General features: G+C 41.9%; 2 protein-coding genes and 1 long non-coding RNA gene across 7 annotated transcripts; 1 reads left to right on the forward strand and 2 right to left on the reverse strand.

The window, feature by feature from the left end:
* Positions 1 to 110,279: 110,279 nt before the first annotated feature.
* LOC132508933 (uncharacterized) lies at positions 110,280 to 332,076 on the reverse strand. 2 transcript variants are annotated; one of them, XR_009536831.1, is made up of 12 exons: positions 331,854 to 332,076; positions 330,210 to 330,297; positions 325,714 to 325,811; positions 310,447 to 310,664; positions 284,736 to 284,903; positions 214,194 to 214,272; positions 209,553 to 209,589; positions 134,065 to 134,112; positions 132,722 to 132,795; positions 113,056 to 113,126; positions 112,656 to 112,955; positions 110,280 to 111,832 (listed from the first exon to the last, which is right to left on the reverse strand). It is a non-coding gene; the product is annotated as an uncharacterized LOC132508933 (long non-coding RNA). The 2 variants fall into 2 exon arrangements; XR_009536832.1 differs by lacking the exon at positions 331,854 to 332,076 and adding an exon at positions 331,311 to 331,406 and having other exon boundaries at positions 110,280 to 112,955.
* SGCG (sarcoglycan gamma) lies at positions 331,599 to 376,297 on the forward strand. Of its 4 annotated transcripts, XM_060129409.1 has the most exons (10): positions 331,617 to 331,750; positions 343,958 to 344,002; positions 344,284 to 344,372; positions 351,021 to 351,215; positions 351,830 to 351,931; positions 353,468 to 353,555; positions 360,599 to 360,718; positions 364,241 to 364,313; positions 373,073 to 373,196; positions 375,553 to 376,297. In XM_060129409.1, the coding sequence occupies exons 4-10, from the start codon at positions 351,021 to 351,023 to the stop codon at positions 375,724 to 375,726; spliced, it is 876 nt and encodes a 291-aa protein (XP_059985392.1). In that variant the 5' UTR covers positions 331,617 to 331,750; positions 343,958 to 344,002; positions 344,284 to 344,372; the 3' UTR covers positions 375,727 to 376,297. The 4 variants fall into 4 exon arrangements, with proteins under 4 accessions (XP_059985393.1, XP_059985392.1, XP_059985396.1 ...); XM_060129410.1 differs by lacking the exon at positions 343,958 to 344,002 and having other exon boundaries at positions 331,599 to 331,750; XM_060129411.1 differs by lacking the exons at positions 331,617 to 331,750; positions 343,958 to 344,002 and adding an exon at positions 333,602 to 333,690.
* Positions 376,298 to 378,418: 2,121 nt separating this feature from the next.
* Positions 378,419 to 420,215, reverse strand: SACS (sacsin molecular chaperone). Its single transcript, XM_060128731.1, has 10 exons — positions 420,180 to 420,215; positions 419,963 to 420,113; positions 413,892 to 413,979; positions 412,909 to 412,994; positions 410,089 to 410,200; positions 407,233 to 407,379; positions 403,680 to 405,171; positions 402,974 to 403,065; positions 380,534 to 393,808; positions 378,419 to 379,368 (listed from the first exon to the last, which is right to left on the reverse strand). The coding sequence occupies exons 1-9, from the start codon at positions 420,188 to 420,190 to the stop codon at positions 382,251 to 382,253; spliced, it is 13,737 nt and encodes a 4,578-aa protein (XP_059984714.1). The 5' UTR covers positions 420,191 to 420,215; the 3' UTR covers positions 378,419 to 379,368; positions 380,534 to 382,250.
* Between the last annotated feature and the right edge of the window lie 125,743 nt (positions 420,216 to 545,958).

Genomic DNA, 545,958 nt, shown 5'->3' on the forward strand with positions numbered 1-545,958 from the left:
AGAGTATGGAGTGTGATGAGTCCCTGTTACTTAAATCCTTGCCCACACCTGGCTTCCTCCTTTCCTCTCTTCCTTCCTTCCCTCCTTCCTTCCTTCTTTCCTTCATTTTATTTCCTTCATTTTAACCACATAAGTCCTTCAGCTTTGTTTTTCTCAAAACTGCATTGACTGTAGTTGGCCTTTTATAATTAGTTTGCAATTTTCACAAAATCTGCTGAGACATAGATTGGAATTGCATTAAATCTATATATCAATTTAGGGAGAATTAACACCTTTACAATACTGAGCCTTCTAATACATAAACATCATATATCCTTCCCCATATATTTAGGTCTTTTAAAAGTGCTCTGAATAATGTTTTCTCATTTCAGTGCAGGGTTCCTGCACAGCTTTTGTTAGATTTATTCCTAAGTACTTATTTTTATACTATAGGAAACAATATTTTAAAATTTCAGTTTTTATTTGTTTCTGATACATAGCATGGATTTTTGCATATTGACCTATTCTCCAGTAATTTTGCGAAATTCACTTATTAATTTTAGTATTTTATCTTAAAATTTGGGGGATTTTCTATCTATACAACCACCTTAACTCTGAGTAATGTTTTTCTTCTTCCTTTTAAATCTTTACACAATTTTCCTTATTATACTGTCTCTCCTATAACATGATGAATAGAAGAGGTGACAGTAAAGTCCTTATCTTGTTCTCATTTTCAAGAAAAAATTTTCTTCGCCATTTGAAATTCTTCACCATTTCAAATTACCACTTGAGGTAGGTTTCTTTTTTAAAGATACTCTTTATTAAATCATGGAAATTTTGTTCTAATCCTAGGTGGCTAAAGGCTTTTATGAAGTGTGTTTGTCGAATTTGATCAAATGTGCTATGCTGTTCTGCAAATGCTGAGATTACCTTGTGATTTCTCTCCTTGTTTTCTGATAATGTGGTAACTCACATTGATTACAAGCCAGTGAATAAACAGTTTTGCTCTCCTGGTATAAACTCCATGATGGTTGCAATGGGTTAATTGTTTTTATTATTGCTGAATTTGTTCTGCTGGTATTTAACTTAAGAATTTCACTTCTATTTTCATGAGAGAGGTCAGTTTATAATTCTCTTTTCTTATGATCCTTTTGGATTTCATCTCAAGGTTAAACTAGCCTCATGAAATAAATTAATATTCTCTCCTTTTCTATTTTCTGCAAGAGTATGTGTCAGGTTGGCATTGTTACTCTCTTAATATTTGGAGGAATCACTAGTCAGACTTCGTGTGTGTGGGCACAGGGGAGTTAATAACTGATTCAATCACTCTAGAAGTATTCAGATTTCTAATTTCTTCCGGAGTCCTTTTGATTGTACCTTTGAAGAAACTTGTTCATTTCCTCTAAAATGTTCTTATTATTTTTTAATCTTTATAGAATCTGTAGTGATGTCTTCATTCTTATTCCCGGTAATTGTTCTTTGCTCTTTCCCCCTTTTTATTTTTTTGCAGTACGCGGGCCTCTCACTGCTGTGGCCTCTCCCGTTGCCTGAATTCCTTCTCTCGCCATAGAATCCCTTCATAGTATAACCTTTGACATGTAGAATGTATGCAGTATATTTTTGGTAAACTCCCCGACTTTGTCTTTACATGATACTCCAGTAGTAAAATCCAAGTATTAAAGTGGTTTTGCATTTGTTTATTAGGACAACATTGCTGTTAATTAAGCACTCATTTATAGTTATTTCCGGGGTGGCAAGTTTTGTAACTATGGGCATTTCAGCACAATTGTTTTCTATTCTAATCACTTATTTTAATAATCTTTAAATTATTTTCTTGTCCAGTTAATTTTTATTCATTTTTATAATTTTAAAATGTCATGTCAAGAACGATTATACAACTATTGAAACTTAAACACTTCACATTAAAAAACAAGGACAATATCTATAATTTCCACCTTAAGTGAAAACTGCACGTGTGAAGTCGAAATAATCCAGGAATTTCCTTCTCTCTAGACGCTCGTGTCATTCTACCGTCTTATAGTTTAAGCTTAAGATGTCATCGAATTAAATCTCTGTGAAGTGTGAAGAAGCCAATTTATCAAACTCTAGTCATTGAGAAAATCAACTCACCACCTTCCACATCGTGGTTAATCTAAGCTTCTGCAGATAATATCTTTATTGACACGCGGCTTCCCTTCCTCTCTCACGGGCCACTCACAGAATGATTTACTAAAGGAGGTGGCGTGTTTTTTTGTCCTCTAGAAAAAGCATCCTAAAAAAAGATTACCCTGAGGGCACTAGACACAATGATATTGATATGTCACGCCTGCAAGCGGTGACAGTTTACCACCAGGGAAAACCCCCGGGGCTGGGTTCTGACCATCAATATGTCTGAGGAAAAAAAAAAAAAAATACAGCCTTTACAACAGAACAGCTTACTTTCTTAGTATAGATTATCAAATGAAAAGAGCGGGTTAGCAATTATGCAGCTTGTAGCATCTTACATCAGGAATAGAAATAACCCAGTTCCAGAATAACTCGCAGGCCCATCAGTCAATCAAATAAGGGCACTACTGGGAAAAAAAAAAAAAAAAGATCTAAATACCTCAGTCACAACAAAGACAAGTATTTTCAGAGAGGGCACCGCAGACACAGACTGTGTCCAGCTGCAGCCCAGCCTTGAGGAGAATGGTGTGAGCAAAGCAAGCCCCACAGCCTAACCCTTCGGGGGAAAGGAGGGGGAGGGGCCTTTCTTAGAACCCACAGTTGTCCAGGAGCCTTGGGGCACAAAGCCGGCACAACTGCTCCCTCGAATAGACCTGTGTTTGGGTTAGTGTCATGAGACAGTGCACAATTGGCTGTTCTCCAAAGCCCCGTGTTTTGATGGCTGGAAATAGGGAATAAAGGAATGGTAGCTAGTGGGCCCAGGGAAGAAGGAAAGACCCGTGCAAGGGTCTCAGAGCACATCTGGAAGGGCCTGCCCTCCCTGCTGGGGGAATCTGCAGGGTCTGCGGATGGAAGGGGAGAGGCCGCATGGCCCGGGAGGGATGGTGATGGAGTCCGCAGGAGACAGGCAGCTCTGGCAGCACAGCCGCTTCTGCCTCGTGTAAAGCCTGGTCTCCAGACGCTGGAGAAGAAGGGGCCGTACACTGTCCCTTGGGTGGGATAGAGGCTCTGCCTGAGTCGATCCATTGCTTCACTCAGATAATTTGAACAATTGGGAAAACAACTGATTCATCTCACCTTAAAGTGAAATCATCTTGCAAAACCACTTTGGTTCTTAGAAAAATGTCAGGTGGGTATTGATATTTGCAATTGGAACCAAGGCTTTTGATAGCAAAAGATTAAAGTGACGTGACCGTTCCTGCCATCAGTCACCTGCATGGGAGCAGTTTTGAGGAAGATGCAGATTTGGGGGGGGATAAAAGGCTCACCTTGCCCCCTTCCTCGGATCTCCCAGAAGCAGGACACTGATCCCACCCAGTTCAGTGTCTGTAAGAGGCCTGTCCCTGTTTTTCCTGTGCCCCTGAGTGAACCCTGGGCTGGGAAACCCTATTTGGGCCCCTCCCCCAGCCTCCTAAACTGTGGTGAATCCGTTTCTGAGGGTATTTATGAGTTATAGATACACTTCTAAGCACCATTTTCCAGAGTACTCAGTTGACGGTGTATCGTCACTTAGATGTAACACTTCAGTGGTTTATTGACTCCCTCACTCTTATGTATTTTTCGTATGTTACTGATTATTTATAGTGTGCCAGGCATGAGGTCCAGCTTTACACAAAACAGGACACAGGCCTGAGGCATGGCCTCCATGTATGATGAAGCAAACATACAAAGAGATCATTGAACAAACCTACCATCTGCGCCAGGAGCTAAGGAAGTCACCAGTCAACCCAGTTGAAGTTGAGACAAAGGTTCATAAGATAAATCCTTCTGGAGGACATGTCAGCGGAGCAAAGTCTAATTTTAAACGTCTAAGTGCGTGAAGCCTCTGTACATCACCTTGCAAAGCCAGATGTGCGTTCTGATTAGTAGAAATATTTCAGTTACTGGTTCATTGGCCCATATACTTCCCACTCCATCCCTTCCCTTTAGGGTGTAGGAAATTTGATAGCTACTAAGGACATAAAATGGAGAAGGTGATAAAGAGCAGCCCTGAAACTGTATGTACCTAATCTATATTTGCTTGCTCCGTCAGCCGAGAGGCCTAGGAGCAATGACACCCCAGAGGCAATGAGCTCCCCAAGTGCCCGGATCCTGGCTTCTAATACCATCTCCAATAAAAGGAACCTGAACCCTTTGCAGAAATAGCTGACTCCAGGGCTGAAGAGGGAGATATCAAAGATGAGCCTGGGGCATCTTGCAGTGCTAGTACCGAGTGCTTACAACAAACACACACACACAGCCCACGTGAGAGTGATGGGGTTATGTCCAAGTACCAAGAGCCAACTGAGAGGCTCCAATAACCAAGTCTGGGGTGATGTGAGCAGCTTAAAACCCAGTATTAGATCATAATTCAAATATTAGAATAAAGATCCATGTGTCCTTACTGATATAGATTAATGATTGATTGAATAAACAAATAAATGGAAGAGAATGGGTAAATCTGTGCAGAATGATTTCATGTAATTTATGCCCATACTCCACCTTCCGTGCGGTAGGACCTAACCCCTTACCCCGTAAGTGTGGGCTGTGTGTCGTGCCATCAGTAAGAGAAGTGCAGTGAGAAAAGGCTCGGGAAGGTAGGTGTGTGGTGGAGAAAACCGACTAGCACAACCTCAGCCAGGGGTTCACATCAGCATCGATGCTGAGGAGTCGTAGTGACACCACATGTCCTTGAGCTGGTGTGAAGACAGGGGTTCTCCACCTCTGGCCTCTTCCTCCCAAACCCACACCGTCCCATCATGAGAAAACCATCAGAGAAACACAAATTGGGGGGAATTTTGCGAAATACCTGACCAGTACTCCTCAAAACTGTCAAGGTCATCAAAAACAAAGCAACTCTGAGAAACTGTCCCATCCCAGAGAAGCCTACGGGAATGTGATGACTAAACATCGTGTGGTTTCCTGGGTAAAATTCTGGAACAGAAAAAGGACGTTAGGCAAAAATTAAGAAAGTCTGAATAAGGCATGGCTTTGTTTAATAAGAACGTTATCAGTATTGTTCCCTTGGTTTTGACAAATACAGCACTGTCATGTAAAATGCTAACAGTAAGGGAAACGGGGTTGGGGTATATGGGACCTGGTTTGTATCTTTGCAACTCTTTTTGGTAAATCTACAACTACTCTCAAAATATTATTTTAAAAAGAGATACACGTCTACATCCCTTCCAGCTGTCTCTCTGCTCTCCTCCATCACAAGACTGTAGGTGGTGAGAGTGAGGGCGGTGAGAGATCCCCTCCTCCGCTCTCTCCCAGGGCCGATCTGACTTTATCCTGTCCCAAGAGGTGAGAGGGACAGCTGTGGTCAGAGGTGCCTCTGTCTGTCTGATAGGCCTTGAATCCTGGAGAAGGATGGACATTCGGAAGGGGCACAGAGGGGAAACAGGAAGTTGTCCAGAGCTGGGACACTGAGTCACTGTAACGATCACACTGAAACTACTTTCCACCTAGAATTAAATACATATACTCTCACCAAAGAAAGGATGATTTTCTTTTTTTGAGTGAGATTTCTTTTAAAAGCATCCCTTGCTCTTTATGAGTACCCAGTGATGACGTGTTCATGGTCATAAAAATATAGCAAAAGTAGGAGAGACGTATCATCTTTTGTCCGCACTTAGACAAACAGTGAACATTTAGAAAATGTTAGGTTGTCGCTGTCAAAGCACCGTCCCCACCACGAATATGAGCTGCGGCCGCTGAGGCTGAGCCCTAAAATGGAATCTCTCTGAGTCAGGGTCTGTGCCCACAGGACCAGCCGGAGGTCAGCCCAGGTCAGGGAGCAGCTGCAGGGGATGAATCACGCTCCCTCCTCACCAGGACAGGCCCCAGCATCCTCGCTGGGGGAGGGCCAGCACCCCTCGCAGGTTTACCCCTCGGACCTGCTTCCCAGTGTCCAGCGGCCTCTGCCTGCACCCCTCTCCCCTCTCCCAGCTCCCGCCTGAGTTGCCCTTTGACGGAAAGTGTGATTTGGGTCCTGGCAAATTAACCCATCCGACGTGATTCCTGCATCCTCTGTTACTGAGCAGTACGGTGCCTGATACACGTGGTCCCTTTCTTCCGAGTGGACGCAGACACTTTGCAGATGCTGCACAGATCCCGGGGGTCGAGAAGGTGAGTGTTGTCCTCAGGGACAGTTGTCTGGGAAGCCAGTGATGCTGCCTGAGCTCTGAGAGTTGGGGGTAGGTGGGGTTTAGTGGAGGGAGATTAGAATCGCCCAGAGCGCATTCTCAGACTCGCTACACCCACTCCTGGAAACAAAGCTACGCTCGCTCCTGGCCAGAGGTGCCCACCCCCCGCGGGACATCACTGTCACGGTGAGAGCGTCCTGCCCCTTGGAGGCTGAGCTCGGGCGATTACTGGTCCTTCCATGCGGCTACGTAATTCATCACGATCCCAACCCTCTGCATGGTGAGATGGTCCCCCGCCTCCCCTGGGCCTTGCGACCCCTGGCCCCCGTGTGGCTCACAACTAAAGCTGCCTGACACAGTGGGGGGAGCTGTGCATACAGGGCCTGCCTCAGTGCCCCAGCCTTGGCATGTGGGACGCCAGTGCCAGTTGTTAAATATTTTCAGCATCACTCCCGGCTGTGCTGAGGGTAGAGAGCTGCCATGGGTGGCCTGAGGCTGGGGAAGTCTCTGTTTTGTGATGATTCACCAGGCTGGGAACTGTTGATCACGTCCTCTCACCATTCCTGTTCTCTGAATATCCGCCAGTAAAGTAAGAGTGTGTGTGTGTGTGTGTGTGTGTGTGTGTGTGTGTAATTGTAGTGTGTAAACTGGGCATGCTGAAGTAGTAAGGAGATAAGACACTTGCAGAGAAGATAATATGCAGACTATCAAGAAATAGGACAACTTACCCGACATAAATCTCATACCATCACTGAGCCTGTCACTGCTTTTAAAATGTCTAATCAAACAGGCCCCATAAACGTTTCTTCTTTCGTTGATTCCCTTCTGAAGTGCGCTTTCAAACGCGCATCAATTCCTCACTGTGTCCCTATATCCAGGCCCCCCCGTCTTCACACCAAACTTTCTCACGATCACAGCCACCAGAGGGGTCACTACAAACCCAAGGCTGGCCAGGCCATCCCGCTGCCCGATTCCTCGGTCCTGTCCATCACGCTCGGTGTGACGTGCTGGCCTCTGAGCATGTTGACCAGGAGGTGTTTACGATCTGTCATACATGGGTTTATCTCTCAGCACTACCCCCACCTCCGTAGACGCGGCTCCCTCCGCCGGGAAGGCTGCTGCTCCTTCCTCTCTCCTTGTCTCCACCCTCACTCCCAATATCTTCCATTTGGCTGGTTGATTGCTCTGCTCCAGCTGGAATCCTGGGCTGTTGCTAGTGAAAGCCGGTTCTCGACCATCCCTGCCGAGCAAGGAACCATTGCCTTCATACACCAAAGAGCGTGTGCACGCCTCAGCCACAGCCCCTGTCACCGGACGCTTCATACCTTCCTTCGTGGTGATCCCAGGCCGTGACACACAGAAAAGTCAGGCCTCATCAGCCTGTGGAGCTGTGTTGGCTTCTCACCTCACCTGGCGCTCCCACTCACTCACTCACTGTATCCTCTGTTCTAGCTACACTGACCTTCTCACGGCCTTGACTAGCTCTTCCTGCCTTAGAGAGTGTGCATATGCTGACCTTTCTGCCTACGATGCTTTGCCCTTTTTCTTTACGTGCTTCTTCCCCTGACATGTCACCTAAATAGGGTCTACGCCTGAGCCTCCGCCATTTTTTCCCTAGGCATCGCCTTCACGGCACATTTCTAAACCTATAATTACATACTTACTTATTAGTTTACCTGTTTATCATCTGTCTGCGTCTCCTGATCTTTGTGGAGGCAAGGCCCATATTTACTTGGTCTGTGTTCTGTATCTACGCCTTGCATGGTAGACTGGTTAATAGATGTTTGTGATAAAACAATGCCAGCCATTGCCGTATGAGTAGATATATATTTGCTCAAGGAAATGAGGGTGGATACATCCCCATCGATGGCAGGAATAAATAATAATGTCCATTATTATTACTATCATTTAAATTACCAAGCAAAGTAAATTGAGAATAAACACATTAATATGTATAAATGTCATCAAAGACGAGATACACATCCGTTTTTGCTGATGATGCTGATAATATGATTACCTACTAAAAATCCAAGGAATTGAAACAAAATGCTATAGATACAGTAGAATTCAGCAGAGTCCACAATTTTAAAAAAAGTGTTTTTTAGTGTGCAAATCAGTTGTGCTATCATAAACTAACAGTAAACATCCAAAAATGTGATGTAAAAAGACTCGTGTGACAATTAGGGTGCTCAGGAATAAGCTTAATGAGTTGTAGGGCCTAGGTGGAGAAAATCATGACATATATAAAAAAAATTTGTAACTAGAGAGAAGTACCACATTTTTGGATGGGAAAAGAGGATTTTTAACATGTTGGTTGTCTACAAATTAACATCCATTTCACCTACTTCCAATGAAATCCTCAGCAAGATAATTTTGAACAATGACAAAGGTTTGTAAAATGTACCTGTAAAAACTAAACATTTTTGAATATCGGAAAAATCCTGGCAAAAAGATAAATATATGGGAAACAAGCTTTACAATGGGTTAGTAGTCTGTGGTAAAATGAAAATGATACAGCATTACAAAGCTATATTAATGTAACAGAATAGAGAGTGCAGAAATGGACTGAAGTATTACCTAAAGGAATTTAACACAAGAAATGTTATCATTTTATCTTTTAAACATAATCATGGTTTTGAACAGGTAATAAGTGAATACCATACAAAAGTCATGTAATGAAAAGGAAGTCACCCTCCCTCCTGGTCCCCCAGCTGTTCAATTTCTTTGCCCAGAGGCAACCAGTATTAGCCGGCTATGGCTTATGTTTCTGCACATATGTAAGAACCCCTGCTGATTACTGCTGGAGTTTGCACCAATGATAGCAAAGTACAGGTGATGCCTCTGCACCGCCTCCTCCCATTTATTGGTTTTACTTACCTTAGTAAAGTGTCTTAGAGGCTTAGCAATACTTAGTAGCTACTTAGCAATAGTATCTTAGAGACTAGTGCACGTCAGTAGTTTGGTATTATCTCATCGTTTCTAATGCTGTGTAGCGTCCCGTCTATGAATGCTACTACATCCTGCACTGGAAGTCCTGTTACACACATGCCTTCTCCCGCGTGTGACACAGCTGTAGGGCAAGCCCTCGGCATCGCTGGGTCAAAAGACACACCTATCTACATCTCTGTAGATCTACATAATCTTACTACATGTGCCACATTATTCTCTTCTAGCGATTCATATTTCTAACAATGACTTATGAGAATTCCACTTCCCCACATTCTGCCAAAACTGCATTGTAGCAAATTTTCTGAACATTTTCAATCTGATAGGGAAAAAAAAAGTGTCTTATTATAGTTTTAACATTCATTTCTGTTAATATGGGTGAGGTGACGTGTATTTTGTGATTTTTAAAAACACTTGTAGTTCTTTTACATGTACACTTTCCTCATGGATTTGCATGAATCTTTATATATTGAGGGACTTAGTCCTTTTTTTATGAGTTACAAATATTTTCCTCAACTTATCACTGATCTTTGACATAGTGCTTTTAAAAATATGCATATTTTAAAATTATTGAATTTATTTTTGAATTTATCAAACTTCTTTTTTGGCTTCAGGGTTTTATATCATATTTTATTTTTTTTCCTGATTTAAGATTATAAAAGTGTCTTCCATATTTCTTTCATTTGTTTGTTTATTTTTTATGTTTAAATGTTTGAATTTTCCAAAATTTATTCTGATTTAAATTTTGAGTTTTTTAATCTATTTTTTTCCAGGTACCCAGCAAGATTTTTTTGGGAAAAACTACTTCATCAGTGTTTTCAAATGTGTAGATGCCATTTTAAATCACTAGATAAACACGTTAGGAACACTACGGAGATGTTAAAAAAAATATTTAAATTCCTACTTATTTTAGGCTAAAAAATCCCCCTGAATGTGAAAACAGCAACAAACTCTATTACATTGTAATGTTTTAACTTCATGTGGCAAAAACACCATAAATAAAGTTGACGGACAAATAAGGAATAATTAACATGCAACAAATATGGCAGAAGTTAAACATTTACAAAGCATTTACAAATTTATATAAAAGATGAGCACTTCAACAGAAAATTAGGCAAAAGAAAAAATAGACTAGACGACCATCTGTGTTCAAATGTTTGACCCTACCAGTAACAAAAGACCGCACACTGAACTCAGAGCAGCTAGCGTTTCCCACTCTGCTATTAGACTTAGAGGGTAAAAATCGTATAAAATGTATTAAAAATACTTTGTGTTAAATATGTGTCAAAATGGGCTGTTTCATATAATATTGGCAGTAGGATAAATGAACAGCCTTCTTGGAAAACGATCTGGCCAAATGTCTTGAAATTTTATATTTGCTTATCGTTTTACTCAGAAATTTATTTTTTTCTGAATAAATATTTACAGAATGTTTCAGAGAATATTCACAGAAATGTATCAAAGGAAACAAGAAGCTGGTTGTGCCATAATGCATGTGCAAACACATTATTTCAGCATTATACGTCTGCTGGAAAGAACTCAACATGTCCTAATTGTTCAGTAATAGAGGCCGATTAAAACCATTAGTCATGATCACAGATTATACCAGGATATTATTTATCCATTTAAAACGGTACAAGAATCTGAGGATTGACCAGCAAAATGTTCATGGAATGAGGTTACTGAACAACAGGTTACAAAGCAGCATGTTTAATTTGATCTTCTGTGTGTATCTACCATCCCTCTTGTCTCTCCATCTTTCTATCTGGGCATTCATCCATCCATCCACTCACCTACGTACCTACCCATATACCCTAAAGGGTTAAATATGTATATCTGTATCTATCTATCTATATAACCTATATGTAGTGTTTTACATGTATACAACCTATACAAGGGGTATCTGTGGTTAAGTATCTGTGTGTGCGTGTATATATATGTATATATGACATTGCTGTCGCTTCACCACAACCTATTTTACTTCCCTTGGTAAATTTCATACAGGTATTTATACCTTCTTTCCTCAGGCCTGTGAGTTTGGGAGAAGCTAACTCCACCTCTGGCCCTAGGGGTGGAGTAGCTGATTAAGGCCTAAAGTGATTGGTGTAATCGTATCAGCTGGCTACAGTGATTCAGAGGTGGACAAGTAATTCCTCTCAGCAGAGTAAGATGGGAGAATAAGTTTTCTGGAAAATTGTAGTAATGACAGTTCTTTGCTCCCCTGAGAGAAATTCCAGAAAAGGCCCTCAGTCCCTCTCCTTGGATATGGTCATGCACACGTCTGTTCCCATTAGTGCTTGGGACTTTCCTGACATCATAAGAGAAGGGACTTTCCCTTGGTGAAGCTGATACCATGGAAAAGAGAGGAGAAACAGAACACAGGCATGTCCTTGGTGACATCACCAAGTCCCTGCGTCAGTAGCCCCTGAAGCCACACCACCAAGACCAGGGACCCCCTTCATCGTTTAAATCAATGTACTTCAGTGGGCTTTTCTCCTACCTGCCATCAAATGCACCATAGTTTGGGGTGTGTGTGTGTGTGTGTGTGTGTGTGTGTGTGTGTGTGTGTGTGTGTGTGTGTGTGTGTGTGCGCGCATTGGCAGATAGACACACACACACACAGAGGGAAAACACTTGAAGTGATATTCACCAGAATATAACAGTGGCGCACTCTGGGTTGGAATTACAGTTGATTTTCACTTCATATTTGTACCTTTTAGATACCTGAACCTGAATTACTTGATGAGAGGAAAACAATAACAAAGGCAACAAACAATTTATAAAACAAAGATCAAGCATATGTGTTTGGGGGAAAAAGATTAAATTCAGCATGAAGTGGAAAGAATCTGTGTGTGTGTGTGTGTGTGTGTGTGTGTGTGTGTGTAACTCTCATGATTTTCTGTGACCACAAGTACCAAATAAGCCAAAAGTATCATGTAGCAGCCAAAAAATACATATGAATATAATGCAAACGTAGGTTTTTTTAAAATACGAGAACAGTGTCAAGATCAAGGGTGTTAAAAATACCACTGTTCTGGGCTCAGGTCAGACCACCCTTGAAGTATTGTTTTTTAATTCCCCGTGCCTACAAGGATTCAGGCACTAACGGACATATTCCAGGGATACTGGGGAAGGATTTATGCATTCAGAAAGAGATGGAATTTTAAGACTTTTGAGATTGTTTTTCCACGTTCAAGATTCTATAGTTCTCCGATCTCAGGCATTGCCCTTGGACATTAAAAAACAGTCATACTATATACAAAGCAACCAAGCCTCGGAGAGCTTGAGGGACACGCCCAAAGCCACACAGTTCATTAACGGTGGGATTTTGTCCAGAAGGCACTTCACAACCCACGTATTAAGGAGGCTCTAGACCGAGGTGTTCAGAGTGACTGAACATGAACGTGGTGGCTAAGGCAGAATCAATGAGCTCCGCGTGACGCATGTTAAAGAACCAGGAAACCTCGCGAGGGTGAGAGTACAGGGGATTGTCATCCAGTCAAGCTCCTCGGGAAGGGCAAGGCCACTTGTGTGATGAGTTGAAACGAGTCCGAGTACACGGAGGGTTGGTGGAGACCTTTCTTTTTTGCCCTTTAAGACTGTTCCGATGTGAAGAGCTGTCTAAAGGTCACCCACGGCGACTCAGAAGGAAGGGAAGGGGCAAAGACTAGTCCCCGTCTCCGGGGTCACCTCTGTCCTTCCTCACGGCTGGAAGGCCCCGGGCTCTGGCCAGGTGCCTGGCTGCCCAGAAGGATGTGACCCTCTCCCGCCCTTGGCAGCACGATGGGGCCTGTGACGTCTCCGTTTACAAAGTAACTCATTCTTTTTGCGAACTGGCTAAAGGCTGGTGGCCATATGAAAATCCAGTAGTGTTGTGTCACAGGGGTTCAGAGAGTAGAGCCCAGATGGGCCACCCAGGCTACACGTGCATTGCTTATGGCTTCTGTGCACGGCACCATTTGCCGTCCACTGGCTACCAGGTCCAGGGGTTGCTGAAACTGTGGCCCAGGGAGACTTGGGAAGAACTAGAAAAAAGGCAGCCGTGTGTCCTCTACAGTGGCGAGGTAGCTGATGGAGGAATTACAGTAGAACTAGGACTGTGTGGGGAGCCTAGGTAAATTAAATCTTCATCCGTCATTACAGTGAGAATTAATCAAGAATGAGGGGTAAAAATTATCCATCTTTTTAGATGAGCAAAGGGCACTGCCAGCAGAAACTGCCGACAGAGTTAAGAGGAGCCGCCTCCTCAGGGGTGGAGCTGAGCGGGGTGTGCAGAGGCAGGGCGCTCTTGCTTTCGATTTTAAGCACTCAATGTTATTTTATTTTTAAAGATGAGCACACATTCCTTTAGTAAAAATGCACACACGCGCGCGCGCGCGCACACACGCGCGCGTGCGCGCGCGCGTGTTGCTCTGAGCGGCGCTAAATGATTTTCCAACGTGGGTAGAGCCTGCAAAGCCGCCTGCAGATGGGACACCAATGTATAATGGACCTATTTCTACCCAGAGGCTAGAGCGTTCATAACAGAAAATGATGCTGCCTTTGGTCTGTTCCCTCTCTGCGCATCACCAGGGGGAAGCACTCCTCCCTCACCCTGCTCTGACTCTAACTTTTAACCCCCGCTTTCCCTGAGCTTAGTGATCTCCAGTTTCCTCATAAAAAATTATTGGAGATTTCAGAATATAAAACATGAATTCTCGGTTATATAAAGATTTAGCTGAACACCATTTCATTTTTTTTTACCACAAACATTGTTTTAATATTCTATTAACTTTTACAAAATCAATTGTCAATATTACCAATGTCCAAACAAACTCCTAGGGTCATGTAAGAAGGACCTGGCGACAGGGCTTCTGAAATGTGAACGCAATTTCTCAAAAGGATGTGTACTTTTTATTTGAAAATTCTCCTGCACTATGGCCGTACTTCCCAAAGAAGTAGCATGTTGGACGTTTGAAAAACCATGGGAGATTGAACCGCCAGCAGCTCATGGGAAAACCTCTTACTATAAGTATCTGGTGTGTTTCTCCAGATCCTGTTGACATTGAAAGACACAGAAAAAGACATAGATTTCTCTTTTAACCCACAAGACCTGTTGCTCCCTTTACCGGTACATCCATCTTCAAAACCATTCCCTACAGCATTCTTTACTTTGTACTGTGTGAGTCACACATCAACTTTTTTCTTTTCAACCTCAGAACCACTGTTTTTCTCCCGTTATTGCCAAACTGAAGGTACAGTGTAGCAAAAGAGCGTGCCCTTCACCCCCAGCTCTCTGAAGGGCAGAGGGTCATGGTGCCTTAAGCTCTGGAAGAATACTCTTTGTTCTGTAGACATGGACTTACCAGCGGCATCCGGGAGAAACGAGGACTCCTCTGGGCGGTTCCAGAGCTGAGAGGTTGGGCAGCATCTCCCGTGCATACGTTCATGTCAGAAGACCAGCTCCTGGCGTATGCCTCAAGGAGAGTGAGGTCTTTCCTGTGCTCCGATGGAAACTGGCAGGGTTCTCCAATAGGTGTTAGGGTTTGAAGGGAATGAGATAGTGACATTAATTTTGCAAAATGTTCAAATTCATAGAAACAACCCTATTTTGCTACACAGTGAGTTTAGGACAAGTAATGTAGTACCTTTGCTTTACCCTTTACATTAGCGCCCTTGTGTTTGTCTTTTTTCCCTAGCTGGGTTTCTAGTTTCTGTTTGGAGTTTAATTTTAGGTGGTTGGAAAAGGTTGGACCCTGGGTGAATAATTTTCCGAATGTTCAGCACCTTGGAACTTCTGATAGGGAGAGCTTTTCTTGGTAACCTTCATCAAGAATACTCCTAATATTTCAAAAGAGGGAGGTTATATTCACCTAGGCTCTGGGAATCGCATTTTCACACATCTAAATAAAGAAACACTAAATATCATTTGAGTGTGCTTTTTTGCGAACAGGAATCCTTCCTTCTGGAGTTATGAAGGAAGACAGATGCTATATTATTATATTCCGGGGTTTGATCTGTAGACGTCTGAAATGTTACTGTTAGTCATTTCCACAGGTCTTTGAAGGCTCCACCTAGACTTGATTCTGCACCAAGATAATACAACCCATTTTTTTTCCCTAAGGGAATTTATTATTTCTTTCTGGATCCACATTTCCTACGTTACTCTGACTCTTACATCTGTCTCCAGCTTGGGCTACGCCTAACACATTGCTGCCACATTTCCAAAAAGAATTCACTGTGTCTGAAAACATCGATGTCTCAGCCCTCTGTGCCGTCTGTGGGCGATTCAGTTGTTGGAACGATGCTCTCCCCGGCAGTACTGGCGGTTACAACCTCTTCAAACAGCAGAGACCCGAGGACCTCTGCCCCTACTGATCTACTCTCCCAGCTATTTTATCTTAACTAAGTTCTAGAAGGAATTCGTGCAGAAGTCGAGGGGTGGGGGAACCTATCTCAAGTGCACAGATTGTATGATTGTGTGTTTACCATTTCCTAGCACGTTGGATAAAAGACAATGAGGCAGCGTGGACATCACTTTTCTCTTGCTCTAGAGCATTTCTGAAGATAAAGTCTTCTTTACGACTTGAGGTCAGTGACCCACACCAGCTGTTACCCTGCCTCAGATGCAATGATACTCTGAAAGTTCGTGAAGGTCGTAGGCTATTTCTCCCAAACATAAAGGGAGAGATTCGCTAAGCCTTTTGAAAATTGTCTAGAATTTGTGTTTTCCTTCTTTCCTTCCCATCTATCTTTTTACAGTTTTAGGTCTCCCAATTTGTTGCTGTCGATCTTCAGTGGATATAGAAAGGATCAAAGCTTGCTAGAAATTTTTGTAGAGTGAGGATATAAAGGTTCATGTTGGTCAAACAGTTTAAAAACCACATTCTACGGCTTCCCTGGTGGCGCAGTGGTTGAGAGTCCGCCTGCCGATGCAGGGGACATGGGTTCGTGCCCCGGTCCGGGAAGATCCCACATGCCGCGGAGCGGCTGGGCCCGTGAGCCATGGTCGCTGAGCCTGCGCGTCCGGAGCCTGTGCTCCGCAACGGGAGAGGCCACAACAGTGAGAGGCCCGCCTACCACTAAAAATAACAAAAATAAACCACGTTCTAGATGGATGAGGTTATCACACAGTTAAATTACTTATAGGCAAGTAAGTCGATGAAGTCCATGAAGACATAAGCAGCAGATGTATTGAATTCTTCCATTGACAGATGTGTTGTCTACTGGTACAATTATAATCAACCCAATACCACCCAAACCACAAAACTCTTTAGACAAAGAAAAATGGGTGAAGGTGAAGGATCACAGAGTACTACTAGTTGATCTTTAGAAAATTGGGATCGGCTAGTCTTCGGGGGTTCTGCTGAATGAGTTCTCCCTTAATATTAAACCCTGGTGAATTTCAAGGAAAATTTAATCCATATGTTTCTGATTCAATTACTCTTAACTCATTAAACGTTTTTTAAAAGCTATTTGAAATTTGAGAAGCCTTTTTACGAGCGTTAGTAATCCTTTGTTCTTTGAATTAGGAAGGAGAATTTTGCCAAGAGTTAATGGTACTTGAACCTCCATACGCTTAAGGCGATTCTAAACTTAGCAGAAGGTCCAGTATTCTGTCCTAACCAATGACTCGGGAACTTGCGAAATCTCGGCCACTTGCTACTCCTTCCATGCCTGCTGATGTCAGATCGTTTCTTTTACATGTGACGATGACCTTTGTGTGCAAGACAGCTAAGGCTGCTGAGGGAGGTGATGTCCACCAGTGGAACACAAACTCGGGTCATCACCCTGTTTGGGGGAAGCTAATCAGATACCAGGTGAACATTCTGAGAAGCAGAGGTACCTACTCCTCTTTTCCTTTGTTTCTTATTGTTTCAGGTCAGAATGTATCAATAGTTTGTTACCCCTGGGCTGGTATCATACAGCAGTTGAAGGAAGGCAGTGAAATGTTTTGTAATTGAAGGGACAGTGAACGTTCAAATATGATACCTGCAGAGTTCCTCAGAAGTGAACAAGAACTGAAAAGCAACATACGTATGCAGAGAAAACGGCTCTGCTGAACGATGTCGACGGCGTATGTTCTATTAACAGAAGCCGGGTTCATCTGAAGTAGCTACAGACTTTGGAGGTCCGAGCTGCTAAGAAGAATCGTTCTCCCCAGCTGAAGAGTGGGAAGATTTTGTCTGTTTGCTTTTTGTTTGTTTGAATAAGTTGAATCATGAAAGGTATTTCTGGAAAGAAAAAAGTCATTAAGACACACGGAAGCCATCATTTAGAACCATAGGGTAAGAGTCTGGAATTTGAAGACGCAGGGTATTAAAGATGCCCTAGTAGCCAGAGATGAAATGGCCCATTTGGATCTAAGATTTCAAAAAGCTCGTGAGAGAGAAGAACAGAAAAGCCAGCAGTGGCAGGTAAGCCATAGCGATGGCCACGTAGTATCTCTAAACCCAAGAGAGACAGTTCTGACAACACACCCTGGGCATCCCTAATCACTTACATCATCTTCCCAGGTAAAAGATTCTATAAGACCAAGTGGGATCACATTGTCCATTCCACTGGGGAAGGAGCAAGAAACCCATCTGCGGGGATCCAGGGCTGTTTTTCCACCACTGCTTTTTGGGAAGGTTCCTGTGTAGACAGAGCACTAATCCAGTCACTGCAGCCACTAAGGTTCCTCAGTAAAGCGATACAGGATGACTTCAAAGATGAGGGCTTCTAAAACCATAGAACTAAACTTGAAACATAGTTTCCATTGCTCTTCGTTCCATTTGCTTCCAGATAAACAGTTTCTAGTGCGTTAGCAATGTTTATATTATTTTATTTGGTAATTATAGAAGAAGGTCAAGGATGGCTTTCAAATGAAGGTCACAGTTGTTTGCACAGCACAAGCGTCTCCTTAGAACCACGTGTTTTCAAAGAATATTTCCTCGACAAGTTAACTTTAATTAAGGGTAAGGATGTGAAAAAGTTTTGCTTAAATTTCACAAAATCTCACGCCCCCTGAAACAAACTCGTAATTTAAAAACCTATTCAATACCTCTACAATCTCATTCTGACTAAAGTGTTGGTGACAAGAGTTTATAGGAGGATGTGATCGTCTATCTGATAAGTTCGACCTCTATGGACCCACTCGATTTCTTATCTCCAAACCCTGCAATAATGGAAAAAAATTAGGCCTGCACATTTTTTAATTAATAAAAAAATAGACAAATGAGACATTTACAGAGGCAGAAATTATTTTTAAAGAGGAACAAAAAAGATACCAGGCACATAATTAAAACCTCTTGTCAGCCCTGTAGCTTATACGTGCTGTGAAATAATTTTCAGAAAGGTCTACCAGCAATTTTGCTCCTTCGAACTCTTTTGCAGTCTCAGCCCTCGACACGGACGCATAGCAGCTGCCCCGCCGAGCTACCTGAGCGTGGATGTGGGCCCACCGTCCACCCAGGAGAGGAACGTGGCAAAGATACCCGTCTGGCCAGAGAAGCGAACACAAAAAGTTTCCAAAAACAAACAAAAGTTATATTTATTTTTTTTCAAAAAAAAAAGAGTATCCAATTTTTCATGTCAATGTAGATAATCTGCTTAATAAGATATCAAGTTTCGTTATTTTTCTTTTCTTCTCCTCCCACGCAGGAGTTGTACCGAAGTATTTGAAGTATGTGCGGTATTGGAAAAATAAGCCCGCGTGGAGCAGAGGCACAGATGTTTTCTGTGTTTAATGATTTTCCTCCTTCTTCTTCTGTTCTCTGTGTTTTAAAGATTTTTGTATTTGTGGTGGCCGCCCTTTGCTGGTTGACACCAGCTCAGGGCCCCGTGGGGACCAGGGTCCTTCAGAGGTCAGAGCTCCGGGTCCCTGCAGCAAAGGGAGACCCTCTGACGCCAGGGAGACGGCTGTTCTCGTTTCAAAATCTAAAGGCCAGTTGGCGCACCTGAATTCTATGTCTCTGGCGATGATATTAATTCACTGCTTATTCAGAGGACTCAGCTTACCTCAAAGAAGTAAAATTAAGTTAGCTTTATGTTTGCTTATCTAGATGATTTCAAAGAAATTCCTCGAAAAGACCTATGAGGTGAGTAGAACACCGAAGACAGAATCCAGAACAAGTTGATATCACCCTGATTTTATTCCAAGAAGTCACTTTGTTCTTCCTTCTCCCCTTTCTTGTTTGGACGCAGACGGAACTGGCTCTCCTGATAGCTCAGGACAATTCTCAGAACAACCCGCTAATTTAGGGACGACCTTTAGTCCCCCGACCATCGGCCAGCCTTTCCTGCTAACGCTTATCTGGTTTGTCCTGAGAAACTGAGGTTAATGAAGAGGAACGAAAGGGGATAAAAGAAGACGATGCCATTTATGGCTGTGTGGCCACGTCCTCAGGCTCTTCTCCGTGACATCCGGGCCGGGGCGCTGGTTCCACAAGGAGCAGAGGAGGACACGGGGGTCCCAGTGCTACGCCCGAGGCCTGCGGTCCACGTGGAGACACACCTGGGGATGCGCTGTGATGTGATGGGGTCGGGGCACCTGTGGCACCAGGAGGGCAGTGAGCCCAGGGCTGCTCGGGGAGGTCCTCTTGGAGGACTCCCATCTAAACCCACGAAGAGTTCTCTCCTTTCTCTTCCACCCGCATCACCAGGCCCCGAACTCTGCCCCAGGCTCCCCGGCCCTCCACCCGGTGTCTCTCCCTCCACCTTCTTCTAGTTTGAAGCTGAGACAGCGGGTCACACGCCTTCTACTCCGCGCGATTGGGAGGACACATTTCTTGTCCTTTAATAAAGAAAGGGAGGGCGGAAGCGCACGGGAAGTGAGCAGAGGTAGAATCGGATAAGGCAGAGGAAGTAATAGGTGGGCGCCGAAGACAGTCCAACGTCCTGGGCACCTCCGGGCAGTCAGGACGGTGAGAGACGCTTCCACGCCCCTGCGTTCCGGAGCCCACGGGGCTTGGCTAAGGTACCAGAATTTGGAAGGAGAGGAAACAAGCTTACTTTGATAGTCCTGCTGTCACCACTGGAGGGCACCCAGAGCGGGGCTGATGGAGGGTACCGGCCCCGAGGCTGGAGCCCAGCTGTTACCCCAACGTCGCGCGTGTGTGGAAAATGGGGGGCGGATTGGGAAGCTGCGGCTGTGAGGACGGACAGTGATGCCGAAGGCGGAGCAGAGCGCTCAGAACCTCCGGTGTTCCCCGCGGGGCTTGATTTGGGCTCGTCTCGGGGGTCAAGAAACCCAGGAGACACAGGCTCCGCAGCGCTGCTCGCCAGCCCGCGCCGCTCACAGGCCCAGCCTCTGCTGCACAGGTGCGCCGGGAACGGGCCAAGGAGGATGGAGCAGAGAGAAACGTCACCCCCACGTTTCCTGCTCCCCTGGGCCCTTCCTGATGTTCCCGGAGGGGACTGGTGCCATTTGTTCCTCTGAGATCCTGGCCGTCTCTTCTCTCTACTTGAGAGATCTGTATCTTTCAGCGTGTTCCCAGATGCGAGGGGACCCTTTAGACACACAGCCTTGTTTCAGTGTCCTGGGGGAGGGGGGTTCTGGAAGTCCCGAGGTCAGGGCGCAGCCTCGATTACGTTCCGGAGGTGACTGGCCAGGCCTCTGCCTCCGTGTGTTCAACTGGTCCCTCTGGGCTGGAAGCTGGGAGGTGGGTCCTCAGCCCCTCTGGTGCTGAGAGCAGAGAGTAGGCTGCACGAGAAGCTCCCGGGCCGGGGTGGGGGTGGGGATGCACACAGCTGAGGGTGCAGGAGGGACCAGTGAGATTCCCGCCACTTTCATTAGCCACGTGTTTACATTCTAGAGCCGCGCGGTCCAGAGGGGTAGGCAAGGGCCATTGTGTGGGACCATTCAAATTAAAATGAAAGGAAATAGGCCTTCCCTGGTGGCGCAGTGGTTGAGAGTCCGCCTGCCGATGCAGGGGACACGGGTTCGTGTCCCGGTCCGGGAGGATCCCACGTGTCGCGGAGCGGCTGGGCCCGTGAGCCATGGCCGCTGAGCCTGCGCGTCCAGAGCCTGTGCTCCGCAACAGGAGAGGCCACAACAGTGAGAGGCCCGCGTACCACAAAAAAAAAAAAAAAAGGAAATAAAACATTCAGTTTCTCTGTCACACCAGCCACACTTCAAGGGCTCAACACCCGCGTGGGCTAGTGATTGCGTTGGGTACGGAACCCCTCCATCAACGCAGAAGGTTCACTGGTCATGGCCTCTACAGAGACCCTATCCACTGTGACTCTAGGTTCTTGCTTTACTCACGGGCTTGTCTTCAGATACAACCGAGTCCCATTAAGAAGTCATCCTTTTGGATTAAGAATACTTCTACATTTTACTTTTATTTTGAGGCCAGTTTAAATTTGTTTTTTTTCAATTTGATAGTAAGATGAGAAGCCATTTGAGTTGTTTGTTTTAATCTCTCCTGTACTTGGATTTCGTGTGTAATGATGTCGTCACAGTGGAGTCTAGAGTGGTTTAGCGTCTTGTGTCTCTGCAGGACGCCTGTTCTGTGAGCAGCGCAGTCTGTGCCTCCCAGGATGAGTTGTCACTATCCACGCTTTCTACTGAGAAAAATGATCGAAACAATATGTTTATAGCGTGCAATCAACAAAAAGCTAAGAACACTTTATATTCAATCAAAATTTGTCATTTATCTTAGTTTTGATAGAGTCTCTAAGGGGGCCTGTAAGTTAACATTAAATACCGAGTGAATAAAAATTCTGAGCCAGTATAAGCACTTCAGCTCAGGGCTGACCATCCTTCTGGTCTCCGAATGGCTGGTCTTCATGAGGAGGGAGACGTAGGGACTAGGAAACATGCACATCCATTCAGAGCGGCTCCCGCACGGAGCAGACAGGTGTGAGAACAGGTGTCTGTACAGACAAGCAAAGCTGACTATTGAACCACCAGCATCTGAATAAGTTTTAAAAGGATTTCACTTCATCATGAATGAAACCTCTCATACAACTAATGATAAATCTGAACGACACAGTGGTGAAGAGACCTGGCTTTAAAGGGACATAGACACACCTGAGATCAGGTCCCACATGTTCCCAAGAGCAGGTGGCCACAGGCGAGTGGCAGTCTGTTTCTGCTTTACAAACTCTGGATAACGCTTGAATGTACCTCATTTTGTTGGAGGATTCGATACAGGTTTATTAGCCTTAGCACTGTGCCTGGCGTGTCATAAGTGCTCAAAAGCTGTTAGGATAGAGATGACTATTCTTACTCTAAATACTAAAGAGAGAAAAAATTAAATGAAACCACAGGGTGCTACGTTAAGAAGCTGGACTTCAAAGGTGTACGTGTGTGTAACACATGGGACAGCAGGAGCAGGGCACCCCAGCTACACATAGGTCCTCAATCAATATGTTTAGTGAATAAAACAATGTGGAGAGACTATTTCCTACTTTATCTCTGAAGCCTGGGTTTTTGTGGACTTTTGTCTTTTTAAAAAATTGATTGATAAATTCATCCAAAAGGAAGAGGTAGAAAGGAAAATTGGTTTAGCCCCCCCCAAACCCATCCACACCCCCTCTTAGTGATAGAACAATCGCAGTTTGCAGCCTCAGAAAGGCTCCCTGAGAGCAACAGGCGTTTCAGTGTCTTTCTGACCTAGGAATCAGGACTGCTTCTATATTCAGTGTGAAATCTCTCTGAAACGTTCACGTGTCTCATTTGCCTCAACTGTGGCCTTTGTTTCTTCTGTGACTTGTCAACTTTCAGGTTTGAAAATGGTGTCGATAAAATATGGCCAGTAAATGAGTCAACTAAACACATTTGTCTTAACAAGGAAGCTGCAAGGAAGTGTGACTGTATTTTTAGAAACAAGTAGAGCAGACACCACATAAGTGAGTGAGTGAGCTCTTCAAGAAAGTTTATCCTCCCTGTTCAAACTGTGATCAGAACAACTCTGACGGCGTGTTCAATAATCTTCCTTTGTTAGAAGAGAATTACGTTCATCATAAAGTGTTATCAGCCCAGATAACAGAAAATAAACCAAAGCAAAGAACCACAACTGAAAGCGTTTCATTTTAAAATCATATTTATGTACTACGATATAGTGCTTAGGAATCTACTGTCAAGTGGTATGAATTTATGAGAACGTAGATCAACTGTCCTATCAAATCACATAGATGGACAAAATTATGCTTCTTTATTTCTGTATGTGAATAGGAAATTCAGAATTGAAAAATAAACGCAGCATTTTATAGAGAACTTATAAAGGAAGCAGATTACAATTTCATCGTGGGAGGTCCCTTTAATGTTATTTTATATAACTTTCTGTGATACAGATTTCAGTCAAGGTCCCCAAATGATTTTAGACTAACTGGCGAGTTCTAATAATAGTAGAACATTAATTATGCCAGAGCTAAACTTTCTGCTAAATGAAGCTGTCTTCATGTTAGAAACAGATGGATGCTAAAGGTAAAAGTTGATTTCTTTCTTTCTTTTCTTTTTTTTTTTTTTTGGTGAAAAGTCCTCAGTTAGAGTGATGTTTACTTTGTGTTTCAGGGGAGTTTGAGAAGCTGTCTGCTCACAGGGGTTTGTCTCCCTGTGATCAGGACCCAGTGTGGTCAGATGGGTGAGGATGCCTTACCTACACAGCCTACACAGCCACACAGCGTGAACCAAGGAGGCACAATTATTTTCCTCTGGATCATATTTTAAGCAATATTAAATCTACATGGTTAAAGAAAACAGTAAAGCAAATATTAAGAAATTTTATGTATGTATTTAAATTTGTGATAAATATGAGGAAGAATTAAAGACGAATGCCCATACAGGCGCAATGAGATCATTTCAGCATCTTAAGAATTATTGATGACGACTTGGAAGAACTCTAGTTGTTATATTTTTGCTTTGAATAAAATTAAAGCACTTTAAACCTTGTCATCTAACATCAGCATCTTCCCAGAGTGAGTGCAGAGGCTCAGAACATTTTGCTCCACAAGTCGCACATGCAACATCCCTATAGCAATTGCTCCCCTCTCTAAAACCAAACCAGACCACCGTCCGTTTAACCAAAGAGACAACGCCATACTGATGCACACAACTGTAGTGCCTATTTGTTTCCATTTCACTGGAAGAAGAGGAAAGCGAAAACCAAAGTCTGTACTATCTTCCTTGGCCAGTGAGAAAAACTGTGATTGTTTCCAAGTAAGAAATATCTAATGACGCCAAAGCATGACCATAAAAGAAAAAAAAAATGATAACCTGGACTTGAGCAAGATAAAAAACGTTTGCTCTATGGAAGACCTTGTTAAGAGGATGAGAAGGTAAACTACAGAATAGGAGAAAATATTTGTAAGCCACATAGCCAACCAAGAATTTGCATATAGAATATAGAAAGAGCTCTGGAAACTCAACATTAGAAAAGAAACAATCCAAGGAGAAAACAGGCAAATGGTATGAAAAGACATTTCACTGAAGACAATATGTAGATGGCAGATAAGCACATGAAAATCAAAACCACAATTATATATCATTATTACTATGAGTTACCCATCAAAATGGCAAAAATTAAAAATAGCAAAAGCACCAAATGCCGGCAAGGGTGTGGAAAACTTGACCTTTCATACATTGCTGGTGGGGAAATAAAGTGGTACAGGTACACTGGAAACAGTTTAGCACTTTTTATAACACTAAACATGTACTTACTGTAAGATCCAAGAATTGCATTCCTGGACATTTGTGTTCACACAAAAAAAGCCATTCCAAAAAGCTGGGAATAGCAACTTTATTCCTAATAGTCAAAACCTAGCAAATACAACAACAAATTGCTTCATCAGGTGACTGTTTAAACACCTGTGGTCCATCCACAGCGTGGAACCCTGCTCAGCAATAAAAATGAACAAACTATTGATACATGCAAAAAATGTGGATGGAGCTCAAAGCAATTACGCTTAGTGAAAAATGCCACTTTCAAAAGGTTACGCGCTGTATGATTATATTTCTATAACATTCCTGAAAAGACAAAATGACGGACATGGAGAATGGATTAGTGGTCCTAGGGGTTTGGGATGGGTTGCAGAGGGGGGCTAGCATTAGGGATTTTCGTGGCGATGGAACAGTTCTTCATGTTGATTGTAGTAGTGTTTACACAAATCTACATGTGATAAAACTGCATAGAACTACATACATGTGCACATGCGCACACACACACGCACGCAACACAAATGAGTTGTATGTATTAAATAACAACATCTGAAGAAGATGGCTGGATTGTAGCAGTGCCAATTTTGTGATACCACACTATTTTTTCAACTTCTTATCAATTTACAATTATTTCAAAACAAAAAGTTAAAGAAAAACAGATTAACAAAAAATATCTATACATTTCTTTCTTTTTTTTCCAAGAAAGAGCCACTATCTGCCCATGAGGTACATAAGGATAGAAATTTGTGTGCAGTTATTGTATTAAGACATTAAAAATAACTACACACTCCTGCAACATTTCTGTTCAAGCCTGATTTCTATTACAGCTCTTGTCAGTCTTTCTCCCACTTGAAAACACCCAAGTGATGCTACAAACTGCCACTGATAATTGTACTTGCTCTCACAGTGATTCTAAAGCGTGGGGAATGCACTTGAAAAAATCCATCGTCCCCCCGAAGAACTTCCCAGGTGAGAAATCCAAATCACAAATAAAAGATTATTCAAAGTTTTTAAAAACCCAAAGCCAATATTAACAGGACTTTCAAAGACACAAAACACGACAGAGTTTCACATTTGGGGAACGAGCGTCTTTTCTTCCAGATGGATGAACATAGTAAGATGATAAGATTGAGTATAGATGGTGTTTTTCATTCAGTGCGATTCATCTTTCAAATATTCATTGCATCTACTTTATCCTAGTTACCATCTTAGGTCTTGGAATGTAAAAATATAGTTATTTTTTCTTCTTCAAAGTGCTCCTGGTTTAGTGGCAAAGACTGAAAAACAAATAGATAAAAATACGAACTGAACCTTGTTACGAAGTCCAACACTTCTGTATATACTTGTGGAGACTTTAATACACTGTCTTTAATTGATGAAAATGCATGACTAAGTGGAGGTGGATGGTCTCTAATTAACAAAACGAATGAATACCCTTGACAATTAAGTAGAGCAATCAAACTAATACGTATAATCGTTCTTTGAAAAGTAAACTGGAATATAATCTTGAATTTTGAGAAATAAGCTGATACAATGTATAATGGTTAGTGATAGCTAACAAATTATCTTTTACTCTAGGACTTCTCCGGAAATTATAGATAATGGAGCTTAGAGTAAATAAAACCGATGTGCGCTGCCTTAGAGACCACCCCTTCATGGTCAGCTTTTCCCTACTAGGTCCTACTAACTTCTGTCTAGAATTTTCTTCTTATTTTAAATATTATGTGTTAACTCAGTTCTGGTTACCCCATGCTCTTCCTTTTGTGGTTCTGTCCCTTTTTGCTAAAGAGGATGGCCCAGAGGAACCAACTGGGTGATCAGCGACAAAAGGAAAAGGAGGATTTGTATCAACGAGGGGACTCGCTTGTTCTGCCCTGTGTGCTTAGACCAAAGTGTGTCCGCCCCTGGCTCCTCACTTGAGCTGATGCGAGATCAATGAAAGTGAGGATTTCTTGCTCTGACTCATGATTTAAGGATTACAAATCAAGTCAAGAATACTTTCTATTGCTTTAGCACTTTTATTTTTGTTTCTGTTTTGTTTTTTTAATTTAATTTAATTTTTTTTAATACAGCAGGTTCTTATTAGTTATCTGTTTTCTACATATTAGTGTATATATGTAAGTCCCAGTCTCCCAATCCATCCTTAGCACTTTTGAGTTTATTTATTTTCACACATGAGATCATCTGATCGTCTCCACAGTCTTTGGCAGTGGGTGTGTCAGTTCAGAGGAAACGGACACCTGGCGGGTCAAGGAGGAGCCTGTGCGAAGCCACAGACACACAGTGAAGGTGTGGCCAGTCCCACCAGCTCCTCCAAGTCAGGTGCTCTCCACTTAGCCCGTTGTGTTCTACGTCATTTTATGTTCTGGAATCACTTTGTTACTGTTAGTCAGTCTTGAACTTGGCATAACCGTAGAGGCTATGCTCCACCCAGGAGTAGACAGTAGGAATTTTCTGTCCCCTCCGCTCTTTGTGGGGGCTCTGTCACTCTGGGAAGGTAGGAGTGTTTCCTAAGTCTTTCTCAGCAATAACTCTAATGGGAGGGTTTAAATATACCACGCCCCCTTCTCGTCTGTAATTTCTTTCTTCCAAAACATGGCAACGGAATCCACAACTCATCTCCGTCCGCTGATCGCACAACCAGCTGTCAGAGCTCTGAATCATGCCACTCAAGGGGTATTTTTTAAGGAACCCTCTTTTTGAGGCAAATGTGGTTCAAAATTTCCCTGTTACCTCAGAGGTCTCTGAGATAGACCTAGAGCTTTCATCTTACTCTGGTTTCTGCAAACTTGAGGTTGTATTGACGGACCTCTGATTGAATTTCCCTTAGTCCTTGCTGACATGCATAACCCACGCCCTCTCCCATCCAAGCCACTGTCTTTTGCCTTGTGAACGTTCTCAATGTTTAATAATAATTGCCTGCAGTCCCCACGTTATGCCATTTGCCTCGTGGCTCACGCTCGGGAAGCGTTTTCTTCCCTTGCGTTAGATTCCAAGGCCACTGGCGTTGGTTGGCTTTGTCTCATCTCTCTGAGGAAGCATCCCCTGTGTGTTACTGGTCCACCTACAGTGGTGATCATTTTAACATTCTTAAAATCCCAGACTCCAAACCGACAGTATTCTTGTTTCAGGACAGAATCCAAATAAAGGAATTAATACCTTGAGTTTATATGGTATGATTGTGCTTTAGAAGGGGAGAAAAATTACCTCTGTCTGCACCGTTAACTACAAAAGGGTGGCCATAAGGACCATTTCCAGCCTGTCAGTCTGCACTAGGTGCCCCGTATTGAAGGCCGGTGCCCAATTACCTTCAGCCAGAGTTGGATCAGTGTGACTGGGGAGAAACACAAATGCCTGGAATGCACCAGGCATCTGACGATGGTCAACAGGAATCGATGCCAAGCCTCCACAGATCCACAAAACCTGTCCCAGTTGGCAATTCACCCTACGCTTTTCCGCACAGGATAAACCCTGGGCTCTCTGACCCAGAGATGAGAAATGCAATCAACCATTCCTTATCTCTGTTAGACCTCGTGTGCTACATGTGTCCATACTTTTCTTCTTGACGTCCAAGGCAATTGCCCTCCGTGGCATGTTCTGATCACCGTGATGGCTTTGGGGTTTGTATGAGTCCATTTGCAAATTCCTAACTCACGAGCCAGCTCCGGCAACTTGTGTGGCTGATGCATTTTACATATGGTATTTTCTTTTCTGTTTTCCCACCTAATGTAGCCTTTAAGACATGAGTCGTTAGTGCATTTGGGCTAAATTGTTGCTTTTAAATAAGAAAGGTTTAGATCATCCTAGAGAGAACTAGTGGACACAACAGTCGGCCTGAGAGACACCACAGAAGCCTGGCAAGATGTGGGCTCATCCAGGGCATCCCTGGGCGAGGGGTACCGTTTCCTCCCCTTCCCAGTTCCAATGCTGGGTCTTCATCTGGTGCATTTTATCAATTTCATTGAGAAGGTTTGTGTGTGCTCCTTTGGAGCCAACTTATCTTCTTATTAACGGAAAGTGCAGACCAGGAGCCAGGAAGTCTCCACCTGCTCATCCATTCATTTTCTTTCTCCCAAATCAACTTTTCTACAATTGCCTATACCGATACGTAATAGGAATTTCTACCAGAATATAATGGAAGAGTCACTTTTTTCATGAATTTTTTTATATTTGCATGGATTATGTTGATCTTTTGCTGAATGACATAGCTAAAATATTGAAACATTGCGGGTGAGTCTATCATATTGTCAACAGCAAGACAGCTATTAAGGAAACCCAGATTTTAGAAAAAACAAAAAAAAAGCAAAATAACATATCTGGATTCTGAATCAGAAACTCCAAGTTTGAAGCCAAAGCAGCTTAGTTTTGGGTAAACTCAGTGGGGCTTCTGCCTCTAAGAGGAGGAGAGACCCGTGCCTCCCGACAGGTGGGTTTAATCTGCCTTCTTGGAAGGACAGAGCAGTGGCCGCAAACCCGGTGTCTGGAAGGGCCTTGGGGTGTGATTTACAACAAGGAGGCCTGGGAGCGGGACCAGCACAGTCGACAGTCTGCTTCTCAGGTTGGGATCTACAGGGCCTCACCCATGGTGCTCGGTGGGAAAACCAGCCCAGAGTTGACATGTTATCTTTTATTTCTTAAGAGAAGCCAAGGATCCAGGTTTTTTCTGGTGTGTCCTCATGTTTATATTTTTACTACTTACTGTTTTTTTAAAATTCTTTGAGAACCCCATCTGTCTAATGGGAGGCCACTTTCCCATCTTTCTCGTAGAGATGCAGAAAATGACCTTCTCCTTGCTTTGTTTTATTATTTTCAAATTTCTTGTTTGGAACTTGAGGCACCTTTTCTAGATTTTCTTCCTCCACTCACCTCCGCGCTGTGCTGGAACGTTTTAGCACATGAAGCATGGATGACCTGAATTCTGAGCGTAAGAGGAAGGCTTCGTGCTCATTCTTTTGCACTGAAGATCCATGTCCACTTGGAAATGGGTGGAGCCCAGTCTTGGGAATCTCACCTCTTATTTCCAAGTTGAACTCTTCTCCTTCCTCTCTTGAGTTTATGTATCCCACTCAAATAGAGTAGAGCGTAAATTATGCTGGGGATAAACTAAGTAAAGGAGTTTTTTGTTTTTTTGTTTTTTTTTTTTTTTTGCTATGGAGGAAAGAATATATGCTCCCTGTTGGTTGAACTCCTGAATTCTTTTTTTTTTAAATTGAAGTACAGTTGATTTACAATGTTGTGTTATTTTCTGCTGTACAGCAAAGTGACTCAGTTATACATATATATACATTGTTTTTCCTATTCTTTTCCATTATGTTTTTTCTCAGGAGATTGGATACAGTTCCCTGTGCTCTACAGTAGGACCCTGCGGTTTATCCATTCTATGTACAATAGTTTGCATCTACTAACCCCAAACTCCCAGTCCATCCCTCCTCCACCCCTTGGCAACCATAAGTCTTGAACTTCTGAATTCTTGACTAAGCCTAGGAAGGACATGTCATGCCCATCTAAGACAAGTTTCTCTCCATAGCTCATCTTGCTGCTCAAAGGCCCTTGACACCAGAATGGACCCAACTGGTTCCTCTTTAGACTAGGAACCCCCTACTCCCACCCCAGTGAAACTGGCACTACTATATATTCAAGCACATGTCACTCTGAATTATATCCCCATGTAACCTGCAGCACTTGAAGGTGGACGCTCTCCCTAGAAAGAGAAATAAAAGAATCTTGTTTAAATAACCTCTATCTCTAGATGATTTAAAATACTTTGACAGATCTATATTTTTTTTGAAAAATGAATCAAAAATAATTCAATCAGAAAAGCGACATCTGTTACCCATCAATAGCCTTGCAAGAGAATTAAAATGGTCTTTTTCTCTCCCCTGAAATCTACTGATAATTTTTTTTTATCCCATGCCATTCATTGAGATCAGATGCATTGAGTCCGTATCAACTCTTGGAATTACATAAATAATAAAGTCCTCGAGGCTGATGGCATGGGAACAGTGGAATGTGTAACAATACAATCAGGATTAAAATCTAGATTTAATGTAAAGCATTCTAACACTGTCAAGTAAGATGAATTTTACACTCCTTTGTTCTCTGAGGCCAGGTTATGCCGTAGTTAATGTTTTGTATTAAATCGTGTGCCATTTTTATCTGAGATGATGTCTTATTTTCTTTGTTTATGGCTTTGGAAATTATTATAACGAGACACATGAAAGAGGCGACAGAAAAGTACAAATGGATAAAACAGCATTCGCTACCCAAAGCGAGTGTAAATGGAGCCAATAATTTTTTAACTTGTCTGTCTCTTAATCTTTTCTAGTGAGCTCAGTGATGATTTTTCTTGGTTCAAAACCTGTCACAGCATTCATTTGTGACCATTTTTATTGCTGGGATTAGTCGAGGTCTGTCAATTCTGAAACTCCACTTCTGCCCAACGAATGTCAGCTTTAATCACAAAATGCCCAACAATGCAAGAATTCCAGAGCCTACCTTTGTGGTTATGATTACATTTTAGAACGGCACTGCAGTTCGCAGACTGACCTAAGCCAGCAAAAATTCAAAATACAGGCGGCTCCTGACAAGCGGCCCTGCCTTTTGTTCTTTCTAAACTTCTTAGCTAAATTATTCGCCAGCCCCCAGAGTCAAAACAGACAGCAGTGGCGTTAAATGTGTCGACGTGGTTAGGATTCATATGTAGACTCGGGCCACCGTCACAGGGCCTGGGCTGTCTGGATGTAGAAATGTCCCCACTAGAACCTCACTAGTGAAACCCAGGTTCATGTCTGACGCCGAATTTGCATATGTACCGAAGAATGCTATGGGATTTGTCTGTGTGCCTACAGCTGGATTGAAAGTTGTCCTCCCGGCATAGGAAGGGAATGTCTGCTGGAGACGGAGAGAATCAGTGTCAAGTGCCTTTGATCTCTGCATTGGGACAATGTCCAGGAGTGATGGGATTTGCTCTGCTCCACCCGGGAGGGTCAGCCTGGAACAGAAGAGATTCCTTCAGGCCAAGGGAAGCATGTGGGCCTCTGCGCTGTCCTACCGCTCAGCAGAGGGGCAGGATTGGGAATATGATGCTGTGTGGTAAATCTAGGGTGTTCTGTGGAAATTCCCAGAAATCAATGTCTTCTGAATGAGCTGGAAACTCTTATAACTGCCTCTGGAAGGTTTAGCGGAAGCACTTCTCCTGGACCAGCCACTGGAGGCTCGGAAGACTGGCCATCAGCTGAGGATTGCAGGAGAAAGACTTCAGAGAAACGGAGAGAATCACGGCTCCATGTGGGGAGGGTCACGTAGAGGGCAGACGTGCGTGCTGTCCACGTGCTCTGTAGGTGGCACACCTGGACACCCAGGACCAGGTGACTTTGCTAAGCAGCAGGGCCAGAGAGCCACTGTCCCCAGGACACTAGGGACTGGAAGACAGTGACGGTCTCCCAGTTTCTCTACTCTGACTGCTGAGTCACCTCTTCAGCTTTCGGAGAAATGTTTACCCCAACCATAGTCCTTTTGGGGGTGTCTCAATGGGTCTAGGATGGAGACTGGGCGTTACTTATTACGTTTCAGTGACCATTCTGATGCAATCCAGGATTCAGAGCTACTACCCCGAGGCATACAGTTTTAGCAGCACATCACAAATTTTAAAAAGTTAAGAAAGAAAACAAGCTTTAGTAAATGGATTGATGGTAATTGTGGACCAAGGTGGAGGAAGAGGGGATGGAATGCACGGAGGTTCTTAGGAAATCTAGCTATGATTAAAAATAAAATGATGGTTCTCAGACATGAGGATCCACAAAATCCCCAGGGAAGCTCGTTTGAATACAGAGTCTTTGCCACACTTGTGCAGATTCTGAATCAACACATCTGGCCTAGAGTCAGGAATTGGATTTTTAAGTTGGGCCCCAGCTGATTCTCATGCCAATGGCCCAAGGCTAACGCTATATTTTTTAAAAACCTGATGTAAGCACTTTCCTGGTTTTCAAACTATCAGAGAAGGAAAGGGTCTATATTCAGAATATATTCTGCAAGAAATGTTTCTTCCTCATTTGAGTTCATTTTATACTGCATCCGAGGAATGCCTTGCAAGCCACTAAAATGTTGCCCACAGATAGACTATTATTGTGACATGGCCTGCAGAAACCGTATTCTACTAGATTGTGTGTTTATATTCTGATTCTCCCATGAATTTTTAAACTAGGTCCCCAGTGGGTAAATTCATATTGCTTAGATAAGAACTTAAAGAGGACTTTGAAGAATATGTATGTCTAAGTTAAAATGGTAATTGCTAGTTCTTCAACTTTTATATCCCAGCAAACTCTTTGGCAGGGTTATAGGCTGTTCAGAACACCTGACCCACCCAATCTGACCACTGAAAAACAACAGAGCAGGCCTTCAGAATGACTGTGAGACATGGCCCTGCCATTACTAGGATGACAGTTCATTAGCTTCTGGAATATTTTGTTATTTTCCTGAACTGTGGTGGAAAGGTTTGGAGGGGGTTAATCATCATTATAAGACAATACAAGACATGGACTTTTTTCTCAGGGATTTTCTACTCTAAGTGAGATAAGCGTCACACATGCGTAACAATTGTGAATAATTTACAATAGAAAGTATAGTCAGGTACTAAAATAGGAGTTATTATTAAATTGCTTGGAACAGAGACTACATCATATGTGGAGTCCACAATGCAAGAAAGATGACTAAAACCTGGATCATTCAGGAAAACTTCCTGAAGGAGGTAGGGCTGAATATGCCCTCTGTTCTATTTTAGCCATTGAATGCATTCATTGCACGTAAATGTCAATCTCAAATAATTCAACCAACTTGAGTCTGTGAATGGGTTCCTGACCATCCCTGTCCTGGGCGACAAGAATTTTGCTATTGTTATTTATCTCACCTGTCGTCATAGATATTTTAAGAATTTTGCTATTGTTATTTATCTCACCTATCGTCATAGATATTTTTGATATTATCGGTGTTTGGAATACTGAGTCACTTGCTTTTTACTAATGACCAGGACTTCCTGGCAGACTAACCTTTGCGTTCTTTCTCATCATCTTTAGGCTTACCTTCCATCTCTAGATGCTTTGGGGCCCATTCCCTGTCCCTTAAGTCTTTTGGCTCTTAACCAATCTCTTTTCTTCGAAGGTTGAATAATACAAGAAATAGAAACTATTTAACACGTTCTTGTCAAATACTAAGTATTGAGTATGCCACCGTTCCCACCGCTTACCATAAAGGCATTGACTCCGATGGACACAGCTGGCATTAGGGGTCCGTAGTGGCTGGGTGGGGGAAGCTGAGGGAGCAATGGGGGAGATGGGGAAAGCCATTCCAGGGCCACTTTGCCAGGGGCTCAATGTCCCTCCTCTCAATCAGTGCTCAGTACAACTCTGACAAGTAGAAAACCCAAAGGCTTTGTGGAGAAGAAAGCCAAGAAGAGAAAAATCAAGGTTCAGAGAGATGCAGCCACTGGCCAGGCTCACACAGTACTCAACACACCGGGACGGAATCCACCCTCAGGCTGGTGCATCATGGTGCCCAGTGACAACCCAAGGAAGAGCTTCCACAATTTCGGCACTCTGTAGTGTGTAAAGCTCGCTGAATATAGACACTTTATGAAATTATGATGAGTCCCAAAGGAAAGGAACAACAGCATTTCTATTTATTCTCTGTCCCCATTTTACTGATAAAATCCCATTTACTGAGAAGATGAAGGCTTGAGATGTGAAGGAACTTGTTCCATGGCGCCCTGGTCAAGTTTCCCACTAGAGTGATTGCTACCAATTTAGTTGGGCTTGGAAGTTACTCAGAGGGCCTTCTCGACAGAAGGAAACAATCCTACTTACCAGCACCAGAAATTTTATCACTGAAGTCTTGTCCTTCTGGTCTCTCCAATCTGTAAGAGTGTTCTCATTGAATTCATGTGTTCCCTGAAGATGTACATGCACTGTTGTTCATCACAACTGTGGTTAAAATAACAGGTTATATATGGCTGCAGAACACATAACCCCAGAAATGGTATCTCAAAACTAAAATGATTTATTTATTCAACATTCTTCATTATGAGTTGACTTAACTGGGCTGGGCAGTCCCCCAGCTGGTCTCCCCGGAGGTTATTTACGTGGCTACATGACGACGTGCTTAGGGCTGTCGGATCCGGGATAGACTCGCTCAGAGGTCCAGCTGTTTGCTAAGGCCATGGGCACTCTGATTTGTATACCAGTCGTGTCTCCATCAGGACAACACAGATTTTATACGTGGCGACACCACAATTCCAAGAGGATAAGCCCCAGCGCTCAAGTGCTTATCTGGTCTTAGTTTGCCTTGCATTTGCTGATGTCCCATTGACCAAAGCAATTCATGGTCCCCGGAATAATGACCCCCAAAGATGTCTACATCCTCATCCCCCCAAACCTGTGAATCTGTTACCTTCCGTGCAGAAGGGACTTTACCTGTGTGATTAAGTTAAGGTTGTTGAAATGACAAGATTATTCCTGGACTCTCTGGGTGGTCCTAATGTAATCACTAGTGTTCTCATAAGAGGGAGGAGAAGGGGTGTCAGAGTCAGAGTAGACATGATGACCAAAGCAGAGGTTGGAGTGATGCAGCCACAGGCCAAGAAACGTGAGAGGCCTCCAGGGGCTGGAAGATGTAGAGAATGGATTCTCCTTAGGACCTCCAGGAGGACCACAGCTCTGCCAAATTTTGATTTTAGCCCTGCAAGACCAATTTTGGACTTCTGACCTTGAGAACTGTAAAATAATCTATTTGGTTCTTTTAAGTCACTAAATTTGTGGTACTCTGTTACAGCAGCAGGAGGAAAATGATACACAAGTCACTTATCCAAACCCAGGATCAGCCTTGGAGGGGGCACAAGGACACATGATTCACTGAAGCCCATTAAGGTAACAGTGCATCACACAGATGACCTAAATGCTCAATAACGAGGATTGTTTTACTAGATCGTGATAGTTCCCTATGATGGAATACTGTGCATTTTAAAAATCATGTTGTAATAAGAATCACAGTAACAGTAAAATTAGAAGAATGACATCATATATTGTACACAAGATACTAAATTTAAAAAACAAGTAACAAAATATCAGGTACAAAATAAACCCAAACTTTTAGAGGGAAACCTAAATAAAACATCTTGGTTTCCGATGATAGATGAATAGATAGATAGATAGCTACCAATAAATAGTCTGTATGTGTGTGTATAAAAATAAGGATTAGAAACATATAATATAAACTGTAAATTGTAGTTTATGGGTGATTTGTTTATTTGTTTTATTTTTTTCCACATGCTTTCAAGTATTCCACAATGATCAGGAATTGTATTTCACCAAAAAGCAACACAATACATTTGTTGAAATGTAGTATAATAAAAGTTTTTGAGGAGAAGAGAAACTGAAAATATTTTTGAGAGGGCTTAGTACTGGTGTGTACTATTTGTATTTGCAAGAATAAGGGGGAAAAAGAAACCCTGCCCTGAAGAAGGTATAATCTACCTGCCCTTGAAGATGATCTATTCTAGGCAAAGAAGCAGAACACACAGTCAGGAGACAATTAAGGAATATGATCATGTGATTATATCTGAATGGTGATCAATCATTTAATTTTTTATTTTCAATCACATATTTGTCTGGATAAAACGAGAGAAGGTTTGTGTATCAGCATAAAGATAACTTGCGGTAGAAATTTTGAAAGCAGCAAGAGATGAAAAGAGCTTTGAAAACTAAGCCCAAAATTTCAGATTGAAATGGCAAAAAAAATCACCTCGTTTGTGGTTTTGCTTCATTTTGTTTTGTCTTTAACTATTTTGAAAGCAGAAGATAACACCACAGTGCTGTTGGTTTACTGTTTTGTTTTTTAGTCATTTCTTTGGAAATACATATAAATATTCTAAAGTTCTAATGGTTCCAGGTCTTCTACTAGTGTGATGCAAGCCTGATCAGGGATCAACACAGCCATACTATATGCCGTCTGGGTGCCCTGCTCACATTAGGAAGGTATCTGCTTATAATAAATCAAACTTGACTAAATAGAAAACAAAAAGAAACATATTTTAGGTCTTCTTAATCATTGCCCGAAAGATAACATTAAGTACTGCTTACTTGCCAGCTCTCACGGTTGGTTTTTACAAACTTCCCCTTGTGACGAAGAGGTGCAAAGGCCTAAGCCCACTTCTGTCTTGTGTCGCAAGCAAGGACAGCAGGGAGGGAACAGACCTGGTGCAAAAGCAAGAAAGCATTGAACTAGGCTCCAGGGGGAAGGGGAGAAGCACATCTAGGAATTTCCCATTTGCAGACCAGACTTTGCATCTAAGACCCTTGGGATTTAAGGCAAGAAAAAGAAGAAGGGAATATGACACTATCCCCTCCCAAAGTGTTAAATCTCACACCAGGAAGGCCTGGTTCAATTAGGGAGGAAATGAAAGGCGTCTGCTATAGTTCCTCAGACAGACCGCCTCCGACTCTGACGTGCCCACGGCCTCCGTCTCTAGGGGGCATCAGCAGAGCCACAGACGGAACTCTAGCAGTTCAAGCTCCTGCAATCCCTGTGAGGTCATGGCCACCCATCAGTGGTGTCTCGGTCCTGCTGTGGCGAGGAGGGCAGAGGCACGGGCTCTCAAACTTGTCCTCACCTGTGCTCAATACCCACAACTGCCATCAGTGAAGAAAGAGAACCAGGGCACCCTTTATCTCATCTTTATCCTCTAAAAGCAAGAGGTGGTGTAGAACGCCCCAATGTGATTGCGAGAGAGGTAAACTCTTCTACGTTGGCTATTTCCAGAAGACAATCTAAAGCATCACCAGCCCCATCAGGGTCTGCACAGCCTGGATCTTCAGAGCTGGTGAGCAACACAGAATCCCAGGTCTCATGCCAGTTCCGCTGAATCAGAATCTGGACTTGATCCAGATTTGATTGACATTGATCACTTGACATGATCTCCAAGTCATTCTTCTTGAACAATAAAGTTTGAGAAACACCAGTCTAAAGGGCGTAAAAGAATGAAAATCCTGGTGACCAGTAATTATAATGAAGGGAAAAAGAAGATCAATACAGAAAGTTATGTTACATTTTTCATCCTTACATATTACATGGCCTGAAATTGACATTTTAAAAACAAAAGAAACAACCAGTTCTGAGTTTGTATTTTTTGCATGTTGGAACTTTTGCTCAGATCAGTTAAAGCAAAGGCGGATCCACCGAAAAGCACAAGAAGGGAGACAGAAATAAAGATGGGGATTACGTCACGAGTATTTCACCGTTCGGATCCATATTCCCGTGGGAGGATTTGGAGAGGGGAATTGTTACCTACGAAGAGATAGTCATGCTGGGAACGCCTGCCTTCTATCTCACCTCTGTGACCTAAGAATACGTTCTCCAGCTGCTTTTTTGTTCTAATCGTGATCTCGTTATTGTGCTTCAGCTAGATCGTGATGGTGGAAAGAGATTTATTTTTATAACTTATATTTGAATTTTCAAGCAAATTCTGCGGTAGCACTTTGAATACTTTAGAAACCAAGAGGAGGCCCTATTTCTGAATATAGGCAGCACAAGCAAACAAAGAGTCTTTTGAGAATATTCAGAGAAAACTTGATTGACTGTTAAGCGTCTTACGCTTTGACATTCGTTCAAAACTCCAAGTTGTGTTAACCCTAGGAGGGCTGATTTCCACAGCCATGTAGCTTTGGGTTTTTCAGTCAATTTAATCTGCGGGGAGAGTTTACGGTCACAGTCTTTTCCCGTTGTTCTGTGGCACAAAAATAGGGTGGCCACCCTGGGGAGACGTGGTACAGCCCGGGAGCTGTGGCCGGGCGGCCGGACCCTTCCACCGCATCTGCCCAGCACGGTCGTCAGCGACACGCTTGTAATGATGCATCTCTCCAGACGCGCGCTTTAAAAATACACACAGGAAAACCACATATTCCATTGTCCCATTTTAGCTTTCACTCAAAGGAAAGTAGTATTTTCAAATCATTTCAATGAAAAGCATCCATTTCAAGGCCAGATAAAATATCTTCTTGAAGCTTTAGAAAGTTCCATCTTATCTGACAGACCTCTGACTCTGCCCGGGGCACCAGATGACTTTGGACACTTTCTTTGTAGGAAGGGGTTCTTTGTTAATACTCTGCTGTTTAAGAGCCCTGCTAAGAAACCCACTCTGTTGGGGGTTTCTCATTGACACTGGATGGGACGTCCAGGTACTGTACCGTCAGGGGAAATGCAACTCAAAGGGCCCAGTCGTTTGCATGTGAATATTTTGCTGTTCACTCTTGCCAGAGGAAATGAACACCAGCACAGATGTCATGTGGTATATGCCTGCAGAAGGATCTAGTTCTCTAGCCCTGGTCTCACATGGTTCTGAACCAGGGTCTTCACAAAAGAGAAAAATTCACAGTTTTCACAAATTGCGAGGAAAGGGTCCTATCAGAGATGAATCCCAAAGCCTCATCGTCTTGAAGATGCTGTAAGAATGTGGATATCCTTGATAGGTCTTCGCTAGCTACTAATTGCAAGCAATTTGATTTATGAAAAGATTTGTAGACAGAATGTGAGAATTGGAGGAGATATTTTAAATACAACATATAAATATAATACTTTTTTAGATAAATTGAAAGAAATGCATAAACAGAACTTTTAAATGACCCATCACCCATATCCAAGAGCTAAACACTGTTGACACGCACGGGTATTTTTTTTGGTATTAAAAATATGTGCATATTTACACATTTTTGGTTACACAGAAATACCATTTCCAAAAAAGTTGTCTTCGAGATAAAGTTTTATCAGAACAATGGTCAAGTACTGAACCTAAATAAACCAACACATTTCTGTCAAAAATGAAGTCACATTTTCAGTATTGTCTCTTTGCCTTCTGCAGTGGGCAGCCCTCAAAGTGGAAGCCAGGGACGAAAGAAACTGACTGGTTTGGTTATGACGGCGTAAGTAGCCTCACAGCTCGGGGAGATGTCACTCGCTTTATTAAGTGCCCCGTCTCAGGCTCGGAGATGTTCCAGTCGAGATGATAAATTATGTGGCCACCCTAAGTAACAAAAGGAAGCCTGCTTTTAGTGCGTCCACACACTTTGTGTGGGAAATTAACTGTTCACCTGGGTATTGAATTTGCTTATCCAGGAAAAAATCTTTTTCCCCTGGACGAGGTTTTGTTGGCGGTCTCTTGGCCAGATAGTCACTTATAATTGCTGATCCCGCGAGTAAAAGACCCATTTAGTCAACTGTGTACAGTTGTGGGTGGTAGGGAAGGGGTGGGGGAGAAAACCCACCCTTCCTTAATCCAGAACAGCCTTCTTGGAGGGGGGGAGGGAGGGGGGAGGGGAGTTGCAGAGTCTGCACCAAGCCGTGGACGGTCGTGTTACTTGCACTCGGAGGTCGTTTATCATCGCTGCTCAGTGGGCTCCGTCTACTGGCTGATCGCTTACTTTTGTCTCCACTTTAAATTTTTTATGGATCCACCCAAAGGTAATGAACCAGAAAATCCTAGGGTTCTCGTGTTTTTGTTATGAATTCCTGTTCCTAGGAGTCTGCAACTCACGTGCAAAAAAAGTTGTTCTGACTTGAAATGACTTGAAAATTGAGTTCAGAGGTCCACACTTCGGGGCGAATATTTCCTTAGAGACTTCTGGTGAAGAGCTAGGACAGGAAGATGACAGAAAGTTTGTGATTTTGAGATCTTCTGAACGCTCATAAAAAAGAAATTGGGAAGGAGGGTAGGGAGACACGCTGACCTATGGCCATCACCTTCCCCATCTTCGTCTAAGTGAAGGTGGACTTGGCCCTAGTTTGATTCACAAATTCATTCTTATAGTGATCTTATTACTTCCTTGTTCCCTCAGGCTCTTCCTCCTCTGGAAGGAAAGAGTCATGAAAGCAGGTAAGTCTGCTGAGTGGCTCCAGTGGTGACAGCAGTGCCTGCAAAAAGTCCTTGCATGTCTGCTAAACGCTCAACCAGCTCCAGCTGAAACTCTCTGGGGGAATTGTGCTTTTGTCTGGAATTAATGGTCTGAAGTTCACCAATTTCTGTCCATTCTCTCCCTCTGTTTCTTTGGATCTCAAGTATTGAATTAACCATAATCAGGGGTTCATGGTATCCTATCACACTAGAATCCTGAGCCCATGCATAGCTCCCTTCCACTTACCTATTTATTTTCATTCATGCACTCATTTAATAATACATTAAACCCCAGTGAACCTCGACCTAATCAAAGACCTTGTACTTCCCCATTAACTTATGTGCACTTCCCATCCCATTTTATGGCCTAAACAATACATCCTTTAAATTTATGTGCTTCTGGGTATTCCCTGCATGTCCCTCCTGGTATTTGCTTTTTCACTCAATGTGACTGTTATGGGCTGAATGTTTGTGTCCCCTCACAATTAGTATTTTGAGGCCCACACCCCTGAAGTGATGGTATTAGGAGGCAGGGCCTTTGGGAGGTAATTAAGTTGAGATGAAGTCATGAGGGTGGGGCTCCCATGAGGGGATCAGTGCCCTTCTAAGATGAGGGGGAGACTCCAGAGCTTCCCCCCATCCACGAACACACCCAAAGAGAGGCCAGGTGAGCACACACCCAGAAGGCAGCTGTCTGCAAGCCAGGAGGACAGCTTGCAGGAGACACTGAATTGCCCGGCACCTTGATCTCGGACTTCTCAGCCTTCAGAACTGTGAGGAATATATGTGTGTTGTCTCAGCCCCCAAGACTGTGGTATTTTTGTTGTAGCAGCTGAAGCTGACTCAGACGGTGACTTTACAAAGATTAATCTACTTTGCCTTGTGAGGTCTCATTCTCTCGTTAATGCTCTGTAATGTTCCATTGGGTGTGTATATTTTATTTATCATTTTTTTGAATAGGTATTTGGGTTATTTACAGTTTTTGCTAATTAAGAAAAGGGCTGTTGTGAGCATTCATGGTATGACCCTTGATAGACACATACCTGGGTCCACTCTTGGGCATGGGATTGCAGGCTCATGGGTTATGCAGATGTTCAGTTTCAGAGAATAAGGTCAAAATGTTTTCCGTGTGATTGTGTACTTTACACTCCCACTAGAGATGCATAAAAACTCCCATTGATCCACATCCTTCCCAACATTTCATATTGTCAGACTCCTTAATGTTCCTAAACTAGAGGGGTGTTTAAGAGGACATTTTATTTTATTTTGATCTGCATTTCTTTAGTGACTTCATATGTGTTTTCACGTGTGCTCCCCATAAGTGTTTCTTCAACTGTGAAACACTTTTTTTCACACTTGTTTTTCTTGTGCTTTGTTCAGTTTTCTCTCATGTACTTTTTTTCTCTATTCCTTTGAAAAAAGTGTTTTTGTGGTTATTTTTTTTGCACATTCTTGATACTAGTCCTTTGTTGGTTTTAAGTGTCACAACTATTTCTCTCCAGTTTGTAGCTTGCCTTTTGCCTTAAGATGTTTGATAAACAGAGTTGAAAATTTTTTAAAAATATAATCGAATGTATAATTCTTTTTCATTATATCTGGCATTTTTTTATGTCATGTTTGAAAAGTATTTCTCTACCCTGAGGTAATAAAGCTGTTCCTTTATATTTTATTCTAGAAGTTTTAAAGTTTTACTTTTGACATTTAAGTTCTTAATCCATCTGGAGTTGATTTCTGCAAATGGTAAGAAGTAGGAAATCCATTTTCATTTTTTTCCACGTGAAGAACCAATTTTTCCATCACCATTTGTTGAACTATATTTTTCCCTTTATCAATTTCACAGTAGTGTCACAAAAACAGTCAAGAAAAATTCCCAAAAGTTTCTTCTCACTAGTGATAAAAAAATACTAATAAGCAAAGTGATCATTTTGAATCAGCATGTTCGAGGTAACATGTCAGGAAATTTAGAGCCATTTAATCAGAGCAAACTTATGGATTAGGGATGATATTTATAGCCATTTTATAGAGAAGTCAAGTAAGCCTAAGGACTGTCAAATGGATTTTATAAATATAATAAAGAGATGTTAAGTATTTCCCAAGGTCCTGCATCTGATTGTGTGTGGAGCAGGGATTCTAGCCCAGGTCTAACAGTCCATGCTTTCACGACTTCAGCAGGGAGGGTATTAAACAGAGCCAGCTTTCTCTGTCTTCATTCAACATTAAAGTGAAGAAGAACTGGCCTACCAGGAAATGGGTGGGTTGGTCTTGCCCTCAGGAAGTAACCTTTCCTTCTTTTCCGTCAGGGTCAATTTCCCTCTTTGCTCCCTCATCCCTGGGCACATGCCCACTGAAGCACCCCTCCCTCCTGGGGTTGGAAGGGCATCCTGGAGTGTGGAGACCCCAGCCCTGGGTAGACTGGACTACTGCCTAGAACATGCACCCCCCCTCTGCTCCCAGGGCACTTTGTGGGACCAGAAAGCTGGTGATGAGCATCTGTGCAACAAGCTACTCCCCATCCTCTGTTTCACGTCACGACCATCTCTTCCTGAACATGCTCTGTGGCCTATACATGATTTTGAAAGACAGGCATAAGCTTTATTTCAAGAAACTGTTTTAAATGTTTGCAACTTTAGAAAAGACACAGAGAATCATGGAGCATGAGAAAACACAGACTTAGAGCCAAGTATCCACTTGGTGAGAGGTGAGAATCCACCTCTCCTTTACTGGACGCCTGACTTCAGATGAGTCCTCTAACTCTTGCCACATTTTCCTGCCAAGGGCCCACACAGAAATAACTGGACTTTGAGGATGCACAGTCTCTGCAGACCTACTCAGCTGTGCTGCTGTTGTGGAAAAGTGCATGATGAGGTCAGTGTGCCGTGTGCCAATAAAACTTTATTTAGAGACACTGAAATTTGAATTTTAGGTAATGGGTCATAAAATGTTACTGTTCTTTTGATTTTTTTCATCCATTTGAAAATGTTAACTTTTAAAAAAAATTAGTTAATTAATTTATTTATTTTTGGCTGCTTTGGGTCTTCATTGCTGTGCACAGGCCTTCTCTAGTTGCGGCGAGCGGGAGCCACTCTTTGTTGTGGTGCACAGACTTCTCACTGTGGTGGCTTCTCCTGTTGGGGATCACGGGCTGGCTCTAGGTGCATGGGCTTCAGTAGTTGTGGCTCGCGGGCTCTAGAGCACAGGCTCAGTAGTTGTGGCGCACGGGCTTAGTTGCTCCGCGGCATGTGGGATCTTCCTGGACCAGGGCTCGAACCCACGTCCCCTGCATTGGCAGGCGGATTCTTAACTACTGTGCCACCATGGAAGTCCCTGAAAATGCTAACTTTTAGTCCTGGGTCAGAAAATAACAGGAAGTGGTCTGGATCTGGCCCCAGGACAGTACTTTTCATGGCCCAGAGTTCAACTATCTGTGGCTGACTCATCTATAAATGTCAAAGCATGAGAATCGCCTCCAGGCGTTAAGTGTGGATAGTGTGAAATTAGTAAGCAAATTCACCAGTGCCAGCCACAGAGGAGGAAGTCAATGATTTTTTTTTAAATTTAAAAATCAGAAATAATTGTTGTCATTATCAACTTATTCAATGGATATTTATTGTCTCTCTTCTGGTCAGCTATTGTTCTAAGGGTGGGGACACAGCAGCTAGGAAGATGCACAGTTCCTGCCCTTCCAGTGTTTACATTCTAGGGAAGGCGAAAAACACTTGGATAGAAAAATAAAATTTCTAGCATGTCAGAGAGTGATCAATACTAGGGGGAAAAGGGAGTATATGGGGAAGACTTAGACTGTGGTTTCAAATTTTCGAGTCATCAGCACACAGATGGAACTTCAAGCCATAAAATTTGTGAAGTCGTCAAGAGCACAAATGGAGATCATAAACGGAAAGAGGTCCAAGGCTTAGACACTGAGCTACTCTATTATTAGCGGTCAGGGAGATAACGAAGAAATACTCAAAGAGACTGAGGAGTACAAGGGAAACAAAGACAGCGTGCTCTTCTTTTCACCGCGTGAAAAGGGGAGGTTCTGGATGGAGAAGGCTCACACATGGGAACTCCTACGTCGTCCAGGAAGTTGACGCCTGAGCAGTGGCTGGTGGATGCAGTAACACGGAAGTCACAGGCGCCTCGACAAGAGGAACTTTGGCAGAACGATTGGGTTTGGGGGGTAGAATGGTTTGTTCAACATCATATATTAATGCATATATGTGGAATCCAGAAAAATGCTAAAGATGATCTTATTTGCAAAGCGGAAGGAGAGACACAGACGCAGAGAACATATGTATGGATACCAAGGGAGAAGGTTGGGGGGGGATGAATTGGAAGATTGGGGTTGACATATATACACTCTTGACACTATGTATAAAATAGACAACTAATGAGAATATAGTGTATAGCACAGGGAACTTTACTTAATGCTCTGTGGTGACCTAAATGGGAAGGAAATCCAAAAAAGAGGGGATATATGTATGTGTACAGCTGATTCACCTTGCTATACAGCAGAAACTAACACAACAGTGTAAAGCAACTGTACTCCAATAGAAATTAATTTAAATAGCAAGAGAAAATGGGAAGAAACAGGAAATTGGAAAGGAGCAGAGGCATCACTGTCAATTCAAAAAGAGTCATGTACGAAAATGTTCATTGCAGCTCTATTTACAATAGCCCGGAGATGGAAACAATCTGTGTGTCCATCATCGGATGAATGGATAAAGAAGATGTGGCACATATATACGATGGAATATTACTCAGCCATAAAAAGAAACGAAATTGAGCTATTTGTAATGAGGTGGATGGACCTAGAGTCTGTCACACAGAGTGAAGTAAGTCAGAAAGAGAAAGACAAATACCGCATGCTAACACATATATAAGGAATTTAAGAAAAAAAATGTCATGAAGAACTTAGGGGTAAGACAGGAATAAAGACACAGACCTACTAGAGAATGGACTTGAGGATATGGGGAGGGGGGAGGGTAAGCGGTGACAAAGGGAGAGAGTGGAATGGACATATATACACTACCAAACGTAAAATAGATAGCTAGTGGGAAGCAGCCGCATAGCCCAGGGAGATCAGCTCGGTGCTTTGTGACCGCCTGGAGGGGTGGGATAGGGAGGGTGGGAGGGAGGGAGACGCAAGAGGGAAGAGATATGGGAACATATGTATATGTATAGGTGATTCACTTTGTTATACAGCAGAAACTAACACACCATTGTAAAGCAATTATACTCCAATAAAGATGTAAAAAAAAAAAAAAGGAGTTTCCTGAAGCCAGGGGTGGAGGGTGGGTTAGAATGAAAGGATGGAGCTGAGGGTTTTATTTGCCTGTTTTCATTTCTTTTTTAAGGGGGAGAAAGAACAACTTGTTAACATGCTGATTCAATAGAGGGTGAAATGGAGGAGATAGTGGAGAGATTAGCAAATTGCTGGAGCGGTGATCGGGGAATAGGTGAGAAATGGTCTGAGCCTTGCATAAGTGGAGGAGCTCAGGGTAGCTCAGAGCCGGGAGAACTCAGCCACAGAGACAGGAGAGCAGCCAGCGCAGGTAGATGCAGATGCTCGAAGGTGGGAGTTCATGGAAGACCTCTGCTGGTTGTTTCTATTTTCTCAGTGAAATACGGCTTCAGCAGAGTGATAATGAACTTTTAAAGTTGAGGAAGAGAAGATGTGAATAATCATTTGATTATTGTGTTATGATTGTTGGGTAGTATATAGAACAGTTTCTTGGGGGGGGGGGCGTATGGATTTAATAGTTTATGAGTGAATTTTAGAATATCCACAAATCCCCTAAAGCTAGAGAGAGGGATGATTTTCTCCAAATATGCATTTTTTTCTAGAAATTAGTTCCTAGCCCTCTTTAGATTATCAAGTGGGTTCATGGCCCACGCAAGATTAAAAACCAAAACACGACATAATAAACCTACTGATGAAAAAGGGTAGCCAGGGCATCACGTCAGGGTTTCTGGTCCACGCCTGGCCTGGACCAGAAGGCTGCCTATCCTCTTGTCTGGGATAATAGTTTCCTTATTGGGAGCAAGAAAATGAATTACGGCTGAGGACCAAATGCTGGGGTCCATAGAATCGTATTCAGAGTGAGGTGTCAGAGGGAGATGGTCCCTGCGTGGGCATCTAGATGAGTCAACTGGAGCAGGGGGTCCAGGAGAAGATCCAGAAGGTGAGACGGGCACGAGCATAGCTCTGCTGTTCTCCAGATACACACAAGCCCCTCCACCTCCATCGCTGCCCCTCCAGACGTCAGCTTGCCTTAGAGGATGTCCAGCTAGGGTAAAATCACATTCAAATGGAAAACATTCAAAACAATTTGGTTTCCTCAAGGTTAAGAAACACGAACTTATTTGAAATAAACAAGTATGGAAGAGGAAAACCTACTTTAACCTCAAAACTGAAACAGTCTCCATTTGGAAAAGCTAATGCAGCATTGAATGATCCCATTGGAGTGCTCAAATTAGGAGATTAGTTGAAATTTGAGGTGTTTTTTATATCTTTTAATCTACTTAATTCTGCATTCCTAAAAGATGTGGTACAAACAGGCAAGGTGTTTGATGTGGAATAATAATCATACAGAGCAGAATAAAAATACAAATTGTGATGAACATAAATTATGTCACATAAAAACTACTCATTTGGGGAACTTAATTTTTTATTTTCCCTGAAATTAAAAAAAGGAACTGTTCAATTAGTAGGTAGTTTTAATTGAAAACTTCAAAAAATAAGTCCAGTTGATCTTTATTTGACATTCCCATATATCTTCCTAACTTTTACTTCAAAGCTGAAGGGAAAAAATGCAGCTGTCTTGCCTGATTTTTGCCTTCGGTGTCATTAAGGGGAGGGGAAAGCCTGCCCCAGGCTGAGATGCTATTTGCCCAGTTAAAGGCTAAAGCCAATTGTCACATCCAAGTTATAAAGTCCTGATGAAAACAGCAACTTATAATGGAAATCTGGGGCCACCTCAGCTCTGGTAGGGCAACATGCTTCAATAACAATAACAATAATAATAAATCTGGGTTTGCTATGCTCATACCACATTCTTGCTGTGAGGAAAATCAGTTTATATTTCCAGGGAGGAGTTCCAAAGTAGAATTGGGTATTTATCACGACTGAGCTGAACTGACAACCTCTCCTCATCCTATGCTGCAGATTTGGTCCATGTTTACATGCGTTATTTTTAAAGTTAACGTCTTAATGAAAAATACTTCCTATCAGAATTGACCTTTCCTCTTATTCCTAAAGAAAGGTACCACCATTCTACTTAGATGAAGGTATGACTACAATTCATTTTATTAAATATTCCGTTAGAAAAACACTTTCTTTCTTAGCAAAGTATGCACTTGCTTTCGTCTTGGCATTTTCCTCTTAGCTGTCGTCATTTGATGGAAGCATTTACTTTGAAATGCCTGCCAAGTATTTTTGCCCAATACCACAATAACAATGCAGCAATGTAGGAGTGATTTATCCTAGTAAGTTTACAACGGCCGAGCCTGCGTGGAACATTCTGGAGTTCAAACAGAAGGTTTGCTTTTTTTCTCTTAAATTGCAAGAAGACTGTCCAACAGCACGCTGTGCCCAGCTGACCTTCCCTGCGCAGTATAAACACCACCAAGTAATTAACTGGTCACTTCGATTAAAAACAAAAGACACTAAAACACAAATACCTGTGCACATGTCCATCCTCGAAGGTACAGATCTGTACCAACACACACACACATACTTATGGGTATTAATCACTTTCCCTTCGATCCTATTAAGAGTTTTATTATGGACACATTTTTTATTAAGTGAAAGCATCATTTCTTTGCTTAATTCCAATGGGTTTAAAAAACCCATTTTTATTTCTACCATAAATTAATATGAGCATGTCTTGGTTGGGTTGCCTAACTACTGGACCTCACTTGAAATAACCAAAATGAATGTATTTTCAAATTTGCCTCTCGTTTTACGTCTGTGTGTGGCTTTTTAAAAAGATCCACAACAAAGGGAAAAATGCTTGTAGGCTGCAGTGCCAAAGGCTGAAGGCTCATTTAGAAAGCTCGCTGCATCCAAAGGACAGATTGCCAGTTCTTTTGAATTTTCCTTCCTTGCCCCTTCTATGGAAACAGAAAGAAACACGAATCGTCGTCTGGGAGGCAAAGGTAGGGACCACCCAGGGCAGAGCTCACGCAGTGTCTAGTGACCTTCTGCTCCAGCGCAGCACAGAAAGAGGGCGAGATCCAGACGCAGCTCCCGCGGAGCCCTCAAGTATTGCCACTTCATCTCGCCCTTTAGAGGCTTAAAAGATGCCTAAGCGGCTGATTGTTTCAAGAACAAAGCCAGACCTGGCTGGGACTGGCCCTCCAGAGGGCTCCAGCCTTCATTCTCTGACCTCCGCCTCCTAACCCCACTTGCCCTGTTTCTGGAGGATGCTCTGTTTTCTTTTCAGAACAATCTGTCGAGAAAGTGGGCTCCATGAATATTCAATCCCTAAAGGGCAACTCCTAAGAAATAAAGTGAGCCTGCACTCCCTGGCTCTGTGCTCTGTGTAGGGTGGTGAAGACAGACCCCCTCTGGACGGAGACGTGTGTGGCAAGGGGCACCTGCCTTAAGTCCGATCCACCGGGACCCATGGGCCAGATGCTGGGCCTGCACAGCCCGAGGGCAGGGTGAGTTCAGGGAAGCTTGGTAGTGACGTCAGCAGCAGTGGGGTAGCTGGGGGATTTCACATTTCACAGTTTTTCAGACTATTCTGCTAGGATTTTTAAAAATCTAATTTTGCTTGTACTCACGTGTGTTTGTGCTGGTGGCAGTGGTTGGTTGATTTTTTTTCCTTTGCTACGGAGCTTAATCAGGGGACCTCATTGTAAAGGACTGGTTTAGGATGGGGTGAAGAACACAATTATTTATAGATACCGGGTGGGGAGAGGGGGTGTGATGGTGGCTAGGAGAGCCACATGGACACAAAGTAAAGCGACAAAGTACATCGAGGTAAGCAAGTTTCCAGCAGACAGCCATTCATTGGGTCCGCAATATTTACTGAGTACTCTGCCCTGGTCAGACACTGAACTAAATGCTGGAAATTGAAAAGATAAATAAGGCAGAACTCCTATCCTTAGAGAGACTCTAACGTAGGAGACAGGCCCACAAAGAAGCAGACTGTCATCCTTAACGCAATTGACTTATAACATTTATTACCAGGCCTGGCAAATGGTGGGTAGTCAAGAAATATTTGTTGGGTTCTTTAGCAAGCACCTAATAAAGGCAAGTTTCCTAAGTAGTTAAGTATTTGTTTCAGATTATTTTTAATATATATGTTTTTGTTACCCCCCCCTACCTCCCACACTAAATTGGTAAATTCACTGAGGGCAAACCTGTGTTTACTATCTCTTGTCTGAGCCTTGACGCGGAGAGTGAGGTCTGGTTGGTGAGAATTACATCCTGAGAGGAAGACAATTTCTTTTCACTTTCACGGTGTTTCAAAGTCATGTACATTTTACAAATATGACTATTTTAATATTAAAATAAATGCTAATATTTTTAAATGCTTAATGATGCCTACATTGTAGTCTGAAGTCCTTCGATGTGGGAAACCAGGCTGAATTGAAGTGTAGTCACAGCATATGTAACTGACTCAGCCTCTGGGCAGTTTCTCATGTGCCCTTTGGTGTCACAATAGCTTATGAATCTAAACTTTATCTGCCACCTGAAACAGGACACATGATCTTAATGGCTTCTTCAACGCCCACACACACTCCCAGGGTCTGTGCCCCCGTGAGGAATGTGGCCCAGACTTGGGACGGTTTATGTTCACAGATGACAGGGATTTCAGGGCTGTGTCTGCTCTCAGATCCACCCCGCCCCCATCTTTTTCTTTGCTCTGCTCTGAATTCAAGGGTCTTAATTCTGCTCCTTTGCCAACTGGTGACCCCCTGGTTTGTGAAATGGAAGCACTAGTATGAAACTGAAGGCGGGGACGAAGGGGGAGTCCAGAGCACAAGCACCTGGTCCTGTTATGTGCTTCTCAGAAGTGGTGTATTTCCTCCGTAGCCCCACCTGCAGCCAGTTGAAACCAATAGATGCAGAAAAAGCATTGCAAACTTCAACACCCATTCATGATAAAAATTCTCAAGAAACCATAGGAAATTTCCTAAAAGTTCCACCTTTGTGTAGCAGAAACTACACAAAAAGACTAATGGCAAAAGGAAAACTGCTAAACTTGACTTCATGAAAATTAAAGCCTTCTGTTCTTCAAAAGATGATGTTAAGAAAAGGAAAAGGCAAGGTACAGACCGAAAGAAAATATTATTGGTGCAGACATCTGACAGAGGACTTGTATTCAGCATATATAAGGAATTTTTAAAGTCTTAAAGTCAACAATAAAAAGAGAAACAATCAAATAAAAATTGGAAAAAAAAGAGTTGAATAAACTCTCACAAAAGAAAATATATTAATGGCACATAAAATAGATGCACCACATTACCAGTCCTCAGGGAAGAGTAAATTGAGCCACAATGAGGTAAGGAACCCTTAGAATGGCTGAAATAAAAACGACTGCTTGATAATACCACATGTCGGGACAGTGTGGAGCCACTGGAATGCTCTTACATTGTGTGAAGGGATAAAATGAAGTAGCACGACCACTTTTTGACCTGTTCGGCAGTTTTTCCTATAACTGCAACTTCACTCCTTATATTTACCCAGGTGAAAAGAAAATCAGTCCCACAAAAAGGATTGTGCGTGAACGTTTATAGCAGCTTCCTTCAGAATAAGTTGGAAAGAGTGGAAATGCTCATTGAAAGATGAATGGATAAACATGAATTGATGAACTATGCTCTATTCATAGAGGAATATGATCCAGTACAAAACAGTAATAATATACTGCTGATACATGTGTAGCAGTGCAGGTGGATCCCAAGAACTCTATGCTGAGTGAAAGAGGCAAGGCACGGAAGTCGCGTTCTGTCTGATTCCTCTTAATGAGGAGCTTCCTGATCTGCAGGACTAATTCAGGATCCGTGGTTGCCTAAACCAGAGGGGCTGAATACTAGAAACTTGACAGGGGAGTTTGGGGACAATGTCGCTCTTTTATAGCCTGTTTGGAATTGTAATTACAAGGTTGCAGAGATTTCCAGAACTTACTTTACCATACCCTCAAAATGGGCGCATTTTATTGAATATAAAGTATTTTAATACAGTGAATTGTGTGTGTGTGCAAAGCAGATCAGAGACATATTTTTTATTCATTGTCCACCCATGCCAAAGTGTTAAAATCCCCAAGAAGGCATTTTCAGACACTGCCTCAGCTCTGCTCATAATTGATCATGAGTATGGGATTACAAGTATTGTAACTAAAGTACAGATTTTTTTTTTCCAGAATTGATTTTTTTTTTGAAGGAAAAAAATTTTCCTTTCAGCTTTATCTAGCTTATGAGTCCTGGACTGTTTGTAAATATTTCATTTCCTAACAGTTTAAAGAGACAAAAGAAACCTCATAAAGTGCAAAGTGCTCAGAGTCGCAGCCACTCTCTACTGGGGCTCAGCTTATGAAAAGTATGTGACAGAAAGATTATTTTTCCTCTTCCTCAACAAGGCAGATGTCCTAATACTTCTTCCATAAGCACAGATCCCTTTACAAAAACAACACCTTCCTCTCGGGAAACGTTTGCACATTTAAAATAATTCGGTAGCCCCCTTTCAGCTTCTTTGGGTGTCTGAGCACATCCTGCTTTGCTTGTTTTGTTTTGTTGGTTTCTGATCTGAGACCATCTGACATGTGCTTTGGTCTCCCCAGTTGGAGAAAGGCACAAGGCAGGAGAAATGTAGTTGGCTTGCCCTTGAGATGTGATTCATTTCAAAGAGCAAAATCGGAGAGGGCACACAGGAAACTCCACCCTGGACAGAACGCGTCCGCCCAGAGCTGCGAGACCCAGCAGTGCCCAGGGGCCGGCTCTGACTCCCTCTTACGGGGCCCCTCGGGGACGGGGTCAGGGGCCCGCAGCCCAAGCCCTGCTGCTCCCCGTTATATCCTGCGAGTTAGTGGTACGAAACACGACGGAACTCTGTAGGCCTCTCCTGGCCTTCCCTTCCCTGAGCTCCCTGACAGGGCGAAGTCCTCTGCCCAGTTCTCAGAACCAATTTTTACGAGCCTCCAGCTCCAGTTCTCTGCTTGGCTCGGGAGTCTTGCACCACTGTGTTTTCTTTTGTATCCATAAAACCCTCTTTAAATCTGGCTTTTCTTAACTTTGATGTCAGTGGGAAGAGATGGCAAACTTGAGGAGAAAGATGTTTCATTAGCCAATGTTCACTTATTGCAACCACAGACACATTTTGAAAAGCCTGGAGGAATTTGGGATTTGTGCAAGAAGCCTTGCATCTCTGCCCCGCAAAGAGGGTGGGCGATGGTGTCGGCCTTCTCTGTCTGAGCTTTAAAGGGCTAGCATCTCTTCAGCAGGTAGCAGATACATTCCTTCGCCCTAAATTATAATTTTAGATGTAGTGTCGGGGAGCTGCCGATAGGTGGTGGCAGGGCAGTTACCGGCTTGAGCTTGACGCAAATCAGCATCACGGACACGGAGGAATCTTCCGATGGTACTTCGCCCACCAGCAGCCCTTGTTGTCGGCCAGGTACTGTGCTCCCACCTTTGAGGAATGAGAGGCGCAAGGGAAAACAACCTGACTCAGTTTGTGTGGCCAGTAACTGGTGACACAGGGACTCCAACCCAGCCCTGGCCTCTGAGTTCGTGACAATACACTAGACCACCCTGCAGCCAAGGCAGGTAAATGCCGTATCACATTTTGTTTAAGTTTCAACTGAAAAAATACTGTAAGTCGTTATTTTCCGTCCGACTTAAGAGAAGCTGCAGCCACCTACAGCATAGCTCAGTCCCAAGTAGACACGGTTCTAGAGAGCCCCGACGTTTCACACAAAGCATACATGTGTGTGAGAACATTTACGAGAAGCACTTAGAACAGAATGGCGTATGGTGGGCACTCAACAAGCACGAGCTGAAATTAACGGTAATGAAGTGGAAATCTGACCATAGAACCGCTTCCTAGGGGAGTCGGGGGGACGTCAGGAAACTGATATTCCTGATCACAGATGAGCAAACAGACAATTTAGGCATCAAATCTGGAGAACACGGTGGTCTCAGGTTTAAATCTAGAACGGTCCATATCGGACCCTGTAATCAGCAGGTCACACAGTAACAGCAGGGTAATCGTTCCTGGTGGCTGAAATCATAAGAGGTAAAACGTGGAAACTTATATTCTATGCCCTGTTTGTGGCCCTGTGGCCCAGAGAATCGGAGAAAGTCTACAGAAGAGACAGACAAGCATGGCGCAGACGCACAGAAGGAAGCCAGCCAGGACAACGCGTCTTAACTGTGCTGAGATCCAGGGTCCAGCTCAGTCCTCAGGCGTGGCTGTGTCCCTGGGTGCTCTCTGGAGCATCCCAGCTCCTCTCAGCAGATGAGAGTCCTTCTCTGCGCCCCCAAAGCAATTTTAAAATCTGCTGACCTGGCTTTATTTTTCTTCATGAAACGTCATCTACCTTTTCCTGACGCTACACTAGGTATACATGTGTTTGCCTATTGTCTGAATCCCCCAGAAAAGGTCAGGAATTTGGTCCACGGCACTATCTTTAGAGCCGAGCACAGTGCTGGACACATAGTCAGTGTCTTGAATAAATCAATGGTATGAATGGATAAAATCTCCTTGCGCTTAAGCTACTTTTAGCTGAACTTACGTTTCTTGCAAATCAGAGTTGTAGCTGACCTACAAGAGTAGGGGCGTGGCTGAAATGTTCAGATAGCAGGAAGCACCAGGATGCTGGGTAACAGGTAGCAGAGGTGGGAGAAAATGTACTAGAATAAGGAGCTAACCATGCCGGCTGCATGACCAGGACACGCCGGTTCCAAGATCTGCCCAGCACCATCTGATGACAACACCTGCACCAAAAAGTGATCTCCATTCCAATAAATGTGTGATCCGGAAACAAAGCATTATTCTTACTCCAGCAGAGCAGTGGTTTATCTGTCTATCTAGGTGGTAACAAGATGTGCTTATGGGCAGAAGAGCCCTGGCATTGCTATCCTGCCTCCAGTGGAAGTGGTCTTGAAATAAGGGCATCGTATCAGAGAATTCCGGTTCCACGATCTAAGACAGACAGAGAAACACAGCCGTGTAGCTGACGCTACTACCTAAGTATCTGATGCAAGTGTAATAACACTGAGAACTGAGCGTTGGTTCACAACTTCCAGAGCCTCCCGGGTGAAATCTGAAACCAGCCTCTGTACAGAGGCAAGGAGAGACCAAAGAAAGAGGCAGCCACTCCAGGTTGGTAGGTGGCAGGTGTGACAAGCCAGGGAACTTATGTAGGAGGCTTATTCTCGGTTACTGCAAAATGGCTAGGTCTCTGCATCCACCCACCAAATCTTAACAGTCTATCTAGCAGCCTTACCTAGGCTCAGTCACGTGTTCAGTCCAGGTGGTCTCAACACCACATTACTCTCTCACGGCTGCACCCCTGAAAGGGTTCCTAGAGTGGGAACGGTGGCTGGAACATACATTCCAAGGACAGGGCGGGGTGTGGAGTCTCCGAGTGCTTGGGTCCAGCTCGTGGGTCAACAGGCAGTCACGACTGAGGAGAAATGAAATCATGTTAGCATCCTCTGCTTAGTTAGTCAGAGACATACATAATATACTTATTTTTTTCCAGCCAAACTGGTAAAAAGTTTATAAGAGAGTGAATGCATCAATTCAGACCGCTATGTGTCCTCCAATGTGTTTCTGTTCTTCTGTAATAGAACCTCCAATTTTTAGCTGGCTATGTGCCCAGCCACCAAGAAGGATTACATTTACCTTCCACCCTGGTAGCTGAGTGTGGCCACGGTACTAAGTTCTGGACAATAACCTGTAAACCTGAATGGGAACTTCTGCATGGTGTCCTTAAGGGAGAAAGAAGTCTTTCCCTTTATCTTCTTCTTCTTTCCCACTTGCTAGAGTGAGGACATAATGGCTGGAACCCTGGCAGCCACCTTGGCCCACAAAGTGACCTTGGGAACAAAAACCCAAGAAGCCAAGGTCCCTGACACTTCAGTTCCACAACATCATCTCTGGACTGCATTCTCCTGGAATTGTACATGGAAGAAAATAAATTCCTAATTTCCTTAAACCCCTATTGGGTTTTCTTTCACTTGTGACCAAACCAAGTAGGGGAATTTATTCCCTATTAATGGCATTGATATGCATATGTTGGACCATCCTTGTATCCTAGGAAAAAATCCCACTTGGTCATGCTGAATGATCCTTTTAAGGTACTATCGAATTTTGCTAATATTTTGTTGAGGATTTTTGCAACTATGTTCATCAGGGATACTGGCCTATAAATTTTTTCTTATCCTGTCCTTTTCTGGTTTCAGTGTCACGGTAACGCTGGCTCCATAAAATGAGTTTGGAAGTGTTTTCTCCTTTTCTACTTTTTGGAAGAGTTTGAGAAGTATCGTTATTAATTCTTTAAATGTTTGGTAGAATTCACTTAGTGAAGCCATCTGGTCCCGGACTTTTCTTTTTGGAAGGTTTTAGATTACTGATTTATTGCTCCTTAAGTCTCCAGACTTATTCAGTCTAATCAGATTTTCTATTTCTTCATGATTGAGTCTCGGTAGGTTGTCTGTTTCTAGAAATTTTTCCATTGTTTCTAGTTTGTCCATTTGTTGGCATATAATTGTCTATAGTAGTTTATTAACGATCCTTTGTATTTCTGTGGTATCAGTTCTAATGTCTCCTCTTTCATACCTAATGTTATTTGAGAAAAACAAAGTATTTTCAGATAAACAAAATCTGAGTGTATCTGTCATCAGCAGATCTACACCATAAGAGACGTTTAAAGAATTTCTCTGGCTTAAGAAAATGATTCCAATTAGACCTCAAATGTACACAAGGGAATGAAGAAAACCAGAAATGTTATATATGAGAGAAAGTATGCAAGACTTTTCTGTGTTTTTAATCTTTTCAAAATCTTTTCAAAAAATAATAACTATTTAAAGGAGAGATAGCAATGCTCTCTGTGATTAAGATCAGTTGTGGCAATGAAATATATGACAGAAGTGCAAAGGAAAGGCGTCACCTCCAGCTTTTCTCATTCAGTAGACGTGGGATGGGGATTGAGAATTTACATTTTTAAGAAGTTCTCAGGCAGGGCTAACGCTTCTCGCTAGGGACCAGTCTTTGAGCACCACTGAATTATATAGATTTAATGCTATCCTAATACAAATCTCAGCAAACTTTTTAAAAAACTAGTTGATAAACTAATTCTAGAGGGTTTAGAAAATTAAAAGAGTATAGGATAGCCAAAATATTCTTGAAAAAAAATTGGAGGACTTACATTACCTGATTTCAAGATGTGCTATATAGCTACAAGAATCATGGCATAATGGTATTTGTGTAAATATGTGAGGACAGGGAATAATGAGAACACTCTTCACGCACTTCTGGTGGGAATGTAAATGTCACAATGACTTTTAACTGCTTTCTCGAAGTTTCTATAGAGTTAAATGTACACCTCCCATATTAATCAACAATTCCACACTCAGGCATTCACCAAAGAGATAGCATATGTGCATGAAAAGACTTCTATATGATCATACAGGCTCCATGAATTACAGCCCCAGTGTGGAGACAAGACAAATGCCCATCACCTGGAGAACAAGAGAAACAAGTTGTGTCATGTTTGTGAAATGAATTCTACTCAGTAATTAAAGGAATAAACTACTGATATACTCAACATCATGGATGTCTAAAAAATTATGCTGAGCAAACCAGGCCAAACAGAAAAGAGTATCACACATCCTACACGATTCCATTTATAGAAAACTCTAGGGAAAGCATTTAATTTCTAGCAATGAAAAGTCATTGCCTGAGGCCAGGGATGGGGGAGACTTTGACTGTGGAAGAGATGAGGGATCTTTTGGCAGTGATGGAAAAATTCTATATCTTGATTGAGATGGTGGTTACATGTGTATACACATTTGTCAAAACTGATTAAATTGTACATTTCAAGTGTCTGTATTATATTGTATGTAAAGTATACCTAAATGTAAGTGATTTTAAAAGATAATGTACAAAGGAGTTTTCAGGAGGCTTTCTATTATGTAAGACAGAAATACTGTAACATTCTTTTGGGGTAAAATTTATCTTATTTAAAGTGTTTTTAGACGATTAATTATAATGCAACATTTTGAGGAATCTGTTAAATTTCTAATGACATACATTTTAATCTCTTTGTAGTCCATCACATAAAGCATTAGCTGTGGATATTTGAGAAATATGTTTGGGTGAGCAATTTATAAGTTAAATAATATGTATATATGTGTAAAATTACACACAATTCAAGTTTCTTACAGTTGCTCATATATTAATATTGTCTTAGTATATAAGATACTTCTTAACCATATTTTCATAATATTTGAACTGCAGCAAATTATACGACTTTCTGTGACAAAATTTTTATTATTTTGCCTAATCTCTGCAGCAAGAATGCAATTATCATCATAATTATAATCCAAAGACAAAAAGAAAAGCCTAAAGAAAGGACCAAATTGTTCTTTGTCACTATGATGCTCTTCGGCTTAATTTTTGCCTTGGGTAAATGAAAATGGTTGATGGATTTTAATGTCATTTTAGCCCTTTAATTCTACAGTAAATAATTAATCTTTTATGATGAAATGTAGTCATGTTTAATAATTCTGTCATTGTCTTTCATTGCAGCTCTGATTCTTAAAGACCTTTGATCCCTAGATGAGGCTTTAGCAAATTTCCTCTCCATGTGCAGACACATCTTTCATCAGATGTAGGATTAACCAGGATTAGTGATCTTTCAGAGACAGGGACGTCCGGGATTCCATTTTCTGTAGTGATCATTTTTCTGTGGATTATAGGGAGATGTAATGTATGAAATATGGTAGTTTTTCAATTTTTGATTTCTTTAAAACCTAAGAGAACAGAGAAAATGGGGGTGGGCAGGAAAACTGTGAAAACACATTTTAAGACCTACAAAGTAAAACTAAACTCCAAAATCTGGAAGGAAACAGAAATACTGAGTGAGGTGTGAAGAGAGATACTGAGGAGCTCCCCATAAACAGGGTTTTTCATGATGAAATTACGGCATCACCTTGCTTTACCGGCCTTTCCTAGCCCCCAGGATTCTCCGGAAGGAATTCTGAAAGACAGTGCGTTTAACACCAAGTAAATTCTCTGGGATTTTCCACAAATTCCCAGGAAAGAAGTGTGTGGGTTCCCTTTGAAGTTTAATCATTTCTTTAAACTATTAATAAAGGAATCTTTCACAGCTCTGGCTTTTGCGGGAAACAGACAAACAAATGCCCACATTTTATATCACTTTGGGGGGGAAAAAAGAAAGTTACTTTAGGGCTTCCCTGGTGGCGCAGTGGTTGAGAGTCCGCCTGCCGATGCAGGGAACGCCGGTTACGTGCCCCGGTCCGCCGCGGAGCGGCTGGGCTCGTGAGCCACGGCCGCTGAGCCTGCGCGTCCGGAGCCTGCGCTCCGCAGCGGGAGAGGCCACAACAGTGAGAGACCCGCGTACCACAAAAAAAAGAAAGTCATTTTAGAACTTCCAACATATTGGCGTTACCTCGTCTCACCACACGCCGGCAACACTCCCGTTTCAGCAGCTCGGTACCCGCGTGTGCGCGGTAAGCGCGCGCAGGGGCACTGCGCACGCGCGCAGGGGCACTGCGCACAACGCAGACGCATGCGCACACACGCAGACGCATGCGCACACACGCAGACGCATGCGCACAGGCACGACTTGGCTCCGCTGAAGAGGGCGGGGCTCCCGGGAGGGCATCGAGGCGACGGCGTCTGTACTCCGGCGCTGGTGGCTCCAGGGCACCCGGCTACGACCCAGACGGAGGTGGCCGACAGTCAGTCAGCCTCTGAGGGGAAGCGGCTCCTCCCAGGGCCGAAGGGCCGCACAGGAGGCTGGCAACGAGGTATCTTAATGTCGTCTCAGTGGAGGCGTTTTTGACAAAAGATGCGCTTAGGCTCCGGGAAAGGGTTTGGTGACAAATTCCCCCCAGAACTGACTCCACGTCAGCACAGCAGCCGAGCATCCGCGTCGTGTCCGTGGTGGGGTCGTGTCTGCAGGAAGGAAGGGCGCGGGTCAGGAGGGGTTAGACTCGGATTGATGCGCGGCCCCTCCTGACCGCCAGTTCTTGGCTCTTTGCTAGCTCGTTCCCTTTAATGTACAGTTTTTAAAATTCGCTTAAACCTCATTTGTCTTCCAGTTGAAACTTTATGTGGTCTCTCCCTTTTAGAGCAAACTGAGTACGTGCATACATCCACAGATAGGTACATCCACATATACATCTGAACACACACATACATTCACATATACATGCACACATGAGTGCACATGCATGCATACATACGCAAACTTACACACACACACACATATACACATACGTACACACATATATAAAAACATGAATGGGAAGAAAAAATGTTTAACACTTCAAACTCCCGATCTTTACTTTTTCACCTTCCATTTCTTATCTCCCTTTCTCTCTCCTTTATTTGCCAGTAATCAATAAAAATTTTATTTTAACCAGTTTCAAAGCTAAATAGAGTAATTACCCTGCCGAGGAACCAGTTCCGTTCTGAGAGCATGTTTGTAAGTCCAATTTGTTCATGAGTCCAACAAAGTTAGCCTAGGTACCCGACTAACCCAGTCGGCTCTATAGTACTGCTGTAATAGGTTTATAATACTTTTCACACAAATAATACATTTTTTAAAAATGCACAAAAAATAAAGAAAGTATTTTTATTCTTACAGTACAGTACTTTGAAAAGCACAGCAGTGCAGCACAACAGCTGGCATCCAGGGACTGGCACCGAGTGAACAGGCAGGAAGAGTTACTGACTGGAAGAGAGGAGGTGGGAGAGGGTAGAAATGAAGGACCCTCAGCAACAGGAGACGGAGGGCGAGCTGAAGTTTCACTCACGCCTGACGCTGATGGCACATGTGCTGGTTCCTTGCTGGATTCAGTTCTATCTACCCTCTTGAGAAAGAGCGATCCAGTGATGTCTGGTAGCAGCTCTTTTTTTCTCATCATAGGTGACACAGTAGCACTGGCTTGCATGCTGAATGGCTGCTGCAACCTTTGTGTACCGTTCTGCGTTCAGGTCCTGTGCCTCAAAAACTAACAGTGCCTCCTCAGATAAAGAAAATCCCCTGCCGTTTCCTCTTCGTGAATCTCTTCAGTTCTTCAGTTACTTCTTCTTCCTCTTGTCTCTCTCTGTCCTTTCTCTGGGCCTCCAGTTCCATCAGGTCTTCATTAGCAAGCTCCTTTTGTTGCACAGCAAGGAGTTCAATGAAGTCGTCCTCTTGCAGATCTAGCTCCAGCTTCTTGCTCAGGGTCACTATAGTTGCTAAGACCTCTTTGGACTCTTTTTCCACCTTCTCAAATCCATAAATATCGGGAGCAAACTTCAGGCAAAGTTTCTTCCAAACCCCATTCATGGTGACGGCTGTAACCTCACGCCAAGCAAAGTCAGTGTTTTTTTATGGCCTTGTAGATGTTGTAGTCCTTCCAAAATTGTTGCAAGGATTTTCCTGATTCATCACTCGCCTTTACTGCCTGATGAAAAGTGTGAATAGTAAATAGTATTTCTTGGAAGTCACTGTAACTCCCTGGTCCATAGGTTGGATGAGCAATGTAGTATTTGGTGGCAGATGCACTACTTTGACGTTGGGATGAAAGTCATCCATGAATGGGGGGTGGCCCAGAGCATTGTCGTGCAGCAAAAGAATGTTTTGCTGAGGGGCTTCCCTGGTGGTGCAGTGGTTGAGAGTCCGCCTGCTGATGCAGGGGACACGGGTTCGTGCCCCGGTCCGGGAAGATCCCACGTGCTGCGGAGCGGTTGGGTCCGTGAACCATGGCCGCTGGGCCTGCGCATCCAGAGCCTGTGCTCCGCAACGGGAGAGGCCACAACAGTGAGAGGCCCGCGTACCGCAAAAAAAAAAAAAAAAATAGATGTGCCCTCTGATTCTTTGCCGTGTTTCTTCTTCAAGTCTTCATAAAGGCTTTTAGCTTTCTCTTGAATCAGCATTAAGCTGAGCAGGACTCAGCGCTGATGTTTTTCCTGCATCCGCACGCTGAGAAGTTTCTCCATCTCCTCCATCACTTTTCCATGCTTCTTCAATATTTTGTCAACATCGTCAGCACAGCAGACTTCACAAGTTCTATGATCTTGTCCTTGTTCTTTACAACTGAGCAGATGGTTGAATGAGTCATGTTATAAGAACAAGTGACATCTGCCATCTTTTCGCCTCGCTCCACTCTCTCAATTATTTTCACTTTTGTTTCCATCGTTATTGCTTGGCGCTTCTTAGTAGTACCAGCTACATCACCATTGCTTTAGGCTTGTTTCCGGACATCCCAGGCTTGAAATAAAGATACTGTACTACTGTATTCTGTACTGTACACAAAAGCACAACCACTTGTAGAGGATGCACGCATGTGACACTGTATGCCAGACACGTGAACTAACTTACGTGATTGGACATGCGAATGCACGTTCACATCTTTGAAAGTTTGCAACTTGAAGGTTGGTATGTAGGGGACTTACTGTATATGTTCTACAAAACCTTACAGATTATATCATTTATATACAACTACAGCTATTGAGAAAATAAGGTCCAGCCCCTGCACGGCTACCACACTGAAGAGCAAAGGCACCCGCAGACTCGCATCCATTACCTGTACCTGTCAGTGTGGTGTGGGAGACGGCCCATTCGAAGGATAAACCTCAAAGTCACAAAAAGTAGATCTTATTTGTATCCTGATGCAAACAAGCCAACTTTAAAATGATACTTGCACATGGGGTCCATATTAGGTTATGATGGTGTGGTAAGTTTATTAGAAAAAATTTAAATACACTTATCAAGGCATTTATGAGTGAATAAAATGATGCTTAATAATACTTTGGAAAAAACTATTTAGGGACAAAGATGAAATAAGATTAGAAAGATACCGACTGTTGATGAATCATGGTAATAGAAATACGAGAATTCACTATACTAAACTCTACTTTGTTGTATGTTTGAAAATTTCTAATAAAAACTAAGACAAAAATAATACAAGAAAAATAATGTATGAATTTTTTCCCTTATATATTCAATACAAATAAAATTTGAGATATGAATAATGAATCACTGAATTCCTAATCAGTAGTCTGTAGTTAGTTCTCAAAGGAACACAAAATGCCTATTTATACCTGGAATTCGTGTTGGCCATCCATTATTCAATATGGTATATTTACACTAAAAATGGAGACTAGGAAAACTAAATGCCTAACATGATGTAATTTTCCTTGAAGTGAGTTTAGGCATTCTTACAGAAGAATTTTAACATATTAAATATATTTTAAATGAAATTTAAATTATACATAGCATAACATTTTGTATACATGTCTATGTAGTACTACAAATTTTAAAAAAAGATTATGTATAAAATAGAACTCTCATTCAGGAACATCAACTACATAATAATTATGTTCCAAAAGATCTAAGAAAACTAGTATTTATTAAACCTCTTTAAGACTAAATGATATCCTAGATAGTCATAAATAAACTATTTATTAATACAATAATAAAGCAAAGCAAGTTTACTACCAGATTCTCATATGAGACTCATGTTAATTAGGTAATAGATGTATATTCTCAAAAAAAAAGTGGGGAACTCAATTAAATTTCCAGTACAAATCATAAGTGTAAATTTGTTTTCTTAAATATGCATATCAAATTATTTTTCACTCAAAGGATTCATATTAAGTGGAAACCTATCCTCTGATGAATTTGTACCTTCTGGAATGTAAGGTTAATGTCCAATAAAAATATAACGCAAGCTACAAATATAGTTTTTAATTTTCTAGTATCCACGTTAAAAAGAAAAAGAAATAAGTGGAATTAATTTTAATAATATATTTTATTTAATTCATATCCAAAATATAATTTTAGTACAATATCAATATTTTAAAGATATTAATAAAATAATTTACTTTTTGTTTTTCGTACTGAGTTTTCAAAATCTGTGTATTTTATACTTACAAAGCATCTTAATTTAAATGCTAAGTTTTCATGGGACATACTGGATCCATGTTTAGATTCCATAACATTTATAGTTGAAAAAGGAGATTCAAATACTCAAATTGTTCTACAATGCACTTAAAGTTTCCAATAACTTCATAGAGCATCAGGTTTTGGGTGTTTTTTTTAAATTTATTTAATTTATTTATTTCTGGCTGCGTTGGGTCTTTGTTGCTGCACGCAGGCTTTCTCTAGTTGCGGTGAGCGGGGGCTACTCTTCGTTGCGGTGCGTGGGCTTCTCACTGTGTTGGCTTCTCTTGTTGCAGAGCACGGGCTCTAGGAGCTCAGGTTTCAGTAGTTGTGGCACGTGGGCTCAGTAGTTGTGGCTCACAGGCTCTAGAGCGCAGGCTCAGTAGTTGTGGTGCATGGGCTTAGTTGCTCCATGGCATGTGGGATCTTCCCGGACCAGGGCTCGAACCCGTGTCCCCTGCATTGGCAGGTGGATTCTTAACCACTGTGCCACCAGGGAAGCCCAGAGCATCAGTTTTTAAACTTAAATGAAAACTAATAAATTAAACTTATAGTCTCTCAGTCCCACTAGTTGCAATTCGAGTATTTAGTAGCCACTCGTAGCTAGTAGCTGCCACGTCGGACACCAGAGCCCAGGTCCATGGTCTTCCTGAGTCCATGTGGATGGAGTACTACCCGAGTAGTTGAAGCAGTGAAAGTGAAGGTGGCGAACACCCATTTAAAGTGTATATTTTAAAAGGAAAATAACAAGTATTTCGGACTTTTCCTCCCTCCCAGAAAACAGCAAGACACTATTTAATTATTTTCAGTTTTATAGTATTAGCCACAGATAAAAATAAAAGCACATAATCTGTCTAGTACTCACCATTATTCTTTTTAAAAAAATATTATTTTGAGCATAAAATATTTGCCTTTGAATAAACAAACTTTGTAGTTATTTCTTTTAAATGTACAAAAATGTCCTAATAATAAACAGCTTGGATCTTTCCAGTTTTATTTCCAAGCCCTGAGCTATGGGCTTATTTCAGGCTGTAAAAACTGATACAGGGCGGTTCTGAACCACAGAAATCCTTCTAAATACAATTGCAGTGACATTTAGATCCACGGGCTGCCAAGGGAAATTCATTAGTTTCCCTCCATGAGCATCATTACATGAAGTCTCCTCCCTGGGTTATTTTTTGACTTTCCTCATTATCTTTTCATTCACTTTTTCTAATCACAACTTCATGCAGCTTCACTTTGGGCTTTGGATACTTCAAACACTACTGAACTACAGGGACATAATATATTCTCTAACCCAGGTAATTTATTCCAGTGTGATTACAGAAATCGAACACTTGTATAGCACATATGATATGCCCCCCGCTGATCTAAGAACGCTCCTTGTTTTGGTCTATGTCATCCTCCCAGCACCCTTGGAAGTATGTATTACTGTCTTTCTCATTTTACAGGTGTGGTAACCGTGCACAGAGAGGCTAGTAAGTCACCCAGCGTTACACAGTGAGAAGTGGTGAAGCAGTGCTTGAATCCAGGAGTCTGGTCCCAAAGTCCATGCTCTTCCACTGCTCTGTTGCCTCACCAGGGCGGCCTTTGGCCCAGCTGCTTGAAGTTACATCCTGAAGTCGGCATGTTTCTTCGGAATAACGTTTTATCTGCAGTTTCTGGTCCTGTTATTCCAGGACACATAAGCAGAGCCGATCCACATGGACCCAGTCTTAAGGCAATATAGGTGCTTGATGCCAAGATTGCACTTAGAGCTGACTACATCACCAGACACTGTGATTGCCACGAGTCACGGGCCCTGCCATTAGTCACCTGGGCAGCTCATCTTGTTACCCGGGAAGTACCCTGTGATGCTCAGGGCACTTGGAACTTCCTTCATTAATTGTGGATTTAGGAGTTTTACTCCAATATTGAGATACAGGTGAAAACCTCCTGCCTCCTGACCACAGCGCCCCTGTGTCTGTAAGTACCTTGAAATTGACTTATACTAAAAGTATCCTTTTTACCAATGGCTTTTTTTTCTGTCACCGGTAAACCTCTGTTTCCCTTCCTATAACAAATTTCTGTATTGATTGCATTGCTTTTTAGAAATCGGCTGAGAATACATGTGTAGATGGAAGTACACCTCTTCCACCATTATTTGATAACCCTATACCAGTGGTTCATATTTTTCTGAGTTGAGAGAGATGGTGATGAGTTTTTTCCTTAAATTCTGGATATCAGTAAATAATTCACTTTTTTTTTTAACCCTCCTGGTCCTGCCAACCATTAATTGTTGGGTAGATATCTTTAAGAACCTACTACTAATAGATCTGAAACTGTTTTTTAAACAGGTATTTTTCTGCCCTCCATTTTTAACGTACTTTTATTTTTAACATTAAAGTCTTAAAAATATCAACATAAGTCAATATTTCAAAAAATGCTATGAAGGTTAAGTAACGTTTTCACTGTCATAGTTTTGTCTTTGAAGCAAATAATCTGTTTTCTTTGTTTTTCCTTTTGCCTACAATCCCTTCTGCGTGGTTCAGCTGTGCAGACACTAGTGAATGGCCGAGTGGGTCTGGTGGGTGGAATGAACAGGTGTAAAGGTCTGAGGGGCTGGGGGTTAGGGGAGAGGAAAAGGGGGCCTTGCTGCATTACAGTCGACACTCTGGTGGGAAGCATGGACCAATTAAGGCTTCATACTCACCCACCATCCTCTGAAACTACCAAAGGTCCCCAGAATCTTACCATGGCCAATCCAATAATCAATATGAATCTTCATTACTTACCTTCTTAGCAATATTTGACAAAGCTGATCACACTTTAAAAACATGATGACTCAGTTTACAGGATACCATTCTCTTGATTTTTCCTTACTTTTCTGGTGACTCCTTTGCAGTCCTGTTTGCTGCTTGTCACCTTGACCTCTAGACACTGAAGTACTCTGAGATCAAGTGCAGACCTATTGTTTTTTCTCACCATATTTGTGCGGGTTCACACAGTCCCATGATTTACATATCATCTGTTCACTGATGAATCTCAGATTTAAATGTCTAGCCTTGAATCTGAGATCCACGCTCAAATATCCAACTTTCTACATAACATCTTCGCTTAGATGTTTCAAATTTAATACGTGCAGTACTAATTTCTTATTTTCCTGCCCAAACCTGCATTTCCCATTTCAGGCCAAGTACCTCAGAATCATTTTTACTTCACTCTTTCAATCATCTTTCATCTCTCCAGTGCACATCTAATTGATTAGAAGATCTTGTCAATTTCAGTTGTCCAAGTCACCTCAGGCTGCCATAACAAAACATCATAGACTTGGTGACTTAAACAACAGTCCGAGATCAAGGTGCTGGCAAAGTAGATTTCATCCTGAGGCCCCTTCTCTTGGGTTGCAGGGTAGGGTTGCAGGTGAAGAGGTATCTCATTGTGGTTTTGATATACATTTTCCCTAATGACTAACGATGTTGAGCTTCTTTTCATGTGCTTCTTGCTCATTTGCATATCTTCTTTGGAGAGATATCTATTCAGATCTTTTGCCCCTTTTTCAATTGGTTCATTTTTTATTGAATTGTATGAGTTCTTTATATAGTCTAGGTACAAGTCTCTTATCATATGTGATTTGATGATATTTTCTTTCATTCTGTGTGTATTCTTTTTGCTATATTGATGGTGACTTTTGAAACACAAAAGTTTTACATTTTGATGAAATCCAATTTACCTGTTTTTCTTTTGTCACTTGTATATCTGGTGTTATATCAAAGAAAACTGCCTAACCCAAGATCACAAAGATTTATTCTATATTTTCTTATAGGAGTTTCATAGTTTTAGCTCTTACATTTAGATCTGTTACCCATTTTGAGTTAATTTTTGTACATGGTGTGAAGTAGGGTTCAAGTTCATTCTTTTGCATGTGATTATCCAGTTGTCCCAGGTTAATTTGTTGGAAAGACTGTTCTTTCCCCCACTGAATTGTCTTGGAAACATTGTCACAAATCAGTTAAACATAAATGTGAGTATTTATTTGTTGATTTAATTCTTTTCCATTGAATATTTTCTATTTCTAGCCTTATACCAATAACATACTCTTTTGATTACCATTGCTTTGTAATAAGTTATGAAATAAGGAAGTGTGAGTCCTCAGTCATTGTTCTTTTTCAAGTTTGTTTAGGCTGTTCAGGGTTCCTTCCTTTTCCACATGAGTAGTTCTAAGTTCAGGTTGTCAGATTCTGCAAATATGTTAGTTGGTGTTTTGGCAGGAATTTTATTCATTTGTAGATCAGCTGGGGGAGTATGCCATCTCAACAATATTAAGTCTTCCAATTCATCAACATGAGGTATCTTTCCATTTATTTAGGTTTTCTTTAATTTTTCAACAATATTTCATAGTTTTTGGAGGAAAAATTTTTCACTCTTTTGATCTATTTTAAAATAAATTTAATAAATGAAATATTTTATTCCATTGCTTGTAGTAATCTCTCATGATCCTTTGTATTTCTGCAGTGTCACTTGTTACTTCTCCTTTTTCATTTTAATTCTATTGGTTTGAGACTTCTCCGTTTTTTTCTTGATGAGTCTGGCTAATCGTTTATCAATTTTGTTTATCTTCTCAAAGAACCAGCTTTTAGTTTTATTGATCTTTGCTATTGTTTCCTTCATTTCTTTTTCATTGATTTCTGATCTGATCTTTATGATTTCTTTCCTTCTGCTAACTTTGGGGGTTTTTTGTTCTTCTTTCTCTAATTGCTTTAGGTGTAAGGTTAGGTTGTTTATTTGAGATGTTTCTTGTTTCTTGAGGTAGGATTGTATTGCTATAAACTTCCCTCTTAGAAATGTTTTTGCTGCATCCCATAGGTTTTGGGTTGTCATGTTTTCATTTGTTTCTATGTATTTTTTTATTTCCTCTTTGATTTCTTCAGTGATCTCTTGGTTATTTAGTAGTGTATTGTTTAGCCTCCATGCGTTTGTATTTTTTACAGATCTTTTCCTGTAATTGACATCTAGTCTCATAGCGTTGTGGTCAGAAAAGATACTTGATATGATTTCAATTTTCTTAAATTTACCAAGGCTTGGTTTGTGACCCAGGATATGATTTATCCTAGAGAATGTTCCATGAGCACTTAAGAAGAAAGTGTATTCTGTTGTTTTTGGATGGAATGTCCTATAAATATCAATTAAGTCCATCTTGTTTAATGTATCATTTAAAGCTTGTGTTTCCTTATTTATTTTCACTTTGGATGATCTGTCCATTAGTGAAAGTGGCATGTTAAAGTCCCCTACTATGATTGTGTTACTGTCGATCTCCTGTTTTATGGCTGTTAGTATTTGCCTTATGTATTGAGGTGCTCCTATGTTGGGTGCATAAATATTTACAATTGTTATATCTTCTTCTTGGATTGACCCCTGATTATTATGTAGTATCCTTCTTTGTCTCTTGTAATAGTCTTTATTTTAAAGTCTATTTTGTCTGATATGAGAATTGCTACTCCGGTTTTCTTTTGATTTCCATTTGCATAGAATATCATTTTCCATCCCCTCACTTTCAGTCTGTATGTGTCCCTAGGTCCGAAGTGGGTCTCCTGTAGACAGCATATGTATGGGTCTTGTTTTTGTATCCATTCAGCCAGTGTATGTCTTTTGGTTAGAGCATTTAATCCATTTACATTTAAGGTAATTATCAATATGTATTTTCCTATTACCATTTTCTTAATTGTTTTGGGTTTTCTATTGTAGATCTCTTCCTTCTCTTGTATTTCCTGCCTAGAAAAGTTCCTTTAGCATTTGTTGTAAAGCTGGTTTGGTGGTGCTGAATTCTCTTAGCTTTTGCTTTTTTGTAAAGGTTTTAATTTCTCCATCGAATCTGAATGAGATCCTTGCTAGGTAGAGTAATCTTGGTTGTAGGTTTTTCCCTTTCATCACTTTAAATATGTCCTGCCATTCCATTCTGGTTTACAGAGTTTCTGCTGAAAGATCACCTGTTAACCTTATGGGGATTCCCTTGTATGTTATTTGTTGCTTTACCCTTGCTGCTTTTAATATTTTTTCTTTGTATTTAATTTTTGATAGTTTAATTAATACGTGTCCTGGTGTGTTCCTCTTTGGATTTATCCTGTATGGGACTCTCTGTGCTTCCTGGATTTGATTATTTCCTTTCCCATATTAGGGAAGTTTTCAACTATAATCTATTCAAATATTTTCTCAGTCCAGTTTTTTTTTCTCTTCTTTTTCTGGGACCCCTATAATTCGAATGTTGGTGCATTTAGTGTTGTCCCAGAGGTCTCTGAGATGGTCCTCAATTCTTTTCATTCTTTTTTCTTTATTCTGCTCTGTGGTAGTTATTTCCACTATTATATCTTCCAGGTCACTTATCCGTTCTTGTGCCTCAATTATTCTGCTATTGATTCCTTCTAGAGAGTTTTAAATTTCACTTATTGTGTTCATCATTGTTTGTTTGCTCTTTATATCTTCTATGTCCTTGTTAAACGTTTCTTGTATTTTCTCCATTGTATTTCCAAGATTTTGGATCATCTTTAGTATCATTACTGTGAATTCTTTTTCAGGTAGACTGCCTATTTCCTCTTCATTTGTTTGGTCTGGTGGGTTTTTACCTTGCTCCTTCATCTACTGTGTGTTTCTCTGTCTTCTCATTTTGCTTAACTTATTTTGTTTGGGGTCTCCTTTTTGCAGTCTGCAGGTTCGCAGTTCCTATTGCTTTTGGTGTTTGCTCCCAGTGGGTAAGGTTGGTTTAGTGGGTTGTGTAGGCTTCCTGGTGGAGGGGACTGGTGCCTGTGTTCTGGTTGATGACGCTGGATCTGGCTTTTCTGGTGGGCAGGACCGAGTCCGGTGGTGTGTTTTGGGGTGTCTGTGACCTTATTATGATTTTAGGCAGCCTCTCTGCTTGGGTGGGATTCTGTTCCTGTCTTGCTAGTTTTTTGGCATGGGGTGTCCAGCACCGTAGCTTTCTGGTCATTGAGTGGAGCTGGGTCTTAGCATTGAGGAGATCTCTGAGAGAGCTTTTGCTCTTTGAAATTACGTGGAGCCAGAGGGTCACTGGTGGACCAATGTCCTGAACTTGGCTCACCCACCTCAGAGGCTCAGGCCTGACACCCAGCCGGAGCACCAAGACCCTGTCAGCCACACGACTCCAAACTGGGGAACTCCACACTCCAGAGGCCCTCCTTTCGACGTGCTACCTCTCCCCTTCTGCGCAGGTCTTATGTGTGTGATATCTTTGCGTGATTTATATATCAGGATAATATTGGGCTCATAAAATGAATTATAAAATGTTCCCATTCTTATATTTTTTGGTTAAGTTTGTAAAGAATTGGTATTAATTCTCCTTTAAATGTTTGGTAGAATTCATCAGTGAAGCCACTTGATACGGGGCTTTCCTTTGTGGAAAGTATTTTGATTACTAATTCAACCTCTTTACTTGTTATGCTTGTTTAGTTGTTATACTTTACTTGTTATTCAGAGTTTCTGTTTCTTCTTGAGTCTGTTTTAATAATATGCTTCTTGTGGGAATCTGTTTCAACTAATTTATCTAATTTTTGGTCTATGGTTGTTTATAGTATTCCTTATAGTCTTTTTTGTTTGTTTGTTTCTGCAAGGTCTACACTGATGTTTTCTATTTCATTCCTGATTTTAGTATGTTGAGTCCTCTCCCTTATTTTCTTGTTCAGTCTAGCTAAAAGTTTGTCAATTTCATTAACCGTTTTGAAGGACCAACATATGGTTATTGATTTTATCTATTAACTTCTGTTTTGTATTTCATTTATTTCTGCTCTGATCTTTATAATTTCCTTCCTTCTGTTTTCTTTCGGTTTATTGTCCTCTTTTTCCAGTGTCTTAAGGTGGAAATTTAGGTTATTGATTTGACTTTTTAAATATATATACATATAGGCATTTACAGCTCTAAAATTTTTTCAAAGCTCTGTTTTGGCTTCATTCCATAGGTTTGGTATGTTGTGTCTTTGTTGTCATTTATCCCACAGTATTTTCCAACTTCCCTTATGATTTGTCTGAGTAGACCTATTCCAACTTTCATATGATTGCTGTTAGAATGATGTCTCCTCTACCCATTTACTTTCAATATATTTGTATCTTTGAATTAAAAATGTGTCTTCTGGGGCTTCCCTGGTGGCGCAGTGGTTGAGAGTCCGCCTGCCGATTCAGGGGACACGGGTTTGTGCCCCGGTCTGGGAGGATCCCACATGCCGCGGAGCGGCTGGGCCCGTGAGCCATGGCCACTGAGCCTGTGCGTCCGGAGCCTGTGCTCCGCAATGGGAGAGGCCACAACAGTGAGAGGCCCGTGTACCACAAAAAAAAAAAAAAATGTGTTTTCTGTAGACAGCATATAGTTGGACCTTCTAACAGGTCTGTAAACACATGAAGTATTGCATTAGGCTTTTTATATTATCTACCAGGTATTTTTAGGAATATCTAAATGGTCTTCCAAATCAGTAAATCTGACCCATCAGACGTGTATGTTGGAGGGTAGGAAGGGACAGGAGCATGAGAGAGAGGGAAGTCATGGATAACTACAAAGCTGTTGGCATAATCAGTTGAGTGGGTGAATGTGGCATTTACTGGAACTGGAACACTGAAGAAGACAAGGAACATCATGTTGGGAGGGGAGAGATCTTTCCAGAAGCTCTTCAGATGGTTTTGAAGATTTAATGTGACGACGCATGCCAGGGGGCCTCATAAACGTAGGGCAGAACACAAATATTGATGGCAACCGCGCTGATGACGTCGGTGACGATAACCACCTAGCGGTCACGGGGTTCCAACTGTACAAATATTCTGGAGCCACTTCTTTTACCTTCAGCTCCGTAGACGTGTTTCTAGCTGTCTGGCCTATGTTCTGGCCCTAAATATAAATGTTAATGTTAATCCTCTTATACTCCCTGGCATCTCAATCTTCAGCTCTCTCTCATTTCACTGGGATAAACACAGCCAAGTATTTTCTTCCAAAATACATCTACAGCACATCCAAAGGTTTTCCTACAGACAAACTCCCAGGACATGAAGCGAAAACTAAAAAACGTGGTATAAACAAAGCAACTCTATTTACAAAAGTCCAACTTAAGACTGAACAGAGGAAGAGTGAGTCAGCATCACTCACCACCAACAGATGTTGTTATAGGTCATTGTGGTTGTTTTTAATCTCTGTCAGTTTTTTTTTAAACCTTAGCGTGCATAAGAGTCACCTGGTAGGCTTCCTAGGACCCGCAGAGAATCTGATTCAATGCCTGGAATAAATCATAGGTAATTGCACTTTTAACGTAATCATTTAATGATGATGATGATGAGGATGAGATGGTGTTGCCCATGGATCACAGTGAGAGAAACTGTCCATCATTTTGGTCATTAGTATCAAGCACGCCTGTCGTGTCTCTGCTTACTTTGGAAGATTACAACTGTCGGTAAGATTAACAAACCGTTATACCTAATGCCGCAGCTGTGTGAGGAAACCCCCCTTCCCTGAATATTTGTAGATCTCAGACTCTTCCTGCTGTTATTGCTTCTACTGAACACTCTGGGCTTCTCTTGATGCTAGTACAGCTGTTTTCCAGAGAAAATAACTGAGGAATGTTTCTAATGAGACAAATCTGATGAACAGTTATTTTGAAAACATTTCAGAAGCTGTTTACCAGGGGAGTTGCACAGATTTAAGTTTGAATTTATGGAATGTGTTCAGCAGAGTTAGTGTCACAGCCAATTATTATATAATTGCTTAAGATTTCCTGCTGTGTCATTCAGCTGTGCCCTCCCTGTAGAAGGCTCTTAGAGGGAAAAATAAAGTGTTGTCACAACCTCAGTTCCCCCTTGTCTTATGGTAGATCTATCAGGGTTGTAGATAGTAGAGTTACAGAATCGGAGTTATGTGAGGAGGAACACATTTGTTTTGGGGGATTGCAAGCCTTAGACATGGCCTAACAGAATACGTATTTAACCTGTGATGTGGCATCCCCCCAGTCAGCAGAAATGAAAGTAGATACAACTTTTTAAAATTGGAAAGTAATTTTAAAAACTATCCATTTATGATCAAATGGGTATTGCAAACAGTCTTTCATCATTTAACCCGCTTTTTATTTAATTTTTAAATGCTTCTTGAAAACTGGTTTTTACCACAGCTGCCTTGGTGCCATGGTGCAGAGCTAATCCAAGTAGAGTTCTGGAGAGAAATGTTCTTACTGCACCAGAGTAATATGATTCCACCATCTTATTTTCAATGGAAAAGTAGGAATCCCTACAGCCATGAGAGAGCATCTGCAGTCATTTCAAGAATGCCGGGAAAGTAGCTAATAACTCTTTTCTCAGCTTTATTGAAGTATAGTTGACAAAGAAAATGGTACAAAATTATAAGATATTTAAAGTCAACAATGTGATGATTTGATATATGTATATATTGTGTGTACGTGCAATACGTATACATTGTTTTCAGAGAAAGTTTTTTAAGCTCAAAGGGCCTGTCTTGTTTATTACTGTTTAGTACCCTGATACATAGTTGATACTCAATAAACAATTGATGAATGAATTAAATTCCCTAATTATTATTTTGATTACTTTCCTCTACCAAAATATTTCTGTGTTTTTACCATTCATCTTACCCTTTGAATACTTCTGCTGTTATTCCCAGTGCTCAGAATATATCAACAAAAGAAGCAGGCAGAGATTCTAGTCCTCCTAGGGATCACTTCTAGCCAGGGAGAAGATGAGTTTAGATGGAGATAAAAACAGTAAATATAATAAATAGCAAAGTCATGTTATCCTAGAAAATGATCAATGTTATGAATGAAGAAAAAGGAGGAAGCATAGTTGGCTGAAGAGTACCATGCTTTGGAGGAGTGAGGAAGGTTTCATTTTAATAAAGTATTAGCATAGAACGCTTTTTAAAAGATGAAATTTAAGCAATTTGAAGGAGATGGAGAAATTAGCCATGAATTATGTGAGGGAAGGGCATTCCAGGAAGAGGAATTAGCTTGTCAAAGGCTAAAGTGGAAGGGACCTGGTGTTTCAGGAGCAGTCAGGAGGTCAGCGAGGCTGCAGCAGGGAGAGGCAGGGAACAGTAAGACTATGGGGGTGTTATGTAGGGTCTTGTAGACTTGGGTTTTTTCCTCAGACCCCCCAGAGCTCTGTATTTTTGAGTTATCACTGTGACTGCTCTGTTGAGAGTAGATTATAAGAGGGCAAGGGTAAAGCAGGGTGACCAACTCCATACTCTGGGTGAGCTGTGATGGGGACGCACATCCAGGTGGCAGCAGTGGAACCGGTAGGAAGTAGTTGGCGTCTTTGCCTTTGGCTATGATGGAGTAGATTTTGTACAGACTAACTAGCCTGCCTAGAACAGGTTATAAAGGGGATAAAATTAAAATAACAACAACCTTCTGAAGGCACTTCTGTTTTCTAGAACAGCCAAGGTGTCTACAACTTGAGTGGCCGAGATGCCCAGAGAAGGGACATGGCATTGAGGTGAGCCACTTCTCTCATCTGGGTATCTGCCAATTTCTAAGGCCACGAAACTGAGAGGATTAGCTGAAAGCAGTGGCAGAGAACGACAGGAGTTTCACAGATGTGGGGAGACAGATGTTGAATTTTAGAGGTACCAAGGCAGCCCGGATTTGAGAAGAGGAGAGCCCGGAGGAAAGGTTGTCATGGAGGCATTGGAACTGGCTGATTCTTAAGCTACACGGGGGTGAGGGGAGTGGGGAGCTCGAGAGGCCAAGAATTCAAGCAAAACTGCACTGACAGTTCTAGACAAATGCAAGCAGGTGATTAAGCATGTGGCTGGGAATACAGACACCGAGCTTCAGGACAAGACAAACGGGGTACCGTGCAAACACAGTGAGCTTTCACATAAGATCCCCAAAGTACTATTTTCTAGGAGAAAGGGAAAATCAGAAATAGATTATCCTTCATTAAGACAGAAACCCAGTTTGAAACATCACCATCCTGAATGAATCAAGTGTATCTATTCCTATTCTAGTTATCCTCCAGATAAAAGGAAATAATCCTAGATACTGTATTTCCTGTCTCTATAACATTTATCACAATATCCTCCATTCAGCAGTTTATTCTCAAGCTTTTAGGAGATAGAACCAGTTGGTCAAAACGCAAGAGAAAAAAATAGAAACAGCAGCAGCTCCACAGGTGATTAAGAATTACGGGGAGGGGGAAGGGTAAGCTGGGACGAAGTGAGAGAGAGGCATGGACATATACACACTACCAAACGTAAGGTAGATAGCTAGTGGGAAACAGCCGCGTGGCACAGGGAGATCAGCTCAGTGCTTTGTGACCACCTAGAGGGGTGGGATAGGGAGGGTGGGAGGGAGGGAGACGCAAGAGGGAAGAGATATGGGAACATATGTATATGTATAGCTGATTCACTTTGTTATAAAGCAGAAACTAACACACCATTGTAAAGCAATTATACTCCAATAAAGATGTTAGAAAAAAAAAGAATTATCAGACTAATATGTTCAAGGAAAGAAATGACAGGATGGAAGTTTTTACCAAATAATGGAAATCTATTAAATAGAATCAAATGGAAATTTTGAAGCCATAATATAAAATAACTGAAATCAGCTGCTCAACAAACAGTTTCAGCAGCTGGTCAGACACAGGAGAGTGGGTCAGTAAGCTGGAGGAGAGATCTGTAGAAAATACCTTATTTTGAAATACTGAAAGAAACTTTTCAAAATGAAAGAAAAGCAGTATAGAAGATAGAAAAAAGGCTCTGTGAAAGATCTAAAATGTGTATAATTGTAGTTCCAGATAGAGGCGAGAAAGTATGAAATAGAAACAGTATTTGAGGACACAATAGCTGAGAATTTTCAAAACTGACAAAAGACTCAAGTCAGAGATTAAAAAAAAAAAAAACTATGACCACAAGCAAATTAAATTAAAAAGAAAAAAAATCCATCTGCACATTAGCAGCATAGTAAAATGGCTAAAAGGCAAAGAGGAAAATGTTCAAAGCATCTAAAGGAAAATAGACACATTTCCTTAAAAGGAGCAATACCAGTACTGAGAGCTGATTCTCCATAGAAATTATCTGAGCGTGAAGAAAATGGAGTGACAACTTCAATATGCTGGAAAAAAATAACTGCCGAACCAGAACACTTCATTAGCAAAAACAATCCTTTGGAAATAAAGACCTTTAGACACACAGAAGCTGTGAGAAATTATTAGCAGCAAACCTACAATGAAAGAAATAATCAGGGAGTTCTTCAAGCAATAGAAAAATGATGGAAACATGGAAGTACGGAAAGGTAGGAGGAACAGTGGAAAAAGTGAATATATAGGTAAAGTTAAATGAGAATTTCTGTTTCTAACATTAATAGTTATGTCATATGCTTGAAAATACATGTAGAATTAAAGTACATGACATTAATCGGGAATTCAGCCTTGTAGTAATGAAGAAGTAATAAAAAGTACTTATTATTTAGAGTAGTCCTAATCGGTGTAGGATTTATTTTGAAATCTATAGGGATAGATAAGCCTATAGAGAGGAAAAATGGAATAAAAAACAGAATCATAAATATTTGATTAACTTAATAAAGGGATAAGATAATCAGAGAGGACATACAGTAAGTAGTTTATACATATAATGCCAACTATATCAGTAAATGCTCCAATTAAAAGGCAACGCTTCAAGATTTTTAAAAATCCCAAATATATGCTGTTTCCAAGAGATATGATTTAGATATAAGGGCACAGAAATGTTAAAATAAAAGAATGTAAATGATATAATATGTAAAGTATAACCAAAACAAGCTGTAATCCCTTTACTAATAGACAAAGCAGACTTCAAGGTGAGAAGCATTGCTAGAAACATATTTCATAATGATAAAACAGCCAGCCTACTACACAGATAAATTGTAAATTTCTTTTCGCAAATAAAATAAAAATATATGAAGTAAAAACTGGAAGTACTGAAAAGAGGACTAGGCAAGTCCACAGTCACAGTGAGAGTCTTCAACACTCTGCCCTTAATTGCTGGTGGAGCAGACCAAAAAATCATACACAGAATATTTAAATCGCATTCATAGCAAATTTGACCTAATTGATAAATCTAGAACACTGCACTCCACTTTTTAAATGCATTTGGGGTGTTTAGTGAAATTGGCCATTGTCTGGGCCTTGAGGCAAGTCTCACCAAATTTCAAACAATTGAGATCATTTCGAGTGTGTCTCTGATACAGCAGAATTAAGCCACCCAGAAATAACAAACATTTTTAGAAAATACTAAATGAAACATACATATAATCCAGTGCTATATGAAAATGACAGTGTGTCATGACAACGTTGAACCACGTTGAAGAACGTTGAAAGTCGGAAATAATCATCCCAGGAATGAAGACAGAGCTGGAGGCGGCACGAAAGGCAGACTCTGTCCAGCACGCGTGACATGCTCTCCTCCTTCCTGCCAAGCATCCTGTACACGGGGCTGCATATTTGTACAGAGTCACCACGGAGGTGGCTCTGGGAAACCTCCAGGGAAAACAAAATAACACAGGTTACTTTTAAAGCATAAAGGCAACAAACAAGCTGAGGGACACAGAGGAATTCAGTTAATATTGTTCCTGTGAGTCCTTGTTAGTGACGCTGAGGGTGAGCTGCTGGAGGCTTCAGGCCCCCAAGAAAACAACGAAGAAAGTGCCCTGCACAACAGGGCTGAAGGAGCGACACATACATGGTCTGTAGAGCTGACAGACAAAGAGAGATTTAGGAAAAGAATAGAAATGTTATACTGAGAATGCACAAGGTGTACAACAAAGATTAGGTGGGGCAGATACTGAGAGGTAGAACGTGCTGATTGCTTCACCTCCAATGGCTGAGAGACAAAGATGCCCGAGCACATAATGCTGAGAATTCAAGTCAGAGAAGTACAAGGAAAGATGCTAAGAGAGCTAATACTTTGTCTGAAATTGGGTGCTAGAGAAGAGGAAGCAGAGGGGGAGAATAAGAAATCAGATACTTTTACAAGCTATCATAGTTCAGAAAATAAAAGAAAACAAAGCCATAAACTAAAGTTATTGCCTATAGTTCTAATAATAATGGTTACCCCCTGCCCTCCAGAACAAAAATACAGCCCATCCTGGATTTCAGGACTTCATAAAATCAAACAGAGAAAGGAGATCACATTGTACATAAAAGTTATAAATCTGAGACCAAAACATACCGGTCACGGCAACAATATAAACTGGCTAAATGAGCTGCATTCACACGTCAAAGAAAAAAATAATTTCTAATTGGAACGTTTCATGCCCAGGAAACGCACCTAAATCAAAGTGATCAGAATAGGCAGAGGTACACAAGGTGAGTGCCAGTAAAAAGAAAGTAGAGCCTTTCAGCTTCTGGTCCAACACGGAAGGAGCTTAGGAGTTGCCACTCTGTCCTAACAACAAGTAAAAAGCTGAACAGATTGGAAAATCAATGATTCTTCTTAGATCGGTCAGAGAAGTGAGGTCACAGGGCAAATGACTGCTCCAGAAATGGGACAGACCAGTAGATGTTGAGAATCATAACTTACAGGAGTAGAAACTCACGAGCAGAAGCCTCCCAGGGAACCAGTGTTGAGGTAGGAAACCCTGAGCTGTACTGAGGATTCCCGGAGGTCCAGTGCAGACAAATCGAAGACTTGAAACACCCAGAGGGAGTCAGTGTTGGGGTGGCGGCACCTTCGTGCGCTTTACCTCTAGGAGGCCAGCCATGTTCTCCCAGTAAATATCAGAGAAAATCCCCCCGTGACTCCTGCAAGGGAAGGGGGCAAGGAACCATTCTTAGATAGGCCAGCGTACTTGTTCTTTTTTTTTTTAATTGAAGTATAGTTGATTTACAATGTTGTCTTAGTTTCAGGTGTACAGCACAGTGATTCAGTTATACATGTATGTATGTATGTATGTATATAGAACATATATATATATATGTGTGTGTGTGTGTGTGTGTGTTCTTTTTCGGATTCTTATCCCTTATAGGTTATTAAAAACTATTGAGTAGGGGCTTCCCTGGTGGCGCAGTGGTTGAGAGTCCGCCTGCCGATGCAGGGGACACGGGTTCGTGCCCCAGTCCGGGAAGATCCCACATGCCGCGGAGCGGCTGGGACCGTGAGCCATGGCCGCTGGGCCTGTGCGTCCGGAGCCTGTGCTCCGCAACGGGAGAGGCCACAACAGTGAGAGGCCCGTGTACCACAAAAAAAAAACACACACACAAAACAAACAAACAAACAAAACTACTGAGTAGAGTTCCCTGTGCTGTACAGTAGGTCCTTGTTGGCCCTCTATTTTATACATAGTAGTGCGTCAGAGTACTTGTTCCTATCAAGGCCTGCCCTCAAGAGAAACTAGTCACCCAGCATCTAACCTTTTTTTTAAATCGGAGCCTAGCTGACCTGGGGAGAGGGGAATACCCATTTGGGGAAGGTACGTATTCCCCTGCAGCCTTCTGTAGCTATCCTGCCGCACATAAGTGGTGGGGGGGACTGAGAAGCAGCGGTGAGGGTCACATTCTGGGGCACAGGCTCCCCAAAAGACAGGGGCCTCATCGTAAGACTGTAGAGTTCATCCCCTTCCTGCACACCTCACCACTGCATCACTAAAGACCAGTGTACTGCAGTTCCTTCCACCCAGAACTTCCGTGTCCAACTTCCAACAAAAAATTAAAAGCATACTAAAAGGGAAAAATGTAACTTGAAGAGACTGAACAAGGCTCAGAACCAGTCAGATGTAGCAAGAATTTTTAAAACTATGATTAATTTGCTAACAGCTTTAATGGGAAAAGTAGGCAACATGCAAAAAAAATGAATAGTGTAAGCAGAGAGATGGAAAGTCTAAGAAAAATCAAATAATAGAGGTCAAAACACTAACAGAAGTGAAGAGTTCTTTTGATGGTTCATTAGTAGACTGGACACCGCTGAAGGAAAAAAAGATCTCTGAGTTTGAGGATATGACAATAGAAACATCCAAAACTGAAAAGCAAAGAGAAAAAAAAAATGACCGAGAAAAACAAAAGAAAACAGAAACAAGATTATCCAAGGACAGTGAGACAACTACAAAAGGTGTAACATATGCCTTATGGGAATACTAGAAGGAGAAGAAAGAAAAAACAAGAAGCAATATTTGAAGCAGTAATGACTGAAAATTTCCTCAGTTAATGTGAGACATCAAAGCACAGATGCAGGAAGCTGAGACACCAAGCAGGATAAATTTTCAAAAACCTACCCTAGGCATATCATATGCAAACTTCAGAAAATCAAAGATAGAGGAAAAACTTTAACAGGAGTCATAGGAAAAATACATATTACCTGTGGAGGAGCAAGGGTAAGAATTAGATCTGACTTTGCCTCAGAAAAGAGGAAGGAAGGAAAGAGTGGAAGGAAATTTTCAAAGCGTTGAGAGGAACCAACGCTTTGAAACCAACCAACCTAGAAACCTCTACCCTGAAAAATTATCCTTCAAAAGTGAAGGAGAAACAAACACGTTCTCAGACAAACTATGAAAGAAGTTTCTGCCCAGTAGAGCTGACTTGCAAGAAATGTTATAAGAATTTCTTCAGAGAAAAAGGAAAATGACATAGGCCAGAAACGTAGATCTACATAAAGAAACGAAGAGTATTGAAGAATGCATAAGTGAAGAGAAAATAAAAACATTTATACATTCATTTATTTATTTATTTATTTATTTATAGTTTATTCTTAATCTAACAGATAATAGTTTGTTCAAGATAATAAAGCAAAATGTATTCCATTATGCATGCTTATTATATGTATACGTATACTTATGTATCAGGGAAATGACAGCAATGATACAAGGGGTGGGAAGCAGGAATTAGGATTTTTTTTATTACAACGTACTTTCTTGCACTACACGTGAGGTGGTCTAGCGTTATTTAAAAGCAGATGTGGATTAGCTGTAAATGCATACTGCAAGCTCTACAACAACCACTAAAACAAGTAAAAAGAGAGGTTTATTGATATGCTAAGAGAAGAGAGAAAATAGAATCATATAATAAAATGCTCAGTTAAAACCACAAATGGCAACAAAAGAGGGGAGTGAACAACATCAATGAATAGAAAACAGTAATGAATATGGTGGATATTAATCAACCCTCAGCAACACAGTGGGGCAAAAACAGAATAACCTCAGAAAGGGTTTCGTTTTGGCTTCTCATCTCATCCCCCAGGCTGGTCTGCTCTGCACCAAAGGGAACTCCCTGGCCCTGGAAATTTCCCCTCATGGAGAAAAGGAGAGCAGGGTGAGCAACCAGCTTCCCAAATTTGGGGGGCACTACATGAAGAACTGTTTTGGTTTTACCCACGTCCCCCCCCACCCCAGAGGCGGGCATAGCTGAGACATCTGGAGATGCCTAGCAGTAAGGAAGGGCAGGTGCTACCTACCTCAGCCATGTACTGGGAGAGACCGTGGTTCCCAGTGGCTTGCTCTGCAGAGGACCCCAGACCCCCGTAGTCCTTTCAGATGCTGCAAACTCCCTGCAGCTTTCTTCACTGACGACCGCATTGTGGACTCCAGTGGATGGTCCCACAGAGGACCCCGCTGCTTCCACCACTGAGGACACCCAACAGTCAGAGCAGCAGCTGCAAACCTGCTGCCGTGCTCACTGCTGATGGCCCCAGAGGTTTCTGTGTTCCAACTCCCACTGTCTTGAGTCTCTCCTCACCTCAGCACAGAAGCTCCAGGCCCCAGGATCCAGTGTGCCAATGCACCCCCGTGCTGCCAGCTCAGGGCCCGCAGCTGCTTGGGCGCACACAGTCGACCCCAGCATGTGTACCTGCCCGGAGCTGGCCCGTGTGGCCACATGAATGCACACCAGCAGCCCTGCAGTGCAGGTGCACGTTGCCAGCTCGTGTGCCCACAGTTGGCCCTGGCCCCTGCCGCTTGCCCAGCCCTCACCACTGCATGAGTGCGGGCAGCCAGCCTCTGCCACCGCTTAGGTATTTGCAGCCGACCCCCCAGCCAAGTGTGTGCACACCACCAGCTCCTCCCACCACCTCCACCTGATCAGTCCCTCACTGCTGTTGCCCCGACCACCACCAAGGACCCCCCAAAGCGCTTACCACCAAGGACCACACAGCTGCCAATGTCAGGAACCCCAGAACCCCCGGGCCACAGCTGCTACATGTGCCCACACCACCAGACCCAGGGTGCCCACACCTGCCCGTGAAGGCATTTCCTTTATGAAGTCAGTTCTTAATGTCTGGAAGACGTGACTGCTTCTTCAAATGCACAGACACCGACTAACTCAAAGCTACAGGGATCATGAAGAATCAGGGAAATGTGACACCACTGAAGGAACAGTAAACCTCCAGTAACTGACCCCAAAGAAGTGCAGATCCATAAACTGCCTAACAGAGAATTAAACGTGTGTTCTAAAGAAACTCAGCGAGCCGCGAGAGAGCACAGATAGAAGAAAGAGTCCTCAACCTTGAAGGGGTCATTTGAATTTATCTGGTTAGAGGAGGAGAAAGAAATGAACATGAATGAAGAAAGCCTATGAGACTTAAGGAAACCATCAAAAGAAACAATATTCACATTATGGGAATCCCAGAGGGAAAAGAGTGGTAGAACAGCACAGAAAGCTTATTTAAACAAACAAGGGATGAAAAATGTTGAAATATGAGGAGAGATATAGATATCCAGCATCATGAAGCTCAAAATTCCCAATCAGGTTCAACTCAGAGAAGACTTATCCAACTAACACACCATAGTAAAGCAATTATATTCCGAAAAAGATGTTAAAATAAATAAATAAAAAAGAAGACTTATCCAACTAACACACCATAGTAAAGCAATTATATTCCGAAAAAGATGTTAAAATAAATAAATAAATAAAAAGAAGACTTATCCAAGACACATTATAATACAACTGTTTATATATTGTTGATATATATATATCAAAAATTTGATTTAAAAAATCAAAGAGAAAATCTTGAAAGAAGCAACAGAAATAAGTTTGTCACATACAACAGAATGCCCATAAGTCTATAAGCAGATTTCTCCGCAGAAACTTTGCAGGCTCCGAAAGAGTGAGATGATATATTCAAAGTACTGAAAAAAAAAAAGAACCCCCCCCCAAACCTGGCAACCAAGAATACTTTGCCCTGCAAAGTTAGCCTTCAGCATCGAAGAACATGTATAGACATTCCCAAACAAAAGCTGGAGTTCATCACCACTACCACTGCCTTACAAGAAATGCTAAGCAGTTCTTCAGTGAAAAGAAAGGTTGCCAAATAGTAAAATGAAATGATATGAAAGTATAAAACTCACTGGTAAAGACAAACATCTAGTCAAATTCAGAATACTCTAAAATTGTAATGGTAGTGTGCAAATCACTAATAACTCTAGCATAAAGATTAAAAAACAAAAGAATTTAAAATATGATAGCTACAATAATTTGTCACTGGATACACAATATAAAAAGATGTAAATTGTGACATCAAAACCATAAATTGGGAGGAGATAAAAGTATTGAGCTTTTATATGCAAACAAAGTTAAGTTGCTTTCCCCTTAAAATACACTGTTAAAAGATTATGTTTTATGTAAGCCTCATGGTATATACACTGAGAACTATAAAACATTTATAAAAGAAATCAAAGAATTCACAGATAAATGGAATGACATTTCTTGTTTATAGATTGGAAGAGTTAATATTGTTAAAATGTCCATTGTACACAAGGTGATACACTGATTCAGTGCAATAGGGGTAGAGATCAAAATCCCAATGGCATTTTTCACAGAAATAGAACAAAAATTCTTAAATATATATGGAAATACAAAAGAATGCAAAAGCTAAAGCAATCTTGAACAAGAACAAAGCTGAGGGATCACGATTCCAGATTTCCAACTACAGTCATCCCTCAGTATCCTTGGGGGGTTGGTTCCTCTCCATGGATACCAACATCCACAGATGCTCAAGTCCCATATATAAAATGGCATAGTATTTGCCTGCATCCTCCTGTATACTTTAAAGCATCTCTAGATTATCTATAATACATAATATAATGTAAATAGTTGTAAATACAATGTAAATGCTATGTAAATAGTTGCCGGCGTGTGGTAAATTCAAGTTTTGCTTTTTAAATTTTCTGAACTTTTTTAAAAAATATTTTTGATCCCTGGTTAGTTGAATCCCTGGATGTGGAAGCATGGATTCAGAGGGCCAAATATACAAAGATATAGTCATCAGAACAGTATGGTACTGGCATAAAAACAGACACACAGAGCAATGGAACAGAAATAAGAGCCCATAAAAACACTGATGCATATATAGTCAATTTTTGAAAAGGGCACCAAGAATGTACAATGAGAAAAAGATGATCTCTTCAATAAGCGGTGTTAAAGAAACTGGATATCCATATACAAAATAATAGAATTGAACTTTTAACTTATACCATATACAAAAATAAACTCAAAATCGATTAGAGACTTGCATATAAGAACTGAAACTATAAAATTCCTAGAAGAAAACATAGGAAGAAAAACTTCTTGACATTCTTGGCAATATGTTTTTTTAATTGAACACCAAAAGCACAGGCAATAAAAGCAAAAATAAATAAGTGGGACTACATTACACTAAAAAAAAAAAAAAAATTCTGCCCAGCAAAGAAAACAGTGAGCTAAATGAAAAGGCAACTTACTGAATGGGAGAAAATATTTGCAAAGCATACATCTGATAAGGGGTTAATATCCAAAATATATAAAGACATCAATCGCAAATAAATAAATAAATAAATAAATAACCAACCCACCCAACTGAGAAATGGGCAAAGGACCAGAGGAGACATTTTTCCAAAGAAAATATACAAACGGCCAGTAGGTATATGAAAAGATGCTCAACATCGCTAATGATCAGGGAAATGCAAATCAAAATAACAATGAGAAATCACCTCACATCAGTTAGGATAGCTGTTATCTCAAAATCAAAAGATATGTGTTGGTGAGGACAAAAGGCTACCCTCGTGCACATTCATCAGTGGATAAACGGATAAAGGAAATGTGGTAGCTATACAATGGAATATCGTTCAGCTGTGAGAAGGAAGAAAATCCTGCCATTAGCGACAACATGGATGGACCTTGAGGACACTAGCTTAGTGAAATAAGTCAGGCAGAGAACGACAAATACTGTATGATCTCACTTATATGTGGAATTTTAAACTACCAAACTCCTAGAAACACAGAATAGATTGGTCATTACTGGAGGCGGGGGGCGGAGGGTAGGGGAAATGTGAGAAGGTGGTCTAAAGGTACAAACTTCCAGTTATAAGACAAATAAGTCCTGGGGATGTGATGTACAGCATGAGGACTATAGTTAATAATACTGTATGTATATTTGATAGGTGCTAAGAGAGTAGATCTTAAAAGTTCTCATCACAAGGAAAAAAATTTTGTAACTATATAAAGTGATGTTAACTAAATTTATTGTAATAATTCCCTTGCAATATGTACATATATCGAACTCATTATGTTGTACTCTTAAACTAATACAATGTTATATGTCAATTATGCCACGATAAAACTGGAAAATAATTGGAGACAAATTTTTTTAAAAGATTATTCATTGCATCATTGTTTATAAGAGCAAAATATAGGAACTCACCACAAGTACACCAAGAAGGTTCTGGTTAAATAAATGATGGTAAGCAAAGAGAAATCTCTTTTGATTATCCTGTAGAATGATCATCATAGTGTTGAGTTAAAAAGATCAGGTGCAGAACAGTACATAAGGTGCTGCCATTTATGTAAAAGAAGAGGGGCAGAAGACAATAAACATGGAAGCGTAATTCTTCCATTTGTGTAAAAATTTCAAGAAGGATTAGGTTTGCCAGATAAATACAGGCCACTCAGTTAAATCGGAATGTGAGATAAACAATTTTTTTTCAGTTTATGTGTATCCCATGCAATGGTTTGGACATACTTATACTAAATAAGTATTCATTTATTATCTGAAATTTAATTAGGAGTCCTGTGTTTTTATTTGCTAAATCTGGCAATGCCCAGGAGGATACACAAGTGACTTGTAACAGTGTTTAGCTACAGGCTGGGGAGTCTGGAGTACTCATGGGCAAACATGAGACAGTTTGCTTTATACATTTTATACTTTGATTTTTAAGCCATGTAACCGCATTACCTATTCAAATAATATAAATAAATAAAACAAATAGAGAAAGCTAAATATTCATATAAGTGAACTACTAAAAACCATGTGTCATTAAATGAGATTTCTCTTTTATATTCTGTTTCTGGTGAAACCAGGCCACATCTGTCACCTTATAATTTGAAAATATAAATGTCCACAATTCAGTGAAAGTTGAAACATTCTGTGATTTTTATATTTTCAAAGTTTCCTAACTCTCCCTAGGCTTCTAGTTGGCCCATTTCAGCGGTGGAAAAAAAAAAAAAAAAGTCAAACATCTGAGGTTTGGGATAGAGGATAAAAGTGTCATAAAGTATTATTCTTGAGAAGGCAAGCTCAGCCAGGTTTTTGAAATCTTCCCAAATCTTCCCAGCCTTTTGACAGCTTCTCAGATAACGCAAAAGGCCAGTCAGACATGTCTCTGCAGCAAGCACCAGGTGGGGAAAAAATCAAAGGGAGAGAGTGACATGGGACTTTTTGGAGTGGCACATCCACACCTGGTGAGCTCACACACGCCCACAGAAGTACATATGCAGATGAGCTGATGCGTAAAAGTAACCCGAGTTACAGTCAACGTAACATAATTACTCAAGTGATAGGGAAAATGAAAAAAATTAGTAATTCTGACTAGCTCTGGTCTCTGATTTTAAAAAATAATATGAAATTAACATGTGTTTTTAACTTTTTGACATCAATATCTTTATTGTGTTTCTTAATTTAAAATTAATTTTCCTCTTTTTTATAGATAGGAAGTGTAACAAAATTATAATCCAAGGCTCCTTAACTGGTAAAAATGTAGCTTTACTATCTATATTTTTCTCTCAAGCAGGTTTTCGGGTTTTTTTTAGTATAAGTAAATGACTTCTTTTAGGGGTTCAAGTAATATGAATCAGAAGAGATATTTTAAGCTGAAAATTTCTGAAGCTATCATTGCTTGGCAAAATGGTAGGGCAGTCAAGGTAGGTTTTTTTTTTTTATTGTTTGGCATTTTGAAAGTAGAGTTTATAAAAATGTCATAGCCCTAGTTCTAATCAACTGAGAGATTCCCACCCTCCAGCTTTATGCCAGCCGGCTCATATATCCTCACACTTTTTTGGCAAATGGTCAAATACAACACACATTATAAGCAGCTGGATTAATCTGACAGCTCTTAGTAGAACCCTTTCATCTGAAATAGAAGGCTGCTATTTAATTACAGTCTAATTGGAAAACACATACACATTTATTCCTAATCAATGGGATTATGGCACAAGAATGTAACTTTGAAATTCCAAATGTTGTTAAAAGTAAGAGCTCATAAATTTACAATTGTTTTCAGTATATATTTTTCTCTTCTTTTTAATGTTTTGTTTAATTTTATTTGAAGAAAAAACAGGAAAAAAAGGCAACAGTTACCTTTCTGTATTGTTTGTTCTCTAAAAAATGTAAAGAACACAACACAGAATAGAAATTTCTATAAATAAGACGCTGGAATTCTTAGTTTAGCATGCAGGGGTGTTTTTTTTTTTTTTTTTCTGTCTGAGATTATAATCAAAACAGTATTGGTCTTTCTTAAAATTTCACCATCTCCATCATGACGATATTTGCAATGTTTTAAATGAGAACCATATGTTCTTCTGTATCCTACTTAACAGTGGTAGCCAGATGTCTGAACAAATTATGAAGGACAGCTCTACCAGCTTCTCCTAACAGTTAAGCATATTGCTGACCAGTTACCAGTTCTCACAATCTGTCCTCACCTCAGCTGGCAGAAAGAAGAAAAAAAAGTCTACCTTTAGGAACATATATACATACGTGACCGGGACTTATTATTTTGGTCAATGGTGAAAGGTGACAAACTTTCTGAGAAGCAAACAAAAATACCTTTTAAAATATTTATAGTGTTCAAATGAATTACAAAAACTGGTATCCTGGTTGCAATCCTACTAGAATCAGGGTGAAATTCACAAGTTTTATCATCAACTACTGCCGTAATTTCTCAGTGGACAGTCTTCTGACTCTGCAAGTTTATTTTTAAATTTTATTTATTTACTTATTTTTTAACATCTTTATTGGAGTATAATTGCTTTACAATGGTGTGTTAGTTTCTGCTTTATGAAAAACTGAATCAGCTGTACATATATATACATCCCTATATCTCCTCCCTCTTGCGTCTCCCTCCCACCCTCCCTATCCCACCCTCCCTATCCCACCCCTCTAGGTGGTCACAAAGCACGGAGCTGATCTCCCTGTGCTATGCGGCTATGTCCCACTAGCTATCTATTTTACATTTGGTAGTGTATGTATGTCCATGCCACTCTCTCACTTCGTCCCAGCTTATCCTTTCCCCTCCCCGTGTCCTCAAGTCCATTCTCTACGTCTGCGTCTTTATTCCTGTCCTGCCCCTAGGTTCTTCAGAACCATTTTTTTTTTTTTTAGATTCCATATATATGTGTTAGCATACGGTATTTGTTTTTCTGTTTCTGACTTACTTCACTCTGTATGACAGACTCTAGGTCCATCCACCTCACTACAAATAACTCAATTTTGTTTCTTTTTATGGCTGAGTAATATTCCATTGCATATATGTGCTACATCTTCTTTATCCATTCATCTGTTAATGACCACTTAGGTTGCTTCCAGGTCCTGGTTATTGTAAATAGAGCTGCAATGAACATTGTGGTACAGGACTCTTTTTGAATTATGGTTTTCTCAGGGTATATGCTCAGCAGTGGGATTGCTGTGTGGTATGGTAGTTCGTGGTTGTTTTTTTTTAATATACAGCAGGTTCTTATTAGTCATCTGTTTTATACATATTAGTGTATATATGTCAATCCCAATCTCCCAATTCATCACACCACCCCCACTCCCCCACCACTTTCCCCCCTTGGTGTCTATACGTTTGTTCTCTACATGGTGTCTCTATTTCTGCCCTGCAAAACAGTACATCTGTACCATTTTTCTAGGTTCCACATATATGCGTTAATATACGATAGTTGTTTTTCTCTTTTTGACTTCACTCTGTATGACAGTCCCTAGATCCATCCACGTCTTTACAAATGACCCAGTTTCGTTCCTTTTTATGGCTGAGTAATTTTCCATTATATATATGTGCCACATCTTTATCCATTCATCTGTCGATGGACACTTAGGTTGCTTCCATGTCCTAGTTGTTGTAAATAGGGCTGCAATGAACATTGTGTTACATTGGGGTACATGACGCTTTTTTTTTTTTTTTTGCGGTACACGGACCTCTCACTGTTGTGGCCTCTCCTGTTGCGGAGCACAGGCTCAGCAGCCATGGCTCACGGGCCCAGCCGCTCCACGGCATGTGGGATCTTCCCGGACCAGGGCATGAACCCATGTCCCCTGCATCGGCAGGCAGACTCTCAACCACTTCACCACCAGGGAAGCCCCGTGACGCTTTCTGAGTTATGTTTTTTTCAGCATATATGCCCAGTACTGGGATTGTTGGGTCACATGGTAGTTCTGTTTTTAGTTTTCTAAGGAACCTCCATAGTGTTCTCCAGAGTGGCTGTATCAATTCACATTCCCACCAACAGTGCAAGAAGGTTCCTTTTTCTCCACACCCTCTCCAGCATTTATTGTCTGTAGAGTTTTTGATGATGGCCATTCTGACTGGTGTGAGGTGATACGTCATTATAGTTTTGATTTGCACTTCTCTAATGATTAGTGATGTTGAACATCCTTTCACATGTTTGTCAGCAATCTGTATATCTTCTTCGGAGAAATGTCTGTTTATGTCTTCTGCCCATTTTTGGAGTGGGTTGTTTGTTTTTATGATATTGAGCTGCATGAGCTGCTTGTAAATTTTGGAGATTAATCCTTTGTCATTTACTTCATTTGCAAATATTTTCTTCCATTCTGAGGGTTGTCTTTCATTTTGTTTATGCTTCCTTTGCTGTGTAAAAGCTTTTAAGTTTCATTAGGTCCCATTTGTTTATTTTTGTTTTTATTTCCATTTCTTTAGGAAGTGGGTCAAAAATGATCTTGCTGTTATTTATGTCATAGAGTATTCTGCCTATGTTCTCCTCTAAGAATTTTATAGTGTCTGGCCTTACATTTAGGTCTTTAATCCATTTGGAGTTTATTTTTGTGTATGGTGTTAGGGAGTGTTCTAATTTCATTCTTTTACATGTAGCTCTCCAGTTTTCCCAGCACCATTTGTTGAAGGGGCTGTCTTTTCTCCATTGTATATTCTTGCCTCCTTTATCAAAAATAAGTTGACCATATGTGTGTGGGTTTATCTCTGGGCTCTCTATCCTGTTCCATTGGTCAATATTTCTACTCTTGTGCCAGTACCATACTCTCTTGATTACTGTAGCTTTGTAGTATAGTCTGAAGTCAGGGAGCCTGATTCCTCCAGCTCCATTTTTCTTTCTCAAGATTGCTTTGCCTATTCAGAGTCTTTTGTGTTTCCATATAAATTGTGAAATTTTCTGTTCTAGTTCTGTGAAAAATGCCATTGGTAGTTTGATAGGGATTGCATTGAATCTGTAGATTGCTTTGGGTAGTAGAGTCATTTTCACAATGTTGATTTTTCCAAACCAAGAACATGGTATATCTCTCCATCTGTTTGTGTCATCTTTAATTACTTTCATCAGTGTCTTATAGTTTTCTGCATACATGTCTTTGTGTCCTTAGGTAAGTTTATTCCTAGGTATTTTATTCTTTTTGTTGCAATGGTAAATGAGAGTGTTCCCTTAATTTCTCTTTCAGATTTTTCATCATTAGTGTATAGGAATACAAGAGATTTCAGTGCATTATTTTTGTATCCTGCTACTTTACCAAATTCATTGATTATCTTAGTAGTGTTCTGGTAGCATCTTTAGGATTCTCTATGTATAATATCATGTCATCTGCAAACATCTTTACATCTTCTTTTTTGATTTGGATTCCTTTTATTTCTTTTTCTTCTCTGATTGCTGTTGCTAAAACTTCCAAAACTATGGGATTTTCCCTTTCATCACTTTAAAGGTGTCCTGCCACTCCCTTTTTGCTTACAGAGTTTCTGTCGAAAGATCAGCTGTTAACCTTATGGGGATTCCCTTGTATGTTATTTGTTGTTTTTCCCTTGTTGCTTTTAATATTTTTTCTTTGTATTTAATTTTTTATAGTTTCATTAATATGTGTCTTGGTTTGCTTCTCCTTGGATTTATCCTGTATGGGATTCTCTGTGCTTCCTGGACTTGATTGGCTATTTCCTCTCCCATATTAGTGAAGTTATCAACTCTAATCTCTTCAAATATTTTCTCAGTCCCTTTCTTTTTCTCTTCTTCTTCTGGGACCCCTATAATTCATATGTTGGTGTGTTTAATGTTGTCCCAGAGGTCTCTGAGACTGCCCTCAATTCTTTTCATTCCTTTTTCTTTATTCTGATCTGTGGTAATTATTTCTACTATTTTATCTTCCTGGTCACTTATCTGCTCTTCTGCCTCAGTTATTTGCTATTGATTCCTTCTAGAGAATTTTAAATTTCATTTATTGTGTTGTTCATCACTGTTTGTTTGCTCTTTATTTCTTCTACGTCCTTGTTAAACGTTTCTTGCATTTTCTCCATTCTATTTCCAAGATTTTGGATCATCTTTATATCATTACTCTGAATTCTTTTTCAGGTAGACTGCCTATTTCCTCTTCATTTGTTTGGTCTGGAGGGTTTTTACATTGCTCCTTCATCTGCTGTGTGTTTCTCTGTCTTCTCATTTTGCTTAACTTACTGTGTTTGGGGTCTCCTTTTTGCAGGCTGCAGGTTCATAGTTCCCATTGTTTTTGGTGTCTGCCCCCAGTGGCTAAGGTTGGTTCAGTGGGTTGTGTAGGCTTCCTGGTGGAGGGGACTGGTGCCTGTGTTCTGGTGGACATCGCTGGATCTTGTCTGTCTGGTGGGCAGGACTGTGTCCCGTGGTGTGTTTTGGGGTGTCTGTGACCTTTTTATGATTTTAGGCAGCCTCTCTGCTAATGTGTGGGGTTGTGTTCCTGTCTTGTTTGTTGTTTGGCATAGGGTGTCCAGCACTGTAGCTTGCTGGTCGTTGAGTGGAGCTGGGTCTTAGTGTTGAGATGGAGATCTCTGGGAGACCTTTCACCATTTGGTATTATGTGGAGCCAGGAGGTCTCTGGTGAACCAATGTACTGAACTAAGCTCCCCCATCTCAGAGGCACAGGCCTGACCCCCCGCTGAAGCACCAAGATTCTGTCAGCCACATGGCTCAGAACAAAAGGGTGAAAGAAAAGAACGAAAGACAAAGAAAAGAAGAAAGAAAGAGAGAAAGAAAGAAAGAAAGAAAATAAAGTTAGTTAAATAAAAAATTAAAAAAAATTTAAAAGTAAAAAAAAAAACCAGAAAGGAAGAAGAGAGCAACCAAACCAAAAAACAAATCCACCAATGATAACAAGTGCTAAAAACTATACTAAAAAAAAAAAAAGGACAGTCAGAACCCTAGGATAAATGGCAAAAGCAAAGCTACGCAGACAATATCACACAAAGAAGCATACACATACACACTCAGAAAAAGGAAAAAAATATATTTATATAAGAAAAATTTAAAAAGGAAGAGAGCAACCAAATCAATAAACAAATCTACCAATGATAATAAGCTCTAAATACTAAACTAAGATAAACATAAAACCAGAAACAATTTAGATGCAGAAGGCAAACCCCAAGTCTACAGTTGCTCTCAAAGTCCACCTCCTCAATTTGGGATGATTCGTTGTCCATTCAGGTATTCCACAGATGCAGGTACATCAGGTTGATTGTGGAGATTTAATCCGCTGCTCCTGAGGCTGCTGGGAGAGATTTCCCTCTCTCTTCTTTGTTCGCACAGCTCCTGGGGTTTAGCTTTGGATGTGGCCCCGCCTCTGCGTGTAGGTCGCCTGAGGGCTCTGGCTTCACTCAGGCCAGAGGGGAGGGAGGGGTATGGACTTCGGGGCGAGCCTGCGGCGGCAGAGGCCAACGTAACGTTGCGCCAGCGTGACGTTGCCCCGGCGTGACGTTGCACCAGCCTGAGGTGCGCCGTGCGTTCTCCCAGGGGAGTTGTCCCTGGATCCCGGGACCCTGGCAGTGGCGGGCTGCACAGGCTCCCGGAAGGGGGGTGTGGAGAGTGACCTGTGCTTGCACACAGGCTTCTTGGTGGCGGCAGCAGCAGCCTTAGCGTCTCATGCCCGTCTCTGGGGTCCATGCTGATAGCCGCGGCTCGCGCCTATTTCTGGAGCTCCTTTAAGCAGCGCTCTTAATCCCTTTTCCTTGTGCACCCTGAAACAATGGTCCCTTGCCTCTTAGGCAGGTCCAGACCTTTTCCCAGACCCCCTCCCGGCTAGCTGTGGCACACTAGCCCCTTCAGGCTGTGTTCACACAGCCAACCCCAGTCCTCTCCCTGGGATCTGACCTCCAAAGCCCGAGTCTCAGCTCCCAGCCCCCGCCCGCCCCAGCGGGTGAGCAGAGAAGCCTCTCGGGTTGGTGAGTGCTAGTCGGCACCAATCCTCTGTGCGGGAATCTCTCCGCTTTGCCCTCTGCGCCCCTGTTGCTGTGCTCTCCTCCGTGGCTCCAAAGCTTCCTGCTGCCACCCCCTGTCTCCGCTAGTGAAGGGGCTTCCTAGTGTGTGGAAACCTTTCCTCCTTCACAGCTCCCTCCCAGAGGTGCAGGTCCCGTCCCTATACTTTTGTCTATTTTTCTTTTTTCTTTTGCCCTACCCTACTGGGTACGTGGAGAGTTTCTTGCCTTTTGGAAAGTCTGAGGTCTTCTGCCAGCGTTCAGTAGGTGTTCTGCAGGAGTTGTTCCCCATGTAGATGTGATTCTGATGTATTTGTGGGCAGGAAGGTGATCTCCACGTCTCACTCCTCCACCATCTTGAAGGTCTCTAGCCGATTCTGCAAGTTTAGTAGTAGATTCCTTAATGTTAAAGGCTGTTGTTGTCAAAGCCACATAAAGCAGAGAAAACAGTGTCTCTTGGAGCAAATGTCTAATATGAGGTAACGCACTCAGTATCTGACACATCTCTGCACAACTCCTTTCTGCACAGTAAAGATTAGGTGTGCTTGTAATTATAACGAATTTTGACTAGTTACTTAGAATGTAGTGCACATATATAAGGTAATATTTTTAAATAAACAACAAAATAAATACTTTTATACATGTGCTTTCAGACGGCTTTGGACAAGTAAGTTAAATCGGCAGCAGCTACTAAAAAAGATGATACATCACTATAAGATGGGTTATATATCATATGATTGCATTGGGTTTTTCTTAATAAAATCAGGTTTTTTTATTGAAGTATAGTTGATTTATAATATTGTGTTATTTTCAGGTGTATAGCATAGTGATTCAGGGTATTTTTTTTTTTGCAGATTACATTCCATTGTAGGTGAAAAAAACTGAAAAAGAAGAAAAAGTAAAATATAAAAGTAGATTCCAAAATAGTACTTATGATTTCATTTCAAAAATCTATCATATATGTTATGTATGTTAGCACAGAAAAATATGGAAAATACTCATATTTTTTCCAATGCTTAAATCTGAATTGATAGGGCTAACAACAACAAAATCAATCCACATAACTAACTACACTAGCAGGAGATACATATATATATTTGAAATATGACACCTAAATACATGCAAAAACCAAGGATTTGACAAATTTCAACATAGCTTTATGATTACAAAAAAGTCTCACCAAACTGAGGATAGAGAAAAGATCTATCTCAACCTGATAAAGGGCATCTACAAGAAAGCTAGAGCTAAATTATATTTAATGGTCAGACATTGAACACTCCCCCCTTAATATATGGAATAATTCAAGGATGTCCTCTTTCAGATTTGCTACTAACATTTTAATAGAGTTCTTATTTGTGTAATGAGGCAAGAAAGAGAAACAAAGGCATACAGTGGAAAAGGAAGATGTAACATTGTCTTTATTCATAGAAATCATGATGGTATAAGTAGACCATCCTAAAGAATTTACAAAAAAACTACTAGAACTAAGTAAGTGGATTTAGCAAGGAGGAGGGTAAAAGGAAAATAAATCAACTGTATGTCAATATACTAGTATCTTTAAAAAATAAAATGTTGACATAAAGATGGTTAAATTAGCAATAAAATCATAAAACAGTTAAGGATGAATTTAACAAAACACATGTGGGCCCTATCACTGAAAACCATAAAGTGTTTCTCAAAGAAAATGAAGACACTAATGCTATACAACCCAACATGGATGACCCTTAAAAACACTATGCTAAGTGAAGGAAGACAGGCACAAATGAGTACATGCTGTATGAATTCATTTGTAGGGATTTCCTGTGAAGATCCTCCATATTGACATAGAACATAGCATTAGTTTCCAGGGCAAGGTTGGGTGAGAGTGACTGCAGACAGACATGCAGGAGCTCTGGGGGTGATGGAAGTTTTCTATATGTTGAGTGTGGTAGTACTGACATGGGTATATACATTTGTCAGTTTCATACACCTGTACACCTAAAATGCTGTAACAAAGAAATGCCAGAAGAAAGAGACCAAATTGTCATCCTTTGTTGATTTAGAATATACAAGTGGAAAATGAAAAAACTACTGGATCCAGTAAGATATTTTGCAATAACATGCTGAGCAATTCCACTTTTCAGAGAAAGAGTATAAACACTCAAGGGGCCGTATCTGAGGGAGAAGGGAGATTTGGTGTGTAAGCCTGACACGGTCTGCTGCCTTTCCCTGAAGCATTTGCAAATTCATTGGTTTTAGGGTCAAAGAAACTAAGAACCTGAGGCTGAAGCAGATGCTAGAACGAAGAAGAGCTGAGAAGATACTTTAACAGCTGTGAGAGACATGAGAGATGGAAAACGTTAGTTCAGGCTTATCAAGACAGAGAAGAGAAGGACAGAGAAGAACCTGACAGTCTGAGGCACTTATCTCTTTTCATTAATTGTTAAAATCCATCAATTCCTAAGCAGTGTAGGCTAGGAGAAGGAGAAGCCAAATAGAAAATGATTGCTAACAGAGTCATGGGTAAGACAGAGACTTCCAGTACTAGCAGTGTAGTGAAGTGGCCATGCAGATAATAATAATAATGATGGATAATATACACAAAGATCCCAACTACTTAAAGGAACTGGAGAGTTCCCATAAGCAGTCAGAAACAGGAAGAGAGCTTATTCTCAAAAACCGCAACTGGAAATAGTAAGAGTGGTGCATTTGTAGCTTAGTTGTGTAAGGATGCTCAGCGCCCTCCCCAGTGACTGAGACAGGAAATATTAGTGAAGAATTACAGCCTCCATTGGTCAAGGTGTGAGAGATCAGAGCTTAGGACTGAAAAAGCAGCTGGATATGTGATAAGGGAAATTCTAACAGCAAGTAAGCAGTAGGAATAAGACTCAAAATCTGAGTATAAAATCTGCCTAAATCCCTAACTGTTGAAAAACTCAGTGGTGCACAGGGAAGATATGAGAGGGCTCAGTGCAAAAGTGGACAGAGCTTCATCAGGTAGTGTGAGTTTGCTGCTTTTTAACTGAGTGCATTCCAATACTGTACACAGCCCAGATAGCAGACATCTGAAACTGCACAGGCTTGATGTATCAAAGGGCAGAACATAAGGCTTGCAGAACAGCTGGAAATTAGCAAGGAAACCACAGAGAGGGTTCAGCCCCCAAAATGAGTATAATTTTTACTGAAATCCATTGCTGACCATGAAATTAACACAGGCCCAGGAAAGATCCCCAGCGGACTGGGCTATAAAAATCAGTGGTTGAGAGCGGTATAAACAGAACAGAGAGATCAACAGCTGTACCCTGGGAGTGGGAAGAGGGAGACAAAGTTTGAAATTTGAGTCAGACCTGCAGTAACTACCACAATCATCAGAACACAACAGAATACAGAGTTGCTACAATGTATTGTCTCCAGTGTCTAGATTTCAACCCCAAATTATAGAGCATGCCCCCCCCAAAAAAAGCAAAACTAAAAAACTAGATGCATTACCTATACTTAGGGAATAAAGACAGTCAATATAGACTGACTCCAAGTGAGCCTAGATAAAGAATGTAAAGCAGCTATCGTGTATGTGTTAAAAAAGGTAAAGAGAAATACAAGGGCAATATATATGATAAATGAGTGAAAGGATAGCAGGTCTCCACAAAGAAATAAAATCTATTAAGAAACAAAAATTCTAGAGCTGAAAAAGTAACAACTGAAAATTAAAATGCACTAAATGAGATCAATGGCAGATTGGGGTAGCAAAAGATAGACTCAGTATTCTTGAAAATAGAAACCACTCAATATGAAGAATTTTTAAAAAATTTAGAAATATGAACCGAGCCTCAGCGGCTGTTAATATAAACTGTATGAAATATGTTCATTGGGGTTTTAGAAGAAGAGGAGAAAGAAATAAAGGCAGAAAAAGTATTAGAAGAAATAATGGCAAAACATTTTTGCTAAACATGTTAGGAAAATTAATTTATAGGTATAAAAAGTGCAACAGATGCCAATCATAATACAAACAACAACAAAAAATCACATCTAGGATCTTCATAGTCAAACTGCGGAAAGCCAAAAAATAATGACAAAAATCTTAAAGAGGCAGGAAAAAATGCCATATTGCATACAGAGAAATAATTACTGACTTCTTAACAGTAACTATGGAGGCCCGAAGACATTGAAGTGACATCATTAAAGTGTTAAAAGAAAAACACACACACACTTACCCAAGAATTCTATATCCAGTGAGAGGATGCTTCATGAGTGAAGTTTTAATAAAAATATTTTCAGATAAATGAGAGCCTAGAGACTCTTACCAGCAGATTTGTACTATTAGAAATGCTGAAGGAAGTTCTTCAGGCTGAAGCGAAATCATATCAGTTGGCAACTCAAATTTACAGGAAGAACTGGAGAGCACTGAAAACTGTAATGTGTGTTAATGTAAAATAAGAAATACAATTAAAAATGGATTTTCTTAGTTTTTTGAAAGACTTGAATAAAACAAATGTATAAACACAATATGTATAAGAATATATTTATAAACATTATAAATATTACAACAATATCACTAAAGAGAGGGGTAGTGGGTAATGAAAATATACTGTTGCCAGGTTCCATCTTTTAACTAAAATAATTTTATATTAATGCTAATTTTGTTAAGAGAAACAAAAGCAGACAGAGATATGGAAAATGATTAAGAAATGGCATCTCGAAGCACAACCATCTCAGACTGGATGAAAAAAAAGCAGAGGCACCAATTACATGATCACTACAAGGAACACATTTTACGTTATAAAGACATAAAAAGCCTGGAAATAAAGGGCTGGGAAAAGATATATCACGAAAGTACTAATTAAAATAAAGCAGGATTGGGGTTTCCCTGGTGGCGCAGTGGTTGAGGGTCCGCCTGCCGATGCAGGGGACACAGGTTCGTGCCCCGGTCCGGGAAGATCCCACATGCCGCGGAGCAGCTGGGCCCGTGGGCCATGGCCGCTGAGCCTGCGCGTCCGGAGCCTGTGCTCCGCAACGGGAGAGGCCACAACAGTGAGAGGCCCGCGTACCACACACACAAAAAATGTACCCATGTAATGTATTAATAGAGTAAAAGAGAAAACATCCATTCATGATATAAATTCTCAACAAGCTAGGAATACAAAAAAACTTCCTCAACCTGTTGAAAACTGACATTATACTTAATGGTTTCCCCCTGAAATCAGGAGCAAACACAAGCATATCTATTTTTACCATCTATATTCAACATTGACCAGATAATCTAACCAACACAATAGGTAAGTAAAAATATTTTTAAATAAAGAAAGGACTTTAGAATAGACAATAGGAAATAAAATTTTCTTTAATCACAGATTAAATAACTGTGTATGTTTATCTATTTGTCTTTTCTTTGTATGTTCCATTTCTCTTGCCATCAGTGCTCTTGCCTTCCTTCAGCTTTATCCCTTCCATCTCAATCTTCCTGACTCAGAGACTCAGAGCACAGTTACAGAAGCTGTTTTAATATTCCCATATGCTGGTTCCCCTTATTTGTCATTTCTGGGCATATTTCTAACTCTTAAATTTTCTCCTGGTTATCAGTCACATTTTCCTGCTTTTTTGCATCCTTAGTTTTTGAATTGGACGGCAGATGTTGTGAGTGTTATGTTGTTGCCTGCAGGACTTTGTTATATTCCTTTAAATACTATTGGATATTTTTCTAGCATGTAATTGTATTACTTGAAATCATTTAGATTATGTTAAGACTTGCTTATGTTTGTCAGGACCAGAGAACTTTTATCTACAGCTGATTTGGTCACAGTGCTAAAGCATGTCCACCCACAGTCCTGTATATCACAGTGGCGAACTCTCCAGTGGAAACAGAAACTGCTCCCAGCTTTGTGTGAACAGGGGAGTTTTTCTACCTTGTCTTCTCTAGTTGTTCCTTCTCTGACTTTGGACATTTCTTCTCATGCACACGCGGGTCAGCACTCAACCAAAGCCTCGAGGTCACCCCTCTGCAGCTCTCTCTGCACAGCTCCCTCCTTTATGGTTTTCCAAGTCACAGGCACCTTGGCCTCCCTGAACTCAGAGAGAATGGCAGGCTCTGTGTGGGCTCTCCTTCCACTCTCTCCAGGCCTTTAAACAATGCAACCATGGGTTGTCCCGTTTGTTTCCCTTTTTGACCAATTTTATGGTTGTTAAAGTTGTGAGCATAGGGAGGGATGAGCCGGGGAGAGTGAGGGGCTTGCTAAGTCCAGGCTCTCTTCCTTCATCTTTACTGGAACTTACTTGATTGATTTCTAAAGTAATAAAACTACAATTCTGAAACCACAAAAATTCTATAATTTGCCTGTTTAATAATTCAGAACAATTCCCAACCCACCCCCAAGTTTATAACTTGTCATCTGTGTTTTTGAAAAGTAACATGATACTTTGGTTTTTTGGGGGTTTTTTTACATCTTTATTGGAGTATAATTGCTTTGCAATGGTGTGTTAGTTTCTGCTTTATAACAAAGTGAATCAGTTATACATATACATATCTTCCCATATCCCTTCCCTCTTGCGATACTTTGTTAATGATAACACCCTACCCCCACATTAATTATCTTGATTTGGCACCATATTAATCTGGAGGCAAGAATTAGGTTAAAGTTAAAATTATGCATTATTAATTTCCCATAGACCTACATTCACAACTGTGTGTGCATTGTGCCTACAAATGTAATAGAGAGCTATCATTACAAAATGAAAACCCAAGGAAATAAAGGATGAAAGGGAAAGAGATATAAGAAAAGTGATGGGATTACAAGTAACAGAATCATGTGAGGTGAAGTGTAAACATGTGCTTTGTGATCACAGTTTTCCACATCCTCTATGTTTTCATTTCTAATTTGGAGGTGAGCAGACCGCCCTCTAGTGGGGTAGAGAAGCATGTCAGTTAGCAAATTGCAGAGGGAACCAACAAAACATTCAGCAGTATTTTTCTCCCTCTTCTTCCTTTACTTAAGAGATTTTACTTCAAATTTAAGAGATTAGTAGAACTTAGAATTTTCAGAGTTTTACAAAAGAACTTAATATTTTATTCTCACATAATCATCATGAAGCAGATGGCACAGAAATTCATAGCCCTATTTTACAAATATTGAAGCCAAGGTTTGAATATAGCTTGACCTGATTGGTCAGCTATATTAATAACTAAATAATGTGATTAGAACTTACAAGTCTGGTGTTAGGAGTAATGTTCATTTTATCATGGAAAGAGGTACACATTTCTACAGCAGAAGGCTGCTGAGACTGTGCCTAGATTTGTAATGACAATCACGTTGCAGAATGTCTATGTTTCCCATTTGGAACTTCTCCAGACCTTTTTAGCATGTAATCTTGATCCTGATGACTAAGGTCATTGCAGAGAAATAAAAACATCTTCTTAATTTATTATATGAGTTTTAAAGTTCAAAATAACAAAATCAAATAGCATAGATATATTCCCTGAAGATAAAATTGCTGAGAATTTTTGGAAAGAAAGTTTCCTTTGTTTGAAAAAAATGCATCTTCTTAACTGTATCTTTTTCCAGTAAGTACTAGAAAACTTCTGACTTTGGGGGCGTGTCTCAGGGAAATTCCTGAGTGCCTCATCGGTTTTGTGGTATGAATTTATTTAGAGGCTCCATTAACTTTATTTTGTTAAGAAACCCTTTGACCTTTTTTGTTCACTGTGGATTTTTTGTCTTAGTGGCTAAGATGGACGTGAAGGCCAACCCAATAACCTACCTTCTAATTTTATCTCATCATCTCAAAAACATATTTTTACACCTATTACCTAAAAAGAGTAATTAGAGGGGATGATAGTGTGGTTTAGTGGTTAAAGACTTGGTCTGAGAATTAAAGAACCTCTACTCCCACTCACTGAGCTGACGCTCTGGCATGGGTTAACCCTTTAATTCCGGTAAATGCAGAGCTTTCAAAAGGAAAACTAACACTTCTTCAGAGGTGATGAGGCTAGTATTTTCCAGAATAGAACCACTATGTAATTGTCTTGGGTGACTGTAATTTATTTTGAGGTTTTGCAATCAGTGGTAGATTTTGAGGGGAGTTATTAAGAGATCATGACCTGGATGAGCAAAAAGCACACCCTCTGGTTGGCCCGGGTTCACTATTGCATGCCCGTGAAGGCACGACAGAGTCTGGAAGACTTGCTTGATTGTAGAAGACCCAGGTATTAAAGACAGTATCAGCTTTATTTTACTTTTGGCCAAATCTGTAGTGCTCTCAGTTAGTAACATACTATTGGAGCTGCTGTTCAATCCAAAAGCACTATAGAGTTCAGAGAGGAAACTCAGAATATGCATTTCCAGACCTGCCCACTATATACCTCCAAATCCACTGGAAAAAAAGACAAGAAACAAGAATATAGAGAAGATAGCTCCTCCACGCTAAAGTTAGGATAAGAGCCAAGTTCATACAACAAACTCAAGAAAACACTGCTTATAAGTACAAATTGAACCAAGCTGAGGGAGAACATTAGGAACCTTTCAAATAACACAATAAGTAAAGTAACCGTAAGAATTTTGACAGATTTTACTTGTATTCCCTGAACAGTTTTTAGATTATACAATTTTCATTCATGAAAATTAAAGAAAACATCAACTCCCTGACATAGAACATAGGACCACAGAAAGATATAAATGAGAAATTATATATCTAAGAGAAAAAAATTACAAGGAAAGATAAAATTTCAAAACATTCAACAAAACATGAGTAGAATTGACCTTGGAGAAAATAACATTAAGATATGAAATAATCAGATTAAAAAGAAGTCTTACAACTCAACAATAAACAGCTTAAAAACCCCATTTTTAAAATGTGCAAAGGATTCAAATAGATATTTCTCCAAAGAGGATGGCCATAAGCACCTAAAAAAGATGCTCAAAGTCATCAGTCATCAAGGAAATGCAATCAAAACCACAATAAGGGGGCTTCCCTGGTGGCGCAGTGGTTGGGAGTCCGCCTGCTGATGCGGGGGACGGGGGTTCGTGCCCGGGTCTGGGAGGATCCCGCATGCCGCGGAGTGGCTGGGCCCGTGAGCCATGGCCGCTGGGCCTGCGCGTCCGGAGCCTGTGCTCCACAACGGGAGAGGCCACAGCGGTGAGAGGCCTGCGTACCGCAAAACAAACAAACAACAACAACAAAAAAAACACAATAAGATACCAATTTTCACCCACTCGGATGGCTAAAATAAAAAAGACACACAAGACAAGAGTTAATGAGGATGTGGAGAAATTGGAAACCTCACACACTGCTTGTGAGAATGTAAAGTTGTGTGGCCACATTCTGGAAATTTAATAATGGAGTTATCATATGACCCAGCACTTCCACTTGTATAGCTATCCAAGACAGATGAAAACAGATGTGCACACAAAACTTTTGCACAAATATTCAAGCAGTATTATTCACAATAGCCAAGAGGTGGAAACAACCCAAATGTCCATCAACAGATGAATGGATGAACGAAGTGTGGTCTATGAACACAATGGAATATTATTCAGCTTTAAAAAGGAGGAAATTTTGACATATACTACACCATGGATGAACCTTATGACATTGCACGAAATGAAATAAGCCAGTAACAAAGGACAAATATTGTATGATTCCAAATAAGGTCACATTCTGAGCTTCCGGGTGGACATCAATTTTTGAGGGACACGATTCAAAACCTAATTATTTCTGTGTTAAGCAATAGTCTAAGAATATTTTCATATAATATGTCATTTATTCATCACAATAACCATGAGGTAGGTACTAGTAATTTCCAATTTTTTAGGTAAGAAAACTGAGCCATGGGAAGTACACAAAGCTAAGTGATTAAGTCCGTACTGACCGGGGACCATGGTCATATCTGAAAGCATGTGACTGCTCTGCACACTTTGCAGCACTGGCTTGGCTGGACACATTCTCGCATCTTTATTCTCTTTTGCCTTCTTCAGGAATTTTTCTACTTTCCCACTGAATGATTTATTTTTAAATATTTAGTCATTGATTCTTGTTATGTATTACTTCTAATGGAAAACAATAGTAATAGTTCGAATGTCCAACGGTTTGGGTTAGTAGTAAAAGATGTCCAACAGTAGGATTTACATTCAGTTAAAAATAATTTTTTTTAACTTCAAAGACAGTACATGTTCGTTTTCCCCAAAATGGATATATAAAAGTTATAATGGGAAAAAAAATATCCCTTATCTCACTCAGTGATAATCATTATTAAGACCTTGGGGCACACATTCCCATTCTACATATAGTTTCCTTTACATGGGACTGGTTTTGCACACTTTAAAATAAGCCTTCAGTTGGGAAATTGGAGATTTAGTTTGCTTACTCAGTTACTCACTGGTTCGCACGTTCAGTAAATGTTTGCTGAACACCTGCGATGTGTTGGAAGTGATGCTGGTTGTTAGGGGATGATGGTGAGTGAAACCTGAAGAGTGCTGCCCTCCTGCAGTGCACAGTCTGGTGGGAGATGCAGATTTCCATAAGATAATCACATGCACGAAGGAAACAGAGCCGTGATGGGTAAGTGCAGGCAAATAACGAGGGGGAGTGTTTCAGACAGAAGACACGTCATGAGCAAGTAGTCAAGAGCTGCTGTGAGTTAGCAGTGGCTCCCAGGGTGTGAAAGGACCAGCCAGCCAGGGGTCGGGAGGCGTGCCGTTTGGACATACGGGTGGAGAGTTAGGCAGGGAACGGATCTGCACTCTCTTATAGGCAATTAGAAACCTTTTGTATTCGTCCTAAGTACAGCTGCACTCTGTCCGAGGGTTCTGAGTGGGGTGTGACATCAATCCATCTTTTCCAGCTGCAGTCCTATTGCTAGACACTTAGTTGCTCCAATTTGTATGTAAGTCGTTCTAATAAATATCACATTATTAAAGTTTTTTTCTCCTACTAATCTTCTAGCACTGAATTGTTATTTGTCCCAACTAATTTCACATTTAATGACATTTAGATATTTTCCACTATTTACTTTTTGGGGGCAATTATTTTGTTCCAACACTTGTTTTATAAACTTCCAAAATAAGACACTATATTTGAAAATTTTTAATGATATTAAAAGGTAGGAATAAGATGTTTAGAGAAATGAATAAAAATGCATCATCCCACGGGCAGTATTTATGCCTCAAGTCTCAAATGATTGTCACAGAAATAAACGATTATGATGCACCAGATGAACAAGAATTAAAACCCAACAAGGGACAGGACTCTTTTTTGGGTAAATTGTTTTTTAAACATCTTCTCACTAACCACTTTCTTTTCACAATTTTAAGTTATTTTGCAATTGAATCATCTGGAGTGGTTGGTTGGAATAATTATTCATCCAGCCTTTGAACTGCTCCTCATGGGGAACTGACCAGCTCCTGAGAGAGCCAGCCCGCTTCTTCTTCAGGTCCTTAGAACTGGGTTTTCCTGGTGGCCTGTGCTAGTTTGCCTGTGTCTGGAACTGGTAACAAGGAGGGGATGATTGGGAAGGAGAGGACAGGGAGTTTGGCTTTTTTTTTTTTTGGAATGAATGAATTCTGAAAGTATCAGTCCTATGAGACAATTTTTGGTACACCTGGGATTATAAACTGAAAAGCAACATTTGACTCACTCTACAGTGGAGGGACATAGCTTCTTGACGATTTGATGACTTTTATCATTCCATTGATAATTCTGAAGCCCAAATTTAACCTATAGCTTCTAATCTTTCTTTTACTGACCACTTTTTTTTTTTTTTTTTTTGCGGTATGCGGGCCTCTCACTGTTGTGGCCTCTCCCGTTGCGGAGCACAGGCTCCGGACGCGCAGGCTCAGCGGCCATGGCTCACAGGCTCAGCCGCTCCACGGCATGTGGGATCTTCCCAAACCAGGGCTCGAACCCGTGTCCCCTGCATCAGCAGGCGGACTCTCAACCACTGCGCCACCAGGGAAGCCCTACTGACCACTTTTTAATAGCTGTCTTGAGGGTAAGTAGATTTGGTTTCTCTTTAGCCCCTGATTCCAACACAGGTTGTGAGAAGAATAAATTAACCAAGGAATGGATGAAAATGAGATTGCCGATGATAACGCAGGGAAGGAGGATCAGGACGGCTGGACAGGATCGCAGCTGTAACCAGGGTAATCGGACAGCCCTCACTGAGAAGGCTGCGTGTGACTCAAGAATTGCAGAAAGAGCCTTTCAGGCAGGGGAGCTACACGTGGGGGCCCCTTGGGGCAGAGGCTTGCTTGCCACGCTGGAGAAACGGCAAAGGCCAGCCTGGCTGAAACCCAGTGTCAAGGAAGAGACAGAGGCTGCACAGTGCAAGGCCGCCTCTGTGATGGGGAGACTGCAGGAGGGGACCGTGAAGGAAACAGAGGCAGGAAGTTGGGTAAGAGCCACGTGAGATTGGCAGGGGTACCTTGGAGGTCACAGAGAGTTCGCTGTGCTGTTCTGAGGGTGGTGGACGTGGGCTCGTTGTGTCGTTAGGCAGTGTTTCAGAAGGAAAGGCCAAGCCGCTTTTTCAAGACGGTGCGTTAATCTCGGTGCGCGTTCCTAGGTAACACAGAAAATAATGCTAAAATTTGCAATCCCGCTGTAACACATAAGGGAAACCAGAGGCTGTGAGGAATCTCTGTATGTTGTAAACTAAACAGAAACAGTCTAAAACCGAAATTGTGTGTAAGACAGGGCAGAGAGAGCAGAAGTAGAAGGGAACCCAGCGGGAACCGGCAGAGGCCTTCCTAGCGATACTGCGTTAGAAGTGGTCAGACCGTTCACGCTCTCTCAACCTCCTTCTCACGCCTCCAGCCAGGCTGCAGTGACAGAGGTCTGCCTCTACCTGGGACTCGGTGGGTCACAAAGACACACGCAGTGCCCCTCAGGGCTGGTTACGGCTGGAAGGAGCTTGGAGAGCACACAGGAGACCAGCCACCGTGGTACCTGACAGATGGCTCGTGAAGAGCGTCCATCTTCTTACTGAGGAAAGGCTGGACGAGTCACAGCAGCACACGCTGCCTCCCTGCCAGTGGGCTGTAGTAACAGACGCAGCACGTACATCCTCATTCAACACCTGCCACGAAAGTGAGACAGGTTCAACAAACTGGAGAGCTTACACCTGAAGAAACAAAGTTCATAGTGCAGTAAAATAGAGCTTTAAAATAATACTTTCCTAAAAGCCAAAGGATGGTATCAATAAAAATGTATCAAAGGAAAATGGACACTGAAGAAAAGAGATTCAGTAAGCTAAAGAATTAAGCAAGAGGGCTTCCCTGGTGGCGCAGTGGTTGAGAGTCCGCCTGCCAATGCAGGGGACGCGGGTTCGTGCCCCGGTCCGGGAAGATCCCACATGCCGCGGAGCGGAAAGAATTAAGCCAGAGGATTTTCTCAGAATGTCATACAAGTGGATAAAGCGAGAGAAATCATGAAAGAGAGACATAGAATAAAACCAGAATATCCAACATCTAATTAAAGGCAGTGTCGGTGGGAGAGAATGTGAAAAATATATATTTCAAGAAGCAATAAAAGAATATTTGAAATCATGGAAGAGATGAATTTTCAAACTGAAAAGGCCAGTTAAGTGCTGAGTTGAATTTATAACGCCAGCAAGCCAGCCTCACCTCTCAACACAAACACAGGGAATCAGTGGCAAAGTGAAAATCTTAAAATTTCCCAGAAGGAAGGAATAGGTTATTTAAAAAGCAAGGAGAAACTGTTGGACATTAAACTTCTCGGCCACACTCAGTACTAGGAGACAATGGGGTAGTATCTTCCGTATTCTACGGGAAAACAACCTTCAACATAGAATTTTAAGCTGAGACATTCAAGCCCTATTTAAAGGGTAGGAGTAAAAATGACAATATTTTTGCATGCATGGAGCAAAAACTCTATCAACTATCTACCTTTTCCAAAATAGGTATTAGAGGATGAACATCAGAAAGAAGAAAATAAATCCTTGAGGAAGAAGCATACAAATATTAGAGATTTTTACTATTTACTATTGAGCCAAATGTATTAGATATATGTGTGTATCTGTCAGAATTTAAATCTGTAAACATTATAACATGTACAATTTTATACCCATATATTTAAACACATTTTAATTGCGATGAAATTGACAAAACCTAAAATGAATCATTTTAAAGTGCACAATTCAGTGGCATTTAGGCTGCACCCCATAAGTTTTGGTACATTGAGTTCTTATTTTCCTTTGTCTCTAAGTTTCTTTCTAACTTCTCTTGCGGTTTTGTCTTGAATCCTTTGGTTAAGATTATGTTGTTTAATATCTAAATATTTAAAAATTTTGCCCAGGTTTGTTGTGGGCTGTTCAGTTAACCTTCCAGTGTTTTGAGGAATGTCCCATGCTTTTCTACCCTGAGGGAGATCTGGTAGTCCCCAAACAAGATAACATAGACACACACAGTTATTTGTGCATCCGATCTGCCGTGTTTTCTCCAGAGCAGGGTGTCAGGGTCCTGCACTGGGAATGTGGGCTGCCAGCTTCGGGATGGCTGTGAGTCGGGGGGGGGGGACAAAGCAGTTAACACACCACAGATCTTGCCTACCACTTCTGGTGGATTCTTTGTAATTCAGGATTCAACTGGCTGCTGCAAACCTTTGACCACTTTCCAGAGTTCTGACCAAGTTGGTTCTGTTTCTGCTTGATATATTGATGGTTCTTCGGAGGCTCGGGCACCCGGAGTTGCCCGCCAGGTCATTTTTGCTGATGTAAGTCTTCCACACCCACTTACTTTTACACTGTGGGGAAATGGTAAACTTTGCTGAGAAAATATAAATTATAATTGGCTTGAGAAAACGTAGAAAACTAGAAGAGAACCATAAATAAAGAAGAGATTGAAGTAGCAATCTAGCTATGACCCACAGAGTAGAACAAGGCTCTGGAGATTTTCCAGTTGATTTCTATGAAACTCCCAAGAAATAACTAATTCTGAGCACAGAAGAAATCATCCCATGGGAATTTGGAGAGCATATGGGAATAGAGCTTAGGTATTAGACCGAGGAGGATGGAATTGTAAGTTTCGATCTGCTATTTATTGATGTAAATAGTCTCACACAGGATTTGGGACTTAGAGTGCTGATTTCAAGACTTGGAACGGCTGAGTTGGCTGGTCGTTGCCTGGACCTGGTGGTGGCTCACGATCAATGGCGGGGTGGGGATGGGGCAGTGCTGGAAGCTCCCTGACATCCTCCAGAGGAAGGTCTCTGAAGGCTCAGAGAGTAAGCATGTCGGACTGGATAGATCGTGTGTGAGCATCTCAACTTCCCCATCAAGTGAGATAACCTGAGAGGCCCTTGGTCTTCTTGGAGTTCTCTTGAACATCAAGGTGGCCCGTTTCCCCGGTGACATTACACTAATGGGACCTGAGTGCAGAAGCTCCTCCTGGGAGTCCAGGCGCCTGAGCCTTTGCACTGTCTGTTCTCTACAAGGACACTCTTGTCCAGACATCCCACAGCAAAGCCCTCACCTCTGTTAGGTCTTCATCCAAACTTTTCTTTTTCAAAGCGACCTCCCCTGATTACCCTATTTAAAACCCTATCTAATGTTACATGCATTTAAGTAAGAGCACATGTGGGGATAAAGGATGAACAGATGAACAAAATATTAAAGTGAGAAGGGCTTTCTGTGGACCTACGACAATAGTACACCATTCATTGTGGAAGATCATTTATCTCAATCTTTGCATCTAAAAACCAAAAAAGAAAAACAATCTTAAAAGGACATCATGCATCATAGTGTAAAATTGTGTATCATCTATTTTATTTATGCATAGACACGTGTATAGTGCTGTGTAAAAATGTGCCTGCCTTTTCCCATATGTGGTGTCTCTGGGGAAGGTGACAGGCAAGAAACGAGGGTGGTTTGCAGTATTCTTACAGCCAACATGGGAAAGTCTCAGTGTCCATCCAGCCTTCATCGTGGGCACTTAGATGCCTCCCATCGTTTCTGTGTCTTCATCCAAGTGTCATTGCCTAACTTTATTAAGGAGGCAGAGAGGACTTGGGCGGGGGGAACAGAGGTGAGGTGGGGCAGCTCAGGGACGGCTCCCCACCCCATCCCAGGACGTGCAGACTGCGTCCAGCAGGGAAGACAAGCCACGGAGATGTTCTCCAAGGAAGCGAGCTCATGGTCGTTTTCCTTTATAGGAATCCGTCTGACTATCGTAGAAAGGAAAAGAAGAAAAGATGGAAGCAGGGAGTCCTGTGCAAGGCCAGCGTGTTTCTGGAATGCGCAGACGTGATTGGGAGGGACAGACAGGGGCACCTAGAATCAGCATCCTTGCTTTGTTGTGTGGCTGACCATGGCATAATCCAGCACAGGAAATAGAACTGGGATGATCGCATCTCATTCTGCCTCCAGCCTCAGTCCTTGACCTAGCACAAAGTGCATGCATTTTGCTGAATTAGGTGCCAATCATCACAGACTGAAACGAGGCACAGTAAGATAATGAGAGTCAGCTCTCTGCCTCTGCTCTCCATGAAGTATACGCCTTATTCCCAAGGTCTGGAGGAAAAGCTGCTTCACCTGATGCCTTTTCATTGCTACCTACAGTCTGTAAAGTATCATGGTGGCCATTTTCCCTTCAGAGTGGTAGTAACACATGCATTGCATTTTCTTTAAACTGTATCAATTGAACTTCTATGAAAATAAATGATTAAATACTCACACAAACTTTTATTTTAAATCAACAGCCATCATTACATAGGCCTTGATTTATCCTACATAGAGTAAATTAAAAGTATGGAAAAATCATAGTTATTCAGGAATACAAAACAAACATCTAAATGAGTAAATTAAAAAATAAAATAAAGGTAGTATCCCCGTAGTTTAAAAGAATGGCTTTGGTAACATTAAGTGAATAAATGTTAAGAAGAATATCTGGTCCATGTCGTAATTATCAGTCAAATGCAAGAGTCAGACAAATTTACCAAAGTGGGCTATGAAGCAGCGATCTTCATAATATATTCAAAATCTTAAATTCATCTTTCTTGGTTTTTACCCATATAGTTCACAAAACTAGAAAATTTAATACATAGAAAATATGTATGCATGTATGTTTTAAAATTACTCAGAGTAATGATACATGCAACGGTTTGGCTTCCAATCCATGCATATTTAAAGGCCAAAGATGTTGGTACAGTGTTTTAATTAACCCGACGTTCCCCAGGGTTAAACAGCAGCTCAGGGGAAGTGACAGAGACAAATGGACCCACGGCAGCTCCTCGTCACCTGCGCGTCCTCCCTGGGACCCCGCGTCTGTGCTTCTCTCTCTGGATGCCCCGAGATTCAGTATTCCATCGTGGAAGACATGTCCCTGAAACATTAATTCCTACCGTTCATAACTCCCTTGAGTATTACGAAGGGGAAAAATCACATTTTTTAAAAAAATGGTCTTTTTTCATGGTTTCTGCATTTGGTAGCAAATTAGAGACTCTGGGTCCTCATTATCCAGTACTCTTTGCTCGCACTTGGAGGCGGAGGGAGCATCAAAGGCGGCGCAGAGAGTGAACTGGGCATCGCCAGTGGGACCTGGCCTCCCAGCTGCGCCCCACCGCTCCCAGCGGCCAGCCGTCTGTTCACCCTGCAGAGGACAGGGTCTCAGGGCTGAGGCCGGGGGGGGGTCCCCCGAGCGCCCTCGGTTACCCCGGGTCAGTGTGCATAGCGGTGAGCTCAACACAAAAACAACACGAAACTTAAAAATCTAAAAGCCCAGTTGAGCGTGAAATCGCCACCAAAGAGGACGTCAACAACTAATAAATATTGCAGGTGACCCAGAATTGGCATGCGGTTAAACTGAGAACATCCGTTTTCATTGCGAAATAATCAGCGTCACTCTGCATAAGACTTCATTTAATTGTCTTGAACCTAATTTCATGTACTAGAAAGACCACTGTAGTAAAATTCTAAGTAAAGGTTTAACCATGTATGAAACTTGTAAAAATAAATAAATAAATAATAACAATGCTTAATTACTGTGATTAAAAAAAAAAGACTTCATTTAAGGGACCCTTTCCCTTGAGCTTGCTGGAGACCCACGCCCTGGGGCTGTGCTGTCGGGCCCAGAGCTGGAGCGCGTGCACCCCGCCTTCCCGCAGGAAGCAGGGCATCAGGAGGAACAGCAATCGAAAGGCAATTACCGGGCACCAGACCGGCACAATCTGTTCAAGGGACTTGTCCGCCGGCATGGGGTCCACGCGCGCAAGAAGGACCGGGTAAGGGATCCTTCCTCAAGCCGCAGAGTTTCCCAGAGATGCCGAGGGATTCGTGCCAGGTCTCTCGGCCAGAAGGAGAGCAGGGCTGCACCTTTCCTTTATTTATTTATTCTTTATTCTCTGTGCAGAAGATTTCTGATGTCCCAGACATTCAGGACCTCCATTTGATAGAGCAGCCTGCTTTGGGGATGTTGACAATCGGTATTTTTCCTCTTTGCCTTCTCCCTGGAGATTATGTTAGACAAGTAATTATTATATTAGCCAGAGTTAAGGCAAGAGAGAAGAAAAAGCAAAACAAGACCCGAGTTAAAGAGAAAATATGTACCTGGGCAGGTAGCAATGCAGACATTTCTTTCTGGAGGTCCAGCTATTTCTATTTCTATCTTTGAAATCCAGCTAATATTTTAAAAGAGGGCATACATGATTCTTGGTGTAGTTTTACTTTGTTAATTTGGCTAAAAAAACTAAAAAACTACTTTAACAGGATGACTGTAAGAAAGATAAGTTTCATTTATGCTTATCAGAGGCATTTACAAGAAACAACCTAAGTTTTGCTTACACAATACAAGAAACAACCTAAGTTTTGCTTACACAAACCAAGTTAGTTTATAAAATAAACTAGCTGCAAGTATCTGTTATGTGGCTTAACCCGTTTTGTCTCCATGGGGAATTTGCATACCTGGTCTCCAATTTATTTCATTTAAGCCCACCTGGAAAGACGTCAAAGATAGGTTGTTGCATTTTAAAAGTTTTTGCAGAAAAATAGATATGGAATGTTCTTGTTTTATAAAATAGATTGTTAGCACATGTATTAAAAATGACCTTTAACTGGGTATTTTTTTGCACACTGGAGAGTAACGTGGTGGGGGAAGAGACTTTTAAAAACCTTTTGAATTATATTTGTCTCTCTCATTTATTTATTATAACATTATCAGAAACAAACGTAGATTAAAAAGCAACATATAACAGGCCTATCAGACAAAGTCTCACTAAGAGGTTGTTATTATAAGTGAGGGACAGAGGTTGAATAGGGGAGGGAGATGATGACCCCTTAATGTGAGAGAAAAATAAGACTCTTCCACCTTTGAAGTCAAACCAAATAGCGCTACAGGCAAATCCTTCCATGCTTTCCCCTGTTGCTGGCAATGTTTATCTTCTGGTTTGCTTTTCAAACCTCTATCAAACTTCTGCCTTGAACCTCTGATATTTTTGGACCAAAAAGAGAACTGAAACTTCTAAGTAAGAAGTATCAGGTGTTAGACCCTGCCTGGTGACCTTCAGTCACAGGGAGTGAGTGGCTGGTCCAGTTCAGGTCCCGAGCAGACACGAGTAACAATGCATCTGTACATCTCTCAGCCATGATCCTTCGGAAGTACCTCTATGATGACAGCTCTCATCAGAGCGTTGAATTAGTCGTGGTTACATCCTAGGGAAGGAACTGTGCCCCAGCACACGGAGTTGGTAAACAATCTCCCATTTCCCCGTTGATATTTTGTGAGATTGTTACTGACATAAGTATATTCAAAGTTACCAAATCGAAGGGAAGAAATAAATGAGATGTTTACAAGGATTACAAAATTTGGGGTGGAAATTCTTAGCGAAAATGCCTTTGAAGATAACAGGAGAGAGAAGCCAAAATTCTTGACAACTCAGGACGAAAACACCTCAGGAGATACCATGGAAAGAAAGGCTGGATGACCACGGTCACAGCCACAGCTGCAGTGAGTTCAAAGCTGTCTGAACAGCCAGTGTGAACCTTCCGAGAGAAAGAATTCACCTTTTCCTGATCTCTGCACATTGATTTCACGTTGCTGGACCTTGACTAACATCCTTCGGTTTTAATCCACCAGTGCATAGATCCAGTCTGCCAACAGGGGTTTAAATATGTAAGAGAAACCTCCTCTGAAGCATGGAGAGAAGGGTTTTCCCACTGCCAAGGAACCGGAGCTCTGTGTTTCCCAGGAGATTTTGCGGAATAGTTGAATTGATGGTGCAGTGCAGTCGTGCAGTCAGTGTGAGAGGGGCTGAAGGAAGAGTGGTCTCTCCATCCTGGATCAAGGATGTCACGGAGCAGCAGGTAGATCCCAGCTCAGGAGCTCAGTGGATGAAATCCACTGCTTAACCTCACTCTCCTAACAGTGAAACCAAGGGCAGTAGATTGGATCAGCAATGGACAAATTTTTATATTATATTTTTCAGTTTAAGAAACCCCTTGTAGAAGAAAACTGTACTTTTTAGAATAAACAAATAAAAGAGATACACTTGTCCAAGCATTTTCTCTGAAGCAGCCTGGGAGGGTCTGGTGGAAGAGCGAGAATAAATGCATCTGAGTTCTCCCAGCATCCCCACGGTTCGGCCTCAGGTCTGCCTGGGTCCACAGCCTCTTACTCAAGTGCCACTCATATTTACTATAGTTCTTTGCAGATTTTCTTACTTAACACCTGAAAAACGGTCCCCCTTATAATACACATGCCAGTGTATTTCATACTCCAGTGTACTTAGAAAATGTAATAAAATTCAAAATAAAGATAAATGAAAAATAAAATTAAAAATTTAATTTTGGGGGCTTCCCTGGTGGCGCAGTGGTTGAGAGTTTGCCTGCCGATGCAGGGGACACGGGTTCGTGCCCTGGTCCGGGAAGATCCCACATGCCGCGGAGCGGCTGGGCCCGTGAGCCATGGCCGCTGAGCCTGCGCATCCGGAGCCTGTGCTCCGCAGCGGGAGGGGCCGCAACAGTGAGAGGCCCGCGTACCGCAAAAAAAAAAAAAAAAAAAAATTAATTTTGTTTATAATAAAACAAAATTTATTGAGTGCTTTTATATATTAAGGCATTTTTCTAAGTGTTTTTGCAGATATTAACTTATTTAACAATCTCCATAAGAATTCCGGGGATCAGGTACTATTTTTACCCCCTTTTTATACTAAGAAAGTAAGGCACAGGGATTTAGGGGTATTTTTAAGGACTAAATGGGATAACAGCTTATGTTTTTAACACATTTAAGAGGGAAAGGAGTTAAAAAAAAATACACAGACACTTATAAAGAAATACTTATTCAGCATCATCCTTAAGAGATTTCCATAAACCTTATAGGAAAATATGTAGTACACATGGAAAACACTAAAATAGTTTCCGACCTAATGGTATATGAGAACGTAACGAAACTCGGTCCAGCTCCGATGAGCTCGTTTACAAATCGACCCTCCAGGTTAGCCTCTCTCTTCCGGAAACGCAGCATTGTCCAAAACTGTATTCGCTTGCGTCTGTCTGCCAACTCAGAGAAGCAACTCACCTCCAAAATGCTGGTAATACATGTGGATAATGACACATGAGAAGACACTTCTAGTGCTCAGTAAGGAACGTCCGCCCTCGCCCTGAGGATCCAACCAAGTCGACCTGCGAGGATGTGCCGTGGCCAGGACCTGTAGAGACTAGAGCAGGGCCCGCACGCAGAGTCCCAAGCAGCTGCTGACACCTTCTCCCTCCCTCCCCTGTCTGCTCTGTCTTCCTTCCCTTTGTCCCCTGGCTCGTCGTGGCCTTCCATTTCCCATCAATGAATTCCCCTTTTTCCACATCTGGCTCGCCAGGGTCCACTCGTAGGGAGCCTCCTACACGGACCCCATCTCTCCCACTCCATCCCCTTCATCACCTCACCAGCCTCTCTTGAGGGGAATCCGTGTGGTGTGAATTCTACAAAAGGCTGGCGGAGCAGAAGAGCACACAGAAATTGTACAGTGTTCTCCGTGTCCAGTCTCATCAACGGCAGCTGTCTTGTAAGCAGCTCTTAGAGAGGCTGACGCGTTTGCGCTGCCCCGAGCAGCCTGGGTTGACGTGCGACTTTATGCAAAGCACACCCCAAATGTATGGGAGGAACACAAACGTTTCTTAAAAGATCCTTTCTATGTTTGTTGAATGAATGATGGACAAACAGATGAGTTAAAACGTGCAGAATCACCGTGATACAAGACACAGTTAAGTACACGGATAAAGTGAAGTATAATCTTAGAATCTGCAAAACATTCCACTTTGGTTTACGTATTTTCCATAATGATATGTTACTCTATAATCAGACTTTAAAACATGTGGTTTCTCAGAATTTTATAAATTTGTATAAATTTATAAATATACAAAGTCATATAAAAATATATGTATATATTTTGTATATAAATATATACATATATGTATATATGTATATATAAATATACAAAGTCAATTTTTATAAATTTGGACAATAAATAAACAAGAAAATAGTTGAGCGAGGACAAGTAAGACTGGAGAGATTTTTTCCCTGGGATGTACACTGACACCCTTTTTCTTTCCAAACCACATTTTGCATGTGACTCTTTTAAAAGTGTGTGAAGGAACGAAGATGGATATATTCATCTGGATATGGTCCTGCTCTTGGGGTGAGTTCCCTGAGTTTTTAAAACTCTTTGCTCTTAAATCAAGTTCACCAGCAAGACCAACAGAGCAAGAAAGTTTTCATAGTTGGAATCCACGTTGCTACTTTATAACGTCCTAAAAATCTTTTTTATTTCCTGATAGAAAACATTCTTAAAGACAAAAGTAAAAATCAAAGTATTGTTAGTGATTTGACCAACATATTATTCACACATTTGAAAACTAAATTAAGAGAGCAAGATAAAATAGACTAAAACGGTTAACAATCAACCTAATGTTTAACATTTTGATCTCAGTTGTTGAAAGACAAAATACATTTTCAAAGTAGAGCTGGCTGCACATGAAATTGCAGTGGGGAAATTTTGTTTTTGATGTTCTCCTTCTCCAGTTTCGACAGGGTGTTTCTTTATCGCTTGTTCTTTCAATCTCTCAGTCTGTCAGTGCCATTCCCTCTATGAAAAACTTACTCCTGGAAAGAGATTCATTTATTTCATGACTTCAGTGAACAGATACTTTAGCCAAGTATCATGCTAGGCGTTGTGGGGTGATGCAGATGTGAGCAAGGCGTCGTCTCTGTCCTTGTGGAACCTCCAGTATCACCTGGTGTGTGACCAGGGGAGGATAAGCAGAGCAAACTCAGTGTTATCAAAAGGATTATTTACAGATAGAGTGAGAGGGCGTCAGAGCAGAAGTATACTTCTGATGGATCGCAAGGAAAAATCAGTTGTACTTTGATAAGCAACTACACCAGAAATGAATGAATAAATATATTCTCAGTGTCAACACTCAATATTAAGCATTATTATTCCAAGTGGAAAGAATAGCAGGGTGAAGCAGTGGATTCCCACAGAGGTTTCTAGGAATATAAAACTGAACCTAAAACACTGGGACACGAATGGAGAAGCACTCAAGCATTGAGTAAAGCTTTCAGGTTCACGGGACGTAGAGTCTGTTTTAGGAGACCACTGACGGTCAGTTCAGAGAAAACCGGCACTATGGGCATTATGCTTTTGGAAGATTAAATGTGTAGCCCTGCAAAATGGATTGAAGGAAGAGAAAGTTTCTGGAGGGGAGGCCATTTCGAAGGCTACTGGGACAGAGCCCGTGCAGGAGGTGGGAGAAGTGTGCACAGAGCAGAGGTATGGAGGTACAGAATTCAAGGTGTCTGTGACAGAGATTAGAACGAAATGTGACGTCACCTCCAGCTTCCTACCTCTCTTTATCTGTCCTCTTCCTCGTCCTGTGTGATTTTGTTCATCAGTGGTCTTCGACGTTTCAGCACCAATCCATGGAGGTCTCACTCTGCCCCAACTGAGCATCCCGCTCTGATTAAGTCTGAGGTTGGCCATCCCCTCTACATCTCCAGGTCTTGCCCTAATCCGCCACTGCCCTGCCCCCTTCTGCTCCACTAAGACTTGCAGATGCATTTCCCCAGATAACTCCCCCGCCTTCAGTTCAGTAGCATCATTCTCCTCATTCTCCTTTATGCTCCCAGTCGTATTGGCACTGACTGCATATATTTACCTTTTTTCCCCTGTTCTATTAGTTTGAAAGTTTTTATTAGACTAGGACGATTTTTAGTAACTAATGCATGAACAAGCTACTATGCGCATATCTACTCTGCGGGATAAATGCATCTTTAACTGGTAAGTGGGTAATTATAACGGTGAGAGATCAAAGTATAAAACTCCATCATATGGTATATGTCTTCTATTCTGAGAAATATTATTGTGTTTGTCAACTCAGTCAGTGCTGTGTTTTGTTGAATAATACATTTCTAAAATTTATCTGGAATCAGATGTGAGAAATTTGAACTATAGGCTTGAAAGTTAAAAACAGTTTCTATTCCCAGAGAACCGAAAGATATTAGAAAAATCCCTACTTTAGCATCTTACTTTTTAGATATGATATTCAGTGACAGATTTGTACATTTTCTTGTACAGACATTAATTTTTTTCCTTCAGTGGAATACTGAGCCACTGCCTTGATTCCAGTAAGTATCCAATGATGAATGAATATTTTTCTTTCTGGTGCTCCTAAAGATGTCTACACTTGCCTCAGTTATACTGCTGAGGCAATCTGGGTTTCCCACTAGCACTGGCACTCTTAATGTCTGCTTTACTTATTTTTGTTGATAATGATATTAAAGAAAAATGCAACTAAGTTTTGACTAATTGAGCAACTTCAATTTGATATACAAATATGGTAACAGCACCATCCGGCTGTGTTTTTTTGTGGGCGATAGTCTTCAAAATTTACAAAAGTTCTAACTTTGTATAAGGAAAGCCCTTTAAGAATATCAATATCTAATAACCAAATTTCAAGTTGTTAAAAACTGAATATACATAAAAATTGCCTGTTCTCTCAAAAGCACGTGGCCTACGTTGTCTTGGAAAAATATGTTTTCTAGGAACCAAAGAACAATAGCTATGAGACATTTTAGCAATTATCTTATGAGAAAGAAACAGAGGCCCAGAGAGGTAGAGAGATTGACACAAAATAATGCACTTTATAAGGCCCATAACGGATACGTGTTAAACATAAAAATCTTCCTTCTCTGTACTAACCCAATTGCACTTTTAAACATCTAAATTTGGTTTTTTTAGTTGTGGTAGAATACCCACAACATAAAACTTGCCATCTTAACCATTTTTTCTAAATTTGATTTTAAGCACTAGTATTGTGGATCTCTGCCACAGCGCATCAGACACTGAGCTTTGAAACGGGTACCATTTCTTGCTGTGTGGACTACTGCTAGAGGGGCTCAATAAATATTTTGCCAGATAAGTAAAAAAGTATACTGGTGTTTGGGGGCTGGGAAGGAAAGGAAGAATCTGGAAAACAACTCTGAACCTTGATTTCAATTTCTGCCTAAGATAAACTCTTAAATATAACTTGACTTTTCAGTAAAACAAGTGCCTTTAAGTTAGGACGTGTGTGTCTTACTGGTCCATCTCAGGGTCCACTTTTAACCCCGATCCCTACTGATTTAAGTGCGTTAGGAGCACAGACAGCCACCATTTCTCCAACTCTTACATCCATGGCTGGACACACAGTGCAGCACAAAGAGCCCTAAGTGATGAACTACATAACCAGGTTGTGCTTCAAGACCGTCTCTCTGCCCATATAGCCCAAATATGTGTTTAAGAGTTTAAAGTGTTAAGTTTTTCAAATGTACTAAATGTGTTATTTGTAGGTTTCTATGAATTGCAGAATACCTTTTTCTGAAGCCCTTTAACTAATTTGCCATTTTCTTTCCCCATTGGTTTCTGGCTCCCAGTAAGTAGGATGTCCTTAGACATATAACATCCTTTGAGCATGCAAGGCAAGTCTTCTCTTGTCACTTAAGTTTTATTGTGGCCAACTGTTCACAAGTCAAATAGTTTTAGTTGGGAGTATTTTTAAGACAGTAAGTGCCTGTGTTTACTAAAATGTAGGAAAATCTTTGCTTCCCCACGTTAAATAAAGCCCCAAGAAAAAGTAATTTTTTTGCGTTGTTCTTAGTAACTTCTAACCTGGAAAAATTACATTCAGAAAAAGTTGGTTTAATGATGTCAGATAAAGTACAAAGTTTCAAAACTCATTCTGTGAGCTTAATTTATAGCTACATAAATGCTGATTCCAGATTTGAACGCTGAGGCAGCCCGAGGAACACCATACCAGCTGTGACAACTTGCAGGTTGGGTCCATTATAATTGAGTTTTACCTATTTGTCCACTATTTGCAAGAACTGATTGAGCTGCCTCTCGATTTTACCTACACTCTGGGCTTTTAGTGCATTGAAATTACAGTTTTGAACTGAAAAATACCATAAACAAATTAATCTTTTTAGGAAGAGGCGAAATATACTGGCTTGAGCGAAACAGCTTGCAATTTTTATTAAATATTTTAAGTGCTTTACAGCCACTGGATTGCATTGGATTAGACTGCATTTCAGAGTCATCTTTTTTCTCTTAAATCAAAAATTGTTACCAATACCCGACATTTTTAATTAGCTTCTGAAGTTTTCTGCTTCCTTTTCGAAGAAAGGTGTTATGTAGTCCTCTTGTTTATTCTACTCAGCCAGACTCAGTAAGGCATTGTTCTTCTTCTCATTTTTCTTTTCCTTTATTTTTCATTTTTATTTATGCTTTTTTTTTTTTTTACAAAACCATCCTTCCATTGTCTTTAAATAGACTTTATGTTTTGAATAGTTTTAGATGGAGACAAAAATCGAGAACATAGTACACGGTTCCCATACGCCCTGCACACTGCTTCCCTGTCATTATCTCACATTAATGCGGTACATTTGTTACAACCAAGAAACCAATATTGATACATGATGATTAAGTAAAGTCCTTTATTCATATTTCCTTAGTTTTAACTTAATGTCTTTTTCTGTTCCAGGATCTCATCCAAGAACCCTCTGTACAATGAAGTGTCACGTCTCCTTAGGCAGACGTGACACTTCAGTTAAATTTTGTGAAAGTTGTATGCATTGTGTTTAGATGAATTTTTTTCAAATGAATCCAATAGTCCCAGCACCATTTGTTGGAAAGACTGTCCTTTCACTATTGAATTGCTTTGCTCCTTGGTCAGAGATCAGCTATATTTATGTGGGTCTGTTTCTGGGCTCCCTATTCTGTTCCACTGATCTATTTATCTATTCTTTCACCAATATTGCACTGTCTTGATTACCATAATTTTATAGCAACTTTTTTTTTTTTTTTTTTTTTTGCGGTACGCGGGCCTCTCACTGCCGTGGCCTCTCCCGTCACGGAGCACAGGCTCCGGACACGCAGGCTTAGTGGCCACGGCCCACGGGCCCAGCTGCCCCGCGGCACGCGGGATCCTCCCGGACCGGGGCACGAACCTGCGCCCCCTGCATCGGCAGGCGGACTCCCAACCACTGCGCCACCAGGGAAGCTCTATAGCAACTTTTGAAGTTAATAGTGCCGGTCATCGAACTTTGCTCTTCTTCAGGGTGGTGTTGGCTATTCTGGGTATTTCCCCTTTCATTATAAACGTTAGACTCATTTTGTCGATGTCCGCAAAGTAACTAGCCAGTAGTTTGATTTAGGATGATGTGAATCTGTAGATCAAGTTGAGAAGAATCTTAACAGTGTTGAATCTTCATATCTATGAACATGGAATTTCTATTTATTTAGATCTTCTTTGACTTCTTTCAGGAGAATTTTGTAATTTTCTTCATATAGATCTTGTACATATTTTGTTAGATTTATACCTAAGTATTTGGGGGGGAATGCTACTATAAATGCTGTTGTTTTAAATTTCAAGTTCCAGTTGTTCAGTGCTGGTGTGTCGGAAAGCAATTTATGTTTGCATATCAATCTTGTATCCTGCAACTGTGCTATAATTGCCTATTAGTTCCAGGAAGGTGTTTTCCCAATTTCTTTGGGATTTTCTACATTGATCTTTTACATGACAGCTTTCTGCTCTAATTTTTATTAGTTCTTTTTTATACGTGCTCTAGGCATAAATTATTCTACTTTCTGTAATTCTCTAAAATAGAAGTTTAGATTACTGATTTTAGAATTTTTGTCTTTTTTAATGTATGTATTTAATGCTATAAATTTCCTTCTAAGCAATGCTCTCGCTGTGTCTCACACATTCTGATAAGTTGTATTTTAAATTTCATTTAGTTCAAAATTTTAAAACCTTTCTCTTGAGACTTCTTTTTCCATTGTGTTATTTGGAAACGTGTTGTTCAATACCCACATGTTTTGGGATTTTCCAACTATCTGTATTGATTTCAAATTTAATGCCCATGTGATCAAAGAACATACTTTGTACTATTTCTATTCTTTTAAATTAGTTGTGTTTCTGGCCTAGAAAGGGGTCTATCTTGATGCGTGCTCCATGTGAGCTTGAGAAGAGTGTGTGCTGTGATATTGCTGGATGCAGAATTCTATAAAGGTCAATTAGGTCAAGTTGTTATGGTGCATTTCACCTCAGCTGTATCCTTGCTGATTTTCTGTCTGCTTGATATGTCAATTAATGAAGAGGAATGTTGTCTTCTCCAGCTATAATCAAGGACTTGTCTCTTTTTCCTTGAAGGTCTGTCAGGTTTTGCCTAAATAGAGGCAAAATCCTCTCTGGCATCTTGATTCTCTCTTGCTAGGTGCATACAAATTAAGGAGTGTTGTCTTCTTAGACAACTGACCTTTATATCATTATGCAATGTCTCTTTTTCCTTGTTCTGAAGTCCACATTGTCTGAAATTAATTCGACTGGCCAACTTCCTTCTTATCACCGTTAGTATGATACATATTTCCCCACCTCTTTACTTTTCACTTGTGTCTTTAGGTTTAAAAAGGGTTTCTTGTAAACAACCCGTAGTAGGATCTTTTTCAAAAATCCGCTCTAACAACCTGTCTTTATTAGTGTATTGAGACCACTCACATGTAAAGTGGTTATTGACATAGTTGGATTCATAGTTACCATGTTTGTAACTGTTTTCTATTCACTGTTCTTCTTTCTCTTCTATTTTCTGCCTTCTCTGGCTTTAATTTAGCACTCTATATGACTGTATATTCTCTTGGCTTGTCAGTTATACTTCTTTCAAAAAAAATTAGTGGTTTCCATAAAGTTTGCAATATACGTTTATAACTAATCTAATTTTATTTTCAAATTACACTGTACCACTTCATGAGCACTGCGGGTGCCTTACAGCAGAGTATTCCCATATAAAATTGCTGTCTTTATCTCCAGTGTATCATATGTTATAATCAATCACACAATACACTGTTGTTATTATTACTTTGAGCAAACATTTATCTATTAGATGGATTAAGAATAAAATAAATGATTTTACTTTACCTTCTTTCCTTCTCCAATTTCTTTTTTTAATGTAGATCTAAGTTTCTGACCTATGGCATCTCCCTTCTCTCTAAAGAACATATTTTAACATTTCGTGCAGGGCAGGTGTGCTGGTAATGAATACTCTCTTTCTGTTTGTTTGAGAAAGTCTTTACTTTTCTTTCATTTTTGAAGAGTAATTTCTCTGGATGTAGAATTCAAGGTTGGTGGGTTTTTTCCTTTGAACACTTCAAATATTTCCTTCCATTCTCTTCCTGCTTGCACAGTCTCTGATGAAAAGCACGCTGTTATACTTATCTTTTTCCTCTATAGATAATTTTGTTCTTTGCTTTATTTCAAGATTTTCTCCTTGTCTTTGGTTTTCTGCAGTTTGAATATGATATGCCTAAGTGTAGGTTTTTTGGTATTTATCCTACTTGATATTCTTTGAGATTCCTGGATCTATTCTTTGCAATGTCATTAATCTGGGAAAGTTCTTAGCCATTATTACTTCAGATATTTCTTCTGCTCCTTTCTTTCTTCTCCTTTTAATATTCTATTTATGTGTATGTCACATCTTTTGAAAATACCCCACTGTTCTTGGATATTATGTTCTATGTTTTCCTTTTTCTCTATTTGTATTTCAGTTTGGAAAGTCTATGATGACATGCTTCAGGTTCACTGATTCTTTCCTCAGCTATGTAGAGCTTACTGATGAGCTCATCAAAGGCATTCTTCATTTCTGTTAACAATGTTTTTGATTTCTAGCATTTCCTTTTGATTCTTAGAGTTTTCATCTCTCTGCTTACATTACCCATCTATTCTTGTATGTTGTCCACTTTTTCATTAGAGACATTAGCATATCAATTAGTTACTTAAAAATCCTGATATAAAATTTTCAAAATCTCTTCCATTTGTGAGTGTGGTTCTTATGTTTGCCTTGTCTCTGCTGACTGTGTTTTTGCCTTTGAGCTTGCATTGTAATTTTTTGTTGAAAGCTGAACGTGGTGCACTGAATAGAAGGAACTGAGGTAACTAGGTCTTTGGGAAGAGTTTTTGTGTTTATCTGGGTAGGACTTAGGCTGTGTTTACTGTTCGGTGTAGAGGTGGGTGTCAGAGGCTAGAGTTTCCTCTGGTGCCCACGTTTTTCTCTCCCATATTGTCTGGGTTTCCCTGGAGACTCCTTCTCAAATAGAGTCTGAACTTTGTAGCTCTTTCAGTTTAAGGCAATCTTATTATTCAGGATCCCTGTTAATTGCTGGCAGGCAGTGGGGGAAGGAAAGCAGTCATTAATTTAATGATTAACTTCAGTCTTTCTGTGTCCCTCAGCTGTGATTTTCGCAACCATTTCTTAGCTTTTTCTCTCTCCCCTCCTTAGATGAAACGGGAAGGTTAGAGTTGACTGGAGTTGGGTAATTGCCTTTCTCCCCAAGTGAGACAAGGCTCTGGTGAAGTCACTGTCCCTGGGGAGTAAACACTCATCATAGAGAAAACACCAGGGACATTTCAAAGTAGTTGGTGTTCTCCTCCTCATGCTGCAGACAGACGTGATTTTTCTCGGCACCTACCATGAGAATCTGCTGGGTTCCTTCACTTAAAGTCCACGAAAGGATGGAAGTCCCCCTGGACTGCAGCCCCAGGAGTTCCTCACCACCAGTCTAGTCCAAACTCAGCCTCCAGCAAGTCATCACATTACCACTCGAGTATGCCTTCTGGTCTATGCCTGCAGTGCCTGCTGCTCTGGGCAAACTGATCTTGGCCGCGGTCCCCTGAATTCAACTGAATCTCCAGATTCCAAGCTGGCGATTAGCCCTGGAACCTCAATTCTCTGATGGGTTCAAGAAAGCCTTTGATTTTCAGTTAGCTCAGATTTTCTCTTGTTGTGAGGATGACAGCAATGATTTCCAAGCTCTTTACATGTTGGCCCTGAAACTGGAAGTGCTCTGCACATTTTTTTAATGTAGTATTTTTCAAAGGCACTGGCACTGTGCTTAACATCTGGTTACTAGATGAAAACTGTGTGGTTAGGAAAATATTTTTTCAAGTATAAGGCTGAGAGATCAATCCATAAAACTTTGCACACCTGAACAAGTGTTCTGTGGACAAAGATCCCTTTAGCAATTGGGGGGTGTTTTTTATTCTCTGATATTGTACTGCTTTTTTTTTTCTTTCTTTCTTTCTTTCTTTTTTTTTTTTACCATGCCACAAAGCTTGCGGGATCATCGTTCCCAGGCCAGAGGTCGGGCCCGAGCTCCTGTGGTGGGAGCTCAGAGCCCAAACAGCTGGACTAACAGACAACCTCAGACCCCAGAGAATATTACTCGGAGTGAGGCCTCCTGGAGTTCCTCATCTCAGCACCAAGACCCGGTTCTATCCAACTGCCTGCAAACTCCACTGCTGGACGTCTCAGGCCAAACAACCAGTAAGACAGGAATACAGCACCACCCATAAAAAAAAAAAAAAAAAGAAAGAAACAACAAAAAAATATGTTACGGATGAAGGAGCAAGGTAAAAACCTACAAGACCAAATAAATGAAGACGAAATAGGCAATCTACCTGAAAAAGAATTCAGAGTAATGATAGTAAACATGATCCAAAATCTCAGAAACAGAATGGAGAAAATACAAGAAACATTTAACAAGGATCTACAAGAACTAAAGAGCAAACAAATGGTGATGAACAACACAATAAATGAAATTAAAAATACTCTAGAAGGAATCAATAGCAGAAGAACTGAGGCAGAAGAACGGATAAGTGACCTGGAAGATAAACTGTTGGAAGTAATTGTCAGGGAGCAGAATAAAGAAAAAGAATGAAAAGAATTGAGGACAGTCTCAAAGACCTCGGGGACAACATTAAACACACCAACATTTGAATTATAGGGGTCCCCGAAGGAGAAGAGAAAAAAGAAAGGGTCTGAGAAAATATTTGAAGAGTTTATAATTGAAAACTTCCCTAACATGGGAAAGGAAAGAGTCAATCAAGTCCAGGAAGCACAGAGAGTCCCATACAGGATAAACCCAAAGAGAAACATGCTGAGGCACATATTAATCAAACTATCAAAAATTAAATACAAAGAAAGAATATTAAAAGCAGCAAGGGAAAAGCAACAAATAACATACAAGGGAATCCCCTTAAGGTTAACAGCTGATCTTTCAGCAGAAACACTGCAAGCAGGAAGGGAGTGGCAGGACATATTTAAAGTGATGAAAGGGAAACACCTACAACCAAGATTACTCTATGCAGCAAGGATATCATTCAGATTTGATGGAGAAATTTAAACCTTTACAGGTAAGCAAAAGTTAAGAGAATTCAGCACCACCAAACCAGCTTTACAGCAAATGCTAAAGGAACTTCTCTAGGAAAGAAACACAAGAGAAGGAAAAGACCTACAAAAACAAGTCCAAAACTATTAAGAAAATGGTAATAGGAACATACATATTGATAATTACCTTAAATGTAAATGGATGAAATGCTCCAACAAAAAGACATAGACTGGCTGAATGGATACAAAACCAAGACCCGTACATATGTTGTCTACAAGAGACCCACTTTTGAACTAGAGACACATACAGACTGAAAGTGAGGGGATGGAAAAAGATATTCCATGTAAATGCAAATCAAAAGAAAGCTGGAGCAGCAATTCTCATGTCAGACAAAAGACTTTAAAATAAAGACTATTACAAGAGACAAGGACACTACATAATGATCAAGGGATCAAACTAAGAAGAAGATATAACAACTGTAAATATTTATGCACTCAACATAGGAGCACCTCAATACATAAGGCAAATGCTAACAGCCATAAAAGGGGAAATAAACATTAACAAAATCATAGTAGGGGACTTTAACACCCCACTTTCACCAATGGACAGATCATCCACAATGAAAATAAATAAGGAAACACAAGCTTTAAATGACACATTAAACAAGATGGACTTAACTGATATTTATAGGACATTCCTGCCAAAAACATTAGAATACACTTTCTTCTCAAGTGCTCATGGAACATTCTCCAGGATAGACCATATCTTGGGTCACAAATCAAGCCCTGGTAAATATAAGAAAATTGAAATAATATCAAGTATCTTTTCCGACCATAACACTATGAGACTAGATATCAAATACAGGGAAAAAAACTGTAAGAAATACAAATACATGGAGGCTAAACAATACACTACTAAATAACCAAGAGATCACTAATGAAGTCAAAGAGGAAATCAGAAAATACCTAAAAACAAATGACAATGAAAACGTGACGACCCAAACCCTATTGGATGTAGCAAAAGCAGTTCTAAGAGGGAAGTTTATAGCAATACAATCCTACCTCAAGAAACAAGAAACATCTCAAATAAACAATCTAACCTTACACCTAAAGCAGTTAGAGAAAGAAGAACAAAAAAACCCCAAAGTTAGCAGAAGGAAAGAAATCATAAAGATCAGATCAGAAATCAATGAAAAAGAAATGAAGGAAACAATAGCAAAGATCAATACAACTAAAACCTGGTTCTTTGAGAAGATAAATAAAATTGATAAACCACTAGCCAGACTCATCAAGAAAAAAAGGAGAAGACTCAAACCAATAGAATTAGAAATGAAAAAGGAGAAGTAACAATGACACTGCAGAAATACAAAGGATCATGAGAGATTACTACAAGCAAATATATGCCAATAAAATGGACAACCTGGAAGAAATGGACACATTCTTAGAAAAGCACAACCTTCCAAGACTGAACCAGGAAGAAACAGAAAATATAAACAGACCAATCACAAGCACTGAAATTGAAACTGTGATTAAAAATCTTCCAACAAACAATAACCCAGGACCAGATGGCTTCACAGGTGAATTCTATCAAACATTTAGAGAAGAGTGAAAACCTCTCCTTCTCAAACTCTTCCAAAATATAGCAGAGGGAGGAACACTCCCAAACTCATTCTACGAGGCCACCATCACCCTGATACCAAAACCAGAAAAGATGTCACATAAAAAGAAAACTACAGGCCAATATCACTGATGAACATAGATGCAAAAATCGTCAACAAAATACTAGCAAACAGAATCCAGCAGCACGTTAAAAGGATCATGCACCATGATCAAGTGGGGTTTATCCCAGGAATGCAAGGGTTCTTCAATATATGCAAATCAAGCAATGTGATAAACCATATTAAAAAAGTGAAGGAGAAAAACCATATGATCATCTCAATAGATGCAGAAAAAGCTTTTGACAAAATTCAACACCCATTTATGATGAAAAACCCTCCATAAAGTAGGCATATAGGGAACTTACCTCAACATAATAAAGGCCATATATGACAAACCCATAGCCAACGTCGCTCTCAATGGTGAAAAACTGAAACCATTTCCAATAAGATCGGGAACAAGACAAGGTTGCCCACTTTCAGCAATATTATTCAACATAGTTTTGGAAGTTTTAGCAACAGCAATCAGAGAAGAAAAAGAAATAAAAGGAATCCAAATCGGAAAAGAAGAAGTAAAACTGTTACTGTTTGCAGATGACATGATACTAAACATAGAGAATCCTAAAGATGCTACCAGAAAACTACTAGAGCTAATCAATGAATTTGGTAGGGTCGTGGGATACAAAAGTAATGCACTGAAATCTCTTGCATTCCTATACGCTAAGGATGAAGAATCTGAAAGAGAAATTAAGGAAACACTCCCATTTACCATTGCAACAGAAAGAATAAAATACCTAGGAATAAACCTACCTAAGGACACAAAGACCTCTATGCGGAAAACTATAAGACACTGATGAAAGAAATTAAAGATGATACAAACAGATGGAGAGATGTAGCATGTTCTTGCATTGGAAGAATCAACATTGTGAAAATGACTCTACTACCCAAAGCAATCTACAGATTCAATGCAATCCCTATAAAACTACCAATGGCAATTTTCACAGAACTAGAACAAAACATTTCACAATTTGTATGGAAACACAAAAGACCCCGAATAGCCAAAGCAATCTTGTGAAAGAAAAATGCAGCTGGAGGAATCGGGCTCCCTGACTTCAGACTATACTACAAAGCTACAGTAGTCAAGACAGTATGGTACTGGCACAAAAACAGAAATATAGATCAATGGAACAGGATAGACAGCCCAGAGATAAACACATGCACATATGGTCACCTTATCTTTGATAAAGGAGGCAAGAGTATACAGTGGAGAAAAGACAGCCTCTTCAATAAGTGGCGTTGGGAAAACTGGCCAGCTACATGTAGAAGAATGAAATTAGAGCACTTCCTAACGCCACACATAAAAATAACCTCCAAATGGATTAAAGACCTCAATGTAAGGCCAGACACTATAAAACTCATAGGCAGAACACTCTATGACATAAAACACAGCAAGATCCTTTTTGACCCATCTCCTAGAGAAATGTAAATAAAAACAAAAATAAACAAATGGGACCTAATGAAACTTAAAAGCTTTTGCACAGCAAAGGAAACCATAAAAAAGACGAAAAGACAACCCTCAAAATGGGAGAAAATATTTGCAAACGAAGCAACTGACAAAGGATTAATCTCCAAAATTTACAAGCAGGTCCTGCAGCTCAATATCTTAAAAACAAACAACCCAATCCAGAAATGGGCGGAAGACCTAAACAGACATTTCTCCAAAGAAGATACACAGATTGCCAACAAACACATGAAAAGATGCTCAACATCACTAATCATTAGAGAAATGCAAATCAAAACTGCAGTTAGGTATCACCTCACACTGGTCAGAATGGGCATCATCAAAAATTCTACAAACATTAAATGCTGGAGAGGGTGTGGAGAAAAGGGAACCCTCTTGCACTGTTGGTGGGAATGTAAATTGATACAGTCACTACGGAGAACACTATGGAGGTTCTTTAGAAAACTAAAAATAGAACTACCATATGACCCAGCAATCCCACTACTGGGTATATATGCTGAGAAAACCATAATTCAAAAAGAGTCATGTACCACAATGTAACACAATGTTCATTGCAGCTCTATTTACAATAGCCAGACATGGAAGCAACCAAAGTTTCCACTGACAGATAATGAATAAAGAAGATGTGGCACATATATAGAATGGAATATTACTCAGCCATAAAAAGAAACGAATTTGAGTTATTTGTAGTGAGGTGGATGGACTTAGAGTCTGTCATACAGAGTGAAGTAAGTCAGAAAGAGGAAAATAAATACCGTATGCTAACACATATATATGGAATCTAAAACAAACAAACAAAATGGTTCTGAAAAACCTAGGGGCAGGACAGGAATAAAGACACAGATGTAGAGAATGGACTTGAGGACACGGGGAGGGGGAAGGGTAAGCTGGGACGAAGTGAGAGAGTGGCATGGACATATATACACTACCAAATGTAAAACAGATAGCTAGTGGGAAGCAGCCACATAGCACAGGGAGATCAGCTCGGTGCTTTGTGACCACCTAGAGGGGTGGGATAGGGAGGGTGGGAGGGAGACACAAAGGGAGGAGATATGGGGATGTATGTATATGTATAGCTGATTCACTTTGTTATAAGGCAGAAACTAAGACACCATTGTAAAGCAATTATACTCCAATAAAGATGTTAAATAAATAAATAAATTTTATATATATATATGTAATATCATATATATATTTTTTCTACCAGAGGGAGGGTATCTGTGTGATCACTGAGCTCTTCCTGTTTTCCTTCTGATCCCACTACAGATGATAAAATACCCTGGAGCATGAGAGTAGCTACTTAACGGGCTGTGGCAGCGAGAACTGAGCAGCTCTTCTCCTGTAGCCAGAAACACACTGTGCACATCTGACTACACACTGAACTCACCCCACAGCCTCGTGAAGCACAGGTGTTGAGAAATGAGACAAGTACAAAGAACAGTCTCTCCTAAGTGCGTCCAGACGGTCTTCAGGACAACTTGGACTTAATATTTTCAGTATTTTTTAGAGCTTTAGTCGCCATAAGTAGGGACCATGGTATCTGAATTTTATAGGTAGACAGAGTCCATGGAGGACTTCTAAACTCACACATTCAGTCATAGATAATAAAATCAACCTAAATACATATGAATTTCAATTGTGGGTTTTCACATCAGATGGTTCCGTCAGCATCTGAAACCTGAAAAATGCAGGCTGCTTTCCGTAATCAGACCTATTGATTTCACTCACTCTCTATATCAAGCCTTCTTTTGTCTCTTTCTATCATGTTTTGTTCATGTCCTGTAGACAGTGTGTATGCTGGTTTTCTATTTCCTAGAAATGTGTCTTTCGAGTCCGATTTTGCCGTTATGAAAACCAAGAAGGACTTTAGTCCTGCACAGTGTCATGTTATTTAAAAACCACAGAATATGTAAATAAAAATCATCACCACCATGTATAAAGGCAGGGAACAGAGACATTACCGTCCAGTAGTAAATTCCATCATTGTTTGCCCGTTTGTTTGTCAAAGCCTTTATGAAGCGTGCTACTTTCGGGGCTGTGTCCACAAGCTCCAAAATGACCTAAAGACGAAGCGTGGAGACCAGGAGGGAAGCAGAGAGAGGTGGGGCCCGAGGCCCAAAATGCAGGGGGTTAATGCAAGGAGGACTTGAGTCCAGAGCGGAGGCTTTCTCACTTCATAAATTACCATCCTGATGTACATTCAATACTGGCGAATTCGGTGCACAAGTCATGCAAAGAATGTCCGTGGGTGGGGAAGGCTGACAGGAGGGGTCAGGCAGCAGTGTCTGCGGCTCGGCTTGCTTTGTTAACGGCCCCAGATTTCAAGCAGATACGAGTACATTCTTCACATACCTGAGAGCGCCGGGTGCTCCAGCACACTTTTTCCATCTCTAAGTGGATCTCGAAAGCTCTTTCTAACTAAAACGCTGGCAAGGAAACAATCCCATCACTACATGTCGCTGTCATTTTGTCTTTTGTGTGATTGGTTGCAGACGTTGGTTCGAAAAAATGCTTCGGGGTCCTTGTCACCCCACCTGCCAGCCGTCCACACTGAGCCACCGACTGGGAGAGCAGTCGCTAGGCCACAGTGATCTGGCTTCTAAACTTACGTTTTCTTACCTCCACTTACCGGTGCTTATTTTGTAAAAGAAACGTCCGAGGGTTTTAGATGATAGTATAAGGCAATAATGGATACCTTAGATAACTTTATTAAACATAGATTAAACTTTAATTATAGAAATACAAGGAATTGTATTTCTATAGGAATATTCTATATTCCTATAGAAATACAAGGAATATCAAATATACACAAATTCAGGACAAAGTTTAATTCAAAATAGAACTGGACTGGGAAAGCAGGAATATTACTTAGTCTTATCTTTAACAGAAATAAAAAATGAAGGCTGTAACAACTAGATGTTTTCTTAAGTGAAGGAAAGTCTAAGACTAATTTTTTAAAACGTTAATAGTAGATAACCTGAAAAGTTCCTTGTGATAAGGCTATTGTATTACTTGTGGAACGTATTTCAAAGCATGGCATTTTAATATTCTTTACAAGATATGACAAACAAGGGTTTTATTTTTGTTATTGCTATATAATTAAAAGTTGTGTAAGCCAGGAGGTGTAATCGTATTACACTGCTTAACTGTAAATGTTATTAGTCATATTAATGTACACTGATTACTGATTTATCAAAAGGGGAGATATATGTATTTTGGAAGAATGGGAGGGGGGTAGTCTATGGATATGGAGGACTATATAAAATAGATTAATTCTCAACCTGAATACAGGCAGACCCCGTTTTTAAATTTATTGTGCTTCACAGGTAATGGGGTTTTCACAAGTTGAAGGTTTGTGGCAACCCCACATGGAGCAAGTCTTTTTCCAACAATATTTGCTCACTTTGTGTCTGTGTGTTACATTCTGGTAATTTTCACAATATTTCAAACTTTTTCATGACTGTTGCGTTTGTTATGGTGGCTCTGTGATCAGTGACTTTACTGCTACCCCTCCCTGAAGGCTCAGATGATGCTTAGCAGTTCTTAGCAATAACGTATTTTTCATTAAGGTATGTGCATTGTTTTATTAGACAACATGCTATATTGCACACTTAATAGACTACAGTAGAGTGTAAACATAACTTTATTTGTGCTGGAAACAAAGTTATGGTGACACATTTTATCTCAATACTCACTTTATTGCTGTGGTCCAGAGCCAAACCCGCAGTATCTCTGAGGTTTGCCTATATAAGGAGAGTAAGAGATATCGTCTAAAAGCTAGAAATCAAGAAATAGCTGTCTGTCCAAGCATTTATTTGGGAATGCTGTGGTAAATTACATTAGAAACAGCTGAAAGATAGGAAAGAGTAGAACAAAAATTAGGAGGATGGGCTAAGGACCATCATTTTTCTTAGACAATTATGTTTTTTGTTTTTGTTTTTGTTTTTTGCGGTACGCGGGCCTCACTGTTGTGGCCTCTCCCGTTGCGGAGCACAGGCTCCGGATGCGCAGGCTCAGCAGCCATGGCTCACGGGCCCAGCCGCTCCGCGGCATGTGGGATCTTCCCGGACCAGGGGACGAACCCATGTCCCCTGCATCAGCAGGCGGACTCTCAACCACTGCGCCACCAGGGAAGCCTGACAATTGTGTTTTTAATGATCACTGTCAGAGTGCCACTTGAATACATGCACATTATTACTTGGATAATTTTAAACAGTTTAACAAATTTTTTAAAGAAATTAAGTCCTATTAAAAAAATTTTTTTTGGTATAGACTATAGCAATATTTCTCTTCAGTTAACATAGAAAAGTAGAAATGAGAATTAGCCAACCTATTATTTCTTGCCAAAATATTAAAACAGCGCTGAGAACAATCAAAACTAAAGAATATCGCCTGCAATTCTGCTTTCCTAGTAAATAAAACTATTGTCATTTTCCTGTCCGGACTTGTAAAGAACTTCAGCCTATTGACCAAGACTGAAACTTTGAGACATGCTATCTTGGTATGAATCCTGGTCGTATCTCTTATTTTGTGATTTGAACAAGTAAGTTAACCTACTTAGTGGGCACATACATCACTACATTATTTAAAGGTTGAATAAGATGATAAATGTAAAACACATACCTTGTGCCCAGCACATGTTCAGGTTAGGTAAATGTTGAGTTTTCTCTTGTCCATGGCTGAAATCAAAGCGTGGGCATAGTTTTGCATCTCTCCACATAAACTCAATTCAGGAGCCACTTTCCAGCTTCCGACACTGCCGTGCCCTCATCATGCCCATCCTGTGTTCCACTAACTCCTACCCATTCTTTAGAAATGCCTTCACTAGTGGCCCCTACGCACAGTGATTCTCCCTCTTCCGTGTTATCCTCTGCAGCATCCTGCTATTTCCTTAACGACACTACCATGCAAAATAATTATTTCTGTGTGTAACTATTTCTTCGGTATCTATTTGTGTCTATAACAGACTTTTAACTCTTCAGGGCAGGGAGGATTTCTCTCTCAATCATTATTATAACCTCAGCTCTGAACACAGTGTTTGATACGTAGTAGGTGGTCAGGATACGATTGGTTCAAGGAGTGACCGACTAGTAACTGTGGTGTGACTTTCCGTAGGTCTCTGAACTGTTTCTTTCTTCACTGTCTCCCTTACTATCAGAATACTTCCAATTTCAGCATCTTCCACTTACTGGCAGTACGCTGAAGAATGCTCTAGGAATAGGGATTGTTCTTGTTTGGGATTATATATGTTTAATAAACACACCAAAGTGTGAAGATCTCTGTCTCAGTTCTCAGATCTAGTCTTATACGACCACACTCCTGTAATCACCGACTCAAATCGGTGATTCACCGTATGTCTGAATGTTTAAGTGAAAAATTACACCAAGACCATCCATCAGGCAGTTACGAGGCTTCCTCAAGCTTAATTCCACTTTACAGCGTTGCTTTTCTTAATCCGTCTTCCTAGTGGCCAAATACTTTGTACAACTGATGCCTCATCTTTTAAGAGGAGAACAGTACAACATGGAACACATTTGTCCTCTTGGGCTTTTTTTTTTTTACAGTTTTATAATATTTTCTAAATGCCCATATTCCATTTGATACCTTCTCATTGAAAGCACACTTACTAGAAATATTTCAAAAAATCTCCTTTTGCAAGTCACTTTTTTAGGGAAGCTTTCCCTGGTTATTATCTAAGCCTGACTTATCCCTGGTTATCATCTAAGCCTGACTTGGGTCCCTTCTCACCCAGGCATCATTGCCATCATCACCAATATCATTCTTATTATCACCATCCTGTAAAAACTGCTGAGAGCCTGTGTGTGTGGCGTTACACTAAATGCTATACATGTACTATGTTGTCTAATTATGCAAAAGCAAACAAACCTCTAGTCACAGTGACAAACCCCTAACCTTGGTACATCAGGTCAAACGAGTTATTTGGCTTTGCCCCAGTTTCAGTTTTATTTAAGCTGGTGTAAAGCAGATTGTTTCTTTTCCATTTTGGTGGAAGCCTAGAGATTGAGTATTTGGTTTTCAGTACTGGATTAAAAAAAATTTTTTTTTATTATTGATTTTTTACTGAACCGTGTATCTAGATGTTGGCTGTCAATTAGCTTTGATAAATGGGAAAATATATACATATATTATATCTATACAATAAATCTATATATTTATGTAGATATAAATATAATTACTATATTATATTATTATATATGCAATACATATATGATATACATAAATATTAGATGTGATTATCTACCAAAGCTAATTGATAATAATATATACAAAATACAATTATATAAAACTATGTATGTATTAAGGTATCTATACACATGTACAAACATATACAAACTTATATGTATTAATGGTCTATTCACATATACCTTCTCTCATGATTCAGCAAAGGCCATCATGAAACAGAGTATTTAACTCAGAAATGAAACTTGGGTGTGAACTCGTACACAGGGAACCCCCGTTACTGACTTGTCACGTTACTGAACGTCGTCTTTTCTTTCTTGAGTCGTGATAAAGCAGACCTGTCCTCTAATGTCGTTTCAGTGTCGCTTTTCTCAGAAATAACTACCAGCAAGGCCGCATGGATTCAAGGTAAGTCTTCGCTGTAGCAGATTATATACTAAAAAAACCCTAGCATTATAGTTTTTCCATTTTTCATCCTTTTGAAAGCCTTAATATTATTGCTATGAATGTGATTGTATGAAGCTATAATTCCTCACTTAATCATTTTTAAATCTCTCTGACTGTGACCAGGAGTTGGAAATACATAAATGTTAACTTTTATGCTTTTTTCCATGTTCCCAAGCCCTGCTCTTCTATTAAAAACTGTCATCTGTTACCTAGTCAAAGGAAAATGGATAAGAAAAGCTTATTGTAGTCCAAGGAACATTCCTTTTTGCATGAATTTCCCAACTTTAATAGGAATGTAGGCTGACTGACAAAACTTGGAGTTTTCAGAAATGGCAGGACTGAGTGGGAAAGGACACGTCCCACCTCCTGCTTTGCTTCTCCCCAGCGTCAGTGTAAAAATATCTGGTTTGCAATCTGTGTTTGGGTGCACTCCGTCACCAGAAATATTCCTCTTGGGACTCAAGTATATTTCCTTCTGATTGTTTTATAATTTCGAAGTCAGACTCAGTTTTCATGGCTTTTTATCCCAGGTGAGGATAGGTAATGCTTGGGTCAAAAATGCACCTTTTTCATAAAAGAAAGGACAGACGCCCTGGCTTCAGCAGAACTGTTTTGCTCTAAGCACCTTTCACTGAAGTTCGGCATAGGCAGACCATCAGGCTGACAGCATGAGTTGCCAATATTTTGTTTTGGTTCTTTCAAGGTGGGAGGAGTCTGGCTTTACAGCTTATAGGATTTCTTTCCAGCTCCTTCTTTCTCTAGTATAAGATCTTGGGCAACTACTTGCTTTTCTTCTTAGCCTTCTTAGTTTTCTCATTGGCAAAATGGCCATAATCACACTTACTGCAGGGGTTTCTACTGATGTTTCGAGGTCTAAAAGGAATAAGGTTTTTATGTCACATCGCAAATAGTCAAATCAGTCCTCGGTACGTAATATCGTCAAGCTGTATGATACCTATGGTTTCCAGACTAAGTTTGAATGATGATTTTCATATTTGTCAGAACTCTGAGGAAGAGGTTGACTCCAGGACGCAGGCAGAGAAAATACAACGTAGACCTGGAGCATTCTGTGTTACTAGAGAGTGAAGTGCTCAGGAGAGGACAGGACGTATTACAGGGGCACAGAGGCCGACATGAGAGAGCTCCCGATGGCCAAGCCGGGAATAATTTGAACAACAGAAATAAATGGAGTACTGGATTACCGCCCACAGGATAAAATAAATAGCCATGAGTCCAACATCCTGGTGTAAGTACATAATTGAATAAATAACGAATAGAGAAGAGGGATATCTCTTCTTTACAGAGTTCCAGTTGATGAATGTAGAAGCAATGAGGAAAATACAAAGTCAGCACTAGAACACCACAGTAATAGTTGTTGTTGGCCAGATTCACCAAATGGTGTGAGTGAAGATTTAAGGAGAAACAGAATCGTTGCGTTCCTCTCAAAGTATGTCTCCCAAGATATTTATTAATTGCAAAGGGAAATCTTTATAATGGACAAAGCTACAGACACCATCTTAACTAAGTAATCAAGGTAAATATCCCTGATGATAAAACATCTCGGCATCATATACCCTCAGGATGTTGCACTGAGAAAGGCCCATCACTTCTGTGATCTCCTTTAAAAAATGGACAACTTCAACATAATAAAAAAATAGGACAAACCCCAATGAGGGGACATTCTATAAAATAACTGACCAGTACACCTCGAGTGCCAAGGTTCTGAAAGACAAGGAGAGATTAAGGAAACGAAGGAGGTGAAAAACTAAATTCAGTGTGAGCTCCTGCGTTGGATCCTGGAACAGAAATACGGACGTTAGTGGAAAAATACCAGTGTTAACTGCTTAGTTTTGGTAATCGTACTATGATTATGTACGGGACCAGGTGAAGGGTGTAGGCAACTTCTTTGTAAGCCTAAGTTTAATTTTTTTAAATAAGAAGTTGAAATATCTGTTAGGACAAAGTTGTCATTCTTCTTTGGGAATATATCTAGCCATATCACTGAAATTGCATATTTCTAACTTATTACCAATAATTTTACAAAGTTTTGGGAGAAATTCTCTGAATCTATCCCTGAGTACATCCCCTCTTTCAGAGCTAAATCCTGTTGCCCTTCATCAACAATATTTTAATTTGGGGGCGGGGGGGTAGGTTGACCTCTGGGTCACAGAATGATTTGAAGAGAAGCAAACCCATATGAAATCATGAACTAGAATGAACTCAGAGATGGTACCCAGGAATTGTCTGGAAATCTCTGTGAAAGGCCATCAAGAGGGCAAAGAGGTTCGGGATGGAATGAACCCCAGACTCTATGTACCTTTCTGTTCTTCAGACTCTCGCCGCACTTTCCTCATCTGTTCAAGGAATGAAAAAGCATGTGATTTCCCTTCAGAATGAGCCTTGTGTGAGAAGCAGCCTCGTACAGGTCGGAGCAAACATCAGGGTCCCCGAGCGGAGCACAGCACTAGTGACCATCAGAAATGCAACAGGGCCAGGCCCAGGCATTGATACACTACAGGCATACTCATTGCAAAACGATGAAAAGAACACATATATCTTTAATCAAAACGAAACACTTAAAAAACATTTTTTAATTTAAACAACTCCACCATCTTGTCCCAACCGTCACAGCACTTCTGGGTTTCCATACCAGGAAAACTTTTTAAAAAGAAACTTTGAGACTCTGCTAGGCACATCAAAAATGGTTCTTTTATGGTTCATTGTCATTTAATTAGACTAACAGGGTTTCTTAAATGATACAGTTTTTGCTTTTTATTATATCCAATGCATGGGATTTCCAGTCAAAGTAAGGCAGGTGTGCCCCGCCATTGACGTGCTCATTTCCCTGGTGACGGTTGGGCCACGGTGCTCTGGTTCTGACCCTCTGGAGCAGGGTCTGCATCTCAGAGGAGGTGTCATAGTGCTGGGCAGGCGACCTCTGCCTCTGCTGTCGACTCGTAACCACGGGAAAATTAATGCTAGGATGGGGGTCCTACATAGAACGTCTTATAAAGACATTTAAGATAATTTTCTTATTTTTAAAGAATGAGATCTAAGAATAAAATAAAAAATAATATTTCTTTCTAAAAGGAGAATTGTTTGAAGATCCAGGAAATTATAAATTAAATGTCATGTCGGGCTCCTGTTTCCCAGTGATTAAAGGACTTGGCTGAGGAGGCCCCTCTCCTCAACGCCCCCCATGTACGGAGAGACAGGTTCTGAGGGTTTCCTCTCAGCTCTTCCAAGTACCTGGCACGTGCTCTTCCTAAAGCTCAAACGCAGTGAAACTTAAACTTTCTGGATTGTAAGCCCCTCTCGGAATATGATGAAATGTGTTGATTGTGGGAGAAAAAAGTATATACACAAATCACCCCCCATCTTGCTTACTATTTCCGGTGCCGCCTAGATCTTGTAAAATCCACCCCCCGCCGCCGTGCACTGGAGAGCTGGGGAGAGTCCACTTTTACCTATGCAAACAAGAGTTCTCTTTTATTGTGTATTTTCCACGTGCTTAGCATGTGTTATTTCGTCTAATTCTCAAAATAATTCTATGCATAAGTGAGGCAGGTGCAAAATGAAAATGCAGGACCCTTGGTTTTAAAACCGTAGGAAAACAGTGCTTATAACGACACTGAAACACAGAGCTCTTTACTTTCTTCCTGGGTCTCTCACCTGGGGTTCCTGGGGTTCTTTTGCTTGCGACGTCACGTTTCCCTCCTCCTGCACAGGGGTGCCCAATGGGCATGCAGGGCCCCCGCGTGCGCACAAGGCCTAGCTGGGCCCCTTTCCCTCCCGCCGGGTGGGGACGCCTGTGCTCTGGCTTCAGGCGGACGAACCTCGTGACCTTGAGCCCGGCATCCCACTTCCTAGGGGCCTGGGGTCAGGACCGGGCTGGAAGGTCAGCCCGTGGACCACGGCGATGCCCGGCCAGCGCGCCCCAGAACTCCTCCATCGCCCCGCCCCTCACCGGCGGGATGCGCACAGCGTCGTCACACTCACCCCAAGGTTGGCTGCAGCAGTGGTCCCTGGGTGGCACGGAGGGGGAGGCCAGAGGGGACCTAGGGGGGCCGTGATGGGGGCGCAGGCAGCTGAAAGCCTGTCCTGGGGAGAGGGGAGAAGCAGCAGTGGGGGAACCCCTTGTGAGCTAAGGCCCCGAGCCCCCCCTCCCATGCCCCCTTGCCCCACTGAACTTCACTTAAGAAACAGATTCAGGGGATTCCCTGGTGGCGCAGTGGTTGAGAGTCCGCCTGCCGATGCAGGGGACACGGGTTCGTGCCCCTGTCCGGGAAGATCCCACATGCCACGGAGCGGCTGGGCCCATGAGCCATGGCCGCTGAGCCTGCGCGTCCGGAGCCTGTGCGGCGCAACGGGAGAGGCCACAACAGTGAGAGGCCCGCGTACCGCAAAAAAGAAAGAAACAGATTCAGAGATGAAATTATTAAATGTCAAGACACTGGAGGTAAAGATCAGGGTGTTTAGGTAACGGTCCAAGGCACAGAGAGTAATCGCGGAGCAGGGATTCAAAGCCCGATCTGCGGGTTCCAAAGCCAGCTCTTCAGCACTCAGGCACACAATGAGGTGGTGAGGACAGGTGTGGACCGGCAGGGATCGAACCTAACATGCTAAAGCACAACCACCTGTACACCCACGGGGAACCGTCAGCCCTCGGGAGGACCTCGTTAGCTTAACAGGAAAGAGCTAAATCGGACTCGAGTTCTGTTTCTTTGACTTTAATATTTGCTTTCTGTTGCTTTTGTTATTATAATCCTACATAATGGCCTGCCTCGGGGAACTCTGCCCCTCTGCCTGAGTGTTAAACTAACGTGCCTCTGTTCAGCTCACAGGGAGACGTCTGACCCCGTCCATCCACCTGGGGATGGCCGCAGGAAAGAAGAAATTAACACATCCCCTCCCCTAGGCTGGCCATCCCATGGGACCTCTGCAAAACTATGGCCTTTTTACTTTACTTCCTCATCTCCTCCCTGTCTCTGTGCTGTGAAGGAGACTGGCATCCAGACCCCAAAAAGATGGTTTCTCAGAGACACTCGTCTGCCATCTCCTCGGTCGGCCGGCTTTCCGAATAAAGTCATCTTCCTTGCTTCGGCACCTTGCCTCCGATTCCCTGACCTGTCGTGCGGCAAGCAGAGCGAGCTTGGACTCGGTAACTTTAGGACCTAGGGAGACAAAGATGAAGGACAAGGTATCCTAAGTGTTCGGGGTTCCAAAGAGGAAGGGGTGGGATTGGGCAGGGGCTGGGAATGCCTGGCCCCAAGCAAATGGGAGGTGGGCAGGAGGGGCGGACAGACAGGGCCCAAGGGGCCTTCTGCCGCATGCGTGTAGAAAACAAGGACAGGGCCTGAGAGGCCACGGGAGGCCCCTGCCGGAGGCTCAGGAATCACAGTCAGCCAGGCTCACGGCCCTGAAGCCAGACGTCACGAGAGGCAGAAGCACCCGAGAAGTCTAGCTATGAAGCAAAAAGAGTGTCTGAGACAAAGCACTGGAGACACCACAGTGAAAGAACCAGCAGGTCTGGGTGACGGAGTGTGTTTGGAGTCAAGGCAGAGAGCCAGTCAGACCAGGGAAGGATGGATGAGGCCTTCGGACGGTCTGAATGATAATCCTTTTCAAAACACAAAAATCACCAAGCCCCACTGAACTTATTCATTCGGATTTAACTGTACACCAACTTGCCTGTACTGGCCTCACCTAAGCACTTTTTTCCCTTTGAGTCTTACCGTGATTTCTCCATATTGCTAAATACATCAGGCTATTTCTGTAGCAGCAGCGTCATGTATCGAACCCAGACTCCCTAGAGAAGCGAGTGGAGATGCAGACTCATGCATGATCTGAGACTTCCCACATGATTTCCACGGGCGCTCAGACAGCGGGGTACACCTGGCTTTTGCTAGGCTACGTGTTTCGCTGTATTTTGTGACAGAGAGATGCGTCAGGCTACGCTGGCAGCTGGACGAAGCTGCCCGGTCAGAACAGCTGTGGGCACGCAGCCTCCATCTGTCCCCCGGGCCCGTCCATCCAGGCTGGGAGGGGTGGCCTTGGAGACAATATAAAACAGCCTAACTGTAGCTGAAACCAGCATCTTTCTTGCATAGAATTTATTTTATGCTTCTTTCTTTCAGTCAAGTTTGTGCATTTTCTGGTATAGAATGTCTCTAACAAAGCATTCTGGATGATTGCTAGTCCATTCACGGAGTTCAACTTTGCCAAGTCAAATTTACCCGTTTCAACGGCTCCACCAAAGTGAGCTCACCCTCAAGGAGTCCCACCTGCTCTTGGAAGAGTAGTTGCCGTTAACATAGAACTCTGCCTTCCACCAAGCATGTGGGTCACCTTCTGCACTAGGACAAGGCCCTTCTTCAGCCGCCCAGCTTGGCTTTGCCCTCCACTTCCTGCCCAAGGGGAGAACATCGCTGCGCTGCTCACCAACAGATCTGCACAGGAAAGGGAGCTCAAAACATTCACTTTATGATTTTTTTTTTTGCGGTACACAGGCCTCTCACCGTTGTGGCCTCTCCTGTTGCGGAGCACAGGCTCCGGACGCGCAGGCTCAGCGGCCATGGCTCACAGGCCCAGACGCTCCGCGGCATGTGGGATCTTCCCGGACCGGGGCACGAACCCGCATCCCCTGCATTGGCAGGTGGACTCTCAACCACTGTGCCACCAGGGAAACCCTAACTTTATGATTATTTTTAAATTTATTTTTAAATTTATTTTTTATACAGCAGCTTCTTGTTAGTTATCTATTTTATACGTGTTAGTGTATACATGTCAATCCCAATCTCTCAGTTCATCCCACCACCCCCACCCCGCTTTCCCCCCTTGGTGTCCATACGTTTGTTCTCTCCATCTGTGTCTCTATTTCTGCTTTGCAAACCAGTTCATCTGTACCATTTTTCTACATTCCACATATATGCGTTAATACACCATATTTGTTTTTCTCTTTCTGACTTACTTCACTCTGTATGACAGTCTCTAGGTCCATCCACGTCTCTACAAATGACCCAGTTTTGTTCCTTTTTATGGCCAAGTACTATTCCATTGTATATATGTACCACATCTTCTTCAACATTAACTTTAAATAGCTCTGATAAGATAGACAAATGTAGACACTGCTCTTCGCCAAGTTTAACTCATCAACCATGCACACGGATGCGTAATACAGATACAGATTAGCTAGCTGAGGATCAAATAAAGGAAAAAACGTGGTGGTTTCAAACTCTTTTTATGCAGATTTCAAAAGATGAAATAGAGTTTCATAAGAGTACACTAGTTTGCTAGGTCTGTCATAGCAAGGTACCGCAGACGGGGCGGCTTAAACAACAGAAATCAGTTTTTCACAGTTCTGGAGGCTGGACGCCCAGGATCACATGCTGGTGGGGTTGGTTTCCTCCCTTCTTGGGCTGTGGAGAGCCCTCTTCTCTCTGCATCTTCATATGGTCTTTCCTCTGTGTGTGTCTGTGTCCTAATTTCTTCTCTTTATAAGGACACCAGTCATATTGGATCAGGGCCCCACCCCAGTGACCTCATTTCACCTTAATTATCTCTTTAAAGGCCCTTTTTCCAAATAAAATCACATTTTGAGGTCCTGGGGGGCAAGACGGTGACATATGAATCTTGGAGGGACACGCACATTATGCAGCCCTTAACAATGGGCAACTGTACTTTGTGAGACGGGACCCCTGATGCGAGCCTACGAGTCCGTGCTGAGCGTCGTGTGCATAGTTCAAGGGTGAGTGTCAGGAACACGACTGATTCGACTTCGTATGGTATCTCACTCTGCAGAAAAGACTCTCATTTGTTTCTGTTTTCCATCACTCAACTAAATCTTAATTGAACACCCATTATGTACAAAACGCTGTTAACTGCAGCACAGCTAGAAAAGGAGTCAAAGACATCTGAGGTGCTCCCCATTCTCAACACAATTCCACATCTTCCTTGAGAACCGATGAGGTTATGTGGTTCGTATATGGTAAACGCCAGAATGCACACTAGCCCTTAAGACAGTGACCAGTGACGGCTGTAGGCACTCCCTATAGGTTTTGAATAAATATTTTATGCATAAATATAATTATTTTTACAGCGTTTTGTTTTTGGTACCTGGAGAGGTTAAAAGGGAAGCTGGTTCTATTGTTCAGAACATTTCTTTGTGACGTTTTTCCAGTGACAACTGAGGCTTTAGGAGAAAAGACAAAGCTTGAAGTGGCTCTAAAGTAAATGACTAGTCACGCTAGAGCCTCACCTGGGGGGAAATTTGGGAGAATTCCTGTGCAAATCAATCATGGGGAATTGATAGGGACTCTAAGGTCGTATCACGTTAAAAACAAAAAGCCATCCATCCTTTGGCTACCTGTTAACTCTTTATTAGATGAATGCATTTGCTTGGTCACAGTTTACAGATCTTTTCCCCCTGAAGACAAGAATTCTGCAACTTTAAAAGAACTTTCTCTGTGGAAGATTGAGTGGAAACAACAATGTATTACGTTTTTTCCCCTTCAAATGTTATGAAAAATACTCTTTCTAGATTGATAGCCAACACTTCACCCCTTAATCCTTCTGGATCCAGCTTTGTGCCAAGTTAGAAACCTTTAAACACGTTTGTTAGCAGCGGCCCAGGCCGGCTGGCTTTGAACTGCCGTCACACTCCCGGGGCTGTAATTTCTATGAACCTGCCCCTCACACAGGCTTGCAGAGCGCTGCCGAGAACCTCGTGTGAGACAAGAAGAGTCATAAATAACAACTGTGTGAAGCCCTCCAGTTTTCATCCATCGTTTAGACTTAATACAAAGGCATTTCAGAAGTGAGTCCTATTACTGTCTGAAACAATGCAGGCCTGCGGTAGGTCTATTTGAGACAAGATTTTACAGCTACGTCATAAAACATATCTGAGTAAAAACACATGGTTTCTTGATCGTTAAGATTTTTCCAACTGAATGGGCCAAACTTCACAATACAGCAGAACTTAATGTTTGCTTTGATACCTGTAATGAACGGCCCAGTAATCCCAGAAGGCCATGAATTTTAACGAAAGATTAACCGTTTCCTACAATCTTGTGCACGTTCACTGAAACACACGAATAAACCTCTTTTCCGGATTTAGCCTCAAGGAAAACATGCCCACGCGTGTGGGCTCAGGTCCATTCAGTTCGCTCCCAACAGCTTCTATCTGCTGATGTCAATGCTGATTTCCGGTCCCAGATCCCTTCTTGGTGATCACAAAAATGTTTTCTCCAAAAAGATAGCGCCAACTACCTCGAAAAGGGACCAAATAGTAGATAGAGCAAATCAGAGAAACCGCAGGTCTGGGAAATGTTAACCGAAGTGATTTCCTGAAATTCCTTATTTCAACTCATTACAGGGACACTGAAAAGGATCTGGCCATAGGCAGCATGCACCTACGTTTCAGGTTCAGATTAACGGCCGGAGTTCAATTTTGGTTAAAGAGAACACATTCATCCCTCTTTAGAGTGGTTTTCCTACTGATTTGTTTTTAAAAGCAGCCACTGCGAGCACATGCCAAGATGCGGTTGTTTCTCCCTGACACCCAGAGTGGCTGAACCGTCCGAGCGCACCTTTTCACAACCAGCCTCCTCCCCACGCCGGACACTGGCGTTGTGGACACGCGGCAGCCACGATCCACAGTGCACACGAGCTGCACAGGCCCCCAGCGCCAGGCGATAGAGAAGGGCAGGCGCGGTGCAGGACGGCGCATCTCTGGCCAGGGTCCCGGCAGCACGGCCCTGCCCACACCTCGCCCAGATCCCAGCTTTGGCTTCATGGTTTCTGATTCAAGCAAGTTCTGGGAATGAACCGAAGGAGGGAATCATCCAGTTAGTCCTTGAGACGAAGTGTTTTTAATGCTCCCTGGCTTATTCCGGGTTCTTAAGTTACATCCTCTCCCGGTGTGCTTTTCTGGCCGTGGGTGGCCTGGGTTGGTCACCAGTGGTCCACGCTTGGCAGAAATGCTCTGCCCTGCTCTCCACCGCCGTCCGAGAGGTGGGGTTCCCCCGACCCAGGACAGGCAGGAGAGCGTGGAATTTCAGGCGTTTACACACTTTCTTAGGTTGGAGCTCGGTTTCTGCAGCGGACTCATGTTTCACCTGAGAAACTGTAACAGGGAACAGCCAATCCTGACTCCATGTTGGATCTGTTTCTTTCCTTTAATGGCTGCTTCCTGTTGCTTTTGTTCACTAAAAGGATAGTCTATACATAAGGGCCTTCCCCGGGGAACCCTGACCCCCTGTTAAACCAAAGTGCCTTTGTTCAGGGGAACATCCGGACCCTGTCCACCTGCGGATGGCGGCAAGAAAGAAGAAATGAACACATCCCCTCCCCGAGGCTGGCCATTCCAGGGGATACTTGCAAATCGTATGGCCTTTTCACTTTACTTCCTCGTCTCCTCCCACTCTCTGTGCTGTACAAGAAACTGGCATCCAAACTCCAAGAAGATGGTTATTTAGAGACATTAGTCTGCTGTCTCCTCGGTCTGCTGGCTTCCCGAATAAAGTCATAGTCGCTGCCTCAACACCTCATCTCCCGACGTACTGGCCTGTCCTGTGGTGAGCAGAGCGAGCTTGGATTTGGTAACCAACCAACCCAAACAGTGTGAGAGCATCGCACCCACGGACACGCAGCCAAGAAGATGGTGAGCAAATCACTCTGTACATTTGAAGCAAACAGGCTACTTGAGGAAGGGACACATTATGCCTTTATGACTGATCATCAGTAAATAGAACTGATTTTAGATTCCACCAGATTACTTAAAATTTTACGTATCAGGGCTGAACACATATGTCATTAATTCCCAAATAACATTTAGCTTTTGTGATTGAAACAAGAATAGGCATGAATCTATATTACTTGGTATTATCCACCAGACACTGTTCTAAGTGCTTTACCTAGACCACACACCAGCCCTACGAGGGGGGCAGGACACTGAAGCACCCCCGGAGCTGACCTTGGGTTCGGACAGAAGTCAAATGCTACACCCCAAAGTGAGATCACAGATATAATATCCATTGCAAGGTTTCTTGAAAACGGTAACTGCTCAAAGCATGTTTGCTACCAGTAACGGTACTAAAATTGCAGGGAAATGAATTATTCCTGCTACCTTCCAACAACTTTGCTCAATATTTATGTGAAGAAACATAATATTCAACCTGCTTCAACTAGATAAATGAATGTGGCACATGATTTCTGAAGTTTCATCTTATCTCCCTGCCCACACATTTATGAGCGGGCAATAAAAGCTTAAAGTTTTTTGAGCTACGAAGATTTGGAGGAAGAAGAACAAAGGGCGTTATTTACTAAAGCTACTTCGGCAGTAAACTACTGTTATAAGTAGGTGTACTCAGATTTTTTTCATCTCTTCAAACCAAATTTGGCAATAGAAGTTGTTCAGTGTTAGTGGCAGTATTAAATTGTACTGATTATATGTGGATCAGAGAAATATACACCCCCAAATGGCGTTTTCAATAATCAGAGAAGTATTTTATATGCAACAGGTGGAGAGACTGTAAAATGCCTGTCGGACACCCAAGGCATTGCCTATTGCAGAAATCACAGGCTTTGGGCCTGGCCCAGCCAGCTTCAGATTGCTCACTGTAGATGTGTCCCTGGAAGGTTTTCTCCACCTTCGTAGCCTTCCATGTTCTCATCTTTGAAAGGGTGACTGGGTGGATTAAGAGGTGATGCCTTTACAGCACCACACAGTGTCTAGCATTTACCAAACGCCCAGTAGGTGGTAGGTTTCCAGAGTCCACATGTTCTTGTGGGGAAGGGACCTTTCCACGAGCAGAAGACCAGCGATGATGTCCCCTTCCAGGCTATGTTCATAGGTTTGTTTGTTAGGAGCGGAATTGCGCAGTTTTTTGGGGGGGGGGGAGGGGGCAGCTGTGTGAGGAGGGTTTGCCCACCTGGGCAGCAGAGTGGAGGGGGGAGGGGCAACAGAGTGGCCGCACCAGAGGGGCATCACATCACTGTCTTCCTGCACTGTCTTCTGGCCATCAGCTTTGCATTAAGGCTGAGAATGAGGGGACGGGGTGGAGGAGAGACGCACGCAGGCTGTGTGGGTTGAAGATAGGGATGTGACAGAAAACAGAGCAAAAATCTCTAGGGAAGATGATCAAGGAGGCAAACTCAGGAGGAAGGCCTGTAACCCGGGTCCTTCTGCTGGGGCTTCTCTGCTCCCCTCTGCTTTCCCAGCTGTCCGTCTGCCTCCCAAAATCTGAGTGAAGTCTCTTACTTACGGTTCCCACTAAGAAAGCTATAGTATGCATCCCACCCTTGCTGAGCAATGAACACCTAACTCTTAAATTGTTCACATTCTTACTTGTAGTTCTTCAGGTAATTTAGCAGATACTTATTGTGTTTCCCACTGCAAAGGAAAACAAGACTTTTGCTGGAAATACAAAGCTGGATGAGGCATTGCCCGGCTGACCCAGGAGCTGGCAGCCCAGCATGGGAGGTTAGGTCGAGCGCAGAAAGAGAGAGCACAGCAGAGACGGATGGATAGTGCACAGAAGCAGAGGCCAGCCCGCGGTGGGCAGACAGACGTCCTGCAAGAGGGGCCCCTCCGCTCTATCTTAAGTAAAGGGAAACTGGGGGAGGCACACCTTACAGCATTCTCTCTCTTTCTCTCTCTCTCTCTTTTTGATTTAGTGTGCAGGCATTTAGAGCATACTTGATGGCCTCACCAAAATCAGGGAAGTACAGAGCAGACAGAGAGAAGGAAAGAGTGATTTCCAACACAGCCTGTCCAAAATGACACGTGCTTCTCAGACACAGAACTCTCCAATCTGTAGTGACCGCAGGGAACTGCCCACAATAAACAGACCCTGAAAAGAATTGCAAACCCTCCCTGGGCACTGTTCCTTTGCTCAATTAAGACCTGGCATTCATGTGACAGATGCCCTGGTCAAAGGACCAGACTCCGTGTGCCCTGGTGGAGGTGGCCAAGGGCACGAAGGGCTCCCAGGCCCCCCCGCCCGCTGGCGTCTCAGGCAGGGACGGCTTCAAGGAGCGGGGTGGACGGAGACGGCCCCGCGAGGGTCAGGCCTGAAAGCAGAGTGGTAAGTTTTCTCTGTTTCTGTTTAGTTTAATACACGCAAATGTCCAGAAGCGAGGCCCACCTCTTATTTTCCTAATAGTTTCAACCGCTGTGTCCTCTCACGGGGGCCCCGGAGGAACATTCTGTGCAGAGGAGCACAGCTGTGTGACAGGAGGGAAGGCGCTGGGCCAGCTCCACTTGGTCAGTATCTGCAGTCTCTCCAGATCCCCAACCCTCCCCAGCCCTTAACCGTGTATGTACGCATGGCTATGTGTGTGTGTGCAAGCGTGTACATGTGCACACGTATATGTGTAATCGTGACGTTTGGGATTATAGCCCGGATAAACCTAAAGGTCACAGTCAGCATCATTTCAGACGCTCTTTCACTGATGACTCATTTCATTGATGAGTGAATTCCGCAAGTGGGGAAACTTAGCCTGAGACTTGGTGTGGACCTCAAACACTGCCAAGTGGACGCGGGGACAGAATCAATGATTTCGTACTCTGAGCCTGCCCAGCCCCTCCCTCTGCCAAATTACAGACAGCCAAGGAAAGAGAGCATCCCCCCCGATACACACGTGGGTGCGTTTCTAATTCCTCTAGAATCCCAGCAAGGCTGGTTCTGTTCAGTGTCCTGTCACAGTAACGATCACCCAGGTTAAGAGCGAGCCCTCTCCAAGACACGATGCTATTTACATGAGAAATCCATCTTCCAATGTGTGACATTTTTTTCCATTACAAAAACTGCAGCTCGCGGTATGAAAACGGCTGATGAGAGGGTTTAAGGGTGGCGTGTGAGCTCCTGATAATAGCACCACCCATTCCGGCGCCACTCAGACCTGAGCACGTTGCATGGGGCATCTCCTGCATCCAGACGGGGTGATTTAGTTATTTTTAGCCAGCCCTGGTTAGATGGGAGGCGGTGCAATAAGGGATATCACCCAAGGTGACCCCCGCACCGTAAACAACACCTCCTCCTGGGCCGTGCCGGCTGGGGGGGCTCCATCCACTCCCTGGGTCCCTGCTGCCTTAGAGAAGGACTCGCCCTGCCTGTGTGACTGTCCCTGCCGGGTCACGAGAGCCAGGAGTGGACTGTCGCAAAGGGCATCTCGTTCGGTCATGGTCACGGGGTTCTAAACAGGAAAGGGACTTGTACTCTGTGTTCCCTTGCAGTCCTTGGAATTTTTCATCAGTTTTTGAGTCAGCCTGAGTCTGTTCTGGAATTCGGGAGACTTAATCGTGCTGCCATGTCAAGGAATTATTGCAGATGTCGACATGATCCCTTCTAAATGAGCCTTTACATTTTCGAGAAATGCCTTCCTTTGAAGGGAGGGTGCCCACGAGGACCCCAGTGACCTACATATTTGTGATTCCCTAAGACTTCAAGCCAGCTCTTGGCACCCCACCAGGAATCTTTGGTAGGAAAGTTTTGAGCTAGATACTTTCATATAATAAATTCTATCTGACAATTCGGGCACTCCCTTTCATGACCACATCTCCGCTTGCCAGGCGGGTACACTGTACAGAGTCAGTGGGCCCAGTACCCACCCCGGGCCCGGGAGTTACATGTGCTTTTTGTAAACCATTCTTTTAATGAGTTCAAATGAGTCTGTTTCTAGTTACATCTCATATAGAAAATGTACCTTTTTTTCAAGTAAATGCCTGCAAATTTATATGAGAGACACATATCACTAGTAAGAAGATTCAAAAACCCAACTTTATACGATTCGAATTTTATCAGTAATTGTGAACCGTTTTTATAAAATGCTAGCTAACCTTTTTCTTCTTTTAATGTAAATATAGTTGCTGAAGAGGAAAAACCATGGTGTTTAGCCCAGCAATTTAAAGATTGTCCCCTTTGATGTGTTCTAAGTATGGAAAGCTTTTCTGTATTATACCCTTAACGCAGAGAAAAGGCTGTTAGAGAATCCTTTATCCCAGCGGAGACCCAGTTCACGCTGCAATTGCCTTTCACTCTGCAGAGCCTAAAGAGAGATGGAAATTTTATATGGTCTGATGTCAATCAGGGATGTGCCTTGTGGAGCATCTAGTTAAAATAGCGAAGTTAAAGACCTTGCCTACTCTTCTTAACTGCGGCTGTAAACTGCCTGCCCAGAACTTCCCTCCGTGTTCAGCCACGTCTCCAGGCCCCACTCCTCTCTTTCTCTGAAGTCTTCTTGCCCAGAGTGAGCATGGAGGAGCCGGCCTCTGTGCATCACCTCTCCTGTACTCACTCACTCACTCATTCATTCATTCATTCTAGTCATTCGGACATCCTTCTCGACTTGTTGGCCTGACCCAGGCACTATTTCAAATGCCACGTTGAACAGAGCCAAGAGTGCGGAAATCCTGGCCTGATCACTTACAAAATACGAGAGGTTTGGGCAGTTACCTGACTTAACCTCTCTGGGCCTCCAAACAGAGAAGGGAACACGCTTACCACACGTGGCTGTAGATATTGATGGGGAAGGTAGCTCTACCTTCCCGTAAAGCGAAAATGCAACACCCGTACTTGTACGTTTTCCTTTACGGTGGTGCTTTCAGCCTTCCTACAAGTCTTCAAGTACAGGATCGTTTTATCCTCACGCCAACTTTGTGAGTAGAATTTATTATCTCTCTTTTCCCAAGAACTGAGGCAAAAGGAAGACCACAGATGGGCGGACTGTCCCCCCAGTGCTGTCCCAGCACAGGTCCTGCTTCTGGACCATGCGCTGCCCTGCAACGTCCGTCTTGCAGAGCATCACGTAATGACAAAAATAATGTTAACGTCAGGAACCACCCGTTCATAGCCTTGAGATCATTTTTTTCCTGTAGGAGACAATTATCTGTGGGTTCCCCGAAGTGCCTGGAAGAGTACTTTGATACAAACCCACTGATGCCAGAAATCCCAATAGTAACAACTAATTCCTTGAAGGTGAACATTGACCTTTTCCTCTAATATTTATCAGAAATGTACATGGGCCTAAAAGCGGAAGCATATTTAGTCTATAATTCTTCAGAGCATGTGATTCTGTCAGCTTTGCCCTTGAAAGAAAGAAAGCTGGGTAGAGAGAGATCTGGAGCACACTTTTGGGTCTAGGAATTTTCTGTAATACCTTTATGACTTAAATATACTGTTTATAGCTTTGTTTAATCTACAGAAACACTTTGTTATTAACCCAAAGTCCCCATATTAGGAATTTAAAAAATAAATCATGTTATACTCATAAATTGACTTATTAATAAACAATTAAAATGGTAAAGAAGATTATTATAAAGGGGAAAAGATGGCCAGTGAAGGGGAAAAGGAAGAGACCTCGGGACTTGCCTGGTGGTCCAGTGGTTAAGACTCCGTACTCCCAGTGCAGGTTTGATCCCTGGTGGCGGAACTAAGATCCCACATGTCACACGGTGCGGCCAAAAAATGAATAAATAAAAGATAAATAAATAAAATGCACACACCCAGTCATTAAAAAAAAAAAATAACGTAAAAAAAAAGAAGAGGCCTTGGGGCAGGAGGAAAAGACAGCAGTGAGGCAGAGAGGACCCAGAGAGCACGGCCATTTCCCTACACAGACAGAGTTCTCAGGGCACATCATCTGACCCAACCAGGTCTACTGAATTGAATTTACACTTTGATTCAAAAAAGCAAAGTTTCTGCCCCTAAACCTATACTTGCCTCTTGACGGAGGCTGATCCTTTCAGGATAGCACCAAAGGAGGCATGAATTCCCTGTGTTTTTTATTTTAAGGAGGTGCTAACATGCAGTTTAATTATAAGCACTTAAATTCCGGTGATGTCAATGGCCTCACCTCCGAGGGACCCCAGGGCAGGGCCGCAGGACCTGGAGCGGTGACCAGTCCACAGGCACGTGTGGATTCAGCACACAGGCCTGTGAACGTGGCCGGGAGCCTTTTAGGTAACGTCTAGGAACAGCTGGCTTCAATTCAAGATTTTGTGGAAAGAGCAGAGTAGGGGATGGAAAGTTCTGAAAAGGTAAGGAGTCAAGTTCAGTAGACACAGCACAGGTTGTGGCTGAGCGTTCAGAATTCTCTTCTGCTGTTTTAAACTAGGCCCATGGAAAAGTCCAGCTGACAGACCAGTTATTAATGGGTTCACTACGTTCCAAACAACATATGGAAAACTTTCCTGTAAGAAGAGAACAAAGTATGTATTATTTTATTTTTATGTTACAGAGAGAGGTTTTTAAAAAATTGTTTTCCGTATTCCAAAACGGAACATGTTTGATGCAGAAAACTAAGTACACTGAAAAACAAATACCGATAAATTATTAGTTTATAGACATTTATAATTTATATCCATATTTTAATTTTAAAAATATAGAAAGCATTTTTTTTTTGCAGGGTTGCTGCATTGGGTCTTTGTTGCTGCACTTGGGCTTTCTCTAGTTGCAGCGAGTGGGGGCTACTCTTCGTTGTGGTGCACGGGCTTCTCATTGCAACGGCTTCTCTTGTTGCTGAGCACGGGCTCTGGGCGTGCGGGCTTCAGTAGTTGTGGCTTGTGGGCTCAGTAGTTGTGGCTCGTGGGCTCTAGAGCGCAGGCTCAGTAGTTGTGGCGCACGGGCTTAGTTGCTCCGCGGCCTGTGGGATCTTCCCGGACCAGGGCTCGAACCCGTGTCCCCTGCATTGGCAGGCGGACTCTCAACCACTGCGCCATGAGGGAAGTCCCATATTTTTATTTTATAATAATCTTCTTTACCATTTTAATTGTTTATTAATATGTCAATTACGAGTATAACATGATTTATTTTTAAAATTCCTAATATGGGGCCTTTGGGTTAAAAACAAATTGTTTCTGTAGATTAAACAAAGCTATAAACAGTATATTTAAGTCATAAAGGTTATTACAGAAAATTCCTACACCCAAAAGTGTGCACGTTTTGAATGCTCTGAAGGAATCAGCTACATGTTGCAAAGCAGCTTTTCCCAAAGTCCATAGTGAATGATAATTAATGAGAAATGATATGAATAATTGCCCACCTTCCCTTGCACTTTGTTCACCCTTTAAATTATTTCATTTCAGCACCATAAATTAGATAGGAAAAGCTGATATTTTTTTAAAATTTTGAAACAATTTAGTCTTATTCTCCAAATTGCTTATTCATTTCCTTTGGTCTGTTTTCTACTGGGTATCCAACGTTTTCCAATTTATTGCTAGGCTCTCTTTATATTCTAAGTAATTAAGCCTTTGTCATGTATATTATTACTTCATTATTTGATTTCGAATTTTGTTATGGAAAACTTACATACACAGAAATTTTAAATATGCGTAAAGTAACAAATATAAATATTTTCTTGGGAGTTTTACCTTTGATAACATGCTTATTTACAAAGGTCTTCCCAACTCCAAGAATGTAGAAATAATTTCTTGTACTTTCCCACACATAAAATCCATGAGGAAGTTTATTCAATAAGAGACAGAAGCCTTACCTTTAGAAAGTTCTGAATAGTTGATCAGTTGCCTCAATATCATTTGTTAAATATTGTCTGTTTTCCCCACTGATTTGCTAGTCCTTGCGGTACGCTAAATCTCTATATACAGCTTTTTAGCACATTTATTCTTTCAGTTGAACTTTGAAATCAACCAGTAATTTTAAATATCTTTGAAATTTTGAGTAGAATTGTGTTAAGTGTATAGATTATTTTGGGGAGGATTTACAATATGTTTCTGTATTCAAGTATTACAACTTTTAGTGGGATGTTTTATGTTTTGTGTTTATGTTTATGATAAGATGACTTTTTAAATCTAACCAATTAGCTTTTTTGGAAATGTATTGCTTATTGCCAGAGCAAATCTGATCTGGTTCCCATAGTTTATGACTGTTTATCCCCAATAAGGATATTATATATTATGCTACTTAATTTGTAACCAAGACCATTCTGAGTTTTTTTTTTAAGTTTTGATTGATTTTAATTGTTTTCTTAGTCCAAATAGATAATTGAATCCTCAGAAAATAATTACCAATTTGCATCCACCTTTTCTTTTTTGTTTGACTAACTATGACAGTAAGAAACTCTTTAAATTCCAAACGCTAATGTTTCACCATTTAACATAAGTCTGACATTTTAGGGATTCTTCATCAGATGAAGCAAGTATATCGTCCTCTTCTTTGCTTAAGTGTTTAACTAGATTGCACACTCAATGTTATTACCTGTCGTTAGGGATTCTGATTGATTCTAAAAACTTTGTGACAATATCTACTCTCCACTTTAAACTTTTAGAAATAGAAGTTTAGAAATAGAGTCCCTGAGTGTAGCTGGGCACACAACTACCACAGGACGGGCATTTCCCAGCTTTCCTTGAAATTAGCCCATGTGGTTAATTTCAGGGCAGTGGGATGAGAGCAGAAGTGAAGTGACAACATTTGTCTTCCTGCCTTAAGGTCAGCGTCTCTGTGGAGACGTTTTTTCTTTCTCCAGTGTTGGACTGGGTTAGTAATAAGCAGACCAGCACTCGGAACAAGAGGTGGAAGTTACTGGGATTCCATAGTGTCCACCCTCCTGGTTGAAAGCCTGGGTTATCTCAAGGGTCAGAGCAGTTGACCAGTCGAGACCACTGTCTTCCCCTAGACTGCTAAGGAAAGGACATAGTATGTGTAATGTATACATAAATTTATATTAATATTTGCATATGATATGTAAATGTATAAATATATTATATATTCATGTATATATTTAAGTGATTGTGTTTTAGCATCTCTTTCTTATAGAAGCTTCGTCTATACCATACCTAATACACACATCAATTAATGTAGTCATACGTTTTTATCTCTTTTCATCTGGAAGAGGCTGGTATAATAACCCTTTGGTGTGATGTTAGATTTGGTTGACTACTACTTAGAGTTTTTATATGCACTTCCGTTAAGAGACCGGTCTGTATCTGAGAGAAGCGGATGGAGTAAGAACCTGGGCTTTCGGGCCAGACTTCCTGGGTTTCAGTCCTGTTGTCTGTTTCTTGATGGCTCCAAACCTGAAGATATTCACCGTCACTGTGCCTCAGTTACATCATCTGTGAAACTGGGAAAATCACTGAACACTTTCAAACAGCTGGTGTGAGGATGAGATAAATCGATACGAGTAAAGTGCTTCAGACAGTGCCTGGCACAGAGCAAGTGTTCGCTGAATGCAATTATTAGTGTGAACGTGTGCATTTTTGTTGTTGTTTTTGTCCTCAGGTTTCAGTATCTGGATTATCCGACTTACTTTACTGGATTAATTTTTATTTTTTTTCCATTTTTCTCCGCTGTGGAACAGTTTAACTAGCATAGCCATCACCCATTTTGTGAAAACAATTCTTTGAACTCTTTTAATTAATTCTAAGGAAGTTTTTCTACCTACAATGTTTACATCTTTTCCATCATCTCTGCCACTGATCTTATTCTGGGATTGGTTCTTCTTAGACATTATCTCCTCTAAATCTTCACCATGGGGCCGAGGCTTCTGGAAAGTTGATATATGCCTGAAACAGAAGTCCCCAGATATCTGCTGCACAGGTCTAAGTCCACACTACAGTGAAACCACAGTGACCGTCCAAATTAATCCCTCAAACCTTCCGTGCCTCCCCTTCACTAAAGGCGCGTGGCTGGTGAACGAAGTTCCCCATTCTGTCTGTCCCCAAGGACTGTGTGATTGTCACAGGGCAGGTGTGAGCTCGATGGGGCTGGGTGAGGAGAGACAGGTAACATCGCTGTAGTTTTCAAGCCTTGTGCTCCCCTGCACCTTCCTGCCACCCACCTCAGAACTATTGGAAATGTCTGTGTGTTATAAACTTTATGTGAAATATCGTTAGCCAAGACATGTCACCCTATTGTCAAGGAAACAACAGTTGAAATGATCAGAACACATGAACAAGCATTTACAGTTGCCGTGGTGGACTGAACTGTTGCCCCCAAAGGTATTAAGTCATAACCCCCAGCACCTGTACATGTGACCTTACTTGGAAATACTCTTGTAGATATAATCAAATTAAGATGAAGCTATACTAGACTAGGGTGTGGCCCAAATCCAACAGCTGGTGTCTTATCAGAAAAGGAGAGGCAGACACCGAGACCCAGAAAGACGGCGGGAAGAAGGCCCTGTGATGGCAGAGGAACACCGAGGACTGCGGCCACCCCGAGAAGCCACAAGACTCAAAGATCCTCCCCTAGGACCTTCAGAAGAAAACCCTGCTTCCGAGAATGGCCTGCTGACATCTTGATTTCAGACTTCTTGGCCTCCAGAGGTAGCAAGAATAAATTTCTGCAAAGTCATCCACTCTGCAGTAATCCATTGTGGCAGCCCGAGGAGATTCATACAACTGCTAAGAGGAAACGGAAGAGCGTTAGCCTTTTTTTCCCACAATCCATATGGCTTTTATTTTGCTCTTTCTTTTGTCCTATTGCCCTGAGTACGAATTTGATTTTGACTTGGGGGAAAGGTCTTTAATCACCCTCCATTAAGGTTGATATTAAGCTTTGACTCTAGGACGTTACAAAAGAGAAAGAGCATATTAATCCCCAAGTGTGTAGAAGGAAGTAATTAATGCAGATAAGACTGGAAATAGACAAAAGAGAAAACGTGCAAAGCCAACATCAGCTTCTTTCAAAAACTAATCAAAGTAATAACATTAATGAGACTCATCAATGAAAGAAAAAGCACAAATTAACAATATCAGATACTTCAAATGTTAAAAAGATATTAAGGTGATATGAAGAAAAATTCTATGCCAATAAATTTGACTATATAGATTAAATGGAAAAATGTACTGAAAAAAGTTGATCAAAGTGACATAAGGAGAAATGAAATGTCTACAAGTCCTTTATCTATTAGATATATTGACTAGGAAATTAAAAATCGTTCGATAAAAAAGGTTTCAGGTCCAAATGACTATAGTAGTGAATTCTGTAAAACTTAAGAAGAAAGCAGCACCAATCTTACACACACATTTACCGAAAAAATGATATTGGAAAAATTTTCAACTGGTTTTATTCAGCAAGAATAACCGTGATGCCAAAATATGGCAAAGACATTACCAGGAAAGAAAATATAGACAAACATCTCCCAGGAGCACAGGACCAAGCATTACTAACAAAATATAAACACACCTGATCCAGCAAAAGATAATACATTATTACAACAGAGTTTATTCCAGGTGTACACATGAATTCACCATTTAAAAATCAATCCTCATAATTCACCTCACTAACAAGCTGAAGTAAAAATTTTAAAAAGGTGATGTCACTTGATGCAGATAAAATTCAACAGCCAAACATGATTTTTAAAAAAGAAAATCAGCAAACGAGAACAAAATGAAATTTCCTCATTTAACAATAAGGCACGTCTAAAGTTAACATCGCAGTTAATAGTGCCTCCTTTACCGCTTTACCTTATGGTCGGAAGGAGAGTGTTTGCTCTCACCATGTCTGTTCTGGGACTTCCTGTCCCAGTCGGTGCAATAAAGCAGGATGCAAGAGAGCATCCCAATTGGAAACAAAGAAGGAAAACTGTACATCCTTAAAGATGATGACTGTGTATGCAGGAAAACCTCATGGAAAATACAAAATGAGGAAAACACCAAAGTCCTAGAACCAAAGAGTAAACTTAGTAAGGTCGTAGGATTTCTAAAAAACTTTTTATTTTATATTGGAGTATAGCTGATTTACAATGTTGTGTTAGTTTCAGGCGTGCAGCAAAGTGATTCGGTTTTACATATACATACATCTATTCTTTTTCAGATTCTTTTCCCTTATAGGTTATTAGAGAATATTGAGTAGAGTTCCCTGTGCTATACAGTAGGTCCTTGTTAGCTATCTATTTTATATATAGTAGTGTGTATGTGTTCATCCCAATCTCCTAATTTATCCCTCCCCCCAACCTTTGCCCTTTGGTAACCCTAAGGTCACAGGTTTAAAGGATTAATATACAAACTTCAAATACATTTCCATATAATAGTAACAAAACATGTGAATATAAAATTGTAAAAGAAAATATCACTTCAAAAGCATTACAATATCAAGACCTAACAGATAGGGATGAATCTTAGAAAATGGGCAAAAGAAGACATGCAGGTGCCCAGTGAGCCAATGCAAAAGTGCTGAACGTGTCTGGCCATCGGGGAAAGAGCAGTTAAAGCCACAGCAGGTGCCCTTTCACACCCTATGGAAGAAACGAAGGCAACCGGGCCTCGGCATCTCATTTTTGGCGCCTCCATTGAATAGTACAGATCCGGAGGAGGAGACTCCCTTCCCAAAGCAACAAATGTAGGACGGGGAGAAAACCGGTCCACATGTTTGGGGAGCAGGATATTTGCACAGAAATGCATTCCAACCCTTGTTTCCACCTCATTCCAAGGGTTCGTTTCAGCTTCCAGGAGGAAAGCTTTCCAAACTAAAAATAAAAGTTGCCTGCATTTCTACAGAGGTTTTAGCCTAACGTTCTAATTTACTGCCTTAAGTGCCCTTTAAACGTCACGGTAATGCCAACAGGAAAACAGAAGGGAAAAAAATGAGTAAAGTGTATTTTGGAAAATTCTCCTCTTGTATAACCGTGTCTCCACCAGTAGCTTTGCCGCGGAGGTGGGTCAGCGGTGGGGTTGGCAGTGTGTTGCTGGGAGCTCCATGGGGACGAGGCCAAGATTAACAGGACTTTGAGAAACAATACGCCTAATTTCACGGTGACCCTCCCTCACCAGCATCCTCCGCACTCTTCGAAACACGCCTTTTGATTTGTCTTTCATTATAAAAGATGATGACTGCATCTAGGAAACAGGATGGATTTATCCTAGTACATCGTAATGACAAACACTGCCAGATTCCGAGGCTTCTGAGGCTGCGTGGTGTCCGCTGCATGGGCTCCACCAAAGAACTGAAGTCTGAATTCAGCTCATTTGAAAACGTCCTCCACGTGGATATTTCAAAAGCTGTCGTTACTCCCAGGGCTTTCCTTGAATATAAGAAGTAAGTTACTAAATCATATTTACGTGTATGAGATGACCTTATCCCTACCTGAGGGCGCAGGAAGACAGATATAAATATTCGTCTACAGACAACAGCATGCGTTCTTAGTTTGCTTTTAACACGTGCATTCAGAGAACTCAGGAGGCCCACCACTGTTTTCCAGCAGCAGTCCTAAGTATCAGTACAAGTAAGCCAACTGTGCATCTTTCTACTGGGATTGGTTTAGCAAACAGAAATATTTTTAGTAGAAAAGTATCATAAAAGTGTCACAGCCATTATGTTGCAAATGCAGCTAATTTATTGTCTAAGGGACAGATTTCTCCCTTACTCGTAGAAATTCCATAGAAATTTATATTTTTGTGTGTGTAGGTACTTTGAGTTTATAGCCTGGATGTTATCTCACAGAAAGAAGCACTAGGTCTTGGAGGTTTGCGCATGCATGGGGGTAATGATATTCAGGTTAAAGTTACCAGAGGTTCCTGAAATTTTCCAGAACTTACTACCGAATTTTTGAGGTGACGCATTTGATTCAGCCATTCATTCATTTAAATACTGGATGACCTCAGTCCTTTGAAGACCGGGGCAATGCAAGTGTTCCATCTTTTCCACAAGTCAGGAGAGGAAACACAACGAAACCCTGACTAGGGACTTAGCTGCAGTGACGTGCATGGCGGAAAGAACCTGGAGAAAGCGCGTCATCGTAGCCCGTGTGGCGACGGGCAGAGACAGGGCAGGCAAGTGAAGTAACCGGGCCTGCCCTGGCCTGCCTGTCCTCTCTGGTCTCGGGGCCTCCCGGTGCAGAGGCCATCACGGGACGCCCGTCCCGAGGAGGCCTTTGCGCTCTGGGCTGTCCTTGAGCTCGCGTAACTTGCCCTGCCTCTTGGAGATGCGGGGACCTGGAACATGTCTCCTGTGTCCCACACCACCTACGGCCATTGATTTCGTTGCGACTGATGGTAACCTTCTTCTCCCCTCTACAGAGGGAAATGCTCTAAGGCAGAACAAAGTGGACGTTCTTGGTTCCCAAGCCTTTCCCTGAGCAGAGGTGGAATGCAGAAAAAGAGGAAGAAGGTATTTGAATACAGAATTCTCCTTTTTAGGGGCAATAACCAGGTTATCTCAGACTCCTGGAATTGCCTTTTCTCTGGCCTTTAGGTCCTTCCTTCCTCCCTCCCCCCGCTTTCCTTCTTCTTCTTTCCTTCCCTTTCTTTCTTTCTTCCTTTCTCCCTTTTCTTCCTTTCTTTCCTTCCTTCCTTCTTTCTTTTTCTCTCTTTCAGTCAATCTTTTTTTAAACATTATTTATTTATTTATTTTATATTCATTTTTGGCTGTGTTGGGTCTTTGTTTCTGTGCAAGGGCTTTCTCCAGTTGCGGCGAGCGGGGGCCACTCTTCATCGCGGTGCGCGGGCCTCTCACTGTCGCGGCCTCTCCCGTTGCGGAGCACAGGCTCCGGACACGCAGCCTCAGTAACTGTGGCGCACAGGCCTAGTTGCTCCACGGCATGTGGGATCTTCCCGGACTGGGCACGAACCTGTGTCCCCTACATTGGCAGGCGGACTCTCAACCACTGCACCACCAGGGAAGCCCTCAGTCAATCTTTAAGAGTGACTTCAAGTCCATAATTCTCTTTCTAGGAACCCCCTAAACTAACAAGGAATAAACCTTTCAACCAACACTTTTATATACAAGGCAGCGTGGTACCAGGGCAAGGATTTCATCACCTGGAGCTTTGACGACAGATTCACTGATGTCTCTCTGGGAAGAGTAGCAGGATTCACTTTCCCTTGTTCCCAGTCACAGAAATAACACAATATGATTTGCTCTGGTCCTCCTCCAAAGGCCGGCCCCTCACTGCTTCCTGATGGGAAGGAAGACGCTGTGGGGTGACGTTCCCCCTTTCCCTGATTCCCGCTCTCAGCAGCCTCTGGGGGGGACAGAACACACCCACTCGGGACTCTGCATGAGCTTCCTTTCTGGAGTTTCTGCTCCAAAACAATTGCAATGATAGAAAATCAAGCCCAACTATACCTGTTTATTGCAGTGAGCCCACCGCATTTGGAAAGGATATTAAATAACAATTATGTTTTCATAAATTGACTTTGCAGGAGAAGGATTAGATATTTAAACTATTATCACGTCCATGATCTTCCAGATGAAAACTTTCACTTAAAAAAGGAAAGCGATCTCATCAAGTGCCAACTGTACATGTTTTTTTAAATAAAAAAATTTTAAAGGTGAAAACGTAATACGAAATTATAAAAGCTTGAATAAATATATCTATGCGTTGGAGATCCATTGTAGGTACCGACATATGCTTTGTATTTCACAAAATAGATGTTGTTAGAATTTAGATAGCCAGGGTTGCCAAAACTGCACGTGTTTCCTTAGAGACCTTTTAAAAGCAGAAATCTAATTATACAAAAAATTTTAGGAAAATAATAATGGCAATTTTAAAGTTCCAGATGTTAGAGTCTTTAAACCAACTAGGCTAGACGAGTGTCAACAGTATGGTTTTCTTTCCTCTTTCAGAACCCTGGTCTCTGTGGGTGAACGGCATTGCACCGTCCACGGCACGGGTCAAACAGCTATTTATCCCCTGCTTTACTGATACAATGTAGTGCTCATAACAATGAATCAAGTGCTACCCATTAGCACAGGCAATCAAGAAAATTAAACCTCCTTAAAAATCATTTACACAAATACAAAGCATTTCAAACTTAAGTGACGCTGTCATTATTTTTGTTTTTCCAAGGTACGGCTAAGTTCTCTCTCTCTGGCTGATATGTCCAAGATGTCACTAACAGTGGCAGCAAGACCACCAGATTGGTTCTGATTTTTGTGCTCCACCTGTACGTCTTTCAAAATTAAGTATCTGACATCTAATTTTACTGAGATGTGTCTTGTCCTAAGTATCTAATATCCTAGAGAACTAACGTAAAAGTCATCTCTTGTCCATTTCCTGAGAGTTTGCCTAAAGAGTGTAAAAACTGCACCAGGGGCTTCCCTGGTGGTGCAGTGATTAAGAATCCGCCTGCCATTGCAGGGGACATGGGTTCGAGCCCTGGTCTGGGAAGATCCCACATGCCGTGGAGCAACTAAGCCCATGCGCCACAACTACTGAGCCTGCGCTCTAGGGCCCACAAGCCACAACTACTGAGCCCGCAAGCCACAACTACTGAAGCCCGTGCGCCTAGAGCCCATGCTCTGCAACAAGAGAAGCCACTGCAATGAGAAGCCCGTGCACCACAATGAAGAGTAGCCCCTGCTTGCCGCAACTAGAGAAAGCCCGCACGCAGCAACGAAGACCCAATGCGGCCAAAATTAAATAAATAAATAATTAAAACAAAACAAAACTGCACCAAAGCTAGGTTGACCAGCCCGAAGTGTTCTTTGAGACAGCGTGGGGGAAGTTCCAGACCTGCCCTTCTCAGGGAGGAGCGGAGCCTCAGCAGAGCAGCTTCAAGGATCTTTGCTGGAACACGCGTCCCGTGCGCTCTGACCTCTCACCTTCAGCATCTTGTGGATGCTCAAGACACTGGAGCCAATGCTCTGAAGTGCCCGACTGCCTTCCCGCCTTAGCACTGGCTCAGAGCTAATCCAGGGAAAAGGTGGCTTCTCTCTAGACAAGCAGGAATCAGCAGAAAGTAGACAGAGTGAGAAATAAAACACCTCCAGGGGCATGTCTCTTTCTCCTCCAGAGGCCGCCCAAGGTCCTGCGTGGCCTTTGTACATCTCCCGTCCCAGGACTCCTGTCCGCACAGAGGCCCCCTCCCACCGTGATCTCAGAATCCGGCCCAGGTCTTCTCTGATGGAAATTCCAAAAGGACCTTCCATCCTGAAGAAGTTGCTTGAGGAAGAGAGTGAGTTTTCTCAGGGCCTCTGGCCAGGCTCACAGGAGCACAGCAGTAGTTAGCAAGCTGGCTCTGAGGGTAACGCACACCCAGAGAGATGCTAGGATTTCTCAGAGGATTTGCACTTGTGTCGGGTGATTGCAGGAGAGTTTAAGGTAGCGAGTCTTTGCTTGAGGTGTCAGGAGGTACAGGTGACCGCATGATGGGACCTCCTAAATCCCACCTAGAAGCTGGGGGGCCTGGACAGTAATGATTAAACAGCGGCCGTCACCCGCCCTGCGTGGGAGGGGAGACGTTTGGTCACTTCCGCATCTGGACAGGGTCTGTGTCTGTGCTCAGATATCCTTCGAGTTGTCCTGTTTGTCCTGATGCTTCATCGCCACATAACAGCCTTCCTGACATTGAAATGGGTTTATGGTCAACAGGAGAACACCGAGGCCTTGCGCTGAGCGCCAGTCCAGTTCATAGCAGCACAAAGGACTAGCTGACAGCTCCAGGCCAGCTCCTGGACACCAGGGCTGCCTTTCTCTCCCTCAGCCCCCAGATTTGGCCGATGCAAAGGAGGCCACTGGACACACTCCATGCTCCTCAGACGCTCTGTGTGGGGACATTTCGCTTTTGCTCGCCGGGGCTGAGATTACTTAGAGGACACGAACCTCATCCATCCCAGGAGATTTGCTGGGTTCTTTGATATGACGGTAGCTGCCCAGTAGCCTGGAAGATTCTGCACAGGACACACCAGCCAACTGGAACAGAGGCAGTCATCAGAAAGGAAGAAAAATTAGTCCTCAGAATGAGCCTTGAAACCAGGGGCCTAGATTAGAAAACCAGACGAGGAGGCCAGTCGGGTGGTCTTGGGAAGCCAGGTGACCTTCTCTCAGCTCCGTCAAGGGCTGACGATCTTGCAGTTGGCACCAACAGAACAGTGTTCGCTAGAGCGTGCGTTTCCCCAGGGCTCAACAAGGGCCAAAGACCGACGGTGATTCTCTGCAACAACTCTGGCTAATGCTTGGGTTTTAGACTCTTCTTAGCGTCAAAGGCAAGGTTTGGACAAACGTTGCAGTTGCGGTGTCCCTAACTGAGAATTGCGCTGGACTTGGTGTGCACGAAGGCTTATCTCAGCTGTCCCTTCTGGGAGTTTTATAAATAAACCTCATTTTGGAGGTTTTTGTGTAATTTTTTCCATGCAAACATGATCAATTGGAGTGTAGATAACTGTAAGTGTTTGCAAATCTCTAACACATATCCTGAACACACAGGCTAAGTGTGTATGAGGTATAGGTGCAAACCTGACGTCTGTGTAGGAAAGAATGATCTGACGGTGCCCAGACTGTTTGGGGAATGTCCGGCTCATTTATCTCAACAGGAAGAGGCAGATTTTTGTGTCCCTTTATGAGGACACATTTTTTGAGTCAATTTAAAACAGGCAAAGTGTCCCTGAAGTGAACAAGTTAACCATTGTGGTCAGCGTAGCTCCAATATTAGCGTTTCTTGGGACTGGCTAACTCGTGTTGATAGGGTTGTAATGACCTCAGCGGAAATGTTTTGATAATGTGGAGGTTAAAGTTCACTTTGTAGAAGACTGAAGGTTGATATTCATGTGAGGGAAACTTAAGAACTAAAAGGCACCCGTAAAAAGACCGTCTAGTCTCCAAAGTGTGTATAAGAGCAGCTATCCGGTGGGGTTATCAGATGCAGCAGACAGGTACTCAGAGAAGCCCCTGTGCACTGGGAAAATGTGCAGGAGAGCTTTGTGTGTCCTTCAGTAGGAAAAGGAGAGAGACCCCAGGGGATAAAAATATAGGATGATGATAAGGGAAATCATATTAGGGTCCTAAAGGGGGCCATAATGTACTAATGGGTAAGGTTAGTAGTGGAGCAAAAGCACAGAAGAGTGCGTGGGCCAATCAGAAATAGTCTGATTCCATTGTCTTGGGTGGAAGGCGTCTGCTTCTGTAGTCAGTGGCTTCTGGAGAATTCCAAAGAACCCTTAGTTTAGGGTCTTTCAAAGGATGGGACGTCTAGTGTCAAGGAGAAGTGCTGCGTGTTGGTTAACAGGACACACACCTCCACTTTGACTGGCAAGTCCGTTATTCAGAGAGTATCTTCCCTCAACGCTCACGGGCAGCTTCTCTGATGCTTCTACAGACATGCTGAAATGTTTCCATGAGCGGGTGGGCGTGCAGACAGCACCAGCAAGACCTCCTACAACTAGCTCACCAGCTCAGGCCGATCCCTGCTCCTGTGGATAATATGGTGAAATGTCTTAATTTCATTCTATTCTATCATCGCTGTCTTTTTAGGTGATCATACAGCATTTCAAGGTTCTTAAATTTGCCATTTATCTCATAGGAGTGCTTGGATAGGTCAGGAGATCTCTTGGTTTCTAAATCAGGTTGAAATGAGGGACATACCCCAAATCCTACCCACTATCAACATGAATGTACATATTTTATCTTTTGTCAGGGAATTAACCATCTGAATTGATTTCATTTCTGTGACAAGTTTTTATTTTAGGGGTAAATTCAACAGTATCTTGTTTGGCAATTTTCTGTTTTACTTGTTATGTGTGATTTGTTGACAAACAATTAAATCGCCGTCATCCAAAGGCGTCTCCGGGCAGTTTGTGTAGCGTTCCCAAATGTGGGTCGTTCCCGGAGAAAACTACACAGTCGTGGAGTCTTTGACTTCATGTAAAGGAAGGAGGAGGGATGGGTTTGACAGTGATGTGTGAAGGACAAAGCAGTGATGTTTTATAGGAAAATGAAAAGTGATGAGCACTTCTTTCTCTTCTTGTCAATAGACAAGATTTGCGTAGGAATCCCACTTCGGTAGTTATGGGTACTCAGTGCCTTACTTCCCACGCATATGAGCTTGTCTTTAACTGCAAGATTTAAGAAAAGGATGAGCCTAAGGAAGGATATAAGGGAGTTCTCGGCATATATAGTAAAGAAAGGTAGACCCAGGATGACCAGGCTGGAATTTTAAGACACAGAATGGCTACATTACCATCTTACGAACAGAGGCCCAGACGTTAATGTAGAGGAAGAAAAAATAGGACTGGCTTTATTATCCTGGTGACAAATATCACGCATGTGAGTTTGTGTCAGAGCTGTGGGACATCTAAACGTGGTAATTAATCTCTGGTTTGCTTGTTTTATATTTTCTTTTAAAATCTCTGGTGGGCTTCATCTTTTCCCGAAGTACAACAAGGGTATATCTTAAGAGACCCACAGACTCACTTCTCTGAAAGACAGGAAGATAGGAAAAAAGCTGTGGATCTGGAGAGGAGAGACGCTTCGGTCAGCAGTTGTGAGGTGGGCACGTGCACGGGATCTCAGAAGACAAGGAGACTTCCTTCCCAAGTCCCTGTGCCACCTTTGGCGCTCACCATCCCTTCAGAGCTCGCTCCAATTCTCTCACCACCACGCAGTCCCAATTTTCAGGTAAGAGATGCAACCACCACTGGTTTAGGCTTTTGTGAGAGCCTGCCATCTTTTACCAGTGTTTTCATGGACAAATGATTCCAAGTTCCAAATATAAGACTTCTTCGAAGCTTTTGGAAATGAACCCCAGGAACTTCCAGCCTCCTTCAGCTTAGCTTAGAGGCTAAGCGGTGTGGCTCTTCTGCTTGTTTTATCTCGTGGCCAAGAGCAAGGCACCGGTGTGGAGGAGTAACAGTCAGCCTTAGTGACAGTTATCTTACGATTTCTAGGGCTCAAAGAAGAAAGATTCTCAAACCTGAATTTTGGGGAGCATTTTCATTTGTTTTAGATCTATGAGAGGTAGACTGATCAGAGACTATATGTCTCACAAGCAGGGTTTAAAATGTTGCATTTCAAGAAAAGCTGACAAGAACCATTCACGTTTTCCCTGCCTGTTTTAAAACATCATCATGTGCTCTTGCGATTTATGGCCTCTCTTGTCATTCTGGCACCTACAATGGATAAGATCATTAAAAACTTTTTTTAAAGCTTTTATTTATCAGAGCCATGGAAAAATGACATTCCTATTAGCTTGAGTTGGGAAAGTTAGAAAAGCATGTTGTAACTCATTCCAGGTAATATCTTTCTTTTGTATAGCTATTACCCAGACCTATCTAAAGAAACAGTTCAATGTGAATTATTTCAAAATCAGAATAGTCTCTTTAAAATTTGAAATGCACTATGCGCCTCAGGTGCTGACAGCGAAGCCTATGCCAAGCATTTGATCCACGGATACCCGTTTTCCAAGTTCTCCAGATCCTTAGATGTGCATCTCTTCCATTTTTTTCTGTGGCCAATTTTCAAATAAGGGATCGGGAAACAGTTTAGAGATCATAAATCACACTGATCGTTGGGAAATAAAAAGGGTTCCTTTGCTTCTTCAGATGTGGTTCCACACATTTTTACAAATCTTTAAGCTAAATCAGAAATCCAGACGCAAAATTATGGTGCTTACATATATCATGTCTGTGACGTTCCACGGAGGAACGTGGGGCTGGAAGACCTGACCAGGCTATAAGCTGGCATAAAAAAGCTCAGGTCAACACTGCAGAAAACAGTGGAGAAGAGTTTAAAAGTGAGTGTGGTTCCACTGCTGTGTACATATCTCACTAAGTGACTAATTCAACCAAAATATAGCATTCACTGCACGTGATCATATTAAAGAACTATTGTATTTGCAACTTACTCATTAAACGGACCTGGTAATAGCTTCATTTTTACTTTAAAAAATTCCAGTCCTTCTGATAGGACTAGTGACTGCCTCCCCTTTATTTTTACTTGTCTTTATATTCTCCCAGTGTTTTTTAAATAATAAAAATGAGTTACTTTTCTAATCATAAAAATACATTTAAAAATGCCTACACTGTCTTAGAGACACTCTTCACATCTTCCTGTCTTCTCAGCTGCTCTGCTCACATCAGCGTCTTCTCCCTTGACCTTCCTCTAGCACGTTTTTGGGTTTTTTGGTCGTGTGTACTCCTCACTTGCTATAAGTCACTTTCCTTCCCAATGAGGCTGCAGGAGGCTTGACCATGGGGATAATTCATGTGCTTGTTGCTTCTCAAAGTGGCAACGCAACATTAGCACAAAGATGATAATGATGCCCTTTAAGATTTCTTTTTTTAGGGCTTCCCTGGTGGCGCAGTGGTTAAGAATCCGCCTGCCAATGAAGGGGATACGGGTTCGAGCCCTGGTCCAGGAAGATCCCACATGCCATGAGGCAACTAAGCCCGTGAGCCACAGCTGCTGAGCCTGTGCTCTAGAGCCCGTGAGCCACAACTACCGAGCCCACGTGCCACCACTACTGAAGCCCACGTGCCTAGAGCCCACGCTCCGCGGCAAGAGAGGCCACTGCAACGAGAAGCCCGCGCACCATGACGAAGAGTAGCCCCTGCTCAGCACAACTAGAGAAAAGCCTGCGCACGGCGACGAAGACCCAACACAGCCAAAAATGAATAAGTAAAATAAATAAATTTGTATAAAAAAAGAACAAACTAATCCCAAAGTTAACAGAAGGAGGACTATAATAAATATCAGAGCATAAATAAAAAGAAATAGAGAATAGAAAAACAATAGAAAAATCAACAAAACTGAGATTTTTAAAGATAAAGTTGATAAACAGCTAGACTAAGAAAAAAAGAAAACAAATAAAATCAGAAATGAAAGAGCAGACATTACAACATATGACAGAAATAAAAAGAATCATAAAGGACTATTATGAACAATTATGAGCCAACAAATTAGATAACCCAGAAGAAATGGATAAATTTCTAGAAACGTACAACCTATCAAGACGGAATCAAGAAGAGATAGCCTAAATAGACCAATAACAAACAAGGAGATTGAATCAATCATCAAAAGACCTTCCAACAAAACGGAAACAAAGACAACAGACAAAAACCTTCCAACAAAAGAAAACCCAGGACCAGATGGCTTCACAGGTGAATTCTCCCAAACATCAAATAAGAACCAACAGCTACTCTTCTTAAACTCTTTCAAAGAGGAAGAGAACACTCCCAAACTCATTTTGTCAGGCCAGCAAGGGTTCACCCAAAAAATCACGTATAATAATGTTGGTAGGAGCTTTATTTCTCTTAGCTAAAAATCTGGAAACAACCTCAAATTTCAGCAACAATTTCAGTAATCAAATTGGGGGGGGGTTAAATTTACTTTTAAAAAATTGATTTTATTCTTAGAACAGATTTAGATTTATAGAAAATTTGAGAAGATGGTGAAGTGAATCCTCATATACCCAGCACCCACTTTCCCCTATTGCATCTTACATTGGTATAGTCCATATGTTACAACGAAGGAACAAATATAGCATTATATGTTTTAGAAACTTCATAGTTTGTTAAGATCTTCTTAATTTTTACCTAACGTTCTTCTGTTCAGGACCCATCTGGGACACTATAGTACATGGAGTCATTACAGCTCCTGTGGTTTCTCTGAGTTGTGATAGTTTTTCAGTCTTTCCTTGTTTTTGATGACCTTGACCGCTTTAAGATGAGGTATTTTGTAGGCTGTCCTTCTGCTGGAATTCATCTGATGCTTTTCTCAAAATGAGGCAGCAGTTATAGGTTTGGGGGAGGAAGATCGCATAAGTAAAGTGCTATCTCATTGCCCCCGATCAACATACACACTGTCAACATGATTTATCACTGTTGACACTGACCTTGATCACCTGGCTGAGGTCAGGTTGTCAGGTTTCTCCACTGCAGAGTTACTCTTTTATTCCCCTTTTTCACACTTGACCCTTTAAAAGGCAGTCACTCTGCACAGCGCACACTAAGGAGTGAGGAGTTATGCTTCCTCTCCTTGAGGATAAGGTAAATTCCAGTATTTTTATATAATGGAATATTCAGCAATAAAAAAGGAAAAAAACACACTACTGATAAAAAGAACAATGTGGTCGAATTTCAAAAAATATTATGACACATGAAACAAGCCAGGCAGAGAAGTGTACCTCCTGTAGGATTCATTTATATGAAACTCAAGAATAGACAAAAATAATCTATGGCCACTGAAATCAGAAGGATGATTGCCTCCAGGGAGGGGGCCTGATCATAAAAGGGGCACCAGGCAATTCTCGGAGGTGATGAAAAGTTCCACGTCCTGATTGGGATGCATTCATTTGTAAAAGTACAGTTAACTGTAAACTTAAGGCGTTGATTTCACTTATGTAAACAATACGCTAACTGAAATATTACACTTAAAAGAGTCTTTTGCATTTATTATCAAATAAGTAATTAATGGTCTTGGTAAAAGCAGCTTCAGTACAACTGTTGGTGCAGAAGATTTCCTGGATCTTTTTAAATCAATACTTTTTAAATTGAAGTACAGTCGACTTACAGTGTTGTGTTAATTTCTGCTGTACAGCAAAGCGATTCAGTTATATATATATTAATTCTTTTTTTATATTCTTTGCCATTATGGTTTATCATAGGATACTGAAGATAGTTCTCTGTGCCACACAGTAGGACCTTGTTGTTTATTCATTCTATATATAAAAGTTTACATCTGCTCACCCCAGCCTCCCACTCCATCCCTCCCCCAAGATTGCCTGAATCGTAAATTTCCCTAAAAGACCTGCAATAATAGAAGGGAGTGAGTGAAAGAACATTACTTATTAAAGAAAGATCACTAATTAAACTCGAGAAATTAGAAAAGGAAGACAGAGGGCTAAAGATTTACAAAGGAAAATAAACTGCATGAGCGTACAGTAAGAGTGCTGATCTCATAAAGGAACTAAAAATAGAGTTTACAGAGTATCCAACTGCCACGGCAATCCAACTGAGGGGAAAATTTAAGGAGATGGCTGACGCTCTTGCAGCAGGCTTACCTCTGGACCACAGACCAGCAATTTTAGTCTGTCTTACGTCTTTTTATAGTGATCTCTGGAAGTTTGCTAAGCCCTTGGAACTTAAGCCCTAGTAAGAAATAATCCCTTAAATTTTAAGACTTTTCAAGGACACACACACAGGTACTAAAGAGCTGTAATTTTAAAAGCATGTGTAAAAGAACATGTAAAATAATAGAGTGTATAACACAGAAGAGTCAGCACAGTTCTCACATGATTGTCTAGTGAGCTGGTGGCTGCATTTTATTTCATCTGTGTAATTTGAGAAAATCTCTAGAATATTAATAAGAGAACAGAGAAGATCATTACAAGAGTAGAGGGGAAAAAAACTTCTCTGAGAATAAATTTGGAAAATTATCCATCATGCCGTAACAGAGAAATTCTGTTGGAATACAAAAAGAAAATATTCTGCATAAGAAATCAGAACTCTCAGAAGAACTATTTAACCTCTCCTAGAGCTCTGGGTAGAAACAGTATCTTAGAGAAGACACAAAGGCACTTACCATAAAGGAAAAAAGAACAAGAAATAGGACCTTTACTTTGTATATTTGTCCTTGGGTGGGAAAGGAATCAAGATTCTTAAACAAATGTTTTTCCAGAATCTTTATATTAAATCTAGAACTATAAAAATAATAGCTCAAAACTGGGAGTTTAAAGCTCAGATATTTTAAAATCTTCTTCTTCTTCAAAAAAACTTTTTTTCTAGGACTATTATTATTAAAGCAAGAGCCAGACTCTGAAAGACTAAATTAAATGGAAAGGGTTGTTAAAATATGTTACATGCAGGCAATCACAGATTCCAGTGAAAAACAGAGAGAATATGGATTTTAATTACATCGAGTTTAATTAAATCCTCCTTCCAGCACATACTTTTTTCGGCACTCATTCATTCTACAAACATTTACTGAGGACAGATACTGTTCTGGGTACTTGGTTTTCAGAGATGAACAAACAAAATCTGCTGTCAAATAACTCACTGTCTGCATTTTTTCTGGATTTATTTTTTTTGAAATAGTATTATTTCAAGACTGGGAGATGGATAAGACCTTCTCTTAGAATTCCTTCTAATCACATAATTTTGTTAAACATCTTGTTGCCAACTCAAGAGATCAGCATCACTAACTCATCTACATTGGTAAGAGCTTAAATAAATATATAGTTATTGTTGGGCTTTGAGAAAGAATATTGGATTACATACCTAGGGAGCTAAAGCCAACATAAAGGAACATTTATGTCTCTGTTCTCCTATGGCATGGGGTTTTGATTCCAAAGAACTCCTAAGCTTAAGCTATTTATTTAAGCATTTCTCCACTATCACAACATCAACTGGTTATTGCATTCTATGTGCCTATGATTCTTTCACTATTAGATGCATAAGTATTTTAAGATGTTTCAAGATAAACCTGATGTATTTAGGTAACTGAATGGTTACTCGGGTAACTGAGGCTTGGTTCTCTCTGCATCTCCAACTCCATCTCTACAGATAGAGGCAGAGAGAGAAATCTCCAATCAAGAAATGGCAGTGGAGCCTTTTTAGTCCATGAAACCAGGTAATCATTTTTGTTGTAGATACTGATTTTAACCGATTGCTTTTAACTACGAATGCCAGTTCTAATGTACGAAGTACAAGTTCTAAGTGGAGAATAGGGAAATCGGTGAATCAAATCTTTCCATGAGACTCAAGGATTGAATTTTGTCTTGATTCTTTCTGAATCTGCCATTCTTATTTTAGCTGAAGTTGTTTTACCTTGAGTGGAATTGAACTGGGTGCGCTTAAGACATTTTCCGGCACCATAATTTAGGATTCATTGAAATTCTTTACTTTGTTTTCTTAAATTGTTTCCAAAAATAACTTCAGAGGCCATTAGGTAAAATCAACAAGAATATTCAACAAAGAAATAATTGCCCCGAGTTCTTATGGCCGGGCTGCGTGGGGCGGCGGCAGGTTTACACACACACGCACACACACTCCACATAGCTGAAAATGCTTCAGTGATTGGTCATTGCTATCAAATAACAGAAAACAGCTGCACTTAGTAAAGTAACAACTGGACTGCAATTGTAACCCTAGCTTTTCATTTGATACTTGGTTGGGGGGATGGGAACCTTCCACCACATATGATACAAAAATATGACCAGCGCCATGATTAGAAAATTAGTGAAGCGGTGAAATCGGGCACTTGCCGGTTTTTCGTCTTGCAGTCTCTTCCCTCTGCCCCTTTTGGTCCCATATCGTTTTCCCAAGGTAACGTCAACAAGTAACTCCACCGGGCAAGTGGCCTATCACTTAGGAGGTACTCATATTTGGTTAAGAAAATGCATAAGTGATCTTTTTAAATGCTCATTGTTAACATCTCTAGGAAGTTGAACAACTTTCAGCTTAGAATTGAGGCAGCTAGAGCAAAGGTGTCATTGGCAGGATCACACAAGCTGACGTTCCTTCACTGCACGTAGAGTCTGGGGCTGACTCGGTTGGTTGAGTTCGGGTGCTCAGACGAGGGTTCCAGAGCCTTGCCCACCTCTCCTCCCTGACTGCCCCAGCTGCTATTCTCTGACCACACTTCAGCCAGCTTCATACCCTCCTTTCACCTCGTGGTGCTTGAAAACACAACACCCATCCCAACAGCTGGAAGAGAATTTCCAGTGAGGGTTCTGATGGCCAGTCCGTGTGGCACACCATTCCCTGGACACGGCACGGCTGCCCCGCAATGGACAGCATTCCCCCCCAGATGCTGTCTCCCGGCAACCATGGTTACTACCTGAGATTCACTCACTCGCATGGGACCGAAAACTATCTTAAAGCAAGTAACGCAAATAAGAGAACTGATTGGATAACAGATCTAAGGGTATGCTGAACACCGAAGCCTCAAGAAAGACAGGGGTGCGTCTGCACTGCAAAAGCCCAGGAACCAAGGGCTTACATGTTTCCAAGAGCCTTTCCACGTTTTGCCAGGTCTGTTTTCGTAGCAGCTGAATTCTCTGTTACGGCAAACTGTCCTTTTCTTGTAGTGGGAATCACGGAAACATGGGGAAAGCCCAGGGATAACCACCATGGTAACTTCTCACACCACCCACGAGGGTAAACACTGTTGAAACTTCTAATACCATAATTTTATTTGTTTTTAAACTTTGTATAAATGGAAATCATATAGAATGCCCTCTTATGTGTCTGCTTCTCTCAGTTAATATTATGCTTTCGGGATTCTTCCGTGCTATCGCTGTTAGTTGCAATGTATTTGTTCCCATCGCCATATACTATTAACTTGTCTGAATATAAAAATATTCTTTCCTTTGTTCCATTGTTGATGAAAATTTGGGATTGTTTCCCATCTGGGGCAAATAACACTTTGGTGAACTTTCCTCAGGGGAAGTTCACACACAGGTACACCTTTCTTTGGATATATGCCTAGGTGTGCAATTCCAGGTGAAGAGTGTTTAGCTTTACTGGACAATGCCACCCGGTTTTCTAAAGTGGTTTTATCAGTTTATGCTCTCCCCAGCTGTGAATGAGAACTTCAGTTCCTTCACTTCCTTGCATACTACTTCAGGTTTTGTTTTGTTTGGTCTGTTTGTTAATTCTGGTAGGTAGGGTTATCTCATTGAAGTCTGGTGTGCATTAGGTCACGGTTAATGAAGAAATCTTTTTATTTGCTTATTATCATCTTGCTGTATCACCTACATTTACTGATTTTATTTAGCTATACTAGTTTTTTCTAAATAATGTTTTGTCTACTATGTTTTCTATCCATTCTCTTATTTTTCCTTTAACATTACATATAGGGTGTGTACTCTTCAACTGAAGGACTTAAGGCTATGTAAGTAACGTGTAGTTGTTTTTCTGTCCAGACTGGTAGTCTTTGTTTTTTAATTGGAGAATTTAGGCCATTTACATTTACTGATATATTTGGGTCTATAGCTCACGTTTTACTGTTTGATTCATATTTTCCCCATGTGTTCTTTGTTTCTACTCTTTCTTCTTATCTTCTTTTGGATTAATTGTTAATTTTTTTGAATACTGACCTGCATTATTTTTACCATTTGTATTGATTACCACAAAGATTAAAACCTGATTTTTAAATTTATTTTAGAACAATATAATCAGTAATTTTACTGATGTATATTTAGTTATAATTTGTTTTATTATAACAAATACTGCATATACATTGGTTATAATATACTAATGTGTAATAGGTACTTTGCTTCCCACACAACTCTTTATTCCTGGGAACTTTTAAAAATTACATATAGCTTCTTCTCACCCTAATGTTATCATACATCTTAGTGTTTTATATACTTTAAGTCATCATACTAGATGATAGGTGACATTTTTATTGTTTTACCGTGTTTGTATTTTCTCATATGTTTCCACTTTTTGTTACTCTTCATTCTTTTTTGCATTTTCACGTCTCCATCTAGAGGGACTTTGATCTTTCTGAATGGCTCCCACTTAGGTTAAGTTTAAAGCAGCTCTAGATGAAAAGAATTATTTTGATTTTTGTTCACCATAACCCATATCCTTTTTACTTTTTTCTTTCTATTTTACACCTGTCTTTTAGTCTTGAAAATGTTTGCTAGCTTATTTTCTAGTTCAGTCAGTCTCTTCTGCTCTGTTCTCGCTGTTGGGAAGCCTGTCTTTTTTTTTTTTTTTAACATCTTTATTGAAGTATAATTGCTTTATAATGGTGTGTTAGTTTCTGCTTTATAACAAAGTGAATCAGTTATACATATACATATGTTCCCATATCTCTTCCCTCTTGCGTCTCCCTCCCTCCCACCCTCCCTATCCCACCCCTCTAGGTGGTCACAAAGCACCGAGCTGATCTGCCTGTGCTATGCGGCTGGGAAGCCTGTCTTGACTTCTGAATTCCAATTTTACATTTTCCAATTATAGGATTTTTACTATTATTTTGTGAATTCTACATCGTGTCATCTCCATTCTTGAACATGTTAATCATGGTTGTTTAAGATCTGTTTATCATACTTTCATTAATTGGGTTATTTGTAAGCTAACACTATTTTTTACTCTTTTCAGCTTTTTTGGTGTGACTGTTAGTTTCTTATTGAGAATTAGATTCTACCTAATCTAAGGAAGATTGTTATCCTCCTCCAGAAAGGTTACAATATACCCTCTGGTGGTGAGACTCAGTCAGGGTGCATCATTTTCATCTAATTTAGGACCAAGACGACTGTGAGCTGGGTTGGGTGTTACTGCAGGCTCCATCTCCATCCTTCACTTATTCCTAGAACCTTTCTCCCCAGCTGGCCCACCTCAAGGCCTGGAGTGTCTAACAGAACCTTTCTGCTTCATGGTGCTTGAATACCATTGTTTTTATCTCCAGACATTTTCAGGAAATTCTATTATGTTTTTCAGTGGCTTTACGCTGAGCCTCTGCTCTTCTTAAGAATTCAGTAAATGCCTCTAGGCAAAAAAACATAAACTCTAATACATCTCTAGGTCTCTTCTGTCACTGGGAATTTAGCTTCTCACATCCCAGCTGTTTTGAAGCCCCAAACTCCAGTTTCTTTGTCTCCAGTCCTCTGGAACTGCCAGATGCTCTGTTGGTGCCTTATAGAAGCATTTCTCTGCCTGCAGCTTTGGTTCTCGCCTCTGGACAAATTGAAAAATGCCCAGACAACAGTGACTCTGGGGAAGGTCTTATGTATCTCAGAGGTCTCCTTCCCTCCAGGACCTTGATCCTTCCATTTCTCATCGCCCTGACAGCTCTCCAGTGTACTCAAATGGTTTCATCCAGTTTTCCTGTTTGTCCTCAAGCTGGAGTATTGGTCTGCTGCAAGCTCCTTCATAATAAATGGAAGCGGAAGTGTCAAGGCACATTTGATAAATAAAAATGTGTACTTCTTGCATCCATTACTGTTGTTAATAGGTTACCGTCTTTAATTCCAAGGAACTAAAGCTTCTACACCATTTCATTAGACAAGAGTAAGTGCAATCCAGCAATCAGCTACTCTCTAAATCACCCAAAAGTGTTGGTCAGAGTCAACCAGCAGCAAAACATCCTTGTCTTTTACAGACGTCGTTATATTTGGGGTTAGACACTAACTTTTAGTAAGACACACGGCTTACCTTAAATGCAATAGCTTCCTGTGATCACCTCATTAGGTCACCAGAACTGCTATGAAAAATGAAGTTCAGCCTGTTTGTTTGTTTGTTCACTTTTCACATGGTAAATTTTGGACCATCTACAAAGTCAGATGTGTAATCTTTGCATGTTTCAAATACATTTCATGCCATTTTTATCAGTGTGAAATATGCAGTTTTCAGTCAAAATATACTAATCCCATACTGCTCTATTTATCTATATTTAAAACTTTATATTCTTTACAGACATATGGAAGAAACTTCGTGCCCTTTATTTCACATTCCAAAAGATTTTTGAGTGTAAAGATAGTTCTATTCCATCAGTGATGAACACATAAAATATATAAATAGGAAAATATTTTCCATGTTATATTTTACCTAACGTGTGTTCACATAGTATTAAACGTTTCTCTTTGGTATAACTGGTCTTATCACTTTGAGAATTTATGCAAATGTCATTGAATGAATTCAGGTGCTTGAAGCTCTATTTTAAGGCAACCATGTGATATAGCTGGCTTAGTAAAATGTGGTTTTAGTATGAAAAAGTAGAAGTCGAATGCCAGGACGAGAGAAGTGCTGAGCCTGCTTTATTCTGTTGTGGTCAGGACTCACCTTGATTTTGGTGTCCTTTTTAAACCTCACTCAAGGGCAACATCAATGACAAGATAGTATATAGTGTCCCTAGGACAGTGAATGACTCTTAAACCATGTTTGTGTGGAATAGTTCACAGGACCAAAAAGAAGCTAGTACATGTCAAGGGACAAATTTTCCAATATTGGGACATCTCTGACATGGAAGCATAAGAGGCATTCTTGGTCTTTAGGAAGAAGAGAGGCTCAGGGTCAAAGGGTGAGCAGGACTGACTTGAGATTTATATGAAGAAGAACTTTTTAATAATTGGAGCAATACTGTGGTGGGTAAATTAATGCAGGAAGTAGAAAAGCATAAAGCACTAAAGATGTTCAGTGATTTCTTGGGGATGGCATCAAGGGGAGAGTCTAGGTGATTTCTAAAATTTCTTCCAACTCTAAAACTATAAGACCCAGCAATGTCATATAAAGTCAGATCTCTGCTTTCCTTTCCCATTTAATAACTTAACATTTATTTACATGGAACATCAAAATTGGTTTTTCTTTCTTTCGTAATTTGGGGGAAGGATTGGAAATTTGAAGAAGAATAAGCTCTCTGCACAAAATTTTATCATGATGTAGTATTTAGCTCAAATTTCTGCTGTCTGGTCATTTCTATAATCATCAGTAGTAAAGGACACAGGACTCATGGCTAAGATCTTAAATCAAGCGAGGTTTCTGCCACCTGAAAACCAGGACAGCCTTTCCTCCTGTTTCCCTCAGATTCTCCTTCTGAGACGTCACCAGAAGCATGTTTAACACTCATATTTGTACCAACATCTGTTCAGGAGGATCCAGGGGTTATCTAAAACATCAGAAGATTTCTGTCCTGTGCTCCCCACATCTGTCTGAGCCCTCACCAGAACTACCTGTAATGTCCATATTTCTACCCAGTGGCCTCTTTAGGGCAATCTGCGTTTCTCTCTACCTTGCACCTCAAAACCCTTCCAGCCTCTACCCATTACCCAATCCCAAGACCGATTCCACATTTTTAGCTGTTTGTTACAGCAGTATCCTACTTCCCGGTACCAGAATCTATGTTAGTGTCTCGGGGCTGCCGTAAGTAAGTACCACAAATTAGGTGGCTTAAAACCACAGAAATGTATTCTCTCACGGTGCTGAAGGCCAGAGTCTGACCTTCCCCAAGGGGGTCCTAGGGAGGATCTGTTCCGTGCTCTTGGGTTGCAGATCCTCAGCTTGTAGCTGCATCCCTCCACTGTCACGTAGCCCTCTTCCCTGCGTGTCTCTGTCTCAGTGCATCTCTTCCAGAAGGACACCAGTTACTGAACTGAGGACCACTTAATCCAGTATGACCTCATCTTAACTAATTATATCTGCAAAAATCCTATTTCTCACATAAGGTCACATTTCGTGGAGACACTATTCAACCCATTACACGGGTTCTGTGTTCTTTGTGGGCTGTAGTGTGTCTGATCATCCTTATAGTTCCAGAATTAGCAGTGTCCGGCACTCGAAGGAAGGAAGGAAGGAAGGAAGGAAAGGGGAGAGAAAGGGAGGGAGGGAGAGGATGTTCTCAATCATTAACTCTGTCAATTGGGACCAGTGTAAACCTCAAAGTTGAGATGAATACACTAAATAATGCCCACTTCATCGGAGCATGATTTAAGATTGAGCCTTGAATTTTGATCCTCCTGTTTCGCCACATAACTGTTTCCCGTTAATCTCACTGATTGTCTCCAAATCAGCTTGAGGACACCGTCCAGTCCACCCACGGAGAGGCAAGTTTGCCATCTGTGGTTGAGTTTATTCTATTCCAGTAGGATTCTCATCACATCCTTTCTTCTAGTTCTTCTCACAAGAGAAGACCCTCCTCGACCACCCATATTTCTATATATTCAGAGTGTAGCTGTGTGGCCTTGGTAAGTCACTTAACCTTTCTGTGCCTCTGTTTCTTTACCTGTAAAATGGTACAAATAAGGGTACCTAAAACATAGGATTGCTATAAGCATTAAACAAGTTATCATTTATAAAGTGTTTAAGGCTGTGCCTGGTACGGAGTAAATGCTGCATATGTGTTTGCTAAATAAATTGTACTTCACGTCGCTGAATAAAAGGCAATGACGTTTTTCTGTAAATGAATGATGACGCAGCCATCGAGTGCCCAAAAGGCTCTGGGTGTCTCTCATCGTTTTCTTCGAGACGTAGCAACTGAGAGCTGGTGTCATCGACGTAGTCACTAAAGGCAGCGACACGAAGGAGAATTTTCTGAGCAGCGTTTTCCTGGCTGAGCTTAAAGGTCTGCTGCTCAAACACTTCTGTTCTGGAGATACGACACTTTACAGCATGAATGGAAAAAACTGCCTGGAAGCTAGAGTGTTTTTTTTCTTTTTTACGGAACACCCACTATGTGTACCTTACATTTCATGGTTTACAGAATGTTTGCTTTAAATAGCAATAGGGTTGCAGAAAGCCTGCCTGATGTGCCTCCTGATCTGGGAATCGCAGAACCCGAGAAAGCTGGCGGCCTGTTGATGTCCTTCCTCGGCTTCTGCTTTGCACACCTACTGGAAGGGCTGTCAAAGTTGGCACAGCTTAAATGTCATTTTTTTAAAATAACTGAGGATCTAAAGGCAGGCTGAGGTTGTGTGTGTGTGCACGCGTGTGCACGTATGCGGGCACGTGTCAAAAAATGAAAGACTTTAGCAAATATCTTCATTTGATTGAATATGAAAATGAACTCAGACTTCACTTAAAATAAGTCGCTTTTCTCAGCCTCCTGTAGGACTGTTTCTACTGAGTTCAATCAAGGTGACACTTACAAGCTGGGACCCTGCCAGGTAAGAATGACATCACACGAGGAATGTTCTTTGGCTGTAGCCCTGCCTCTCCTACATCCTTACCTCCCTCCCCCCCGTTTTGTCCTTTGCTAGAACCTGAAATCTGTTCTTATTCCTCTTGGGAGGTCCGTTTACGTTGAAGGCACATCTGGCTTAATTAGGCTGACAGCTGCTCCAGGTACATTGGACGGGGTCCAGGCATCACATGCATTGCCATGAACTTGGCAGTTTAACCTTTCATAAGCTCATCCTTAGGCTGCAAATGAACTCGAGAGATGTGCTTTTATTATTTGTTACTACATGTTCATTTTCTACCTTGCTACCAAAACTGTCATCGGAGAGACCACACTACAAGGCAAAAAGGGCGCTTCCCTCGTGCCAACTGGTGAACAGCAAGGACCCAACTACCCAAACCTGTGAAATCTGGGCGGAAAAGCATAATAATAAGTGGTCCAGGGTGGTTCTGGGGAAGAGGCTGAGAAAACAATTCCCCTTTCAAGGCCCACGGCTTGCGTTTGCTTACATAGAACCTTTAGGCAGTAAAAGAGTGACTACAATTATTGCCGCTTTGGTCCCAGCCAGCAGAGAAGGTGGTCTTCGGATGCCCCACATGCAGTGACGGTCTCATCCGCACTCCTGTTCCGCCGGCAACGGGGTGACCGAAAGGTTGGCACATGAGGATGGGATGGGGCGGGCTGTTGCAAAGCCACGCACGCAGCCTGTGTTTGAAACTGCCTGCATTGAATGCCTTTGCAGTTGCTTTCATCGGCGTGCACACAGCTTTATTCCAGGAGAGCTCCATGCAGAAAAGCTGAGAACAACAACTGCTCTAGTTACCTCCGCCCCAGCCCGAGCCCAGATTCATAAACGCAAAGGCAATTCCAGAAGGCCCTTCCAAGGAAAGATGGTTTCCCTTCTCCCCACCATACGCACTCAGAGAAGGAGAGTGCCTTGCTGGAGGTCAGCTAATAGAATATTTGGTTCTCTGGGGGGTTTCCTTTTCCCAAGGAGCCACACTGTTGGCCTTCCAGGGGACAAATGGAATCTTTTGAAACGGAAGGTCCTTCAGTTTGCCTTCTTCCTTGAGCTGACGTTTTCTACCATTATAGTTAACTTGTCTTTTTCTCCCTAACAATTCACCTCTACTCTGATTGGTCCCCGGAGGTGCACACGAGGCAGCAAGTTTCTGACACCACGCCTCCTCCGGGAATTTCATGTTGAAATGCATTTTGTCTTACACAATAGGCCCAGCCGTACATTTTTCACACGCATGTTTTTGTGAACTTGACTTCACCTTTAGATTTTTTTTTAATCCTCATTTTCCTGAGAGCACTTTTTGCGAAATTGATAAAATTCCTAATCTGTAGCATGTAATGGGCGAGTCCCATCAAGTGTGGGTTCCTAGGATTCTCCCGAAACTTAAAGACTTGGTGAAGGGAAAGAAGACCGTCAGCAACGGACGATGTCCCTTAACACTGGGAAGTGAGGCTCAGCACACGGCGCGGGGATCCGCTTCCGTCTGGGGGGCCTCCGCACGTCTTCCCACGCCGGAGGAGAGAGGCTTCCCGCACGCCCAGGAACTCGCATCAGCGACCTTCTCCGCCAGGGCAGGGCCAGCCAGCCCCGGGAGCCCTCCACCCTGACCCTGACCCTGACCCTGACCGGTCCAGCGGCGCACCTGCCGGGCTGGAGGCTGGGGCCCGTGCATCTCAGCAGCGGGATGCGCTTTGAAAATAAGAGCCGACGGTGCGTGTGAAGAGGGGCGCAGGCTCAGTGTGGGCTCCCCCGAGGGTTCCCGGGGCCTGGCAGCGCTTCGGAGGCTGGGGCGGCTGCGGCGGCTGCCCGAGGTCAAGCCGGAATGGGTGCCAGGATAGATCTTCCTTTCCGGACGGAAGCGGGCACCCGAAGGCCACTAGGGGCTCAGCTGTCTCCCTCTTTGGCCCAAAGTCCACGGCTGCGGCTCCCAGCTGGCCAGCCCCACGCTCCACCCCCCTCGTGCCGGGGAATGACCAGCCTTGGCCCCCAAAGCCAGCCCACCACGGGAGAAAGCGCCAGGACGTCAAGGATGCCCGTAAAATCCCGAAGACGAAATATTCAGGTCGCTCATTTCAGTACATAGCATATATAAATAATACTTCTTAGAGATGCTTAGCTACAATTTAATATATATATATATATTTTTTTTACAAAAGTATGTTACCTATCACTATAAAGTTGCTCACAGTGTACAGATAGGACTAAAACAATAAAGGAACAAAATTAGAAAAAGTTTTATCACATTATTTTTCTTGCCCCACCAGCCAATTACACGAACGGGAACATTTAACATATCAGATTTAAAAAGTGCACCAGCAACTGGCTCTCATGGATGCTTTGATCCATTTCCTAAAACAGACAAAGAATAAAATTCGCAGCTGAGCAAAAACAAAAAATCAACTTTCAATGTGATGGCAATAAAATCTGTGCTTCTTGATCAAACGCTATCAGAATAACTGATTTCTTTACTTTTTCAAATCTGTGTACAAGTCAGGTCAAATGTCTGTTTTAGTTTATATAACTATTAATAACCATACAATAAAATTTTATGATGTAATGAGACACCATGCCATGAATGTTAGTCACGGACCGTGCACCATGCATTTCTGTCCACTGTAACTCACTCGGCACAGCGGCTGGCTTGTTTATAACAACCCCTCTTGACAACTGTAGTGCTGCCTTTTCCCTGCATATTAATTAGTACATGTGACAGAGGATAATGCCATCTCTGGGACAACAAAGCCTTTCATTCCCCTGAGCCTCTGGGCATCCACTTGGCTGTCTTCGTAGATGCTTTTTCCTCGCTGATTAAATGAGATAAAGTCAGGCCACTTTCTGAGTTCCAGTGAACCGGGAGGGGTAATCCAGCACCCGCTGGAAGGCCGCTCACACCTCCCTGGCTACTCTGTCCTCCCAGCCCGGGAGCCGACCGGGAGCCTCACCTCATGCAGAGCTGCTCCTGCTGGGTTTCAGAGCCACATCTTCATTTTTCAGATTTTTCAAAAAGGCTTTGATGGTCAGAGCTCACAAGTAAGTACAAAGCATGTAATTTAAGTCTGAAAAACATGTTGATAGTAAAAAAAAAGTTGGCTATTTGACTTAACTTTAGCTCAAACATCCAGCTATTTGGAAATATCTGTTTTTGACTGAATTGCTCCTCTCATCCAGGTGTTTGGCATTTTGTAGACAAGGATTAAGTGCCCATATTAGCATATAACGTGTCATATCCCTGGAAGTTTGGGCAAACTAAAAGAAATTGGCTTCTTTCTTAGCATAATCAAAATAAACTTTTCTCATTTCGTTTATAAGGTCACATCCCAAAGGGGAGGTGGGTTCCATGAAATAGTGGTTTCCATCCAGTTGCTACTTGTTTCACTCCGGGGTAAGGATTTCCAGCGAATAAGACACGTGAGCTGAGCAGTCGGGGCCCGTGGAGCTGCGAGGCCCCTCAGGACGCTGCGCGTGTCACCTCCACGCAGACACGCGGCCTCCGCTGGCCGCCCCCAGCTGGTCCCTGGGGAAGCACCTCTCAAAATGTATAGACAATGCAGATGGACTCTCAGCCTCGGAAGTTTCCCTCATTAGAGCTGAGGGTGTGGGAGAACAGAGCCTGGAGCCCTGGCCACAGGCAGGGGCAACAGGCGGGGCTGCGCCACGCCCCGCATACTCCTGGGGGCCCGGCCGGTGCACGGGTGGGAAGAGGATGCTCAGGGATGGAGGCCCCCATGCGAGGAGCTGAGCTCACGTCAGAGCCGAAAAGCAAACCCGCCGTGGACTAAAGTATAGCATTCGTTTGCCCTCTCCTTGCTTGTTTTCTAGAAATTTACGGACGTGGGAGACTCTGGGCCAACCTGCTGCAGGTCCAGGCGGGCAGCTGCTTCGGTAAATTCCTCCAGTGAGGTGGATCGGATCCTGGTACGGACGATGACACCAGGGTGGAAGAGAAGTTATTGACAGGTACGCACAGAGACAGCAGGATGTTTGGAAACAATGAAAAATTCCCGCAGCCAGCAGTTTCCTGTCTCTTCCCAAAGCCCATGCCAGTGTGGGTGTCGCAGCTGATTCCTGGGGAAGACAGAGCATACGTAAGCCCTTTCCACGAGATCACAATACCGGGGGTGAACGCGGGCAAGGCCAGCTCTCAGTGCCCTGCGGGTATGAAATAAACCCTGGTCTCCAGGTGTGCGAAGCCATCTTCCTATCAAGGTTTAAATCAGTATTTTTCCTGTCACGCTTTTCTGAGGTCGGGAGTTCGTACAGCCTTTGTCGTCACCGTACCCTGTGTGCGTCACACCCAACAGAAAGAGCTCTGGCTAGACGTTTAACCAACCAGGTTTTTTTGTAAAGATCATATCCAAATTTCACCAGCTTTGGGATTGGGGGAAAATCACTCAACGTTCTGATCAGGTATTTCTTTCAGTTTTCTATAGTGAAATAACAATAACACCCACAATTCAGAGTTGCTAGAAGGAGCACACGAGGACACAGATCTTCGGAGCTTTGCAAACTCTCAAGTATAGGACACAAGGCCGGGGGGTGTGCACCTCGGCCTTGTGGGCCACAGGAAAGCATGGGGACGCAGGCCTGCGGTGTGCGCAGCCTTCGGAGGCTGTGTGCCACAAGGTGGAGGAACTTGATTTGCATTTGACAAAAATGTCCTTCAGATCAGCAGGTAGAGAACTGAATCTAAGGGGCGGGGAGGCCTTTAAGAGGCTGCTGAGGTGTTTTACACAAAAGGCAGAGAGGCAGTGGAGCTAGGGCGGTCCTGACGGTGACATGGGCGTGGTCAGAAGCAGCCTGTTTAAGACACTCGAAGCTCCATGAGTCAAGTGCGTTTTCACAGCGTGAACGGTGTGAACTTGGGAAGACAGAGTGAGAAACAAGTTTGGGAGCAAAACACAAGAGAGTCAGTTTGGCACGTGCTCAGTGTTACCTGCGCGCACCTGGAAGGGAATGTGAGCTGGCGGGACTCTGAGTCTGCAGACCACGGGGGACGGCAGGGCTGAGACGCGAGTTCCACTTGTCAATAGAATTGAAAATGATGGTTCCTGGGAGCACTCAAGCTTCAGGGGCAGAGGGGTGGATGGCCAAAAAGGGAAGATGGCCAGAGACTGGGCGCCAGGGTCCCCCGGCACCCCGAGGGCAGGAGCCAGCGCCACGGGGACCGGGCCAGCTGTGGCCATCTCTGGAGGTCTTCCTGACTCCATCAGTTCCTGGCACAGAGTCAGGCTGGGATTCCGTGCAGGGCTGTGCATTTAGCCAGGTGCCACCCACTCACACTAGGCGGTGGACCCGTGAGGGCAGGGGCCGCGTCCTGGTCGTTGCTCCGGATCCTGAATCTGCCCCAGGAAGATGGCAGACTTTGAAACTGGTGTTTGTTGAGCACAGCAAGACTTGAAAATCTGCTTGAATATCCTAAGATTTGATCCCATTTTGTAAGTAACTTGTGTCAGGAGAAGCTTCAATTGCATAATAGGTGGGGTACGTGTAAACGCTACTGTATCCGCAATACCTGGCCCTTGCGGTATCTGGGGTGCCACATTTTGCCCTCAAAATGTATATAAAAAAGATATAGCACGGAGACAAAAAAAGAGAAAGATCTCTCTCGCTGCCTCTCTCCTCTGTCCTTTGACTTTTTGAGAGCTACGGCTGAAAAGAAATCCTCTAAGACGAAAACTACTAATTCCAGTATCTCACATTTGGGGCCATTTTCCTTCATTTTTAAAAACACTGCTGTAGCCTGCCCTCCACTCCCCACTCCCAGCCATACTTCTAACCTGCCGCAAGGCCAGCAACACCTAACGCAAAGTGTCCGCGTCAGCGGGTGGCCATGCATGTTCATCACCACCCCTTGGACCGTCCTGGTGATTTCTCTCTTGCATCTCGCATCTCCTTATTGGGTTTATAAGTTATGTGATCTTTCACTTTCTGTGTCAATTTCCTGTTCTCATTTTGCAAATTCAGTGCCATGCATCCACTTCTATTAATTTGGCACCTGGAACTGAGATTTACTGTGTGGTCTGACATCTCTAGTTCAATCAAAATAAAACATCAGACCCGTAGCTCTCTCTCCATTGCCCCAAATTGTGTTGTGGTTCTTTGTACCAAGCTGAGTCATCTCCTTAAAGCATAGGCCTCGGTTTCCTTGATCAGCAAAGTGGGGATCATACCTGCAATGTTTCCTTCTCATAAAGACGTGATAAAATTCCTAAAGTAAAAATAATTTTCATTGGCTTTTGTGCTTCAGGAAATTATTTTCCTTATAAAACACGGGGTCACCTGAGTGATAAGGAAACCCTGTTCATCCACGGCCTATGTCTGCAACAAAGGCCTGGCTGGAAGCTCCAGAAGTGGCCAACCAAGCCTCACTGACCGTATCTCCAAGTGTCGGTGACACCTATGGGAACAGTTATGTCTGTTGAATCTGAAGAGGATTAGGTGCCCAAGAATTCGAATAACGTCTGCAGTTACACCAGGGAGGATGCAGTTACCAGGGTGATCCATCCTTACGCTTCAGGATGGAGGCCGACTAACAGCTGGTTTGAGAAGAAAGGTCTTCTCCCATGATCAAATTTCATCAATGGTCAGGGGCAGGATGAGCCATCCACCTGCTGAAGCTCCCGGGCCAGACCTTCGCTGCAACCAAACATCGACTCTAGAGGACCAGGTCCTCCCGGTCACTTAGGCAAACTCTGTGACTTACAAGGAAAGGTCCAGACTCGCAATGTACAGATCCACGTAAGCCTCAGTATCCACGAGGGGCTCCAAGAGAAGCCAGTGCAATTGTAAACCAGGCCACAAGGCTAGGAAAATGCCCGGAGGAACCACTGCCAGGGGGACGCCAAGTCTGCAAGAGGCTGTCCTGCTACCGGGTTTTAAAAGTAGTCGGTTTTCTACGTCTGTGACTCTATCTCTGTTTTGTAAATAGGTTCACTTGCACCATTTTTGTAGATTCCACATATAAGCGGTATCATATGATATTTGTCTTTCTCTGTCTAACTTATTTCACTCAGTATGACAATCTCTAGGTCCATCCACTGAGGGGGAAAGCGGGGGGAGGGATAAATTGGGAGATTGGGATTGACATATACACACTACTATACGTAAAACAGATAACTAATAAGAACCTACTGCTTAGCACAGGGAACTGCATTCAATACTCTGTAACGACCTATATGGCAACAGAATTTTAAAAAGAGTGGATTTTATGTATACGTGTAACTGATTCACTTTGCTGCCCAGCAGAAACTAACACAACACTGTAAATCAACTACATTCCAATAAAAACTAATTTAAAAAAAAAGTAGTTGGACATTTTTTAACACAGTAGCTCTCTCTCCCTTTACACTCTCTTCTCTTCCGCTCTTCAATCTGTAGTGGGAAAGAATCTGTATTTGGTAATTTAAGCTCTCATCTTAAGAAAAGTTTGAAGTAGCTGTGAGTAAACGCTGTGAGCAGGAAACCTGAACCCGGAGTCGGTGTAACCGACCAAGTCCCTAACACAACAGCACCAGAAATAAACACAGCCGCGCATACATCAGCAGAGAATGTGGATGGAAACTTCCCTGCGGGTACCACTGGGAACAGGGAGAAAACAAGCAGATGGTAATACTGGAGGGAAAGGGGAAATATAAAAAGAAAACATAAAAAGAGGAACTACTGAACTGTTTTGCACAGGATAGGAGAAATTCTGAATTGTTTTCTACTTAGCAAGGTAAGAGTTAAGATAACAATTACGATACAAATAAATAACACATTCATGAAAAGGATTATATAAAGGCGTAAAAGAACTTTAGGCTTAAAAATGGCGTTCAGGCAATTCTAGAAAGTAAGTACATATATATTCGCCTAAAATTAGTGATAAAACTGGATATGTCAAAATCTAACTTGCATTTGAAGAGATATAAAACAGCCTGCAGACATGTTTAGTTGAAACAAATCTCGTAAATCACAAACAAAATGCAAAGCAAAATTCAAAACTACGATTTTTCAAAGCATTTGTTTTTTCACGCATGAATAGCCACCATCACGGTTATTTATCAACATCTCACGTTCAATTGTTAGAAATGTTATTGGTAACTGAAAGTATGTGTTACCTAAACAGGTATGTTTTGCAGAAGCACCGAGACGGGCATTGCTTTGGTTCATGTCTGAATCACTTCGGCAGCAGGCGCCGTGTGTGCAGCCAGGTCTGAGCAGATGCTGGGTGTGGAGGGCACAGCCCTAACAGCACGTGGCCCAGCCCCCCGTCAAGGGGTTTGGGCTGGTCAGTCGTCAAACTACTCTGTTCACGTAAAGATCTTCAGATTTACGCCAAGACACATCTTTTACACGAAACTCGATAAATGCTTCAGCTTCAAATGTTAAGCAATCCCACCCATCTGTCCTCAAGCCCCATTTCCTCTGAGCCCTCCCTCCCCAGCCTTCTAAACTGGTGAGCCCTGGTCTTTCCTGTTTCCAAAGTCCTCCCTGTGCTGCCCCTAGAGACGCACTCAACAGTCTGTTCTGTCCGACCTGCCCGCTCTCAGTCTGCTACTGTCCTGTGCGTCACACATCACCGAGCCCCAGAGGGTTCAGGGAGTGCCTGTGAATGAAGGTTTACGCGACCCGAGCAACAAATAAACAAATGACGTGATAATTAAACTGAGCTGTCCCAGGGCAATCATGAGATCTGGACAAAATAAATAAGCCGATTTACCTGTGCCCTGTTTTCATTTTTATTTCCCTAGAAATGAAACACTCTTCATTTGGATTAAAGATTCATTTTCAGTCCGAAATGACATGTCCAAATTTCTCAGCTTCTCTGGATTACTGGATAATCCAGGGGTCTTTCATTCCTCAGATTAATTTATTCTTCTGCCCTCTTTGAATAAAATGAAGTGTACAACTTGAATCATGGAAACTACTATTTTAAAAATTGTTTACGGGGGATAAGGGGGGAAGGGATAGATTGGGAGATTGGGATTGACATATACACACTACAACTACTATATATAAAATAGATAACTAATAAGTTCCCTCTATAGCGCAGGGAACTGTACTCAATACTCTGTAATGGCCTATATGGCCATATGGGAAAAGAATCTAAAAAAAAAAAGAGTGGATATATGTATATGTATAACTGATCCACTTTGCTGTACACCTGAAACTAACTCAACATTGTAAATCAACTATACTCCAATACAAATTTAAAAAAAGAAAGAAAGAAAGAAAAAAATTATTTGGGATAAAAAAAGTTGTTTACAACCTATATAATTAGACAGGTAAATATGGTCTAAGCACGATACATATATTTTAAATGTGTAATAGTGCTACCACAACCATTGATGAAAGATAACTTTGTTCTGGTTTATATGAACAAGTTTATACATCTTGAATACTTCTTGCAGGTTGTATTATGAAAATATTTTCTCTCTTGAAGAAGGGATTAGTTGTCAGAAATCCGATATGTTCAGCAAGAGAAGGAATCTTAGTTTTCTGATGGAGGTGGATTTTCTGTTCAAGATCAGTCATAACTTGTTCCTATAAAAACACACAAGGAAGGGATAAGGCACATTCTTCCCTAATATTGCAGGGAAGCAAGTTCAGAATTTAAAGATGAATTACCTCATTGTTCTACTAATATACGGTAATTAACTGCGCCCCTTGGTTTAAGTTACTAATTGGGGGATTCCTATCGGGATTGGAGGTACTTCTCCTCTCAAGAATGTTCACTTCTAAACCAGTTGTTAGACACCGTCTCATTAAGTTACTACTTCATTCGCTACAGCTGCTGCTTCTTCACCTCTTTCTTCAGAAGAATCCCATCCAGCAGAGGCGGTTTCCATGTTTCATAATTACTCCTCCTCCAAGGAAGACCAAAGAAGCTGACGGCAGCGCAATCCCATGACTGCACATCTTGGAAGTGATGAGGTACAGTCAATAAAATATAGACGTACGCAGGACTAATGGAGCAGGCTGCATTTCAGAAGTAGAAAACCCTTGCAATACCAATTATAAATTATTTCTTAAAGCTCACTGTATTAAAAAGAAAATCTCTCTGATTTCTCTTACAGTCACTTTAAATGGACCCATTCTGCTGGTTGTTTGTCTTAGTTAACCTTACATTAAGCTTTATCTCTAGTTTAGGAGTTTACTTTTCAAAAAGTCACCCTATTTGCAAATAAGAGAAAGCTCTGCAGAAAACTCAAACTAAAACACAAAATCTTCTTTTCCCTCAATCAGAATTTAACAGTGAGTTCACTGGTCCGTGACACTAAAATGTATTTCTCTGTTAGCAGTTGACACAAGAATTCAAGCAGGATATTAAGCTGAACAGCAAGGTCTTGTGAGAAAATCAGGAAAAGTCTTCAGAAATCCATCGCCAGAGGCTCCACATTGGTGAAGGGGGACTCGTGCCGGAGGGAGGGTGGGTGTCTCCCCTTGGGAGAGGTCGCAGGTGCGTTAGATTTTGAGAAGTCTTGGTCTCAGACGGCCATGCTTTTTCCCACAAAGCTGTCAGATATGTCTTACCCTTAAAGAACTATCAAGAAGGTGTGAGAAATAATGGAAGCCAGACAAAAAACAGTCCTGTCCTTAATTGGTTGTTTGGGGAGGCCCAGGCCTCCAGTGGTGGAGAATCCTCACCAACCTCGCCTTATAGTACGATGAAAACAAACACAAGTTAAGATGTGGGTTCACAGCTGCGAACCAGGCCACAGGGGCTGGATGAGATCAGGAAACAGTGCCCCTCAGGGTCTGCTGAGCCCCCTCGGGCCTGTTAGCTTTTCAGTCTTCTGGATATGCTGAGGTTCAGGCAGAGCAAAGATAAGGTTTCCGTGTCCCCTTAGCACCTGGGCCAATTTAGCAGTGGTGCCCCTCAGGCTGGGAGGCTTCCTATCCTTCTAGAGTTTTCCTCCAAAGCAGTTTCTTCTCAAGGGTGTCCCAGGTCAGAGAATTTATGGTAGATTACTGGGTGGTGAAAAGAGGCCCCTCTGCCCTGTGTTCTGAGCTGTGGTGCAGAGCAGCCTCTTTGGGCTCGTGAGGACCTGTGTGTCTGTGAGAAATCTGGAACCAAAGTAAGAGCCGTAGAAAAACAGCGACAGCCAGGACAAAACACACCGCCTCGCTCTGACCCAGGAAATGGAAAGCATTCTACGTGCCTCCTAATTCAGCCACATTCAGGCTCGGGCCATGGTGAAGATGTTTTTTTTCCTGTTCATCTATAGAAGGCACTAAATGTGCATTAAACACCCATATAGGAAAATAATTTTTTAATAATGGAACTTAATTTCTATGTCCCGGCATGCCCCAGTCCCACCAGGGGCAGGAAGTTCCTTCCCATCACTTCCAGGGAAGCCCATCACCTGAGGGCCAGGCAGTGCCGGCACGGGCGGCTAGGCCATCCAGTCATGTTCGTCTCTGCAGGGACGGCTGGTCCCCAGCAGCAAAACCTCCCAGGTCCCAGCTGGGCCTCCTTCAAGGACCCTGCAGGTCTCCGGGCTGTTTCTCAGGCACCTCTGACCCCATGCTGGTGCAAGAAGCATTGACGGGTTTCGATACACCCTCTGCAGCTTCCAGGAGCTCTCCAAGGCGGCCCCGGCGGCCCCAGCAACAATCGTCACCCGGCGCTCTGGTTCCTGGACCCGGGGCCCTGCGCTGCTGCTGGCTGATGTCCCTCACCCTCTGAATTTTCAGATTTCCTAGAAACTAGATGTTTGTGCCAACCCACCAGCGAGCTGTACAACGTCCACCCTCTCCTCTTCAGAAACACCTCAGCAGCTAGTGGGGGTTCCAATAATTCTAAGGAAAATATTTAACCCCTCCGGGCAGAGAAAGCCACTCTACACCTCGATGGCTCCAGACTGACTGCTCCAGAAGCTTTATGCTCCAAGTCCCTTAAGGACTAGGCTTTTTTTTTTAATTAAAATTTTTGTTTTGAGATAACTGTAGATTCACATGCAGTTGTAAGCGATCCCAGGTATTGAATACCTTGTACCCGGTTTCCCCCATGGTAACATCTGGCAAAACTACAATGTTACAACCAGGATGTGATGCAGTCCACATACACAACATTCTATCACGCCAAGGACCACCCCATTTTATCCTCTGGCAGCCACTAATATGTTGTACTTTCTCTATAATTTTGTCATTTCAAGAGCATCATATAAATGAAATCATATGGAAACATTATATATAATATATAACATATACAGAATGTTACATATTGCATATATAATACGTATGTTATATATGTAATATATATGTACTATATAGCATATGTGCAATTTAGTACATTCAAGTACATATGTACGATATGCTATATGCTATATAGTACATATATATTATATGAAAATTTTTGTGATTGCTTTTTTTCCCCCTCAATATAATTCTCTGGAGATTTACCCAGGTCATTGCAGGTATCAGTGGTTTCCTCCTATTTGATGCTGAGGAATATTCTGTGGTATGGACGCCCCACAGCCACTGAAGGACATCTGGGTTCTTTCCAGGTTTGGGCTCTTATGAATAAAACTGCGATAAATATTCGTGTATAGGTCTTTGTGTGAACGTAAGTCTTCATTGCTCTGGGATAAACGCCCCGGAGAGCAAATGCTAGTAGATACGGTAGTTACACGCTCAGCTTTTTAAGAAACTACCAACTAGTTTCCAGATTCCCACCAGCAGTGCCTGAGGGACCCAGTTTCTCTGCACCCTCATCAGCATTTGGTGATGTCACTATTTTATTCTAGCCATATCGATAGGTGAGTAGAAACAGCTCTTCATGGCTTTAATTTGCATTTCCCTAATAGCTAATATTGTTGGACATCGTCTCGTGTATTTATTTGTATTTATCTGTAAATCCTTTTCATTGAAATGCCTGTTAATATCTTTTAACTATTTTCTAATTGGATTGTTTTTATACTGTTCTGTTCTGAGATTTCTTTATACATTATAGACACTTGTCATTTATCAAATATTTAGCTTGCAAAATTTTTCTACCAGTGTATAGCTTGTCTTTTTATCCTCTTAATGAGTGTTTTGCAAAGCAAAACTTCTTAATTTTGATGAAGTCCAATTGATCAATTTCTCTTTTTTATGGGCTGTACTTTTCATGGCAAGTCTAAGAACTCTTTGCCCAACCGTACGTCCCCGGATTTTCTCCTGTTTTTCTCTAAAAGCCTTAAATAGAATGACAGAGTTTGACTTAAGTTTTGTTTAAGCTGTGAAGTTTAGGTCACTATTTTTTTTTTTTTTTTTTTTTTTTTGTCCTATGGATGTCCGGTGGCTCCAACTCCATCTGATGAAACTCTGTCTTTTGCCTTTTGTAAAAGTGACTCGCCCCTCCCCCTCTTCCTTCCTTTTGTCTTATTTATAATTATCTTGGATATTCCTCAATTTTTCATATGAGCTGAGGCTCAGTGGTCAAGTCTCATTTAAAACTGCCCTTTAGTAATCTGACTGGAATTTCACTGAATCTGTATACTAAATTGAGTACAACTGACATCTTTAAAATATTTACTTTTCCCATTTAGCAAAATGAAATATATCTCCATTTATTCTGGGTTCCTATGTCCCATAACTTTTCATAGTTTTTTCTACAGAGGTCTTAAACAATTTTTGTTAAATGTATTCCCAGATACCATATAGTTTTTGTTGACAATGAGAAGTATATCTCTTATTCTACTGTATTACTTTTATTGTTCTTATAAAAACTCTCCACTACTTTCAAATACCAAATATTTTGAATCTCCCTTTCCAATTCAAATATTTTAGCTTTGGTTAAAACCTCTAGAGAAATATTAACTAGTAGGGATAATCCCTAACTTGAATAAGAATACATCTAAATATGGGGATATATGTATAACTGATTTACTCTGTTATAAAGCAGAAACTAACACACCATTGTAAAGCAATTATACTCCAATAAAGACGTTAAAAAAATACATCTAAAGTTTTACCATGAAATGCTACTTTTAACAGATATGTTTTTAAAGTTAAAAAAAACCCTCCTATCTAGTTTGCTAAGAGCTATTGTCATGAATGTGCACTGAATTTCTGACAGCTTCTTCCGCATTTATTGTGCCAAACACAATGTTGTCTCTTTCCTTTACCTTACTAATATGAGTAAGTGCAATGATAAAGAATAATACTGCGTCCTGTGACAAATTCCACCTCTGCATGCTCTATTTTCTTTAAATACTGCTACATACATTCGCTATTTTTTTTTTTTTTGGTGAGATTTTTGAAAATGTGATCATGAGTAACCTTGCTCTGGGTTTTTATTTTATTTTCCTTGTCTAGCTAGATGCAGATTATTGGCCTAAAATAATAGGTGCATAATTGAATGCACCTTAAAATAAGATGCATAATTTTATTTTGCTATGTTCTTGGAACAGTTTGTCTTGAAGTTTTGTTAGGAGTCATCTATTAAAAAATGTCTCATCTTGTTATTTGAAGGAGGGATCAGGAGGGACCAGCATACAAATGTATTTCTTTTAAAAGTTATTGGTTTAAGTTTCTTAAAAAACAAATTTATTTGAGACAATTTTGGTAAGGTATATTTTTCTAGATAATAGTCTACTTCATCTATATTTTCAAAAGTTTGGTACGATGCTGTATGTGGCATTTTCTTGTTTTAAAATATCTCTCAGGGGCTTCCCTGGGGGTGCAGTGGTTAAGAATCTGCCTGCCAATGCAGGGGACACGGGTTTAATCCCTGGTCCAGGAGGATCCCACATGCCGCGGAGCAACTAAGTCCATGTGCCACAACTACTGAGGCTGCGCTCTATAGCCTGCGAGCCACAACTACTGAGCCCATGAGCCACAACTACTGAGGCCCGCATGCCTAGAGCCCGTGCTCCACAACAAGAGAAGCCACCGCAACGAGAAGCCCGTGCACCACAATGGCTCCTGCTTGCCATAACTAGAGAAAGCCCGCGCGCAGCAACAAAGACCCAACACAGCCAAAAATAATTAAAATAAAATATGTCTCTGTTCATTAAAGTTATGCCTACTTTGTAATTCTTAGTGTTGTTTATTTGTTCATATCCTGACCAATCCTGAATTTCCCCTGCTCACTCTGTTCAGATTATGATTTTTAAGCCTCTCAGAGAAAAGTTTAAATATATATATTAACTATGTGTTTTTCTAACAACATATGACAGTATTCGGTACCTCTAACTTTCTCCCTAAACTACAAAGACTTTAGCATATTTAACCTTTCCTGTTCATATTTCTTACTGTTATAGGCAGATTTAGTATCTTTGTGATTGACGATGAATTAACTTTGGTAATATGTTTTGAATTCTTTTTCTCTGTTCACTACTGTCTCTGTCATGGCACACACATTCAATTCTTTTTGTCTATGTTTATTTGCTTCCTGCAAATATACCTTTTATAGTACTTTTAGTAAGCATATGTGGTTTGTAAAGTCTCACCTGTCTTTATAGTTCTCTATTCTGTGCTCCCTGTTGAATGATAATTCAGCTGGGTATAGAACTGAAGTTGATATTATTTGTCTCTCGGTGATTTGAAAGCTGTTCCTCTGCGGCCCTCTGCTCTGTATTGTTGATGTTGAGAAGTCTATTCAAATAACTGCCATTCTTGATTGGGGAATTCGTTTTCCCATTATTAGTTTAATATCTTCCCCCTCTATCTAGGTGTGGATTTTTTTAAATCTTTCATGGGATTTAAAATGGATAATCGGGCTTCCCTGGTGGCACAGTGGTTGAGAGTCCGCCTGCCGATGCAGGGGACACGGGTTTGTGCCCTGGTCTGGGAGGATCCCACATGCCGCGGAGCGGCTGGGCCCGTGAGCCATGGCTGCTGAGCCTGCGCGTCCGGAGCCTGTGCTCCGCAACGGGAGAGGCCACAACAGTGAGAGGCCCACGTACCGCAAAAAAATATAAAAATAAATAAAATAAAATGGATAATCAATCTAGAGACTCCATACCTTTCTTCACTCTGAAAAATTCTCAGCTTTTAGCCACTGTCTCCATAAACATTGTTTTGGGTCCACTTCCTCTGGTCTTGGTGTCCTTCTGTTCTTAACTGGATTTTGATTTATCCTGGACCTTCAAAGTCTGTCTACCACTTTACCTAACTGCTCTTTCATATTTTCAAAAAATCTCTTTGTCTTTTGGGGACACATTCTGAGTAAATGCCACAGTACTGAGTTTCAATTCTCTAACTGTCTTTGGAACTAGAATGTTTTGGAAGTTGGATTTGTAGGCAGAACTTGTCAAGAAGGATCTCCATGCCTCTGTGTCTTTCTCTCTCTCTCTCTCCCTTTCACACACACACACACACACACACACACACACACTCACTCTTTACTGACTTTTCTAGGAACTGCAGTGGTGCACATCTTCCCCAGAAGCCCACTCCTGAATCCCAGCCTCTGCAGGTCCAGAGCCCCTACTCTGAAGTGATATTGGGGATATAACTTGCATTCATTCATGCAGTTAACCAAGGTGAAGCACAGCTGTTCTGAGGAGCACTGTGCCAGAAGGACCTCCAGCCCTGGCCACGCAGCCCTGGCCGCACAGCCCACGCAGCCCTGGCCACGCAGCCCTGGCCACGCAGCCCTGGCCACGCAGCCCTGGCCACACAGCCCTGGCCACGCAGCCCACGCAGCCCTGGCCACGCAGCCCTGGCCACGCAGCCCTGGCCACACAGCCCTGGCCACGCAGCCCTGGCCACGCAGCCCTGGCCACGCAGCCCTGGCCGCGCAGCCCTGGCCACACAGCCCTGGCCACGCAGCCCACGCAGCCCTGGCCACGCAGCCCTGGCCACGCAGCCCTGGCCGCGCAGCCCACGCAGCCCTGGCCACGCAGCCCTGGCCACGCAGCCCTGGCCGCACAGCCCACGCAGCCCTGGCCACGCAGCCCTGGCCGCGCAGCCCTGGCCGCACAGCCCACGCAGCCCTGGCCACGCAGCCCTGGCCGCGCAGCCCTGGCCGCGCAGCCCTGGCCGCGCAGCCCTGGCCACCACACTTCTGCTGGCCCTCTACCAAGAACTCAGCATGACTCCTTTTATTATTTTTTTTCCAAGGAAGACATATTTTACTATAAGAGAAAGGCAATAAGTGGACAACTGCGTAAACAGAAAAGTGGAAACGCAATGTTAGAGTTACACACTGTAGATTAGACAGCAAACCCAACATGGGGGTAAATTTGAGGAGTGCTTATTGGCTCAAAATATTCCCTCAGCACTGGAATTTCACTTATATTCTTTATTAAAGTTGGTTATGCCCCCACACAAGTCCCCCAGACGTGGATGGCGAGGAATAATTCTGAATGCTCTCTGAGCCTCAGTTCTCAAAATCAATGGGTCAGCAAGACCGGACATTATCTCCTTTACAGTTTTAGAATCTTGCTTCTTTATATCCCATCTAATGACCTCATAATCTTTACTACGGTAATAGTCCCCTCACTATTCATCCTGATCTAATATTTATGTAAGAGTTAAATCCCATGTTTTAAAATGCTGTTAAAGCTCACTCTTATTTCACAATATAATGAGTTAACTTTTTCAAGGAGGCTATCCTTTTATAACACTTAGTTTGGGCCAGTCACGTGCTACATGACTTTACGTATTTATTCACCTAATGATCACGATACTCCTGTGATGTAGATGCTGTTAACAGGCTTACTTTACAGCTGACCAAACTAAAGCACAAAAATATGATGTCACCTTCCAAAGGTCATGGAGCACGTAAGGGGCACGCTGGTCCCAGAGACTGTGCTTTTGACCGGTACAAGTAACCACAATATCCAGGTCACACCACCTTTGCCTCTAAGGTTAACAAACCGAAATTTTGCATCTTTGTAAGGCTTTAAAGTTCTTTGGGGACAGAATCTAGCTTATTCATCTGCCTACCATCCAGGGCTGCTTTCAAACTACTATGGCGGCAGAATTGAGTCATTTTGACAGAGACCTTATGACCCTTAAAACTAAAATATTTACTGTTCTGGCCATTTGCAGAAAAAAGCTGCCAACTCCTGCTGTAGAGCAATAGTTATGCCTCCTGCAAGCAGTCCTCTTAAGTGAGGGTGTCTTCCAAGCTCCGAGGGGCAGGTTTGCACAGGCCGGCGATGCCCGTTTGTGGGCTGACATGATGAGACACACTCACACTCGACTTCAGGCTGATCTCACAGAGCCTGGACCCGTGGTGTTGGAACCGAAAGGGACCCTGGAGGCCACCTTCACCTGTGACCAAGACCACCAAGAACCTACAGGTGCGCAGACCTGAGCTGGTGGAGGAGCCAGCCTTAGCCTTCGATTCTCTCAATAGAGTGTCGGGAATTCTAGAGCAGACCTAAAACTGACATTCAGTACATTATTTTGAGATTAAATAAAATACGCACTCCAAGGATTGAGTGCCAGTCTTCACAGGGGCATGTGAATCAATGTCCCTGCAGAGTCACTGTGCTTCGCAATTTATTGTTTTCAATTGAAGTACAGTTGACTTACAATATTGTGTTAGTTTCAGGTGTACAGCAAGGTGATCCAGTTATACATGTGTATGTACATATCTATATTCTTTTTTTGATTCTTTCCCATTATAGGCTATTACAAGACACTGAGTATAGTTCTCTGTGCTATACAGTAAACCCTTGTGGTTTATTTTATACATGGTCCTGTGCATCTGTTAATCCCATACTTCCAATTTATCCCTCCCCTCCTTCCCTTCGGTAACCGTAAGTTTGTTTTCTATGTGCAATTTGTTTAAAGAGCAAACTGCTGTATGGCAGGAGTGTCTGGTCTGCAGCCTGCTTGGTGCTTGTATGTCGGAAAGATTACAAGGCAACCCAGCACAATTTTACCTACAGGTCATCAAGGCTAGTTTACTAGTCCGTTGAACTGCCCCAGGGGATCATCAAATTCTGCCTTAGGTAAGTTTTGCAACAGTGTGACAATAATTTCAAAAGGTTTAAGTGAAAGAAATAGCCAAGTTTTTCCCCCTCTCAATTTTTAATTAGTGATATTAAATTACAGAAATACCAAAAAAAAAAAAAAAAAACCATTGACCATGAAGTCCATCTGTCTTTTAGGCTCAGGCAGATTGTCTGAAGTGGCACCTAAAGGGTATTCACGTGGGAGGAGGAATTACCAGCGTGAAGCTCCAGTCGCCCCTTCCATCTGCAAAGTGTGGACCTCGAGTCTCCCTGTGGGAGCTCAGTGAACACAGCATCCCTAAGCCCACAGGACCCTGAGCCATACTCAAAATTACATGCAGCAAACCTCCCGGAGATGCTTTGTCCTATTTCATTTTGAACTCGTGTCCCTTCGGAGCCACGTTCACTACATTTCTGTAGCTAAAATTGAATGTGGGAGCATATCGTGTTTTATACTGATTATGATACCACTGTGTCCTCTCACATTTATTTGCTGGTCATTAGCAGATCTGTCTTGTCCTCTCAGTTCCTAATTTTGACCGAAGTGGCTCATCCCAGATACATGAATCCTTTTGTTCAGTGAGTGTCCTTTATATTTAAGCACTGAATGCATCAAGCTCCCTTAGGTATCTATAATGAGCAAAACTCTATCATATTTTAGCTAATGGCTGTATTAACTTTGTTATCTCTTCGTAGAAGCGCAGAGAGAAAGCTGCACGTGCACAAAGGGAACGTAGCTTAACAGGAAGGGAGTGCCGTGGCTCGCATTTTCCACCGTGTCACACGCAAACCCGAGGACGTGTCGCGGTGGCCAGTGGGGATGGTGTTCCCCGGTGGCACTGTCTTTCCCTGTGTAGACACAGTGGGCAGGTGTCATGATTAGACTTGACAGCTTGAGTTTGGAACTCCGAAGGGAACGCCAAGGACAAGGAGGTAGTGAGGTGGAAGGAGAGGAGCTGGGGACCATGGGAAGGAGGGGCCGCGTGCGAGAACTTGGGCTGCTGCCAGGAGCCACTGCCAGGGCTGGGGTCCAGGGAAATCTGGCCACGCTCTCCCCCAAATCTGGCCTCCCGGGAGCTGGAAGGGAGACACCAAGGATAAGGTACACACCACTCTATTTGCTATTTGAGGGGTTTGTTCGCTTTTCTGTTTTAATGACAATGATCAGGGTTGCCTGCAGTGCAAGTTCTGGGGCACAAGGTTTATACCAAGGAGAGACTGGAATTCAGAAACTGCGTGTCACTCTTTATCTGGCTCTTATCCGACATGTACACAGTTCCTGATGGAATACAGGTACAGTAGGAAAAAATATCTCACCCCCAATATTTAGGGCCTGATCCTTTCTGAATTTAAGACACTTCCGGAGTTGGGATACATTAAGCCCCAAAGCTTACAAAAATTAAAACAAAATTCCCTGGTAAGGTACGGTACAAACCATGTCATTTAAATTTCCTAAGAAATGAACAGTTTTACAACCATTATTATATGACTATATTTGATCTCAACTTGTAATTGCTTAACATATGCACATGCTAAGAACATCTTTTCTAGTCAGGACATATAGATTAATTCCATTGTTTTTATTGGATGCAGAGTATGTCACAGCTTGGATATATCAAAATTTATTTAACTCTTTCCTTACTGATGGTCATTTAATTTGTTGAATTTGTTACCATGTTTTGTTTTTTGATACTAAAACTAGTTTTGCAATGAAAACAAAAAAAGAAATGAACAGTTTTTAATTGCATTGTTAGAAGACCTTTTATTCAATACAAATATATCATAAAATCTTGGATGTGTATTAAGGATCTCTCTCTTTCAGTCATTTGAAAACATATGGGTTTATCTAATAGGAGAACATAATGCAATAAATCCGAGTGCATACCCAAATATATTTTAATTGCCAATTATTGCACTGAAAATAAACATTTGCATTAGATACTCATTTCTGTAAAAAAGTAATGCTATAATTTTTAAGTAGTGTTTATTCAAAGCAAATACTTTTTGATATAAAGGTGGGCTGTGACAAAATCGTATCATCATGATTAAAATCCGCAGAAACCTAAGGAAGAGAAAAACGAGCCCTTTGGAAGAGATTCATCTAAGGCAGCAGTATACTATGTTATGCCTCTATCTTCCTAACTTCTATCTTCACCTGGAGAGCCATCTTCTTTATGGCAAAGATCTGTGTTCCATGAAACTGATTAGATGTTTTTAACAAGAAGTCATTTTTGACCCATTCATTATTACCCTCACAACCCTGAATGTTACATATAGTCACTACCCAGTCATTTGTAACCTGGTAACTCACAGCATCACCGCTCATGCATTCATCATTACACCATCTCAGCATCACCAGCCATCACAGCAGCACCAGCCATCACAGCAGCAGCATCTCAGCATCACCAACCATCTCAGCATCACCAACCATCACAGCATCACCAGCCATCACAGCAGCAGCATCTCAGCATCACCAGCCATCACAGCATCACCAGCTAATGCAGCAACTCCAACCAACACACGCCCACTAACCATCACAGCATTGTCGTACCACCAGAACATCATCAGACAATCGGAACATCACCATACCATCAAAAATTGTTTTTTAATCAATCCAGTGATAATATTTTAAGAATAGAGTATAAGGAGAAATTTTTATGGAACAATTATGCATGTTTCCTGGGAGTCCAGACTGAGATATATAAATGATCTGCAATTCTCTGAGAAATTGTAACACAGAAAGTCTGGTCTGATACATAGATTTGGTTAATACTTTAACAAGAATTGATAAGAATGGAATATATATGAGGGAAATATCAAGAGAGAATGTCAGCAATAATTAGAAAATATCACTGAAAGAAGGAAATCAGCTCTCAGAGGAGCTGGAATCACACCAACAATAGCTGTTGCCCATTTCCTAGTTTTGCCAGCTTGGATACCCTACCACACCTGTTTTTATAATCCAAACAACTTGCTACTAAATCCAGTCTCTTGTGTGCATGTGTTTTAAGTTTATACCTACCACTGCTCAGAGCCACCTTCCTTGAATTACTTCAGTACCTGCCAAGCTTTTTGCCCAGGTTTGATCCGGTTGTTGAAAACTAATAGCTAAAAGAGCAAATCTGCTGGTGACACTGCGTCACTGCACCACTGAATCGTGGACAGAGTTCCAACAAGCACCTAGGCCTTACGTGGAAGAGCAAATCTGCTGGTGACACTGCGTCACTGCACCACTGAATCGTGTATGGAGTTCCAACAAGCACCTAGACCTTACATGGCAACTGTCAGAGCCAACAGGTAAATCTTTCAGGATCTAGTCATTTTCAAAACTGTTCCACCTCAGAAATTAGATGTCCATCATTTATGGACAGTATCTGTGATCAGAAATCTGAGTAAGAGATCAAGTAATCTATGGTTAAGGCTATGATACTGACTTTAACTCTTATAGAAGTTTACTTAAAGAAAGTAAGAAACTATCATCAAAATAAGAATGCCTTTGAAGTGTATATAAATTGTATTTAAATTGCTGTGAAAATCAAAAACTAGTTATGCCACTATCATATTAAACATACCCTTTGTTCCCTTTTCTTTGTTGATTTCATTAGAAAAAATACTGGCTTTGCTTTTTTAAAAAACCCAGTTCATTCTAAATTAGATTTTGTATGAACTGGAATGTTTCAAGGAGAAGAAAGGGGTAAGTCTGAGAAAAAGATCACCCACAGACTCTCTGGGTTTCTCCCTTTGACGGATTCAGATACTTTCCCACACACTCCTATCCTATCAACTGATGTAAAATGTAGACCTACAGCATATGTGTAAACACGACTCCAAAGACGACTGAGGTGATCCTCTTTCCAGGATGGAATCTGAGGTTTGTTTTTTTTTCCAATTTTTTTCTTTTGTTTTTTTTTTTTTGCGGTACGCGGGCCTCTCACTGTCGTGGCCTCTCCCGTTGCGGAGCACAGGCTCCGGACGCGCTGGCTCAGCGGCCATGGCTCACGGGCCCAGCCGCTCCGCGGCATGTGGGATCTTCCCGGACCGGGGCACGAACCCGTGTCCCCTGCATCGGCAGGCGGACTCTCAACCACTGCGCCACCAGGGAAGCCCCGGAATCTGAGTCTTTTATGCCCCGTGTGTGTGCTCAGCTGAGCTGTGCCCCGACCCCTCATGCAGGCCCTGCCCCCAGATCCCAAACCAGCCAGTGTGGAAAGCGCCCACCGAGCGCACAGTGTTGCCCCATGCCCTCCCCGTCCACACCGCTTCAGTTTTAACAGCACTAGTTAATCTAACTCTTATTCCCTTCTATTTGCACGGACACGGCTCCCTCTCAGAATGTGTCACCCAAAGCACAAACTGAGTGTCTCCTCAGTGGATGCCCAGAGCCACGTGTGGTACCCAAACACAGGTTTGTTCAACGGTCAGTGACTCACAGAAGGGATGAAGGGATACAGAGAACGGCTCACACCCATTTCCCCGCCCATCGGATGTATTCACTCATCACAAAATTTCCATGACAACCCAGAGCTGCTTTCCCACTTCAAATAGCACACCCTAAAAGCCGTGATTCCACATGCTTAAAATAAGGTAATTGTCAAGAATAAATTTCCCCTAGAGCGAAATTAAGGGCCTGTCCAAGTGTTTTTCAGGTTATTATAATTGTTTATGCAGTACTGCTTATCCATCCGAACTATCTACAGAAATGGACTCTAACTCAGCAAACAGACAAATTTACTTGGCTCCGTTTTAAGATCAAAAGCAAAATTACAAGTTAAAAGGAGAACCCGTTTGATTTTTGATACTCACTGTACCTCCTTACTAGAAAATTATACGTCCTGAATACTCGACATGCCAATACTCCTTCTTAATTGAAAAGTAAGATTCATATAGGAAGGCAGAGTTTTTTTTTTTATCATTTTGAACAACTAAAATATTACAAACGAATGACATGAGTGTGAAGAGAAAGAGAACGAAGCAAAGCTCTTAACCAGTGCCATTTCTGTAACAGCTCCTACTTGGGAAAATAACGTTGTTCAGCATCGCTGGGGAATGATAACCCCTCTATTAAGTAAAAGGAATGATATTGGTTGGGATGACTCAGAATTGCCTTGGCACTTAAATAAATTCACGGGGGGTGTACGTGCTCTTAGTACATGTGTTTATCTAATACCTAAAACTTCTGTTTAAATAGAAAATGGTCACAAACTGTTTCTTTTTATCTTGTAAGGCAGAAAAATGGCATGTGAGCGCCGGCCAGGAAAATAGTCCCTGCATAAGTGAATAAACACCCTTATCTTCCCCACGGTAATGGACGTGCCAGGTGATCTCCCCTATGGCACTGGAAATTATTATTATTATTATTCATCCAGTGTACTCTTAAATCTACCATTGTTTCCTGGTTTTTGAAGATTTTCCCAAAAGGCATTAGCTAATTTATCCGACTGATTTCATAATGAGAAGTGGATTAATTACCTCTCCCCATCTTTGTCTCCAATCAACTCTCCCTCTACAAATAAAACTACCTAAATATATGTAGGTAAGGAGAACAGAGAGGAAAAGCTAAGATTCTGCATTTAGGAACGAGTCTCAAGTCTGAGAAACTGTCCTAGTCCAGAGGACCCTCAGTGGGTATGATGACGCCTTGTAACAGGGAATCCAGGATGGGATTGGTAAGAACTAAGGAAATAGGAACAAACTGTGGACTTTGGTTAATGACAATGCATCAGTATTGGTTCATTCACTGTGATAAATGTGCCCTAGTAACAGAAGATGTTAATGATGGGAAAGTGAGCCTGGGATGTATGGGAACTCTATACTACCTTCTCAACTTTTCTGTAGATCTGTCTATTCTCAAATGAAAATTATTTTAAAATGCTTTCTCTTACTGACTGAATTATTTTGACCCCGATGAAATATATTTAGACTATTATGCTACAGTCAAAATTAGTCTAGAGATTTTTACAAAAATCTCATCAATTAAGAGATAGAGCTGAACTGTGACAAAACACCGTCTTCCTTTGATTTTATAAAACAGTGTATTTTTCTATGCTTATCTTCGTGTGATTAATAAAGCATGTAGGTGAAATGAGCTGGCAGAATTCACCAAAGCTGTAGCACATTCTGAGTTGCTCCATGTAAAATGATTATGAATCAAATTCAGGAATTACGCAGAAGAGTCTCTTCCCGGGGACCAAGGCACTGTGGAATTGGCTCATTTTTATTAATATTCCATCGTATTCAATAGGTGACAATGGTAGGAAGTCACCATATTAAAACTAAGCACAGGGTGTGGGGTGGTCCATGACGGTGAAAAATACGTGGCTTAACCAGGTCATAACTGGGCCAGGAACTGCTTTTTGGGACACAATGCCCTAGAAACTGAACAATTACAGGAATCAAAAACGACCAGAGCCTTTCTGAGTCTTTTATCAAATGATTCCGCAAGACGATCCATTTCTAAAATCTTTCTCTCACTGACTAATAAATATCTTCCATAGATGTGGATGATGAATGTGTATATACACGCTTGGAAGTTTTAATATTTTACTCTCATAAAATTAGTAGAAGTGAGGGGCTCCGCAGTTTTCTTTTATTCCAGAAATAAGCTTTCCATATAATCTAATGGAATTACGTGTGCCTATATCCTGTGTGCGTGTGTGTGTGTAGAAGCAGGTCACAAGTGATGCAGACTTGCAGATACACTGAGAAAGCTATCAACCAAGTGAATAAATCAGGGACTACGTGTTCCTGCCCTTACCCTGCAGAGCTAGCTTATCATTTATGGGTTGTTTGGATTTCTTACCCCCTCCTGTAGGGAGGAGAATTGTGTGAATTCTTCCTCATGCTTAGATGTGTGAAAAGTAGCCCTAAACGTTCCTTGAGAAAGCAAACATTGTAGTTAATGCAGCACGTTAACATATTACAAATTTTGAAACGGACTTTTTTCCTTTGTGATAAATCTGTGCTAACAGTGGGTTCTTCTCAGCATCCTCCAGTGTGGCTGGTCCCTTGAAAAGGTTTCTAACGAACAGGGGTCTGTGGAAATCCAGCCAGGAGAAGTGTGAGCCCATGCGGCCTACTTCACCTCACGGCCTGTTGGCAAATGGAGAAGATCCCGAGATCAGCTCACCCCACACTGTGATTCCCAGAGCACAGCCTGGTCAGGGTGCTTGGGGGAAAGTGCGTCAGGGTGAAGTTTTCCTTGTTGGGCTTCTTTACAGAAGGGGAAGAGGAATTGAATATCCTGAATCCGGTCCACGTGGGGCTCCCACTGGTGTAAAGGGAGGATTTGAACACGAAAGGAATGTGAGTTGTTCACTCTAACTCCTGCAGGGTGTATGTGGCCCAGATTCCTGCCCTTCACAAACAGCCTGAATCAGGGCTCCAGACAGGAAAATGAAGCCCATCCCGGAGGCAGTGCCCGTTTGAGCACCCTCGATCGTTTAAAGACGTTTTGAATAATTTTTCTTCATTTTCTTGTCTTCATGGTGAATTACGGCATCCCCCCTGCTCTTTATGGCGTTTGCACATCAGTCTAAAGACCGGGATAGGGTCTATTTCTGCAGCACAGAGGCTGCCCTTGGATGACAGGTCACATGTGTCAAATCCACGCCAATGTGTGACAAAGCGCTCTTGGAAGGGCCAAGATGTGAAAAGACTACTGGAAAGCACACATGTGGTTTTTGAAAGAAAGGGGAGAAAGAAACGGCACATTTCCATCCCCAGCAGACAGAGAGACCGGCAGAAAGTGCTTCATTTTCAGTAAAACTTCTCAGGCTCCACTGAAACCTGGATCAGGTTTATTCCCAGTGATGCCCCTGGTGGCCCTGCAGTGGGAGTGATTACAGGGGTGACTTGCCCCCCACCACCGATATCGTGGGGATCATAAAGGGCCCCTGGGGAAAGTAAACGACAGTTCATGTCCCTGTAAAGGGAGCAGAGGAGGCAGGGACCCTGTGCTCTCCCCAGACCCCGGCCTGTGTCTTCACGTCCTAATGGGATGTAACAAATGGACTGAACCCCGAGGCCATGGGGCTCACGCTTACACGCGTAATGATTTTAAAATGTGTGGCTGCATCTTGAAGAAGAACAGACCTTGACATATTATCCGTTATCAAACGGCGGTAATTGACACAGAGACAGGCTGCGCTTTACACTGGGTTGTAATGAATCTGCCTGGCTGACCCCAGAGCCTGCACTTCTGAGCGCCCACGACTCACGACCTGACGCTCTGTCAACTGCTCCAGGAGAGATGAATTACGGATGAGGTACTAATGACGCATTTCATCACCTGTTTACCTTCAGTGATCAGTGGCCCTCCTTTAATTTACCAGAAAGACGTTTTTTGAAGCTACTGTCAGTTAGAACGGCCTCTTGTTTGAAGTGGTTATAAAGTAACACATACCTGAGGAAACTTGGCTTCTGGTTCTGGTACTAATGTCCTACAGGAAGAGAAAGAGAAAAAAAAAATCAGGGTTTTCTAAACAAGAGAGGAAAGGTTAACACTTGTGACTTCTTCCATTAGTAGGTTTTACTTCTCAAACAAGGGCCGCCAATGAAGTTAACCCATCAGAATATGTTCTCATGATTTAGGACCAATACTGAAGCAGAAGTCCCATAGGCTCCGTGCTGCACTTCACGTCAGCATCCATTCCTAATACGTGGAGGGTCACAGAGGCACCATCGCAGAAAAGAAAGAGCAAAAGAAGTGGGCTGAGATCCCAGCTCTGCGTGGCATCGGTAGCCACTTATCCTACCGCATTTTAAATTTCCTCAAACGCCTTTCCCACTGGATCGTTGTGCAAATAATAAGACAACATTAGAAAATGGTTTTATATTGTCTGGTACCAAGCAAGCAGCCGTGCCATTCTCCTTTCTCTTGCATTTTAACAGCTACTGACATTCAATCCTATTGATTTCAAATCAACAGATATTTGTGCTGCAGGGGATAGAAATCATCATTAAGGAACCATAATAACCAAATAACTATAATAAAAGGTAGAATAAAACAGGCAATTTCTCTAAGAACTTTCTTTCCTGTTTATTTCAGTTTTAGGTTTGTTTTCTTTTTCCATTCTTCATTCATTTTTATATAACAATATTACATTAAACCTCATGAAATCTAGTTTAATATGTCCTAGTTTCGAATCCTAATGTAATTCACCCCTGAAAAAAATCACAAAGTTGCACCAGCTTACAATCACCTCCCACACAGAATCTACTCTACCTGGTGGGTGAAGCCATGTGCATTTACTAACCGTATCAGCAGACGCTAAAGTTACACGTGACAGAACTCAACTCAAACCAGCTTGATCTGGTGGGGGACATACTGGGCCCCTTGCCTAAGAAAGGGGCAAACGGCGTGGGCATAGAGGGATTCAGGAATGCAAACATCTCCCCAGGAAGCCTTCTCTTCTTCACCTCCAGGCTCTGTTTTCCATTTTCTTGGCCTCCTTTTCAGGCAGGCGGTCTCTCTCTCTAGGCTGGCAAGATGGCCCCGTGGCAGTTCTGGGCTTACAATGTCCCTCCAGCCAGCAAATCCAGCGAGAAGAAATCATCTTTTTCAGGAAATTCTAGCAAAAGCCTTAGAAAGGTGGTGCCTGGTCCAGTTGGCTTATGGCCCCTTCCCTGAACCAATCACTGTGGCTGGTTGGTACAGACTCGGATTAGCCACCTCTGTGACCGAAAGGGAAGGAGGCCAAGCACATCACACACATTCAATGGGTTTTCTACAAAAAAGACATGTTCAGTTACAAGGAAAATTATAGAAGAGAGTACTGGCTAGTCGGTGATACCCCTGCTCTGGTCCTGAGGCTGACCTGGCTCCGACCTTCATTCTTCCTTAGATACAAGTTCTTGGGGAGGGGGCAGTACGGTCTTCGGCGACCTTCACTCAGGACACCGACCCTGCCTCCCAATGTTCTCCTTCCCGGAGAACTTCCGTTTTTACTCTGCCCCATTCTCCTTCCCGGTCCCTAAATCCTCACACCTCTCTGCACCTCTCTGGTCAGTGACTTGTTTGGCCTCGTAAGCTGATTCCTGAACGAGGCTGTCCTTATCAGGCTACCGGATCCCTGTCACCCTGGTCACCTCCACGAATCCTGTCCAGCCTGGTTTCTAAGGAACCCGCACACACGTCCCCAAAACTGTTTCCCAGCTTCTCTCTTACTGCTGTCCAAGCTCCAGAGACAAATGTGCCCAAAGACAAGCAGACTGTCTCTAAAACAGTCCTCTCTCGCCTAACTCCTTGAGAGTTTATCTTCTGTCACTTCTTTTATTAGCCTAAACTAATATACTCCTCAATTTCTCATTCCATTAAATCTATTCATGTCTTTCTAACCACCTCCCCCCCTTATTTCCTGACTATTGGACTCTGATATTACTTTAAAGGCCACAGAACCACTGGAAAATGGAAAATGGCATGGATTCAGATTTGGAAGGCACGGCTCAAGGACCAATTCTACCACTTCTAACTGGGGACTCGCTGCAGATCACTCCCCACGGGGACAGTTCAGCGTCGGTGAACTGCGACACTGTCCTCAGAGCTTGCTGTGAGGCTCAGATGAGACAGGGCATGTCTGTCAACTGCAAATATTTTTCAATTGTATGTTTCGATTTTTATACTATTTATTATTTATTTCACATACTTGTTTTCATGATAGTTTGGTTTTGCTACTTCCACCAAATTAGACGTATTTGAAGGAGACCAGGAATCATGAACTATATCCTGCTAGCATAGCTTTAGGAACACAGTAGATGCCCAATAAGTATTTTATTTCATGCTTGTCTCTGAAATATAATGTAAGGAGAAATACTTGGCAGTTCTGAGCCTTTAAAACATTCAATCTACTATCACTATATATACTATATACTATATATCACTATATATCACTATATATCACTATATACTATCACTATCACTATAACTTCAACACCAAAGTCAAATCTTATCATTTAGGCAACACGGAATAGATGAACAGAATTCCATTTATGTAGAACTGTCCAGAGGGAGCCATTAATTCATTTTCTCTTGAGGAATGAGAAGGAAAGGCAATTGCAGTGTAAAATTAATGACTCGTATGTCATTATGAAGCTGGGAATACCTGCTGAACTTGTAACTTAATTTTGGATTCAAGGAATAGATTATATTCGCCCAATCTTATCCTTCTGCATGGAAAGCAGAGGAAACCAATGTGGAGAATGAGTGACAGACAGACACAGGGAGACACACGAATAAGATGTGAAAACGCCATCCTCGTTCAGTGTCCCTCAGCTTAGACCGCTTTCCAGTCTTGCATTTTATGAGGCACCTCAGCATCCTTGTAATAAGTTCCCATATTTACTTAAGATCATCTGAGTTGGATAAAAATCAGCCCTGATCAACAGCGTAATAATGTCATTTCCAATACACGAGACAAGTAAAAATTCTACCATTATTCACTTCACGAAGGAAGACAAAATACTAGGTTCATGATATTAGGATAAATATTAGGATGCAAAAGGTGAGGGAGATTTTATTTCTGTGTAGGGTGGGCACCTGCCAGAGGACAGAACAGCTCTTTCCAGGCACAAGGAAGCTAGTTTCTTTACGAATAGATGGTACTGGTTGAGTCTAGAGTCCCACGCTGGACACTCAGATTTGAACCAAGCCCCGGCACTGTGATTTAATAGCTGCATCACCATTCACACATCACAGAACCCTTCTGTGCCTCCTTTTCCTCTTAGTAAGAGGCAAAGAGCAACGAAATCCATGGCAGATAGCAACGAAATCCATCACGTAGCGTTGTTTGGATGATGAGATGTTGAAATGTACCAAGCACGCTTAGTATGTGCCTGGAATGAAGTAATATTCAGTAGCTATAACTGTATTTATGACTGTGGAATTAGGGGTTTTTGCAGAGTTGAGGTTAGCGGTCTGCTCTTGAAAGCAAAATATCTTAGAATTAACGAGTAGCTCCGGTCTGTTGAAGCTGCTCCCACAGCAGCTCAGAGCAGCGTTTCTCCTCTCAGTGCCCAGCCTTGGCAACGTCTCCACCTCCACAGCTGGGCTTGCACTTGAACCCATTCCATCAGGAGCATCCCCTCAGTTTTCTCAATCCTTTACATCCTTAGCCCTGTACCACAACCATTGACATTCCAATCCACGCTACTACAGCATCAAGAACCTCTAAGAGAATACAAATATTATTTACTAACCCTGATTCACTATGGGATAAACAGGCACTGGTGTATATAACAGGGAGATTTTCTTCAAAGCAAAATAAAGCAAAACAAAATTTTACAAAACACTACCTTAATTATTCATTTCTGACCTCAAGTTTCAATTAATGGAAGGCCTCATTCTATAAACAGTCCAATGAGTGACCAAGTGTCTACTTATCGGTCCATCTTCACTGCCATTTATCAACCTGTCAGTTAAACCTGTTTATCATTCCTCGTGATCCTTAGTCCCAGTATATTGGATCTAATTCTATCTTTAAAGCATGATCTACCGTGTACACTAGTGAAGTCCCAAATTATTGTTACCCAGATGTGGACTATTTCCACTGTTTAGCAAACCTAACCAGAGTTTGGGGAGGATTCTAAAGGAGATTTAATTAAATCCTCCCATTTTATTAGACCTCAGCATTTCTGGTAAGAGTTGAGTGTGGCAGAACACTGCAGTTGGGGCTGAAATAAAATCTAGAGCCTGTCTGCAGACTTCATTTAATTATATTACTGCTTCCATGATGAACATGGAAATTACGTGTTGACTGGAGAATCTGAATCACAAAGAATGACCTCTAAATAAAAGAGCTTTTTAAAAACCTTAATTTGATGTCTTGGTTGAAAGATGCTAAAAATAAAATTAAAACTAAGCTCTTTCAGGGGAAATACTAAGATATTCTCATCTCGCCAGCAAAAGTACTCTAAAATCACATGCCAATTAGACAGCTTTTAAATTTATTTTAATATTTGTTTCTTCTAGAAGTAAACAGTTAATGCAACCTTTTAAAAATAATTCTCAGTATTAAATGGCCTTGCGGCTCCTTCTCTATGTACTTACAAATGTTGGTGTATAGAGACCTCACTTCAGTGATCATTTTCAGCTTAGACTCCTCAGGGAAAAAAGTACAGGTCATGGTCTGAAAATGAAACAGTGGTATTTTAACTTAGCTTTTTAAAAAAGTTTATTTATTTTTGTCTTACTTTAACATGGTCACATGTTAATATATATTTTCCCTAAGTTATATAGAGCATAAAGATTAATTTGCTGGGTTTTTTTTTTTATGTTCGTCTTCTGTACTCATACGTAGGGCTACCAGTTGCTAGAGAGAAAAAATAATTTTTCTCCTTCCCACTATTGTGGTAGAGAATCACACTCTTAAACCTCCCAAAAGTCATTAAAATCCATTATCTGCTAGCAGAGAAAGTGATTTTCCTTTATTTGTAGTTATTCATACAATAAATCTAACTAACTCTTGAGAGCTAAGTCCAGCCCTGAGTATGAATTTCTACCCTATCAGCTGCAGTGTGGATTATCTGTAAGGCGATAGAAATTAAGCTTCACCAAACAGAACTGCATGCTGGTTCATGGTAATAATTTAGAAGAAGTTAAATGAGATGGAAAGAGTAAATTTTTCTTCTTAATTGACTACTTCCTGCAATTCATCACTTTAGTCTTTCATAAAGAAATCTACCCTCAACACCAGCCCTGTACCTGACCAAACACCACTGTCTCAATACATCAGTGATATTTTCCCCACTAACCATTTCCATAAGATTTTTTAATTATTAACTTTCCTAGAGAATAAAGAAAAATTATGAATGCAAACGTTATAATTCATCATGTCGATAAACTATTTAACATGAATTATACATTATTTTATTTTTTTTAGTCTTTTAAAATGTTTTATTAAATTATAAAAGTCATGCATGCTTATGACAATTTCAACAACACAGGAAACTATAAAGTGAAAGATAAAGTACCCCATCATTTCACTCCTCACAAATAATCATCATCAAAAATGTTAAAAAAGGGCTCCCCTGGTGGCGCAGTGGTTGAGAGTCCGCCTGCCGATGCAGGGGACACGGGTTCGTGCCCCGGTCCGGGAAGATCCCACATGCCGCGGAGCGGCTGGGCCCGTGAGCCATGGCCACTGAGCCTGCGCGTCCGGAGCCTGTGCTCCGCAACGGGAGAGGCCACAGCAGTGAGAGGCCCGCGTACCGCAAAAAAAAAAAAAAAAAAAAAGTTAAAAAAAAAACCAGCATAAAAAAAAAAATCATCAATAATTTCTTACGTATCCTTCCAGAAATTTTCTCTTCATGTGTAAGATCTACAACCCAAGTAGATCCATGCTGTACACAGTTTTGCAAACTACTTTCACATTTTAAAAACGTATTTTTTAAAATTTATTTTTTTAACATCTTTATTGGAGTATAATTGCTTTACATTGTGTTTGTTTCTGCCGTATAACAAAGTGAATCAGCTATACGTATACTTATATCCCCATATCCCCGCCCTCTTGCGTCTCCCTCCCACCCTCCCTATCCCACCCCTGTAGGTGGACACAAAGCACTGAGCTGATCTCCCTGTGCAATGCGGCTGCTTCCCACTAGGTGTCTAATGAATTATACTTTAAACTCAGGGATGAAAGCTTACTCTTGATGACTTTCTTTCAGCACAACTCTTACCCCATTCTCAGACAGCTTTAGCATCTCAAAGGATTTGTCATCTTACTTTTTTTTTAACTTGGTTATTGGTTCATTCCTAAAAGGCTATAAAAAGATAAACTGTAAAAGGAACTAATTTATAGTTACGGGATGTGAGTCCTGCCAACTTCACCTCTGTGCCCTCAAATATTAATTTCTTTGGATTTCAGATTTTTTACGCCCCATCTAAATAAGGCTTGGCTAGATGTACGGTCGACCACTTCTTCAGCACCATAATTCTTTACATTCTCTTTTCTTCCTCTGTAACAGCTATACTTTTAAGTATGTTTTTGTGCTTACTGGCTTGTAGTTATTAATAATAATACAATATTAATAAAATATATCTACCTTTTATTAATCAGTAATAGATATATGTCTGTCTACCTAACTCACTAATCAGGGTTTCGTATGAGGATGAAATAATCATTGTTACCATCCTTAATGGATGTAACTTTAGTCAAAAGCAGAGAGTCTTGATGTTTTCAGTCTGAACTGCATTACACGACTGCGTTTAAAAACTGTCTTACAACTTTGTTCTGGGAACCACTTCATCAGGTGATCTCTCAGACTCTTTCCAACACCAGTGTTCAATCATTCACAACCCACTTGATAAAAATCATTATGTCTTCAAAGTACAGTTCTGCCATGTGGACTTGAACAATGAAACAGATTTAGGCTATGCCATCAGTTGTAGCAAGGATCATGTACAGATTTTCAAGCATTTCCTCCTCTCCATGGGTTCACTGTGGTGAATGTCAACGGGAGGGGCCTGCAATCCATCCGTTCTACTGGGCATGAAATATGGTTGCATCAGGAATCGACCACGTGTATGGAACGTCTTTAGGAGCATACACACTCGTATGCACTGCGGGATCTGTCCTCTCGCAACCATCTGAGTCAACAAGGCATATCCACATTTCAAAAAAATCTAATAATACAAGGGAAACACGCTGTCAGGACCAATTAATTAAAACAGTGGTTGCTATGGGTTAGGCAGTGAGGGCTCTCTGAGAGGTTGGGTGATCAGGAAACTCTCTGTGGACGAGGGAGAGTCAAATCACCAAGGATTCTTACGGCTCAGGCTGAGACCAGGCACCTGTGTTACAATAATGTCAGGACAGAAAACACATTTTCTTGACTGAGCTAGCATATTCAGGAGGATTTAGAAAGTGACAGCCTTTGCAACTCAAAGTATATGCAAAAGTCCATTGAACAGAGGAAAATGTTTGCACAGATGATCAGTTTGCAAAGAAAAAAAAGAATTCTTTCCCTTTTACATTGATTAGGAAGGTAGCAGAAAGAAGGAGCTGATAAGCACATAAAGGAAAGAGGTTGTGAGTCTGACGATTTTTATCAGGGAGACCAGCAGTAAGCAGTTTCCTGAGCACAGCCTAGAAGAAGCATGGAAGGAAATTTATATGAAAATACTGGTCTTTTTCCCAGATGTTTCCCATGTCTAGACAGTTAGTGAACAGAGATGAATATCTGTAGTCTTACTTCATGGACCAAAAATCTCCTCCTTTTAAAATGTCTGCCTGGACGCCCAGAGCGGGTGTGCCCTATGAGTGATTTTCAAAGTATGACTCAAACAATAAGAAGCTAAAGTGAATTCATCTATTTTTTGTGTTTTGTTTTTATAAGGACGGCTGATAGTTCCCTTGGTATCAAGACTTCTCGAAAAGGGGGAAAAATAAGAAAATGAAAAGAAAAATAGTTGATTTGATTCTATGCCTCCTGTCAAGTGCTGTTTTAAAATTCAACTTTGAATTTTCTTGTGGCATGAGGACAGCGTTATTTCCATTCCCAGGCTCTCATGTGTAGCTTCACTTTGTTGCAGGGTGGAAAGAGACTTCGAGAATTCAGCCAGTCCAACCTTCAACTGCAGAAGCAGAGATGGAGGCCCTGGAGTGTTTTTCACTGGCAAATAGCCTCCTCCCAAGGCCAAGGAACTCTCTGGAGTATTTTTTTTTTTTTTTTTTTTTTGCGGTACGCGGGCCTCTCACTGTTGTGGCCTCTCCCGTTGCGGAGCACAGGCTCCGGACGCGCAGGCTCAGCGGCCATGGCTCACGGGCCCAGCCGCTCCGCGGCATGTGGGATCCTCCCGGACCGGGGCACAAACCCGTGTCCCCTGCCTCGGCAGGCGGACCCTCAACCACTGCGCCACCACGGAAGCCCCTCTGGAGTTATTTTGAAAATACAGGACTGTCAAACCCTGATCACGACAGAGGTGTAGACCCCCGTTCACCAGGGGATGTCAGCCAACTTTTTAGAGTGGGATGGGATGTCCACTGTCACCTAGGAATACAACCCTTTGATGTATTGTAGCTTAAAAAAAATTTTAAAGGAAAAACTTATTTCTGAGGAAGGGCAGGATTGAATTAGTTTGCGGGAAATTTAAGCCCAAGGATGCAACAGTATCACTGTTGCATCCTTGGCAACCTAGCAGAGAATTCTGGTTACTCTTGCACTTAAATTTTCATTCACGCGCTTTAACAAGCTACTTTCTTACGGATTTTGCTTGGGGAGGTATCTCACATCCAGTGCCACGCGCTCTGAGGTGTTCTCACCTTGAAAACATTTCTTCACGTAAAGAGCCTACGACTCTATACTTAAAGATACCCACGTTTCACGTAGGCATGTTAATTAACTTTAGCGCTTGATGAAGTGCTTTCCAGCGTCTAAGATGCTGAAGAGGGCATGACTCTGAGCTTCAAACGTCAAGTGGAAATGCTTGGGTAAATCTGGGCCAGGTGATTATTAATTTAAGGCCAATCAATGATTGACCATTTATGTAGTATGAGCTGCATTTTAAAAAATCTTAAATTTGGTGTTTTCATAGACGTGGTCGACGGGAACAAATGACACAGGAAAACAAAACATCAATAATTCTAACCTCAAAAAAGACTGCCTTATGGGATTGCAGCATTATAGGAATCTGTATGGTAGATTAGGACATTTATGCTCCAAGTCCCTCCCTAACTGAAGAGCCCATGAATCCGTGACCTCTGGACAAAACAGGGTTTCTCAACTTTGGCATCATGAATATTTTGCTGGATAATTTTTTGTTTAGCAGCATCTCTGGCATTTGCCTACTAGATAGTGGTAATACTCATGGCAATCCCCCACTCAGTGGGAAGACAACCAAAACTGTCTCCAGAAATTTCCAAATGTCCCCTGAAGGGCAAGATCACCCACCAGTTGAGACTAGAGAAAGAATTTTTTAATGCACTTTTTTAAAATTTTTATTTATTTATTATTTCTTTTTTTGTCTGCACTGGGTCTTCATTGCAGTGCGCGGGCTTCTCATTGCAGTGGCCTCTCCTGCTGAGGAGCTCGGGCTGTAGGCGCACTGGCTTCAGTAGTTGTGGCACGCGGGCTCAGTAGTTGTGGCTCGCGGGCTCTAGAGCACAGGCTCAGCAGTTGTGGCACATGGGCTTAGCTGCTCTGCGGCATGTGGGATCCTCCCAGACCAGGGCTCAAACCCGTGTCCCCCTGCATTGGCAGGCGGACTCTTCACCACTGCGCCGCCAGGGAAGCCCTAATGTACTTTTTAAATGTTAACTTTTACCCCCTCCATAAACCCCCTCCCCAGTTACAATTCAGTGAATGTCCTAAGAGCATCACCCCAATTTGGGACCAAAATGTGCTGGGCTTATATGACCTCTAATCAAACTTCAATAGTATTAAGAACAATTAAGCTTTCTTTCTCATTTATTCATTTTCCTTCTGAATAGTTAATAACAGTGTAATGCTTTCTAATGCTTCTTTTGATATTTGCTGTTTCTATTAACGTTTTTTATACATGGCTCTTTAAAGAACGAAAACCGTATAAATCCTCAGGTTTCAGCAGTTATGTTCTGGATCGCTCTTAAGTTTTCACTTTGAAAGACTGATTCGGAGCCTGTGACTTACATTTTGTTTTATGAACAAGTAAATATGCATTTGTTTAGCTGTTTTAAGATTGGCAGTGAAGCCGTCAAAATGACGAGGCAGCTGTCACCTCTGTGTCCAGCAAGAATGTATGATCACCGAGAAATAATGCAGCAGTATTTTGCAGTTTTTTTCAGTGGGGCCGGCCACCATCCTGCATGACCACAATCTAAAACCACAGAAGAGAGCTGGTGTTGTTCTTTGGCACTTAATAAAAAGTTAACGCTGGGCTTCCCTGGTGGCGCAGTGGTTGAGAGTCCGCCTGCCGATGCAGGGGACACGGGTTCGTGCCCCGGTCCGGGAAGATCCCACATGCCGCGGAGCGGCTGGGCCCGTGAGCCATGGCCGCTGAGCCTGCGCGTCCAGAGCCTGTGCTCCGCGGCGGGAGGGGCCACAGCAATGAGAGGCCCCCGTACCGCAAAAAAAAAAAAAAAAAAATGTTAATGCTGCCTGGATTCATTTAGGACAGACTTGAGGTAGGGATTTTAAACCGTTTATCCAGAGAGAACGAGGAAGAGCAGAGCTTACTCTTCATGGTATGGGAGGCTGCTGGGACTCTGATACGACTGCCCACATTCCCCTGACCTCCAGCATCACGGGTCAGCCCTCTAGGGCTCGGACCCCAGACTCATGACACCCCTCCCGCCATCGCTTAACTGAAAATCTCCCCCCAAATACTTCCTCTCATAGGCTTATTTGAAAACTACAGGTGAACACAAGGAAGCTCCTGGGTGGTATTTACTGAAACTACACATTAAAAAGCATATGGCCGTATGCCCAGATTTCTACTTAGCGATATGACTTCACTTTCAGTCGATTAATTAAGAGTTAAGAAATTCTTCAATACAAATGGAATACAGAAATACAACCACAGTCCTTTATCTTAATTTCTATAATGTTAAAATTTTGTGAGAGCACAGAAGGAAATGTATATGAAACCAGGGTAGTAACATCCTTCTAGAAATTCTTTAAACAATTAAACACGTGTATTATTATGTGTTAATATTTTCTCCCCAGCAAGTGCCTGGTGTTAGGCCCTTAGTAACTGCTGAAGGGCAAATGCACAAGCTTGTTGTTACTGATGCTTCTTTTCCAAAAGCCCAGGCGCTCTAGTGCTGCCGCAGTCAGTCTTGGACTTCTTTCTACCTTTGCCAAAAGAATTCCCTTGACTTCTGCTCTGATTTGGATTCTGTCCCCTTGGTCCTGTGACTTTCTCTCTCTAGGATTACTTTTCAGTCTAGGGGAAGACATTTTCCAGAGTTCCCTGAGAAATGGTACTTGGCAGGTCAATTTTTCGAGAACTTGCATGTCTGAAAATGTCTTTATTATACTCATTCTTGATTGATAGTTGGCTAGGTATGAAATTCTAAATTCCCTCAGCATTTTAAGGTTTTGTTCCATTGTCTTCTAGCTTGAGGCACTGCTGTTTGAGAAATCCAGGGCCAATCTGGTAGTTCATTCTTTTTACGTGATCTGTTTTTCACCCTTGGAAACTCTTAGACATTTCAGGCCGTCTAACTCTGAGCTCATTCCTGAGAGTGCCTCCACCATTTCTCTAATCATGTGTCACATGCAAACAAGAACTTCTGATTCCCATTTGTAAAATGTGTAATACAATATAATGAAAATTGCATGTAAATAGTACCTCGTGAAATTTTGCTCCATGAGGAGATTTTTTTTTTTTTCAGTTGAAGAAAAGTGTTACCAGAATTTGTGACTCCATCAGCTAAGGGGACTTCTAGGGAGCTTCAAATCCCAAATGCAAGTCTTCTCCACCCCTTGGACTTTCTCCAGCTGGGATTCATCACTCCGGCCTCTGAATTCGCTCCGTTTCATTTCCTGTGGTTTCTGACTTCTCCTCTCCTCCTGCCGGTTTCGCTGGACCTTCTCTCCTTGACCCTGGTTCCTAAACGTGGATATGCCCTTGGATTCTCTGCCGATGCTCTCCTACATTGCGTGATAGCTGAATTTTAGAGGCCTCGTTTAATTTTAGGATATTAAATGTCACCATTATGATTGTCACTTTCAAAATATATATCTGATCATAACCTATTTTACATGTCGCCCTGCATTGCCACCAATATCGTCCTCGGAGTGGTGTACTGAAGAAAAGGCTGAACTGAGATCTTAGCGTAGGTGTTGGCAAACTTCTTCTTAAAGGGCCAGAGAGTAAATGTTTTAGGCTTTGCTGGCTACACAGTCTCTGTTGCAAATACTCTCTTCTGCTACTGCAGGGTAGACGCAGCCATAACAATACCTAACAAATGAGGGTGGCAGCATTCCAGTCAAACTTTATTTACAAAACAGGCAGAAAGTCTTATTTCACCCTGGGCTGCGGTTTGCCAATGCCAGAGCTATATCTTGAATTTTGCACTAAGTAGTTGTTTGACCTTAAGAGAATCATATGATGACCTCCATATCACAAAACTATTGCATTAGAAATTATTTCTTTTGACTAGAATTTTCCTCCTCTCGCCCACTACCTTATGGGCCTACTAAACTCCTATTCATTTTTGAGACCCAGCTCAAATGTTGCCTCTTGGATGAAGCCTTCCTTCACTCATGCTTACAAGATTGTGTATTAATAATCTTGGTACCGGACTTCCTTGGTGGTCCAGTGGTTAAGACTCTGCATTTCCAGGACTTCCCTGGTGGCACAGTGGTTAAGAATCCGCCTGCCAATGTAGGGGACATGGGTTCAAGCCCTGGTCCAGGAAGATCCCACGTGTCACAGAGCAGCTAAGCCCGTGCGCCACAACTACTGAGCCCGTGTGCCACAACTACTGAAGCCCATGTGCCTAGAGTCCGTGTTCCGCAACAAGAGAAGCCACTGCAATGAGAAGCCTGCGCACTGCAACGAAGAGTAGCCCCCACTTGCCGCAACTAGAGAAAGCCCACGCAGCAACGAAGAACCAATGCAGCCAAAAATAAAAATAAATAAATTTATTTAAAAAAAAAAAAAGACTCCGCACTTCCACTGCAGGTCACGGGTTCTGCATGCCACACAGTGTGGCCAAAAAAATCTTGGTCCTTATACTATACTTGTGCCTAGTCAGAATTAGCTACACCTCCTTTTATTCCCATATAGAATACACTTAGAGTCCATTAAAACACTCCCAGTGCCCTTCTGTAGTTGTTTCATGTGTCTCTCTTCACCCCTTGATTTTCAGCTTATGCTTTGAAGCTTCAATATCTATTGAAGTCCATGCTATGTAATTTATGCTGAATCGTTGCTTGTTAAACATTTGTGCACTTGTGCGATGTAATGGCCTGCATGTTCCTTATGCTGTCTTCCTGCTAAAAATATAATTATACATGTTTTAAACCAAACTCATCCTATTTCTTCCCAATTCTGTTTCTCCTCTTGTTAATGACATCCTCAGTCTTAGTTACCCAGGGCTCAAAATTAAATCTATCTGCATTGTGGTTAAAAGAATAGAATCTGTGGGCTTCCCTGGTGGCGCAGTGGTTGAGAGTCCGCCTGCCGATGCAGGGGACGCGGGTTCGTGCCCCGGTCTGGGAAGATCCCACATGCCGCGGAGCGGCTGGGCCCGTGAGCCATGGCCGCTGAGCCTGCGCGTCCGGAGCCTGTGCTCCGCAACGGGAGAGGCCACAACAGTGAGAGGCCCGTGTACCACAAAAAAAAAAAAAAAAGAATATGATTTGTGTCAGACAGATATGAAGCTGAGGCTCAGTTAGGATCCTGGGCACATTACGACTGTCTCGAGGCAAAGTTTCCTTATTAGTAAAAGGATTAGGTGCAGCCCAGGGTTACCGTGGGCAGTCAGTAAACCTTGGGCTTTGAATGCGTAGCTGACACTCTACAAATGGTTCCTGTTATTTCTTATTGGGCTCGTTCTAACATTGCTGGTAGTATGATCTTCAACAAATTTTGGAGGAAAACTCATTTTCCCTTTAACTTTTCTTGGTTTGCGATTACACTACCTGATGCCCTTGATCCTGGAACATGTGGTAAGAGCTAATTCCTTCTGGAGACATTTAGTCTCTCTGTAATACTCAAGTAATATATGTTACGTTAAATTTTATAGCCAAGAATTAGTTTATAATTAACTGATAGTATTTAATTGGATGTGACTCTTTTTAAAAACCATGTGCTCTGTCTATAGAGGGAAAATATTTATCTTTATATTTTTAGATGTTTCGGGGAAACCCCCATATACTCAGGCCTACTGTATCTTAAATGCATCTAAACATTTTGGGTAGCCATTGGCTTTCAGTAACTCAATGAATGATATTATTCAATCAAGCGTTTTTTAAGAACTTTTTTTCTTTTCATTTATAATCAGAAGTATACAGATGGCTGTTAATTTTGTGTCTGCACCCTCTTATTCTTTCTGCACAACACAAATTCCTATTCATACTCCAAGCCGTGTTCCTAAAATTCATTTGGTTCCCAAATATCTATTTTCCTGTGACAGGCCTTTAATTCTGTTCTGGAATAATATTTTAATATTCAGTTTAATTTAACCTTTTTTATAAACTTGTGTTATTTTAAAGAACAGATTATAAGCTCTATGTATGAAATAAAATTATTTTATTAATGTTTATATTCTCACACAACCTGGTATAATTCTGCCTGTTACACAGGCATCTCTTCTTTTCTCATCGTTGTATTAATGTAATAAAAGTTATATCGAACAAAGCTGAGCAGGTCTCCACGAGCCCTGTTCCACAGACTAACTGAACAAATGTTTCTTGATTTCAAATTATTAACATGCTAGTTTTAGAATAATATTGATTGTTTTCTTTGAGGAACAGTCAGTGAATGAAATATACATGTAATGAATCTTCTCTGAGTATCTAAACCCTAAGTATATGCATTCACTTAAAGGATGCGCTATGATGTTATGCCCTACGAAACCCCATCCTACTTTCCAAATACCTGTATAGTAACTGAGGCTGCAGGATGTCCCACAACTTGCCTTCTCTGAAGAGGTATCACCTCTGACTGAAAAATCATTATGGCTATTATTTATTTCTGCAACTCTGCGAGAACTAAGACTATGCATGAGAATTTCGAAGAGCAATACAAAAGTAAACAGTAGGTTTCACAGGAAATTTATCAGACTTAACATGGTAATAAATGTGGTAAAAAATAAAACCTCAAACATAGCAACCAGCAAAACAATGAAAACAATGCCTTAAACTTTGTCCACCAGCTCCACCACATGGCATCATGAGAACTTACAGTTTATATTCAAGGGGAAAAGAATCTTCCCAAATATTTAAACATACCTATTCATGGTGAATTGAATGTCTCATGACCAAAAAAAAAAAAGGATTGAAAGTAGTAAGAAACAACTTTTATGAACAACTAATGTACGTCCTTTTATCTTGTTCTAAGTTTAAGAGGTTATAAGAATACAGTATTTTCACCCCGCAGGAAAACAGATGCTAAGGTAAACGAACTTTGAATTTTAAACATAAACTCTTGCAGAATGTTTTGCAATATTATTTTACAGTTTACAACGTTGGGTTGAAAGTTCATGGTTTGTTTTATTCTATCCAATATCTATTTTACACAATAGTCTTACATCTCTGTGCAAATCACATCATTTCAAAAGGTATAGGAAGATATAAAACCATAAGGTCATCCCTTTATAAATTTAAGAAGGCTTTAAAATTAAACAAATTATTTCTTTGATTTAACATTCTGATCTCCTACCACGCTTTGGTCTGTATCCTTACGTTGCAGCCTACAAGTATAATTTAAAAAAAAATAAATTCTGCAAAACTATTGCTGTGAGAACCCAAAGCTGACCAGCCTAAGGAAAAGGACAGGATTTGGGAGGGATTTCAAGCGCCCATCACGGAAGAAGGAGTCGGATAACAGAGGTAGGAGGGGTGGGCACCGCAGGGCACTCACCTCTGAGTTCTAGTGTCTTCTGGGGGGTCTTAGGTCTGATCTACAAACACTGCAGTTGGACTTGCCTGACTCAGGTGCCTGCCCTGAGCTTGTCAACTAACCCAGGGAAGACTCAGTCACCTTTGCTCACAGTCACCGAAGGTGGTCATTCCTGGGCAACCACCGAGTGTCGGCAATACCTGGGTACCGTCCCTATAACCAACACCGGCACCAAGATGGTTCTAAAGGCAGTGGGACTATTTAAAGGAGGAGATCGCTTCCAATTCCACTTTACCCAGATGAATTACCAAACTAGCCAAATCTAGATAATTAAATATTTCCAGCCCAAGAGGGTGAGGTCCAAATTATATTTATGGATTTTAGACCACAAATTGTACATAATGGGAGAATTACAAACTTCTCTCTCTCGATGTGACTTTGGTCTTCTTTCTTTGGGCAGATTGTGGGAGTACCAGCTAAATGAAGCTTTTTTGACCAATAAAGCATTTGGTCCTGTCCCATTAGGTGTTAAAGGAGGTCACAGGAATTATGACAACCCTCTGGACTGGATGAATTTTCACAGCTGCACCCTTGAAAGACACTACCTGTTGCCAACAGTGAGTTGGCAGGTGATGGTGGCTCTATGACCATGACACTAAGGTCACGTCTGCAGGCAGGGACCCACCTGTTTATGCGGGATATACAGCTAATGCATTAGCACATGTGCGCTTCTTAAATATCTCTTATATCCTGAGGGCAACTTTTCAATAACAAAATAATTCCCCCTGCCATTTATGAGGCACTTACTCCATGTCAGGCCCACATCTGCTTTACATGTACTAACATATTTTAGCGCATGTACAACAACCTTGTGATGTAAGTATTATTATTATTATTATCGTCCTCTTATACATCGAGAAACAAAGAAATGTAGTCCCAAGATCACACATCTAGGGATGATTTAAATCAGGTCAATCTGCTTTGAAGCCCACCCAAAGATAAATTTCCCTATAAATGCATGTTTAAGGTCTATACCGAGAGATAAATTATCCTTTTCTCAAACTTATTAAAAAGTATAAATAGTGTACAGATTCAACTGCAATATAATTCATATAGAAGGAGCAGATTCTTGCCTTGTTCTGTGTCAAACTCTGGACCTAGGAAGAGTCCTAGTCTCCTAACTAGCTGATAGCAGTAGCTACAGATCTCATCCAAAGAACTGCACAGAAACCATTTCCAGTTATTGTTTGTACCGTTCACTTGATAGTTATAGCAATCCTATATTGAACACCTACCGTAAGTCAGTTGGTTTTCCTGCATTGTCTTATGTAATCTTCCCAATACTGTCAGATTGGTATTATCATTCCCCCTTCACAGATGAAGTCGGGGGGTGGCAAGTCCCAGGTCCTAAATTAGGTCCAGGTGAAGCTGCCTTTCACATCCAACTGGGAGGGGGAGAGCTTGTTTCATTTTGTTTCAATTTTGAGGCTTATACTTTTTCCGTTACAACACGTGACACCTCTAGAACATTCATTTACCTCCTTGTGTTTAATCTCACCTCCCCAGATATACAGTGAGCCAAAGGTCACTTCAAATTCCAACGAGATGCATCGTCCTGGGGAGGGCTGTTATCAGCGGGTATCAGGTATCGTGGCCACATGGCTGACCCATCTAAACTGTATTTGGTGGGCACCCTTGACATCGCTCAGACCACAACGCAGAGATGCCACGGGCTCTGCAAAGGAGTGGCTTTCCAGCTGAAGAATTTGATAAGCAATCAACAGTCTCTGCAGAATCACATAACAATTTCCTCTGACTTTTCCATCAGAGATGTCCCTCCATCAACATTCTGTGCACCAGTCCACGAACAGAGACAATATTCCCAGAATTCATTTCAGTTATGAACAGCATAATCAGGGGGTTGGTTGAGAACTCTTGAGTGTGTGTGTGTTACAGGTTTGCAAGCTTTCCAGTGGTCCGTTTCTTAGAAATCTTTGTGTATGCTTCTTTGAAGACTTCTGGGTCCTCCGCGCCAACGCACCAGTATTTCTAGCTAGAACCAAAGTTAACTATTGACCCGCACACTGTCTTGCGGGAGACCCAGGCACTTAATTACCACCCCGTTATCTGCTTTCGGGATCTTTCCTCCTGCCCGAATCAGCTCAACAATTTCCAGACATTACTACGTTCGTACGATTTTTCATCTTCTCTGATGTCATCATTTGATCACCCACTTTTTGATCTTTACAGTTCATCTAAGTTTTTTACTTTCGGAGAAGCACTACATTGTAGGAGGACTTTAATTTTTTCCAGCCTAAAATTTAACTCTTGCTTAACCTTACACTTTCATTTAAGAAGCTATTTGATTTCTTTTTAAAACATATTAAAACATCAGTCCTTGAAATGACTTTGAAAGTGTCTGTTCTCTCCAACCCTAGTTTGTGTATTCCAGAAATGGCAACTCTCTGCTAGTTTTTATTCCTCTTTTTGGACAATAATAACTATCCCACAGCAGCAGGGGCTGTATAGACACAGCGTACTGTGCAGTAGGCTGCGTACTCCTTTCAGACATTAGCACTTCCCTTGCCTGGAAAGATTCATTTGACACTAGTTTTGAAGTCTTCCAGTGACATAAATGTGCATTCCTTTCAAGGTTCCCAACCTGTTATACGAATGTTCAACTCAATGATCCTCCAGACAGGTCCTCAACTCTCCACAGCCTTCATTCTACAAGGGATGTTATCTTATCTTAGAATTACACTTAAATTAGGCTGAGATGATCTTTCTTAAACAAACTTTGTTAGCTAATACTTAATACATTACAGCATTCAGGCACTAACTCACCATTTCCCTAGGAGGTGTTCTGAAGTATTTTCTCGTGAGTTTTTTTCTTCTATTTAAGGAGGATTAGAACATCTTTTCCTTATGAATCCTACAGATAATTATATTATCTATAGGATTTTGAGACAATGTGTTCCAATAAAGGGACATAAAAATGTTAAGAACAGAAAACAATGAAGGATACGTATGTGTACACACACACACACACACACACACACACACACACACACACACGGGGAATAGGGAAAGAAAAACAGAGGAGAATAAAATTCATTAAAAGCTACAGATTACAAGTAGGAGCCTACAGTAATATACTAAAAATTGTAGATACCATAAAAAGTAAGGTTTGTTGGAAATTTTCTCCCTATGTTTGTAAATAGTTACTATAATGTTACTTAAGGAAAGCTTTTGTTGAGTTGCAGAAAGCAGGTTACACTGCATTTCAAATTTTAATATTTAGTTGCTAAAATACTAGCGCCTTAGAGATAATAGACAGCAGGGGGAATTGGTGTCATTTTCGTGACAACAATACAATTTTTAGTGGAATTCACCTAAGCCTGTGGAGAGGGAGACCTCAGTCTAATGCTCTTTTTTTTAATCACCCCCATGCCGTCCCCTCCCCAGGCTCCAGGCCATGGATGCTCTCGGGACAGCAAGGCAGAGGCTCAGAAAGGTGTTTTCCAAGAACTGACGGAGGCGCAACATTCCGGGAACAAATCACCCACCAGCATCATTTTATTCTGCTTGCAAGAAACACAGATCTTTCTTAGAACTTCAGCGCGTGGCCTACATCACAATTCACAGGCGTTCAGGCAAAATTCGCAAAATGTTTGTTGGTCTGCAGTGAAAGTCTCTGTTCTGTGCAGTGAAAGCACCACTCTTCTGGGTGCTCCTAACTGGCCTCGTCAAAGCCAGGCTGGGACATTCTCACCCTGCAAAGCAGCTCAATCTGCAGCATCTCTTTATCTGCCTCTCCCTGCCCCCTTTCAAAAATCAAACGTATCCTTCCACCCAGTTTTATTTTCCTTACCAGGCACATCGATACACACTCCGGACCCATAATAACCCGTTCAACACACCTACAAACTCTGTTTAATCCACTAAGGCCTTATGAAGTGATTCAGAAAAATCGCATAAACAGTGTCACAACCAGAAATGAAGAGTTGGTATTACCTGGACATATTACCTTTCTGAGAGCACGCAGATTTATTTCCCCCTCTACTTTCTTTGTTCTGTATGTAACGTTACAGTGAAACCAAATCTACACTCTAGATGAAGTCTGATTTTCACATTTTATGAATTTCATCAGCGTTAAGTATGTCTAATACCCTCCCTTAATTTTTATAAATTTGAATTAATTTGGAAAAAAATGGAAATGAATAAAACGATTAAAGAGTTAAATAAAATCAATACATTACTATCCAGAGACAACAAAGATTAAATTTGGGAATAATAATTTCGTGATTTTTCTCTCTATATTTATTTATACCCAAGTAAAGCATATGGGTACTTAATGATGTATTTGTTAATTAATAAGTTAATAGTTTTTACAACTAATGAAATGGATAATTGTGCATGATAAAAAATTAAAAACAAAATGACAGAAAACACTATTCTTTTTACATATATATTTTTTTAATTTATTTATTTTTGGCTGTGTTGGATCTTCGTTGCTGCGCGCAGGATTTCTCTAGTTGCGGCGAGTGGGGCTGCTCTTCATTGAGGTGCGCGGGCTTCCCATTGCAATGGCTTCTCTTGTTGTGGAGCACGGGCTCTAGGCACGCGGGCTTCAGTAGTTGTGGCACGTGGGCTCAGTAGTCGTGGCTCGAGGGCTCTAGAGCACAGGCTTCAGTAGTTGTGGCACACAGGCTCAGTAGCTGTGGCTCGTGGGCTCTAGAGTGCAGGCTCAGTAGTTGTGGCCCACAGGTGTTGCTCCACGGCATGTGGGATCTTCTCAGACCAGGGCTCGAACCCATGTCCCCTGCACTGGCAGGTGGATTCTTAACAACTGCACCACTGGGAAAGTCCCGAAAACGCTATTCTTAACGGTTGAATAATATCTTTTGGATGTGCTATGAATTCTTGTCCATTCTTTTGAAAACACTTCCATGATTCCAAACTGTAGTACTATTATATTTCCATTTTTGTACTTAGATCCAGGCCAGATCTCTAATCATGACCTTGGATTCTGAGATATGAAATTGTGGGCTCAAAATTTAAAACATTTAAAAGCTTTTGGAACACAAAGGCCAATGTGTTTCTAGAAAGGTTCTATCAAATTTATCAATCACTGTAACTCCATACCTCCTGACCATAAATTAGTCATATTTTAATTGTTTCCTATTTTATAGTTAATAGTTAAGGAATGTAACTTGTGTTCCATTTATTACAAATCTATTGCACATTGTATTTGATTTTATATTGACTTGCCATTTGTATGAAATTTGTTAATTGACCTTAGTTGATTTTTATTAGTGCTTTAATTTAGGTGTTTTTGTTTGTTTACAAAAGCTTATTATAGTAATTAATACTTTATCTGGCATTTATATAGCATATTGTTTTCTTAGCTCTAATAATTTTAATCTTTTGACTTCAGTGTGTTCAATGTAATTAATTGATGTTTTCCTCTGTGACTTCAATTCTTTTCAAGAGATTGATAATTTAGTGTTTAATTTATGTTTTGGTATATGATATGAGATGAGAACAAAAATTGAGTTTTTCCAAGTAATTAGATGTTCTTCCCGGTACCACTAATCAAACTATCCATTCTTCTTTGGTGTGGTGTGTTTTCTTGATCACACACATGCACACACCACACACACACAGAAAGGGAGAGAAGGGCTTTCCTTCCACCCGTTGAAGCTAGCAACAGAACCAGGATGCTCAAATATAAGTAAGTATCATTTTACATCTGATAGGGCTTAATTTCCCACATTCTTATTATTTTTTATTCTCCCCATTCTAACTTTTATTAAGCCCTCCCCCTCAGCATCCTCATGAAACCTATTTCCTTTATCCCATGGCTAATAATTGTACTAACACTTTAAGAATTTAAGTTAATTTGGGAAAAGTTAGTATCTTTAACATAGTTCATTTACTTATTCAAGATCATGGCACATTTCTCTATTCCTTAAAATTCACTTTTAAGTTTCTTAGTAAGTTTTCTGGGTTTTTTTCCTGTATGTTTAACATAATTCTCTTTCGGGAGATTCTTAGTAGAATTTTTGGGTTTTATTTTTCTGATTGTTCTAGTTTTTTTTGCTGTCATAATCTTCTCTCATCTCTATACCATCAAACTTATAGAAGCTAGACAAGAACACTTTTAGTTGTATGCTAGCATTCACTTGCTTTACTGAATACTCATGTTTAATTTTAGGTTTCTATCCAATTGATTCTTTTGCATTCATTAAGCATGGAATTATGTGATTTCAAGTAGTGGTGAGGTTGTCAACTTTGCAATAGTTCTATCTCCTTTCATGCATTTTTGTTGCATTGACCAAAATGTCCAGAACAATCTTGATTAGTTGTGATACGTTTATAAATATATACGTCAATAGAAATCCTGACTATATCTCTTTGTTATGTTTGTTTTGCTGTTTTATACCACAGGAATACAAAGGATCATGAGAGACTACTATGAACAATAAAACCAAAACACTGGATAACCTAGAAGAAATTGTTAAATTCCTAGAAACCTACAACCTAACAAGAATGAACCATGAAGAAATAGAAAGTCTGAATAGACCAATAATGAGTAAGAAGACTGAAGCAGTAATCAAACACCTCCCAACAAAGAAAAGCCCAGGACCAGATGGTTTCACTAGTAAGTTCCACCGAACACTAAAGACAAATTAATGTAAACCCTTCTGAAACTCTTCCAAAAAACTGAAGAGGCAGAAACTCATTTTATGAGGATGGTATTACCCTGACACCAAAGCCAGATAAGGACACCGCAAGAAAAGAAAATCATAAATCTATACCCCTGATGAATGCAGATGCAGAAATATTCAAAAAAATATTAGGAAACTGAATTCAACAGCACATTAAAAGGATCATACATCAAGATCAGTGGGATTTATCTCTGGAATGCAAAGATGATTCATATATACAAATCAATCAGTGTGATACACTATATGAATTAAAGAAGATAAAAATCATAAGATTATCTCCATAGATGGCACAAAGAAACATCCTCTCATTAAAAAAAAAAAGAACACTCAACCAATCTGGTATAGAAAAAACATACCTCAACACAATAAAGGTCATACCTGACAAACCCACAACCAACATCATACTCAATGATATGATGGTCATACCCGATCTTTTCCTCTAAGATCAGGAACAAGACAAGTGGCCCACTGTCACCACTTCTATTCAACATAGTCCTGGAAGTCCTAGCCAGGGCAATCAGGCAAGAAAAAGAAATAAAAAGTGCCCAGACTGGCAAGGAAGAAGTAAAATTGTCTTTGTTTGCAAATGATATGATCTTATACATAGAAAATCCTAAAGACTCCACCAAAAAAAAAGACAAACTCAAATAATAAATGAATTTAGTGAAATAACAGAATATACAATCAACATACAGAAATCAGTTACATTTCTATACATTAACAACCAATTACCTGAAAAAGAAATAAAGAATACAATCCCATTCACAATAGTATCAGAAACAATAAAATACTTTGGAATAAATTTAACCAAGGAGGTAAACACTTTTACACTGAAAACTAAGACTTTGGTGAAAGAAATTAAAGAAGATATAAACAAATGGGAAGATATCTCATGTTCATGGACTAGATGAACTAACATTGTTAAAATGTCCATACTACCCAAAGTCATCTATAGATTCAATGCAATCCCTATCAAAATTCCAAGGGTGTTTTTAACAAAAATAGGAAAACCAATCCTAAAATTTATATGGAGGAATGAAGACCCTGAATAGCCAAAGCAATCCTGAGAAAGAAGAACATAGCTGTTGGCATCACACTTCCTGATTTCAAACTATACTACAAAGCTGTAGTAACCAAAACAGTATTTTTTTTATTTTAATCATTTATCATTTATTGATTGATTTTATATTTTGCTATGAAACTTCAAGCACATTTTAATTTGACTTATGCTTTTAATCAACATAAAAGGATTCTCATTTTGCCACTCTGAACTGTTTGAACTATTAAATTTATTTTTTTAATATCCATTTTATTTGTTCTTATTTTATACTATAAGAAATACCATATGAAATATCTTCTTGACTTTCATTTTACCACTGACTTTGATGGTTTTCATCTTCTTTTTAATTTTATTTTTTTAAATGTATTTGAGGGGACTTCCCTGGTGGTCCAGTGGCTAAGACTCCACACTCCCAATGCAAGGGACACTGGTTCAATCCCTGGTCAGGGAACTATATCCCACATGCCACAACTAAGAGTTCTCATGCCGCGACTATAAAAGATCCCCATGCCGCAACTAAAAAAAAAAAAGATCCTGCATGCTGCAACGAAGATCCGTGTGCCACAACTAAGACCCAGTGCAGCCGAATAAATAAATATTCCAAAAAAAAATTAAAAACTAAAATGTATGTGAAATAAATTTTCTTTGTTGATTAAATTCAAAATTAAAATCTGCTTTAATTCCCCCATGCAAGACAAAAATATATGTGACACATTTAAATTTTTTATCTTCTTTTTTAAATTCATAACCTTAATACATAAAAACTGTTGTTTTTATATTCAGGTTACCTTTCCTGAATTACCCCTTTCTATATATGTATATCACCTTTATTAAGACTGGTTAATAAATGTGTATTCTATATTTTCCGTATTTATTTTCTTATCTTTTTTCTTTTCATCCATAGATATCTCACTATTAACTTTAGAAGACAAAGTTCTTAATCATAACTATGTAAGGACATGCAAATGCAAAAAAAAAAAAAAACAGAAAAAACCCACTTTGATATTATGTAATAAAAATATCCAGAGTTCAGATTTCAAATTATCTCATAAATATCATGGTCAGTATGAAACTTTTTTTTTGTTTTTTGGTTGGAATACAATTGAACAGGAAACAAGACTCACTGTGTATTTTTTTTGGTATTGAAATACTGAAATATCTCTTTCAATTTAAACTCTAACATAGCTAAATAAAGCGTGAATTTAAAGAAGGTACAAAAATAACAAATAATTCATTTTAAAGTTACACCTAGTTTTAGATGTTTTGCAATATTTAAAGAGAAATAAAGAAAAGAAAACATCATTCCAGCAGCCTAGGTCAAAACCGAAGTTCAGATTTGATTTGTTTAGTTGAATTCTATTTTTTTCCTCACACTCCAGTGGCCTAGTGTTCTAGTCTAGGGGTCCTTTCCTTTCCTTTTCTTTTTTTCTTTTAACTGTTTGACTCCCTTCACCCACTTCTCCCACCCCACCTCTGGCAGCCACCAATCTATTCTTTGTATCTATGAGATTGATTTTGGGTTGTGTTTTTTTTTTATTTTTTAGATTCCACATATAAGAGAGATTATAAGGTATTTGTCTTTCTCTGTCTGACTTATTTCACTTAACATAATGCCTCCATGTTGTCAAAAATGGCAAGATTTCCTTCTTTTTATGGCTGAGTAATATTCGTGTGTGTGTGTGTGTGTGTGTGTGTGCGAGAGAGAGAGAGAGAGAGAGAGAGAGAGAGAGAGAGAGAGAGAGAGAGACATGGTCTTGGGATCACCAGATGAGCTATCAGCAAAGCCATGGAGTACTGAAAGCTAATGGACAGGGCACAATGGACAGGGCACAATGACCTTGACATGGTGGAGAAAATTTAACCCTAAGTGCCTACACAGGAGAAGGAAACAGCAGGGATGAAGCAACAGAACACAAAGGACTTTTAGGGCAGTGAAAGTATTCTGTGTGACACTATAATGGTGGGTACATGTCATTGTACATTGGTCCAAACCCACAGAATGTACAATACCAGGAGTGACCCTAACGTTACCTATGGACTCTGGGTGATAATGATGTGTCCATGTAGGGTCACAGATCATCACCAATGTACCACCTGGAGGGGGATGTTGATAATGGGGGAGATATGCGTGTGTGCGGCCCGGAGTTATATGGGAAATCTCTGTACCTTCCATTCAACTTTCCTGTGAACCTAAAACGCCTCTAAAAATACAGCTAATTTGAAAACAAAATGAAACAAACCTATGAAGCAAACTGGTTTGTACAGAGACTGGCAACAGAAAGGCCTAGGAATAGAGGCATCGGGCACCCCTCAAGGTGGAGGGCAAGCTGGGCTTGAAGGTGGGAGAACAGGTGACCTCAGTGGGGGCAGCAGCCCGCCCACGTGTCCTCACCAGGGGCAGCAGGGCCCGGGTCTCCTCTCTGTGGAAGTTGAGCCAGGACCTGCAGAAGGGACTACCAGGCACAGTGGAAGGGACGTAACAGGCAAGGGCGGGGACAGTGGGCAGAGGGGCGGCCTTGGCACTGAACGGTCCCACTCACTTCCCTTCAGCCCTTTCCCTGGGTGGTTCTCACACTGTGGTGACAGTGCTTACAGGATCTGTATGGGAGATGGAAGGGATCCAGATTAAACACAGAGGAGCGAAGGGGAACCAGCATGACGATGAGGGACGGTGTAGGATGCACGCTTTGCTGAGCGCTCGCAGCGAGACCAGGACCGGTCCAGCAGGAGGACACGGGCCGCAGGAGAGACATCGATCATGGACTAGTAGGTCACCTGAAGGCCACACTGAACTGACAGGAGCACCACAGTCCTTTCAAAGGGGGAAACTAATTTACAGGGACTTAGAAAGGCAATCAAATTTTTTTTAAAGCATTAATCATTCTAAGAAAATAAAAAACAAACCAAGGTGACATATATTCAAAATATACTATGTGTCATCTATGAACAAAAGAAAGCTTACCTAATCGTACATTATAACCGCTAATTTAGCCAAAATCATCATGAATTAAGCAGGGAGATGGGAGGTGGTGTGTGTATGAGTGTTTGTACGTGAATGTGTACGTGAATCATGTGTGTTGGGGGGGGTAGCTGAGAGGGTGTTGAGTACAGAGGAACTTAAAAACCATGAATGAGTATTTCAGCAGTATTCATTTGAACCTATTATTTCAAACATGAAAATACAGCAGCTAAAAATCTGAAACTGATTGCACCCAAAGAGTGGGGCTTGGGCACAGGGTGGGTGGATCCTGTGTGACTCTTTTAAGTTTACTTTTCATACATACAGGTATTACTTTGATTTAAAGAAAACTTTTAAAGCAATTAAACAGGAAAAATGCATCAACAATGCATCACAATGGGGCTTTGCCACCTGCGTCTGACTTCACCTACATCGCCGCCTGGTGTCTTCCCAAAGGACCAGAACAATGCTGCTCTCAGGTTCGTATCTGTGGAGTATCACTGCTGCCTAGCATCCCAAAGGCGTTCAATAAATACTCTGAATTAAATATGTAAATCCAATCAATATAAAATGAGCCTTCTTTTTCCAAAAAGCGAACGGGTGTGACTCAAATAACACTAAAGCGATATTAAAAAGACAGTGAATGGGTATCCAGGCAAGAAAGTTTACTCTGAAGCCAGATCTTGTTTAAAATCCATCCTACGCCTTTTTGGAAGATTCCTAAACTTCTAACATTTGAATTTTCTCATGCTTAAATGGTGATTGTAACAGTTCACTCGCAGGGTTGCTACGAAGATGGATGGAAATTACATGGTTTGTGGCTCCTCTTAGTACACATTTAGTAAATGACAGTTTCCCTTTTCAGACCAGTGATAAGTGGTATAGTGGCTTCAGTGAAAAATGTGCATGGGTTTATAGATCTTGATGAATTAATTTATGGAAAGGAACTAGAAGATAAACCAAGTGCTGTAACACAGCAGATACACTGCAAAATCCATGCTAAAACTTTAAAGGGAATCTGTGCCCATACACAGAACCAGACACGTGAATACTTCCCCTAATTCTGCAAAAATTCTGGTTCTAGATGCAACAAAATCTTCAACTGGAGACTTGAACTGGAGAGTTTAATACCTGGAAATCTCTCTCTACGCTTGTAGCAAAGCCAGGGCTTCCCTCGGATGCCCTTGGACTGTCAGAATCAGCCCTAATCAAAGACAGAACAAAAGAAGAAATAAAAGAACAATCATTGGAACGCAGATTTTTTTTTAAAACCGAAACTTGTTCTTAACATTTTGAGTTTCCCTGCTTCACAGGTCTGACTCTGGGCATTGCACCTCCAAGTTAGCTTCTCCAGGGGCAGAGCTATTTCGGATTCCAAGAGAGTCCTATGCATGAAGGAAACACATACTTCTATGGGAATAAAAAAAAGTCAACATTCCTTAAAGATGTCTCTTATCAATTACAACTCAAGTGTTGATTACAAAGGGAAACAATTTCCCATTCAAGACTGCCTAACGCGGGTCCAGTTTAATGTATTCATCTAAGCTAAGTTAACTTTCCAAAGGTCTTTAGCACAGCGAGCCGGCGTCCCCTCCTCCAAACCCCACCCGCAGACTCTGAAAGGAACGTATATGATCTGGACAATACACAAAGGAACAAGTGGGGATACGGAAACAAATGGCTATTGTGACGGGAGCCTGGAGGTTCCTGATCCCGGCTGAGGGGCTAGAAGGAAGGCAGTTAACAGTGGACACCAACAAGAGAGCATTGTGCCCGCGGAAGGCTGCACTTTGTGTACGAGGGGAAAATCAGAAGCATTGTAGACATCGCTCTGAGTTCCCATAACACAAATGTTGTAAGACCAAGAACAGCTGAACGAGACGGCAGTTCATACAGGAGACAAGTCCAAATGATGAAGCCTAGTCATGGTCAGCAGTTAATTAAACTCAACACGCTGTTTTTATCATCCCTGGGCTTTGACTCTCTGACACTGACATTCCCCACACTCTTCTTAGGGAGTTTTGACTTGGCTGGAATCTCTGGATAATAATCATCTTCCATTTAGCTGAAAGCAGCCGGGAGAGGGGCCGTTTGATCATTGTTAGTGAAGATGGTGAGGGAAAGCATCAGAAAACCCTCTCGTTTTCCCAGGGTGGCTGTAATTAGCGTCCCTCTGAGTCAGTTCTTAGCTGTGACAAAGACCTGGGCTTGGTGGCTGGAAGAAGGGGTGTCTTCACAGGTGTATGGGTGAGGAAGGGGCCAGAGGAGGGGTGGGGTGGGGGAGGGTACAGAAAAGGGGGCGTGGGAAGAGGCCGCATTTTCCTATTGCTTTCTTGACCTACATAGATTTCCCTTTTGGGACTGAATGAGGACACATAACTACCTGCTCTGAAAGTTGCACAAAAGAGCATCTGTTCTATTCTAAAGGTGAGAAAAATCTTTGTACAGGGATAAATATAGAAGCACACACACAGCAGTATGAGTGTCTATTCACATCCAAGTTAAAAGGACCTTTTTAAAGCCAACGAGAATATTTTCTATGTATGACCTTCATGTGCCTAAAAATAATTTCACTCTCGTACACACAATTCATTTCTTCTTTGAAGCAGAGAGGAGAATAATTAGTGTTTCCAAACTCGACATCATGACTAATTTGAATATAATATGAGCCCCGAAAAATCTCCAAAAGAAAAGTAAATCTCCTGGAAATGCAAAGGAGATACTTTCCACCAGCTCTGTAATTGTTTACATTATATCCCAAAGATGTTATGACTTGATTTAAGGGTTTAATGATATGGCAGTAGCTTTGTCCGTGGTTGGCCAAAGATAAATTTTTAACCAGGTTCAGGTCGGTCACCTGGACATGGAAAATGTACTCCCCACCCTGGACGGCTGTAGGAGGAGACCTTGTCAGCATCTCCATCATGGGCAGTAGGGGATTCGAGTCTTCCAGCAGCCCCCCACCCCTGCTCCCACTTCCCTGAGTGCGTGGCCACCCAGCCATGTCAAAACTGCCGGGACCCCAAAGCTCTCTCCCCTCCCCACAAATAAAAACCAAACAAAGCAAACCAGCAGAGCCGAGCTCTGCCGACCCTTTCATGTGTGAATGTGTGTGTTTTCAAAGTCATATAATTTCCTATCCCTTCCCCAGAGCTGGTACTTCTAATTCATTCAACAAGTATCGAATGAGCACGGGGGAAACACGGTGTCCTTCTAGGTGCCTGGGAGACCGCGCGTGGGAACTGCACGTGGAAAAATCCCTGCCCACAAGCTTCTAGTGGAGGGAGAGGCAGTCGATAGGGAGTCAGCACATGCCTAGAAGGATGTCAGGTGGGTGCAATGGCAATGATTCAGAGTAGGGGAGGGCGTGTGGGGTAGGAGAGCTGACGCCCTGTGTAGGAAGGTCAAAGAGGCCTCTCGGAAAAGAGGGCGTAGAGTGAGGGTCTGAAGGAAGTGAGGGTGGGGTCGCCTGATACCTGCAGCTTCCTCCCACTTGCCGTGGCCTGGCCAAGCCTTCGGTGGGGCGGGTGAACAGGCGGGTAGACGTGGCGACTCTGGGCGCGGGTGAGGGGAGCCAGCCCCAGGCCACAGACACCTGGGCCCCTTCCCTGAGGGACACGCAGAGCTGTGGGAGGGTGTTCAGCAGAGCGGTGGCATAATGTTCTCCATCTCAGTAGGACCGCTCTGGCCGTCGGAAGGTCCTGGCGTGCACCCAGGTAAGAGCTGGGGACCCATGTGGAAGTCGCAGAGGTGATGAGACATGGTCAGGGTTTTGGGGGGGGGTGGTATATTTTGAAACAAGAACCCGAGGGATTTGCTGGAGGGCTGGAGTGGGCGTGAGAGGAACAGAGGCATCTAAAGGTCACAGTTGCCACTTAGAAGTAAGAGGAGAGACCGTGCGAGGGACAGATGTGCAGAAGAGACGCTGAGAAGGCATCAGACACAAAACGGGTTCAAGGGAGGACTCTGAACTGAAGGCACGCGCTCGGGAAATCACGGGCTTCTAGGAAAGAGTGCCGGCCTCGCGATGCAACGCAGTAACCCAGGGAATGAGTGTGGACCAAGCAGAGGAGAGAGAGGCTTGGGCCCAGGACGCGCTGTAGCGCTGGGCCCTGAGACGCCGGGGAGCCTGCCGAGAGCCCCCAGCGAGGAAGAGGAGACAGCAGAGGGGTCCCAGAGGACAGCCAGGCGAAGCACCAAAGGGACAGCAAGGAGTTCTCTACCAGAAGCTACCGGTGGAGTGAAACGTGTGAAATAAAGACAGAAGGGGCCACTGGATTGGGTAACATAAACCATTAAAGTAGAAGTCTATGAATATTTCTATTCCCTGTATTTGTGGAAAGGACACATGTCAGTGGATCATGAGAAGAAGTAAGCAGACAGAACAGAGTTAGGCTGGCCCAGTGGCAGGACGCCGTCTCCCGCGGGGCTCCAGGGCGCCGGCAGCAATGAAATCCCATGTCTGCAGGCCACTCTCAGGCGTCAGGAGTGACCCTGGAAGCCGTGAAGCGACAACGTTCTTTGCTGTTAAGATGCCGTCTGGGGCACCTCACCAAGGCCGTCTGCTTTTCTCCAGGAGCCTCTCAGCATCCTTCAAGCAGGAAAGGCTTCCAGAGAACAAGGCTGTGTCACCCACACCCGCTTCCATCCTCATCACAGACTCTGAGTGAGATGCCGGGCCCTGGAAAAACAGCGTCCGGGTGATGTCCCCCCAGGAAAGGAAGCAACGGCGGGCCCCCATCCATGTGAGGCACGCCAGGAGGCCCAGAGCAAAGACACACGGCTTAGCTGTGCATATCAAAGTATTGAGAAGCCCGTCGTTAGTCTTCCTCGTTTTGACTACATTCACCGTGTGCGTTCAGATCTGCAACATAAAACAGAGGACAGAAGGAGAGCAAAGGAAGCCCCGGCAAAGCTGCTGCACGAGTCCTGGCGCATGGAGGTGTTTCTGCTTCCCCCGCTCCGGGTCACAAGTCCTGGCAACGGGGACTGCTGCATCACCCCAGAGGAAAACTGAAGAAGGGCTTCAAAATACATGCAAACTCACAGACATTCCTTTAAATGTACAGGAACTACCATTACGTAGTTTCATTTTAATCCGAAAGAAGCTCTGGCAGGGTTTTCTGCTGACTCTGCTGAACTGAAACCCCTACCATCTCCTGCACAACCTCACTTTCTATCCCACCCAGGAGCAGACCCAATAAAACACGCACAGCGGAGCAGACAGAAACCCACGTCTCCCTCATGCGCAGAATCGAGATCAACGGTCACGGGAGCTCAGATTCCACAGAAACCGATACAGGTGCCGATGCTGTCCTTGTACCTGAAGAATCTGGTTCTCCAACGTCTTCCTGAAGGAGCCCAGGCCGGCTACCTGACCACAGGCTTTCCCGTTCCCGTCAAGTGTTAGACAAACAACGGACGGTTGGAAACAGGACCACGGCTAATTTAATGCTCTTTTAATGTCAGGCATCCTTAACACAGGAACCAACCAACACGGTGGAGGCATTTCATGTGGGAAAGAAAAGCTTACGGCCTTTGTGTTTGTCTTAACATCACCCACTCCTCCGCCCCCCAGCTGCTTCTTTCTTGAGCTCAACCATATAAGCCACTGAGTCAAAACTAACTCTAAGGGGCTCAGGCCCCTCCTTCAGAGGCCAGTGTGGGATGATGGGAACATACTCTGGGAGTGTGACACTGGAAGGCCAGGAAACCTTGTGTGCATCCCTTAAAGAAATCTCTCCAGGTGAGCCTAGATGCAGAGACCCCTGTTTAGAATCACCTGAAATTGAACCTAAATGACTGAAAACCATCTAATCTGGTAATGTTTATTGCCACTTTCAGGATGACTGCTTTAAGTGAAGAAATAAGAGCTTAATTTTGACTAAATATCTCAGGATCTCTAGCCTGGTGTGTGTGTGTGTGTGTGTGTGTGTGTGTGTGTGTGTGTGTGTGTGTGTGTGTGTGTGTGTGTGTGTGTGTGTGTGTGTGTGTGTGTGTGTGTGTGTGTGTGTGTGTGTGTGTGTGTGTGTGTCAATGTGCTCAGGGTTGAATTGGAAAGAGGAGGGTTAGGGTACCTTTTATTTTACTTTAAACCAATAAAACCCTAGCTTTATAGTGAGAAAAGATTCTTCACCCATCAGGGCATAATATCAAGGAGTTCTGACAGTATGGATTCCTTTTTGAGCAAGTCCATGCATGTAGGCTACACATATATATTAGGGTATTTGCTGCAGAGCTACAGGTCACAATTCTTGTCCAGAAATTGCATTATGTCAATGGTGTCTCTAGACTCGTGGCCACATCCCTCCAATCTTTGGCTCCATCTACATGGCCGTCTCCCTGGGCATCTCTGCTTCTGCTCACGAGGGATCTTGCCACTGGATTGAGAGCCCACCTAAATAATCCAGGATGATCTCATCCTGAGACCCTTAACTGCATCTGCAGAGACTCTTTTTCCAAGTAAGGTCGCATTCACAGCTTCAGAGGGTTAAGATGTGGACCATTCCACCAACTGCAGGTGGAGAGGCTTTTAGCAGATGGAGAGAAACAAGGACAGTTTAGCACAGCTGCAAACTGATGCACGGCACTACGCCAACAGGCAAAGAAATTCTGACTTTTCCACTTTCTATAACTAAACTTTTAAAAACATGTATATTTTTTATTGGAGTATAGTTGATGGACAATGTTGTGTTAATTACTGCTGTACGGCAAAGGGACATATATACATATACATTCTTTTTTTACATACTTTTCCATTATGGTTAATCGTAGGATATTGAATACAGTTCTCTGTGCTATACTGTAGGACCTGATTGTTTACCCATTCTATAAAAGCTTCTATTTGCTAGCCTTAAACTTAACTTTTTCATGAGTCTCTACAAGTGCCAGTGGAGATGGAAGGAGACTTCAACGTAGGAACCCAAGGAGAGGAGTCAGGGAGAAGGGAATCTTAAACCCTTGCCTTCCCTCCACCTGGCTTCTCCCCCTCACACTCAATGGCAGAGGAAGGGCTAAATCTCCCACTCCCACCTTATTCAGGAAGGAAACTTCTCTCTGTCATACCATCCCCTTTGCCAGGTGATAACTACCTTAACCTAAGAATAAAGTACTTGGGAACACACTTAACAGAAGTGCAAAACTTGTACACCAAAAATTATAAAATACTGTTGAAAGAAAATTAAATGAGACACATAAATGGAATATTCATAGGATATTTAATATTATGAAAATAGAAGTATTGCCCCGAATTTATCTACTAATTCAACACATTTTATTTCAAAATCCCCGGTACCAAATTTTTCTAAAAATGTTGACCAGCTGTTACTAAATTTCATATGGAAATGGTATAAAACCAGGATAGCCAAAACAGTCTTGAAAAAGAAGAATAAAGTTGGAGGACACACCATTCTTGGTTCCAAAACTTGTTATGAAACTATAGTATTTAAGACACTGTGGTATTGGCATAATGACAGACAAAACAGTGCAATGAATATAATTCAAAGTCCAGCAATAATCCTTTCCCCTTATGATTAATTGATTTTCAACAGGATGCCAAGACAATTAAATAGAGAAAGATTAGTCTTCCCAATAAGTGGTTCTGGGACAACTAGATCTCTACATGCAAAATAATGAAGTTAGACTTCTTCATAACATAAACATGAGTTGACTCAAAATGAATCATAGACCTAAATGAAAAAGGTCAATTATAAAACTCTGAGAAGAAAACATAAGAAGTCTTTGTGATCTTGGATTAGGAAATGGTTTCATGCTTGTAACAGTAAAGGCCCGTGTAACCGAAAGAAAAATAGGTAAATTACTCTTCATCAAATTAAAAATACTTTTGTGCTATAAAAACTGGGAAAACTTTATGTGTAAAAGACAGTCCACAGAATGAGAGAAAATATCTGAAAGTTATATATCTGATAAGGGACTTGTTTCCAGAATATATGTTAAAAAATCTTTTACAACTCATTAATAAAAAGATAAATAAACCAATTCTTTAAACAAGCAAAAGTATTAATAAAACCTTCTTTGTTCACAGATGACATGATTTTCTATGTCTATGTAGAAAATCTCAAAGAAACAGTCCAAAACACCTCCTGGAACTAATAAGCAATTATAGTAAAGTGGCAAGATATACAAAAGCCAATTTCTTTCATATATACCAGCAATGAACGAGTGGAATTTGAAATTAATAACCCAATACCATTTACATTAGCACCAATGCATTAAATACTTAAGTATAAATCTCACAAAATATGTGTAAGATTAATATAAGGAAAAGTACAAAACTGATGAAAAGAATCAAAGATCTAAATAAATGGAGACTTCTTGTTCATGGATAAGAAGACTCAATATTGTCTAGATATCAGTTCTTACCAACTTGATCTATAGATTCAACACAGTGGCCATCAAAATCATAGCAAGCTATTTTGTGAATACTGACAAATGGATTAACGTTTATATGGACAGATAAAAGACTGAAAATACCCAACACAGCAATGAAAGACTTACTTCTAGACTTATTATGAAGCCACAGCAATCAACACAGTGTAGTATTGATGAAAAAAATAGGCAAAGAGAGCCCAGAAAGAGACCCACATAAATATAATCACCTAATCTTTGTCAAAGGAGCAAAGGCAACTCAGTGGAGAAAAAAAGAATCTTTTCAACAAATGGTGCTGGAACTGGACCAAAAAATTGAATCTAGACACAAACTTTATACCTTTCACAAAAATTAACTCAAAATGGATCATAAGCCTAAATGTAAAATACAAAATTATAAAACTCCTAAATGATGACATAGGAGAAAACCTAGGCTACCTTGGTTTTGGTGATGACTTTTTAATTTTTAAAAAAATTTTTAAATGTTTTGTTTTTTTAAATATGTTAGATATTTATTTATTTATTTATTGCCACACATTGTGGGATCTTAGTTCTCCGACGAGGGATTGAACCCAGGCCCTCAGCAGTGACAGCACAGAGTCCCGCCAAGGAATCCCCTTTTTAATATTTTTTTTTTTCTGGCCTGGTGATGAATTTTTAGATACAGCACCAAAAGCACAATACTTGCAGGGAAAAATAATAAATTAACGTCAGTCAAATTGAAAACTTGTTTTCTGCAAAAGACACTGTTAAGTGAATGAAAAGACAAGCAAAAAATGTTTGCAAAACATATCAGAGAAAGGACTGGTATCCAAAATATACAAAGAACTCTTAAAACTCAACAATAAGAAAATAACCTGGTTTAAAAAAATGGGCAAAAGATCTGAACATACACCTCACCGAAAAAGATACACAGATGGCAAACAAGCACATGAAAGTACATCCAACACCGTATGGCCTTAGGAAACTGTAAGTTTAAACAACACTGATACACCTACTCACCTGTGAGAATGGCTAACATCCAGAACACCAACATCACCAAATGCTGGGGAGGACATGGAGCAACAGGAACTCTTATTCATTGCTAACGTAGCAAAATGCTACAGGCGCTTTAGAAGACAGCTTACCAGTTTTTCACAAAACTAAACATATTCCTACCACACAACCCAGCACTTATGCCCCTTGGTATTAACACACATGAGCTGAAAACATATGCCCACAAGAAAACCTGCACATGAATGTTTACAGCAGCTTTATTCGTAATTGCCAAAACTGGGGAGCAACCAAGAGGTACTTCAGTAGGTGAATCAACAGATAAACCGTGGTCCATCCACCTAATGAAAGAGTACCTAGTGTTTAAAAGAAAGGAGCTATCAAGCCATGAAAAGATATGGATGGGTTAATGGATACAAGGATACAGAGCTTCTTTTCAAGGTGATGAAATATTCTAAACGTAGACTATGATGATAGCTGCACCACTCTGAACATACTAAAACCCAATGAATTACAGACTAAAAAAAGAAATTCTTTGCATCCATACCATGCATTATATATTAGACTTTGAACTCTTATTTATGTTTTCCCATTTGAGCCTCCCAATAAGTTTTAGGATTAATTATCTCATTTTCTACAGACAAGGACACATGGTTCCAATTAGTTATGCTAGTTAGTGAGGAAGCTAGACAACAGACACCACCTCCTACAAACCCTTCCTCCTCCTGTGTGTTCTCACCACCCCCCTTGCCATCTCTTCCCAGAACAAGGGCCGATGGTGGCAGAGGAGGGTCTTAGACAGTCTGTCCAATTTGTCCACTCACTTTATTCACAGTTTCTTGAACGAACCATGTGACCGTTCGGTCAGGTTGAAATTCATTTTGATCCAGTATATACAATGTGGCTTACTGGATTTGGAGGGGACGTGGTCATTCAACTTTTATTTGCAAGCGTTTAAGAAGCCAATCATGCAGGTCAGTGACCCCGATCCTTCAAGAAACCCTGGGGAACCTCAGAAGCACATTCCAAAATTTGGGAAAGATTGTCCTTTCCAGAAGACATCATTTTAATTTTCATTGTAGTCTTGACCAACTGTGTGGACCTGCCAGGGAGACCTTGGCTGGCATGATAACTCATTACTCACTGGACAATCTTAGGTACGAATTAAAGTCTCTGAAGTGCAATTTTCTTTTGAGTAAAATGTGAATAATAAAGGGACTTCCTTGTTAGGTTATTGTGAACATCGCATGAGCTGAAACACACAAAAGGTTATCAGAGCACCCTGCCTGCCACATAATATTTCATTAATAAAATTCAGTCCTACTATTATTACCAAAAGAAAGAAAATGAAAAACAAGGAAGTATTTTGAAGGTCCACTGGAGGACGTGATTATATTTTGGAGAGATGGACAAAGGAAGGGGAGGAGTTAGAGGTGACCCCAAGGTTTCTGCACCAGAATAAGCAAGATAGTGATGCTGCCATTGAATTTAAACTAAGCTCAGTAAGTTTTTTCACGTTGGATTTAGTCGCATGAGAGCAGAAACCTGAAATAGACTTGGGAAGAATCTATTGTACAATCAAACGCTCTTTGCTTCAAAACAGAAATAGATTCAATGACTATTTGATGAATGAATGAATAAATCCAGGGTTATCACTAAATACCCCTTGTTGGCTCCTTTCTAGATTTTGTCCTAATTCCCACATGCAAGCTTAGTCCAAAAGAATCTGAAGAAGGACATCTCTTAACCCAGAAGATGTGACTTCTCCAAACCTGGATGAGCAAGAAAGGCGGGCGCTCTGTGCTTTCAGACACTTTTAGAAAACCTGAATGTGGACTGGACGTGAGATAATACAAAGGTATGATTGCTAATTTGTTTAATGTAAGAAAATGCCTGTAATTTTTGGCGGTGCAAACCAAAGTATTGTATTTGCTTTTTGAAATCACTCAGCAAAAGAGAAAGAAAAAGAACATATGAACGAGATTGTGTTAACGGTAGAAACTGGGTGATGAGATTATGTTGGCTCTTTCTTTACTTTTCTTTATTTTTTGTTATAAAAAGAAAAGAAGTGGGAAGTATAAAGACGAAACATCAAGACACTCTGAGCGATGGAACAAAACAGCGGAATAACCTTGAGACTGCCCACTTCCAGAACACATGCTAAATAAATAACAAAACACTGTGGTGTGAGCCAATTAGTCCTGGTTCTTTACTGTTTTCGGTTGAACATTTTTATGCCATTGTGAACAGAATACTGATTTCGTATTTACCACATGGCTATTATAAAATACTTTTTTCATAGTTTTAAGAGCTGACTATTCTATGAATCCTTAAGATTGATAGAGCACATTTCCTTCTAAAACCATAGTGTTCCTTACACGGTTAATTGATTTCTCTCTACATCTAGCTCATTGAAAAGAGTAATTAAGCATTTTACATATATACAATAATGCAAGATTTGGAAAAAGAAGCAGAGACAATGAAATCTGCATGGAGAAAAACGATCAGCTTAGGGAAGTAAAACAAATATATATGTACGTAAACAGTTTATTTGGTGTGGGTTTCAGTTTAGAGACAGTCCCTCACGTATGATAAACCGTAATCTATTTTCATAGGTAGTGGGATAATGAAAACAAAAGAAACGTCGTCGTTAATTCCAGTAAAATCGTGTCCTGTTTCTCATTAGCTATTTACAATTTAAAGCTACATAGAAGAAAATTGCTAACTATGCTTCTCCACTAAAATTATATTCTAGCATAGCTAAGATCACGTTTTGCTTCATGTTATTTTTAAGTAAACATATACAGTGCCCGTGAATAAACTTGTTTTCCTCAGTGTAAGTGAACAGTGCAAGTTTGGTCATAATTTTCCACGAATAACAATCAGTAAATATGTGATTAGACTTAGTGGTGAGAACCAGCCACCTATAGCAGCAGGTTAAGCTTCTGTCCAAGAGATTTTATTTGAATTTTAACTTAAACACTGTACAGTGCAGTGAATGGCACGTAGCCTGTTTTTTATTTTCCTAAACTTCATCAATTCATGAAGTTTGAGGTATCTTCACTTAGAATTCTGTCTTGGGCATTTTCACACACCAGTACTTTTTTCAGGAAGCTCTATGGTTGCTCTGGGATTTTGTTTTTATAACAGACTACAGTTAATCAGAAAGAAATGTATTTCACTTTGAGTTTATTTTTAAATTTAAATGAATGAATCAACTCGAGCAAATTCAGATCTGATAAAACAGGACTCCAAAACAACCCGCCTCTTGGCTTTTCTGGATGCAGAATATTCAAGTCAAATGTAAACAGGAGCCTGGTTCCGGTGAGGAGATAATCTCTGTTTGCCCCAGGTACTCTGATCTTACCATTCTGTGAGTAGAAAAATAATCTAATTAATTTGATTGCCTTGAAGTCCTTGCTTTATTGCAAATCATAAAACCAGATGAGGAATAAGATGAAACAACACTGACATGCCCCTGAATGCTTGAGATTTTTCAGTAAGGCGGGGAACAAAGGATTTATTTCTCTAACTAAAGGATGATGAGATTAGTTTCCCCGGTTTCCCATTAGCGGCTGTATATCTTTCTCATCCTCTCTCGGTCCTTACTCAACTATTTGAGCTCCTCTATCACTAAACTTGTAATGTATTCCCTGCCCAGCCTTCAAAGCCATATTCACATTCACAGATAAAAGGCTCGGTGCACCGTCCGGGGTAGGACGGCCACAAGCCACCCTGTGGTGATGACATGAGCACATGATAAACGTCCTGACACAAAAAAGCTATTTTTTAGAGACGGCCACCACTCCATAAGCAGACCTTTGTTGCTCTATCTGTGAGTTAAAGGATCGGTCCTCCCACTGAAAGGCCCTGGAGTCGACAGACCGACTGCTCCAAGCTGCTGACACCACAAGACAGAACAAAGAATCTGTCCAAGACTTGATCCCCTGGGTCGGCAGAGGCCAAGTTCAGCCAAGCCATCGATCAAGGCCCTGGAATGTGCAGCAAGAAAATACCCGCATTCTGCCAAAGGGAAAGCCAAGCTGAGTCACTGCCCCTTCACGGGACGAGGGAAATTCTTCCACGTCCAAAAGGCACCAGCAGCCTTCATCCAGGTCTGCGCCGTATAATGGGTAGATTTTCAGCAAGTGCTCAGAAGACAAATGATGCTTTTATCTGGCTTCTCCCCCTGGCAGGAAGAGTTTACGTTAAACCCACTTAGCTGTCTGGAGTGCAGCCTGCGGATTACCTGTTTGTATGAACCGAGTACATTACCTGGTCACGTGACGGGGGGAGCTGGGGGAGGAGGAGGTTTTTGTCAAACTGGATTTGCTTTGAAGGGATCTTCAGCGATTTCTGAAGCCTCACAAAGACGACTATACATTCTGGGCCCCACCAGGAGAGAGGATTAAAAGGGAACAATGTACCGGCTAGAGACGTCCGTCTTGTGTTTCTAGTGGTTTTATTAGTTTCGCCTCGCTCAACCGCAAGCTTTAACACGTGAATAAAAAGCATATCTCTGACATAGTCTTCCCAAGCTTGGGAGCTAAGCGTCCAATGGAATTTTGAGATAAGGCTTCAGCAGGTAGAGTGAAACAAGCCTCTTTTGAAAGAAAACTGAAAGGCCCTAAAAGTCAGGTATGAAGACAGCATCTGGAGGACAGGCATCTTAAATGTTAACAAAGTTGAACTCAAATACCTAAAATGATTAATTGACCAAACTCGCGTTGAGGTTAAAGCTTTTTTGTTCCTAAAATACATTTTGATTCCAAGAAGGAATTCTTTTCGCAGCCACCCTGAGTGAAGTCTTAGTTTTAGCCTCAGAGGTTTGCTTTCTTTATATTTGTAAATTTCAGTCTCAGCTGACGGCAGGTGGGGGGATAAGATGAAAACGGCAGGATATCAGAGAATTTAATTTCCAGCCTCAGTTCCAATGCCCGATACCAAATTACATACTAAGTCTTGTTGGTGCAGCTCTCTAATGTCAAAAGTTGACAGTCAATATCTTGTGGACCTACCACACACAGTTTTTGTTTTTTTCAGGACCAAATAAGATAAACGCATGTGGAATTGGTTTGGGGAAAAAAATCTGAAATATTGTGATGAACTCATCCTTGGGTTGAAGTTAGAGTGAATCTCACTGATAGGGAATGAAAAGTTAATCTAAAATTTCGTTCTCCATTCCATTTCCAAGTTTCATCTCTTTAACAGACAAAGAAATCACTGGACCACTGACTGCATAACAGAAGAGAAAAGTGGATTCTTCAGCACTTTCTGCCCTGCCTTCCGGTCATTTCCTGTGTCAGCTCTCAACCTGAAGCAATTTCTAACTGAGACCAAAAGCCCATATTTGGCCAAGATAAGAGGCAATTAAATATTTAAGTTTAAAATTCAGGCCTCAATTTCAAATTGACAAAGATTTATGGATTAGTATCTATTGCAAAATAAGTGGTTTTTTTCTAGAGCTTGAGAAATACAAAAAAAGAATCTAATTTACAAAAACCGAATATTTCTACACACATACTTCTTTAAAAAGCAAATGCTTAGGTATTTATTCACATTACAAAAGATTTACTAACTTTAGCACAGCTTTGATCATCCCAAGTAGAGTTGCTTTTTGGCAGCTCTGTTAGATGTAAATTGTACCTATCATAAAGTTCACTCATTTGACTGTACAAGTTCATGGCGTTTAGTATACTTCAAAATCTGTGCAACCACCACCACAATCTAACCTTAAAATATTTTCATTATCTCAAAAAATAACGGTGCGCCCATTAGCGTTCACTCTGGCCTCCCTCACCCCAGCCCTAGGGGTTAACAATTAACCTACTTTCTGCCTGTTCTGGGCATTTCATGTAAATGAGTTCATACAATACGTGGCCTTTTTTGACTGGCTCCTCTCGCTGAGCACAGTGTCTCTGAGTTGCATTCACGTCTCAGCCTGTGTCACCACTGCATTCCTTTCGTTACCAAATAATATTGCATTGTGTGGATAGAGCATGTTTTGTTTATCCGTTCGTCTGCTGATGGAAATGTTAGTCATTAGGGAAATTCAGATCAAAACCACAAGGAGGTAACACATCGTATTCACCAGATGGCTATATTAAAAAAACAGACAACAGCAAGTGTTGGGAAGATACAGAAAAGTTGGAAGCCTTATACTTCGCTGGTGGGAAAACAGTTCAACAGCTCCTCAGAATTGTAACTACTGAGCCATCGTGTGGACCCCTAATTCCCCTCCTAGGAAGATTCACAAGAGAAATGAAGACACGTGCACGTGAATGTTTACAGCATCACTGGGCACAGCAGACAGAATTCACTGTATACACTATTTCCACAAACATATTTCAAATATAAAAGCTGACATTTCTAAATTCTACATAACTTCTCTAACCTCTCACGTGAGAGAATCTGTTTAGGGGAAGCCTTGCGGGGGACACTGGTACCACTGGCCGGGTAGGGTGTCAGCCTCCTGAGAGCACGGCTTTCCTCCTCTTGTTTGTTTTGTCTTGATTTTAGGTATCATCCAGGAAGCACATTAAATAGAATTTCTAGCAAGCTCCTGAAAGAGTCCCCATCAGCCTCAATTAAGTAGGATGACTTATTAAAGATGAACAATGTAAATGAGAAACTATCATTATTATGATGATTATCATCACTATTATTTTGCTGGTAGAGTACTTTGTCTTTGATACATTAACTAGAATCAAACTTCTCACCTTCACAGAGAGTTGGCCCCTAACTCCTCGTGCCCTTGCAGGTCACCAGGTGAGCAGCCTTTAGAGGCATCTGAGTTTTCTACCCGGTATTTCATCTCTTTGCCTGTTTTTACCCTCAGCTGTGACCCCCCATCTTCACATGCATGTTAACGTGAGCCAGGTCACACGGTTTTCAAAGACGGTCACTTTAGTGACTGTGCTTTCTTCCTTTACCTTGGGGTCAGGTTGTTCCACGCTCAGAAAGACGAGGGAGGGTTAACTGTGTATAGAGATAAACAGATCTGTGTTGCTGGAGAAATAAGTACAATAGGGGGGTATAGGAGAACAGTTTTATTTGTCCTTTTCACCCAAAGGCTAAGCCATTCCTATCAGATCAGCCAGTCCCACTGCTTTCAATTTTAGTGAAGCATATTTTTTTTATACATGTAAAACGTAATGTAAATGTAAAACGTAATAAGCATTCTCAATTGGAAAAGCCACATACAACTTGAGAATGTGTCACTCACGCCTCCCCTGCATCCTATGTGTGCCTGGACCGGTGCTAGGCACACAGCAGTTTCTCAGTGAATGGTTTAAAAATTAAGGACACAAAAATGAAGAGAACAGCTGAGGCTGGAGACATGGACAGATTCTACAAGTCTTCAGACTGAAAGGAGAGTCAACTGGTTGGATCGAGTGTCAGAAACATTTCTCTGACCTCAGGGTTGAGGACAGACCGGAGAAGGACAAGATAAAAGTAGAAGTACCCGTCTATCCACACAGAGAAAAGGAGGGCCTGAACCACACACGGGAATTAAAACAGAGAGGTAGTGTTTACGAGAGGGCGGGGAGGGTCATCTGTGCGGCTGACTGACCCCCTGGACGCGGAAGGTAAGAGGAAGGCAAACCCCAAAGATGTGTCCAGGTGGCAGGATCAGGCCGTGCCCTCGTGGAGGCGCCTCTCACCTGGGCAGGAACTTGCTTGGCTGGGGTTAGAGAAGAAGTGAAGTTTGGTGCTCATGGAGGATTCCGCGCCTGGGTTATCATCCCGTGATACGTGGGCAGGCAGCGGATCACAGAGGGCAGGGGCGTGGCTGGGCCACGCAGACTGTGAAGTCTCCAATATAAAGGTCGCCGTTTAAGCCTTGGGAGTGGAGGAGCTTTCCAGGAAGAGGGCAGAGGATGAGAAAAGGATTATAACTGGAGCCCTAGGGAACAACAAAACTAAGGTGTAGACAGAGGCCCTCACCATCCCTAGAAAGATGGTGTTACTCAGAAAATCTGTCATTATTGATAAAGAGTCAATCGCCTCCTGTTATGAGTTGAATCGTGTCCCCCGCAAAATACATACGTTGAAGTCCTAACGCCGGTTCTTCAGAACGTGCCTTTCTTTGGATGTAATGGGTTAAGATGAGGTCCTCCTGGAGGAGTGGGCCCCTAATCCAGTTTGACTGGTGTCCTTGTAAAAAGAATGTCACGTGGGGCTTCCCTGGTGGCACAGTGGTTGAGAGTCCGCCTGCCGATGCAGGGGACATGGGTTCGTGCCCCGGTCCGGGAAGATCCCACATGCCGCGGAGCAGCTGGGCCCGTGAGCCATGGCCGCTGAGCCTGCGCGTCCGGAGCCTGTGCTCCGGAATGGGAGGGGCCACAGCGGTGAGAGGCCCGCGTACCGCAAAAAAAAAAAAAAAAAAAAAAAAAAAGAATGTCACGTGAAGAAACAGACTTGCACACAGGGAGGATGCCACGCGAAGACTGTAGTTATGCTGACACAAGCCAAGAAACGGCCAGAAGCCAGGAGAGAGGCCAGGACAGATCCTTACCTGCTGCCTTCAGAGGGAGCTCGGCCCTGCGGACGCCTTGATCTTGAACTTCCAGCCTGCAGAACCGTGGGACTAGACATTTGTTTCTAAGCCACTCAGTTTGTGGTACTTTGTTACGGCGGCCTCAGTGACTGGACAGAACATCGCTGCCACACAAAGACAGTAAAGCTGTTCTGTTCTAACCCCCCCGCACTCCTGGCATCCTTCTTGGACCTTTCTCCTGATTCTCAGAGGTTTCTGGGTGGGTAGATCATCCCCCCTCACTCACCAGAGCCTGAGAATCAAATGATCCTGCATGGCTTGACCACTTCTGTTAACCTAGTCTTTCCCCCAGCTTGAGATAAGCCAGGAAATATCGCTGTACCTCAACTTCCTCATTTTAAAATAAGGCAGTATGATTGCAAGACCATTTCCAGCTCCAAGTTTCTAAAAATAATTGGATGGAACATAACTTGCAGAAAAGTGAGGATGAGAGTGTCAGTTCCCTCCCACCCCCATCTCTTCTCACCACGAAACATCCCGAGCTTTTATCTGAGCAAAGGTAGAGACCTCCCTTGGGGCCTCAACAGATAAATGCTCACAATTCGCTTGCCGTATTTTTAAGCCTTTCTTATGGGCTTCTTAAATATGAAAGTCTCATAACTGCATTAACAGTATTTTTTCCTTTATCTTAAACCTGTCCTCTTAAAGCTTCAAACTTTACTACGATTTGATGTTAAACTTGATGACTTACAAAATCACAGGTATCAGACCACAATTCAAATCATTCTCAGATTCATCCCTCTAGACCGTGGCCCTAAATTGTTTTTGTCATTTCACCACCTACGAAGCCCGTCTGATTTCTGCCTCACCTTCTAATCTGCTTTCTCTGCCATCAAGGTTAGGGTGCCCATCATTTCTATCTGTCTCCTCCCCTTCTCTAACTATATTGCTCTAACTCACCATTTCAAATTCAATGTCTTCCATAAAACTAAGGAACCACCTAACGAAACAAAGGAAACTCTTTAGTGCCATCCTGGCTTTAGCATCTGCGCTCTCCCTGGGAAATCACAGCCTTCACCAAACCAGTGGTGTCACTGCATATCTTAAATACTGTTATATCTTAAAGACTGTTATCTAAATGTTGTTGAAACTTTATCACATGCCAACCTGAGAAAAAATGTTGTGTATATTTTTGAGATAAGACAGCCATCACAACGTTGGCCCAAGGACGGTATCTGGGAGTAACATTTCACACTGTTTTTTTGTTTGTTTTGCCCTTTACTGTCATAACTGTGAAATGCGTAATTCATAAAAACAGTAGTATTGTTTCATGAAGTCAAACCATATTGTCATTTTAGACCTACTTGTAGTAGAAGAGAAAAAAGGTATGTTCTTTCAAGCCTTAGCTTTGTACGAATTTTACGTATTTTATTTTAAAACCAAAATAAATAAAATCCTTGTTCTTTCATCCGCCAAGCACAATGCAGGTTCTTAAAGAAAATAAAATATTGTTAACTGATTCTCCAAAAGCCCAGTAGAGTGTAGAACCCTGTTTTTCACTGAGCATTTTTATATCTAAGTATGTATTTTACAGGAGTTTCACAGTGACTAGGAAGTGGCCCTTTAACAAATGGTGGGCAAATAGCCTCGTACTGAGGGGACAGGATTCTCAAAGGAAATGGCAGAATAGGGGGGTGCCGGGCCATCAGCTGAGAGTCTTTTACCAGTGGAAATGTAACGAGAAATTTATCTCAAAACAACTCTCTGTGAGTCAGGTTGCTTTACCCATTTTCTAGAAAAAGGAACTGAGTGTCATTTCCTGCAGCTTGTAAGGGGCAGAGTTGGAACCATCTGTATCCAGGTTAACACATCCTCCTACTTCTCCCGGTCACAGAAGAAGCCGTAAGCGAGCTGCCTGTATTAATGCAAAGAACAGCTTCCTTTCCAAATAATCTGAATTCAAATTTCGTAGATTCCCGATGAATACGGTTTTACTTTACTATTTCTGAGACTCTACCCTATTGCAGGCTGGATTCCTTTTCAATTCTGAGTTGCAGGGAAATCCATCCTAAGCAAAGTCTGTCTCTGTCTCTCTTTCTCATGTACACACACTGTTACCCACGTTTAGGAAGTGTAGACTTTTTGTCGACTTTGTGTACATCAATGGGCTATAACGCGTACCTTTTTTCTTTTCCTGGCTGCCAAGGCACGGTAGGTACATAAGTGGATTTATGGTGCCACCATGTGGTAATATACAGAGACTCATTTAAAAAAATTTTTTTAATTTATTTATTTTATTTTTGGCTGCATTGGGTCTTTGTTGCTGTGCGAGGACTTTTCTCTAGTTGCAGCGAGCGGGGGCCTACTCTTTGCTGTGGTGCGCAGGCTTCTCATTGCAGTGGCTTCTCTTATTGCGGAGCAGAGGCTCTAGGCACACGGGCTTCAGTAGTTGCAGCATGTGGGGCTTCAGTAATTGTGGCTCGTGGGCTCTAGAGCGCAGGCTCAGGAGTTGTGGCGCACGGGCTTAGTTGCTCCACGGCATGTGGGACCTTCCCAGACCGGGGACTGAGACCATGTCCCCTGCACTGGCAGGCGGATTCTTAACCACTGCGCCACCAGGGAAGCCCCTCATTGTTTTATTTTTTACATCAGGCTCCCTGGACTTCAATCTGTGGCTTCCGCACCACCTCTTGTACCACTATTCCCTGTCTCTCCGTGAAAACGCTGCCATCCAGAAGGAGAAGTTTGTGTGACTCTGGTCTTTTGGGTGGGATATTAAGTAAAAGATGAGATGTTGAATGCTGCTTTCGACCGGACCGGGCGTGGAGTTACTTGTGGGTGTACTTTTTAAATGAGGCTTCACTTGCAAGGGTGCCTTTGATTGCTAAGAGGTATGAGTAAAGTGGAGTCCAAGTATTTGTGAGTTAGCTACAGGCAAAAAATAACCAGCTGGAATAGAGTTAGTGACTGGTTTTCTCCAGGTACATTTTCTAATGTATTCAACAAGAATCTGTCGAGTCCATGACTAGCATGAAGTATCCTCCTAGGAACTGTGGGAGCTCACAGACAGACAGATGGATGAAGATAGACTGATGGATAGGTATACAGACAGATGATAGACAGACAGACAGAGAGATACCAACAGAAGGAGACAGTGACAGATTTCCATCTTTGATCTCTAACAAACTGGGACAACAATGCCTAGAAAGGTCATACAACACAGCAGCGGCTACAAATGATTCCTGTCACAAGGGATCTGCCTCTAATGGCAAAGTCTTTGTCATTTACCTTAAATGATACAGGGATATATGTATTTGTCTATATAATATTATATTTTACAAGACAGGATAGCGTGATGATCAACATTGCAAACTCTTAAGCCAGACTTCCCGGTTTCAAAACTTGGCCCCATGATTTGTCATCTAGGCATATTCCAGGAAGTCATTTACTCTCTCAGTGCCTCAGATCCATCAGTAAACTGGAGATTATATTCAACTCTAAAGGTTGTCTAAGGACTGGATGGTTAATAGGAGTAAAAGCTCTTGCCATAAGTAAAGCAACGAATGCACTGCCTGGCACGTAAGTGCTCAGTAGATGCCAGATCCCCACAATATTATATTTACTAGGTTCAATTATTTTTACAGATGTTTTAAATTTTACCATATAAAGAAACAGGGCTGCCCATCTTAAGCTAGAAGTCTTCAAAACAGATTACTACAGTCATTAACACTTACATTTGACAAGATTAGTCTCCAAGCTCCATAAACAGAGGCACTATACGAAGTGGACATAGGCTACAGCACCTTCAGGTCTATGGGCTGCCCAGGCCTAATCGCTCTGTCATTTAAGGGGGTTTCCATTAACTTACAGAGGTGCTAGCCATCTCAGATCCTTTTCTGCCAGATTCATACAACCAGTGATCTGGGGAGCCAGGATGTGAAGCCGAGCCCCAACCAAAACAGAGAGTGAGACGACCTCGTGGTACTTCACCAGTAGGAGATGCTATTTAATAGCCCTGTTTTCAGGTTCTGACGAAATACTGTATTCTGTTGAATCTAGGATGCCACAGGTTGTGAAATACACATTATCTTAGGTTCCATTAAGAAAGAAAATACATGCAGCCAATTAAACTGGGATGAGTTCAACTATAAGATACATTCTGATTTCTGGGATGTTCAAATTTGAAAAAAAAATACAATATTGGAAATGATAAATTATGGTCATAATTGTTTAAGGAGTTCAGTAATTTTAACTGCTAGTGCTTAGAATTTACTCAGAGAAAAGCACTCATGATCTTGCAAACCCAGGGGGTCCTGGCCACAAAGAGGTCATGGTCCACGAGTGACCAGGCCCCTTGTTCATCCACTCAGCACAAGTGGGACTTCCCACGTCCATGTAGAAAGACCTCAGCTTGCAGAGCTCATCTTCTATTGGAGGAAAACACACAATCAACAAATAAAAATATAATTTCAGGTAAGTGCTGTGAAGACAACGAGTGACTGGTAAACAGTGACTGGGGAAGGAGGACAAGATCTGTAGAATGATTGGGAAAGGCGTCTCTGAGGGTGTGACTTGAGGCCTGCATGATGCAACGCCAGGCAGGAGGCTGTCGGGAGAGTGGCCGAGGCCCTGGTCAAGGACACCAGCCCCAAGATGGAATGAGATGGAGGGAAGAAGTAAGTCTGGAGGATGGAGGACAAGAGGGAGGACACGAGGAAATGCGAACAGACTCAGACGAGATCAAAGAAGCGGGCGGGAGCCACGGAGAGGAAGGAACCGCGTTTCCTCTGCTCCCCCGTGTCCAAGCTCAGCCACCACGGGCACAGACCCACTGACGGGTGGTCCATCCGTCTCCTGCTGGCAGCCAAGTCCATGGAGACCAGCTGGCCTCCTCCCTCTCTCAACTGTTAGGGTGAACTCTGCCAAACTGGTGGAGACACAGGTCACAGGGGAGGAGCTATATCCCCTTTGGTGGATAAGTTGGAAAATGGCACGTGGGTCACATCCCAGGACTCAGTTCCATGAGCAGAGCGTGACCTGCATGCAAGCCCAGCTCTTGGTCTCTGCGAACGCAAACTGCTTCCTGTGTGAGCCATGGACCTGCTGAGAATAAGGGAGACCTTATATTCAGTCTACTAATTATGGGTCTAATGAGGGCAATTTTGTTTTTGAAAAAAATTACAAAGCCAGCCACGTAAGGGGAATGCAAGCCAGGCGTTTCCTGGAACTTAAACAGTTTACGTTTGTGAAAGAAATGACAAAGTATCAGCTCGGTTATTTCAAAAGTTGTTCTGTTATAAGGAAAGAGCCTTTGGGTCTGACGGGGTTGAGGTCAACTCCCTTCAGCAGTGTAGATTCCTTTCCTTCAGGAATCCACACCCGCCTCCCGTGTGCCCGGCTCACAGAGTGTCATGGATTTCAGTGGATTTGCCTTGGAAACCCAGGCCCCCCCATCCACGTGTGACACCACACTTCACTCTGCCTGCTCGTCTTCTGTATCTCACCCCCTAAGCAGGGCATTCATCCATCACTTACGTTTCATACAAGAAGCTTAAGAACGTGTATGACTGGGCAGGACCCTACGGGGATGCGGGGGGCTTTGCCATCACCTGGTCTGGTTTCCTCACACACGTCACAGATGTGCCCCAACTTGGCAACCACACAGATGTCATCGGCCCTCCAAATGGTGCCTGAGCTCACGAACGGCCGTAAACCCAGCTCCCTCATTTCAGTTAACACTGGTTACCCATCCCTGGATCTCTACCCACAGGTCCCCTCACCCTCAACGTTCACACATCAAAGGTGCAGGAGCATAGACAGAATTCTAGCTCTGGGCACGAAACAGAACTGAATTTCCCATAATTCTCAGGTTATACAGGTACGGTGAGCTCTTAAAAGAAATTTATGCTCAAAAAATACAGCCTAATTACATGAAAATCGTGTTGAATGGAAGTTACTAAAAAAGATCATTATTTACTTCTGGAAGTTAGTTGATTTTATTTTTTTCAAGCAGATACAAGGATATTACCACCAGAGAGCACCATGGTTCTTCCTTAATCTATATATACATATCAGTTACACTGATCCTTAATTTCAGGGGTTTCTTAAACAATACCCATCATAATTTAAGCTGAACTTGGAAAATTCTTTTGCTTTATTTTTGACCTTTGTCTATTAAAATATCCAAAGGTATTTCAATTTTGTTTTTTAATGTGAGATGTGAAAACACATTTAAAGTGTGTTTTCAAACACCATGATATAATTTTAAAGAGTTTTAAAATACTTTTGCTTAAAACTGATCCTGCCTCATTCAATGTTGTTTACGTTTGACCTCTTAAGCTTGTGCATATGCCATCCATTTCCCGATTCTCATGAAATGTTTGTGTTAATGATCTTTAGGTCTTATTTGTGGAAGAATACAACTTTATTTATGAATCTTGAGAATTGCTGATGGGCTTGAATACCGTTTTAGAATCATCCCACTCTTTTTTTTTTTTTTTTTTTTTTTTTTTTTTGCGGTACACGGGCCTCTCACTGTTGTGGCCTCTTCCGTTGCGGAGCACAGGCTCCGGACGCGCAGGCTCAGCGGCCATGGCTCACGGGCCCAGCCGCTCCGCGGCATGTGGGATCTTCCCGGACCGGGGCACGAACCCATGTCCCCTGCATCGGCAGGCGGACTCTCAACCCCTGCGCCACCAGGGAAGCCCCCACTCTTTTATTGAATAAACATTTATACTTATCCTCCTCACTGCCATCATCTCTAAACTCAATAGATAATATCTAAGGCCACTCTCTGCTCTAACGTTTCATGTGTGTATGAGACCATATTCAGAATGCACCAGTCAGAGAATATTGCTTCAGAGACAAGTACATGAACAACCCCTGCTTTGAGTCAAATCTGACCGTATGATTGTGTGCTCTTTCCTAACTCTGAGGGTGTTTTTAGAATAAAGTATGTGTGGTCAGGTTCCCATAAAGAGGAACTTCCTTTTTCCCTGGCTGGGTTTAGGAACGGACATTTGGGAAGGTTGCAGTTTTGGTTTCTTGGGTGATGATTTCAACGGCCTCTGCCTGGAACTCACCTTGCTTTTCGGACATCACCAGATACCACGTTGGCCACACAGATATAAGCAAGTCCCCACTCAGATCGTGAGCTGTGCCTGGGTGAGAGTTGCTTAGAAGAACTAGAAGAACTGACCCAAAACTTCCAAGAGTTGGGGTCCAGGGAACCTCTGTAATGAGATGCCCCTGTCAGGACATAAAACCAGGGTGGGCGGGTCAGCGGACAGGGTGACTCTATGGACAGACTGTCCTGTGTTTAGTATCCAGAGGTGGCCTTTCCTACTGCTAGAAGGAGAACTTGGAGAAAAACAGATTCCTTCAATGTTAAACATGAGAGTTCAAGGTCATGTTCATTTGATCTTTGAAAGGGATGATGAATATAAGACATCCTTGAGATATAAAAAATAATCCAGCACTAGTTTTGAAAATTGTGACTTGAAATAAAAATGCTTTGAAAATGTCCCTTATTACACGTCTTCTAGAGCAGGCCCTTAAAAGATCATCCAAATAATCGACTGGTTATTCTTCCTTATAGAAATTCCTTTAATAATATAAGACTTTTCTGCTGGGAAAGCAAAACTGACTTTCATTTTTCTGGGGAAGCAAAATTGTAAAGGGATACAAAAAATGCAGGTATTTTATATGACAGAATTGCACGTGGCTTAATTTAAAATAAAAGAAGACATGATACAGTGAAGTAGCCCTAAATTATATGTCTATGATTTTCAATTGCATGGGATATTTATGCTTTAGGAAGCTTTAATTTGGGTTAAAATCATATGAACACATATAAGTCTCTGTTTCCTTAGTGATTAAATTAAAATGGGAGAAGACAGCTCTCTCCTAATACATTCAAGCTATTGTCTCACTAACTGTTCTCCAGAGGACTATTCCAGGTAAACGATAGGAGGTTTCCTATAGAAAAAAGTTTCTACGGCTTCCCTGGTGGTGCAGTGGTTAAGAATCCACCTGCCAATGCAGGGGACAAGGGTTCGAGCCCTGGTCCAGAAAGATCCCACATGCTGTGGAGCAACTAAGCCCATGCGCCACAACTACTGAGCCTGCGCTCTAGAGCCCGCGAGCCACAACTACTGAAGTCCGCGCGCCTAGAGCCCGTGCTCTGCAACAAGAGAAACCACCGCAATGAGAAGCCTGCGCACCGCAACGAAGAGTAGATCCCGCTCGCCCCAACTAGAGAAAGTCCGCACGCAGCAACGAAGACCCAATGCAGCCAAAAATAAAATAAATTAATTTAAAAAAAGAAAGGTTCTATGATGAAATAAGTTTTCAAAAGCCTACATAACTTATCTCCTTCCTGGAGATTCACAATGAGTATTATTATTTAAGGATGCTGAGAAATTCTGGAGTAAAGAACCTGCTAGAACTTTTTGATATAATTTCTCAAAGCTATATAACCACACCCTGAGCATATTAAGGAAGAAGTATTCCACAGCACACAGGTGAGAAACGCTACTATAAACAAGAGCATAATGGAATAATTTTCACCCCAACACCACCAATAAACGTCTTAGTGGAGATGCAGAAGTGACAGTGGATTTATACAACTACTGAAGGTAAAACTGAGTCTCAATTAAACCTCAGTTGCATCTGTATAATCACAATGAACTTACATTTGGAATTTCTGTACAGTAATAAATTATAGCTTGTCCTTTGTAAAGTAATGAGGAATTCCTAAAGATTTTAAAGGACTTCTCAACTGGAAGTTAGGAGAAATTGAAAGCAAGGTCTGGAAATTTTACATTTAGATTAGAAACAACTGTGACATGGAAGTCCATATCTGCTAATTATCAGCTAAGTGATCTCGGATAAGTTATTTTAATTCCCTGGGCCTATATGAATGTTAATTTATGTAATGCACATAATGCTAAAGATATATCGGAGACACCAAACAATCTTAGTTCTGTTTTCATGCCTCATGGACATGCTCTTAAATCCTACAGATCTATATAGCATCGTGTTCTAGTTACTAAAACTAGGTTAAGAATCAGTGCTTCTACAAACATGGTTACCAAAGAGGATAGCAGTGGGGGAGGGGAGGGATAAGTTAGGAGTTTGGGATTAACACACACACACATACATACAAAACAGATAACCAACAAGGACCTACTGTACAGCACAGGGACCTATACTCAATATCTTGTAATAACCTATAATGGAAAAGAATCTGAAAAAAATATATATGTATTTGTATAACTGAATCACTTTGCTGTACACGTGAAACTAACACAACACTGTAAATTAACTATACTTCAATAAGAAATTTAAAAAAATTTTTTTAAAGAGTCAATGTTCCTATCCATTAAAATCATTTATTTTCATGCATTGGGTTCCATGGGGACACCTGGTGCTCCTGACGGCCCGACATCCATCCAGCTCCTCTTTCTAAACGTACCCTGATTTATTATCCAGGCAGGAACCTGTCCACAAGTACAGTCTATGCATTTCCAGGGCAGCTGATCCCACCCCAAGCTCAGGATTTGGCCATAAACATTGAGTGAGGAAAAAGTAAAGACTCAAATAAGATCAAGGGGACCCAGAAGGAAGCTGGGGCAGGCTCTTCCTAGAAAGTGCTCACAAGAGGTGCCCTCTGGTGCTGGATACTCTGTTGGCCTCATTACAACCCTTCTCGACCCTGCTCCTTCCTGCTCTTTGCCTGGGAAAGCTGCCTTCTGTGGACGGTCTCCTGTAGGCTCCCAGCTCTCTCATTCAAGGTTGATTTTGGTTAATGGAAGACTCCAAGGACAGACTGCAGAGCAAGGGCAAAACAAAAGGGCAGAGCATCAGCCCCGCCCTCAGCCTGCTTCTTGGTAACTGCCCTCTTTCATCCGGCTTCTCCCTCCACTGTCTCTCAGAATCTTGTTATGGAACCTACATCGCTTCCCTCATTTTTAGCCTCAAGAATTTTCAAGAAGAATTGGCATGTCGGAGTCAAAATTCTCTGTTGTGTCCTGGGAGAAAAGAAAAGTCTCAGAACTAGCTCATTAATCATTTCTATTTCATCACACAAATAAATAAGAACATAACAAAGGAGATAAACACATAAGAAAAGAGAAAGGTGCCACGATGACATTATATTCCCGTTGCTGCAGAGGACACACAGGCAAGGTGTGGACAATTTTACCAGCATGGGGACAGAGTTGTCAAGGAAAGGTGTTTCATAAAGGATAGTACAATTAAGCTGAATTTTTAGATATAAGCAAATAATTTCAGTGAAGACAAAGAGGACAAGGAAATTCCAGGTAAGTGATAGTCAGACAGCATGGTACAAACTGCCTGGTACTGTCACTATAAGCATCTTTTTGGCAAGTGTTTTCGCTGCATATCTAATCGGCCAAAAGGCGAGTTTGCCATGAAGAGTAAAATAACTGGTTGACAGTTTTTGGTTTGATGGTTTGGTTTCGACTGGTTGAAATGCGTTAGCATCTCTTCTAGTCATCGACCTTATTGATGGTTTTATCCGGCTGACAGATCACAATGATTTGCCCCAAGAGCTGGTTTCTTACTTTGAGACACACCACATTGGAGAAGAAAGAGGCCGAGGGCCTCAAGGACCCGGAGTTGAGCCCACTTTTCCCACAGAACCTCGGAACGTCTATGGATGGGCCTGGGACCACGTGCCAAGAACCGTCAGGAGGCTTTCACAGCACCACAGAGAGCTCAGGTGCAAAGGTGCGTCCCGGTGCTTGGTAACGGACACCTCTCCTAACGAGGGAAGAAATTTTAGCAACAACAGAAAAAGTCTGATGCTGAACGAGAAGACGAATCAACGAGCAAGACAAAAACGAACAAAATGCTATGAGTGAAAGACCTGGCGGACAAGTGCTTACAGACGACGCACAGAAGCACAAAGTAAAATCAGTTACTGGCACAGCACTGCTACGATCTACACACATTTTAAATGCATGCAAATATTTCTATTTCACAAAAAACTTTTTAATTTTGTTATTCCTTTTTCCACGCTTCACATTGACGTCCTTTTTTTTTTTTTTTGCGGTACGCGGGCCTCTCACTGCCGTGGCCTCTCCCGTTGCGGAGCACAGGCTCCGGACGCGCAGGCTCAGCGGCCACGGCTCACGGGCCCAGCCGCTCCGCGGCACGTGGGACCTCCCCGGACCGGGGCACGAACCCGTGTGCGCTGCATCGGCAGGCGGACTCTCAACCACTGCGCCACCAGGGAAGCCCTGACGTCCTTTTTAATGTTCCTCCTTTATCTTTTGTAATTTTATCTTTTACGGCAAAATTGCCTTACAGCCAATCAGTTATGGGACAAAAATGTTCACAGCAAAAATGCTTACTCAAAGACGCTCACAGCAAAAGCACCTAAACCAATAAAAGCCATAAAGTTCTGAAACAGAAAGAGGTGTTTGAGGAACTTTGAGAATTTCATTAGGATTCAAATACTGAGTCTGAGACATCAGGAACAGGGGAAAAGATGGGACTAGAAACAGGCAACGATTCGTACAGGATGGGCCTTTACCGCCACATGAGGAAACAGGGTTTTGTTCTCCTGTTAAAGGTATCTATTTAGGGATTTTAAGCAAGAGAACAATATGACCAGTGTTATACTTCAGAAAGAGCCCTCTGGCAATATAATAATGTGGAGAATAAATAAATGGAGAGAAGGGCAGTATTGGAGGCACAGAGACAGAGGAACTATTATAATCTTCTGTGTTAGAGATTCTAAATTAGGATCCTGGCCAGGGGATGGTGGACTCAGTTTTTAGACAGACAAACTGTAAGGGAATAAAATGTTTAAATGATTCTAATCAGAATAGATGAGGATGGAGGAAAAAGAAGGATGAATCCCATATTTCAAACCTTGGTATATGGAAGATGCCTGAGTCTTCTCAGGCTGCCGTAACAAACACCAAGACCGGGTGCTTAAACAGCTGAAATTCTGCAGGCTGAAGTCCGAGGTCTAGGTGACAGCCAGGTTGGTGTGTGGTGAGAACTCCCTCTTTGGCTTCAGACAGCTGCCGTCCCACTGTGTCCTCACACGACCTCTTCTTTGTGCAAGTGCGAGGGACCGGGGCGGGGAGGGGCTGCGGTGTGAGCCCACTGGTGCCCCTTCTTACGAGAACACGACTCATCAAAGTCAGGGCCCTACTCCCAGGACGGCACTTAACCTTGGCTACCACATGGTCCTGTCCCCAAGTACAGTCACACTGGGGGTTAGGGCTTCAGCACATTTGGGGGGAGAAACAATTCAGTCCATGGAAGAAGAATACCCTATCAATAGAGAAGCTTAATTTTTCACTGTTTTTATGTAGCCGTCGTTGTGTTTTACCCATCCTTTCAGTACTGTTACCTTATAACAGGCAATCACAATGTATTTGAGTTTTTGAGGCCCCTGATCTTTCTGGTTTATGCAGAATCCTTTTATAAAACCACACTGGTATCTAACTGGAGAAAATCTTTTGGAAACAATGGTCTATGTTCAGGCTATTGGTGAGGTCGATAATGCAGTTCACACATTTCTGGACCCTGAGAAAATCACACTTATAAAATATTTTCCAACCAAATTACACATTTAACATAAAGTCTGAGAAGAAGAAAATCTACACCATCTAAACTTTTCTAGTCTTTACTGCTTTTGTGAGTCAACTTCTAAAGGAAAGCAAGTGACCTCAGATCATCGTAGTTTGGGTTATTCTTTGAGTATATGATGCTTAAAGGATCTGCCCCCTGTAGAGTGATACAGGGCAGGCTCAGCAAAGCTGGTAAAGGGAGTGTTGGTGTTGTTCTAATACCAGGTAAAAAAAGTAGAGAGGATGACAGATGACTGATAGAGATGACAGATGACAGAGATGATAGATAGATAGATATTAAATAGATAATAGATGGGTGATAGACAATAGCTATAGATGATAGATAGACTTAAATAGGTAAGAGATGATTAGATAGACTGAACAATCAATTATGTGGAAGCACGAAGCCAAATATTGAGAATATTGAGACAAATAAAGCATATGCCCCACGCTGAAGAAAACGCGTTCATTTATTCAATAAACAATTATTAAACATCTACTTACGGCAAGTAATAGATCCAGAAAATGAATAAATAGGAATGATATTTACCATCATGGATCTTAAACTATAGAAGAAGCAACAGAAATTAAGAAATAATTTTAAAAGCTTTAAAATCCCACTTTGATAGGTGCCATCAAGGAAAACTAGATCCAAATAATGATTCTGACACGAATTTCAAGTGCTTATAATACACGAATTTCAAGTGCTTATAATACACAACTATTTGATTAATGTTTTCTAAAGCAAGCTAATCCTCTACGTAGCCATAACTGAAGCAACAGAGGGACTCATAATATATTTAAACACTTGGACATTTGAATCCCCTGTCAATGCATCATAATACACCTTCTGGTGTGAACTTGAGTCTGATTCAGTGCTGCACACAGTCAAAGAACTTGAAGACCCACACATAAACTATCAATATATACTTTTTTTAATATATATTTTTTAAATTTATTTATTTATTTATTTTTGGCTGCATTGGGTCTTTATTGCTGCGTGCGGGCTTTCTCTAGTTGCGGCAAGCGGGGGCTACTCTTTGTTGCAGTGTGCGGGCTTCTCATTGCGGTAGCTTCTCATTGAGGTGGTTTCTCTTGCTGTGGAGCACAGGCTCTAGGCACACAGGCTTCAGTAGTTGTGACACGCGGGCTCAGTAGTTGTGGCTCGCGGGCTCTAGAGTGCAGGTTCAGTAGTTGTGGCGCACAGGCCTAGCCGCTCCATGGCATGTGGGATCTTCCCAGACCAGGGCTCGAACCCGTGTCCCCTGCATCAGCAGGTGGATTCTTAATGACTGCGCCACCAGAGAAGCCCCTCAATGTATCCTCTTGATAGCTCTGTAGCTACAAGGTAAGCTGACACTTTCCTCACTTGGCTTGGTCATGTTTTGTTAGAAGCCTCCTCCCCCAACACCTGCTGGGCCTATTGTCATATATAACTTTGTAATTTCTCTGCACCTTTCAAAACACTATTTTTAGAAGTATACACACATGAATTCATATTGCTATCATTTAGAGACTGCACTGAACACATTATTTCCAAGTAGGAAATTTTTATCTTATTTGCTTCCTATAAGATTTAAATTGTCCTGCTTGATCAGGCTACAGAGTCTTAACCTCAGTGACACGAGGGTCTCGCACCTGTCTCTGCTTCTTTCACCATTTTATAAACTGAATAAAAATAAAATGAAAGGGAGAGGTCATGGTTTATTGTCTTTGTTCTGTGCACAGCAGCTGTCTCTTTAGTCGTGTTTAATCCTATCTGGGGCTTGTTTAACCCTATGTGCTGGTTACAAAATTGCAGCAAGAAATAGCAAGGTTTAATTAAAAAAAACTAACATTTACTTAAAACCAGTTCCATAGCAGAAAATATTAGATCCATTTTCTCTTGTAATGGTCACAACCAGAGAATGGTCTTGTTTCCAGAGAAACATATATTGTTGTTCTCATTTTATCAAAGAGGAACTTGGTCTTGGAGAGATTAAGTAATTATCTCAAGACCTAACAGCTTGAAATCAGCAGCTGATTTCTCTGATATCAATGGCGATTCTATCTTCACTACAACACCTTAAACTATCTTGACCAAGCAAAAACACTAGCTATTCAAAGGCCATGAACACCCTTCCACTGCACAGACACCAAACAGAATGAAAATCCATGCCCTTGGGAAGCTTATATTCTAGCAGGAAGAGACTGAGAACAATTAACAAGAATACACACACACACACACACACACACACACACACACACACACACACGTATAAGATTAATAGGATATTATATATAAATAACGATCATATATAGTCTATACAAAACCATTAACAAGATATTATATATATGTATTTACATATCTTGTCTGAAGTATTATCACTACGGTAAACTCAAATTGTTAATGGGTGGCTATACTACGTTAATTAACATGTGGGAACAGAAATGTCCTTTTCTATAGAGACTCAGCATGAGAACATCCTGCCCATCTCTCCATGCCCTGAACCTCCAGACTACCCGGACTCTTATATAAACGTCTTGGGAGGCAGCCTCAGAAAGATAGGTTTCGTTTTATTTTGATTTTCACGCCATTGTACCTGAACTAATAGCATGGAATCATAACTCAGGACTCTACCTCAACGAGACTTCATTCACCACAAAATAAACTTCAGGTCAGATTCCATGAAGTGCATCAGGAGAGATGTTTCCTTGATGGATACCACATCATTCTTCCATGAGGCATACTCAACGACAGAGCTTCGCAATGACATTCTCCACAATGAGATCTGCTCAGAGGTCGGGACGGCTATATGGCCCCTCACAGGTGGCAGCTCCACAGCTCACTGTTCAGAGATACAGGTCCCCGGCTGAGCGTGAGGACCCACTTGGACTTAGGCACATTCTTCCCATCTCCCTATCAATAAATTCTAAGTGATATAAAATTGACTGTATTAAGATTGAGAATCCTGATAAATTTTATCAGGGGAAATCTATTTTAACATGCTGTTCTAGTTTATTGTTTCTGCAAACTTAATTGGGAAACATCCTGAAAGCACCAAAGCAACTTGCTTTAACGAGCTGCGAATGCTCCCGCCCAGTTCAGGCAGTGTCTGTAGTGACCAGCAGAACCACTGAAGACTTGAGGTCAGCCGGTCAATACCCTCTTTCACCCTCACCTCCATCCAGATCAAACGTACTTGGAGAAGAACTGACTTAAGGTTCAGAAGTCTTGAAGGCTAGCCTCAACTGAATTGTTTGCTAAGTGTATAATCTTAGACAATATCTGAGCTTTTTTGCCCATCACCTTCCTCACCGGGAGGATGAGACAGTACCCAAGCCTGTTCATCTGAGGGTGTTTAGAGAATGCTAGGAAAACATTCAAATGCAAAGGATGCAATAGGTTGTCATGTATTTTCATCACCCTGATCATTGTATTTGATTTTTCCAATAATACATTTAGTCTGAGTATCACGTCAGATCTTATGGTAACGAGGATAACCTTGTTATCTGTGGCACTTTGGCTAAAACTGCAGGCACTGGGGAGTTGAACGGGGGTGCCCCAAAGGCCGATCAGGAACCTACAGGTCACCAATCAGAAAAAGTCTTAGCGCACGGTGACAAGTTCTAACAGACAGTTATTCCCAGCATCTCTCTGTCAGTAGGTCTATATATCAAATTCTGTGGATTCAATTCAATCCTAGTCAAAATCTCAGCACGTTACTCTGTGAATACTGACAAACTGATTCTGAAGTTTGTATGACGAGCAAGAGACCCAGAAAAATCAACACAGTATTGATGGAGCAGAACGAAGTCGAAGAACGGACACAATCCAACTTCAAGACTTACTATAGAGCTACAGTAATCAAGACAGAGTGGTGTTGGCGAAAACACAGAAAAATAGATCAATAGAGCGAAACAGAGAGCCCTGAACAGACCCTCACAGTACTGCCCGCTGATCGTTGACAAAGGATCAAAGGCAGTTCAACGGAGAAAGGACTGTCTTTTCAACAAATGGTGATGAAACGACATCCACATTCCAAAAAATGAACCTAGAGGCAGACCTTCTACCTTTCACAAAAATTAACTCCAAAGGGATTACAGACCAAATGTAAAACACAAAACTGTAAAACTCCTAGAAGATAACAACAAAAAAAAAATCTAGATGACTTCGGGTACAACTAGGTCTTTTTTAGATACACCACCAATGGCGTGATCCAAGAAAGAAATCACTGATAAGCTGGACTTCATTACAATTAACATGTCTGCTCGGTAAAAGACACCATGAAGAGAATCGGGAGACAAGCCACAAACTGGGAGAAAATATCTGCATTATATCTGATAAAATTTAATCCAGTGATATAAAAAGTATGATACATTATGACTAGATGGAGTAATCCAAGAAATGTAAGGTTGGTTTAATAATTTAACATCAACCAATGTGATTTACCATATTAATAAAACTTTTACATATGCATATGTAAAAAGAAGAAAGAAAAGTCATATGATCATTTCAGTAGAGGTAGAAAAGTCGATTTAAAATTCAATACTCATTCATGATACAAACCCTTCAATAAACTAGGCGTAGAATGAATTTTCTTCCATCTGGTAAAACACATCTAGGAAAAACCCACGGCTAAGATTATACTTCATGGTGTAATATCGAATGGTTCCCCCTAAAGTTGAGAACAAGGCACGAATATCTGCTCTCATCACTTCTGTTCAACATTGCACAGGAGGTTCTAGCCAGTGCACAAGGCAAGAAAAGAAAATGAAGGAAATAATGTTGGGAAAATAGGAAGTAAAACTGCCTATATTAATGGACAACATGATTATGTCCTTGGTAAAAAATACTAAGGAATCTGTAAAGAAACTATTAGAACTGATTAGTGAATTTATTCTGCAATCTGCAACATATCAATTGTATTTCTAGGTATTAGCAGCAAAAACTAGAAAATGAAATAAAAATAAATTATTTTACAATAATATAAAAAGTGTAAAGTTATTAGAAATAAATTTAACAAAGATATGCAAGACTTCTACACTGAAAACTGCAAAGCACTGCGGTGAAAAAAAAAACTAAAGAGCGAAGTAAATAAAGAGGTAAGTCATGTTCATAGCCTGGAAGACTCAGAAGTTATTAGGATGCTAGGGAGCTCCTGTTTAACCTATGTATTAACACAATTCCAGTCAGAAGCCCTGCCTGCTTTCTTTAGAATTTGATAAGATGATTTCAAAATTTATATGGAAATGCAAATAATGCAGAATAGCCAAAGCAATCTCGATAAAGAACAAAGAACTTACATTACCTGATTTCAAGACCCACTATAAAGCTACTCTCATCAGTTTGACGTTGCATTTAGGATCAACACCTAGTTCAATGGTGCACAACATATAGTGCAGAAATAGAGTCACATTTATGAGGTCAACTGATTTTCAACAAAGGCACTTAAGCAACTTAATGAGGAAAAGAAAATCTTTTTAATAAACGGCATTGAAAAAATGGATATCAACGAGGGAAAAATAAAATAAAATTCAACCTCCACCTCACCGTGTATACAAAAATCAATTTGAGATGGATCACAGACCAGAACATAAAAGCTATAACTATAACATCTTTACAGAAAACAAACACGGGAGGATTTCTTTGTGGCCAATCGATAGTTCTTAAACACAACACAGAAATCACTAACAACAAAGAAGTAAGATTGATAAACTGGAATATATTAAAGTGTAAAACTTCTGCCAGCCAAAGGACACTTTGAAGAAAATGAATAGGCAAATCACAGAGAAAATATATGCAAAACATATATCTAACAATAGACTTTTATGCCAAATATATAAAAGATACCTACAACTCAGTAAAAAAGAAGATAAGCAATCCAATTAAAAATGAGCAAAAGGCTTAATAAACACTTCAAAACAGAAGATGTACAAATAGCCAAAAAGCACATGAAAAGATATTCAAAATTATTAGTTATCAGGCGCTTCCCTGGTGGCGCAGTGGTTGAGAATCTGCCTGCTAATGCAGGGGACACGGGTTCGAGCCCTGGTCTGGGAGGATCCCACATGCCGCGGAGCAACTAGGCCCATGAGCCACAACTACTGAGCCTGCGCATCTGGAGCCTGTGCTCCGCAACAAGAGAGGCCGCGACAGTGAGAGGCCCGCGCACCGCGATGAAGAGTGGCCCCCGCTTGCCACAACTAGAGGAAGCCCTCACCCAGAAACGAAGACCCAATACAGCAAAAATAAATAAATTAATTAATAAACTCCTACCCCCAACATCTTCCAAAAATAAATTATTAGTTATCAGGAAAATGCAAATAAAATCACAAAATACCACTAGAACACCTGAATGGGTACAATTAAAAAGATGAATAACACCAAACGCTGGCTAATTGAAATCGCAGACATTGCTAGTTAATATATCGCTGGCTGTATAAAAATACCAAAACCACTCTGAAAACATGGGTGGTAGTTTCTTATAAAACAAACTAATATCTACCGTCCAACCCAGTAACTCCACCCCTAAATATTGAGCAAAACAAAGTATATTTGTAAAACCAGTCCCAGAGTAGCCGTAGAATATTTATTCATTACAACCTGGAACAAGTGAAATGTCCATTAAAAGGAGCCTGGATGAACAAGCTGTGGTGCATTCCTACAACAGAATCATACTCAGGAAGAAAAAAAATTAAACTACTGCTACACGCAACAACACAAGAAGTCACACATAAATGTTAGATTCTACTTGTGTAAGGTTCTGTAACAGGAGAAACTAATCCATGGTGGAAAAAATGGGGAAAATGGTTACCTTTGGGGGATAAGGAATTAGTTGGGGAAAGGTATAAGAAAACTTTCTGGGATGACAGAAATATTCTATATCTTAGTTAAGACAGGAGTGTCAGTTACACACGTGTATGTACCTGTCACAACTGTGAACTTCACACTTAAGATGTGTGCTTCTCACTGTATGTAAATTTTACTTTGAAATAAAAGAACTGTAAACAACATTGACCTCTACATAGAAGGGCTCCTTTTTGGTATGGGTTAGCAATTCTGAAACTTCTCCCTGTGTATTCCATGCTTGAGTAAATAAGCACATACACTGAAGAAAATGGGAGTCAGGTTTGTCACCGCTGGAGAAGTGGTTACAAACATGAAAAAGGAGAAAGACAAAAATGTAACTTGTGGTTCTTATCATACTAAGTGAAGTAAGTCAGACAGAGAAAGACACATATCATAAGATATCACTTACATGTGGAATCTTAAAAAAAATAATACAAATGAACTTATCTACAAAACAGAAATAGGCTCACAGACATAGAAGACAAACTTAGGGTTACCAAAGGGGAAAGCGGGGGAGGAGGGATAAATTAGGAGTCTGGGATTAGAATACTATATATGAAATAGATAAGCAACAAGGACCTACTGTATAGCACAGGGAACTCTACTCAATATTTTCTAATAAACTATAAGGGAAAAGACTCTAAAAAAGAATATATATATACACATATATAAATATATATATATTCAGATTACATATATATATATAATCTGAATCACTTATAAAACCATAAGTACACCTGAAACTAACACAATATTGTGCATCAACTATATACTTCAATAAAAAAGGAAAATTTTTAAAAATGTAACCTGTGGTGCTGATTTGGAATTGGAAGCCCGGGCATGAACACATGGTTTATGATAAATAGATGAAAGACAGATGATGATAGCCAGACAGATGGAAGATAGGTGATAACAGATGAAAGACAGATGATATATGATGATGATAGCTAGATAGATAGTAGATAGATACATAATTAGATAGACAACAGATGACAGATAGATAGATAGACAGAGAGATGAACGCTGATGTATTTCTTAGCTCTGCTGAGAAGGCCTAGGAACGATGACTCGCCTAAAACAATGATTGCAGCTGGTGCCAGTACCTTGGTTTACACTTAATATTCTACAGGAAAAGGAACCAGAGTACCTCAGAGAAGAGGCTGATACCAAGGCTGGGACAGAAAAAGCACAAAATAAGTCTGCAAGATCTTGTATTAAAAAGCAACAAGGTGGGGCTCCCCTGGTGGCGCAGCGGTTGGGAGTCCGCCTGCCGATGCAGGGGACGCGGGTTCGTGCCCCGGTCCGGGAGGATCCCACATGCCGCGGAGCGGCCGGGCCCGTGAGCCATGGCCGCTGAGCCTGCGCGTCCGGAGCCTGTGCTCCGCAACGGGAGAGGCCGCAGCAGTGAGAGGCCCGCGTACCGCAAAAAAAAAAAAAAAAAAAAAAAAAAGACACGGGAGTCAGCTTGAGGGGCTCCCACTGGTCAAATGTAGAAGAATTCAATCATCAAGATAAATAATAATTGTAATGGATTAAAATTTTCAGAATAAAATAAAAAATTATTGGCCCAAACCTATACAAATAAATTACTAAATAAACAAATAGGAGAGAAAAGGAATATTTCTTAAAATAGGATGCCAACAAATAAACACAGACATAACGATGGAGGCATAAAAATCATTAATGCATGTTAACTATAGCGGATAAGTTTGATGGGGAACAGCGTATGCATGTAGCTCAAAGTATCTCCCCATAAATTACATATTATTTAAAAAGGAAAAACAGTAACTTTACAGCAGAGACACCTGCTGACAATACCTTAATCCAGTTATCAAAGTTAACATCAGCTACACTGGTACAAACTGACATTACGTGTTTCTCCATATGATATAATAAGGAGAACACAGCATCATTTCTGCGGTGTTCTTACTAAAATAATCAAAAAAGACTCATTCTTCAAAAGAGTCAAGGTCAAGAAAGACGAAAAATTAACTCAGGAACTAATTAATCCCAGGTAAAGGAGATTAAAATGATATGGTACCTCAATGCAGTGTCTAAACCCTGGATAGGATCCTAGAACAGGAATAAAATAGTCATAAAGGGCATTGGACAATTGATGAAATTTGGACTTGGACTGCCAATTAAACGTCCTGATTTTTATCATTGTAATTTGGTTACATAGTATTTGTCCTTGTTCTTAGGAAATATACACTAAAGAACTTAGTGCCAAAGGGGCACAATATGTTCAACTTACTCTGAAGGGGTTCAAGAAAAGTAAATGTTATCTCTATATTGTATTATCTCTCTATGGACTATACCTGTCTCTAGAGAAAGAATGATAAATAGGTCACTATTCTTGAAATTTTTCCACTTTCGAAATTATATTAAATAAAAGGCTGCATAAAAGAATGCACATCGAAATAGGGAAAATGCATACAAAATTATCTCTTTCCTATTTTGACGGTTTCTCTCAAATGTGCATAGGTCAGGAAGTTGTGAATTATTCAAATTAATAGCGAGAGTAGGTGGAGGCTACTGGTTAGAAACAGCAGGAAGCAAATTTTACTATTAGCAATTCACGGCGAGGTACAAGGTTTTAAAAATCCTTACGCAGAGGAGGTGGCTGAACGCAAAAGATCACAGCTTTCTCATTTGAAAGGGGCAAGAAAACTATTGCACAAGACCTTCTGCAAGACAGAATGGATTTTTTTTTTTTTTTTTTTTTTTTTTTTTTTTGCGGTACGCGGGCCTCTCACCACTGTGGCCTCTCCCGCTGCGGAGCACAGGCTCCGGACGCGCAGGCCCAGCGGCCATGGCCCACGGGCCCAGCCGCTCCGCGGCACGCGGGCTCCTCCCAGACCGGGCCACGAACCCGTGCCCCCTGCATCGGCAGGCGGACTCCCAACCACTGCGCCACCAGGGAAGCCCCAGAATGGATTTTAAATGCCCTAACATTACATGTTTTCATAGAGTACTCTGAACCGCTACACAGCTGCTGGAGATAGGAAAGAATTTACTTCTTCCTGTATTTGATAAAATGACTGGAAATCGCACTTTTAAAACAAAATCGTCATTTTGTTTCAATTTTCAATCCAAGAAACCCCTTGATTTTCACCCCATGGTTACATATGTCTTTGTAGGCTCACAAGAAAACGCATCAAGAACTCACACTAACACAGTCAGGATGAAACCTCTTGACTTACAGCTTTTCCCCTATTATATGAAATTCCTGTCATAAGTCATATACTCGAATCCTGCCATGAGTGTTAGGATGCCCACGGCACCCTGAAGGCTGTGAGATGACAGGTCATAAAACGTCAAGTCTGGGAAGGACAGCATTGGGTAAATACTGCTGCTATGAGCTTGTGCCTTGGGGCTGAGCCAAACGTGGAGGAAAGCCAGCACACAGCTCAATCAACACTAGTTACAAGATGGGGAAACAACTTCCGCGCCCCTCAAAGCACCATGTGAGTGAACATACATTCTAGCTTTTTTTTTTTTAACTTGTAAAACATGTAGTCAGGAAAAGGGAAACAACGGAGAAATAACCATGGCACAGATATTTCACTTATTTCTCATAAAAAGTCAGGGAAATACAAATGATAACACTCTCTCTTCCTTTATAAACATGACGACAGATTTAGCGAGGCTAAGTGTACCACTGAAGCTCCAGCCACTGTGGGATGGACTTGGATTCCAAACTAGGTGCTGTTCCAGACCAAAGGCTTATGCCACGTCACATCCTTCAAGAGACAGCGACGGTCTTCACTCTCCCTTGGGAAAAAGTGTTCAAGAAGAAAAATTGTTGCTGCGCTTCCCTACTTCTTTCCCTCCATTTTATCAATCTGCCATTATTCTGAGTTGGAGAGAATGGACAGAGCCAGTTCTGGGGGAGCCGGAGGCACTGACAACAGTGAGGATGGCTGAGGTCCCGGGGCGGGGAATGCGGACGGGCTGTCCCTGCCCTCGAGCGTGATGCGGAATGCCACACTCCATGGACAGTTCAACCGCAAGTGTTTCTAGCTGGCATGTCCTGCTGTAAACCGGGAAGGATAGAACGAAATGCATTTTTTTAGATCTACAAAAAATGAGACCTTATCTCCTCTGAATAACAAGAGAATGTTTGAGAGTTCAGGTCAGGGTGAGAAACAGGGAGGTACCTACTATGAGCTACAAGTAAGGAAAATGAAGCTGTTCTTTGAGCGTTCAACTAGGAAAACCCACCCAGAGCAGATGAGAAAAGCCATCCTATGAGTACGCTAGCATAGTTATAGCTACACTACTTGTTAACTGCCTATTACGAACTGGTCAGAGAACTGGACATTTTACACATTTTCTTACCTCATCCAATCCTCCTAACAATCTCATGATTTAAACTGGATTAACTCAATTTCACAGAGGAAAATGAGAGAGAAAAATCAACTTGGCTAAGTCCTAGCTAAGACTGAAACCTAGGCTGTTAAACATCAAAGTCTTTGTTCTCACCTCAAGGCTGTGTTGGCCAAAAATGGGTTTCCGAACTGCTGGGGTGATCTACAAATCCTACATCGGGGGGAAGCCCTGGCACAAGGCTATAAGGTAGGCAATAACAGTCCATCCTTCCCTATTTTACCTGTAGGGGAAGATTAGATGACTAAAAGAGGGTTATCACCCTGCAGCATAGAAAAGAACATCCAAAAAATGAGAAATGCCAGTGTTTACTCATCACTGTTCAAAGAAGATACACACTAACGCATGGGGTCATAAATTTCTAGCACACGAAGAGGTGTCCTCCGTTATGGAATAAGAACGACTCACCTGGCATCACCACACACGCTGCTGAAATAGGTCTCCGATGTATTCACACCATTTCCCTCTAATTATATGATCAGTAAGAACTTTACTGAATTACCAAGGAACATTCCAGAGTATACGCCATTCTATTTTATGCAAACAAATTATGCAACTAGAAATAGTGCAATTTAAAAAAAGAAAAATTCAAACGTTTGTGTAAAATATATTAAATCATACAAAAATGTCATTCTTAAAGAAAAAAGGTGAATTTTAAGCCATGCTGCAGATAAACCACCTTAGATGGAAACAGAAATGCTTCCTTTTCCTTGTCAATATTATCAGTCTTGTGATGCCTTTTATATGCATCAGAAATTTCTGAGAGTGAGTTAGGGATCATGGCGCTTTTATTTTAACATTCACTACGCAAAAAATTTTAAATAATTTTATATACTACAAATAATGTTATTCAAATGTTCATTAAATTGTGGTGTCAATATGAGAGTGGAAAAACAGACCCCCAAATCAAGGAAGGACCAAATGTTTTTCAGTTAATGCTAGAGAGAACATTCTGAAAATTTTAAAGCTGCATTATGGGAGCACAGCTTCGTGTTGGCAAAAATCACTGTATGTCAGGCAGGGATGATGACAAAATACTGGTGACATAATGCAAAATAAATGCCATAGCAATGTGCCTTTACACTTCAATTTCGGGAAATTTCTAAGCTCTGAAAAAGCATACTACCTACCTTACCAATTTGATTTCTTTATGAAAATTACTCCTGAATTATTCAAGTTTTGAATTGCTCAAGGTCTTCAGAAACAAAAATGGGATCATTATATTGAATGCAGAAGAAAAATCATTCCAGTCAGAAGAAAGAATAACGTCCTTTAGAAATTAATGTATTTGTGCCTGATTTATACACTTCCTTGTGATGCCTGATCAATATTTAGAAAATAAAAGGACAAATGACTTTAAGAAATGCAGCCTTACAAGACTCTCAGGTGAAGGTCACCTGAACTTCCACCTGCCACCCTTTCTCTCTGAGATGGAGATCTGTGCCCAAACATGCCAGGGCTAGCATCTTAACAACAAAGGTCAAGAAAATTCTCTTTCCTCTGAATTTCTTACTTGCCATTAAGACTGTTTGATCACAGAGCAAGAAATTTTTAAAAAAATACAGATCAAAAGACATGCTAAAATCAGTTGTGTACCTGGAATATGGTACTGTCTTCCGATGGCAAGTTTATTGCTAAAATGCACATGCCTGGCCCTAAACACGCGTACTTCCGAGAGTCTGCACCACTGAACTCTGCGCTCCTCTGGACCAGCTCTAGCTTGTCCAGTGTGTGCCTCCCCAGTGGCTCTCCCTTGCTTGGCCTCTGGTAGGAGGTGAGGAGTGGTGGCCTCCTCCTGGGACGGGTTAGAGTCCGACCTGGCACGGGCTGCGTGCGTGCTGGCAGCGGCCCTCTCACTGTAGTAACTCCGTTCCTAGGAGAGTCCCTGGCCCATAGGTCCTCGGTGAATAGCCCTTGAATTGTTTAATGTGGGGGGCCCTCTGACTCGTGCTGGGGCTGAGGCAGGGGATAAGGCCCCAGAGTAGGAAACAGCCAGGGGGAAGAAGTGCTTTATTCCTGCGAGAGCAGCTTGCGCTGGAGGTCAGGGAGCTGGGCCAGGACATGAGGAGAAGGCTCTGAGCATTGGGGCAGCGTGCTGGGTGTGTAGACATTACATCATTCTCACATCTCTTGTACCCAGAGCCCATGGTGAGGGCCCTGGACCCAAGGAAGAGAGGATACTGGTAACCTTAGCATCACACAGAAAGTAACTGAAAGAACACCTACTGAACGCTGGCAGAAGACCTCAGACTTCCCAAAAGGCAAGAAAATCCCCATATACCTGGCCATGTGGCTCACGGGGTCCTGGTGCTCCAGCCTGGTGTCAGGCCTGAGCTCTGAGATGGGAGAGCTGAGTTCAGGACACTGGACCACCGGAGGCCTCCCAGCCCCACATAATATCAATTGGCGAGAGCTCTCCCAGAGATCTCCGTCTCAACACTAACACCCAGCTCCACCCAACGCCCAGCAAGCTCCAGAGCTGGACGCCCCATGCCAATCAACTAGCAAGACAGGAACGCAACCCCACCCATTAAGAGAGAGGCTGCCGAAAATCATACTAAGTCACAGATACCCCAAAACGCACCACAGGACACAGTCCTGCCCTCCAGAAAGACAAGATCCAGCTCCACCCACCAGAATACAGGCACCAGTCCCCTCGACCAGGAAGCCTACACAAGCCACTGAACCAAACTTACCCACTGGAGGCAGACACCAAAAAACAACGGTAACTACAAACCTACAGCCTGTGAAAAGGAGACCCCAAACACAGTAAGTTAAGCAAAATGAGAACACAGAGAAATACACAGCAGATGAAGGAGCAAGACAAAAACCCACCAGACCAAATGAAGAGGAAATAGGCAGTCTACCTGAAAAAGAATTCACTGTAATGATAGTAAAGATGATTCAAAGTCTTGGAAATAGAATAGAGAAAATGCAAGAAACGTTTAACAAGGACCAAGAAGAACTGAAGAGCAAACAAACAAAATGAACAACACAATAAATGAAATTAAAAATTCTCTAGAATGAATCAATAGCAGAATAACTGAGGCAGAATAATGGATAAGTGACCTGGAAGATAAAATAGTGGAAATAACTACCACAGAGCAGAATAAAGAAAAAAGAATGAAAAGAATTGAGGACAGTCTCAAAGACCTCTGGGACAACATTAAACACACCAAAATTCGAATTATAGGGATCCCAGAAGGAGAGAAAAGAAAGGGTCTGAGAAAATATTTGAAGAGATTATAGTTGAAAACTTCCCTAATATGGGAAAGGAAATAGTCAATCAAGTCCAGGAAGTGCAGAGAGTCTCATACAGGATAAATCCAGGGAGAAACAAACCAAGACACATATTAATCAAACTGTCAAAAACTAAATACAAAGAAAACATATTAAAACCAGCAAGGGAGAAACAACAAATAACATACAAGGGAATCCCCATAAGATTAACAGCTGATCTTTCAGCAGAAACTCTGCAAGCCAGAGGGCAGTGGCAGGACATACTTAACATGATGAAAGGGAAAAATCTACAACCAAGGTTACTCTACCCAGCAAGGATCTCATTCAGATTCAATGGAGAAATTAAAACCTTTACAGACAAGCGAAAGTTAAGAGAATTCAGCACCACCAAACCAGCGTTACAACAAATGCTAAAGGAACTTCTCTAGGCAGGAAACACAAGAGAAGGAAAAGACCTATAAAAACAAACCCAAAACTATTAAGAAAATGGTAATAGGAACATACATATCGATAATTACCTTAAATATAAATGGATAAAATGCTCCAACCAAATTTCACAAATCCTCACCAGTAACAGCTCATTTGATAAAGTAAATTTATTTGACATTCCACTCAATAATAAGGGATTGGCTTTTTAATATTTATCATCCATTTATGTTCCTTTTCTTGTGAGTATCTTTTGTTTTAATATTTTCACATTTATTTGTGCTACTATGATATACATTATGTGACTTATGACATATACTATATATTCTATTGTATATATTACATAGAAAGGCTTGCCATTTTAATCTTAGCAAGAATGTCTTTATCTAAACAAATAACAGGTTTTCACTTATCCATAGATAAGTGAAAGATAAAACCTTTACAGACAAGCAAAAGTTTTTCTTTCCTATAGAAACTTTACAAATATTCTGCAAGACCAAAAAGTCTTCAATCGGAGTAAGACAAGAGACTGTTACCCGTATAAGTGCTATACACATTCATAATCTTTTCCATAATCCAAAATGCTCTGAAACTAAAGTAATAGGATTTTATAAAATTATTTGTAAGCAAAATCTGATATAAGATTATATGCTCATAAAAATCCGTGGGCTAGGGACTTCCCAATGAGAAATATGAAAGTCAGGTATACAGCAAAAAAATTCTACCATGTGATCAAATTCAATAATTGTCTGTATTCTGGGACTTCCCTGGTGGCACAGTGGTTAAGAATCCGCCTGCCAATGCAAGGGACACGGGTTCGAGCCCTGGTCCAGGAAGATCCCACATGCCACGGAGCAACTAAGCCCGTGCGCCACAACTACTGAGCCTGCACTCTAGAGCCCGCAAGCCACAACTACTGAAGCCCGTGTGCCTAGAGCCCATGCTCCGCAACAAGAGAAGCCACCACAATGAGAAGCCTGCGCACCGCAACAAAGAGCAGTCCCCACTCGCTGCAACTAGAGAAAGCCCGCGTGCAGCAACACCCAACGCAGCCAAAATTAAATAAATAAATTTTTAAAAATAATAATAATTCTCTGTATTCTGAATGTGCTTGTGTGCTGTGTGTGTGTTGTGTGTATGTGCCGTGTGTGTGTTGTGTGTATGTGCCCTGTTCATCATAATGCCTAAATATATCTCAGATCAACTCAGTTCTGTACTCCTCACTTCCTGGGTCCTCTTTTCTCCTTCCTGTCTGTGTGTTTTTTAAAATAGTCTTCATTTTCTGCTTTATAACAAAGTGAATCAGTTATACATATACACATGGTCCCATATCTCTTCCCTCTTGCGTCTCCCTCCCACCCTCCCTATCCCACCCCTCTAGGTGGTCACAAATCACCTAGCTGATCTCCCTGTGCTATAACTGATTCACTTTGTTATAAAGCAGAAACTAACGCACCATTGTAAAGCAATTATACTCCAATAAAGATGTTAAAAAAAAAAGATGTGGCACATATATACAATGGAATATTACTCAGCCATAAAAAGGAACGAAATTGAGTTATCTGTAGTGAGGTGGATGGACCTAGAGTCTGTCATACAGAGTGAAGTAAGTCAGAAAGAGAAAAATAAATACCGTATGCTAACACATATATATGGAATCTAAAAAAAAAACAAAAAAGGATCATGAACCTAGGGGCAAGACAGGAATAAAGACACAGACCTACTAGAGAATGGACTTGAGGACATAGGGAGGGGGAAGGGTAAGCTGTGACAAAGTGAGAGAGTGGCATGGACATATATACACTACCAAACGTAAGGTAGATAGCTAGTGGGAAGCAGCTGCATGGCACAGGGAGATCAGCTCGGTGCTTTGTGACCACCTAAAGGGGTAGGATAGGGAGGGTGGGAGGCAGGGAGACACAAGAGGGAAGAGATACGGGGACATATGTATATGTATAACTGATTCATTTTGTTATAAAGCAGAAACTAACACACCATTGTAAAGCAATTATACTCCAATAAAGATGTTAAAAAATAAAATAGTCTTCATATACCCTCTACTCAGTGAGGATAATCATGTATTTTGCATCATACATTCAAACTCTCTGCAGATATATTGATTCATTTGATTCAAAAAAAAAAATTTCCATCAGTTAAAAAAAGAACTTCTATTCTCCAGGATTCTGGATAAGGGACTGTGGATGTTAACATCAATTATAAAAGAATTCTGTTTCACAGACTCGGCACTCACACATATTCACCTTCTGGCATGAAGCCAAACTAAACAATCATTTAGGTATTTTTGCACGTGACTGCAGCAGAATGCCACTGCACCCATGATTTTTTAAAAAATACAAATTCATACTAAAATCAGGTTATGACTGAAAGAAACAGAAAATTTGGAAAAAAAGGTGTTTTCCAGTGAAATTGTCTAGATCTTCTTCAGTCTTTACAAGAGTCCTTTGTAGAAATAATAATTCTACTTAGCTGTGTGTAAAACTGGTGGGCTAGGGATTCCCCAGTGAGAAACAGAAAAGTACAGTACGCACCAGAATAGCCCCCCACGTGATCTAAGCTCATAAATTCTACTGTATTCTGAGTGTATACATGTCATGCATTTTGTGTGTCTTCTATGTCATGTTCATTATGATGCCAAGACAGATCTCGAATCTCTTCAATTCTGCATTCCTACTTCCAAGTCCTCTTCTCTCCATCCTGTCTACATTATCCCTAAGAGATCTCATCTCTCTCATGGCTTCAAATTCCCTGTGCTGGACCCAATAAAGACCCCCAAAGATGTTCACAACCGTGTAAGGCCATACATTACTTTACGTGGCAAAAGGGACTTTGCAGATATGGTTAAGGATCTCAAGATGGGGCGATTATCTGAAATTATCTGGGTCAGAATCAGAGAACGTGACGCAATGATGGAAGCACGGGTGTTGATCAGAGAGAGAGTTGCAGCTCCTACCTGGACGGTGTGAAGATGGAGGGGTCGCTGAGCTGAGGAGGGCAGGCAGCCTCTAGAAGCTGGAACAGACCCGGAGATGGATACTTCTAGAGGCTCCAGAAGGAACACGGGCCTGCTGACACGTCGCCGTCAGCTCGGGGGAACATTTCAGACTGCTGGCTTCCAGGACTGTAAGATGATACATGTGCACTGCTTTGAGCCAATACATTTGTGGTAATTGATAACAGCAGCAATAAGAAAATAACACATTCCCCTACCGGCAGACAATTCCCACTTGAGAGTGAGCGAGACTAGGCTGCTGAGTTCCAGACCGATATCCTGATTTCCATTTGGCATCTCCACTTGCATGTTTCAGAGGGACTTAAAACTTAGCACGGTCCAAAGGACACATGCTCTGTGAAAGTCATGGACATTACAATAAACTACAGCTGTGGAAAAGAAACTTAAGTGCAGGACAAAATTTGTGTAACCTAGGTACACGGTTTACTGGTTCAGGACAGGCTTAGTTCCAACCTTGCAATGAATGACCTTAAATAATAAGAAATCTTGCCCCCAAAGAATTATCATAATGCAAATAAGTCATCTGCTTAAAAAACTTTTAGACATCAATTACAATATCTCTTAAAAGACTTTAGAATTTTAATTATCTAAAGGTTATTTAAAAAAAAAAGTTGGGTTAAGAGAAACTTTTTTCTATCATGCTATTCTTTTAATTTCCTGGGAGAAGCCAAAAAAGTAATCAAAATACTGAAAGTGTAAGGGATTATCATCACCAGAGTATCTTCAAAAACAAAATAAAACAAAACAACACAAAAAAATAATTAAAAACTTGCTAGAGTCTTTTAGGTCATTGGCTTCCAGTGAAAAATCATACTAAACACGGACTAATTAAACCAGGGCTTTCATTGTAGATAACGCTAACTCTATGAAACGACAAGAGAAAAATAAATTATATACTGATCAAGGGTAAGTCATGAAAAAGACAATAGGGCTTGTAAAATATTAGGAAACACGTAGGGAGAGACTTAAATGTCCGAAATACTACTCTTTCAGAAATTATTTGATTGGGTTTTACCACCATGAAAACCTTCATGTTCTCAAAATATCACTAAGTCCTCAAAATTACCCATGCATATGAATATTTGTATATGAATATATAGACAGATATCTAGATATACATGTATAACTTAACCATTAAAGTTAGTATCTTTCTTTTAACATGGGATTCTGTATAAACTGGTGGCTTTTGCAAAGTAACCTCCTCATCAATAAGTTCATCCTGTCTATGAACTCTTAAACTTCACTTCATGTCTGTACATTCAAAGCTCAAATCTCTCACCAAAGTACAAAATGAATTTCAAAGAAATGGACCAAAGGATGGCTGGTATATGCATATATACATACCAATAAAGTGCATTTGCTACGATTGTGTTAGCAATAACAGCTGCATGTACTACTGAATATTTCAAACTTCAGACCCTATTTATAGCACTGCGTCAACACGTATTACAAGGCTGTTGTCCTGTAGATCTTTCACAAGGTCCAGCTGAGAATTACACCATGTCATCTGCCTACTGTTGATGCTGAATGGGAACTGTGGCAAACAGCCCAGGCACTGGAATATTCTAATTAAATTAATATTTTGATTACTACTGCAAAAGATTATAATGCCACGACTACTGATAAATAAGATTTGAGCTCTGTGCTAAGCGCTTTATCTGCTTATCTCATTTAAACCTCACTGCAACCCTTCAAAACAAATATTATTCACGTAAATCACTTCTTACAAGTGAATATACTGAGTGAAGAGAGGTTAAGTAACTTGCAGAGGTTGCATAGGTAGGAAGGGGTAGAAATTCAAAACCGAAATTCAAACCCAATTATGTAACACTAGAATGTATTTCTGAATAAAACATTAATTGATGTGTTAGAAATAAGTAACACATATCATTTTTAGTCATTTTAAAAAGCAGTGAATACATAATAACAGACTACCTGATGACCACACGAAATTGTTACAAAATAAATTTGTAGGGTCTGTTTCAGCATAAAGAATAAATGAGAAAATATATATGTGCAAAAACACATTTTGTAAATCCCATTATGTTGCCAGAAATGACTGCCTATCTGGGGAAAAATGATGACCACTTATTACGTATCATATTCAAAATTAAATTCTAGATGATTCGATATTTAAAATATAAAAAAGTTTTTAAACGTCTAGAAATATTAAGAAAGTCTTTGGAAACTAAAGATTTAACTAGAATATTTTTTTAAATAATGGAACAGAGCGTGCTGAAGCAGGATGCAATCATATTCTTTACTGAGGTATAACTGACACATAACAACAGATTAGTTTCAGGTGAACAACATATTGATTTGATATTGGTATGTGCTGTAAGTCTAGTTAATATCTCTCATCATGCACAGTTATTTGTTTTCTTGTGATTAAAAGCTTTTAAGATCTGCTCTCTTAGCAATTTTCAAACATGCAACACAGTACTATTAACTATGGCCACGATGCTGTACTTCACATCTCCATGACTATTTAATAACTGGAAGTCTGCACCGTTTGACCCCTTCACCCACTTCATCCACCCCTAGCCCCTTCTCTGGCCACCACAAACCAATCTGCTCTCTTCTGTTCTCTGTATCTGTGAGCTGTCTTTTTTTTCCTATTCCAAATATGTGAAATCATATGATATTTATCTTCCTCTGTGTGACATATTTCATTTAGCATAATGCCCTCAATGTCCATCCGTGTTGTCAAAAATGACAAGACTTTTTGTGATTTCTTTTTTCTGGCTCAGTAATATTCCATTGTATAAATATGCCATCTTCTCTTTATCCATTTATCCGTCAATGGACGTGTAGGTTGTTACCATAACTTGGTTATTGTAAATAATACTGAATTTGAACTTGAGGGTGCACATACCTTTCTGAGTTAATATTTTCTTTTTCTTCAGAAAAACACCCAGAAGTGTGATTGCTGATAGTTGTATTTTTAGATTTCTGAGGAACCTCCACACTATTTTCCACAGTGGCTGCACCAATTTGCATTCCCACCAGCAGTGCACAAAGGCTCCCTCTTCTCCACACCCTCACCAACACTTGTTATCTGTCTGATAACAGCCATTCTAACAGGTGTGGGGTGATATCTCATAGTGGTTTTGATTTGCATTTCCTTATGATTAGTGATGCTGAACACCTTTTCATGTACCCGTTGGCCAACTGTATGTCCTCTTTGGAAAAATGTCTATTTGGATACCCTGCCCAGTTTTGACTGGACTGTTTGGGTTTTTTGCTATTGAGTTATATGAGTTCTTTACTATACATTTATATTCGTGCTGGGCACAGTTGGCCAAGGTAAGAACTTACATTTTACCTGGAGTGAGATAAGAACCACCCAGGAACCGTATTTTGAGCAAAGAAGTGACAGGGTCGGGCTTAAGTTTTAAAAGAATCATTCTGGCTGTTACATGAAGAATAGATTATCAGGGGCCAAGGGTAGAAGCAAAGACACCCGGATCTTCATATTTACTCTCCGGTGGCCTTCTACCTTAAGTGTCTACGAATGCATTGGTCTACTTTCATGTACCTCATGCATCCGGTTTACTGAATGCTTCTGTGCCAGGCACTATGCCACACACCAGGGCACAAAGGTGATGCGGCACAGGTCCTGCTCTCTAGGACCTACAATTTAGTGGAAGGCACCGAAGCAAAAACCCCGTAACACACAGAGTGTAGGTGCTATAACAGAGGGTTGTACCAAGTATTATCAGAGGAACAATAATGAATTCTATGATTAGTCATTTCTCTTCTAATAATTTCTGATGACTCCTGGGAGGTAAAGAAGGAGAAAACCAGGGCTGTGCACCACATCATCTGTCGACAAGGAGCAGAGGGAAGAGAAGATTCCAGCAAGTCCCCAAGCGCACATGGAATGCAGCCGTGACGACTTCAGCGGAATAGATCTGTCCATGCTTGAAAGTTAATACCTAGTAAAACATAGCATGGAAATGATGGAAAAAATATGGAGACATAAGTGAAAGAAAACACAGCTTAGAAGACCTTGAGGTGCGGCCAAACTATGGACTTACTTTCCTGCAGGAGTCAGGGAAAGGCTTTAGAAAATGATTTATGTTCTAAAACATTCTGGAAGCCCTCTGTGCAATAAGAGCAAGTCCCACTGAAAGTACAGGCTGAGATGAACACGAAACAGACAACAGACAGGTTTTCCTAAATTATAACCTACCAGCTTGAAAAGAGGAAATGCACCTTCCCAAGACTTCACTGATCTCTAGTCACTATGGATCCATAAAGGACTCCACCATAACCAGAGAGGACAAAGCCCAAGTAAGATGGGGACCATGACAGAGCCAAGGCAGATGTGTTTAAGACATGCAAATTTGAAAATAAAGAGATTAGAAAACACCGGTCAGGTAATTGCTATAAAAATGAAAACTGACTTCGAGAAATGTATATTTGACAAAACTGAGGACAGGGTCAAAGTACTGAGTGTGAGGAGGGCAAATGCTTTATATTGATAAAGGGACCTTCATCGAAAGGTCAAAAAACTTAAGGACTGAACAGCATCGCTTTGAAATATATAAAGAAAATATTTTCAAAAAATACAAAGAGAAACTGGCAAAACCAGACCTACTGGCAAGTCACGCTGAAAAAAATAATGGTATAAAGAATCTGAATATCACACACATCCAGCTTGGTATGAGATATATATATACACTTATATATACATAATTGTGTAGCAAACAAACTGAAACTATGCATTCTTTTCAAACACCATGGGACAGTTGCAGTAATTAGCCAGATGTTAGGTTACCAAAAAATTCCTTTAGAAAGTCCCAAAGCAGAAATTACACAGCCCGAGTTCTGATTACAATGTCACAAAACCAGACAGTGAACAACCAAAGGCTAGCCCCAAAGAACTTTCCACTCAGAAATGTTAAATCGCTCTTCTAAATGACTCAGGATAAAGAAAAACTTAAAATTAAAGACTATTCAGAAATGAGTGAGAATAAAACACCATATATCAAAACACAGAATTTGGACAGAGCACTAATCAAGGAAAATTTGACTGTGAGGGCATTTACTAGAAATGGAGAAAAGTGGGAAATATATGAGCAAAGGAGTCAATTCAATACAGTAGAAAGAGCAGTGGTCCAAACGCACAGCAAGGAGCATCAAGCCAGGGGATGTGGAGTGAGTTCCAGAGCCAGGCTCTGGGGTAGAATCCTCTCTCTCCAACTTGGTCCTCAAGAGGTATTTCACCTCTCTGTGCCTCAGGCTTCTCATCAGCAAACCAGGGCGCTCATCGTTTTGTTAAAGGATTAAGTGAGATAATGTGGATAAGATTCTTAGGAGAGCACCTGACACACGGTCAGCACCAAATAAATACCAATATAAGCTTATTTTAAGAGGAAGGCAACAAGGTAATTCAATGAGTCAAGGACTCATTTTCTAGGGGCAGAGGTGGAGGCAAGAGCAGGTTGCGTTTTCTGTAATAAGAGCCCTTTACCGGAATCTCAGTTCCTCCAAGTATGCTGCGGTAGAGAGCACACTGAGGTCGGAGCAGTGCACATCGATCAGTAACGGAATCTATCCAACATTTAGGGAGACGTTAGTGCTAATTCTACACAAACCCTTTCAGAGAATGGGCAATGAACAGCCACCTTCCAGCTCATTTTATGAGAGCTGCATAACCTTGATTAAAAAACTTGAACAGGACATTCCAAGAAAAAAATCAGCCCATCTCTTGTATGAACATAGATGCAAAACTCTTAAACAAAATACCTGCCAACCAAATCCAGTTACATATAAAGGGATAACATGAGTGACCCAGCTGAACATATTCTAGACACACAAAGTTGGCTTACCATCAGAAAAAAATCAACCAACGTAATTCATAAAGGAGAAAATTAAATAGAATAAATTAGAATAAAGGAAAAACTCATAGAAGTATCTCAATCTATGCAGAAAAATATTTGAAAAAAATTCAACATCATCTGATAATTTTAAATCTTAGCAACTAGAAATAGAAGGAAGTTCCTTTAGTCTAAAAGACAATAGCTGTAAAAACATTACACACCATGGTGAAATGCTAAACACTTCTATTTAAGACTGGGAAACAATCTTGGACGCTCAGTCTCCCCTTCCATTCACCACAGTTTTGGAGATCGTAGCCAGAGCAGTAAAACAAGAAAAAGAAATCAGGAGCATTGATTAGAAATGCAGGAATGTGATCAACATTTTGTGTAGGTAACATGATTATGTACATAAAAATAAAAAATAATCTACAAATAAACATTAAAATTATTATTTGAGTTTAGTAATGTTATTTTATATAAGGCTAATACATGAGACTAAACCTCTTGCTCCATATCAAAACAAAGGGAATTTTTTATTTAAAAAAATAATTTTAAACAAACCTAATGAAATGTGCAAAATTTCTACATAGAAAACTGTAAAACACTGAAAGAAATAAAGAATGAAGGAAAAGAATAAAGGACACGCGAGGACTTCCCTGGTGGCTCAGTGGTTAAGAATCCACCTGCCAATGTAGGGGACACAGGTTCGAGCCCCGTTCCAGGAATATCCCACATGCCACGGAGCAGCTAAGCCCGTGCGCCACAACTACTGAGCCTGCACTCTAAAGCCTGTTAGCCGCAACTACTGAAGCCCGCTAACCCTAGAGCCCGTGCTCCGCAACAAGAGAAGCCACCGCAATGAGAAGCCTGCGCACCGCAACGAAGAGTAGCCCCTGCTCACTGCAACTAGAGAAAGAGTGCGTGCAGCAACAAAGACTCAATGCAGCCATAAATAAATAAATTTATTTTAAAAAAAGAATAAAGGACATGCCATGTTCATAGGTTGGAAGAAGCAATATTGTTAAGATGTTCATTCTCCCCAAATTGATTTACAGATTCAATGAATTATCACTCAAACTCCAATAGGTTCCTTTGTGAAATTGGCAGCTGGTTCTAAAATCTACATGGTAATGTGAAGGACCAAGAGTAGCCAAAAGAGAAGAACAGGGTGGAATGACTTGCTCTAATGGACATCAATATTTATTTCTAAATGACGGTAGTGAAGCAGTACGGTATTGGGTGCAGAGACAGACAGACCAATAGGACACAAGTGAGAGCTCCCATATGGGCACTGGATTTATGACTAGGACAGTATGGGAAGCACAGCATATGGTCTCCTTGAGAAAAAGGGCTGGGAACTTCTGGATATGCATAGTGAAAAACATGGAATAACCTCTGATTCACATCTGATCATTAGATCTAACGATGTAGAGGTTGTTCATGACCCTATCACGCACAGTTTTCATGGAGTGATGGGGACTGAAACCTGATTAGTACAGATTCAAGAGAGATTGGGAGAAGAGGAAACTGTGATAGAAAATGCAGACAACTCCTTCCAGGAGTTTTGATATAGAATAAGATATACACACTACTATATATAAAATAGACAAACAGCAAGATCCTACTGTATAGCACAGGGAACTACATTCAGTATCTTGCAATAACCTATAATGGAGAAAAATCTAAAAAAGAATTACGTGTGTGTGTGCGTGTAATTATTCAGTGTATATACTGAATCACTTTGCTGTAAACCTGAAACTAACACAACGTTGTAAATCAACGACACTCCAATTAAAAAAATGAAAATATTAAAAATCTAATCATGTCATTCTCTACTTAAAATCTTTCCGTTTTTTCTCATCAAAGCTACTCTTTAGTGAAACATTATGTGCAAGGCACTGTGATAAAAGCTTTATTTATAGCATTCTAATTAAGCCTGACAATTCCAGGACATAGGTACTATTATTATCTCAATTTTTAAAAGGAACACAGACCTACTAGAGAATGGACTTGAGGATATGGGGAGGGGGGAGGGTGAGCTGGGACGAAGTGAGAGAGTGGCATGGACATATATACACTACCAAACGTAAGGTAGATAGCTAGTGGGAAGCAGCCGCATAGCACAGGGAGATCAGCTCGGTGCTTTGTGACCACCTGGAGGGGTGGGATAGGGAGGGTGGGAGGGAGGGAGACGCAAGAGGGAAGAGATATGGGAACATATGTATATGTATAACTGATTCACTTTGTTATAAAGCAGAAACTAACACACCCTTGTAAAGCAATTATACTCCAATAAAGATGTAAAAAATAAATAAATAAACAAGAATTAAAAATAATAATAAATAAAAGGAAGGACCTGAGGCTTACAGAAATTAAATAATTTGACGCAGGGTTACACGGTTCTTGGGGATAACCGACCTTGACATCGTTCAGTTTCTTGAACACACACATCTTCTCAAAACAGCCAGACACGCACTTTGCCCTCAGTCATCCACTCCCGCTGTCCCCTCTCTGATCCTGCGGGATTTAAAGTTTCTTTCTCCAAATGTCCTCCCGACATTCTGAGCTACACTACGTCTCCCTGCTGTGTGCTTGTAATTTTCCTTCTAAACTATCTCCATGTAGTCTTATGATCAGGTGATCTCAAAGTCCCTTCAAGCTCTAAAAATGACTATGATTTCACCAAGTTTAGAGCAGCAGTTTCTTATTATAAGAAGTTGGACATAGATTGCTCTGTATTTTTTTTTAATTTCCATAAAATTTTTGAAAATTCAGTGAAGATTATAATTTTATTTATTCTTGAGGATGCTGCCTGTGTAACTGTGTTCTAAAAAAGTTATCGCGATGATACGATTAAACATCTGGCAATACAAAAGGAAAGCATCCTTTCGGTACTCCGCTCAGAAAAGAAAAATGAACTGCCTGTCTCACAACAGCATGTCCCTCCTCAAGCTGAAACGTGGAGTCTCATTCTTCCTGAGCCAAACAGACTCGCCTAACGTTCTTGTAAGCAAGTTAGACAACAGAAGAGCCCTTGTCTCAGCGCCATGATGAACAGCATTGTTCCATGAAATAGACGTGTTGTCTGCAGCATATCCTAGAACCGTTTGGAAACCATCCAGGAGACAAGATGATAAAGATTAAAAGTCATTATCGTTACTTTCAGAGCCAGAGTTAGACTAATGCATCTTCGGGAAGGACAGCTCACACATCAAAAACAGCCTTAGCGTGACCTCTTAGAGAAACAGAGAAAATTATTAAGGAGGAAAAGAAAGGATTATAAGCACAATCTTTATAAGCACGGATATTTATTTGGCAAAAGCACAGGCTGGGAGGAAGACAGAAGGACATGACGGGCGTGGCTTTACAGACACATGCCGTAGTACGCTTCTTCGGTGGGTATATGCACACGCATCGCTGTCAAGTATCTATTTTAACACCACAACCCCAGACGACTTTTTGATAGCCTGCTATAGAACAGTTCAGTGTCTACTCTATTAAGGCAGATGCAAAAAGTAAACAAAAAGTTAAATAGTTTACTTGACTGTACCTACTGAGTAAAAAAAGAGAAGAAAATAAACAAGGTAGATTAAGATCCCATAGCAATGTGATATAACACTTAAAATCATGAGGCTGAAATTAATCTTGGTATACGGGATATTTTTTCTAGGAGCCTTGAATCCTGCATTAATTAAGGCTGTTTGGGTTGCAAATAAAAGCCCTGCTTTCACTAATTTTTTTTAAACATCTTTATTGGAGTATAATTGCTTTACAATGGTGTGTTAGTTTCTGCTGTATAACAAGGTGAATCAGCTATACATATACATATATCCCCATATCTCCTCCCTCTTGTGTCTCCCTCCCAGCCTCCCTATCCCACCCCTCTAGGTGGTCACAAAGCACCGAGCTGATCTCCCTGTGCCATGCGGCCGCTTCCCACTAGCTATCTATTTTACATTTGGTAGTGTATATGTGTCCATGCCACTCTCTCACTTCGTCCAATCTTACCCTTCCCCCTCCCCGTGTCCTCAAGTCCATTCTCTACATCTGCGTCTTTATTCCTGTCCTGCCCCTAGGTTCTTCAGAACCTTTTTTTATTTAACTAAGAAAGTTTTCATGGACACCAAGAGCAGGAATGTATGCAGGACACAGAAAAAGAGGCCAAGGGCACAGAGCACCACCACCATGGCTGTGTCTCTCCTGTCTGCTTCCCCCAGCGTGCTGACCTCATGCTGTTCTTACTGCAGCACGGTTTTCTCTACATGGTGAAAACAGGAGCTCTGAGAACCCCAAAGTTGTATGTCTTATGACCTCAATCACCCGGTAGACATTTCCCTCACACTCTCTGGTCCCAAGTCTGAAAATTGCCAGGAAATACGCTCATGGATGCAGTTTGGGTGAAGAACTTCACATGGCTTCATTAATAGTGATCGTGTAAAAAAAAAAAAAAAAAGGAAACTTCTGTGATAAAAAGATGGGTGGAGAGGGGGATGGTGATTTTCACAGAAGCCTGATTCGGGGCAGTTCAAACAGTGGATATCTACCCTACACATACATGTGAAACTAACAGAAGAATTCCCTAGCAATAAAATAACTTAGGGAGCGGGGCCAGCAGCGTGATGGATAGAAGTCCCAGCCCTACTTCCCCACAGAAAAATGGATTTAACAGTGATAGGCGGACAAAGAAACTGGCATTCAGATAACCCCAAAATCCACGTAAGAAGTTGCAGTATCCTGGGGGAGCAGAAAGCTAAGAGGGCTGCACTGAAATGGGTTAGAAGATCAATTTTACTTTACCTGCTTCGGCCCCGCCCCCACTGGCATAGCGCAGCCCCGGGAGAAAACAACCGTGCTCCGTGCTTCTCCCTCAGCACGTGCAAGCACTCAGCGTTCTGGGTCCTCAGAGGGCTTCCCCAGGGCAGAGCTTGTGTCTCACCTCTTTGGAGCGCTGACGGGGCCAGCACGGTTTGGAGGCCTGCAAGCCACTGAAAGCAGAGAGAAATGAGAGTGTCTTGCTGGTGCAGCTCGTGTGAGTGGGAGAGGATGTACAGCTCAAGGCTTCTCCCTCAGAGGGGAGGGAGGAACTGGAACACGTGCCCAGTGTTCCAGCTTTTCTAATGGCAGCCTGGGGACTGGATTCTGTCTTGCCTGCCTTGGGACACTGATGGGAAGCGGTATACTTTAGATGCCTGGTGGCCACTCAGAACAGGAGAGAGTTAGCTGATTACTGCTGTAGAACCAGAGAACTTAGAGCATCACACATAGACACCAGATGCAGCAAGAGACGACAGACTCCTGAAAAAGAAACTGGCCACGCCCCTCTACTTGAGAAAATGCATGCACGGGCCAAGAGAAGTTACATCCTCCCCAAAAATGCTTGAGATACACCTGAAATCTGTAGTTGGGCTGTTTGGTTGAGTGTCTTCACCTGCATGAAGCCAATTTACAGGACTGGGAGAGACTGGCTGGTTTTTCAAATGTGCAGATTCCAACACGAATTTATAAGACACATGAAAAAAACAGGAAAACACAGCCCCAAAAAAGGACAAAATAAAACTCCAGAAACCGATTCTAAAGAAACAGAGGTATATAAATTACCTAACGAAGAAATCAAAATAATTATCATAACGATACTCTATTAGCTCAAGAAAATGAGGCATGAATAAATCAAGAATATCAACAAAGAGACAGAAAATATTTTTTTTAAAAAAAGAACCAAACAGAAATTCTGGAGATGAGAAATACAATAATATCCTTCAAAATGAAGGAGAATTAAAGACTTCCCCAGATAAAAAATGCTGAGGAGGGCTTCCCTGGTGGCGCAGTGGTTGAGAGTCCACCTGCCGTTGCAGGGGACGCGGGTTCGTGCCCCTGTCCGGGAAGATCCCACATGCCGCGGAGCGGCTGGGCCTGTGAGCCATGGCCGCTGAGCCTGCGCGTCCGGAGCCTGTGGTCCGCAACGGGAGAGGCCACAACAGTGAGAGGCGCGTGTACCACAGGGGAAAAAAAAAAAAAGTGCTGAGGAGTTCTTCACCAATAGACCTGCCTTACACGAAATGCTAAGGGGCAGGTCCTTCAAGTTGAAATGTAAGGATGTTAAACAGCAACATAAGAGCACATGAGAGTATAAAACTCACTGGTAGAGGTAACTATATAGACAAATATGAAATACTGGAACACTGTAACTGTGGTGCATAAATCTTTTTTAATTCTGATATAGAAGATAAAAGTATAAAAAAACTCTAACTATAAAAATATTCTAATGAATTCACAATACAAAAAGATGTAATCTGTGACATCAGTAACAAAGTACGGAGAGAGGGAGAAGTAAAAGTGGAGAGTATATGTATATGATTGATGTTAAGTTGTCATCAGCTTAAAATAGATTATTATAAGATGTTTTACAATAAGTCCCACTGTGATCACAAAAAAAATATCTGTAGAAGATACAAAAAAGAAAATAAAAAAGAAATCAAAGCATGTCACTACAAAAAACATCAAAGAATCATGAAGGAAGGCAAGAAAAGAGGAAAAGATGGACAAGAAAGCTGTAAGACAGACAGGAAACAATTAACAGAACGGTAATAGTAAGTCCTTCCTTATCTATAATTACTTCAAATGTAAATGGATTAAACTTCCAAATCAAAAGAGTGGCTAAATGGATTAAAAAAACAAGATCCAACTATAAGCTGTTTACAAAAGACTCAGTTTAGATTTAAGGACATACATAGGTTAAAAGTGAAAGGATAGAAAAAGACATTTCATACAAATGGTAATCAAAAGAAAAGGTGGTCCAGTGGTAAAGAATCCACCTTCCAGTGCAGGGGAGGTGGGTTCAATTCCTGGTCTGGGAACTAAGATCGCACATGCCGTAGGGCAACTAAGCCCGTGTGCCACAACCACTGAGCCCACGCGCCTCAACTAGAGAGCCAATGTGCCCTGGAGCCCACACGCCACAACTACAGAGAAGCCCTTGTGCCGCAATGAAGATCCCGTGTGCTGCAACTAAAACCTGATGCAGCCAAAAAATTAAAATTAACAAACAAACAAAGAAAACTGTCACTAGAGACAAAGAAGGACAATATGTGGTGATAAATGGGTCAATACACCTGAAAGATAAAACAATTCTGAATACATGCATCCAAAATCAGGACACACATAAATAAAAATGAAGGGTGAAAGAGAGTAAGACAATAATAGTAGAAAATTTAAATAACCCACTTTCAATAATGGATAGACTATCCAGAGTATCAATATGGAAACAGCGGACTTAAACAACATTATAAACCAAATGAACCTAATGGACATATGCAGAACATTCCACCCAACAGCAGCAAAGTACACATTCTTCTCAAGTGCACATGGATGGAACATTCTTCAATCTAGACCAAATATTAGGCCACAAATCAAGTCTAACAAATTTAAGAACATTGAAATCATGTCGAATATCTTTTCTGACCCCAATGGAATGAAACTAGAAATTAATGGCTGAAAGAAAAATGTAAAATTCGCAAATAAGTGGAAACTAAATAACAATCTTTTGAACAAAAAATGGGTCAAAAAATTAATAAAAAGATAAATTAGAAAATATCTTGAGACAAATGAAAACAAAACTATAACATACTAAAACTATGGAATGCAGCAAAAGCAGTATTAACAGGGAAATTTATAAAAATAAGTCATACAGTAAAAAAGAAGATCTAAAATAAACAAACTAACTAAACCTCAAGGAACTAAGAAGCACAAACTAAGGCCGACGTTAAGAGAAAGAAGGAAGTAAGATTAGAGCAGAAATCAATGAAATAGAGAATAGAAAACAATAGAAAAAATCAAATTCTTTCTGCAGAGATCAACAAAATTGACAAACCTTTAACTAGATTAAATCAGAAAAAAGAAGACTCTAAAAAATCAGAAATGAAAGAGGAGACATTACAACCAATGCCACAGAAATTAAAAGATTATGGGACTACTTTGAAAAATTATACAGAAATTATCCAACAAATTGGATAACCTAGAAGAAATGGACAAATTTCTAGAGCTACAACCTACCGAGACTGAATCATAAAGAAACAGAAAATGTATACAGACCTATAACTAGTAAGGAGATTGAATCAATAATCAAAAGTCTCTGAACAAAGAAAAGCCCAGAGCCAGATGGCTTCACTGATGAATTCTACCAAATCATCTGAGGAAGAATTAACACCAAATTCCTCCAAAAAACTGAAGAGCAGGGAACACTTCCAAATTTTATGAAGCCAAAATCACCCTGATACCACAGATAGAAAAGGACATGAAAAGGAAAAAAACTATAGGTATAATAGATAAGTATAGATGCAAAAAATTCTCAACAAAGTATTGGTATTAGCAAACCAAATTAAACAACACATTAAAAGAATCATACAAATGGGAATTATTCCTAGGATGCAAGGATGTTCAACACACAAAAATCAATCAATGTGATATACCACATTAACAGAACAAAGGATAAAACTCTCATGACCACCCCAATAGATGCAGAAATGTATCTGACAAAAATCAACACCCTTTCATGATAAAAACACTCAACAAACTAGGAATAGAAGGAAACTACCTTAACATAATAAAGACCATATATGACAAGTGCACAGCTAACATCATACTCAATGGTGGAAAAACAAAGCTTTTCCTCTAAGATTAGTAAGAAGAAAAGTGTGCCCACTCTCTCTACTTTTATTTAACATAGTACTGGAAGTCCTAGCTGGAGGAATTATGCAAGAAAAAGAAATAAAAGACATTCAAATTGAACAAAAAGTAAAATAATGTCTGTTTACAGATGGCATAATCTTATATGTAGAAAACCCTAAAGACTCTAGCAAAAAATGGTTAGAATTAATAAACAATTCAGTAAAGTTGCAGAATACAAAATCAACATGCAGAAATCAATTGCAACCCTATAGACAAACAACAAATAACCTGACAAGAAAATTAAGAAAGCAGTCCCATTTACAATAACATGAAAAAGAATAAAATATTTAGGAATAAACTTAACGAAGGTGAATGACTTGCACACTGAAACCTATAAAACATTACTGAAAGAAATTAAGGAAGAGACATATAAATGAAAGACATCCTGTGTTCATGAACTGAAATACTTTATATTGTTAAAATTACTACTTAAGGTGATCTACAGATTTTCTTATCAATATCACAATGGAATTTTTTTACAGAAATAGAAAAAACAATTCTACAATTCATATGGAACCACAGAGGACTCTGAATAGGCAAAAACAATATCTAGAAAGAACAAACCTGGAGGCCTCACACTTCCTGTTTTCAAAATATATTACAGAGCTACAGTATTCAAAACAGTACAGTACTGGCATTAAAACAGACATATAGACCAATGGAACAGAATAGGGAACACAAAAATAAATCCAGTGTATATGGTTAAATGATCTTCAACAAGTGTGTCAAGACTACACAATGGGGAAAGGATGGTTTCTCCAACAAATAGTGTTGGAAAAACAGGATACCCAAGTGCAAAAAAAAAAAAAAAAGAAACTGGACACTTTCCGTACACCATACACAAACGAACTCAAAATGGATTTAAGACTTGAAAGTATAAAACTCCTAGAAGAAAACACAGGGAGAAAGCTTCATAACATTGATCTAGCAATGACTTCTTGCTATGACACCAAAAGCACAGGCAACAAAAGAAAAACAGACAAGTGGGAGTACATCAAACTAAAAAGCTTCTGCAGAGAAAAAACAAAGAAACAACCACCGGAGTGAAAAGGTAACCTATGGAATGGGGGAACATATTTGCAAACCATATATCTGATAAGGGGTTAATCTCCAAAATGTATTTTTAAAACTCCTACAACTTGGGGCTTCCCTGGTGGCACAGTGGATAAGAATCTGCCTGCCAATGTGGGGGACACAGGTTCGATCCCTGGTCCAGGAAGATCCCACATGCCACGGAGCAACTAAGTCCATGTCACAACTACCGAAGCCTGCGTGCCTAGAGCCCGTGCTCCACAACAAGAGGAGACACTGCAATGAGAAGTCCGTGTACCGCAACAAAGAGTAGCCCCCACTCGCCACAACTAGAGAAAGCCTGCATGCAGCAAAGGAGACCAAACACAGCCAAAAAAAAAAAAAAGAAAGAAAGAATTCAATTTTATTTCAGATTTAGAGCATTTTAAAATTCTCAAGCAAAAAAAGAAATCAGTACTTCACATAAGCACATTTATTCTATTCTCCTATTCTCATGATTTTAAAAATAATATCCAAATTGCCACTTTAGTAAAGGAGATAACCAGATGGCAATTTTATTTCTAGAATTTTATTTCAAGAGGGTCAACAAATCATTCTTGGTTAAGCTTTTAGTTTATATAGCTTAAGTGTTTCTTAAGCTTCTTGGATCTGCAGATTTATAGTAGTTTTCAGATTTGGAATACATCTTGGCCATTATTTCCTCAAACTTTTTTCTGCCCCTGCTTTTTTGGATCTCCAATTACAGACATGTTACATTGCTTTACAGTGTCCCACAGGTTACTGAGTCTCTAGGTTTGGGTGGGTTTTGTTTTTTTTCTGTCTCTTTTCTTTGTCTCTGTTTGGATAATTTCTATTTCTGTGTCTTCTACTTTATGAGTTTTTCATCTAATCTGGTGTTTATCACATCCAGTTAAATTTTCATTTCAGCTGCTGTTTTTTTCAGCTCTTGAATTCCCATTTGGCTCTTTTTATATCTTTTAGTTCTCTTGGTATTATGTTTTAATGTCCAGTTTTCCCAACACCATTTATGGAAGAAGCTCTCATTTACCCATTATATATTCTTGACTGCTTTGTTGTAAATTAATTGACCACATATGCATGGGTTTATTTCTGGGCTGTCATGTTCCATTGACATGTGTGTTTTTATGCCAATACTATACTGTTCTGATTACTATATCTTTGTAATATAGTTAGAAATCAGGGGGCATGATGCCACCAGATTTGTTCTTCTTTCTCAAGATTGCTTTGGCTATTCGAGGTCCTTTATGGTTCCATACAAATTTTAGGATTGTTTGTTCTATATCTGTGAAAAATGTCACTGGAATTTTGAGAGCAATTGCACTGAACGTGTAGATGGCTTTGGGTAGTATGGACATCTTAACAATATTAAATCTCTAAATCCATGAACATGAAATATCCCATAAGTTTTTATGTGCAGTATTCTCATTTAATCATCTAAATTACCAATGATTGTAGTAATTTCCTTGCTACCAAACAGTTATTTTGGAGAATGTTATTTTAATTTTCAAGTGATTGTATTTTTGCTTAAATAGTCAACAGGGTACAGAAAGGAGATTTGCAGGATTCTTTTGTGGTTCCTTGATTAACAGGTGAGTTTTTCTTCCTTACATGAAATTAGTTCTTCCATACCTATTCCATTAAGTGTTTTTCTTTATTTTCATATTTTTCTCATCATCTCAGTGGGAAATCAGTGTTCTGTGACTATGACAATGTCAGGGTCATTTTAAATTCCTTCTGAAGGAAAAGTAAGTTGCTGTCTACTTAGAATGTGTTGAAAACCAACAGCCAGCCTCCATGGTGCCAAGCCATGATTTTTTTCTGCATAGCATGATTGTGGGACCCTCCAGCAACAGCGATTCAGGAGTAGCTTGAAGATGTGGCTGTGTAATTGCTCTACACCTAGAGTCACAGAGACAGTGACAGCTCTGCAAGGGACCAGGCAGATCATCCAATTAGTAAGTACAGTCCCTTGTTTTGCAGACTTTTCCACACCTTTAGTGGAAAATCTGCATTCATATTTGCATGAAGAACAAGGCCTTACATAACAGAAGACTAACAACTTATTATAATTTATGAAAACATAATTTTTAATAGGGTTACCCATAACCTCAGCTCCTTTAGAAACGAGGTAGAAATGGTTTTTCATCAGCCTTTAAAACTAACTGTATTTTCTATTCTAAATGTCAGTTGGTAAGTAACTCACCAGAGTAGATCATGAATAGCACTCAAGAGACATTGGGAAGTTTATATTGGAGATTCTGTATTTCAAAGTAATTGGAACTTCTTGATCATGAAGACAGGTGATGTCTGTGGAACATCTATTTGTAACTTAAAAGCAGGTATATCCTGAGCTACCTCTAGGTGTACTCTACATAAACAGCTGTCACTGCTCTGGCCTTACCCATCTTTACTGTCATTAATAGGATCTCCTTTCCTCACCTCCCTGCTAATAATTAGACACGGGGTTTCACTGTTAGACTTAAAGCCAGCCCTGTAATAACGTTAATACTATTACTGATGCTGCTTTCATCTTACCTCTAATTCTGATTTTAATTCTAATACTAATATCAGCTAAAGTTCACTGAGTGCTTATTAGACACCAAGGTCTTTTCTAAATGCTATACGTGGATTATCTTTTTTTAACACAAATAAGAATCTACTACTATAACCTCCATTTTACAGATTAGGAAACTGAGGCACAGATTGTTGAGTAACACAGGCCAGTGGTAGAAGTGGGCCATCTTCCCAGGCATCTACCCAGAGCCTGGAGTCTGGTTTTAAATGCTGTGCTACTGCCCGGCCCTGGAGGTCATCTGGGTATTCAGGTCATATCCAGGTGAAAAGGGGAATTCTGAGAGCCTTCTCCAACTACAAGGGCCCATGGAACCTGTCTTTCTTGTAAAAACTACAGGCAACTTGCCCAAACTTGATCCTGCCTGCATCAGAAGTCTGATGAGAGTCACACGCATGACTTTTTATGAGCAGGAGAGAGAAATGGGCTTCATAAATCATAACCTCCAGCTGTTCATTTCCAAGGAGAAAAAGACCCCGAAAGAATAGCAGACTCTATTCAGATGTGTGACAAACATCTGACTAGTGATCATAACCCAGAGATGAAGGGCAGGAGATTACCACACTCGCACATTTTCTTTCCAGGGGCTGTTTCTCAGAGGAAAACAATGGATCTTATTTGGAAATACTTCCTCCTTGATCTCATGCTTTTTGTTAATTTTAAGGCGGTAATGTTCAATGGTTATTCCCGTTGGCGTCAGATAAAGACTGAAATTGTCCACTGAGTTTAACAACTAGGCAGTGTGGTTACAGCAGAGGGAATGAGGGAAACAAGGTCGGGGTGAGGCTCTAGAGCTGAGACGGCCCAGGTTCACGCAGTCCTGTTGAGATGCTGGCTTTCATTCTGAACATGGTGAAGCCACGGGCATGATTTGCATACGAGAATGGCATGATCTGACTCAAGATTTTACATGATCACACAGGCTGCCATGTTGTGGACAGACCTGTCCACAGCAAAGGATACAAGGACAGAAGAGACCAGTTAGGAAGGGATTTTAATAATCCCAGCAAAGGAGGACAAGGAACTTTGGTAGCAGGAGAGACGGAGGGGTGGAATGCCGGGGTGGAAGTGGAACCAGTTAGATTTGCTGAGAGATGGGATGTGGGTAAGAGCAGCAGTGAGGTCCAAGGATGACTCCAGGGCTTTGCTGATGGCGCTGGTCCTGGTTTTTTGTTTGTTTGCTTGTTTGTTTTGTTTGCACGGCTACAAGGATGGAGTTACCACTAGCTGAAATGAGGAAGTATTCAGAAGGAAAAACAGATGGCCCAATGCACTGGTGCCATGTTATTCCATTTCATTAATTCAATCAATAAAATGTACTGCGTGTCGATTTCACGGGCTGCTCTATGTTAGATGTCAGAGATGGAGAGAGAAATACACGCTGTCCGTACCCTCAAAGAATCCACAAGCTAGGAGGAGACAGACATGGAAGACCATGTTTCAAATAATTTACTTCCCTCTTAAGAGGAGGAAATGTGTTACCACGGAAGTGAATTTATCACCCCACAGAACATGACTAAACCAAATCATTCCCCAGTCCCATTTACTAAAGTTCTATAATGTTAAGAGAAAAGTTTGAAATATCCTCATCCTGAGCAGGTCCGAACAGCTAAACCCTAAGGACAGGTCAGTGTTTGACATCATCCCCCCGACCCCAAGCAGGTACACACATGACTGTATATGAAGAGACCTGAGTTGACGAAATAACTCTATTTATCTATTTTCAAAATTTCCCTTTATCTTGAAGCACAAACTGTGAGAAGCCAGGAGGACAGAAGAAGATCTAAGAGTAAATCAACTTAGAATAAATTGGCATCCTTCTGAACACAGCAATTTGGCAAATGGGAGGAAAAGTGTCAACCGTAAAACTCAAAGAGCATGTTATCACTGTAGATGCCTTGTTGGTTCTGAAATCCTTCCTTAGGGTATTAAGATTTTAGACTCAAGAAGGACATGAGAAACACAATCACGTGTTTTGTTTTGAATCACTGATTCACAGTATAACCTTTTTAAAGTTGTCATACACTGTAGACATTTTAAGTTTTGCCCCTAGTTTTCAGAAATATAGAATTTTTCCTTCCAGTGTGCATATACTTACTACTGTGATTATATAATATTATACATATTATAAAATTATCATTCTACTTTGAAAACTAGCCTCAGTAGTTTATAGCACCGCTATACTGAGCCAGCTTCCCCAAAAGCTTCCCTGGGTTGAGCTGATCATATGTCATTTCTAGGGTTAATTAGATACAAATTCTAGGACTAAACCCGTAGTAAGAGCAAATTTATAAGCTAACAAACCATTTCCAGAGCTCTTACTTTTTATGCTAACATTTCTACTGTGGTCTTGAAAATGAGCGTGGCTATGCATCTACGAAATGATTTTAAATAAGCTAATAAAGACGGAGTGAACATTGAAGAATCTATGCAACAGTATAGAGCTCTTCCTTCAAATTTACGTTTGGATCTGACCATGCCGGCAACAGAAAGCACATCTCTCACACTGGGGCAAACTTCTGAGCAAAGACCTGTTACCTTCTCCTAAATCTATTCTGAACGTAGAAGCTATTCCCAGTCCTAAAGTACAAAGTTCAGGAAGATAAGAACCACTGTTATTCGTTTTTGTATCCTAGTGTCTGATACACAGTAGGTCTTCAACAAATGTCTGCAAATGAATAAAGGAATTAACTAGATCACTATTTTTAATTTGATAATTGAAAGTATTTTCACACAAGTTAAAGAATGTATCAGTGAGGCAGACTGACCTAAGGCATAATAGTCTTGGTCACAGGAAATTTCTCTGGTTGATAATTACTCTACATACTACGGTATATACACATACCAGAGAATAATTTGGTGAAACCTAGACTTAGTTGGTAGTGGAGTAAAATATTTTGAGATGCTATTTAAAAGACACATGCAAATGAACTTATAATTATAAAATTTTATTAGAAAAATCATAGTACTTCACGTAATATGGCGCTTTGAGAATTACATGGTGTAACGCCTGTAAAGCCTTTGAATAGCGACAGAGACCTAGTAGGTGCTTTGTGTACTTTGCAAGATGAGGAGAGAGGATGGACTGTTAGCAGTTAAATTTGTAAAACCTTGAGAAAAACCCATATGAAACTGTAATGAATTAAAGAAACGTTTATCAATCACCTACTACACGCCAACTCTGTATAAGTTGCTCGACAGGGACTGAGGCATGACTGAGATGCAGTTTCTGCCTCCGATGTGTGAAGGTGAGGTAATTATAAATAATTAAAACGCAACATCCAGGTGCTATGATGGAGGTATGTCCAAAGCTCTGGGGGACAGAGCAAGATGAGTAGCTAGGCTGTGGAGAAGAGGACCCTGGAGCTGGGTCACAGAGGATTCCCAAAGGGCAAGGGAAGAACGGTTTTCCAAGCAGAGAAAACAGACGCTCAGGAACCTGGAAGCGAGACCACGCTGTGGATTCACTTTAATCAGGGACAGACAATGTGGGGCAATGCTTCGACAAGAGCGGGACGATGGGCGACCTCAGACTGAAGGGCCCTGTGGGTTTAGCGTTCTTCCTCTAGGCAATGCTGAGCCACCACAATTTTGATTATACCATCGCCTAAAGCGTAAGATATTTTAAAACAGCATTTCCTCAAACACTTGGGAAATCTTCTGAGAGCTGAGCCACTGAAAAAATACAGAACTTAAGTTCTGAAATGTCTCAGGAGGTAAGGCTCTAGCCCTGCCTGGGGCATCCCTGGGAGAAGCCTGGAGGAGCTGCAGTGTTATCAGCTGCACTTCAGTGAATTTAAAGAGGAACTTAATGTAGTATCAGGCATTCATTAAGGTATTGGAAGGAATCTGTCTCACTGTCCCTGACCAAGGTCATTAAACAATGCAATTTTTGCATATATTATACACAAAGCTAAGATTAATCCTGCTTTTCTTATATATCAATGTTTCATCTCATAATCGCACATACAGAGGCAAGAGAAAAACTGAGCAAACTCCAAGGCAATTAACCAGAAATAGGAAAGATCCTCCTGATTTGTCTCTTTAAATCTCTATGGAAACTATATTGACAAAGTACATGATGGTCTTCATATACAAACCCTTCTCTTTAGAAATGAAAGTACCTATTAAGAAGTTTAAAGTACCGGGCTTCCCTGGTGGCCCAGTGGTTAAGAATCCGCCTGCCAATGCAGGGGACAAGGGTTTGAGCCCTGGTCCAGGAAGATCCCGCATGCCTCGGAGCAACTAAGCCCATGCGCCACAACTACTGCGCCTGAGCTCTAGAGCCCGCAAGCCACAACTACTGAGCCCACGTGCCACAACTACTGAAGTCCACGCACCTAGAGTCCGTGCTCTGCAACACGAGAAGCCACAGCAATGAGAAGTCTGAGCACGGCAATGAAGAGTAGCCCCCGCTCGCCTCAACTAAAGAAAGACTGCGCGAAGCAACGAAGACCCAATGAAGCAAAAAATAAATTAAAAAAAAAATTAGGGGCTTCCCTGGTGGCGCAGTGGTTGAGAGTCCGCCTGCCGATGCAGGGGACGCGGGTTCGTGCCCCAGTCCGGGAGGATCCCACATGCCGCGGAGCGGCTGGGCCCGTGAGCCACGGCCGCTGAGCCTGCGCGTCCGGAGCCTGTGGTCTGCAACGGGAGAGGCCACGGCAGTGAGAGGCCCGCGTACCGCAAAACAAAAACAAAAAAAATTAGTTCCTTTAAAAAAATTTTTTTTAAGTACTGACTACTATGAATATAAATGGGATTTCAAATACGATGGGCTTTAAAAGGTTTCTATCCTGTGTGATAAGAAATGAAAGCTTCTAAGTCCGAAAGTTATGTATGTTTCAAAGGCAAGCATTTTACACTTTCCATGTCCGTTATTACATTTTATTATGGGAGGCAGTATCCCTGGAATAACGCAACTCCATCTCCTACATTTGGTACAGACTGTCTCTAGACGTATACAGGGAGCTGTTTCAATGCATCTTTATTACTGTAGATCTTCATGACAACCACTCTGAGTTCATTTCAGATACTATCACATTCAAATTTGGTGACTCAGATGGTCATAGCACCGAATGGTCTGTCCCTCTAGGAGATTTGTACGTGTTTTGATGGACACTTAGTGTCATGTTGAAAAATTAACTGTCCCTATTTTTCCCCTCCAGTGCCAACCACTTTGGATGATTATATCCCTTCTGAAATTGCTGTTGTTCTAGCGTTGTTTTTGAGGTCCACTTAAGTACCCAAATCTACTCACATTTTTATCCCTGGTATGGCAGCTTGGAAAAATGTAAAACGTTACACAGCAAAATGAAGGCTGTCTTTAAAGAAATATGAAAATTTTGATCTTCATTTAAAGGGAAGCTGGAAAGCTTTTCACCAGCTCAGAAGCCCAGAGACGTTAATAACTCAGCCAAGGTCACATAACTTATATACATGGTGGGCCGGCCTGACTCCAAATTGCAGTCTCTGCTGACATTCAGGGCTCCGTTCATATTAGTATTAATCTACAATGTTTCCATATGGATTTCCTGAACACCTGGACTCAGGCATGAGGAACTGAAACGCGTTTTTCTATGTTGATTCATTCAAAATATCTTTTCCAAGCACCAAGTGCCAAGTCTTACGTTTGCAACAAAAAACTAAACACTGTTCTTGGCCAGAAGAATGCTTAACCCAATTAGGGAGGAAATCTCATGAATTACAAAAACAAAGGGGGAAAACACCGTGAGGTGTTAAGTGCTGTTCAGAGAAGGAATCTGCTCCCACCGTGATGGGTGTGGTGCTAGGGTGTGGGAGGCGCCCGGCAACGCGAACGCCACCAGATTAGGGAAAGTGGGCAGACATTAGGGCCCACCACGGGTCAAACACCGCGTACAATCCGAACTCCTTTTTCAAGACCGCAAATCCTGGAGATGGCTCAGAGCCCCGATTTGCCTTTGACGGCTCAGATCCAATACGCTACCGCACGTCGTCACGCCCTGTCTTTCAGTTCCCATGTTCACCATCCCATCCAAAGCCAGCACTACCCTGATAAACACCGCGGGGATGGAAAAGTACCTGGTCTCCTTGTCTGCAAGTCTTAAGCCCTCTAATGCACCCTGCTCCTAGCTGCTGCAGCTCTCTTTTTGGACTATGCGCTCATTCTCAAAAGCTTGTTGCTGGCTTCCTGTGATCAAAATGAGTGGTTTTCAAGCTACATGTGCAGCCCGCCCCACTTTTTCAAGGAAAATCTTAAACCCAGAACCCCAATAACTAAATCAGACTGGAATGTATTTATTTGCACAAAAATTACTCCCAACCCCGCAGGCCTCAGGGATCTGGGAAGCAAGTGTAAAAAACACTGAAACAATCAAGAGGGGCATTGAGAGGCACCTTCAGTAAGGATCACAGCCTAGAGCCTTGCTTCCAGCAGCCTTGCTACTTATGGGCCAGAAGCACAGACCTCACTCGGGAGCAGGGGAGAAATGCTGCACCTCAGACCCACCCTGGCCCTGAATCAGAAACAGCACTTTAAAGATTCCCAGGTGGGGCTTCCCTGGTGGCGTAGTGGTTGAGAACCTGCCTGCCAATGCAGGGGACACGGGCTCGTGCCCTGGTCTGGGAGGATCCCACATGCCGCGGAGCAACTGGGCCCTTGAGCCACAACTACTGAGCCTGCGCGTCTGGAGCCTGTGCTCCGCAACAAGAGAGGTCACGACAGTGAGAGGCCCGCGCACCGCGATGAAGAGGGGCCCCCGCTTGCCACAACTAGAGAAAGCCCTCGCATAGAAACGAAGACCCAACACAGCCAAAAATAAAAAAAATAAATAAATTAAAAGAAGGCTGAACATTCAAAGAAAAAAAAAAGATCCCCAGGTGACTTGCATGCACAGTAAAGCTGGAGAAACACACAAAGCGCTCTAGCACTCCACCATCTCCCCACACTCATCCCTTGAATGGCTTCCCCAACGCAGCCCCTCCCCTTCCCGGAAGTGAGCATCCCCACAGCACCTTATTAGGTGGCTTCACCCCCCCCCCCCCGCTCTCCAGGTGCACTGGACACCTTCTCCCTCTGTTACCGCACCACCTGGGTTTACCTGCTGGGCTTCCTTCTCACCGTCACTCGACCTCTGATGGTCAGGAAACAGCCCAGACTTTAGAATAAGCAGGATCGCTTCCCCCTGGCTGGGGCCTTTCCCACCCCTCAAACAGATGCGATCTACCCTCTTCAGACCCCAAAGCACTTAGAACCATTCTTATACAAAGAGTATTCTATTTTCTTGTGTTTTAGCTAATTGGATGTTTGTTTTGTCTCCTATCAGATTGAAAGCTCTCCGCATCAGGAGCTCTGGCTTGCTTAACATATGGCGTGTAAGTGTCCACAAAATATTTCTGGAATGGAATTGATTCTTGTGGGAAAGGGAGCTGAATAAAGGGGAGGGAAGTGAAGTCCGATGACTGTTCCCATCCAGCCCAGCCAAAACCATGGTACCTAAGTCCAGCCGCCCGGGCTCTGCATTTCAAACTTCACTTCAGGAACGTGGGGAGAAGCCCTGCAACGGCAGGACTGTATTCCCGGGTGGTGTGTGGAAAACGTCTGCCGAGACTACAGATTTCACGTTATGCTCACTGGAACTGCAAAACTGAAGTCCACGTTGCAAGTATGCTTCTTGAACTCCCAGCCTTCTACAAGTATGCTACTTCTGAAAACTGTAGAAAATAAAAATAAAGCAGACTTCCAAACAAATGCCACTGAGTCGTTAGATTTCAGATGACATAAAAGTCATTTTCAAAGGAAGAAAATCTAATCATGACATCAGGGTTTAAATAAGCGTATTTTATTTATTCTAAAAATCTCACTTCAAAGAGGCTGGTAAGAAGCATATAATACAAGGCTTAAAATACCACAATATGACACGAACTAAAGAAAAATAAGACCGGAATGTGAAAGGACACACGATGAGGCCAATAGGTGAGGTGAAATTTTATTAAGACGTTTGCTTTGCATCTTTTCAAATGCACAAGTAGACAGCAGGGATCCTGTATTTTGTGTTAAGCTTTTAGCGGCCGACAGAGAAAAGGAAACATCCCATTGAATGATTCACATCTAGAGCATAAGATGGGCTGGGTCACCTTTGAAATCAAGATTTTTGATGAATACTGGAGACAGAGCTAGAGAACATTCTTTCAGTAAGTATTTGAAAGATGCCCATTTAGTGGGGTTTTTCAAATTTTGGCTTTATTGAGGTATAATTGACCTATAAAATTATAAGATATTTAAAGTATACACCCGAGTGATGTGATATATGTATACATTGTGAAAGGGCTCCCCATCTAGTTAATTAACCCGGCCGTCACCTCCCATATTTACCGTTGTTTTTAGGTGAGAATATCTGAGTTCTACTCTCTTAGCAAATTTCAATTATGTGATACCATGTAATGTTGACAGTTGAATAAAGAATTATTTGTCTCAAGAGACAATGGAACTGGGGTTGTGTTAGCCACCTTTGGTCAAGACTAAGATTCTATTAAGATAAAAATAAAGCCAAAATTTTATTAAGACAATTACTTTGCATCTTTTCTAAGGCGCAGATAGACAATGGAAGAAAATTTAAAGTCATAGAAGATAGACAGCCACAGAGTGCAAAGGAAAAAGGCAATGTCTCAATACACATGGGGAATGAAAGGATTTTATTGTACCTGGATTTAACTCTAACAGATGCTTTTTAACTTCCCCCAGAATGACATTGGTCATTTGACTAGAGGGAGTGCTGAGGGAAAATTTTAATAGAGATCATTTTAAAGGCATAGGAAAAAAGATGGTGCAAAAGTATATTAAATGTTGATGATGGGGTTACAACTGACAATAATTTTTCTTTATATTTCAAAATTTCTACAATGTATGTGAATAGTATCATGATCATAAATATCATATATATTAAATAACAATGAAAATACAAGAAAAAGAGATGCTATTCCATTGCAAGATGAATGATGACTGCTTTCAAAAGAGTGACCAGAGGTATAATTCTGTTGTCAGAAAGGAGTCCGAATTGCTTGGCCAAAATATTCTGGCCATTTTCAAGGAAAAAATATCACAAATTAATAAAGATAAATTGCCTAGAGACAGATTTCAATGAAAGTGAACATACAACAGCAGCGTATTTATTACCCTGAATTGGTAATTTAACAGAGGCACATCTGGTACTGAAATACATATTGTTTAAACTATCTGAGCACATCTGGTCTTATCTTATTAAACAAACAACGCAAATCCAGGTAAAACTGGGCATCTCCTCACGTCCCTGGGAATTACGATACAAAAACTTTCCAAACAGCAGAACACATGCAAGGAGACATAGGAACACCTCCAGAAAAACAGACATTCATCGATCAGCACGTTAAATTAGGGATGTGTTGGACCGTGGATAACTCTGGAAATTGAGCACAATTAAAGACATGCTTGCTTCAGAAAAATGACAGTTTTAAAATGGAAGAGAGAAAAATAAACTTGTAAGTACATTCTAAAGAGCAGACAGCTGTTTAATTGCAGGCTGTATAGAATCACCCCCGTATTCACGCATGCGTCCGCTTGTGAACCAAAGCTCTTTGCACGCTCTTGTATGCCAGCTTCTGATGAGATCCTGGCGCCAGGTGAGTGAACGCGATCACCACAGAGCCCCAGGTCAGTGGGGAGCTGACAGCACGCTAAAGCCTGGTGTGTGCTCTACGCGGGAAGGTCCTAACGTTTCAGAGAAGCCCCGAAGCAGAGAGAGACCTGGCACCCACAACTAGCAACCCATCACGCAGCCCCCAGGATTAACCCAATCAATCGTGACCTCGCCACCCCACTAGCACCTAGGCAGAGGGCCGCCGCTCAGTGCGGGTTTGGTGAATGAGTCTCTGGCTGAGGCCTCAGCCCTCTGCATCCTGTTCATCGCTCCCACTGGCCCACAGAAGCACCGATAAATAATGCCGAATGAATGAATGAACCGTTAAGCAAGGGATTAGAGGCCTTGATGTTACTTCTCATTGTCTCTCTTCAAGAGTCAACAAAATGCTCATATGTCTGGGGAAACGTGTGAAAATAGGGAAGCTATGTTTAAAATGTCTAAACTTTGCCTTGGAAATGACCTTAAAATGTTAAGGCAATTTGAGAATCATGAAAAAATGTAATTAAATAATTTAAATTACTGAAATTATAACCTCTGTAAACAGGACAGGAAACGCTGACCCAGATATTGTACTACCAGACAGCAGCACCCTACTCCCTTCCATCGTGTCGTGAATCTGGATTCTTTATTCAGAACAGAACGCTCCAGTAATTACTGGGAATGTCTTGTTGACACCTGTTCAGAAGAACATTTTCCCCTCCTTCGTGTGATTTTATTTCATAAAGCAGGAACAAAATACTCCAATAAAACACATCTCTAATTTAATATTAATGGGAAAATGATTTCTCTTTAAAAGATTATTTTTAAAGCATTAAAACAATTTATTCCTTTAAGCAAAGAATCATCTGTACAATTTATTTTAGAGATGTTTTTCTATCTCACATAGAATAATTACCTAACCACAGCTTTAAACATTTGTGAGCTCCATATTTTTAAGAATATAAAATAAAATTAACATGATTGCCGCTACCAGTAAATTTACAACCTAGCAAGGTAAACACATCAAAAGAAACAATCTACTAAAAGCGATGAAATAAATGTGAAATATATAAGATGGCATATACCAACCAAGTCACATGATGCAATAATTAATAAATGGCTCAGAGAACAGACCCTCAGGAAGGGGCAGAGGAATCCGAGATGATTGCACAGAGGGGTCGGACCCAGGAAGAGCCTGAAGAAGGGGAAGGATTTTGACTGCAAGCACAGAAACGGAGAAGCCTGGTAGCCAGGGGAATCTCAGAAGTCAATACAGGTAGATGGGAATTTCCTACAAAACTCTATGGCCCCTTCTAGCTCCCTCTAATCAAGGAGAAGTTAAAGGTGTATTCCACGCAAAACTGGAATTCTAGAGACAGCATATAAATACATACCACAGGAATCTACTTGGTACGTACCAGAAGGATATATGTGTGTGTGATATCAGACGGATATATGTCACATCTCAGGGAGAGATATCATGCAGGATATACGTTTAGGTATCACTTCATATCATATCAGGGGGACCCAAATCCTATCTATGATCTAAGACTGAAATTCCTGACCATCAGAGTTTGCTTTTCCCAAAAAGACCCTCAAAGAAAGTGGCATCCATCCTTCAGAGCCGTACGTTTCACTCCCAACAGCTAACATCACCCCACCCACAGCCAAGGAAGCATCGGGATGCAACCTCTCCTCCGGCGGGTTAATCTGAGAAATCTGTCTGGGGATTTCTCTTCGTGTTTGACCACCGTGTCCTCCAGCCTTTCAGCCTCACTTACCACAGTGATGCCCGCTTACCCGTGAGAAGCCACGTGTACGTGGCTCTGAATGCCAAGTGCCCTGTATGTATTCCTCATCTTCCTCCCATCTCACTGGGGATTCCTCACTACACATCTCTTCCTCTCCCCAAACTCTAAATGCCGGAGGGACCCAGGACTGAGTCTTCCAGACTCTTCTCTCTCCAACTACACTCCAGCCCTTAGGTATCTTATCCAGTGTCACGGGTTAAGTCCCAGCTTCCATCCTTATAGCTCCAGCCAGGAGCCTCCCGCATCATCTCCCGATGCATACGTGTGCTTACAAGACACATCAGCGTTGATGTCTTAGAGGGGACTCAAACTTAGCAAATCCAAAACCAAACTCATCATCACTCCCCTAAACCTGCTTTTCCAGCCATCTCCAAATCAGCCCACGAGACCATCGTACATCAATCACTGTTTGGGGCAAAAATGTGAAGTTCACTCCAAGTTGGCTCTTCTCCTCTGACCTCACATCCAACCCATCACCAAATGCATTGACTCTGGGCAACACATCCTCCACACTGACCCGCACTCTTGCCCGGGCTGTCGTCACCTCCCACCGGGACTGTCACGGTAAATGTCTGTCATGTTGCCCGATCACTGCAATATACTCAATCAGTGGCTTACACAACAGATTACATCTCACAGTCTGGAGGCTGGACGTCCAAGGTCGAGGTTTGGTTTCTCCTGCGGCCTCTCTCCTTGTCTTGAAGATGGACTGCCTCCTTGCCATGTCCTCACACAGTCCTTCCCCCTTTTCCTCCCACCCCTAGTGTCTTTCTTGTGTCCTGATCCCTTCTTCTTACAAGGACACCAATTAGACTGAATTAGGGCCCCACCCTAATGAACTCATTTAACACTAATTATCTCTTTAAAGGCCAAATCCCTAAATATAGCTACATTGGGGGTTAGGGTTTCAGTATATGAATTTGAGGAGGACACAAGTCAGTCCATAATGGTATCATTCAACAGTTTCCCGTCTCACTCAGAAAACAAGCCAGTATCTTTCCAGCGGCCGGGGAAATAGTACTGGGTGTGGCCACCCTGTCTCCATTCTCTCCTGAGCTCCCGCACTCAAGCAAACTGGCCTCTTTGCCGTTCCTGGAACGAACAGGCACACTCTTGGGACTTGCAGTTCTCTCCTCAGAAGAGTCCTTCCCTCCCTCTCACACCGTTCTCAGGCCTTTACGGAAATGCCACTTCTCTAGGAGACCTTCCTGCCTAATTTACAGCCTCACTTTGAACACCACGATGCACTCTCCTGCTTTATTTTCCATCAGGACACCCATCACCATCTCTCCCTATGTTGACATGACACATATTTTACGTATTTATGGGTATCTGTCTGGCACCAAGCTTCATGGTGGCTGAGGTCTTTGTTTTATTCAATGCTATTCTTCATCATCTTGAACAGGAACAAATATTCTCCTATCAAGGTGACAGAAATTCATGACTGTTTTCAAGGGTACACTGCAGGTAGGAATTATCCACTATTTCTAGAACTTATTTGGTCTTGGCCACTAAATGACCTCCACTTTCTCCCACTTGGTAATAAACTTGTACTGGTTTTTGGACCTCTTTCTGGCTGCTGACTTTGCACAGCTACTCCAAATCCATTATCATTTCTTGTTTCTTTGCTTGTATACTTAGAACATGCTGCAATCAGCACATACAAATTCATAAATTCAGACCTCAAGGGCTTTTCTATGAAACCCCTTGGTTCACTGAGGTGTTAACATAAACAATAGTACTACAAAGAGTTAGAAATTTTAGATGAAAGAAGAGAACGTTTACTGAGCACCTGCCACGTGCCAGGCACTTCAGAAGTGCAGGGTTTCGCTGAGTCCTTACAACAAGCCTGTCTGTTACTACTGTTGCTGAGATGATTGATACTGTGTTAAGTCTACTGATTTGATTGTCTCCTCTCACACACGGGAGCTGATCCTGTTCGTTGAATATAAGAAAATCTACGGGGTTTTTTTTCTCCTGAATGTTCGGAGTTAATTTACGACTCTTAAGGATTTTATATAACAAGAAGCTTATCTTCTCCAATGAGCCAACATTCTCCTGTCCTGACACAGCCTCCATCTCAGAGACGCGGTATAAGGAGTCAGGAGGGGAGAAAGGCACTGTCTTCAACCATTCTCCAAATACAGCATAATGTAGTCATTAAGAAGAGTCTGGATTCCTGAGTGCAAAGCCCAGCTCTCCCATCTACTAGCTGTACATCTTGGGAAGATACTTCACTTTTCTGTAAAATGGGAAGGATGGCGGCAATGACAATGACAGTATTCATAGAGGTGTTATGCCCACAACCTGTAACAGCTTCAATAATGTAAGGTATTGATCTGCAACTTGCTTTTTTTCATTTGCACAAACACGTCACATATGCTTCCCCTGATGATAAGCATTTAGTTGATTTCCAATCTTTTACTTTAATAAACAATGCCAAGCCAAACACCCTCGTACACATTTCCGCAGGTTTATGTGAAAATCAGTCCAGGATATACACAGAGAACAGAATTGGGGAAATGTTCATCTCCAATTTGTCTAGATATCGCAAAATTGTTCTCTAACGTGTTTGTACCAACTTTTACTGCACCCCAAGCAGTGAGTGACACCCTCCTCATCATTTGATTGTCAGGCTTGATGAACATGACCATCTGATGTGTGTGAGATGATGTCATCAGATATTCCGTTTTCATTTCCCTGATGGTTAGTGAGGCTGGATATCTTTTCATCGTGTTGGCCTTTCAGATTTCTTTTTCTGCCAGTTGCTTATTCACCATCATATCTGCTACATTTTATTGGTCAAGGTAATTCATAAAACCAACCTTGATTTGAGGGGAGGAAAAACAGAGTCCACCTCTAAACAGACAGAGCATCACGCACACAGAGAAGGGAGGAAGGAACTGACCACGGCCATCCTCAAAGGCTGTCCCTTTATCAGTCGGCTGCTTGCCTTTTTGTAATTGTTTTAGTTAATTTTATAGGAATTATATATTACTCCCAAAAAATAACTCTTTAACCATTTCGGTTATTACAGAGTATTGAGCAGAGTTCCCTGTGTTCTACAGTAGGTCCCAAATGAAAACAGAATTTGAAAAGAATAGATAACATGCATGTGTATAACTGAATCACTTTGCTGTACACCTAAACTAACACAACTAACTAACAACTAACCGCTGTTAATCAACGGTACTCCAGTGTAAAATAAAAATAATAATAATTCTTTGTAATTTATGCATCACAAATGCCACTTCCCAGTGTGTGGCTGGTCTTTTCACACTTTACAGAGTCTTTCGAACCACAGAAGTTTTTGGTTTTAATATAGTCAAATTTATTGCCTTTGTCTCATAAACTGTGATTTTTGTGTCTCTTTTAGGAACATCTGTGCTCTCCAAAAGTCACATTCTGCTGCTCCTCCATATGCTTTGAATTTTAGTATCTACATTTGGGTCATAAACCATTTGGTACTTATTTTAGTGCATAGTTTGGGGTAAGAATAAAATCTATTTTAACTTCTTTGCATGTCACAAGCCAATTCCCCCAGCACAGTTCGTTAAAGCGTCTAGATTTCTTTATTTATTTGTAATGTCCTTCTGCCATATAATACGTTTCCTTATGTTTATGGGTCTATTTATGGCCTCTCCAGCTATAATACAAACACTATTTTAACAACTTAATAAGTAAGTTAAGCCTGAATATTTGGTTTGATATACCTTCATTTTTCTTCTGCAACTTTTCTTGACTATTAATGGTTCTTTGCTTACTCATTCAAATTGCAGTCAGTTTGTCAAGTTCCACTTATTAGTATCTTGATTGCTCTTACATCAAATTTTAAAACTTAATTACATTATATGCAATCCCAATAAAAATCTCACCAGGCATTTTTCATTTTTTTTCCTTAGAAATTGACAAGCTGATTCTATAATTAATATGAAACCATCTAGTGTGTAGAAATCCGGTATATCCAAAGCAGTCTTTGAAAAGAATTAAGTTGAAGGACTTATACTCTTTGATTTCAAGGCTTATTATAAAGCTGTAGTAGTCAGGATTCGGTGATACTGGCCTGAAGACTGACAAATAAATCAATGGAACAGAAAAGACCCCAGAAATAAACCCACATCTGTACTGACATTTGATTACCAGCAAAGTCAGCAAAGCAACGACAGAGAGGAGAACTTTTTCAATAGGGATGGCAGGAACAACTGAACACCGTCCGGAAAAACAGACCGTAATGCCCACCTCAAAACAAACACAAACATAACTCATCATGGATTACAGGCCTACATTTAAATGCCAGAACTACAAAGCTTCTAGAAGAAAACATAACAGAATATCTTCATGACTTAAGAGGCAGGGAAAGGTTTATTTAATAGGACACAGAAATTTCAAGCCGTAAAAGAAAAAATTAATCTATCAAAATGAAAAACTCTACTCACGAATTTATAAATAGATACTATTGAAAATGAGTAAGAAAGTACATACTGAAAGGAAATATCTGTTTATCTGACAAAGGCTCGCTATATAGAAGAATGCCTTCAACTCGATAATAAAAGCCAGTCTAACAAAACACGTGCAAAAGACTTGAATAGGTACTTCCCAAAGTACCATCTGTGAATGGCCAACAAGCGCGTGAAAAATTTCTGAGCACGATTAGTCATCAGAGAAATGCTTATACAACTATAATGAGATACAGCTACACACCCACTAGAATTAAAAAGACTGACAGCACTAAACGTTGGTGAGGATGAGGGGAATCCGAACTCTCACGCATTACGCGTAGGAACGTAAAATGATAAACCTCTCTGGAAAAATGTAAGATGGTGTCTTAAAAAACTGAACACACACCTACCCCACGACAAGCAATTCTACTCCCGGGTATTCACCCGAGAGGAGTAAAGTATGTGTCCACAGAATGATCTGTACAGAAACGTTCGTAACTGCTTTATTCACAAGAGACAAAATTTGGAAAGAAGCCAGTGTCCATCAACAGGGGAATGGAAAAACAAATTGTTTCAATGAAAAATGTTATTCAAAAATAAAAAGGAACAAACTACTAAAACACGTAACAACGTGAAGGCATCTCACGTACATTATGCCGAGCGAAAGATGCCTCACTCGAAACAATAGACACTGTGTGATGACATTTACAGGAAGCTCTAGAATAGGCAGATCTAACCTAGAATAGAAAAACTCAGAACTGTGCTTGCCTGTAAGGATTAAGGACACGAGGTGGTGGTCGTGCCCCACATCTGAACAGAGTTCTGAATTACCCAAGCGTACACGCTGTCAGAACCCATGGAATGTTCTGCAATGACCTAAATGGGAAAAGAATTTGAAAACAAATAGATACATCTCTATGTACAGCTGAATCACTTTGCTGTACACCTGAAACTGACACAACACTGTAAATCGATTATGCTCCAATACAAAAACAAAATTTAAAAAGATTAAAAAAAAAAAAAAAGCTCATGGGATGATGGTATACATAAGACCTGCCTTCCGTTACCCAAAGCAATCGATGTATACTGAGAACGTCAGCCTCTACACTCCCTGGAAAAATCATCTTCCTGAGATAGGAGTTTCTCTTGTTGGGGAAATTGCCCCCCAGCAGGAAATGGGGGCACAGGGATCTGTGGAATGCGACAGGGGTCACCACAGACTAGGTGGAGCACAGCTCTGAAGCGAACCTGGACCCCGCCGTGTCCTAACCGGGTGACCTAAGTATTAGAAGTCACTACTCTTGCTGAGACTGCCTCCTTCAGAACTCGGGACAATAATATTATTATAAATAAAGTCTGAGCATTTCATGTGGGAATTAGAACAAACTTATGTATTTCAGTCCCATTTTCCTAACCAGAGTCTGGTTTTAGGCAGGGGCTCAAGCCCAGCTCAAAATTTGGTGTAGAACCTATACATTGACTTCACTCTACGTAGGAACTGAAGCCCCTGCCCCAGCCCCAGGGTCTGTTTCCAGGAGTGATAACCCAGGGGCCACGGCGGTGCAGCCCGCACTCAGAACCTAGCTCTGGGGTCCTCCTTCTTTCTGGCAACTGAGAATTTCCTATTTTTCATTTAGGGTTTTGGGGGGCTCTTTTTTTTTTTTTTTTTGGTCTTGGCTGTGTATTTGGAAAATCTTTATATTTCATGCAGCATTTCTTCGTATTTGCAGGGAAAGAATATTAAGGAAAGCCATTCCTCATCATGTTCGCACTTTAACTCTTCTAAGTCTGGTTTCTTCCTCTACAGGATGGTACTAGTGACGCTAATAACACTTAGTATCTATCACTAAGGTTGATGAGAAGATGAAGGGAGACTAAGCACGGAAAGCACTGGTGTATAAGGTCTCTCTTCTAGAACCTAGTCCAGTGTCCAACCAATCTCAAAGAACAAAGCCAGAGGATTTACGTGGGTCCCTACCAAGAAAATGCACAAGGAAAAGAAATAAGAGCTTATACACGGGAAAGAAAGAAGTCGGGGCTTCCCTGGCGGCGCAGTGGTTGAGAGTCCGCCTGCCGATGCAGGGGACGCGGGTTCGTGCCCCGGTCCGGGAAGATCCCACACGCCGCGGAGCGGCTGGGCCCGTGAGCCATGGCCGCTGAGCCTGCGCGTCCGGAGCCTGTGCTCTGCAACAGGAGAGGCCACAACAGTGAGAGGCCCGCGTACCGCAAAAAAAAAAAAAAAAAAAAGAAGTAAAGCCATCCTTATCCGAAGATCATAAGATTGTACATTTAGATAATCCAGTAAACTAAAGACAACATATTAGGTGCTGTAAGAGAATTTAGCAAGGCTTCTGGTATAAGATAAATACGAAAAAACAATTGTATGTATCTATATACTAGCAACAATTAGCTAATTATTTGATTTTTAAAACACTATAATTTATAACTGATACCTAGGAATAAGTCTAACAAAAAATAAGCAAGACCCATAACAGAAGAGGATAAAACACACCGAGAGAAAGAAAAGATTTAAGTAATGGAGAGATATTCCACATTCATGAATTGGAAGACTTAATATTTAAGTTGATTTTTCCCAAAATGAAGTATAAATGTAATTCAATCCCAATCGAAATCTCATCAGGCGCGTGTGTACACGTGCATGCGTAGAAATAGAAATGTAAAAATTAAGGGCGGGACAAGTCAATTTTGAAAAAGAGCAAAATTGGAAGGTTAGAGTTCCAGATACAAAGACTCGTGAGCAAGCAGTGGTCACTAAGGCAGACCAGTGCAATCAAACAGGAAGCCCAGGAACAGACGCTGCCTTTACAGTCCCTTGATTATGACAGAGGGGACAGTGCTCCATAGTGGGGAAAGGGCGTTCTCTGCAATAGTGAAAGTGGATTAACTAGATATCTATTCCGGAAAAAAAGTGCCCCACTATGTACTTCATACCATACATAAAAGGACAGATGGAACACAGATTTAAAGATATTAAACAATAAACCTCTAGGAGTTATCATAAGGGGGAGTTCTTCGTGGTGCTGGACAGGCAAAGATTTCTTCAACAGAACATGAATGCATTAACCATAAAGAAAATCTAGTTCTTAAAATGAAGAACTTTTGTTCAACAAAATTCACTACTAAGAGAGTGAAAGGCAAAAAAAAACAAAACAAAAAATTCATTTGCAAAACATATATCTGTTCAAGGGAATCATATTCAGAGTATAGTATATACGGAATTCCTAAAAATTGATGGAAAAAAAGATATCACCTAATTTATAAACGGGGAAACGCCTTAAGTAGTCACTCTACATGAAATAGTTTTCAAAATATTCAGTCATTAAGCAAAAACAAATTAAAAGCAAAATGAGATACCCAACCACCAGAGTGGCTAAATAAACACATAATAACCAAAACTAAGTACTGGTAAAGATGTGGAATGATTTAGACCTCTATACACTGCTGGCGAAGTCGTAAACTGGCAAAACCATTTTGGAAAGCACGCCCATACCCTATGACGTAGCAAATCCACTTCCAGATACATAGTTAACTGAAACGCATTCATCTGTGTACGAAGACATACAGAAGAAGGTTCATAGCACAGGCAGCAAAAGCAAAGATAAGCAGATGGGACAGCTGCAGACTTTAGAACTTCTGTGCAGCAAAAGAAAGAATCAAACAGAGTGAAAAGCTACCTACAGAACGGGACAAGATGTTTGCAACTCACGTATCTGATAAATATTTGCAACTCACATATCTGATGGTAAATACTTGCAACTCACGTATCTAGATTAATATCTAGAAAATATAAAGAACTCAACAACCACCACCAAAACAACCTGGTTAAAAAATGGGCTAAAGATTTTAATAGACATTTCTTCAAAGAAGATACACAAATGGCCAACAAGCATATGAAAAGATGGTCAGCATCACTAATCATTAGAGGAATACACATTAAAACTACAACGAGACGTCACCTCTTACCTATTAGGATGGCCACTGTCAAAAACAAAACAAAACAAAACAAAAAACAGTGTTGGCAAGGATGTGGAGAAACTGGAACCCCTGTGCACCTACCCCTACCTCATGATCCAATTAAATTGAGAATTCTATACCAGGCACTTTAAAATGTAAAGCAAACCCAATTTATTAAGTGTAAAGGGCAAAACTGGAAAAGAAGGGACTGGATTCTTTATGGCCCCAAGGACCCGGTAGACTGGCCTGAGTTTGAGGGACCTGCATCAGGATGGAGGCTGCCAACACTGGATGTGACAGCGACCATTCCCTCAGAGATTGTGTGTTCATTGCTGCTAGTACCCCGTCTTTAATTATTAAGGAGAACGTTACGGGATCCAAGTTAGGTCTCCAAATATCTGTACCGTTCCTTTAACTTATCTAACAAGACAGAGCTGAGTAATAACAAGTTGTTTCACAGCCATGTTCCCATGGACAGCACAAAATTTTCTCTAAAACACTGTACACTCCAAAACCAACATACGCAACAACTAAATCTAATCATACTCCGTATGCTTCTCACTTTACTTTTTCTCCGTGCATAAAATCTTAACAAGATTCTTTTAAAAACTCCTTATGGGAAATCTGACACCACCTCATTTCCTTACACTCCAAAGTGAGTCGTTCAACTCACGCGTAAGAAATTTCCCGTGTCTTTCTCTTTGTTTTTCCTCTCCTGGCTGGCACAATTTTTGATATGTAGTAGGTACTGCTTTATTTGTTTAATTTTATTTAATTGAAGATATAAAATCAAAGTTTAAATGTTCATAAAAGTTTAAGAAGGAAAACGTTTTTAAAATCACTAAAGTTGAAGCCAATGAAATGACAGGAAAACTATAAAATACCTATTTTCTTCCATCCAAAAAGTCCTTATTATTCTATTACAGATTATTCCAAAGCATTTTAAATGATTTTTGTTTTTCCAAAACCAGTAAAGAGCAAAAGGGTAAAATTTTAAAACACGCTACAGGAGTTTGAGCAAATTCAGAGTTTTCTCATCATTAAAGTTAATGAACCTTTGAGACTATGGTTTTAATATGAAATGATGATGTTATTCTTGAAATCTGTTCATGACTATTCATGGTGAAGCAGTTTTAGGTTCACCGAATTTACATGTTGCATATTACAGAGCGTGACAGCTTGAAATCCCATAGCCAAGAAACCCTGTGACTTCCAATTCAAGTTAAGTTATGTCTTAAGTTTATAGATATGTGAGTGAGCACATGTAATCATGTTCTTATACCTCCTTAAAATATTTTAGGGCCTCTCATGTTTGCTCCAGTGTGCTAAGCCATATGACTTTCTAAATTTCTAGCACAGTCCAGAGACTGCAAAACTTTAATACATTGTTTTGAAACTGTTTATCAGAACACAAAGGTATCTGAAGGAGAATCTGACACAGTGACCATGAAGTTTTCTTATTCAAGGAATCTTTTTGAGACTCATAAAGGTTACAGACACTGTCAAAACAAATGCACACTTACACAGAATTCTGCTTACAATTTTAGGAATTTCAAAGAATACTGAAGTCCAATTCTTAGATCCCAGGTTAAGAATCCTTATCTGAACTTCTTGTTTTCTTTGCAGTTCGCAGGCCTCCCCCTGCTGTGGCCTCTCCCGTTGCGGAGCACAGGCTCCGGACGCGCAGGCTCAGCGGCCATGGCTCGCGGGCCCAGCCGCTCCGCGGCATGTGGGATCCTCCCGGACCGGGGCACGAACCCGCGTCCCCTGCGTCGGCAGGCGGACTCTCAACCACTGCGCCACCAGGGAAGCCCTGAATGCCGATCTTGATGTTTGAATATGTTTTAACCTTGCACGACGTCCATACTAACAATGTATGGGTTGTTTAATAAATAAATATTTAAAATAAAAAAAAGTGATAGCCTAGGCATACGAGTGGCCAAAGTGAATGTATAAAGTGAGGAAGATCATCAATATCACGTGATTGCTGAAAGTGGGGGAGGTGCAGAGAAGAGAGGGAGGTGGGGGGAGGGGCAACGGGTTTACTGGCACAGAAATAAATATTGGTCTAAAAAGTCACGCTGCTGCTAAGGCTAACACGGCTTAATCTATCCAAGTAAGTGAAAATGTGAAGATGATAGAAAAGTCTGCCATAGGACTTCCCTGGCGGTCCAGTGGTTAAGACTGCACTTTTCCAACGTAGCGGAACGTAGCAGGTTCAATCCCTGGTCGGGGAACTACGATCCCACATGCCACACGGCAACTAAGCCCGCCTGCTGCAACTACTGAGCCCGTGCACCGCAAGGAAGAGCCTGCGCACTGCAATGCAAGATCCCAAGTGCCACAGCTAAACCAAATAAATAAACATTTGGTATTTATTTACCAAACACAGCCATATAGGAAAATGAATATTTTTTAAAAAAAGGAAAAAAGAGAAGAGAAAGGGTGAGAAACCAACCCTGACAGTCAGGTGGTTAAGACTCCAAGCTTCCACTGCAGGGGCCACACGTTCGATCCCTGGTCAGGGAACTAAGATCCCGCACGCTGCGAGGTGTGGCTAAATAAATAAATATAAAAAAAAAAAAGTCTGGGGCTTCCCTGGTGGCGCAGTGGTTGAGAGTCCACCTGCCGATGCAGGGGACGCGGGTTCGTGCCCCGGTCCGGGAAGATCCCACGTGCCGCGGAGCGGCTGGGCCCGTGAGCCACGGCCGCTGAGCCTGCGCGTCCAGAGCCTGTGCTCCGCAACGGGAGAGGCCACAACAGTGAGAGGCCCACGTACCGCAAAAAAATAAATAAATAAATAAATAAATAAATAAAAGTCTGCCATAAGGTAACTGTAAAAGGAACAAATATTATCTCGGTTTTTTAACCGAGATCTTACTTGGAGTAAGATGGACCGTGCTCAGATGATGCTTCGTGCAGAGAAGGAGAGGTGCCGCAGTAGAAAAGCCAAGGTTTCAGAAGCAAGCGGACGCCAATCTGCACAAGGAGGGACAAGTATTTGGAACCCTGAGTCGAGGGAGGACTGGGAGAGGGCAGGACAGAGGTGGGAGAAGAGGAGCAGGGCGGGGTGCAGGGCGGCAGGAGGACCACACTCTGCACAGGTGCTGCAACAGGGAAGAACGACTCTGACTCCATGTGAGATCTGTTCCTTTCACTTTAACCCTTGGGCTCTGTTTAGTCAGGCTGGCTCTGCACCTTTTGTAAAAGAACGTTGCCTAGAGCCTGAAATACAAAGGACACCAGCCCATTCCCAAAGCTCTGGCCTTTAAGAGTCTATTCATGTAGAGGCACAGCTGCAGAATGTCTGGTTGGAGGTTCACAGGAACATCACGGCCTGACCTACCTGACAGCTGCAAGAACAAAGGGTCCTACACCAAGAAGTCTGCAGCAACTAACCGCCTCCCTCCCTCACCTTGCCTTTAAAAATGCTTTGCTGAAACCCTTCAGAAGGTTAGAGGATTTGGGGGCGTGAGCCACCCATCTCCTTGCATGGCCTTGCAAGAAACCTTTCTCTGCTCCAAACGCCAACGTTTCAGTTTGTTTGGCCTCACTGTGCGTTGGGCACATGAACTTGCGTTCCGTAGCAGTATCTCTTCCTCAGAACCCCCAAATCTTGAGATTGGTCTAAAACTCACAGAACGTTTAACGTGAGTGGTCGCGTTATGGAAGACACTGAATGACCCAAACGCTTCCTCTAAGGTGATGCAGGAGCCAAAACAAACCTGTTAATTCTTCGAAAACTCTTTCTGACAACAGAACATATTTCCAAAGAAGACTGCAGAACCTTCTCTGGAAATGTTAAGGCTAAATTAGTTATACAAGAGATTAAAATGATGCAAGTATAAAACCAGTTGAAGTTATCAAAATCTGCTAAATATCTTCTTTAGTATCTTTTAACTTGTTTCTTGTGATTCTATGATTTCCTTTCTTCAAAAGCTCACATATTTTAAAATATTAGACACCATTAGAAACAAGAATTTCAGGTACTGAATTTAAATACGTCTGTAAAATTCCCTCATGCACACGGATTTCATTAAGTTCAGTGAAGCAAATAAAACCTGTTGTTATGAAAAGGACCTTTGACAGCTCATAATTACATAAAAATAAATGCACCAGTTGAAGAGTAGAATAAAATTAAGATGTCAGCATTGATGAATCTCTTAACTAAAATTTTTAAGAAGCACTTTAAGACTCAGTAACTTTTCCCTGTTTTGTGTGGTTATATTAAAATGGTAACAATTAATTTTGCAGCAACTTGACAGTAATTATTTAATTCTTAACACATCGTGGAAGGTAATTTTTAGAAATGATAGACTAAAATATATATTTAAATCTGCTTAGTTAATTAAACCATGAAAGACTAAGATGGAAAATGCAATAAGAATTCAATTTAATTCTAAACCTGGACTAAATTTATAGATTAGAAGTAAATGATTGGTTCTAACACATGTACGTAAGGATTACAATACTAAAATGAATACTAGCTCCAGGTCAAGCAGCTAGTAAAAGGCATTCTTGGCAGCGGTAGCAGCAAGATTCCTTTTGGTAAATATTGGTAGCTGACAACAGGACAGATGTGTGTTGCAGGCTTCACTTAAAAGCTAGTCTCAGATCAAAATCCATCACACGTGGTAGGTATTGCACTGAACCTGTACACTGCCTTGGGTAGTGTGGTCATTTTAACAGCAGTGATTCTTCCAACCCATGGGCACAGTATATCTTCCCATCTGTTTGTGTCATCTTCCAGTTCTTTCATCAGCATCTCATAGTTTTCTGAGTACAGGTCTTTTACCTCCTTAGTTAGATTTATTCCTTGTTATTTTATTAATTTTTATAGGATTGTAAGTGGGACCGTTTTCTTAATTTCTCTTTCTGGTAGTTCCCTGTTAGCGTATAGAAATGCAGCCACTGAGTATAATATTAGCTTTGGGCTTATCATATATGCCTTTATTATGTTGAGGGATTTCCCTCTAGAGCCACTTTGTTGAGAGTTTTTATCATAAATGGATGTTGAATTTTGTCAAAAGCTTTTTGTGCATCCGTTGAAATGATCACATAGTTTTTATTCTTTAATTGGTTAATGTGGTGTATCACACTGATTGATGGGTGGCTACTGAACCATCCTTGCACCCCTGGGATAAATCCCACTTGATCACGGTGTATGAGCTTTTGAAAGTATTGTTGAATTCGGTTTGCTAATATTATGCTGAGGATTTTTGCATCTATGTTCATTAGTGATAGTGGCCTGTAATTTTCTCTTTTTATGATATCTTTGTCTGGTATCAAGGTGATCCTGGCCTCATAGAATGTGTTCCAAAACATGTGTTCTGTCCTCTGCAATTTTTTGGAATAATTTGAGAACGACAGGTCTTAACTCTTCTCTAAATGTTTGGTGGAATTCACCTGTGAAGCCATCTGGTCTTGGACTTCTGTTTGTTGGGCTTTTTAAAATTATTGATTCCATTTCAGTAATGGTCACCAGAGCTATATGCTGTACGGCTTCCTCCTATGTGGGCTGCCCGGGCCCTTCTCTCGTAGCAGGCTGACTACTGTGGGCATGCTAGGAGGCTTGTCTGACCTTTGTTCCAGTCGGTTGCCAGGCCCTGCCTTGTGCAGAGGCTGCCAGCCGGCCGTGGGTTGGCAGGTCCAAGTCCTGGCACGGCCGGATACAGGGCCAGGGGAGTCTTGGTCCCGCTGCCAACCTGCTGGCGGCTGGGGCTGAGTCACGAGGGGGTGACCTTCTGGTGGCTGGGCCAGTCCTGTCGTGGCTGGCCGCAGGGTCCATGGTGTCCTGGAGCTGGTGATGGGGCCGCGTCCTGAGGTCTCCAGCTGCAGGACCCTGGGGGTCCTGGAGTCGGTGTTAGCTCTCAGGTGGGCGGGACAAGGGCCCAGGGCATTCCAGGGCCGGTTCTCACCCCTTGGTGGGTAGGGCTGGGTTCTGGGCCCACCCAGCTGCCTGGCCTGAGGCAGCCCAGGACACCAGTGCTGACCGGCTGGTAGGTGGGGCTGGGCTCTGGCACTAGAGGGAGGATTTCAAAACGGCGCTTACCAACACCTCATCCTCGTGGTGGGATGAGCTCTGCACAATGGCTGCTGCAGAGTCCTCACCGCAGGCTGAGCGCCGCTACCTCCTGCCTCTCTGCGAGGCTCTCCAAGATCAGCAAGCGGGTCCGACCCAGGCTCCCTCCAAGTTACTGCTCTGCCCCGGGTCCTGCAGCGTGTGAGATGTGGCATGCGCTCTTTAAGCATGGAGTCTCTATTTACCACAGCATTCTTCTCTCTTTATCCTTGCTTTTCTCTGTTAAATTTCTAGCTAGTCTACCACTGAGCTCTTTGCTATCATGGAGCTACAAGCCTCTTCTCAACTGCGTATTACCAAGCTCTCCGTCATTTCTGAGAGTGCCCTTCCCCACCATCTCCTCCAAATAAAATCCATCTCCTCAGGGAGGGCTGTGGAACTCCCTGCTTAGCCTGCCTCTGCCCCGGGCAGAACCTCGCCCCACTGCTCCAGAGCTGGAGGCGGGCACAGTGGCCTCCTCTCTCACCATGACCTCCCACCCTACGACTAGGGCACTGATTAGGGACTGCAGCCCCTAGTCTCCTCTCCTCTCCGAGTATGGAACTGCCCCCTACGAGGGAGCCAAGATGGGGACAGAGTGGCCCCATATCCTTGGCCTGCCACACCTGGGGGAGAGGTTCCACCCTAGAGTGGTGGCTAGGTACGTGGGAAGTCCCAGACCTGTTGGCCACACCTGCCTGGAATAAAGCTTGTGCCTGCAGCTTGCGGGAGGGGGCTGAGGATGCTGGAGGCCTGCGCCTTCCAAGGAGAAGCCAGCAGCGCAGACTGGGACCTGGGGGAGCGGAGGGCCGTCATCCTGGCTGCAGCGACACAGCGCACCACACTGAGCCGGGGTGGCGCAGATTCAGTCCTAGACCGAATACCCAGATTCTTGCTGTTCTTACCAAGATTTAGTAGATTCTCATGGATGAATGTTTCTCCATGTACTGTATACCCTCAGGACAATTTCCAGAGACTTTAAACAAATGTTTTTAAAATAATTTTCACCACTCGCTTTTGACTGTTTCCTGGAGAGAGGGTCTACAAAGAGCCTCACATCACCATTCCAATACCTTTTCTATTTATGTTCACTTCTATCATTCATTTAAAATTTTCTCTTTGTGTTTTACAATCTAAGTAATATATTAACTTTCTGCATGTAATATATTCATAAATACGTATAAGATGCAAATAACTGTACATGTCCTGTGTTGATCAAAATATCTCAGATAAGGTGCTCAATCAAAACCATTTGGAGAGTTCAGACCTTGTACACACCCCTGGCTTTTTCCATATTCCACTTTGGATATAATTACCTTTTCCATCAGGGAAATCATGGCACGTGCTCTGGGTCCTTGACGCTGTCACCATCCCCAGCAGGAAACTATTGCCAGCTCTTTTTTCCTAAGCCAATGAGAGAGATGATGTTGGCTCTGGGATCGTGTCAGTTTCGGCAAGCAGAATACATCAATAACTTTTACACTATTTGACACAAATATAAAATCAGCAACCTTTACTGTATAGTATGGACATTTTTAGAGCAACAATTCCCAATTCTTTTCACTATGCTGCCTGTGAAATATGTAGAAGATTATTAATCCATCTTTAATAGCACATCTGAAGCTACAGCAATCTTACTTATCCCTGTGAGAGTAAATTTTTTTAAAGAATGGTTGTCACTATCACCTATGAGGTGGAGAATAATTAATGAAAATTTTCATTGGACTTTTCTGGGAAAATGGCTTTTGATTTCCACCTGTGAAAAGTCTGCTTTAAAAAAAATGTAATCTAAGAGTTGTAAACATTTCTGCCTTGCAATTATCCACTTGGTTACGTGAAAAACATTTTTAAATACCCCAGCGTCTTTGTGTTTCCATTTGCTTCCAGATAAAACAGCGTTATCTCCATTTAAAAATTCACAGAATACACCAGTAGGACCCTTTCAGGAATGTGTTTGATAATTTACCTCCTCAGTACGTTCACCAAACATCTGCAGACACCCCGGCCATTCCCCAGACACAAAACTGCTGGAACCAAGTCACTCTCCCGTGCGGAGGTGTCAACAAGTAAACAGATGACAGACACAGAAGCACTACCAGGAAAACCCTATGCCTTATCATCATTTGAGCGAACCGCTCCAGGCTTTAAAAAAGAAAACAAATCGTAGTACAGCTGCTATTCCAAGCAGCGGGTGGGCGCGCAGTCCCCTTGGTGCCGCGGACAGAGTTTCTGCAAACCCCGCGGGGGCCGCCCAGCTGCCAGGCCCCGGCCCTGCTCGGTGTCCGGAGCCGCAGAGGCTCGCGGGGGACAAGCCGGGGGACACACCGGAGCCCGCGAAGGGCCGGGTCCCCAGCAGGGCCGCGTCCCCAGCAGCGCCGCCCTGGCGCGCGCGGAAAGGGCGGCGCCGGTTCTGGTACCTCGTGGGACGAGGGCCGAGGCGGGAACACCGGAGCTCCGACCCGCACTGCGTGACGCGACGCCGCTGCACCGGGAACGGCTGGAAGGCGCCCCCGCGGCGGCAAAGGAGACGGGCCGGGGCCCAGCGACCCACGGGGACGTGACGCGGGGTTGGCACGTGGACGCGCGCGCCGGGAGGGCGGGCGAGACGCTTCGGGGGCCCCGCGCGCCCCGCCCAGGTCTGCGGCCCCCGCCCGCCCGGCGCCGGGTCCCGGGCGCCCCGAGCCCGCGCGGGGATGTGGGCCCTCCCGCCCGGGAGCGCAGTCGCCGCGGCGGCCGCCGAGGACGCAAGACGGAGCCGCGGCCCGCGCTGTCCGGGGAGAAGACGGCGGCCCTTCCGCCTGGGACGACGGGACTTGCGGCGCCAGCCCGCGCCGCCGGACCGCGGAGAGCAGCGCAGGTAAGGAGCGCAGCCGCGGGCCACCGCTTCGCCGTCAGCTGCCCGGTTTGCAGCCCCTGAGCTGGCCCGCGCGTGGGCAGGCGCCCCCAGCCCGACCCCGCACCTGATCCTTCCGCCGCTGCGGCCCGCGGGTCCGGGGGGAAGCCACGCAGTGTAGTTGGGGCCGTCCGCCTGCCTTTGCCCCAGATAGTTTTGCCGGCCGAGCCGCCCTCGGACTGGACTTAACTTCGGGGGAGTGACTCATGTTCCGTGAATTGGTTTTGCTCATCGCGTCGCCCTGGGTTACTGACCGGCCCGCCCCCGGAGTTAGGCGCGAGCACACTTGGGGGCTGACCCGGGCTTCCCGGGGCGGGGCGGGGCGGGGGGTGGAGACAGAGAGCCCTGAAGTCACGTGTCTCACACCCGCTTCCCTGGGGTGGTCCCTCCAGCCTCAGCCACTACCCACCGAGTACCCATGGTTGGTAGGTACATATTTGCGTGTTATCACTTGGTTAAATCGGGATTAATTAGAAAGTTGATAGGAGCCGTCGCTGGATAGTTGACTGGAACAGTCACGTACGGTTTTTCTGGGAAACAGCTGCTCGTCCCGTGTTACCTGCTGTCGTAGGAGCAGATGTTATAGAGATGGCACTCTGTGTAGATGCGTGGTATTGCTGTACTAGTGCTGTTGGGTGTCCCTTAAAGCGAGTAAATCTGTGTAAAACAAGGGAATTGTACTTTTTCAAGTAAGCCTTTTTCTATGACTCTCTTGTGCTTTTTTTCCTTGAACATAAGCAGGTTATTTAAAAACTATGAAAAACAGATTTTACAGTATTTGTCAAATATTTACTTAAGCTGATCTCTTGGTTCTTGGTGATGGACTATTTTACTGGAAGGTTCAGTGTGTCTGGTATTAAAACTTCCTCTGGAGAAAATGTGCTTCCAAACATTCCAAACAAAATGATTGCAAAGTGGCCCCCAGTCCACGTGTGTAAAACATCCCGCAGTGAACTTTTGAGGTTGTAGAACAATCATGTTTTCAATTATTTTACTTTCTCTGAATCTTATGTTCTTTCCATTTTCAGTGTTTGTTAGAGCTGAATCAGACATTACACACAATATTTAGTAGATACTGCACATAAATCATTAACACAGATAGTACACTTACACTTCAGGCTTAGAAACATAAGAAGGTGCCCTGCATAGCAATTGTAATCTATGAATAATGTTTCTTTAATCTCAGAAAAAATGTAGTGATGAATAATCCATTGAACAAATTAGATTCGTTAGAACTACATAGCAGACTATAAAAGGAATAAAACTCACATTTAACCAATAACTTGTTTGCTTTTTTAAACTATGAAAACACCTCTCTCACACATAATGAGGATAATGCTCATTTCATTTTTAAAGAGGCATTTTATTCCTGTGGCTAGATCATATTTTAAATATATTAAAAATATATATGTACTATTACATTTTAATCGGCACCATTTCATTTTCTTCGTTCTGATTTTTTTTAATAAACCTGTAGGTTACTTAGAGTTTTGTTTTTAATTTTATTTATTTATTTTTGGCTGCATTGGGTCTTTGTTGCGGTGGCTTCTCTTGTTGCAGAACATCGGCTTTAGGTGCGTGGGCTTCAGTAGTTGCAGCATGCAGACTCTGTAGTTGTGGCTCGAGGGCTCTAGAGAGCAGACTCAGTAGTTGTGGCGCACGGGCTTAGTTGCTCCACGGCATGCGGGATCTTCCTGGACCAGGGATCGAACCCATGTCCCCTGCATTGGCAGGCAGATTCTTAACCACTGTGCCACCAGGGAAGTCCTGATTTTTTTTTTTTTAATTTATCAGACCCGCGTTTAGTCTTTACTACTTAAGATTGTGCCCTGCAAGAGCTCCTGTCTTACTGTGGATAACATCTGCAAGTATCTACAGACATAGTTACAGTTAAGCAAAAAAAGGTAATTGTATTTCTTTCTCCGGAATTGTATTGTTAGAAAGTGATGTATGTGGGAATGATCATTGTAGTGTAACAACCCAAACATTTCATTTTCTAGACTTAGGAAATGGTGCTTTGTAATTTTTAAAAAACTGCCCATTTCATTGTCTTCTTAGTTAAATTTATACGAAGTAAACACAACTTGTTATGTGCTCTCAGTGATACAAATACAGTGTTCTCTGTATAGACAGCCCTCCTTCAAAGTATATTTGCATATAAATTTCTGAACATGACACCTGCCAAATTAGGAAACAAAATAACTACATATAACACCGTGTCTTTTTAGCATATCATTTTGTTAGATGTGAGGGAGATATTTGTACTGGAATAGGAGGCCACAGGAAAAGGAGATAGTAAAGAGATGCTTCCTAAGTATTTTAAGGTCATGGACCCCTTTGAAAGTCTGGTGATAGTTATAGATGTGCTAGGAAATGCCTGGACATGCATACCTACTTTGGATTGAATTTCAAGAGGTTAACAGCTCTCTAAGCCCAGTCTTGGACTCTGACCAAGATCACTTAAATTAGATTTTTAGCATGTCAGTAGGCTTCGTTGCTGCACATACAAAACCCTAAGTCATTCCATTATATCAAAACATAACTGCATTAATAATTACCTTAATAATAAAACAATGAAAACTTAATTGGAAAAGTAACATGAACCAGATATTAATTTATAAAAATGTGCTTATTATCTTTGTCTAATGTTGGTTGCTAAACCCTTTTTTTCAAAAATAAGGTCTCTGAATGAGAAAAGGAAGAATTTTTAAATTTGAAAAACTCAACTGAAATCATATTGCATTGAAGACAAAGACCTAAGGAGCAAACAGATATGAAAAAGCTAGGGCTGTTTACAAGTCATATTCTTACAAAGAATGCCTATATGAATCGTGGAGCTATTTAGGTGCAGTTCTGTGGGTTGTGTTGGAACTCAGGGTCCTGACCAATGGCCCCTCTTGGTAGACACGGTTTCCTCCTCTGTATCCTTCTCCTTTAAGATTCATGACTCCGTCTGTTTGTTTGAAATCTCTTAATTCAGGATGAATTGAGGGAAATATCCAATAAGTTATTCTCCAGAGAATCTCCTTCTCAGATGTACCCCTAATAGCTTGCTCCTTTACCTCTGTCCTCTGGCATTTGCCTTAACAACAAAAGGGCTGTGTCCATGCCATCGATTGAGCTCCTGCTTTAACACAGGCACTTGAGGAATTCCATTTCATCCCATCTTCACAGGCACCCTGTGATTAGGGCCCCCCTTTACACAGGCGGAAACTGGGCCACAGAGGCTGTCATTGGCCCAAGTGGCTGCTGGGCGGAGCCGGGTAATAACAGAGACCTGCCTCCAAACCCGTGGTCCCCACTGCAGCACAGTGCCCAGGACAACCTTCCCACGAGCCCTGCATTTCACTTTTCTTATGGATGCAAAACAGCTCAAACAGCCAGTCCATGTGACTAGGGATAGTGATTCCTTGAATCAAGGGAAAAGAAGACCAACGTTTAAGGTTAAAGTGACGTCGTGTAAAAATTAAGCACCACTAACCTTCACGCCCTTAAAACCTCACAGAATCTGTCTTTGGAAACTCTGTAGATACCTCCTTTAGGTCTTCCTCCTCTCATTAAGTGTATTTCTTTGACTTTTTAGTAAGTCAGGTAAATATAGGAGATTGATGGAATAATATCTTACTAACACAGTATTCTAGTAGCAAGTATCGAGGTGAGTTGAGTATAGTAGAAGGGTGGTTTAGCCCACTGTACTTCCTTTTTATGAAAGATTTTAATTTTATTAACATTTATCCTAATCTGCCTGGGACAGTTCTGTCATCCTTTACACAGGATCATGTTTCACTACCCCATTTTTGCCTGTCTTCCTTTTTTCCTTTCCTGTCCTTTCTTGATGGGTCCTAGACCGGATTTTCTGTACATTTCATGGGAGGATTTAGAGCACATATTTGTGGTAAATTTGGTCAAACTCACACCCACACACGGTGCAGGCTCGTGGTTGGTACAGGCTTTGACTTTGCTGTCTTTCCATCCACAGCCTTGAGGAGGGAGGGGCCTCTCCTTGTATTTCCTTCCATGGCAGGAGCTCTGGCCTTGCTCTTCCCAGAGGCCAGTTATCCCTGTTGGGCACAAAGATTCAGGCTTGGCCTCTGGGCCCGAGAGTGGGTCTCCTCACCTGCTGCCTCCGCGCCTGTGAAGCTTAACCTCCCACTGTCTCTGACTGTGACTTCCGTCTATATTTCTAGCCCTTGAGAATTTTCCACTCTTTCCTATAAGTTTGACTGTATATACTTTTTAATTAATTAATTAAATCATTTTTAAAAAATTGAAGTATAGTTAATTTACAATGTTGTGTTAGTTTCAGGTATACAGCAAAATGATTCATTTATACATTTTATATATATATATATATATTCTTTTTCAGAGTCTTTTTCATTATCGTTTATTTTAAGACATTGAACAGAGTTACCTGTGCTGTACCGTAGGTCCTTGTTGGTTACCTATTTTATGTATAGTAGTGTGTATCTGTTAATCCCAAACTCCTAATTTATCCCTCCCCCCAACCTTTCCCCTTGGGTAACCATAAGTTTGTTTTCTGTATCTGTGGGTCTATTTCTGTTTTGTAAATAAGTTTATTTGTATCGTTTCTAGATTCCACATATAAGTGAGATCATACGACATTTGTCGTTCTCTTTCTGACTTGCTTCACTTAGCATGATTGTCTCTTGGTCCATCGCTTTTGCTGCAAATGGCATTATTTCATTCTTTTTTATGACTGAGTACAGTTGATTTTAGTTTTTTGAAGGTGGAGGGGATGTAAGAATGTCATATAACTATCAGATTCACTTCTTGAATTGACAGTGCTAATTAGACACAGTAAATTTATTTTTAAAATAGTAAAACCAAAGTAAAACGTGACCCACAATACAGTTTATTTCCAGTGGGTTGTATCAGGAGGTAGAAAACTTTTTCTGTAAGGAGGCATGTAATACATACTTTAGGCTTTGTGGGCATAAGGTCCCTGTCACAACTAACTACTCAGCTCTGCAGCGTTGGCCGCCATGGGGATCCCTAAGAGAATAAGCATGGCTGTGACCTGGTCTCACTCTACCTACAAGGACAGGTGGCGGGCCTTATTTGACACACAGGCCATTGTTTACCAAACCCTGACCCATACTAATGAAAGCAGTCAATTATTAAGAAATATGTTTAGTTGTGAAATATTTTTCAACATAGACTGGAATATATGTAAACATTCTTTTTTTGAGAAATCACCTCATACAAAATACTGCTTAGTCGTCCTCGAAAGATTTGGCAAAGAAGGAATCAGTCCCTTTTATCCTGACTTTGCTTTCTCTTCTCACCTCTTGCTTCAGGGAATGAGATAATACACAACCCCTGTGCCCCCCTGCAAAAAACAAACAAAAAAAACGTTGCTTTCCTCGCTGGAGCTAAGAATTCAAACTGAGTAAATTAATGTTTGTAAACTATGTCCAGGTTGTAAAAATTAGTACAAATAAGCGTTTCTCTTTTTTTGAAAAATAATATTGTAGTAGCTGCATCACTGAGAATATACTCTACGTGTTGCATTACAGTAAGAATCATCCCTGAGTTCCCTCACTCTGCAAAACCGTTGCAACAATGCACAGCGTAGAAAACTATATGAGTGACCCATACTTTAAAGGGGAGGTTGCATTGCACCTATCAGTAAACCATGATCATGTGCATGGTTTTGATTTTATATTTTTATTACTTCATACAATAATCAAATGAGGTGAGCCAGATGAGTAATTGTTCTTTAAGAAAATAAACAAGAAATAAGAATTGGAAATAGGAAAAAGAAAAAAAAACTTAATATTTTATAAAGTTTGCCTTTTTGGCATTTGTAAGATTTTATAATTTCATTAGACTAAATATTCTTAGTTTATACTGGAAAGGAGTCCAGATTTTTCTATGTTGCTTAATTTAAAAAATATTAGCTACATATTGAAAAGTGGTGTTATCCTTTATTTGCTACACCTTAAACAGTTGGGAGATATTTTCCAACTTACGGATTTCAGTTATTTGTAGATTTTTTTTTCAAATAAAATAGATGCCCAGGGTGATGAAAGGGAAGGTATTTGTATATACTTTGGTTAAGAATATTTTCCTGCAAATAAACTACTTTTTTTTTTTTTTTTTTTTTTGTGGTACGCGGGCCTCTCACTGTTGTGGCCTCTCCCGTTGCGGAGCACAGGCTCCGGACGCGCAGGCTCAACGGCCATGGTTCACGGGCCCAGCTGCTCCGCGGCATGTGGGATCTTCCCAGACCGGGGCACGAACCCATGTCCCCTGCATCGGCAGGCGGACTCTCAACCACTGCGCCACCAGGGAAGCCCTAAGCTACTTTTATTAGATTTAGAAAGTAGATGCAAGGCCTGCAGGTGTGCTTCACTAGGAGTAGGACAGGAGAAGGCAGCAGAACCCAGAGAATCCCACAGGTATAGCCTATTTGTTCCAAAGGCAGATGACTTCAGTGTGGTGGTTCTCATGTGCCTCTGTTATTTCTGTGTGTAAGTTAGAGTAGCAAGAGTGTCCCATAAAACCTGAGCAGTGTGCTGGCGGGGATGTGATGCAAGAGGAACTCCCATTCACTGCTGGTGGGAGTGCAGAATGGTGCGGCCACTTTGGACGACACTCTGGCAGTTTCTACAAAATTAAACACGCTCTTAGCATATGATCCAGCAATCGTGTTCCTTGGTATTTACCCAAAGGAGTTGAAAACCTATGTCTACACAAAAATCTGCACCCAGGAGTTTATAGCAGCCTTATTCATAATTGTCAGAATTTGTTGACAACCAAGATGTCTTTCCATAAACGAATGGATAAACAAACTGGTACATCCAGACGATGGAATGTTATTCAGTGATAAAAAGAAGTGAGGTATCAAGCCACAAACGGACATGGAAGAACTTAAATGCATATTACTAAGTGAAAGAAGAAATCTGAAAGAGCTACATACTGTATGATTAAAATAATATGACTTTCTGGAAGAGTCAAAACTATGGAGACAAAAGCGAGAGAGAGGCATGGACATATATACACTGCCAAACGTAAAATAGATAGCTAGTGGGAAGCAGCCGCATAGCACAGGGAGATCAGCTCGGTGCTTTGTGACCACCTAGAGGGGTGGGATAGGGAGGGTGGGAGGGAGATGCAAGAGGGAGGAGATATGGGGATATATGTATATGTATAGCTGATTCACTTTGTTAAAAAGCAGAAACGAACACACCATTGTAAAGCAATTATACTCCAATAAAGATGTAAAAAAAAAAAAAAAAAACTATGGAGACAATGAAAAAAGAGCAGAGGTTGCCAGATGCAGGGAAGCGGTGTGAAAGAGATGAACAGACAGCACAGAGGATTATGGGGCAGGTAAAAAATATTCTCTATGAATCAATACAGGAGGAAAGCTGGACAATTCACAAATATGTAGGAGTTAAACAAAACGCTCCTGAACAACCAATCGGTCAAAGAAGAAATCAAAAGGGAAATGAAAAAATACCTTGAGGCAAATGAAAATGACAACACAACATAAAACCTTTGGGGTGCTGCAAAAGCCATGCTAAGAGGAAAGTGGGGAGCAAAAGTGCCTACATTAAGAAAAAAGAAAGGTCTCAAATAAATAACTTCATTTTATAGCCCAAAGAACTAGAAAAGGAGATCGAAGTCAGCAGAAGGAAGGAAATAAGAAATGTCAGAGCAGAAATAAATGAAATAGAAACTAAAAAGACCATAGAAAAGATCAATGAAATTTGGAGCTGGTTTTTTGAAAAGTAATTAAAATGTACAAACCGTTAGTTAGACTAAGAGAGGACTCACATAAACAAAATCAGAAGTTAAAAAGAAGTCATTACAGGGCTTCCCTGGTGGCGCAGTGGTTGAGAGTCCGCCTGCCGATGCAGGGGACATGGGTTCGTGCCCCAGTCCGGGAAGATCCCACATGCCGCGGAGTAGCTGGGCCCGTGAGCCATGGCCGCTGAGCCTGCGCATCCGGAACCTGTGCTCCGCAACGGGAGAGGCCACAAAAATGAGAGGCCCATGTACCACAAAAAAAAAAAAAAAGCCATTACAAACAATAGAACAGAAATACAAAAGATCATGAGACTACTATGAACAATTACATTCCAACAAATTGGATAACCTGCAAGAAATGGATATATTCCCAGGAAAAATACAGCCTACCAGGACCAAATCAGTAAGAAACAGAAAATCTGAAGAGCCCAATAACAAGTAGGGAGATTGAATCAAAATAAAAAAATCTCCCAACAAAGAAAAGCCAGAGACCAGCTCTGGCTTCACAGGTAAATTCTACCAAACGTTTAAAGAATTAATGCAATTTCTTCTCAGACTCTTCCAGAAGAGTAAAAAATGCGAACACCGTTTTTTTTGCATTTTTATATTTTGAATCCATCTGGTCAAATTGGAGGAGATACAGGAGATGATCATTTCAGAATGGAATGTGAATGTGATCCGTTTGATCATGTCAAAGTAGGCAGGGGAAATGCTGATGTCCTCGGTTGGAGAGCAGAAGGGTGGAGAGATAGATGCTCTGTCATTAGGGACCAAGAAACAAATGCTTACATAGACTGGAATTTCAGACGTGACCACGGGTAAAACAACAATAGAGAAAAGGAGAGGAAGGCTACTGGGTGATAACGTATATGAACTCAACCCACAGGGTGAGTCTGGAGTTAGTAAATCGAGCTATAGCAATATAAAGTTATTTGAAGGTCAGAGGTAAGTATGGGGAGGAAGATGTAAGTAGTGACCTCAGAGCAGTGGACGTGGGGATGGCAGGGAGAAGCGGGAGACGTCGGGGTTTATCCCAAGCCCTTCTGATGGATTTCCTCTCCAGCGTGAGCCGGTTCTGCCTTGGTAATTACTCAGTGGGTTTCCTGTCATTCTGATGGGCACACGCCACACTTCCATTCCCTGCCCAAAAACTCTATACTTACTGGAGCTGCAAGATCTGTTCCCTATAATTATACAAAGTTATATGTTCATGGAATAATACTTTTTAATGATTATGACTCACTTCAGACATTACCATCAGATAACTTTTGAAATTTCAGATCATGCTCCGTTTTCTCTTCTGAAATCTAAAAGTTTTCTATTGCTTTTAGTCTTTCCTTTTCTTACCTCTTATTTCTCCAGCATCCCGATGGTTTTATCCCCTCTGTCTTCCCTGAAAACACTGAATTAGCCCTTTATACTAAATATTGACTTCTAAATTCCCCCAGAGTACCATGAAAAACATAAAATACCTACATTCAGTAGTCTAGTAATGTTTCATTTTTTATTGACATGGCAACTCTGAAGGGAATATGAATTATCTTTGTTAAAATGCGTACACTTGGATCATCCCTATTTAAAAATAATCAGAGAAGCTGGGTGAGAATCGTCCAGGTAATTACATCAATTACATTCCAGATGAAAACTGCGTTTTCAGTCGTGTATGGAATCATTCGATCGCTTCATTTTGCTTACTTGAAAAGTCTGTGACCACCTATTTTGAAGACGTATAGCTTCACTTGAAAGTGCAAATAATTCACATGGTATTTTTTAAAGGTTTAAAGTTGATCACTTACAAAAGAATTTAATTTGATTTCACATTTCATTTGCCCCGAAAGCCATCCCTTATTGCTGTTATACTGACCTCTTCTGGATAATTCTTGTAATGTCATCCTGATTGTATATGTTAGCTCTATTTTTTTTAACGTTAACTGTGCACTATAGAATTGATATCATAAAAAACAGAGTCTGGTGTAACTACAAAGTTCAACTAATTGAGGGTTGACTCTAGGTGGGTGCTGAGCAAGGAGTTCATGGTCCAGTAGAGAGAACAGGTCTATAAACCAATGATGGCAATGTAAATACAGACAATTATAATACATTTAAAAATCCATATACAGGGGCTTCCCTGGTGGCGCAGTGGTTGAGAGTCCGCCTGCCGATGCAGGGGACACGGGTTCGTGCCCCGGTCCGGGAAGATCCCACATGCCGCGGAGCGGCTGGGCCCGTGAGCCATGGCCGCTGAGCCTGAGCGTCCGGAGCCTGTGCTCCGCAACGGGAGAGGCCACAGCAGTGAGAGGCCCGCGTGCCGCAAAAAAAAAAAAAAAAAAAATCCATATACAAGGCTGCCTCTGAAAAGGTAAAAGATGAGAAAAAGATGAGAGGTGACTCTCATCCGAGGTACAGCCAGGCAGCCGACAGCACTGTGACTCCCGTGGTTTCTTATGGAGCCCAAAGGAAGGGGACAGGTGAGATGGGCAGGGCTCCACTGCAAAGGTGCGTGTGCTTGTCCAGAACCTGGTACCATATCCTGACGGCTTGCTGAAGGGCTTCAAGCAGGGCGGTGATAAGGACAGAATTACCGGTCCTCAGCGTTTCTCTGGCAGCCCCAGGTATAAGGTGAGCACAGCGGGGCCTAGAAGCAGGGAAGCAGGTCGGCTACACACAGACCAGGTCCCGCAGCCAGGGGGGCGCTGAGGGGTGGAGAGGGAGGCAAGGCAGCAGGAACTGGGGAGCGTAGGCACTGGTACGCTGGTTAGCGAGGGAGATTCCCAGGTCTGTCGCCCCTGGTTTTTGTGGAGGATGGACGGAAGAGCGGGTCTGGGCAGATGATAGAAGTGTGGCCTGGTCTGGGGAGATTCTGCCATACAGGCGCTCACAGCTGCAGTTAGCGTATAAAGCCACAGGCGCTGTTTAAAATGGGCCTACTGTGTATTCATCAACTTCAGCTGGGCCCGGAACGTGGCCTAATAGGTCTCACTAGTAACTTTCCTGCCAACTCTTCAAGGCAGCTGCACCAGACTTCTCGGTTCTCTCCAAACCTTGAATTATCTTATCTGAAAGTCACTTCTCTCCACGCCCTTAGCAGCTCTAACCTTGAACAAACTACTTTACATCTAGTGGAGGGTTAGACCAGTTTTCTTTAAGGACCCTTATAGCTTTAAGATGTTATGATTCTGTTGAAAACAGATGAGACGTGTATGTGAGTTACAAACCCGAACTAGACCTACAGTGGAAACTTTGAAGATCTCGTTTCAATAATCTCAACTATGCTAAAAAATCAAAAGATTTCTCTTTTCTCGAAGTCATCCTCCAGCAGGACCAAAAGTAGAAGTCAATAGTGTTAAACGAATCTGTGAACGTGAATGGAGATCCAACATACAACTTGACCAATGGCCTTACAGAGCAGCCCCCAATGCTGAACAGTTCATTGCTATAAACCAGTTAACTGATGGTGGAAAGGTCCCTCAGTAAGTAACCTTTCAGTGTGACATTTCAACCAGAATATTGAGTTAGGAGTTTCAAATTTTGACTTTTCAGACACACAGTAATACAGAAGTACCTCTCATAACATCACTGTTAAATATAGTAGATATTTTTGTTGAGAATCGGTAGTTGTGCCATGGTTTTATGTCTAAACGAATTGCCATGATGAGAAGAATAGTAACGTGTGAAGAATTCATGGAAGATTTTCAAATGTCTTATAAATAAATGTACGATTAGTTGAAGCTGTATCAGCTTTTCCTTTAAGACCTGCAGCTGTTGGTATTAAGCAGCATCAGATTTCAAAAGAAGTTCCAGCATAAATGAATAGAATAAGAGAAAAGGTCTCCTGAGAAGAAAATAAAAATTAACTGTATGGATTACCATTACATTGCTTCTCATGGTTCTCAAGGTTTAGTGCTAAAATGGGAATTTAAATGTATAATTTAGTGAGTTTTAATTCAGACTCTAAAAGTAATGCAAAATAAAAGATTAAGGGTATTTGAGATTTTGATATTTGTTCTGTGTTCTTTACACCTTATAAAAATTGAATGATCTACTTATCGTTCTTTTTAAATAAAGGTAAGACAACATAACATCACCTTGTTACATTCACATAATTTGTTAAACAAAATATAAATTTAGTTTACTTAGAAAATAACTGTGATAATTTTAGCATGTGGAGTTTACCTTCTGTTTATTATGATGATCATTATTTAAGGTTTTCTCAAATGTTAAAGTTTTTTCACTTAAAAAGAAGCCTAAGGAAAGTGGTTTTTAAAGAGTGACTATTACATGAGAATATGAAGTTTACTTGGAGAACAGTATACATTTAATACCAATAAAGTTACGAGTTCTCAATGTTGCCCGTGAATTTGAAGTGATTTTTTATGAGATTTTTGTCAACATTAGATTCTACTGGAAACGTGTCCCAGAAGTTTTTGCTGTTCATTTAAGGTAAAGTTCATTTTAGAAAGTTACAATTACGTAAGACTGTCCTGATTCGGGGTTTAACTGGTGGTTTCGTAGGAATTTTTTCCCTCTTGGCACACTTAGTGCTGTGTTCTGGAATTGGTGCCCAAACAATTTTAAGTGTGGTATATGAGCTGTTTGTGTCACTAAGTAAAATTAGATGCGCCTGTTGCTAACAACCGGGGATGAAACTTGAGACAAGGCCAGGCCAGGAAGCCTTTTCTTCCAGGCTGGTTGGTGAACTTGAACTGTCCCCTCTCACTCAGCGAGTCGTGGGACAGCCTGAAACACTCTTGTCTCAGAAGGATCTGGAGCGGTGCAGTTAATTCACAGTGTGCTTTTTACAACGTCTAAGGTAAGTAATCGGGTTTTACTTGGATCTTATATAATTATAATGTTCAATTTAAAAACCAAATAGGTTTGAGGCTTCTTGATTATTTTTTACCTTCATAGGTATCATAATAGAAAATGAATTTTAAATGTTGAATAAATTTAGCTCAAAATGATTATGTATTAAGTATCAACAAACTGTACTTAACGTCTCATTTCAAGTTTCTTTCAAGTTATTACGACTACTAATATGCCACCTGTTTTTATCAGGATTATGCCCTTTCTAATAGTTTTAATTTGTATCAATAGAATACCATGATAGCATTTCCGTATTATCGGGCATTCAGTCGTTATACTGTAATTAATCTAGACAAAGGATAATCTTTAAGATCACCTGCTGCTAATTCTACTCTTAAACTTCTGTGGCAGAATTACGTTTGATCTACATGTTGTCCATAGTTTTGTTACGGACATTTAAAAACAGGGTAAAGTTCATGAGAACAGAAGTCCAGGTAGTTTGATACATTGAGAATAAGCAAAGCAAGAGTAAAGTACCAAGTGTGGCTGCCCAGCCCTCCCTGGATGAAGAGGGAAGAATGTATCTCTCCCTAAATCTGGAATAAATAACGTGTCGCTCAAAATATGTATGAAAAAGTAAAAAGAAGTCGAATCAAGGTAAACTTCAGCTTGTTTAAAGTGTCTGTTGATTCTGGTGGATCCTAAGTTAATTAGGGGCCTTAGAAGACAAGTTTGTAAAGAAAGTCGTCAAGAAAGATAATAGGGAAAAAATAGCTCAGCTGGCTGGAAGATGTGTCAGCAGGATGGAGTAACTCACTAGGTAGGAAAGGAACTACAAAACATACTGTGTTTATTTTTTGCTTATTTTCTTGGAAACATTTTGGATCCATAGAGCCACTTAACCGCCTCATGGTTCAAGTCGGTGTTAGTCTTAGAGGTTCTCGAATTTATCTGAGGTTTCTTTCAAAGCCAAAGGAAAAGTAGTATTTCAATATATTTCAATATCAAATTCCAAAGACTAACAAATCCAAGTTTCCCAAACATGCTGGCTAAGCTTGCAGCTAAAGTGCTGCAAATAAAATTGTTCTATAATGTCCTTTAAAAAAAATACACACTCTAGTCACTAAACTAGATTGCTATTATATTGAAGATGAAACTCAAAGAATAATTGTCAATTATGAATGGGTGCCCATTTGGTTGAATTTTGCACATTTTGTTGGACCCGGGTAGGGTCTTCTCCGTGGCTTCTCTCAAGCCAGCCCAGCCCTGCTCACCCACCATGAACGTGGTTTCCCGGTGGGGAACCCTCAGGACCTGCCTCCCGCTTCTTTCTGTCCTTCCCGCCTCCTTCTCCTCCCAGCCTCAAAAGCATCCGGTGTTGCTCTTCTCTGGACCCACTTCGGGACCAGATCTCTCTCTGGTGTTCTCATGAGCTTTGTAGAATTCCTCACCCACTGTCCTTGCCATTCCAGACTCCAAGCTCATCTCCTATTTCACATGTTATTGTGCCTTGGGGAATTTTATGGGAAAATAGATGCAGGAGTGTTTAGGCATCTGTGGATTTGCAAGGGTCGGCTTGAGACTTCTCCCCAAGCCCCTCACAGTGCCCGAGTCCACTTGACTTTGGTCCGGCTGGTGTGCTGTGCACGCTGGTGAAGGAGATGGGCTTCCCGAGGGCTGCATGTGCCCAAGGCATCTGTGCTTTGTCCTGAAGCCGCTGGGATAGAATTAGTCTTGAGGAAGGTCACTCTGGTTGCCGTGGAGACTGGATAAGGGGCGTGGAGGGAGGAGAAAAGAGCTGTAAAACATTGACAGATGGCCTCAGCTGAGGTCTGGAAAACAGACCCCGAGGGAGAACCAGCAGGAAGAAGTCGTTGCCATGGAGACCCTACCTAAAACCCAGCCTCACCTTTGTGACTATTTTAACTCTATTGTAAACATTCGCAGTGAGTTTTACATGTGAAACATCTCTGAAAAAGCACACTGTCAAGAAGCCTGATAGACCACTTGAGTTGGTCAATTGACCAGCTGATTGTTGATGGGTGGACAGAATTGATCAAATCACAGAGCTAAGAAGGCATGACTTTGGAACTCAGTCTGGTTTATATGGTAGCGAAAGGGAAATACCTAAGATAGTATGGTTGAAAAGCAAAGGTAGGAACAGTGCTTTTCTGACGCTAATTTCCTCCCAAATCCAACTCATCTATCAAGGTAGAACTTTATGTGATCTTGAACCTTAACATACACTGTTGAAATACAGAGTGCTAATGGATGAACATTCCTAGTAGAGAATGAAGTAGTGTGATGGTCACTGAGATGTGAAATGCAGGAACTGTCAGCCTATAATCTATGACCTATGCATCAATCACATCATTATGGCAATAAAAGGGCCAGGAAAATAGCAATGTGTAAATCTATTATTTTCCCCTTTTGCTCTGTGGGTTCCGGTTATTTTCCTAGCAGTTTATGGAGTTTCTGTTAAAGTTGGTATGAGACACATATGAAGTGTGGTAAAGAGGGAATGATTTCGGCTTTCAATCATAACATTGGACCTAGACGTGGGGACCTATTCCACAGATACATCGTAAATGAGAACATACTTCATTCTGCTGCCTGCCTTTAACAAATACGTATAATTGAGTCCCTACTCAGTTCCAGGCACTACTGTAGGTGCTGGTTATATTGTGGTGAACAAAACAGTGAACAAAACATCCTTATTTTGGCCTTATTTCCACCAACTTCAACTTCTGGACCTTGATATTACCCTTTAGTCAAATACTATATAAGGACATCGTAAAAGCTTCAAATTTCTAAGTTTCTTTAATAAAACCAAGAATAAAACACTAAGAAAATATATTTGAGTTGCCCATCTCTATAAACTTAACACTGCTTTAAAATAAGCCTCTATCTGAACTAAGCAAACATGCCTTTTAAAACCACAGTTTTGGGGCTTCCCTGGTGGCGCAGTGGCTGAGAGTCCGCCTGCTGATGAAGGGGACACGGGTTCGTGCCCCGGTCCGGGAAGATCCCACATGCTGCAGAGCAGCTAGGCCCGCGAGCCACGGCCGCTGAGCCTGCCTGTCCGGAGCCTGTGCTCCGCAACAGGAGAGGCCACAACAGTGAGAGGCCCGCGTACCACAAAAAAAATAAAAATAAAAAATAACTGAACTCATTTCTGAGGAGTCTGTTTAGTTCTTTTTCAAACCCACCTTTTAAAAAAATCCTTTTATATTAGTTCCTTTTGAGCATCAGCCATGTATTTATCATTTCCGTGTCTCAAACTCCTGGCAACAGCCTATCCAGACCAGGCATTCAGTAAATGTTAGTTAAAATTAACAATGTCATTTAACAACATTTATGTAGTGGACGCTGTATTCAGTTACTATACTATGTACTATGACAAGAATCAAAGAATGTAGAAGGCAGAATTTCTATCCTTAAGATGGTTTTATTTTAGATAATAAATAGGTAACCATGAATTCAAGAGCATATGAAAACTTATATTTTTGCAAAACATACTATAATGTTCCATGTCTGGAGCCTTACGCATTAAAATATTGATAACTATATTTAGAGAGAAGCATTTAAAGCTAATCAAAATTAAGGATACCATCAACATACTTTAAAGATGGTTAACAGGGAAAGGGGTGGGAAAATTTTTAGTTAATTAATTAATTTATTTTTGGCTGTGTGGGGTCTTCGTTGCTGCATGCGGGCTTTCTCTAGTTGTGGCGAGTGGGGGCTACTCTTCATTGCGGTGCGCGGGCTTCTCATTGCGGTGGCTTCTCTTGTTGCGGAGCACGGGTTCTAGGCGTGCAGGCTTCAGGAGTTGTGGCACGTGGGCTTCAGTAGCTGTGGCTCGTGGGCTCTAGAGTGCAGGCTCAGTAGTTGTGGCGCACGGGCTTAGTTGCTCCGCAGCATGTGGGATCTTCCCAGACCAGGGCTCGAACCCGTGTGCCCTGCATTGGCAGGTGTATTCTTAACCACTGAACCACCAGGGAAGTCCCCATAAATTGTTTTTGAAATAAAGGAGCCTATGAAAATAATTTTTGCTCAAGATGTAGTAAAACTCAAAATTATTTACCTTGGAGTATAGATTTTTAAGTTCTAACATAAAATGTTATCTTATTAATTTTTTGTAAAGGGTCTATAAGTAGATCTTAAAGCATAATGCGTTGTTCCAGAGCAGTTTCTTGCCAGCATGAATACTAATACTTTACAGTTATCTGACCTCGAAGTGATAAAGAACTGGTGTCCTTTCCAATGCTAATTTTAACACATATCTGAAGGAAGCTAGCTGAACCTGATAGCCTCTGAAAGTCTGTAACAGAAAAAATTGAATATACAGTGTCAAATAAAAATGGAAGCCACCATGAGCCACCGTTAGAATATAAGCTAATAATTTATTAAAATAACAATGTCCACTTTTTAGAAAAAAAAAAACTGGAGTGTTCTGCCTCATCATTTTAAATCATGCCTGTCTAGAGTAAGATCCTTGTTCAGTGCAACACATCTAACACTGGCTAATGGCAGGTTAACCAAAAGAGTTAAGGGGGGCAATGATAAAACGTGGCTTTGTTACCCAAACTCAGGCCCAGGTGCCTGCCGCTTAAGCAGCCCTGTTCACACCTTGATTTTTAGCCCCGGAAGACCCATTTTCATACTTCTGACCTCCAAAACTATAAAATAATAAAACTATGTTGGGTTAAGCTAGGTTTGTGATAGCTTTACACCAGCAATAGGAAGCTCTAGATAGGAACAGAAATATGTAGCAAGTGGAAACCATACGTGTGCGTGCGCGCATGTGCATGTGTATACACACACGCTTAGAAAACTGCTGTTTTTATCGCTCTGCAGCAATACTGTAAATTAATGCACTTGCTTTAAATTCAGATTCTCTGGCCACCCTTCCCAATCCAATCGCAGACTCTTAGCCTATCTTGTACAGAAAGTGTGGTTCTGCCACCATTATTTAGATGACAAGTGCTTTGAAATAAATATAACAGAGTGCTGTGTTGGGAGTGAGTGGGTGTCTGGGGAAGACTTCTTTGAGAAGGTGTCATGTGAGCAGGTCTGAAGCTGAGGAGGGAGCTGGCAGAGGGTTTCAGGTGGAAGGGATGCCCAGGAGTGAGTCCTGACCTGAGGGTTCACCTGGGCTGATAAAGAGTGAATGGGGCGCTGTGAGCAAAAGGCCAACAGCTGCAGATGAAGAGGTGAGCAAAGGCTCTCACGTAGGGTCTGGGAGGTGATGGAGGAGGTTGGATGTTCTCAGTGGGGAAAAATCACGGGAAGGTGTGAAACTGTAGAGTGACAGGCGCTGACTTACACTTCACATGTCTGCTTGTGGGTAGAGAGGGGTTTCCAGAGGGGAAGGAAGGGAAGCAGGTTTGCAGTGGTGCAGATGACAGTTCGCAGTGGCTGGCACCAGCGCGGTAGCCGTGGCAATGGAGAGAAGTAGACAGATTTGGGATGCAGGTTGAAGGCAGAGCTGATGTGGGGCTGTGTGGGTGGTGATGGACTTTCTAATCCAAAAAAAGACTGGAGGGGTCAAAGGTGAGTGAGTGAAGAATGCCCTCATGAAATTGTTAACCCCTTAGGTTTTGAATAATGCAGATTGTCAGTCCTGAGTGTTTGAAAATACTGAGCGATGAATAGCACCATTTTATACAATCAGCTAGAACACGGGGAAATGCCTGTTGTTTGGTTGGAAAGCAATTTATAGAATTATTTTGACCATAACATTTTAAATAAGGACAGCTCCAAATCATTCCTAAAAATAAATGCGTAAAAAACCTCAGAGGAGAATATTTTATATGATTCATCATTTTGCTACATTTACAATCAGAAAAGTCATCATAATTTCTAATCTTAATTTAAACAGTTAAAACCATGTTCTTTTTTTCTTTGTGGAAAGGGGAAAATTGAGCAACTTTTAAAAATCTCTTCATAGAGTTGAAATTGTTACTAAAACTCTTAACCTAATTTACATAAAACAGGGAATGTTTGTAAACATTTGTACACGTGCACATTTTGATCTTTCTTGAACTAGGTCAGTACTTGGGAGCTTAATTATAGACCAGAATTGGTGTGGTAGGTATCTTGAAAAGAGCCTTTTTAATTCTGAATAATTTAGTAGCTGGAGGAAGATGTAATTTAATCATTTGGCATAAAATTGAGTAATTGGATTTTTTCTTCAGAAGGCTCTTGGGTACCAGCTTGATTTTCCTCCCACTGAATCTTTTAAGAATGTGATAACTTGATTGTTGTAGGTTGGTGCTTCAATTGCAAGTTTAATCTTGCAGAATTTTGAAAGCTGTATATGTATTGATTTTATTGATCAAAATCTGAAAATATAATCACTGGATTTCAAATGAATTTGTCATATCTAAATACATTGCATGACAGGTTATCGCTGTGGTTGAAATACAGTGACATGTTTCAAAGTAATAGCCAATGCTCATTTTAAACATCACTAATTTGGGAAATTTGTTATTGGGGTAAAAAGTATTTTGTGGGACTAATGGTCAATCAATATTGACAAACAAATCCTCTTTCTGGCCATGTGTCTCTCCCTCTCTCCCTCTACCCTCCTCCCCCCTCCCCCCTCCCCCCTCCCTTCACCCCCCCTCCTTTGCCCCCCCCCACGCGGTGGCAGATGGTACGTGAACAATACACCACGACCACAGAAGGCACCCACATAGAGCGGCCAGAGAACCAGTCTGTCTACAAAATCGGCATCTATGGCTGGAGAAAGCGTTGCCTCTACTTATTTGTTCTTCTTTTGCTCATCATCCTCCTTGTGAATCTTGCTCTTACAATTTGGATTCTTAAAGTGATGTGGTTTTCCCCAGTAAGTATTTTTTTTCCTGATAAACATGTTCTTGTTTTGTTTGTGCGGTCACTTCATCCACATTGTATCAACAGAAGCTTCCTTTCATGCAGTTAATGTTGGTTTCCTGTCTGGATCAGAATTTTCAGTAGCAAAAAATAATATAACATTCACTTTTCTCTTTTACCTTTTTTAAATAATTTCACTGCGAACTGTAGCGTGTTGGTTTTCATCGCAGTGCTGTATCCTGGTTGTGTTGGTGGCTGCCCGAATCTGTACGTATGTTAAAACTCATAGAGCTGTAAGCCTGAAGAGTCCATTTTATTGCATCTTAATTTTTAAAAAATTTTAAATAGCAATGGTAAGATTTTTTTTTTCTGACATGTTGGTGGGCTCTTGCATGTTCTTATAAAGTGATTATTTAAATCTTATATGCATTTCCTAAATAGTCCTTTGTATTTACACAAGACGTAATAAAATACTGAATATTGAATAAAAACAACTAAAGTTTTAAATAAAGTGTTTAAGAGAAATACAGTAAAGTGTGGATAGGAAATCTATGAAAAGGCATACATGATTTAAGTTGATACTAAAAGAAGTGAAGAAGAAAGCAATAACAAATCTCTTTTTAACAGACAGGAATGGGTCACCTGCATGTTACAGAAGATGGACTTCGCCTGGAGGGGGAATCGGAGTTTTTATTCCCACTGTATGCCAAAGAAATACACTCCAGAGTGGTAAGCAAATGAGGACACGTTTAAAGAATTTGTGTTTCATGAGAAATAAATAACGGTGAAACACAGAAAGTTTGCTTTTCTGATGAAAGGTGTGCACGCGTCGACACTGCATGTTTCCCTGGCCACGTGCCTTGGGTGGGCCCTAGCGAGTGACCGCCGTGGTCACACCCAAAACCTTGCCTGGAAACCCCCAGCCCCGCCCCAGCAGATTTCTGCTTACATCTCATTGACCAGAATTGTATCACTTGGGTCTCCCTCCCTGCAGGACAGGCTGAGAAAGCATTTAGCCTTTGCAGCCCCTGCGGCGGAAGCCAGAAAAAGAATAGTGTTGGAGAGCACCCATTGGATCAGACGACCAGAGTGGTTCCTGGGACAACGTACTTTGTCTAGGCCCGGGAGTGGGCCTCACAGCTCTGACCTGGGCCATGTCCTCCCTTTCAGGGAAAATGATGATAAAAAAAAAAAGAGCCTGGAAGTTGGCGCCTGAAGACGGTTCCGTCATGGAACTGTCCCTTGCTGGCTGTTACTTTGGGAAAGCCCTCATTTAATCTCTTTGAGCTCAATTTCCTCATCTGTATGTGAGGAGTAATGCTACCTCCTTCAAAGTGTGGAGATGAAAGGAGAGGCTGGGTGGTAAAAATCGCTGGTGAATTTTTAGCTCTTATTATCATGCTGGTTATTTCAAAACACAGCAAAGACAAGTAGTAAGGTCACGCCATTGGATAAAAGGTGAGACAATGGCAAATCCATCTGCTTCCACAAAGCAAGTTGGAGAATTTCTGACGTGCTAGCGTTCCAAAGCACTCCTAAAACTTCTTTCCTTCTGAAAAATCGTATTATACCCCACAACTTGGGAAGATATTTGGTTCCCTCTGAGTGGCATAAACCCACCTGAATCCAGTAGCCAAATTACTGCGTTCCTTTTGAAGAAAACTGTTACAGAAGAGCCAGCAATCTTCTGTGAGACAGAGCCTCCGCTCAGACTATGACCCCACTTACGTGCTCACAAAGCCACTGTATCTTCCAACAAAAAGCTCTAAAAACGTAGGCATCCAACAGATTTTAAAAGCTCTTTTGAAATTGTGAGAAGCCTTTGGCGTTTTGAAGATAATATGGTATTTATTTATAGAAGAGCTAACCGCTCTCTGATTTACCTTTTAAAAAGATATCATGTCCTGGACATAAATTATGAGAAATGAAATTTTAATTCCTTGGAAAAGACAAAACACTGATTAAAACTTCATCGTTTCAGCTCTTCACCTTGAGAACGGACTTGGTCCATTGTAACCAGTGCACACAGGCTCTGTAAACCCAGGAGGTTATTATATTTTGTGGGGGAAAAAAAATAATGCATTTACCCCCTTCACACAATATAATCCAAGTTTAAAAAATAGTTTTAGCCGCAAATTGATAGGTTCACAGGATCTATGCCATGGGGGAAATTCTTTTGTATAAATCCTCAATTTATATACAAATTCAAAGGTCTAGTCATTTTAAATAGTCCGTATTTGGCTAACATTGTAAATCTGTTTTTAGGACTCATCTCTGCTTCTGCAGGCCACACAGAACGTGACTGTAAATGCGCGCAACCCGGAAGGAGAAGTTACAGGCAGGTTAAAAGTGGGTGAGTCCAGCTTCATAACAGTGCTTTGCGCGTGTGTGGTCCATGAACAGTTGTGCTGAATGCATCCGTTTGTGTTTTTTTTCTTCTAGAGAATTCAAAGTTATTTATGAGCAATCAAAGTATGAGTTTTCTAAATATCATGCTGTGTGGACCACGGAGACTAGTTCAGGTGGTGGGAGGACAGTCTGAAGTATTTTAAGTGAAGTTATTTTGGTTCCAAGAAATAAGAGGACCATTTAAGGTAGTACAAGAAACAATGATTGTTGGCAGGATACAAAATAATCTCACAGAGACTGAGGAAAGGAAACAAAGTAGCTGCCCTCGAGAAAAGAAAGACCAGGGCCGGAGAATCAAAGTATTCATCCTCTCTCTCCCTCTCTCCCCCTCCCTTTCTCCTTCTCTCTACCATGTTCCCCTCCTTTCCGTGAATCTCTGTCCATGATTTTCACTTGGTAGCATGGTTGCACCAGTTCTAACTCTACAGGACTCTCTGGTTCTTCATCCGGTTGGCTATAGTTCTCAACACCAGCCAACTTGGTCTTCAATGTCATGAATTCTCAATTCACAGCAAAGTACTCTAATTGGCCCAATTACTCTGTTCAACCAACTGCCCTTAGCTGAGCCATGTACACCCATCCGATCAGCTAAGACCAAAGAATATGGTCACGTGGGAGAGAGGTCCTTTGGAATTGTGCGCAGAGAGCAAAAGGATTAGAAAGAAAGAATATCGATGGAAGAAATAACAAAAGAGCAAACAGCTGGTGAAAGGAATATACCTTCTCTACACCATCAACACTTTGTAGATTTGTTAAATCTAAGAAATTGGATGGCTCTCCAGATTATGGGGAAATAGATGACAAGTGTACTACCAACACAGGCAGGTAGCTTTCCGTGTCCCCCTTTTTTAATGGCTGTTGTTACAGAACAATAATGTTACATTGGAAGGTACAGCCATATCTTAACTGTATGATTCCTTTTATTACAGTAATACATGAGTTCCAAAGTCTGTGTTCTGATTTAATCTTTATAACTTTTTCTAAATGATAAATTGTATTTCTCTTTTGCTTAGAAGCTTGTTTTATCACCAAGTCCAGTGAAATTCTCAATAAATCTAGAGATGAACCTGAGCTTACACAGCATACATGTTCATGATACTTGTCTAAACCAAATCATATTTCTTTATAAATTATGTTGTATTATGAATTGTGTCTACCATTTCTTAAATTTCTTAAAAATTTTTAACTGACTGTAGCTTTTAAATGTTTGAGGGAGGGCTTCCCTGGTGGCGCAGTGGTTGAGAGTCTGCCTGCCGATGCAGGGGACACGGGTTCGTGCCCCGGTCCGGGAGGATCGCACATGCCGCGGAGCGGCTGGGCCCATGAGCCATGGCCGCTGAGCCTGCGCGTCCGGAGCCTGTGCTCCGCAACGGGAGAGGCCACAGCAGTGAGAGGCCCGCGTACCACAAAAAAAAAAAAAAAAAAAAAGTTTGAGGGATTTTTACCCATCTTTTTTCATTCATTCAACAAACATTTATTGAATGCCTATGTGCTACTTTCTATATGCTGTCAAGTAATTAATAACATTTAGAGTGTGTAATTATTTTTTAGGAGTTCCAAAAGTAAAAGATTCATTTTATATTCTTCTGAAAATGATTTAACACAAATACTCATTTTCACATTTAATTTTTTGCTAAGTGTGGATTTTCATATATAGAGGAGTTAAAGATAACATAAATCTGTCTCCACTTTTGTGGATGAAATAATGGAAGCACTGAAAAGCTAATTTTCTCAAAAACACACAGCTAGTTAGTAGAGAAGCCAAACCAGGAGTCACCTTAGGACTTGCTTCTCCAACAGGGGTGTTTCCACCACCCTCCCCCTCTACTCAGATTTCATTAAATCATGGCACACCGGGAACTGTCCTAGTTGCTGCAAATATGGTGTTGTTTTTGTCACCAAGGAATTCACTTTAAAAAAAAAGTTTCCCATCAGAATTACTTTAAACTGTTAACCTCAAATTTTGAGTTTTAATCTTAGTGTTTCACACCTGAGGTAGAGTTAAAATAAGTGATTTCTATTAAACCTTTGGTTGGAAAGCCTCTGCTATACTGAGAATCCTGAACTCGGAAACATTCAGCTCACCAAATCCAAGACGATTTTCAGTAAATGACTTCCCACAATCACACTCATTCCAGCCTCACACTTCCTGGGAGAAGTTAAATTTAGCCAATCTGGATATTAAAATGTGATTTATGTGAACTAGACAAAGTAATCCCATTTAATTAAATGAATAATTGTTTATTACTAAGACCACTGAAAAAATTGGCAACCAATACAATCAAAGCCAAAAGTCTTAAATTCCAGAAGGAATCAAACATGGGAAAGCAAGCATCATCAGCTAGCATTTCAAATCTTGGGACTAAAAGACAACAAATTGTGAACGACAGTGGAATCTTACTAGTTGTAAATCAGCTCTGGTTACTACAGTTAATGTTCTTTTGACTTCGAATAATAGAAACCAATTCTGGTTAGCTTCAAAATAAGACTTTTTAGCTGAATGGGGTCAATTTTGGCAATTCCTATTTCCCTGAAATTTTCTGTTTCATCTAGGTTTTCAACTTTATTTGCATAGAAGTCTACATAGTACTCTCTTTTTGTTTTTTTAATTTCTTCCATTTCAATGGCATTATTTTAATGGCTACATAATAGTCCAAGGAATATATATAATTGTAAATATAATTATAAAATTATATTATAAATACATTTATTGTAAATACAATATACAATAATATTATTGCATATTTTATATATATATATACACACACACACACACACACACACACACAATAATTTGATTATGTAATACTCAAAAATTGGAGTTAGGTTATTCCATTCAGTCAATGACACAGTTCTTAATTCAGGCCACTCATATATTTAGGAGGTATTCAATAAATACTTGTTGAATGAATGAATGGAGGAATGAATAAAAGACTGTGTAGGAAGGGATGGGCTGGAAAGCCAGCTTAAGTGTGGGAGAGAGTTCTAGGAGATGGGGTGGGGGAAGATGGCCTGTCCAGGGTGCTCCAGAGTGGACAAGGGTTCAAGTATAAGTCTGAGCCACAGCTTGGAGGGATTTGGGGTCATAAGTGGGAAACAAACTCAAAATTTCTCAGGTAAAACAGAAGAGAGAAATTTAACAAAGAAAGGAGTAAAAAACAAGGGGTTAGCATCACTGTTCACAATAGTCAAAACATAGAAACAACCTGTGTCTATAGACAGATGAATGAATAAAGAAGATGTGGTATACACACACACACACACACACACACACACACACACACACATAATATATATATACATTGTGTATATATACAGTGGAATACTACTCAGTCATGAAAAAGAAGGAAATAATGCCATTTGCAGCAACATGGATGGAGCTAGAGATTATCATACTAAGTGAAGTAAGTCAGACAGAGAAAGACAAATATGTGATATCACTTATATGTGGAATCTAAATATGACACAAATGAACTTATCTATGCAACAGAAACAGACTCACAGACATAGAGAACAGACTGTGGTTGCCGAGGGCATGGGGGAGGGGTGGATTGGGAATTTGGAATTAGCAGATACAAACTAGTATATATAGGATGGATAAACAAGTCCTACTATATAACGCAGGGAACTATACTCAATATCCTGTGATAAACCATAATGGAAAAGAATATGAAAAAGAATATATTTATAACTGAATCACTTTGCTGTACAGCAGAAATTAATACATCGTAAATCAACTATACTTCAATAAAATAAAGTTTTAAAAAACAGTGGATTCATCCAAGGCAATTGCTGTGAACAGCACTGGAGCCCTTTCCTGGTTATTATAGGTCCATGAACTCATGTGCTTGGATGTAACAGACTAGCCTAAAGAACAGAGTCAAGCTATACAGATAAGAGTCACTGACTCCAGGCTTATAAAGGTGAAGCTAGTAACACAAGATGATACCAAAACATTAGTAGAATGAACTTAACCACAGTTTTATACTTCCAGTCCAGTATCTTCTGTGATACGATATTTGCAGCAGCAGAATAAATCTTTCCTTTTCTCAAAGGACTCTGTGACATTTGTTTTTTTTGTTGTTGTTGTTTGTTTTTTGTTTTTTGTTTTGCGGTACACGGGCCTCTCACTGCTGCGGCCTCTCCCGTTGCGGAGCACAGGCTCCGGATGCGCAGGCCCAGAGGCCATGGCCCACAGGCCCAGCTGCTCCGCGGCATGTGGGATCTTCCCGGACCGGGGCACGAACCCATGTCCCCCGCATCAGCAGGTGGACTCTCAACCACTGCGCCACCAGGGAAGCCCTAATTCCTTTATTTATTTCCCTCGTTATTTGTACCAAAGCCTTTCATTAAAATTGTGATTTTACCAGGTAGCTCCTTTTTTAATCACAACGAAAGTATTTGAGTTTTCTTTCTTTTTTTTTAAATTAATTTATTTATTATTTATTTTTGGCTGCATTGGGTCTTTGTTGCGGTGCACGGGCTTCTCATGGCGATGGCCTCTCTTGCTGCGGAGCACAGGCTTTAGGCGTGCAGGCTTCAGTAGTTGTGGCTTGTGGGCTTTGTTGCTCTGCGGCATGTGGGATCCTCCCAGACCAGGGCTCGAACCCGTGTCCCCTGCACTGGCAGGCGAGTTCCCAACCACTGCGCCACCAGAGAAGCCCTGAGTTTTATTTCTTAAAGAACTCTGCTGCACATGAGGGTGACTTACTCAGCTCTAATGCATGTCCAGCAAGGTTATAAAGACTAGTAGAATATTAATGAAAGTTAAAAGATTTAATTATAAACTCACTTACTTTAAGAGACGATTATTCCTGTGGTGGGCTTGTCATCACATGGAGCACAGTTTCTTTTGAAGTGGAAAACATATTTAAACTGAACATTCTATGTCTATATTTTTTATAAAGTGAAGATGGAATTTTATCCACCTCTGTGCGTTTGTTTGAGTAGCCCCCTCTACCTGGAATCTCGCATTCTCCCTTCATCAGGGAAACATGAACTCTTCCAGGTCAGCCCAGACATCCCCTTCCCCGAGGTGTCATCCCTGACCCCCCAGGAGGGACAGGAATTCCTTGTCAGGGTTCTCACTGGACACTGTCCATGGTTGTAATCACGGCACTTATCAAATTGCCCTGGGACTAGATTTATGTGCTTTTTTCTTCAGTAGACTATGAAATCCTATAAGTTGTGAACTGCATCTCCTCTTTTATGTAGCCTCAATTCTTAGCACGAAACCTTGAACATAAAAGCATACAATAAATTTGTGCTGAATGGAAGAGACTCACTTTCCTGAATTTTCTTTGATTTGAGGATTTATGTAGCTTTGTTACTCATGAAAATTATGCAACCAAACTCATTTGTTGACTATTTCATCAATGTATATGAAACAATGGTTACAGAAAACATGTCATTTAGTTTAACCACTTTCACTTGATAAGTTCTCCTCGAATTGTTATATGAGCCTCCAATAAGCTAAACAGTGAACTCTTGTTGGATAAATTACTCCAGTTTTTTCCTCTTGATTCTAAACTCAACTTCAAATTCATCACTTAATGCAAATCAGTGTTTGTATGATAAATATGTAAGCTAGATCAGTGACCCAGAAGAGGTAAACAGTGACACCGAATCACAGGATAACTGAGTTTGGGTGAAAGCTCAGGAGAGCAAAAATACAGGCAACTATCACAAAATAAAGCCAGGCTTCCTTAAGAGAAAGGAGATAAAACATAGAGAAAAAAATGTGTTCCACTTTGTAACATGTGAACACATGCACATTTAAATGAAGAATCTTTGGAGGGTTCTGAGGTACAAATTAGTGAAAAAACATAAGAATATGTTGCTGACAGTATCCAAAACTGATTAATGTATTAGTTGAAAAGCTTCTATTTAATTTCTAGCAGGTACCAATCAACTTGAATGAGTACTGTGAGAGACACAGGGACACATACGTGAAATCTACAAGTATCCATTTCACAATAAACTTACTTTTCTAGATAAGAAAATAGAACTAACAAAAGAATGAAGGAACACTTGTAGTTCCTTAAGCAAATGCTGAACAGCTATGTTCTAGAGAGATGAAGCCATTATGCTGCTAAGGTTAGAAGGACAGGAAACACAGAGAAATCAGAAAACATAAAATGATGGATACCCCACTGTACCAATGAGAGACATTGAACAAGATCTCACACGCTGAAGGTACAGCGTCCCCAGTGCCTGGCACACAGAAGCACACATTAAACATGTGCTGAGTACAGTCGTAATTTAAAAGCCAGTGGGTCGGAGATTGGGATTGGTGTATATACACTAATATGTATAAGGTAGATAACTGATAAGAACCTGCTGTATAGCAAAAACGAACAAACAGAAAAAGTTCATGTGAAAGGAGTAAGCTTGGAGGAGAAAGTGATGCCCTGTCCCTGAAATAGAAAGAAGGGCTGGAGAAGACAGAAATGGTTGAGATGAAGGTGAAGGGCAGAAACTTGAGGGTGTGTTTCCATGGTGATGTCTGTTTGCTCCATGGAGTAGGAAGTGAGGATTAGGGCAGAGGCAAGAATCTGAGTGTGACTCATTCATTGTCTGCGTTAACTTTGGCCATTGAAGGAAGCCATTCATAAGATGGTCTTTCACAAATCTCACATTTCAGAATATAAAACCCTCAGTTGGTTAATACTCAAAAGAATACCAATTTCAGTAATCTGCGTAGAAGAATCATATTATTTTTGGCAAGTTTTAAAAACCTGAAAAAATTAATTTTTATATAATTCATTCCTACATATATTTGATATAGCTCAACATACATGTGACCTACATTAATTTTAATAATAGAATAGATTTTGGCTTAGGACTTAAAATTTAATCACAGAATCAACAAAATGACTGGTAACAAATCTTAAATGTTTAGCGATTTGGTACTACTGAGTGCCATGGCATGTGTAACACTGCAGAGACTACACACCTTATAATAAAATGCTTTCATTCATTCTTTAGGTCCCAAAATGGTAGAGGTCCAGAGTCAGCAGTTTCAGATCAACTCCAAGGACAGCAAGCCACTGTTTACTGTTGATGAAAAGGCAGTTGCGGTTGGTACAGACAAACTTCGAGTAACTGGTATGTAGTAGCTCTTTATTTTTAATTAAGGAATAATTGACAAACAACATTAGTTTCAGGTGTACAACATAAGGGTTCAATATTTGTATATATTGTGACAGGATCCCCACAGTAAGTCTAATTAACGTCCGTCACCACACATACTTAAAACTTCTTTCTTGTGACGAGAACTTTTAAGATCTACTTTCTTAGCAACTTGCAAATACACGATACGGGGTACCCGTAGTCGCCATGCTGTATATCACATCCCCGCGACTTATTTGTCTTATAACTGGAAGTTTGTACCTTTGACCACCTCCACCCATTTTGTCCACCTCCCAACACTCACTTCTTGCAACCATCAGTCTGTTCTCTGTGTCTGTGAGTTCAGTTTTTGTTTTGTTGTTGTTTGTTTTTTAGATTCTCCATATCAGTGAGACCATATAGTACTTATCTTTCTCTGACTTTTTTCACTGAGCATAATTCCCTCGAGGTCCATCCATGTTGTTGCAAAGGGCAGGATTTCCTTCTTTTTCTGGCTGAGTAATATTCCATTGTGTATATACCACATCTTCTGTGTCCATCCATCTGTAGTAACTCTTAAGAAAAACAGTATCGCATGGAGGGCACTTCTGCAAAAGCAAATTGCAGTTTTGGCAAGTTTACTGTGGAATATTTCAGGCCGATAAGAAAAAGTTACTGTAGTTTGAATTTGTTGACTTTTCTTCATGGCATTTCTTTTGAAATTCTTTGACACTCTCTTAGAAGAATGAAATCTTCCTCACAAATCTTTACCCACTTTTTTTCCCCCACCATATTGTTTCCTTTTATCTCTTTCCAATTGGTGTAACCCAAAGGCTTTACACAGAAATAGAAAACTACCACAGCCATCATATAATTCCAACTGTGTTGGGAAAATTGCACCAAAAAACAAAACTTGATTTATTCTTTATGTCATACGACTCCATAGTTGCCACAATGATGGTTAAGTTTCGTTAAATATATAAAATACGAGAAGAATATTTTTATAAACGTTAATTTTTCCAAGTAAATTCCCTTTCAAGCTTTTCTCCACCACGTACTATAAACGTTTGATCTCTGTGTTAAATGGATTGATTTCAAGTAGCCTTTGGAGTTTCTTGGATCAGCAAAAGCAGCAGCAGTTGACAGCCAAGCAAAGAGGAGTGAGAAGCGACAGAGAACCAGGTCAGTCTGGGGGCAGAGAAAGAGAATTCAATGCTTGGCTATACACGCTTCCCTGTGGCCACTTGCCCTGAGCGTGGGGCGTAAGGGGAGGGACTCAGTGGTCTTCCTTTAAGGCGGCCCCTGCAGATTCCTGAGCTGCAGGACATCCTGATCTGAACACACGTCAAGAAGTGCTTTCTTGCCGTTGCCTTTGTCTCAAGAACTCAAAGAGTCACGTGAAATCCCTCGTCCGTTCTTAAACAGCTGCCGTATATACTCTAGTCAACGGGGAAACTGAAAAATCATTTTTAAATCAAATTCATGGAGGAGATTAAACAATTTCACCACCCCAGTTTGAAACTGATCTCGGCCTTCCGCAGTCTCATTTTTCCCCCTAAAAATAGAATTGTCACCAAGTGACCAAAATCAGCATGTCTCCTTTACTAACCCCAGTCGCAGAACATGGTATTGGAGCAGCGTCAAAATGTCATCTTCAAAAAAAATATTTTATCCCGTCGCCAGAACCGGCTTCTGGAGGATGATGCACGGTTGGGTACTTCGGTTCCTTGGCAGTGATTCGCTGGGCGGGTCCATTCCCCAACATTTAGGAAGGAAAACAGGGCCCTGTGAGAGTATCCAGTCTCATCACTAAGGGGAAAGACACAATGTGGCAATAAGGCAGTTCAGTCCCTTCATCCTTCTCTGATTAGCTGAGCGGGATTGCGTGTGTCACGAGTGGCGACCTAGACATTCTGGACGCACCCACAAAGCCACCCACAAGAGGACCCGGAAAGTAAGGTTTCAGCCACTGAAGAAGTGAAGGTAAACACAGCGGGGGAGTCCATGTCCCTTACAGACGTGAAGACGGATCTCTAGCAGCTGCTCAGAGAGGACCACACCCTTCAAGCACACGCTCAACACATCCGGCTCCGGACCCAGTCCTGCAGCCCTGTGGACAGTTGATGACCTGCTCCATCAGTTAACAGCCCTTCAGCTGAAAGGAACAAAAGGCCCAATTAAAACTGGCTTCAACTCTAAGGACACACATGATCCCACAGGAGGTCTCCAGGCTGATTCATTCGGTGTTTTCCTCCAGATCTGCTTCTCTCCTGACTTTCCCCTTTCAGTGGTGGTGAATGGTCCCATCAATTCCAAGGGTCACTTCCTTGTGCAGTGACTTCTCCAAACTTCCATAAGAGGACCTTGATGGCCTCAGGGGGTCTGTGCCCCTTAAGTTGTCCTTCCAGCCTAAATTTTCCTCATATTAAATTGCTTGCGTTTCTCTTTTTTTTTTTTTTTTTTTTTTTTTTTGCGGTACGCGGGCCTCTCACTGCTGTGGCCTCTCCCGCTGCGGAGCACAGGCTCCGGACGCGCAGGCTCAGCGGCCATGGCTCACGGGCCCAGCCGCTCCGCGGCATGTGGGATCTTCCCGGACCGGGGCATGAACCCGTGTCCCCTGCATCGGCAGGCAGACTCTCAGCCACTGCGCCACCAGAGAAGCCCTGGTTTGTAATTTTGAAAGTTCATTTTGTACTGACGGGTGGAGCCCAAGACAGGGGTGTGGTCTAGGCCAGGCAGAAGGACCTGGGTAAATCATGATGAGCACTTCTCTGTGAATAACCCTGCTGTGCATAGGTTAAAAGTGTGGGCTTTGAAGTCAAATCACAGTCCGGCCACTTAGCTGTGTAACTCTAGGCAAGTTAATTAACCTTTCTGTTCCTCAGTTTCCTCTTCAGTAAAATGGGAAAATAATCATACCTGCCTTGTAGGGTTCTGAGTACTAACCAAGTTAGGATATATCACCTTCAAATCTCTGCACCCTAACCCAATACCCACACCATGTCTTGCACATAATTAGGTTCTCAGACTAACCAGACAACTGGGAACATACTGATTCATACAAATTAGAAAGTCAATTTTAAATGTTCAAAATCTGGATTTTTCTATAAATTTCCTGATGTGCCTTAAGAAACAGATGACACAAGATACAGTTTTTACACGTAAAATCTAGAGAATGAACCAAATTACTATTACCGAAAATATATGGACTTAATGCAATTTTCAACTGAAATTTCTTTCAATTTGAGGGCTAATATTGCTTTCTGGTTTTAAAATAAGCCTGGGTATTTGTAACTGCTTTAAAAATCATATTTTGTTTATAGCCATCTAATGAAATCGTGGTATCCTTGGAAAAGCAGGAAAGCAGTTATACCTATTTTTTTCCTGCAACTCAAACATCTGTACGAATTCAGCAACGATCAGAGCCTACGTGTCCTGTAATATGCAGTGTAAATGCTCGATTTGTGGGCTGCTGTTTATTTTACTTTTGTAAAAGCTTCCTCTTTGGTTTGTGTTTAGGGCCTGAAGGGGCTCTCTTTGAACATTCAGTGGAGACGCCCCTCATAAAACCGGACCCAGTCCAGGACCTTAGGTAAGAATTTTGTTCAAATATAAACACACTCTCTTACAGAAGATACCTGGTTATGTGCTAGAATAACACGTTAGCAGATATTACCAGGTTGTTTCTTATTCCATTAGTTGTCTTTACTCTGATGAACTTCCGCCCATAACAAGTCATTTCTTACAAAAATCCAAAGGAGGTTAGACGTCCTACTGTATGTCCCGTCCTTTTGTCTCTGAGCTCGTTACTAGCCCTGCCCCTGCCCCAGTGCAGCCTGTACTGTTCCAATAGCTATTCCTGCCTCCAGAAAATCTGAGGGACTTGGCTAAATGCAGCTATTTTATTTATTTTTCCTGATTTTTTTAAATTGTGGTAAAATACACATATAAGATTTATCATCTTGACCATTTTTAAGTGTACAGTTCAGAACATATTTATACTTTACACACTTTAAAAGAATTTTTTTTCTTTTCCATTATGGTTTATCACAGGATATTGAATACAGTTCCCTGTGCTATACAGTAGGACCTTATTGTCTATTCATTCTCTATATAATAGTTTGCATCTGCTAATCCCAACCTCCTAATCCATCCCTCCCCCACCCTACCTGCCCCTTGGCAACCACAAGTCTGTTCTCTACGTCTGTGAGTCTGTTTCAGTTTCGCAGATAAGTTCATTTGTGTATATTTTAGATTCCAAATATAAGTGATATTATATGGTATTTGTCTTTCTCTTTCTGACTTACTTCACTTAGTATGATAATCTCTGTGTCCATCCAAGTAGCAGCAAATGGCATTATTTCATTCTTTTTTATGGCTGAGTAACATTCCATTGTCTACAGGTACCACATCGTCTTTATCTGTTCCTCTGTCCATGGACACTTAGGTTGCTTCCATGTCTTGGCTATTGTGCATAATGCTGCTATGAACATGGGGGAGTAAATGCAGCTAATTTAAATGTTTCATTGATTCCACATCAGCCAGAGTAAAGTCCAGAATGCTACTGGGGCACTTGGCTTGTGACCTAGACTCCTTGGGGCTCTCTAGGTTGGCACCCTGGGGCCTCCTGCCTCACCCGTCCTGAGACTGAGCCACTGCCGGGCCCGGACTCCACACTTCCACACACGCTGTCCCACCTGACTGGGGTGCCCTCCTTCCCTTGGAGACCCCACGAATATCTGCTTGTCCTCACGCTTCAGGTCACATGCCACGCATGGGGCTATGGTTCATGTGGTCCACAGACCCTTCGTTTTTCCCTGAAGAGCATCAGCTGAGGCAAACACTGCACGTTTTAGTGAAAGAGGACGGTGTCTTATATGGGCTTGAAATTTGCAAAAAGCGTTCTTAAAAATCTCAGTTTACATTACATTTTTTAAATATGTGCACTGTTAGTGGAGACAAGAATGTTATAAAACCGAGAGCTTGACGGATTCGTATACGCAAAAAAGTTGATATATCTTTTTCTCAATTATGGCAAAATGCACATAATATAAAATTTGCCATCTTAACCACTTTCAAGTGTACCGTTCACAAGTCTAAGATACGCTTATTGTTGTGCAGCCGTCCCCCGCCTCCATCTCCAGCATTCTTTACATTTTGCAAAACTGAAACTCTGTGCCCATTAAACGCTAACTCCCCATTTCCCCGCAACCCCTGCAAACCACCATCCGAGTCTCTGTCTCTATGAATTTGAGGACTCTGGGCACCTCATTTAAGTGGAATCAAACAGTATTTGTCCTTCTGTGACAGGATTATTTCACTTAGCACAATATCCTCAACCTTTGGTATATCTTTACATCCTAGCAGAATGTATAAAATCACCCAGTTCCATATATAAGTTTATTCTTTATACAGAGTCTCTGTGTGACTGTGTGTATTTCACTTTATTACTAGGCTACTGAATGTTCTTTGCTGCTGTAACTGTTTATTCCAATAGTATATTTGTATTTTATAACAAAAACAAATAATATTTTTAAAAACAAATGTCTTAAAGTCTACAATGTCACTTAAAATCACGGTTAGAATTTGAACTTGAAAAATATTCAGGAGACAATTAACATGTTAACGTATTATGTATAATAGGGAATAATGTACAGTAGGAATCCCAGCTTTACAGACACGCCTGGTGACCTTGGCCAAACTAACCTTTTGAGGCTATTTTTTCTCATATATAAAACGTTGATAGGGACTTCACTGGCAGTCCAGTGGTTAAGACTTCGCCTTCCAATGCTGGGAGTGTGGGTTTGATCCCTGGTCAGGGAGCTAAGATCCCCACGGATCTCTCATAGCCAAAAAACCAAAACATAAAACAGAAGCAATATTGCAACAAATTCAATAAAAGACTTTAAAAATGGTCCACATCAAAAAAAAAATCTTTAAAAAAAGTTGTTAGTAATGCACATCTCAGAGTGTTCTAGGAAAGATTTAATAAGCTATTAAGTTAAAAATATTTTTTCTAAACTGAAAGTGGAATACAAATAATCATTTTTATTATCAAGTAGATATTCACACAAAATGGAATTGGGGTTGGGAAATTAAGCATTTCTCTTAATTTTAATGTCTAATTAAATATTCATCAAAAGCAAATGAGAGTTCAATTCATCTTACCCACTTAGAGAACATTGGCAGCATAAAAATACATTGTGACAATTAATTATAACAATTTCATTGATTTTGATAAATGACCATAAGATTAATATTACAGAATTATTATAGTTAAGGGAAAAGAACATTTTATTTTCCTAGGAGAGGAAAATGATTCAATATCTTTAAAAAATAATCCCATTAAAACCATTTTGGAATTATAGAATAATGTAAATTGTAGAGATGCCAAGCCACTCTTTGAAATAAATGTCACTATTTTAAAATTACAGGTCTCAAAATTAAACAATTCATCATACGTTTTCCCATTAGGAAATAAATCTGTTGGCTTCTACAGCAGTCCCTTACTAAAAAAGAAATGGCAGAAGGGTATTATTCTCTGGCTTTCTAAAGGGTGATACTAAGCAAGGGTTACATAACCCAAATGTTACAACAAAAGTGATTGAGAATGTAACGAAATTGTAAGGAATTGCTTACAATAAGGAATGAGGTTTGGATGGAAGACGTGAACTAATATGTACTGAATGCCCCACGGTCAGGAAAGGTGCGGTCACGTAATTTGTCTCGTTTACTCATCAATTCGATCCCCATCTTATAAAAGAGAACGCTGAGGTCTAGACAGTAGTGCGTTCTAAGGCACAAAGGAAAACCATGTAACCAACTCATGACTTAACTTCAGCTCTGACCCCAAGCCCATCCATATACCCTCTGTTCCCTCTTCCTACCATGCAAGTGAACCCGTCACTGATTTATTCTTTGATTTACTACCAGGCTCCACTGATGGAGTACACGAGAGTCGTATTTTCTTCTGTAAGTTCTTGCCGTAAACTGTCTTTCCCTTTTTATTTCTGTCCAGTAGCATTACTGTTGCTGGCCTGAGTAAAGTAAAAAGATATTCCTGGAATATCATAACTGACCCATGAAAACTTTGAATGTGGATTTTGTTGGGTTAAGATCATGAGGCATTTATAAAAAGATCTCTGAAATATACACGTTTAAATATCACAATTCAAATTTTGGTATTTGCTCAAATTGTAGTCATGAAAGGGTAACAATTATTATTTTAGTTAAGACAAAAATATAATTAACTTGTATTTAAGCTAGATTTACATTTCTTACGGCAAAATCATCCTCAAAAAAAGGGTGAACTCTGACATACTGTTTTAAAGCTACTTCTCATTCACACATGATATAATTCCATTTTTTTTTTAATTTAGTGAAAATGTATTAAGTGTATTTATATGCCAGAGGCTATGATAGATGTTGGTCCTACAGTGATAAAAGGCATGGTCCCTGACCTTAGTGAGTTTAAAGTCTATTGAGAAAAGAAACATGCAAACAAGTTAAAACAACATAATTCTTTGCTATGATGAAGGTACAAATTATAGTGAGAGCATAAGAAAAAGAGCATGAATTCTTCAGGGTGATCTGAGATGAAATCACAGATAAGGAGGCACGTGAACTGAAACTTAAGCAATCAGTAGATGTGGATACGGTAGGGTAAATGGCAAAACCTCTGCAATTCAATAGGGATGTGACGTGATTAAATATGTTATTATTTGTAAATTTGTGGAAACAATGCCTAGCACATAGTCAGTAACATATATGTGTCCTCATTAGTTAAGTAAAATGAGCAGACATGGAAATATCTGTTCCTGTTTCAAACACTTGTAAATATTGGTTTGCTTAATAAGAGTTTATAAATATTGCTCAACTAGAAACCAAGGAAAGCTAGTTCCCAGGTCCCAGTAATAAAGAGGAAATTCATGGTCAGAGCACAGTAGAAGCTAAGTCAAGGGTACTCAGGGAGAAATCAGGATCCCATAGCGATTAGGGGCTGGGACTTTAATATTTTATGGGGACTGAGATTCTAACGTATAGCCTAGTGTATATGAAATGCCCAAACTGAGATATCTCATAAATCTTGGCCTCTGTGAAACAGGTATTTCAATTTACCTACTAGCCCAAGGATGCTGCAAGAAAGTTGCTATCTTGGGCTGTGGGTTGAAAAAGTTACCCAGGAGAAATCATGGGTTGCAAGCATTAGGAGGACTAAATCCACACTACCTCATTGTGCAGGAGCTCTAAGCTGAAAAATTAACATTAAAAACTGCACCAAGGGCTTCCCTGGTGGTGCAGCGGTTGAGAGTGTGCCTGCCGATGCAGGGGACACGGGTTCGTGCCCCGGTCCGGGAAGATCCCACATGCCGCGGAGCGGCTGGGCCCGTGAGCCATGGCCGCTGAGCCTGCGCGTCCGGAGCCTGTGCTCCGCAACGGGAGAGGCCACAGCAGTGAGAGACCTGCGTACCGCAAAAAAAAAAAAAAAAAATTGCACCAAGTCTATAAACCAATAGTGATAAAAAAAAAAAAAGAGAGAGAGAGAGAGAAACTACATTGAAGATATTAATGGCATAAAAACACTCATGGAAAAAAAAAATCTTGCTGAAGATGAGCTTACTAAAAGAAGAAGAAAAAGGCAAATGAATAAGGAATTGAACTACCGTGGGGAAGAATTAGCAGCCACTTCAGGTTACCCCTGAAACTCCAAGTAGTAGAGCAAAGCAAAGAGATTTTAAAACAGGTATGAATAAAAGGCTCAAAGAGAAAAAAAAAAACAAAACTTGAATACAAAGGTAAGGCAAAGACAAGATGAAAACAGAATATTTGGAAAATAACAAAAAGAAGTTCTAGGAATGAGAGATTGAGTAATTAAAATCAGTGGCAGCCAGAACTTGGCTTCTCATACCATTCTCCAACAAAAGGAATCAGGATTCTTTGGAGAAATCCTTGGCTCATTCTAGGACTGGGAATATAGATGAATTTAGAGCATCTTATAGCCAATAAGTAAGAAGTGCTCAGAAACCCAAACAATGAGGGTATGTCAGAAGGAACACAGGCGTCAACTGAAGGTTGGCAGGTATCAAATCTCCATGATTTTTAGATTCATTTAAAAAAATAACAATGTTTATAATGTGGAAGAAATTACATCTTTTGCAGATACTTAAATGTATGATAAAACATTTAGATGTTAACTTAAAATATGTAATGGGTGCCTCGTTTTTCAAAATTCTTTTAGAACAGCCATGAAGCGCACTGCTTGGTTTTCTGTTCTGCCAAGTTTTGGAATGTGTGGGTTTCGGGGATGAACATACTCAGTTTTACTAACTTGGCCTGAACAAACTGTTTTACCAAACTTGGCCAACGTACACCTCAGAGTGCTTGCAATGATGTCTAATTCATGAGCAGTAAGAGTTGGTCTTTCCTCACGTTTTTACCAATATTCGGCACTGTCAGAGTTTATGATAGTTTTCATCTGATGTGTGTTATATTGTGTTATTTTACTGTTTGTTTCCCTGATGACTAGTGTGGTTAAGCACCTTTCATATTTTTATTTTATTATTAAGGTTGCTTCTTCTGTGAATTGACTCTTCATCTCTTTGCTTCTTTAATTACTTTTCAAAATGGATTTGTAGGGATTAAAATATATACATATTCAGAATATTAGCCTTTTTCCTATTATATTTCTATTAATTTTTAACGTTTATATACTGAAATTTATTAATCATTTCTTTTCTTACTTCTGGATTTTAAGCCATAATTAAAAGACATTCCCTACAGGAAGAGAAACTCGCCAGCCACGTTTCTTGTATGGCTTTCTCTCTTACATTTGGATCGCTGATCCACTTGGAGTTTATTCTTGTACGAGGTACAGATACAAGAATGTGGGTCTAATTTTCTCTCCTCCAGCTGGCCAACCAGGTGCCAGCAACTGCATTATGATGTAGCTGCCGCCACAATTTGAAATGCAACCTTTATCATACATAAGATTTCCCTGTGCATCTGGGTCTGTTTCCGCAGCTTCTACTCTACCCTGCTCAGCTGTCTATTCAGGTCCAAGCACCAACTTTGTTACTTAAATAAACTTTAAAAGATATTTCAGTGTCTGGTAGGGCTAGCCACACACAGACACACATACGCACATACACGTACACATACACACATATACACACACACATACACACGTACACATAAACACACATACACATACATACACACAGATGTACACATACACACACACATACACACACACACAACACACACAACACACACATACACACACTCTTGCAGCTTTTCCCTTTCACGCTTTCTGTCTGCTGTTGCTTATTTTCCCACAGGAACGTGAGGTCTTTGATATCCGGCCACTGTTGAACGCGTTCACAGAGAGGTGCACTTCAGAGCATTCTAATCTCAGCCGTTTGGGTAAAATGTGTCTACACCTGTGCTGCACTGAAACGTTTCATCTTCAAGGATAGAAATGACGCAAAGGGGACGAAGGTTGCTCTCCCAGGAGTATCGCAGTATAATGCCGTTAACAGCTAGTCACAGGGCCTGTTGAGGTCGTTTGCGGTTTGAGAACTGGTCTTTGAAGCAGACTCACCCTCACCACGGTCCCTGGAACAGGCCCGACCTGTGCAGTTGCTCACCCATCCACCTCCCTCCCCTGCCTTCCCTCCCCTCTCCTTTCTTTCTCTCTGGCAGGAGAAATGCAGGCAGTTAGCAAAGTCAGAAGGGGCCCGCGATCAGCAGACCAGGCTCATGAAGATACAGCGTGTTTCCCCAACACCTAAACCCAACAGAATTTGACCAATAAATTCTAGGAATGTCTGTTTCCTCTCACTCAAAGTAATATTTTAAAATGTGTAACAGATCAGGTCTTACATACTGAGATGTACATAAGGAAGCTTTGTTTTCCATAACAAATAGTGGTAGACAAGAAACTTGCTGATCAAAGGGAACAATCCACGTGATTTAGAAGTCGATCAATACTACTCAGCCATAAAAAAGAATGAAATGATGCCATTTGCAGCAACATGGATGCAACTAGAGATTATCATACTAAGTGAAGTAAGTCAGACAAAGAAAGACAAAAACCATATGATATCACTTGTATGTGGAATCTAAAATATGACACAAATGAACTTATCTACAAAACAGAAACAGCCTCACAGACATAGAGAAGAGACTGGCGGTTGCCAAGGGGGATGGGGGGGTGGGGGAGGGGGATTGGGAGTTTGAGATTAGCAGGTGCAAACTATTATATATAGAATGGATAAAAACAAGGCCCTACTGTTTAGCACAGGGAACTATATTCAATATCCTATGATAAACCATAATGGAAAGGAATATTAAAAATAATATATGTATGTATAACTGAGTCACTTTGCTGTACAGCAGAAATTAACACAGCATTGTAAGTCAACTCGACTTCAATTTTAAAGAACTGTAAAAGTTGATCAGTCAGTCAGTTCAGCAGCAAATTCATGACCAGGCCCTTCTCTCCTCTTAAACGTCACCCTTTCTGTCTCCTGCCCCCCTCCACCTTGTGTTCTCCTTCTTGTGGATCTTTACACATTTCAAGGAAGTCGCCCTTTCAGCTTTTGGTTGAGTCAGGTTGGAACAGCTGAAAAACCTGTCCAGTGATCACGTTGTGCCATCTGGTGGAAACTCAGTCTTTTCCAGGCGGAGGCAAATAAGAGAATTTTTCTGCTCCTGTGTTCCTGGTTCTGTATCTGTGTTTGACTACGTCACAAGGAGATGCTGAGACGTTTTACAAAAACAACGCCAGCGGAGGCCAGTCTCCACCCTGTCAACTCCATTAATTCAGTATTTTTTCCAAAAGACATCTTTGCATCTGCCCTGTAATCTTCCTAAATGAAAAAAAAAAAAAAGCAAACAACACCTAGAGTCCAGATTTACATCCTATTTTGTGAACGTGTTAGCAGATGTACGCGTTGCCCTTAAATTTCTCTTTTTCCCGAAGAAGTTTGTATTTTAGCTAAAAAATAGTTTTCCAGACATATTCACCAATAGCATTTTCTTCTCCTGTGGTGTGCCACAGTGCCAACCACGCCGTCAAAGCTGCTGCACAGGGCTAGGGCTGTCTAATGTTTGCATCTATCTTCAGAGGATGCTAATTTCATGGACTCCATTGATGGGAAGTTAAAATTCTTTACTGCACTTTATTTCTGGATTTATCAATGAGTAACGTGCCCTATGTTAGCATTCAAGAATGAGTGAAAATACCATATACCTTACTGATTATATTTTCTATGCTAAGCCCTTGGTTGGGGGATTCCTGGGGTGGCTGTTTCTTATGCTATTTTTCCTGGTTTCTCTCCCTCATTTCAGACTAGAATCCCCGACACGGAGTCTCAGCATGGACGCCCCGAAAGGCGTTCATATTCAAGCTGCTGCAGGGAAAATCGAGGCCCTTTCCCAGATGGACATCGTTCTTCACAGCAGTGATGGGACAGTGAGTCCAATAGATGGGGGCGGGGTGGGCCTCCCGTTGCACAAGCCTCACGTCCCCTGAGCACTAATGACACGCTCGTCCGTTAAGGCATCGGCATAGTAAATTTATGGTAGTTTGTAAAGAAACGTCATGAAAGGCATAGCACAGAAAATGTGAAAGGAAGGAGAAGACAATTTAGCACTGAAAGAAGGGCCAAGAAAGGTTAAACTAATTCTGTGTTGGATCCAGACTGCTTTGTTTGGTATTTGTGCTGTCAAGTCTCTCGTTATTGTCAGCTTTGAAAAAGTACTAGACTCTCAGAGCTTACAGAGAACATCAGTGCTGTCACTTCCTGGGGATCCAACTTCCCTCAGTAGGGCTGTCACTAGGAGTTACCTGTGACAGCCGTCATCTGTTACTGCCAGGGGTGCTCGCTCGCACCAAGTTCGTCTGGGTAAGCGAAAATTAAATATGAAAAGTAAGAGCTACAGGAAGAAAAAACCCGGAACCTCAGGTCCAGAAATAAAACATCGCTGATACGAACTGTGGCTATAACGGGCAGCAGGGTACAGGCTCCCCACTGTTGACCTTTCTAGTGCGAGATCAGTTTGCCAATTACTGTGTGAATTCAGGGACGTTAACAGGCCTCTCTGGGCCTACCCCCTCAATGGTCAAGTACGGGAACTAGTATTTACATCAGCGTGTCACAGGGTTATGAGACCCCAGTGCGGTAAGATAGCTTTGAAATGATACTAATTTAATAGTAAGAGGGAGCTGTTGTGAAGGCAGCTCCCGAGTACACAGGACCCTCGAGGGCAGCCCGCTGGTGGGAAACCAAAGTCATCAGGCGAAGCCCCTGCAGGTTGTAACTTACAAAGTTTTGATGCATGGAGCAGGTAAATGCAAAAGTGGAAGCCAGGAATTTTGGAATCTTATTACTAAATCATAATGTCACTACGTACTGAAAGCGTGTTACCTCGAAAAAAATCTATAGTGATCTTAGTTTTGAAATAATATTACTTATTTTCATGAATTGGGTGTCGTTTTACAAGTAGCACTCAGCCCGACCCGTACTTGAAGTTGATACCCCTTATTACTGGGAGCTAGTTCAAAGTGAAGAGATGTCTGGCCTCCCAGAAAATATTCTCCCAAAAAGGCAAATGAAGATGAACAACAAAGCAGTATATGGACCATCAGTGATCAGAGTTTGCTGGAAGGACAGGAAAAAAAAATAACTAGAAAAAAATTAACCAATTAACCAGGAAAAAGGAGAGAGGAGAAGCCAGCAAGTTAGGGAAAAGCAAAGAACTGGGCAGAACCCAAAGCATTAGACAATAACCTAAATAGGTTCTGCTCTAAAAAAATAAGACCCACTTGACTTCCTCCTCTGACAGTGACCCAGACCCCAGGGCAAAGCCTGCCTATCACGCATGTGTACTGTCACCCACCGCTTCCATGAAGAGGTCAGCATCCCGAGAGGGGACACAGACGCAAACGCCAGTTTATTAAGAGCTTGGAGTATACAGGATGAGAGCCACGTGAAACAAAGGAGGGGTCCGACCTTGTTGGCGACGAAGAACGTGGAACCTTCCCAAACAGGGTTTAATTCCTTCTGATAAGTGAGTGCCCTGGTCAGGCTTGGGTGCTCTGTGTGACCACACTTATTGCCTTAAGCTGTCAGATCACCAGATCTCAATACATGGCCATTTGTTTGTATTTCAGTTCAACTAAACCTCGATAGGAACAAAAACATCCAGTGGCTTTCATCTTATTTTAGTCGTCTGTGTGTCTACTGCCTTCCTGCATTTCATAGAAGGCAGTAGAGTTTCAAATCGTATTTTAAAAGCTGGGGAAATGGTTGACAGCTATTAGGATGAATTTAATTGCCTCTCACAGGAAAATAAAATCAGGAGAAATTCCAACAATCACAGGTTAAAATGACTAAGATGAATCTACTTCTGTGGCCTGTATCAAATACTTTATCCCAATAGGGAGGAGAAGCTGAAGGTCAAAGTGGAACACAAGGTAAATGTGAATCAGGCAAAGAATTGTATTATTTGGGTCAAATAATTCTGAAAGGTCCGCATAAAAGTGTCGCATCATACATTTTTCTAGCTCGCCTAGCACAATGAGTAAAAGAAAAAAATGACTTCCCTCCAGTTCCTAAGGACTGTTTATCCCCTGCCTGGATGTAAACTAGAAATAGGCTTTTAAAGAATCAGATTAATTGTAATAAGATTTCAGTCAAGCCAGATGCCTACTTCATTTTCTCTGCAGAGAAAGAGCGAATTTGTTTGGAACGATTTGAGCATTTAATTTCGTGCTTGTTGCGTCCATTCCTCCTTGACCACTTCATCTCTCGTTCTCTCCCAAGCAGCTTGTGCTCGATGCTGAAACCATGTGTTTACCCAAGTTGGCTCAGGGGACTCAGGGTCCCGCAAGCAGCTTGCAGGGACTCTACGAAATCTGTGCGTGTCCAGATGGGAAGCTTTACCTGTCTGTGGCCGGCGTGGGTACCACATGCCACGAGCACAGTCACATCTGCCTCTAAACCAGGGGCGTCTTCCACGGAGCTACCTGCCTCGTTTCGGTGAGCTTCGGAGTGCTGACCTCAAGCCTTCACACCTGGAGCAACTCGACAAAGTAAAGCTGAGTTGGCACATGGGAAGGAAGTAGGACCTGCTTTCGAAAGGAGCTCAGAAAGAAAAATGTACCAGTGCAAGTGTTCCCATGAAACTCCATGATCTCAAAGTGGCGGCTGGACCTTAGACACAAAAGTCAAAGGACTATCAGGAGAATGTGTTGATTCCACTAGACTGATTCATTTCCATCAGAACCATTGTGACTTTCCCTTTCTTGTACGCGTCGATCTACAGTGAAATATTGAACTGCTGTGTGGAATATCAGCTGTGGGTATCTGACTCCCCATGAGAGTAGCTGTGGTCCTGCTGAGGTGCCGCGAGAGTTCCATGAGGTTTTCCTCTGTAAAACCTGTAAGTGCTCTCTTCATTTTAATGCAACGTGTGTCAGGTTTCACAAGAAAATCTTCAAGTTTTGAAGGGACGTTAAGGCTGATTTGATTTTCAATGTGTAGTCAGAGGAATAAATTATACAAAACCATGCTTTCTTTATATAGTCGATGAGCGATGAAAATCAACCTACATTTTTCACAGACTTCACAGTTTGTCTTACTTTCTTTAATCCTCATAACTCTTTGAGGTAGGTACTACTTTTCCCCCAGTTACTGGTGATAAAAAAGGTTCAGATGAGACAAGTCACAAGGTCACACAGTATCTGTTAAAATTAAACTAAACTGTGACCCTGCATTTCCACATCGGTTTTCACTTCAGACAACTTTGACCTGTGTCTCATTCCATCCGCGGCACCAATCTACCTGATACCTGCGCAGATGGGCTGGTGCTCACTTGACAAGTGGAGAAACTAAAGTCCAAAGGGGTTTGTCATCCACCATAATCGCACCGCGAGTAGGCAGGGGCTCCCAGGTGCCCAGCAGGCATGCTCACCTGACGGGACGGGTGAGGGACCAGGTGGGCCCTCACGGAGTCAGCCTCTCACACTCGCCGTCGGCTGTGTGATGTGTGTTTGCATCCGGGGGGCACACTGAACCCAGGAGCTGACGGGACGGGTGAGGGACCAGGTGGGCCCTCACGGAGTCAGCCTCTCACACTCGCCGTCGGCTGTGTGATGTGTGTTTGCATCCGGGGGGCACACTGAACCCAGGAGCACGTTGGTTTTGTAGAGGCCACTCACTCACTCTGTAAAATGCCCTTCGGCACACAGAGCCATGGGTGTCGGTTTTGGTTTGTGGTTTAACCAGTTGTTAGCATTAGAATCCCCACATGGCACAAGACGTGGTGGGACCAACAGCACTGCAACTTCGGGGGGTTTTGTAATTTATTTATTTATTATTTATTTTTGGCTGCGTTGGGTCTTTGTTGCCGTGCGTGGGTTTTCTCTAGTTGCAGCGAGCAGGGGCTACTCTTCCTTGCGGTGCGCCGGCTTCTCATTGCAGTGGCTTCTCTTGTTGCGGAGCACGGGCTCTAGGCGTGTGGGCTTCAGTAGTTGTGGCTCACAGGCTCAGTAGTTGTGACTCACGGGCCCCAGAGCGCAGGCTCAGTAGTTGTGGTGCACGGGCTTAGTTGCTCCACGGCACGTGGGATTTTCTCGGACCAGGGCTCGAACCCGTGTCCCCTGCATTGGCAGGGGGATTCTTAACCACTGCACCACCAGGGACGCCCAGCACTGCAACTTTCTAATTAAAGGATTTATAACTATAAACACAACTTCAGTTTCACTTTCCACAGTCTCAGAACTGAGAGAAAAGTGAGTCTTTATTTCCAGTGGTGTTTTGACAAGGTGTTAACAGTACAGCCCACTTCTGACGACTCCACGACTTTTAAATTACCAGTGTCATAAACACTTGAGATTACAAAACAAAAGTACAGTGTTTCCTAAGCAGTTAAGGGCAAACTCAGCTCTGAATATAATGCTCCTAGTTTCTGGGGGCGGGGGGAGGGCTTTAGATTATAAATTGGTGTTTGCCTTTTCCATTTAGTTGAGTCCTGATTTTTAAAATTAATGTCTGCTTTCTTGCTCTAACATTCCTATTGTCATAGTAAATAATGTCGCCGTTTTTGTGTCATATGTACTTTCCTGTACCATGTCTGTGCAAAAGAAAAATGTCTTCCAGCCCAGTTGATGTAGATGGAACACAGGATCGCCATGGAACATTTCTAAACTAGTTTGGTTCTCATAGAACGTGTGTACATGTCAAAAAAAATGACGCCGATGATAAAGTGAGGTCGAGAAGAACAATCAAAGAGAAAGTATGGGGAATAGAACCTTTTAAACAAAAGGTGTAAATCAGATCTTTTTGCTCCTCTGCTATAATGGAATCATCCCTAAAGTTGTTTCTAGCTTCAGTCTACAGAGTGATCAGGAATTTCTCCTTGCTTAGAATAAGAACTTTTAGATGGGCTGTATTCTAAGATGTGTTACATAAACCTGTCTTCTTAAGTACATTATACAGTGTAACTTAAATTTCCATTAAAGGTGCAAGGCCTTGCTTATGAATGTACCCAATGAGGCATACACACGGATAGCCCTACACACTAAGCGCTTACCGACCGTCCAGTGCTCATAATTTTAGTGACCTCGCAAAACAGCCCTTGTTTCTTTTCCAACTTCCGAACCGACTGAGAAGCAGACACAAGTGAAAAAGATGAAGATCAAAATATCAGCTTTAATGGTAAAGTTGGATTTGCAGCAAAATGGACTTGCTAAGACCTTTCAGCAGAACAACCCCGAACCTCTCCCACCCCTGCAGGCTCCGACTCCGCAGCCCCTACACGAGTTCAGGTCCCCCCGCCCTACCGGGCACCCCCAGGTCAGTCTCCACTTGTGCGCGGACAGGGAAGCAGGGTGGGAGCTCCTGCGAGGCTGGGTCGATTTGTATTGGTTCTCGTCCCCTCCCTTCCCTGATCCAACACGCCTCTTCTCCCTTGGCTTTAGCTGGCTTCTCCGTATTGTAAATGCCACTGCAAATTGGCTGTGGTTTAATAACCGAACAAACTTTGGGTCACGTATAAACAAGCGGGTGGAACGAGCGGGTCTAAGGGCACCGAGGACACAAGGTGGATTCTGAGCTGACAGTGCGGCTTCACCTTTTGTCCTGGGCTTTGTATCCAGAATAAATGAGGGTACTTCCCGGGCCACTTAGCAGCTACAGGAGAAACAAGCCCAAATTTTAAACACACAGCTCTTATTTTTCAGTAAAATGTACCTCGCGTTGGCTTTGGTATCCAAGTCTTCCCCAGTCTCGCCCACACCTGACAGCATGGGGGGCCCGGGACCGGCTTCCAGACCGATGAAGGAGTGATGACACTTTAGGCCAAACTTGTCAAAACAAGATAAATGGAGAAGAAGCGTCAGAAGTCAGAGTTTTAGGAAATTCCACCTGCCGACTGCAGCTCCTGCCTGTGGGGTGCGTGCCCTGCAGGTCGCGGACCTGCCGGCCTCCGCGATGGCGAGTCAGCTCCTGGAAGGAGAGCTCTTCCCAGGCCTGTGTCCGTGTGTCTCCTGCTGGTTCTGTCTCTGGTAGAAGCCGGAGTCATGCATGACTCATTAAAATCTCATCTAACTGCTGTTTTCTACTAGCTTTTATCCTTGAGGTCTGCAAAGTATTGGAAGGACAGAAGATGTCAGCTGGCGCTAATGAAAGACAACCCCACCAGTCCCCAAAGCAGACCTGTTCTCTTTATTTGACTGAACGCTATTTGAACATTTTCCCATCATTCTCAGGCTCGTCACTGGTCTCCCCCCGGAGGCTGTGGAGCATTCCGCCCTTCCGCTCACGGGGAAGCACAGAACCCGCTCCCGAGTGCAGAAGGCCTGTTCCAACCCCTTTCTCAGGAGCAGCTACGCCCACACCGGCTGGCAGTTTCCACCTTCTTTTTAATAAAAAAAGCAAAATAGGGGAGCCTAATACAAAAAATAGTTCAGGTCCAAAATTCCTTACCCTGAATTTCAAAATCTAAAAAGTTCCAAAAAATGAAAACTTTCCAAATACATCTACTGCAAACTATGGGTGGCAAAACCTGACCTAAATTTAGATGAGGCTACTTCTCATGTCTGTGCAGTTTACTGTGGGTGGGTATTCATGGTCTCACTGCAGAAATACTAATGTGTTTGATTAAAGGGAGCTGCCCAACTCTGATGGAAAAGCCTCATTAAACCCAGTTTATATGCACTGGTATTAATGTTCTAAAATCCAAATTCTGAAAAACATTTGGATGCAAGGGTTTCATATAAGGGACTGTGGACCTGTATTTTTTCTTTTTTTTTTTTTTTTTTTTTTTTTTTTTGCGGTACGCGGGCCTCTCACTGCTGTGGCCTCTCCCGTCGCGGAGCACAGGCTCCGGACGCGCAGGCTCAGCGGCCATGGCTCACGGGCCCAGCCGCTCCGCGGCACGCGGGATCTTCCCGGACCGGGGCACGGACCCGCGTCCTCTGCATCGGCAGGCGGACTCTCAACCACTGCGCCACCAGGGAAGCCCTGTATTTTTTCTTTTAAAGGAAGTCTAGAAAAAAACACAAAACTCCACCTAGATCAACTACCACAAAAGCCAGACAGGGTGTTCTGTGTACATTTTAATATCCAAAAGCAATGAAACATATTCCAAGTGTCGAATCTGAGTTTTAAAGTAGCAAGAACTTAAGATTAAGTCCCAGACAGCTGGAGACCCAGCGTTTGGGTCGCCCTGGAACAGAGAATTCCAAGCCTGGTCTGCCGGATTTAGAAGCCTTGTGCCTGAGGTGTAAAGATGAACATGTCCTACCTGTTAGGGCTCAAGTGTGAAGTGGCCCCAGGCACACAGCCCTCCCCTGAGGTAAGGTCGGTATCAGTCCAGCCTCTACCTAGAGAAGAACCATATTTAACGTATTTCCAAATACATATGTATACCACATATGTCAACTAATTTTATTCCCTAGAAAGGCGAAATAAAATCAACTCTTAACAAAATCAGTGAGCACCTAATAAACCTAGTATATGTCAAGTACTTTATATTCAATCATAAGAAAAGGAACCTATTAGAATTCCACTATAAAATATATAGGAAAGTTCTATCCTAATATTTCCAATAAACACACAAATACACACAGGTCAGAACTTCATATAGGAAGATATTAGGTTTGATTTTCAAGGAACTGTTTCTCAGGAAATACCAGCTACAATGATTTCATATGTACATTTGCTTTATTAAAATTGTGGCACTTAATGTAATAGCAGAAATTATCACATGGCTTCACATCCAGAAGCAATACAATAGTGGAGGCGCAAACATTCCTTATTACCAATAAAAGTAAAAAAGTTTTAATATGTTCCATAAGCCCTTATTGCATAAAATATTATATTTAGCATCATTTACAGCCAGCACACTTATAGAAACTAATTATCATCACCTTTCTTTTACATTCTGCAAAAGAAGTATGTTCGTAGGACATTCAAACATGATAAAAATTAAATGTCAGTTCTGAATTGTTCATGGGGAAAACACAAGCTGATAATCCCTATTTTATAACTTATTAGATATTGTCACATGATTTTACAATTTTTTAATGCCTTCAAAGTGAAATCCAAAAAACTCCACTAAGTCCCATGTTGAAGGACAAAAAATGTTTACTGCAGCACCTTTAGACAACGAAAGGTCACATCCTGTTCAACCACACTATATAAATTATGACGTTCGTGGAAAATATGTACAAACAAACATAAAGCAAATGTTCTAACAGGTGACAGATGTCGCTTTGGCAGGCGGTTCTTGGAAGCAGTATTCACATCCAGAGGCCAGAACGGCCACCACTGGGGTCTCCCACGTGCTACCTTCACGAACCAGGAAGCCTGTAAACCCAGGGCGGGAGGACATCCAGAACAAGGATGTAAAGTGTACTCAGTGCGTCCCAGCAGTACCGTCTGCAGAGTCTCAATCAAGTAACATTCAGGAGTAAAGTACTGTACCATGTTATACATGTACTGAGGGTCTAATAGGTAAAATTGCAAAAAATTCATGATCGGATCCCGCTGATAAGAAAATAACACACCCAAGAGGATCCACGTAAAGAGATAATAAGCTCCAAAGACTTAATTCCCCTTATTTGTTTAAACCAATGATATGTCCAGTGTTTCATTAGCTCCTTCAAAAAATACTACATGGAAGACATAAAGCTAACTTCACCCTAACCAGAGACAGAGAGACTCTTATCTAACAAACTGCTGAGCTTTGGTTGTATAAAGTGCAGTCCAACAAGCCGCCACCGCAGCCGGCCAGCTGCCTCGAGCAATTCCACAGTTCACCACCAGCCTCAAAATAGTTCTTAGATCCAGTTAACGTCTTCTGTTGAAATTCATGTTAATAGCAACTCCAAAATTCTCCCCAAACAGTCTGCAGTGTGCTTCGCAATTCCTAAATAACTGGCAAGGAAGCTTAAGGACAGCAATTCATACTTGTGCTACAACACATTCGAGACCTAGCTCTGCTTATTCTTTAAATGCGTTCACACTTTTTGTTGTATAAAATTTTCAAGTTTTATGATGATACAGGCAGTACATTCCATCACTCTCATGGCAACCTCAGAAGTGAACCTGTCATTCGGGATCTGTGGGAAAGGCAGCAGATCGGGGTACCTTGTTTTTAAACTGTCTACACCGTAAGCTTCCAAGGTGTGGACGTCATTCGTCAGGCCTTCCAGATGCTCACTGTATTCCTCTATTTTCTGCGCGAGTGCCGTCGGCTTCACGTCTTTGTCGGACTTGCCCCGCACAGCATAGTCGGCGGCGATCAGAGCCAGCTTGGTAGAGAGGAAACATTTGAAGCACACCCATTCGTTGGCGTTTTTGTGGAGGTCATTCCTGGCGGCTGAGAAATTGGCTCTGGCTTGTCGTAGCCACCTGCGTGCTTCGACTGGGTTACCGACTGACTTGAAGGTGGGGGGAACAAAGAACCTCGGAGAGTAAGTCTGTCCGGCTGAAGGTGGGCATTTTTCCTTATTTTGTTGTTGCCTTTCAGATTTATGGCTCGTTGCTTCTTGATTCCATGAAGTGTAAAATCTCTGAAATGAGTACTTCTCTGACTGAAATCGGGATGCTGAGGTTGAAAACGTTCGCCTCGAGGCTCTGTCTGCATTTTGATCTAGAAAAGCCTGTTTCTCTAATCTGTTAATTTCATTCTGCAGATGTTTAAAAACTTCATTAGCAATGTCATGATTCTCTGGGTTTTTGTCAGGGTGCCACTTCAAATACAACCGCCTAATAATCTTTTTTCTTTCAGATTCTGGAAGCTTCCAAGCTTGCTCCACCACTGATGTCACTTCTTTTAAAATTTCTGGTAAAGAATTCACCATAAGCTTCTTGGGGGAGTGATGCTTCGAAGATGAGGTCTTGTGGCTCTCCCTACCAAAGAAAAGAGGAGGGATGCTTCGTAGACCAGGGGCCAGGAACTCTGTAGGGCTGGTGGGTGTGGAAGGGGCACTGTCTCTGCTCTGAGAGCTTTCCTCTGGCCTTGAAAACTTATACAGATCAAGAGAGCTAACTATTTTATATTCACTATAACCAATATCTATCTGATATATCTTTCCCAGAAAACTAGAGTTGTCAGCATCTTCTCTTTCAACTTCCTGTACGATAATGGCGTATGTATATGTCGGCTGGTACGACCCATAGATCTCCCCACCTTCAGCATCAACAAGGTACCCGACGTATTCCCCGGGGTAAAAGACATTCATTGGGTCCATAAGCAGAGTGTAATGAATCTCAGCAGGTATCGGAGTGCCGGGCATTGGAAGTTCAAGTTTCGATGGTTCTGAAGAGTCGTATTTCACTCCTAAACTGTCGAGTTTCTCACTGATCCTGTAAATATCATTGCATCCTAGCATAGCAATTAGATATGAAGTGTCGGAAATCAAATTGTCGGTCGCTGATTTAAGCGTCATTGCCAAGGCTAACAGGAAGTTAATGTCTTTACTGTCTGAATGCTGTATGTAGAGCAGGATGACTGCATTCCCAAACCTCTTCAGGAAAGCAAAAGTTTCACTTCTGCTCTGAGGAATAGGATTGAAACCTTTAACTCTTAATGTTGTCTGAAGCTTCTCGAAACAGGACACTTTCAAGCCTTCTCTTAGAGCTTTGCAGAGTCGCACGGCTTTCTCCTCGTTGGCCAGAAAAGCGTTATCGTTTTCATGCTTCATGATTCTGATCAGGCCTGTGATGAACTGTTCGGAGGACAGGAGTAACTGCAGCCTGCCCTGAAGAGAGCACAGCGCTCCAAACTGGCAGACCCTGGGAGTCTCCTCATCCAACTGCTCCTCGAGGATGCTGCTCAGCAGACGAGGTCTGAGTTTCTGAGGAAAGAGCATAGTCAGCTTCGTGTGGAACCCGTGGTCTTTCCCCAAGTAGCACTGGCTGAGATCCACCAGCATCTGCACACCGATATTGCCCTGGATCCTGCTCTTGTAATGCGGGGCGTCATCAAACACGAGGATGTTGGACTTCACCAGCCTCCCATCCTGGCTTGGCAGGTAGAGTGCAAGGTCCCGGATGTTCTCGAGATCGCCCCGCACCTTCACCGAGTCATTCTGTAGACTCTTGAACAAGCCAGAAACGACTCTCTTAACGGTGCGCATTTCATTAGGATCTAACTGTTTTCCTTCAGAATTTTTGAATATGCGGCTCAGCACTTCAACATACTGCTTGGTTGAAATGATATCTTCAGTGCCTAAGTGTTTGAACAGCTGGTGAAAGGTGCCCAGTTCTAAAGGCAGCTTGTACAGATAAGGTTTAAAATCAGACTCGTACTCAAGATTGATCACCACCTCCTCCGGCTTCAGAAGCTTCCAGCCATCTTCCACCATCACAAAAGCAACTCCCCGCAGCTGAAAACGGAACTCCCTTTTCTCTGCGCTGAGAAACTCGTATATGCTCCTTAAGACCTTTGCTCTAGTCTTGACCATGTCTTCATCCAGAGTTGTGATGTTGCATATGTTCCTGCAGTTATTGATGACCTTATCCAGAGGGGGGTCCAGGTTCACATTCAGCATACTTAAAACCTGCTCCAGCTGTTCTTGTGGACCAAGGTCACTCCCTTCTTGTTCTTTGATGCTCAAGGGGGTGGCTTTCTCTGGAAGAATAGGGCATGACGTCCATAACAGCTGGAGCACGTCGCACTGCTTGAATTTTGGATTCACCTGTGCTCCGTTGAACTTTATAAGAGGAAGCGTTCCGTTTACCTCTTGATACTGAGGATGAAATCGAATGAATTCGGCAGGGGCCCGCTCGGGACATAAGAATGGTATTAAAGACAGTTCTTTCAAAAAATTTCCAGATAACAAATCCATTCGTTCTTGGAATATATGGTGGAGAAGGATATCGACTGTATTTTGCAGTGTTTCTTTAGACCAGTTTTCTGTATTAGCCCTCACACTGATCTCCTTAGCAAACTGTAACAACTGCTGCTGAGAAAGGATGTGTTTTAGTCCGATATTTCTTAAGAATTCTACCCAGGATGTCATAAATGCAACTTGATTTTTGGGTTTTATAAGTTGTTCCAATTTTTTAAAGAAGTCCGTAGGAATAAACAATTTTTCGGGAAGCATAACTTCAAAAACTCTCACAGTTCTATCATAGAAATGTTTGGCTTGCTTTAGTCGACTGTTAGTGTCATGGATTATCAATAAACTTTCCAGTTTTTCGAAAAGTTGTTCCTTGATCTCTGACAATTCTTCAATACTTGAGAGTCTATTCTTAAGATAGATCAAATGCTCTAATTTTGCATCGTAAGAGAGATTTTCAATTTTGGGTAAGAGGTGTTTCAAATAGACCTCAAGATCATCTACAGGCACACAACCAAGCACCTCATATAGTTCTTTTAAGTGTATTTTTTCTTCAAGAAATGCAGAGGACGATGATTGTGTCCATTTTTCCACTTCAGCGGAAGGAATACTTTTTGTAAGCACATAGCATGTTCCAAATTTCGCAATGCTCATATAGCGACCACTGATGGATTTGTAGCATGGGAGTGACTTTAAAATTTTTACGTCATCTTGGGACATCAAGTGATTCAAATTGCAGTTGAAATACATCAAAAGTGCTTCAAAGTCACTTTCCACTAATTTTTCAGTTCTAAAAGTTGAGGTTTGGACCATATAATGCACAGCCTTCAAAATGCTTGTGGGGCTCTCTATGTTTGCTGTGTAACATGACAGCAGAGGAACAAATGCACTGTCTTTGGAGCAGATTTTGTTCAAAGCAAGCTGAATACAGCCAGCTTTCATGAGAGCATGAAAAACCTTATCACTCTGGCCATTTGGAAAGACTGCAATGTGCATGAGACTTAGAGGAAGCAGAACATCACCTTCGGGAACTACAAGCTGATTGGCGGACACAGTAAACTTTGTTCCAGGGAGCAATGCCCAGTCTTTTAGGGTGTCAACAACAGTGTCAAAGGTTGCTTTTGTCTCTTCTTGATCCTCTTTCACATTTACGGATTCGCTGATAAAATGCCATGCGCTCTTAAGCCAAGACTCACTTGTAAAACTGTCTTTCCACTTTGTGCAACTTTTGGTCTTATATTCACGGGGCAACACAGAGGATAACAAGTCAGCAAAGCTGGAAATGTCAAACACTTTTGCAACTTTACAGTTCAGTAAAATATTACTGTACTTCAGGTACAATGTATTCATGAACAAGTCTTTGCGGGATGGAATCAATTCATGGTATGTTGTTAGAAACTTGGGTCGTTTTGCATCAAAAGTTTGCAAAACACTGTCTAATGTAATGAGAAGGGGCAGTCCCTCCACTTCAATCCCGTTTTCTTCTGCATCCTTAAAACAGTAATCAACTAAGAGTTTTAAACTGTGAAAAAGTTTCAGGTTAGTCTGCTGGAGACGACAAGGCAGCTTCCCAATATGGCAATTAGTATCGGGAGAGGAAAACGTCATTAAAAAAGATCGCACGTCAGCAGGGGTGACATAACTAACAGGAATATCGGCGTCTATCAGACAGTGGTACAGATTAGCAGTTTCATCACAGTTATAAACCAAGTTGAAGCCAATTTCCAAAAGCAGGTGTTTCAGCCTATAGACATTCTCTGCCACTGTTTTGCGTGTGGTGATGTTATAGTCTGCATTTTTAAGGTGGTGTAATTCATCCTGCAGCAAATTGTCAAAAAATGGTCTAGTTTTATTTGAAGTCGACATATTAATCCAGGTGATTATCACTGCAGAGTGCAGGTCGGAGCCATCAATGTTCGGAGCCCGCACAACGGGTAAAAGGCGCTTCATGTCCTCGTGGATGCAGCTGTAAAGTGCTTTCACCAGACAGTATAAATCTGGCTGTAGATCAAGCCTGTTGACCGGGAAGAATGACAAAAACTTCTTTAAGGTGTCCTTTACAACATGAATAGGCGTGTTCTGTAAGACCGATAACGTCGGGTCAGAACCAGGGAAATAGCGCTTTTTTAACTGGATTAATAACTCGACGTACGCGGGAGCGATCAGGGCCGTCATTAAGCTGTTGTTCCAGTCACTCCGAACACCCACCCCATTGTCATCCCGCCACAGGTTCCTCCTGGCTGAATCGAGAGCAAAGTGGCCATTCACATGAAACGGTAACCCCGTCTCTAAAGAGAGGGGCAGAAAGCAGAAGGCCCTGTGGGGCTTTTTGTAGTTGTGGGTGATGCAGGCAGCTACTCCACCACGTGGGAAGAGAGTGATATCTTGGTTCTTGTGAGCTGATATAACGCTCTTAGATACTTTCTCCATACTTGAAAAACCTGATCTATTACAAATTAGCCAGGTGGTAAGGTTTCCCTCAGAGTCCTCCGTATCCATAGTGTAGGTGATCTGCTGAACTGGTATGTCCTTGAGCGGCCTCTTTTTAGTGACACTGTCAATCACAAATGCATGAAACTGCTTCCTTTTCAGCCTGTCTCCATCGGTGATGTTGCCCTTCACAGAATACAGCACGTTTAGGGCTCCCGTAGCTTTATCTATTTCACAAATAGAAATTTTTTCCATGTGATTAAGAAACATTAAAAGTTCAGCCCCATCTGACCGCAGTTTGTCCAAAAGATTCTGGACCATTCTGTCTGATGATGGAACTGAAGAAATTTCTGAAACTTTTGCCATTTCTGCATTACGAAGAGGAAATCGAAACATTGTGCAATTATCCAGTTTAAAGTGGGTTCCCAGATAAAGATCCAGAACATCTGAGAACTGTGTCCTAAAATCTGCATCCAAATCTCTAAACATGCGTCCAGGACTAACAGATGTGGCTCCTGGTGCGTATCTGGCATGAGGATCAAAAATACACAGGATGTCATTGCCGGAAATAAAAGAAGGGCAGTCTGTAATGTGATACACAGAATTGAATCCTATTCCGTATTGTCCAGTTTTACACGGATTTCCTTCCTTGGTGCCTTTCCCGAGGTTCTGAATCCCTCTGACGTCGTCTTCTGTGAAAGGCTGGTTGTTGTACACACACAGTGCTGGCCCCTGCAAGGGGGCCCACTTGTCGTCAAATATCCTATCAACTGGATGCTGTCGAGGGTCAAACACAAAACAGATCTCTGTAGCCTTTGCATCATCAGCATTCTGAAGAAGTTCTTTCAGCATTTCCTTTTCTGAAGGATAGGCATTAAGGATACTCTTAATTCTGCTGGTCAGTTTTTCCTTCTGTCCAAATTCAGTGCCCAGTGTTGTAAAGCAGATGTTGGACGCATACCTTTCTAAGGCTTTATGCCGCTTTGGTACTGCTCCTAGTTTCACAGCCACTTCCCTCGGTATATCTGCATGACAGTATTTTACAGTGCTATCCTTTACTTTTATCCAGGGACAATCATTGTAGCATAAAGATTTTGCAGGGAGAAGCTTAAGATTAGTATCTGGCAATAATATTTGGCCATAATTTTTCTCACAAAATTCTTGTTTCTTTTCTCTAATGAGACTCCATATTCCTTCACTGATTATTCGCCGGCAAAGCTGGAAATTCTCTTCTGTTATTTGCTTTGTTTCTTTTTCTTGAGCAATAGATTCCAAAACAAGGGCAAAATCTTCAACAGTAAAAGACTGCCTCACACCCACACTTTCAAAAAGTTCACGGAAACTATTTTTATATTTATTAGGCAACTGATAAAGGTATGGGGCTGCTTCAAAATTCAAATGAAAAGCAATTTTTTCTGAGTCAACGTATGCACTCTCAACTAGAATGAAGCTAAACGTTTTTAACTTTTCAATAATTGATATCTTAGTGATGTCACTTTGCATCATTGCTTCATGAAGGTATTTGTAGCAAGCATTGGTGATGTTCTCCTGGTACAATGTGATTCCATCATCAACTGATTTTGCAACTTCTCTCAATTGGTTTATGACCAGGTCAACTGTGGGCTTCCGCAGTAACCCCAAAAACTCTTTAACAGCCAGTGGCACTGAACCGCAGCCTCTGAAGGAATGTGAATTTTCGTTTAGAACTGGCTGCAAAAGACAAACTATATCCTGATGCTCAGCTGTATAAAGGTCGGTTGCTGCAAACATGGTTTCAGGCTTAAAACTGTTACCTTTCCAGTCCAAAGAAAAACCTGCTGGTTTTGTGAGAAATGGGAGGAAGGGGATTGTTTGATATTTTGCAGCAAAATCCTTTGCTCTAGGATCCCTTATTTTTAGTTTTTCATCAATAAGACTTAACAGGATGCTACTTCTTAGACAAGCAGCACCGTGATCACTTTTATTAATTTCAGCTACTGACTCGGCACGTTCTAGCATGTCGTCCCATAAAATATCATCTTTTGCCATACCTAACTGGACGAGTTTAATCAGAATAATAGGATTTAGGTAGTCCTGAGTAGAGCCGTAAGGAAATCGTCCGTCTTTAGTATCAAATAACTTTGCAACCCGTCCTTCAGGGTGGATTAATCTTGATGGTAAAACCAGAGGATGCCCCTCCAGCGAGCAAGGGATACATGGAGTAACACGAAGAATTCCTGAGAACTCATCAACTTTCTCATTCAGAACAAAATTCATTAAAGGATCTCTGAGTTCTGCTTCAATTTCTTGAATATTTGGAAAAAACACTTCTGAAAAAAACTGTTTCTCTGAAAATGTATTTTCAAGCAGTATCTGTTTGCAGCCAGCTTGTTCAAATCCTAATTTTACTGAAGAAGGAAGTTCAACAGCACAGAGGTTTTTCGACCCAGTCTTCTTGAGGTATTTCAAAAATATCTTGAAGGCTGCTGGACCAACATCTCTTCTCTTAAGTATACAGTCATCTAGAAATCTCACATTCTTCATGGAAACCCATGTGGATCCATCAGAGAAGACTCTTGTCAATTCCTTCCCTTTCCCGTGAGCTATATCTTCATAAAACCCTTGACAAATTACAGAGAAGTCATCATGAACCAGATCAGGGTCAGGCCACACTGCATGGTAAGTATAGTCCATCAGCTCCCCACTCATGGCCAGGTCACGCAGGATGCTGAGTGCCTCTAGGTAAGCTTTCACAACCACGTGTCTCATGAAGGTGGTGTTCCAGCGTCCTTTCGTATCTGTCTTCCAGATCTCTTTCCTGTTTGAAGTAACAGCAAAGCACCCGTTGATGTGAACCGGCAATCCTGTTTTGATTCGTAGGGGCAAATAGCAGAACACCTCCCCAGCCTGTGGTCTCACAGTCCACTTCCCGTCCTGGATCTCAGCCAGAAAAACTCCCACAGCCCCACAAGGAACCACTCCCAGCCTTCTCCCGCTCTCACTCAGGGAAAACTTGAGAGCCTCTCCTGTATCCATGCAGGTACAGATAAGCCACATGGTACACTCCATTGTTTTTTGTGGTAACTCATCCGATGGCTTTTTGGATTGGCCGGACTTAGCCATTTCAAAGAGAGCAGCTGGGTCATCATCTGGACCTCTAAAAAGTGGCGACTGTAAATCAGCAATCCTTCTGAACACGTGGTGAAATTCCTCCACTGTGATCTGAAGGATGCAAGCGGACTTGGGTGCATCAGCGGGGAGCTTCTTGTTACTGCTGTCGCAAGTCTTCATGAGCTTAGCAGCTTCTTTTAAAACACTGATGACAGGTGCAATCAATGCTTTGGAAGAGCACAATTTTTTTTTAATTATGATTGTATCTTGAGCTAAGCTGGGATTGGTTTCCTCAATTTTCAAGTACTTCAGATACATTGAGGTTACACTCTGAGTGAAAATGATAAGCCTGTGTCCACAGAGACTGAATTCATCCACAAGAGAGTAAATATCTGCTGTGTTGTAGCAGGTACTGCTAACTTCACTCACTTTGGCTTCCTGCTGAGTTCTGAAGGACAGTCGGAACAGAGTCCCACTATAGCTGTAAGGTGCTTCCACAGTCAGAGGTAACTGACAGCCAAATACGTCTATGAATGGTTTGAACTGATTAGGAAATTTCCTAAGTCTTTTCTGCTGTTTACTCCAATTAATTTTGATCCCGGGATTAGATCTGTCTTTAATGTGTTTACTGATGTGGTTTATGTTGGGATCAAACATTATCATGAATTCTCGACTCATGATGATGGGAATGTCGGTGATGTGGTACACGGAATTAAACCCAAGACCAAATTTCCCAACTTTGTCAACTTCTGCCCTCTTTAAAGATTCCCCTAGCCTTGTTATGTTCACAAAGTCCGAATCTGAGAATTGAGAGTTGTTGAACGACCACAGAGCCGGCCCATGACACGCTGCCATCCCCGGGTCCAGGAGATTCTCTCGAATGTCCATGTTTCTTCTCATGTCAATCATGAAGCTGCATTCTGTTGCATTTGCGTCATCAGCATTTTGAAGAAGTTCTTTAAAGATATCTGACACTGAAGGGTATTCTTCCAGAATATTTTTAATTCTTACAGTCAGTGGTTCTCTTTGTCCTGACTGCTCGAAGCCCATGTTTTCGGGGTTGATCAGTCTTGTACTGAGGCACGGGACTTTCAGCCACTCTGCAGTTTTCATGGGTATGTCCTCATGCACCAAAATGATTGGCTCCACGGAATCTTCCAGTAAGTCATTCAGGTCATCAACTTTGATGTCACAGTAACAGCATTCATGAATTGGCTTCATGATAAGCTTGGAAGGATCTCTGCTATGATGTATAGGAACTGGTGTGTTGAGGCTTGCTGGAATCTGATTGCTATAAAGCCATCGGATGATATTCAACATAAGATGAAGATTCTGTTTGCTTTCTTGGTCACTGAGGTCTTGGCCACTTTTGAGGTACACCTTCTGAATGACCATGGAAATGTGATCTGGCGTCAGCTCCTCTACTGAACCGCAGGCCTTGAACAGCTGGTGGAACTTTGCCATGGTCTTAGGCACACTGTGCAAATAAGGCTGAAGGTCAAGATCATAGAACGGTTTTATCACAGCTTGGGCGAGAGGACAGAACTTTTTGCCAGTCCAAACCCATGGAAATTTTAAGGCTCTAAAAGCATCCTTCCCTTCATTTAAATGATCATGCATGAATCCATAAATTTCGAGCAAAATGTGCTGGAACTGATAGTAGTCTTCATCACTAAAGGTGTTCGAAGTATACCAATCGACAACAATTTTAAAGTGCTTTAAGACAGCATTGATATCAGGTTTTGTGAAGATACCTAAAGCTTCTTCCAAGTTCACATGGACACTCTCAACAAGAGGAAGTGATGAGCCGACCAGAATGGCATGGGCCGCGTCACACATGTCCGCGGGTGCACAGAGATCCCAGAGATCCCCTTTCCAGACTAAGGATCCTGGGTAGTTTGGAGGCCTTTGCTTGCAAGCTGGAGCCCATTTTATTTTCTTCAGGGCCATCTTCCCTTCAGGTGACTGCAGCAGGGCGTGGTTCTTATTTAAGACCAGTAAGAGCGTTCTGGCTTTCTTCAGGAGCATTTCCTGATTTGGACAAGAGCTGGCCTGTAGAGCTTCAATTTTTTTAGCCACTTGCACAACATCTTTCTCTTTGAGACTGGCTTCGTTTTTTAAACCAATCTGTCTTAAAGAGTGAAGAATATCTGGTGAGGTAAAAGCTGAGGGTGGGAAACAAGTTTCCTCTTCATCATAGAAGAGGTCCTTTAATACTTCCACATCAGGGTCAAAGAGCTCACTGGCCGACACCAGCCGCTCCTGTGAGATCTGAATGAATTTTAATGGCATTAGCCAATCAAGCACATTTGGATTCTCATTTTTAAGAGAGGATAGATTCTCGAGGACCCACAGCATAAGGTGTGTCATCTCCTCCTGTGAATAAAATGCATTTTCAATGTCTTTTAAGATAAGCTTTAGGCAGCTGGTGGTCTTTACCTTCTCCACCTTGAGCAGGTTTGCCAGGCGGATGGTGGCCTCGTCACTGCTGTCCACGACTGAGATGGAGAGCCGCAGGCCAGCCGGGAGCCTGGATGTGTGGTGCAGGACCCTGCAGCCCTTCAGCTTGGTGTAGGAGGAGATCCCCTGACTGGATGAATAGTTAATGCGCTTGAATATTGTCAGTTCCTGAATTACTCTTTTCTCCTTTTCACTGCTATCAGTTAAGTTAGCTAAGAACTTCCTTAGGGCATCTTTGTGCGTTGGAAGGAGCGATGCAACCTGGTTGCACAGCTTCTGCAGAGGCATCTTCTCCATCATCTGCAGAACAGCACTTGGGGATGGCGAATGAATGTATTTTTTAATAAGTGGATGTTGTATGGAGGCATCTAATTGCTTAAGGACAATCCCTCCAAGTTTTTGTACAACGTCAGCTAAAAATTCTGGGAGCTGTGCTTCAGATTCATCATCTAAAATGACTAATGAGGGGATCCTGAGTCTGATGAGTTCCACACACGTCTGACCTTCTTCTAGTGCGGTTCTAGGGATTAGTGGCATCTCATCAAATAAAGTCAGATCCTCTGAAAAATGTATATAGAGATTCTTCCACACCATTTTAAGCCATGAAATAGACGGGTGCTTTTTGTCTTCATCACATGGATACCACTGAACAATCAACTCCCTGCCAGGCCAGAATGTGTTCACTACTTCTTTGATAAGACGTGCAAAACGTTCTGGGTTTAGAAGCTGTAGCTGGGTACACGGTCTTCCTGTGAATCACATAAAGAAATGTTGTGAATACATACAATTCTACTGTAACGTATTTAACTTTCTATTCTCATAGATTAGACAGATTAAATAGTACTAGAAAGTCATTTTGAGAGTTTTAAGTACCCTGTGAAAACGCAAAACTAGGGCATAACTGGGCTGATCACACATAAATCCGTATTTACAATAGCCTGTGGGAGTGATAGTTCTCTCTGGAGAAAGTGCTTATTTTAAATAAACATCTAAAATGCATTTAAATGTGTTTTAAAAATTATCCTATAATGCCCTACAAATAGAATCAACATGGAAAATAAATTTTAGTGGCGATTTGTTCACAAATAAAAGCACCAAAGAAAACGTGGATAAAGTTTAAATAAATACCCTTTTATTTAAGGGTAAGTAATTTATAAGGAGGCCCAGTTTCCAGGAGCCGGGTGGCCACAGGATAAAGCAAGGCCCAAGTGAGCGCACGGGGGCTAGCACCCTGTCCCAGCTGACCAAGGCTGCCAGGAGCTGAGGCCGCCAGGACACTGGAGTTTCCTCTCCACCAGTTTCCTCTCCACCACAGCCTCTCTGGGACTGGAAGTCTCTCATCTGGAGAAAGGATGAGGCTGAGGTTCTAGCTCTAAGACTGCTCTGTGCACGTGTCTGGGTACGGAGCACAGTCACAACCCTCCGAGGCAGCGCTTACTTGGTACTTAGCACAAAGTAAAGTGTGTTCTTCTGGGATCTGGGCTTTGCAGAAGTGCTTCAGGGACAAGCAACAGGGGAAGCGGGCCCTGCTGTGAAGGCAGGGTTACCCCCAACAAGGCAGCTCCACTCCCAGATGTTTTATAAACTAGGAGACTAATAAGGTTTTCTCTGGGGAAAAAAAGATTTTCGCTGACTTTTAATCAGTGGTCTAGAAAATAACATTTTATTTCTAAGTGCATGTTGTGTTTCAGAGTATTTTATCTGCAATACCAGAAGTAATAAAATTTTAAAATAACACTAGGTACCTATAGGTATGTTATTTGCCCATATAGAGAAATAAAAAGCATCTCAAATTCAATCTTATGGAAAACTAATATTCCATTTTCTCCCTAGGTACACGTAATTTCTAGACTCTTAAAAGACTAATTTTGTAAAGTTATAAAAGGGGGCACACCTCAAGCCCCTTGAAATTTTTCTGTATCAGCATTTGTTAACCAAGGAAGGACACCCTTGTTCCACAGACTCACACATCAGGAAGATGACCTTACTTTCTACCAAGAAAATTATCTTTCATGTTACAATAAGACATTTAAAATTACTGCCATAGAAGTTTAAGCAAGGGCACACTTTTGCAACTTTTGAAGACATCAATACCCACATTCTGATTATTATCAGTTTCTACATTGTGTGACTTAGGGTAAGTCAAGTAGTAATATTTAAGAAGTCATAAAATCTTGTCAGTAGTCTGACTAGCATAGCCTCCTCGGTCCGTGAGTCCCATTAAGATATAATTGTTTTAATTAATTTGTTTAATATTCTAAAAAATGCTTACTGAATTGAATTAACTATAATAGAATTTCCAAATCACAAGTAAGGCAAGGATACAATACCAAAGATACAAAAAAGGGTTAGAAATTAAAAATCAGAACACTCAACAAAAAAATCAAATATGCACCACACTGTGTCCTACGTTAGTAATTGGCACATGACATGCATTTTGTAGATAATCCTATCCAATATCCTTGCATGAACTTTGGAACTTATAAAACATGCCTACCTTCAGGAAAGTTATCTAATATCAGTGTATAAATAAAATGCCAATAAAACCTGCACACCACACGTAACATGCGATTAACACCAGTCATGCTCAAATGAAAAAACAGCAGGGAAAACAAAGGAGAGAGAAAATGTAGTAGGACACAATTCCAAGTACAAAAGTCAATTCAATCTGAAGTTCCGATTTCTGTTTATTTTGTATTTAAGCCTTTAGCTTTTACCCTAAAATATAAATGTTAACACAGAAAGAAGTCTGCCTGCCCTGGATCAGAAAGTCACTGAAATTGTAAAGCATCTCCAACAGTATCAGTAAAATAGTTTCACAGCGTTTTAATAAATGACTTGTGTTTCTGTGGCCTAGCCTTTAAAATCATCAGCACTGTCAAAAGAGGTTAAGTAGTACTGTTAGGTGTCCCTGGAGACAGAAAGTGCTTATCTAAACTCTCAACAGATGTGTCTGTTTAGAAATAGCTCTTCTCAAGGTAGTTTGTGCTTTCCTATAGATCGGTTCAAGATAATCACATCGACATGCTGAATCACTATTCAAGGACTGCACTACGTTTTTTGTTTATTTATGTGTTTATGTTCAGTCCTAACTTTGAGAAAGGTTTTCATCATGAATGGAAATAGGATATTACAGTCTACTTCAAAATAAGGTGAGGGGCCAATTAAATGGTATGCCATCAGTCAGGCAGACCTTCAAAGGAAAAGGAAAAAAGGGAAAGAAAATGAGCACACAGGGAAGGCGAGGACAGCCCGCCGGCAGGCTCAGCACTCCCTCGGGCTCTCTGCAAGCCTGGCGGCAGCACCTAACACCCCAAGGGGGCCAGCGGAAACCTCATTCTACCTCAGAAGGCACGAGCGTCATTCAGAACAGCACTCGTGACCAACTTCTCTCCAGAAGTCATCACTGACACTGCTTCGGCTTCCTAGTTTCCATCCCTAATAGGAGACGGACAACAAGTGGGGAGATGGCTGACACAACCCAGAGTCCCCAGGGCAGGCGCTAACTGTGCAGCCTGCTGACATCAAGATCCTGTCTTCCTCTTTGCTCACACCTTAAAAATATAAGAGTATACAGTCATAGCAGGTGTGGAGGATCAGCTAGAAACCAAAGTTAATATTTATATGAATTACCACTATAACAATGACTTGGTTTCTAAATTTATTTCAGCTTCAAGGAAGAGACTGACTCAAAAAATAATGTTTACTAGAAAAACAATTTCTGTAAAGCAAATCTTACATCCTCTGATCTTCCAAGTGAAACATGAACTGGGGGGAAATAATACAAGTTGAGTCAAAACTTGTTATTAAAAAAAAAAAGACAGTCAATAACTGACACTCAGCATTGTGCGAACCGTCAGCGGCCGTCCCTAATGGGAGCTGGCGGCCACTCTACCTTTGCTTGTTCCCCGGGGGCACTAGGCACACTGGACCACGCTCCTCGGTGGCCAGTCCACGCAGGGCCTCTCACTTCATCGGCACAGATCCCAGAAAGGATCCCCCTCTGACCTTTTTAATCTCAATATTTATGTGCATCATATAATAGGTGTGTGCACTCTCACACTTTCCCATTAAATACCACAGCTTAATATACCAATTTCAAGATAATTCTTTCATTTGAGACTAAATGTCCGATGAAATGAATGTTTCCAAGTCATTTGAATATGGTTTTATTGTGGTATGTGTAACAACCACCTATATACTCCACTAGTATAGTTTCCTCTCTCCTTTAATAATTACCACCAGAAAAAAAATACTGATATAACTTCTAGCTACTTAGGTAAGCGAAAAACCAGGATTCAAAGAATCAAATGAACAAAAACATCAGGCTACAAATGAACACGTTTAGTCATCATACCTGAGTATCCCCAGAGAAGCTGCTGTGCTAGAATACAATTAAATCCGTTCTTAGACAAGGCCAGATTGTCACAATTCTCACATGACGGCTACAGGAATTGTTCTGTATCTTAAGATAACACAGTTTGCAGAATCTTACACATCATTATGTAAAAGAAAAGCCATAAACAAAACTCCAAACGTAGCAGAATGTACATTTAAGATCTAAAGATGTATTTCAATACGAACTAAAACCAAACTATTAGGCATTCCTACCATTTGTCTGACTCAACTTTTTTTCTATTTATTTCCTCCAAAACCCATTGACCGGCTCCTCTAACTTCTGACTGTCACCCATTTGCTCAGGTAACCTAACACAGAAATAATCTCGATCTGTAATAGGAAAAACAAAACACAACAGAATCATCGTTCCAACTCTGCAGCTCTAGCAGGTCACGTAAATCCTTCAAATTCTTTTGGCTTCAACGTCGCCAGCCCTCAAAGGAGGGTGACGATTATCTCAGGATTGTGGAGAGCAAAGGAGATACTGAAGACACAGGAAATCCTGACTCACAGGCACAGTGGGGGGTCTGCCTTTTCGTCTTGTCCGTGCAACCCCATCCCACCTGGCCCAGCCGCGGGGGCTTAGCGTTAGCTTGTCACCCAGGCACTGGGAGTACAGAAGTAACAGACGGCCCCTGCTCTCAAGGATTCTCAAGTAGTCTGGCATAGTGAAAACGTGCCTGCGAGCAGGCAAAGGGGAGCACGTGGACTGCGACAGGGTCCGGGCGTGAACCAGAGACGGCCCCTCAGGTCTGCGGTGCCGGGCAGGGCCGGAGACGCGAGAGTGGGAAAGGGAGCCGCTCGGAGGAGGCGCATGGGCTGAGGGTTAGAAGGTGAAGGAAAGTCACAGGGCCAAGTGGAGGAGGGAGCCAGTAGTCTAAGCAAAAGGAACACCGTGTGCAAAACACAGGTATGAGAAAACCTTAATTCAGGTAAAAAAAAATTTACCAAGCACCCACCTTGAAGTGGGCGCTATGCTGCACGGCGGTGACAAATCTCACAGGGTTCTGGTCTCACAGGGTGCAGGGAACTCAAGTTTGTGCACCTGCAAGCGCCTGTGGTGACAAGAACAGAAGAGGGACACCGAGGGGCCAACCACGGGACGCCCCGCAGGCCACACGAACAAGACCGCGCCTGTCCCGCGTCAGGATCTGCTCGAAACCCGCGAGCGGGGCAGGCGGTGATGAGACGAGAGGTGTGGGCACAGTGACGGCGTGTCCCCGAGACAGAGGGCCTGCAGCACAGCCAGAGAAAATGCAATCCCCAGACCCCGGAGACTGGAGAACAAGGATGGCGAGCGAGGGGTTCATTCCCGGGCATGGTAACGGGCGCCTTTCTCAGGAGGAAGGACCGGGCAAAAGGAGAGACAGACGCAGAGAGAGGATGAGGACCCCAGCTGGGAGAGTGCCGACCCTGAGACCCCTAAGGAACTCCAGGGGCAGAATGATAGCAGCTGCGACCTCATCACCATTCCTAACGAGCAGGTAGCGTGTTAAACTGTACACGTTCTGTACACATCATCCGATCTTCAGAGAAAGACCTACCACGACTAAAACATTACAATGGAGGTTATCAATAAGCTGCCCCGCTGCGAGAATGCAAACTGGATAAAATTCAGTTGGTAAGTTGTGACTGCCTGCCATCCTCCACTCAACCCTTTTTCTCATTTCATTCCACTTGTAAGAAAGCAATCTTGCATTTCATGTAATTGAATCTTGAGGGCCCCAGATACACTCTTTTTTTTACATCTTTATTGGAGTATAATTGCTTTACAATGGTGTGTTCGTTTCTGCTTTATAACAAAGTGAATCAGTTATACATATACATATATCCCTATATCTCCTCCCTCTTGCGTCTCCCTCCCTCCCACCCTCCCTATCCCACCCCTCTAGGTGGTCACAAAGCACCAAGCTGATCTCCCTGATATACTCTTAATGGAAGGATGTTCCTGTACTGCCATGACACTGATGAGGAAAGAGAGGCTCAGACAGGTCGGGTAATTTGTTCAAAGTCACATGATGGAGGAGTTGACTCTGAGCCCAGATTTGTGCGGCCACAGAGCCCAGGCTTGTAACCACTACACTGCACTACACTGCCCCTCTTGAGACTGGGGTGATAACTGAAGGTATGGAGACCTTACATATGCGTGACAGTGGATGCCTGGGGGTGAATGAGTATACTCGAAGAAAGTGAGGAACAAAATGAGAGCTGAGCAAGGAGTTCCTGAACTAATCCCATTTAGGGGGTAAGCTGAGGAACGGCAATTCACAAATAATTCTCAGAAGCAGGCAAAGAAGTATAAGGACACCGAGAGAGTGGTATCATCAAAGCCAGGGAGTTCAAAGAGGGAGTGACCAATAATACCAAAGCTGCAGGGAAATCAGGTAAAAGGAACAGAACATTCTACTAGATTTTATAATTTTTAAAAAGTCATTAACTGGTGACCTCGGTCACGCAATTTTATTGGAATGATGTAGAAGCAAAAGTCCATGTGCTGTGATAACAGATGATGAGAAAGTACAGACAACAAACACACGCCAGTCCTTCCAGAAGCTGGACTATGTCGGGATGCAAGAAAGCGAATCAAAGTCAAGGTCTGTTTTGTTTTCCCCCAAACAGAAAAGACGGAAGCGTGTAATTGCAAATGGGAAAGAGGCAACAGAGGTAAACGGTGAAAGTACAAGTAGTAACTTAATACTTAGCTCAGGATTTTAAATGTGAAGCAAGTGAAAGGTAAAACTACCACACAATGAGACAGATTTTGCTTGGGCTACAGAATTAGAGAAATACCCCTTGCAGAGGAAAAAAACTTCATACTTCAATTGTACGCAGCAATACTTTCAAAATTGGCCAATCAGATTTTACTGATAATTGGTAAACAGAAGTCCACAGTGCTTTGTGTCAGCAAAACGATCACACAGTCATTATTTAGAGCAAAAAAGATCCAGTGCTGTTAGACATCTGGGACGTTCCCTACCATAGGCAGGGAGCTACACAGACGTAATACTCTCGGCCTCTCCCCTCCCCACTAGTAGTTCCCCACCTGCCCCACACACCAGAAAGAGGAATGACTTATCAACCAGTCAGGGTGAAGAGGCTCTGCCCCTGCCCAGGGAGACTCGTGGGGCAGGGCGTACCCAGGAAGGAAGCCCAAGGTCTCCCAGTGCCCCTGCAACTGGCCTGGCGAGCTCACCCGCCTCTGGAGGGGTCACAGCACAAGTCCACCACGCGCCGCAAGCCAGGAGCCCCACTACCAGGATTATCAGTAACACAGGGGAGACTGGCGACGTCTACCTGCTGGATCCCTCTCTGTGCATCTCTTCACTGACGCGGCTCTCAGGAAAGCAGAGGTCATTTATTGGGTCCCCATCAGCCCCTATACATGTTTCATGTTTAATGTTCCCAAAACATGGCAATAAAGTAGTATCAAAAACAAATTTTTGTCTGGAACCAATGGTATAATAGCAATAGAGAAGATACCCAGGAAGCAGTTACCCATCACCCATATGGCCAGATAAAAATACCGGAAAGGCTAGAGATCAGGATTATTAAATAATCACAAGGGTGGCAGGCCAATACTTTAATCAAGATAGGAAAAGTGACCACGAAGACAACTTCTGGGGTAATGAGCCACAGGTTACGGGCAACACACACAGTGAAGACGTCTCTTCTAGTTTAACAGTCAAAAAAAATTAACCAGGAACCAGAGATAAAACATGGTATTGGTATGATGCTACAATAACAAATCAGAATCCACAGTAGGTGAGAAAATGAAAAGACATACAAAGTGGAAAGACTCAGCGTTATAACAATGTCAAATTACCAAAGTTAAGAGTATATAAATTTAATTTGTCCCTAAAAATATTACAATAGGTACCCCATCCATCTAAGGCCAGAGAAGCAAGCTGTGGCCATGGGGTACTTGAACCCCATGGTACTTGAACATTTTGAGTAAAAGCAGTATGATTCTGCTGGTTCTCTACCCCTTCCACCTGATTTGATTCTGAATAACTTCTGACTGGTTTCCAAACCCCTAGCTACCTCAGAAACTACTGGCCATTAACAAAAAAATCTGTCTTCAAAAGAAAGTAAAACCACACAATGAAATAGCACAGCCATGAGAAAGGATGATCCACAACTGCGTGCACCAGCCTGGACGGATCTCACAAACTCGGAGTAAGTGAAAGCAGCGGACAGAGTGCACACTGTGATTCCCCCCACGGGGAGTACAATAACTTGCTGAATCAATCGGTGCTATCAAGAGTCAGGGTCACAGTTACCCTTGAGTGGACAGGACTGTCACAGAAAAGGCAGCCAGGAGTCCCTGGGTGTTGGCAGTCTTCTGGTTTTGATCTGGGCATGTTCAGTTTATAAGACTTCATTAGGCCTACATTTAAGATATGTATACTTTTCTGTACGTACATTATATTTCAACGTAACGTTTTTATGTAAGAATGTAATAGAGAATTTGAAAAGTAAGGATTTCTAAAACTTTGGAGCAAAGAATGGCAGAGTAGTAGGAATCCACGTTTAGACTCCCAAAAAGGCTACTCTGAAGATGACAATTCCCAGTTAAGGAAGGGATCTCGATATTGGGAACAGCAGTGTCCCAGGGACACCCTCCCGGTTTACACCCGCACTCCCTTCAGCGTCACTCTGCTCCATCCTGAACTCGCCTCCCCCATTCCAGCTCCTTTCCCTTCTGTTAACATGAATGATGCACAATCATTACCTTTGAAAAGAAAACAGCATATAGTATAAAAGACACATAACAAAGAATATGCTTTACAACCTCAACTAGTAGGACAAATCTAGAATTTTTCAGGCCAATATCTAACTTTGAAAATGTTCAGGCAACAGTCTTACAAGAGAAAGGATGCTCACAAAAGTTGAAAGATAATACTAAACAGAACCATGGTGATTTTCTTCCCAAAAAGGATTCCCAATAAAGGACACCCAGCCTTCGCTACGACCCCAGGAGTGCCCTTTCCTGGCCCTGCGGCAGAGGTCATTTTGTCAGCCTGCATCTCCTCGACGCTGCCTCAGGACAGCCACACAGAACTGAGGAGGCAGGTGGTGTGAGGACAGAGCAAGGCTGATGACCTTCTCTCCGCGTATGCGCCCTCTAACCCACAAGAGCGCCCTCACCACCGGATAGGCTACAAGGGATGAGGCTGGGGGCACAAATGGAAAAGAAACGGGGAGCACTGAAACCTGCAAAGCACTGCGCACGTGCCAGGGACCACATCCATAAAGGCACACCGCCAGACCGTGACAAGAGACTTTTAAATACAGTATCACGTTCGGATTCTTTTGGATGTCAGAATCCAGCACTGACACATCTTAAACTACAACAAGTATGTGAAGTTGAACCACATGGAACTGCTGAGTGATAACGTCTAAAATGGATAACTAATAATTTCGTAACAGTTCAACTTAATAGGAAACTTACATAAACTGTCATTTTTATCAATACATATATTAAAAAAACAACAACAACTAAACAGCTGTAATACCTCGGGTTTGGGCAGCTTCCTTTAAAGCAGCCAGAAGGTGAGGCTTCAAGTTATCCAAAATAAATTTTCCTTCGAGACCTGGGAAAAGGGACCTAAAGAGTGAAAGAAACACAGCAATGTTAATCTTCTAACAATTCTAAGATACAGAAATTCAATCATATAATTTCAAGCCAGTTAAATGTAATTACTATATTACATCAATTATAAGGCACACATCTAATCACACTGCAACACTTTTTGATCAAGTATTACCCAGGCTTCACTTTAAAACATGAGGACATCATGGACCATATCTAAATCCAGAAATTGTCTAAACTTCTTAGAATAAAATTCATTTTATTTTCTGAAATGTCAATACACACCCTGAGTTATAAAGAATTACTTAGTGTGGTACTTTAATCAATTTAAATTAACTTCATCAAAATAATTCACTTTTGACTAACTGTAGTTACTATTAGCTCTTTATAACCATTCTTTTCTGTGTTCTGTTATTGGAATTTCCAAGAAAAACAACTGCTTGGACCCGCTCTTTAACTGGTAAACATCTGGTTGCCTTTCACCTTAGAATGTAAAAATGTATCCTTTCCTATTTTAACAAGCAGCTCTGCAAAAGTCACCCTAAGGTAACACCCACACTGACAGCTGACGAATTTCACAGCAGCCGACTGAAGTGCGGGCAGGGGCAGAAGGTGGGGTCCGCGCATACCTGGGATAGTTTTCTGAGCTTATATAGATCACATCTTGATCGGACACAGACGAGGAGAAAGGGATGAAACTTCCGTTCTGTAGGGGCAGCAGCTCCAGCCCCAGCAGCTCGCCATAGGCCTGGTCGGAGAGCACGAACTCTAGCAGATGCAGCTTCTCAGCGGCGCTGGTATCGCCCAGGTGCGCTGCCTTCCGCAGTACCTGCCGGGTCCACGCGGGTGTCACCTTCCTTACGGGCCTCACGCTGGACACAGCGAGCTGAACGGCGGCGGCCACGTGGGCCGGGACCCTGACGACCTGCTTCCCTGAGCTCTGAAGATAGCTGAGCACGGACCTGGTGCATTCCAGACTCTCGTCCAGTTCCGAGAAGCACGCCTGCTCCAAGGGGACCCAGTGGCCGCTGAGGGAATACAGGACTGCGTGCTGGAACAGCTCGTGAAACAGAGGCTCCAACACGGGCTGCCAGTGCGCCGTGGCCCGCTTGACGTCGGGCCACAGCTTGTAGATGACGTCCACCGACAGGGGCAGGTCGGGGCTCCTTCCCGCCTGCAGACGTTCTATGGAGTCTAAGATCAGAGTGGCGTAGGCTCTAGGGACGACGTTCAGGACGAGAAACTCATTCCACAAGGCGGCCGGGTCCCTCCACTGGTCCAGCTCTCTCCATTTGATGCTCCTGCGATTGTCCGTCAGGCCGAAGAAGCCACTGATGTGAGCTGGGAGGCCGGTTTTGCTTTCCTCGCCAGGCGGTAAAGGAAGGAAGCAGAAGGCTTTCCCGGAGAACTCGGACGCTGCTCCTCCCTCCTGCTCATCTCCACTTGACAGCAGCATGGCTATTCCAATGACGGGGACGAACTTCAACTCATCAGCCAACGCATCAAGCCTACTACTAATCCCTCGCCCACCCACGCTGTTACACACCAGCCAAGACGTTTTCTGTGCACCCCTGGCACTCTCATCTTCTAAAACTATATTTATAGGGTACGTGACACAGGTTATGCTGTTGCTGGGAATCTTCTCACAATAGTTACTGATGGCGGCCCCCAGGATCTTTATAGAATCCGGCCGCTCCTGTGTCAGGGCTGCACTCTCACTAGCAGTCACTCTGAAGACCAGCTTCTCTGTTCCATCGGCCTCGCGGACGTGTAAGGAGATGTCCTGCACACTTTTCAGAAAGAGCAGCACCGTGTCTGCATCTGCCCTGAAAGACTCAAACAACTCGAGAACCTTCTGCTTATTGTAGAGGTTACTGCTAAGCTGGGAGGGCTGTAGCCGAAGGGGGAAACGGAAAAATGTTCCTGGAAAACTGCCATTTATAAACGTCTCCTTGGTGCTTCCAAAGATGCCAATAAATGGTGCAAACTGGTCTGAAAGTTCGCTAATTTCTCTGCTGTCCTCTTTGAGATTCCAACATTGGCCTGATTCATGTGGACCAAAAAGTGTCTGATGAGGATCTAACATCCCAATCTGATCACCACTAAAGATACAAGGAACATCTGTAAAGGAAAATTCAAGTCATGATCAACTCTGAAATTTAAAGGACAACTGTAAGCACAACTACAATACATAGTTACTATCATATATTACACACGAAAAAGCATGAGCCACAAGATGACGCTACACAGACTTACCTAAAAACAAACTAAATCTAGCTTTGGAAATATAATTCTTTGAGCACAAAAAATGATTTCTCTTTTGATTCAAAAAGTACCAGGCATTGAGAGACTTTACATGACTGTCGTGAAAACCTAAGATACATCTTCAAACACTTATTAAACAGTTAAAATACGTAAAGAGAATCTGGATATTTACACTCTCCCTATAGCCAAGTGAACCCAACTAAACAGAACAGAGTTGCAGCCTATGCTCAAAATAAAACTTCAACCACAGATTCTCTGAGAAAAGAGGGAAGGGAAAGAACAACACAGATGATCAGCAAGCACCATGCCCTGGAGCGAGTGAGAAATGGGCAGTGACTTGAGGGCCTAACCTTCACACAAGACACAACTCCGTGAGGTCCACCTGTAATACGCATGGTCACTGACCACAGCCTCAGGTGTCACAACCGCCGACTCCTAAGCTCTCGGGTATTTTAAGTAGGAAACGTTACATCCACCGGCCCAGCCACCATGTCCACCAGCAACGCCGGTCCACGGCCCCCTCGTCCACACTCCCTGTTCCACTCCCACTATTGAAACTACGTCAGGGAGGCTCCTGACGGTTGTAAAGCAGGACTCAAGAACTTCGCGGATCCTCGGGTTAGAGAACAGCACCCCGGGTAACACTGTCCCACATAAATGTGCTCGTTCTCTGATAGCGAACAAATCCACAGTGAGAGCAGATGCTGACCATCAGGGGAATCTCTAAACAATTCACTCCTGTACAGCTGGCTCCATGCTTGTGCAACTCACGTGTGTGCCCCCATAAAATTTAAAGACTACTACATGACACAGATGTGAGGAGCAACTCACAAATGCTTGAACACATGAATATTAATATTCGTATAATTGTTATATAATGATTTCATCACTGTTATTACATAACACATAACTAATATTACTTAGCACAATATCATACAATATATCGTAATAATGTAAATGCAATTTAAAGAATAGGCTTACTAAAAGTGGGCCATAGTGATGGTGACCCTATATCCCACTTGCCCAGGGCAGTCCCAATTCAGGCCAGTGTCTGAGAATAATACCACCTCTTTCACTCTCAGCAGTGTCCCAGTTTGGGCAATAAATTATGTGCCACTCTAGCTACAGCTACAGCTCTGCCACCTCAACCCTCCTTCTCCTGCAAGTTCAAAATGCACAAACGGTTTCAAACTAAACGATAACAAGTGCTAATTTCATAAAAAAGTTTTATCACAAAACTATAGTAAATACTAAGAGCTCTGATTCTGGAAGAACAGCCATATACCCTTAGAGGTGTCTACCCTAAGAGTTTCAAGTATTTCCTACCATAACTATGAATCAGAAACCTCATATGCTTTCTAGATTACAAGCATGATTTCAAAGTAATGGTTAAAATACTCGTAAGTTTAAAGAGAGTAAAATTTTTATGAGGAAAGTGAGAAACCAGAGTCATTTCAAAGGTCCTCCCCTTGTCAGTTATTCAATACCACTGGATATTATACTTTCTTCTTCCTGTTATTTAAACCTATGTACAAGAAAATCTGTGAAAATCAGTTTGCCTGACTCTTAAAAGATTTGCAGTGTAAAAGTTTTTAGAGTAACAATTTTGTGTAGGCTTTCAACAGCTCACGTAAAATCTCAAACCTCACATAAAATGACTTAATATACTACACTGATTCCACCGGAAATGATGGCATTAACTTCTGCATCACATGATGAAGATTTGGTATAGTTACCATGGTAACTTGAGAAAACACAAGACGCACTGATATTTCATTGATATACTTCTTGCCACTGACAGAGAATTTGGGAAAAATGCCTTTTAAAACAGTATCATCTCTGAAGTTAACCCAATGAAGTACAAAATACAGGCTAAAATAATTTTCAGTCTCAAGACTGAAAAGCCAAACACCATACCTGTTATATGATAGACAGAATTGAACCCAATTCCAAATCTCCCGACCTTCAGAGGGTCGTCCCTCTTCCGGCTCCGTGCTGTCTCCTGAATGCCGCGCCAGTCCTCCGGGGTGAAAACCGCATCGTTGTGCACGCAGAGAGCCGGCCCTGCGCGTCGAGGGGCACATGCAGGTGTTGAGAAAGAAGGGAGCGCGGGTGTTCACTTCTCCTACAATAACTTCCTCTACATGACATTGCTTATTTGATGGGAAGATGGAAAGAAATGAACGGAGTGACTGAGCATTACAGCTTGGTTGTTTTCACATTAAAAACAGAAATTACGGGGCTTCCCTGGGGGCGCAGTGGTTGAGAGTCCGCCTGCCGATGCAGGGGACACGGGTTCGTGCCCCGGTCCGGGAGGATCCCACATGCCGCGGAGCGGCTGGGCCCGTGAGCCATGGCCGCTGAGCCTGCGCGTCCGGAGCCTGTGCTCCGCAACGGGAGAGGCCACAGCAGTGAGAGGCCCGCGTACCGCAAAAAAAAAAAAAAAAAACAGAAATTACAAATTAATGGTAAAAATTACCAGCAGAAGAAATATAGTATTGTTGACCAAAAATCCAAAAAGGAAAAATTATGGACTTAGATACTCAAAACACAGGGCAAAGAAGAAAATTAATCACAGTGTACTACTTTTAAATTTGTTCCTAAATAGAATATTTATTTATTTATGTGAATGGAATTACCTGTAAATGTATAAGAAGACTAAAGAAACCCTGTTAATATATTATTTCATAGGGTGAAAAATAACCCTTCTCACGTGCCTATGAATTCAAGCACAGATATGGGGATGCTGGCCACAGTTTGCTTTACAAAAATGGCGTGGCTGCTACTTGGAAAATAGTCAAAGTGGGGATATGAAAAGGCCAAGACCGCGAGGCTTTTGCAGGAAGGACAAGCACGTGGAGGCTGCCTCTGCTAAACCCAGGCCACAGGGTGTCCTCAGACACAGCAGGAAAGGGCCGGGGGAGCCCCAGATTTCGCCACACTCCTTCACTTGTACCTCTTAATTAACCACATCCTTGAAATCCTTAGTAAAGTGAGAAACTGGGGAAGATCTCTGAGTTTTCTGCATCGGATCTGACATTCTGAGTCTTTTGTAATCTCATTACATAACAAACAAGTTGAACTCAAGAGTTCTTGTGTACAACACTAAGTGTCAGTAAAGGGAAAAAACTGTGACCCAAGAAGATGACACCAGCCAAGATACCGCTCATGTCTGAATGCGAGAGAAAGACCCTCAAACACCACAAGCACGGAGGGCCCTCAACAAACATTTGTTAATTAAAGAGATCAAAGATCATGTCCACTTCCTTCTTCTATACGTGCAAGTTTTAAAAAATTGTCTAATCTGACGTCACTTTAAAGAGCCTCTCTCTAAGTATGCTTACGCATAAACTCAGCTAAATAATCTTGTTTCATAATTTTTTCTTTTAATGAGGTGAAGTCAGGGCTGGAAGGAAAAACTCCTAGACATAAGAGAATTGTGAAGCAGAATACTTCCAGGATCTCTTCCCGATCTCTTCCCGTATACAGTTCTACAGGACACTCCCCAAATCAGGATGACACCAGACAGAAAGCATTGTGACACACACAATCTCCTTGAACCCTCAAAGTGACTGGGGGGGGGGACTATGTTCTCGCCGCTCCACAGGGGAGAAGGCTGACAGGCAGCCAGCCTCAGGGCCCCGCCCAGGCACAGGGAGGAAACATGAGGGGCGTGCCCGACTGACACTCCACACACCAGCACCCCACGGACGTGGGCCACGGGGAGCCCCGTGCAGGATCAGGGTTCAGACAAAAGTCCCTCATATCTACCCGGGGTATCTTTCAACAATGACTACATTAAATCACAGACTCTCAGAGCCAGGAAACCTGACTGGTTTCACCCTCTCACCGAACAAATGAACACTGGGGGTGAGCTGACTTGCCCAAGATCATGAAGGGGGCAGGAGTCAGGGCTAGAATGAAAACCTCCTGCCATACTACGTCTCACCCCATCTCCTTATAGAATTTTAAAAATGCAACTTCCATATCACAAATATGACCTAAGAATAAATATATGTATTTATTTATATAATAAATATATCATAAATGCTAAATATTTAGTATTTAGATGTTTAACAGTAATGTTGATTACCCTCCTAAATCATGAAACCTCTTAAAAAATATATGACTTAATCGCCTTAAAAATATGTCCAGGAAAGTCTGAACTGACCCTCCCTTTTCTCGATAACTTTCTACCACACACAGTCATTCACAATCACCCTACTGACTTTAAAGCTGCACTAAAAGTTACAAATATTCTTTTCAACACAGCACTTCAAAGCGCAGGACTTCAGCAGTCTTTACGTTCGTTATCGCTTCTTACTGTCTTTACTTTCATTTTCCTTACTCACTTCTCTCCTTCAATCTTTCTTCTCACCCTACTTCAAAATAATTCAAGGGCACTCTCAAAGCACAAAGTGATACACAAAGCCACAGCCTCTAACTTCTTTCCAAATGCAGAGAAGTGTTCTATTTGTCTCGCTAATGATATAAATGCTCACAAGTTGACTGAACAGAAAAAGAGATTTATGTATTTACATTGCTTATTACTCTGAGTTTCAAGATTTTTATTCTTCGCTCTGTAAAAATACCAACTAGCAGAGACATCTGCCCACAAAAAGCAGAGAAAAACATCTCTTGGAGTTAAATACGCCAAGAAGTGAAGGACAGGTGGTAACTTGACTGTTCATTAAACACTCAATTGTAAATCACTAAAACTCACCTGTTAGTACATAAAATAAAACTTGTCCGTAACTAATTATCGATTCTTACCCTGATATTGTGCCATATCTTTTGACCAAAGAGTCTCTGTTCCATACTGAGTTTCATCATACAAAAATTTAACTTCGGTGGCCCCAGCATCTTCTGCATTCTGAATTAATTCCTAGTCAAGAAATACACCAAAAAATAATATTTAATAGAACAGTAATCGACTGCCCATCTTTGTATTTACCTATAATATTTAAAAGGTAATTACACATAAGTAAAGGAAACCCACTATTTGCATCGTGAGCGAGGTCTTTGTACATTCTTACAGTTAGCAAGTGCTGATGTGTAGTCCTTCCACATTGCTTATTGTGTACATCTGTGCGCCAGCCAACTCAGTATAATTTTTCTCCCTTGGATATTTTAGTACAATTCGATCTAGTTTAGTCTAACGTAAAGAACAGGTGACAGGGCTTCCCTGGTGGCGCAGTGGTTGAGAGTCCGCCTGCCAATTCAGGGGATGTGGGTTCGTGCCCCGGTCTGGGAAGACCTCACATGCCACGGAGCGGCTGGGCCCGTGAGCCATGGCCGCTGAGCCTACGCGTGTGCTCCACAGTGGGGGCCTGTGCTCCACAGCGGGAGAGGCCACAACAGTGAGAGCCCCGCGTACAGCAAAAAAAAAAAAAAAAAAAAAAAAAAAACAGAACAGGTGACAATTTCCTGGATGAGCTCTGAATTAGACCAAACCAAATCAAGGGGCTATATTTTAAATGGATGGGTCCTTAGACACAGAATAATCCACCCTGTATTAGCACACTCGTGACCTCTAACTTTGGGGGGCACTATTTTTTACTTTCCCAGCACCCTGGAATCACTAACGGGGGTGGGGGGTGGCAGGGATGGGCAGGAACTGCAGAGGGCGTACACTGATACTACAGCCATGCCGACAGCAAAGCCTTCATCAGAGCGGGTGACACAGCACACTGCCTGCACTCAACAAGATAAGCATCAGACTGAGTGTGGGAGCAGTGTGCAAATGAGAGCTGGCTGTGACATCAGGTGGGTGGTTTGTTCACCCCGTGCACACCAGAAGGCTGGGGACAGTTATCCCACATGCCGTTCAACCCCAAACACGAACACGTGACCACGCTTTTATCTACCTCCTCATCAGCTGCAAAGTCTTCCTGTTTACACAACTTTCCATTTCTCATGGGATTTTTAAGACTCACTCCCACCCTATTTAGTCTAGTAGAATCCCTAAAAATTAGCACTCTTATTTATATTAGGGTATAATATAAAATAATATTAAAGGTAGAAATAAAAATTAAATAGGTAGCAAGATGCAAGTTTAACTTACAGGATGACAGCACTTTAGAGGCTGGATCTTGCTTTCGTCTGGATAGCTACTTGAGACTTACGTGTATTTTAGGCAACAGAGATGAAGAAAACAAGATAACATCCCAAGTCCCAGATTCCAACTATCAGTCTCAAGTTGAACAAAAAATACGATGGGGCCCTTCTTCTCAGGGGATCTCTTTCAAACTGATTCTGAGAAGAAGAGGCAATAAATGTGCCAATTTGCATAAGATCTTGAGCTAGTCACTAAAATTTCTCTGGATCTATTTCAGCAAACATCACACAAGGTGGTGGCCTAAGTCTAGGCAATTCTAAGATTCCTATTACATCTAAAGTGGTAGAATTCTACTAAAATATCCAAGGGACAAAAATCATACTGAGTTGGCTGGCATACATATCTACACAATAAGCAAAGTGGAAGGACTACACATCAGCGCTTGCTGACCCTAAGAATGTACAAAGACCTTGCTCACGACCACTGCCTTGTTTGCCAACAGGATCTCTATCACTCATTTTTGAATTGATGAGGCCCTACTAAATCCTATCTTAAATTTATTCTGTTCACCTCTCTCTACCCCCATAACCCAATAATGACACCCTTCCCACCTTCACTTTCCTAATATCTCAACATAAAAATGGCTTTCAAATTAGCCTTCTGTGAGCCACCGATCCTGTTCTCAGAGACAGACTTAAACTGCCCCAGTGCCTCATCATTACTAAACCCCCTAGGGTACAGCACTCCTCAGTCAGCACCTGCCTGAGCATGACTGATACTAAGGTAAGCTAAACTGACCTAGTGCTTATTCTCTAAAATGTTACCATCTAAACTAGAAAATATAATAAGAGCTAAGATATTGAACATAATAAACACTAAATAATTAGAGGAAAATGCATAATAACTGATCTACTTTTACACTTAATTAAGGAAGTTTCTTATTAAGCTTAAATACAAAATCTAACTTTTGCAGTATCTTCCATTTGCATTCTTTTATGATTGTTCAGTTTGTTTTTTTAATGAGTGTATTCAAACTAAAAGAATATATTGTAAATAAAAATACTTAACTAAAACAATTATCCTTTTAAATAAACTCTCCCAAAAAGCAAACTTCTAAATCTAGGGGAGTCAAACAGGCATGGGTTCATGGCCCCTGAATGTGGGTTTTGTCTTATTTTATTTGGTCGGCTGGTTGGTTTGTAATGCCCCTGCACAATGTTTTACATAAAATTCATAAAATTACATTATATAATTACATAAAATTACCAAATAAATGTTCCTAGAGCAACACTGCATGACTACAGCACACTGCAGCTTAGGGGGTTCCTTTGCCTCTGAAACCTCACATATTTACATGGACTGCATCTCAAGCCATCCCATCCAGCGTATGCACTGCAGGTACAGAGGGAAACAGACACAGCCATTCAAATCTAGACAAAATTTTAAAATGTAAATACTAACAGGCCTTGTGAGTAATACTATTCTGTCTCATTTGTATCAGTGTAAATGCACACATGCACACACCCACACCTCACCTTAAGAATCTGTCCTCCTTCTGGATATCTTCTTAAAATGTCCTTGAGGAAATCAACAAGTGGGGGAGTTGTCTGACCAAATCGACCTGAGAACACGGGTAAAACAATTTAGAAGAAAGTCCAGTCCTCTGGCCTATTATCAACATGTTACTTGGTTCTGAGACACAATGAAGGTGCGCAAGTTCTGACTTCACACACTTCTCTGCAGCCCTCTGGTACGAGGGCTACCTGACTAAACAGATTCAGTACTAAGTAAAGCAGTTCAATTTTATCAAAGCTCAAGATTTTTAATTAAACTACAAATTAGGTTTTTTAAAAATGTTCAAACATATACCAAATGTCACATAAGATTATTAATTCAAAAATAAAGAGCATGGCGGGGTGTTGCTATTTTCCGAAGCAAATGAAATAAATGGCGCTATTTTGTGGCTGCTTTGCCACTAAGTAATAAGCCAGAGATTCTGGTGCCTGTTATGACATCCTTAATGGTCGCAAACTCAACCAATGTTCTGAGTGTTTTGAAATACGGCACAATATCTCAACGGCTGCCCAGTTCAAATACCCTAAAGTCTCTCCTAAACTGGAGATTCTCAGAACTGACCAACCAGGTCACCTTCAGACAGGTGACAGCAAAGCGTAGGGAGCATGGGGGAAGGGAAATAATTTCTCAGATGCACAGAATAAAAATACATCTGTTTATAAGTAAAAAAGAAATCTGTGCTTAAGACAAAATCATCACTATGAATTTATCTGCACCATTTTGGTACAACTACCCGCCACGACCAAGCATCCACAGGACCCTGCCCGCAGATTGCTCCACCCAACGCATCCTTACAGCTCACTGGCTCCACCCACACCTGTGTTCCTCTGGCCCTGACAGCCCCTCATGACATCCAAATGTTATGTACATTCATTTTATTTTTAAAACATAATCTTTATGCGACTAAAAATGGAATTTACTCCTGGTAAAGTCAATGTTATACCTCCCCCTTTTAAGCCTTTTGATTGAAGGTTTACAAAAAGATGACAATTTTGGGAAGTCAGATCTCCAATCCTGATCCAGTCAGATAACTGAAAAAAGAAAATAAAATTATGAAAAGCAATATAGTTCCTAATTCTGTAAGTTCAAAACTTTACCTCATTTTTTTTCACCTAAGAAATGTTTGTTTTACAAAACAGTAATAGAGTCACAGATGTAGAAAACAAACCTATGATTACCGGGGGGGATGGGGGAGGGATAAATTGGGAGATTGGGATTGACATGTACACACTACTATACATGAAATAGATAATTAATAAAGACCTACTGTATAGCACAGGGAACTCTACTCAATACTCTGTAATGGCCTATATGGGAAAAGAATCTAAAAAAGAGTGGATTTATGTATATGCATAAAAACAAAAAAGAAATACTGTTTGTTAAGTGTTCATATAAGGAAATAAGTTGTTCTGGAGAAGTGAATATTCCAGAGAACAAAAATTTAGTCAAAAATTTTATTTAAAAATGTAAATGCTTTTTCCTTAAATAATTACAAATAGATAAAGATATATAGATTCTGCTTTAGAATAATTTTTAAAATTTTATGGTGAATCAGGATTATCAACATAAACAAAATCATTCTTTTTTTTTTCTTTTTTTTTTTTTTTTTTTTCCGATACGCGGGCCTCTCACTGTTGTGGCCTCTCCCATTGCGGAGTACAGGCTCCGGACGCGCAGGCTCAGCGGCCATGGCTCAAGGGCTCAGCCACTCTGCGGCATGTGGGATCTTCCCAGACCGGGGCACGAACCCGCGTCCCCTGCATCGGCAGGCGGACTCTCAACAACTGCGCCACCAGGGAAGCCCCCAAAATCATTCTTTTGATCGGCATTTCCAGAGGGTATTACTCAGAACAGAGCTCCATGGGATTCAACAGATATTAGAGGACCAAAGAAAAAGTTTTAATTTGTTGGAATAATTTGGTTTTTAGGGCATTCAACATATTAATATTATGGTAACCTTCTTTAAAAGGATTATACTATGTGGTATTTCACAAATTTTAGCAGTAATTTTTTTTCATTTATTTTGAAGAGCATCTTATAAGATACTGTTCCTAGAAATACACTTTGGTAAACTGCTTATAGACATTGTTATAAAAACGCTATGATGTGAAAGGAAGAGATAAGTGAGGACTCCAACCTCTGAAGCTGCTTGGGTCTATGATTTCCCCAACTGGCTTTCCTGAAAAATGCCTCAATATTCGTTTTCCTTTCGGTGACTGCTCTGTTTCCCACAAAGGCAGGGTACAGTGTGTGATCATGACCCACAGGAGCAGGTAACGGACTGCTTTTCTGAAAAAATGCCAGATCCACTTCTCCCCAGCAGCGCACTCATGCTACTGAGGAGTGACTTTCAGGCAACGGTCTGCAAACGCTACCCCGGCTCTCGCCTCTGGTAGAAGAGGTGAGAACTGCCTCTGCAACCGACCCTTCCCTGACAGGGAGGACAGGGTTCTGAAGGACACTGCTCTCCATATCACGACTCCACCATCTCCATCGTCCACCCCCCACCTCAGACGGCTGCCCTCCAGGCTCCCAGAGCTCGGCCTGCCAAAAGGCAGCTTCAGCGGCCCTCCTCCACCGACAGTGGCACTAGCGTGTCCATTCCCAGTTCCCCTCACATCTAACTCGGTCTTCTCCACTTCCAAATGTTCAGACTCTCAACTTCTGTTGGATTTTTATAACCGTCTCCCATCTGGTCTCCTTACTTTCTGTACATCATCTTCATTCTAGTCCCCATTTCTAAAATACAAATCTGAACATGGTTGTTAACAGTTGTTACAGCTCCCAGTTTATAAAGCACTTTCATATACGTGTTCCCACTGAATCTTAAGGCAAGCCTGTAAAAAAAACCTCTGTGCACAGGAAATACGGACAAAGATAATCACAACAGTACTGTTGTTAACAACAAAAATTCAGAAACAACCCAAATCCTATGACATATTCACACAGTGGAATATTATACAGCAATGAAAATGACTTAACTAAACTGTACATAAATTGGGGTGAATATTCATAACATAATATTGAGTGAAAAAAGCTAAATCCAAGTTGCTACATATAGCATAATAAGCTTCTTAAGTTCATAAACAACTAAAAGTAAACAGTATATTGTTTAGCTTATACACACACATCCATACAAACACAGGTATCCACACACACACACACACACACACTTACGATAAAACTATCGAAACAACTATAAAAAGGCAACAGAATAAAACACACGAAGAGGTAAGGCAAAAGAGACAGGCATACAGGCTGGGGAAGAAAAGAACAGAGGGAAAGGAAACGGGCAACAGCATTCTAGTTCTCCAGTTGGATGATGTCATCAAGGTTGTTCATTCTATTACTAATTAACTAATGAATTGATTACTAAAAGAGAGCTATGCATAAGCCAAGGACTAGTAGTCCAATTCAGTTAGCTAAGGTACTTTTAAAGAAGAACAGCAAGAAGGGAGGAAGGAAGGAAATCTGTAACACAGGAAGATGTCTCCAGGTGTTAAAGAGGACTTGAAAATGAAGAATACACGGAGTAGAACCCTGCTGGTGACAACACACCTAACCGCCGTGTGAGCCTGACACTGAATGCTTTTGGTAGATTGTAACCAGTGGCCCATAGCAAGGCGGTGATTCTCCCAAAGAGAAATCAAGCAGCAGAGATAACCTCAACAGTGCTACCTGCTTTCTCCCCCTGAGCCTGCCAAGACTTGGGAGTTCTGCTTGGGCCTCTCTCCTTGGACCCTAAATCATTCAACCAAGCAAAGTGACACGGGTCGTGTTCATCTCCAGAGGCAACGAAACCTTAAACGTTGCCCATTTCAGTCTTCATATTTTGTTTCAAACAGAATGATGACAAAATACTTTGAACGCCGGGTCTCTGTTCAGGCCAGCCTAAGCCTCCCTTAAGGACCTCAGAGACGCTCACTTTCACTTACTAGGAAACAATAACTCTCTCCAAATTGTGAAGCAAATAGTATAATATTAACTGCAGTCTGGATCTCCCAACACTTCTTCCTCTGTTCAGCTGTCAAGAACACAAGGAAGTTCTCAAGATTCAAGAGCTGATAGGCAGGACATTGCTGATCAACTAAAAGACAGGAAAGGTAAGCAATACTTCAGACCTCCGGGTTTGAGGCTCAAACACATTTGGCTCGAGGAGAAAGTGTCAGGAAGATACGCAGCTCTAACGAACAGCTTCACTCTCCTCACAGGACAGGAAGAAGAGCTTACAGATTTCTCTTCCAGACCAGGAAAAGCAAGAGAGACAAGGAGAAGGATGGTAGGTGACCTGGAAAGACTGAGGACCAAGTAAGTGCCCAATGCTAAGTCCAAAACCAACCAGAGCCAGCGAGTGACACCGAGGTGTCAGCAGCTTTTGTTTCTTTTTACCCTGAAATATGCAGAAGTCTCACCAATGATTCAAATCTAAGAGGTTCTGAGCGGCACTGAATAAAAACGGAAAGAAACCACTTCTGTGAAAGATTCGCTTATAAAAAGGAGACCCTTCTTGATGACACGCGTTAGCATCACTAAGTTCACCAGTTCAGTAGAAGTCACAGCCCGTCCTCTGCATCAGGAGAGAACTGTGCCCTCTGACTGTTTTCTGGGAGAGCTCCATCCTTGAGTTCAAAGTTCACTTTTAATGGTTTAAGCTCTTCTTTGTTTTAAAGAACTTTTATTTATTCGCAATAGACAGCCTGACAGGTTCTCTCTGATGTGGAACAGTCAGAAGTCCATAGACTTTGGAATCAGACAGACGTGGGTTCAAATCCTGACTTGATACTTTATCTCTCTGAATCTTAGCTTTGCTCTTCTACAAAATGGACTAGTCACAACCATCTCATGAGGCTGGCTGTTCTGAGTAGTAAATGAGATGATACATGGAAAGTCCCCAGCAGAACAGTGTGTGGAACATGGTTAAGTGCTCAGCAAATGTTAATCATATTCCCAGTGAGTTTACCAAGGTGCAGAAGGAGAAACACACTAAGCAAGTTGCTTCCCAAAATCATGCCCCAGCCCTGACCGCTACCCCTGAGCTTCAGTGCCAGAGCCATGGCTGCCTGTTGACCATCATGCCCTAGACTCTTACACAGCAGAGACCTCAGAACGGGTTAGAATTCATTTTATCCCATTCCTACCAGAAACGGGAAAACAGATTCCAACATGTTACTTAACCTGGCCTCTGTTATCCGCTGGTAATACAAGAACAGGACCTAGGTCATTTACCTCTTCATGCATTTTCCTAGACGCTTTATACTCTGCCACCAGCTCAAACACAAGCAAAAGCGAACTGAAACCTGGATCCCCCGGAACTTGTTCATCTCTGCTAACTGAGCATTCTTTTCCTGGTCTGACTCAAGGCCTGTGAACATCCTTGGCCGGGCCTTCTCCCTTATTCTACATCCAACACCGCCACCACCCCTCCCTCGGTCTGCACAAACACACACCCCCGTCCGGTACCAAACCACCATAATTTTGTCTTTTACAAAGCCCGCTGTGCATCCTTTCCTCTCAGTTTCAGCTCCACGATCGAAGGCTGGAAGCTCACCCCTCGCTCTAGCACAAGCTTCCTAACTAGACTCCCCGCCGCGCACCCACTCAATCTGAAACACGCTGCACACCACGCCCGCGTCCACCATCCCACAGCAGTGCTTTGCAGAGACACTTCCAGAAACCTTTCCAATAGCAAGACAGAGCCCCAACTGACTCTTTGGCTCTGACCACATCTAGGGGATAAGATGACAAAGGAGGACCAGAGGAACAACCAAAGAAGTAGGTAGAGGACCCGGGTGGGTACACAGGAAGGTCAAGAGCCTGGGGCAGACACAGATGAAGAGGTAAGAATGACAAGCTTTCCTCTTCAGCCCTGCCCAAAGCCCTCAATCAAGCCACTGTCTCACACCAAAGACCCTGGGGAACCAAGGAGTAAGGAGAACTGACCCCTGGAGGATCACAAGAACACAAGAATCTGTCTAAGAGGGCAAGAGACCAGAGGGTGCACCCAGGCACACAGAAGGCCAAGATTCCACTGAGAGGTTACAAATCACGGGTACCAAGCATGTCCCCAATATTTGTACTGTGTAGTAAGGAAATCCAATACTTGAAATGCCATCCTGGGTGGTTCAAGCAGTCCTTGTGTATCTGGTTCAACTCTTTTTTACCTCTTTATCACTTAAAAAGTGAAGATATTTACTAGGATAAAATAATAAGTTAATTTCTAGTAAAACGTCTCCATTTAACACCTCCTTTAAGAAAACTGTAGTATTTCCACCAGTCTTAAAGGTTATATATAACATGAAATACTCCAATTTTCCAAAGTTTTGATCTGTTAAATCATTCATTTGCACCTTACAAGTTTTACTATAAATTTACTCCTCAAAATAACAGCTTCCGTGTTAAAGTATGCCTGAAGAGCCTCTCGGTCCTAAATTTCTGTGATTCAGAGATGGGTAGAAACATCCAAGACATAAAAGGTGAAAAAAAGTACTGACCAGGATTCCAGTTAAATGCATAACAAAGTCAGAAATATATGAGTAATGATGAAGTCACTTCAGTGGTTATGGCTCCGAAGAAGCAAACCAAAAAAACAAACAAAAAAAAACCCTCTTGCTAAAACGTCCATCAAAAAAGTATCTTAATTTCAGGAAGTGAAGATTCAGACAAAAGGGGGGAAGGGGAAACAATGCTGAAACGGCAAATCGACAGATTCGCAGCAGTGACAGGCACACAGCCCCGTCATTCGATCGGTATCCACCAGGCATGATCATTTCCAGGCGAGCGGGAGCCCGGTCGCCCGTCCCGGCCGCCCCATCCCCGGCCTCTCCCCCCAGACCCCGTCCCCGGTACACCCCGTCCTCCGCCCCCGTCCCCGGGTCCCCGTCCCCGGTCCCCAGGCCCCATCCCCGGGCCCAGTCCCCGGTCCTGCCGTCCCCCGGCCCCGTCCCCAAGCCCCGCGCCCCAGCCGCCCCATCCCCAGGCCCTACCCCCATCCCCGGGACCCCGTCCCCGCCCTACCTGCCGGCCTCCGAGCCACAGACGCTGCTCCGACGCGGGGAAGCCCGTCTCGGCCGCGATGCGCCGCTTCACGTCGCGCACCGTCCAGATCGCGGGCACTGCCATCGTCCTGCAGCCCACGCAGCCGGGAAGCACGGTCACCCGGAGCCACCTGTGTGAAGGCAAAGGCCTCAGCGGGCGCCACGTGGGGCCGTGCCCTGGGCCGACCCGCGCTCACCTGTCGCCCATGACTTGTCCTCACCGCCGGCGCTGCCGCGCCCGCACCATGCTCCCGCCGCAGCCCGCTTCTCCCGGCCCGGCCCGCCGACAGGGAGCCGCTGGAGGAAGCCTCGGCCGAGCAGGGGCCGGCAGAGGCGGCGGCGCGCTCTCGGCCGCAAGGGCCCCGGAGGCGCCGCCCGCGGGCACGCGCCCGCCAGGACCGTTAGCTAAGGAGACGCCTGGCCTGCGCGTAAGGCCCACCCGCAGGCCCTGCCCCAGGCCCCGGGCCCCGCCCATCCGAAGGCCCCGCCCCCATGGACCGTTCCGGAGGAGATGCCCCTCGCGTCAAGCCCTGCGTCTCCCTCACCTTTCCTTGAGGAGACCCTAGACCCACCAGGCCCCGCCCCCCTCAGGCCCCGCCCCGCCCATCAGGACTCGACACGCCTACAGGCTCCACCCCACCCGGATCTGTAGTTGAGAAGCTGCCTGGCCCCACCCCTCCCTCACGCCCCGCCCCCGCCCGCCATCCCTCCGTCTGCGACAATGCCAGGCAGGGACCGCCAGCAACACTTCGCTGGAAACGCGGGACGCAGGTTTACAGAAGACTTGTGTTTTCCTTGACCGAGTTCAGAAGTGCCAGGACATGCAGAACTAGACCTGCATGGCCTACGTCTCCTTCAACCGTAGTGATTTGAGTCTCTGGAAGCATCTCCAAATGAGGTTGACGGTGGCCTCTCGGGCACCAGCGGGGAACGAGGCGGCCGCAGAAAAGTGTCCCCGCGGATTCGTTTCCTCTTTGTTTTTAAGGTACAAAAGGAGGATCGATGATTCGGTTTCCTGATGGAGTAAGGACTGCCAGCAGGAAAGTGATAGATGAGAATGCACGCGAGCGTATCCTATGACGCGTTAAAACATATGCAACTTATTTTGGCAATATTGTCTTCCGTTGTTGTGGCCCGTTTCCCATCACACCTGCAAGCTCCTTGAAATCAGAAGCACGAGTCTCAGAGTTGATGGAATCGCCCCAGAGTGACTAACGTTGCCTTGTAATTTGAAAGTGTATGTGGCTTGTTGACGCTTCAGAACAAGTCAGTCCTTTCTTCCGGCTAAGTCTCTCGTAGGTGTGGAAGAGACACATTGCAAAAAAAAAAGGCAACGTCTACTCAGGCAACTCAAAGGCTCTGTCGTGAACAGGTAAACTTGTGTGCTTCTTGTTTAAATACCCTTAATAGAATTAAATTTTAGTGTTGACCCCAAAAATGGTATTAAATACTGTTTTTCAATTTTACCCAGAAAATATTACTCAGAACTCACTATCAGTAATAAAGATACAAAACACCCTTACAGCTGTTCCATCCCTTCCTTCCAACCGTATTTAAAATGAAGTTGCTATAAGTCATGCAGGTTTTTCCCTACTTGGAACAAGTAAGTATGTTCAATCAATTACAGGAGAACATGCAAATTCAGTATAAAGATCAGGCCAGAAAACCCTAACGGATGAACGTTCACGTTCACTTCTTCAATCAGACGAGGCCATACAAGCAAGTGCATTAGAATATCAACAAGTGGAAAGACTGTGAGCGCTCAGCCCTCTGCTAAAGTGCCAGGACAAATCTTTCACACCTCAATCCTTTGATAACCCTCAGATCTCTGATTTCCTTAAGGAGCCAGGCAAACAGGGTGTAGTGGCAAAGGAACAAAGGTGCACAGTGAAGACTCGAAAGACAAAGAAATGATCTGAAGGGAGAGGATTTCACAAGAAGTGAAGCAGATTTGGCTGGGGAAGGAGGCTGATCACAAAAAGCTTTGAACACCTGGAGTTCAAAGTACACTCAGGATATCCTTTAAAGGGTTGGTCAGCACGGGGAATGCAAATCTGGAACTCAGGCGAGGTGTCAAAGCTAAGGATATAGATTAGGGAATCATTCTTTTAATCACTCTGTTGACGTTTGTTAAACCTCTCCTGTGTTTTAGAGGCACACACTTCTAAACTGCAGGAATATAGCAATGAACAAAACAGAGTCCCTATCTCATGCTTACATTTTGAGGAAGAAGACAATAATAAACAAGTGGACAAATGATACATAAATTCATGCTATGAGGTCAGCCAGTTCTGTTTAAGTGAGGGGAGGGCGTCGGGGCAGTGCAAGATGGGACAGGAAAGGCACTCGGATGGTCGCAGAACTTCTTCCTAAGAAGTGACAGCAGAGGCCTGGGTGAAACACAGGAAGATGAGCTTATCCAAAGAGAACTTACAAAGGGGGCAGAGAACTGGTGCAGCTCACACTCCCCTCCTCTTTCACCTGCACTTGGTGTCGCTGCCTAATTCTTCCCCCTCTTCCAGTTCTCTCTCTGATCCATGCCCAACCCAATACAAACTCAGATTTGGAATTAGTGTCTCCTGTTACTGGTGGCTTCCCGGGGCCTGGAAAAGGTCCTAACACAGAATAGGTGCTCAGTAAATATATACAAAGAAAGGAAGGAAGGACTGAGGGAGGGAGGGAGGAAAAGAGGGAGAGAGGGAAAAGAAGGAATGAATAAATATCTGGAAAATACAGAAAAGTGTAAACTCAAACATTATTCATAATGCTAACACCAACCTTAATACAAACAACAATTTTATACACGGCCATAAATTTAAGGGTTTTTAATATGATGGTAATTATACCATGAACACATAGTAGTTTTCAATGTTTTTATCACTGTGTAAATCTCATTTCTATTAACTGCCTAACTTTCCATTGAGAAGAAATATCTTAGGCTACTTAACCCGATGAATAAGTATGGTAGTTTAATTTTTAATAAGTATGGGTATTTTAATTTTTCAAAAGTGCACAGACTTCGAAACTGTTGAATATCTGTTCATGAAACGTCACCATTACGTATGATAAGAAGGAAATCTGCAAAATGTATTCTAAGAAGTGTTAAGCTGAGCCTTATATTCATTCTGTAGGAACCTATTATCAAATGCAGAACAGCAAGAAGCCGAAGCTTTAGTCCTTTCTTTTAGAACGAGTTCAAATCAGTAAGATAGGAGGGGGTCATGGGACCACCCTCTGAGCCTGTTTCAGTTATAGAGGCGGGCAAATGAAGCTGTTTTATTGGACAAGCTGGAGTCAGCAGGACGCAGAGAACAATGTTATTCCTTCTCATGACCCCTGTTTTAACTTGCCCTGGTGCTTTCTCTCTCTTTCCCTGGATGATGTAATCTGGCATTGCATGGGCCCCAGCTTCCCCATCACTCTTAGATGATGAAAATCTTCCAGTCCCTAATATGGACACGTTTTAGTAACTGAAAATCCTATCCAGGGTAATCATCAAAATGCCAGGCCAATCCAGGGCAAAAACTCTTAAATTTTTATTCTGGTCCATTTGCAATCTCACACTGCAGTTTAGAAGCATAGCTCCAGGCTCAGGTTAACTTCCCCTGAAACAATGCTTTGTGATTTCACAAACTGGTATGCGCCTGATAGCATATCTTTGATCAGAGGGAAACAATTAATTAGCCCCTTCTGGAAAATGTTCTCCACTTACACAAAGACAAAAGTATAACAAATCATTATTCCTTTGTTTCATGAGTCAGCACAAGGCTGTTTAGCTTGGAAATAAAAAGATGAGGACATTGTGGGCATGCCATTCAGCGAAGTCCTTAAGAATAAGTCAAACCATAAACGAAACAGGGAGAGGAAAAAGATCTCTAAGGGAGAGAAAACAGCACCTGCAAATCATGGAGTCAAAAATAGCAATAAAGCTGAGGAACTTCTAATAGTTCCCTACGAAAAGGTCAGAGGGCAAAATTCATGCTGGGGCATAAAAAATATGACCACGCGGTCATGAAGTCTCTGTGCCACATATGGAGTGACTGGAGGGGATGGGGAACCCCTTTCAGATTTTAATCAGGTTAGGCGATCATAGCTACAGTTTACAAAGATTCCTCAGGCAGCAGAACTGAGGGTGACTTAAGGAGACAAGACTTAAACTAGGAACAAAACCGAGGGAAAAATTGTATCCATGAGATTAAGTAAAAAGCTTCAAAAAGGGCGTCAGCAATGCCAAGTAGCTGAAGTGCCCATAGGAACTGACACCAGGGAGGCCATTGTTGACTTAGTTCTTTGCTCCAAAGCCTACAGGAATTTGTAGGATCCAGGGTCAAGCTATTCAGCGTGGCATACAAGGCTCATCACAGCTGAGCACCAATCAACCTTCTCAGAGTCTTCTCAGGCCACCCTGCCAACCATATTATAGCCTGTATCCGAGACCAGCTGATACTAATATGTAACATTCATGGAATACTCACTACATGCCAGGCACCCACTAAAAACCTTCTGTGATTCAGCTCATTTGATCTTTCCAACTATGCCGTGAAGTACATAAAAACCTCAACTGTCCGGTAAGGAAAATGAAACTAAATATCTTACTTACAGATCATGGGAGAGCGAGAATTTGAACCTAGGTCGTGCAACTCCAAAGCCCCAGCACTGTTCAGTGTTAAACTACAATATTTATAAAATGCAGTCACTTCACTTTGCCTGGCTCTCCTCGTGGGCTCCACCTGCGTTGTCCCACCTGCCTGCATCCTCTACCCACCCCTCTCCATCTGAGAAGTCCCTAAGTCATAGTCCCAGAATCACCACTTCTCAAAGCTTTCCTCAACCCTTCCAGGCTGCTTCCTTCTGTATAATCTGAACATTGTACATTCACATTGGTGCTATAGCGCTGATCACATTTTTATTAATCATTTCATTTCTATTCATCGCAATGCATTTTTCCTTGAATCTTAAGGGCCAGCGCACAGAATTATTCAACAAATGTTACTCAGGCGTTTGGGGTTAAATGAATGACTGCATATAGGTGGATATTCACTCCACTCCTAAGATCAGTCAATAAGGTTTTATTTTGGTTTTTACTTCTGTTCAAAATGCTTTTGGCTGCAAGTAACTGACTACCTGACTAGCAGTAGCTAAACTGATAAGGGTTTGTTTTTCTCTCACGTGCAGAGGAAGACTGCTCTTCTGCAGTGTCAGGACCAGCACCCCAGTGACGTGGGGACCTTCTCTCCTTCTCATAAAATGGCTAATACAGCTCCAATATGTCCATATTCAGTGTAGGAAGAAGGAAGAGGGAAGACACCCATCCTGTTTTATGGGAAAAGAAGAATTTTCCCAGCAGACTTCTATTTCTCTCTCATTAGCCAGAACTTTATCACATGGCCACCTCATAGCCGCCAGGAAGGAAGGAAAGTGGACACAGTTGTCTCTCGGTATAAGGAGCAGGAGGGAGGGGGGATTGGTTCCACGACCCCCGTGGTTTCCAAAATCCTTAGATGCTCAAGTCCCTTATATAAAACGCCATAATATCTGCATATAACCTACACACATCTGCGTACTTTGAATCACCTACAGGTTACGTATAATACCTACTACAATGTAAATGCTCTGTAAGCAGTTGCCGGCTCCTGGCAAATTCACGTTTTGCTTTTTGGAACTTTCTGGATATGGAGTTTCCACAGGTTTATTTAGCTCTTCAAGCCTCCATAGTAGGTTCCAGCAAGATCGTAGGGATTTGTGAGTGATCACTGGATCAGCCCGCAGCATTGCTCTAATCTACATGGCAAAATTATGTTCAAATAATCTGCAGAAATCTTAGAAAACAGTGCAACTGATAAGATTTTAGAAGATGCCGTGTAGTAACATACCAAGGCACATTTTTCTGAAGGATGGGGGAGGGGTGATATTGCGTGCAAGTAATCTTTCTTGGCCTTGGGATGGGAATTTGGGCAGATCCTATGACTTTTTTGCTCACTCTAATATAATGGCAGCCCTGAGGTCACTTTAAGTTATTTCAATTCTATGATTGGAAGAAGTTCAGCCAAAATCATTACATAAAAATTCAACCTTCAATCCTCATTCGAAGGTCAGTTTTCTCCTCACTGAAGCCATCACCACCCCACACTAAGGCGGGTGGTCAGAGCCTTCCTAGAGGGAAGGGGTGGGGGTGGGGGCGGTTCTCTTCTCTCCTTGTTCCCCCAAGTAGTCAGCTGCGATTGAGCCCACACAGGCCAAAGCCCGGAGACAGGAAAGGAAAGAGGGTGGTCTGTTCCTACTTGGCTGGGTGGACCTGAGCCCTGTGGGCCTGGCAGGTGATTGCGGTCACCTTTCTCTTCCTTACCCCTGTGTTACTGAGCCTCTGTGTTTGATAAACCTCCCCCCGTTCCTGCTTTCCATCAGATCGCCTGACCTTGAAGGAGCATGGGAAGTCCACCGTCCTGAGCCAGACTTGCTGGTTTCCACTCGTTTTGTCTCCATGCTTTCCTGGGGCATCCAGCACCTGCCCTCTGCCCGCCACAGCCTCCACTGCCGGTGAATATCCTAAAAACACTGAGTTGGACCCTTTAAAAGGTGCATTTTATGGTATGTGAATTATATCTAAAAATAATAACATTGTAGTTGATGCGGAGGCAAAGGCATTCCCTGTACCACAGTGTGTAGAGTCCCTCTGGGCACAAACATTTGTGAATGTGGCTACTCTGACTTTTCTGGTGAGTCCAGTGGTTTGTCTATTTAACCGTCTTCTTAAGATGCTCTGAGTCTTTTTCCAGAATGTTCGGAACTGACATCTTTGCCCTCAGGTACATACAGGAACAGAATGAAATACAAACTCCTTAGAAGGACATTCAAGTTCTACTTTGTCACGCTCATCTCTCACTCCCCGCCCTCGCCCCAATTTACTCTCCCCCACCCCTCCCACCTACCCTTCTGGGCTCCGCTACAGCCTCCTGAAATTAACTCCCCAGCTCTCTCACGTGGTCTCTGCCCGTATTCCCCTTCCTTCCCCGATGTCCACCCCTCCTTCAGATGCACCCCAAGTATCCTTCGCTGGGAAGCCTGGTGCTCACCTTCTAGATGACTTCCCCCATGGAACCCACATCTCCACCATCAAAGCCTTACGCACAGTGATCCTTTGCACGGAGGATCTGGGCTTCAACCAGTGAGGCAGAGCTTATCCGGCAAGCCACGTTCAATACAACAAGCCAGACAAGTGACAGAACTTCCCTTCTCTTTGTGCCAATGGAGACACGGTGCCTTAACTTTTTTTTTTTTTGAAATAACTTTGATTTTATTTGTAATTGTATATATTTGCTTATAACTTTGACAAAGAACATCAAAGAATTTGGCACTGAAATCTCATATTGCCGTGATTAAAAGGAACCTGAGAGCTTGGATAAGGGCAGGGTTAATAATAATGATTTGACTCTGATATCTTATCCCTGAATGCTTTTGACATATTTTATAGTGTTCTTTAAAAGCTCAGTAAATATAGTATGGTATCCTGGATTGGTCCTGGAATGGAAAATGATACTAGTGGATAACTAGTGATTACAAATAAAGTCTGGAATTTAGCTAATGATAATGTCCTAATGTTGTATCAGCTAGAACTCTTGTGATTGAAAGTAACTGAGGCTCAGCTCAGTGTACAAGGAAAATGGAACACTCGTGAGTTTATCTCAAATTAGACTTGGTATGGTACAAACATCTTTCTCTCTATTCTGCTACTCTCTCTGTCTCTCTCTCCTCTGGATCCCTCTATGTTGCTCTAAAAGAAAACCTGTGTACTTCACTAAGATGCCATTGTCAGCCCCAACCAGTTATCTACTTAACATTCCAAGTGGAGGAAATGTATGCTTCCCTCTCCAATATCTATGTATGAAAAGTGCTAAAGAGCTAAAATCTGTTTTAGTTATTTATTCACCCTTGAAATGATTACTAAGCCTGTTCAGCTTGGCCATCCAAACTCATGTGATCAAATAAGAATCAATCAACTACAGGGAAAAAAACTGTCTTCGGAAAACTGAATCTATGCAGTCATGTCACCAACATGTATGATCTCAAACAGGATAGGGCTTCTTTGCTACATGCTCCCATGGCATCCTGCATATTCCTCAGTGAAATTATTCTAAATCATCGCAAGTCCGCCTTCCTCATAAGATCATCTTTGGTGACTTGAGTTATGAAATATTGCCTTACTCATCTTTCTATCTCCATGTTTATCTGATGTTAGTAACTACAAAATATTTGATGAAAGGAGACAGAAAATAAATCAATCTGATGCAGGTAAGAAAAATAACTGGAGTTAGCACAGAATATGTTAATATTCGTTTTTGTTTTTTGGCATTTAAGCAAAATTAATTTTGTTTAATGGAGGCGTTAGATTTTAGTCCATGCCTCTGTTCGTTTCTCTGAGGTGTAAGTGACATGTAATATTAGTTTCAGGTGTACAACATAATGATCGGCTCTTTGTATATATTGCAAAATGATCACCGCAATAAGTCTAGTTAACATCTATCACTACACATAGTTACAATTTTTTTCTTGTGATGAGAACTTTTAAGATCTACTCTTAGCAACTTTCAAATATACAATACAGTATTATTAACTGTAGTCACCATGCTGTACCTTAAATCCCCATGGCTTATTTATTTTATAAAGATGCTTATTTTTAACATAGCTCCTAGATGCTAGATTTTCCCATCTTCTTTTTTGAAAGTATTATCCATTTAACTTGAAGGTGAGGTTCTAGACTCAGCATTTTCACATAATGAATGAGAATCCACTGGAGCATCTGGTTTCTAGCCAACAGGTGAAAGAAATCCAGCAAGGCTCTTTAAACCCCATTCAGGATGGGAGTCAGGGTGGCCCAGGAAGCCTGAATGATCATCTCAGATTCTCACTTATTCTTCCCTTCTACACAAGGAAGGAAGATGGAGATAGACGAGACGGTGCCTTAACTTTTATTTTTAGTACCATTAAACATGCTTTGGAAAATGATGTCATGTTTCTGAATGAACATTCCTCCCTTTCCTGCTTCCAAAGAGGGACTACGAATTCCCTAAACTGCTGTAAAAGTTTTGAGAAAATAGGATTGTATAGACTTTACATGATGCTTTTGAATCTATTGTTAATGTGAATGCGAGGTAGTTGTTTGGTTGCCAAAAATCCTAGATGATTCAAAGATAGCTTTGCCAAAGAGAAATTAACCAGGAAGGGCCTTATGTGTAGTCATGGTTATACACAGCAATGGGGTAATACGAAAGAACTTTGCATTAGAAAGGAAAACAGTGACTCAGGCCCTCAGAGTTTGTAAAGGTGACACATCTTGAGCCATATTAGCCATTTCAGGGAATAATAAAACCACATATGGTTCCTGAATTCCTCTTCCATTTATGACGACCTTGATTAAACATCCTCTTGGAATGCTTTATAGAAAATACGGAGATAGAGTGAGCTAACTATAGCAGTATGTTCATTAAAATAAATGTACTGCATGTTAATAATTAGAGTGTTTTAATGGAGTCTCGGCCCTAGACACAATGGTAGGAAACTTACGACATAAACCTATAAAACACTCCATCATAAAACTGATTAAATTGAACATAAAAAACGGAAATGGTATGAGCAACGAATACCATAATACACTCTAATACACTTCTTCCTTTTTTCTGTTTCTTCCAGCTATCGATATTGTGCTTTTCTTTCAGGAAGTTAATAATTTTCCTTCTGTTTTGTCCTTTATTTACACAAGTTGCTTTTCTTCACTTTCCACCTGTCTCCATCCTCCACCCCTTGTGTGGAGGTGAACTGATGGTCAGACCCAACCCCCCCTGCAGCCCCGCTCTCACGCCTTTCCATGGGAGGGATGTCACCGCTCCGAGCTCACTTCCTCACCTGTACGACCCTTCCTCAGGGTTACGGTGAGGTGAAAAGGGCTGTCGCTGACCTGGGAGGGTCGCATTTATTCATACAATAAAAATGCGTGACAGGGATTCCCTGGTGGCGCAGCGGTTGAGAGTCCGCCTGCCGATGCAGGCGACACGGGTTCGTGCCCCGGTCCGGGAGGATCCCACATGCCGCGGAGCGGCTGGGCCCGTGAGCCATGGCCGCTGAGCCTGCGCGTCCGGAGCCTGTGCTCCGCAACGGGAGAGGCCACAGCAGTGAGAGGCCCGCGTACCGCAAAAAAAAAAAAAAAAAAAAAAAAAAATGAAAGGGAAAGTGCTAACATAAAGGAAAGCTCCTGAGCGTCACGGTGGTGTCTTCCATTAAAGGTTTTCTTGGATGAGCACGGCCGCCTCAAGTTCCCGTCAGGAAAGAGACTGCCCTCCTGGTTGATTCTGTGTCTGGACTGAGTTCTGGTTCTTCCTTTTCCTGCTTCATCGTCTTTGCTCCCAAGCGTGCCCAAGGTCAGCTCCCATCAGCTCCATCCCTCACGCCGTCCTGGATCTGCATCCCTGCCAGCCACATCCCCCCTGCTCACGAGGAGTCCCACTCCAAAGTGCCCTGGGATTCCCTTCAGGTGCGTTTCCCTGTGTCTGTGTGTGTTTAGAAATAGAATTTATTTTTCTTTCGTCTCTTTAAACCTTCTTCGGAGAAGACCACGCACACGGGCTAACTCTCAACAAGACGTATCCCTCTCGATGCCACGGCACAGTCTCCTCTGATCCCCACTTGCTTCTTCCAGCAGGAAGGCAGTGCAGCCTATTCCTGTCTCTCAAGAATATTTCTGTTGCTGTGTGGGCACTAGGTTCAGAGTTTGGGAAGATGAGTCACCTAACCGCCTCTAAGATCGTATCACAGAGACCACTGACCACTGTTCACTTAAAGCAGTCATTGGGATGGTGAGAAATTCAAAACCACCCATAATAATAATACCTGCCATAATGAAACACTTACTGGGCACCAAACACTTCTAATTTAATCTTCCCTAAAATCCTATGAGGCTTTTTTTTTTTTTTTTTTTTTTGCGGTATGCGGGCCTCTCACTGTTGTGGCCTCTCCCGTTGCGGAGCACAGGCTCCGACGTGCAGGCTCAGCGGCCATGGCTCACGGGCGCAGCCGCTCCGCGGCATGTGGGATCTTCCCGGACCGGGGCACGAACCCGTGTCCCCTGCATCGGCAGGCGGACTCTCAACCACTGCGCCACCAGGGAAGCCCTATGAGGCATTTTTATTTCTATTTTACAGATTTTTTTAAAAAAGAGATTCAGAAAGGTTGTAACTTCCCCAGACCACACACAGGGCCCAGATCTAACCTCACTCCGTGCAAACCCATACCCTGTCCATACCCCCATATGGGGTTGTTATTGGTGCTAATAGAGATGTTTATATCCTGGGGAAAACATGACTCCAGGGTCCATGTTATACTGTTCAAATAAAAATTTGTATAAAATTGTATAAAAATTGCTGTGACTCCAGAGACAGACTTGGGGTTCACTCTAAGGAAAAATCCTCCACCGATGAGAGCGATACTCATTTGTATTCGTTTATCACCAACCACATGCTGAATCTTTCACACCCACTGTCATATTTCATTCCCAGGTAAATCTACAAAGAAGACATTATCAACCACATTTATAAACCGGGATTCAGGACCCAGAGATGGCAAGTAATTTGTCTAAGATTTCCTTGCAAATGCCAAGTGTCAAGACTGGAACCCAGGTTTCCATTCAACTTCCTTATTCTATGCTGCTCCCCAGAATTGAAGTAAAGGGGAAACACTTTGACTGAGATTCTAAGAATCTCACACAGTCAGCATGCTTTAGGGATAAAAGTGCCCTAAAATCTCTCCTAAGAGCTAACTACGATCTTGTGTTTTCAAGCACATGGCAATTTTATAGTCTGGCTGGATGTAGGCGGCACGAAAGCCCTCACACACGTGCTGGAAAACACTTTTGAATGAATATGGTAAAGTCAGACAAAGACAAATATCATAGGGTACCACTTATATGTGGAATCTAAAAAAATGGTCCAAATGAACTTATTTACAAGACAGACATAGAGTCACAGATGTGGAAAACAAACCTATGGTTACCGGGGGAAAAGTGGGGGGAGAAATAAACTGGGAGATTGGGATTGACATAGACACACTGCTATATATAAAATAGATAACTAATAAGGACATACTGTATAGCACAGGGAACTCTACTCAGTATTCTGTAATGGCCTATATGGGAAAAGAATCTAAAAAAGGGTGGATATATGTATATGCATAACTGATGCACTTTGCTGTACATGTGAAACTAACACAACATTGTAAATCAACTACAGTTCAATAAAAATTAAAGATAAATAAGTAAATAAATGTGATAAATATATAAGCATGAATTACAGAATAGAGATATAGACAGATCTATATGTCTATAGAGATATAGACAGCAAACGGTGAGATTTCACAATTCACTAGTTCTGTTCAGTTAATTAGAGCCAATTGAGTTACTTGTGTAAAAATACACTCCCCTATGTTTAGTTGTTAAGCAGTGTCTCAGATAGAATCCCTAGACCATAATTTGATTAAACTAACATCCTTTGGATCAGAAGTATTTGAGAAATGAATTTATGAAAAATGGAATCTTTTTTATTTTGTCGTATCTTATTTTTAATATTTCTTGCTTACATTCATTAAAGATTTTTAAAAATAGAAAAACATGTTCTTATTTATCTAATGTCTAAATATTTGGACTTGGAGTAATAATGTCAACGAATGATCACTTCAAAAGCTGACCATTGTTTTATCTCTGTGCAGAGTCAGCGCCACAGTAACTTGAAAATATGAATCATAGAGACTGTGTCCACAAAATTACAGATCTGTGAATTTGTGGAAAACAGTGTTCTGTTTTTTTCCCTTTGCTTTATATAAAACGAGGAGCATGCTACAGCCTTCCTCACACGGAAGGGGTTTATTAACAGCTTCATGCATTTGCTGTTTGGAGAACAATGATAGTAGTTGGCAGGCAACCACTACTGGAGGGGACACAAAGGAAATGCTAGTTAAAAATAGGTCAAGAGAGCTTTTTAAGGAAAATTGGGAATGAATCCATAAAAAGCCAAAATGACTGAATTTTACATGATTACTGCAATTGAACAGACACTTCATCTGTTAAAATCCTACATTTTTGCTCATTTCCCGAACCATTTCAAATTTTCTCTTGATAGGATTTTATTGGATAAACTAGATAGTTATAAAATGGAAAAAGAAGATGTCTATTTACTGACTGCTTCTAAAAATGAATATTTATGAAGCACCAGGGACAAAATTTTTAAATAGAGAAAGGGTAGAATAATATTCAAATGTACAGTTTTTCTTTCAGAATTCACCCAAATCTAAATCTAAACAAACCGTATGATTGTTCACTATTTCCATAATCTTTACAACTATAATGGCTAAGTAATTTACATTAAAAACTCATCAATGGAAAACTATTAAGGGCAACTGAATGTAGTTCAGAAAACACATAATGTCCTTAGCAAAGAAAGTTATATGTGTATTTATTTGTCTTGTAAGCCTTTGGTCACTTTCTTGTTTTCTAAATATTTTCCCTTTTTGGTTAAATAATCTAAAGATATTATAGATGCAAAACAAATATTCCAAGAAAGAAATGCTGGTCATTCTCTGCAAACCCTCTCCTTACACATCCAGTCGGCCACTGTGTCCAAGTGCTCAGTCCTGATCAACACCTTTTTTTTTTTTTTTTTTGTGGTACGCGGGCCTCTCGCTGTTGTGGCCTCTCCCGTTGCGGAGCACAGGCTCCGGACGCGCAGGCTCAGCGGCCATGGCTCACGGGCCCAGCCACTCCGCAGCATGTGGGATCTTCCTGGACCGGGGCACGAACCCGTGTCCCCTGCATCGGCAGGCGGACTCTCAACCACTGCGCCACCAGGGAAGCCCTCAACACCTTTTGAGTCTGGCGCCTTAGACCGCTCGGCCATCCTGACACGACTGATCAACACCTTTTGAATCCATTCCCTCCATCTGTTCCTGTTGGTTCAGGCCCTTACCCTCTTTTACTCAGACCACTGGGTCAGGGTCCCAGCTCTTCTCACTGCCCCAAATCGTTTCCCCTCCAACTAATGCTTCCTGTTGCCACCGAGCTGATCTATAATGAAGTATGACTGAGCCTTTCCCCAGCATAACAACACTCAGTGCTTCAAGTTCAAAGGCTTCAGAGACAGGCTCACCTTTCCTGCCTTGTCCCGCCCTCCTTCCTGAGCATGCTCCCAGAGCCCTGCAGCCATGCTCATATCGGGGTACCTCTTTTGCACATTTCCCTGGACATTCTGTTTTAAAGATGTTAAAGTGGGGGAAAAAAAAGCACCAACAGCTAGGCACGGCTTAACCAGTCAACTGAGTGGACGCAGAAGGTTGAGACAACTCAATCCAGGGAGAATCCATGCTATGAATTGAAAGAATAGGCTAATCCTAACCTAACCCTTTGAGCAGCCTTCACTAAATAATTGTAAGTAAATTGGGTAACATTCATGGTATTTACTCTAAAAATGTATGGTCAAAATTTCCTGTTCCAGAATAGGGAACAAGGGTTCTTAATCAGCTCTTATTGTAACATGACCTATGGATCCAAAGAATATGATGATGAGGTACTATTAGTAAAGTGCAGACGTAGAGATGGCCGTCCCAGCGTTTGCCTTTTTTCAGTGGCTGTGAGCAGTGGACAGAGAAGCCATCAGTTGCCTCCTCCGTACTTAACACGGTATCTGCAAGACACGCGTCCTCCTCGCAAACCTTCTCTCCTCTCCTTCTGGGGCTCGACTGAAGCTTTAAGCTAAGCCCTCCCTAGTTAAAAATAAAGGTATGGTAAACGTGTGTGACGGGTCTGTAGCACATCACTGTCTTTTAAAAAACACATTTGCCTTCACCTTTCTCCATGCAGGTGAAAGGAACAAATTAAATACTGCCTGAAATCCGTTCATTCGGGACTCTGCACTCCGCCACCACTTCCTTGCAACGTCAGAACGGTCAACTCCTTTCTGTTTTTTTCCCTTTTGTGGGCAGTGGGGAGCAGGTAGCAATTTAACGTTACGTCAAAATGTCAAATGGTTTAGCTGTGCCTTCAGAGGCGAGATGTCACAATCACATGCAATCACTTATACAGCTTTTCTGTCTTTTATATTTTCTACGATTGTTCTAGGGATTTTGTATTTTCCTATTCACTCTTTGAGGGCTTTTTCTACAGAACCTACTTACTTGGTCTAGGAGGTGCTGCAGCTTTCAGATTGAGTTTGCCTCTGAAAAGAATCAGCGTTTTGTTTCTGTACTGTTTTTCGATGGCTACTGCTTTCAATCGTAACAGACTAGAAACGAGAACCATTTATATTAAAGTTTCACATATAAATGGTTTTGCCTACTGCTTAATTTTAAAAAATCATCTCGAGTCAATTTGACGCTATGCTATCACTTCTCTATGAGATTCCTTCCCCCAGCACTCCTCCCCAGGAGATTCAGTAAATGAGATAATTTAAAATCCTGTTTCATGCTGGGTAATAAGTTAACTTTCTACTATTCTGAAGAAGAAGCTATAGTTGATTTTTCAGCGAAGGGGACCTTCCTAAGCGGTGTGTAAAGGGCAATGATTCCAACTGCCATGAATGGTAAATAACACATGTGTTTCTATGGCTCTGACTGTTCCTCTTCTCCCATCTGTGCCTTCCGGTGACTGCACCAAACTTGCCGCGGCTCCGTACACGAGTCCCTCCTTCCCCCAGAGGAAACTGCCTGGAGCGGAGCAGCCCTTGGGGCTCCTCGGAGACCACCCTGCAGTTTTAGAAGTGCCCCCCGACACAGCTGTACACCCAGGGCCCTGCCACGAAGACCAGGGAAAAATAAGACGTCTAAGGGTTCGCTTTAACACACCGACGCAAAGAAAAAGAGGGTCGTGAACAAATGTGGTGGATTTCAATCATCACTGAATCTGCCCATTGGCTATATGGATGTTCATTGCAATAGTTCCCCCTACTTCTGTGGATGCCTGAAATTTCCCATGGTAAAATTTTTATCACAAGGTAGAGGGGTACCAAGGGCAAGCACAGGATTTCTGTCAATTCCAGGTAAGGAGGGTGAAAGCCCAAGCACCCCTCCACATACACCAATACTTTCCCTTTGCCCCATGGGCCCACTCTCCACCCTGCTCTGGGCCCCTGGCCAGAAATCCCCACCACCAACCAAGAAGGACAAGAAAGACGGCTTTGCAACTGCTCATTAGGCTGGGATGGTGGTGGCAGCACCGTTCCTGGGGCGCCTGCGTGATGACAGATGCTCTGGACTGTGGGTGAGCCATCAGGGCTGGTTTCTGGAGGATGGAGGGATGAGAGCAATGGTGCCCTTTTCCACATCAGGTACTACACAAGTGTCTTACATTCACCGTCTCTGATCTAACATTATTATAGGCATTATCTTCCCCATATTATGAAAAGAAGTGACTTACTCAAGGCTCCATGACTAGTAAACGGGATTCAAACCAAGTTATGTCTGGCTCAAAAGTTTATACTCTTCCCATTACACAATTTGTTTTCTCCTAAAGGAGCTGGGAGGGTGCTTGTTGAGTTGGTCTTGTTGTGTTTGGATGCAGAGGTAGGTGTCTAAGGAAGAGAGGAAAGAGAAGACACAGAAGGGACAGGATGGGAAACATCCTCCCCTCTCTGGCCACACACGAAAGACCGGTTTGGAGCCTATGAGGACAGAAGGTGAAGGACCAGTGCCCTGAAATACTGAATGGGAATAAGTCCATGCAGCACTGCCTCTTTCCTAGGACACAAAATCAGCACGGGCTTGAGGAGAAGCCACTCCTCTTCCCGACCTACCATCCACAGGTGGCAGTCACTTTGGTCCCAAGGGGTCCATTGGGATAAAGTCTTACTGAGGCACCAGCTGCAGGGGTCATGACAAGTGCCCTTGACCAAGAGGCTCAAGTGGAAAGAATGTGAGCAAATTCGTGCCTGGGCCCATAGGAGATGTCACCGCTTGGAGGACACCCAGATGTAGCTGGGGAGGAATTTAAGCCAACAAGAAGAGCATGGAGGTTAAGGTCTTACAAACAGGTGAAGATCTGGAACCATGGAGACATGGGTGTAAATATTAATTGACCTTATTTATACTCGCAAGCTACTGGAACCTAGGAGGTGCGGAATAATTGCTAATCCACTGTTCCTTCTTTGGACTCTACCTCCCTGGCTCTGTTCCGGGGTTACTGCCACCAAATCCATGACTCCATCAGAAGTCAGGGCTGGCAGGGTTGCTTCGCCCTCTACTGCGCACCTGCTCTTCCCTGTCTGGGCTTAGTTTTCATACAATTGGACTCAGCTTATCTGCCTGCTCTCCTGAAGACTGGCCTCTGCTCTCTCATCTGAATCTCTGTTACTTCGATTATGGGATAGTAGGAAATAAATATTTGGTCTTTGCCTCTGGGTCCTGGCACAGAGCTCCTAAAACTCTCGGCATTTCCTGAGTGATACGAGTGTTTTCTGTATGCTGATGGCAGGGCCCCCAAATAGCCTCAGATGGGGGTGGGGAGGGGAGATGGTCACCCCAGGAACCAACCACATGATTAGAGGGTAGGAACTTTCTGACCCGTTCTGATCTCCAGGGAGGGGAGATAGACTAGAGATCGACTTCAACCACCAACGGCCAACGGCCAATGATTTAATCAATCGCGCCAACATGATGACACTTAGCTGGGAACTCTGGAACGACCACCAAGCTGCAGGAGTTTCCAGGCTGGTAAGCACATGGAGGTGCTGGGAGGGGACGTGCACCTGGAGAGGGCCCGGGAGCTCTGCACACCTGCTGCCCCCAAATCTTGACCTATGCATCTCTGCCATGAGCTGTTCCTGAGTTGTATTCTTTATAATAAACTGTAGTCATAAGTAAAGAGCTTTCTGGATTCTGAGTCAGTCTAGTGAATTACTGAACCTGAGGGCAGGGGCCCTGGGAACCCCTGAATTTGTAGTGGGGGTAGCCCGGGGATCCCGTCCCTGCTGGTACCTCGAGTGAAGGCAATCCCGCAGGACTGAACCTGTAACTGTGGGGTCTGTGCTAACTCTGGGTCGTTAGTGTTGGAATCAACTTGAATTGCTGGACACCCAGGAGGTACTGGAGAGTTAGGGAACCGATGGCTGTTGGAAAGATCCTCATCAGGTTGTCAACATTCATCTTAAATGACATTCCGACACTGCCAGGTGGTCAGGACATCCTCCCAGCCTCCCTGGACAGACTGACACATGAACCAGCATAGTGCCGACAGGTAAGGACCTCCTACACACAGCCCTCCTGGCCAGAACTGCCGTCATCTCTCACCTGGGTTGTGACAGCAAACCATAATGGGTTTCCCCGCCTCTACCCCTGCCCTTCACACAGCAGCTAGAGAGACCCTTTTACAAAGTAAGTCAGACCGTGTCACCTGCCTGCAGTGGGTTTCCATCCCCTTCACAGCTTCCTCTTCAACCATGACTTCGACTCCCTGGCCCTCAGTCCCTCCCCACCAGCACACCAGTCTCCTCCCTGTTCTTGGAACGTGCCAAGCAGTGCCCACCTACGGGATCTGCACATGCTCCCCTGTCTGGAACGTTCTTCCCCTAAATAGCTTATGACTAATTCACTCACCTCCTTCAAGTGTTTGCTCAAATTTCATCTCCAAGAGGTCTTTCCTGAGCATCCTATTTAAAACTGTGACACACGTTCCTACGACACCCCATCGCACTCCCACCTCCTTTTCCTGCCCACTGTTCCTTTTGTTCCATTGCATGAGGTACCATATAATTTAGTTATGTATTATGTTTACTGTGTACTGTCTTCCTCTGTTAGAAAGGAAAAGTCACAAAAGTCGTTATCTACATCCATTTCATTCCCTTACATATTCTAAAGACCAGGCATAAATGCCCAACACGTGTTACTTGAATGAATGACTTTAAGGACAGAGCTTTTGTAGCGAGCAGAACTCTATGGGGTCTTCCCGGAACAGACCACCCCCACCAAGTCCTCTGCCTGCCTCTTGTCTGTAGAAAAACTATAGCCTCCTAGGCCTTCCCCGAGTTCCAAAGAGTAAATTTAATCAGAGAAGTGAGAAAACGCAGAAAGAAAGGAAAACAGTCAAGCAAGACAAAATAATAATAGTTTAGCATTAAACAAAGTCAAGGACCTTGAGTTCCTCCTCCAGGGCTACAGATGATATTCTGAGCCATGTCCTTTGAGCTGTTTTGCAGATACTGAAATCCCCACCAGTTAACTGCATGCTGCCCACAAGCACGGAGACCCCAGACCAGCTGGAACCAGAAGGTTGATGATGTTGACTCCCAATTACCTCACCACCAACCAATCAGAAGCACATCCACGAGCTGATCACGCCCTCCACAAGCCCCCTCCCTCCCCCTGTCTTTAAAAGGCCTTCCCTGAAAGCCATCGGGGAGTTTGGGTCTTTTGAGCGTTGAGCTGCCTGTTCTCCTCGCTTGGCGCCTGCAATAAAGGCTGCACGTTTCCTTCACCACAACTGCGGGGTCAGTACGCTGGCTTTACGACGTGTGGGCGAGCGGACCCAAGTTTGGATGGGTAACAGTTTGTCTGGAGGATCCTAATTGAAAGGGCTGCACTGCCATCCCCTGGTTGATGGACTCTCGACACCTTGGATGGACCCTGCAGGAAGATAGCACTGGTCCAGTTGTGGCCGGGCTTGAACCTGACAAGGGCTCTCCACTTGGCCAAACTTCAGAAGGCTGCTCTGAGCCCTCTTTTCAGCTAGGCCTTGTCCTCAGGCTCTGTCTTTGAACGGCATAGCCCAGTTTTAGCAAGAATCTCCTCACCCTTGAGATCTGATTAACCCCCGCAGCTAACCAAAGTCTTCCTCGCGAGCCTGGATACCTGATCACCCTGGCCTGCCTTCAGCAAGTATCCTGTCAAGCCAGTTTAGCTGGTTCCCCACCCTGGATGCCTCCTCTTAATAACTTGCCATCCACTGGCCCCCTCGCTCGGCTCACTGGCTATAACTACCTAGATGTCTTTGCTGTATTATGAGTTAAGCCAGATCTCCTCCACAATTGCAATCGGTGTCAAGTCCTAAATAAAATCTTCCTTACCATTTTAACAAGTATCAGCGTAAATTTTTCTTTAACCAACCTTATGAGTTTGAACAAGTCACATAACTTCAGTTTTCTCACCCATCAAATGAGACACTAAGACAGGATCTCTTAGACACTGTCACCAGCCTGAATCAACCCCAAATGGACCAAGCTCTTTAGCACCCTGTACCTAGAACTGTTTCCTTAGCATCCTAGGGGGCAGTTTCCCCAAATCTCATCCACCCCTCCATATCCTGGAATCTGCTCTTTGCCCTGTCACATGCTGACACTCCAGAGTCCCCCTGAAGGCAATGGAAGGGAACCAATCCCAAAACAGCCTTCAACAAGTGAGACTAACTCAATTTTTAGTTTAATGTTCAGATGGTATAGTCAATAATAGATCTGCTTTTATCTTAGCGTAACATTTTATATTGCTTATCACATAGATAATCTAACTTCTTTTCCCCAAAAACTTGCCTAAAGCCAGTTCCCTGGGAAAGCTGTGTGCGTTAATGCGGTGTCTCAGAGCAAGGCCCACGGCCCACACGTGCCCCTGAGAACTCGGGATACAGTGCTCCAGAGATCAAGCCCACCCTGAATCCTTTTTAGCTTTAAAACTTAGTATCTTGCCCCAGGGACAAAAAGACCAGACAATCAAGTTTTACATAGTTATGGTCTTAATAAGACAGGTTTTAAGTGTCTTAATAAAAGTGTGTCTATAGGTTGATGCTTTGATTGTCAACCCATATACTCTGCTCTATGTATTCATAAATGTTGCTGTAACCAGTCACTGACATTTTCACTTTAAGTAAATTATAAGTTCTGCGGAAATTCTAAAGTACCCAAAGCCTACAGGATGTAAATCTCTGCAAAGATATTCTCAAAGTTAGCTGACACTTTGTTCTAGCTGTAAATAGACTTTATCACCTAGTGACTGCAAAGATCATCCAATCTGTTGGGTTTTTTCACTGTATGTTAGACGCTTCAAATCAGTCCTGATTGTTGAAAATGTATACTTAGTGCCAGCGCCAATGAGTCCATGTTATCACTGCTATTTAAAATAAATTTATAAATGAAATTATTTCTAACAAATCAGCCAACGGATAAGTTGAATGAAAATGAGGTCACCTTTAACTTGAAAAAAATTCTACTTTCAAAACTACATGGAGAAAGGCACTACATGGAAGCAGTTTAGAAGGTAAACAAAGAAAAACTCCAAAGAAATACGGTGCTATAACACATATGATGCTACATGAGGGTTCTTCTTTCAACCTTAAACAATTTAGCACCAGAAATAGTGAGAAAATTAATCTCAGGTGACTTCCTATAATATTAGAAATAATCAAATATTGCAATTTGTCAATAAAAGTCAGACCCATTAAGTAGTCTCTATAGCTGTGTGAACCACACATTTGAATGACAGTCAGTCACAAAATGAATCCCGATTTAAGTTCTTTTGAAAAAGTTACACTTATGTCCTCTGTCTAATGAATAAAAATTTTCAAAAGGTAAAGAAAAAAACCAAATGTTGGGTTTTTTCAATATTTCGAATTTGGAAAGGCAAATTTTAAAAATCTTTGTATTCATTGACATCATTGGGTTACAAGATGTGAAGCCCTACCTGGTCTCTGTGGCCCTAAATTTTGAATTACTGAACACACTATTTGAATACAGCCGTCAAAAATCAATGAAAGAGTATTTTGTTATATGCTTAAGAAAAAAGAAGAGCACAGAGAAATTTAAGGGGTAATTATAAATATACACCGATACTGTATTTTTGCATAAACCCTGAAGCTTATAAAATATGTTCTCATAAAAGAGCAACTAAATTTGAGGAAAGGAGCAAATGTTACCTTTTATCGTCATAGTTTATAAAGGAGAAGCAGAGAGCTCGCTCTCTCTCTTCTCTCAGCTTATTTGCTACAACTCCAAGTACTTCACAGTTGTTATTTAATATTTTCTAAATAATCATATGGCCAGTGAAAGGCACCAATGTATACATTTTACGAAAGAGAAAATAGGATACATCTAGTCAACTGTCCATCGTAAGAGCCACACCAGGAAACAAAATCCAAAACCGTATAGAGAAATGTAAGGAGTGATTGTCAACCACAGCTTGAGGTGTTATCTGCACAATTCCCATTAGAACCAGTGTATCTATGGTTGAGTCACTTTTACCTCTAAAGAGCTTTCCTTTGTTTTTGCCAACATATGTTTCATATGGGAAAACCCAATAAGCCTTAAAATCACAGTGCAAAGTGTTGTAACTTAAAACATTAACTCATTTACCTATTATCCTTGGTCTCCATTATCACTTGGCCTGGAATATCTGTCTGGGAAAACCATGAAAATATTTTTCGCCAAGTCTTTCCTTTGTTTTTCGCCAAGTCTTTCCTTTGTTTCCTGTAAGCGTGTACTCCAGTTCAGCTCTGCCTGGCCAGTGAAAAGGCTGTTTTCCCCTCAGCATCCACTCATCATCTGATGTCCGAAAGCGTTGCTGTGTTTTGTGTTTGTGTTCCTTAAAGTATGACTCTCCAGTCTCAAAGTGTTGCCTCCTTGCGTTACGCCTTCTGATCCAACAACCCACAGATGTTCTTAAGGTAAAACGGTATTGATTAGCTAATGGGTTTTGGCTTTTCCCCAAAGCAAAGAGAAGCTATTTTCATCTGAGAATCTTCCGTACTTCTTTTTGAAGGAGTTGGGGAAGATATGTAGATGTTCTCGGGCTCCGTGTTCCTCACCCTTATCTCAGCAGACGTGCAGTACTCCTTGGCGAGCACCTTTCTTCTTGCTCCTGTGATACCTGCATCCTGGCATCACTTTTGGGCTCCTGAAAGAAAAATCAAGGAAGGGTAAAGGAAGGGGTAGGGGAAAGTACTCAAAGTAAAGGCACTGACAATGCAGTTCCTCGTGGAAGACTGCCATGGTTCTGAGCTCCAGGGACTTTCTAATTATAAACTGCTGGTTGCACCACAGCCCTGCCAAGTAGCATGGCACTTAGCCTTCCCCTCACCACCGGCAGACACACATCGTAACCACACAAGGCCGTCTCTATAAATAAAGACATGCCCACTTAATTTAGTTTGATGTTCTCACTACCTGCACATTTCTACGCATCCCTCTAGGTCCCCGGCTTCTTCCAAGTGGAATATGTGCTTCCCACAATGTGCCTTTTTTTAGGAACGATACCCCTAGATCCAAGCCTATGACTTTACACATTATAGCTCATGTTTGAAAATGAAACATCTACGTTTTAAAAAGAAGACATTTTACTGGTCATATGCTTAATAACCATTGTTGCCTGCAACAGTCTAACATTTTAAGAAATAAACTAGAAGAAAAAGATGACAAGCTGAAACAATGGTAAGCCAGAGGGATGAATGAAACTGAATTTTCTACCCACTCCTACAAGTATCATGGTTACAAATTCTTTCTAATTTTCGAGGCGCCCTCTTAGACATTATCGCAGTTCTTTGATAGAGACAGAAGTGTGAGTCTGGAAGGTGGGTCGCTGTGCTTCCGCGCCGTCGACTAGAAAGTGAGGGACTGAAAATGGGAAAACCAGTTCCTGACTTCTTATTCTGTTTTTGCTACCCAGCAATGTTTCCCTTTGGACAAAAATAATGTAGAGATAATAATCTAAGCTATATTTAGAACACTACAGATTCTTGGATTCATTAAAACCCAGGGAAGAAACTCAAAACTCACGGCAAATCCTTCCCCAAACACTTCCCTAGTGACTTGCTAAAATAAAAATGTTCCTAGGCACCATGAGTGAGACTAACGGAAACAAACCAATCCGAAATCTTATTATTCTTTTATAGGAAATCATATATCAAAACATTTGACTGCCTCCTGTCAAGAATTAGAATAATTCTAGATTTTAAATTAAAATTTAAGAATTAAAATTAAACTAAGGAATTGTAGTAGCAAGAGAATGGAAACCTTTGGTATGATAATGGATTTTAAAAATTGGACTCTGGGGCTTCCCTGGTGGCGCAGTGGTTGAGAGTCCGCCTGCCGATGCAGGGGACGCGGGTTCGTGCCCCGGTCCGGGAAGATCCCACATGCCGCGGAGCAGCTGGGCCCGTGAGCCATGGCCGCTGAGCCTGCGAGTCCAGAGCCTGTGCTCCGCAACGGGAGAGGCCACAACAGTGAGAGGCCCGTGTACCGCAAAAAAAAAAAAAAAAAAAAAAATTAGACTCTTCAATTTGAAATGCTCAGATTCAGAGACATTATGTATAATAAAGTGGAAGAACAGGATTGATTTCTTTATCTGTAGAATGAGAGAATTAGCATGTGTTCTAAGTTATCAATGCCTCTAAAATTCTATGAATCTAGACAAGTATATGTACTTTTAACTCATCAACAATTGTGAGAATAGGAATTAATCCAAATATGCTTTTTTTATTAATTTTTATTGGAGTATAGTTGCTTTGCAATGTTGTGTTAGTTTCTACTGTACAGCAAAGTGAATCAGCTATAATTCACTTTGGTCTAATAATCTTGTCAAAGGGAGAAATGCATTATATAGATGTGCCTTTCATGAACCCGTGCTGGGTCCCAAGGATCACCGTGTCCTAACAGCTCATGACCTCTCGCTAGTAATCCAATCTTCAATTTTAATATCGCTTCTATTATGAACATCTTCCTTTTTTAGACACTGGATCGTTTGTGTGTGTGCATCTCCCCAGGACCTGTCTTATCCTCTAATTGCGCAGAACTCACCATCTGCGGTTGAATAACTATATGCCAATGACCACACATGTGGATGAGAGAAGGCAGCGTGTTGACTGGAACATCAGTTTCCCAAACAATAGTCCCAAATTACAGTCATTTCATAATATTTCTCATATTTGAGATGCAACATACCATTTTGAAGATCTTTGGCCTATTGTGTACCACCTGTTTGATTATTTACTTAATTTTTTTTTCTTTAAATGACTCTCTACTTAAATAAATGTATTATAAAAGGAAACCCAGTACCATGTTCCACAAATAGAAGGTAACTCTAAAAATAAACAAAAGGAATCTTATTAAATTCTGGTTGAAAACACAAGTGTCCATGAAAAACACTGCATCTTTGACTTGCTCTTTCCTCATTATAAATGGGGATTAGTAAATTTATGGGGCATTCATTGCCTTCAATGATTTTATTCAGAAAGAAGAAAGGCTAAAAATTAAGTATCCATTTCAAGAATTTCGAAAAAAAAGTAATGGGGATAAGCTCAAAGAAAATAAGGTTGAGAGTAGATAAGAGTAGAATTAATGAAATAGAAAACAGAGATACAATGGAAAAGTTAGTTCTTTAAAAAGACTAATAATATTGGCCAACTTGTGGCAAGACTGATCAAGATAAAAGCAAAGAAGAAAAAAAAATGTTGGAATGCATCAGAAATGAAAAAGATAAGAGAACATTATTTTTTTTAAAAAAAAACTTTTTTTTTGGCCGTGCTGTGTGGCTTGTGGGATCTTACTTCCCCAACGAGGGATGGAACCCCAGCCCTGGCAGTGAAAGAGCCAAGTCCTAACCACAGGACCACCAGGGAATTCCCAAAAAAAAAAACTTTAAGGTAATGCATTTTCAAATTTTGAAAATGGACAAATTCTTAGAAAAATATAAAGTACCAAACTAATTCAAGAAATAAGTCAAGCCTATGAAATAGTTTCAATCACTGATATTTAAAATATCCCCTTGGGGAAAACATTAGGTTAGATGGCTTTACTGGTAAGATGTACCAAATATTCAATAAACAAGCAACTCTAAAAGCTACAGATTCTACCAGAGAACATAAAAACAGACAATATGCCCCAATAATGTCATGAGACTGAGAATATTCCCAAATCCAGTTATCTAAACTAGACTGGGATAGCCTGAAAAAGGAAAATTGCTGGCCAATCTTACTCATGAACATAGGTGCAAAAATTCCAAATACGTATTAGGACGTTGAATGGAGCATGTGTAGTATAATAAAGATAATACTTTATGACCAATTTATTGGACTTATCAGAGGATAAAACTCAATATCCATTAATGAACCCCCCTCTCAAAAAAAGGAAAGAAAACAAAAAGTTTTAGTAAATAGGAAGTAGATGGGAACTTCCTTAATGGGCAAACCTCACACTGGGCTATCTCCACTTCTAGTAAACATTTCACTGCAGGCACTGCCAGGACAAGACAAAAAAAAAAAAAAAATGAGAGGGGCAGGAGGAGGGGGGAGGAAGAGGGGACAAAACAATCACCATTCACAGATGGGACAGTCGAAAAGAATTTCAGACAAATTAACAGAATTAATGATAGAGTTTATCAAGATTCCTGATAAAGTTCAATTGTACTTCTACACACCAGCAAAAGTTTTTTTAAAAAAGGAAGTTTTTAAGACAACCATTTATAATAGCAAGAAAAAATAAGTTACCTTGGAATAATTATAACAAAAGAACTTGTATAAAAATTTTAGATAGAAAAGCTATAAACTTGAACAAAAGACACCCTTTTAAAAATGGAGAGATGTGTATGATGGGCAGGAAGGCTCAATATCACTGAAATGTCCACTCTCCTCAGATGGATCTTTTAATTCAAAGGAATTCCAATCAAAATCACAACAACCATTTTTTTTTTAAGATTCCATATATATGTGTTAGCATATGGTATTTGTTTTTCTCTTTCTGACTTACTGCGCTCTGTATGACAGACTCTAGGTCCATCCGCGCAGACGTAGAGAATGGACTTGAGGACACGGGGAGGGGGAAGGGTAAGCTGGGACGAAGTGAGAGAGTGGCATGGACATATATACACTACCAGATGTAAAATAGATAGCTAGTGGGAAGCAGCCGCATAGCACAGGGAGATCAGCTCGGTGCTTTGTGACCGCCTGGAGGGGTGGGATAGGGAGGGTGGGAGGGAGGCTCAAGAGGGAGCGGAAATGGGGATCTATGTATACGTATAGCTGATTCACTTTGTTGTACAGCAGAAACTAACACAACAATGTAAAGCAATTACACTCCAATAAAGATGTTTTAAAAAAAATCCCAACCTTTTAAAATGAAACTTGAAATTCTAAAAGTTTTATGGAAGAACAAGGGGATAAGAGTAAAGACACTCCTTCAGAAGCAGGAGGGGAAAGACGTGCTTTATAAATAGCAAACTGTAATATAAAACAATAACTAAGTTGGTATGGCATTCACACAGGAACAATCAAACAGCAGAGAGCTTAGAAACAGATCCATGCATTAATGGAAACTTGATACATGACAGAGGTGTTTGTCAGTTCAGTGCGGAAAGCTGGACCCTTCAAAAAATGTTACCCGGATAAGCGCTTATCCACCTGGAAACATAAATGTATCTGTACCTCACACTGCATACAAGTATCGATTCCAGATGATTAAGGGCATAATTGAGAAAATCAAACCTTAAAGTTTCTGGAAAGAAATATAACCCAATATCTCTATGACCTCAGGGTACAGAAGAACTCCTTAAACAACAAATAGCCCTAACCGTAGAAGAAAAGATGGCTACATTCAAACCACATTAAAATTTAGAACTTCTGTTCACCTAAAGCAAGCTACATAAATCAGGAGAACATATCTGTCACACAGACAATCAAAAAAAAACAAAAAAAACTTGGAAGTAAAAAAAGATACAACCTCAAAGAAAAGTGAGCCAAAGACTCCAATTTATATATACTCTTTCCTATGCATAGCATTTCCGTTTTAAAATGATAAAATTTAAATTTGTACTATATTGTGTCTTCTACATGGGATAATGTTGAAAGTATTTATAACATGATGAAGAGTATATAATGACAGCTCTGTCTGAAGTAGTATTTTTAATATCTTTCATTTATTATCATAATAGCTGTTCATTAAAAATGAGGCACAGATGGAATAACAGAGTCTACGTAATAAGATTTTAAAAGAAGAGGAAAGGAAGGGAGGGGAGGCAAGGAGAGAAAAGGGATTTGCAGACAGGGTCGCCCCTCCCAGCATGGCTTCATTTTTTGGTGCCTACTTGAGTAGCACCCACTCCTTCCCTAAATACCTCTCTGTTATCAGGGCATGAGTCCAGCCCCTTGTGAAACCTCCCTGAGAACTTATTCCCCAAACATTCAAAGTATTCCTTGGGGTTCCCAAGATCCACTTGGTGCCAATAAATCCTTCTTCATTAGTATGAAATTCTGCACGTGGTATTTAAATAATAGTACTGTAGGGGAGCAAAATTTGCCATTTATCATACTAAGCGAAGGAAGTCAGAAAGAGAAAGACAAATACCACATGATATCACTTACATGTGGAATCTAAAATATGACACAAATGAACTTATTTATGTAACAGACTCACAGACATAGAGAACAGACTTGTGGTTGGCCAGGGGGAGGGGTGGTGCCAGAGGGATGGATCTGGAGGTTGGGATTAGCAGGTGCAAACTAGTATCCATAGGATGGATAAACGAGGTCCTACTGTAGAGCACAGGGAACTGTATTCAATATCCTGTGATAAACCATCATGGAAAAGAATATATATGTATATGTATAACTGAATCACTTTGCTGTGAAGGAGAAATTAACACAACATTGTAAATCGACTATACTTCAATCAAATAAATTTTTTAAAAACTTAGGATGGGGCTTCCCTGGTGGCGCAGTGGTTGAGAGTCCGCCTGCCGATGCAGGGGACGCGGGTTCGTGCCCCGGTCCGGGAGGATCCCACATGCCGCGGAGCGGCTGGGCCCGTGAGCCATGGCCGCTGAGCCTGCGCGTCCGGAGCCTGTGCTCCGCAACGGGAGAGGCCACAGCAGTGAGAGGCCCGCATACCACAAAAAAAAAAATACAACTTAGGCTGATTATGTTTAAGGCCCCAAAGCCTCAGGGAGAACCTCTGACCTTCCCATGAACTGCCTAAAAGAACACAGAGCACGTGTTCCAGGAAGGGAGAATCACCATACAGAACTGTATTATGCACTAAGTCTGTCTGTTACCATTCTTCTCTGTGTCCCATTGTCTCTGCCTGGCCCAGCAAACGGTTGTTCACCAACCTCTTGCTTTTCCATCTTCATGTCAATTGCCTTCCTCCACTTTCAAGTCCCAAAGCCCTATTCCCAACCTCCTCTCATGTCTCTAGCTGAGGATGGTATTTAAGATGAGGGCTTCGGCCATTTCGGCGAGTTACTCAGTTCCTGGGTCTGTCCATGTATACACGTTAATAAAATTTTGTCTGATTTTCTCATCTTAATCTGTCTCATGTTAATTTCATCCTTAGACCAGCCAGCAGAACTTAGAAGGGAAGAGGAAAATTTCTTCTTCCCCAGCAGTACCTTACCTATGTGTAGTCCTTACAATTACATGCATTGTTTCATGTGATCCTCAACACAACTTTATAAAAGAGGTAGACCAGATAGCTTCCTCATTTTACAGGTTAAGAGTCCAAAGCTATAAGAGGTTAGAGGATGTGCCCACACCCTACAGGCATAGAGATGGGGACAAGATGACAGAAGTCCTCAGGACCTGTCGGTGTTCGTTTACAGCGATGTTAGCTTTGCCGGCGGAGCGTGAAGGAGCGAGGTTATGCGCACCATCACAGAGCCTCCTAGGGCACTAGGAAGTGACAGAGCCCCAGCAGACCTCTTGACCCCCAGGTAAGGGATTTCAACAATAAACCAGGCTGCTTTCATATAATAATAGTGAAATGTGTGGAGTACATCAACATTCACAAATAATTATGTATTGTTTATTATATATATAACCTTTATTATATATTGTTTTACTTATTCTCATGATTATATATTGTTATGTATATTGTTTTATTTATTATATATTGTTTATTATATTTATAATGAACAAGCCTTTATTATATATTCTTTTACTTATTCTCATGATTACTTTGTACTAATTTAAGATCAAAATATGTAGACAAAGAAATATTAAAATGTCTTTCTCGATTCTCAGTACATGCTTTCACACACATGTTCATTCAGTTCAACAAACATCCATTTCTTGGTGTGCTGTGGCCATTCTACCTATGCAGGTATATGAACACATCTCTGCCTATAATTAAGCATATATTTAGTTCTATTTCATTTTTATTGTATTAAACTACAGAAATGTTTTGTTCCTTACTGATTATATGACTACCACTATATAGATTTTTATACTTATGTGTTCAATGCTTCTCTTGTGTATAAATCTTCATCTGATAGTGCATCTATTTTTGAGTGCTTCAGTGTACCACACATTTACTTTTATAAATCCTTTACAATAATGCATGGAAGATAAAAGCTAGTAGCCTTTTTATGGCATCTAATATGATTGAACAGCAGTCTGATGCAATTTAAAAAAATAAGAAATGTCAACATTCAAACTATCCATACTGATAAATTGACAATTCCTCAACAAGACAATCAAATTAATCAGGATATGAAAAAACTGGGATTTTTTTTACTGCTTTCATGATAATTTTGTGTTTACATATTTCATTAACACAGCCAAGAAAATTAGGCTATCCTAAATTTTGTACCCAGTTGCATTTCTATTGACAGTAAAACTGTAATGCAGTATGGTAAGGTTATCTTGTAGAGGTATGGTATCTTTAATTTGTTAAAGTGATTTCATAGATATTACCTTATTTCAGTCTCATAACAGCCTCGTGATTTGGTAGGAAATTATTAATTCCATTTGACAGATAAGGAAACTGGTGTCCAGAAAAGTCGAGCACCATCTCATGCTGGGACTTAAACTAAGGTCTTTACTCCATCTCTTACCTTAATCCCACTATTGAGTACCTAACACAATACAGACACTCAAATATTATTTCCTTCTCTGCCCATAGGGTCCCCAAGGGGGAAGGAAGCTTGCTCCCGTCATATCACTTTGGGGAAGAGTAATTCAATCGAGGTCACGACCCGGGAGTCACATAACCTCTCCGTGCCCAGCCTTCCTCACTGTGACATAGGACAGCTTGCCCCATCTACACACAGAGTCATCATGAACACCAGCCTGAACGGTGTCTAAAAGTACTTAATGAACGGCAGGCCGGTCCTGCACATACGGGATACCAGTCTTTTTGCTCATGGACTGTCCTCTAACCCACAAAGGGACAGGAAATGTTCATGCTCTTCTCGCCCACTGATCCCTGTTCTCTCACGCATCAGGGGCTCAACAGTCAGTGCCCTATGATGGCTATGAGGGAACAGGCCTGGCCGTCCACCCTGACCAGCTGTGAAATCCCCGCGTTCGGCTTTGACTCCTGAAGCCACCGCCCACGGCTAATACAAGCACAGTGTGTCCCTCCAGTGATTTCTTCACCTTTCCAGCGAAAACACCCTATTGTGGCAACCTGGGCTTCCCTCAGAGCAGTCGGATTTGATACCATATATGATCTCATTTAAGGAACAGGAAAGAAACACGCTTGCTCCACTTACTCACTGGGGTGAATATTTCTTTGAGTTGCTCTGCTTGAAATGGAAACTGGCCGGACACCCAGGTCTTAACTCACGGCCACCGTGCCCAAGGGCCCTGTCTTAAGGAAGCAGGGACGTCCAGGGTGCCCCGCCCCCTTCACAGTTCACATGGACCCCTGAGCTCTACCTGTCAAGAAAGCTTCAGTTTCCCTAGAAGCAGTCTTTTCACCTATTTATAGCAAAGACTAGAGCCAGAGTTGCCTTCAGCGATCTCCTGCCAACAGGATACACATTCCTCTAAAGCTGGGAATTAAAAATCAACATTACTCTTCATCATGTTTGATCAGACGTATTCACAGGCAGCTAAAACCTCTGTGACGTGCTGAAAATTCACCCTTGAAAGTCCCTGACGTTACAGAAACAAGGAACCAATATAGACAGACTGCGGGCCCACAGAAAGCCTCCACTGGAGTTACCCTCAGAATAATGGTCGTGCTCTGCTTGCTGTCAGAACAAAACATGAGTCAGCACAGACTTGAAAATGGCATCTTTGCAAAACAGAGAAGTCAGATTAATTCACCCTATAAATCAATAGACCAAAATGTAAGGCAAAGCAAGAATGGCGGCTGTCATTAATTAACAGAACTGTATGGGCACAATCTACTGTAGAAAAGGTCATGGTCACTATAGCCTTATTTGACCTCAAGTAAACATCCCTGAAATGGAAGATTTACAAAAATGCACTTTACAGAGCCGAGAAGTGAAGTTAAAGGTAAGGGAGGGCTTCCCTGGTGGCGCAGTGGTTGAGAGTCCGCCTGCCGATGCAGGGGACACGGGTTTCCGCGGAGCGGCTGGGCCCGTGAGCCATGGCCGCTGAGCCTGCGCGTCCGGAGCCTGTGCTCCGCAGCGGTGAGAGGCCTGCGGACTGCAAAAAAAAAAGGTAAGGGATACTTATCAGTGTGTGTGTGTGTGTGTGTGTGTGTGTGTGTGTGTGTGTGTGTGTGTGTGTGTGTGTGTGTGTGTGTGTGTGTGTGTGTGTGTGTGTGTGTGTGTGTGTGTGTGTGTGTGTGTGTGTGTAATTGAAGATTTCCAGTAGAATGTACAGCAGAAAAAATACTGTCTCAAATTTAATAAGAAAAATGTATAAATTATTCCCTTACTGTCCCAAATCCCTTCTATGTTGTACAAATCTTCCTCGTCCACTTTGCAAAAAGTTCCTCAAGAACGTCTAACTCATCTTTGCCCCCCTACTCGGTCAGATGCAGGGCCATGGATACAGAAGGTATTCAATAAAGAATGAATAGTTTAGTCATTTTGGCCCATTTCCAGGTAATAAAAGACACACATACTGTCATAGTATATCTTGAATTGAGTTGATCTAGCCTCAACTTTTGGTCCGTCGACAGGCAGAGCTAATTGTTGGAGGCAGGGGTTTGGAAGGGCTACCACTGGAATAAACTCCTTGAAGTCTTAGGTTTACCTTTAAAAGCTCAATTATCTTCAAAGATAAATTTTACATAAAAGTAATATGCCATATGGGTGAACTGTATAGTATGTGAATGATAACTCAATAAAGCTTTTAAAAATAATATATTAAAAATAGATTATATGATTGAAATACATCTCTTTTGATATTATCTGACTAATATTATTATTATCTAGCTTTTTGAAGGGAAAAATAACATTCACTCATTCACTTGAAAACCAGTGCTTCTCTGGGAGCCTGCCAGGGACTTTGTTCACCAGCCATCTGATCCCAGAGGTGGGGAGGGGAGAGGGTCACTGAGCTATTCTCAGGCCCAGTTAAGGAGAAACTGAGGCTCCAAGAGGTGAAGCATCAGAGCTAGTCTGATGTAGAGCCCGTTTCCAAAACCGCGTTTACCTGACTCCTAATAAATGTATTTAAAGTCTCAGGTATTTTTTTTCAGTCACTAGCCGGGCCTCTTGGGAAAATGAAGGTACATAATACGTTCCTCAGGATCAGAATTTTCTTAGGATAATCATTGAACTTAAACATTTAATAAACAAAAGTATCAATAAACAAACCCAGGGAAATGTTTGGCATGTTATGGAAAATTGATAAAGATTAGATATAACTTATATTTTGAGTTTAAAAACCTAACAAATTAATATCTTTACGCTCAAAGTAACTATTTAATTTATCAGTTAAGATTCTGTTTATATAAGGTTGACAGACTTAGCAAAGAAAAATATGCCCAGTTAAGTTTGAATTTCAAACAAATAACAAATAATTTTTTTAGGTTATGTTTATCTTATGCAATAGTTTCTGTAATTTATCTGGTAACCCTGTTAGGACTTTTTTTAATGGTTAAATGTATCATTGCATTAAAAACAAGGAGGGGGTGGGATGAATTGGGAGATTGGGGTTGACTTATATACACGACTATGTGTAAAATAGATAACTAATGAGGACCTACTGCATAGCACAGGGAACTCTACTCAGTGCTCTGTGGTGACCTAAGTGGGGAGGAAAACTGAAAAAGAGGGGATATATGTTTATGACTCACTTTGCTGTACAGCAGAAACTAACACATACATACATCCCCCATCTCCTAAATGTTTTCTTTATTTAAAAAAAAAAAGACTAAACCTCTATTAATATGGTGAAATAGTGCACAAATTCCAGATGCCCCAAAACTTCAAATACAAACTCCTCTCTAGCACTTAGTACTTTAATGAAATAAGGAGATCTATGAAGTTTAAATGACCACCCATAAAAATATTCAGGCGGCTTTGACTTATTTTAAAATGTTGTCGTTTCAGAACATGTGAAAAGGATATGTGAACTGCAGAGCCCGTATTTTCTTGACTAGAGGATAGACTCGTGGTCTCATCCAGAGAGGAATATTGAAGACGAATGCTTGTCTGGATGGCATGTTGCTGTAAGTGGACCATAGATTTCCCCTTACAAAACCGAGAAGCCCCATGGCATCCTGGGCTTCACACGGCCAATGACCTCTTAGTGCCCTCAGAGGGCACGCAGGGTGCAGGGGTCACCGCTCAGGGTTGGCAATCTGAGCGCTCACTGATATCCAGCAAGAAAAGCGAATCTAGATACCGCCCAGTCAACCCCCTCTTTCAACAAATAAGAAATGGTCGGGGCTCCACTCTCTTTCAATTTTACATTCTATAATCTGCAAAATGGGTTGCCTGTTTCACAAGGCTGTTGTGAAAATGAAGAGAGACAACATACGTGAAAGCGTGCTATTTGATCAATAATTGTGATAAACTGGAGTATACCAGGCCTTGAAGGAAATGTAAAGACTGTCTACACCATACCTCTTATCTCAGAGCTGAGGTTAACAGACTCTCCCATTAGCACAAAGAGAAGCCACAGCCGAGGCAGAGCCACGCCTCCGATTCCCAGGCCAGTGTTTCTTCCACCTTCCTTACGTGTCCTGGCACAATGGCGCCGTCCTCAACTTACATCTGACACTGTGTGCTAAGCGCAGAGTTTAAGGAAAGCAAAGGTGGCCAGGAGAAAGGCACGCAAAATAGAAACTAAAACAGTAACGGCATTGGCAGTATGAAAAGCCAGTTGCCACCCAGGTTGTCCAAGATCAGAACCGCCACGGGAATTGCTCCAATTTCAAATCAGCGCCTTTTGCACCGCCCACTTGGACTCACGGCCGGACAGTCAATATCATCCTCAATTCTGCCACCATACAGGATTTGATGGGAGCCAGAAAAAGGAAATTGGCCTTTCCTCTTCCAGTAGAACATGCCTGCGGCAACATGGAAATACCAGCATCACGTTTATAAGACATCCTTAGCAAGTACTGAATATATTTTTTTGTACTTAGAGCTGATGAAGAAGCACTTGGTCAAAAGATCATTTCAACATTCATACCTTTAGGGAAATGGTATGAGAAACCTCCATTTTTTTTGATTTTTTAAAATAAAAATTTATTAAAGAATTAATGACAAAACATAATAATAAGCATAAATAGTAAAACAGCGAACATAGAGTTACCGAGAACCCAGTCCCTGTATAACACTATATGTACATTCTTACTGTTAAACATGGCCTTATCCAGTGTGAACAGCAATTTATGCTTTACTTATTTTTGCTTGTCAAAAAAACGAAGGATGTTCTTCTTTGCTTAATGAATAAATCTTTTGTTATTTTACCTAGGCTCTCCATTTGGGAAAGAAAATCTTGAAAGTATGCTAATTGTAATTGTATTATAATTGAAAGTCAGTTATGTTGTCAGCAGCTTGCATTGTTCTGTTGGAAAGAATTGTGAAAACCTGAGCTTCATCTTAGGATGATTATTTAGTCAACAAGGACACTATTGCCATTTTCATCAAGGTGGTTTATTAATGTCTAGTCTTAGAAAAAGATAATTTAAAATTTTGACAACACTTTTTTTGGCTCCTACGTACCTATGCATTAAGGAATCATTCACCTAATGACATAAGCAAAATGCCTTTTCTTTCTCCTATCGAAATGCTTTCTATTTCTTCCATCCACCTGGCTCTGGGATGTCAGCAGTCACAGTGAATCAATAGAAGGAAAGAAGACGGGGGCCCTTACAAGAGGAAAAATAATCCACATTTCATGGTGCCCAAAGACAATTCAGATCACTAGATTTACAAGAATGTTTGAGAAACCTCTTTCGCCTGCTTCCTCACGGACGGGTAGACTGAATGAGAAAATGACAGAACACCCGCGAAGCAGCTACATTTGTGCCAAGTACCGTGCTGGGTGCCTTCAGATGCACTGGCTCATTTCAACCCTGGAAAATTGTGTGAACAACTGCCACTATCTCTGACACAGGAAGGAACTGAGGCTCGCAGAAGCTGAGTGGGTTTTCAGGGGCTGCAGAGCTGAGATCTGAACCCAAGGCTTCTGAGAGCAAATCCAGGGTAAAGCAGCAATACACCAGACGCTGCTGATGTAAGCCGAAAGTCTTAAAATAAGGCTGTCAGTCAGGTTTTCCTTCCTATTATGTGAAGAATAGAAAACACCATATCCAGCATGGAAAAGATCTTACAAACCAGGCCAGGAACAAGGAAAATATGGGAATATGGTTTGTTTGAAAGGGAGACCGAAGGAGCCTTGACCTCCACAGAAAAGGAGGCAATTGGCCAGCTGAAAAGCCAGGAAGGCAAAGAAAGGATGAAGGGACGGCCACGGAGGAAGGAGGAAAAGGAACTGGGTATCATTTGTCCATGATGTGAAGAAGACTGCAGCAAGATTAGGGAAAGACGGTTGGTTAGTCATAAGTAAAACCACTGGGTTATGACAACCATGCATTAACCTAATATGTGTCTGGTTATCAAGGAATAACTTCTGAAAACAATGTGAGAGATTTGCTTTTCAAGTGACAAATAAAATGGGATTAAGTGTCAGTCGTTTATCTGCAGTGGAGGAAAGGTAAGAGCTCCCCTCAGTATAACTTCAGGGCAGCTCTCCTCAGCTGCGGGGGCGTATGGGCTTGACCTGCATTCTGCCTTTTACTCAAATGAACAGGCTTTCTTCACACAGTGAGAACAAAACCTACATAAAAATTAAAGCCCAAGCTATCGACATGTTAGAAGCAAACCCGACACTCTTCACCGAGGTATCAACTTTGTTTTAAGAAAAAGAGTGAGAGATTTTCGTTGCTACTGTTAAAACTGGGATACTCTAAGAATTTAATCATCACTTATTAAGATAAAATTTAATAACTAAGTAAAATGTTTTCAACTAAAAGCAGGATTTTCAGATATTACTACTTAAGATAACTGCAATAAGTGGCATCATTTACGAGCATGCTGTTTAAAGGAGAACAATTACTATAAATTAGCCTAGAAGGCACTTGGGGAATCCCGCTTTATTATTCAATAGCACTCTGCGCTCCACACTCTGCATTACAGCAGCAGACCCTTTGTGAGCAAACCCACAGGACGGGGTGGGAATTAAAATGACAAAGCCGGGAGCTCCGAGCATCTCGGCCGCGGGGATCTCTCTAGCAAGGCTGCAGTCGGAGCCTCCCCGGTAAACCGCAGGCTGAGGCCCAAAGTGGGAATCGCCAAAAGAACCCCTAACTTACAGCAGCACAGAGCTTTAAAGAAGCGTCTCTGTCCTCTCACAAGGGCGTTTCCCAAGGCGACCGCAGGGCCCGGGCGCCCCGGTCCCAGCCCCGCTCTCAGAGGACCCGGTGACCCATCCCCCGCGGAGCCCGCATTCCCGTGGGCCCCGGCCCGCTCCCGTGACATCCGGCCGGCCCCTCACATACTCACCGGTGGCTGCCAGCATCGCGTCCCCGGCCTTTGTGGTCCTTGTGTCCCATCAGCAGGTTCCAGCGTGACTGCCACCGCAGCCGCACTGGTCCAGGCCACCGGACGCCGTGCCGCAGTCAGCAGCTACCCGCCCACACCCCGCGCGCCTTTTTTTTCTTTTTAAAGAGACAGGACCATCACCAACCTTCGGTTTCAATAATGCTGCAAAATGCGGCTTGGTCGCTCCAACTGGTGGTACAGAGGGCAGTAAGTGCATTACCTCTTCTGTTCACATTACAAAGTTGCACTTAGGAGGAAGGCATGCCTACCAGGAGATCATCTCTCTTGGACACTGGTATACCTAAGGCTGTGTGACCTTAGACAAGTCGGTTGTGGGCTGCATTTTCCCCGTGGAAAACAGACTGTGACCGGCCACATCCAGTCTGGAAATCCTATAATCTACTAGAATTGAAGAGCAGCCACACACTTGCTGCTAAAACACGATAATACGCTCTGTTTGCCTTGCAGGTTCTAGCTCACAAGGAATTTTTTGTGTTTTATTTGGATTTGGGTAGGAGTTTCCGAAGGTTAAAAAGAGCATTCACTCGAAAGGCTTTGTAAACTGTGAAATGCTGTACAGCTGTCAAACGCTCTAAGTTTTCATTGTTACTGTCTATTTAATAATAAAACGATAGGAACGATAGATCAGGTAGTATCTATCTCCTTGCTTCCTACAAGAGGAGGATGTGAAATACCAGGAGAGTCTGTTTTCACAGACAGCCCTACCTCCCCTCCCCCTTCGGTGCACTGTCCTCCTCATCCAGGTTCCCGGTGGACGAGGCTGCTTCACCAGTGTGGATCTGGACTGCAGGCTTATCTGGGAACGGCTGGAGCTTTGAAGCTCTGGCTTGCTTTACCTCTGAGGAGAATTTCTAACTCAGCTCAGCAAACTCCAGAACTCTCCCCTAGGGAGACCAACCAGGCCCCCAGTGTCAGAAGCACTCCAGATTCAAAGCCACCCGCCTCTGCAGAATGGCCCTGTGCGGGCTGCACTCAGGACACTAACCTGCCTGGTGTTTCCCTGGCATCTTAGCCTCACAGAGTTAGATATATAAATATAATGTCCAGGAGATGGTAAGGAAGTGTTTTGTTCTAGCAAAATCACCATGTAACGACAGGTTTCCATCAGGGAGAAATCGTGCTGGGGAGCCCTTTTCCCTGATTCTCACATGGTGCCGCGTGGGCCCTTGGTGGCAGGTGGAGGCCAACCTGTCCCCTCAGTTCTAACAGCACCGTTTCGATGGTCCCCAGGTGAACGAAGCCCATGTCGACCGAGACGCGGGCTCCGTAGACCCTGGGGAAATCTTCAATTTCTTGTTCACCTAGCGCAGTTATCTGCTCGTAACTCTGAACTATTAGATAAGTTCTAAGTTTATAACTCCCCACTCCCCAACGTGTCAAGGAAAGTGGGTCCCTAAGAATATCCCGGGTAGGGGGTGTGGGGATGCGAGTAGCAGAAGCCCAGAGAAGAGCCTGGTCGTGCTGACCTAGCTGGAAAGTCCTCCAGGTGTCAGGAATCCTAGGAGAGGGAAAGCTGCGGGGTTGAGAGGACCCGAGAGAGCTGGAGGAGGGGCGGGGGAGGGGAGGGGAGATGAAAGGTTTCCATGATGAGTGAAATTTGGGGGAGAGACTTAGTGAATTTCCAGGAAGCTGTGCTGCAGCTTGTGCGGTGTCATTCTGTCCTGTGTCCCCTCATCAGGAGCAAACTTTAGTAAGATTGTTCCCACTTCTCCCTGACACTCTGCTGCCGGGTTTGGAATCCCTCCGAACCTGCCACAGTGCTGAGTCACGTCAGCCCGGGAGCAAGAAGACATTTGGGGAGGGATGCGGAGTCTGCCTCGGGGTGGAGACCCCCTGGGTGAGGACTGCCGCGTGGCGTGGCCTCTTCCTCGGGTCCCCTGCCCCTAAGCGAGAGCCTCCGTGCCCTCTGACTTCTGTCCCTCCTTCTGGGTCAGTGATGCCATCACCCAGGTCTACCAGCCCAGGCCTACGTGCTCCAATTGCTTCTTTGGTATCTCTCGGATACATTCATCAAAACTGGCTCTTCAGGGACTTCCCTGTTGGCGCAGTGGTTAAGAATCCACCTGCCAATACAGGGGACACAGGTTCGAGTCCTGTTCTGGGAGGATCCCACATGCTGCGGAGCAACTAAGCCCATGCGCCACAACTACTGAGCCCGCGTGCCACAACTGCTGAAGCCCCCGTGCCTAGAGCCCGTGCTACGCAACAAGAGAAGCCACTGCGAAGAGTAGCCCCCAATCTCCGCATATATATAAAAATATATATATTATGTATAATATATATTATAATATATAATATAATATATAATATATATTATAATACTATATATAATATTATACTATATATAATATTATATATATTATACTATATATAATATTAATATAGTATAATATATATAATATTATATATAGTATAATACTATATATATAATATTATATATATTTTTTAAAAAGTGGTCTTCAGGGCCGTGTAGACAGGAAGAAGGGTCGTGGGCTTGCCTGCCACCTGTGTCCACACAAATGCAGCCAGTTACACCGAATCCCATGGTCTTATGCTGTCACTCATTCGGTGACATTTTTGCAATTAAATGACAAAACCTAGATTTTTTTGTCTTAAATAGCAGTTATTGCCTTACAGTAATTAGAAAGACAATGCGGGTTTCTTTGAGAAAATATGACAAGCATAGCCCATCATCCTACCATCTGATGTAACTGCTCTTCATCTTTTGATACATATCCTATTTCTATATTTATATACGTATCAATTTTGTTTCTGGTTTTCCCACTTAAATTATACTGAGAATATTTTCCTCTTCTATTCTTTGAGAACATCCTCTTTAATGCCTGCATTATAACCCTTCTTACAGCTATGCCATAGTTTATTCCAACCAATTCCCTGTTGCTGGACTTTAGGTTGACGTACATGGTTTTCAGAAAGGTTGATCCATTTTCCCCACCTACTCACCTGCAAGGAAGCACCCGGTGAAATACTGGTTCTGCAGAAGTCACCCAGCGAAGTCTCAGCGCCTTCACAAGCTTGCACAAGGCAGCCTTTCCACTGCCGTGACACTCGCACGTGATTCCCCGTGGCTTTACACTCGTTCTGCAGGTTCCTGCACCCCCGTGACCCCCGCCTGCACTGTCCAGGTGCACCAGCACCCACAGGAAACTGCACATGTTCAGTTAAATTCCTGGTACCGTTCATGGTATTTGAACGCTGTTGTCAAAAGATTTAGACTTTGTCCTAACAATGTTAGGAAGTCAAAGGCTTCCGGATCTTCTGTGTTCCGGTCCATGATTGGCTGTTGATGCACACGGGTCAGAGGTCACCGTATCTCCACCTCACCTCAAGCTGACCCTAGGAAATAGTATAATAAAGTATCATCTAGAGCCACCCTTGCCCGGAACCACAAAAGCTCAGCCAGAGGAGCTTTGCCACTTGTCTGGGGCTTTTAAGGAGCTGGCATCACCAGGCCTCTGGCTTCTTCTCCTGGAAGACTCCCAGCCATGGCTTTCACCACGGTCCACTCTCCCTTTCCAGCCATGTCTTGGGGCCTAACCCCTCTGCCCACGCAACCTGCACCGTCCAACTCGTACAAAGTTGTATGAGTGTCAGATTTTTATCAACTCAGAGATGGCCATTCAACCTGAGAGACGTCAGCTCCATCTCAGCACCTACTCATCATTCTGGAGTCTTAGCTTTCATGCCTTTTCCCCAGTCTCTGTTAGCTCACCTGTGTACAGGGCTCTCTCCATCCCAATAGCTGCTTTCAGCAGCTTAGCAAGCAAACATGGCTTCAACCCCTGTAAAACCAGTCAGGGTCTAGGCAAGTCACCTATGACTTTCAGTTTTTTCATCTGTGAAATGGGAATATTACCTTCCAATGTGGGAGTACACGGTGCTCGGCATATAATCAGTAACTTCTAGGTGTTCAAATCGTAGAGGTTATTAGTTTTGTATACTTCCTGCTTTAAGACACTTTCCCAAGTTGAGAAGTATAACTTTAGACCTGGGGGCAAGACACTTGCCCTTAAAAACTACCTATGTTACTTCAGGTTAATTTTTAGAAAATCCCATTACATTTCTAACAACAGCAGAAAAATGATCCCATGACAAGACCTGAGAAGGACATGGAGTCCCTGAATTGTGAGAACACGAGGGCCATCGGAAAAAACAAAGAGACCTACGTTCCCATAAGCACGTGGCCCTCAGTACAACCAGGCCGGCAGGGAAGAGGCACCAGCCACGTTGTGGGTTTCCTGTAAGTCCCCACAGCCTCTGGCCCCGGTGGACACCTAGGTGTGTGGCCAACGTTAGCTGAACAGAGGGGTTTGGGGCAGAGCACGCTATGTGGGGGACCAGACTATGGCGCCCTGAAATATGCCACTTTGGCCTAAGGGTTATTTCGAACTGACGACAGTTGAGAAGCAGCAGACACAGAAAAGCTTTAAGTCCTCCTCTTAATCACCGGAGAGGACTCTGGGCTCCTAGCAGCCCACCTTGAGAAAGCCCACCTCCCTTCAGCTTCCCCTGGTATGTACCTTCCCACAGTTTGTCATTTTCCTTTGCTCGTCATACCCCTACACACCCATTGTCCTTTGTGACGAGCCAAGTTCTAACCACCCCTTGGCGACTCATCCTTGAGTCTCTCCAGTGTGCATGGGCGCGGGGCATGGCTTATCAAAATTTCTGGGCTTTACTCTTGTGAATCTGGCTTTTGTCAGTTTAATGTCCGAGTCCCAGCAGAACCCAAGAGGGCAGAGGAAGGTTTTCTGCTCTCTGGCGCGTACAGATTTGTAACTGGTTCCCTGAACTATTTTCTCAGCAGTCAGTCCCTGGAGCTCAGCTCTGAGTTAGGAAGCCTGCAGCTTCCTAGTCCTGTGATGTTTCAGAACAACCAGGCCTTCTGAGGCACATTCACATAGACAAAGAGACAAAGGCCAGCGCCACACAGCTTCCTTGTAAGTAGCTTTCTGTACAAAGCTAAAATTGGGCTCGTTTTGTCCCCGCTTCAAAATATAACGGTGTCACAGTGAAGAAGTACAAACTTTGCACATCTTAATTACAAGGGACCCAATTCTGCCACTTGATGCTGTGTAGGCAAAATTACAATCGATGTTTACAGTGATGCATGAAACCAACCTAGTCACCTAAAAAACAGAAAAGAAAAAAAAAATGCACACCAGTTTACAACGTCATCAGCTCCTTAGAAAAGGAACACTGTTGTCAATAACCCAAACCTCTTGAGGCCACAAAACGAAACACAGTCTATACAACTAGGAGTTGTCTCAGGTCAGCCTCCCACCCTCTTCGGGGCTTTTTTTTTTTTCTTTTTAACTTGAAAAATATATCATTTTGAATATATAAAAACCAACCATAATGCTACCACTCAGAAAAGCACTGCTGGCGTTTTTTAGTGGGTGGAAATCATTCCAGGTTATTTCCTAGGCGTATGTGTGCAATCGACAACTATTTATTTATTGATCACCCTGTATGTGTAAGGCCCTGTTCCATGCGCTGCAGCAAACAAACAGCAGTAAACAAATGGGGGGGGGGGCCTGCCAGGTGGAGCTTACATTCTAGCGGGGAGAGACCAAATATACACAAATAAATATATATGTAAGCATAAAATCAGCAGTATAAGGAGATAATGATGACATTGAGGAGGTGCTATTACAGACAGAGAAGCAGTTGAACCAAAAACTATTTACTGGACACTTACCATATACCAGCTGTATAAAATATAGAATTTTCAGGCTTAGAATCAGAGTTACAATTCTTAACCTAGTAAGGTTAAAGACAACAGTGATCAAAGAAAAAAATCAAATAGTCGACATTTTCATATATTTCTTTCTTTTTGTTTTTCTTAAACACTCAAAGTGTTAATTTTTAATTACACAAGTAACATCATTGCATTCTTCTTGAAAATGACTCAAATGTTACAGCTAAAAGAAACCTTCCTTTATAACCCGAACATCCCGCCAGATTCTCATCTCAGAATAAATAACCGTAATCATGCCGAGTGTCTCCTTCCAGAGTAAACCTAGATCCTTTCGATATGTATCACTACAAACATGACAACGCGTTGTATCGAGTCTTCTGAAGAGCGCAAATTAGACTCCCCGTCCTGCAAATTGCTTTTTCCACCTAATAATCTGTCAGTAAATAGTCTTAGATTTCATGCCAGTACCCCAATCTTTCTAACTGTTGCACAGTACTCCACAGTTAGGACGAATCAGCGTATTTAACTCCTCCTTTCTTGATAGATGTTAAGATGATGTCCAATTTGTAGTATTTAAAAATAAGACAGTACTTGCCTCTTCATGTCCATGTGACTCTTTTCCTAGGGCAGGTAATAAGGAGTGGAATGGTTGAAACACAGGATTTAAATCTTAATATATGCTGAACAATGGCTCCATCCATTTAAGTGCTTGTATTGGTTTAAAATTTCACTGGAAGTACATCCTTTGCAAAATTAGAACCACAATATATTCATTGTTTAAGACTGCATTTTCTCCCATATAACAAAATTCTATGAACATTTTTCTATGTCTTTAAGTGTGCTTTTAAAAGACAATTTTTAATGGAGGCTTATTATTCCATTTCATTTGATGTATTATAATGGCTTTTATCAATTTCTCTACTGTTGGATATTTCAGCTATATCCAATTGCAGCTATAAATCTTTGTATGCATTTAGCATGATTTCCTCATGCTGTCTTCTTTGAAGTTAATAGTGGACCAAAGAGGATGGACATAAGATGTTTAAAGCATCTTATACCAGTTGCCACATTGGTCTCCAGAAAGACTTCACCAGCTGACATTCCCACCAGCAGGAGGTGGGGATAACCACGTTCATTTTTAGATGAGCCGGAATTCAGCTGTTCTGCCGGACGTACTACGGATGAGGAAGTCACGGAGGACTTTGTGAAGGTACCAAACCCCCCCCACCATGGAAGGACCTCACACAATGATGTGAGGCAATGCGACAGAATGGGTAAGAACACGCCAGCTGTGTTCAAGGCCCGGCTCCCCACCTACCACTGTGGGTCCCGGTAACACCTCTTGTCTTCAGGCATCAGCGTCCTCGAATGTAGAATGGGATGATGACAGAGCCTGTGTGCATAAAGCTTTTTGCACAGCACCTGGCCCAGCTCTCCCATGAGTATTAGCCAGACATCATTACATCGTTGCCAACTATTCTCCTAGAGCAGCTACTGCTCCACAGAGGCCCTTGCGGGGAGAGGGGAGGTGGTGACATGTGTCAGCCCAGGGGCAGCTGCCTCGGGTCACGGGTGACGTGACTCAGTGAATCCTCTGCCACAACGCCGGGCAAATGTTGGTATAACCTCACCGCGGACACGTGTGTGGAAGGTGGAGGGGGTGGCTTGGGGACACTCGGTCCCACTCGGTGACACACGAACAGCTACAGCATCCGAGGAGCCCAAGAGAAGCCTGGTGCGAGGCAGTCCCCCTCCATACCCAGGCCGGGCGTCCTCCCGGCCTCAGCCTCCTCCATACCATTCATCCTTTTAGCAAACCTTGTTTCCGTCCCCACTGTGGACGGAATGTCCGTGTCCCCACTGAGTTCAGACGCTGGAGCCCTGTCCCCAGTGTGATGGTGCCAGGAGGTGGGGTCTTTGGGAGGGGACTAGGGCACCAGCGGGGAGCCTCACAGCGGGGTTAGTGCCCTTGTTGGAAGAGACAGGAGAGATGATCTCTGCATCACGTGAGGACACAGCATGCAGGCGGCTGTCCACAAACCTGGAGGAGGGCCCTCACCAGGAACCCACCACGCTGGCGCCTTGATCTCAGACTCCAGCCTCCAGAACCACGAGGAATCAGTGTCTTGATTAAGCTGCTCAGTCTGTGGTCCCTGGTATAGCAGCAGAGCTGGCTAAGACACGCCCTTCTAGTGCCAAGACTTGCACTGGGCCCCGGGGATGGAGGGATGGGGACGGCCCCTCCCCAGGGGAGTGCAGGTCCCCCAGTAGAGGGAGGCACACAGACACACAGTGACAGTGCACGTTTGTAACTGGGTGTGTCCACCCAGGGCTGGGGAAGAGGACAGAGAGGGTGAAATTGATTGCCTCGGGGGCTCCGTGTCAATTAACTGGTATTCTCAAGAGAAGCTTGTGCACAAAATAGAACTCAAATGTGATTTTCATATTAAAAATTAATATTTATTTTATTAAAGTTATACATTTAAAGTTTTCCTTTAGCTCTTAATCCAATTCACAAATCTTATTATCTTATAAAAACATAGCATGATTCTAGTGAATTTTAGCAATCTCTACTAAGGAAACTTAGACAACTTAATTAGAATGCCATAAATCATTCAAACTTATTAATAAATGTAAAATCTTCAACTTACTTTTATTTATTTATTTATTTAACATCTTTATTTGGAGTATAATTGCTTCACAATACTGTGTTAGTTTCTGCTTTATAACAAAGTGAATCAGCTATAAATATACATATATCCCCATATCTCCTCCCTCTTGCATCTCCCTCCCACCCTCCTTCTCCCACCCCTCTAGGTGGTCACAAAGCACCGAGCTGATCTCCCTGTGCTATGCAGCTGCTTCCCACTAGCTATTTTACATTTGGTAGTGTATATATGTCCATGCCACTCTCTCACTTCGTCCCAGCTTACCCTTCCCCCTCCCCGTGTCCTCAAGTCCATTCTCTACATCTGCGTCTTTATTCCTGTCCTGCCCCTAGGTTCATCAGAACCTTGTTTTTGTTTTGTTTTTTTGGATTCCATATCTATGTGTTAGCATATGGTATTTGTTCTCTTTCTGACTTACTTCACTCTGTATGACAGACTCTATGTACATAGGGTGGCCCATTCTTAGACCAACTAAGGACCTGCGAGCTGTGGTCCTACTCAAAAGATGGGCTGAGCCCATCAGCGTAGGAATTTGGAACTGGGAGACAGAGAGGAAGCCAGTGAGTGATGAAATTGAGATGAACATGTGTGAGGTATGAGACAAGCTAAGGAGGGCAGTGTGGACCATGTGCAGGCTGGATTGTGAGACAGCAAAGGCTGTGCTTCGGGAGAGGAAGTGTGGAGTGGAGAGAGGAAAACAGGAAGCAGGTGCAGGAAGAGGTAGATTTCCCTCAACAGGGAAACCAGGAGCCCGAGGAAGGAGCCTTACGCTTGGCGATTTTCCAGATTCAGTTTCCAGGAGATCCCTCTGTCTCTGATTCTCATGAGGCTCCTGAAACCTACTTAAAGCCCCTTTCATCTGAGCCAGGTCAATGTTACTGACAACCAGAAGAGTTACTGACTCAAACAATTTAAGTCTGAATTGACACTTTTTATTGACTATTATAAAATATTTCCCCAAGCTTTATCTATGCTTTAAATACATAGTTTTTAATGGCTAAATAATATTTCGTAGTATGGACACATTGTATAAGAAATCTAAATACAACAAAGTTGATTACTGTTAATGCTATCAAAATGAATCCCAGGGTATTGAGAAATCTAAGACCTATGGTTGCCCAGATGATCCAGGAAGAGCTCCAGTATTCAAGAATCCTTTTACCCACCAGACGTGGCAACACACACACACCAGAACTGACTGTGGAGAAATCTAGCATGCCTTCAAAAACTTCCTTGAGTGCTGTTTTCCTAACTGAACCCATTACAAATACTTTTATGAGGGCACAGTGGCTATTTTCCAGCTACCCCCTGCCTTTGTAACTCATGTCATAGCTCTGTCTGATCTTAGCCGTGGGACAAGGAAATCCAGGAAAAAGGCCCCCGTGAAGTCCAGGTGAGCAGATTAGATGCACAGAAACAACACTTACGCCTAAACCCTAAATCTGCCTTTTCTAATAGATCTACTAGATGGAAAGAACATAAAATGCCATGGTTGTTCTTTACAGGGAAAGCAGAAATGGCATCAGCTACCTCGGGCAAAGTGTGAGGAATGTGGGCTCCATCCCGTTTCTAAATAGAATATCAAGTGCTGCACTTGTGGGTTTGGAGATTGGGAAAATAATCTATCACCTTTCCCTCATGCAAATTTCACCTGCATGGTAACCTGAAAGTTCTCCTGTAGCTCCTCTTTCCCAGTTTAACAGGACAGTTCGTTTTTCTAGCTGAGCTTCTCCAAAACCCCTAAATTCACGCCAATCCTCCCACAAAATTCCACCCACCCAGTATCATCAAATACACATGAGAGAGAAAAGCCACAGGATAATTCAAGCAGCAGGAGCATCTCTGAACTTCTTTGAGTGCTTTGCCTTATCTTTTTCCAATGATGGAGCTAAACCACCTACGAGGTAAGGGACAATGTTCCAGCTCTTATTTAGCGTTATTTAGGAATGACTGTGGCCCCCTTAGGTCAAAGGTTACTTCTGAGAAAATGTGAGATAAAGTGTGTAAAAGATGAAGCTTATTTTACAGATAAAATGCTGTATTTTACAGATGAATGAAACCCTCTTTTGCTGGAGGGTCGAGTAAACCAAAAGTTCTGGTGAACAGACTGAACTATGACAGACGTGGGTTCCAGTCTGATCTTCTTGACCCTGGGCTAGTCACTCACCACTCTGTGATTTGCCTTCTTCGTTTATAATGTGGTTTTACTGATGTATTGCCTCCTTCATCCAGGTTCAATGTATTCTGTATCAGTAACACCTCCCTCACTAAGTTAATGAGAAGATTAAGAGAAGTTTGTGACGTGTCTGCACTAAAAGTGGTCTTAATGGGGAAAAAAAAGGTCACTTTCCCAGGGGCCTTACTGAGGGTTTAGTCCCTCTCCCTGCTACTCCCCTAGTTTAATTACTGCCTCAGATGTGTCTCATTTGGCCTTTACATTTTGGCCAGCACAGTGTTGGTAAATAACTTAAATACTTTTTAAAAATTGTCAACATTTAAAAGTTGGAATATGTCACTTTCAATCCAGGTTTCTGGCTTCTCTCGACCAGTGGGAGATCTGAGGACACATGTCCCATGTTCTCAAATGACCATCGGTCCACAGTCAGCCCCGGCTGGCAGGGGTGCTCCTCTGTAAGGGGTCGGGTTGGCTTCGCTTCACGAAGGGAAACCAGAAGTATGTCTGCACACCCCATCTTGGGACGTGGAGGGGACCTCATTCATGGAGGGCCAGGGACTCCGCCTTTGTCATTTACTTCCTACCTCACAGCAAACCTCACGATTAAACCAGGCTCACAACGGAGGAAACGGGAGCTAGCAGAGGTCAGGTACCGCCCCCATCCACGCCCACCTAGCGGAGCGCCGAGGTGGAGTCCACACCTGTCCCACCGCGACCCAGGTCCTGAGGTCAGTGCGGTTGTTACCAACCCTTTGAGTCGGGTCCCAGCAAGGGTCCTCCCGCCAATAGAACGAAGCCCAGTTCGGTTCAGAAGCAAAGGAAAGTTTCATTCTTTGACCAAAGACCTGGGAGGCGGGAGCCTGCTCTGGAGGGCAGACTACCCCGGGTCTGGCTCTGCTGGGGCTCCTTTATAGGGTCTCAGCCACGGGGCAGGGGCGGGGTTCTCGCGGGGCGGGGTTCTCGCGGGGCGGGGTTCTCGCGGGGCGGGGTTCTCGCGGGGCGGGCGCAGGCGCAGCTGGGCTGCTCACACTCCAGGTTCCGTGCCTGGGGCAGCCTCTCTGCGCACGGCCCACCGCTGCCGCCATCTTGGACTGAGTGTCGGTGTAGCGTCTGCACGCTGCCAGCCGAGCGCTGGGAGCTCTAACCCGACGTGTTAGGTCGATGCTTCTGTGCGCGGCCCTGAGCGGAGATGTCAGCGCAGCCATTTTGCCCCAGGAACCCTGGTGTGAGATGCCGGGGTGCACGCGACCCCCTGTGAGACAGTGACACTAGACTCACCGCAAAGGAAAAGGAAAAAAGGTTAGACTTGACTTTATTACCAGATTCCGTCTTTGTTTCTCCGGAATTGTGAGTGGCCTTTGCCGGTGACAAACCCTTGCTCTACCGGCTGCCCTGTTCCGCACCGTCGAGGTCAGGACGCGGGCGGCGTCCTGACCCGGGTGGAGGAGCCGAGCTGCTCCTCAGCCACCGCGAGGCTTGCGCGGGCGCCCCCGGGCCTCGGCCCCGACCGTCCACATCCCCGGACGACCCCCATTTGTCTGACCTCTTGGAGACAGAGGACCCCAGGCAGGTTAAGATACGTGCCCAAGCATCGGCAAGAGAATACGGGCACCGGTGAAATCCTCCTGCCAAGGCAGGGCTGCGGGTCTTCGGCCCCGACCCCGAGGCTCACCGCCGGGCTCAGCGTCCCTGGTCGCACGGTCGTGGTTTTCCGGAGGAGAAGCTCCAGGTCAGAGAGGGGGTCCCGCGGGCGGTCAGGGGGCCGTGGCCCCAGGTCGTGTCTGTGGAGGCTGGGGCTCGGGGCCCCTTCCCTCGAGTGTGATCCACCCACGGAGTGACCCCTGCCGCTTGGGCGCCGATGGGTGGTCAGGGTCACCAAGCGGGGTGCGTCCGCTTAGGGGCACAGTTCGGGGAACACAGTGTGGCCCGCGTTCATTCACTGCCCCCGCGGCCTCCTAGGTCTCCAGCAATGCCCCGCTGTGGGGCTTTGTCGAGCTCTCCTTCTGTGGAGACCGGGGGACGATTGGATGGGCCTGGCCTTGGAGGTGTGAGAGGTTGTTCCCAAGTTACTGGTTCCAGGGCCGCCCTGTTGGCAGTTGTGTCCACCTTGTTGTTTCCCTTTATCACCGCTGCACCCCCTTTGGTGACCCCTACAGTGAATCACTGCTGCCTTTATGGGAAACTGCACTGCTTCTAAGTGCTTCCGTATCCTTAAGCCATGTTTCCTCTGTTTATATTCCGCAGCAAGCGTCCCTCTTTCCTTCCAAATAGACTGTGTGTGTGTGTGTGTGTGTGTGTGTGTGTGTGTCTCAGGTGGCATACGCATACTAGAATCTGTAAACTTTCAAGATCTTTCGTGTCCCGAGCTCTAAGGCTCAGGTGAGGGCTATCAGCTCCGCCTTTTGGGCAGAAGTCCCTGGGAAGGCTTCGTGTGTCTATCACTTGGGTCTGGGAGGTCACCGCGTGTCCCCCCAGCCTTTTTCTCTCCCTCATAAAACTGCTCCTCTCTGGGGACCATTCCTCTTTGGGGTTTGGGCGACACTCACTTCCTACCTCGGGGCAACTGGAATCGATCGTGTCTGTGGTTTCTGTACAGTCGTGCTCCAGGGGCCCCGTTTCTGTGTGTAGCTGGGTAGCAGGGTTTAGCGTGTGACAGGTTTTTGTGGTGGCCATTGGGTTGTCTAAAAGCACAGCCTGCACTTGCATCCACCCTTCAGGGGATAGCCACTGTGTTCCCTTAGGACTTAACAAAGCCGGAACCTGGTGTGGGGTCCGTATCGTGATTGGATTTGCTCCAGGGAGGTCGACTTGCTCTGTCCGGGGAGGTTTGTCCCCAGCCATTAACATCATCCTCTTGTGCCCTTTGTCTATGGGGACACCACCCTCCAGCTTGCCTCCCATTAGGTGGACAGCAGCCCCCAATTTATGTGAGATATCTGAGATATCTCTTCTCAGCAGCGGTACAGGACATTCGGGGACATACTGGAAGGAATGGGTGAGCGTGTGTTGGTCCAGTTTACATTCTAGTGGCTCTAAGAATGCCCGTTCTTGGGCCTTCCCTGATACCCCGATAATATTACAATCTTGGGACCCAGTTTGCCTGAACTGGTGATCAGAACCAAGTAAGTAGCATCAGTGTCAACTAAGAATTCGACAGGCTTTCCCCCCACAGCCCGTGTTGGCCAGGGTTCCGGGGGGTTCAGGTGGTGTACCAGCGTAGGGGTCCCCAGCCCCATCATTCTTCGTCTCTGTGGACCATCTGCCTTCGAGGGCTGTGGCCGGGATCTGCCACTTCTGTCCGCCTTTGGGGGCGGCAGGGTCCTTCTCCCTTCCAGTGTCCCTCGTTTACATACAGTGGACTGACTGGGTCCTAGTTTCCTTGGCTTGAGGCCCCTCCGTGGGGGCCGGGGTCACTTGCTGGAGTCGAGCGTCTCCATGGGCAGGTAGTCCGGATTCCTGGGCTGACCGGCTGACACTGGAGGCCAGCAGCCAGTAGGTGGGCTTGCCTCCGGGCCTCTTTACTCTCTGACTTTTCTTCCTTTATATCTCGGTTATTAAACACCCAGTAGGCAACCTGGATCAGACAGGAGATTGGGGTATCTGGTTCTATTTCCAGCCTCTGACGTTTATGCCTAAAGTCAGGGGCAGTTTGGGAAATGAAATATGACCTCAGGATTGCGTTCCTTCCAGTGGCTCAAGGTCAGTGGTGGTACAGATTCGAAGGTATTCCGGGGGTGCTCTAGGAATGCCAAGGGGTTTTCCATTGGTTTCTGACTGATTTCCTTTATCTTATTCCAGTTGACAGGTTCTTGCCTGCTGCCTGGACTCCCTTTAGGACCATATCTTTATAATAGGTCAGCCTCAATCTTCTCCCCTCTTTCCCATTGTCTCCGTGGTCCCAGTCGGGTTCCTTATCCGGGACCACTTGATTCCCCGTCTGAAAATAGCATGACCTGCGTTGTTTCTCTTCCCTGTGGCTGCTTCCTCTCAGGCTTTTGAAAAGACCACGGGCTTTTTTTCCCCTTTAGGAGTACATTGAGGGGGCCCTGGATGTCGCCCCAGGTGCTGGGGATTGCCAGAATTTGTTACCGACCCTTTTGAGTCCATCCACAGTGAGGGTCCTCCTGCCGGTGTCGTTAGAGCCAACAGAATGAGACCGAGTTTGGTTCAGAAGCAAAGGAAAGTTTTATTCTTTGATCAAAGAACGGGGAGGTGATGCACAATGTTGTGTTAGTTTCTGCAGTACAGCAAAGGGACCCACTTATATCAATACATACACATACATTCTTTTTCATATTCCTTTCCATTATGCTTTATCACAGGATACTGAATACAGTTCCCTGTGCTCTACAGTAGGACCTTGTTGTTTATCCACTCTCTATATAATAGTTTGCCTCTGCTAATCCCAAATTCCCACTTCAATCGATCAGTCAATCAATAAAAATAAATAAAACCAAAAAAATGGAGAGGCTAGAGCTCCTGCTGTAGAGCACATGCTTCCCCAACAGGCAGAGGAGGGGCTGCATTATAGGGTCTCAGCAGCTGGGAGGGGGTGAGGTTCTCCCGGGGCGGGCACAGGTGCAGCTGGGCTGCTCCCGCTCCAGGTCCAGGGCAGGGAACACAGGCTTTCTGCACCAGGCCCACCACCGCCCTACTGGATTGACTGTCACAGGTGGGGCTTCTGCACCTGCCCCTGGAGTGCTGGGAAACACGTATCTGATGTGAGTTTAGTACGAGGCCTCTGCACACGGCCCCTTGTGAGCCGGTGACACCAGACTCAGCACAAAGGAAAAGGAAAGGTTAGGCTTGATTTCATTACGCACACTCTTATCTTTATCTCCTGGGGTCGTTTGCGGCCTTTGCTGAGACGGGGACTAGACGAAAAGGCCATCCAGCTTCTCTGGGTGTGGCCTGGGGGCTCCTCTGGTGCGGGCTGCACTGACAGGCAAGCTGATTCTCAGGGGGCTTCACACTGGCAGATGCTTGGCAAGAAGTGAAACGCTCCACATCCTGTTGTCCAAGCAAAAGGGACTCAGTTTGGGGCTGGTCTTCCCATGCTGGCGAGCCCGGCCACCAGTCTGTCTGGCGACTCGGTGCTGTCTGGATTAGTCCGTGTGTCTGTACTGATGTTGGAGGCATCTGTACTGATATCCACCATCCCAGGCCCACATTTCCCCAGAGGCCGGGGCACCACCAACCTTGGCAACTCTACTTCCAACCACGGGGGGGCGCAGTGGCATCACTAAAAAGATTCCCACGACAAAGCTGCTAGGACACAAGGTTTGGGGAAAAGACTCATGGTTGTGGTGTTTTGTTTTTTGTTTGTTTGTTTTTATGATAAATTGTTCTAATACAAACTCAAATGCAGTTGTTCAAAACAGAACCTGTTCCAATCCCCTCATTTTGCAAATGAGAAAACGAAGGCCAGAAAGCTCCAGGGCCTCAGCCTCCCAAGGTGCACAGGAAGTTGGCGGCCATCTACCCTGCAGGCTTCTCCAGAGGATGCAGCATGACCCAGCCAGGGGCTGGGGCTGGGCGAAGGCCATGCACAGCTCGAAGGACACAGGGAGGCTCGATGACAGCAGCCCCACTGTGTGCCATGGAGAACTGCCCAGGAAACCTCAGCATCGTTTCCAGGTTGGAGGAAGTCGTAATGTAATGGGAAAATCAAGGAGTGCACAGCACAGGAAGAGTGGATGATGGAAGCATGTGGAGCCCAGAAGGGCTTCACTGGCTGCAGCTACACCTGTAGGGCCAGCAGTCACCCTCGACCTCCTGGCTGCCATGTTTGCACAGAGAGCTCCTTCCCTCCACGCAGAGTTGACGAGCTCTGTCTGTTCTTGAGTGTCTGATGAAGAATCCAATTTAAATGATTATTAGGACAGGCCAAAGCAGGGCAGCGCTGCCCACTGAAGACCCTGCATGCCGTGGGCAGCTAACGCAGGAGGCTGTTGAAGGGAGCCTACCAATGGATGGAGCCTAAGGACTGATTATCTGGGCTGATGCATCTCTAGCATTCAGACAAATCTCCATTTAAAATTTTTATTTTATTTACACTTTTGCTGCATTTAGTCATGATCATTCTAAATTAATTGCTGTGGTCTGTGTAATTTTATTAACTATCTTTTCTTACATATACCTTGTGTACCTTTCCAGGGTAATGCAGTAAATAAAGAGGAAAAGAACTTGAGAGACTGAAGCACTCAGAATGAGTCATTTCCTGGTTATCAGACCTAATCCTGTACTAGCGTGGATGCTGTACCCATGGTTAACCTCATAAGGAGGCAAGCTATTCACCTCTCATTTCTTTAAAGATGTGCAGTCCATTTCTTCTAGAGGCAAATATCCTTTAAAAAATTAAGCTAGACAACAAAGATAGTTATGCTTTATCATTTCTATAAATTCTGCCCTTCTCCAAAAATTGTCTTGATAAAATTTACCCAAAATAGCATATGATACCATATTTATAGAACATTCCATCCAAAAACAGCAGAATACACTTTCTTCTCAAGTGCGCATGGAACGTTCACCAGAATAGATAGTATCTTGGGTCACAAATCAAGCCTTAGTAAATTTAAGAAAATCAAAATCGTATCAAGTATCTTTTCTGACCACAACGCTATGAGACTAGATATCAGTTACAGGAAAAAAATCTGTAAAAAATACAAACACATGGAGGCTATACAATACACTACTTAATAACCAAGAGATCACTGAAGAAATCAAAGAGGAAATCAAAAAATACCTAGAAACGAATGACAATGAAAACACAATGACCCAAAACCTATGAGATGCAGCAAAAGCAGTTCTAAGAGGGAAGTTTATAGCAATAGAATCCTACCTTAAGAAACAAGAAACATCTCAAATAATCAACCTAACCTTACACCTAAAGAAATTAGAGAAAGGACAAAAAAACCCCAAAGTTAGCAGAAGGAAAGAAATCATAAAGATCAAATCAGAAATAAATGAAAAAGAAATGAAGGAAACTATAGCAAAGATCAATGAAACTAAAAGCTGGTTCTTTGAGAAGATAAACAAAATTGATAAACCATTAGCGAGACTCATCAAGAAAAAAAAGGAGAAGACTCAAATCAATAGAATTAGAAACAAAAAAGGAGAAGTAACAAGTGACACTGCAGAAATACAAAGGATCATGAGAGATTACTACAAGGAACTCTATGCCAATAAAGTGGACAGCCTGGAAGAAATGGACAAAGTTTTAGAAAAGCACAACCTTCTGAGACTGAACCAGGAAGAAACAGAAAATATGAACAGACCAATCATGAGCACTGAAATTGAAACTGTGATTAAAAATCTTCCAACAAACAAAAGCCCAGGACCAGATGGCTTCACAGGTGAATTCTACCAAACATTTAGAGAACAGCTAACACCTATCCTTCTCAAACTCTTCCAAAATATAGCAGAGGGAGGGACACTCCCAAATTCATTCTACGAGGCCACCATCACCTTGATACCAAAACCAGACAAAGATGTCACAAAGAAAGAAAACTACAGACCAATATCACTGATGAACATAGATGCAAACATCCTCAACAAAATACTAGCAAACAGAATCCAACAGCACATTAAAAGGGTCATGCACCATGATCAAGTGGGGTTTATCCCAGGAATGCAAGGATTCTTCGATATGTGCAAATCAATCAGTGTGATACACCATATTAACAAATTGAAGGAGAAAAACCATATGATCATCTCAATAGATGCAGAGAAAGCTTTCAACAAAATTCAGCACCCATTTATGATAAAAAACCCTCCAGAAAGTAGGCATAGAAGGAACTTACCTCAACATAATAAAGGCCATATATGACAAACCCACAGCCAACATCATCCTCAATGGTGAAAAACTGAAACCATTTACACTAAGATCAGGAACAAGGCAAAGTTGCCTATGCTCACCACTCTTATTCAACATAGTTTTGGAAGTTTTAGCCACAGCAATCAGAGAAGAAAAAGAAATAAAAGGAATACAAATCGGAAAAGAAGAAGTAAAGCTGTCACTGTTTGCAGATGACATGACACTATACATAGAGAATCTTAAAGATGCTACCAGAAAACTACTAGAGCTAATCAATGAATTTGGTAAAGTAGCAGGATACAAAAGTAATGCACTGAAATCTCTGGCATTCCTATACACTAATGATGAAAAATCTGAAAGAGAAATTAAGAAAACACTCCCATTTACCATTGCAACGAAAATAAAATACATAGGAATAAACCTACCTAAGGAGACAAAAGACCTGTATGCAGAAAATTATAAGACACTAATGAAAGAAATTAAAGATGATACAAATAGATGGAGAGATATACCATTTTCTTGGATTGGAAGAATCAACATTGTGAAAATGACTCTACTACCCAAAGCAATCTACAGATTCAATGCAATCCCTCTCAAACTACCACTGGCATTTTTCACAGAACTAGAACAAAAAATTTCACAATTTGTATGGAAACACAAAAGACCCCAAATAGCCAAAGCAATCTTGAGAAAGAAAAATGGAGCTGGAGGAATCAGGCTCCCTGACTTCAGACTATACTACAAAGCTACAGTAATCAAGACGGTACGGTACTGGCACAAAAACAGAAATATAGATCAATGGAACAGGATAGAAAGCCCAGAGATAAACCCACGCACATATGGTCACCTTATCTTTGAAAGGAGGCAAGAGTATACAATGGAGAAAAGACAGCCTCTTCAATAAGTGGTGCTGGGAAAAGTGGACAGCCACATGTAAAAGAATGAAGTTAGAATACTCCCTAACACCATACAGGAAAATAAACTCAAAATGGATTAAAGACCTAAATGTAAGGCCAGACACTATCCAACTCTTAGAGGAAAACACAGGCAGAACACTCCAAGACATAAATCACAGCAAGACCCTTTTTGACCCACCTCCTAGAGAAATGGAAATAAAAACAAAAATAAACAAATGGGACCTAATGAAACTTAAAAGCTTTTGCACAGCAAAGGAAACCATAAACAAGATGAAAAGACAACCCTCAGAATGGGAGAAAATATTTGCAAATGAAACAACTGACAAAGGATTAATCTCCAAAATTTGCAAGCAGCTTATGCATCTCAATATCAAAAAAACAAACAACCCAACCCAAAAATGGGCAGAAGACCTAAACAGACATTTTTCCAAAGAAGATATACAGATTGCCAACAAACACGTGAAAGAATGCTCAACATCATTAATCATTAGAGGAATGCAAATCAAAACTACAATGTGATATCATCTCACACCGGTCAGAATGGCCATCATCAAAAAATCTACAAAAACTAAATACTGGAGAGGGTGTGGAGAAAAGGGCACCCTCTTGCACTGTTGGTGGGAATGTAAATTGATGCAGCCACTATGGAGAACAGTATGGAGGTTCCTTAAAAAACTAAAAATAAAACTACAGTACAACCCAGCAATCCCACTACTGGGAATATACCTTGAGGAAACCATAATTCAAAAAGAGACATGCACCACAATGTTCATTGCAGCACTATTTATAATAGCCAGGACATGGAAGCAACCTAAGTGTCCATCGACAGATGAATGGATTAAGAAGTTGTGGCACATATATACAATGGAATATTACTCAGCCATAAAAAGAAACGAAATTGAGTTATTTGTAGTGAGGTGGATGGACCTAGAGTCTGTCATACAGAGTGAAGTAAGTCAGAAAGAGAAAGACAAATACCATATGCTAACACATACATATGGAATCTAAATTTAAAAAAAAAATGTCATGAAGAACCCAGGGGCAAGACAGGAATAAAAATGCAGACCTACTAGAGAATGGACTTGACACTGGGAGGGGGTAGGGTTAGCTGGGACAAAGTGAGAGAGTGGTAGTGTATATATGTCCATATATACACTACCAAATGTTAAATAGATAGCTAGTGGGAAGCAGTCGCATAGCACAGGGAGATCAGCTCGGTGCTTTGTGACCAGATAGAAGGGTGGGATAGGGAAGGTGGGAGGGAGACTAAAGAGGAAGGAGATATGGGGATATATGTATATGTATAACTGATTCACTTTGTTATAAAGCAGAAACTAACATTGTGAAGCAATTATATTCCAATAAAAATGTTTTTTAAAAAAAGTATGATAGACCTAATAAAAGAAGAATGAGATGGGAGCTAAGGATCAAGAGGAAAAGATACAGTAAATACAGTAATGCTAACATGTAACATAATTTCTATAACTGAGTATGAAACACGACTCTGAGCTTCGTGGAGGCCCAGGCAAAAGTGGAAATGAGAAATATGTAATAACAGCAGCAGACAGAAAACATGATTTTTTAAAAAATTATTCTTCCTTGAAACCAAATCTAAAAATAATTGGTGTATGTAAGGATTCATACGATGGCTTTAAGTGAAGAAATGATGGACAATATCCTCCATAAGAGTTTTTGCACAAATTGAAGGCGGTAAGAACTGATATTCCAGCACAACCAGTAAAGTTAATCCTGAGAGTGGCTGGGCCAGCCTAAGTGAACTTGTGAAGAAAAACTCAGAATTCCAGCAAATGGAGGCGTGGAATTAAGGTGGCTGTTTCTTCTACATCCTTGTGCCTGGAGCCAGGTATGAATGCTGAAGACAGCTTGTTCCCATATAAACTCAGATGGGATTGGTCAAAACAGAGTCTTGCAAGAATTCAGCATCTCTAATTTGAAATCATAAATGCTTCTCCTGGGCCGTGTGTCTGGCCCCTTGGCAGGCACTGGGGCACCCACGCCAGGCTGTCTAAGCGCGTCCACTGGCAGCTCCGGGAACCAACAGGGGACATCTCAGCGGTACGTGTGTGACACTGCTTTATTTCATCATTTCATCTCTGGATTGAATTTTGAGCAGATGTGCATTGCTCTCTTTTTTTAAGGTAAAAAGCAATGCAAAATGCTGTGGTTTTGAAATTACGTGAGCCCTTGAAAAGTATCAGCTTTGTTCGGCTTCGGGGTTTGTTTTTTCCTATACTCTAAGTTTCTCTTCTTGGCAGCAAAATATCTAATTGAAAACTCAGCACGCCCACTGACTCCCCACTCCTTCAAAAAAGAAAATCTGTGGAAAATGTTCACTAACTGAGAGAAGTTTTCAGTTTGGTTTCCTTTTTAAATGATAGTCATTTACTTAATCTTTTAAGCATTTGTAATAAATTAATCAATTAACACCCGTGTATCAGTTTCTAATGTGTCTAATACTGCCCTGAGCTACAAAAAAAAAGATAATTTCTTCTATTGTCACAAATATCACAATCTTGTTGGAGAGGAGAAACTGAGACATGTGATACAGTTAGAGGACTAGTAAGTACAAATATGTGTCAGATCCTCGAGTGCAAGTTCAGCGAAGGAGGGACCATGGTGGGAAGGGGTGGTCCGGGAAGGATTCAGGGTCTTTACCCGTGCAATCATTCCTCATGCCTGAGAGAATGAGAAATATCTGAGAGCCCTGCTGCTCTCGGCCCTTCTCCAATCTGACAAATATTTATCCAGATCCAAATCTCTCCCCAAGTTTCACTGTGGCTCCTTGTAAGAACAGGAAAATCCTGCCCATGAATCATACACTGGGAACTGCACAGAACCCGGTCGGCTCTGAGCTTATCAGCTCACGCTGGGATTCCTGAGCACAGGCTTGCGTTCCCGCTCTCAATCCTCCCTTGGCGACCTTCCACTCCAGCATCATCTTTTGTGCAGAGAACCAGGCACGTTTCTCATCAGCATCAATCTTGCTCCCAGCCAGGTATGTAGACGAGCACCAGGATGTGAATCTGTCAGAGGGATTCCAGCCCAGCCTTCTCTCACAGCTGGGACGCTGGCTGAGTCATGGGTACAACCTGATCAGACATGAAGCTGACAGGTACATTCTTTATAATTATGGTCCTGTTTGAACTTTCGCCTCATCAAAAATGTAACAACCAACGAAAGAAGAAATCCCTACTTCTTTCTCAGTGTATTTTTATTTTTTCAAAATTTTATGACCACTGTTGAGGAAAGGAGTAAGTTTGGGAATTACGGAAACGACGTGTGGATGGCAGCAGGGTGCCAGCTTCATCAACTCCCCCATCCCACTGAGACCCCTTGACGAGCCAGGGGACAGAGACCGGGCAGCAGCGGACGTGAAATTTACTAGGTAGGACCTTGGGCTCCACGGACAGATCTGCTGCAGTCCTGTCAGCCCTCTCGGGAATTATAACGCATTTCAACTTTGTACATTTCACATATTTCAAATATGAGTGCTCAGGACTGACAATAACTGGCCCTCATTCGCTCAGCAGACCTTTATTTCACACTGACGGTGGCCTGGTTATGGGCAGTGTGGTGAGGATGTCAACAAATGGTCCTGCCCTTTGGGTGGTCACTGTTTTATAGGGCATCTCTGAAAGCAAGAAGGAAGGAAGGTCCCAGAGGGGTGGCCTTTGAACTAAATCGGTCTTTCAAAATAAGTTGGTCAATAGAGTTGGACAGAGGGAAAGAGAGTTTTGGAAGATGGACCTTTCAGAGAAAGCAATTAACTTGAGCCAAGGCATGGGCACAAAAAAGCCAGAGCATTTGCAGAATTTCAGAATTTCATACTGGGTAGAAGGAGCACGAGAGGGGCTTTGAAAAGTACGGCTGGAGAGGTAATGAGAGTCCAGATCTCATGGCGCACAAAGGACCTCTTATGCTACCCAAAGGAATTTGGATTTTTTTTTTTCTTTAGGCATAAGGAAGCCATTGAAGGTTTTTAAACAGGCAGCAGAGTAATCAGATTTACTCTTTGGGAATAAGAACTCCTGATTAGTTAATGAGCTCGTATTTCTTTTCTTTCATGTTAACCATTGTTTTATTTGTTGCTCTTTAGACTCTGTTACCGATTGAAATAACAAAATGACCGGAGTTAAGAGGCTATGCCACTCAACCTTCCGAAGTCTCAGTTTCATCTGTGTTTAAAGTAGTGGTTATATTATCTGCTTTGCCTCACTAAGTTTGATGTAAGAGCGAAGTAAGATGAAGGCAGAGCAACTGGCTTGTGGTACCGTTGTCACTGGTGTGCCTGTTGGACTCTGTCAGTTAGCTGGTACCAAGCAGGTTACAGATGAATCAGTGTTTACTTTCAATGGGGAAAGGATAGTCTTTTCAACAAATGATGCTGGAACAATTGGATATTCACCTGCAAAATATATATATGAACTTACTCCCTTACCCCATACCATACACAAATATTAACTCAAAGTTGGCCATAGATCTAAATGCTAAGCACTAAGTCTATAAAATTTCAAAAAGAAAACATAGAAATATAGGAGAAAATCATTGTGGCCTTGAATTACACAAACATATCTTAGATATGACACCAAGACAAAATTCAAAAGAGAGAAATCAGTAAATTGGATTTTGTTAAAATCTAAAACACTTTCTTTTCAAAACACATCATTAAGCAAATACAAAGATAAGTCTCAGGCTGAGAAAAATATTTGCAAATCATATATCTGATAAAGACTTGCAACTCAGAACTCCATGACTCTGTAGAGAACTTTACAACTCCATAGAAAGAAGACAATCCAATAAAAATTGGACAAAAAACTTGAACCAAAAAAATATACTATGGATAAAAAATAAGCACATGAAAGCTGCTCAGTATTATTTGTGGTTAAGCACTCACACATATTGAGTGAATGAAATATAGAGAGAGACAACTTTATAATATCAGTTGTGGCTCTTTCGGGTGAGAAAGAGAACAATGATGATGTCATTATTAGCCAAGTGAGCCTCAAATGAGTTAATCCAAATAATTTACATCAAGGTAAATTTTTAATCTAAAATACTTATATATTTGAGGTGAAACTGGTAAATTTCTTCTTAAATTATTTGGATAATAGTTCAGGGCTCCCCGGTGGTGCAGTGGTTAAGAATCCATCTGCCAATGCAGGGGACGTGGGTTCGAGCCCTGGTCCGGGAAGATCCCACATGCCGCAGAGCAACTAAGCCTGAGTGCCACAAGTACTGAGCCTGCGCTCTAGAGCCCACGAGCCACAACTACTGAGCCCACGCACCACAACTACTGAAGCCTAGAGCCCGTGCTCTGCAACAAGAGAAACCACCACAATGAGAAGCCCGTGCACCGCAACGAAGAGTAGTCCCTGCTCAACGCAACTAGAGAAAGCCTGCATGCAGCAACGAAGACCCAACACAGCCAAAAATAAAATAAGTAACATAAATAAAAGAAAAAAAATCTTAGTTCAAAAACTGAGAGATGTTATATCATACCATTTTCTATCTTGGCTGTTAGAATTTGTGTGTGATTTGAGGATCCAAACCTCAAGTTGATCAAGTTCAGGATTATACTGAACAGGTGTATTCACCTCCCATCCCTCCTGAGAGCCCTGGGAAGTGACAGTGTAGCAGCACAAAGGGGAATAAACCCATACAACAGAGAAAGTAAATGAGAGGGATTTCAGTAGACAAGACATTTCAACACATGCCCAGAGGACAGAAAGCAGATGGACAGGGCAGCAAAGGAAGCTGGAGCCCAGAATATAATACTGGGGACCCTGTGGAGTCTCCCCTGTGGAGGCCTGGAGAATCTCAGGCCTCAGAAATGCGAGGTATAGTGGGCGTAAGTGAAGGAGAAGGCAGAAGAGCGGAGGGGATGATGGGCTGTGTGTCTTTGTGGCTGCTGTGTTGTCACCTCTCTTCCACCCTGTCCCCACCCCCTCCTGAGCATGTGGAAGGCCAACATTGCCACTGTTAAAAATAGTGGTAAAGGAGGTGGGTTTTTTTGTTTTTTTTAATAAATTTATTTTCTTATTTATTTTTGGCTGCATTGGGTCTCTGTTGCTGTGCGCGGGCTTTCTCTAGTTGCGGCGAGCGGGGTCTACTCTTTGTTGCTGTGCGTGGGATTCTCATTGCGGTGGCTTCTCTTGTTGCGGAGCACGGGCTCTTAGGTGTGTGGACTTCAGTAGTGGTGGCTCGTGGGCTCTAGATCGCAGGCTCAGTAGTTGTGGCACATGGGCTTAGTTGCCCTGTGACATGTGGTATCTTCCCAGACCAGCGCTCGAACCCGTGTCCCCTGCATTGGCAGGCGGATTCTTAACTACTGTGCCACCGGCGAAGTCCCTAAAGGAGGTTTTTGTAAGAGACTGTACCACTTTACCTAGGAAGGTGTAAATCTTCTGTCCTAGATGCTTCGTTACAGAGACTCCTTCTGGCATCACGGAGTGGGGATTGACTAACCCAGTCGAGCCACCTGTGGTGAAGGACCAGTTCCTTTTTACAATTTTTTAATCCATTGCAGACTGTTACTTTTTAGAATGCAGTGGAAATGAATTACTAGAAAAGATAAAAATGTAAAGGCAAAGACATGCCAAGTACAAGCCCAAACGTCTTATCATTAGATCCAAGAGACACACAAGATTGCATTTCAATCAATGTAATCAGAACAAACAAAATAGGGGGAAAAGAATTATAAAAATGATACATATTTATTGATAGTGAGCATGTAGTTTTTGTCATTCTGTGGTTGTAACTAGAGGTTGTAAAAGAAATAGTGATTGTCCATACTTTAAGCCTATAAGCATTGGATGGGCATCACATATAAAAATATTGAAAGTTTTTATTGTAAAAAGTGAGCCTGATTCTTGCTTTTAAATGTATTTAATCCATGTTGGATTATCAGCAGTGCTATTCACAAAGGATAATACATACCTAAACTGTTTCCATGTGCTTTTTGCTTTATTTTTTGAAATAAAATTTACACACCCAAAAACTTTCCATTTTAAAGTGTACAATGCAGTGGTTTTTAGTATATTCACAGAGTTGTGCAACTACCTCCACTATCCAATTCCAGAACATTTTCATCCCCCCAAATGGAAACTTTATACTTGTTAGTGGTCATTTCCCAAACTCCCCCACCCCCAGCCTCTGGCAACTGCTAGTCGCCTTTCTGTCTTTATGGACTTGCCTATTATGGACATTTCATATAAATGGGGTAATACAATAAGTGGCCTTTTTTGTCTGGCTTGTCACTTAGCATCATGTTTTTAAGGTTCATCCATGTTGTAACGTGTATCAGTACTTCATTCCATTTATGGCTGCATAACATTTTGTTGTATGGAGGGATCACAATTTGTTTATCTGTTCATCTGTTAATGGGCAGTTGAGTTGTTTCCACTTTTTGGCTCTTATGAACAATGTTGCTCTTAACATTAACATACAAGCTTCTGTGTCAAAATATGTTTCCAGTTCTCTTGGGTATATCCCTAGGAATGGAATTGCCAGGTTATGTAGTAACTTTCTGACTTTTTCAGGAACTACCGTTTTCCACAATGGTTGCCCGGTTTACATTCCCACCAGCAGTGTATGAGGGTTTCAGTTTCTCCATATCCTCGCCAACACCTATTATTTCCCCTTTTAAGTAATAATTATTATAATGGGATGTAGCTGTTGTTTTTAGTGTGTGTGAAATGATAAATCATTGTAGATTTGATTTGATTTGCATTCCCCTAGTGATATTGAGCATCTCTTCATATGTTTATTGTCCATTTTTATGTCTCCTTTGGAGGAATGTCTATTCAAATCATTTGCCCATTTTAAACCTGAATTATTTGTCATCTTCTTATTGAGTTGTAAGAAAGTTTTTATGTATTCTGGATACTAGACCCTTATCAGATACATGATTCAGAACCTCTTTTCCCATTCTATGGGTTGTCTTTTCACTCTCTTTATAGTTTCCTTTGATGCACAAAAGTTTCCGGTGTTGATGAAATTCAATTTGTCTAATTTTTTCTTTGCTTACTTGTGCTTTGGGGGTCATCTCTAAGAAACTATTGCCTAACCCAAGGTCATAAAGACTTACGTTCATGTTTTCTTCTAAAATTGTTATAGTTTTAGCTCTTGAATGTAGATATTTTATCCATTTTGACATAATGTTTAAATATGTTGTGAGGCAGGGGTCCAAATTCATTCTTTTTGCATGTGGTTAATCAGTTGTCCTCGCATCATTTGTTAAAAAGAGACTATTCTTTTCTCCATTGAATAGTCTTGGCACCCTTTCTCAAAAAAATCAGTTGACCATAAATGCATGGGTTTATTTCTGGACTCTCAATTCTACTCACTGTTCTATATGTCTATTCTTATTTCAGTGTCACCTGTGTGGATTACTGTAGCTTTGTAGTACATTTTGAAATTAGGAAGTGTGAATCCACCAAGTTTGTTCTTTTTCGAAATTGTTTTGGCTATTCTATGTCCCTGGCATTTCTGTCTGAATTTTAGGATCAACTTGTCGATTTCTGCAAACACAGTAGCAGAAATTTTGATAGTGATTGCACTGAACTGTAGATCAATTTGGGTAGCATTCCCATCCTAACAATGTTAAGCCTTTCACTACACAAACATGAGATGCCTTTATATTTATTTAGATCTTCTTCAATTTCTTTCAGCAATGTTTTTTAGTTTTCATGTATATAAGTCTTGCACTTCTTTTATTAAATTTATTCCTAAGTATTTTATTCTATTTTAAATGGAATTGTTTTCTTAATTTCAATTTTGGGCTGTTCATTGTTATTGTATGACACAATTGATTTTTGTCTGTGGTCTTGTATACTACATACTTCCTGAACTCAGTTATTAACTCTAATAGATTTTTTGTATGTGGAATCTTCAGGGTTTTCTGTATATAAGGTCTGTCATCTGCAAATAGAGACAGTTTCACTTTTTCCTTTCCAGTCTGGATGCGTTTTATTTTATTTTCTTACCCAGTTGTCCTGGCTAGAATTTCCAGTACAATGTCTTGTTCCTGAACTTAAGGGGGAAAGTTTTCAGTCTTTCACTATTAAGTAATATGTCAGTTGTGGATTTTTTGTAGATGCACTTTATCACGTTGAGGAAGTTCCCTTCAGTACCTAGTTTGTTGAAGGGTTTTAATCATAAAAGGGTGTAATTTTGTCAAATGCTTTTTCTGAATCAATTGAGTTGATCACATGGGCTTTTTCCCTTTATTCTATTAATGTGGTGTATCACACTGATGGATTTTATATGTTGAACCACCTTGGAGAGAGAGTTCCTTAAACATCTGAAGGCAATAAACCTCTGAATCTTTGTGGGGGGCTGGGGGGCTGCATGTGCATGTGGGATAATACCTTTAACCCTCAGACAGGCGGCTTAGAGCTCTGCCTTAGCCTTCACTTCCTGCTGGCACAGAACCTCAAGGTCAGCTAGAGGGGAGAGCTTTTATAATAATAAATTACACAATAATGTGACGTGTCATCTACACGTAATATAAGTATATTATACAAGTATATATATATATTTATTTGTAAATATTTATGCACCCGATATAGGAGCACCTAAATACATAAAGCAAATACTAAGAGACCTAAAAGGAGAAATAGACAGCAATACACCTCTTTTTTTTTTTTTTTTTACGGTACGCAGGCCTCCCACTGTTGTGGCCTCTCCCGTTGCGGAGCACAGGCTCCGGACGCGCAGGCTCAGCGGCCATGGCTCACGGGCCCAGCCGCTCCGCGGCATGTGGGATCTTCCCGGACTGGGGCATGAACCCGTGTCCCCTGCATCAGCAGGTGGACTCTCAACCACCGTGCCACCAGGGAAGCCCGCAATACACCTCTTTATACAAAGAAGCAAATTATATTATATAAACTTTGTGTGAATAATACATGCCACACATATTTGATAAACATGTATTAATGTCGTATATTCAGTTCATTTATAATTATTTGTAAGTTATAATTTATAGATTTTTATGATTCATTTATAATACATATAATACATTAATTTATATGAACATGTACATTTTAATAATTTTATAAATTTTTTACATTTATATTTTACAAATTACCAAGCTCTCCAAGATTAAGAGCTGGGCCAACAAAATGGAAGCCCTGAGCAGCAGGTTGGCTGCTGTCCTGAGGACTACCTGGCATACCTGTAAATGCCTACAAACTGGTGAAGCAGCTGACCACAGACTGGCAGTGCTGGAGGATCTTGTCCTGCAGGACTCAGCCACAGGTTTCACTGCCGACCTCTCAGTGCAGTGGCAGTCCTTCTCCACTGCGGAAGTCAGCAAGGCCCTGGATCCAGACATGATTTCCAAAAGGGAACTTCCAGGAGCCAAAGACCAGGCAATGCCGAGTGTGGACAACTCCTTTGGGATGGCCTATGATGAGGCTTTCTGGGGGTGCCACCATGGCAACAGTATGCCACAGCTGCTCATACCCCCTTCATAGAGGAGGACACATGGGACAGCCCACACCTCATCAGGTACTACAATGTCATGTCTGACATGGAAATTGAATTTATTAAAGATAAAAAGGCTGATGAAACATGCTGACGAGAAAGTACACTGAATTAAAGCATCCATAAAAAATATGGACGAAGGACCTGAATAGACATTTTCCCAAAGTTATACGAATGGCCAACACATCCATGAAAAGGTGCTCAATATCACTAATCACTATGGAAATGCAAATCAAACCCCACAATGAGATACTACTTCACCCTGTTAGAATGGCCATCATCAAATAGACAAAACATAACAAATGCTGGTGTAGATGTGGAGAAAAGGGAACCCTTGTGCACTGTTGGTGGGAATGTAAATTGGTACAGCCACTGTGGAGAACAGTATGGAAGAGATCAGATTTGTGGTCACCAGAGGTGGGGGATGGAGGGTAGGGGAACTGGACGAAGGTGGTCAAAAGGTACATACTCCCAGTTATAAGACAAATAAGTCCTGAGGATGTGATGTACAGCATGATGACTATGGTTAGCACTGCTTTATGATATATTTAAAAGTTCTGAAGAGAGTAGATCCTAAGAGGTCTCATCACACGGAAAAAATATTTTTTGTATCAATATGAGGTGATGGATGTTAACTGAATTTATTGTGGTAACCATTTCACAATATACATAAGTCAAGTGAAATATACATACATTTTCCTGTATACCTTAAATCTATGCAATGCTACATGTCAATTATATCTCAGTAAAATTAGGGGGGGAAGATAAGGAGGAGAAAGTTTACAAAACAAAGTACATTTCTTTTTTTTTTTTAATTTTATTTATTTATTTATGGCTATGTTGGGTCTTCGTTTCTGTGCGAGGGCTTTCTCTAGTTGCGGCAAATGGGGGCCACTCTTCATCGTGGTGCGCGGGCCTCTCACTATCGCGGCCTCTCTTGTTGCGGAGCACAGGCTCCAGACGCGCAGGATCAGTAATTGTGGCTCACGGGCCTAGCCGCTCCGCAGCATGTGGGATCCTCCCAGACCAGAGCCCGAACCCGTGTCCCCTGCATCGGCAGGCAGACTCCCAACCACTGCACCACCAGGGAAGCCCGAAAGTACATTTCTTAAAAAAAAAAAAAAAGAAATTAATAGTGCATTGATCTACATTCTGTCATAATTTCTTTATTGTGAGTAAAATATTTTCCTGTCCTATAGCTGAGTCATCAAAATATACTCCTATACAAACCTTAAATGCAAAACCATATTAAACATGCCAGCTTGGGTTTCTCAGCATTGTGTTAAAATGCTACAAAATTATGTATTTGAGCATTCTGAATTTCCCTACTTGTCTCATTGTGGACCAGTAGCCAATGGTTTGCAGACCAGCACCAGTGAAGGAGCCCACCTAGGAGCTCTTCCCTGAGCAAAGCCCTCACACGTGTGAAACTCCAACTTCCTCTTCCACAGAGGGTCTTGGGAGGAAAATGGACCCATCAAACCACAGCCAGGGAATCCCTCACCACCTACCCAGAACAGTCACCTGCTTCATTCACTCATTTATTGATTCATACATGCATTCAATGATGAGAATTACCACAGGAGGAAAATTAAAAACACACAAAGAGATTTCCCGGGCAGTCCAGTGGTTAGGACTTCTTCCAATGCAGGAGGTGTAGGTTTGATCTGTGGTCGGGGAGCTAAGATCCCACATGCCTCCTGGCCAAAAACCCAAAACATAAAATAGAAGCAGTATTGTAACAAATTCAATAAAGATTAAAAAAATAAATGAAAACACCCAAAGAAAGTAAACAGAGCAAGTGACTCTGGAGTAAAAAAAAAAAAAAAAAAAGATTCAAAGAACAGAAGAGAACTTTAGAAGAAAGTTTAGCTGAATCATTAAAGATTCAACAAGAGATATTAAAGAATTTCTTGGATTCAAGTAGGTTTCCTTTTGAAACATAAAAACAAGAACATAATGTCTTGAAAAAGAAAGCAAAGGTAAGCATTTGGAAATGAAAAATATGATTGTCAAAAAAATTTTTTTCAAAAGAAAGAATTTCAAAGTTAAAATAACTTACACCAAGGGGCAGGTGGTGGTGGTGGTGGGAGGGATTAAAGGATGAATGAGATGGGAAAGTATTTAAAAAGAATTAAGAGAAGTAGGCAGTCCAGGACATCTAATATTTGACTAGCAGGAGTTCTAAGAAGAGATACCAGAAAATGAAGGGTAGGGAGATCATTCTTTTAAAGTGTGAAGAGGACAAAACTTTACTCAGAACCAAAAATGTTCAGGGTAAATGGGACCATAGAATTCCAAGCAGGACAAAAGAAATTAAAAGGCTTGAGACTCATCCTTGTGAAATTTCAGAACAGTAATAATAATAGGAGACTTAGCAATATTCCAAAGAAGAGAAAACAGACCATCAACCAAGGAGAAGATTTCAGCTGGCATCAGGTTTTTCTCATCAGCCACACATACGTTAGAAAATACTGAAGCAATGCCTTCAAATGCAGAGGAAAAATTATTTTGAAACTTTAATAATTGGCCCAGACAAACAATAAACTATGCAAGGGAAATAAATGCATTTTAAGTGATACTAGAAGTTCACCTGTCACATCTTTTTTCTCCAGAATTTACTGGAGAATATACTCTAGTCAACTGAAGGCGAAAGCCAAGCTGACTCACTGTGGAGGCTACTGAAGGTCCAGATGGGGTGGAAGACTCCAGATGATGGCACATGAGTTTGTCCCAGAAAAAACTCAATTAAAATTAGAACAATTAAGGACTCTGGGAAAAGGAGGACTTCATGCAGTTAGTGTGACAGGCAGATAAATTTTAGGTTACAGTGAAGGTATATTATTCCTTTTCCAACAAGAAGTATAAAAATAATTTAAAACTTAAGGAGGGGAAAATGGAAAGATGTGAAGACTGGCTCAGATGTGACACTTGTACTGTGTGAGCTTTGAGCATCTACTGAAAGTACATAAAAGGGGTTCATTTGACTGTCGTGAGGCCCATTCCTCTTGGACACCACCGCAGTTCTGCACTGGACACTTAGAGAAGGGGATGTTAACCGGGAAATCCACCCAGCGCTGCAGGAGAAGTGTTTACAAATTCATAAAGGCTGCCCTTGGCTTTCTACTTTTAGAATCAACCTGCAGACACTGAAGACTTAATTATAGTTGCAGAATGAAAGGTAAAATATTATCAGCCTTAATAAAGTCAGAACTGTCAGAAGTTGTCAGTGAACAAGGCTAAGGAAAAAGCGGGAAGATTGTAAGGCATTTTATATGGCACAAGGGAGTCAAAAACATTAACAAATGTTGATGAAACAAAGAAATACACTATGCTGCTTAATATGACAACAATAACCAACATAAAAATTTTTTGAATTGTCAAAAAATTGTCAAAAATTTAGAGAAATGGAAATGGGGAAAGGCAGTTCTATAAGTGAGATAAGTCTTTATCTTTTGTATCAGGAAGTAAATAAATATTGTTTTAAATGTATTGGTCACTTGCATTTCTGTGAAATGTCCAGAAGAGGTGAATAAATCTATAGAGACAGAAGATAGAACGGGGATTGCCCAGGGCTGGGACTGATAATGTGGGGTAACTGCAAATGGCCAGGAGGACCATTTTGGAGTGATAGAAGTGTTCTAAAATTGGATTGTGGTGATGCTTACACAACTATGTAAATTTACTGTAATTCATTTCATTGTACACTTAAATAAATGAATTTTACGCATACATTATACATCAATAAAGCTGTGTTTAAAAAAGAACTGTTAAAAATTGACAGATCAGGGCTTCCCTGGTGGCGCAGTGGTTGAGAGTCCGCCTGCCGATGCAGGGGACACCGGTTCGTGCCCCGGTCTGGGAAGATCCCACATGCCATGGAGCGGCTAGGCCCGTGAGCCATGGCCACTGAGCCTGCGCGTCCGGAGCCTGTGCTCCGCAACGGGAGAGGCCACGACAGTGAGAGGCCTGCGTAACGCAAAAAAAAAAAAAAAAAAATTGACAGATCATTGGAAGTTTTAGCCACAGCAATCAGAGAAGAAAAAGAACTAAAAGGAATACAAATTGGAAAAGAAGTAAAGCTGTCACTGTTTGCAGATGACATGATACTATACATAGAGAATCCTGAAGATGCTACCAGAAAACTAACAGCTAATCAATGAATTTGGTAAAAACTCATTAATACAAAATTAATGCACAGAAACCTCTTGCATTCCTATACACTAATGATGAAAAATCTGAAAGGGAAATTAAGGAAACACTCCCATTTACCACTACAACAAAATGAATAAAATACCTAGGAATAAACCTACCTAAGGAGACAAAAGACCTGTATGCAGAAAACTATAAGACACTGATGAAAGAAATTAAAGATGATACAAACAGATGGAGAGATATACCATGTTCTTGGATTGGGAGAATCAACATTGTGAAAATGACTATACTACCCAAAGCAATCTACAGATTCAATGCAATCCCTATCAAACTACCAATGGCATTTTTACAGAACTAGAACAAAAAATTTCACAATTTGTATGGAAACACAAAAGACCCCGAATAGCCAAAACCACCTTGAGAAAGAAAAACGGAGCTGGAGGAATCAGGCTCCTGGACTTCAGACTGTACTACAAAGCTACAGTAATCAAGACAGTATGGTACTGGCACAAAAACAGAAATATAGATCAATGGAACAGGATAGAAAGCCCAGAGATAAACCCAAGAGCATATAGTCACCTTATGTTTGATAAAGGAGACAAGAATATACAATGGAGAAAAGACAGCCTCTTCAATAAGTGGTGCTGGGAAAACTGGACATCCTCATGTAAAAGAATGAAGTTAGAACACTCCTTAACACAAAAATAAACTCAAAATGGATTAAAGACCTAAATGTAAGGCCAGACACTATAAAACTCTTAGAGGAAAACATAGGCAGAATACTCTGTGACATAAATCACAGCAAGATCCTTTTTGATCCACCTCCTAGAAAAATGGAAATAAAAACAAAAATAAACAAATGGGACCTAATGAAACTTAAAAGCTTTTGCACAGCAAAGGAAAACATAAACAAGACGAAAGGACAACCCTCAGAATGGGAGAAAATATTTGCAAATGAAGCAACTGACAAAGGATTAATCTCCAAAATTTGCAAGCAGCTCGTGCAGCTCAATATCAAAAAAACAAACAACCCAATCCAAAAATGGGCAGAAGACCTAAACAGACATCTCTCCAAAGAAGATATACAGATGGGCAACAAACACATGAAAGAATGCTCAACATCACTACTCATTAAAGAAATGCAAATCAAAAACTACAATGAAGGTATCACCTCACACCAGTGAGAATGGCCATCATCAGAAAGTCTACAAACAATAAATGCTGGAGAGGGTGTGGAGAAAAGGGAAGCCTCTTGCACTGTTGGTGGGATTGTAAATTGATACAGCCACTATGGAGAACAGTATGGAGGTTCCTTAAAAAACAAAAAAATAGCACTACCATACAACCCAGCAATCCCACTACTGGGCATATACCCTGAGAAAACCATAATTCAAAAAAAGTCATGTACCACAATGCTCATTGCAGCTCTATTTACAATAGGCAGGACATGGAAGCAACCTAAGTGTCTATCGACAGATGAATGGATGAAGAAGATGTGGCACATATATACAATGGAATATTACTCAGCCATAAAAAGAAACGAAATTGAGTTATTTGTAGTGAGGTGGATGGACCTAGAGTCTGTCATACAGAGTGAAGTAAGTCAGAAAGAGAAAAACAAATACCGTATGCTAACACATAGATGTGGAATCTAAAAAAAAAAAAAAATGGGTTCTCATGAACCTAGGGGCAGGACAGGAATAAAGACGAAGACATACAGAATGGACTTGAGGACACGGGGAGGGGGAAGGGTAAGCTGGGACGAAGTGAGAGAGTGGCATGGACATATATACACTACCAAATGTAAAATAGATAGCTAGTGGGAAGCAGCTGCATAGCACAGGGAGATCAGCTCGGTGCTTTGTGACCACCTAGAGGGGTGGGATAGGGAGGGTGGGAGGGAGACGCAAGAGGGAGGAGATATGGGGATATATGTATATGTATAGCTGATTCACTTTGTTATACAGCAGAAACTAACACACATTGTGAAGCAATTATACTCCAATAACGATGTTTAAAAAAAAATTGATGGGTCAAAGAACAGATGCAAAAGCACATTATTTAGAAAATGTTAGGTTAATGTTATGTAACCAACCGGAGTAAAAATAGATGTTTTCAAGAATCATCTAGGAACAGTGGGGCATGGTGAGAAAGTGAAATGGAGTTTGTTGTTTATCATTTATGCTTTTCTATGCTATTTGATTTTTTTAATCAACACATAAAAATTAAAATATTTTTAAACATTTAGATTCATTGATGCAGAAGATAAATTCCTATTTTTAATCTTTTAAAGTTTAAATATGAGTAATGATGCCATTGGGTAAATGAGCAGATTTTTTTTTTCTCCTAAAGACCAAGGCCAAGTTGCACAAGCCGCCATTGGTAAGTCGATGGAGGCAAGAGCTCAGCTGAGCATAGTCAGAAGTGTGCAGCACTCCCAGAATAGAACAGTGTAAAGGAGAATAAGCAACTGATCATCCCGGGAACAACATTTGGTACAGCTATGCTAAGTGGTTGCCATGCATTAACAGATCAAACATAAATAATTTTCAGGGAAGCAAGTGCCCTAGAAAACGAGATGACAAGTGAAGTTGATAATGTTCTCAGCTGTCTTCATCTGTTAGTGTAAGAACGATGCCAAAGTAATCATCTGTATGCTTGGGTTCTGAGCCTCATGAAGCAGCCTTCTTAACCTGGCCCCAGACTGATAGGGTGGCTGACGAGAGACCGTCAACTGTGAAAACAAATAGCAAGAAGTTTTCGAGATGGGAAGTGTTAGGGTGGATCCGGAGCCTTAGAGCTGCAAGCTGAGGGCCTTGCAGTTGTTTAGTCACCAACACACTCAGCACCGAGGTTGCCACAAAGTGCCTGGGAATAGTTCAGTGTCATTTTGTTGGGTAACCAGAAACTTTAGACACGGACTCCCTTTCAAGTAGAGTGCTATGTTGGTAATAATAATAAACCCATTGAGGGATCGCATGCAGCCAAGCAGACAAGGAAAGGGAACGTGTTGCCTTTGGGCCAACTCCATCGTATTCAGTTCTGTTGCACAGCCTTCCTAATAACGGTCTTGGTTTGCTCATGTTTTTTAGAATCCTCTTTTTACTTAAAAGTGTTCTTCATCCAGTTTGAAAGTGAATTCTAAGAGAAAGCCAGTTGTGAGCTGGAGAAGTTGGAGACTGATGTTCTCCTGGGTCTGTTCATGAGCCCTGGGGCCTGCTTTCTCTCAGACATAAGGAGGCGCATGTGAGATCCCCACCAGCTACAAATGTTCACGTGCTAGGCAGGATGCAGAACTTCAGGGGGGTATAAAACAGCGACCTTCCTGAGTTACAGGGGACAAATTAATAAAACGGTAACTAGCAATAGAGACCAGCATATAGAGTGTTGTATGGTGTGTGTGTGTCAAGTTTTGTTCAGGTCCTTTGATGTTGGGTACGTGAAACCATCAGTGTGTATGAAGGGGTGTGTGTGTCCGGGAGGATGCAGACGATACTCAACATCTTAAACATTGAAAGGAAAATATGAATGAGACTAAATTATGATCACTCTCCCCTCATTCATCTATCCCCCCTTTTCCAACTCTATCTGCTCACATGTTAAGTAAGCTGCATCTCTTCATGTTTTACCCCAGGTCAGGGTGATTACTGAGCTCAAAGATCTAACAAGTTCACCACAGACAATGCCTCCCTGACAGTATGCACCTAATCCAGCACTACCCAAGTCCACTATTGGGACACACGTAATCCAGCTATAAAGCTCTAAATGCAGGTGGGGGTGGTGGTCCTCTTCCTTTGGACCTTCCCTCCTCTGCACCCTCAATAGAAAGTTAGAGAAAGATACTCAAAATCTCTCTTCACCTTTATTCCAGCCCAATCATTTTATACTTCAAAAAAAGGAAAAGAATTGGAATAATTAACATAATTTTTCCCTGGACCCTATTTTCTTATGTTCACTTTGATTGGACATATTTGCCCACCGTTTCTTTTTCTTGGACTATCTAAACAGCCAGAGTAAAGAAGGCTGTTTTCTTCTTTTCCCTTTCCTTTAAAACTTAAAAGTTGGAGTTCCATAAAAAGTCAAAGTGGGGGACAGGGACTCATCAAAGAAATAATGCAAGAGGATTGCTCAGAACTACGAGTCACTAGTTTCTGTATTGAAAAGCCAACCAAGTAACCAAGCAAATACGCACAATCATATCAGAGCACGTTGTCAAAATTTTTCAGAATTCCAGGACGAAGAGAAGCTCCTAAAACCTCCTAAAGACGAAGGAAAGAAAATGCGGTTAAGTGGAAGCCAGAAAGCAATGGAGCAATGCCTTTGAAATGCTAAAGAAAATGTTTTCATCCTAGAATTATATACCAAGCCCAACTATAAATCAAGTGTGAGGACATAATAATGGTATTTTTTAACGTACAAGTTCTCAAAAAAATTTTTTGTCCCTTACATCAAAAAGCTAAAAAAAAGCTGAGCTTTTTTTTTTTACTAAAAGCTACTGGAAGATGAGTTTCACCAATATAAAGGAAGACAAGGAACAAAAGAAATAAGAAATCAGCACAGGAACAGGCAAAGAAATGGTGAAGAGAGATCCCATGAGGACAGCTGTGGACCAGGCCTGGAGGACAAGAGGTCTGAACTAGAGGAAACTGGGAGGTTGTAGAAGAGGTTTGTCCTGAAAAAAAATGAAATTGATCGAATGCCTGATGTGATCTGGGGGAAGATTTGGACAATTTGTGAAGAGTTTGTGGTTGAATTAGCAAAAAAGACATAAAAATCAAGGGGGGAGAAAAAGATTATTAACTCCAAGAAAAACAAAACTTTGCACAGAAAGGGAAAAGTAATCACGATTTACTACATGGCTCAGCTACAGATAACATTTACCTGGTCATAATGATGTAAATACTGAATACTGAGCTAATTATTTTACAGCATAGCTATTTTTGGAACTGGGAGGAGAGGCATAGTTAAGTAAGCCTCTTTTATAGTAGGAAGATAACCTACAGCTGAACAACTGAAAAGTAGAAATAGAAGCATGCCATTAGAGAATTATACCCTAAAACAGGTAAACACAGCTGTCTCAGAGTAGAAAATGAGGTGAGAAAGGGGTGGAGCCTGTTGTTTCTCACAACCAGCTTGTTAGCTTAAACTAAGGGCATGTATAACTTTGATAAATATTAAAGCTAAGACAGATGCATACAAAAACAATCCAATTAACAAAGGGGTTGGCACCAAGATGGGTTGCTTCTGATACCATAAAACTGTGGAAACCTGAAGCTTCCATTGACAAAATAATTATCCAAACTGGCTTCAATTAGGGGAAAAAAAGACATATATACTTGGAGTCATTGTAGTCAGAAATTAGTGGAATTCTCTGGAATTACAACCTTCTAGAACTAATAAGAAATAAGAAAGATATTAGAAGTGGGAAATGGTTTACATTACGAAGCAGAGGGCTGGCTTTAAAGAGCTCAGATTATTTTGCGAAGATGTGCGTCACCAGTTTAGGCTTATAGCTTCAGTGTCTGAGCCTGTGCTTTCACACAGGGCAAACCATGCTGTGGGTCACATAAGAAGGGGTGATATTGGGAGGTTGGCTACATGTGATCGTTCTCCAGTTTACTTCTAATCAGTGATGGAGATTGTCTAAGCTCCGGGGATCTCCAGCCGTCCTTGTCCTCAGTTTTCAAGAAAAAGATGCAGTGTAGAAACAGTCTGGAGGGAGTCATGGAAAAGGAGAAGGCTCAAGAAGAAACCACTTGGGAAATGCAGTCGCCTGGTGGCTAGGAAGAAGGTGTTCGTGCCACCAAGACACTGGAATTCAAAATAACAGATCAGATGTGCACAGCCTTATATAGGCAGTGGAAGTGAGAAACAAAAGACAAAAAGACTGGTCCCGCCGTGACTGGCAGCGCGTTCTGCGCCCATCTGTTTGGGTTTACTGAGCTGTCCTTTGCCAGCAGAGTTGGGGAAATGCATAAAAATAATTCCATCCCATCTCAGGCAGGCAGTATAATCAGAAAGGGAATATAATAAACCAATTCATGGAAATGCTGGGGTGTACCCTGTAAAAACTTAAAGCCAACATCTCTGAGCCAGGGTTGACTTCTTCAGTAAACTTTTGCTGAGTTTCCCAAGACAGCATGTCTCTTTCTGCTTTTCCCAGAAGCGTCCCAACCCCAGAAGCCTTTGGAAATCATGTCCTGCGCCAGTTTCCTAACCCCAAACTCCACAGCAGATTATCCTAAAATAATGTCATTAGAAACGCTGGGCTGGATTCTCAGTTGATTGAATTATAAGTTGAGATGAAGTCAACTGCAGCTATAAAGTTGGACGATAAATCCTAATCATGTCCCTTGAACAACAACAACAAAAATGTGGGGAGGGGGTCCTTCAGTAAAACCTGGGCTGCTTCGTGTCTCGCAAACCATGACGCTTGGACTCCTTAAGTAAAACAGTGAGGCTCTGTCTTCTTCCTTTGAGCCCACAAGCCATGCGGGCCCTCAGGGAGAAGAGGCAGCCCTGACCCCTCGTGTATGCAGCAGAGCCCCTGCGGGAAGCAGCAGTTCTTCACCCAGGGGCCCCGCTTCACACACATCAATGCAGAGACCTTTCACAGAGCTGTGGGCCACCCCAAGGGCTCCACCAAAGATGCGAAGAGACCCCAAGGTGAGCATCATTAGGGAAAAAGCCAGGTTCCCCCGGTTTGATGGGAAGACAGGAGAAGCGAAGGTGACCAGAGCCCAGTGGCTACATTCTTGGAGGGACAGTTATTACCTGAATGGTGGGCTGACAGGGGGAGAGCAGGGGAGGACGATCCTGAGCTCTCTTCCCTCCTGCTCTCCATCCTCTGGCCAGGCCCAAAGCTGGCTGACAAGAAGCTGAGAAAGGGAGTTCACAGGGATCAGTCTCCCAGGATTCAGAGCGAAGAGAAGAATGGACGGGGAAGGTGGGGAGGAAGGAGGAAATGAGGAGAAAGCCGCACAGCTGGCATGTGAGCCAAATGGTCGGCTTAGACAACACCTGGATTGATTTTTCAGAAGCTTGAAAAGTATGTATACTAACGTGCGCACATGCGTATGTAAAGCAGAGATCACACACACGGACTAATCATCTTTGTACCTCCAAAGCGATCTCAGTTCGCATAGAGTCATGAAGACACAAAACACTTGATGTTATACAAATATGGATGTCATAGCAACCCCCTGCCCCACAAGATTCCCGTTCAGCCTGGAGTGAGAGGCCTGGGTGTTGTATTTTCAACAGCTCAGTGAGTGATTCATTGCACATAAAGTTCTGAGAACCAGCCACTTCAATATCAGTCATGCACCTCTAAGGAAGAATTTTTAGCAGATTATTTTCCTTCTGATGATGGGGTTGGACCTTCTCTAACCTCCTGAAGGAGCAGTAAAGGTGGAAAGGTGTGAAGGGAAGGAGAGAAGGCAGAGAGAGGGGCAAAGACAGCTTCTGAAGGAAACAGGGAAAAAGCAGGGAGAAGAGGGGCACGAAATAATAAGAAAGAGGAATCAGAAATGTGCACGTGTGGCTGACATCATAGTAGAAGTTTTATGTAGGGTCCATTTAAAACCTTTAAAAATTCTAAGCACTGAGAGCATTATGACCACCTGCTGAGAAGTTCTAAAGACCGCAACACCCGGTAGCTACAAGCGCACCCACGTTCCAGAGCTTGGTTTGTGAATACCATCCTGCAATGAAAGAAACCAGGGATCCTTGGAGAAAGAGCTGGTTCTAAGGCTGGGGCAGGAAATATGCAAGATGTACCTGGAGCATCTTGTAGCGTCAGGAAGTGAGAAAGTACTCAGAAAACAAACGAGCAGGAGCGTCTGCAAGGGACACAGGATCCAACCTGAAAGGGCTCCCGACAGCCAGAACGACAGAATAACGCGTACTGGACTACAGCCCAAAGTGAAGACGATGTGCACGGGTCCACAACTCTATAAACAAATACTAAATAATTAAATGAGGGGAAGAGATATGGTTTGCATACACAGGAATTCCAAGCAATACACAGACACTCCCCTCGCTGGGAGTGGAGTTGAATTTCCTCCTTGGAGGGTGGGTCGGGCTTAGTGACTTGCTCCCAAAGAATAAAGAAATGGGGAGAGAAAAACAGACTTTACAGTGGAGGAACCTGACTGACACCACCTGAACCAGGTGGACGTGAGCATCGCCAGCAATGTCACGTGGAGATCTGTGCCCTCAGTACCATATGTGGGAAGGACACGTCTCCTCGGGGATAATCTTGCCAGAAACCCATCATTCTGCTCCAATTTGGAGGACATCAGATGACCCCAAATTCAGGGACATTCTAAAAAATGCCTGCCCAGTACTCCTCAAAACTGTCAAGGTTATGAAAATAAGGAAAGGCTAAGGAATTGTCACAGAGCTGAGGATCTCGGGACATAACAGTGAAAGCAACGTGGAGTTCAGGATGGGACCACGGAACAGGGAGAAGAGATTATGGGAAAACGTGTTTGAATTCATGTTTTAATAAAGTCTGGATTTTAGCTAGTAATGGAGCAATGTTAAATTTGAGGAATTTTAATTTTTTTGAATTTTATTTTTTTATACAGCTAGTTCTTATTAGTTATCCATTTTATACATATTAGTATATATATGTCAATCCCAATCTCCCAATTCATCACACCATCACTACCACCCACTCCACTTTCCCCCCTTGGTGTCCATACGTTTGCTTTCTACATCTGTGTCTCTATTTCTGCACTGCAAACTGGTTCATCTGTACCATTTTTCTAGATTTCACATATATACGTTAATATACGATATTTGTTTTTCTCTTTCTGACTTACTCCACTCTGTATGACAGTCTCTATGTCCATCCACATCTCTACAAATGACCCAGTTTCGTTCCTTTTTATGGCTGAGTAATATTCCATTGTGTGTATGTACCACATCTTCTTTATCCATTCATCTGTCAATGGGCATTTAGGTTGCTTCCATGACCTGGCTATTGTAAATAGTGCTGCAGTGAACGTGTCTTTTTGAATTATGGCTTTCTCTGGGTATATGCCCAGTGAGGAATTTTAAAAGTATACAAATAACTTTAATTTTAAATAAAAAATCAAATATCTGTTAGAACTATTGATACTTCCTATAATATCTAAAGCAGTTTTTAAGACACTGGCTTGAATACTATCTTAATTGAATTACAAACCACTTTTGAAAAACGAATACTGCAAAAAACAACATAAACCCTTCTGCTTCGTTTTATGCACAAGGATCATCTGGATGTTTCCATTCACTTGACTGAATTAAAACCAGCTTGTCCTCCAGGAAGCAAAAAGTAACAGCCATGTGAGTTCACTGGCCAGAAGGTGCATGAATAAAACCTCATGTAAAAGTTCTGAAATTTTCCTTGAGCTAAAAATAAGCAAAATGAGTTGTTGATGACTAGATTGCTGATAAGGTCACCCCGGGAGACATTCCAGAAGCTCTGCAGATAATCATCTGCTCCCACAGTAAATTTCATACAGTTTGCCCATAAGAAATTTCACTCTCTGAAGTGATAAAACGTTTTGATTAATGCAAAAAAATTCTCTTTCCAAGTTCAAATAGGAAGCAACTATTTGGATAACTAGAGGTACTATGAAAAAATTAGGTATTGAAATGGGATAATAAGTCCCTGTGCTGGTAATTGGTAACTATAGGCTGAAACGTGGTTATGGTGCCTTTTTTCTGGATGAACCTCAAAGCCCTTGATTCACAGTGGTGACAGCGAGTGGTACGTTTCTTTAGACACCTCCCTCTGGGGACAACGAACTGGTTCAGAACAGCTCTGGCTAGAGATGGTTTACCCAGGGATAAATATTGTATTATAAGGCTTTTTATTCCTAGAGTACTGAATCCCAAGGATTCTCTGCAGGGCCAACTTAAAGGACATTTACTGAGCAAGATGTTTCCTGAATGTTTCTCATGGGTTGGAAAATGGTTTGTAGGGAGAGAGGACACCTGTACTTCCCTGGGCACCAGATTCCAAGAGTGACCGATAAGCTCCAATCACAGCAGCAGTTTCTCCATCCAAGGCCTTCAGAGATGTTGAAGGACAGAGGCAGACAGACAGACAGACAAAGACAGACAGAGAGAACCAGACTTAATGTTCCCAAAGTACTAATTCACCACGGAGAAGACAAAATGTTTCCATAACTGTGATAGAGCATCCTGTGGCAGCTAAGTTTTATTTCATTCTTACGAAAATATAGTTTTTTAAATTTATCCTAACCAAAATATTGACTTTGTTCTCTTTTAAATATTATTCTCCAATATGAACTGCTGAATCCTGGGACCACAAGTAAGATACTCTGAAGGGCTATCTCCTTATCTCACACCGAGAGCACAACTTACATGGAAACATTCACAGCTGATTCATCCCTGCAGACATCCCTCCATCCCCTGGATGGAGAACAGAACCAGATATCCCCATGGGGATGGCTAAGTAGTTTTTTAACTACAGAAATGACTGGTGACGTGGACCAGGAAAAGTTTCTAGATGCAGAGAGTGTTTGCCATGCACCACGGCAGGAATTCCACAGTCGCAAACAAATCCTTGCCGAGATATTTGGATGGATTCAAAGCTTAACTTTGAGGGGAATCCCACCTCTGCTGCCACTGCCCCTAACAGCCCACCATGTGCTGGGATTGTGTGGACTTCCGTTCCAGCCAGAGCCCTGGCCTGATGTCCCAACATTTATAACCAGAGGTCACTCACTCATTTGGTAACCAGAACGTATCCTATTCTTTTAATGACTTGATTGAAACTTCCTAAGAAGAACTATGTCTTTTTATCCCCAAATCCAGCTCAGGCCTAACCTGATGAATGAATAAGCTACACTGTTTTATCACCCGAAGTCTCTTGTGTAAAATCTAACGTGATCCTCTCAGAATCTGCCACCAGGAAGATGTCGTCTCTTTTAAGGAATTTATAAGCATCTTACATTAGAATCAGAATTATTTAACTCGCTAAGCTTAGCTTTCTGCCCTGGTAGCCAAATCAGAACCAAATACTGTATTCAATAGCAGTAACGAGACAAGGCCTTGCAGTCAGAGTGTCTTCTTTTCTGATTTTGGTTTATTAAACTTACTGTTTATTTGTATTTTATTCTAAGCTGCCTCAAATTTAGAAAGACAGTGATCGTTAAATAAGTAAAAAAGTGGCAACGTGGGTTATGTTAACTGATCCATGATTTCAAGGTGTCCTGTTCCTCCCCCAGGGGCAGGAGACTACGTTTCTTCCCCCCCTGGGAAGCCACGGGGTGTTGTCTGTGTCCTGGGGGGAGGAGAGTTTTCCGTCCCTCCCCCAAGGCAGCTGGTTCTGCTTTTACACCTCCAGGGGCAGAGGGTACGTGGGTGGGCTTTGGGCTGGTCCCCAGGGGCAGCTGCCCTCCTCTGTCCCGGCACTGAGGGGCTCCAGCCTCCTGCGTCGGGGGTGGGAGCTCCTGTTCCGTCTGGGCTCCCGGCTGAGGGACATGCTCGCCCGCGTGAGCCTTGGGGATCTGCCTTCTCACGTGTCTGTATGCGGCCACCTCCTCCTCGTGCTGCGGGTGATCTGGCCTCTCCTGGAAGGGCTGGTCCCTCTTTGAAATTCTGTTTACTTGGTGACCTTGTAACCTCGGCTCTCTGATGGGCTCCAGAAAAGTCATGATTTGGTAGATTATCCAGCTTGTTGTCATTGCTAAGGTGGGAGTGATGTTCTTTTGCAGTGTTCTATATCCTCAGTAGAAGCGGAATCACCAAGGTGATGGTCTAAATCACCACTGGGTGTTCTTCGAACACCCTTCAGCTGTGGAGCCATGGTTCCCATCCCCTCCTGCCTTCCTTACGTCCAACTGGGGCCCGGGCTCTGATCCTTTGCCAGGGTTCACATTCCGATCAAACCCATGACCTGAGTTTATTAGTCCCATGCCCAGGCACCTGGGTAACCAGCCGTCCTGATGGGAAATCAGATTACACCACGGGGTGGAGAACCACAGCCTCCTATGTAGTTATCACTTTTAACATCAGGGCTGTATTTTGGCAAGATCTCATAAATTTTCACAACAGGAACTTTGAAAAGCAACACATAAGGTTTACATACTACAAAGAGAAATAGAGATGAATCATTTTCATAATTAATGCATAGTAATTATATCAACACAGTCAATCCAAGTAATTTAATCTTAGCCCCATGATATGGGCTCTGACGTTACCACGAGCTTGTTTGGTCTGGATCAGTACTTGACAGATTCGTACTTTTTCTTGAGTGTTTTGATTCATGAAAATATATGATAAAGTCTATATGAAAAATGAAGCCTTGGTACCTTCCTGAAAGTTATTTTTACAAATTATGGAGGCCTTTATAACAATGTCTTTCCTAATCATCGTCTTTCCAATTGTCTTTATTTTCTATGTTAACTTGTCCTTGGAGAGTTACTGTTTCTGGTTGGTATTATATATGCCTGGAGAAAGCAAGCAAAATGTCCATTTGAAGTATCCTAGTCCAGCAGTGAGATTAACCAGCTTTCCTAAAGTTGCTACAAGATTGTACAGAACAAAAATTACACTGTTTAAAGTTTTAAAGCAAGTAGTCTCCAGTTTAAATAATGGCAGATGACTGTTTTTTTCTAATAAAAAAGTTATAAATACAGTAACTCTAAGGGCCACACCACATGCTACAAATTTTTCTGAAACAATTTTTTATAGTTTAAATTACAAATACCAGAAGTCAAATGTTTATAATTAAAAACTTAAATTCTGGTATCACAAATCTCAGACTGTCAAACAGAGAGCACATACCTTTTTTTTTTAATTTAATTTTATTTATTTTTTTATACAGCAGGTTCTTATTAGTTATCCATTTTATACATATTAATGTATATACGTCAATCCAGTATACCAATTCATCACACCACCACCCACCACTTTCCCCCCTTGGTGTCCATATGTTTGTTCTCTACATCTGTGTCTCTATTTCTGCCCTGCAAACCGGTTCATCTGTACCATTTTTCTAGGTTCCACATATATGCGTTAATATACGATATTTGTTTTTCTCTTTCTGACTTACTTCACTCTGTATGACAGCCTCTAGATCCATCCGTGTCTCTACAAATGACCTAATTTTGTTCCTTTTTATGGCTGGGTAATATTCCATCGTATATATGTACCACATCTTCTTTATCCATTCGTCTGTTGATGGGCATTTAAGTTGCTTCCATAACCTGGCTATTGTAAATAGTGCTGCAATGAACATTGGGGTGCATGTGTCTTTTTGAATTATGGTTTTCTCTGGGTATATGCCCAGTAGTGGGATTGCTGGATCATACGGTAATTCTATTTTTAGTTTTTTAAGGAACCTCCATACTGTTCTCCGTAGTGGCTGTATCAATTTACATTCCCACCAGCAGTGCAAGGGTTCCCTTTTCTCCACACCCTCTGCAGCATTTGTTGTTCGTAGATTTTCTGGTGATGCCCGTTCTAACTGGTGTGAGGTGATACCTCACTGTAGTTTTGATTTGCATTTCTCTAATAGTGATGTTGAGCAGCTTTTCATGTGCTTCTTGGCCATCTGTATGTCTTCTTTGGAGAAATGTCTATTTAGATCTTCTGCCCATTATTGGATTGGGTTGTTTTTTTTTTTAATATTGAGCTGCATGAGCTGTTTATGTATTTTGGAGATTAATCCTTTGTCCGTTGATTAGTTTGCAAATATTTTCTCCCATTCTGAGGGTTGTCCTTTCGTCTTGTTTGTAGTTTCCTTGGCTGTGCAAAAGCTTTTAAGTTTCATTAGGTCCCATTTGTTTAGTTTTGTTTTTATTTCCATTACTCTTGGAGGTGGATCAAAAAAGATCTTGTTGCGATTTATGTCAAAGAGTGTTCTTCCTATGTTTTCCTCTAAGAATTTTACAGTGTTCGGTCTTACATTTAGGTCTTTAATCCATTTTGAGTTTATTTTTGTGTATGGTGTTAGGGAGTGTTCTAATTTCATTCTTTTACATGTAGCTGTCCAGTTTTCCCAGCACCACTTATTGAAGAGACTGTCTTTTCTCCACTGTATATGCTTGCTTCCTTTGTCATAGATTAATTGACCATATGTGCGTGGGTTTATCTCTGGGCTTTCTATCCTGTTCCATTGATCTAAATTTCTGTTTTTGTGCCAGTACCATATTGTCTTGATTACTGTAGCTTTGTAGTATAGTCTGAAGTCAGGGAGTCTGATTCCTCCAGCTCCGTTTTTTTCTCTCAAAACCACTTCAGCTATAAGGGCTTTTTGTGTCTCCATACAAATTTTAAGATTTTTTGTTCTAGTTCCATAAAATATGCCATTGGTGATTTGATAGGGATTGCACTGAATCTGTAGATTGCTTTGTATAGTCATTTTCACAATATTGATTCTTCCAATCCAAGAACATGGTATATCTCTCCGTCTGTTTGTATCATCTCTAAATTCTTTCATCAGTGTCTCATAGTTTTCTGCATATAGGTCTTTTGTCTCCTTAGGTAAGTTTATTCCTAGGTATTTTATTATTTTTGTTGCAATGGTAAATGGGAGTGTTTCCTCAATTTCTCTTTCAGATTTTAATCATTAGTATATAGGAATGCAAGAGATTTCTGTGCATTAATTTTGTATCCTGCAACTTTACCGAATTCATTGAGTAGCTCTAGTAGTTTTCTGGTGGCATCTTTAGGATTCTCTATGTATAGTATCATGTCATCTGCAAACAGTGACAGTTTTACTTCTTCCTTTCTGATTGGTATTCCTTTTATTTCTTTTTCTTCTCTGATTGCATGGCTAGCACGTCCAGAACTGTGTTGAATAATAGTGGTGGGAGTGGACATCCTGGTCTTGTTCCTGATCTTAGAGGAAGTGCTTTCAGTTTTTCACCACTGAGAATGATGTTTGCTGTGGGTTTGTTGTATATGGCCTTTATTATGTTGAGGTAGGTTCCCTCTATGCCCACTTTCTGGAGAGTTTTTATCATAAATGGGTGTTGAATTTTGTCAAAAGCTTTTTCTGCATCTATTGAGATGATCATATGGTTTGTTAATATGGTGTATCACATTGATTGACTTGCGTATATTGAAGAATCCTTGCATCCCTGGGATAAATCCCACTTGATCATGGTGTATAATCCTTTTAATGTGTTATTGGATTCTGTTTGCTACTATTTTGTTGAGGATTTTTGCATCTATATTCATGAGTGATATTGGTCTGTAATTTGCTCTTTTTGTAGTATCTTTCATTTTGGTATCTGGTTTTGGGAGTGTTCCTTACTCTGCAATTTTTTGAAAGAGTTTGAGAAGGATGGGTGTTAGCTCTTCTCTAAATGTTTGAAAGAATTCACCTGTGAAGCCATCTGGTCCTGGACTTTTGTTTGTTGGAAGTTTTTTAATCATAGTTTCCATTTCATTACTTGTGATTGGTCTGTTCATATTTTCTATTTCTTCTTGGTTCAGTCTTGGAAGGTTATACCTTTCTAAGAATTTGTCCATTTCTTCCAGGTTGTCCATTTTATTGGCATAGAGTTGCTTGTAGTAGTCTCTTTGGATGCTTTGAATTTCTGCGGTGTCAGTTGTAACTTCTCCTTTTTCATTTCTAATATTATTGATTTGAGTCCTCTCCCTGTTTTTCTTGATGAGTCTGGCTAATGGTTTATCAATTTTGTTTATCTTTTCAAAGAACCAGCTTTTAGTTTTATTGAACCTTGCTATTGTTTTCTTTGTTTCTATTTCATTTATTTCTGCTTTGATCTTTATGATTTCTTTCCTTCTACTAACTTTGGGTTTTGTTTGTTCTTCTTTCTCTGGTTCCTTTAGGTGTAAGGTTAGGTTGTTTATTTGAGATGTCTGTTGTTTCTTGACATAGGATTGTATTGCTATAAACTTCCCTCTTAGAACTGCTTTTGCTGCATCCCATAGGTTTTGGATCGTCTTGTTTCCATTGTCATTTGTCTCTAGGTATTTTTTGATTTCTTCAGTGATCTCTTGGTTATTTAGTAATGTATTGTTTGACCTCCATGTGTTTGTGTTTTTTATGTTTTATTCCCTGTAATTGATTTCTAATCTCATAGTGTTGTGGTCAGAAAAGATGCTTGATATGATTTGAATTTTCTTAAATTTACTGAGGCTTGATTTGTGACCCAAGATGTGATCTTTCCTGGAAAATGTTCTGTGCGCACTTGAGAAGAAAGTATAATCTGCTATTTTTGGATGGAATGTCCTATAAATATCAGTTAAATCTATCTGGTCTATTGTGTCATTTAAAGCTTGTTTTTCCTTATTAATTTTCTGTTTGGATGATCTGTCCATTGGTGTAAGTGAGGTGTTAAAATCCCCCACTATTATTGTGTTACTGTCGATTTCCTCTTTTATAGCTGTTAGGCCATTGCCTTATGTATTGAGGTGTTCCTATGTTGGGTGCATATATATTTATAATTGTTATATCTTCTTGGATTGGTCCCTTGATCATTATGTAGAGTCCTTCCTTGTCTCTGGTAACATTCTTTATTTTAAAGTCTGTTTTATCTGATGTAAGTACTGTTACTCCAGCTTTCTTTTGATTTCCATTTGCATGGAATATCTTTTTCCATCCCCTCATTTTCAGTCTGTATGTGTCCCTAGGTCTGAAGTGGGTCTCTTGTAGACAGCATATATATGGGTCTTGTTTTTGTATCCATTCAGCGAGCCTGTGTCTTTTGGTTGGAGCATTTAATCCATTCACATTTAAGGTAATTATCGAGATGTATGTTCCTATGACCATTTTCTTAATTGTTTTGGGTTTGATTTTGTCGGTCCTTTTCTTTTCATGTGTTTCCCACTTAGAGAAGTTCCTTTAGCATTTGTTGTAGAACTGGTTTGGTGGTGCTGAATTCTCTTAGCTTTTGCTTGTCTGTAAAGCTTTTGATTTCTCCATTGAATCTGAATGAGATCCTTGCCAGGTAGAGTAATCTTGGTTGTAGGTTCTTCCCTTTCATCACTTTAAATATGTCATGCCACTCCCTTCTGGCTTTTAGAGTTTCTTGTAGAAATCAGCTGTTAACTTTATGGGAGTTCCCTTGTATGTTATTTTTCGTTTTTCCCTTGCTGCCTTCAATAATTTTTCTTTGGTTTTAATTTTTGTCAATTTGATTACTATGTGTCTCGGCATGTTTCTCCTTGGGTTTATCCTGTATGGGACTCTCTGTGCTTCCTGGACTTGGGTGGCTATTTCCTTTCCCATGTTAAGACAGTTTTTGACTATAATCTCTTCAGATATTTTCTCGGGTCCTTTCTCTCTCTCTTCTCCTTCTGGGACCCCTATAATCTGAATATTGTTGCGTTTAATGTTGTCCCAGAGGTCTCTTAGGCTGTCTTCATTTCTTTTCATTCTTTTTTCTTTATTCTGTTCCACAGCAGTGAATTCCAGCATTCTGTCTTCTGGGTCACTTATCTGTTCTTCTGCCTCAGTTATTCTGCTATTGATTCCTTCTAGTGTATTTTTCATTTCAGTTATTGTATTGTTCATCTCTGTTTGTTTGTTCTTTACTTCTTCTAGGTCTTTGTTAAACATTTCTTGCATCTTCTCGATCTTTGCCTCCATTCTTTTTCCGAGGTCCTGGATCATCTTCACTATCATTATTCTGAATTCTTTTTCTGGAAGGTTTCCTATCTCCACTTCATTTAGTTGTTTTTCTGGGGTGTTATCTTGTTCCTTCATCTGGTACATAGCCCTCTGCCTTTTCATCTGGCCTGTCTTTCTGTGAATGTGGTTTTTGTTCCACAGGCTGCAGGATTGTAGTTCTTCTTGCTTCTGCTGTCTGCCCTCTGGTGGATGAGGCTATCCAAGAGGCTTGTGCAAGTTTCCTGATGGGAGGGACTGGTGGTGGGTAGAGCTGGCTGTTGCTCTGGTGGGCAGAGCTCAGTAAAACTTTAATCCGCTTGTCTGCTGGTGGGTGGGGCTGAGTTCCCTCCCTGTTGGTTGTTTGGCCTGAGGAGACCCAACACTGGAGCCTACCCGGGCTCTTTGGTGGGGCCAATGGTGGACTCTGGGAGGGCTCACTCCAAGGAATAATTCCCAGAACTTCTGCTGCCAGTGTCCTTGTCCTCACAGTGAGACACAGCCACCCCCCCGCCTCTGCAGGAGACTCTCCAACCCTAGCAGGTAGGTCTGGGTCAGTCTCCCATGGGGTCACTCTGGGTTCTGATGTGCACACTACTTTGTGTGTACCTTCCAAAAGTGGAGTCTCTGTTTCCCCCAGTCCTGTCGAAGTCCTGCAGTCAAATCCTGCTAACCTTCAAAGTCTGATTCTCTAGGAATTCCTCCTCCCGTTGCTGGATCCCCAGGTTAGGAAGCCTGACGTGGGGCTCAGAACCTTCACTCCAGTGGGTAGACTTCTGTGGTATAAGTGTTCTCCAGAACCCAGCAGTCACAGGATTTGATTTTGCTGTGATTGCACTCCTCCTACCGTCTCGTTGTGGCTTCTCCTTTGTCTTTGGATGGGGGGTGTCTTTTTTGGTGAGTTCCAGTGTCTTCCTGTTGATGATTGTTCAGCAGTTAGTTGTTATTCCAGTGCTCTCGCAAGAGGGAGTGAGGGCACGTCCTTCTACTCTGCCATCTTGAACCAATCTCAGCACATACCTTTTTAATTGAGGATCTGCCAGGGACCCCGCAGAACTGAAGGCTGAGACTGGCAGTGAGAGTGGTCAGGGGTGGGCGCGGCCCTGCCTGCCGGGGCCGCCAGGGCATCCTCCGAGGGGGTAGGACTGTGCCCAGCTTGGAGGTGATGGATCGCCTTGAAAGAGCAGCATGGGCAGGACCCATCTTTTATAAAAGCACTCACTTAGAATTGATGCCTCTCTGTGAGTGGAATAGAGCAAAGTCTGTCTGATATTCTTATGTGGCCAGCTCTGCAAGGTTTCTTCTGCAACTGAGAATGACAGAGCAAGAATGCGTTTCTGGAAGCCAACTAGTCCAAACCCTTCTCCAGAGAAGAGGTGAATGACAAGTCTACAACTAAAATGAAAAGATCGGCCAATCCTTTGTCAGATAAGAAACACATTTGGAAGAAAAAATAAGCCAGATGGATAGGTATTTCACAAAACTAAACCAAACTATACCCCAAAATATAATTAGACAACAATATTTACTTTTTTTAAGCATTTAGAGCAGATCACCCTATTTCATAGTCTCATTTCTTAGGCTAACTTACATTTATCAATTAGCTGGCTATATATTTATTCTCTAATGATGAGTTATTTGGAATGTAAACAGTTTGAAAAAATTAAAATCTTCTTATATTTCTTTCCTTAAACAATTTTTTCATTCATTTAAAGTCAGTTAAGATTTTATTTGATCTGAGAATTTCTAATTGATTACGAATATAACATATATCTTGAGAGAAAATATGTTCCTCGCAATTATGTAACTTCTGTGTCAGAAAACTATTGGGATTCTCCACCACCTTGCATTGTTCAGATTTGTATAAGCTATTGCAAAGTACCATCACCTTTTATATTAGTTCCTTTGTTTTAAAAGGCACTAAGTATGACTTCGTTTACTTCTGACGGAATTGCAGTTGATCTAAACAAGATCTAGAACTACAAACCAAGGCATCATTTCCGAAGGAAGCCCCTTGCGCTTTTATTGTAACATGGCTAGCTCACTTTACACTGGCAATCTCTTCAATATCCCTTAGTCACATCTGTTTCATGGATTTACTTGGAAAACAAAAGGGCTGTGAGAGCCTGGAAGGCACTGGTGCTGCCACCATGCATGGACTCAATTCCTCGGTCTTTGAAATCGCCTCCCAGACACATTCTGTGCATTTGGTGCCATGTGGAACAACTTAAGCCAGAGAAGACGGCGTCAATATTAGATCAAAAGTATTTTTCCAGATGCCACTTCAAAATAGCAAACAGAGCTGTAGAGCTTACTTCCCAGTGGAGACAGCCTTTGGAACAATGCTTATCATTCACATCTCCTGCTTCTGCGGATTAAAAACATTGATCCATTCTTTTCAAAAGGCCACTGAAATATTTTGTACCCACCCAAAGAGAGTTTAACAGAGTCTATTAAATGCCCACCCTCCTGGGCCTGTGCCTCAGGAGAAGAAAACCAGTGACATGAACAGATAAGAATTAGAGTCTGGAAAAGATACTTTCATTAGGAAAAAAACAAAAACAAAAACGGAGAGATAAAAGGAAGCCAGTTAAAAGGAAAAAAAGTGAGGATTCGAGGTACAGATTTCCTTTTAAGTATTTTTGCGTGTTTTTATTTTCTAAGTCCTTCTCTAATTCACTCAGCCAAAGTGCTCTGCCTCTCTCAACATTGCAGGGACATTTCATCTAACTGTCCCTCTGCAGGGAACGATGTCGTGTACTAAAGAGATTTGGGCATGGCTACGTGCGAGGTTCTTTGAGGACATGGACCTCATCTTCACTTCACTTTGTATATCCCTGGGTGTCTTCCAAATACAGTCCCTCTCTGTGGTAACAATTCAATAAATGTTGAGTTGAAGAGGAACAGGATGGGATGGAGTGGATGGAACAGGTAAAGGAGAGACCAAGGACGAGATGGGAGAAGTTTGAGACATTTACTCAAAATCAAAACAAGTCCACAAACACGTATGCAGAGAACAAAGAAGTTTGTTCCAGTTATTCCGTGCAGCTGACAGGGAATGGAATGGCTATCCTGCTACAGAAAAGCATATGAGTTCTACCACATCTACTCATCAACCACTTCTCCCTCGTATAAAATAAGGGTTTGTATGTGGAGTCAGGAGGGAGAGATTCTCCTGTTCCGAACTCCAGGTGCACCTGCAGCTCTGTCTACACTCCAGCTGCCTACCTCAGCCCAGGCTTCCAGCTGGAGATGCTCTTGCATCAAAGAGCAGGGGTGGCGATGAGTTGAATCTGAAACAGTTATGGGTGAAGGCTTCAGCCTGTTTGACCCCCTATTAATTTAGCTCGGATGTCTCATCACTAAGGAGAAAAAAATTAAAAGAAAGAAAGAAAAGCCAGATTCCTTCCAAAGTGGCAAAAAGAGCACAATGAAAATGTCTCAATATGTTCTCCACAATCTCACCCAGGAAAGCCACTTCGAAGCTCTAGGTGGAACATGATACTCTTGGATTGTTCCAGAAGTGTTGCTCAATCACAAAAGTCTAAACGGTTCCTTGGCAATAAACAAATATGTAAATTATGTTGCTTCAGCATTTTAAGTGGTGGGTAGCCTGAAAATGCTTTCTAAAAAAAGATTAGTCTGTGTGTTAGACAGATGTACTAGACAGACTGTCCTTCTTAATCACTGAAAATAATGCCTCCTTTCCCACTAACTTAATCCAAAATAACCTTATATTATTATGACACTTTCAGAAAGAAAACACCTGTGTATATCACCTGGCACAATTTAAAACTTGTTAACAAGGTGGTGACAAGGAACTGGGTGCCGTTTACCAGTGGCCGCTACATGTTTCCAATAAACAAAGTCGATTTTGATCTCCCCAGTTCCTTGCTCACTGGTGTTTTAAATAAATGCGTACCTTCCTTCAGCGAGGTGGGATCACTGTTCTTTGCCAGCAGGTGGTGCAAAAACCATATCGTAGAGATGGTTCCAGAAAAACAAAAGGACGTCTCAAGTTGGGAGCTTAGGTACACATGGACCCTGCTGGTGGAGCTCCTTCTGTAACCTTGGCAGGTGCTACTTCCGTAATATATCACCCCTTCCCACCCGACCACCGGTGGCGGCACACAGAGTTGATTGCTAATTCCACACCTTTGGTTGGACACAGAGTTGATCCATTTTGGCCATCATGACAAATTTCATACTCATCAGCTCTCATTGCATTTCCTCTGCTTTCTCCAGCTCCTTGAGGTTGATAACCAGACCAGCCCAAGACCATTAGCCATTCCCAAGAGAGGCAGGTTATTTGTGACGTGACTCCTTCTTCTCACCTCACCTGGAGGGCCCCGGATGAGATTGGGGTCCCTAGGTCCGATGGACTCTGTCTACTAAGCTTCTGTTTCCGTTCCTCCACCTCATTCTTTGCTTCCAATCAGAGATGAGATTTTGCACCATCAAAACTGGTCCGCAGCAAATGACTATGATTATTTAGTGGCAGAAATAGTGAACCATGGGATGTGTTGTGGAGAACAAACAAAGCCAGTTAAAAATGTAAAGAATTTGCTCGTAGACATTTTGAATAGTTTAAAATCTGCTTGATTATTTCCTATATGATCTCCTTCAAATTCCTTACCTGTTCCATGCCTCAATTTATTTATTTATTTACTTATTTTGGCCACGTGACAAGAGAGGGCACAGGGAAAGTCGAATGAATTGTAAGCACTCAAGAAAAAAGAATAAACTAGACCCAAATTTAATTCTTATTCACTGTACCAGGCACTGTGCTGTGGACTTCCACAAACTTCAGAAAAACAGCTACTAAGGGATAGTTCCAGGACTTAAATCCAAAATCCAGTTGGGTCTCCCAATGTGTTTCTCTTCATATACTGATCCATAAATGCTAATTTGATCTTAGGTTACAGACTCTAGTTTTCAGGTCTGAGCAAGGCCACAGGTTGAACGTGACACTCAATGCTGTGGTCCTCCTTGGCTGCTGAGGACACGCTGTCACAGGGATGCTGACTGGAGAAGGTCCCCCTCCCAGAAACACACACACACACACAGTTCACTTTAAAATGCACCCCAGTTTTAAATTACTAGAAAGATGGGACATTCTGCCCTATGTCACCGAGACGGCTGGCTGCCTGAGAATAATCTGTTTCCTTTCAACAGAGGACTAAGCACCCAGATTCAAGTAGGAGAGAAGACAAATTTCCCCTCATTCCCCACTCTTCTGTGATAGCCAGAGATATCCTTGGGGAACCTAGACAGGCCTTACATGATCTCACCGCCAGCTGGACCATGCCCAAGACCTGCCCCTTCAGCTTCAAAGCTGAGGCTCGGTTCCCAGGCAGCTCTCTTCCCTTATCTGCACCTGCATTCCAGCGCTCCCAGTGGGCTGGCTCCAGGCAACTCGCTCAACCCGCTTCCTCCCTTCCTTTGCTCTGCCACCTTCCTCTGCCCCTAAGGGAGCTGCACAGGGGACCCGAACAGTGTCCCGCCCCCAGCCTCCAGGACTCCCAGGTTCCCAGACGAACCCCACTTTATTTAGCTATGGCTGTGTTTATGTGCACTTACTTTTCACAAGGATGTAGAGCAGCTCAGATTCATCCCCCTAATTCTAACCAAACACAGAACTTTATATGCTCCATGAATGCAGTTTTTATTTGTAGGTTTTCTGTATAATCCTGTGAACTTGTGTGAGATGGCATGTTCTTTACGGATTCGCATTATCCCCTTGACTCTCATCATACTGGCAGTTGTCTGACCTTAAGACATGTGTTGATCCTAATATGTCCTGATATCACACTTAAGAATGTAGATGTTTGATCTGTGTTTTATCCTTTTTATTGCTGATTCTACTTGTGCCTAATTTTTGTACTCAACTTTTGCACTAAGTTTATCAAATGAGTGATCCAGGTGATAGCAGAGACCACCTATCACTTATCATATTAGCCAAATTATTCAGTACATGTTTATTAAGTATAAACCAAATACAAGTCACTGAATTTAGCTCCAGGAAAGAAAAAACTGAAAAAGTAATGCTCTCAGTCCTCAAAGAGTTTATTATCTTGAAAAGGGAAAAGATTAAGAATGTATACACACTTCTGCTAAGAAGCAGAACGGGGCACGCCTATCTCAGAGGCATAAACAAAGTGGTCTAGAAACAGACAAGGGAGAGGTCTTTCTGGCAGAGGGCAGGCTGGGGATCGGATGGGGGCTGGGGGGGGTCTGTGCATCTGAGGATAACGGCATTCATATCAGCCGGAGGCGCAGAATGGCCAAAACTGAGAAGAGGGGACCAGCAGTTGACGTCTACTGCAGCTGCAGTTGGCGAGGGAACAGAGCAGAGACCATCAGTAGCACTGAATTGAAAAGGGTAGGGGGTGTGGACTCAAGAGGCATTTAGAGACGGATCCTCAGAATTCGACAAGTGCCCCGTGTGCCCGCAGGACTCAGCAGTGCCCTTCCTAAGCACTAGGCATTGTTGCAAGCGTGTCACGTGTGTTAATGCTGAGTCCTCAGGACGAACTCCCCAAGAAAACCGAGAAGAGAAGGAAATGAAAGAGCAGCTTGAGAGCCAGGTTGCCAAGAGCCTCCAAGGCTCTACGAAGCCGAGACAGGATTCAGAGGCAAAGGGGATCGTGGTGGCTTTTCAGCAAGATGTGCTCAGGCAGCACAGGGCGGTGAGTGGTGGGTGGGCCCTAGAAACTGGCCTGAACCCCAGTCTCTTATCTACTGGACCTGTCTGCTTGGACCAGTTACAGGTGGATAGTCGTCAGTCCCACCTAGTCCAGCTGTAGTGAGGATTAACTAAGTTAACACGTGTAAAACATTACAAAGGGGGGCCCGGCGTGTGCTGAGCTTAGAGTTACGCCTTCAGATCTGGGCTCCAGGCAGGTTAGACGGCAGGGAGGCCAGGCAGGGCTGCTGAGGTCATCGTAGGCTGGGAGGACACGAAGGTGACCTAAAACTGGAGGGGGTGGATTTAAGAGATACTTAAAGGGAGGATCTCAGAATTCGACAGGGTTGGATATCTGAGTGAAGCCTCAAGGACGACGTCTCTAAGGTTAGATTGTCAGGAGAATGGGGTGCTAGAGACTAGCACAAGAACAAACCCCTGTTTGGAGGAAGAGGATGTGTGTGGTGGGTGATTAAGATGGGATCGGACTTGGATGTGTTTAATTTGGTCACTGGTGGAATACCCAAATAGAGGTACAGAGTAAGCAGTTTCAAATGCTTCCCAAAACACAGGAGAAACAAAACCTATAAGATTTACCCTCTACTGTTATTCGCATGGTGAATCTCCACTCAGTCCTCAGACTGTAGCTGCCCCCTCTGTGGACACTATTGTGTTTATCAAATTGCACTGTATCTGACTGAGCTCCTTAAGGAAAGTAACATGTCTTGTTTTCATCTTTTTTTTTTTTTTTTTACCGTATTTGGCTGAATTGACAAAGGGATATAAACATCGTCTTTAGAGTGCTGCTAATTTAAATCGCAGAGATGTATGAGGTTCCCAGGGAGGGTGAAAAGAGAGAGGAAACAGAAGACCAAGGGTAAATCTCCCCTTTAGGGGACGCCTACATTTAAAGGTAAGAGAAAGTGGGGAAAGCAGTGAAAATCGGGCACAGAAGGAGAGGCAGCTGGAGAGTAGAGTGCTGCCTCGGATGAGACGAGAGGAGAGATTTAGAAAAAAGAGAGGTCAGTGGTATCATGCCGAGAGAGGCACAGGAGAGGGAAGGAAAACACACACGCTGTGGGTGCCAGGACGCTTGAAGGTGGCTGGGAGATACACCGGTTAGGGGTTGGGGGAAGGACCGCGGCCTCACTATGGGGGGCCAGCATCCAGGGGACGTGGGCTCAGTAGACCCAAGTCTTCTGAGTTCTGAAGGAAAGCCAGAATGCAGATGCGCGTGTGAATATTAAACCTCAGCAACTAACTCCAGTTCAGAAAATAAAAATGTGATGGCCAATGCTCTGTGGGGCAGACAAATCCCACCTGCCCTGGAGGCAGCCAGTTTCCAGCACCCAGGCCAGAGTGATGGGGCAGTGCGGGGAGAGGACAGATGCTGAAATGGTGTTCAGTGGTCAGTAGTTGTCAGGACAGGGCAGAAGTCATGTTACAAGGCGAAGCAGTGAGTAGAGCGTTGAGGACACAGAGGCAGGACACACAGCAAGTCATACCTCCTTGTGGTCTCTTGACTTCCTGACCAGGAAGAACAGCCACCTACGGGCAAGCTTGCCTCAGAGGCACCAGGCGCTCGCTTTCGCTCAGACAGCACAGGGAGTTCCATTTACTCGTTTATGAAAGGAAAGCTCAGCGCAGGGAAAATGGAAGTTATTGTCTCTCTAAAAGCCTTTTCCTCTAATACCTGCAGGGGCCAGATAGCCCAGACTGGATTTAATCAGTTAAGGTCAGAGCCATTAGCATCCATTAAGGCGCTGCTATCTGGGGTGTCTTTTGAAGTTCTGTGTGGACCAGGCAGATCCTTTCAAGTCCTGAAGTGATTTTGTTTTGGCTGCGGCCAGCCAGCAGGGGAGCCAAGCCAGGGCCTCAGGGGACCCAGGATACACTGCAAGCTGGGGCCCCCGCCATCACCCAGCACAGAAAGGGCTCTGAGCGGGGTCTGCTCCAGGAGATGAGTCTAGCCTCTCAGAGGGTCTCTGCTCTGTCAGCACAAACTGAGTGTCTAGGTCAATTTAGCCCATCTACAAAGTGGAAATGATGGTAATAAGGCTAAAACCTGATCCAGGAGGTTCCTGCATTTATCATAGTGTAACATGAAATTGAGTACTTAATAGAAGTGTGTGTGTGTGTGTGTGTGTGTGTGTGTGTTGAATAGAGAGCTTCCATCTAGTTAAAAAATTTAAAAACTGAGATTTTTTTTCTCTTTAGTCCATTAACTCCAAATCACAGAACAGACAGACGTTACAGACGCGCATCCAATGGGCTGTTTATAACCACATTCTTCATTTCGTTGGAGGCACTCGTAATTGTTTCATTTCAAAGACAGTGCTATTTAAAGGTCATGACAAATCTTATTGGAAAGCTCCAGTAAACATACGTTATTTCACTGAGCATTTCTGGAAATTACCTCAGAATTGTTCAAGATGGTACAGGGCAGGTTTGCTTCCCTCAGAAAGAAGCAAATGGTAATTTAGTAGCTGTGGATTCAAACTAAATAATGTTGCCAAAACAGTAGGAAACATCTCACTCAGGACCTTACCTTAACCAGTGGTGATAATTCTCATTCTCATGAAAGCTAAATACAACTTAGGGCTTCTGAAGCTCTCTACTAATGCACAGTGGGTTCGTTTAATGTTTCATCTTTCCACTGCTTTGATGTATGGATTTGTTTATTTTGTCATCATCTTGTTTAAAGACACTCTATGATTATTTGACGGCTATGCCCATTCTTGCCATCCTTGAGATTTTAAAAACTACCTGTCATGGGCAATCACTAGGACCATTCTGCTGAAAGAGAATAATGGGATTAAAATACCACACACATGCAAGGAATATCTAGGAACATAGTGGAGTCGATTTAAATATATACTGAATCAAGGATAAATGCATTGGGTAGAACACAGATACAAGTTCATTCCACTTCAAGGTCTGTGGATACAAAGCACATCTTCCCTCCAGGTAGTGCTGCTGGTGGCAAAGGGCTGGCTTTGGGTGGCCCTGAGACGTCTGTCTCCTTTTGAGTAACTCTGCCCCTGGCAAGGAGCTGGGTGACGGTCACAGGCATGGCAAACTGTTCCACTGTGAACAGGGATTCTCACAGGCTTAAGAGAAAACGTTTTCTCAGAGCACAGCCCTCTGCCCTCAGATTCCACTTCTCACCTTCACCTGGACCTGCTCATCCCTTCAGAGCAAGGGCCACCCTCCCAGTGATGGGCTCCAGGGAGGGGTGTGGGTGAGAAGGCTACGGAGAAGCTGCTGAAGTTCCCTCCTGGACCACAACCTGGGAATTTTACAGACCTCTCACTGCACCACTTTCACCTTAAAAGGTCTGCTGCAGACTGAATGTGTCCCCCAGATCCCTGTGTTGAAGTCCTGACCCCCAAGTGGGGGTATTAGGAGGTGGGCCTTTGGGGTTGATGGGGCCATGAAGGTGGGGCCCTCATGAATGGGATTAGTGCCCTTTTAAAAGAGACCACAGGGAGCTCCCTCACCCCTTCCACCATGTGATGTTACAGCTAAAAGACGACTGTCCGTGAACCAGGACTCCAAGTCTGTCTGCTGGCGCCTTGATCTTGGACTTCCCAGCCTCCAGCACTGTGAGAAATAAGTGTTTGCTGTTTATAAGCTGCCCAGTAGATGGTATTCTGTGACAGCAGCCAAACTGATTAAGACAACACTAGAAGTAGAGAACCCCATTCAGTTTTCTCATAATCATGGTTTTTCATAATTAAAATTATGATATGACTTAACAGTGCTTGGTGTCCAGGTGCTTTTAAAATAAAAATGTGATCTCTATAATATTATTATGCTGTAAATAGTATGAAATAGAGTTGGTATGGTTCTTAATAGTCTGCAAAAGCACTTCCCTACAATTTAACTTTTTCAAGCCTAGAACGGAGGTAACAAACACAAGTGTTCTTACTGTGATGCTCATCTCAGGTGCAGATACTGAGATTTAGAGACATCTAAACTTATGTGTCAGAGTTGTCATCTGTCTGACCTACTAAAAGCCATTCTTTCCCACTTCACACCATTATCCTTGATCAAAATTTTGTAAAATTCTTTTGTTATGCAGTCCTGGGGCAGGTGAAGTTTCTCATCCATTTACACAGTCACTGTAAAGCTAAATCAATAGTGCTGGAAACCTGGATCTAATAGAATCCTTTAAAACGTGACAAGCATTCAGTATACCTAAAGTAACAAAAAGAACTTGCTGTAGTATTACTCTGCCACATATAGGCCTGAAAATGCCAGTCTGGGGACAGAGTTAATGAAACCACTGCCATTTTCTCTGGCTACAGTGGCTGAGTCCTCTGCAAACCACAGAACCCCAGCCCCCAGCATCGCTCCTGCCGGGAGCAAGCGTGCGGTCCGTGTTTCCTGACTGCTTGTTGAAACATGCGATTTATTTCTTGCTAAACACTGATTAACGTTGGATTCATTTAAAGTGTTGAATAGTAGACACATCATCAAGCCCACAAATACGTCTCTCCTGTGACTAAACAAAATGTCCACCGACTTAGTATATTTTCCCTCTTTCCTGACTTGCATTCCTATCACGAACAGAAATCCTCTCTAGTGAGCTCTGTGCACCTCGGAAATCTCTCATCACTGTCTTTTTTTCCTCTAATGTCTTTGCCTCAGTTCAGTGACTCCACAATGTTGCTGATTTGATCCTTTCTAAGCTGCTCCGTGAAAGGCAGGCTGCCCGTGTCTACTCACAGGGAAACAACTAGCAAATGGAGTTCCTGAGTTCGTGGAAACCAGCCAAATGCTTCTGGGGCTCCTGCTGGGGCTCCTCCTGGGGCCCGTCCACCTCTGCCGTCACCTAATCACAGTGTTGCTTTTCTCAGGGGACCAGAAACAGCCGTCTGTCTTCTGTCATTCATTATTTCCCTTTTCAAACAGTTTTGAACCATGTTTTCTATCCGTCCTCTTACAGAACTGGCTCAAATGTATTCTTTCACGAGGCTCATCTGAAACGTGAGTCTGGAGTACGGGATCTCGAACAGTCCTTCCAGTTCAGGAGACACGGGCCCGCAGGTAGGGGAAGGCACCTCTTTTGATTTAAAGTTGTCTCATCCAGAGGAAAAAAAAACCAAAGGGATTACTTAATAATTATTTCCAAGGTCCGTAAAGCCGGCCTCACCCTTAGTAGCAATGCTTTAAGACAGAAGAGGATGAATGGTCAAAACCAGCGGTTCTCAAGTCGAGGGGGCTTTTTGCCTCCCAGGGGACATTTGCAATGTCTGGAGATATTTTTCATTATCTTGACTGGGGCTTGGGAGCAGCTGCTACTCTCTTGTAGCAGGTAGAGGTCAGGGGTATGGCTGAACATCCTACAGTGCAGGGGACAGCCCCCCCCCGCAAAAGAATGTTGTTGTGTGAGATTGACACCTTCCTGACCACCACACACCTGTCTCTGAACCACACGACTAGGGGAGTTTTCCCAATCTTGCGACGTAGAGAAAATGCATAAGGGTGTGGTGATGCTTATTGCCATTCTCTTCTTACCTGTTGCTGAGGCTGAGAAATAGCTCCATGATTGCATGTACATCCGTCCCTTCACTGTTGCTCTTCCCTTTGACAAGATTGTGGGGAATGCAGGCTTGCAGAGGGTTTTCTAAAGACCCACGTAATTTTAGACATTCTGGTCTGGATATATTTTTTCTCTTCATTTTCTGAACTGACTTGACTATAGATTAATATTGTCTTTACTCTGGTTTTAAGGTCTTAAAAGCAACTATAGCCATTTAGAGGGTATCAGATGTCATTGAGGTGAGTAACCGCGATCATCATTAGATCTGACTTGTGTTCCATCTGCCCACTCTGCCTTAAATTGTAGGCTCCATAATAACTAAATTTAACTTGGAAATGTTTTCTGTCGTGTTTATATAACATGTTTTGACCAGCTCTGCCTAGCAGCAAGCCAGAAGAGAAAACCGTAAATAGATTTTAAAAGTTTTATGATTCAGTGCAAACAGTAATCCACATTCAGGGTTAAACCTTGAAATTCCAGAAAGATTTGAAGGTTTTATAAGGTTTACCTACCTATTATGTTAACTTCTACCTTCTTTAGTATCTAACTTAATTGCTTTGAAAGACAGTTCTTACAATGACTGGTTTTGTTTTCTTTGTGTTTAACCTCGATTTTGCCAATATATGTAGCTGATTTCACTAACTCTCAAATATTTGCTGCCTTTGGGGGATAATATCTTTAAAACTATAATAGATGACAATAAGTCTGCCAGGATGCTGTCTTAGGTGGATAAGATTTCCGTGGTGGAGCTAATTACATAGGACACTGGGTGGTGTAGCATTTAAAATCCAGAACCAGAGTCCGACAGCCTGGGTTCATATTCAGCCTTACCACTGGAGGGTGGGAGTGTAGCCACTTGATTCAATCTCTCTGTTTCCTTGTGTGTAGCATGGAAATAATAACTGCATCTCCCTCACAGGTATTTGTTAGAAGTAAATTAGTTAAATCAGTGGTTTTCAAAGTGTGGTCCACAATCTGGTAGCAGCATCACCTGAGAACTGTTTGAAATGCACATTTTCTGGCCCTGCCCAGACCCACTAAACCATAAGCCATCCAGGTGGTTCCGATGCACACAGAACTTTGAGAGCCACCAAGTTAAGCCACGTCCTAATAAGCACACGGTAAACCTTAGCTACTATTATCATGCCGTCTCTGTAAGGCTTCTCTTTTCTAAAGCAGTTTATACCACTGTCTACTTATTTCTTTGGAAACATCTATTTCTGACGCGCCCTGGCTTCCGTACCCTCCTGCCTTTCAGTCAAGCCCAAAGCGACTCACCCAGACTCCGGCTCCTCCCTCACCCCTCCTCCTTCCTGGCTCTGGGGACTCCCCACCACCCCCTCCCTGCCCCACGGTCCCCATCCTTCCTCCGTGAGGCCTGCGCAGACCTCGAGGCAGGGGAGGTGCTCTCTTTGCTTTCCCAGAACATATGACAATGTGAGAAAGGGCACATGCCCTGATGCCAGAAACCACAGGGACGTTGTAATGGTTTCCTTTAGGACACAGATCTCCACCTTTGTGGTTCATCACACCGCACAATTGCAGGGGGCACCATTCGTACCATATGCCATGTAACCCTGCCCAGGTGTCTTCCTAAAGGGAATTTTTAGGACAGATAGGGAGGAGAGAAGATGACCTCACAGCCCTGAGAACAGTGTTTTTGGTGAAGTGGGGCCCCCGGCACGTCTCAGAGTGCTGGCCTTGCTTGCCCAGCAGAAAGGAATGGCTCGTTTGGGACTTGGACACCAAGCAGGAAGCAAAGAGGCAGTGTCGTCCTAGAAGGACTTCGGAGGAAGAAAGCCTGGTGTGATACCAGCAGCATCCCTGTCCTCACTCAGCTTCACAGATTAATTTAACTGACAGAAAAAGGAAGAGCAAGCTTCCTTCTGAGGAGTGCAGCACAGAAAGGGGAGGGGAGAGAGTGACAAACACGACCTTGGCCAGGCGACCCTGGGCAACATCAACAGTCATAAAGCATGCTGACAGCACATGCCCTTGATCTTATACGATATGGTGAAAAGGGTACTTCACCTCTGTGGTCTTCCTCCCCAAAGCCCATAGCCCTGGTCTAATCGTGAGAAGAACACTAGATGATCCCATCAGAGGGACAGACCACAAAATACCTGACTAGTGCTCCTCAGATGTCCAGGTCAGCAAAAATAAGGAACATCTGAGAAACTGTCAAAGACCAGGATCGACTAAGGCGCCATGAGGACTAAATGTGATGTGTCCTCGATGGGATCCTGCAACAGAAGAAGACATTAGGAAAAACTAAGGAAATCTGTCCAAAGTATGGACTTCAATAACAGTGCATCAATATTGATTCGTTCATTGTGACAAATGTACCATACTAATGTACGATGTTAATGATAGGGGAAACTGGGTAAGAGGTATATGGGAAATCTTTTCAATATCTTCATAATTTTTCTTTAAATCTCAAATATTTCTAAGAGTTAACGTTTGTTAAAAAGAAATAAAACAGTAAGACTTGAGGGGATTCAGCCACTATGGAGAGCAGAATGAGTTTCCTTAACAAACTAAAAATAGAGCCAACATATAATCCTGCAGTCCCACTCCTGGGCTTATATATATCCAGAGAAAACCATAATTCGAAAAGGTACATGCGCTCCAGTGTTCATAGCAGCACTATTTCCAATAGCCAAGACATGGAAGCAACCTAAATGTCCATCCACAGATGAACAGATAAAGAAGATGTGGTATATACATACAGTGGAATATTACTCAGCCATGGAAAAGAATGAAATAATGCCATTTGCAGAAACCTGGATGGACCTAGAGATTATTATACGAAGTGAAGTAAATCAGACAGAGAAAGACAAATACCATACGGTATCGCTTATATGTGGATTCTAAAAAAAAGATACAAATGAACTTATTTACAAAACAGAAATAGACTCATAGCCATGGGAAACAAATTATGGTTACCAGAGGGGAAGGGGGGGCATAAATTAGGAGTCTGGGATTAGCGTATACCCACTACTATATATAAAACAGATAAACAACAAGGACCTACTGCATAGCACAGGGAACTCTACTCAATATTTTGTAATAACCTATAAGAACTTGAGAAATATATATATATGTATAACTGAATCACTTTGCTGTACACCTGAAACTAACACAACATTGTAAATTGATTACACTTCAATTAAAGAAAAAAAGTCTTGAGGGGCGAGTGTGACAGTGGGCATACGTGACATTCGTGTTGCAGTTCCAGCCAACATTTCTAGCCTTATTTCCTCTATTTAAACCTTACACATCAGCCAATATGACGATGATTTCCTTAAGGTCAGGATTTTACTGTTCATTCTCCACAGTCTTGCATACAGGATGTGCTTAATTGTTTGAGAAATTGACAGAAGGGAAGAGAGAAGAAGAAAGGGAGAGATAGAACCTTTCAGAGAAACAAATGAATTTTCCTAATTTCTTGGAAGATACAAGAGATAAAGCTGAGGTCATAAAGTACAAGTTAAGGAAAATTTCTGCCTGAAGAAACTTCTAAAACAGAACATGGTGGTGAGGAAAAGTCGTAGTGTTTAATTTATTATAAAAGATTTAGCAAATCAGTGGGGGAGCACACTGGATTTTAAAGGCTCTGCTTCAAGACATGCAAGCAGTTTAAGGTCCTTCCCTAAGTACAAAGCCTGCTAGAGCTCATCAATTCAAATAAAGCTTTGGTTGTGGTTATCTGCAGGATGTTTTCCTATCATGTCTTGTCTCACATGAGACTCTTTAAACAAGTGCTCTAATGGTCTAGATTTCCTTTGCAGGTGCTGCTGCTGCTGGCCCACCCGATATCCATTCCCTCACCTTCTTTGCAAAGAACCCTGTCTGTTCAGGAAGCTCCCAGCATGCTCAGGAAAGGTGGGCTCTCCTAGGCCCAGGTGGTTACCTTTGATTGCCCTATGACATCATGGTGATCCCAGTCACCTTTGCCACTGATGGTTTAAGGGTAGGGATGTTACTCATTCTGGTCAAGGATATGAGAGAAGTTTATTGGGAGGGGTGGTTTGCTTACATTGTTTAATGAGTACAGAGTTGCAGTTTTGCAAGATGAAAATGTCCTGGAGATCGGTTGCATGACAATGTGAATATACTTAGCACTACTGTACATTTAAAGATGGTTAAGATGGTAAATTTTGTTAAGTGTATTTTACCACAATTAATACTTTAAAAATATATATTGAGTATTCCAGTCTATAAACACAGTGTATCTATTTGTTCAGATATTCTTTTGTTTCTCACAGCAATGTTTTGTTGGTGGTGGTGGTTTTGTTTTTTTTTGTGGTACGCAGGCCTCTCACTGTTGTGGTCTCTCACTAATGTGGCTTCTCCCGCTGCGGAGCACAGGCTCCGGACGCGCAGGCTCAGCGGCCATGGCTCACGGGCCCAGCCGCTCCGTGGTGTGTGGGATCTTCCCGGACCGGGGCACGGACCCGTGTCCCCTGCACCGGCAGGCGGACTCTCAACCACTGCGCCACCAGGGAAGCCCTCTCACAGCAATGTTTTTTAGTTTCCAGTGACCAGATTTTACAATATTTTGTTAAATTTATTGCTAGGCACTTCATGGTTTTGATGTCATTGTAAATGGTGTTGTTCAAAGACAGTTTTACTACTTCCTCTTAATTTGTATTTCTTCCTTCCATCCTGCCTTCCTTCCTTCTCTTCTTTCTTTTTTGGCGATGTTGAGCTCAAGTGGGGAGACAGGCATCCTTGCCGTCCTCCCAGTCTTAGAGAGAAAATGTTCAGTCTTTCTCCATTAAGTATGTTGTTAACGCTAGGTTTTTCACAGATTACCGGATGGAGGAAGTTCCCTTTTATTCCTAGTTTGTTTAGAGTATTTATTATTAGTGGGTGTTGCATTTTGTCAAATACTTTTCCTTGCATGCACTGAGATTATCTGGAAGTTAGGTGTATTCTGTTAATATGGTGAAGTATCTTATGATCTTTAGCCATCCTTAGATTCCCAGCAGGAAACCCACTTAACCATGATGCACTATCCTCTTTATGTATTAATGTGCTTGATTGGCTAACATTTGCTAAGGATTTTTTGCCTCTGTGTTCACAATATATCTTTGTAAATGGCTGTCTTTTTTCTTGTAGTGTCATTTTCTGGATTTGGTATCTGGACAATACTTACATCATAAAATTAAGAAGTATTCACTTCTGTATTTTCTCAAAGGTTGATAGAAAGGCTTTGGGTAGAATTCAGCAGTCCAAAACTATCTGAGTCTGGAATTTTCTTTATCGAGAGATTTAACCACAGATTAAAATATTTAATAAGCATAGCCTATTCATATTTTCTGTTTCCTCTTGAATCATGTTGGTAGTTTGTGTCTTTTGAGTGATTTGTCCATTTAAAGTTTTTTAATTTATTGACATAAAGTTGTTCACAATATCTCATTATCCTTTTAATATCTGCATGATCTATATGATGACCCACTCTCATTCCTAACATTAGTAATTTGTCTTTTTTTCTTAACCACTCTACCTAGAGATTTGTAGATTATACTGATAATTACAGAAAATAGCTTTTGCTTACACTGATTTTCTCTACCGTTTGGTTGATTCCTAATGTATGAATATGTGCTCTGGTCCTTATTTTTTTTCCTTCCTTCTACTTCGGGTTTCATTTGTTCTTCCTTTTCTAGCCTATATAATACCTCTAAATACTACTTAAACTGCACCTTACAAATTTTTATATATTGTGTTTTCATTATCAACAGTACCATGGGTATTGTTTGATTTCCAAATACTTACAGACCTTGCATTTTTATTCAGTTTAGCAATCTCTAACTTTTAATTCAGTTGTTTAGATAATTTTTTTTACAAGTCTGCCCATTTGGGTTTAAATCTGGCATGTTGCCGTCTATTTTTTCAGAACTCATCTGTTCTTTGCTTGTTTATTCTTTTATTCCTGCCTCCTTTTGGATTAATTTAGTATTTTTTACATATTCTCTTTTATCTGCATTATTGACTTATTGGCTATTCACCTTTTATTAGTATTAATATTTATTAGCTACTCTATATTTTACAATAAATATCTTTAATTTTGCCTTATCTTCAAATAATATTGCAACTTCTCATGTGTAATGTAGGAGCCTATAACAGGATACTTCCCTTTCACTCCATCGCATTCTTTGTGCTGCTGTTGTCAGACATTTTACTTCTACATTTATTACAAACTACACAATACATTCTTCTTTAAACTGTCATTTACATTTGCCTATACATTTCCCATTTCTGATGTTTTTCTCTCCTTTTTAAAATTCAAGTTACTGATATGATTTTACTTCTTCCTGAGGAATATCTTTTAATATTTCTTACAGCACAAGCTGGGGAAAAAGTCTTTCCAGATTTTGTTTGTCTGAAAATGACCATTTTGTCTTTATTTTTGAGGAATATTTTCACTGGATATATACTCCTGTGTTCCCACTTTTCTTTCAGGAATTTAAAGATGTCTTTCCATTGTTTTCTGGCTTTTACTGGTTATGATGAGAAGGATGGGACATTCTTAATTTTGTTCTTGGTACATAACGCTCCCTCCCACCCCGGGGCTGCATTTAAAATTTTCTCTTCATCATTGGTTTCCAGTAATTTGAGTGTGATGTGCCTTAGTATGTTTTTTTCCCCATGTTTCTTCTGCTTGGAATTTATTGAGCTTATTGGTTTATAGTTTTAATCAAATTTTGAAAATTTTGACTCTTATTTCAAAAAAATTTTTCCTGCCCTCTTCTCACTCAAATGATATGTTAAATCACTTATTTTCCCACGTGACTAAAGCACTGTTCATTTTTGTCCAGTCATTTTTTTCCCTCTCTCCATGATTCAATTTGGAGTTTCCATTGCTATGTCTACAGTTTCACTTACTTCCTTCTGCAGTGTTTAATCTGCTGTTAATCTCAGTGAGTGAGTTTTCTCTTTCCAGGTATTGTAATTTTCAACTCTAGAAGTAATACGATATATGTACATCTGAGTAAGTTCTTCCAGGTCTAAAGCCCAGAAGACAGTAGGACTCACACTGTTGGTTTCCCCTCCATCCAGAATCACACCCCTGTACTCGCTGTGGTCCAACATCTTCAAGCAGTTGTTTCAAAAATTTTGTCTCCTTTTCTGGTTCTCCATGGCAGAAGGCCAAGTCCATGACAACGATGACAGCATGACTGAAAGTGGAAGTTGTTGATAAGCTTTTAACACACTAATTATATAACCTTCTTCCCCTTACCCACCTTTTCTTGTTTTCAGTTTCTCCTACTAGAATGTAAGTTCTGGAAGGTCAGGGAATTCAGTCTGTTTCCTTCCTGCTACATCTCCATTACCTAAAATATACCGTAAATATTTGTTACATTATTGAATCAGTTATTTATTTCTTTATGCACTTTGAAGTACTTTAGCCAAGAAAGAATGACACTATATTTGTTCCAGTAAACTCAGGTTTTGACATGGCACAGTCCATATTCGTGATCATGAGTCCACATTCAGGGGTGTTTAGCTAGTATTACATCAGTCAGCATGTGAAGCGTCACTAATTAGCAAAATGTATGTGAAAAATGGACTCTCACTGGTGAAATTAAAGGTATTCAGAATATGGGGATAGGCTAGCATATTTCAGAGACATTCCTCACCCTTATAGGACATAAGAATTCAGTGAGGCTGTAATCTGAACCCTTAGTGATAGTATGACGCTTAATCTTTTTTTTTTAATTAATTAATTAATTTTGGCTGCACTGTGTCTTTGTTGCTGCGCACAGGCCTTCTTTTGTTGCATTGAGCGGGGGTTACTCTTGGTTGCGGTGCATTGAGCGGGGGTTACTCTTGGTTGCGGTGCGCAGGCTTCTCACTGCAGTGGCTTCTCTTGTTGTGGAGCATGGACTCCAGGCACCCGGGCTTCAGTAGTTGTGGCTCGTGGGCTCTAGACTGCAGGCTCAGTAGTTGTGGCGCACGGGCTTAGTTGCTGCACGGCATGTGGGATCTTCCCAGACCAGGGCTCGAACCCGTGTCCCCTGCATTGGCAGCTGAATTCTTAACCACTGCGCCACCAGGGAAGCCTGAGGCTTAATCTTTAAACAGTCCTGTCTCCAGCCATTTCTAGGCAAATGTGTTTGCCTGACAGCAACTATGGAATGTTGTCATGCATTTTATGCAGAGCACTCAAATGTACAGAGAGCTGGAATTTCATCTAGATTAGAGAACCAGTTTCATATCTACTTTTTAATCAGTATCTGTTTAGTAAATGTTAGTATGTGTGCAGAAGTTGGCCTAAGATATGCTTTCATTATAGCTGGTAGGGAGGTTTTGGGGCAATAGCTAACCTTCTCCCACCACAAACTTTTCAGGGGTTCCTGCTTTCTACTAAATAGTAGCTAAGAGTTATGTGTAATCAAATTCACTTAGATCAGTTTGTGATTGACCAACTTGATTTATTCCGAAGAAAGTTAACTTAAGAAAAATCTAGTAAGGTGATTCATCTCATCAGTAGATAAAAGGGGGAAAATCTCATGATCGTGTTAGAAGATGTATCACAGCTTTGACATATAATTTCTAACAAATTCATGATTTTGTAAAAGTTTTGCAAACAAGAAATGGAAGAGACCTTCTTTAACTTGAAAAGTATTATACCCAAATCTAAGATTAAATAAACTTACAGAATAAAATGAAAACCAAGGAACAGTTTTTTTTTTAATATTTAATGTATATGTGATACTATAGATGTAGCTTTACGAATCAGTGAGAAAAGTATGAAGTATTCAACCAATTTTGCCCCTTTTACTACCTGGAAGGAATTGACTTTTTGTTTTTTTCTGTGGTAATCTTAAGGTCCTAGCGATCTTTGATTAAAAAGTCTGAACTACTTTAACAGAACACTAAAAAGCTGAATACCTCATCTCTTACTAATAATATCTCAGATACAATCTTATTGTGTGCAAATAGTTACGTTGCATATACTGGGATAATTGGTAGTCCCCTGGGGGAAAATGCATCTATTTCATTCCATGCACAAATGCATTTAAAAATCTAAGTGTAAAAAGTAAAAGGCTGAAAACTAGAAGGAAGCACTAGAGAATATCTTTATAACTTTGGAATAGGTTAAATGTCCCTTGAACAAGACAGAAAAAGCAAACACCTTATCCATTCATCAGAAAGATTTATAAATTTCATTACATTAACATTCTTTAACTTCAGTATAAAAAAATAACTTAGGCAAAGATAAATGGTAATTGATACACATACAACCGGCCACAAATTAGTATCAAAATTTACGTGTAACATTCAGCAAATCAATAAGTAAAAGACAAACTATGGCAGAAATTGGCAAAGTATATGAATGGGTAGTTCAAAGAAGAGGAAATAGAAATCGCTAGTAAGCATTTGAAAAAATATTCAACCTCACTCATAATCAGGGAAATGAAGCTAAAAATAATGAAATATTATTTCATACTTATCAGCTGGCCAAAGCTTAAAGCCAAGCATTGGTTGAGGAGTGCTGGGAACCAGAACAGCCTCTTGGAAAGCAAGTTGGCAGCAGCTAACAAATCCCTAAATTCCACGTTTAGATCCCCTTGTGAAGCTCTCGTATATGCGTACGTAGAGCTGTAGATAAAGACGTTTAGTGGATGTCCATTGCAGCATTTTGTAACAGTGAAAAGCTGGAAGCAACCTAAATGCTCAGCACCAGGGCAATGAATAAATATTAGACATTAAGATCTACATGGCCGAGATGATTCTCAGCACCTAGAACCATGCCCAGCTCTTAGTAGATGCTCAATTAATACTTGTTATATATACGAGTAAGTGAATTCTAGTACGTTCACACCGTCTTGTGTCATACAGCACATAAAACAACCTACATGCAAAAACATCAATGAATCTCAGAGAAAAGACTGCAGAAGAATTTGTGGAGCATAAATCCATACATGTAACTTTCAAAGCACACGTCTTCTCACCTAACACTTCATATATTTCACTTCGTATTTACTGTCTGTCCCTGCACTCTGTCAAATATCAGCTCCAGGAGAGCAGGAATGTTTGTCTGTTTTATTTGCTGCTGAATCCCCAGAAACTGGAACATTGCCTGGTGCAGAGTAGGCTCAGAATGAAATATAAAGGCACAGCAGTCAGGAGGCTGACCTCTTTCAGGACAGTGATTGCCTCTGGGGACCGAGAAATGTGGGTGGAATGTGGGGATGGCTCCAAATATATTTTGTACTGTTCTATGTTTTAATCAACAACAAAAGAATAGAAGCAAATGTGGCAAATGCTGGCATTAAACAAATCTAAGTGCAACATCTTGTCTGTTATATAATTTTTCATATTCTTTAAATTGATGAATAATATCTGTATAACAAAACACAATCATCTCAAATGTATAGCTTGATGAGATTTTATACACGTGTATGCCCACGTGACCACCAGCTAAATTAACATTCACATGTTCGGCACCCTGTGAAGTTTGCTTGTGCTCCTTCAGGTTCATACCACTTCTGACCCAGACAACCACTATCCTGACTTCAGTAACCAGCAAATCTGCCTGTGCTTGATATTCATATGAATGGCTTCATACAGCATATGCTCTGTTAGTCCACTTAATTTCATTGAGATGTATCCATGTGCTTGCATGTAGCAGTAGATCACTTTTTAAAAAAATGTATAGTATTCCCTTGCGTGAATAGATCACAATTATTGATCTGACCTTCTATGGTGGGAGTTTGATTTTTTTCCCCTAGTTTTGGGCCTTTATGCATAAAGCATCTATGCATTTCAGGAACATATTTGTTTGTGTACATATGCTTTCATTTCTCTTGCATAGATCCTGGAACTAGAATTTCTGAGTCTTAGGTTAGGGATATGCTTGGATCTGGTAAAAACTGCCGAGTGGTCTTCTGAAGTGGTCACACCATCAACACCAGTGGTGTCTGAGTTTCAGCTTCTCCAGTCCTCACAAGCACCTGCTGCTACTGTCCGTCTTCTTAGGTTTTAGCCATTCCGGTGGCTGTGGCAGCTTCTTGTTTAAGGTTCTAACGTGCATTTTCCTTCTTTTTTTATTATTATTTTTTACATTTTTATTTTATACTGGAGTACAGTTGATTAACAATGTTGTGTTAATTTCAGGTATACAGCACAGTGATTCAGTTATACATGTACATGTATCTATTCTTTTTCAAATTCTTTTCCCATTTAGGTTATTACGAAGTATTGAGCAGAGTTCCCTGTGCTATACAGTAGGTCATTGTTGGTTATCTATTTTATTTATTTATTTATTTATATTGGAATAGAATTGCTTTACAATGTTGTGTTATTTTCCACCATGCAATGAAGTGAATCAGCTGTATGTATACCTATATCCCCTCCCTCTTGGACCTCCCTTCCCCACATCCCATCCATCTAGGTCCTCACAGAGCACAGAGCTGAGCTTCCTGGGCTTTACAGCATGTTCCCACTAGCCATCTGTATTACCGTAACTGAAAAGGACACATGTACCCCAGTGTTCATTGCAGCACTATTTACAATAGCCAGGTCATGGAAACAACCTAAATGCCCATCAACAGATGAATGGATAAAGAAGATGCGGCACATATATACAATGGAATATTACTCAGCCATAAAAAGGAATGAAATTGGGTCATTTGTAGAGATGTGGGTGGCCCTAGAGTCTGTCATACAGAGTGAAGTAAGCCAGAAAGAGAAAAACAAATATCGTATATTAATGCATGTATGTGGTTATCTATTTTAAATATAGCAGTGTGTACATGTCATTCCCAAACTCCCAATCTATCCGTCCCCTCCTTCCCCTCTGGCAACCATAAGTTCGTCCTCCATGTCTGTGCATTGGTTTCTGTTTTGTAAATAAGTTCATTTGTATCATTTTTTAGATTCTGCTTATAAGCAATATCATATGATGTTTGTCTTTCTCTGTCTGACTTAACTTCACTTAGTATGATAATCTCCAGGTCCATCCATGTTGCTGCAAATGGCATTATTTTATTCTTTTTAAAGGCTGAGTAATATTCCATTGTATATACGTACCACATCTTCTTTATCCAATCATCTGTCAATGGACGTTTAGGTTGCTTCCATGTCCTGGCTATTGTAAATAGTGCTGCAATGAACATTGGGGTGCATGTATCCTTTCAAACCATGTTTTTCTTTGGATATATGCCCAGGAGTAGGATTGGTGGGTCATATGGTAGCTCTATTTTCAGTTTCTTAAGGAACCTCCATACTGTTCTCCATAGTGGTTTTACAAATTTACATTCCCACCAACAGTGTAGGAGGGTTCCCTTTTCTCCACACCCTTTCCAGTATTTATTGTTTGTAGACTTTTTGATGATGGCCATTCTGCCTGGTGTGAAGTGATACCTCACTGTGGTTTTGATTTGCATTTCTCTAATAATCAGTGATGTTGAGCATCTTTTCATGTGCCTCTTGGCCATCTGTATGTCATCTCTGGAGAAATGTCCATTTAGGTCTTCTGCCCATTTTCTGATTGGGTTGTTTGTTTTTTTGATATTGAGCCACGTGAGCTGTTTGTAAATTTTGGAGATTAATCCCTGCCAGTTGCACTGTTTGCAAATATTTTCTCCCGTTCTGTAGGTTGTCTTTTTGTTTTGTTTATGGTTTCCTTTGCTGTGCAAATTCTGAGTAATAACACTGAGCACCTTCATTTACTTGTTGGCCTTGGGAGCCCACTTTTGTGAAGCGCCCCATCTAACAATTAGGTTGTTTGCCTTTCTTATCATTTGTAAGAATTCTTCATCTGTTCTGAGACAGGCTCTTCAGGTCCTCATATCGTGAATATCCTTCCCTAGTCTGGCTTGCTTTCCACGTTCTTAATGATGTTTTTTGGTAACTAGAAATTTAGAATCTTGGTAAGATCCACCTGCATGTTTTTGTATATTTAAAATATTTTGTAATTTAAAAATTTTAATTGAAAATAACAAAGAGAGGGCTTCCCTGGTGGCGCAGTGGTTGAGAGTCCACCTGCCGATGCAGGGGACACGGGTTCGTGCCCCGGTCCGGGAAGATCCCACATGCCGCGGAGCGGCTGGGCCCGTGAGCCATGGCCGCTGGGCCTGTGCGTCCGGAGCCTGTGCTCCGCAACGGGAGAGGCCACAACAGTGAGAGGCCTGCGCACCGCAAAAAAAAAAAATAAAAAAAAATAACAGAGAAGGGCCTTTTCCTTTTCCTCCCGGTTAGAACATATGGTTGGAAGGATCCTTCCTCCCTCCCTCCCTTCCTTTCCTTCCTCTTCCTTCCTTCCTTTTTCCCCTTCTTTCCTTCTGTATTCCTTCCTTTTTTCTCTTCCTTCCTTCATTTGCTATATATTCTATGACTTGTCTCTAACTCCAGGATCAGCATGGAGGGTAAGCTCTTCCTGCTGTCTGCGGCCCTCCCCTCCTTCCCCTCTGCCCTCTCCCCTGTGAGCCTTCCTTGGGAGCAGAGGCAGGTCTTCCTCCCTGGGGACTGGGGACATGCAGGCCTGGAGGGGAGCGGGGGTGAAGGCCCAGCGCGCAGCCCCACAGCCCCATGCACCCCAAAGGAAGGGCAGGCGGGTGGCAGGTGCTGTTGCACAGGGCAGGCTGCTCCCGCCCCACCGAGTTTCTGAAAAGTGTCCCCGGGGCATAAATGCTGGGACAAACTGTGGAGAGGCGGGGCGGCCCGGACACACTCACGTTTGGAGAATAATACCACAGAATTTATAGAGGAAAAACAGAGATAACATAGTACAGCATAAGGCCTAGCTTAGAAAAGAGAATACATGCTAATCTACGCATCAAAAGAGTAATAGAATCAAGGGGATCAAATTTGAGAAACGGGTCATTCCTAACAGAAATTAGTCATTTATTTATTCAGCCACTATCTGTCGGCCGTCCACTGTGCCGCACCCCACGTGAGATGCTGAGCATTACTAGTAGCCCCTAAAAGGCATTGATCCCGCCGCTAAAGGAGCTCGAAGGGCAGGGCTGGCCTGGAGCCACATTATGAAATATACAATACGACAGGCACCATTGCTTTCCTTAATCTTCTTCTGCCAGCTTCTCCCAGCTGCTTTCCCGTCTCTGTGGTTCATCTTTGAACTTCAGACACCAGAACTAAAAATTTATTATAGGAAATATATATATAGTTAGTGTAGTTGTGTCTTAGCGAGAATTTAGGTCTCCCAATAGTATTCCTGTTTCAAAGTTTATCTATTTTAATTGAATACATGAATAGTTACGTCTTAGTGGGAATTTAGGTCAACTGTCCTCTCCCAGTAGTATTCCTGTTTTAAAGCTTATCTACTTCAGTTGAAATGGTTGACTGGCTCCAGTAAAGGAAATCAGAAGAAGGTAGAAACAACCCATCAGCAGACGATGACGATAAAAGGTTCTTTCTGTTACTCCCTCCTCCCAGGTAAACTATCTCACATTTTATTATAGTCAGGAACTTGAAAGGCCAGTTTATTTAACTGTGTGCTTGAAATAACCTCAGTTAGAGTGAAAAGGAAAGTCTTGAGCTGGATCAGACGCTCCACGGATTTACATCACGGAACAGCAAAGGAATATTTCCTCTGCAGTCTGCTTCTCCAGAGAGGACCGCTGGGCTGCGCAGAGCAGTGTTTGTTAACAGGAGTAAGTTGATATAGTTGAGAGGGTCCAGAGCAAGGCACCAAAATGATCAAAGGAGCGGCTGTGCATTGAGGTCAAAAGGCCTGGCAGAGTGTAGACTGGCCGAGCAATGGTGGAGAGGGAGGGGATGCTGCCTGGGTGCTCGATAAGAGTTCTACAAATATTTGAATGGCATTAACACCCGTGAAGGCAAGTCCTTATTTTGCTTCCTTGGAGGTGACATAATGTGAAACAGTAAAGGTAAAAGTAAAGAAAGAACAAAGTACCCAGAATATCAGGAAATATTTCCTACGAATAACAGCTGAAGTTTCTGAAAAATGTCAGACATTAGATCCACTATGCCCATAGTAGAAACTGACCATGAATAACTTCCCTTGTTTGAGAATCATCATCTTTCTTACCTTATTACCCAACATTGGATGCTTACTAACCCACCTTCTTCTACCTGTTGCTCAAATTCTTTCATATCCTTAGAGATCCCGTCAGTGACGTCGTACCTACTTTTTGGCAGAATGTGATGTACGGAGCCAAGTTATATAGACATATACAAATAAGAAGCTTCTAAAGTGGCCATCGCTCTATGTGTTCCATATGTAGCATCTTTGTTAATCAAGGAATGCAAAGGTTAGAATCACAGGGTTTTAAGAACCAGAAGCAAGCTTGAGGGAACCGCTGTCATCAGAGAGGCTGGTTGACTTCTCCAAAATGCACCCGCCTGATGACTGAGGAGAGAAAAGAGGCAGGTCTCACCATCGTGGGGCCTGATTCCCAGTCTACGGCAAAACCTTTTTCTTTCCAAAAATGCAGTGCTCTCTGACTCTATATGACAGTCTCAATTTCATTTTTCTTAAAGCTACAATTAGGAAATTTTAGGAAATGTTTCTTTGCCAGATTTCCAAATTCTCCCACTTTTATTATTGCTAAGAAGAGATCTATTTAAATTCGCACATTAGGTTCATTCACAGTACAGCTCTTGTCCTAGTGGGAAGATGACTTTGGACAAGACTTCCCTGAGTGTCGGCCCATCATGGTCCTCCACACGGCGAGCAGCTGGAGCGGAGAGGGATGGTTTCTCCCTCGACGCAGAGGAGCAGCCCTGCTCCGCGCAGCTTCTCTATGGAGATAGAACTTCCCGTTGGGCACACCTAAGTCTGACGTAGGAGGACTGAGTTGCCAAGAACCCTGTAGCAGTCTCCCCAGAGTCTGGGACAGTCTTACCAAGGGAAGTGTTGAAGGTTGGGACTATGGTTATTTCTTTCTACCTAAGAAATTCACTAGTGGCGAGATGATTGTGGTGAGCGAACTGCATCGCGTGGTGAGCGAACTGCATCGCACAGTGAGGCATGGTACATTTCACCCCCTGATCTCACCCTCCACTGACTGTTTGGATCTCGGCGCTGAGCTGGTCTCGGGGTCGGCCAAGATGAGTGACTCGTGGTTCCTGCCTTCCAGGAGCTCAGGGTCTGATGTGCAAAGTGGAAACAGAGACCAATTTATAGCACTGTGTGGTGGGGAGCTATGATAGGGCCAGCACGTGCTGTAGAGATAGAGAGTCCCACAGAGATGAGTACTGCCGACGGAATATGTGTTTTTGCCGACGGAATATGTGTTCCTTATTGTAAATCACATCATACATACAAATGCTGAAAACCCTTTAGTATGTAAACTACTCTGGAGGTGACTTGCTAGCTTGACATTGCTGGTAAAATCAAGGAGACTAGCTCGGAGAAGTCAGGCTTCCTAATCATCACACAAAATCTAGAAATCAGGGGCAAAATAAAATGTAAAATTGTTTCATTGTGCATTAATATGCAAGGGTAGATACTGGAGGAAGGGAATAGGAAATGAAGTTAGAAATGAGGATAGAAGGGAAAACATGTAAAATAAAACAAAGTAAAATACAGTACAGCAAAACAAAATAGAAGAAAGTAAAACACGTCAGAAGAGTCTGTAAGCAGATAATAGTGTGCCTTGAGCTAAGAATAGCGATTGATTGTGTTAAATGCGTATACAAACACGGAACATTTTACAATGCAGTAGCAGATTTGGAGACAATATTTGCAACATATATAACAGATAAATTATTATTTATAATACCAAAATTATTGTTTCAAATCAATCAGAACACATTAAATAAGAGAAAAAGCCAGGAAATCACAATAGTGGAAACACAAATGACCAATAAATATGGGAAAAGTTGCCTCAGTTCACTTGTGGTTAATACGGAATGCAGATTAAACTGAGACAACACTGTTCACCTGTCTAACTGGCAAAAAAAAAGCGGAAAATACCGATAAGTCTCGTGTGAAGCAAAGGTGAAGGTTAGGGTAAAAGAGCTCATTTTTATATGCTGCTGGCAGTAATACTAAATGATGAAAACATTTTGGGAGAGTAATGCAGAGACACCATAAAATGTTGTATCATTTCACCTAGCAATGTTCTAGGAGCCTTTCCTAAAGAAATATTAGCATTTTCTGGCAAAGATATTAACTATGGTACTGTTTACAATAACAAAATAATTGGGAATAACTTAATATCCACTAATAAGGAAATACCGTGCTAGCATTCTGATATATTTAGTGTACAAAAGGTAAGTTTTAAAAACAATAGAGCAGAATATAGCAAAACCACATTTTTGTTTAAAAATAGGTAAATGTGTGTGCGTGTGTGCCTGGTGTGGTGCATGTGTGGTATATGTGTGTGGTGTGGCGGGTGTGTGTGCAGTGTGTGTGGTGCAGGCATGGTGTGGTGTGTGCACAGTGTGTGTGCATGGTGTGGCTGGTGTGGTGTGTGTGCAGCGTGTGCACCTGCAAAGACGCACGTTTGGAAGGGCTCCCATCACAGGGCTGGCAGAGTTGGCCTGTGTAATGGGATTAGAATGGAAGGAAGGAAGGGAGTTCCTTTTCACTGTACACACTTCAGTGTACTTTGAATTTTTATTACAGATTCCTGTACCGATGTTCTGATCTGAGTCACATTTCTCTTTTCATGCTAGACCTTTAGAGAGGAAATCGTGCAATTTCTATTCAAATTCCAGCACAAGAGACCTTTTTCTTAGCAACCTCATTTGAGGACAGTGTCTTATTTTGCAGTCTCTCCCCCAGTGTCAGAGGTTCCCAATAAAGGGAGTGATTTTCAGAGATATTTGTTTCCTAAAGCTTTGCATGTAGATGTGATCATGAGATAAAGCAGCAGCAACGCATTTCCTGTATTAAATATCACACTGAAGTAGCACTTAAGATACCGACCAGAAGGTTAAACAAACATGAGTGGAAGAACACGCTTGTCAGAAACCAGCTTGCTAGCTGCCTTCTCCATTCAGGATTTGCCAGTAATGAAAAGCTTCTTGCTTTTTAAATTTTTAAAAAATTTTATTTATTTATTTTGGCTGTGTTGGGTCTTTGCTGCGTGCGGGCTTTCTCTAGTTGCGGCAAGCGGGGGCTACTCTTCGTTGCAGTGCGCGGGCTTCTCGTTGCAGTGGCTTCTCTTGTTGCGGAGCACGGGCTCTAGGCGTGTGGGCCTCAGTAGTTGCAGCACGCAGGCTCAGTAGTTGTGGCTCACGGGCTCTAGAGCACAGGCTCAGTAGTTGTGGTGCATGGGTTTAGTTGCTCTGCAGCATGTGGGAACCTCCCAGACCAGGGATTGAACCTGTGTCCCCTGCATTGGCAGGCGGATTCTTTACCACTGCGCCACCAGGGAAGTCCCAAGCTTTTGCTTTAATCGTTTGAATCCATATAATTTTTTATAAAAAAGAATAAATTAGAATGATGGGTGATATGGATAATGTTTTTTACTTTGTTCTTCTGTACTTATCCAATTTTCTATAATACATATATACTGCTTTTGTAATCAGAAAAAAAGAACCCAGTCCTTGAAATTTAACATTTTTAATAGGGGTACCCATGAGCCTCCTGCGGGGGATTTCTGTAGTCCAAGAAACCAAGGTTAATTTACAGAGGCTATTAACACTTAAGCTGCCAGGGCTCCCTACTTGTGAAAACTAAAACAGTGTTTTAAAAAGATAGTTAATTAACAGAAAAAATAGTGCAATAGTGTAAAACAACACAGGTTTGGAGTCATACACTCCTGAGATTGATTTTAGCCATGTGACCTTGGAAGGTTGATATATCTTTTCAGACCCTTGGTCTCCTGACCTGTGAACTGGGGGAGTTGATTATGAGCCTAGCAGAGGACCAGGTTGAAGGGAAATGGTTAACCAGGAACTATTGTAAATAGCTCTGCAGAATGCACATGAAAACTGAGTGTTCCATTATGTTCCCCACCTCTTGGAGACCCCAAATGAGCTGTCAGATCATCAAGGCATTTGAGGAGAACTGGACACTTTCCTGCTTCTGATCATAGACTGTCTCCTGGCAGCGTCTCAGGTGCACTGGGCCCCAGGGTCCTTCACTTCTGACTTTTTACCGGTTGGACTTGCTACATCTTTCAGGGACTGAGGTCTTTGCTATTCATCATGTCATGTGCAGCCCCTCCAGACCATACCCTTAGTCTTAGCACAAGAAGTTCTGGGCCTTCCCAGCATCTCAAGGTCTGTGCCCTCTCTCTAGGCAGCCTGCACCACACCAGGATGGCAGGCTCACAAAATGCTGCCCCCAAGCCCAGCACACACAGGCCACTCCTATTGTCTTCCCATCGTTCCTCCCTGTCTCCATGGTGACTCCTGCCCTCCACCATACCCTTAGCTGGTGAAAGACCAGACATCCTTCTCTGTCTGGGGGCACTCTTCCCCTCCAGTAGTGGAGGACTCACTCACTGTCTAGCTGTGCCTGTATATGAAAGTCTTTTTAAATCATTGAAGTTTATGCATAGAATATACACTTCATTTCTTATTTTGAGAGAATCTTATTTATAATCTTATACATTTATCTAAGGAGTGGTGAATCCTGAACCTCGAACGTGAATGAAGTGTCCCCTCTGAAAATTGTCATAATACTCTTTGCAGTTTTTGATGGTATAGTGTAATGCTAAATATAATACTAAATATAAAATATCACAGTAGCAGTTTTAAAAAAATCAAAGTTGTCCACTTTCAAATGCTGTAAAACATGTTGCTTGACAAAATGCAAAATATCTTTTGACTTCACCATGAGAAATGCTTAGAAAAAGCAGAATACAGGGTGCTTTTCTCTTCCAAAGAGAATTTTTTCTTACCTGATACAGTCAGAAATGACTTTCTTTTAGCAATACTTTAAATAGCTGGGAGTTAAGATGTGTTCCATAGTTACTATATGCCAGTACTATTCTAAGGTTGACAAAAACCTTAGGGAGTAGGTACGCTTATTGTCCCAAAGTTTAGAGATAAGGAATCTGAAGTTTAAAGTGACTTACGCACACTGGGAATTTCATGTGGAAATCCTGGAGTTCAAGCCAACGCAGCCTGGCACGAGCAAGCATTCACCAAGCAGTGCGGCTCCAGCTAAGACATTAGAGAGTTGCAAGTTGGCTAGAACAGTTCCTTTGTGCAGAATTCCTTATGCCTTCTTCCAGCAATGTATGCATCTCTTACTTGCTTTTAATGATCTGTGAAGATGGAAAGTAAATAGAGGCTAAACTCTGAGGCTCATACAACCTATAGGCTATGACCTTGAAGAAAGTTAGGAAAGGTCCATAATGTAGTCATTTTCTACAAATTAAAAATAGCAGCTGCATAGTGTATGCTTTATTGAAAGGTAATTTTATACCTAGGGAAGAAATAATACCAATTCTACACAAACTTTCATAGAAAATAGAAGAGGAAGAAAGATTTCCCAACCTATCAGTGTTTTATGAGGTTGGCATTACTCTATACGAAAACCAAACAAAGACACTGCAAGAGAAGAAAACTACAGGTCACTGTCTTTCATGAACATAAATGCAAAAAAACTGAATCCAGCAATATATTAAAAAGCTCAGACGGCACAACCAAGTCCCATGAATGCAAGACTGAGCTGACCCAACATTTACAAATTAATCAGTGTAATTCACCACATAAGCAAACTGAAGAAAAACCATATGATCATCTCAATAGATGCACAAAAAAGCATGTCACAAAAGCCGCCATCCATTTAAGATAAACACAAAACCTTAGAAAATTAACGATAGAGGAGGCTTTCCTCAATTCGATGAAGAACAAAATCCCAGAAAAAAATCCCAACAGCTGCCATTGTACGTAGTGGTGAAAGACGGATGCTTTGTCCTTGATATTAGGACAAAGGCAAGGATGTGTTCCCTCCCTGCTCCAATTCAGCATCCTAGTGGAAGCCCTAGCTAGAGCAGTAAGGCAAGAAAAAGTGTAAGAAAGTGAATGATTATCCATCTACTCTAACACTTTACTTTGCAATTCAGTTTTATTTTGCAGGACTGCTCTATTACACTTCTTTTTAAAAATAAATTTTACCTTTTCCTGATTTTATTCAGCAGTTATAATTATCCTGTGTGTTTTATGCCCCCAACTATGTATTAGGTGCTTTTCAATTTCATAAATGATGGCATCATTAAATGTTTTGACTTTAGATCAGCATTTCTTAAAGTAGATTTTAAGGGCAGGCTTTTCTTTATCTAACATTGTACTTCGCAATGAAGCCAAAATCTCTCTCTCTCTCTCTGTAGTATTATTCTGAAGACATTCATTACTGTATCTTTCTGTACTTTCTCACCATTCCATTGGCAGTCTAATTACCTCATATATCATGTCCAGCTTTCAACAAAAAATCATAAGCCCTGTTAAAAGGCAAGATAATACACAGTCTCAAGAGACAAAGCAAGCATCAGAGCTAGACTCAGACATGATTCAGATTTTAGAATTATCACGTAACTAACTGTGATTAATATATTAAGGGCTCCAATGGAAAAAAGAAGACAGCATGCAAGAACAGATGTAACGTAAGCAGACAGATGCAAACTCTAAAAGAGAGAATAAAAAAGCAATGCTAGAAATCAAAAACATTGTAACCGAAATGAAGAATGCCTTCGATAGGCTCATCAGTACACAGGACACAGTGAAGGAAAGAACCAGTGAACTTGAAGAAATATCAGTAGAAACTTCCAAGCTAAAATGCAGAGAAAAAAATGAAACAAATCTACAGGATACTTACAAAAGGCATAACACACAAGTAATGAGAATGTCGGTAGGAGAAGAAAGAAAGAAGGAAGGAAGGAAAGGAAGGAGAGAGGGAGGGAGGGAGAGAGAGAGAGAAAGAGAAGAAATACTTTAAATAAGATTTTTTTTTTTTTTTTTTTTTTTGTGGTACGCGGGCCTCTCACCACTGTGGCCTCTCCTGTTGCGGAGCTCAGGCTCCGGACACGCAGGCTCAGCGGCCATGGTTCATGGGCCCAGCTGCTCCGCGGCATGCAGGATCCTCCCGGACCGGGGCACGAACCCGTGTCCCCTGCATCGGCAGGCGGACTCCCAACCACTGCACCACCAGGGAAGCCCTAAATAAGAAATATTTTAAATAACAATGGCTGAAAATTTTCCAAAATTAATGAAAAACACCAAACCACAGATCCAGGAAACTCAGAAACTACCAACCAGGATAAACACACAAAAAAATCTACACATAGGCATATCCTATTTAAACTGCAGAAAACAAAAGACAAAGAGAAAATCTTGACAGAAATCTAAAAACAAAAATCAAAACAACAAAAAGACTTTACCTATCAAGAAACAAGGATAAGAATTACATCAGACTTCTCATTGGAAACTATGAAAGCAAAAAGAGAGTGGAGAGAAATATCTAAAATGTTGAAAGAAAAGCAAAAAATCACCAAATAATTATTCAAAGAAAAGGAAAGTAATATAGGTCAAAACTTTAAATCTACATAAGGCAAGAATGAGTAAATGAAGGTAAAATAAAGGCTAAATTTAAAAAAATTCTTAATGGATCTAAAAAATAACTGTTCAAAGTAGCAACAGCAACAGTGTATTGAGTGATATAGCATATAGATACATGAAAAAAATGACAGCAGTGTTATAAGAGATGTGAGAGAGGAATAGGAACGCTTGGTTATAAGGTAACTGTACTACCCATGGAGCCAGCATAGTGTTCTATGAAAGTGGTTTTAGATTAGTTTTTAATGGTTGCCCTAGAGTTTGCAATATACATTTACAACTAATCAACGGATTGAGAAGGAAGAAATTAAATTTTCTTTGTTCACAGATGACATGATTACAGACAATCCAAAGAACTGACCCAAATAATTAACAACAAAACTCCTGGAACTAAAAAGTGATAACAGCAAGATTGTAAGATATAATACACAAAAGTCAATTGTTTTCCTATATACAATCACTGAACAGTTGAAACTTGAAATTATAAACACAATATCATTTATATTAACAACCCCCAAAAAACCAAAAATACTTAGGTATAAATTTTTTAAAATATATGATCTATATGAGGAAAACTACAAAGCTCTGATTGAAGAAATCAAAGAAGATCTAAACAAATGGACAGATATTCTATGTCCTTGAATAGAAAGATTCACTATTGTTAAGATGTCAGTTTTTCCCAATGTAATCTATAGGTTCAATGGAATCTCAGTCAAAATCCCACATGTGATACATGACATTGCATTTGTCAAAATCGATACAACTATTCTGTATAATACCATAATGGCAGTGAAACTGTTCTGTATGAAACATGATATTATGCATCTGTTAAAATCCGTAAGAACTGTACAACAGGAAGAGTGACCTTTAGTGTGAACTAAGGACTTCAGTTAATAATAATGTATCAATATTGGTTCATTAATTATTGCAAATATATCACACTAACATAAGATGCTAAAAACGGGAAACTGTGTACAGGGCACAGGGGGTATATGGGAAATCTCTGTACTAACTGCTCAATTTTTCTGTAACTCTGAAACTATTTTAAAAACTGAAGTCTATATGTATAAAAATGTAAGCAGTAGCATCAGCAAAATGCAAATTAAAACCATCATGAGGTACCAGTAGACTCCATTCGAATGGCTAAAATTATAAAGACTGGCAATAACAAGTCGAGTTTTTAAATTAATTTTTTAAAATATTTATTTAGGCTGTGCCGGGCCTTAGTTGTGGCACACAGGATCTTCGTTGCAGCGTGTGGGCTCTTTAGTTGCGGCATGCATGAGGGATCTAGTTCCCTGACGAGGGATTGAACCCGGGCCCCCTGCATTGGGAGCACTGAGCCCCTCGAACAAATTTTGACAGCAAAATTTTTGGTTTCAACAGTTAATGAGTTCAGTATAACATTTAAATAGTCACTTTAGGGGCTTCCCTGTTGGCGCAGTGGTTGGGGGTCCGCCTGCCGATGCTGGGGACGCGGGTTCGTGCCCCGGTCCGGGAGGATCCCGCGTGCCGCGGAGCGGCTGGGCCCGTGAGTCATGGCCGCTGGGCCTGCGCGTCCGGAGCGTGTGCTCCGCGGCGGGAGGGGCCGCAGCGGTGAGAGGCCCGCGTACCGCAAAACAAACAAACAAACAAAATTGTTCGAGAATCATAGAAGTCTGGAAATAAACACACCATAAACTACATTTTCAAATATCACATCAGGAAAAAATTAGATGAAACTAATTAGGAAGGGAAGTTATGTAAGTTATATAAATTAAATTCTGTTGTCTTCTAAGTTTTGCAAAAATATTTTTAACTGGCCTTCTAAAAGTTGGCAAGTTGCCATTAGAAAGTAGAAAATTTTCCTTCAGGCCGTAAAAGAGTGGTCTGGAATTCAGAAATGCACTGCAACCTAGATTGTAAAGAAGATGAATTTTTTTATTTTCTATTTGTATAAATACTAAAAATAA

This window comes from Lagenorhynchus albirostris, chromosome 18, assembly GCF_949774975.1.
Source record: "Lagenorhynchus albirostris chromosome 18, mLagAlb1.1, whole genome shotgun sequence".
Taxonomy (NCBI): Eukaryota; Metazoa; Chordata; class Mammalia; order Artiodactyla; family Delphinidae; genus Lagenorhynchus; species Lagenorhynchus albirostris.

Excerpts from the sequence above, each read along its gene's own strand:
- SGCG (XM_060129410.1), top strand. The coding sequence starts at position 351,021 with ATGGTACGTGAACAATACACCACGACCACAGAAGGCACCCACATAGAG. Across the intron at positions 351,216-351,829 it reads AAGTGATGTGGTTTTCCCCA|ACAGGAATGGGTCACCTGCA; the intron begins GTAAGTATTTTT and ends TCTTTTTAACAG. Across the intron at positions 373,197-375,552 it reads TTCACAGCAGTGATGGGACA|CTTGTGCTCGATGCTGAAAC; the intron begins GTGAGTCCAATA and ends TCTCCCAAGCAG.
- SACS (XM_060128731.1), bottom strand. Across the intron at positions 407,380-410,088 it reads AGATATGGCACAATATCAGG|GGCCGGCTCTCTGCGTGCAC; the intron begins GTAAGAATCGAT and ends CTCGACGCGCAG. Across the intron at positions 403,066-403,679 it reads AGCTCAGAAAACTATCCCAG|GTCCCTTTTCCCAGGTCTCG; the intron begins GTATGCGCGGAC and ends TTCACTCTTTAG.